The following is a 576,716-nucleotide window of genomic DNA, read 5'->3' as shown; positions in this document are numbered from 1 at the left end:
CCCTCACCAAAAAATACAATTAATTAAGTGTCTTTTTAATAAATTAAGTGACCTGCATGGCCAGCCTCCTGTCTGAAGGACCTAAGAGGACTATAAACTGTTTCTGAGCCTCTCCTGTGTCCCCTCTTGAGGCTGCACCTGACTGGCTGTCACCTAAAAGAACACAGAACAGCATAGGATAAAGGTGGCATTCAAAATTGGTCGAGAAAATAGGAATCATTTAATAAATACCACTGGTATAACTAGTTGGCTATGGGGTGAGAAGAATCTCTCTGAATTCTAATTCTCAAAATAAATTCCAGATAAATTGAAAAATGTAACACAGCTAGGCACAGTGGCTCACGCCTGTAATCCTAGCACTTTGGGAGGCTGAGGTAGGTGGATCATCTGAGGTCAGGAGTTCAAGACCAGCCTGGGCAGCACAGTGAAACCCTGTCTTTATTAAAAACACAAAAATTACCCAGGTGTGATGGCGCATGCCTGTAATCCCAGCTACTCGGGAGGCTGAGACGCAAGAATAACTTGAACCCGAGAGGCAGATGTGTGAACAGATTTTTGTGAGTTTTCTATGGGAGTCCTGCGGAGATCACACCACTGCACTCCAGCCTGGGTGACAGAGTGAGACTTCGTCTCAAAAAAAAAAAAAAAAAAAGTAATACAAAAATCGAAACTCAAGGGGACTATAAGAAAGTGTAGGCAAGAAAAAAAAAACCTTCACTGGGCAAGACCAAAACCAAAAGGCCTACATGAATGTACCTGCAAAGCATAAACAGTAATTTACCTGCTTAAAAATCCAAGATTTCTTCATGGCAAAAATTATAACAAGCAAAGCCAAAAGACAATCAACACACACAGATCAATATTCCCACCATCTTTGACAAAAGGCTCACTCTTTGGTGGGCAATAAAATAATATCTATCAATGTTTTAAAAGAAATAGTTTTGACCTAAGAACTCTGCTTCTAGAACTTGATCCCACACTTTCGTGTGTACATATGTATTTCACTGAAGCGCTGTCAGTAACAGGAAAAGACCAGAAACAATGCACATGCTCTATAAAGAGGGGACAGATTCAATATATTATGGGACATCCATAATTTACGTCGGAGGGGCCAAGGAAAACTTCCCCTTTGCCCTCTGAATGCTGGCTGAAAATCAACTGACAAAAGATAGATTAAAGCCAGGTGTCATGTCTCATGCCTATAGTCCCAGCTACTCAAAAGACTGAGGCGGGAGGATCACTTGAGCCCAGGAATTCAAGGCTGCAGTGAGCTATGCTTACACCACTCTACTCCAGCCTGGGCAACAGAGCAAGACCCCTGTCTCTTAAAAAAAAAAGGCAGATTAACAGGAGAAGAGTCATATAAATTTATTAGCACCATGCAATGGTGTACAGATGGTTAAATACCCTTCTTTTTAGGGAAAGGGAGATGAGGAAGTGTGGATGATGTTAGGGGGTAGTAAAGGATTTTTAGGATGATTCAATGAACTTGAAGAGCATACAATGGCCTGGGGACAAAGTCTGACGGGGCCGCAGAGCAGGCATGTCCAGGTGTGTTGACAGACCACAGTCCTCTTCCTGCGACATGAATTCAGTTAATGGAAACTCAGGGAAGGGAGTCGAATAGCTGTTCTTGTGCGGATATGAAACAATCCCCAAGAAACAGAGTTAAGAAAAAAATCAGAGAGGCCCAGAACTGGGTGAATACCAAGTTTTTATTAGTGCAGTAAAAGGGGAGGAGTGTGCTTCTTATGTACATAGAGGACTTTTTTTTTTTTTTTTGAGACAGGGTGCTGCCCTGTTGCACAGGCTGGAATGCCGTGGCACCTTCATAGCTCACTGCGGCTTTGAACTTCTGGCCTCAAGGGATCCTCCCACCTCAGCCTCCCGAGTAGCTAAGACTACATGTGTGTGCCACCACACCTGATTAATTTTTAAATTTTCTGTACAGACTGGGTCTCTCAATATTGCCCATGCTAGTCTTGAACTACTGGGCTCAAGGATCCTCCAGCCTCAGCCTCCAAAAGTACTAGGATTACAGACATGAGCCACCATGCCTGGCCATATAGAGGACTTCCAAAAGGAAACACAAGAAGCCAGTAGCAGTATTGCCTCTGGAGACAGAGATTGGGAGAGCAGAGGTCTTGCTTGCTTTTCACTGTGTATGCTTTTCATCTTTCAATTTTCGTCATGTGCTTTTATTACTTTTTCAATTAAAAGCAGTTAATGATAAATCAGGGAAAACAAGTTGGAAGCAATACATTTTTACCTTAAAGGAATATAAAGAACATTAAACTAGAAAGAGAAAATGGAAAACAAAACAGCAAGCATTCAAGCATTTTATATATATATAATGCTTATATATAACATACATATATACATATATACATACATGTAGCTATACACATATACATATATACAAATATGTAGCTATACACATATACATATATACATATATGTAGATATACACATATACACATATACATATATGTAGATATATATACATATATGTATATATGCATATGTACATATATGCATATATACATATGTGCATGTACATGTATGCATATGTACATATATGTACACATATGCATATATACATATATGTACACATATGTGCATGTGTACATATATGTACACATATGCATATGTACATATGTGCATGTACACATATATGCATATGTACATATATGCATATATGCATATATGCATATCATATATGCATATATGCATATGTACAAGCACATAAGCATATGTACATATATACATATACGTATATACGTGTATATATACATATATGTATATAGATGTATATATATGTATATATGTATATATGTATATATATGTATATGTATGTATATATGTATATATATGTATATGTATATATGTATATATATATACATGTATATGTATGTATATATATGTATATATATATACATGTATATGTATGTATATATGTATATATGTATATATATGTATATATGTATATATATACGTATATACATATATGCATATATACATGCTTATGTGCTTATGTATATATACATATATATAAATGCTTATGTGTATATATATACACATATATATATATATAAATAGTGTGGAGACACAGGGCTGTAAAACCAAATCAAGCATGGCTAAAACAGGAAAAATAACAGGGGAATAAGGAAGGCAGAAGGCAAAACATAGCAGGGGGAGGCAGACAGAGCCAAGAGTCCTCTGAGGAGGGGGTAGGTTGGACACTGGGTGCCCATGGGTTCCTCCCGAGGGATGCCTGAAGCTGAGTCACATGGAGCTGGCGGAGGCTCACAGGCAGAAAAGGAGGACAGAGAGAATCCAGGCTGAAGCGGGGAACCACTGTGTGGCGGGTGCAGAAGCTCCCCCAGGTCAACTCTCTGTGGCCCTGTGGCTGTGGTTTGGAGAATGATGGCTGGCGTGGAAGTGGATGCTAAGTCCTGGACCTTAGAACACCTGTTCCCACGGACATGAGAGAGCAGGCTTGGGACAGGCTGTTGAGAAAGCAGGCAGCACTCAGGGAAGACCAGCAGCTCTGAACAGACATCTGCTGTCACACTGTGCAAGACTTGGTTTCATTAATGACCCCACGTGACAAAAAGAAGCAGTGGCTCCCATGGTTTCATGGAACTCAGGTCCTCTCCTCTCTCCAGTCACAGAGAGCCTTGTGTAGACTCTTCATAAGGTGGAACCCTAAGAAGGAGACACTGGGTCTCGGGAAAATGGAATAAAGGAGATGCTGTTATATTTGAAACCTAATGTGGAGGAATGGGCCATATAAATAACTGAATAGAGGCAGGGTGTGGTGGCTCATGCCTGTAATTCCAGCACTTCAGGAGGCCGAGGCAGGAGGATTGCTTGAGGCTGGAATTTCCAGACCAGCCTGGGCAACATAAAGAGACCCCATCTCTACAAAAAATAAGAATTAGCTGGGCATGTGGTGGTGCACCCAGCTACTCAGGAAGCTGAGATGGGAGGATTGCTTGAGCCCAGGAGTTCAAGGCTGCAGTGAGCAATGATTGCACCACTGCACTCAGCCTGGGTGACAGAGCGAGACCCTCTCTCTTTAAGGAAAAAAAAAAAAAAAAGTGAGAGTTTCACTAGGAATGAGGGAAGTTTTTTTTTTTTCTTTTTTTTTGAGATGGAGTCTCGCTCTGTCGCCCAGGCTAGAGTGCTGTGGTGTGATCTCGGGTCACTACAACCTCCGCCTCCCAGGTTCAAGCGATTCTCCTGCCTCAGCCTCCCGAGTAGCTGGGATTACAGGCACCATCACACCTGGCTAATTTTTTGAATTTTTAGTAGAGATGGGGTTTCACCATCTTGGCCAGGCTGGTCTCGAACTCCTGACCTCAAGCAATCTGCCTGCCTTGGCCTTCTAAAGTGCTGGGATTGCAGGCGTAAGCCACCACGCCCAGCCGGAAAGAGGGAAGTTTGAACTCCAAAGCTAGAGTCCCTTTGGGGCTTCCATCCTGGTCTCTTTTGTCCCAGAGTTGAGGGAAAGGGTAGGCAGGGAGGAGAGGGAAGGAAGTAGATTGGGAAGGCCTTGAGCTCCCCCTTCAGGTCAAAGCTCATGCAGGCTTTAGCAATGACAGCAGGCTAGGATAGCAGATCTCAGTGTGTGGCTCGTGGGCCCCCAGGTGGGCCCCCAGGTCTCCTAGAGCCTTTGGTAAAAGGGGGGTTGGGTTGAGAGGTTGAAACTGTTTTCATAACAATGCTCAGACATGATTTGTCTTTTTAACTTTGTGGACACTTGCACTGATACTGCAAAAGCAATGATGGATAAAACCATGCCCGTATCACTTAAAAATATCCTAGATAAGCCAATAAAAATAATTAATTTTATTAACTCTCAACTCTTGAGTACATGTCTTTTCAATATTCAGTGACAAAATAGGAAGTATTTTGTCACTTCTACTACCAATGTATGACAGTTGCCTTGAGGAAAAGCTCTTGGATGATTGAGTTTTGAGTTGAACTGGCTGCTTTTATAGTGAAACATTATTTTTTACTTAAAAGAACAATGGATAAACTATAAATATTCAGACTTGGGCATCTGGTAGACATTTTCTTGAAAATAACCCATGTGAACCTCTGACTTCAATGAAGTACAGTGAAAACAACTGAAATAATGCATTGATGAGGTTAAAATCTGAACTTTGAAGGAAAAATGATAATTTTGAAATACTTGTATGCACCATGAGCTTGACAGCTACCTGGTATTTAAAGACTTTTATGATGAGATCAGCAGTGAAACAAATGTGATTGTTGCTATTGGATAAGAAAAGTTGCCAACATTTGGAAGACCTGCACTTTTCAGTGAACCATATTTTCCAAATGATCAATGCAAAATGTTACACAGCCATGCATAGGTAAAAGATCCACGTAAAGTTCAAGATAAACCAACTGTAATGTAACATAGTGTGGACAGTTTGATGATAAGGTTTCAGATTCCATATTGCAACTACCTTAAAGAAATGACATTCAGTTTAGTCTTGGTGTCGTATCAAAGAAGAATGTCTACAGTCTTCTGAAAAGGCCGTTAAAGACACTCCTTCCTTTTCCAACTATATGTCTATCCGAGGCTGGATTTTCTTCATATCCTTCAAGCAGAACACATATCACAACTGGTTGAATGCAGAAGTAGATATGAGGATACAACTGTTTTTTAAAAAGCCAATCATTAAAAAGATTTGCAAAAAAGCCAGGCGGGCATAGTGGCATGTGCCTGTAGTCCCAGCTACTCAAGAGACTAAGTGGGTGGGAGGATTGCTTGTGCTCAGGAGGCTAAGATGGTACTTGTTGAATAGCCACTGCATTCCAGCCTGGGCAACATAGCAAGACCCTGTCTCTAATAATAGAAAGAGAAAGAAAGAGAAGAGAGAAAGAGAGAAAGAGAGAAAGGGAGAAAGCAAGAAATCAAGCAAGCAAGCAAGCAAGCAAGAAAGAAAGAAAGAAAGAAAGAAAAGAAAAGAAAGAAGGAAAGAAAGAAAGAAAGAAGAAAGAAAGAAAGGAAAAGAAAAAGAGGGAAGGAAGGAAAGAAGGAAGGAAGGAAGGAAGATCCAAAGACCAAAATCTTGAATAACCACTGGCCTGAGATTCTAGTAGGTCTATCTGGCAGGGTGCACATGGTTTTTAACTGTTCCAAGGTTACATTGGTGGGTCCCTTTGGCCCTGTCTCTCAAGCCCCACTGAAGGGAAGCCACAAACTGACCCTCTGAGTAGATTCTGGCATGGGGACCAGAGATCTCTTAGCTAAGGATCCTTTCTCCCACTTAGAAACTATCTCTGGACCTGAGTGGTTTAGGGGTGGAGGGTAGAGTTAAGGTATATTCAGTCTGGAGATGCCAGTCAAGAAGATGAAACACTTTTAACTGAGCCAAGAGGATTCCAGGGTGGGGAGTACGAAGTGGGACAGATATTAGGTAGCATTTGAGCCTAATCTTGAGGAACGTGTCTTATTTGGCCAGGCAATGTAATAATCACAGGTCTGAGATGTTACTAGGCACAGTGACTTCATCAGGGTGAAACCATGTCCATTCTTCTCTTCTTTGGCCTACTCTTACTCCCATTTCTACTTTCCTTCTGTAAACCAGAACGTATTTGAGACATATCTCAATCAATTTAGAGGTTTATTTTGCCAAGGTTAAGGACCATGGCCAGTGACACAGCCTCAGGAGGTCCTGAGAACATGTGCCCAAGGTGGCTGGGTTACAGCTTGGTTTTATTCCTTTTAGGGAGACAGAAGTTACCAGGGAAATACATAAATTAATACATGTAAGGTATACATTGGGTCGGCCCAGAAAGGCAGGACATCTCAAAGCAGGGGCTTCCAGGTCATAGGTGGATTCAAAGATTTCCTTATTGGCAATTGGTTGAAAGAGTTAAGCTGGAGCTTAAGCCAAGGTTCTTGTCATGTAGATGAAGCCTCCAAATAGCAGGTTTCAGAGAGAATAGGCAGTGAATGTCTCTTGTCTGACCCTAAAAGGTGTTAGACTCTCCAGAAAAGGCCTCATAAGGGAAGAAGATTCTCTATAGAATGCAAATTTCCCCCACAAGAGACAGGTTTTCAGGGCCATTTCAAAATATGTCAAGAAAATATATTTTGGGATAAAATATTGCCATTTCTTTCAGGGCCTGATATCCGTCATATGATTCCATACCAGAGTCAGGTTGGAATGTGGTATGTTATTGCTACAAAGAGTCTGTTTTTTCAGTCTTAAGGTCTCTGAGTCAATGTTAATGTTGGTCAGTCATGTCTAAACTCCAAAGGGAAGACAATAGAAGGAGGTAAGTCTGACTCCCCCTTCCCATCATGGGCTGATGTAGTTTTTCAGGTATTTTTTGGAATCCTTCTTGGCCAAGAGAGGGATCCATTCAGTTGGTTGGGGGCACTTAGAGTTTTATTTTTGTTTTACACTTCTCATAACCAAGTATGACTCCCAAGACTCCCGGGGCATGCTGTAGAATAACGCTGTTACCAGGAATTTGTCAGGAAATACTCTGCATGATTGGAAGCTGAGAGTAAAAGCTTAGGATTTGGTGTTGTTTGCACAAACCTCCCATGAAAAGACCATGCACACTGGAGCAGGACAGTTGCAATTTTGGCTTCCCTCTCTCCTGACTCTGGGATCTTGAGTAAATTACTCCAAGTCCTTAAGCCTCTGTTTCCACATCTGGAAACTGAACATAGTAACACCGACCTCTCAGAGTTGTTGGGACAATTAATCAGGAACATATGTGGAAGCACAGTGCCAGGGACAAGGCATTCATGTGATAAACAGTGATGTCTTTCCTTCCTTTCCCACCCCTTTTCTTCTTCCCTGCAGAGACACTCAAACTGGGATTCTGGTCATGGCCAGGTGACTGCCATGAGGACAGAGCCATCTGGCGTTAGTTCCTGGATGAAAGTAAGAGGCTAATTAAGCTAGAAAACATTGCGTACCCTGTAAATAGCCATCTTAATCATTTTCTGCTAGTGGTGAGTCAGCAAGAGCACAGGTGTTACTCTCAGAATTTGTAGAATAACCAGACTATCTTAAGTCTGATTAAAGTACATTCTGGGAGCCTGTTTACCTGTTTTGGGGCACATTGAGTTCTAGCTGTTTTTACTGTAATAGGCAGAAGGCACCCAATGAATGAATGTATATATGCTTGATAGGTTAGTTACCTTGGGACTTCATGAAGGCAACAAAGAGAGTCATTGAAACTGGCTGAGATTCCTCCAAACAGACCTATTACTTACATTTGTCTGTACAGTTAACTTGGAAACAATACAAAAATACTAGAAATAATTTCCTAGGGATTCTGGTTTTAATGTCCAATTTCTTTTCTTTTCTTTTCTTTTTTTTCTTCTTTTTTCAAGAGACAGGATTTCATTCTGTCACCCAGGCTGGAGTGCAATGGCAGGATTATAGCTCACTGCAGCCTCCAACTTCTGGGGCTCAAGTGATCCTCCTGCCTCAGCCTCCCAAGTAGCTGGAACTACGGGTGCAAGCCACCTCACCAGTTTTCTTTCTCTTTCCATCTCTCCCTCTTCTGGTCCCATGTTCCTCCCCCTGCTTCTCTATCCCTGTCTTCTCTCTTTGCTCCCCAGCCCCATATTCATGGCCCTGAGGTAGAGTCAGATACTTTACCCTATACCCAGCCATTTTCATTTTCTGGATTCTGTGCTCTGTGGAACTGTTAGTGGGCTGGAGTAGAGGAAAGGGTTTATCTGTCTCACTTGCTGGCAGGAACAAAAACTTCCTGATTTAGAGTAAGAGCTGAACATAAAAGCCCATTCTGGTGGAAACAGATCATCGTGGCATTTCCTGTTTAAAATCATCTAAAAAAATCCCCTATCACCACTTTCTGCAGAGCTTCCAAGGGGATGACTGCTTAACCATTTCATATCCAAAACAACAAGTACTACATAGCACCAAGGGAAGTAGAAATATCTTGCCTTTCTTTCTATTATATATAATCATAATATGTTTTTTAGTTTGCTTGGCTCCATAATATAAGAGACAGTAGCTGGTCTTCACTAGTAATAACCAAAAGTGAGAGAAAGAAAAAGGATTATCCTTTAGAAAGAAGAATCAGTTAATGAGAGCAAGTTCAAAAATGAGTGTACATGCTCCTCCTCAAAAGTGAAGTGAGTAGGAGTGAAGCATAGAGAGTGTAGGTAGAAAAAGGGGCTCCTTAGCATAAGCTGCCTCTTCTTCAATTTTTTAAAAATTATTTTTCAAGATAGTAAATATGCATAACATAAAATTAACTATTACATAACCATTTTCAGTGTACAGTTCAGTGGCATTATGTACATTCACGTTATTATGTAACTATCACCACCATCCATCTCTAGAATTTTTTTCATCTTTAAAACTACCTTCCTGAAGTTATACACTGGGCCAGACATGATGGCTTACACCTGCCTGTAATTGTAGCACTTTGGGAGGCCAAGGCAGGATGATCACTTGAGGCCACGAGTTTGAGAACAGCCTGGGCAACATAGTGAGATGCTATCTCTAAAAAAAAAAAAAAAAAAAAAAAAAAGGCATACACTGTAGTTTGAATTTATACCAGCTTAACTTCAAGAGCATACAAATATCCTGCTTCTATGTAGCTCTGTTTCTACCCCCTTTCAGTTACTGATATCACAAAATGACATCTTTGTGCATTGTGTCACCTGAAATATAAACTAATAAGTTTTTAAATACATTACTCTCTTGAATCATGTAGAAAATAAAAAGTGGAAGTAACAAACCAAAGTTGCAATAATACTATTTTATAATTGTTTATATATTTACTTTTGCCAGAGATCTTTATTTTTCATATAGCTTTGAGTTACTGTTTAGTGCCCTTTCATTTCAACCTAAAGAACTCCCTTCTTGCAGGGCAGGTGCTACAGTTTGGATGTTTGACTCCTCCAAACCTCTTGTTGAAATTCAATCCCTGGTGTGGTGGTGCTGGGAAGTGAGGCCTAATGGGAAGTGTTTGGGTTATGGAGGCAGACACTTCATGAACAGATTAATACCCACACAGTCACAGGGAGGGTGAGTTCTCACTCTATTAGCTCCCATGAGAGTTGGTTGTTAAAAAGAGCCTGGCATCTCCCTGCTACCTCTCTTGCTTCCTCTCACCATGTGATCTCTGCACATGCTAGCTCCCCTTCACCTTCTGCCATGAGTGGAAGCAGCCTGATGCCTTCATTAGATGCCCAATCTTGAACTTTTCCAGACATGAGACTCCTAAGCCAAATAAACTTATTTTTTCATTTAAAAAAAAAAATTACCTAGGAACAGGCATTCTTTATAGCAACACACAACAGACTAAGACAGCAGGTCTAGTGGTAACAAACTCCTTCAGCTTTTGTTTATCTGGGAATGTCTTAATTTCTTCCTCATTTTTAAAGGATAGTTTTGCTGGATATAACATTCTTGCTCAACAGTTTTGTTTTGTTTGTTTTTTCCTCCTTCAGCACTCTGAATGTATCATCTCACTGCCTTCTGGCCTATCCAAGGTTTCTGATGAGAAATCTGCTTACCTTACCAGGGATTCATTGTATGGGATGAGTCATTTCTTTCTTGTTGCTTTCAAGATTCTTCCTTTGTCTTGACAGTTTGAGTATAATGTGTCTTGGTGTGGGCCTTTTGAGATCATTGAGCTTCTTGAATTTATGTTCATGTTCATATTTATGTTTATGTCTTTATCATATTTTGGAAGTTTTTAACCACTATTTATTCAAATAATCTCTTTGCCCCTTTTTCTTTGTCTTCTCCTTCTAGTACCTCAACAATGTGTATGTTGGTTTACTTCATGATGTGCCAGAGGTTCCTAAGACTCTGTTCACTTTTCTGTAATCTTTTTGGCCTTCAAGTCCTCAGAGTCAAGAATTTCAATTGTTTTATCTTCATGTTCCCTTATTCTTTCTTTTGCCTGCTCAAATCTTTTTCTGAGTCCTCTAGTGAAAATTTCATTTGTTATTGTACTTTTTAGCTCCCTTAGTTCCTTTTCGTGTTTTCTGTCTCTTTATTGATATTTCCATTTTGTTCATACATTTTCTTGATTTTTGTCTACATCTTTAAGCTCTTTGAGCATCTTTAAGACAATTGTTTTAAACTCTTTGTTTAGTAAGTCTACCATTTCGTCTTTCTCACGGATGGTTTCCATTGATTTTTTTAAATCTGTTATACTTTTCTGTTTGTATGCTTTGTGATTTTTTGCTGAAAACTGGACATTTGAATCTTATAATATGTAACTCTGTAACTCTCTGCCTTGGTAGGGTGTCTGTCTGCCAAAGTTCAGCCTTAACTGTAAACTTAAGGTCTTCTCAGATCTTTTTTTGAGCCTGCACCTTTCCCTGGGCATATGTGATGACTTTCCAAATGCCTCTGTATATGTTGTTGTTGTTGATGTCCTAGTTCTTAAATATCGTATTCCAAAAGGGTAATAAAGGAAAAATAAAGAAGAAAAAAAGAGCAGGCTCCAAAAACAGGCGCTGGCCCTTTAATTTCCCTGGAAGTTGCTTCAACCAGAGAGATGAGGATTGCAAAAGTGCAAATGATGGTTGCAGCAATGCTGCTCACCTCTGTGTCTACACCTCCATAACCAGAAGCAGCAATTAGCAATCACAGCAAAGATCCCCATTATTTGGAGGATAGGGTCCTTACACCCACCTTGGCTCATGCAAGCTGCCTCAGGTACACATGCATAGCTGTTTGCCTGGCTGGTGGGTGACAGCTGCTACTGAGCTAAGAGCTAAAATTAGCCAAAATCAACCACAATTTACCACCCAAGTCTTCCCCTGGATGTTGCAAGCCTTCAGTAGACACCAAAGTTCCAAAATAGTTACATTTGAGAGATCCTGCCAGTGCAATTGTTGTCTAAATGGGGAGATGGATTCCTGATGCTTCTACGCTGCCATCTTCTTGAATGTCAAACATCAGAGTGCTTCTTAGTGCAGGGTTTGGATGTCTATGGCTGAAAAGCCAATGCCTTCATATTCTAGAAGAATGACACTGCCCAGGCCGGGCACGGTGGCTTACGCCTGTAATCCCAGCACTTCAAGAGGTCGAGGCAGGCAGCTCACGAGGTCAGGAGTTCAAGACCAGCCTGGCCAACATGATGAAATCCCGTCTCTACTAAAAATACAAAAATTAGCCAGGCATGGTGGTGCACGCCTGTAATCCCAACTACTGGGGAGGCTGAGACAGGAGAATCGTTTGAACCCGGGAGGTGGAGGTTGCAGTGAGCCAGGAATGTGCTAGTGCACTCCAGTCTGGGTGACAAAGCAAGACTCTGTCTCAAAAAAAAAAAAAAAATGACACTGCCCAAACCAAACCAGGAGAAGGAATTCAATTTAGGTTCTCACTCAAGAAGGTTATGTACTGTTATAATGAGCTGTTATTGTGTTACAGATGAGGAAACTGAGGGTTAAAACAGTTAATGACTTACCTATTAAGGGTTCCTTAACTGCCAGATGTCAGGTCCTACTAATTCTAATATCTATGACCTCAACTAGTACTGTGCTCTTTTGTCATGGGATGGTTTCCTGGGGGTGGCAGGATGCAGGGAAGACTCAAGGACAGTATGTCATGACTATTAGTTGACCTAGGGAAGAAGCCTGTGCTCCCAGTAATTGGGTCCTCTTAGGATAGGATATTAATTTGGCAGTGCCTTCAGAGTCCGATGGAGAGCCCGTCCGCCCATCTTCAGCTCTCAGTTTGGGTGGTGGTAGGGGGCTCTATGTTATCTCTGGAGAAGAGGATGCAGCTTCTCAGTCCAGTAGCATAGCTGCTCTTGGGACCAGGGATGGACGTGAAGGTGGTCCTGACCAATACCAGGTCTGTCTCACAGTGGTCATGCCCATGAGACCTTTACTACCTCATTCTGCTTGTCCTTCCACTGCCATCCCCTTTCCCAATCTTCCTCTGCAGTGACTCCTCCCAAATCTTTCTTACACTGTAATTAAAGCCCTCTTTGTTCTCAAGGTTTATCCCAACTTCCTCCCTAAAAGTCTACTCTATCTTCTGGCTCTCCCTGAGTGCATTGACTCCCTTGCAGCCCTCTGGAGCAAGTCCTGCTAATTCTTCCACATTTATTTCCAAGTCCCACAAGCTCAGAGGAATGACTGGCTTTCTTTCCCTTCCCATTGTCCCATTCAAACCATTATTTACCTTCCTTTATGCAATTGCTCTCCTCACTTTAGGTACATACTACTTGGCTACACCTACCCTCCTGTGAGCGGCTATATGCCTCCATGAATCATTGTACACATGGGGCTCTGAAGCAAAAAGTGATGAGGTGAAGTAGGGGTCTGTGATGGACAGCATAGAATGCATGAATGGAAACACAAGGGCTGGGCATGTTGACTCACGCCTGTAATCCCAGCTCTTTGGTAGGATCACTTGAGTTCAAGACCAGCCTGGGCAGCGTAGTTCAAGAGCAGCCTGAGCAACATAGTTCAAGACCAGCCTGGGCAACCAACCCTGTTTCTACAAAAAATAAGAAAATGATGTGGGCATGGTGCCATGTGCCAGTAGTCCCAGCTACTTGGAAGGCTGAGATGGGAGGATCACTTGAGCCCAGGAATTCGAGGTTTCAGTGAGTATGATCACATCACTGCAATCACCTGGGCAACAGAGAGGGAGCCTCCAAACACACACACACACACACCCACACACACACCCCACAAAGTGTCAAAGCCTGTCTTTAAATGTAATGTTGCCATTCTGCTGAAGCCAAAATAGCATGAAAAGAAGATTTATCACATGGAAAAGTTCCTACAGAATCATCAAGATTTGTCACTAAAATTTTAATCTATCATCTATATTCAATACAAATCTTAGAATATGGATGCTCATAACTTTAACAGAATATGAACTATGTTAGTAGACACTGAGGCTAAGAGAGATTAAGCTTATCCACGACTGTTCAATGACCCAGAATTTACTGAACACATACCCCGTAGAAAACTATTGAAGGAGATTGATGCTGTCTGATTTTTAAGTCATCTTCCAACTTTAACGGTGACCTCAGGGTGGAGGAAGCAGACCTGGGAACCCTTCCTCATAACCCCCACCCAGGGCACAGAGCTACTCAGCAGGACTCCTGTCTACCCAGAACGCTTTCTATTTTGTGACATTTTATGCTATTGTAATAAGGTAACAAGCATGTATATATTAATACTAATAGTGTATTGGTGTTCATAGTCCAAATGCAACTTGAATTGCTTTTAGATTATATTTTTTTGTCAAATTGTTGGTTTTTTGAATATGTCACTCCCACCAAGACAGGGTCATATGAACTCCCAGATTTATATTAGTTACATTTTAAGGCTTATTGTATGAGATTTTAAATCTAAGATATGGTGTTCAGCTGTATCTTGGATTAAAATAATAACTGTGGGCCAATAAAAGAATGCATCATCACTGTCATATTACTGGATTTCTACAGCTCTGAAGTCAAGTGGATCCTCTACAAACCAGAAAGACAGAGGAATATGAGGAGACCTCATCAGGATGGAAATCACAATTTTAAGGCAGATACATGTTTTTGGAAGATCAACCTTATGCAACATTGAGTTCATGAAAATGAGGAAGTCTAAAAGTAGGGTGACCAACCATCCTAGTTTGACAAAGACTGATAGATATTTCCTGGGGTGCAGGACCTTCAGTGCTAAGACTGGGGAAGTTTCAGAAAATGCACTGATAGTGGAAATCTAAAGTATACTCAGAAATATGTTGATCATCTTATATAAAAGATGGTGACAGATTGTGGTAGCTAGTCTCCAAAGACGGTTCCCCAATAAATTATACCTTCCTGAATCTGTGACTTTGTGTAATCCTATCCCCTTGAATCTGGGTTGACCTGTGGCTTTTATATTTTTGAGACAGGTTCTCACGCTGTCACCCAGACTGGAGTGCAGTGGCATGATCATGGCTCACTGAAACCTCAACTTCCCTGGGCTCAGGAGATTCTCCCACCGCAGCCTCCCAAGTAGCTGACACCGCAGAGGTGTGCCACCAGGCCTGGCTAATTTTTGTATTCTTTTGTAGAGACGGGGTTTCACCATGTTGCCTGGGCTGGTCTCGAACTCCTGGGCTCAAGTGATCCACCCGTCTTGGCCTCCCAAAGTGTTGGCGTTACAGGTGTGTGCTATCATGCCCCACCATGTGGCTTATTTTTGACCAACAGAATATGACAGAAGCCGTCTTGGTGTGAAATCCGAGACTAGGTCATTAGAAACCTTACAGCTTCCACCTGGGTATCTTGGCATATTTACTCTGAGGGAAGCCAGCTGCCATCTAAGTTCAACTACTTTAAAATCACCAAGCTCAAACTAAGCATATGCGGAGCCTGTGTGGAAAGAGCGAGATGTCTGTGCAGCCGCCAGCTGTCCCAGCTGTCCCAGCGGAAGCACCAGATGTATTAGTAAAGAAGACACGTGGGACGTCCAGCCTTCAGAAGACGGCAGCCCAGGCGAGAGACTCCAAGTGCAAATCACCCAGCTGAATCCGGTCAGTCCACACAATTATGATAAAAAAAATAGTGGAATATCTGTAATCCCAGCACTTTGGGAGGCTGAGGTGGGTGGATCAGGAGGTCAGGAGCTCGAGACCATCCTGGCTAACACGGTGAAACCCCGTCTATACTAAAAATACAAAAAATTAGTCTGGTGTGGTGGCGGGCGCCTGTAGTCCCAGCTGCTCAGGAGTTTGAGGCAGGAGAATGGCGTGAACCCGGGAGGCGGAGCTTGCAGTGAGCCGAGATTGCACCACTGCACTGCAGCGTGGGAAACGGAGTGAGACTCCATCTCAAAAAAAAAAAAGTGGACTATTATTTTAAGCCACTAATTTTTTCCTTAAAAAAGCTGTGGTAAGCTCATGCTGAAGGCCTATTTCCTAACCTGCGCTGGAGACTTCTTCCTTACTGCTGTGCATAGGGGAATGTGTCCGGGCTCTGGGCAGAGTGCCCCGTGCTCATGCAGGTAGACGTTCCCGCTTCCCACTGCAAAGCCCACTAAGCAGCACGATGTCCTGCTCTTTTAGTTATGCAGGCACCAGAAGCCCAAAGGGGCAGCAGAAAAATACTGACAAGAGAGGTAAGTCCGTTCTGGGTAATTCAGTTCATAAAGCTCGCTTTGGAGGATTTCATTTCTCCATGTTAAATACAATATGTTTTTCTTTTGAGACACCTCTTTTCGGTAGGAAAATCCTGCCATCATCATTGCCCATTTGAGTTACGTGAGCTTCTACCTAAAGGCAAAATGGAAATGGGAATTTTTTAATGAAAGAAGCAGACGGGGAGAGGAATCTGCCATCTTCTTAACAAGCCAGTAAGAGGCACCGAAAATCTCACAGAGCTGCCAATGACAAGCATGCTCACTCTCAGTGCAGCTGCTCTTTTACAAATCGTGGTAACATAAACAACGTAAAATCACCATTAACCGTTTCCAGAACATTTTCATCTTCACAGACTGAAACTCTGTACCTTTTAAACAATAACTGCCCTTTCCTCTCTCCCCAAGTCCCTGGCCACCCAAATCTACTTTCTATCTCTGTGTTTGATTCTCTTTGGTACCCTATAAAGTGGAATCACACAGTATTTGTCCTTTTGTGCCTGGCTTACTTCACTTAGCATAGTGTCCTCAAGGTCCATCCATGTTATAGCACGTGGCGAGACTTCCTTCCTTGTTAAGACTGAATCATATTTCATTGTATGGATGGACCACATTTTGGTTATCCTCTCATCTGTTGTTGGACATTGGGTTGCTTCTGCCTGTTGGCTGTTGTGAATAATGCTGCTATGAGCATGAAATGTGCAAATATTTCTTCAAGACACTGCTTTCAATTCAAGCCACTGAATGTTGAGGTGGTTTGTTACACAGCAATTGACAACCAGACGTTGAGTCACGATTAGAGCATGCCACCAACATGGTTCAAGGATGATGATCACTGAAGGAGAGAAGTGTGTTGTCCATGTGAGTGCATGAGGTCCAGCTGGAGAGATTATTACCTGACTTAGTGTCACTAGGATCTGTGCTTTGGAGTGGAAGCTGTCACTTCCCTGGGTGCCTAGAAGAAAGCATAAGTCAGGCAAGCTGTAGAGCAGCAGCAGTTTAAAAATTGCACTCCTGTGTAACAACAAAAGAAAAGATTATTCTGGATTTGCATTCAGATTGGGCAGACTGCTAGTGTTTCCTCCATCAGGATGGTCTGAGAGCCAAGCTTGGAAAATCAGAAGCGATTGGGTCATCCAGTGCAGGACAGTTTAGCACCATGAATGGCTAATTAAGCTTGGATTCCATTACAAACTAGAGGGGATACGTTTTCTTCTGTTGAAATTAATCAGGGCTGAGGAAGGAAAAAAAGAAACCATGGCCGCCTTTTTGAAACAAGTCCAACAAACAGGTCAGAGGGAGGCTCCATGCTGCACGTGGGGATCTGGAAGTAAAGCAGGTGAGCCTGCCCTCCTGAAGCTGGACCTGGCACCGGTGATGAGGATAAGAGGTTTCCCAGCTGTTTAAAAGAAAACAGTGTGTCAGCTAGGCATGGTGGCTCCCGCCTGTAATCCCAGTACTTTGGGAGGCCGAGGCGGGCAGATCACTTGAGGTCACGAGTTCGAGACCAGCCTGGCCAACATGGTGAAACCCCATCTCTACTAAAAACACAAAAATTAGCCAGGCGTGGTGGTGCGCGCCTGTAATCCCAGCTACTCGGGAGGCTGAGGCAGGAGAATCACTTGAACCTGGGAGGCAGAGGTTGCAGTGAGCCAAGATCGTACCACTGCACTCCAGCCTGGGAGACAAGAGTGAAACTCCGTCTCAAAAACAAAAAACAAACAAGCAAAAACCCACCAAAAAAAGTGTATCAATACAAAAAATTTGAGGTATACTAAGGCCAACAGAGAGGATTAGGAGATAGTTTCACATAGTTCCCAAGAGGAAAGTGTGCACCACACCACAGGGCTGTACAGGGAAGCAGGAGGCAGAGCGAGAGGGGGGCTGTGGACAACAGCCTTTTTTTGTGGTTTCCATGGGAAGAAGCAGGAAGGCAAAGTAAACAGGCTCAGGATTGGCCAGTTTGCTAATTTCAGCAGGCTCTGGGGTATAGGGGCTGTCCCTAGTTGTCTGGTACCTGACTTTGGGTGATTAGGGAAAGTGGATAGTGGCCCAGCATGTGAGAGACCAATAAAGGAGGTGGTTGGGGTGTGGGCTCTGGATTGGTTGGTTTGTATTTGAAAAGTGCACCCCTGGGAGGAGGAGGACTCCCGAGGAATTGGGGGGTGGCACAGAGGAGGCAACAAGGGAGGCCTGAGGCTGAAGCAAAGCATATTGTTGGGTTTTCCAGATCAAGGAATGTTTGGTGTATGCATGTAGGACAGATGTTAAAACATCGACTTTATAGACGCCAGAAAGATGGTCAATACATTGGCCCTGTGACACTTTAACATCAAACTAAGGCACCTTTGCAGCAATGATGGATGAGACTTAGAAAGAAGGCCATTATTTGCCCTAAATAGTATAGAAAATATTTTTTATGAGAGTTGAAAGGAGGAACAAAAATCGAAGTATAAGGAGTCCTTGTAGGCCAGCCTGTATCTAAGTTTCCCATTCATATGGCATTAGCAGGGGAAATAGATTCGAAATTTCCAGGGTCTCTACCAATATCTTGGTGGATTGCAAAGTATGTTAAAAGTATGAGATATATATATATATCTCAAAAAAATTGGACAATAATATCTTGGTGTATTTCTCAGGTCATGGTGGCAAGTCCTGCAGTTATCTTGTTGGAGGGTATGATCTGAGAAGTCAGTACAGTACATGTAAAGATTGGTGATATTTGTGTGTAACCAAGGGGATGGGGTGGTTACAGTTGGGGACACGGCAGGAGGTCCTGGTGGAAAGCTGAAAGGTGGAGTAGAAGTCACTAGGGAGTGTATGACCCTCTCCCCAGGGTCCAAAGGATTCACTGGCCTGCAGCAGCTGCCTCTTGGGGAAAATAATACTCTTTGTCAATTTTAGAATGGCATTGAGAGTAGTAGCTTCTACCAGATTTTCCTTTAGGTGTGGAGGGGAGGGTGCATGTTTTGGCAGACAGCAAGGAACATACCAGGATCATGGGCCAAGCAGACAGTACATTCAGGAAACACAATAGAGTTCCTAATTCAAAAGAAGAAAAGCAACAAATGTCCATGTCCATTTTGTCAGCACTTGAGAGAGGCATTGCATGGGTGTCACCGGGGTGGAGGCTTTAGTGTCCAGGTGATGTATCTCTAATAGCGATGTCTTGGGCTAGGGTGATGTTGTCTAAGGTGATATCATCTCCAGCTGCGAGCTTCTGAGCAATGTCATCTGGGATGTGGGTCTGAGGTACCCTGCGCAACTGCAGAAAGTTGGATGTGATTAAGATCTTGTCTGCAAAGACAGTGTGCAATGGCAAAGCTGTTGAGGTCCCCATGGGTAGCCTAGAAAAGGTAAATTGTGACCCGTTAGAGGTGAAGGCAAACTGTGCGGAAAGGTTGTTGAAGGAGACAATCAATAGAACACAGTAGCCAAATCTGTAATAGTAAAATACCAGTCATTGACTGGGTGGTGCCAATTATTTTAAAAATACTGAATATTGCATATGGGGCTTTTCTTTTTGCCAGGAACTTCCAGTTTTTATTTTTTAAACATCATTTAACATGAAAAACATTCAACCAAATTAAAAAAAATTAGGTTGGATTAATTTACAATAAAATAATCAACTTGAAATATCAGCCCCTCCATTTAGGGCCAAGGAGGCCAATAGTTCCTGTTTAAACAGCAGAATTGCGCAATTTTTTTTACCTATATTTGATGACACACAAAAATAAAAGTCTTACAATTTCCACGGACACCCTCCCCTCCCTCCAGAGTAGAGTTCATACAATTGCATCTTAGATCAGTACTCAGGCTTTTAAAAATCATCCTACATTGGTAACAAGATACTTTTAAAACAATTCTTATAGAAAACAAATACCTTAGATAATTGTGTGGCACATAAGACTGCTCAAAGAAACAGCAAAAAGGAAAAATAATGTACAAGAATTATAGTCCTTTGTTTATAGAAACCATCCAAATGAAATATTTTGCCTTATTTTCCTTACTTCTTATAGTTTATTAGCAGAATGCACCATTTTCTGGTTCTTGGTTGTAGCTGCCAGCTTAGGAGTTCATGACTATAAATATCAAGCAAATATGATTTTACTCACAAGTTCTGGAATGGGAAAAAAAACCCAGATATCTCTAAAGTGTTTCTCTATCCTTGCTTTCAAGTCATGACAAAAAAATTCACAGCAGTTTAAAGGATGGTGAAAGACGAAACATGGGCCCACTACAATAGAGATTAATTTTATGTATTACACTCCTATAGTAAAAATTGTAATAAGTATGATATTGTATTAAGTAGCATTCTGTAGTAAGCTGTTGGAGCAAATACAGCATTTAACAGGTTCATTTACAGACCAAGCACAGTAGCCTTTAGAAAGAACATCTTATTTTCACACTCTTGAACATGTAACCTTCAAAACAACCAAACTGAGTATGTAATTTATGACAGCTGGCCAGACACTTAATTTGGGGAAAGAGAAGGATTTTGAGGTAAGCTAGAATTATTTTTAGCAATCACAAACATAGCCTATAAACCACATTTACACCACACTGAAGTTATTGAGATTTTAACTATAAGTTTGTCACTCCTTTGTGCCAAAATTCACACCTAGGGGTAACTTTTTTTTTTGAGAGGAGTCTCACTCTGTCACCCAGGCTGGAGTACAGTGGCATGATCTCCGCTCACTGCAACCTCCACCTCCTGGGTTCAAGCGAATCTCCTGCCTCAGCCTCTCAAGTAGCTGGGACTACAGGCACGGGCCACCACCATGCCCAGCTAATTGTAGCTTCTTAAGAAACTATTCAAAGAACATGCTCAAGTCTGAATTTTGGCCCCGCGTATGGGGCTCTTTATGCATGGAACCACAGCATTAAAGTTGCAGTAATCCACCATCGGGCACCATTTATTTTTTTCTGCTTCCCCAAATTTTGACAAAATTGGATTGTCAAATGGAGAAGCAGTAAAGATAATCCTTCTATTAATTAGGTTTTATATAGTCAGGTTTTTATTGATACATAGTAGGTGTACATATTTTGGGGGTAATGTGATATTCTGGTACATTCATATAATGTATAATAATCAAATCAGGGTAATTGGGATATCCTCACCTTAAACATTTTTCTTTTCTTTATGCTGAAAACATTCAAATTATTCTCGAAGTTGAAGCTGTTTTGAAAGATACAGTAGATTATTGTTTTCTATAGTCACTCAACTCATTTATGGAACACTAAATCTTGTTTCTTCTTTTTTTTTTCTTTTAGAGATGAGGTCTCACTATGTTGCCCAGGCTGGTCTTGAACTCCCGAGCTCAAGCAATCTTCCCACTTGGGCCTCCCAAAATGCTGAGATTACAGGCATGAGCCACCATGCCCGGCCTTCTTTCTTTAAAAGAAATTTCTTTATGTATGTATGTATGTATGTATGTATGTATCTATCTATCTATCTATCTATCTATCTATCGTTAGAGACAGGGCCTTACTCTGTCACCCAGGCTGGAGTGCACTGGCATGATCATAGCTCACCTCAACCTCTCGAGCTCAAGCGATCCTCTCACCCAGGCTCCCAAGTAGCTGGGACTACAAGCGTGCGCCACCATACTCAGCTAATTTTTTTGTATTTTTTTGTAGAGAATGGGGTCTTGCTATGTTGCCCGGGCTGTTTAAAGCTACATTCCTTCTGAAATTGATTTTTGTGGGTAGTTTAGGATATGTTTCAAGATTTTCTTTTTGCATATGGCTATCTAATTGATCTACCAGGATTAATTTCTTAAATATATTTTTAATCACTAATCTATAGTATTTCCTTTGTCACAGATATGTGTCCACACATGTGTGGGTCTGCTTTTAGGTTCTGTTCTTTTCCATTGGTCTGTTTTCTATTCTTGTTTCAACATCACTCCTTTAATTCTTGTAGCTTTATATTAAGTCTTTACATCTGTAAGTGAATTTCTTTTATTTAGTTCTTTCTTCTTAAGAATGCCTTGGCTTTTCTTGGTCCTTCTCACCTCATATAAATTTTAGATCAGATTTTCAATTTTCATATCTAAAACTGTGGGGAGTTTGACTTACTTAGTGTTAATTTTTAATTGGATGTCAGAATGCTCCCCTTCTCTGTTTCCGATTTTTATTATTATAATTATGATGTTTCATAGATGATAGCAAGATTACAAAATATCAGAAAGCAGTGACTCACAGCTTGCTTAAAGTTAGGTAATTGCCGTTTTCAATGTTCAAATTGCGAATTTGGTGGCATAAGCTTGTTCCTTTATACTGTAATTGGAAAACTTTGGGGCAGGACTCTAGGACTTACTTTTGACCCTCATTGCACCCCTTCCCTGCTCTTCATTGTTCTAAAAAATGGGGAAACAGGTTGATTGAACACATACTATTTAACTTTCATGAAAGCAGGAATATGTTTGTCTTGGTCACTATTGTATTCCCAGCACTTAAAACAGTGCCTGGAATATAGTTGGTTCTCAATAAATATTAATTGAGTAAATGCCATGTTACATATTACCTTGCTTTGAAATTCTAAGATAAAACAATACTAATAGCTTTTAAGTAATGGTGGCTTCCGGTAAGCTTCATACCAGTTTCTCTTATAGTGTTACATATTTATTTTTAAAGCAACAACTCATTTATTTAGATTAATGAAAAAAATGAAAATAAATACTGTATTGTGGGCCCACATTTCAGTGTTCCAGTGATATCAGGCAACCTTAAATTTTAGCCATAAATAATTCTGATAAAAGAAACGTGTGTAAACATCCCATAAACCAGGTGTGGCTGTTCATCCAGACTTTGCAGGCTTAACCCAAACATTTGAAGCAGATTTTAAAAAATACAAGCTAAAGAGACAAGACTTCTCAATACTGGGGCAGTGATGTGCTTCAGAGACCTAGATAACAACGGGGCTTTGAAGGGCACCCTCCTAGGAAGGAAGGACCTCCTAACTTCTCAAGCATCAGTTTCTGCTTCTGTTGACTCAGAAAGGAGCTCCCAGTGGTATAACTTGAGCGTGTCCCGTGCCCGCAGGTCTCCTGAGAAAGTGGATTGTGTCTTCTCACTGTCCGGGCCCAGGGAGAAGATGTTGGGCTGAAGGGAAGCTCATTTAGAGGGAGGCCTTTATCTCAGGAGAGAAATTGATGCAAGATCTCAGTCCAGCAGGAAGGAGAGTGACTATCTGAAGCAATCGGATGCTTTTTTTTGCAGGGGGATTTGAATTTGAAACTGTAGAGACCCTCAGCACTCGCTAGTCTGGACAGAAGCAGATGGCAGGCAGAGAAAGCAGTGGTAGAAGTAACGAGTCAGGACAAACCATGGCCAAGCAGGGGCTGAGGTGGCCAGGGCTCTGTGACAGCAGCCCCAGCTCCTGGAGCAGCAACTGCCAGCTCAGCGGAGGCAGCTGGTGTTGCATCTTAGAGTTGCTGTTGAAACCACGCCCGGGCTGCCTGTGAATGACCTTCCTTTCAGGCCCCAGCAGCCTGCTGAGGCTCTCTCTGTTCTTTCCCTCCTATCTCCTAGGCTAGCCTGGAAGAGCCTAATTAACACACATGTAAATTAAGATCTCCTCTGGCTCAATATTCTGGAATTACACTGAGAAAACTCATTAATTCAGACCACTTCTTCCACATTTTTAATTATTCAATTTGGATTAAGCTGGAGTTTATTTTGCTCAACAAAATTTTATTATAGATATAGCTCAAATTAAAAAGTGGGGGGTAGAGGAATTACTTAAAATATTTAAGGGAAGATGCTCTTAACATGTTAATTTTAAACTATTTATTAAAAATTCATGACACAAGGAACTTCAGTTAAGTAAAATGAATAGAATTGTTAAGCTTTTTGCTTTTTTTCAGCAAATATTTATTGTCCTTTCTTTGGGCCAGGCTCTGTGCTAAATTCCAGAATACAACATCAAATCAATTAAATAGGCATGATACTGTAGGTTAATTTAGAAATAAAAGTGCAACATAAGAAATATCTTGAAGTACTGTTTTTCACCACCTCCCCAAACATGTCTATATGCATACACATATACTAATATGCATACATATGTGGGGGGGGAAGGAAGGAAGGAAGGGAGGGAGGGAGGAAGGGAGGGAGGGAGGGAGGGAGGGAGGGGAAGGGAGGGAGGGGAGGGAGGGAGGCAGGGAGGGAGGGAAGGAAGGAAGGAGGGGAGGGGAGGGGAGGGGAGGGGAGGAAGGAAGGGAGGGAAACAAGGAAGGAAGGAAGGAAGGAGAAAGCCTTGCCTTGAAGCAGCTGGTGGGGGAGGCGGAGGAGTGTGTGACCGATCTCGCTGCTGTGATGCGCGCTGAGTCAGAGGTGTGTGCAGGGCATGTCACCTGGTGCTGAAGAAAAGATTCTCAGCTGCCCTAGGGGAGGGTCCAGAGAGACTTCCTGGGCATCACTGGGGCTGAGGCTTAAAGGATGGATCTGGGTGACTAGATGGAGAGGAGAGGGCACCCCAGGAAAAGCATCTTCAGGCAACTACAGAGAGTTCAATGGGACTGGAGCTCCCGGGGTAAGGATAGTGGGAAGCACAGCCAATTCTTGTGATTGGAGGTAGTTATGTTCTACGAACGTGCTTCAGACCCTGAACTAGCAAATACTGAGCTATTTCTCCTGGAGAAAGCATGGGTTGGGTTCTGTGAGCATCTGGTCACAATGTTTTCATCAGCTAAAACACCATTTGTGTTACATAGGTTTGTTTATCAACATCCTAGTAGAACACGCAGGTCTCATCAGCATTGAGAACCTGCCCTTCCACATAACTCTTTTCTTGTATAGCACTCAGCGGGTGTTTTTACAATTCTCGCACAGCCTCCTGATCTGCAGAATCCGCCTCGCCTGCCCTGCAGGTTTAACCTTTTTCACACTGTATCAGCTTATGGAACATGGGAGCCAGTCAGCACTAGCTGAGAAGGGCTTGACATTTTCCTTACTGTAAACTTCTTTGGCTTTCAGACTCACAACAATATTGCTACCACACTTTTTGAAAAAAAAAAATCATTTATTGTCAGTCTTTGCATTGCAATAAAGGAACACCTAGGCTGGGTAATTTATAAAGAAACGTTTATTTGGCTCTTGGTTCTGCAGGCTGTACAGGAAGCATGGTGCCAGCATCTGCTTCTGCTAAGGGGTTCAGGCTGCTTCCGCTCATGGCAGAAGGCGCAGGGGAGCCGGCAAGTCACATGGTGAGAGAGGAAGCAAGAGAGAGAGGAGGAGATGCCAGGCTCTTTTTAACAATCAGTTCTCATGGGAACTCAGAAGAGCGAGAACTCATTCATTACTGCAAGGATGACTCCAAGCCATTCATGAGGGACCAGATTCCATGACCCAAACACCGCCCACCAGGCCCCATCTCTCACACTGGGGATCACATTTCAACATGAGACTTGGATGGGACAAACATCCAAACTGTATCAGACATCATCTCACGAATCCACAAATTTAGCTGCTTTTCTTTCTTTTCTGTAGTTTCACAACCTACTATAGAAGCATTTTCTAGAAGGGCCTGCAGAAGTGAATTTCCTCTTCCTTGGCCTCGATGTACCTGGCTGAACTTACTGCCAACAGCACTGCAACTCACGCTGAAGGCAGCTCATCCGGCACAGGTATTGTCTCCACAGGCAGATCGCAGCCTCCTGCACTCAGAGACGGTAGACAGCACTTCAGCACCATGCCTGGGGGCATTTTAAACAGCAAAATCACCAACAAAAGTACAAAAATGCAAAAGCATGGCTCTGGATAGACAGCAGGAAGGACCACTTGTTTATAGTGTGAGCTAGGACAAGAAGGCAGAGGGGTCACCTTGCTTCACCTCAGCTGGGAACAGGTGCCTTGGACTACTCAGATTTTTTCCCTGCTCTGTACAAGTCTGTGAATCACTGTGAAGCCACAAGTATTGATTTGGTTTACAAATACATTTTAGTGAAGAGGTGAATTTGCAGGTATGGGATCCAGAAATAATGAGATCGGACTGTAAGTCTGGAGACGAAGATGGAGAGGCTGCTGCCAAGTAAAAGGCTGCCTCTTGTCCCAGAAGCTGTGGACTGCCACTGGAGTGTTTCAAGCAAGGGAGGTGGCTTGATCTGTGTTGTAGGAACAGCACCTTTTCTCAACTTAAAGTGTGGCTTCAAGAGAGGAAGACAGGAGACTGATTAGGAGATGGATGTATCCAGGGGAGGATGAGGGTGGGTGAACGGAGCCAGGGGTAGAGGTCCTCAGGGGAGCTGACCTGAGAGCCCTGTGAGTCTCGGGTCCTGGCAATGGGGCGGCGGTGAGTGGTGAGGGGGAGGCATTGAGGACAGCGCCCGGGGTCCCCGGCTGGGGCACATGCTGGAGTGTAGGGCAGTGGTCCAAGGCCCTAGCCTTGGAGTCAGACACCCCTGATTTTAAATCCGGTCTCCACCACTGGCAGGCTGTGTGGCTTAGACATGCTCCTCCACTTCCCTAAGCCTAGTTGTTTCATCTCTAGTATAAAGATTCCATGTGGCAGGAAGAACACACCCCCGGGAGTGATTCTGAGATTGAAATGAGTGCTGGTGCTTTTCACCTAAACAAGGAAAACGGGGAGAGAAGCAGTATGTGGGGTGGGAGGGAGAAGGAGAGAGTCTGGGCGTGGGGAGTCGGACGTGCCTGGGGACACTGCTGGACAAATATCCTGAGGCCGTCTGATGTTTTCCTGGGGCCATGGGAGGGGAAGCTGGGGCGGAGACACAGACTTGGGCATTACCAGCAGGCAGGAGGCTACCGCCATGAAGAGCGGGCAGTGCCAGGATCAGAGGGCCGGGGTAAAGCCTGCATTGTTCCCACATTTCAGAAGAGGCTGGGCAGGAGGTCAAGGAAGAGCAGCAGGAGGAGGAGAAAGCAGCAGGGTGTGGAGGGACGGGAGGGGAGGAGGAATTCCAGGAGGGAGTGGCCGGGGTGACTGTTCTGAAAGCATGGACTGGAAGCCACAGCACATGTGGGCTGCAAGGAACCCGAGAGATCTTTTAGTCTAATCCTCTTTTAGTCTCCATCCCCGTCCGGATGAAGACATCGAGATTCAAAAGCAAAGTCAGTTGTACTGTGACTTCATAGCAGGATACCCTAACTCCTAATTCATAACAAAACTACAGACATTCTCAATTCAAAATTCTTCCTATTTAGTCACACTGGACTTTCTCCCAATGTGACAAAATTATTGAGATTTTATTGACTTACTGAACAACTGTGGTCTTTGCCATGTACTAAGATGCTGTGTAGTCAAACTGTGCCTCCGAAATCTATTTTTATTGTACATTTAACAAATTTTGCTGTAAACAAGTTTAAAAACAATAGTCATAACCCATTAAACTGTATCTTTTAATTTTAATGTTATTATACCTCAATGAAGCTCAGTTTTAAAAAACAGTGAATAAAAAGTTGAGCTATTAAAACTAAAAAGTAATTATTTGCTTATTTGTATACAGAGACCCAAGCAATAGAAATATAGGAATATTTGGAACTTGCTCCTTCTTACAGCCTTGAGGGAACCGCTTATCCCTTATTACATCTTGGTTTCCCTCAATGAAACCAGAAAATATCATCTTGCAAGACTGCTCATAGCTAATTAATATGTATGAAGCTCTTGAATCTAAATATTAAATACTTGATGATATTGTCTGATAAATATTATCTAACTGCATTTATAAATACTAGCATTTTTACAGCCTAGTTGTAATTACAAAGTATAGCCCATTTAAAATGTATACAAATATATGCATATATATTTTTCCTATGAAAGTAGGAAAAGAAAGTCGAAATTATGCAAGAACAAAGTAGAAAAATATGCCTCTCATATAAGATTGAGTGTTTCCATTGATCAATACAATTTTTAAAATGTTGTGATAATTCTTTTTTTCACTTAATTGGTTATGTCATTTGCACTCTACCTAACTGAGATATTAATAAATTGTATATGATGTAAATAACAGGAAACAAAAAGAACTGCTGGCCTTATTCATAGTTAATAAAGAGAACCAGATGATGAAATTGTCTGAAAATAAGCCATTTTGTTTATTAAAAAGTTACTTCTGCTCCAGGGATCCAAGTAATAGAGCTTTGTATTTTCAGAGGGAACGTTGCCATAAATCAGGGTATCACAACCTCAGCACTACTGAGGTTTGGGGCAGCTGGATAATTCCGTTGTGAGGGCTGTCTTGTGGGCTGTGGGAGGTTTAGCAGCACCCCTGGCCTCCGCCCACTAGATGACACTAGCACCCCCTCCCTCATTTGTGACAACCAAATGTCCCCAGGTGGCAAAATTGCCCCCAGTTGAGAAACACTCCTATAAATAGCATGTCCATGATGGGGTGGGTGTACTTTTACATGTACGGGGGATGGGCCCATAGGTTTGGCAGTAAGTCCTGGGGTTCCAAATTGGCATTTCCCAGCATCTGGGCTGACGCGACAGCCTTCAGTTGCTTGGGCCTCCAGGCAGAAAGTGGAGGTGCAACAGGGGCTGTTTGCATGCTGCCTTGGCAGAGTTGGGGTGATAGGCACATCTCATGTGTTCACAGACACTGCCAGGCCCTCTCAGAGCTCATGACTTCCCTCCCTTTTTCCTGCAGTTAGGGAGCCTTTTGTCTTGCCCTCAATTCTCCAAAATAACCCAAAAGGTTTCCTTTATCTTTAACACTGTTATAAACATGTTGACACTTCGCCAAACAAAAACCTGATGAAACATATTCTGAGTTTTCTACTTTCCTACATAAAAACTTAAAAACAACAGGCTGAAGGAAAGAATGTGTAGAGAAAATACAGGAAGTGACATCATAAAGCTGGAGGAGACTTTAGAGCTGAGCTGCTCTTGGCCACGCGGCATACGGTCCCAGTGCTCAGTCACCATGTGTCCTGCGTGGCTCCCATGTTGGACGGCACAGACAGAACATCTCTATCGTTACAGGAAGTTCCACCAGATGGCACAGTCTCCAGGGACATCTAGGGCACAGGCCTTACTTTACAGGGGATTAACGAAGTCCTAGAGATATTTATGTTCACCCGGCTGAAGAGAAACAACGAGCTCAGGGCAGAACCAAGACTGGGAACCAGCCCAGTTAACCCCACGCTGCAATCTCTCCCGCACACAATTGCCTTGTGGCAGGTCCACACCTGGAATGCCACATGGGGTTTTGGCCATCGTAGCCTAAGAATGCGGGTCAGATAGGTAATTAAGAGAATGGACCAACTCTAAATAAAATGTTAGTCCAGTTCAGTAACCATGTCTCGTATACCTGCCATGTACCAGAACTTGGTCTGGTTATGAAGTTGAAAACGAACAAACAAACAAACAAAAACCAAATAGATCCCTGTCCTAGAAGGGCACACAGACTGGGAGGCACTCACTTTCAATCCCACGTAGCCATCCCAAAGATAAAGATGAGCCCAGGGCCCAGCCTGGGGTGGGGAAGGTGGGGAAGGCATGCTTGCTAGAGGAGATAGCATCCCTGTAAAGAAGGCAAGAAACGAGCCGGGATGGAGGGAGCTGCAGAGCCCAGCACACAGGGGAGCAGACAGGAGGGTGGCCTGAGGATTCCCCTCACTGTGGCTTTGTTCCACTCACCTGGCTGTGCCTGGCCACCCCATGCGGAGGTCCCTCCTCAAGGCAGCATGTTTAGGGCACCGTCTCCACACAGATTCCCTTCCCATCTTGTGGCCCCGCTTCTCATCCTCCACACCTGTCTTGCTCAGCGACGCTACGCTCCACACAGGCTTATGCGTCTGGAGCCTGAGAACCAGCCTCCACTCTTCTCTCTCACACTCTATATCTAAGCTGTTGGCACACTCTATTCCTTTTTTTTTCTATAAGTTCTAGAACCTGCTTCATCCATCCCCACGACTATCTTTGTCCCAGCTCCCATCATCTTTTTCTCTCTTTCCCTCTCTTCTTTTTACTTTTTATTTTTTTAAGAGAGGATCTTGCTGTGTTGCCCAGGCTGGAGTGCAGTGGTGCCATCATAGCTCACTGCAGCCTTGCACTCCTGGGCTCAAGAAGTCCTCCCGCTTCAGCCTCCTGACGAGCTGGGACTACAGGCATGCTCCACCATGCCCAGCTATTTTTTAAATTTGTTGTAGAGGTGGGGTCTGCGTTGGTCTGACTAATTTTTGAACTCCTGGCCTCAAATAATCCTACCGCCTTGGCCTCCCAAAGCACAGACTACAGATGAGCTGTGATGCTTGGTCTTCTTTTTACATTTAAAAAAATTGAGATATAATTCACTGCCATAATATTCATCCTTTTAAAGCACACAGTTCAGTAGTTTTTAGTGTATTCACAAAGTTGTACAACCATCACTGCTATCTTATTCCAAAACATGCCATCACCCCAAAAGAAGCCCCATATCCATGAGCAGCCACTCCTTATCTCCCCTTCCCCTCTCCCTGGCAACCATAAATCTCCTTTTCATCTCTATAGGTGTCTCTGTTCTGGACATTTAATATAAATGGAATCCAACAATATGTGGTCTTTTGTCACTGGCTTCTTTCAATCAGCATGTTTTCAAGTTTGTTGAAAAGTTTCCACGTTGTAGCACACATCAATATCATCACTTTATTCCTTCTTATGGCTGGACAATATCCTCTTGTATGGATATAGTGCTTTTGTTTATCCATTGACGGGTAAATAACAGTATGCTTTTGTTTGCCCATGAACATCAGGGTTGTGTCCACTTTGGGGGGATTATGAATAGTGTGGCTATGCACATTCCTGTCTTAATCTGTTTAGGCTGCTATAGGAAAATACCACAGCTGGGTGGCTTACAAACAACAGAAATTTATTTCTCACCGTTCTGGAGGCTGCAGGTTCAAGAAAAGGTACCAGCAGATTTGGTGTATGCTGAGGGCCTGTTTCCTGGTCCATGAGGGCACCTTCTCACTATGTCCTCATATGACAGAAGGGGCCAATGAACGCTCTGGGTCCTCTTTTATAAGGCAGTAATCCCATTCATGAGGGCTCCATTCTTATGACCCAGTCACCTCACGAAGGCCCTGCCTCCAAATGCCATCGCCTTGGGGGTGAGGATTTCAACATAGGAATTGGGGAGACACACACGTTCAGCCTATAGCAATTCTTGCTGTGTTTGTGTGGACATATGGTTTCACTTCTCTTGGGTACGCCTTCATCTCTTCATAAGATTGGTGAATACATTCCCAGTTTTTCCTGCCTCCAGACTTATCCTCTCAACCCACTCTCCAACCTTTTAGTCAAATTTATTCATTTACTTATTCATTCATTCATTCATTCATTTATTGAGACAGAGTCTCACTCTGTCTCCCAGGCTAGAATGCAGTGGTGTGATCTTGGCTCACTGCAACCTCTGCCTCCCGGGTCAAGCAATTCTCCTGTCTCAGCCTCCCAACTAGCTGGGACTATAGGCGTGCAGCACCACACCCGGCTAATTTTTGTATTTTTAGTAGAGATGAGGTTTCCCCATGTTGGCCAGGCTGGTCTCGAACTCCTGAACTCAAGTGATCCGCCTGCCTCGGCCTCCCAAAGTGCTGGGATTATAGGCGTGAGCCACTGCACCCAGCCTAGTCTAGTTTTTTTAAACATGTAAATCTTTTAAATGTGTAAATTGTATAATGCTGAACCCTGTATGTAAAATCTTTCCATAACTTTCTATTGCACTGAGAAAAAAATGCCAAAGCTTCATCTGGCCTTCCTCTTCAATCCCGTCTGGACTTCCTCTTCAACCCCGTCTCTGGGGGATGGGGGAGGGGAGTTGGAGATGGGGCTGGGAACACCTGTCTGTTTCCCCCAACTCGCTTTAAGGTACAATGGGGCTACAGTCCTCCGCAGCATAAACACGATTACCACTTGCCTCTCTCCTGTGCCCAGCCCTCCACCAGCCCAGGGCACTTAAGCACCCTGAAAGGGAAAGGCTGCGGTGCCACTAGTCCTGTTGTCTCCAGGGCCCCTCCTGAAAACTCCATAGCCCAAGACCCCTGAAGGTTAGAGCTGAGAGGGCCTTGGGGAGCACCCAGCCTGGCTGGCTTTCCAGCTGTGCCCTGGGCAGCTCTGTGCTGCTGGGGACCTGTCAGAGCTGGGAACCAGGGAGTGGCACTGAGTCCCATGGCTCTGTTGGGTGTGTTTCCTGGCACTTTTGTTTGAACAGAATTTTTATCAGCAGAAAGAAAAAGGGATCTGAGCTGGTGTGGTGGCTCACGCCTGTAATCCCAGCACTTTGGGAGGCCGAGTCAGTGGATCACCTGAGGTCAGGAGTTCGAGACCAGCCTGGCCAACATGGGGAAACTCCATCTCTACTAAAAATACAAAAATTAGGCCAGGTGCGGTGGCTCACGTCTGTAATCTCAGCACTCTGGGAGGCCAAGGTGGACAGATCACTTGAGGTCAGGAGTTCAAGACCAGCCTGGCCAACATGGGGAAACACTGACTCTATCAAAAATTATAAAAAATTAGCCGGGCGTGGTGGCGAGCACCTGTAATCCCAGCTACTCAGGAGGCTGAGGCAAGAGAATCGCTTGAACCCAGGAGGCGGAGGTTGCAGTGAGCCAGGATTGTGCCACTGCATTCCAGCCTGGGCAACAGAGTAAGACTCCATCTCAAAATAATAATAATAATAAAATAAATAAATAAAAATAAAAATACAAAAATTAGCCAGGTGTGGTGGCGAGCGCCTGTAATCCCAGCTACTCGGAGGCTGAACCCAGGAGGTGGAGGTTGCAGTGAACCGAGATAGCGCCACTGCACTGCAGCCTGGGTGACAGAGTGAGACTCCATCTCAAAAAATAAAATAAAATAAAACAAAATAAAATAAAAATAAATATATAAAAAGAAAAGGGGATCTGAGAACAGATTAATTTAATCCAGCCCCCTTCATTTATAGAGGAGGAAACCCAGGCTAAGGCAAACGCAGCTCCTTCTTCTCCAGGCCAGAAGCCAGGAGTTGCTGTCCACTGCCTCTCCCGGGGACCCGTGGACACATGGCAGCGGCTCTGCCTTCCCCAGGAAGCCTATGGAGTCACCAGAGCAGGCTCAGCGCTCCGGGACACCAGGGCACAGAATGAATGCTGGAGAGAAAACGATACATGGGCTTTCAAACAAAGGTTTGAAGGCGAAAGCAGAGTCGCCTGCTCCAGCCGTGCAGAGACCAGGAAAGTGACTCTCTAGCGTCCCAGACCGCAGAGAGCAAAACCTCAGAGGAGACCTCACGCGACCAGGCTTTAAAGAAAGTTTGGGGGAGGGGTCCCAGAAATAAACGAAGGGAGGAAGGAAAGCAAGGCGCTGGGTGGGAGCCTCAGGAGAGGCTCTGGGAGGCGGGAGGCTGAGCTGTCCCCTCCCTCCTCGCTCCCTCCCTCCGGACCCACCCCGGGAGGAGCAGCTGTCGGGATCCAGCTGCAATTTTTCAAACCAATTAAGGAGAAGTGCCTCGGTCGCAGGAGGGAGCGCTGTCGGCCTCTCCTGAGTCAGCAGGCACAGACCAGGACCTTTGGGGACGCGATCTGAGGGCTCTAATTGATCCCCTTTAAGGAAGAAATCAAAAGTAGCAGCAGCTACTCTTTAGACTTTAAACTACTGAAGGGGCTTTCAACAGAGGTTTTCCACGGAGCGCGCGGCTTCCTGGCTGCCTTAACCGTCTGTACGCCGGCGGGTTTCCCTCTTCACTCCTACTGTCTCCTGCACAGGCCTCCCGTCCTCCATTCAGCAAAGAACCTCCTCGAACTTGCATTCGGTGTGACACTGCCAACCAAAACAAAGAGGCCCAACTGTCTGCGGCTGAGAAAACTCATACAGACTTTGTGCGGGGTCTGAAACCGCCAATCCTCAGTTACAATTGAGTGGAAACAAAGCCGTGGAATAAAGCAGAGACCCAGCGCCAAGCCACCCTCTTCGGTTATTCTGCAACCCTTGTGGGCCAAACCGCTCGATGTCCCCCAGTTTGTTTGGCATTGTGTGGATGTTTCTTCAGAAGAAAAGCCCGATGTGCCTGATTTATCTCCGAGACTGAGATCAGAACAGGAAGACCTGGGCTTCTGACCCTGCCCTTGGGGAAGAAGGTGAAGTCAGGATTGCTGTCCTTAGATCCCACACCCACCTTCTCTGTCTTCCACAACATGAAGGCAGGAGTGCTTCTGCTCTTCTATAAAAATTGGGTGGCAGCAAAATCCTCTCTGACTGTCGTTTATGAAAACACAAGTCTCAGTGCAATGTTACCCGTGTAAACATGGAACCCCAATATGGCCCATCCTTGCCTGGTGTCACCTTCCAAAAAATAATAGCCTGACATAAAGTAAGACTGAAAGCAGTCCAAACCTTTATGTAGTCCTTCGAGGGAATGCTAAGAAGAAACATTTGTTCTTAAGACACAGCAAAACATCTATTAAAAATTATGTGTCTTGATCTTCTCCGTCTCCCACACTCCGGTACCATCACCGTGGCAGCCTCCTGAAGACCCTGCCTCTGACACCCTCAACTGGCTAAGACCCAGCCTGCAAGACCCCTCTCTCTCCTCTCTCTCCTTCATTCTCCATTCTCTGCTTCTCTCACTCTCTCTCTCTTTATACAGACAGGGTCTCACTCTGTCACTCAGGCTGGAGTGCAGTGGCACAATCATGGCTCACTCTATCCTCGAACTCCTGGGCTCAAGTGATCCTCCCACCTCAGCCTCCTGAGTAGCTGGGACTACAGGCATGCACCACCCACACGGCTAATCTTTTTATTTTTGTAGAGACAGGGGTCTTGCTGTGTTGCCCAGGCTGGTCTCAAATTCCTGAGCTCAAGCAATCCTCCCACCTCGGCCCCCCAGAGTGCTGGGATTGCAGGTACGAGCCATCACACCTGGCCTCTGCCTATCTCTTTATTCTATCATCCATTTAACCCTTCTGGATGCTATAATTTTCTTTTTAAAAAAATTTTCCTAGCACCTGGATTCTGCGCAAATTACATCCCAGCAACCAGGAATTGATCTAGCAAGAAAGTTGGAGGTGACCAGAGGACCAGGGAGGAAGAAAACTGTTCAAAGGTAAATATATACAGTTTTTTTGTCCCTCCCTTGTTTGACCTTTGTGGGGCTCTGCCCAAGGGGAGCATGTTTATTGCACCTCCTTGTGAAGCTTTGCCTCAGCCCCATACCCACCTCTGCCTTTTCTCCTTCTGGCAGATCAGGAACCCCAGAACCTGGGAGCAAAGACCCTGGCTTAAGGACTTCCTCCCTCTCTCCTCCAGAGCCTCTGTGTGTAGCAGGCCGAGGGCTCACAGTACTGTTTCCTTCAAAGGGGCCTTTGGCCAGTAAATGGCCTGTGCTGCCAATCAGAGCCAGCATGGGACAGCCCAGCCCCAAGTCTGAGAAGGCTGGAGGTGTCTCTGGATCGGCACCACCCATATTTGGGGCTTGTGAGAAATCAACGGACAGTGGCTAAAGGATTGAAGCAATCCCGTTTGTCACCCACCCAACCAAACCGAAAGTAAATCAGGGCATAGAGTCTACACGCCGCACCCCAGCATGGCTCTGGGCGCAGAGGGAGCTATCAGGGCTGGGATGTGTGGCCCTCATTGGCAGTCTGTGAACTTGATGCTTTCACATGCACCCTGCAAGCACATGCCTGACACGCCTTGCTCTGGACATTTCAGATTCAGTAGAGGGAGGATGTGTTTTGGAGCTGTTCACATGCTTCCAGCCCCACACGGAGTCAGTGTGTGGCATCCACCTTGGGCCATGGCCCCCACAAAGGTGCTGTTCTGGACCTGGTCTCATGTTGTTGCTGTCTGTATTCATCCCTGACTGTGATATGAGATCCCATCGTTGGAGACCCATGGTACGATGTCTGAGGAAAAAGAGCAAGCAGCATTTCCTTCTGGCCCCTTTTAAAACCCCAGAGCAGGTCATGCAGTTCATTTAGGAGTGCAGAGCATCCAGCAGTGTGCCCAGACTTTATTGAGCACTGCTGCCTATGAACTCAACGAGGGCCTGTAGCCTAGAAAATTCGGGCAAGGCCACAGTAGCCCGGCTAGATGCTGACCCCACCCTGGCAAGGTTGCTTGGGACACTCTGGAAAAGAAGACCACTGCCCACAGGCAGGGCCACTCCACTCGGAACCACCAGAGTTTATCCAGTAAACACTGAAAGGTAAAAAGGGCTGGACACAGGAGACAGAAAGTTTTTTGTTTCCCACCTAGAGATATAAGGCATTCTGAACGATTTTGCCATGCTACACGTGGTGGCGCTGTAATCCCAGCACTTTCGGAGGCCAAGGCCGGCTGAGCGCTGGAGCGCAGGAGTTAGAGACCAGCCTGGCAACATGGTGAAACCCTGTCTCTACCCAAAATACAAAAATTGGTACAAAAGTCAGCAGGGTGTAATGGCACATGCCTGTAGTCCCAGCTACTTGGAATACTGAGGGAGGAGGCTGGCTTGAGCCTGAGAGGCGGAGGTTGCAGTGAGCTGAGATGGCACCACTGCACTCCAGCCTGGGCAACAGAGTCAGACCCCATTTTAAAAATAAATAAGTAAATAGATAAATAAATAAATAAATAAATAAATAAATGATTTTGCCCAGATAGACAATGAAAAAGGACTGATACTTCAGGCAAGGGGTCTAAGTGCATTGTTACACATGGTTAGATGGGGGCTTCTAAATGTACTCTTGGAGCTAAATCGCGGCAGAGACTGCGATTACTCTTTAAGTGCAAACCCCAATCTGCGGGAGGTGGAGTGGGAGTCTTTGAATCCCAAGGAGGAAAAACCAACCCAGATATGGGGGAAAAATAAGACCTAAATAAATAAATTACGTGTCTATAATATTTTTAAATTTTAAAATTTATATATATTTACATATACAAAGGTCCATAATTTAACCCAATTGGAAATCCAAAAATTTCCAATTCGTAGACTTAATGCAGAAGCTCAAATTATACTTTGAGATGCCACTAAGTTTAAACACTGTACCCCCTATAATCTTAGGAAAGCAAATATAAAATAGAGGAAAAATAGGTGTGGCTCACTTTATACTCTTGCCTAACTGTCCCATAGTCATAGTAGCCATTGCCCTAAAATATCTGATATTAGGAACAGATGTGCTAACACAATGAATAATAAATTTAAAAAGTCAAATTTTTGGCACTTACAAATTGGCTTGATTAAAATGGGATCCCAGTGGCTGGGCATGGTAGCTTGCACTTGTAATCCTAACACTTTGGGAGGCCGAGGCAGGCAGATCACCTGAGGTCAGGAGTTCAGGACCAGTCTGGCCAACATGGCGAAACCCCGTCTCTACTAAAAATACAAAAAGTAGCCAGGAGTCATGGTGGCTGCCTGAACTATAATCCCAGCTACTTGGGAGGTTGAGGCAGGAGAATGGCTTGAACCCAAGAGGCAGAGGTTGCAGCGAGCCGAGATCGCACCACTGCACTCCAGCCCGGGAAATAGACGGAGACTCCCTCGCAAAAAAGTAAATAAATAAATAAATAATAAAAATAATAAAATGGGATCCCACAGATCCACAGTTAAAATAGTTAACATAGCCTTATGTAAGTTAAAACAGGGATTAAAATGTATGTAGTATCTACCTAAAAGAAAGGAAATCAATATATGGAAGAGATTCTGCACTCCACATCTAGTGCAGTACTCTTCATAATCGCCAAAATTTGGCCAGGTGCAGTGGCTCATATCTGTAATCCCGGCACTTTGGGAGGCTGAGGCGGGCAGATCACTTGAGGCCAGGAGTTTGAGACCAGCCTGGCCAACATGGCAAAATGCTGCCTCTACCAAAAATACAGAAAATATCTGGGCATGGTGGCACATGCCTGTAGTCCTAGCTAATCAGGAGGGTGAGGCAGGAGAATTGCTTAAACCCGGGAGGCGGAGGTTGCAGTGAGCCGAGACTATGCCCATCAACAGAAGAATGAAGAAAGAAAACGTGATACACCCACACAAATACACACACACACACACACACACACACACACACACCGGAATATTATACAGCCATAGAAAGAAATGAAATCTTGTCATTTGCAGTAATGTAATGTGGATGGAGCTGGAGGCTGTTATCCCAAGTGAAATAACTCAGAAACAGAAAATCAAATACTGCATGTTCTCAGTCACGTGGAACTGAAGAAAGTGGATCTCATGAAGATATACTCTATCCAGTGGTTACCAGAGGCCAGGAAAGGTAGTGAGAAGGAGGGAGGGTGAAGAGAGGTTGATTAACGGGTACAAAAATAAAAGTAGCTAGACACGGTGGCTCATACCTTTAATCTCAGCACTTTGGGAGGCCAAGGTGGGTGGATCACTTGAGCTCAGGAGTTTGAGACCAGTCTGGGCAACATAGCAAGACCCCATCTCTACAAAAAATACAAAAAAATTAAAAATATATTTAAGAAATTAATGCTGACAGATCAATTAGATAGCCATGTGTAAAAAGAAAATCTTGAAACATATCCTAAACTACCCACAAAAATCAATTTCAGAAGGAATGTAGCTTTAAACATAAATATTAAAAAATAAAATAAATTATTTTTATAACTTTGAGTAGGGAAATATTTTTTAAACAGATCACAAAAACCAATAGCTATAAAGAAAGAGATTGATAAATTAGACCACATTCAAATTAATAATTTTTATTTATCAAAAGACCATTAAGAAAGTGAAGAGGCAAGTTTTAGAGTGGAAGAAAATATATACACACATGTAACGGACAAAGGGATCACATCCAGAATGTGTACAGAACTCCTATAAACAATAAGAAAAAGACAAATAATAGAAAAATGAGTAGAAGGCTGAATAGATAATTTATAAAAAATCATCTCCAAATGCGTTCAATTTCCTCAATAATCATGTAAATGCAAATGAAAATCAATGAGATATCACCACACATCCTCCAGAATAGCTAAATTAAAAGAGACTGATGGGGGTTCCTGGCAAGATATCTGAATAGGAACAGCTCCAGTCTGCAGCTTCCAGCAAGATCAACAAAGAAGATGGGTGTTTTCTGCATTTCCACCTGAGGTACCTGGTTCATCTCAATGGGACTGGTTGAACAGTGGGTGCAGCCCGTGGAGGGGGAGCCAAAGCAGGGCGAGGTGTCACCTCACCCAGGAAGCGCAAGGTGTTGGGGGATTTCCCTTTCCTAGCCAAGGAAAGCCATGAGAGACTGTACCAGGAAGAACAGTCCACTACTGCCCAGATACTGTGCTTTTCCCATGGTCTTTGCAACCGGCAGACCAGGAGATTCCCTCTGGTGCCTGGCTTGGTGTGTCCCACGCCCAAGAGCCCAACAAGCTAAGATCAATTGGCTTGAAATTCTTGCTGCTAGCGCAGCAATCTGAGATCAACCTGGGATGCTGGAGCTTGGAGCAGGGAGGGGCATCCACCATTGCTGAGGCTTGTAGACGGTTTTTTGCTCACAGTGTAAACAAAGCTTCTGGGAAATTCAAACTGGGCAGAGCCCACCGTGCTCAGCAAGGCCAACGGCCTCTCTAGATTCCACATCTCTGGGCAGGGCATCTCTGAACAAAAGGCAGCAGCCACAGTCAGGGACTTACAGATAAAGTCCCCATCTCCCTGGGACAGAGCACCTAGGGGAAGGGGCAGCTATGGGCACAGCTTCAGCAGACTTAAACGTCCCTGCCTGACAGCTCTGGAGAGAGAAGTGGTTCTCCCAGCACAGCATTCGAGCTCTGATAATGGACAGACTGCCTCCTCAAGTTGGTCACTGACCCTCGTGTAGTCTGACTGGGAGACACCTCCCAACAGGGGCCAACAGACACCTCATACAGGAGAGCTCTGACTAGCAACTGGTGGGTGCCCCTCTGGATTGAAGCTTCCAGATGAAGGATCAGGCAGCAAACTTTGCTGTTCTGCAGCCTCCACTGGTGATACCCAGGAAAACAGGGTCTGGAGTGGACCCCCCAGCAAACTCCAACAGACCTGCAGCTGAGAGGTCTGACTGTTAGAAGAAAAACTGACAAACAGAAAGGAATAGCATCAACATCAACAAAAAAGACATCCACACCAAAACTCCATCTGTAGGTCACCAACATCAAAGACCAAAAGTAGATAAAACCACAAAGATGGGGAGAAACCAGCGCAGAAAGGCTGAAAATTCCAAATAGTAGAATGCCTCTCCTCCTCCAAAGGATCACAACTCCTCAGCAGCTAGGGAACAAAACTGGAGGGAGAATGAGTTTGAAGAATTGACAGAAGTAGGCTACAGAAGGTCGGTAATAACAGACTCCTCTGAGCTAAAGGGGCATATGTTGTAACCCACCACAAGGAAGCTAAGAACCTTGACAAAAGGTTAAATGAATTGCTAACTAGAATAAGCAGTGTAGAGAAGACTATAAATGACCTAATGGAGCTGAAAAACACAACACGAGAATTTCGTGAAGCATACAAAAGCTTCAATAGCCAAATCAATCATGTGGAAGAAAGGATATCAGTGATTGAAGATTGACTTAATGAAATAAAGCAAGAAGACAAGATCAGAGAAAAAAAGAGTGAGAAGAAATGAACAAAGCCTCCAAGAGATATGGGACTGGGTGAAAAGACCAAATCTACATTTGATTGGTGTACCTGGAAGTAATGGGGAGAATGGAACCAAGTTGGAAAACACTCTTCAGGATATTATCCAGGAGAACTTCCCCAACCTAGCAAGGCAGGCCAATATTCAAATTCAGGAAATACAGAGAACACCACAAAGATACTCCTCGAGAAGAGCAACCCCAAGACACATAATCATCAGATTCAACAAAGTTGAAATGAAGGAAAAAATGTTAAGGGCAGGCAGGGAAAAAGGTCGGGTTACTCACAAAGGGAAGCCCATCAGACTAAGAGCAGATCTCTCTACAGAAACCCTACAAGCCAGAAGAGAGTGAGAGCCAATACTCAACATTCTTAAAGAAAAGAATTTTCAACCTAGAATTTCATATCCAGCCAAACTAAGCTTCATAAGTGAAGGAGAAATAAAATCCTTTACAGACAAGCAAATGCTGAGAGATTTTGTCACCACTAGGCCTGCCTTACAAGAGCTCCTGAAGGAAGCACTAAACATGGAAATGAACAACTGGTACCAGTCACTGCAAAAACATGCCAAATTTTAAAGACCATCACCATTATGAAGAAACTGCATCAACTAATGGGCAAAATAACCAGCTAACATCATAATGACAGGATCAAATTCACACCTAACAATCTTAACCTTAAATGTAATTGGTCTAAATGCCCCAATTAAAAGACACAGACTGCATCAGTGTGCTGTATTCAGGAGACCCACTTCACATGAAAAGACACACATAGGGTCAAAATAAAGGGATGGAGGAAGATCTACAAAGCAAATGGAAAGACAAAAAAAAAGGCAGGGGTTTCAATCCTAGTCTCTGATAAAACAGACTTTAAACCAGCAAAGACCAAAAGAGAAAAAGAAGGGCATTACGTAATGGTAAAGGGATCAATGCAACAAGAAGAGCTAACTATCCTAAATATATATGCACCCCATACAGGAGCACCCAGATTCATAAAGCAAGTACTGAGAGACCTACAAAGAGACTTAGACTCCCACAGAATAATAGTGGGAGACTTTAATACCCCACTGTCAATATTAGACAGATCAATGAGACAGAAAATTAACAAGGATATCCAGGACTTGAACTCAGCTCTGGACCAAGCAGACCTAACAGACATCTACAGAACTCTCCACCCCACATCAACAGAATATACATTCTTCTCAGCACCATATCGCACTTATTCTAAAACTGACCACTTAATTGGAAGTAAGACACCCCTCAGCAAATGTAAAAGAGCAGACATCACAACAAACTGTCTCGCAGACCACAGTACAACCAAATTGGAAACCAGAATCAAGAAACTCACTAAAAACCGCACAACTACGTGGAAATTGAACAACCTGCTCCTGAATGACTACTGGGTAAATAACGAAATGAAGGCAGAAATAAATGTTTTTGGAAACCAATGAGAACAAAGACACAATGTACCAGAATCTCTGGGACACATTTAAAGCAGTGTGTAGAGGGAAATTTATAGCACTAAATGCCCACAAGAGAAAGCAGGAAAGATCTAAAATCGCCACCCTAACATTACAATTAAAAGAACTAGAGAAGTAACAGCAAACAAATTCAAAAGCTAGCAGAAGACAAGAAATAACTAAGATTAGAGCAGAACTGAAGGAGATAGAGACATGAAAAATCCTTCAAAAAATTAAAGAATCTAGGAGCTGGTTTTTTGACCCATAGCTGCAACCTTTACATTTAGATACTGCAGTGGGCATAGTGAGTTCTCCATGAGTTCACAGTGCAATGTACACAGTGAGTTCTCTGCAAGTTCAAAGTGCAATGGACATAGTGAGTTCCCTGTGAGTTTACAGTGCAATGGACACAGTGAGTTCTTTGTGAGTTCACTGTGGAATATGTGCAGTGAGTTCTCTGTGAGTTCATAGTGCAATGGACTTAGTGAGTTCTCTGGCTCATGGAAGGGAGGAATCTACTCCAAAGACTAGGGGCAAAACTATAAATAAAAACTGAGGCTGGGAGTGGTGGCTCATGCCTGTAATCCCAGCACTTTGGGAGGCCAAGGCAGGTGGATCACCTGAGGTCAGGAGTTTGAGACCAGCCTGGCCAACATGGTGAAACTCTATCTCTACTAAAATTAGCTGGGCATGGTGATGGCCACCCGTAATTCCAGCTACTTGGGAGGCTGAGGCAGGAAGAAGAATTGCTTGAACCCAGGAGGTGGAGGTTGTGGTGAGCCGAGGTCGGGTCACTGCACTCCAGCCTGGGTGACAGAGTGAGACCCTGTGTTGGGAAAAAAAAATCCATAGATGTCATACATGGTATCTTCCCTGACCACAACAGGATGAAGTTAGAAATCAATAATAGAAGGAAAACTAAAAAAATTAAGCAATACATTCATAAACAACCACTGGTCAAAGAAGAAATCAAGGGAAATTAGAAAGTACTAGAGACCAGTGAAAATGAAGACAGCATACTAAAACTTATGAGACACTTTGAAAGCAATCCTAAGTGGGAAATTTATAGCTATATTACATTAAAAAGGAAGAAAGATTTCAAATCAACAACCTAACTTTACAACTTAAGAAATGAGAAAAAGAACTACATCCAAAGTTAGAAGGAGGAAATAGTAAAGATTAGAGCAGAGATAAATAATGGAGAATAGAAAAACACAAGAAAATCAACAAACCCAAAAGTCAGTTCTTCAAGAAGATTAACAAAATTGACAAACTTTTAGTCTGACTAAGAAAAAAGGACAGAAGAAACAAGTTACTAAAATCAAAATTAAAGTGGGGACATGACTATCAATTCTAGAGAAATAAAAAGGATTACGAGAATGCACTGTGAACAAGTGTATGCCAACAAACTGGACAACCTAGATAAAATGGGCAAATTCCTAGAGACACAAAATGCTGAATTGCAAAGAAATACAAAATCTGAATAGATCCATCATTAAGGGGACTGAATCAGTAATCAAAAACCTCCTGACCAAAAACAAACAAACAGCCCTGAACCTGTTGCCTTCACTGGTGAATTCTACCAAACCTTTAATGGAGAACACCGATCTTCTTCAAACTCTATAAAAAATTGAAGAGAACACTTCCAAACCCAAGTGATGAGGCCAGGCAGCATCATGCTGACACAAAAATCCTAACTCAATATCTGAGAATAACAGCAGTGTTTTTTAAAAAGTGGAATACATTCACTTATGGTGTCATCAGATGGATTTTAAAATTCCAAGATATCTATCCATGTTCTCTCAGGCGACCACCCAGGTATTTGTATTTTTGCCTCAGTTCGCTAAATGGCATGGTTTTGAGTTTTTATAATACATTTTTTTCCCCAGGAAAGTCCTCCCCCAACAATGATGCTCACCAAGGCCATGGCACCTAGCACACTGTCCTGCACATAAAATGCCCTCAAAACCCATGGAATGGGGTTGATCCAGGAATAAAACAAGCAGCAGAGATCGGTTTGTGCAAAGATAGTAAGTAGGTACCACAGATAAGACTGAAAGCCTACAATTCAGCAGCAAACATTTTACATTTGAGAAATTATTTGCAACTAGTTCGTCAAAAGATACTGGTTTAAAGCAGTGGGTTTTCAGCCTTGACCACACAATATAATCACATGGAGAGCTTTAAACAACACTGCTGCCTGGGTCCCACTCCAGGGAATCCAATTTAATAGGTCTGTTGTAATTTGGGTTTTGGGAATTTTAAAAGCTCCCCAGGTGATTTTAATGTGCAGCCACGGATATGGATCCCTGGTTCAGGGTGAGAGATACATTAGCTGTGTGTGATTTTCATGTGTGCCCCATGGCAGTTCCTCAGTTTGGGGTCTTGGATACAGCTTTGCCCTGTTCAAATCAAAGGACTGCTTCAATACACAGTCAGCTGTTTGGCTAAATTGCAGCAGGTGGAAATGTCTTCTCAGCAGATCTATCTTTATGTTGCTTGCTTTTCAGAGTAAGAGGTTGTTTAAGGCACAGTTTGATTTAGCTTGCTTTGAAAATCATAAATAGCCTACAAACACCAAAAATGGACGAAAAGAATTTACAAACATATGGAGTGCATTATATATGTTTTCAAATTTCCCCTATAATTAGAAATAAAAAATATATTGCTGGAGCCTTGATTCCTAAACTCAGCCCTCAGCTGTTTCCCAAAGTTATTTTAAGTTCCTCCAAGACACTTCAGCTTTCTCTGGAGGGAATTATACCCAATGGGTATAAGTGAAGAGCCCTAGATGGGCATTTACAGAAGTGTCACTCTCCAGAATCTTGAAGGCCTAGGGGAGATGCATGAGTACTGTGTTCTATACAGGTGTCTGGGCTTTGGAGTCAAGTATAGTTGATCCTACTGAGTCACAGCCTAGTCACTTAGTAACTTCAAGGTTTTGAATTTGATCTGGAACAATTAGGTAAACCTCATCTGCAAGAAAAGGCATAATGATCCTGATTGAAAAAATAATAGCAATTCTTCATACTTCCTTATCTATGCCCTTTGCGAAGAGATTTTATAGTTGCTCCCATAAACAGACAACAGACAGAATTTGTTTCCCCAAGTCTTGTATCTGGGTTGGCCTTATTTACTCTGGCCAACAGAATGCAGAGAGTATGACAGTGTGCCAGTTTCAGGGTTAGGCTCAAAGATCTTGAATGCTTCTGCTTTTTCTTTCAGAACCCCGCCATCTCCATGAGAACAAGCCCATGTTAGCCTGCTGGAGGAAGAGATACCATAAGCAGGAGAACCAAGGTACCCCAGTTGACAGCCAGCTCACCCCCAGAAGCAGAGCTAAACACACACACATACACACACCACACACATAGAGCTGAGCTGAGACCAGAAGAATGGCCCAGCTGAGCCCAGCCTGAATTGCTAACCAACTCAACTATGAGCTAATTAAGTTCTGGGATGGTTTATTATGTAGCAATAGCTAACTCATACACACCCATCGCAGATGGGACTCAATGACATGTTGATTACAAGTTAATGGTAAACAGCAGGCCCCCTCTATGTTCTGATTTCCTTTTCCCCTTATTAAAGTTGGATCTCTTGGGTTGTACAGAAATGCATATAGATACGTGTGTATGTGACTGGTGCTTCAACTCACACATTTCCCCACTCCAAAGAGGAAACAGACAATCATAGCCTGGCCACTCAGGCCCCAAGGCCAAATTGCAAAATAAGAAATTTGCTTTCCCAGATGCAGTGGCTCATGCCTGTAATCCCAGCACTTTGGGAGGCCGAGGTGGACGATCACTTGAGTCCAGAAGTTCAAGACCAGCCTGGGAAACATAGCGAGACTCAGTCTCTACAAAAAATACAAAAATTAGCCAGGTCTGGTGGCACACACCTGTAGTCCCAGCTACTCATGAGGCTGAGGTGGGAGGATCGCTTGAACCTGGGAAGCAGAGGTTGCAGTGAACTGAGACTGCACTCCAGTCTGAGTGATAGAGTGAAACCTCGTCTCCAAAACAATAACAACATCGACAAAGTTTGTTTTTAGTCTGTTCCTCCTATATCTAAAGTCTGCAGGTCAAAGCTGTGAATAGATCGGAAGGCATGAGATTCCCTTCTGGGAACCCATCGTCCTTTGATCACTTCCATTTTTCACAGATTCTCTTCTTCTGATGTGATTAGGTAATGAGGCCAAGATTAAATTTGAAGCTCTCAGAGACCACAGGATTTTTCTTTCCAAGACTTACCAGCACTTTTAGTTTCTAACATCACAAATACTAATTGCGGCCCGGTGCAGTGACTCACATCTGTAATCCCCGCACTCTGGGAGGCTGAAGTGGGTGGACTGCTTAAGCCCAGGAGTTCAAGACCAGCCTGGGCAACATGGTGAAACCTCATCTCTACAAAAAATACAAAAATTACCTGGGTATAGTGGTGTGTGCCTGTAGTCCCATGTACTTGAGAGGGTGAGGTGAGAGGATCACCTGAGCCTGGGAGTCAAGGTTGCAGTGAGCTGTGATTGTGCCACTGCACTCCAGCCTATGCGACAGAGTGAGACCCTGTCTCAAAAAAACAAAGAAATACTAATTGCAAGACACAACTGGGACAAAGAACATGATGAATTGAGCCTGAAGTTTCATTGCACCTAATATTCACAAGCATGTGCATTACTAAACAGTGACAAATCTTCCAACAATTCCAGTAAGTTCCCAAGACTCGTCATCCACACCAGGTATTAGACTGAGAGGGTGCCCCTCTACTTGTTACTGGGATTAAAATGGGACTGGTTTGATGAATTCAGGGAGACAGAGGCTAAAATATTATGAAGGGAGCAAAGCTTTATAGACACATTAAATAAAAACAGCTCTAGTGAAAGCAGTGCGATGGCCAAGGTTAGCTGACTCAAGGCAACTTCCTTTTTCTTTTCCAATAAACAACATTTTCAGGGAGAGAAGCCCAGGCTGGATGTAAGAATGCTTTGATGACTGCTCAGGAACATGACTGAATTCATGATGAATAAAGGAGATAAAATCCACATTTTAATTGTAAACAAATGTGTCCCTGTAAAAAACTCAGATCCAAAAGTCTATGTATATGTTAATCAAATGCAAGAAAATGTTACAGTATGTGTCACTTATTATGTATTTCTTTTTCTCAACCCCTCCCATTTTTTAAACATCTAAAGTTCCTAAGTATGTAATTACTTTCTAGGGAGTAAAAAAACCCAAAAATAGAATACCTCCCATTGACTTCAATGTGAACATTAAATACTGGAAGATTAGATTTTCATTTTCTATTTTGTCTGTATTGCTATCTTTTAAAAAGCCAAAGATGTAGAGTTTTATATGTGAGATAGAACATTGTTTTTTACTTTTAATTGTGGTAAACTACACATAAAATTTACCATCTTAACCATTTTTTTTTGAGACAGGGTCTCACTGTCACCTAGGCTGGAGTGCAGAGGCACAATCACGACTCACTTGACTTCCCTCACTTGGGAGGCTGAGGTGTGGGGATCACTGGAGCCTTAACTTCCCAGGCTCCAGTGATCCTCCTACCTCAGCCTCCCAAGTAGCTGGGATCACAGGTGTGTGCCACCATGCCTAGCTAATTTTTGTATTTTTTGTAGAGATGGGGTTTTGCCATGTTGCTCAGGCTGGTTTTGAACTCCTGAGCTCTAGCAATCCACCCTTCAGCCTTGCAAAGTGCTGGGATTACAGGTGTGAGCCACCAGACCCGGCCTCCATCTTAACTATTTTTAAGTGTACAGTTCATCAGTGTCAAGGGTATTCACATTGTTGTACAACCAATCTCCAGAGCTTTTTCACCTTGAAAAACAGAAACTCTAGATCCATTCAAAAACTGTGTTTTTTGGTAAAAAAACAAAACAAAACAAAAACCCTGAATGTAAAATGTTTCATTTCTTCACTTATTAGTCAATAATTGCAGTGTTTGCATTCTATGCAGAATACACTTCCAGGAACTAGGAACTGTGGAGAGATGGAAAAGAGATGACAAACGCGCCTGTGAGATGGAAAGTCTCCGGAAGGCAGGGACGGGGTGACATTGTATCTCTGGTTCTCCCTAAAGTTCCGCACCTAGTGCTGTGGCTTTCCATGTGCACATCCATGCCCCCTGTGTCCCTCCTTGCTTGAGCCTGACCCCGCCAGCCCCAGCTCCCGCCTGTGAGGGGATATCCAGGACCCTGGGGCCCACAACTCCAGGTGCTCGAATTTGGAGATTTATGGCGTGATGTTCTTCCCACATCCCTTTCATCCTTCCCCTCAGTGCCTGCACTGGCCAGTACCGGCCTTTCCTTGCCCACAGCTCTGCTTATTCTGCTCCAAGCAGCTCCCCTCCCTGCCTCCTTCCTCCTGCTGTGTCTCTTTCAATATGTGTGTTCCCTTCCCTCAGTAAAATAACTCTTCTTCCACTCCCTGTCTCATTCACTGGGAACCAAAAATCCACTCCATGGCATAGCATTCTCAATTTTGAAAAAAGTTGCTGAGATCATGCCACTGCACTCCAGCCTGGCCAACAGAGTGAGACTCTGTCTCAAAAAAAAAAAAAAGTCACATTCTGGAACAAAAACCAGTGTCGTCCACCTCTAGAGATGTTAGAAGTAATTGAAAGTCCTTTAGGATCTCCAGAAAAACCTTTCTTTCTCATTTCCTTCTGGCTCACGCCTATAATCCCAGCACTTTGGGAGGCCGAGACGGGCAGATCATGAGGTCAAGAGTTTGAGACCAGCCTGGCCAACATAGTGAAACCCCGTCTCTACTAAAAATACAAAAATTAGCCGGGTGTGGTGGCAGGCATCTGCAGTCTCAGCTACTTGGGAGGCTGAGGTGGGAGAATCGCTTGAACCCGGAGGCGGAGGTTGCAGTGAGCTGAGACCATGCCATTGCACTCCAGCCTGGGTGACAGAGTAAGATTCCATCTCGAAAAAAAAAAATGCCTTCTAATTAAACTATTTTCCTCAAGCACCAGTATTCAAGATACAATTTTTTAAAAAAAAAGTTATGATGGTAATAAAAGGAATAAAGTACTGACACAATGCTGAACTTGAAAGAACCTTGAAGATATTTTGCTATGTGAAAGAAGGCAGTCACAGAAGTCCACATAGTATATGATTCCTTTTATATGAAATGTTCAGAAAAGATAAATTTACAGAAAGTAGATTAGTAGTTGCTTAGGGCTGGAGGAAAGGATAGGAGGGTGGCAGCTAAAGGATATGGGGTTTAGGCGTCGTGGCTCACACCTGTAATCCCAGCACTTCAGGGGGCTGAGGCAGGTGGTCCCTTGAGCTCAGGAGCTCAAGACCAGCGTGGGCAACATGGCAAAACCCCATCTCTACAAAAAAAAAAAAAAAAAAAATTAGCCGGGCAGAGTGGGGTGTACCTGTAGTCCCAGATACTCCGGAGGCTGAGGCAGGATTGCTTGAGCCCGGGAGTTCAAGGCTGCAGTGAGCCAAGACTGCACTCTAGCCTGGGTGACAGAATGATACTCTGTCTCAAAAAAAAAAGTTATAAAACTGACTGTGGTGTTGGCTGCACATATCTGTGAATGTATTAAAAACCACTGAATTGTACAGTTTAAATAAGCAAAATGTAGGTCTGTTAACTATATCTCAAGACAGCTATTTAAAAAATTTTTTTAATTATGAACTATTTCATACACACAAAATTATATATGTATACATACATGTTATAAAGAAAAATAAATACTCTGCACCTATCACCTGCCTAATAAATACAATTTCACCACTATCCACGAAGCCTTCTGCATGGCCTCTCCCAAATATAACCCTTTGCCTCCCCATCTAGGAGAACCATTCATCTAAAGTTTAAAAAATATTCCTGGCCAGGCTGGTGGCCCACACCCGTAGTCCCAGCTACTAGGGGTGGAGGCGCTGAGGTGGCAGGATCGCTTGAGCACAGGAGGAGGAGGCTGCAGTGAGCCGAGACTGCACCACTGCACTCCAGCCTGGGTGACACAGTGAGACACTACCTCAAAAAAAATATTACTTTGACTATCATTACAGTTTTACTATATATGTACATATGTCTAAACAATATAGTTTAACTTTGTAAGTTTTTAAACTTTTCTATAAATGTATCCATTATATTTGCAAAATGCATTTTTCGTCAACACTGCATTTTTAAGAGCCTTCTGTGTTTTATTCCATTATGTGTATTGTTTATGAATCAACAATACTCTAAATTGAAGATACTGAAATCTACCTCACAGACGATTCATGTCAGATAATGAATATAAAATGCTTATAGCAGTGCCTGATTCATTATGGGTATTACATATGTAAAATACTGTATGTTAATAATTGTATATATTATAGCAATTGCTCCTTTCTCTGTGAATGTGTATTAATATTATTTCATCAACTACATTAGCCCTTAACAGTTTTCAAAATGTAGTAAAATCCAAGTTACACAGGCCTTTGCGAAATGCCTCATTCTAGATATTGAAAGTTTCTGTATAGCTAAGATTTGAGTTTTTCATGTACCAATTCATTTTCATGTACCAATTCATATACCAATGTATGTTTTTAAATTTAAACAAATTAAAAGAATGATCTTTATGAAAAAATTTCAGCCATTTCCAAATTCTCTTCCAAATTTCTTTATGAGCATGTGTGACAAAGCTTTAATCAGACCACAAACTGTTTTGTGTTCTGCTTTTTTTTTGAGACAGGGTCTTGTTCTGCCACCCAGGCTGGAGTGCAGCGGCGTGATCATAGCTCACTGCAGCCTCAAAGTTCCAGACTCAAGTGATCCTGCCACCTCAGTCTCCTGAGTAGCTGGGACAGACAACAGGCATGCGCCATCAGGCCCGGCTAATTTATTTTTATTTTTATAGAGACGAGGTCTCACCATGTTGCCCAGGCTGGTCTCAAACTCCTGGGCTCAAGCAATCCTCCCACCTCAGCCTCCCAAAGTGTTAGGATTACAGGCATGAGCCACCGTGCCTGGCCATGTTCTGCTTTTAAAGCATGACTTCATTTGTACCCTTCCATACAGCGATACGGCCTATGGAGCTGCCATGGTTAATGTTTGTGTCCTTCACTGATTTCCACACCAGCCACAGAGAGAGCAGCCCAGGAGAAAATGAGGCTGTCTAGTTCTTAGGTGGGTCACACATTCTTCTTGGGGGCTGTCTTAGTCCATTTGTGCTGCTATAAGAGAACATCATAAAATGGGTAACTTATAAACAACAGACATTTCTTTCTCACAGTTGTGGAGGCTGGGAAGTCCAAGATCAAGGCACTGGCAGATTCAGTGTCTGGGGAGGGGCCGCTTTCTTGTTCATTAGATGGCATCTTCTCCCTCTGTCCTCATATAGAAGGAGGGGAAAGGCAGCTCTCTGAGGCTTCCTTTATAAGTGCATGAATCCCATTTCTAACCTCCCAAATGCCCTACCTCCTAATACCATCACATTGGTGATTGCATTTCAATACATGAGCTTTGGGGGAACACAAACTTTCAGACCATAGCAGGGGCCATAGTTATTATTATTATTATTATTATTATTATTATTATTATTATTATTATTATTTTGAGATGGAGCCTCACTCTGTTGCCCAGGCTGGAGTGCTGTGGCACCATCTCGGCTCACTGCAACTGCCGCCTCCCGGGTTCAAGTGATTCTCCTGCCTCAGCCTCCTGAGTAGCTGGGATTACAGGCGTGCACCACCACGCCCGGTTAACTTTTGTATTTTTCGTAGAGACAGGGTTTCACCATGTTGGCCAGACTGGTCTTGAACTCCTGACCTCAAGTGATCCACCCGCTTTGGCCTCCCAAAGTGCAGGGACTACAGGCATGAGCCACTGTGCCCAGCCCACAGGCCATTAATTTTCTCCATTGCAGCCATTGGTGCCAGTTTCCACTCTGCTGTCCGAAGGCAGTTTCAATCTGTAAGCCAACACCAATTGATTTGTAGCAGCTGCCTGGAACCCTGTGCTGACAGGAACTGTGAGGTCAAGCTCAGGTTCAGCAGGAGGGCATCCTCTGATTTAGTACAGGTGTCTGCAATAGATACATTTCCCTGCAGTGCTGCTCTTAACTGTAAAGAGATGATGTTAAACAACTCCAGGGCAGTGCTAGGATCCTAATGAACATAACCTGATCACTCCCTGTGCTTCTGAGTCAGACAGCTCTCTCCTTTCACCAATACTGCCTGTATATGGTTATGATATATTTACAAGCACATTAAGTTTATGGGCACTGTCATTGTATTTTGGATTTGCACCCTGACCCAGGCATTAATTTATTTAAAAGAATATTTTAACATTGTCAAAGAGTTGGGCACCTTTAAATTTTCTTTTTCTTTTTTTTGAGATGGAGTCTCACTCTGTTGCCAGGCTGGAGTGCAGTGGCAAGATCTTGGCTCACTGCAACCTCCACCTCCCAGGTTCAAGCGATTCTCCTGCCTCAGCCTCCCAAGTAGCTGGGACTACAGGCGCATGCCACCACACCCAGCTAATTTTTGTATTTTTAGTAGAGACGGGGTTTCACCATGTTGGCCAGGATGGTCTCGATCTCTCGACCTCGTGATCCACCCGCCTTAGCCTCCCAAAGTGCTGGGATTACAGGCATGAGCCACCGTGCCCGGCCAATTCTGTTTCTGTTCTTTCTAACTTTATTGCGTTATGGCCCAGAAATGGGATGTGTAACATTTTTGTCCTTTTATATTTACTAAGTCTATATTTTTTTGTTTTCAGAATATGATCAAAGAAATTTCTATTTCTTTGCAAGTCTATTACCTCAGATTTTTCAAAATTATGTTACTATTTTGGGTATACATATAGATATGTTCTCAGTTTCATGTGCTTTTTTTTTTTTTTTTTTTTTAACCATTTCTGGCCTTTCCATCTTGCACTTTTCCTTCCATACCCTGTGCTCTAGATTCTATGATCTAGTATCTGTTTGTCAGTTAAGACTGCTCTCAGCTCTAGAGACCAGAAAATCTGACAGTGTGAATAAGCAAGGGAAGGAGATAAGGTTGAAGAGGCAGGCTCAGGCCAGTGTGTAAGCTTTTATTCCATCACAGTGAGAAGCCAGTGGTAGGGTCTAAATGGGACTGTGGGGATATTATCATGTTTTCCATGTTTTTAAGAGATCACTCTGGATGCTGAGTGGAGAATGGACTGTGGGAGGGCAAGAGAGGCAGCAGGGTGAAGGTGTGGAGGCAGTCTTGGGCAGCAGGCCAGTGAGTGACGAAGGTGGCTGAAACTGGCTGTAGAAACGCAGAGAGCAAGAAAAGGCTGCAATCAGGATGCGTGCCGCAGGCAGGGCCACAAGACTTACTGTGGGATTGCATGGCGGGTGAGAAGGGAAAGTCAGGGGTGAGTCCTTGTACTAGAGTCATCTGGATACTCCGCTCAGGGAAGAGGCTCCACACCTAGGGGTTATCAGCAGCCAGAGAGTAGGACTTAAAGCTGCAAGACTCTGTGGGGTCACTCTTGAGAAGGGGGCAGTTTATATCTCTCAATACATTTTTCAGCTGATATTTACATAGATAAAATTTATTTTGCATCTTCAAAATATGCAACATTTTAAACTAAATGGTTTGCTGGAAAAGCTTCACAGTGCTTCCAAATACAATTGGTAGACCATCAGGATCAATTTGTGGAGTTTTGGAATGTCGACAAAGGAGAGGTACATCCCTGATGTTTCAGTCTTGGGCCACTGCTACCACACACAAAGCAACTGTCTGGTGACAACCACATTAAATGTGAGGTGACCAAGAAGCAACGCTTTAAGCCTTTTACATCTTAACATGTTATTTGTAAAACATCTAGCTGCCATATTGTGATCTAGGAAATTAGTAGGGTTTTTTTTAATTGACTTGCCATGCCTTATAATTTTGCTGTTTAAAATAATGGGAAACAGGTTCTCATTAGGTTTTTCCTTGGAAAGAAAATGTGACATTTCAGTCATAGATTACATTTTGACTTTTTTTTTTTTGAGATGGAGTCTCGCTCTGCCACCCAGCCTGGAAGTGCAGTGGCGAGATCTCGGCTCACTGCAACCTCTGCCTCCCAGGTTCGAGTGATTCTTCTGCCTCAGCCTCTTGAGTAGCTGGGATTACAGGCATGCGCCACCACATCTGGCTAATTTTTGTATTTTTAGTAGAAACAGCGTTTCACCATGTGGCCAGGGTGGTCTTGAACACCTGACCTCAGGTGATCCACTCACCTCGGCCTCCCAAATTGCTGGGACTACAGGCGTGAGCCACAGCACTCAGCCAGATTACCGATGTTTTTAATGGCAGATGACTTTCCAGCCTTGTCTTAGTTTTAATTTTTTTTTTTTTTGAGATGGCGTCTTACTATATGGCCCAGGGTGGCCCTGAACTTCTGAGTTCAAGTGATCCTCCCACCTCAGCCTCCCAAAGTGCTGGGACTACAGGCGTGAGCCACGGTGCTTGGCCAGATTACTGATGTTTACAATGGCAGATGACTTTCCAACCTTGTCTTAGTTTTATTTTTTTTTGGAGATGGGGGTCTCACTATATTGCCCAGGCTGGTCTTGAACTCCTAAGCTCAACTGATCCTCCCACCTCAGCCTCCCAAAGTGCTGGGATTACAGGCATGACCCACTGTGACCGGCTTAGTTTTAAATTCCCAATTATTCACCTTGTAAAATACTTAATTCCATTTCTTCCACATCTCATAGAAAAACTGATGCTCCAGGAAGATGTATCACCAATATTCTGCTGTTTTTGTATCTGCCCGTGCAGAACTGGGGTTGTGCCTTCTCTAGTTTGAGAAGCATGTAGCAACATACTTGATTTTGCCCGGAATCAGTAACGTACCGCATGCTGGGAGCCGCACTCTCTTAACCGCTCCAAGCCCGTGACAGAAAAACGAAATGGAAAAATGACTTAGGAGAATTATCACTATTAACCCCCAGAAACAACACATTATTAAAAGCGGTTCTGAAGGGCTATTTAAAAGGGAAATCAATAGTAGTTTCAAAGGAGTCCTATCGTGAGGCAAAAATTGTGCTTTACCTTCCTTCACAAACTTCCCTAATGTTTTGGGAAGGACCGATGCAAACTTCTAGTCCTGTTGGCCTGTGTTAATAATGGCCAAGAGGTCCCCAATGGGTAACAGAGTCCTGTAAACCAAACAGTGCGAGAAGTCAGAAAAGCAGCTGGGTGTGGCCCCCCAAAGCAGCTTAGGGGGTTACTTAACTGTGCGGCTACATTTCTTGACCATACACTAAAGGAACTGGGCCTTTCCATGTGATGTTTTCCTTTTATAACGGTGGCAGGAAGCGGTCCCTCTGAAGGGCCTGACCGAGGTATGCGCCGGCGCCAGGCCGGGGTCCAAGGGGCGCTCCGAAGCGGGGCCCATAGAGAGGGTTTAGGGCAATTCCAAGGGATGGCGGGGACGGAGGAAAAGTGGCGTTGAAAAGGCAAGAGCCAGGTTCCCAGCCACTGGATATTTCCACTTGAGGCAGTGAATTTACAGCTTCAGACATCCACCAAACAGCGGCTGCGTGGGCTCCTAAGAAGTGTAGGAACTGTTCAGAAACCCGGCGCCGCCAGCCCCACTCCACCGCCGCCAGGGGCGCACAGCAGCAGGTATGCGGCCGGAGGGAAGGGGCGGGGCGGGAGGAAGGGGCGGGACGTGCCCCGCCAGAGGAGGCCAGGAGGACCAGGAACCCGGGAGAGCATGGCCACGCTGCGCCGGCTTCGGGAGGCGCCGCGGCACTTACTGGTTTGCGAGAAATCCAACTTCGGCAACCACAAGTCGCGCCACCGGCATCTTGTGCAGACGCACTACTATAACTACAGGGTGAGTCCGGTTGTCCTCGGCTTCTCGGGCCGTGCTCAGTGCCCGCGTGCGAGAGAGGTTTCGGGAGAGCGATAGGCTTCGCGGGGCGGGGCAGCCGTCGGTGGGCGGAGGGGCGGGGGGGGGGGGGCGGTCCTCGCCCGGCTTGCTGGGAGTTGTAGTCTCTTAACCGCTCTAGGCCAGTGGCTTGCAGGGTTGCAGGACTACAACTCCCAGGATGCGCCGGGCGTGGGGGCGGCACCCAGTCTGGAGGGAGCTGTTGTCAGGGGAGTTCTGGCTGCTCACTCGTGTCAACCCGCCGCACTGGGAGTGAGTCCAGGGAGGGATTCGAGGTTCAGGGCCGGGACCAGGGAGTTAGGACGGTGTGACGGCTGCGATGTGCAACTGCGGGGCAGCCACGTGCACCTCGCTTTTTCCCCAAATCAGGGCGGGTCTCGCGCCTCCTCCCCAGCACCGCCTCCCTCCCCAGCTTGAATCCCTCTCCCACCTGCATACCTGTGGCTGTCACCAGAGCATCCTGCCTAGGCTCGGCCCAGGAAGCCACTGATTTTCTAAATTGGTTGTGGGAACTAATTTGATATCTGAGAAACTTCAAGAAACCAACCTTATCATGGGGGATTAAACATTGTACACTTTAAATGGATCCGCTTAGTAACTAAGGTTTGACTGAGCAGTGTTTCAGAGATGTTAAGTGGTGACCTGATCAGTCAGAACAGGCTGGTGTTTGAGCCTTGGGACAGTGATGACTTTTACAATGTGGCAACATTTGAAGCCTGCCCTGTTTTTAACACCTATTTTGGATGTCAAGCTCATCACAGCAGTCAGGGATGTATACTTTAACTCACCTGTTGCATTTTTCTGTCTCGAAAATGAAAACATACAGCAGCACCATTGCTTGCACATAGATTCTTAGTAATTGGATGTCCATAAATTAATTCCTTATGCCCCGACAGATAGTTTGTTTCATTCCAGGATAACACCAGGGTAAACAAATCAAGGGATATTCAATTATACTATATTTTCTTGAAAATAAAATAGTGAAAGGAACAGGACATAAAATATACAGCATTGCTAATTTGCAAAAGATAAAATGCAAGCACGAGTTTTCCATTAAAAGTATTCTGTTCAATCCCCTTCCTGTACTGTACGTTTGAATGCAGAAATGAAAAGTAGTCAGATTTCTCTTTGCCTGAGATAGGTAAGTTAATGTAAGAGTTTTATTGCCCGTGTTTTTATGTTCCAGTGAAACTCGTGGAGAAATAACAACTTTCATGATTTTGTTTCATTCCTGAAAACCGGGGTGTTCATCTTCATGGAAGTAAGACCTTGTTTGTATTACACATTCCAATAGGTTTCATTTCTCATTCCTGAATGTGGGATACTATCGGAAGAACTGAAAAACCTGGTCATGAACACTGGACCGTATTACTTTGTGAATAATTTACCTCTTCATGAATTAATTACACCTGAATTCATCAGTACCTTTATAAAGAAAGGTAAGAAAAACCTGAAATGGCTGTGAACAAGGCTGGATGAGGAAGGGTAGGGAGACCACATCACAATGCTAGGGCTGTTCTTTTGTTTCAGACAGGGCCAGTGGTATAGTCTGTGTGGTCAGGTGCACACACGTTCTCCCCCGCATTTTCATCCTGTTCTTTCTTGTACCCTCTTTAGGTGGTGGTTTCTGATTGCAGTTGCCCACAAGTGTTGGATGGGGATGTTGTAACATAACAGTATCCATCCCCTTAAAATGAGGATTAATGGAGAGGAGAGACTTGCAATCTGTGTTCAGATGCACTGCTGTTGAAGATGTGGCTGCAAAGACACTATGCTGTTAGCAGTCCCACAGCAGCTGTCTCACAGGGTTGGTCTCCGGATACAGCCATGGCTACTGTTCACAGAGCAAAGTGCTCGTTGGGGTCCAGTGTCTTCTGCTTAGATTTTGTAGCCATAACCCCTCCTCTGCTCACCCCATTTCCACCCATATCTGCTGGGTTGGACTGGTTTGTTTCAGTTGATTCCTGGGAGCCATCTGTTTGAAACTATTTCAGAGGGCCTTTAGGGATTCCACCCACACTACATAAGTCACCTGTACAGTGGCCACATGCTTATCTTGTGGTAGCCCCCACGTGTGTCCTCTCCAGTGAAGATATGAAGAATTCTAGTTACCAGTAGCTCGTCTCATTCTGACACTGCTGGGGCTACTTATGAGCTGGGCATCTTGTCTGGTCTCATCACCGTTATTCCTTTCATCTATTTTGAGGTCTGACACCACTCTGTCGATTACATGGACACTGGCTGTAGCAGGCACTGTTAAATATCTTACCAAATTTAACCCTTGCAACAACTTTATGAAGCAGGCCTATGATCCTCATTTAACAGGTGAGGAAACTGAGGCTTGGAGAGGTTGAGTAGCTTTTGAATCTTAACCTGGAACTCTGCCTCTAAGATGTGTATGTTTATCTAGAATTCTACTTTGGACCCCTCTCCACGCATCCCCAAAGGTCACGTTCCGTTCTGAGTCAATTTTTTGCTTGATGTTAGTAAGCTTGCACAAATAGGCCCTTGGTCGGGGAGTGAACTAGCTGGAGCTTGGTCTTCTGCATGCTCCAGCTTACCTTTAGCAGATGTTTGGTTTATTGAGTGAGCTGGAGCAGTGGTAGAAACTGACCTTTAATTACCTGGAAGACTGGTTATCTTGTAAAAATAATCCACTAACATCTTGCAGGTGTAATTTCTTGTTTTAAATTTTTCCTCTGTACTTTCTCTTACAGGTTCTTGCTATGCACTAACATACAATACAAATATTGATGAAGATAATACTGTTGCCCTGCTACCAAATGGTAACACTTTATTTTTTCATCTTTCTCTAATTGTTAAAAAAAAAATGCATACTGTAAAAAAAAAAAAAAAAAGTCTGCTGGGCATGGTGGCTCATGCTTGTAATCCCTGCACTTTGGGAGGCCAAAGTGGGTGGATCATCTGAGGTCAGGAGTTCGAGACCAGCCTGGCCAACATGGCGAAACCATGCCTCTACTAAAAATACAAAAATTAGCTAGCGTGGTGGCGCATGCCTGTAGTCCCAGCTCCTTGGGAGGCTGAGGCAGGAGAATCGCTTTGAACCTGGGAGGCGGAGGTTGCAGTGAGCCAAGATTGTGCCACTGCACTACAGCCTGGGTGACAGAATGAGACTGTCTGAAAAAAAAAAAAAGAAGATATTCAAAAGAATGAGTATACCATGACTTATTTATTTCATCTTTAGTAGAAATTCAGATTATTTCTAATTTAACTATTATAAATAATATCCTTGGATGTATAATGTATAAATAATATCTGTTACAAGACATGTATACATATAAATAATATTCTTGTGATATAAATAAGATCCTTGTATGCAGTTTGTTACATCGATATCTAACTGCTCAATTTGCTTGCTTTCTTTTAGTCAGACAACATAAGTTCTATTTTTGGTATCTCTTATGGGAGTTATTATTTGATTTATAGGGAAATTAATTTTGTCACTGGATAAAGACACTTATGAAGAAACTGGACTTCAGGGTCATCCATCTCAGTTTTCTGGCAGAAAAATTATGAAATTTAGTAAGTATCATGTGTGCTCCATCTGTTTCTAAGAAGTCTATAATCTTCTTGTGGCAATTTAAATTTAAATGTTTGAATTGCCTCTAATCTCTTTGTTCAAAAAAATGTGGCTTTTTAAAAAAATTTATCAAACTTCTGACTCGAGCTTCACAGAGGATAGGATGATGCTTTTAAGTTCATTTCTTTTCAGCTGTAGATGCATTTAATAAAGATTGTAGACTTGGACTGGTCAATTAAATATATATGTTTTGGGTTAAACCTTGGCAGGCCGAGGTGGGTGGATCATGAGGTCAAGAGATTGAGACCATTGTGACCAACATGGCGAAACCCTGTCTCTGCTAAAAATACAAAAATTAGCTGGGCGTGGTGGCGGGCGCCTGTAGTCCCAGCTACTCGGGAGGCTGAGGCAGGAGAATTGCTTGAACCCGGGAGGCGGAGTTTGCAGTGAGCCAAGATCGCACCACTGCACTTCAGCCTGGCGACAGAGTGAGAGTCCATCTCAAAAAAAAAAAAAAAAAATTCAAAGTACTGAACCCAAGATAGGAGTCTACAACTTATTCTTAATAAAGAATTTCCTTTGGTTTCCCCAAGTCTTTATGATTACTAGTAGAAATTCACCCATGAGTGAAGAGATGTTTTGCTGACAGCATCTGGCTCGAACATCAATAGCTAAGGCTGCCACATCCATAAGTAGATTAAACCTGACCTCTCAAGGTCCTCTGCCCTTGGTCTTTGACCTAGGAAACATATAAATTGAAAATGTCTGTTTTTATTAGCTCTCAAGGTTAGACGTGCCCACCAAAGGGATCTTATTTATTTGGCAAACCAAAGGGAGTAGAAGAAGAATAAAATAATTTTACTATCCATAAAATTTCCCAAAATTCCAGTTTTTAAAAATGTAACTGTTTCCATGGTAGAAGCTGTACATATATGAATGAAATATATGTTCTTTTTTTCATTTTCAAAGTTGTTTCCATTGATTTGATGGAATTATCCTTAAACTTGGATTCTAAGAAGTATGAAAGAATATCTTGGTCCTTCAAAGAAAAGAAACCATTGAAATTTGATTTTCTTTTGGCTTGGCATAAAACAGGTATGAAGAATAAATTATGTAATGATACAGTGATTTTGAAAGTAATTGTTCATTAAAGAGGAGTAATGGAGGATTGAATGATGATTCACTCTTATAGTCAAGGAATATTGTATACGTATATATAAAAATATTATTAAGGAAACTAGCCCTTCTGACATCTCTGAAAACCATAGTTCAGGATCATGTAGGCATGCAGGCCTTTCTGCCTGAGTCTCTTTGGGTTATATGTAGATCCAGAGATCTTGAGAGTGGCTTCAGAGCAGCTAAATTTCATCTGTGTCTCCCCTTTCCTCTCTCCAGCTTAACCTTGAACAGCCTTGTCTATAATATTTTTAAGTAGCACCGATTATAGTTATATACACAATCTGCTTATTTATTATCACAGGGTACTGACTCAGGCCTACCATTAAATGTCAGATTAATTTGTTATAACTTTTAATTGATTAGGACACTAAATTTAGTTCAGAGTTTGCTATTCACCACACAGCGTAATCTGCCTAAAACGGCCACGTATGTTGCTCCTTTTAGAAGTGTATCTTTGGCCCAGATAATAGTGGATCAAGTCATCAGGAATTATGGTGTAGTACTCTCTTTTGGAGGATAGGAAGCATGGTGGTCTGTTTTAGAAATAGCCCCATCTGTCTGCTCCTCGTGGGAAGCGTCTGGTCACTGGGTGCTCCAAGTTGCTCCCATGAGTCCTAGGTCTGGCCTTCGGTGCCTCTCCTTCCATATATGGTAGATAGAAAAGAGGGCAGAAAGGCTTACTGAAGTTTCAGTTGCGTGAAGTCTTCTATGCAGATCATCAAGACATTGGATTCTGGATAGCCGCCTGTTCCTAAAGCTCCTAACTATTTTAAGGATTTGTCAGGACTGTGAAAGGTCTGAGATTTCCTCATACTTGCAGGCTAACAAGGTAGCCTGCCACAGTCTCAGGGATGCTGGTAGAAGACACATAAGCCCTGGGTCAGAGACACAGGACTTAATTACTTAGAGGAATGGTAGTAACCGGAATATATTAGTCAGGGTGCTCCAGAGAAAAAGGACCAATAGGATGGATGGATGGATGGATGAATGAATGGTTGGATGGTTGGATGGATGGATGGATGGATGAGAGGAGATTTATTAGGGAAATTGATCATGCAGTTATGGAGGCTGAGGAGTCCCACGACAGGCTGTCTGCAAGTGGGAGACCCAGGGATGCTGGTAGCATGGCTCAGTCCAAATATGAAAGCCTGAGAATCAGGAAAGAAGATGGTACAATTCTCAGTCCAAGGCCAAAGCCTGACAACCTGTGGATCTGCTGGTATAAGCCCCAGAGTCCAAAGGCTAGGGAACCTGGAGTTCTGCTGTCCAAGAGCAGGGGAAGAAGGGAGTCCCAGCTCCAAGGGACAGCGAATTCACTTTTACTCTGCCTTTTTATTCTACCTGGGGCCCCAGCCGGGTAGACGGTGCTGCCCACAGTGAGGGCAGATCTTCCCACTCAGTCTCCCCACTCACCTGCCAGTCTCCTCCAGAAACGCCCTCACAGACACACCTAGAAATAATGCTTTACCAGCCATCTAGATGACCCTTCATCCAGTCAGGTTGACACCTAAAATTAACCATCACACCGAATATCACCATTTGTACCAGTTCACCAAGTGCCATTTGCCAGAGTGACACCAAGCGATGCTGGGACATGCAGTAGGTTGCATTACAGGAGAGGAACCTGGAGTTTAAGAACTCCAGTCCTTTGTAAGGGGCAGTAAGCCTGCTGATCTCTGCCTGGAGAGAGGGAGGGTGACATTATTTCTATTATACTGGACAGTAAGCAATCCTGCCCTTTGCCATGGAGGGAGTGCTATCTCTGTCTTCCAAGGCCGTTGGCTACACAGACATCCCTGAAAAGATACGCTGGATTTTACTGGGTTTTCAGAGTCAAGCTGGGATGAGGTTCAATCACCATTCAGTTTCTCTTCTTTTTCTTTAATAGAGGTTGTGCAGATAAGCTCCTTCTCTCTGGAGTTCACTAATATTATTCATACATCAGGAATGCTTTTGGTTTTAAGTGTGAAGTTGAAATTTTTTTATTAGCACAAACGGTGAAACTAGTTTGGGTCTGATCAGAAACTATTGTGCTTTTCCAGGAAAAGTGTGAAAAAGATGAACGTTTACAGAACTTGGGCAAAAGGAGCTGAAAGCAGCTTTAAATAATTTTAATTTGAATGCAGCTCTGCACAGCTTCCGTCGTACTCAATCTTACCACTCAAATGGGAATGGGTGGGTTCAGGGATTCACTAAACTTGCTTACGATGGTCAGATGGATTCAAATGGCCTTGTGTGGTGTGTTTTTAAGGTTCAGAAGAATCAACAATGATGTCATATTTTTCCAAGTATCAAATTCAGGAGCATCAGCCAAAAGTAGCACTGAGCACGTTGAGAGATCTCCAGTGCCCAGTGCTGCAGAGCAGCGAGCTGGAGGGAACGCCAGAGGTGTCCTGCCGGGCTCTGGAGCTCTTCGACTGGCTCGGCGCCGTCTTCAGTAATGTCGACCTGTGGGTATCTGAACTCCCTGTGTCTTCCAGGGCTCTGGCCTGCTGCTTGTTTTTAATAGGAGTTTAATACTTTGGAAGTGATCATGTGATGGATATAAATGTGTTATCTCTCTCTTTTTTTTTTTTGGTGACAGAAATAATGAGCCTAATAATTTCATATCAACCTATTGCTGCCCTGAGCCAAGCACAGTGGTGGCAAAAGCTTATTTGTGTACCATCACTGGCTTCATACTTCCAGAGAAGATCTGTCTCCTATTGGAACATCTCTGGTGAGAACTCTTTACCTTTTATATCGCTCATGAGTGCTCTATAGAACAGTATGTAGAATAGTATAGATTTTTTCATTTTGGGAGGTAGTATATAAATAAAATGTACATTGAAAGGAAACTCAAATCCCCTCTTGCAAAGACCATACATTGAGTATAATCCTATTTAGTAAGCATATCTTCTCAATCTTCCCTTTTAAAATGTCAGATTCAAGTCTTGAAGGTTTTCCTTTTTAAGCCCAACATCCTTTTTCACATTTATTGGTTTAGTACTTTGATTTTCTTCAATAGGAAGGCTGGATATGAAAAATCTGGTGAATTATCCTGCAACATTTCAGTTAACTGAGACTCTGAGAACAGTACTCTTAATAGGAGGGACACTATCCTTAAACACCTGTGGGGTTGTTTTGGTTTCTTTTTGTCTTAAAGACCTCCCAGAATGAGGGTGGGAACAGCTGAGGTTTGTTTTGTGTGTTGTATATTAGTTAATCCTTATGGAATTCACAGTGTGACATCAGGAACTTATCACACACCTCTTGATTTTCAAAAATTAAAGCTAAGATCTAAGCTTTATTAGAATATCAGAAATACTACTTATCCTGAATAAATTTTTTAAAAATATAGACATTCCTAACTCTCTTTTAAAACTCTGTTTAACAATTACCTTTTTTTCAGTCACTACTTTGATGAACCGAAGTTAGCTCCATGGGTTACATTGTCCGTTCAAGGCTTTGCAGACAGCCCTGTTTCTTGGGAAAAAAATGAACATGGTTTTCGAAAAGGAGGAGAACATTTATATAACTTTGTGATTTTTAATAATCAGGACTATTGGCTTCAGATGGCTGTTGGGGCAAATGATCACTGTCCACCATAAAAAATAAAAAATTAAAAATCGTGTTTGCTTACGTTTATGCTTGCTTTCAGATTTCTTAATGGTAAAAGGTCTATGTGTCCACTCAGGCTTGTGTGATGGTGACATTTCTCAGATCAGCATTTGCTAGCATCCTGCCCTGCACCTGAGACCTGTCTGTGATGGCAGCAGGGCCTGCTGTCCAATGAATAGCTCATAGTTGATTTCTGTCTGTCAACATAAGCACAGGGTTGTGGGTTACTACATGGTACACTGGGCCAGGATGTCCAGGGACCGGGGATATTGGTCCCCATCTCACCCCATTGGTTGAGATATATTTTGTTCATTACAACCTTTTCAGATAATAAAAAGAAATCTCATCCTTACCAGGGCCAGTCCCTGTTGTAAGTGCTGTTTATATATTACCATGTTAGAATCTCACACTAACCCTTTGAGGAAACGGAGGCACAGTGTGTAAATACACTACCGAAGTTACAGTGGCAGTGGACCTGAGACTTGACCTCAGGCCAGCCTAGTTCCTGAGTGTGTTCTCACGCTAATGCCTCTGGATCAGAGAGGGATCAATGGATACTGTAAATTGTTACAGAACAGGTTGAAAGAATTTTATTTCCAGCAGTAAGGCTGATAAGGACCAGTTGAAAACAACTACAACTTTAGAATACATATGAAAAACCATTTTTTTAAATTAATACTTTAAGTTTTAGGGTACATGTGCACAATGTGCAGGTTTGTTACATATGTATACATGTGCCATGTTGGTGTGTTGCACCCATTAACTCGTCATTTAGCATTAGGTATATCTCCTAATGCTATCCCTCCCCCCCCTCCGACCCCACAACAGGCCACGGTGTGTGATGTTCCCCTTCCTGTGTCCATGTGTTCTCATTGTTCAATTCCCACCTATGAGTGAGAATATGCGGTGTTTGGTTTTTTGTCTGAAGAACCATTTTTTTAATGTAAAAAACAAGAGCTGCAAAATAAGAGTTCTTAAAGGGAAAAAGAATTTTTTTTTTTTTTTTTGTAAATGGAAGCAGAAACCCAAAGAAGTAAGTGGAGTACTGACGCCACTTTTCCCCCTTAGTGCATCTGCCAAATGCCAAATTGAATTTTTCTTCTCATAGCCTGGGGTGGGAAGGGGCTGCAGAACAGCACACAAAGCTCAGGGCCTGCCCAAGGGAGGAAAACTAACAGGAGACCTCATAAAGTGAGACCCCAAAAGGATAGATGTAATGTAGGGGTAAACTAGGAATAAATCCATCTGCTTCACCCATCCCTCCAGCCCCTGTGAGCAGCAAGGAAGATTCTGTCCTGGGAGAAAACATCTTACTTGAGAGCCTGTATATAACCACAGGCAGTTTTTAGGGTGGTTTGTTTGCACCACCTGGATAGTCTTAAAAAATCTCAAGCTGGAAATTTCAGATGATAACAGGATTTTAGTGCCTTACAGGTAACTGGCAGAAGCAAAAAAGATTGTCTTTGGAGGAACTCAGAGAGTTTCAAGGAATGTAAGTTCATAGAAAAAAATCACAAATGTAAAATAGACAAGAACCAGCAGAAACAAGGGACAGAAGCAGGCCGTTAAGTCTTAGAAAGACTTAAGATGTTAAAGTTAGCAAGCACATCCATAAAGTATGCTTTATACTTACAGAAATAAGGGGGGTTAAATGGCATGAGTATAAGAACAACGAAGCAGATTGTAAAAAGTGCCAAACAAATCTAGGAATGAAAAATATAATTGAGATTGCAAATTCCACTGGTTGGTTTAACAGCAGACTAGATGCCACTGAAAATAGAATAATGGGTATGAAGAAATTAAGATCTTTTCAAATTTGCAAAAGCTGAAAGACTGTCACCCACAGGTCTGCACTGCAAGAAAAGTTAAAGGGCAGAAGCAAAATGCCTGCCTTCTGAAGGAAATAAGCACTGGAAATAGTAACAACATGGGTAAATGTAGGAATTATTATTTAAACCTCTTTAAAAGACAGTTGTTTAAATAAAAGTCATAGTGTGGGATTTATAATATATGTAAAAGTAAAATGGATGACCACAATAGCTTAAAGGTTAGGAGAGGAGAATCATGCTATTGTAAAGTTCTTATACACAAGGTGACATGCTACCATTTGAAGATAGAGTGTAATAAGTTACAGATGTGTGCTGTAAACCCTAAAGCAGCTGCTAAAATGACATACCAAAAAATCATACCTATTAAACTATCAAAAGATAAAATGGAATTATTTTAAAAACTTGATTCATCAAAAAGAAGACAGAAAAAGAGGTAAAAGGGAATAAAGAACAGTTAGGATGAATAGAAGACAAATAGCAAGATGAGAGACTCAACCTAACCATATCAATAATCACATTAAATGTGAATAGTGTAAACACCCCCAATTAAAAGGCATAGATTTTCAGACTGGATTGAAAAAAACATGACCCAATTATATTCTGCCTACAAGAAGTGTACTTTAAATAGAAAGACACAAATACTTAAAGGATGGAAAAAAGATATGCTAACACTAGTTACATGAAAATTGAAGTGCCTATATTAATCAAAATAGAGCAAAAAGTAATTCCCAGCATATTAGTCAATTCTCTCACTGCCATAAAGAAATATCTGAGACTGGGTAGCTTATAAAGAAAAGAGGTTTAATTGGCTCACATTTCTTCTTCTTCTTTTCTTTTTTTTTGAGACAGAGCCTCCCTCTGTTGCCCAGGATGGACTGCAGTGGCGCAGTCTCGGCTCACTGCAACCTCTGCCTCCTGGGTTCAAGTGATTCTCCTGCCTCAGCCTCTTGAGTAGCTGGGATTACAGGCATGCGCCACCATGCCTGGCTAGTTTTCTTCTGTTTTGTTTTGTTTTGTTTTTGTTTGTTTATTTTTCTTTTTTAGTAGAGGCAGGGTTTCACCACATTGGCCAGGCTGGTCTTGAACTCCTGACCTCGTGATCCGCCCACCTCAGCCTCCCAAAGCGCTGAGATTACAGGCATGGGCCACTGCACCTGGCCTAATTGGCTCACGCTTCTGCAGGCTGTGCAGGAAGCATGGTGGGCATCTGCTTGGCTTCTGGGGAGGCCTCAGGAAAACTCAATCATGGCAGAAGGTGAAAGAGAAGCATGGCCAGAGCAGGAGGGAGGGGTGTGGGAGGTACCACACACTTTAAAACAACCAGATCTTGTGAGAATTCTATCACTAGAAGAGCACTAAGTGGGGGCATCCACCCCCATGATCCAGTCACCTCCCACCAGGCCACACCTCCAACACTGGGGATTACAATTTGACATGAGATTTGGGCAGGGACACAGACCCAAACCGTATCACCCAGGATTAAAGAAAGCTATTTCATACTGATAACACACACCTCATAACAAAGCTTCAAAATACATGAAGCAAGAACAAGTAGAACTTCAAGGAGACATAGATCAATCCACTATTATCAGACGTTAATACCCCACCCTCAATAATTGACAGAACAAGTAGGCAGAAAATCAATAAGAATAATAAAGTAGACTTCAAAAATTTTATCAGTCAACTTGACCTGACTGATATTTACAGAACATTGCATCTTACAACAGCAGAAAATTTTTCTTGAGAAAATTGAGAAACAACAATTTTGTTTCTTGAGAAATAACTTGAGAAAAATTTTTAGTTGTTCAAACAAAAATAATAGTATGAGATTTATAATATATGTAAAAGTAAAGTGGGTTAAGAATTTTTCTCAAGTACACATGGAACGTTTATAGAGATGGACTACATTATAGACCATTTAAAAAGTCTCAAATTCAAAACATTTGTCACAGAAAGTATGTTGTCTGGCCACAATGGAATTAAATTAGAAATCAATAGCAGAAACTAGAAAAGAGAAAAACCCAAAGTAAGCAGAAGAAAAGGAATAATAAAGGTCAAAGTGGGACTTAATGAAATTTTTAAAATAGAGAAAAATTAATGAATCTAAATTTGGGGAGTTTAGAGGGGAAATTTTTTTAAATGGATAAATCTCCAGTCAGGTACATATATCAGGGAAAAAAGAAACAAGACACAAGTTACCAATATAAGGAATGACAGAGGTGGCATCACTGAAGAGCCTACAGATAGAAAAGGATAGTAAGGAAATATTAGGAACACCTTTATAGCAATAAATTCAACATAGATGAAATTGACAAATCCTTTGAAAGGCACAAATTACCAAAGCTCACCCAAGAAGAAGTAGATGACCTGAATAGCCCTATATCTGTTAAAGAAGTTGAAATTACAGTTGAAAAACCTGTAGCGAAAATCTAGGGCCAGGTGTGGTGGCTCACACCTGTATTCCCAGCATGTTGGGAAGTTGAGGTGGGAGGATCACTTGAAGCCAGGAGTTCAAGGACAGACTGGACAACATAGCAAGATTCCAAAACAAACAAACAAAAAATTAGTCAGGCATGGTAGCACATGCCTGTAGTCCTAGCTACTTGAGAGGCTGAGGCAGGATGATTGCTTGAGCCTAGGAATTGAAAGCTGCAGTGAGCAATGATCACACTGCTGCACTCCAGCCTGGCTGACAAATCAAGGCCCTGACTCAAAGAAAGGGAGAGAAGGAGACAGAGAGGAAGAAATACTTTCCACCTCATTATCTGAGGCCAGAATTATCCTAGTACCAAAATTATCCTAGGACCCTGGCCAAACAAACATGCTACCAGGAAAGAAAACTACAGATCAACATTTCTCATGAACATAGGGTAAAATTGTAAGCCAGTTTATCAAATTGAGTCCTACAAGATAAGGAACAGGTAATAAAACATGATCAAGAGGGAATATCCAAGGAGTGTAGGGTTGACCTAACATTTGAAAAATCAATCAATATAATTCATTGTATAAACAAGCTATAAAAGAATAATCATATAATCAATCAATACAGAAAGGCATTTGACAAAATCCAGCATTCATTACTGATAATCAAGGTTAGGAATAAATGACACTTCTTCAATCTGATCAAGGGCATCTACAAAGACCCTACAGCTAACATCACACTTAATTGTGAAAGACAGTATTCCCCACCTTCCCAACGTCAGGAACAAATCAGGGATGCCTGCTTTTACCACCTCTGTTCAACATTGTACTGAAGGCTTTAGACTGTGCAATCAGAGAACAAACAGAAATAATGGACGTCCAGATTGGAAAGAAAGAAAGAAATTGTATTCACAGATGACATGATTATTTATGCAAAATTCAATGGACTCTACAAATGAGCTACTAGAACAAATAAGTGAGTTTGTCAGGGTTGCAGGATACAAAGTAGTGTACAAAAATCAGTTGTATATGGTAGCAAGGAAAAATTAATAATTGAAATAAAAAATCAACATTTGCAATCACATAAACAATACTACCTTTGCAATAGCACAAATACCTGGGATAAGTCTGACCAAAAAAATGAGAAAAATACTGTACACTGAAAACTACAAAATATTGATATGATAAAGGAGACCTAAATAGATGATATACCTTGTTCATGGGTCAGAAGACTCAATATTGTTAAGATGTCATGTCATATTCCCAAAATATAGATTCAATATAGATTTAATACAATCACAATCAAAATCCCAGCAGCCTATGTGTGTGTGTGTGTATGTGTGTGTGTAAAATGACAAACTGATTCTAAAATGTTTGTAGAACTTCAAAGGACCTGGAGTAGCCAAACAACTTCACAAAAGAAGAATCAAGTTAGAGGACTAATATTAACAGATTTTTAAGGAATTATTCTAAAGCAACAGTAATCAAGACAGTGTGGTATTGACATGAAGGATATACCAATAGATCAATGATATAGGATTTGTGTCCAGAATATAAAGTACTTTCAAAACTCAGCAATAAGGAAACAAACAATCCAAATGGAAAATGAAGGAAAGACATCAACAGACATTTTACCAAAGAGTCCACTTAAACAGCAAATAAATGAATGAAAAGATGTTCTAACCTCATTAACCATTAGGAAAAAGGCAAATTAAAATTATGATATCACTAACTCCTATTAGAATGGTTAAAAGATAGTGATAACATCAAATTCTGACAACTATGCTGAGAAACTTTATCTCCCATATATTGCTGGCAGTAATGTATAATTTCACAGCCATTCATAAAAATATTTCCCAGTTTACTTATAAAAGTAAACATGAAATTACCATATGATCCAGTAATTTCACTCTTGGGCATTTATTCTGAGGAAATGAACTTATGTTCACACAAAAACCCATATTCAAATGTTCATAGCAGCTTTATGTGTAATGAGCAAGACCTAGGAAAAAAACAAATGTCCTTCAGTGAGTGAATGGTTAAGCAAATTGTGATCCATGAAATACTGCTTAACAATAAAAAGGAGCAAGTTATCAACACACCCAATAACTTGGAAAGATCTCAAGGGAATTATACTGAGTGAAAAAAAACCCAGACCAAAAAGTTACTATTGTATGATTCCATTTATATAACATCCTTGAAATGAAAAAAATGAGAGGAATGGAAACCAGATTAGTGGTTGCCTGAGATTAGGGATGTTGGGGGTGGGGAGGGGTCAGTGTGGCTGTAACAGGGCAATAAAAAGGATCATCATGGTGATGGAACTCTTGTATATCTTGACTGTGGTTGTCAGCACATGGACCTATACATGAAATAAAACTGCATAAAACACACCCCACTGCCGCCTCCAACACACACACTACAAGTAAAACTAAGGAAATCTGAATCAGGTCTGTGGATTGTACCAATGTCAATTTCCTAGTTTTGACAATGGGCTACAGTTATATGAGATGTTACCACTGGAGGTATAAAATGTTACACAGGACCTTTCCGTATGATATCCGCCACTTCCTCTGAATCTATAATTGCTTCAAAAGGTAAAAACAACTTTGGGAAAGAGAAAAGAGGATAGGAGGAGGGAGGCCTATACAGCTATATGTAAATTGTTGTCCTGACTCAAACTTCCTTGCAAAAGGGATGATTCCTGTGGATTTATTATAATATTCAAATAAATAAATGGCCACGCATAGGAACACTGATGAAAATGGGTCAAAATCAAAGCAAAATCACAGTGGTTATTCCAACCCTGTGCACTGAGCCTGGAGGAAGTCTACAGGGGGTGGAAGGGAATGAGGGTGGGTGAATGTCTTCAGTAGATGGAGTTAGTCCTGGATTGCCCGAGGATGAGAAGCAACTGGGAGCATAGCAACAAGCAAAACAGAAAGAAGGCAGGTAGTGCTCAGAACATAAGGCTGCAGCATGAACTGCCTTTTGCACTGAAGCTAAGGCTGGTCTCTCTCTGAAAAAGGCAGGCAGCCAGGGGCTGGCCCCAAGGACAGCAAGGCGGGGCACAGGGCTGGGCTCTGCAGCAGCCTGTTCTGGCGCCCAGCCTCTGCTGGGAAGGAGTTGTGGGCCAGCCTGTAGGGAAGAATGCCTAGACTGGTTGAAGGGGGCTGTGGTGGGGCAGGATGTGGAGGGCACTCGTGGTGGGCTTCCAAAAACCTAGGATGGGTCCCCAGGACTCCCCTTCCATGTATCCTTTATGCCCCCAACCCCAGCCATTGGCCATCCCCCTGCTCTAGCTGGGGCAACCTCCTTCAGTAATGTTGACGGCAAAATTTTGTATCTTATTTTTAGCAAAGCTACTCTGTATATGACTTGTTTAGCATCACACTACCTGCCAAGTGGATATCTTCTCTGGGACAAGATGCTCTCTTTGCCCATCTGTTATGGACTGAATGTTTCTGTCCCCTGAAAATTCATAATGCTGAGGCCCTAATCCCAGTGTGATGGTCTTAGCAGCTGGGCCTTTGGGAGGTGGTTGGGCTTAGATGAGGTCGTCAGGGTGGCGCCCCCACAGTGGGATTAGTGTCCTCACAGGAAGGGGATGAGACCACAGCTCTCTTGGGCATGTGAGGGTACAGCAAGGACATAGCCATGGAGAAGTCAGGAAGGGAGCCTTCACCAGGACCCCAGTCATGCTGGCACCCGGCTCCAGGGACTTCCCAGCCTCCAGAACTGTGAGAAATCGGCTTCTGTTGTTTAAGGCATGCGGTCTACAGTATTTGGTTATGGCAAGCTGAGCTAAGCCCCCATCTCTGGCAGTCACATTCAGAGGGAACAGTGATATCCATCCAGGAGCATCTACCGCCTCCCCTCTCCACTAACCACTCAGCCACACCCATCCTTACTGCCAAGAGGTTTTTTTTCCCCCTTTCTTCATTAAGACTTTTTTAGAGGCCAGGCATGGTGTCTCACCCCTGTAATCCTAGCACTTTGGGAGGCTGAGGCAGGTGGACTGCTTGAGCTCAGGAGTTCAAGATCAGCCTGGCCAACATGGCAAGACCCTATTTCTACAAAAAAAATACACAAATTAGCTGGACATGGTGGCGCATGCCTGTAGTCCCAGCTACTCAGGAGGCTGAGGTGGGAGGATGACCTGAGCCTGGGAGATAGAGGCTGCAGTGAGCTGAGATCACACCACTGCACTTCAGCCTGGGTGACAGAGCAAGACCCTATCTCAAAAAAAAAAAAAATACTTTAAAAAAACAATTATAGATTTATGGGAAAAAAGCAGTACAGAGAGTTCCTATGTACTTCCCCCAACACACACACACACACACACACACACACAATTTCTCCTAATATTAACATCTTTCATTAGTATGATACATTTGTTACAGTTAATGAACCAATATCGATATGTTATTATTATCTAGGGTCCAGACTATGTTCAGACACCCTTAGTTTTCCCCTGAGCCCTTTTCCTGTCCCAGGTCCCTCCAGGACCCCACATTCCATTGAGTCCTCCTGGCTGTGAGTGTCTCAGGCTCTTCTGGTTTTGGGTGGTCTTGACAGTTCTTCAGGGTGCTACTCAGGGGAACTGTGGAATGCCCCTTTGTTGCAATTTGTCTGATATTTTTTCTTGAGATTAGATTGGAGCTTTGGGTTTTGGGGAGGAAGCCCACAGAGGTAAAAGGCCATTGTCATCACATTATTTTAAGAGCACATAGTCTCAATGTGATTCAGGGCTGTTGCTGTTGACCTTGATCAGCTGGCCGAGGTGGTGGTTGTCAGGCATCTCCACTGTGAAGTTACTCTCCTCCGGTCCCCTTTCCATTCTGTCCTCTTTGGAAGGAAGTCACTATGTGCAGCCCATCCTTAAGGAGTGCAGAGTCCTGCTCCCCTCCTTTAGGGTGGAAGAGATACATAATGTATTTCAAATTCTGCAGCGGAGCTCTCTTCTCCCCCACTCAATGTATTCAATCATTTATTTCTATCAGTGTGGACTCATGGATCTTTCTACTTTGTGATAATCCAATTCTAATACTGCTTTCTTTATTTTGTAGCTCAAACTGTTCCAGCTCTGACCATTGGGAGCTCTTTCAGTTGGCTCCTGTGCTCCTTCAACATAAACCCATCAATGGGGTGTGTGTGTTTTTACTGTTAATGCTGAACGCTTCCTTACTTCCTGGCACCACAAGATGCTCCAGGCTCACCTCACATTTCCTGCCTCAGTCCTAGAATCAACCATTTCTCTCAGGAATCTTGGTTCCATTTTTTTTGGAAAATGGCACTAGACACTAAGGTCTGGATGCTGGGTGTGCTCACTGATACTGAGGTCAGCCAGGTGTTTCTCATACATTGTTGTCAGGTTATGTTCTGACCTACATACACGCTCCACTCCAAGCAAACTGCTCTTGCATTTTCCGATTCTCAACTTGGCATTCCCATATCTATGTCTGCCTCACCTCCAACCCCAGCCCGTCACATCTCCAGGGGGTTGTCACCTCCTGCATGATTCCCCAGCAGAAGTTGCCTTTCTCTTCTCTGAAGCACTTTGCACACTGAGGACACAGCCTGCTCGTTTTGTCTTGGAGCTTCTCCACCCTATCTTCTGGTTCCTCCTTGGCTCTAAGTCTTGAGGGCAGGTCAGTGTCTCCAGCCGCTGACTCTCCTGAAGTTTCTAGCTCAGTGACTCATGCATCCAGGACCGCTTGGACCTTGACAATATATCACCATCCTGAGGAGTCCTGTCACAAAGGACTGAGAAAGCTTCCAGCTGCTGGGTTCTTCCTCCCTCAACCTGATGGAACCAGCCCAGCAGAAAGTCAGGAAGGCAGTGTTGTCACAGTGTGTTACTCTCATCATCTGTAAGAATGGACACCAACGGAGAGGAAGTGATATAACAAGGAACTTAGGAGGTGTCAGCTTAAGTTGGAAATAAGATAAATTGCTGTTAATTCTCTTTAGTCATCCCATATTGACTCATGTTTTCAAACTATCTATACTTGCCAGTTAATACCATGTTAGACTATCTTCCATTTTAAAGAAAAGACTGGCCAGGTGCAGTGGCTCACGCCTGTAATCCCAGCACTTTGGGAGGCCGAGGTGGGCGGATCACGAGGTCAGGAGATCGAGACCATCCTGGCTAACATGGTGAAATGCCGTCTCTACTGAAAATACAAAAAATTAGTCAGGCGTGGTGGTGGGCACCTGTAGTCCCAGCTACTTGGGAGGCTGAGGCAGGAGAATGGCGTGAACTTGGGAGGCAGAGCTTGCAGTGAGCTGAGATCATGCCACTGCACTCCAGCCTGGGCAAAAGAGCAAGACTCCATCTTAAAAAAAAAAAAAAAAAAAAAAAAAGAGAAAAGACTGATATTAAAGAGGAGTTTTAAAAGACTGAGTTGAGGAATTTATATAGATAGGAAGAAAAACTTGTAAATCTTCAAGGAACAAGTGTCAAGAGGTTTCTGTGGAGAAAAATACAAGTTACCCAGGCAGTTCTCTTAGGTTTGGAGCAAGGGAACAGTAACACAGCACAAAACTACACCAGAAACCTTCCTTTTAAGGAGCTAAGATTGTGCTGAATTCTCAGTGTAACCTGCTGGATCATGGGGAGTAGAGTGTCCATGCAAGCATATTTCTCAGAATACAGGTTACAGAAAATAGTTTCTCCTCTGGGTGAAAGTTATTCAATATTCGCTTTAGCGAAGAGGTCAAATTAAATTAGTTAGTTGGCAGCCAGCAAGACCCACCCAATTCTGAGGAAATGACTGAGGCCAAAGAAGATGCTTTTCATCTCTTATAATTAGAGAAATAATGGTCTTGTTTTCCTGGGGCCAACATTGGTGTTGGCCCCAATGGCATGTTGCCCGTAAACCCAGGTGGCGTTTTCACCACGAGGCTACTTCATGAATTACTTGGGTCCATTGTAACGTGCACTGAGCACCTTGGCTTACACTCCATCCAGTTCCTGTGGGGGCTGTGAGAACAGGAGGATGGGATGAACCTGCTCCTCCCTTTGAGGAGAAGACTTTTAAGGGGACTGCCGTCCCTACCTTGACCTCATCCGTTCTTGGCTCAAGCTGATGTGCTAGACAGTTATCCCCAAGGAGCTGCATGAGCACATGGAAAGAGACGGAGCCTTGCGTCAGCTGGGACCCTTTCCCCGGGGAGGAGAGCCACCCAGGAACTTCCTGGTCTTGGAGCTCCCCCTCCCTCACCTTTCTCCCATGCCTGGGCCCCAGTGTACCTGTTTAGAAAGACATTACTCAACAGCACACTGGCTAGAGCTTCACAAGCGCCATTTTCCTCTAGTGGTGAATGGAAACTTTTCTCAGAAGAATGCTTGACTTTACAGAAGCAACAGTTTTCTCAGATGAAACTCCACGCGCAGTGATGGATTAGCAGCTCACACGTAGTGTCTATGTTGACTTTCCTTGTTTTAGGACAGGGAGAGTCATGGAAAGGTGGCTGGACTTGGGGTAGGGCTGTCTTTTTTCTTTCTCTTTTAATATCCACGGGAAGGGGTTGGAGGACAGGCGTCAGGGGCAAGCTGGGCGGGAAGGAGCTGCAGGAGACCACTGCAGTCACCTGAGCACCATTGGCAGGGAAAGCTCCACGAGAAAGGTGGGAGTGTCAGCTGGTTCAGGGACTGGAAACCCAGGCCATTCCTCGATTAGCATCTGTGAGCTCTGAGGAGAAAATACACACAGAAAAAAATGTATATTTGGCCGAGCGCGGTGGCTCACGCCTGTAATCCCAGCACTTTGGGAGACCAAGGTAGGCGGATCACGAGGTCAGGAGATGGAGACCATCCTGACCAACATGGTGAAACCCCATCTCCACTAAAAAATACAAAAATTAGCTGGGCGTGTTGGTGCGCACCTGTAATCCCAGCTACTCAGGAGGCTGAGGCAAGAGAATCGCTTGAACCAGGGAGTCAGAGGTTGTAGTGAGCCAAGATCACACCACTGCACTCCAGTGTGTCAACAGAGCAAGACTCCATCTCAAAAAAAAAAAAAAAAAAGTATATTCTTACAGATTTTGTCTTTCTCAACTAGTGAGGTAAGTTGGAGGCCTTTCTTTCATTTAGGAGGTGCTCACATCTGGCACACTGTGCCTCTTAGTGCCTCTTGGCTCTTAGGCCACGCTGCACCCAGGGAAGATTGGGAGGCATGAGAATAGGGGGCAGTCTCTTGGATCTATAAGCAGCCAGAATTTGTCATGTTTCTTTTAGGCGTCTAACAGGCCTCCATCTCTTTGTTCCTGAGGGAAACTCGTAGGCATATAATGCCTTCTGAACTTCTAAAATGTGTCACTTTTTCTCAACTGGGAAACTTTGCCCCTATTTCATTTTAAAGTTCTCAGAATAAAAGTACAGCCGGTATATTTGACTTCATAATAATAGCTGACATTTCTGAGTACTTCCTGTGTGTTCAGGCAGGCTGAGCACCTGATATACCCTCCGTCAGTTCATGCCCCCTATAGCCCCTCAAGGCAGGTTTTGCTCACACAGGCGAACAGAACATGCCGGTCCAGAACGCAAAGGATTGTAGATTGCGCTGAGGATGATGAAGAAGCTGATGCGGGAGAGCTCCATGCCGGCCCTCTGTCTGCCAAAAGGCAGGACATAGATTGAGAAAGAGAAAAGGTATCCTGTCCTGTCCCTGGCTCTGCCAGGGAGAACAAAGTTTGCCACCGAAGACAGCTGTGGGCCCCCAGCAGCCTGGAGATGGAACCAGAGACGTTTACGCCAACAAGCTTTGCTGACGAACCTGCATCGGCCATGGCTTGCCTTCCCTCGAGTTGCTGCCCACAGAGACCCACAGTTCTTCTGCTTTGTCTTGCTGCTTCTCCAGACTGTATTGTTCTTTGTTGAAGATGCTAGATAAGCCAGAGTTCTAAGTCCCTGCTCCGAGTGACCTCTCACTGAGATTTCTCCACACGGTGTGCACTGTGGGTGTTCATCAATTGGCTTATCTTTCTCTTGTTAATCTGGTTTTTTTCCACAGGGGTCTGTCCTAACTATGAACTTATGAGAGTTAAGGACAAATTCTATTTCCTCCCTGACACTCACATTTTACAAATAATTTTAGAGAAATTAAGTAATCTTCCCAAGGCCACATGGCTAAGTAAGCAGTCAAACCAAAATTACTAATTAAGTTCAAGTCCATAGTTGGAGTTTTTTCTTTTTTCTTTTTTTTGAGATAGGATCTCATTCTGTTTCTCAGGCTGGAGTGCAGTGGCACAATCACAGCTCACTGGAGCCTCAGCCTCCTGAGATCAAGCTCAAGGCTGGAGTGCAGAGGTATGATCATAGCTCACTGTAACCTCAAACTCCTGGCCTCAAACAATCCCGCCCCAGCTTTCTGAGAAGCTGGGACTACAGGCACACACCACCATGCCCAGCTAATGTTTATAGTTATTTTTGTAGTGACAGGGACTCACTATGTTGCCCAGGCTGGAATACATGTATTTATTTAAAAAGGAAGAAAATCCTGAAACTGCCTTTGCAAAAATCATAATGGAGAAAATTATGACTGTGAAAGATATCAGATCTAACTGACCCCATCTTGCTTCTAACCTCTAAACTGCTCTTCTTCCTTCCTGGGTGTAGGCCAAACTAGCTTTGGGAAGAAATTTAGTGTATCATTTATATAATATCCTTTCCCAAAAGGCTAAACTGTTCTTGTAAAACAAATGAAAGGCCACCAGCCACCAAGGTAAGATGAGAGGGGCTAGAATTCTAAATATTACCAGCCATTATTCCAGAGGACATAAGATTTACAACTTCCCCAATTACTCTTGAAGGTAACATCACTACTGTGAACCTAAGATCTGCCTTTTGAGGTGTCTTTTCAGGTTTTTGCATTTCTAACATCCAGACGGCCCTACCTGGACCTGCCAGCCAGTTCTGTGGCCCCCATCCAGGAACTGACCCAGCAGAAGAGAACAGCTTCGACTCCCTATGATTTCATTCCTGAGCCAGCCAATCAGCACTCCTGATTCACTGGCCCCCTACCCACCAAATTATTCTTAAAAACTCTGATCCCTGAATTTTTTGGGAGGCCTGATTTGAGTAATAATAAAACTCTGGTCTCCTGCACAGCTGGCTCTGTGTGAATTACTCTTTCTCTATTGTAATTCCCCTGTCTTGATAAATTGGCTCTGTCTAGGCAGCAGGCAAGGTGAACCCCTTGGGTGGTTACAATTCTGACATGCTGCAACACGGATGAACCAAAGACATATGCTCAGTGAGGTAAGCCAGTCACAAAAGGAGGAGTATTGTATGATTTCACTTATAGAATGAGCAAATTCATAGATACAGAAAGTAGACTAGGCCAGGTGTGGTGGCTCATGCCTGTAATCCCAGCATTTTCAGAGGCCAAGGGGGTGGATCACTTGAGGTCAGGAGTTCAAGACCAGCCTGGTCAACATGGTGAAACCCCATCTCTACTAAAATTACAAAAATTAGCTGGGCGTCGTGGCAGGCACCTGTAATCCCAGCTACTCGGGAGGCTGAGGCAGAAGAATCGCTTGAACCTGGGAGGCAGATGTTGCAGTGAGCCGAGATTGCGCCACTGCACTCCAGCCTTGGTGACAGAGCAAGATTCCATCTCAAAAAAAAAAAAAAAAAAAAAGAATAGAGCCAGATGTGGTGGTGTGCTCCAGTAGTCCCAGCTACTTCAAGGGTGAAGTGGGAGTGTTAACTGCCCAAAGGGTTATAATATAATGTCATCTACAGAGACAACTTAACGTCTTCCTTTCCAATGTGGATGTCCTTTATTTTTTTTTCTTGCCTAACTGCTTTGACAAGGACTTCCAGTACCATGTTGAATAGAAGTAGTGAAAATGGGCATGCCCGTCTTGTTCCTGATCTTAAAGGAAAACCTTTCAACTTTTCCCCATTGAATATGATGTTGACTTTGGCCTTATCATATATGGTCTTCATTTCACTGAGGCAGATTCCTTTTATACCTAATTTGTTAAGAGTTTTTATGATCAAAGGACATTGAATTTTGTCAGGTGCCTTTTCTGCATATTTTGAGATGATCATATGGTTTTTGTCCCTCATTCTGTTAATGTGGTATATCATATTGATTGATTTGCATATGTTGAGCCATCCTTGCATTCCAAGGATAAATCCCACTTGATCATGGTGAATGGTTCTTTTACTGTACTGTTGAATTCTAGTTACTAGTATTTTTTTAGGTATACAAACTATTAATTAACAGACAAGGCCTACAGACTTATTTCTTCTTGGACATACCCATGGTATGGCCCTGGTGGCCCGTGGTCTTGGTGTGCTGACCTTGGACACAAAAGTCCCAGAATTGGTACGGCCCTTTATTGACCCAAATCTTCTTCAGTTTCTCCAGACCATTGGCCAGGACCTGGCTATATTTTCCATCGTCGACATCCTCCTGTCTGTTCAAGAACCAGTCTGGGATCTTGTACTGGCATGGATTCTGCATAATGATGATGATATGCTCCACCATATCCTCAGTGAGTTTTCCTGACCTTTTGGTGAGGTCAATATCTGATTTCCTCAACACCACATGAGCATATCTTCAACCCACACCCTTAATGGCAGTGATGACAAAGGCTATTTTCTGTCACCCATTGAATACTCACAAAATGTGCTGGAACTTCTCAAGGATCACTAAAGACATGGTGACAGCATGAGCAGCAGTCTGTAGGACTTTGGTGTAAAAGTAGCTTGCTAGTATTTTGTTGAGGACTTTTACATCTATGTTCATTAGGGATATTGGCCTTTAATTTTCTTTTCTTGTAGTGTCCTCATCTGCTTTGCTATAAGAGTAATGCTGGTCTCATAAAACAAAAGGTTTTATTTTTTTTCCCCAAAAAATTCCTTTTCTGATAAAGTGTCCTCGCCTTTTTGCCTCAAGTCTGGCTCCATCAATGAAATAATAAACTCTGAAGCTGATGTCACTACTACGCTCCCAGGCACTTTAGGATGTTTGACATTTTATTTGGGAGACAGTTTCGTTTTTCTACTGAATGATTACAAAGAAATCATTTTCCATGCAGCATACTTGCTCTCAATCAAAACACTCGGATGTGATTTCAAAGCCTTGACACAGACCTGCTGGGCTGTGGATTTCCAGGAGGGGCTGACTCTGGACACTGTAGCCCCCCGGGCCTCCCCAGATGTGTGTGTGTGTGTGTGTGTGTGTGTGTGTGTGAGAGAGAGAGAGAGAGAGGGAGAGACAGAGAGAGAGGTTGAGCAGTGACTGTCAGCCCTGATTCTAGATTCTGGGTGGCAGCCCCCAGATCCTAAAGGGAGAATCTGCTGACCCCAGAATTCACCCAAGCTGGAGAAGCTTAGCTTTTGGAGGCTGTGCAGTCTTCTTGCACTTTTCTTCTGTACACTGTGTAGATCCACATATGATCTCTAAGGACTGAATTTTGAGGGATGCCTGCAGTTCAAGGAGATTAAAGTATCAACAGTTTACCGTGTGCCAGGGAGCGCTAAGCAACTGTGTGAGTTTCCTCATTTAGTTCTCCCAAGGACCCCATGAGGTAGGGACACCAATGCTCTCTCTTTTTAGCAAGTCTGTGCATTGAGCTTCTCGTTAGTTTTCAATTCCCACAACCATAGTTTGAAGTCAAGGCTTCCTCACTGGAACAACAGGCATAGAAGTGCTTGTGTCCCCTGACTCCTGGATATTGCTCTGAGGAGTCTGACCCAGCATCTGATATGTGCTTGGCTGTGCCGAGACTGAAACTTTTAACTGGGGACATAGAAGAGGCTAGTCTCTAGCCTGGACACCATGCAGGTGACACTCAAATGACAGAGTAAATAAAGGAGATTCTGGGAATATGTATTCCTGGCAATAAATGATACAGAAAGAGTGACTGCAGGAAAACACGACTCTTGCCAGACTGCACAAAGGGTGGAAAGAGGGAAGGAGAAAGGCGTGTGCTTGATTCTCCCTGAGAGTTGGAACAAGACAAAAATGCCCACTTTCACACTTCTATTCAACATAGTACTGGAAGTCCTATCCAGAGCAATCAGACAAGAGAAATAAATAAAGGGCATCCAAATTGGAAAAGAGGAAATCAAACTGTCACTGCTTCCTGAAGATATGCTCGTATACCTAGAACACCCCAAAGACTCTTCTAAAAAACTCCTAGATCTGATAAATGAATTCAGTAAAGTTTCATGATACAAAATTAATGTATACAAATCAGTAGCTCTGCTATACACCAACAATGACCAAGCTGAGAATCAATCAAGAACTCAATCCCTTTTACAACAGCTGCAAAAAATTAAAATAATAATAATAAAATACTTAGGAAAATACTTAACCAAGGAGGTGAAAGATCTCTACTAGGAAAACTACAAGGCACTGCTGAAAGAAATCATAGATGACACAATCAAATGGAAACACATCCCATGCTCATGGATGGGTAGAATCAATATTGTGAAGATGACCATACTGCCCAAAGCAATTATAGATTCAATGCAATTCCCATCAAAATACCATCATCATTCTTCACAGAACTAGAAAAAACAATCCCACAATTCATATGGAACCAATAAAAGTACATATAGCCAAAGCAACACTAAGCAAAAGGAAGAAAGCCAGAGGGATCACATTACCTGACTTCAAATTATGCTACAAGACTATAGTCACCAAAACAGCATGGTACTGGAATAAAAATAGGCAGATAAACCAATGAAACAGAATAGAGAACACAGAAATAAAGCCAAATACTTACAGTCAACTGATCTTTGACAAAGCATACAAAAACATAAAGTGGAGAAAGGATACTCTATTCAATAAATGGTGCTGAGAAAACTGGCAAGCCACATCCAGAAGAATGAAACAGGATCCTCATCTCTCACCTTATACAAAAATCAACTCAAGATGGATCAAACACTTAAATCTAAGACCTGAAGACATAAAAATTCTAGAAGATCATATTGGAAAGACTCTTCTAGACATTGGATTAAGAAAATAATTCCTGACTAAAAACCCAAAAACAAATGCAACAAAAACAAAAATAAATAAATGGGACCTAATTAAACTAAAAGGCTTCTGCACAGCAAAAGAAATAATCAGCAGAGTAAACAGACAACCCACAGAGTGGGGAGAAAATATTCTCAAATGATGTATCTGTCAAAGGATAAATATCCAGAATCTACAAGGAACTCAAACAAATCAGCAAAAGAAAAACAAATAATCCCATCAAAAAGTGGGCAAAGGATGTGAAGAGACAGTTCTCAAAAGAAGATATACAAATAGCCAACAAACATATAAAAAAAAGCTCAACATCACTAATTATCAGGGAAATGCAAATTAAAACCACAATGAGATACCACCTTACTCTGCAAGAATGGCCATAATTAAAAAATTAAAAAACAATAGATGTTGGCATGGATGTGGTGAAAAGGGAACACTTTTTCACTGCTGGTGAAAATGTAAATTAGTACAACCACTATGGAAAACGGTGTGGAGATTCCTTAAAGAAGTAAAAGTAGAACTACCATTCAATCCAGCAATCCCACTCCTGGGTGTCTAACCAAAGGAAAAGAAGTCATTATACAAAAAAGACACTTGCACACACGTTTATAGCAGTACAATTCACAACTGCAAAAATACAGAACCAACCTAAATGCCCATCAGCCAATGAATGAATAAAGAAAATGTGGTATATTTACAACATGGAATACTACTCAGACATAAAACTAAATGAAATAATGGCCTTTGCAGCAACTTGGATGGAACCGGAGGTTATTATTCTAAGTGAACTAACTCAGGAATGGAAAGCCAAATATCATATGTTCTCACTTATAAGTGGGAACTAAACCATGTGGACGAAAAGGCCTAAGAATGATGCACTGGACTCCAGGGGGAGTCCAGGGAGGAAGGGAGGAAGGGTGGAAGGGGGATGAGGGATAAAAGACCACATATTGTGTTCAGTGCACTCTGCGTGGGTGATGCGTGCATCAAAATCTCAGAAATCACCACTGAAGAACTTATCCATGTAACCGAAAACCACTGGTTCCCCAAAAACTATTGAAATAAAATAAAATTTTTATTTTTATTTTTAGAAAAAAAAAGGTGCGTGCTAGGAGGAAGGCGCCAGATTGAAGGTGTGTGAAGGGGCTGGTAGGCTGGGCTGGAGGGGGAATGGGGCCTCCAGCTCTCAGCAGGGCAACAGTGGAACCACCTGGATGGTGGGACAGAGAGGAGCTCACAGCTCGTCCTGGACCCCATCCCCAAAAGAAAATGTCCCACCTGCTCCTTCCAAGATGCAGGGGGGCTTTGTGCACAGGGCTTTGTGGGCTCTGTAGGAGTAAAGGTACCAAGTTTTTGCACCTCCCTGGAAATTCTCTGATAACTGCCACTGTATGCCCCGGTGTCAGCCGTCACCAGCCAGGATGAAGACTCATGCCCCAGGCCAGGTCCCAAACAAGCTTGTGGCTAAAGGAATTTCACATGTCTTTAGTCTCTCTCTGTCTAAAGTAAAGGCAAGAAGAGAGGCCCTTTGAAATATCTAGAAATATCTGAGCTAAATGTATGGGTAAGAATTCCTTTCACAAAATGCTATTTTTCAAAAGGAAGCAGGGTGTCTATTTTCACCAAGATGGATATTTCACAGCACTTTGGGATGTTCATAAACACTTTCTTGCCTTCATTTAGCCCAGGAAGCTGAAAAAGAGACAGAACTGAATGAATTTGCCTTGCTTATTCTTCCCTGAAAGATGGCAGACAGCAAGTTGCTGCTTAGCATAAACCCAAGACCTGTGTGATTAAATAATATATAACCATGGGGAGCCAGCAGGCACATGAATTGGTTTTCTAACAAGTGCACTTTCGGCCAAGAGGGTTAGCTGAGGTGCCTGCTCCCTCTCTGGAGCCAGACCAGCAGCCTCAGGGCTTTCAAATACAGCCACTGTCTGCCCCAGGCGTATTCAAGACAGAAAAAAAATGCACATTTAAAGGAGTCCAAATCTTATGTAAAAACAAGTCCACAGGTCCAGCTGGAATGGTCCTTCCAAAGAGGGAAAACATCAATTTAAATATTTGATTTGTATCCAAATCCATTTCATCAAAGACCTGGCACCCAGAACAGTCTGCCGACCCATCTGAGAAAGAACACAGATATTTCTGGTGTGCCTGAAAAGTAGCCTCAGCTCCCCAGGCCACCGGAGCCAAGAGCCAGAACCGGCTCTGAGTTTGGGGCATCAGATTACCCAGTCCCAGGATTACACACAGGCAAGTCCGGCTGAAACCGGAGTTGCCCCAACCCTTGCTTTATGTTGGCTTTGGGGCTTGAGCTTCCTCAGTCACAGCCAAACAGGGCCTGAGGCTGGGAGCTGGTGGGCTGGGAGCTGGGGCCTCCGGGAGAGCTGGGTCCAGCCCCTTGGTTCCAGCTTCCCTGTGCTTTCTGCCACTCTCTCTGGATCCTTCAGCGGCAGATTTTCGAGTGGTCCGGCCAAAGCCCAAGACAGACACTGAGTAATCGGCTGCAGTTTGCAAAGCCATTCCGTTTTGCAGCTGCTGTTTTCATTCAGAATTTTCTGGAATTCCAATCCTCCCCCACCGCCCTCCATGGTAGGTTTGTTTTTTTTTAAGTCTTCACACTTGGAAGGCACTTGGGCCTCTGAGGTGAGGACATGGGAAGGACTCGGATCTGCCTCCCCACTTTGGAAGGACACCCAAGACACAAAGGGACCGAAGGGAGGGTAAGATGGAGCGTCCCAGCTGCTTCTGGGAAAAGACCAGGCCACAGACCACGGGAGAGCAGGGAGCACCTCACATCACAGCACTGCTCGACACTCAGCTATCCACCTCGAAAGCAAGATGCCAATCATCAAAAAGCAGAGCACGAGAAACAGCCAAGTCATCAGACAGACAAATCTCCCTCCCTACCACGCCTGGCGCACAGTGGGTGCCCAATCAATGTCAGTTCAGTCGAATGAATGTTTTTGACAGGATCGCCTTCACTGAGTACCAACTTCCTAACTCTCTTTTCCTCCATTGGAATGGTCAAGTTATTTGTACTTCATGGGCTGTTCTGAGCAACTCTTCTGACACTTTTTAAAAAAAGACCATTAGGGATATTTTGTCTCAAATATTAAAAAATGCATGTCAAGGGGGAAAACTAACTCCATAGAAATCTTTCTTTAAAACAATTTATTTACTCATTATTTATTTATTTATTTGAGACAGTCTCGCTCTGTCACCCAGGCTGGAGTGCAGTGGTGTGATCTCAGCTCACTGCGACCTCTACCTCCTGGGTTCAAGCAATTCTCCTGCCTCAGCCTCCGAGTAGCTGGGATTATAGGCATGCACCACCACATCCAGCTAATTTTTGTATTTTTAGTAGAGATGGGGTTTCACCATGTCGGCCAGGCTGGTCCTGAACTCCTGACTTCAAGTGATCCACCCACCTTGGCCTCCCAAAGTGCTGGGATTACAGGCATGAGCCACCGTGCCTGGCCTAACGATTTATTTATTTAAATTGTGGTACAATACAATGGAAAATTTACCATCTTAACTATATTTATTTTTATTTTTTTGAGACAGTCTTCCTCTGTTGGCCCGGCCGAAGTGCAGTGGCGCGATCTCGGCTCAAGCAATCTTCCCACCTCAGTTTCCTGAGTAGCTGGGACTACAGGTGCGCACGACCATGCCCAAAAATATTTCGTGTTTTTAGTAGATACGGGGTTTCAGCATGTTGCCCAGGCTGGCGTGAACTCCTGGGCTCAAGCAATCCACCCACCTTGGCCTCCCACAGTGTACCATCTTAACCATTTTTCAGTGTGCATTTCAACAGTGTTAAGTGCCTTCACACTGCTGTGCAGCCATCGCCACCATCCATCTCCAGGTCCTTCCCATCGTCCCAAACTGAAATTCTGTCCCATTTAAAACTCACTTCTCACTCCTCCTCTCCCCGTCCCCTGGCAACCCCCATTTGTCTCTGTGAAATTCACTACTCTAGGAAACTCACATACGTACAAAAAATTGTTTTTTTAATTTAGAAAATATTTTGTGGCTAAGGAGAGAATTATCAGCTGAATCCACAGATTTGACATTTCTGTTCCATGAAGCCACCGTGACACAAGCTCTGGTGTTCCAGGGTGAACAGTTCTTCCTTTGGTCACTATTCCTGAGGGAGTGAGAGTCAGGATGCATCAGAGTTGGATACAGTCTCTGGGCAGGCTCCACGCTCTCCTGGAGATTTAACTCAGTGTGCTCGATGTGGGCCAACCTGGACCCCAGGCGGACACGGATGCTCGGCCAGTGGCTCTGTGACCCAACCTTTCATTCCTTCCCTCCCTCAGTCCATGCTTCCCTCAGCCTGTGCCCTGCTCAAGTCCCTCCTGAGCCTGGAGACTCCTTCTCCATCCAGCTGCTGCCCACAGTCAGCTCCTGGGCTGCCCCATGTCCCCCCACTCCCTCCAGGCCTGTAGCCGGCTCCTTTCCTCTCCCCTTGTTTGTATCGAGCACATCAATGACTTCCCAATGCCAAGTCCAGCAGGCCTGTTATAGGCTGAATTATGTCCCCCCAAAATTCACTGTTGAAGTCCTAACCTCTAGCGTCTCAGAATGTGACTGTATTTGGAGGCTCCTTACAGCGGTGATTAAGTTAGGGTGAGGCTATCAGAGTGGCCCCTAATCCAATAGAATTGGTGTCCTCATAAGAAGAGGAAATTTGGACATAGACAACACACAGGAGATTGAGACCATCCTGGCCAACATGGCGAAACCCCATCTCTACTAAAAATACAAAAATTAGCTGGGTGTGGTGGTGCATGCCTGTAATCCCAGCTACTCAGGAGGCTGAGGCATGAGAATCACTTGAACCCGGGAGGTGGAGGTTTCAGTGTGCCTAGATCTCAACACTGCACTCCAGCCTGGGTGACAGAGTGAGACTCTGTCTCAAAAAAAAAAATATATATATATATATGTATATATATATATATATATGTGTGTGTATATATATATGTATATATATATATATATATGTGTGTGTATATATATATATATATAGAAAGAGAGAGAGAGAGAGAGAGAGAGAGAGAGAAGTGTAATATATATACAGAAAAGCTACCAACCCTGAGTACACCTTGATGAATTGTCACAAAGTAGGCACACCTGGGACACCAGACCCAAATCAAGAAAGAGAATATTACCAGAGCCTCCCTCCCCAGAAGCACCATTCCCCAAAGCACTAAGCAGCTCACTGACTCTTAACGCCATAGTTAGTTTGGCCTGGGTTTTAACCTTGTCTGATGTAATCATGCGGTATGAATTCCTCTGTATCTGGCTTCTTTTGTTCAACATGTTGGTGAGATTCATCAGCTGGGTTTAGCAGTTGCTAATCTACTTTCATTACCATAAGAATTCATTTATAAGTATATTAAAATGTATTTAGGCATTCTCCTGCGTTTTTTTTCAATTAACTTATTATTGTTATTTTTTTAGAGACAGGAGCTTGCTCTGTCACCTAGGCTGGAGTGCAGTGGTGAATCATAATGCACTGCAGCCTCTGACTCTTGGGCTCAAGTGATTCTCCTGCCTCAGCTTCCCAAGTAGCTAGGACCACAGGTGTGCACCACAACACCCAGCTAATTTTTAAATTTTTTTGTAGAGATGGGGATCTTACTATGTTGCCCAGACTGGTCTTGAACTCCTGGGCTCAAATGATTGTCCTCCCGAAGTGCTGGGATTACAGGTGTGAGCCACAGCTCCTGGCCAGCCATTCTCCTGCTGATGGACATTTACACATCACTGGTGAACATGTTTTCACATTTCTTTTGGGGCTATGCCTAGGAGTGGCATTTCTGGGTACTAGAATATGCTGGTGTTAGTAGATACTGCCAAAGAGTTTTCCCAAGTGGTTGCGCTATTTTACATTCTCACCAGCAGTGTATGAGCATTTCAGTTACCTCATATTTCTCCCAGCACTTGGTATTAACAATCCTTACAGTTTTAGCCATTCTGGTAGGTGAGTATTGGTTTCTCACTGTGGTTTTAATTTACTTGATGCCTTATGAGGTTGAGCATTTTTAATTTTCTTCTTGGCCAATTGCATCATTTTCTTCTTTCTTTTTTCCTTCCCTTCCCTTTCCTTCCTTTTTTTATTTTTTCTTTCTTTTGTGAAGCAGCAGTTAATTTCTTTTTACGATTAATTAAATTATTTTATTATTTGTAACTCTGGAGATATATATATATATATGAACATAAAATTTACCATTTTTACTTTTTTTTTTTGAGATGGGGGTCTTGCTATGTTGCCCAGGCTGTCTTTGAACCCCTGGGCTCAAGTGATCCTCCTGCCTCAGCCACTTGAGTAGCTTGGATTGCAGGCATGAGCCACTGTACCAAGCTCCCATTTTTACCAGTGTGCAGCTTGGTGACATTAGCTACATTCACGTTGATATGCCACCATCACTGCCATCCATTTCTAGCTGTTTATTTCTTTGGCTTTTTTTTTTCTATTGAATCATCAACTTTTTCTTGCTAGTTTGTAGAAATTCTTTATATATTCCAGATATGGGTCTTTTAGCTACTGTATATGCCTTTTTACTCTCTCACTGATGAAAAGAAATTCTTAATTTTACTATCATCTAATGTACCAATCTTTTTCTTTTGGGTTAGTGATTTTTGTGTCCTGTTGAAGAAATATTTATGTACCTCTTACTGAGCTTTTAAAATCTACATCTGCCTACTAAGCTCTACTCTTCTGATTTTTGTTTTTTCCATAATCCCAATAAATTTCTTGTATAAGCCCTTCAGTGTTCTGATGCCTACATTGTGCTAGGAAATGAACCAGGCACCATCATGGATGTTCTCTCCTATTTTGTGGGAAAATTGTCTTCATCATGATTTGCCCAAGCCAGAACACCACGTGTAAACTGGACAATTTCCATGGCTCCCCAACATCTGGAACCCTTCCTGAATCAGAGGGGGATCGGATTGATGCCGGAGTGGGGTCAGGGGAGTGCCCATTCCCAGCTCCATCTGCATCCCACAGGTGCGGGACTTGGAGAATGGAGGTTTGGTGTCCTTGAGCAGAGCCAGGCCAGGGCTGTGGTTCTGCAAACAGACTGAGGACACAGATGAGTCTGTTTGCATTGCCGTGGGCTGCAGGGGTGGCAGAAGGTGGGAGAGAAGCAAGTAAAGGAGAGATCCAGAATGAAGAGGAGCAGAGCGCCAGGAGCAAAGCCCTAAGAAAGGAAAGAGAGGGAAGTACCTGGTTTAGCAGCTCAGCACTGCAGGGATGAGAGAGAGGTTGCAGTGATTGGCTCCAACTCCCCTGTCTCTGGTTTTTGTTGTTTTGGTGTCAGGAATGGCTAAGAGTCCCAGTTTGTAGAGAGCCTGACCAGGAAAGGTAATGAGGGCCCTGCAAAGCTTGGAGAGGGAAAGTCAGGGCTGTCCTGTGGGCAGAGGCTCCAGGGCACGTGAGCCAAGCTGGGATTGTGGTTAAGGCCAGGCCTTGCAGAAGGGGCCCAGACCAGTCTTTTCTGTCCTCCTTTCTCCCCATCTCTCTCTGAATTGAGAAGTTTAAACAATCAATGAAAGGCCCACCCTCCAAAAAGAAAATATTTTCCTGCTGGGCTCAGAAATGGTTATTATAAGCGGTTTGCAAATCTTCGTACTGTGGCAGAAAGCAGATCAGTGGCTGCCTCAGGGTGGGGCAGAGTGGAGGGGCAGGAGGGAGGGATCACAAAGAAGCACAGGAAAATCTTTGGGGGGGATGGACGTGTTCACTGTATAGTGATAGTTTCATGGGTATATACATGTCAAAACTTGTCAGATTCTACACTTTGAACACTGTTATCTTATGTCGATCACCCCTCAGTGAAGCTGTTAACATCCCCCAAGCACACATGCATGTGCTCACACACATACACTCCACGTGCGCACCTACACACACCCCCACAGGCACACACACACGAGCTCTGGCACAGTCTGCAGGGCAGTGGTTCAGGTTACACTTTAATCACGCAGTGTGCACCTCTCTCTCCGCAAACCTCCCTGCTTGCAGGAGCCATGGATCTTTTGTGTCCTTGTCACAAGACAGACAAACCAATACTCAGATGGCCTGACTCTGTGGCTGCAGTGTGACTGTGATACACTTAAAGTTCAATATTCCAGGATCTGGGAAGGCCCGAGCTGAGGATAGAACTGCCAGGTGCACAGAGCAGGGCAGACTCTTGAATCTGCATCTATCTCATCCCCACGACCCTTACAACCCCGACGATCACTGAGCTTGTGGCTTAAACTTCACAATCTGTAGGCTCACCCCAGGAGCCCTGTCCTCACAGGCAGTGGGAATGTCTTCTTTCCTTCTTCAGGGAAAAATTAAAAATGGAGAATGAGGGGTTCGGGGGTTAACACACCAAGGGAATGAACCATATCTGGGGCCCCCAGGACAGAGCTGAGGACTGTGGTTCTAATGATTACCACACACCTCTAGAGAACAAGAATTACAGGGAATTTTCTCCTCTCCAAACAGTGTGTTTATGTAATAGTTTCTAGTGAGAAACTGCAGGAGGCTTTAAAGCTCCAGAGAACATCTCTAGTGATACAGAATAAAAAACAGTGGTGATTGTCACACTAACAGATTGCTACCAGCAAGCATTTACAGCAAGGCATAAAAATCAACAGATTATCTTTCCTTTTACCAAACGATGGTAGCCAACTGCTGACCTGAGCAGCCTTTTCCAGGAGGCCCACTGGCCCTGGTCCATTGAATCTGCCTCTCGTGGGCTCTCTGCTGATCAATCGTTGTTAGCGGCCAGCCAAGGTCTTCGGTGGGAATCGGGGCTGCTGGGGTGTGATGGGTCCTCAAACTAGGACCACACCTCATCAGCACAGGGCTCTCACCAGCTCTGAGTGCCAGCTCCAGAGGAAGAAGAGAGAGGAGCAGTAAAGCTGAGCCCCAAAGCAAAACGTTGGAAAGGTTCCCGCTCCCCACTCTTAGAAACACCTGGCAATGGGGCGCGGTGGCTCACGCCTGTAATCCCAGCACTCTGGGAGGCCGAGGTGGGCAGGTCATGAGGTCGGGAGATCGAGACCATCCTGGCTAACGTGGTGAAACCCCGTCTCTACTAAAAATACAAAAAATTAGCCGGACGTGGTGGCGGGCGCCTGTAGTCCCAGCTTCTGGGGAGGCTGAGGCAGGAGAATGGCGTGAAACTGGGAGGTGGAGCTTGCAGTGAGCTGAGATCATGCCACTGCACTCCAGCCTGGGCGACAGAGCGAGACATCATCTCAAAAAAAAAAAAAAAAAAAAGAAACACCTGGCAATGGACCCTGAGTGACTGAGGGCCTGGGGAGGAAATTGTTTGCTTCATAGTAAAATCTAAAAAGCTCTTCTCTTGTGACACATGGGTGGGCGCCTCTAAAACAGGGAACACCCAGTCAGCAAGCCAGAGGCCTCCTCAAGTGAACTCAGATCTTTTTTTTGCGGGGGTGGACACTGTCTCACTCTATCGCCCAGGCTGAAGTGCAGTGGTGTAATCACAGCTCACTGCAGCCTTGACCTCCCAGACTCAAGCAATCTACCCACTTCAGCCTCCTGAGTAGCTGGAACTACAGGCATGCACCACCATGTCTGGCTAATTTATTTCTATTTTTTATTTTTGGTAGAGATGGGGGCCTTACTCTGTTGCCCAGACTGGTCTTGAACTTTTGTCCTCAAGCGGTCCTCCTGCCTTGGCTTCCCAAAGTGCTGGGATTACAGGCATGAGCCACCGTGCCTGGCCCAGATCTTTAAACAGGAAGAAGGGAAACAGAGCTGATGTTCGTATCTCCACGGGCATCAGTTTCCAAATATTCAGGCAAAGCCTCCTTGGGGAAGCTTGAGACAGGGACAAGAAGCATCTATCTATAGGTATATTTTGTAAGAATTAGTCATGTAAACATGCTTGTAACAATTAAAACATTTCCCCAATTTATTTGAAAAGTAAAAGTTTCTCATAATCACACCCACTAGAGATAATTAGTGATGATCAAACCGAAAGTTTGGTGTCTTTTCTGCACTGACATAACTGTCCCTCACCGTGGAAGTCAACAAGAAGTTCCTGCTGGGGATAATGAGTGTCAGGCACCAAGCTTGCATCAGGAGTGATGGAACACATTCCAAATGAATTGCATTCCTGACTTTAAGACAGTGAGTAGCAAAAGTTTATATACCAAGGTTTTGTCAAAAAACTTACCTAATTTTATTTCACCCAGGAGCTTGACAGTGACAGCGTGGCTAGCAAGAATACCTATAATAACATACATATGACACGTCTACAAATTGCTTCTAAAATTCAAGGGGAAAGAAATGTCACATTTACTTATTGTCATAGAAAGAGAAAGCCCAGGCTGGGCACGGTGGCTCACGCCTGTAATCCCAGCACTTTGGGAGGCTGAGGCGGGTGGATCACGAGGTCAGGAGATCGAGACCATCCTGGCTAACACGGTGAAACCCTGTCTCTACTAAAAATACAAAAAATTAGCTGAGCATGGTGGCGGGTGCCTGTAGTCCTAGCTGCTCAGGAGGCTGAGGCAGGAGAATGGCATGAACCAGGGAGACAGAGCTTGCAGTGAGCCGAGATCGCACCACTGCACTCCAGCCTGGGTGACACAGCGAGACGCCGTCGCAAAAAAAAAAAAAAAAAAAAAAAGAAAGACAGAGAAAGCCCAAGAGCTCATGACACACCATTACCCTGGGGTCTATAGAGCCCAAAGGATGAAAAAAGAGAGAATGCTGTTCTTGGGTGTGATTTGGTTGCTATGAAATCTCTGTTCCAGCCCTTACTAGGAGGGTGACCTTAAGTAAATTATATAACCTCTTTTGGTCTCAGAGTTCTCATTTGAAAAATAGGGCTGATTGTAATTCTCATCTAAGACAGTAATAAATATTCATCATCATCATTGCTACATGTTCTCTTAAAGAGTTGCACAGTATCGGCATAAGATCATTTGTACATCCAATCCCACATAAAGGGACATTTAAATGCAGAGAATAGACTATTTTAGCAAGCTGTTACAAGAGGTGAAGATGAAAATTTTGTCTGAGACCCCATCTATATCAATATCTATGCTTATATTTATCTCTCTCTCTCTCTCTCTGTCTCTATATCTATCTGTATATTTATCAAAAGTGAGCTGTGAGAATGACCACCCTGGTTGTATTAGTCGTCTACTGTTGAATAGCAAATTACCCCCAAACTCACACTTTCTGGAGCAAAAATCCAGATGTAATTAGCCGGATCCTCTGTCTAGAGGTCTCTCCAGGGCTGCGGTTTAAAGGGTGAACAGGGCTGGACTGGGAAAGGATTCTCTCTCAAGCTCGCTCCTGTGGGCACTGGCAGGACTGAGCTCCTCACTGGATGTTGCTGGGAGGTCACCCTCGGCCCCTTGGCTCATGGGCCTCTCCTAAGGGCACTTCCCAGCATGGCAGCTGGACTTTCCCATAGTAAGCCAGCCAGAGGAGGCAAAAAGAGAACATGTGTGCACCAGCCACAAGTCATAGTCTTTACAGCCAGATTTCAGAAGTGACTGCTTTTGCCATGTTCTGTTTGTTAGAAGCAAGCCACCAGGTCTAGCTGCACATCATACACAGATGTGAAGAGCAAGAGGTCGGGATCACTGGGAGCCAGTTTAGAAGCTGCTGACCACACTTCCTTCTCCTTCTCTCCTCCTTCTCCTCCTTCTCCTTCTCCTTCTCCTTCTCCCTTCTTGTTCTTCTTTTTCTTCTTCTCTGAGGACAAGTAACAAGGTACACACAAATTTAGAACTATATATCTTTCAATAGAACTTAGTCTGCTGTCGTTATGAAGAACTTTTTCCTACCATGCTTTTTGCTCTAATAGATATTTTGATATTAGCATAGCTACACCAGTTTTTGTTTGGTTATTGTTTGCACAGTATATATTTTCTACCTTTTTACTTTCAACTTTTCAGTTTCCGACGTGTTTTCTTTTCTTGTCCACAGCATATATGGATATCTAGGCCAATATATTTTGAATACAGCCTGAAAATATTTAGCTTTCACACAAGAATTTAGTCTATTTTTATTTAATGTATTTGTTAATATTTTGAGATAAAATATACCATATTTGCTATGTGTTATTATTTGTCCTGCCAGTCTATGTTCCTTTTTCACATCTTTCTTACACATTTCGGATCAGTTAAGTATTTTCCATAGTCTCCTTATGTTAGTTTAGAGGATTATATATATAATATACACACATGTTCAAAAAATTGAGATATAATTGAAACAACATATAATTAACCGTTTTAAAGCATACAATTCAATTTTTAAAGGATATTTACAAAGTTGTGTGAACATTACCATTATTTAATTTCAGAACATTTTCATACCCCCCAAATAAAAACCTGTGCCTGCCTCTCCCCACTCCAATTGCCCCATGTCACCCCCAGTCTCTGGCAACCACGAATCTATTTTCTGTTTCTATGGATTTACCAATCCTTGGCATTTTATATAAATGGAATCATACAATATGTGGCCTTTTGCGTCTGGCTTCTTTCACTTAGCATAATGTTTTCAAGGTTTAACCACACTGTAGCATGTATCAATACCTCATTCATTCATCTTTATTACCAGATAACATTCCATTGGATATGCCAATTCATTGTTTATCCTTTCTCCAGTTGGTGAATATTTGGTGGCTATTATGAATAATGCTGCTATGAACATTCACATACAAGTATTTGAGTACCTATCTTTAATTCTTTTGGATATATACTAGACGTAGAATTGCAAGGCTTAAGATTTCCTCAAGAAGTTTAACTTCATCCTTATGCCAGTTTGAGGAACTATCAAGCAATTTTCTACTGTGGCTGTACCAATTGACATTTTCATCAGCAAATGTGTGAGGATTTCAATTTTTTCACGTTTATCAACATTTGTTATTGTTATTATAACTGAATGTATTAGTTCAGTTTTTGGTATTTTCTTATTATAGTCATTCTAGTGGGATAAAGTGATGTCTTACTGTAGTTTGATTTGCATTTCCATAGTGGCTGACATTGAGCATCTTTTTTCTTTTTTTGTGACAGGGTCTTGCTCTGTCACCCAGGCTAGAGTGCAGTGGCACATTTGCAGTTCACTGCAACCTACTTGGTAATGGTGTACATATAAGTTTTATATGTTGTCAGATTATTTCATTGAGAATATCTGCATTTGTATTAATAAGAAATGTTAACATAAATATATAGTCTATATGGTCTATAGTTTTCTTGTGATGTCTTTGTCTGGTTTTGGTATTAGGGCAACACTAGCCTTATAGAGGTAAGGAAGCATTCACTGCTCTTATTTTTTGGAAGAGTTTGTGAAAGATTGGCATTGATTCCTTTTTAAATATTTGACAGAATGTATGAGTGAAGCCATCTAGTGCTGGGCTTTTCTTCGTAGAAAGTTTTTTGACAGCAGATTCAATCTTTTTGTCTATTTTAGTTTTTTCTTTCTTCTTGAGTCAATTTCAAGTTTGTGTCTTTCTAGGAATTTGTCCATTTCATTTAGCTAATCTAATTTGTTGGGATATGATTACTCAGTACTCTCTTATAGTTCTTTTTATTTCTGTAAGGTTGGTAGTAGTGTCCCACTTTTCATTTCTGATTTTGGTGATTTGAATATTCTCTTATTTCCTTGGTCAGTCTAACTAAAATTTGTCAATTTTGTTGATCTTTTCAAAGAAATGACTTTAGGTTTCATAGATTTTTCTCTACTGATTTTCTATACTTCATTTTACTTACTCCTGCTCTAATCTCCCATTTCTTTCCTTCTACTTGCTATGGGTTTAGTTTGCTGTTCTTTATTTCTAGTTTCTTAAGGTAGAAGATTAGGTTATTGATTTGGCATCTACTTTTCTCATATAGATGTTTTATTATATAATTTATTACATAAATTTTGTTATGTTGTGTCTTCATCTTCATTCATCTCAAAGTATTTTCTAATTTCTCTTGTGGTTTTTCTTTGACCCATTGTTACTTAGGAATGTGGTTTAATTTCCACATATTTTTGAATTCTCCACATTTCTTTGTTATTGATATCTCATTGCATTCCATTGAGGCTGGAGGACATACTTTGTATGATTTTAATCATTTTAAACTTTTAAGACTTGTTTTATTGCCTAACATATGATCTATCCTCGAGAATGTCCCAGGTGCACTTGAGAAGAATATGCACTCTGCTGTTGTTGGATGAAGGGTTGTATAGGTGTGTTAGGTCTAGATGGTTTAAAATGTTGTTCCAGTCTTCTATTTCCTTGTTGATGCTCTGTCTAGTTGTCCTATGCAGTGTGTTTCATATAGGTGATATACATATATATGTATATAATTTGTCCTGTTTTAGCGTATAAAATTTAAGAAAATAAGAATTAATGTTAAATACATTAGATCTTAGCTTTTATTCTAATGCCTGTATGAAACCATTTATTAGCCATTTAAGTGCTTATGACTCCAAGGTCATAAAACAGATTTTAAATTTTGAAATGCTAGTCTCTTATCCTGCCAAAAAAGTAAGTTTTAAACCAGGGTTGAAATCATTCAATGTCATTTTCACCAAAGCAGACATTCGTTTGCTTCTTCAGACATGCTGTCAGAGTGTTCCCTAGGGAAGAGGGAGAGGATTCCTGTGATGTCAGCCTTTCCCCTGTTGCCAAATAGTGAAGGTATTTATTTTTAAATGCTAGTTAGTATTGAGAGAGCTCGGTGGGCTGGTCCAGCTCTTACAGATGCAGAAAGCTTGTAGACCATCAGAATTCCCTGGTAAGTTTAGCCTTGACTTGAAAATAGCCCTAAATCCAGAGCCACTGAGCAGGCTGGAACCACCCGTTCTGCCATGCTGCCCCACCACTCTCACTTGCAGAGAATCACAGGCCCATGGGATGCCAGGATGGGCTGGACACCACAGGCCATTAGTCTGCTCCTCGCCTTCCCACTTAAGGGGAGAGTGTATAGAGCAGTGGAGTGTAGCCCTCTCTTCCCAGGTGCTAGGTCACCAACAGGCTGTGTGATGGTGGGCAAGTGGCCTGACCCTTCTGGGCCTCAGTTAGTTCATATGTAAAGTTAAGCTGGTGCATGAAACATCAGCAATCTCCTCTCCTCCTTAGTTCTGGGCTGTGCTCCAGGGTCTAATATTCCCAGGTAAGTGCTTTCACCTGCCCGAGTCTCTCCCTTCCTCTAGAGGGCGGGACTCCCTGGCATGTCCTGGAGTCCATTGGAAAAGTTTCGGCTTAGAAACAGCTTCTCACATTTGGTGGTGCACAAACTGGGGCTATTGTCAGAAAAGTCTCAGAAAGCTGTCTGCACGCTAGGACAGGAAGGCCATGCGCTGGGGAAAGTTGGTTACAGGAGAGGTCAGCACAGACAGGCCACCAGATGGCTCAGTGCGTAGATCTGGGAAAAGCAGAGACTGAGTTTCCCTAGGGCAATGACAGAATCCTGTGTCCCCAGGGTTTTTCCCTCTTAAGCTGTGTGTCACTATTTGGCAGGTGCCAATTCTCTTGCAACACACAGAAAATATATTTTCTTCTTTTAGAATATTTATAAATATTTATATTTACCTCTAGGGGAGAGAACTTGATTTTCTTCTTTTGGAGAAGCTGTAACACTTGTTCATACTAGTCTAAGAAGTAGTGTGCGAGTGGGTTGGAGCCTCTGATGGGGCCCAATGAGAGGGAGCTGGCCATGAGGCTGGCCCTAGCCCCCTAGGCTCCTGTTGTGCCCAGAGACTGGGGGCACCCCTCACTCCCTCTTGACCAAATACGGGGTGAGAGAATTGGAGCAGCCCGTCTGAGGCCATCTACAGTCCCGTTTACGTAGTTGGCACACCTTTCCCTCCAAGATCGTCAGAGTTCTGGGTTCTTCTCATTTTTGTAGCTGTCACTAGTTTTGCTGGGGACATCACAAACTAAATCAGCCTGCCTAAAGACTTTTTGAGAGCTCTCATTTTACAGAGTGGTGCTAGGACAGGAAGGCCATGCGCTGGGGAAAGTTGGTTACAGGAGAGGTCAGTACAGACAGGCCACCAGATGGGCTCAGTGAGTGGATCTGGGAAAAGCATATTATTGTGTATTACATTAACATTCTCTGCAAAATAATCTCAAAAAACTGAATGAGCGAATGGACATCAAGTGTTTCGAAGCGAGCCTGGTCTACACTGCAGTGTAAGTGCCATTGTCACTGTTACCCTCATGGTTGAGGAAGCAAGGCTGCCTGGGTGTTGCACCTGTCTCTGGCTCTCAGGGGTAACAGACTCCCAACTTTGGCTTTGAGGGGCTGAGCAGTCTTAAGCCCAGGAGCTGGGAAGCTCTAGGGGAGAGAACTTGATATATACAAGATAATGTTTTTCATGCATATCCTTTAAAGTTTTTTAAAGCATCAAATTTTTTTTTTAAACCTAAGATTTCATCCACATTCTTTTTCAATAAATATGTATTCCACTGTAGTGGTGTTGCACAATTATTTAACCAAAACCCTACTGAGGAACATGAATGCAGTTTCCAATGCTTCATTGTCAGGAACAATCCCGAGATGAACTTAACTGCGTACGTATCTTTATTGTCGCATTTCCTATAACCACTCATTCCTTAAGATGAATCGTTATTGATGGAGTTGCTGGGTCCAGGCTTTTTATATTTGACAGTTACTGTCAAATTCTCTTCAAAAGTTGGACCAAGACTTTCACCCATCTGAGCAGTCGCATTTCCCTTCCTCCTCACCCACACAGGGCACAAAACAGAAGCACTTCACTGCTGTCGCCAGTGCTACTTCTAGTTGGGCTCAATTCTTGTGCAAGAAGTTGAAAGGTGGAAGGTTTGCTTCAGAAAAAGGGGAGGTGGCTCACAAGGCCCAGAGGATGCAAAGTCTCAGATGATGCAGACAGACAACTTGGAGATTTTACTTAGTTCCCTATTTGTAAGTTCTACAACATTGACATCTTGGTGTCTTTGCCAGAGTATGTGCTTTGCTGCAACGATCTTGGGTAAAAGCTTGATGCTACTCCTGTTCAAATTACCTACATGACGTTGGGCAAGTGTTTAATTCTTCAGGTTCTTCATCTGTAAAACAGGAGTGAAAACAGCCACATCACAGGTTTGGGTAAAGGAGGAGTAAGTTACAACTCTACGTAAGAGAAAATTTAACACTGAATGAAGTCAGTCAGTCACAGAAGCTAATCTGTAACCTATACGATATAAAGGTTAAAAATATGTAGAACTAAAAGTAATTTATTTTAGGAGTAAGTTCTTTGAAGGAGAAGTGGATGATGCACACAAATTCAGGAAATGGTCACCTGGGTGAAGGTGACCAGGGAGGATATTGGTCAAATTGTTAGGTCCTACCTAGGTGTTAGTCACACAGGGTTTCATTCCATTAAACTGTACAGATGCTTTACACACATGTATATTTCATACACACACAAAAGAGAAAACATCCCATGAGAAACCTCACAAGAATCAGAGAAACATTTCAAATGTGTTAAGAAATATTAGTTTTATTTAACCAGTTTTCACAGCTGAATATTTATTCTATAAAAACTTTACAGATTGTACAGTTTATATATAGTTCAAACTACTGAACGAAAAGGTAGGTCCCACAGATGCAAAAATACTGTACCAATCAATCCAAGATAAAGGCAGATTTACACACTGTACAGCTCTCCACGTGGCCGGGGAGGTGGTCAGTTCTAGGTATAAACTTCAAAACTGTACAAAAATAAGAATTTGATTTTATTTCGCTCTTCATACATTCAATATGATTGCAAGCTCAGAAGCCTAACTAATAATAGGCATCTGGAGTCTGGAATCAGTACCCACTCCTGGAAGGAGTGCACGTGTCTATCCACACAGGGCACTCTTGGACACCATACTGAACTCAGTATATTGTATAGACATAAAAGCAGAGGCCAAGAACATTAAATGTTGAATATAAGGTAGTTCTTTTTTGTTTTGAAAGGAGTTTTTGCATTTAATAGTGTGCCAAAAGAATTTTAACTTATTAAATAAAATATATTCTAAGTGAACCTAAAAATTACACTTTATAAACATAAAAATATTTTATTTTGGTGTAATACATCAATCATATCTGCAAATAGAAAACCAAAACTGTCTATAAAGTAGTATTTCCCACCCAGCAACAAGAAGCACTTATGTAGTTATTTTTCAGAAGGGTCAGAAAAACTATTTAAAACCCACTAAAGACTAACTTATAACTTAGATAGTCATACTTAAGCTATTCAGTGATTCACTAATACTGCAAAACAAGCTTTCTTCTAGAGACAGTGGTTTCTTCATGTTAACTGGGTAAGAACTGGACGTATTTTAAAAAGAAGGGGAAACCAATTGATATCTCAGCATGAATCTTAAGCATATGTCTGGTTTGGGGTATGCTCCTCAGTGGATTTTTCATCAGAAGTATTTATCCTAGAAGCTAAGTCTTTTGATTTAGAGTTTCCCAAATCTGAGGTATCTGTACCTTCTTGGAGAAACAGCCAACGCCTCAGATCACTCTGTGTCTCTAAGTGGGGCAGGGGAGGTGAGGCTGGCTAATACCCCTTTAGATTCTGTGTTCTAGAAGGAAGAAATGAGGAAAACAAACATTATTCCAGACTTTTCTGTCATCCAAAACCAATAAAACACAATTCTGTTTTTTATACAGTACTAGCCAAAGAAAACAAAAATTAGAGCTTCTAAGAGCAGTCTAGTGCTCACCTTTATACTTTTACACTTGCGTGTATATAAGTACAAAATAATGACGTTTGGACAAAGAAGCTTTGTAGTTATTTATTTTAAAGTTACAGTACTTTAAAACTCCTCGATAATAAATAGCATGGATGTTCCCACTCCTGCTTCCAAGCGTAAGCTACGGGTGAGCTTGTTTCAGGCTGCGAGAATGGATCAGGGCAACTGCAGCCGGTGATGTTCTTCTGCTCAGCCCGATCCTGGTGTCACCAGTGGGCAGCCCGACACTCAGAACTCATCAATCTTCCTCTGCAAATACTTTAACATGGAGTCCATCCCCTGGGCCGAGCCCCAGATTTTCTTCAGCACCTCACACTCCCTCTCATTGGCCTGCTCCAGCTCCATCTTCATGTTGCAGCGCACAAGGGCTTTGGATTCCTCAAGCACCTGCACCGGAAAACAAGCAGCCAGTTAGCAGGGTGCATGCGGGCAGACACGGGTCCCTTGTGCCTCCACATTTACGGAGGCAATCATCAAATTCCAGCAATCACCTGTTAAAAAGGTTACCAGACATTTTCTCACAATATGTCGGGCCTAATATATGTATAAAGCACATTTCACACTAGGCACTGGGTGCATTCTTAACTTCAAAACGGCTTATTTCAAAGGAGAGCTGGGCTGTTGGCACCCAGCCTGTGAACAGCCTTGGCCCCCGCCCCACTGCCGCATACTGGCGTGGACCCCCGAACTGGACGTCTGCTCTGCTGATGCCCAGAAAGCTCTGGGGATGCCTGTTGAGGGAATTTTTCTAAACAAAATGTAATTTTCATAATGAGGGTTGCTTGTCTGCCTGGGATGGGAGTCATGTCGGTTAATATTATGCATTTCACATCCTGTAATTTGCCAAATGCAATTTTGTTAGAAGCATATTTTAAAAAAAAATTGTGTTTTTTTTTTTTTTTGACACAGGGTCTTGCTTTGTTGCCCAGGCTGGAGAGCGGTGGCGTGATCTCCGCTCACTGCAACCTCCGCCTCCCGGGTTCAAGCAATTCTCTCACCTCAGCCTCTCGAGTAGTTGGGATTACAGGCGTGCACCACCAAGCCTGGCTAACTTTTGGATTTTTAGTACAGACAGGGTTTTGCCATGTTGGCCAGGCTGGTCTCCAACTCCTGACCTCAAGTGATCTGCCCTCCTCGGCCTCCCAAAGTGCTGGGATTACAGGCGTGAGCCACTGTGCCCGGCCTCCGAAGTTTTTGTTTAATAAATGTGCTGAATAGGCCGGGCACAGTGGCTCACGCCTGTAATCCCAGCACTTTGGGAGGCTGAGGTGGGTGGATCATCTTGAGGTCAGGAGTTTGAGACCAGCCTGGCCAACGTGGTGAGACTCCGTCTCTACTGAAAATACAAAAATAACCCAGGCATGGTGGCGCATGCCTGTAGTCCCAGCTACTCGGGAGGCTGAAGCACAAGCATCACTTGAACCCGGGAGGTTGAGGCTGCAGTGAGCCGAGATTACACCACCGCACTCAAGCCTGAGCGACAGAGTGAGACTCCATCTCACAAACAACAACAACCCAAAAACAACTTAGGCCCACTGTGAAAGGGGGGAGAAGCTAATAATGTGAATGAAAGGCTTTGGAACCAGTAAAGAATTATATATCCATGTTAGTTGTTGACTTTCATAGGACATTTGCTAACTCGCTGACATTTCAGACTGAAGTCCATTTCTGTGGTTCCTGGGTATTTGCAAAGGGAAGGCAAGGCGTGCGTGGGGGCAGTGGTGGCGGCAGTAGCTTCTGGCAGGACTTCACGGGAAGGTGCTCTATTGAGGACAAACGTAAAGGACTTAGGAATAATCGCAAATTTGTGAGCTCTCTGAGGGAAAAGGTTCTATTTTTTAAAAAGTAACATGTGTAACAGAAGCAATTAGACATACAACTGGATTGCACGAGGCAAGCTCCTTAATGCGAACCATCACTTCCTGAGTGAACGTCCCGGGCCAAAACACCTGGGAGACCAGGCCCTTGCCACACGCCTCCTGCGCCGTCAGCTTCCGTCCACTGAGCAGCATCTCGTTTGCCTGCAAGAAAGAAGAGTGGATGTAACATGAATTGTGGTGGGAGGTGGGTGGGGAAGACCCATCCCTTAAAATCCACACCAAAGAGAGACATTCACAAACACCAGCCCCGCGGGGAAATGGGGCACATCCTCTAGGGGCCGCTGGGAACAGACCCTGTGCAAGGTGCAGTCCACTGGACAGGTGGGAAAGTAATCTATCGGGCTGATGATTTTTTTCTTAAAAAGGAATGCAAAAAAAGTCTTATTTTACAACCTACTACAGAATTACAGGGACTCAATACAGAAATCTAAAATAGAAAAGGTCTTTTTGCCATCGTTTAAAAAGTTACTGGTATAACTTCCTCTCCTCCATCTGCCTTCCTCCCCCTAATGCTGGCCCTTCCCACGTGTGAGCTCTCTTTTAATTCACAAAACAATCCTGGGAAAATCAGCATATGCAAAGTTAGGTAATTTATAATTTTAAGGATTTGAACTAGGCATAGAACTCCTACCAAACATTTTCTTTATCTAGGAGGCCAATGGTGACTTGTTTTTAATATACAGAAAAAATATTCTAATGGCAGTGACTGTTTCTGCTAGAGTGTACCTTGGAGGCTGCCTTGTATCGCCTGGATATGAAAAGACAGAACTATCCAGGGCTTGAATGTGTCAAAAAATTACCATAATCTGCTTGAGAGGGGCTGGCTATAGTTACCTCGCATGGCTCAATGGAGAAAGCTGACATTAGTTTTTCTTTAAAAAAACATATATGTGTATATATGAAATTAATTTTAAACTTGTCCTGGATTCTAGATCACTTTATTTTTTAATACATGACACTTAACTAGATCACTTTTAAGGTCTCAGTACAACATGTATGGATTTTACATCATTCAAATGACAGGCTCACAGATGCTGAGATAAGGCAGGAAGCGGTGCACACATGTCTGATAAAGAAACTCCACACTGGCCTGATGGGACAATTTTTGGTCTGTTGTTTATCTTGCCTGGTTAACCTTCCTAACAACTCTGATGTCACAAAGCCTTGACTATGAGCTCCTGGGGCTCTGGTAAAACACAATTTCGGTAGGTGGCTTCCACTTCCAAAAGAGGCAAAATCACAAAAGATAGTTTTGGCCCCGAAGTCGCTGACACAGTGTAAGACTGCCCATACACCTTCTGTCCATGTCTTGATGCCGTTTACCGCACGTGGAACCCACAGCTTGGAGAGCACACAGGCAGAGGCGGCAAAGCAAACACGCGGCTGACTCACTGCCCCTCCATGCAGGCAGAGGCTGGAAAACATGCCTGGAGACAGGCTCCTCACGAGGGTTTGCAAGGTTCTTTTTCTTTTTCTCTTTTTTTTTTTTTTTTTTTTTTTTTGAGACGCAGTCTCCTTCTGTCGCCCGGGCTGGAGTGCAGTGGCGCAATATCGGCTCACTGCAAGCTCCGCCTCCCAGGTTCATGCCATTCTCCTGCCTCAGCCTCGCGAGTAGCTGGGACTACAGGTGCCCATCACCGCGCCCGGCTAATTTTTTGTATTTTTAGTAGAGACGGGGTTTCACCGTGTTAGCCAGGATGGTCTTGATCTCCTGACCTCGTGATCCGCCCGCCTCGACCTCCCAAAGTGCTGGGATTACCAACTTGGACAAAGTCATGAGTTTTTGAAGAGTCTGGAGAAGTTCTAGAAACCCCTGAACTGAAGAGCTTCTTCTCAGTGAAAAGACAGTCCATAAACAATGGATTCAGAAACGTGACCTGACCTTACTGTGAGTGGTTTTGACAGTCCTTGTAACGGCAGACCCAAATGCAGCAGGAAAGGGAGCGAGACTCCCGGCGTAGTGCTGCTGCCGCAGGAAGTGCTCTGTGCTGTCGGGGTTTTCCTTTCATAGACTGTTTCTTTCATTCTCAGCACAGAGTGAGGACACTACAGCCACATCCCTGAAGTTGAGCATGAAGTATGTTCTCAGGACCAGCTTAGCAGAGCCTTAGCTTGGGCAGCAGAGGCAAGTGACCCCGCCAGGCCTGGTGCCTGTGGCTCAATCATGAAGGGCAGTGTCTGCAGGCTTCCTCTCCCGCCCTTCCGTAGGGCCCTGGCTGTCTGTCCCAGTCAATTCTTCCAACTTTATTTTCTGCCACCTGGAGGTCAATTTACAGCCCCACCACTGTTCTCTTCCCTGTCTCCCTTTTATCCGCCTTTCTTGACTCTCTTGGGCCTGATGCCAGCCGAGAATGGCCCTTCTCTCTGCTCAGCACTCACTCATTGCGGCTGGTCTTCCTCCCCAGCCCCGCTGGCTCCATGCCTGCTCATCCCTGGAGATCCTTTCCCTACTTTTGGTGTTCTCCATTCCAGGTGGTTGGATGTGCAGGACAAGCAAGGGCATTTTTCAATTTACTCAAGAGCAAAAATGACAGGGCTCACGCTAGGTTGTTAATGCTTTCTCACTTAAATATGGCCAGTGAGTTGGTTTGAATGACAGTCACCCAAGAAAACAACAACAAATCTCCCTTGGTAAGATTTGTATTATAGGATTAAATACACGCAATTTGCGTGAGCGTATTCTTATATAAACACACTATTTTCAGTAGTTTTAAAATGAGAGGTTTCAAACTTCTATCCGAGTAACAGATTCACACAGATGGAGTCAGTGGGAACCTGACCATCTAGCACGTTGCTCTGAGATGGCTGAGTGCACAGGGACTCCCTGTAGACAACCTACATCACCTCATGATGTGGTCAAAGTTGTCCAACTATTAAAAGAAAGTTATCATGGAACCATCCAGAGAAATGGGAAATGCCGAGGAAAGTTAAATAGAGATGTCTTTTTAGTTCGGCCAGAGTACAGCAGGAGGGGTGGCGAGGAAACTGGCCCAGTATGAGCAGAGGGGATCCAAGAATCTTCAGCCTTATGGGGACAGCTGTGGCAGAGATTTTACCACCTGCTCCCTCAGGCCAGTCTCTGAAGTCCCCAAGAGATGGCTCTCAAGTTGTGAGCTTGGGGTGAGGCCCTCAGGTACTCGCTGGGCATTCTCCAGCTTCACACCCCAGCAGGCCCCTGGGAGGTGCAAGATTTCCACGTGGGAGCCTGTGGGCGTCAGACCGTGCCATCCTCTGTGCACTCCATGAATGTCTACTGGGCACTGGGAAGGCTAAACTAGAAGAGATTCCTTGGCTGATTTACGTAGTCGCGCCTACAGCTGAGGGCCTGCTGTAAGAAAGGAGAGGCCGCACAGCCTGCATTATTTGCATATTCTTTTTATCTTGATAATGTGATTCCTTTAGCTTATCCTCCTGGCAGAGCTCTGCACATGCAAAGTGGGGAAAACCACACTTGTCCCAGTCTTGCCTCAGGCTGCTGAAAGCTCAAATACACCAAAGGCTCACGAAAGGAACGACATCATTTACATCATTTGCATAGTCACTTTCAACAAGAGTTGTCATAACACAAGTCATCTGAACAGCGTTTATTCACTTTCTGTAGAGAGGCTTCGTCAGATACTCTGCTCAGAAAGTGTAGAAATCCCGCTGAGTGAAATGCAGGCTCTTCGCTCTTGAGTTAGAGCAGGGTTTCTCCCCCTGGACACTAGGGACATTCTGGGCTAGACTGTTGTTTGGTGTGGGGGCTGTCCTGTGTGCTACATGCAGGGTGCTGAGCAGGGCTGTCCCGTGTGCTACGGAGGATGCTGAGCAGTACCCCGGCCTCTGCTAATGGCCATCTCATGTGTGACAACCAAGTTGTCTCCAGACATTGTCCCCCAGTGAGGCCACGTGGTTCCAGAGCTCCCTGTCAGTCAGCTCTGCCCAATCCTGCTTCCTTTCTGCCCTTCCACGGATGCTGGCACCTAATCTACCAGACCCTGCTTCCCAAATCTATCTTAGCTTCCAGAGAAACCACCCTGTGACAGGGGGAGTGGACAGACCGAGGGTGAGGAGAGGGATTTAGAAACTGCACGGCTCCCCAGCTGGCAACAAGGGACTACCCCCCAACAGGCCAGGTGGAGAAGCCACAGTACCTGGCACAGGCGGCCGTCCACGTGCTAACACTCTCACAGGTGAGGGGCAGGGACATGGGTGCAAGCAGAGGGGCAGCTGGGAGCAAGAGGTGCAGAGGGGCAGCTGGGAGCAAGAGGTGCAGAGGGCTGAGACTCAGCCCTAGCCCCGGACTTGTCAGCAAGAGTGGTCAAGCTCCACCCAGGTTAATCAGCCACTGGAGGAAGGTCTGTCAGCTTGTGAGGGGTGGGGAGGTACCCCAGAACTTGGTATGGGCGCTTCTGGGTGAATGCCCCCAACTTTGAAGTCCAGCTTCCTCTGATCCGGAGCCTACGGACATGGCCCACCCATCCCTATCAGAACACGTAAGCCCCCCGTGCTAGAAGATAAGGCAAATATCTCTCAAGCAAGGCAACACTGCCCCCCAAAACCTGCCCCATCTCCTCTCCTGGCGTCAGGCCTGTAACTCACCTCTTCCCTGAAACGGGCTGCACGACCCAGCCAAGGGTGCAGGTGGGAGCTGTGAGAAACACGAGGGCCTGGATTCTCAGGCCACCTGACCTGGGGCCCAACCACAAGCTGGACAGGAGATTCACTGACGTGGGGGCTCTCCTGTGATACTGATTTACCCCTGCTAGGTTCCCAGGAGATGGTCTGACCTAGCTGCTGGGATGGCTACTGGAAGCACGAAGGAAGTGGGGGCCCTGCTGAGTGAGGCTGAAAGGCCAGGGCTGAGTAGGGAGGGGTGGGACAAGATGCCTATGGAGCCTGTGGTCAGTGCCAGAGGGAGGAGGGCAGCACAGCCGGTGGGGCCATCTATAGCAGGGAAAGGAGTGCCTGGAGTGCTGGCTGGGACTGGGAGAGGCAAAGCGCCTGACCACGGGACCCCACACCACCACACGTGGGGAGTGACCACCACGAGCTGAGTTCCATCAGCCCCACAGGCGCAAGGTCAGGCAGGGCCCGCGGCGGATGCACAGATGGGCTTGGCAAGCTCTGGAGGGCATGGGCTGGCAGCCTAGACCCCTGCGTCACCCCCAGACCCTTGCGTACCCGCGCCCTGCCTCAGCTCATACCTACAGCCATGGGGGGACTCCCTGTGACCGAGTGTGGCCTGTGGGTGGGTTGGCTCACTGGGTGGATGCGCAAGCCAAAAAGGGGACAGCAACTTCACCAGAGCCTCATCCAGCAGGCCTGGAAGAGAACGTGGTGAGGAAAATGCCCCCAATGGGGGCAGATGCACCTGGTCACCCCCTGGTGTAGGAGGAAAAGTGGGTCAAGGTTAGAATAACACTAGCTCCCAGCAGGGGTGGGTGTCCTGGACAGAGGCGTGTGGGGGGTGGAGGAATGGGAAGCGTGCAGGTTGCTGTCTCACATTCACGTCCACCTGACAGCATCCGCCATGGAGGGGCACTGAACAGCTTTGAGACGGCTGATGGTCGCTGGCCACCCAGGGCTGGCCAGAGGGGCCTCAACACCACAGTCTCTGACTTATCAAAGGCTGATGCAGCCGCTGTTGCTACTGAGCGTCCAGACTGCCAGCAGGAGATGCCAATGTGATCGGCCCACATGGCACCATTCCCAGGGAGGCCCGCCTGTGGGCACTGGGCAGCACGCTCCAACAGGCATGGGTGCATCCTCTGGGTCTGAGTTGGCCTGTCCCACCTGCAGATCCTCAGGCAGCACCACTCTCTGTGGCTATGGAAGGTCTAGCCCACCAGCATGGGGTGCCTCAGGGTACTGCGCTGTGACCAGAACACCATCCTCACAGCAAAGACCATGTCAGCGGACAGGACCCCAGAGTCCTGTGGCTAAGTCACATACAGCACCTGCCGCAGCCGCCAGCCTGGTAGGGCATCGGCACGGCCTGAGAGGTGCCAGTTTGGAGGTGGCTCCATGATGGTGGGCAGCAGCGTTTTCTGATTTGTAGCACATACGGTACAAAGACCTTTATCTGGAAGGACAGGCAGCCTGGGAAATGGGATGGAGGCCGGTGCTGCTTGTTCCTCCCCTGATCAACTATAGCAGTTAAGTGGACAAGTGCAGCAACTCTGAGCTAGGCACAGTGAGCAGGCCACAGATCCCTTGGGGGTGAGTGTTTTAGCATTCGGGCGGCTGCTGAGGCCAGCAGAGGTGGGAGCTATGGGTGAGGGGAACTAGCCTGGGGTGTGAGAAGGTGAGGAGCAGGGCAGCTCTGAGACCAGTGCGGCATGGGGGACACGGTCTGGCCTATTCACCTTCCTCCTCCTCTCTTGCATTCCTTTATTTTAAACGTTCTGGTTTTCAAGTACGTTCAGATGCAGGAAGATGACAAAAGTAGTGCAGAGTTCCCGTAAACCTTCAGGCAGCTCTCCCTAGGTTACAAAATGTCACATAACATCTTAAGATGACCAAAGCCGCTGACAATGTGCTATTCACTCAACTACAAACACGATGTGAATTTAACCAGCCTTCCCACTCTTGTCCTTTCTCTGGCCCAGGAGCCCATCCTGGGTCCCTGATGTTCTGAGCTGTCATGTCCCCTTGGTCTCCTCCAGTCTGAGACGGTTCCTCAGTCTTTCCACGTCTTCTCCCACCTTGGCGCTTTGGAGGAGCACTGCGGGTGTCTGCAGACTGACCCCCAGTCTGGGCCTGACGTTCCTCATGATGAGACTGAGCTGCTGCACCTTCAGGAGGAGTCCCACGCAGCGATGAAGGCTGTGTTCCCCTCAGTGCTTCATGTTGGCTTTTGTCTTATTTTTGTGAACTCTGACCACACAGCAAGGTGGTACCTGCCAGGTTTCTCTACTGTAAAGTTACTATTTTTCCCACTGCAAATAATGAGAGGATCCAAATATCCTTTTTCTCATCACACTTTTACCCACTGATTACAACACCCAGGTTAAACATTTCAGGTTCTGGCCTGCAAGTTATTGCTGCCTAATCTTCTTCCTCTAAGTTTCTCCCAGAAAGAAAGCCCCCTTGGAACCTGAAGGAGGTGACCCCCAAACGGTGCATGAATGATCTGAATGGCACTGGGGTGAACTGTGGTGGACATGGAACTGTGCTGCCATGATCGCTCCTGGGGAGGCCTGGCTGCGGGTGCTGCTGTTAGCAGACGGTCATAGGGCGCCTTTAGGGATGCCCTCAGCTGTAGGGAGCCACCTCATCCAGGGCGCAACGCTTTCTGCGCATCCCACACCCAAGGATGATGGACATAGTATCATTTTGACCTCTTCCTCTGTCCGGTCCTGCTTCCTCCCCATCCCTTCCACAGGTACTGACTACCTGCTAATTCTCCACGTGCCAAACTCATCTCAGTGTCTGCTTCTGGAGAACCTGACCTGTGACATCACCTCCTGCACTATTTCAAGGACTAGGGAATGAGATGTGAATAACTGCTTGATAAATCACAAGCTACAATACAAACACAAACTACTATAAAGAACGGATTAAACAGTTAAAGAAATAAAAACACACAATTATATGGAAGACAACCCTCTAATCCTATGTAACTTTGCTCCCTCTTAAAATTGCCTTCTCTTAAAAGTGCAGCTTTTAAGTTATTAGGTGAAGAACTTTTCGATTGCAAATTGTTGGTTGGGTTACAGATTGGGTATTTACTAACAGTAGACATCAGTGTGAATTATGCAAAGTGGTAGGCTCCTCAATGAATGAAGTCTTTCTCTAGGGAATGATGCAAAAAGGGTCAACAACGTCTATGAACCCAAATCTGAATTACAAGATGGAAAGTCCCCACAGAATACACACTGTACAGCTTTAGAAAAACAATAACCAAACTAGATTTCTTCAGGAAGCTTTCTAGAATAATTTTTTTTTTTTTTAAAAAGGTACTCACAGATGCTCCTCCCATTATCTTGGGAAACATAACGGTAGAACAGCCATCTGGACTCTGTCCGAAGGTAGTATAGGGTGTTTGAAACCAAGCCTTTTCGTTAGCCCAAACCACATCGCAAAGAGGCAATATAGATGCTCCTAGACCAATGGCCGGGCCATTGACTGCTACAATAATGGGCTTCTTAAATTGAATGAAAGTATTCACGAAGTTTCTAAAATGAAAAATAAATGGGGAATTACTCAAAACATTGCATATTTGAGCAAAGGAAAAGTCTATTATGGAATTCAATTTACCAAGATGTAAACGCTGCAGAAATCATGAAGACTTGAGATTTGTTTAAGGCCTTCCCCAGCAGTTGTGGACCCTAGACTTATTTACCGCGTGTTGTAAAGGTTTGGTGACAGCCTGGAGCCCACGCATGTGGTAGCTGTTGCTACAGGCCCTAAGTGAGGGCCAAAGGGTAACATGCAGCCATGAGCTGCACTGGAATTTGCAGGTGGCTCTCGGGCTCTGTAAACAACACATCTTGCTCCCCAACCTGTCTTCCCTCGAAGACACAGGAGCCCAGTACATATTCTGGGCTTCATAAGACACATCAAGAAGCTGTCACAGAGGAACTCTGGCCCAGGGCATACTAAGACTGCCTGGTGTTAAGTGTACAGTGGTGGATTAGGGGTCACAAAAACCCCGGGATCTGGGTCTGGCCTTGGTTCATGATTTCAGACAGCTCACTGATTATTTGGCAATAACTGCTATTTCCTGAGTTTATGTGGAAGTGGACTGAACAGTCTGGGGGATACAGAGACAAGAGTGTCACAGGCTGGCTCAAGACATGAGACCCGCAAACAAGAAGAGCAAACAGCACAGGGCTCAGGCCTGTACCCACATCCTGCTCCACCACGGGCTGGAGGGTACGGCTGCAGCAGGAGTTCGGAGGACAGTGGGGTCAGGCGTGGGGCAGCCTCTGCACAGGATAGAGGTTTAATAAATCAAGCCAATGCTATTTTGGGATTTGCTCTAGATCAGGCTGGAAAAGTAGGCTGCTTTTCAATGTGGGGTAGCTTGGTGTCATACCACTTCAGGAATGTGCATTTTCTTCCCCCAAATACCAGAAGCTGATTTTATGCTCAGAGGTTGTTTCTTGTTATGATTTCACACAGTGGAGAAAAGAATAAACACAAGATAGTCCCTTTAGTGCAGGCTGAGTTCTAGATCAGAAGTGCAGAGTAAGGACAGCTTTTCACTTGCTGGATTCTAAACCTGACCCCCATCTTTAATACTGAAAATAACAATCTAGATGCTCTCTACAATTCAGCAATTTAAAACCAGAGCAATCTGTTCAGATCTTCTCTGAAAATCATGACTCAGCATCTGAGATAGCTCCCCGCTCAACTCCCCGAGACACTGACGGATGACTCATATTTTTTGGAAGGGGCAGGTTGGGGAGATGAGGAGGTGAGGAGGGTGTGTCTGTGTGTGTGTATGTGTGTGTGTGTGTGTGTGTGTGTGTGTGAACAGGAGAGTGAGGAATTGCAGAGTTTAGCAGCTGGACCTCAGCCTAGCCCCCAAGGTTTGTGGGATCTTTGCACTGAGCAAGAATTAACTCATTCAAATGAATGAGTTGCAATAAGTCTTTCTAAATGAGAGAGCCTGGGGCATTGTTAGAAAGATCACACTGGGGTTTAATGATACAGAGTGTCAGACAACCTTTTAAGCAGACTCTTGAAATAAGCCTAGAAGAACTACATGAAGCTATTTCAGTTGTGTCATCTTTTGAGGATATGGGGTCAATGACACAAGATGGAACTACATTTCCTAGGCCCAGTAACTGATGACTCATGAAAAGGTAAAACTGCTGAACTGTCTCCATGATAGGGAGCAGCTGTTCCCAAAATCTGAGTAGCTCCAATTTCATCTGCCTCATGGGACAGAAGGCAAACTGTTATAGCCGTTGCCCAGGCTGACATCTGGAAACCACGGATGGGGCGATCAATTAACATGAAAGGGATGATAAAAATCAAGGTAATAAGAAGATAATTCTACAGAGAAACAGTAAAAGGAATTATTTCACATATCCTTGCCCCCCTGCCCATATATTTGTATAAAAAAATCTGCTTCTAAATTATTAATAGATATTGATAAGTTGAAACTTAGATTTTGATAGGCTGAAGGCATTTTTTGGAACTGAAATTTTATTTTTACTTTTGTCTGGAATGGTGACTTCACCTGAAGCTGGTGGTTCTTTCTGGGCGGGGTATGAATGAACCAGCATGCTCTGGAGCAAAGACCCCCTTCCCTTTTCAGGGAATGGGAACTGGCCATTCTGAATACTGAGCCCTGAGATGTCAGAAATGGATGTGGTGCACAGAGACACTCATTTTGTTTTAAAAAAGGAAACCTTTACAGAAATGCTTTCTCTGCCTAGCAGAAACTTCCCAGGACCATAAAGGCTTAACCAAGGGAGCTGCAAATCAAGGCACAAGGAACCAGAGGCGAGGCAGGGGCTGCCTTCAAGCCTGGGACGGTCCTCTCCTGAGTAGCCCCTCCTTCTGTGGGCTTCAATCAAGTGTGTTTTAAACTTAAAATAAAAATGTATGAACACTCAAATGTGTGCCATGCAACGTACTGAATTTAAATTTGTTTCTTTGGAATTGAATTCAAGGCTGTTGTTGGGTATGGCAGGGAAGGAGGCTGATATTTGCCACATAATTAGTCTAAAAAGACTTTATAATTAAACAAAACTCTTCCTTTAAAGGACATTTACTAATCTGGAGATATCAAACAGTTGGAAAATCACATAAGATGTAGGGACTGTCAAAGGAATGTTTGGGGAGAAAGAGGCAGCAGGGACCTAAAGTTGGGCAGCCAGTGTGCTGCCTTTCCATGGCTGAGGTCTCTCTCATTTGAATGGCACCTTCGTTTGAAGGACTAATGGGGTACAGGTCAGGGTCATGGGGCATGTTTACTGGTTCACTTTGTTCTCTCCCAAATCCTCTTGCCCCTGGAGCACTGCTTGGGCAGGGCCCCCGGTCTCCCTCTGTGGGAGGAAGAAGAAACCTCACTTCTGGGGAGAGAAGTCTCCTGGTCCTTAAAACCCAGTGGCAGCTACTGGTTCCGGCAGATTTCAAAAGCCTAATGCTGTCCATGAACTTGAAATAATTTTGTTCTAACCACGAATGTGCAGAATATTTTTGTTGCAATTACTCTGCAAACTGCAAACCAATCCTCATAATGAAGTCAGCTGCTCTAGATACCTGGTGACCTAATATGAAACCTCATCTTCCTGTTTCCCCCTTTTCCTTTGGAAACTTGCTACAATGAAGTCCTTTGCCTCCAAGTTTTAAGGAACATGAGACAAGACACGAAAGAAATGAAAAATATACACAGGAAGAGCTTTTATCCACATAAAAATTAATTTAAATGCAAATAAGAAAAGGAAAGGTTAAGTGACTCTGGTGTAACTAATTATTTTTCTGATCTTGCCACAGTATATTAAGGAAAATTCACATTGACAAAAATATAGTCACATAAAGAAGAAACAAGTCGGTTTTCCTGAAGCAGGACTTGGCTCTTCACAAGAATATCAATCCAGCTTTTTGTGGGGAGTAGGGAGAGTGGAGTGAGCAGGGAGCTGATGAAAATGAACTTTTAAAGTGACATAAAGTTCAACAAAGGAGATCTCCACTTAAACCTGACTTGGTCTAGCTTTCCTCTGCTTTCACTAATCCCTGCGCCACAAGCCCACAGCCTCTGTCCAAGGGAATTCAACGCTGGAGGGAGGAGTGAGCTGCACCCGGCTAGGCACCAGCAGGGCTCACAAGTGGAGCCAGGGAAAAGTCTACATGGGAAAATGGAGCCAGGACCCAGAAGGCACTGGCTGACACATCCAATTTGCTTATTACTGCAGAGCTACCAAAAAGATGTACACAATATTATGTGTACATTCAGCGTGATATTATGGAGAACATATAAAGTGACCATATGAGGCATGGTGGTTTGTGTTTTAAAAATAAAAGTTAAGTTCATGGAATTCACCCTGAATGGATAATAATGAAGCTTAGAGGTGCTGAGAGTCAGCCAAGGATTTATGGCACTGATCAAGCAGTTTGATCTTAAACTGAAGAACAAGATGGTCCCACCTAGTGTACCACAGGGATGAAATCCCCTAGGAGATCAGAAACAATACTTAATAAGATTAGACTATAAAATTTCAAACCACTTTTGAAAAAAACCACACATCATGTGATAGCCTGTAAAAGGTAACATTCAAAAGATTAAGGGATAACCTCCTAAATACATGTGTACATCATATGAGAAAATACAGTAATTCTGAAAATGATTAAATATGTTATGAGAGGCTAAGGCAATCCCCTTCAACCCAGAGGTGTGGGTTCCAGGACTCCTGTGATGGGCTGTTTGGTGCCCATCAGAGCCATCTTGGATGTCAGTCAAACAGACATCCCTGCCTACCCCAGACCCACCAAAACAGAAAAAAGAGCCGCTCCCCTATCCACCACACCAATCCTGCTGTGCAAGCTCTAGAAGGGTTTAGGTGCTAGAAAGCCCAGTGCACCAAGGGCAGTGCTCATCTGGAGCCTAGTAACTATCAAAAGTAGTTCAACTTCAGCCCTCCAGAAATCTGGGATTTTGGAAAAGATCCAACTTACTTTACTGCCATTTTGCCAGTCTACGTTTTCTTTCATTTTTCATCCTCTGTAAGTTAAAAAGGCAAGCACAAAGGGCTTATGGGGGCCACCTGGGGATATGTCATTTTAGGGAGGTGGGTAGAGAAGCATAGCCAACTTTCATGTTGGTGACTAGGTTTCATCTATTTCAAATAGAATTCATCTCCGAAAAATTAGACACCTCTAATTATACACACAGTGATTAGCATGATAAATGAGGGGATATGCTATTAGCAGAATTAAGTGGTTTTAGAGAAAGTTTTGCTGCTATATGTTATCATATAGCAAAAGAAAATCCAACAACCAAGGAAACAAATATCTCAAAGTCATATTGTCACACGAAAAAAGCAAGTTGCAAAGCAACAACAGAACTAAACTGATATTATTTGTGTGTATATATGAAGTAAATATTTGAAAATGCTTAGATCAAGACATCTATTGTACATCATGGTGACCATACTTAATGTATTTTATACTTGAAAATTGCTGCCAGTAGATTTTAAGTGTTCTCACCACACACACAAAATGGTAAGTATGTGAGGTAATGCGTATCCTAATTAGCTTGATTTAACCATTCCACAATGTATTTGTGTTTCAATACACCACGTTGTACACTATAAGTATATACAATTTTTACTTGTGAATTTAAAAATAAGTCTAAAAAATTAAACTGAAAATGAGAACAAAATGTTCAGAAAAAGGTTGGGGAAGACACACAAATGAATGTTGGATACCTTGAGGGAGTCAGGGAGAAGGAGGACTTCTGCTTTTTATTCCCTACTATCTGGTTCTCTGTCCAGCTGGAACTTAGGATGAACCTGAACAAGAATGTGCACTACTTGTATTTAAAAAAACAAACAAACAAACAAAAAACAAAAAAAAAACCCTCTCCATGTGATGTTACGGAGCTATCTCATCATAAAGCCTAGACAATTTACTCCAGAGTCAAGCAAATGGTAACTTTTGCTTGTGAAAAAGTTATTATTTGGAAGAGATCTTTATTTAAGGGTTGAGGACAGAACATACTCATGGCACAAATAATAGGAACTCTGGCTACACATGATCGTATACTCTAATCATCAGAACATTCCCTGAACACTTGCTGGGTTTAAACCAACCTTGAAATCAGTTATTTGCCCAAGGCAAGTAGTAATTTATGGCAGGCCCATAGAAAAGACAGATGATTTAATTAATTTTGCTGCTTGTGTCTCCATGGAAGAAGATGTATATCTTATTCTCAAGGCTTGGTCAGGCCCATTCTATCAGGACTGGTATACCAAAAACAAAACACCCAACCAACCAATGTTTAAAAAACATCATTTTTACGTACCTGATAGCTTCTGCCATTTTAGTGCTTTCTCTTTTCCTGTCATCTGTCAGACGTCGTATAAAATAAATAAAATCAAGTCCACAACAGAAGACGCTGCCAACGGCGCTAAGCAGTACCAGCTTGCTGTCATCGGCAGCGGCCGTGCTCAGAGCACTCTGGACTTCTCTCATTACCTGAAAGTCACCAGAAGTTAAAGTGGCAAAGAATATTTTGGGTTTAAAATCCTAAAAGCATTTTTTTTTGGAGACAGTCTCACTCTGTTGCTCAGGTTGGCGTGCAGTGGTTTAATCAAGGCTCACTGCGCTCTCGAACTCCTGGGCTCAAACAATCCTCCTGCCTCAGCCTCCCAAGTAGCTGGGACTACAGGCTTTTGCCATCATGCCTGGCTAATTTTTCAACTTTTTTGTAAGAGATGGAGTTTTGCTATGTTGTCTAGGGTGGTCTTGAACTCCTGGGCTCAAACAATCCTCCTGCCTCAGTCTCCCAAGTAGCTGGGACTACAGGCTTGTGCCATCATGCCTGGCTCATTTTTCAACTTTTTTGTAGAGATGGAGTTTTGCTATGTTGCCTAGGATGGTCTTGAACTCCTGGGCTCAAGTGATTCTCCTGCCTTGGCCTCCCAAAGTGCTGGGATTACATGCATCAGCCACCACACCCTGCCTAAAAGCATTTTATTACTGGATAATCTGCATCTATGAAAAATGCATCATAGCCTGATACAGTTACTGATATCTACCATGATTTTAATTAATTTGAAAATGTCTCATTTTCTGTAACCAGAGATTGAGATTCTGGGGATGGAGTAAAATATAACTACATAACTAGAGTATAATTAAAAGGACATGGGAATCTACATTATCTTAGTATTTATACAGCCATTGCGGCTCTTAGATAAGGCAAGTTGCTTATTATATCACTGGGCATTTCTCCAGTTTGGACAGCAGGTGGCACATTCAAACCAGTTGAAAGAAACTCGTTCAGTTCTACTGTTTTTTGTTTTGTTTTGTTTTAAAAACTACCCTATTACACTTGGGACAGAAAACAGTTTGGTGCGTAAGTGCGTTAAGTCCAAGCACATTAGCACGGACTGGTAATTTTAGGGCACAAAATCATTTTAAGTGATCTCTGTGAAGCATGTAAAAATAACCAGTGAAGGGACTCTGCAGTCTAAAAATGTACCAAGGACCAACTTTGAACTGGTTTGTTAGGTGACCCTGGGCGAATACACAGACTTTCTGTAGTTAAGTTTTCTTGTCTGGACAAAACCTAGCTACTCACAAACTACTAGGACTTAAAATTTTGGAAAGGTATAGGTTAGGTTCAAATACTCCCAATTCTAGAAACTTCACAAAATTCATGTTCTAACCTTTCCAACAACCAGTTCTGGAAAACTTACTTACTAGGCACTATCAGCAATGAGCATGTGTGGAAATTCCTGTTGCTATGTGTTCTGCTACAACCGCTGAGGAGTATCTGGGGACTGGAAAGATGATAAATATTCTGAAGGGACTGGGATCCCTGGGGCATTTAAATTCTGTCTGAACAAAGAACCCTTTAAGAATCTGATGAAAGCTAAAGCAAAGCGCGTGCACACACATTTTCCATGTGCCTTCATGGAGCCCCGTGCCCGCCAGATGAAGAGCTTCCAGGCAGGAGGTGAACCACAGAGGCACAGAGGCCTGGGTGGACCCACACCCGGGAGAATGGGGATGGACACTCAGCACAGGCCAAGCATCCTGAATTCACGGCCATCGGAGGTGGGACACGGAGCAAAGCCCGCAACTTCCCCTCTGCTCCCTCCCTTCCGGTGGGCATCGGGAGATGGCCCAAAAGGAGGTTTAGAAAGAGCACAGGAAGAGCTATTTCCGCCAAGCGGGCCTGGAAATCAGGCAGGGAGAAGCACGAAGCCCACGCCAGCCCAAAAGTGCCTCTCACCTCTGGATTTAGTGAGTTATTCTCTGACGACTTTGTGGATAACAAGATGTGGGTGAAGCCATCCTGCTTCCTCACCACAATATCTCTGTATCTGTAGGCACTTTCTGTTTGCCTCACGCTGAAACGCAATCGCTTGTCAAAAGGCTGGTCTCTTCTGTCGTCAATAAATTTCCTTTTGCTGGCAGTCACTCCTGTAACTGATGTCTGTATGCTGGTTGTCCCATTGGCTGTTAATGCATCCATGAACGGAGATGTACCTGCCGAGAGTTTGAAATCACAGTAGTCTGTGATGTCCCACCACCAGTTCACTCCCAGGTGTCATCTTTGAATTGGATAAGGATGTTCATTACACACTTAGGATTAAATGAATATAAGAACATTAAAACTTAGAACCTTTAGAAAGCCAAAGTCTACTTTTAAAGCCACTTGTTCTCTTTCAAGGTCTGACAAGAAAGTCACTCTTTTGTTTCACCTTGCCTAAAAAATACAGATGGAGAGGTACTTATTGAAAGGAAGCTACATAGTTAAGAGATTTTTTTAAAGGACAGAATCAAGAGAGAATGGGTCTCATGGAGAGTATCTATTCCAGGTTTGAGAAGCTGAAATAAAAAAGGAAAATAATCAAGAAAATATCTTATTATTAGAGTCAAGGCCATCTAGTCGAAACTTCTTTTTCCAAACGCAAGATAAACTGGATAGACACGTGGACGCAGCCAGACTTCTCTGCGGGTCATAGAGCTGTGTGGCAGCCATCACTTCAGACCACCGCCCCTGTGGGACACTCGGGAGTTGTTTCTAGCTGCCCTGGGAGGGACTATCAGAAAGTCCATCTACTTGTTCCAGTTCCAATCCTTTTTCAAACAGCCCTGTTAAGCAGCTGAAGATAGCTCTCCTCTCCCCCACCACATAAAGCATCCTGCCAACATTCCCTCGTATGTCACAGCTCAACAGCAGCAACCATGTTTTGCCAGGGTCTTGAGATGGGGTCTTGCTATGTTGCTCAGGCTGGTCTCAAACTCTTGGCCTCAAGTGATCCTCCTACCTTGGCCTGTTAAGCAGCTGAGATGTGCAGGCATGAACCACTGTGCCTGGTTAAGAATGCAAATAATTATCCTCCTGACTGTATGAATTGTCCAAATATGATCTAATGTGGTGATGAATGTAGAGTGGATGGGGAAAAAAGGAATGAAATGTAAGAAAACTAGATCAGACTTTACTAGTAACATTAGCAATGGCAGAAGTTCTCTGAGGGCGGAGCATGAAGAATTATGAATCAGAAATATTTCCTCCAAAGTGAAAGAGAATAAGCCAAAGCCACCAGAAAACTCATGAATGGACATTTCAGAGGAGCCAAATAACCTCCCTGGCAAAACAACTTGACTTTCATTCAACTGGTGGAAATAATATTTTAATTGCTAGAGGTTTTCTTTTTTTAATTATATTTTTGAAAAATTTAAAGAGGTTATAATACATACATATGGTTCAAAAACCTAAAAATATAAAAGATATTAAGGTGAAAGCCCTCCACGGCCTGATCCTATTTACACAGGACCCCCCTGCCCTCTTAGCCACTGGGGCTGGGTTCTCAGGGGCCCCTCCAGAGTATCTCCATGGATATACAAGAAAATATCAATACAGACTTCTCCATCACCCTGGCTTTTAAAAGTACAGATGGCAGTACACTAGACACAGTGTTTCGCTGTATCATACATTGTTGTCTTGCTTGTACATATATAAGATACATACATTGTTACATCTCATGGTTATTCCTTCGACAATATCTTAGAATGGCTCCTCTATCAGAACATAGCTTCCTGTTCTTTCCTAAGGCTGCGTGGCAGGCGAGGCCCATGGTAGGGATGCACTGTAATTCATTTTCCAGTCCACACTGGAATACTCACTACTATTCAGTGACTTGTTGATATGACCAACAACACAGTGACACATAATACTGGCCTCTGTCATCCCACTGCTGTCAAATCTCTACAAGCTTCCAAAGGACTTGTAGCCTGGAGTAGTTCTAACTGGAGACCATTGGGTCGGATGTTACCAGTCGGCAAAGGTGTTGCTGAGTCCTTCCGAGGAACTCAGGAAAGACTTTTTCTTTTAACCTCCATCCTCTTCCCTACCAGATCCTTCTTCCATCTTTGTTTAAAAACATTTGACAATCTCGTCTCCCCTCAGGAACCCTCTCTAATCTGCTCCTCCAGTCTCAGTCCCATCACAGCCTCACCTGCCTGCACTTGCTGTCTTCACCTCTCCCTCTGTCCATCATTCTTCAACCCATTCAACTGGGGCCCAGAGTCCACATGGCCAGGAACCTTCTGAGTCTAGAGAAATGGATGCTGGATGACTGTGAACCTGTGAGCCTGGGCGAGCGGAAGAGGAGCTTCCACAGGGAAGCCTGGAGTTGCTGAGGGAGGAGGCGAGGGAGAGATGCTTCTTCCTCCAGGGTGAGCATCCAGGTGCAGATGTGCATAGCCCGAAGTGCACATCTAGATCAGGGGAGGGAAGTCAGGGTTGGAGAGAGGTACTTGGGGTTGGTGCCAGAAATGGCTGAACTGACAGTATGAGCTCCCAGGGGAAGACTGAGACAGAGAGTGAGCCTGCTGAAGCCAGCTGGGAAGTGCTGGGGAGGGGCGCAGGCAGAGCCAGAAGGCAGCAGAGAAGCAGGAAGGCAATAACTGGTTTCCTCAAAGGAAGGAGAGCAGGCCACAGCAGTGAGGATGTGTCTGCAGGGGCAGGTGTTACAGAGGTGGAGGAGAATGCAGAACAGGTGACCTAGGGAGAAATGAGAGGCCACTCATAAGCGTGGGCAATGCTTCACTGTGGCGTGAGGAGTGGAAGCCAGACCACAGGACACAATGAAAGACAACTAAAAATCAATCAATAAAAACACACATGGGCACAGCAGGAGTTGTTAAAAGTGCAGGTGAGAAGACATTCCCACTTAGGTGACAGCCGACAGCAACGATTTCCCTGCCTAAAAAGAGACCACACCAGGAACAATGCTGTGCAGAGGCAGGCAGAGGCTACGTGACACGGTGCTGGCATGTTGGGACAGGAGATAGATGTGGAGACTCTGGGCATTCTCAGAAGAAGGGGGTTCCTTTGGACTACACACGCCAGCAGCTGGTAATGCCAAGTGAGAGCTCCTGGGTCTTTAAGAGTTCCTCAACCCGAGCTGGATTTTTCAATTGCTGCTATATCCAAGCACAAAAAGCAGCATCCTGGCAACACAAGGAAGGCCTGGTGCCACGGCCCAAATGCCTGTGTCTCACCCAAATTCCCGTGGGGAAATCCTCACCCACAAGGTGATGGTCTGAGGAGGTGGGGCCTTTAGGGGGTGATTAGGTCATGGGGGTGGGGCCCTCATGAATGGGATGAGTGCCCTTATAAATGAGGGCCAATATTCCCTGGTCCTTCTGCCATGTGACAAAGCAGCAAAAAGGTGCTATTTGTGAACCAGGGAGTGAGTCCTCAGCAGATCCTGAACCTGCTGGCACCCTGATCTTAGGGTTCTCTCCAGAATTATGAGGATAATTAACACAATAATTCTGTTGTGTATTGACAAGCCACCCACTTGATGGTATTTTGTTAAGGCAGCCCAAATGGCTAAGACACCTGCCTCCCACCAGGGCAAAGCTGGCTGGCTTCAGGTCTGCTCTCCCCACCTCTGAACTGCTCTTGCTTTCACTGTGTCTTTCCTTTCTCTATGTAAAAGTCACACATTCCTTAAACTCTCCCAGCAGTTTTCCTGGTGGCTTCCTTCCACCGAAGCAACACTTCTAGGCCATGGAGTCCATGCAGCCTTTATATGTGAGTCTCAGAAAAAGCTTCAGCATTTTCTTTGAGGCGATAGTGCCTACGGAACTATCCGTGGTTCTGCTAATTTAAAAATGGATTCATTTTGGCTCATGCTGACCAAGACTACCGAACTTGGCCTTCAGCCTCCTGAGTTAAAACCGTGTTGGCTCCTCATGCCAGTGAGGTCCCTGCTCATTTTAGACTCTGTGATTTTGTTGGAGCTTCAGCGACCACACCCCACCCCACTGTAATTCCTGGCACTCCCTGTTACTCATCTGAGTAGGGCATGTGACACTGAACTTTGCACTATTTAGGTAGAGAAGTATTCACAGCAGGATCAAGTCTTGGAGTCACAGGCTGCCAGCACCGACTAGGAGGACCCTGATCATCGCATATGTCCCCACTCAAGACAATCGAACCACAGTGTTCTCACGTCGCCCAGGGTTCTCATGCCACCCAGGGCTGTGCCCATCTCAGGACCTTTGCATGTGTTCCTCCCTCTGCCTAGAACGCCTATGACCTGGAATTCAAATGGCCAGTTTCTTCTGCTCATCTGGATGGCAGCTCAAATTTCAGCATCTCAGACAAGCCTTCTTGGACCTCCCATCCTAATGCTGGTCCCTCCCATCAGCACTTCATATCACCCTGGTTTGTTTTCTTCAAAACACCCCTGAAAGTTATTTCTTTCTCATTGTATTTTTATTTAGAGTATCATCTATGTACTCCACCAAGCTGTGTAAGAGCAGGGTCCTCGCCTGTCTTATCTACCCATCCCCAGTGCACACAACACTCAGTACATGTTTACTCAGTAAACTCATGGAAAGGGCCTTCAAGTCTCTCTAGTTCAGATCCCTCAATTTAGAGACAAGTAGCTAAGTGACTGGCCAAGTGTCACACAGCTCATTACCTCAACCCAAGCCAGGGATGGTAAGCTCTACACTTCAGAGCAGAATTAGCTGCTAATGACTAAACAAATGGTAAACACTGAGATTCAGAAGAAACCCACCCCCCTCACCCCAAACTGTGGAAATTAGTGTGACTCCCCTGGAACAATGACTCTCATGGAAACACAGGAGTACAAGTTGCCTCTGTGAACTGAGAGTTCCTTAAGGATTTGGATTCAGAGAGTACCAAGGCTTTCCTAGGATTTATTAACATAAAATTCGACTAGTAAAGAAACCTAATTTAGTATCTCTTGCAATAATTGATTTTTCTTTAATATGTTCAAGAGCAAAAAGGATACCCTCAAATACATATGGCGAATCTGTTCAATATCACTGCTTCAAAAACTGCAAGTCTCTAACAATGACTTGTGACACCCTCTTCCCACCTAAAGAGAACAGTGTCTGTACTTCTTCACCTGCCACTGATAACTAGGAAACTGAAGAAAATACACATAACAACTGTTTTCAGGCACTGGACCACAGGCTGTTCAGGGCAATGTTCCCAGAGTGAAAGGAGACAAACATGGTGAGCCTAACAGTCCACCCGCCTTTCCACCGAAAGCAGCTGCCACACTGCCGGTGCAGGGATGGGAAACCCAGACACAGCTGGCAAAAATGCTGTCTTAGAACAGATGTCTTGGGGGAGGCCCAGGAGGCTATAATTTGTGGGGCATGACATGGAAAAGGAGGGAGCTACATAGATAAAAAGTTCCAGAGAGCGTAGGGGATCCCTTTGAGTCTTTGCTGAACCAATCTGAGCATGCACAGGGAGAAATTCCACAAGGCTGGGCAGTGAACAACTTTTGAGGAAAGAAAAATTACCAGAGACCTATAAACTGAATAATCTCAAGTTTGCCTAGGGCCGGAAGTCCTCATCAGCCAGAGCAGAGATCTCATCAAATACATGAGGCATTCAGTAGAGAGACCCCAGATCAGGCATATATCAGCAGTGGAACTAATCTAGCTCTAGAATAAAGAATACTTAAAATTTCACTAACAAAGCTTCAAAGTAAGCTGTGAAAGGATCAAACTGATATGCAACTAACAATTTCCTGCCAGAACAAATCTAACACTTTAAAAAAGCATACAACAAAACCCAGCACCCCAAAATGTAAATCACAATGTTTATCAACCAACCAAAAATTATTAGACAAGAAAGAAGTGGGAAAATAGGACCAGTGACTAAGATAAAATCAGTTAATAAAGACTAAAAATGAGAGATGATGGTATTACGAGAAAAGAACATCTTCAAAACTGTTATAATCTCAATGTGCTCAAGGATTTAAAGAAAAACATGAACATAATGCAGAAATGAAAGACTAGGAATAAAAATTTCATTGAATATGTTGAACCAATTAGATACTAAAAAGATCAGAGAACTTGAAGGCACAGCAATAGGCTATGTCCAAAATGCAGTATGACAGAAGAAACAGAAAAAACAATGAACCTGAGTGCCCTGTAGAACAATATTAAGCAGTCTAGCATATGTGTAATTTGAGTCTCAGAGAAGGGGTGTGTATGTGTGTGTGTGTGTGTGTGTGTGTGTGTGTAAGTAAAACATTTGCAGAAATAATAGTGGAAAGTTTTCCATACTTGATAAAAACCAGAAGCTGACAGATTCAAGAAGCTTAAAAAATACTATGATAAATACACACAAACCCCAAACTAAGGCCTATTATAATCTGCTGATAACATGAGAACAAAAAGATTACAGATAGAATAACCGATCAACTCAATACTTACATTCAGAAAGCATACAAGACAGAAGAAAATGGAATGGCACCTTTGAAGTGTATGAAGACAAAAAAAAGCCAACCTATATACACAGCACAAATGCAGCATAAATGTCCTTCAAAAACAGAGGAGAAACAAACACATTTCTAGATAAAAGCTGAGAGAGTTTGCACCAGCAGGCCTGCACTGTAAGGAATGTTAAAAAATGTTCTTCGAGCAGAAGGAAAATAATACCAGACAGAAGCCTGAATACATACAAACGAATAAAGAGTATCAGACCAGTAAATATGGGTAAAAATGAACCTGCACCAACTGCATATTAAGTGTAATTAACTAAATGTAGACAGTAGTAACTGCTTGGCCTCATCACTGAAACAATGTCTCCCCAGCTTTCATACCAACCTAACAAAAATGAATAAAAACTACTTTGTACATACTATACAAATATATTAAAGTATCTTCAAAAAATGACTATTCTTTGGAAAAATATAAATCCTCAAGACTGATCTTTGATGTAGCAGAAACAGAAAATAAAACAAGGAGAGAGAAAAAATAAAATCATTAACGAATTACCTCTTACAACAGTTTATAGGCTATGCAGGTTAAGGAACAGCTGTGTAGTAACAAATAGCCTCAGACCACAGAGAAAAGAAAGAAAATTCATCCAATCTGTTTTGCAAAGATAACTTAACCCTGACTAGACACAAATGCCACAGAGCAAAACCACGTACCAATTTTACCCATTACTCATGGAAGCACAATCTTACTTTACTAATGGTTGATGGTTTATGTCAAAGGGCATTTTAAGATGTTGTGAGATAGCTTAGTTCAAGGGCAAGAATTGCAAAAACATACTAAACAATAGCATTTCTAGATTCTGGGAACTATTTAGAAAATAAACATACATTAAAAAGAAAACATCCATAATCCTGAATTAAAATTAGGAATAAACAACTTAAAAAAAAATGGAATAAACAAATAGAAAACATCAAGTTGTACTAAGAAACATAAAAAGACACCCCCCCACAACACATACACACACAAAAGGTGAGGTGGGAATGCCACGATTCTGGAGAACATCAAATACTGTAAAGCTATTTCTCTTTCCCAATTTGAATGCTAGTAGACTTCCAATTAAAACCTCGGTGGTTAAGATTTAGCAGGAAGACAAGCTAAAATTTTTTTGAAAAGAATAATGAGTGAAATATGCCTAACTAGTTGTATATTATAAATCTACATGAAAAGCACAGTTCTAGCACAGGGGAAAATGATGAGCTAGAGGAAAATGATGAACTAGAATCAGTCTAAGAATAGCTTCTATGATGAGAATACATGCATCATGAATCAATAAGCTGGTATAAAACATTCAATAAATAGCGAAGTCTTGTTTAATAAAAAGTGTAATAGAACATGTAAAGTTTCTAGATGGAGAAGAACTTAAACATAAAAAGGACAGGAAAAAGGTTAAAAAATTCGAGTACATAAAAATTGAAAATTTCACAGATGAAAAGCTAGTATTATTATTAAAGCACTAATAACTGCAAAGCATAAAACAGACCTAAAAACACACACACAAGGTTGGGCGTGGTGGCTCACGCCTGGAATCAATCCCACCACTTTGGGAGGCCAAGGCAGGTGGATCACTTCAGGTCAGGAGTTTGAGACTAGCCTGGTCAACATGGTGAAACCCTGTTTCTACTAAAAATGCAAAAATTGGTCGGGTGTGGTGGCGCATGCCTTTAGTCCCAGCTACTCGGGAGGCTGAGGCAGCAGTGAGCTGAGATCACACCACTGCACTCCAGCTTGGGCGACAGAGTGAGACTCTGTCTCAAAAGACACACACACACACACACACACACACACACACACACGATGTGTACAGTAAATTCGAATGATGGAATGAAAACACTAAAACATAAAAAATTGATCTGAGTTAAAAAAAAAAAAAAGACGTTCTTTCTACCTTCAGATTAGAAAACTTTAAAATACGGCAATTTAGGGCTAGCGAAGGGCACATATACATAAATCAGTACATTCCTAGAAAGCAATTTTGTAACATGTGGCAATCAACCCCTACCCTTATAATTCTACCTTTAGAATTTTACTCCTAAAACAGAAAGTATATGAGGATATGTTTTAACACACAAAAGGTATTCAAACAGCTTTACTTTTAAAATGGAAAAACTGCCAAAAGCCCTAAACTTCGTGCCCAGTAGTAAGGAAATAGTGAAATTAATTATGGCACACGTGTACCTGACATGATATTATATAGCTATTATGCTTGTGAAGATTTTTAAAAATACGGGTCAATAAGTGCCTCACAGCAGCTGCCATTTACATCACACCTTACACATGCTGAGCTCCTAAGCATAAAATCAGATTCAAATCCCTGCAGCACACCTGAAAGGTGTGTGGTACCTGCAGATCTGATTCCCATGCTTGTGTCCTTCCACTGCCCATCCCCAAAATCATCCATGAAAAAAATAAAAATGAAAGATAACAGAAGGGGTATGTGGACAGATAGATAAGAACAATATTTCCATGTGAGTTTATTAGGAATGTAAATTATAGAAATGTTAATAATGGCTTTTTATTGGTGAGAGAGACATAGAATAATTCTTATCTTCTTGCTATTTTGTGAATTTTTACAATATATTTGACATAATCGAGAAACCACTTGAAACTACACTATGGCATCCAAAATCCAGACAAAAGTGTCTGGGATATTATTCTTCACTAGGTAAAGATTAACTGGTATTTCTCTGATTATATTTTAGTTTAGAATTGTCTAATCAAGAGTTAGCAAGTTTTAATATGTTTTCAAGGCAGAAGGGTCTCAACTGCAAAAAGAGTTCAAAAACTGTTTTTAATCATCTTGGATATTAATGACCACTGTTGTCTTTGGTCTGAAGTTAAAAAGCAAGGACTACAGCATCTACAGAATTAATAGCTCTCCCTTTATGGAGTTTAATATTTCAAAATATTGTTATTTACATATATTGAACGTAATCCTATTTACCTATACAAAACCTTACAATTTTATTCAGATTATATAATCTGCAAATTTTCTTTAAGAACAATTTTTCATATGAACATGGAAATAAATGCAGGCTTTAAACATCAATACCTCTTTTCTTCATAATGTGTTAAATAAATGCTTTACAAATAATTCTAAAAGTGTCTTTGCTCTAACTCCTCCAATTCCAGTTCTCTATCCATAGGGGTCTCCGAGTTAAAATCTAGTCTAATTCTAGTAGACTTCCAATAAAAAACTCAGTGGTTAGGATTTAGCAGGGAGACAGGCTAAGAAATTTTTGAAAAGAATAATGAGTGAAATATACCTAACTAGTTGTATGTTATAAATCTACATGAAGTACATAGTTCTAGTACAGGGGAAAATGATGAGCTAGAATCAGTCTAAGAATAGCTCCTGCCAGGCTATTCTTATTCACAGAGATGTATGTTCTCACATGCAAACCACAGGCAGAGCACAGTGAATAAAGGCAAGGATATGCACCCGACCTCCTAGGCTCAGAAGCTGGCTCTGTCCTGGACTCGTCCACTCTCACCTACTCATCCCTGCCTACTCTCCCAGCTGGAGGACAGTCTACTCTTCACCCTGTTCCCAGCACTTTAGGAGGCAGAGGTGGGCGGATCATGAGGGCAGGAGATCGAGACCACCTTGGCTAACACAGTGAAACCCCGTCTCTACTAAAAATACAAAAAAATTAGCCGGGCGTGGTGGCGGGCGCCTGTAGTCCCAGCTACTCGGGAGGCTGAGGCAGGAGAATGGCGTGAGTGAACCTGGGAGGCGGAGCCTGTAGTGAGCCAAGATCGCGCTACTGCACTCCAGCCTGGGCGACAGAGCAAGATTCTGTCTCAAAAAAAAGAAAAAAGAATAGCTCCTGTGATGAGGACAGACGCATCACAAATCTATATAAGCTGGTATAAACCATTCAATATATAGTTCACTAAATGTGCTCATTCTTAGCCATCTCTAAGAAACACATTGATATACCATCAGGACTGCAATCATGTTTTGTTGTAAAAACAAGTGACACATTAGGAACGATCTGAGTATACTGTGAATGTCACACATTTATGTACAGTGCACAACCGCACCCAGCTGAAACTGGCTAGGCAGGAATACACAAAACACACACAAAACACACTCAAACAGCTGCCCACCCACATCAGGTATTACAACTTTCTGCATGACTTCAGATTGCAGGCCTTCTATTGCTTCACAGTAACCACATGCTGCAACTCTTCCAATGCCCACTTCTACAGGCAAATTTCTGCTGTCCTTTTTCAAGATAAAGTATCGTATTTATTGCAGTACTTGCTTTTCTTAACTAATTGACACTTGAAATTGTGCTACTGTTTCTATTAGGTTAATGTGTCCATGACAAAGTTTTTGTGGGCTGTGCCTCTAATCTAATTTCCCCCATAAGCCCTGTAGCTTTTATTGCATGATTTTGCAGTGTAGCGATTTTTAGGATCACATATATCACATTATAGCAGAACTCACTGTAAGTTTTCTTTCAACTGCTCAGTATCAAAGTCATTCATTTTTTGGTTGACTCACGAAAAAATTTATTCACAGCCATGTTTTAGACCTGGCCCTAAAAATAAAACCATCCAACTTAATGATATGCTTCAAGATGTCATAAAAACCAACCAGCAAGAGCTCAATGGGGAGTGAGGATGGAAATGCTTACCATCAAACACCACATTCAGAGAATGCTTTAAACTCACTTCAAAAGCAAAAGAAAAACCTGAGAACAGAGGAGGTGTAAAACGCATTTTAGTCCATGAAACATACAAATAATTCCTTGAAACTGCTAAAAAACTTGAGAATGCTAGAAATATAAACAAGGGCAGGTGAACGGCAAACCACAAAATGAGAACATTAAATACCTGAGACTCCACAGGCTTAGGGAGCATTCTGAAAATCAACAGAGAGAAGAATGTAAGCTATGGTTCCTGCAATTAAAATGATTCTGTTTCATAGCTAACTTTTCACAGAGAATCAACCCCAAAAAATTAAGTGCCAAAAGCAATGAGGGGATTTTAAAAAGAAAAATAACTATTTTGAGATAAAAGTACCAATTAATGAGATAATGTACCTTTAAATCAACTCTAGATAATTAATTATATTTTTCCTAAAACTAAATAAGACTAGCCTGATTAAACCACAGAATTGCGAACCTAGAGACACACAATAATGTTGTATTAGATGTGGCAAGTGCCGCATGACAGCAGGGGTTCTCACCCTGACTCTGCAATGGGATTGCCAGGGGACTTCTAAAAAATGCTCCTTGGAGAAAGGGGAACTCTTTTTTTTGGTTTGTTTTTTTTTTTTTTTTTTTGTTGAGACGGAGTCTCGCTCTGTCACCCAGGCTGGAGTGCAGTGGCGCGATCTTGGCTCACTGCAAGCTTCGCCTCCCGGGTTCACGCCATTCTCCTGCCTCAGCCTCCCGAATAGCTGGGACTACAGGCTCCCGCCACCACACCCGGCTAATTTTTTTTTTGTATTTTTTAGTAGAGACGGGGTTTCACCGGGTTAGAAGGGGAACTCTTTCTTATCCACTGTTGGTAGGAATGTAAATTAGTACAGTCATTATGGAAAAGAGTATGCAGGTTTCTTCAAAAATAAATCTACCATATGATCCGGCAATCACTTGACTAGATATTTATCCAAAGAAAATGAAATCAGCATGTCAAAGAGGCATCTGCACTCCCATGTTTACTGCAGCAGTATTCACAATAGCCAAGATATGAAACCAACCTATAAGTGCCCATCAACAAATGAATGGATAACGAAAATGTTGGGGGGAGGAGCCAAGATGGCCGAATAGGAACAGCTCCGGTCTACAGCTCCCAGCGCGAGCGACGCAGAAGACGGGTGATTTCTGCATTTCCATCTGAGATACCGTGTTCATCTCACTAGGGAGTGCCAGACAGTGGGCGCAGGTCAGTGGGTGAGCGCACCGTGCGCCAGCCGAAGCAGGGGCGGGCATTGCCTCACTCGGGAAGCGCAAGGGGTCAGGGAGTTCCCTTTCCAGGGGTGACAGACGGCACCTGGAAAATCGGGCCACTCCCACCCGAATACTGTGCTTTTCCGACGGGCTTAGGAAACGGTGCCCCAGGAGAGTATAGCCCGCACCTGGCTCAGAGGGTCCTACGCCCACGGAGTCTCGCTGATTGCTAGCACAGCAGTCTGAGATCAAACAGCAAGTCGGCAGCGAGGCTGGGGGAGGGGCGCCCGCCATTGCCCAGGCTGGCTTAGGTAAACAAAGCAGCCTGGAAGCTTGAACTGGGTGGAGCCCACCACAGCTCAAGGAGGCCTGCCTGCCTCTGTAGGCTCCACCTCTGGGGGCAGGGCACAGACAAACAAAAAGACAGCAGTAACCTCTGCAGACTTAAATGTCCCTGTCTGACAGCTTTGAGGAGAGCAGTGGTTCTCCCAGCACGCAGCTGGAGATCTGAGAATGGGCTGACTGCCTCCTCAAGTGGGTCCCTGACCCCTGACCCCCGAGCAGCCTAACTGGGAGGCACCCCCCAGCAGGGGCAGACTGACACCTCACACGGCCGGCCAGATACTCCAACAGACCTGCAGCTGAGGGTTCTGTCTGTTAGAAGGAAAACTAACAGAAAGGACATCCACACCAAAAACCCATCTGTACATCACCGTCATCAAAGACCAAAAGTAGATAAAACCACAAAGATGGGGAAAAAACAGAGCAGAAAAACTGGAAACTCTAAAAAGCAGAGTACCTCTCCTCCTCCAAAGGAACGCAGTTCCTCACCAGCAACAGAACAAAGCTGGACAGAGAATGACTTTGACGAGCTGAGAGAAGAAGGCTTCAGACGATCAAATTACTCCGAGCTACAGGAGGATATTCAAACCAAAGGCAAAGAAGTTGAAAACTTTGAAAAAAATTTAGAAGAATGTATAACTAGAATAACCAATACAGAGAAGTGCTTAAAGGAGCTGATGGAGCTGAAAACCAAGGCTCGAGAATTACGTGAAGAATGCAGAAGCCTCAGGAGCCGATGCGATCAAATGGAAGAAAGGGTATCAGCCCTGGAAGATGAAATGAGCGAAATGAAGCAAGAAGGGAAGTTTAGAGAAAAAAGAATAAAAAGAAACGAGCAAAGCCTCCAAGAAATGTGGGACTATGTGAAAAGACCAAATCTACGTCTGATTGGTGTACCTGAAAGTGACGGGGAGAATGGAACCAAGTTGGAAAACACTATGCAGGATATTATCCAGGAGAACTTCCCCAATCTAGCAAGGCAGGCCAACATTCAGATTCAGGAAATACAGAGAACGCCACAAAGATACTCCTCGAGAAGAGCAACTCCAAGACACATAATTGTCAGATTCACCAAAGTTGAAATGAAGGAAAAAATGTTAAGGGCAGCCAGAGAGAAAGGTCGGGTTACCATCAAAGGGAAGCCCATCAGACTAACAGCGGATCTCTCGGCAGAAACCCTACAAGCCAGAAGAGAGTGGGGGCCAATATTCAACATTCTTAAAGAAAAGAATTTTCAACCCAGAATTTCATATCCTGCCAAACTAAGCTTCATAAGTGAAGGAGAAATAAAATACTTTACACACAAGCAAATGCTGAGAGATTTTGTCACCACCAGGCCTGCCCTAAAAGAGCTCCTGAAGGAAGCGCTAAACATGGAAAGGCACAACTGGTACCAGCCACTGCAAAATCATACCGAAATGTAAAGACCATCGAGACTAGGAAGAGACTGCATCAACTAACGAGCAAAATAACCAGCTAACATCATAATGACAGGATCAGATTCACACATAACAATATTAACTTTAAATGTAAATGGACTAAATGCTCCAATTAAAAGACACAGACTGGCAAATTGGATAAAGACTCAAGACCCATCAGTGTGCTGTATTCAGGAAACCCATCTCATGTGCAGAGACACACATAGGCTCAGAATAAAAGGATGGAGGAAGATCTACCAAGCAAATGGAAAACAAAAAAAGGCAGGGGTTGCAATCCTAGTCTCTGATAAAACAGACTTTAAACCAACAAAGATCAAAAGAGACAAAGAAGGCCATTACATAATGGTAAAGGGATTAATTCAACAAGAAGAGCTAACTATCCTAAATATATATGCATCCAATACAGGAGCACCCAGATTCATAAAGCAAGTCCTGAGTGACCTACAAAGAGACTTAGACTCCCAAACATTAATAATGGGAGACTTTAACACCCCACTGTCAACATTAGACAGATCAACGAGACAGAAAGTCAACAAGGATACCCAGGAATTGAACTCAGCTCTGCACCAAGCGGACCTAATAGACATCTACAGAACTCTCCACCCCAAATCAACAGAATATACATTTTTTTCAGCACCACACCACACCTATTCCAAAATTGACCATATACTTGGAAGTAAAGCTCTCCTCAATAAATGTAAAAGAACAGAAATTATAACAAACTATCTCTCAGATCACAGTGCAATCAAGCTAGAACTCAGGATTAAGAATCTCACTCAAAACCGCTCAACTACGTGGAAACTGAACAACCTGCTCCCGAATGACTACTGGGTACATAATGAAATGAAGGCAGAAATAAAGATGTTCTTTGAAACCAACGAGAACCAAGACACAACATACCAGAATCTCTGGGATGCATTCAAAGCAGTGTGTAGAGGGAAATTTATAGCACTAAATGCCCACAAGAGAAAGCAGGAAAGATCCAAAATTGACACCCTAACATCACAATTAAAAGAACTAGAAAAGCAAGAGCAAACACATTCAAAAGCTAGCAGAAGGCAAGAAATAACTAAAATCAGAGCAGAACTGAAGGAAATAGAGACACAAAAAACCCTTCAAAAAATAAATGAATCCAGGAGCTGGTTTCTTGAAAGGATCAACAAAATTGCTAGACCGCTAGCAAGATTAATAAAGAAAAAAAGAGAGAAGAATCAAATAGATGCAATAAAAAATGATAAAGGGGATATCACCACCGATCCTACAGAAATACAAACTACCATCAGAGAATATTACAAACACCTCTACGCAAATAAACTAGAAAATCTAGAAGAAATGGATAAATTCCTCAACACATACACCCTCCCAAGACTAAACCAGGAAGAAGTTGAATCTCTGAATAGACCAATAACAGGAGCTGAAATTGTGGCAATAATCAATAGCTTACCAACCAAAAAAAGTCCAGGACCAGATGGGTTCACAGCCGAATTCTACCAGAGGTACAAGGAGGAGCTGGTACTATTCCTTCTGAAACTATTCCAATCAATAGAAAAAGAGGGAATCCTCCCTAACTCATTTTATGAGGCCAGCATCATCCTGATACCAAAGCCTGGCAGAGACACAACAAAAAAAGAGAATTTTAGACCAATATCCTTGATGAACATTGATGCAAAAATCCTCAATAAAATACTGGCAAACAGAATCCAGCAGCACATCAAAAAGCTTATCCACCATGATCAAGTGGGCTTCATCCCTGGGATGCAAGGCTGCTTCAATATACGCAAATCAATAAATGTAATCCAGCATATAAACAGAACCAAAGACAAAAACCACATGATTATCTCAATAGATGCAGAAAAGGCCTTTGACAAAATTCAACAACCCTTCATGCTAAAAACTCTCAATAAATTAGGTATTGATGGGATGTATCTCAAAATAATAAGAGCTATTTATGACAAACCCACAGCCAATATCATATTGAATGGGCAAAAACTGGAAGCATTCCCTTTGAAAACTGGCACAAGACAGGGATGCCCTCTCTCACCACTTCTATTCAACATAGTGTTGGAAGTTCTGGGCAGGGCAATTAGGCAGGAGAAGGAAATCAAGGGTATTCAATTAGGAAAAGAGGAAGTCAAATTGTCCCTGTTTGCAGATGACATGATAGTATATCTAGAAAATCCCATTGTCTCAGCCCAAAATCTCCTTAAGCTGATAAGCAACTTCAGCAAAGTCTCAGGATACAAAATCAATGTACAAAAATCACAAGCATTCTTATACATCAATAACAGACAAACAGAGAGCCAAATCATGAGTGAATTCCCATTCACAATTGCTTCAAAGAGAATAAAATACCTAGGAATCCAACTTACTAGGGATGTGAAGGACCTCTTCAAGGAGAACTACAAACCACTGCTCAAGGAAATAAAAGAGGATACAAACAAATGGAAGAACATTCCATGCTCATGGGTAGGAAGAATCAATATCATGAAAATGGCCATCCTTCCCAAGGTAATTTACAGATTCAATGCCATCCCCATCAAGTTACCAATGACTTTCTTCACAGAATTGGAAAAAACTACTTTAAAGTTCATATGGAACCAAAAAAGAGCCCGCATCACCAAGTCAATCCTAAGCCAAAAGAACAAAGCTGGAGGCATCACACTACCTGACTTCAAACTATACTACAAGGCTACAGTAACCAAAATAGCATGGTACTGGTACCAAAACAGAGATATAGATCAATGGAACAGAACAGAGCCGTCAGAAATAATGCCACATATCTACAAGTATCTGATCTTTGACAAACCTGAGAAAAACAAGAAATGGGGAAAGGATTCCCTATTTAATAAATGGTGCTGGGAAAACTGGCTAGCCATATGCAGAAAGCTGAAACTGGATCCCTTCCTTACACCTTATACAAAAATCAATTCAAGATGGATTAAAGACTTAAATGTTAGACCTAAAACCATAAAAACCCTAGAAGAAAACCTAGGCATTACCATTCAGGACATAGGCACGGGCAAGGACTTCATGTCTAAAACACCAAAAGCAATGGCAACAAAAGCCAAAATTGACAAATGGGATCTAATTAAACTAAAGAGCTTCTGCACAGCAAAGGAAACTACCATCAGAGTGAACAGGCAACCTACAAGATGGGAGAAAATTTTCGCAACCTACTCATCTGACAAAGGGCTAATATCCAGAATCTACAATGAACTCCAACAAATTTACAAGAAAAAAACAAACAACCCCATCAAAAAGTGGGCGAAGGACGTGAACAGACACTTCTCAAAAGAAGACATTTATGCAGCCAAAAAACACATGAAAAAATGCTCACCATCACTGGCCATCAGAGAAATGCAAATCAAAACCACAATGAGATACCATCTCACACCAGTTAGAATGGCAATCATTAAAAAGTCAGGAAACAACAGGTGCTGGAGAGGATGTGGAGAAATAGGAACACTTTTACACTGTTGGTGGGACTGTAAACTAGTTCAACCCTTGTGGAAGTCAGTGTGGCGATTCCTCAGGGATCTAGAACTAGAAATACCATTTGACCCAGCCATCCCATTACTGGGTATATACCCAAAGGACTATAAATCATGCTGCTATAAAGACACATGCACACGTATGTTTATTGCGGCATTATTCACAATAGCAAAGACTTGGAACCAACCCAAATGTCCAACAATGATAGACTGGATTAAGAAAATGTGGCACATATACACCATGGAATACTATGCAGCCATCAAAAATGATGAGTTCATGTCCTTTGTAGGGACATGGATGAAATTGGAAATTATCATTCTCAGTAAACTATCGCAAGAACAAAAAACCAAACACCGCATATTCTCACTCATAGGTGGGAACTGAACAATGAGAACACATGGACACAGGAAGCAGAACATCACACTTTGGGGACTGTTGTGGGGTGGGGGGAGGGGGGAGGGATAGCATTGGGAGATATACCTAATGCTAGATGACGAGTTGGTGGGTGCAGCGCACCAGCATGGCACATGTATACATATGTAACTTACCTGCACATTGCGCACATGTACCATAGAGCCTAAAGTATAATAATAATAATAATAATAATAAAGAAAAAACAAACAAACAAAAAAAGAAAATAAATGTGTGTTGTTTCAAGGCAAAAAAAAAAAAAAAAAAAAAAGAAAATGTTGGTATATACACACAATGGAGTATTATTCAGCCTTAAAAAAAGAGTGAAATCCTGTCATTTGGGGCAACATGGGTGAACCTGGAGGACATCATGCTAAGTGAAAGAAGCCAGGCACAGAAAGACAAATACTGCATGATCTCACTCATATGTGGAAGCTAAAAAGTTGACCTCACAGGGAGTAAAACAGTGGTTACTAGAGGCTGGGAAGTATGGAGTTGGGGGAGAAGAGTCAAAGGTCAGTTAACAGATATAAAATTAAAGCTAGACCGGAGTAATAAGTTCTGAGTGTTGTATGGCACTGCAGGGTGACTAAAATTAGCAACAATTTATTGTATATTTTCAAATACAGCAGATTTTAAATGTTACGAAAATAAAAAAAAATGATAAATGTCTGAAGTGATGGATTTGGTCATTACATATTGCACATATATATCAAATTATATTGTACGTAATAATTGTAATATGTACATAAGTGTTGAGTAAAAATAGTAAAAAATAAAAGGGGGGAAAAAAAGCTCCCTGGGCCACACTTGCAGGCACCCGAGGACTCTGGGTGGAGCTCAGGCTCTGTGGCCTGTGATCAGATGCACCCCGAGGCTGGGGACCCGATCCAAGTTGGTGTGTTTGGTGTCCATTGCTGATGTTGCGTGTTCGAGGCCCAAAACAGGATATTCAGGGTAACCCAAAGGAAATGGTTCAGGTCAGAACACTGAGATTACAGCAGCAGTAACAATTCCCATAAATCAGAGGAAGGACTGTTCAAGTCTGGGTAATTAACACAGATAAATAACAATGATAAAAGGGGAGGCAGGTGGCTCAGGATCTGGAAACCAGCAGGGAGCTCTGAAGCACGTACTGGTGGGCACCATCAGGATTACGCCGTGCTGCTCGTTAAAGCTGCACCCAAGGAAACGCACTCACCAGTTCACAGTGAAATGGTCTCCAATGTAGACACACTTTAACTGCTGGTTCTTGTACTGCTTGTATTTATATTTTTTTAACAATATCATTCAGGAAGATAAAAATGTTCATATATTAATCATCTGTCCTCAGGATTCACTGCCCATGCATTGATAACTCTTTCCAACTTTGTTTTATTCTTCACCAAAAGCAAGAGGGGGAAATCCCAGTGAACAATCATACTTGCTTTTCAGAGCAAGGTGGTCACAGGAGGTCAGAGACACAGATACCGAGGCAACGGGTCAGCAACCAACATCTGTGGACCCATCACTGCTGGCCGGGCAGTACCACGTGTCTCACCCAACCCCCCCGCCATAATCCCCTGAAGATGAAAACTTCAGGTCCAGGATGCCTAACCACCTCGCCTGCCCTGGGTCACTGAGCAGGTGAGGGGTGCCAAGCTCATACCCAATTCAGGCCCATGAGGCTGCACACACGCGGTCTCCATCACACCCAGCTGCCTGCTACCACAGAGGCAGTAATGGTACCTACATGAAAAACCAACTAGCAAAGAAAAGTGGTGGAAAAATGAGTGATTACTGAAAAGAAACCTCTCCACGGAGGTTAGGAATATTCCCAGGGAATACTGGTGAAGACTTTATGGAGTTGGGATTCTAACTGACTCCCGAGTGCTTTGCATGCAGCTGGTGCTCAATAAGTATTTTTTGAATGTAATTGGTTAAAAAAAAAAAAAAAACAGAATATGGCATGTTGAGGTACTATGCCATTACCAAAGAAACGGAGGTGGCCAGATACGCTACATATTCAGGGGATGATGAAGGTTTACCATGAAAAGCCAGGATGGAAATGAACAGACTGCAGTCAGCCTTTGAAGGGTTAAATGCCAAGTTAAAAAGCATGTGACACAAAGCTGGAGGCATTGGAAAGGGCACAAGGAAGTCTACAGCTCACCCACCTGCGAGGAATAACAAAAAGCTGAGCCTAGGAAGTGGGGGCTGAGAAAGATCTTCCAGGGCTCAGAAAATGTGTTCCGAGCCAGCTTAAGGGGAAAAAATAAAACATAAAAAAATCAAGAGCTGTTGTAACTTCCAATATGTCTTCTTGTTTATTAAATGTTAAGGGCTTCGAACTAGAGTCCTCTTGTTACTTCTGGCATCAACCTAGGGGAAGGGCAAGTGGACTGGTTTTCACAAATGGGGAGAAGGCCGGTGCTGGGCTACCATGCGGTGAGCCTCAGTTACTTGGGCAGAGAGAGAAAATGAGGCTTAGTCACTAGTACTCCGCGTCCTGTGGAGGGAAAATGTGGTAAGTGACACGCTAGGCACCTATGTTGATGCTTCCTGCCCTGTGCTTAAAACACACCCATCTCTGTCCTATTTATCTATCTACCTACCTACTCTGAAGCTGAAACTGACCTTCCCTTCTTGCCATGTCTACAGCTGGATTGAAGACCACCATTTTCCAGAGGAATGGCTCAGGGATGTATCATGCTGGTGCAATTACTAAGAAGACACACACACACACACACACACACACACACACAAATTTAAAACTGAACAAATTCGGCTGGGCATGGTGGCTGACGCCTGTAATCGCAGCACTTTAGGAGGCCGAGATGGGTGGATCACTTGAGGTCAGGAGTCTAAGACCAGTCTGGCCAACATGGTGAAACCCCGTCTCTACTAAAAATACAAAAATTAGCTGCGCGTGGTGGCGCGTGAGTGTAATCCCACCTCCAGAGGCGGAGGCAGGAGAATCACTTGAACCTGGGAGGCGGAGGTTGCAGTGAGCCGAGATCACACCACTGCACTCCAGCCTGGGTGACAGAGTGAGACTCCATCTCAATCAATCAATAAAACTGAACAAATTTGATTAATGAGCTTTGCCATTTCACTTTAACCACTCCTGCTTTTATCCCTCCTACTGCTTAAAGCTGCTGGGGCACTGTTGTTCCAGGAACGGCGCCCTCCACTGTTTGCGTGACCCACCCGAGGACTGGCAGCAGAGCCCCGTCTCGCTGGGGACACCTATGGACTTTGTCTTTAATTATAGTCCAGTGGCGCCATAATATATATTGCATATGCATATTTTTCACAAGTCCTACATATTAGCAAATGGAATCTAGAGCATTTTTTATTGTGATACAAGGTACATAGCATATAATTTACCATTTTGAAGTGTGCAGTTTGATGGCATTAAGCACATTCACACTACTGTGCAACCATCACCACCATGCATCTCCAGAACTTTTCGTCTCCCCAGACTCCAATTAAATACCAACTTTCCACTCCCACGCCCCAAGCCCTGGTAAAGCACCACTCTACTTTACTCTAGGTGCCTCTTGTAAGTGGAACTGTTTATTTATCCTTTTTAGACGGTCTTATGTCACTGAGCACCATGTCCTCAAGGTTCATCCATATTACAGCATGTGTGAGAATCTCCCTCCTTTTTAAGGCTGATTCATATTCCATTCTGTGGATAGGCCACATTTTGTTTATTTATTCAGCTGATGATAGACACGGGTTGCTTCCACCTTTTAGCTATTAATGATGTTAACATAGGGGTACAAAGATTTCTTCGCCACCCTGCTTTCAATTCTTTGGGTATATACCTAGAAATAGAACTGCTGCATCATGTGGTCATTTTAATTTTTTGAAGTTATATTTAATAGTTTCCTAAAGTATCTAGAATGTGTTTAATTAGTAATTATAATAAAACTCTTGGAAAAGATTAAAATCATGGACTGTGATTACTTCCATTTCCTTGTTAAATGTCTTCACTTTAGTTCTCCTGGGATGGAGAAACAGGGATACAAGGAGGTAAAATCCTTTACATGTTGGAGAGAGGTTAGTAACTCTAACCTGAAAACTTGAAGAATTTTTTTGAATAATGCTCCAAAAGCTGAAACTTTTCACCAATGTAACACTCAACGGAAATGCTCATCGTGGATTTCTGATTTGAGATGCTCAACTGGTAAGTATATTGCAAATATTCCAAAATCTGACAAATGTGAAATCTGAAACACTTCTGGTCCCAAGCATTTCAGACGGGGTTATTTAACCTGTATTATAAATGATAAACTGTGCAAGAATTTCTAGCCAATTTTGAGGCTATCTTAGCTTAGAGACAATACCTTCATAAACTCTTACTTCTTTTTTTTTACGTCCTGGAACTGCTGTATGCCAGCCAGCCTTGCAGTTTTAATGTATACACACAGGTCACACATGTACCCAGGGTAGGATCCAGGCCTCATCAAGCTTGTGCCTCTGGTTCTGTGCAGGAGCCTCACTCTTAAAGACACTCATTTTGCTGAATGACTTTCTGACATTAGGATAATGAAAAGAACTTGAACTTGTTTTGTTCCGGTCTTCTAGAACAAAACACTCTAATTAGCAATATCACCATAAACTATGCAAAACTGTACAGTGAGCGTAGGTTTCAACTAGAGACAATCAAGTGTCTTTGCTCACATCTGAAGGTTCTGTGGTATAAAGGCCCATACTTATAGATTACTATGTGTAGAAGAATCCTGCGTCAATTTTAATCTTCATTTTGAGTTGTGCTGAGCTCCTCTGAGAGCATTAATCCCCAAGGGGATTTGGACTCCTAAATCAGAAAAGCAGCAAAGTCTTTAGTAACCCAAAGGAAATCGAAGTGCTCATCCTTACTCAGTTCTTCAAAACATACACAGAGATAAAGCAGTTTCAAAGTGATCCCTACAACCAGCATTTTAGAATCAAAGTTAAAAACACTGAGGAAAGTGAAATCCTTAAAAGTGAACTCCATTATTTGAAGAAGTTAATGGAAAACTTTATTCAAGCGTGGTCAATCTTTAATTACAGATGCAAATTCATGCTATTTAGTTTTACTTTTGACAAACTAAAACAAAAAAATCAGAAATGACTACGCAATATTAATCCTATCATTCTAACTAAGCATATAGGGATAAATTCCTAAAGTAAATTAAACAAGACAGATGGTACTTTAAATTTAGTTATTTCCTTATTAAAGGCTTTGAAAATACATCAAATATTGGAGAGAAAAAAGCAACAATCTTTATAACGTCACCTCAAAGTGCCAAAAAAAAAGGGGCGGGGGAGAGAACATCACCCAACCTTTCTTTTCAGTGCAGAGAATAAGGAAGAATTAACAATAACAACAACAATTAAAAAGGACAAATGAAAATACAAAAATAACCATAGCTATCGACATGGTATAATTCTCCAGCAGTGGGATCTTATTATTGATCACATCTTCAAAAATTATATTTCCTGCAGAAATGATTCTACTTTGACATGGGATTGAATCATCAATACTTTTCTTCATGTTTATCCTGACTCTCAGAACCAACTGGCTTTTGCAACTATTGTTTTCATAAGACAACGGATCAATTACAATCTAATTTCTCTATTTCATTAACAGTGTGTGGCCATTACTTTCAAAACCTAGATATTAAAGGAAGATACTATCTTGGGTAGATACATGAATAGCAGCTACAGGCAAACTTCTACTCCAAAGAAAATTAGCTCATAACCTATAGTTATTGCATCTAATGTGTTCTAAGCTAAAACATTCAAGTGCTAATTTTCCATCCCTAGTTCACCTCACAGAGGGTAAAACTTCAAACACCTCATTCGGAAGTATATCTATAATTACCCAGAGTAAGGAGGGGTTCAAGGTGTTTGCTGATATTCATCATAGTGTCTACTTCAGCCTTCTACCTGCAATGCCAACAGCAACAGCCTAAGAATGAAAACTTGCCATCTATACTTTTAATCCTTCCTCAGTACTGCCATTTCTATCAATTTCTCAGTATTCAAACAGCAGACTACACCACAGGACAATTAACTTCTGACTTCTGCCCCCCACTTCATCTCTAAATCGGAGATTAGAGAAACAGTTTGAACTTGAGTAACATTTACATTAATTTTAACTGTGTCTCAACTGGTATCATGATGACGCTCTATGCTTAGTTACAATGTATTAGTATTAGTATACATTATAGACCTCCCTTAAAACTACAAAGGCAAAGCCTACTCAAAGTCTAACAAACCCCAACAAGAAGCTAGCGGCAGAACCACCACACAAAAACAGTCAGTCTTGTGGTTAGCTCCTAAAAGCAAGCCACATACTTAGTTCTGGTGTTTCTAGAGGCCAAAGCAAGGATGGAAACGCCATTAAAACGAAGATTCTAAGACAAAAACAAACCTACGACTTCAAAAGACAATCTGGTACTTCTAAGATCTAAGATAAATTTCTCCATGAGGTTCTTTAAAAGAAACAAGCCAATACACACACAGACACTCAACCACCCCAAAGCCATAATGAAGGAACAATAACCACGAAAGCAAACGACTCAATAAGACAGGGCAGGTTACAAACTCAGTAGAATCCCCAAAGCACAGAAAAGCAACTGTTTCCCTAGCATTGCCCCTGTACACAGAGGTATTATTTTCCTCCCTAAAGAAAAATCTTACTTGGAACCTCAAAAACAAAACGGATCAAAGTTGAGGTTCTCTGGTGGGCAGGGTGCTCTGGACTCCCCATCGGCCTCAGGGCCCACCTGTCAGAGGTGGAGGTGTGGCAGTGGGCTGTGCATGTGGTCAGGCCTCCATCTGGGGGACCTGCCCAGCATGAGAGGATCACTACACACACCTCCTTGGAATTCGGAAGCATCATAAGAAAACGGAAATATGTGATTTTATTTTAGAGAGAAACAGGCTGCTGAGAGAATGGAGAGATGCCTCTGTCCTCATAGGCTCAGCTGCTTTCCTGGAATGAATCACTCAGATAAAGGTGAATGGTCAGCATCACTGAAAGTGGGGGAGGCAGGCCAGGGGGACAGAAACTGTCCCCCCCCACCCCCCGACACATCTGGTCACCCTTCCAGGCATCATTCTGTTGGCCTTTCAATTAATTTTCAAACCATGTGAACGGGGTCTTCATTTACCTCACAGTGAACTTTTCAAAACCTGTTCTCAGTGGCTGTGACATTCACTCAGTCTTTATTTTTAGTTCTCTTCAGTCGAGAGTTTCTCATCTCATGAGTTCTTTGAGGAAATTTATCCACAAGTACACAGATTTTATATAAAGACTATCCTTGAAATTTAAAACATTTGGCATGTAGTGTCATCTTCTAAGAGAAGGCTAGAGGTATGCAGTTTGTAAAGAAGATGGCCACTCCAAACCTGAAGGTTTAAAGCAATCAAGTTAATCATTCTGTAGACTAGAAAGTATCTGAGACAAGTCTCAATCCATTTAGAGGTGTATTTTACCGAGGTTAAGGATCATGGCCCTGACATAGCCTCAGGAAACCCTGAGAATATGTGCCAAGGTGGCTGGGTTACAGCTTGGCTTTAGACATTTTAGGAATACAGAAGTTATGGGCAAAGACATAAATCAATACATGTAAGGTACACATTGGTTTGGCCTAGGAAGGCAGAATGGGGTGGCGGGGTGGGGAGGCTTCCAGGTCACGGGTGGATCCAAAGATTTCCTAATTGGCAATTGGTTGCAAGAGTAAGCCCTATCTGAAGAGGTGAATCCAGCATAAAGAAATGCTTGAGTTTAGATATGGAGGTGTGGAAGCCAAGGTTCTTGTTGTACAGATGAAGTCTCCAGGTAGCAGGTTTCATATATACGGTGACTGTCTCTTATCGGAGCTGAAAAGGTGTCAGCCTCTCTGGAAAAGACCTGGTAAGGGAAGGAGATTCTCTACAGAATGAAAATTTCCCCCACAAGAGAGCTTTACAGGGGCATTTCAGAATATGTCAAGTTATATTTTGGGATAAAATACTTTGGCTTCCTTCAGGGCACCTATTATCTGTCATGTGATGCTCTACCTGAGTCAGGTTGGAATTTGGTAGCTGACTGCTACAGAGTCTGTTCTGTCAGTATTAGGATCTCTCTTTTAATGTTAATGCTAGTCAGTTGTGTCTAAACTCCAAAGCGGTAAGGGTATATAATGAGGTGTCTGTCCCCATCCCCCACATTATGGCCTGAACTAGTTATGTAGGTTTCTTTAGGGTCCCCTTGGCCAAGAGGCAGTTCACATTCCAAGTTGCAGGGCTTAGAATGCTATTTTTGGTTTACAATTCTAATGTCAAAACACATAAGTTTATCAAACACCCAAAACAACCCTAACATCAGGGCCAAGCAAAATGTGTTCACTGGCTAGAGAGCAGAGTGGTAAAATGTGTTTTGGAAGATGGTTTGATAACTTGTATCAAAAATATTAAACAAAACAAACTTTTGGGAAATCTGAATCTAGGAATTTATTCATCATGATGGATTTCCACTGGGATGTGATCGAAAGGATGCTCTTTGCAGTGTGACTAAACAGTGGGGCGTCTGCTGTAATTCAAGTAGACTGTGGTTATGCCTAACAACACAGAGCTAAACATGATCTATGAGGTTGGGCCAACCCCGGCACACGAGACAGAAATGTGTGTTCTCACATGCAAACCACAGGCAGGGAACAGTGAATAAAGGCAAGGATATGCGCCCGACCTCCTAGGCTCAGACGCCGGCTCTGTCCCGGACTTGTCCACTCGCACCTACTCATCCCTGCCTGCTCTCCCAGCTGGAGGACAGTCTACTCTTCACCCTGTTCCCACAACTGTGAACGCTGTGGTACCGTGCCAGGCTGTTACTGCTGTACTGAAACACCTCTATGCGTGGGCCATGTGTGGGCCCCGTTCTAAGAAACCATGTCAGAACCCACCCCAGTCACAAACCCATTCTGCAAACCCTGTGTTCTATGCAAACAAAAGTCAAATGAAAACCAGCTTAATAGCTCAGAATGAAGAATAGGCCCGTGCACAGCTAAAATGCTGGTTACAGCTGGATAAACTATCAATTACAACTGTTCTTGAACTTGTAGGAGGGCTGAGGTTGCAAGGCAGCCACACAGCCTGCAATCTGAGGAAAGACGAGCCGCTGCAAGGAAAGCTAGGGCCATGTGGACTGTCTCAACTGTGGCAGAACACAAGAGACAGATAACAGTAAGAGACACTCAGCTGAGCTTCTAAAGAACTGCAAGAGGCTGCGTGTGGACTGGCACGACAGTGTAGCAGTTCACTAATGAGAAAGTCTGGAGGCGAAGCAGGCTTTCAGGCACAGAGGAGAGGACCTGCCACCCCCATGAGAAAAGCACGGAGCCCTACTCTCCTGCCCTGCCCTCTCCGGCCTCTGGGGGAAGGGCAGCAAACCCTGTTCATCTACTAGCGCCAAAGGAAGCAGAGTGTGGAAAAAAAAAGAACTCTTTCACTCCTTGAGCAGAAGAAAAAAATCACGAAACACTTCACCCCACAGCTGAGACACACAGGGCCTAAGACCAGAACAACCAAAGATTACCCTGTTCCCACCCTCCACTGCAGCCCCTATCCCAGCCTAGCAAGAACCAAGTAAAAATCAACAATAGTCCACTCCTAGGAGAGGAGAGGACCATAGAGAGCAGTCAGTCCTCTATGACTCAGGCATACATGGCAATCAACTGTTTCCCAAGGTGAGAAGGTTAGGAGGAGACAGGTAAGAACTTGGGTGGCCAACAGGCTAGACCTGGGCTCCGCCAACAAGGGCTCCTGGCCAAATCTGGGCTGCTTCCTATTTTAGTGAATAAAGTTTTGTAAGCCACGTTCGTTTGTTTACCTGTTGTCTTTGGCTGCTTTCAGGCTACAATAGTGGAGTTAAGTAGTAGTAGAGACCGTCTGGCCTCAAAGTCTAAAATATTTACTAAATGCCTCTTTAAAGAAAAAGCATGCTGATCCCTAGACTAGACGGTCCTCTTTAGTCCAGTATAACCCTCCTAGTAAGGATGTATTGAGAATTCCCTGGAAGGCTGGAAGAAGGTGGAAATATTTTAAAGCCAAGGGCTGTTGTTTCTAAATCTAAAATTATTTGCCAGTCATGCAACCAGGCTTTCTGTTCTCTGCTTAAAGATGAAAATATCAACTTTTCCCCAATCCTATAATCACTTTTTAAACAGTTTTAAAACACTACAAGCCACCATTCTCTATGATTTTAGCTTTGGTGATTCGATTGCCACTGCCACACACTTTTTGCTTTTTAGCAGAGGCCCTAAATGTATCAGGGCCTCATGCTGTGGAGAAGAGAGAAGCTCAGATTAGCAAATTACCGATGTAATGCTTTAAAAGATGGCACTTAAAACCACCTCTGAAATAAAAAAAAAATTTAATTAAATAATAAGGAAGAGTGTTAATAAAATCACCCTCATTCAAGAGATTTTCGTTCCTTGGCTCGAATTTCGAGCACTGGGAAGAAAATTCTGAAGACACAAAAAGGTCTCTGCCAAGTTAGCTTTGATCCCAGGGAAACAAACTTTTAAGAGTTTAGTAATGCTGGTCTACATCTGCAAGCCACCAGCATTAACAGCCTGGCCTGGATTCCGAGAAAGGCTCTGATGACTTCTGCTAGTCCACCTCACCAGAAAGTCACTCTCCTCAGAGCAGTCAGCAGCTGCTATGGTTTGAACATTTATCCCTTCCAAGACGCATCCTGAAATGTAACCCCCAGTGTGGCAGTATTGAGACGAGGGGCCTTTAAGAGGCAATTGGGTCATGGGGGCTCTGCCCTCATGAATGGGTTATCACGGGAGTGTGACTGGTGGCTTTATAAGAAGAGGGGAGAGTGAGCTGAGCTGGCACATAAGCAGGCTCTGCCCCCTCGCCATGTGATGTCTGGGAACTCGGCAGAGTCCTCACCAGCAAAGAGGCTCCACCAGAGGGAGCCCCTTGATCCTGGACTCCTCAGCATCTATCACTTCAAGAAAGAAAAATTCCTTTTCTTTGTAAATTACGTCGTTTCAGATATTCTCTCACAAATATCGGAAAATGGACTGAGAAAGCAATCAAATGTCAAATGTCAATCAGCACACATCATGTTTCCACTTCAATCCCCTCACCATCTGAAAAAAACCCAACCTTCTTACCCTGGCTACAAAGCCCTACGGCGTTCCGCCCCTGCCGATCAGCAAGTGCCGATCAGTAAGTGCGCCTTGCTACCTGCCTTTGATGAACAGGGTGCTACTCCTCTCCCAAGGAGCCACTGCAGGGAACAGTGACCCTCCAGGCCACGTGCAGATGACGCTGAGCTGGGGTCTACACAAATGAGAAGCGGCCGTGTTATCCCATTACGCCCAGGAAGAATGGGTCAGATCAGATTCACCAAAACCAACGTCAACATTTTTCCTAATGGTCAGGAAAAAAAAAAATTCCCAACTTGGAAACAGGTGAAAGGACCACATATCATTTCAACATCATGCTGGGGCATTGGGAGCCACTCCACCAGGGATCATCTCGTTCTTTATGGCCATGTACCTTCATTTGACTGTTTAGCGCTGGTTAGAGTATTTTATAGCTCCATATGGATGTCAATTTTAGAAAACTGAGAGCGATATAAATCAATGGCATTGCTTAGAGATTTAAATGACACCTGTTCAGGAGAAAAGACAACAGCAGAGGTTAGTATGGCTGCCCTGCAGGCTGTTAACCGGTTTTGTCTCTCTCTGCAACCATCCCAGCATTGTTTCAGTGCCTACACATGGTCTCCTGCATTTTCTTTGACTCAACTTTACTATCTTTTTGATTCCTTCGCTGAGTTAAATGAATACTTGACATGAATGGATTCTATATTTGTAAGTCATGTTTTTGCTTACTGGAAGTTGAAATTTGAAAGTGGATGTCCTGTAACCCCTACAGGTTTAACTAACATAGGAAGTTATTTAAAGTTAAATAATTTTGAAAATTATAGATTCTTTTCTAATATTTTATTTAAAGCTAAGGGGCAGGGGTTAGAAACACCATGCTTTATGACATGAACTCTGAGGCTTTTAGCTATCCCTAGAACTAATACCAAAATTGGTTTGTGCCTCTGGCTACAAGCCAAGGACCCCCTTTAGCAAACAGTACCATGAATACTATATCAATTGTGAAGAAAGTGGAAAGTGGTGTGGACACATTTTGTTCACTAAACCAGGCAAACTTTCCTAATGAACTAGGGCAAAATTTTCTTTCAAGTCTCATTACCGTGCACAGTTATACTTTTACTGAGCAACTACTGTGTGCATGTGTGTGTGAGAGCACTGTGTATCTGACTCATCAGCACACTCTTATCACATGCTACCAGACAGCTTAAAGCCAAATTTGTGGCCCACCATGCATACACCCTGGACTGGACTAACCATAACCCTGGCTTTAATATGTTTTCGTTTCAGTTTGTCTTGACGTCTTCGGTTGGATTTAAAAACAAAACACTATATCCTTGTATTTCCAAACTGTCAACTGCCTTAAAAATCCTTTTTCAGGTAAGGTCTAGAGGTGTATAAATCATCAGAAACACTCCACTACCCACTTCATGCCTTCTATCCAAACCATCGCTTCCAACACTGCTACCTTATAAAAACCCGACTAATCCTTCCAGGCCCACGGAGACACCTTTTCCCTCTTCATAGTTTCTGCAGACCTCAACCAGACATGCTCGCTCCTTGAACCTTTGAACACAGTCTCTTAAATTGCTCAGCTGAGAGCACTTACCCGCTGCCTCATGTTACAGCCTTTTGTGCGACTGGCTTCTCCCCAGCCCAGCAAGCACTGGCTCTCAGAGGACAAATCAGTCACATGGTCCCATGTGGGTCACCCAGTGAACCTCATGACATGGCACATAGTATGCAGTGTGCTTAATGAATTGGACACAAGGAAAAGAGCAGAAAGTATGAAGGGAGTTAAAGGCAGAGTACTCATTCATTAATGTGTGCCTCTTCTGGCCATAAAACTACAGAAGAACTTAATCTGGCAACAAGACAAAGACACAAAAATCAGAATCACAGGTGAGCACTGCCTGGTGTTGTTCCAAGTGCTAATGCTGTGAGACTGAGTAAATAAACGTATATGCTGCCTAACTTCCCACAGCTTAGCTTAGGTAAAGAAGCCAACACATTAAGCATGCAACTAGAAATGTGGCTGAGTGCTGTGTTGTAGATGGAGGGGGAAGACTGGGGAGTCTTCTCCCAGGAAGTGCCATCTGTGCTGAGGCCAGAAGGATAAGAGGTCAACCAGATCAAAAAAAAAAAGTATGTGTGTGTATGTATATATATGAATACATGTGCAAAACCAGGAGGAAGGAAATTGGCCAATTCCAGAAAGTGAAGGGAGCCTAGCGTATTGGAAGCAGAGAAAGCAATGAAGGGTCAGCCCCAAAGGGTCCTGTAGGCCACAGTGAGAAGTATGAAATTTGGCCAGGTGCGGTGGCTCATGCCTGTAATCCCAGTACTTTGGGAGGCCAAGATGGGCAGATCATGAGGTCAGGAGATCGAGATCATCCTGGCTAACACGGTGAAACCCCGTCTCTACTAAAAATTAAAAAAAAAAATAGCCAGGCGTGGTGGTGGGAGCCTGTAGTCCCAGCTAAATCGGGAGGCTGAGGCAGGAGAATGGCGTGAAGACGGGAGGCGGAGCTTGCAGCAAGCTGGGATGGTGCTACTGCACTCCAGCCTGGGCAACAGAGGGAGACTCTGTCTCAAAAAAAAAAAAAAAAAAAAGTGTGAATTTTATCTCAAGTACACCAGAAAGCGAAGACACATCCTTAAGCAGGGCAGTAATATATGACTTATAACTATAAAAAATCCTCCTGGTGTGTGAGAAATGGATTGGAAAAAGGCAATAAAGACTGATGTCAATCGCTTGGACAGGGCGGTGGCAATGGTGAGCAGCAGAGCGGATAATAACATGCAGGAGAGAGGAGGGTATGGCTTTCGGCTGGAGCTACTGAATAGCTGGAGGTAGCACTTACGGACACCGGAAAGCCTGGACACAGCAGCCCTTCCCTGATTCCTCACGTGGAGGGAGTCAGTAATTACCCTAGTGTTTACAATAAGTTTAATACAGGGCTTAGTAATGACATGATAAATGTATCTTCTCTCCAACATACTTGCTTCTCCTTTCCTTCTGGATGAGTTCCTTTAAAAGACTGCCCTCATTCTCACAGAGCAACAAAACCAAAGGTGTCAGGTGAAATACAGAGAACACCATCGTATGACCTGGGGCCCCCCAAGGCACGGTGTGTCTATGACTGTGACCATTTGCTCATGTGTACTTTGTACATTTCTGTACATGAGCATGGAAACTTTTAAATCCCATGTCTAGTCTGAGCATAGAACCTTCTGTGGCTTAACCAGGTAAACAGAACGCAGCAAAGAATGGAGCCTCTCAACAGACAGGCAGAATGTGACCATGCGCAGGAGAGGTGACCTCCAGTGAGTAAGTGCCACGGTATGGATTAAGGGGTACAGCATTTCCACCTGGGGATGTAAGAAGCTGCAGGGCAGAGGACGCATAGCGGGTCAGGATGTCAAAGGACTGCCTGTGGGCTACTGGTTGTCCTGGATCAGAATTTAGAGTTCCATTTCTGCAGGATGGAGGGGAGAAATAGGGAAAGAGAGACGTAAGCTCAGAGGTCAGGCATGATCTTGTAAGTACTATTTAAAAGTAGAAGCATTTATGCTTAAAAAACAGACCCTGGAAGCTTGGAGAGCCAAGGATATATAGGCTGCCTGTGGGGGGCCGGGGGCGGGGTTCTGAGGAGGTATTTTCAGTAAGTAGCTAGCTTAATCTGCAAAGCTAAAGGCTGAGCAAACTACAGTGAAATTAGATACTTCCTTAAGCAAATTTCCAAAACAAACATCCAGCTTCAGTCCAGATCAGTGTTTCTCAAACTAGGGCCCAAGGACATACCACCTATCCATCTATGAAACACCAATGCCTAAATCCTGAGCTCACACCCTCTGATCATCTACGAGGCCTGAATGGCCTACCCGGTTCCGGACCCTTTCCCATCAGGTTAACTAGGTGCTACCAAGGAACACCCATAGCCATGGTTCTGGATGGCTCCCAGGACAATCACTGAGGGACCACGCCCATCTCTGCAAGGGAATGCCTGGGTACTTACAAAGCAGCCAGGGCTGAGAAACAAGAACTTGTAATGCAGTGTTCCTCTAACTAGGGTGCTAGAATTTTCCAGGTGTTTGGCATTTCAGGGGTCCACACCAAGTACACTGAGAAATGACAGCCCATGAGCCCCCTGACAGCAAGGAGGGGCTTTTATGTGTCTCTTTCCTTATGGGCACCAAGTGGGGTGGTAGAGAACATGGAGCTCAAGGCGGGCCAAACTGTGGAACTGATGGTTCCCTCTAACAGAGACGTTTAGGACATGCTGAAGAGCAAAGGATCAAGGGAGAGCATCTAACTGAACACATCACGTTCTAGAGGAGGGCAAAAGCTACTCAAAATCCAAGACAGGAAGCTGACCTCACCATAACAGAAACCTAAAAGCCACAATGTGCTACGTTTTATAAATACAGTAACAAAAACTATATAATAATTTTAAAATCCAGTTTTACAATCAGTTTTGAGCATCCAAGAATACTTAAAAACCGCATTAGAGGCTGGTCATGGCGGCTCACGCCTATTACAGGCACTTTGGGAGGCTGATGCTGGAAGATTGCTTGAGCTCAGGAGTTCAAGACTAGCCTGGGCAAAACCCCATCTTTTGTAGAGATGGCGAAACCCCATCTTTTGTAGAGATGGCGAAACCCCATCTCTACAAAAAATACAAAAATTAGTGGGGTGTGGTGGTGCACGCCTGCAGTCTCGGCTACTTGGAAAGCTGAGGTGGATCACCTGAGCCTGGGAGGGGGAGACTGCAGTGAGCTGAGATGGCACCAGCCACTGTACTCCAGCCTGGATGAGACGGAGCCAGACCCTGTCTCAGAAAAAAAGAAAACAAACAAACAAAAACCCACAAAAAAACTATATTAGAGCAAAACGCTGACAGTCAGCTTTTCTTCCAATCCTTCCATAAATCATGGAAATGCAGGCTAAAACTGCAGCGGGGTTGTCTGTTTTCCCCCCATCTCCCCTTTCCGTAGGAGGCCAACTTGGTAACCCACTGGCCCTACAGTGATCCAGCTCTTGGGGTGCACCCCTGACTCACTTAAGCTTGGAGTAGTAGCAGTTTCTAATGTTACACAGTAATGTGCAACTCTGAAGATTGTGGCGAAGTGCCACCCCAGGCTGTCACAGCATTACACAGACTCTATAATCAAGAAAACCCAGTGTGGAACTGCTTATTACATGCATATGAGAAAACCCCTTGTGAAAACTGGGAAATGCACACATTAGATTGCACAATATACATTCCTAAATGGCGAATTTCTGTAAACAGTGATTAATATAACACAATAAATTTACTTTAGACCACTTATTGAGAACATATTAACAGAAAAAATGGCATGTGGAAGACTTTGCAAGTAGAAATTTTACTAGGGCAACCTCCTTCTCCCCCAAATAAAACTAAACCAAAACAAAACTCAGACTGAGTCTATTTTTACACCACTCTTCCTCTTGGTTTGCTGTTATAAAGCTGTGACAATTTTGATAGCTGCCATAGTTTTAGAACTTCTGTCCCATCACATAAGGTTTATCTGAAAAACCAAAGCACAGAAGTGAAACTTATGCTCACTTTCCCTTTGAAGTCCATAATAAAAGAGTGGTTCAAATCATGGAAATCAGAAGCAAGCGATGCACTCTGTACGCAATGTCATGCCTTCCAAGGCCGGTCTGGGCTGTGCGGTCCTGTTCTTTTTCTTCTGTAGCCTTCACGCTTATACTGTCATGAGGCAGACACAAAGAGGCAGCCGCACCCCCAGAGAAGGGTCAGAAGCTAGCAATCCAGCAATTAAACAGCGTGATCTTCCGCACTCACATAGTTGATAATGCTCACGTTATGCTCTCATGGTATTCCTACACAATTCTTACGTTATTTCACCTTTAGAGCGTAATGCCAAGTATGGGAAACAGCTACCAAACTTTGCTGAAAGTGTCATGCAAGAAAATGCTACAATTACAATGTGAACATGGAATACATAATTTAAAACTATATTAGCAAGATGAAAAATAATCTCCGTCCGGTTTTCCATTCAATAAAAGTCATATCACCCGCCCATGGGAGAGGCAGAGTTTCTCTTACCAGATAAAATGTACAACCCTCTCACCATTACCAGTGCAGTAATTAAAGCTGTAGACACCCCTCCTTAGAGACCACGTCAACTTACCATTTGATTTTACAATTTTACTAGGAGGAAGTTACTTCAAGGCTTAAATCACTGTAGAAACAATTCCCACAAAAATTACCGTTGACAGTAGAAAGGTCCTAAGATAAGAAATTACTCAATTGGTGAGATGTATGTTTATGTGGGTGAGGGATCCCCTAAAAGCCCTGACTTGATCCCTGTGCAATCTATGCATGTTACAAATGTGCACTTGTACCCCATACATTTAAACAAATAAAAAATAATAAATAAAATAAAAAGGGGAACAAATAAAACTAAAAAAATGAAAAAGAAGAGGCCTTACGAAAATGGAGGCAAAGACTTGACATAAGAGGCATGCAGCATGCAGAAAGCCAGTGCTGGGGGCGAGTGGCTCCCAGCCACCAAACGTGGCCCTTCGGCTCTGACCCAAGCAGTCAACGGCTTCACTCGTGTAATTCTCAAACATGAATTTTATGAATGATTTCCCCTTTCATTACTTCAAACTCAGCAGTTCATCCTCTCCCACTGACTGCTTCTAAATATCCCCCCACTGCCCCTGCGGAATTAGGCATGCCACTTCAGAAAAGGCGCTGAAATGTGGCCTGCCTTTGTCACAGAATACGTTTCTCACAATCAGCTGAGCAGCTGAGGAGATAGTTCAGGTCTGTCTCATGGGAGGAGAGGCAGGCACCCACAGGCACATCGTGTCTGAAGCCTCAGGTCAACCCCGGTAAGCTGGTTGACGGAGTGTCAACGACCAATGAACGCAGTCCTTTAGACCGACGAGAATTCCTGAGTGGGTTTAACATTCCTATTCAGTCTGGAGAGGGTTGAAGAGAACAGCAAGCCATGCGCAAACTCACTTGTGTCAGCATCCTAGTCACGTAAACCCAGGTTCAGTAAGACGGACACACGGTCACTGCGACAGCCAGGTTACTACTGGGCTGGCTTTGTTTATCCAACGTGGACTTCTCTGACTTCAGTAGTTCAGATCACGCTGGGGGTAGAGCACTGGGCCGTCTGGGGCAGTGGCCGCCATCCTAATGCTGTCTCTGAGATCAGCAGCTCACATAGAGACGGCCGATCACACAGGCACCTCGGAGGTCTTCTTGTGATTAAACGTCTCCATTTCAGTGCACGGACTCTGTGATAATTATTTCTCAGCTGGGGGTTGGGGTGGGGATGAGGGGGACACAGTGCACAGCTGTAGTCTAAGTGGCTAACAAGGGTCCTAAGTACAACCTGTAGCTGTACAATGAGGCCCAAAGCCGTTTACAGCTTTTCTCCTGGGAACACGCTCCCTCTCCTTGCTGCACAGACATAAATAAGAACTTCAACTGCAGAGAGAAATTAGAGATGACTATGACTGAGGTAATTGGGCTGAAAGTATATTTGAGAACCCAGTGTGTTCCCATTAAAAAAGTTCTTTTTAAGCACAAACAAGTCTTAAATAATAAAGTAGGGAGGACAGACCAGATGTTATCATAAATAAACCTGATTGTGAAATGTCATCTTCCCAAAAGCCAGGGCAGGGAGGGGCGCAGTGAAAGGAAGAGTTGACCATCAAATCCACTTGTCGGAAGAGCAAATACATCGTCCAGAAAACAACCTGGAGTAACAAACACTTTGGAGATAAGCTTTAAAATGTTTTCTTAATATTTCCTATTAAGGATGCCTTGGCAGATGCCATTTATGATCCTAGACTGAGAGCCAATTACATCAGGTCCGTATCACTGGAGGAGATGGGTATTCACTATATCAGGGTAATTACTTTTTAAAAAGAGACAGTTTATCTCATTCATTCGGTGTCATCACTCCACAAGAAGCAGGGCTGCACAAGGATCAGTTTAGTATAATCTCCTTAACAATAGTCTGGCATCTGCTCTTGCCTTAGGGAGCGCTACCCACAACCGCAGGGCTGAACTTTCAACACTGCGAGGGGCCCGGCCTCTGGTCTGCAGACAGCGTGGCATGGCTCTGTCAACCACAATGCTTTTCAAACAGACCCTATCATCAGAAACAAGGGCTCTTTCTTGAATATCCATTCTGCCAGGCTCTGAGCTCCTGGAAGTGAGGGACTCTGCGCTGCCAAGCTCCAGTCACACCTGCCTGCCGCATGGTGCATGTTTAACACGCCTATGGAGAGGCATGGAGCTTCCAGAAACTCTCCCAGGCAGAGGGCTGACAGGTGTATGGCATGGGACATAGAGTGAATCCGAAACTAAAAGCAAGCTTTAAAAAGATGCCTCAAAACCTGAGGAAAATCTGTTTCAGGAACTCAGAAGCCATGGAAGATACTCAGGAGCCAGCAACTGTGTGGACATCAAGTAACATGAATCAAGTACAGCAGACCCCAGCTGCAGGGGCCGAGCACCCAAAGTGGGAGAGGGGAGGTGAGTCCAGGGCTCCACTGGGGCCAGAGACTGCTGGTGAGAAAGGACACAGAAGCTGTCTCCTCCCTCCAGCACCCAAGCCCTGGCAAGCCGCTGTGTGCATCCTGTGGGTTATTATTTCACTTGTTGTTGAAGTTGAATGAATCCTTTAAGTAGATTTTGCTCAGATAAAACAATACAATTTTCAATAAAATGTTAATTATCAAAAGACATTTAAGATGAACCATCAAATAAGAAAATGCTTTCATCCACTCCACAGTTTAGTGGCCGCCTACCACGTGGCAGGTAGTAGAAAAACTAGGACGAAATGTCTTGGTTCCTACTCTCAAGAAGTTCCCTTGAGCACTGGGATGCAGCTGTGAAGAGGAATATATTAACTTCACTTAAAAGGACATGTGCACGTACAGCAGGGACATGGCGCAGGAGCGCAGGCCTGCTGACTCGTCTGATTTGGAGGAGGTCCCCTAAGTGCTTAGGGCAGCAGGAGTGTAGGAGTGCCTCTGGTGCCTTGGTAATTTGTCCTGATTACCCTGACAAACCATTCTTTTTACTCTTCTTTTTAAAAGACAAACACTAATAATGGAAGCAGAAGGGATAAAAATTCCTCCAACAACTCACTCATGTACACGCAAATGTTAATGAAGCCCCTAATGTGTGTAAACAATTGGACTAGGCAATGTAGGAGATTCTTAAGACCGTTAAAATATCTGCACAACACTTTTCCATTTTACCATTTAAAGTTTAAGTGAATTTGTCCATCTACTCTGGATCTTTCCCTGGATATTTTAAAAACATCCGATTTTATTTTTTCAGACTCTTCTAGGGAATCGGCTCCCATCCATCCAATCTAAGTACTCAAGCCACTTTAGTTAAGCCTTCTCCACCCAAGGCAAGAGAGCCTCGGAGAATCGGACTCCCTGGCACCTTCCTTCAAGGGGATCCTCATAAACAGTCCATTTGTGTAATTAATGTGACTGATGTGTAAAAGGTGAGATATCAAATTAGAAAGGAGATAAATGCAGTGCCTAGCTCCCAAAGATAGGACTAGAAAAGGAGCAAGAACACCTATTCAAAAAGACAAAGTACAGAGCTGGGCACAGCTCAGTCTCCTGATGAGCAGCATCTTGGGCACAGCTGTATTGGGAGGATGACTGTGTACTGTTTCAGAGGACCACCCAAACACTGGAACATGACATTAATTCAAAGTATGATTGTCCAGGCCTGCTCAGTACCTATTGCCTTTTTTTTTTTTTTTTTTTTTTGAGATGGAGTTTCACTCATTGCCCAGACTGGAGTGCAATGGTGCGATCTTGGCTCACCGCAACCTCTGCCTCCAGAGTTCAAGTGATTTTCCTGCCTTGGCCTCCCGAGTAGCTGGGTTTACAGGCATGTGCCACCACGGCTGGCTAATTTTTTATTTTTATTTTTTAGTAGAGACAGGGTTTTTCCATGTTGGTCAGGCTGGTCTCGAACTCCAGACTTCAGTTGATCCACTCACCTTGGCCTCCCAAACTGCTGGGATTACAGGTGTGAGCCACTGCACCCGGCCTTTATTGCCATTTCTATTGTTAGTAGCCCTGGCTTTCCCTTGGGGTATCCTCTCATCCCCTTCCTTCTAGGTTACAGAGTTTAGATGAAGTTGACCTCACCCCTTGAAACTTAGGAGGAAGAGAAGCCCCTTTTCTGTCTGGTCAGCTGAGAGGTCAGGGTGGCAGCTCAGAGCTGTGGGGGCACCTTGCTTCCATGTGGGAAGGACTGGCCTGACTGAAGAAAGGCTGGGGGTGGGGTGGGGTATGAGAATGATGGTAACTTCAGGCCACAGATCCAGCTGTGCCTGGATTTCAGTTCCATGAGCCAACAGATGCCATTTCATTTGCTTGTATGTTTAAGCCACTGTGGGTTCAGTTTCACTCGAGACAGAAGCGAAAGTCTTGAGTAATACTGTGTACTTAATAAAATCAATTACGCTTATAAAAAAGGGTACAAAGAACTAAATGGAAGTCAGTGACACATTACAAAGAACTAAATGGAAGTCAGGAGTAGGTTCTAACATAGAGTCTACCTTCCCGCCAATTCTGCTAGTGGTTTGATCAAATCACTCTCTTTCACAAGCGGCCTCTTCTGTAAAACAAGGATTCTCTGAAAGAGGAAGATGAATGTTGGAGGAACCTTAAACAGAACAAAGGCACCAGAATAGCATGCTCGGAAGAGGCTAGAGAGCCTGTACCCTGTGTATATATAGCTGCTCCCAAACTTAAGGTACAGCATGCCATTGGAGGAATATTCCAGAAGGCCAGTACCTGGCTGCAGCAAAAACAATGCTAACGGGAATAGAGGAGACAAGAGGGATTTGTAACAGGGCTCAATTCCTAGCAGCACATGCAGCAACAAGAGCAAATTTAATCTGAAAATGTGATTTTTCCCCCGCTTTGTCCTTGTATCAGTTAAAGTTCAAAAGGAGCAAGAACTACATAGTTAGAAATATTCCTTTTATGTCATCTGACTTAAGAAATCTAAATTTCTTTTAAATTGTACTTCACATAAGCCCAAAGTAATGAAATATACTTAGGTATATTCAAAACTGAGCAGGAACCATAAAATTAATGCAAATTAATTAGAAGTTTTCTAGTCCCTTAAGGCAGGGCCTAGATAGTCCTACCTCACCCCTGAGTGGGGTGGGGAGGACCCTGAATCATGGACCTCTTTTTAGGCACTCCCTTTACAAGCATGAACGCCACAGCTCAAACATGCAGAGAAGATCAGTGTAGTCCCTGGGCAAGGACAGGTACATTCACGAAATGTTCACATTTTGGAAGTTAAACCACCCAAAAGAAAAACAGGCAAGATATATATATATATATATGTATATGGAATTAACAGAAGAATGAATGCAAACAGTCAATTAACCTGCAAAAAGTTTTCCTGTTTTAAAATTAAAACAATGAGATAGCATTTTCTCATCTGCCAGACACTGAAAAATAGATTAAAATGTTGGTTAAGAATAGGTAAATATGTACTCACTATCTTTTCAGCTTTTTTAGAGAGCAATTTGGCAACATCTATTAAAATTTTAAATCAATTACAGGCCTTGTGTGTTATCATTTACAACAGCAAGTTGCCAACTAACTCTCAAATAGGGTAAAATGTATCCTCAAATAGGAAAAAATGTATATGCATATGTGTATGTGTGTATAAACATATACTTATATGGGGGAGAAAGAGGAGAGGGAAAGTAAATGAGGCAAAATGTAAACAATTGGTGAATCTGGGTAAGGGATACTATATGGGTATTTCCTGTACTGGTCTTGCAACTTGTAAGTTTGAAATCATATTTATATAAAGTTTAAAACATAAAAAGAAATAATTTGAGTCTTAAAATAGAAAGTTTTCCAAGACATGATGTTAAATAAAAAGAGCAAATGCTAAGAACAAATTATGTAGTATAATCTCATATAAAAGAGTATAAATTCATAGAAAAAGATAGAAATGACACACTTCAAACTACTGATGTTCTCTCTGGGGAATTTGGTATTCAGAGGGGGAGGTAATAGTGAACTCTTATATTTTGCTCGAAGTACTTCTAAATTACTTGTGCAAAAATGTATGACACATTTACATATTATGTTTAGAACAGGATGTGTGTTAACATTTCTGGAGCTGTGACATCAATAAACTTCATGTGCAGGGAAAAAAACTCTCAAAGTCTGCAGCAGGGACTCTCAGAATAAGAAGGAAAACACTCCTTGAGAAACCTTGGTTCCCTATCCAGAGTGAGATGGTCACTGGACTCCACACAGCCCATACGTGACTCTTCCCCTCGGGATATGGCTGCTAAAGAGCTGGCAGGGTTCGTTCCCTAAACTTCTGATGGGAATCAGAATATGCGATTCCAAAAGATGCCATATTCAAAATATGCCACTTTTGAATAAGGACTATTTTTAGCTAAAGGCAACTAAGAAGCAACAGATGCAGAAAGAACTCTCTGCCCTCTCTATTTCTGCCTGAAAGGGCTTAAATTCCTATCTGTAAAGGTATTCCCACTTTCCTGTACCAGGAAAAGGAAAACAACTCATTACCAGAGAGATGAAACTGGGCTGAGAGTGCATCAACAGACCTTACTAAACAGCCTTTGTCTTCCATTAGTTTCCCCGTATATCTACCTCCCCACATTTTACCACCCCCAAGAAGCCTTGAAACCCCACTTTCTTTTGTCTAGGAACTTCTCCGCAATTTATCATCCTTTGTTAAAATGGTATATAAGCTCTCAAGCCTAACCACTTCTTTGGGGTTTCCTCTTTTGTGTGGAGACCTCTTGAGCACATAAAATTTAAAACACCAACTAAATGTATATGTCCTTTTCTCCTGTTAATATGTCTTTCACCACTGTAATTCACAGGCCTCAGCCACAAACCTAAGAGGATAGAGGGAACACTCTCCTTCCTCTTACACTTTTTTGGCTAGCTGAACTTGTTACATTTAATTCATTTTTACATACAACAGGAGACGATTACAAAAGGGGAGCTGATGCTTCAAAGAAAACTACATTGAATGATTTGGAAAGGCTCTAGACTAAAAACTATTGTCAAAACCAGGTGTGAGAAAATGAGAAAAATCAAAAAGGCTAGCTAGGGCTGTACTCAGATTTCTAAGTACACCTAAGTTTTGCTCTACTTTGAAGAAATCCGAAGTGGTAACAGTAAGTGATACATTATGAGTATGCTTTACACAAGAGAGGGCTCCAAGCAATGAATTCACGTTCAAAAGTCCTTGGCTCTTCCAACAAGTGGCAAACGCAAGCACTCCCTTGAAAAGGGCCTTGGTTCGACATCAATGATTGGAAAATAATGCACATTTATTAAGTTTTAAAATAAAATCATTACGGTGTGCATGTTTGTAAAGATTCCTGGGAGTAAGCAGACTGGCTCCAGCTGGACAAGAGCATCTTCTCTATGGGCTCTGTGCCTGAAACTCTACACTAGAATTCTTAAGCACACGCAGGTTTGAGGACCACTGTGCTCACTCTGAGGAACTGAGGAACCCATCTGCTGCTGGGCTTCACATCATTCTGCCTGAGGATACCTATTAAATGCTTACAAAACACCTGGTTTTGACAATAGTTTTTAGTCTAGAGCCTTTCCAAATCATTCGATGTAGTTTTCCTTGAAGCATCAGCTCCCCTTTTGTAATCATCTCCTGTTGTATGTAAAAATGAATTAAATATAACAAGTTCAGCTAGCCAAAAAAAGTGTAAGAGGAAGGAGAGTGTTCCCTCTCTCCTCTTAGGTTTGTGCATCTGCTTGTCTCAAAGGGCTACTCCCCTCTCGTTTGATTTTTAGCTTCTGGACCCTTTCCTTGTGTAAGTGGGTTTGCTCTTGAAAAGAATAAGAAAGATAACACATGTGGAAGCCTCTAGCATGGACCCACTATACAGGACATGTCAATCATTTGTGGGGTTTCAAACTGAAATCTTTCTTGATCAAACCCTCAAACAGACTTCTAATTGCCTGTTTGCTGTAACTTGACTTCAAATGTCTTCTCTTTTCAAGTGGAGGTTTCCTGCTGTGGCCCCAGGGAACAGCTGCTACCTCTGGGCACTGGTCTGCTGCCTTTTCGTTTTTTTTCTTTTTGAGACAGGGTCTTGCTCTGTGGAACAGGCTGGAGTGCAGTGGTGCAACCACAGCTCACTGTAGCCTTGAGTTACTGGGCTCAAGCAATCCTCCCACCTCAGCCTCTTAAGTAGCTGGGACTACAGGCGGCACGTAGTCACCATGCCGGGATTTTTGTTTGTTTGTTTGTTTTGTTTTTTTTGGTGGAGACGGACTCTTGCTCTGTTGCCCAGGCTGGAGTGCAGTGGCACGATCTCAGCTCACTGCAACCTCCACCTCCCAGGTTCACACCTTTCTCTTGCCTCAGCCTCCCGAGTAGCTGGGACTACAGGCGCCCGCCACCATGCCCAGCTAATTTTTAAATATTTTTAGTAGAGACAGGGTTTCACCATGTTAGCCAGGATGGTCTCCATCTCCTGACCTCATGATCCACCCGCCTCGGCCTCATGACTGGATAATTAAAAAAAAACACACAAAACACCTTCAAAACCTAGGAAAACAGTTTTTATTTTTATAAAGATGGGGTCTTACTAGGTAAACTCCTGGCCTCAAGCCATCTTCCAGCTTCAGCTTCCCAAAGCGCTGAGATTACAGGTGTGAGCCACCACACCTGGCCTGGTCTCCTGATTTCTTAATCTTCCCTGGGGTTAAGTTCTAATTTCTGAGACTAAATCATAAAAGGTCCTAGAAAGCCCTGGGGCCTCTTCCTAGAGGGCAGCTGTGCTGCTTATGCTTCCCTGATAATCACAGAGGAAAGGGAGATGGATCATCTACTCATATTCTTACTGAGAGGAAATCATACTCCAGCTCCTCAGAAGCAGCCAGGTTTTCCTCAACACTTTCTCTTAGGAGTTTCCTTTGGTTGAAATGTTCATGAAATGCAAGGTGTGCTAAGGTATTATTTCCTCATTCATTTTCCTACTAGGTCTGTTGGCTTCAATATGAAATCCAAAAGCCAACCCTATGTCACAACACTGATAAGGTTTACACCTGTTTGTTTTAAGTTTGCTAATAGCATTTTCTGAAATTTCATACTTATGGAGTGATGATGAATTACATGTTTGAGTTCATGAAAGAGCAAAGTTATGATAATCCAGTTTTTATAAGCAATTACTTCTTTTGTAGGATTAATTCATTAAGGAATTAAAAGAGCAATAAATCACCATTAAACACTGATAAAGAAAGAAGACAGCTAGCTGCATCACCTAAATTTTAGAATTTCTCACATTTCTGAGTGAAATAATATATTCATTTAAACCTTTGTGTCATACTTAGAATAATTAAAAAGCAAACACATATATGGTTATTCTATAAAAGTAAGTGAGTGTGTGTGAAAATACTCCAGAAACATTCTTTGGGTTCACAGATACTCAAGTTTTATCTGTGGTTTTTGGTGGCAAAAACATCCCTTCAGTACACGATTAATGCTTTGAATAGGGGATGGTTCGTTTCCCAAAGACTCCACCAGTATCTACTTCAATTAGTTTTAGAAAAACAAATCAATTTCCTTACATAGCTCTAAAATTAATCTGGAAAGTAAAAACAAACAATGGCTTAAAAAGTGTCTGAGTGTGGACCAACACCCTAACAGAGCTTCAGCGCGGCTTCTCCTCATTCAGGAAGGATGTGCCGGAGGGTGAACGAGGGCTTTCTGGAATGTCTGTGTTTCTGGCCATATATGTTGTTATTTCAATAGCATTTCTCCCCTCCTGCTCTCCTTCCCTCCTCTCTGAGCAAGAGATCCAGGCCACAAATGACTCCTTACAACCACCCTTGTCTTCCATGCGCACCCATTCTAACTGGAATCACTCCATCCACAAGTACTTGCAGAGCACCGACTACACGGCAGGCGCCATTCTGGGCGCAGTTCGATTTAGTCTGGAAAAACAAAATGCTTTCTTGGAGCTTACATTCTAGCAGAGTATAACAAAGCTCTTCTCTGCACAGGGACCAGGGTAGCGACAGCACTGACCCTCCCGAATCCGCAGGCGGCCTGCTATCAGGGGCTCCACCAGCTTTGCAGTTGCTTTTCTTCCAGAAAGACTTCTTTCTCATTAATCTGCAAGCCTGATTTAGATCAAGGCTGCAGGGGATGTCATTCACCACTGTCCTAAAAATGCTCCCTAACGGCTTCTATTTTCCTCTAACTAGAGATTATATTCTCAGCAGTATACAAGGGTCAGGGCTGATCTGACCAGTGCCCAGGCAGAAGTGAGACGGGTAGAGATCATAGCTTTGGAGAAAAATGATGGTGAGGGCCTTGGAAAAATACTGTCATTCCCACCCCAACCTCCCAACTCCACAGAACAAGGTAAAATAATCTAAGATTCTATGCTTACACATCCCTTTTGGTTTAACCAATGCCACACGTGTGGATGGATGTTTTTTAGAAAGGAAGTCACTAAATCCTCATTTAAATGGAAGCGATTACCTTCCTTATATAAGAAATATAAAGGAATGAAGGTTCTTGTTGCGAATGGTTTCACGTGTGGTGAAAGCGCAATGTGGATCTGGCGAGGGCTGCAGTTCATTTTGAAAGAACTAACACACGAGAGGGAACCAGCAAGAACGCACTGGAGGTGGTCACCAACCAAAACTGGATGTGCGGGTTAAGGACTAGAGCTCTTAACCTTGTTGGCGCAAACTTTTGAAAATCAAGGGTTCCCACAACAAAAAATGTGTGTGTATATATATATATATATATATATAACTTTCGTGGATAAAAAAGGGGGCTCACAGATCTACGGCCTCCTAAGAGCAGAGATCAGGTGTCCTCTCTGTAAACAGCCAAGTAGGTCAGATGCAGTGGCTCACGCCTGTAATCCAGCATTTTGGGAGGCCAAGGCAGGTGGATCACTTGAGGCCAGGAGTTTGAGACCAGCCTGGCCAACATGGTGAAACCCTGTCTCTACTAAAAATACAAAAATTAGCCGGGATTGGTGGCGGAAGTAAAATGAACGGATAGCTCCATTCATTCATAGTAATGGATGGTTAGCTGTGTTCCAATAAAACTTTATGTGTGAACACAGAAATCTTAATTTCTTATATTTTCACGTTAGTAAATATTCCTCTTTTTTTTTTTTTTCCCCAAAATCAGGAAATGCAAAATCCATTCTGAGCTTGCAGGTCATACAAAACCAGGAGCGGGGCAGGGCCAAGCCCACGGACTATAGATCGTCAGTCCTTTTTGGTAGCACTACAGTCCAGCACCGTGCCTGGCCCCCAAGTCATCAATGAAGACAGAGGTGCTTATCTGTCCAGGAGGCAACAAGCAATGCTGGGAAGAACGCCAGGGAGGCACTAAGGCACACGCTCTGGTTCCCCTTCTGGCTTCAGTTCTCTCCATGAACATCACCTTCTTTCTGGACTCGACTTCCCTAACTGCAAAATACAGCGTGCTACGAAGTGAGTCCCTTCTACCTCTGAACTTCTCTGATCCCTCACATAACTAAGAGAAAACTGTATCCATGAGGTCAACAACATAGGAAGTCAAACCTGCAAACAAGTTCATAAGCTCCAATGGAGCCGGAAAAGGCACCGTTTGGGTCAAGAGCGTGTCTGAAAAACATTGGCAAGATGGCAATTTCCTGTCAAAGGGAAACCCCAGATTTCAGTTCATATTCCACTTCTTTGCTACACAAGGGCCTGGGCCGAAGAGAAAACCTGCTGAATGCACCGCAGCAGGATGGTGAGAATGTCTTAGTGCCCATTTCGCTTTAGAGGAAAGTAGCTCCCCAAACAAACCAACGCCACCGTATTCTGTTTGTTATTATTCTACTGAGCTTGGGTTGGGGGAGACACACACAGGTAAACAGACAATTTTTTTTTTTTGGGAGACGGAGTCTCACTCTGTCACCCTGGCTGGAGTGCAATGGCACCATCTCAGCTCACTGCAACCTCTGCTTCCTGGGTTCAAGCGATTTTCATGCCTCACCCTCCTGAGTAGCCGGGATTACAGGTGCGCGCCACCGCACCTGACTACATTTTTGTATTTTTAGTAGAGACGGGGTTTCACCATGCTGGCCAGGCTGGTCTTGAACTCCTGACCTCAAGCGATCTGCCCTCCTCGGCCTCCCAAAGTGTTGAGACTACAGGCATGAGCCACCACGCCTGGCTAAAGAGACAATTTTAAGACTACAACTCAGAAAGGAGAGAGAGGAGAGGGCCAGGTGGCAGGGCGCCCCTGAGCAGATGGAGAGGAGGGGATGACGTGCGGCCCTGGTGCTGACAGAGAGAGGGAGCCAGAGGACAGGGGAGCGGGTCGCAGACACACAGGGCACATCTGCTACTGAAGGTAATGGGGTGGGGGCACCAGTGGACACCACCCTAGTCCAAGAATGACTGAAAAGGGATGGGAGCTGTCAGAAGGCAGGAAGCAGGAAGCTCTACTAGAAAGCTTCAGCAGGTGAGAAGTCATGAGGACCTGTAAGAGAAAACTGTGGCCGGCACAGGGTGGCAAGTGAGGAGAAGGAAGCCACCCGTATGAACTCCCAGTTGTGCTGTCCTGGGAGATGGACAGGTCATGGCACAACCAAGGCAGCTGCAGAACCCAGGAGCGGGGCTGGGGATGAGAGTAAAACAGAGGACACCACTGGTGCCAGGCAGACTGGGCTCTGACGGGGGAAGCAATGGCACCTGCACTGCCGATCACAACAGAGAAACGAGCCCGGCTCCCAAAGGCCCTGCTGGGTTAGCAATGCTCCCACTGAAAGGCATTCCTGGGTATTCAAACAGATGAGCAAAATAAGAACCAGCACTTCTGTATCAATGCTGGCCACATTTAGAAGAAAACGCTTAACACGAGACAAGACTCAGCACTTAAGAGGCGAAGAAAGGTAGACAGCTTCAGAAACTTGCTGTAAAAACTTACTCACCTTATTAATAACCTAGTTAGAGGGAGATACTGTTTAAAGCAAGTCAGTGTGGTAGCACAGTCTGTGGATGGCAAATTACACAGAGACAACTAGTGCCGAATTAAGAGAAATTAATCAAAGGCTTCAAGCGAAGAAAGGAGAAGCTGGCAAAATCTCTGCAAGCCTCCAGCAGATGCAGTGAGAATCCCCGGACTCTCCATAGCTCAAGGCCTGATCTCTAGAGAAGGACCCACGCCCTCTGGGATCACCACGGAGCCCGAGGCAGCTCCCTAGACACTCACCTTTCCCGTTAACAGCTAAGCCTGTGGCCATGGCTGCAGTCACAGGGCCGGGCACCTGAGGCACTAGCGGGTGTATCCTGGGCCTGCTCCCCATCCTGGCCCTCTCGGCACCGGGGCCCAATAAAGCTCCGACTGGCTTTTCCGCTGCCACTTCAGGTGCCACTGTGTCCTCCTGACCCTGCTCGACGGGGTCCAGTTTCTCGGGGCTCTCGCTCTGAAAGCCATCCACTGCGGTCCTGCTCTTAACGGGGTTCTTAGGCACGAGGATCTTGATACCTGACTTCGCTAGGTCCATGTTCTTCCGGCTGGAGAGAGATGGAGCTGTGTTCTTCCTGAACTTCTGGCTGGCAGCAAACAGCTGGCTGTTTTTGGATTCGTGGTCTTTCCCAATCACGAGTGCCTTAGGAGAGGTCTTAGAAAAGTTGCTGTTGGTGGATCTGGAGATTTGTTTCCTAGCATTGTTGGGAGAGGTCCTGTTTGTTCTGGTCAATGTGCTCTCCTTCTGCTTCTCCGTGTGGCGTCTGTTGAAGTCATGGATGTATTCCTCACAGTTCACGAGGTGCTGCTCCGGCTCCCAAGTGTCGTCCTCGCTGTCATAGCCTTTCCACCGAACCAAATACTCTGTCTTCCCTTTTTTATTTTTCCTTTTGTCAACAATCCTTTCAACCTGTTCATAAAAGGAAAAAAATAGTTTTAAAAAAATCAAAATTTGGGGGGAAAAGTGCAAGTTTCATTAGGAAACATCAAAAATAGCAAAAACCACAATAGATTATAAAAATGATCTCTTCTGCAACCTCAATAAAATAGTAATAGGCCATTTGGGGTGTGGGCAATTTCCCTGAAAGTAAGTCAAACTAGATGCTAAATTTTTATGCTGAGAACGTGTGGATATGCATTAGGTGACTTATGTTTCTTGTGACTGAAAGGGGCTCTCTGCTATTTCTGTGTTGAAGCCTGATCACCGAGTTGGTTTCCACACTCATGGCTGGAGCAGCTCGAGGCATCTGCAGCTGTGCCTGGTCATCCCAGGGTTCCAGCAGTGGGCACCCAGGCAACAGCCTGGAGTGGTGACAGCAATGAGCTACAAGGGGCTGAGAATGAGCTACAAGGGGCTGTGGTGTGAAACTGCCATCAAAGAAACATATCATCTGTATCACAAGTATCATTCAGAAGCACTCAATTAAAACTAAAAAGGTCAACAGAGAACATCATACTTGATTGTAATAAAACAGTCTAGAGCAATCAGGTTATTTTCAAATCTTGGTTTTAATTAATTTTACACTAACATCTTTCAATGGAGATGCTGTTAAACATTGAAATGGATGACCAATACATTCTGGATCAAATTTATCAATTCACACAACCCTGCCTTGTAAGCATGTTTTATCACTGTGACTAATTCTACTACCTTAACATCCAAAGTGTAAATGGAAGAGAGATCTTCCGCTGCTCACATGAACAAGAATTATGTGACACAGTACCTCCATACGTTACTGGAGAAATACCTAGAATCTGTTGTTACATATGCAGTTACTATAAAAGCATCAGCTTGCATCCTGGGGGCAGCATGTGACTCTGTATCTTGTGGGCAGAGGCCTACAGGCACGGAGCGGCTCTTTAATTAAGAACGCAAAGGTCTGCACCTATCAATTATTAAGAACATCAGTACATTTCCGGCAGTTGAGGTAGGTCCGACACTACGGCATGCCTGGTTCTCTAACATCCCCAAATACTCGAGCGTAATGAGTAGAAGTGCAGATGATCGTAGAGAACGGGAGAATACCCCATCCCCATCATTTTCTCTGCTCTCAAAGAAACAAAAAACTCTCCAGTATATCTACCTGAGATACAGAAAACTGAAGCCCTTAACTACTGAACAGCCTAAAATTAAATACATATTATTGCTTCTGAGCATAAAGGATTAGGAACGGCAAGACCTTAGCTCATCATAGGGCCGATTTCACGTCTGACAGATCTCCAGAGTCAGAACAAATGTCAGGTCAGCAAGTGTGAGTCCACGCAGTCCGCATCATAGCAGGGAAAGCTTTTGAAAGTGATTTTTCCCCTGCTCCTTCACTTGTGAATAGTTGTGTATGAGGGTGTATTTCAATTTAAGTAAAAGACATATTTCTGGGAAAGTCCATATAAATGACATTTTTGCAGAAATAGTTTAAGAGTTTTAAATGAAAAGGGGCAAAGAGATTATGTCTTGTAGGAAAGCTATGTTTAATGTTCCCCTCTCCTCCTGCCCAACCCACCTTAAATCAATTTCCGCTCCAGAAACGGGCAGTATACTAAACCAGAGTATTCCCGTTTGCTTTCCTCTGTTTCCTTAGAGCCGAGGCAGGAGCCTGGTGGAGCACACTGCATTTCTTTCCCCTCCCTCCTTAACCATGTACCACTGGTTCCCCCAGGGCCAGCATTCCCGGGGACCTGCTGCTGCCAGGCCCCAGGCAGATCCTGCCCCTCCCTCCTCAGGAAATTGAGCAAAGAGGAAGAGCAACAGTAGCTTCCACAGCTAAGGGTAGGTGTGTGCTCTGTTTTTAGGCATACTCAGTGGCCTGAATGAGTATACATAAGGAAGTCATAGCGGACACATTAGACCAGGAGTTGGCAAACCTTACATAAAGTGCCAAAGAGTCAATGTTTTAGGCTTATGGGTCATCTGGTCTCCCAATCACTTAACCCTGTTCCTGTAGCAAGGAAGTAGCCAGACACCATATGTAATGAATGAAATGGCATTAAACAAAGACAAAAACAAAAAAACCCTCTATCTATGGACACTAAAATTTGAATTTTATAACTGTCACACATCGTAAAATATTATTTTTTTAAATCTTTTTCAGCTAGTAAAAAAATGTGGGCCGGGTGCGGTGGCTCACGCCTGTAATCCCAGCACTGTGGGAGGCCACGGCGGGCGGATCACGAGGTCAGGAGTTTGAGACCAGCCTGGACAACAGGGTGAAACCCCGTCTCTACTAAAAACACACAAAATTAGCTGGGCATGGTGGCGCACACCTGTAGTCCCAGCTACTCAGGAGGCTGAGGCAGGAGAATTGCTTGAACCAGGAGGTGGAGGTTGCGGTGAGCCAAGATTGAGCCACTGCACTCCAGCCTGGGCGACAGTGCGAGACTCCGTCCCCCAAAAAAGAAAAAAACAGGTATGAAAACCATTCTTTGAGTTAACTGGCAGGCAGCCATAGCTTGAGATCTCAGCATCAGACTGTGACGGAGCAATAAGACATCCAAGGGCAGGCAAACTGCTCCATTAATTCTTGTGATGGAAACATTATGCAAGTCTGACAAGGAGATAACTCTGCACCCAACAACAGCAGAATATACATTCTTCTCAAGCACACACAGGATACTCGCCAGCACAGACCATATGCTAAGTCTTAAGATAAGCTCAGTACATTTAAAAGGATTGCAATCATGCAAGTTCTATCTCCAAATGGGGATGATACTGAAAATAACAAAGAAGTTGGGAAAATTCATAAATATGCAGAAATTAACCCATGCTAAATAATCAATGGGCCACCTCCCCCCAAAATGTCTCAAGAGAAGTTGGAAACCATAACATACCAAAACTTATGGAATACAGCAAAAGCAGTGATGGGAGGGAAATTTCTACCAGTGAACACCTACACTAAAAAGAAGAAAGACCTCAAATATACCTAACCCTTTATCTTAGGACACTGGCAAAAAAGGAAACTAAACCCAAGGCAAGCAGAAGAAAAGAAACAATTTAGAAGTTAATAAACTGAAAAGCAATATTTTAAAAGCAACACAACCAAAAGTTTCTTTTAAAAAAATTAACAAAATTGACAAACTTTTACTTATTTTGATTAAGAAAAATAGAACATCCACATTTCTAATATCAGGAATTAAAGAGGGAACATTACTACAAACCATATAGAAATAAAAATAATTAAAATACTATGAACAACTATATGCCAATAATTTTAACAACTCAGATGAAATAAACAAATTCCTAGAAAGATACAAACTAGTCAAACTGAATCAAGAAAATCTTAATAGGCCTATATAAGACTGATCATCAAAACCTCCCTTAAAAAAAGCATAGGATTAGAAAGCTTCTACCAAAATTTTTAAAAATTAATACCTGCTCTTCATAAACTCTTCCAGTAATTAGAAAACAATTTACCACACTTTATATGAAGCCACTATTTACCCAATACCAAAACAAAAGACATCACAAGAAAGCTACAGACCTATACCTCTTTTATGAATATAGACACAAAAATCCTCAACAAAACATTCGCAAATTGAATTCCGCAATATACAAAAATGACCATGACCAAGAAGGATTTATTCCAAAAATGCAAGGCTGGTTTAATATGTGAAAGTCAATTAACGTTCATATGCCACTTCAATAGAATAAAGGGGAAAAAAATCACATATTGTTTCAACAGATGCAGAAAAAACTAGAGAAAATCCAACACCTCATGATTAAAAAAAAAAAAAGAAGTCAATAAACTAGAAATAGAGGGAACTTCCTCAACTTAATAAAAGGAATCTATGAAAAACACACAAATAACATCACACAGAATACCGAAAGACTAAAAGCTTCCCCCTAAGACCAGAAAAACAAGATGTTTGTTCTTGCCACTTCTATACAACATTGTGTTGGAGTTCTAGCTAGTTCTGGCTGAGTGACTAGACAAGAAATACAAAGATATCTGAATTGGAAAGGAAGAAGTACAATTATTGCTATTTGCATATGACATACTCTTCTATATAGAAAAGTTTAAGGAGTCCATTAAAAACTATTAGAATAAAGAAGTTCACCAAGATTGCAAGAGACAAATCAACATACAAAAATCAATTTTTAAAATGGAATAACTGCACTGTATTTCTATACACTAGCAATGATCAAACCAAATATGAAATTAAGAAAGTCTCAGTTATAATATCACCAAAAAGAAAAAAAACAGGAATAAAAGAGGTGTACAACTTATAAAGTGGAAACTATAAAACATTATTGAAATAAATATCTAATTAAATGGAAAGACATTCCATGTTCATGGATCTGGGGACTTAATACTGTTAATACCATAAAACTCTCCAAATTGATCTTTAGATTTGACGTAACTCTTATTAACATTAAAGTTGTTTTCTTTCTAGAAACTGGCATGCTAATCCCAAAATTCACATGGAATTGGTAAGAACAACTGAGAACAGCCCAAAAAATCTTCAAAAAGAAGAAAAAGTTGAAGAACTCACACTAACTGGTTTCAACTTAATACAGACCTACAGTAATTAATATACTATGAAACTGGCAGCGTGGAACTACAGACATATAGCCTAATGGAATAGAGGGCCCTGGAATAAACTCCCCTATATGTGGTCAAATATTTTGGACAACAGTGCCACGACCATTCCATGGGGAAAAGAATAATCTTTTTAACAAATAATCTTGGGACAACTGGATATCCATAGGCCAAAGAGGAAGTCAGACCTTTACACCTCATACCACACATTAAGTTGGTCAAAGATCTACAAGAAAGAGTTAAAATTATAAAATTCTTAAAAGAATATAGCGGTGTAATTTGTTGTGACTTTAAATTAGGCAGTGATTTCTTGCATATGGCACCAGAAGCAATGGCAACAAAAGAAAAAAAGTGGATTAAACTAGATATCAAAATTAAAAACTTTTGTGCTTCAAAGGATACCACCAAGAAAGTGAGAGAATAACCTACAAAATGGGAGGAAAAAAATTGTTTTGATAAGGAACTTATAACAAACGTATAAAGTCTTACAGTTCAACAATAAAAAGACAACCCAGTTTAACAATGGCAAAGGACCTGAATAGACATTTCCCTGAAGATACACAAATGACCAGTAAAGCACATGAAAAGATGCTCAACATCATTAGCCATCGGGGAAATGCATATCACAACCACAATGCGGGTACACTTCACAGCTGGTAGGATGGCTATAATAAAAAGGGTAAGTAGTGGTGAGGGTGGAAAGGAATGGGAACTGTCATGTACTGCTTGTGGTAATGTAAAATGGTACAGCCACATTGGAAAACAGTCTGGTTGTTCCTCGAATAATTACAGTTACCATATGACTCAGCAACCCCACTCCTAGGTATCTACCCAAGAGAAAGAAAACCTGTCCCCACCAAAACTTATACAAGAACGTTCATAGCAGCACTGTTTATAATAGTCAAAAAGTAGAAACAATCCGAATGTCTATTAATTGATGAGTAAGTAACAAAATGTGGCATATCTATACTACAAAACATTATTCAGCCACAGAAAGGAATGAAGTACTGATACAAGCTACAACATGGATGGACTTTAAAAACATTACGCTATGTAAAAGAAGTCAGTCACATACATGATGCCATTTATAAAAAATAACCGGAATGGGCCATTTTATAGAGTCAGAAAATAGACTAGTGGCTGCTTAGGGCTGGGGGGAAGGTAATAGGGGTAAACAGGAAGATGATAGCTAATGGATACTAGATTTCTTTTGGAGGTGATGAAAATGTCCTAAACTCAACTGTGGTGATGGATACAAAACTGTATATGCTAACAGCCACTGAATTCTATAATTTAAATGGGTAAACTGGTATGTGAGTTAATCTCAAAAAAGAAGTTTAAAGAAGGGGGGAAGTGAAATAAAGACACTTTCAGATGAATAAGAGCTAAAAGAACTTTTTGCAAGAGACAAAAGGAAACTTGAAGGGTCTGAGATTTTACCTGCTTGCAAACTACCAAGCTCCAACTTGTTTTTGACATTTTCATGGATGCTGGCAGAAGACAAGAGTCCTCATCAGAGAAACAGTGTAACAGTCACCCCTTATCAGTGGGGGATATACTCCAGGACCCCCTGCCGATGCCTGAAACCCCGGATAAAACCTAGCCCTATATGCACTCTGATCCATCTGATAACTGAACAAGCTACTAAGTAACTAATGAGGTGGTAGCATCTATGGCATGGAGACACTGAACAAAGGAACAATTCACGTCCTGGGCAAGACACATCAGGACAACATAAAAGTTCATCATCCTACTCAGAATGATACACAAGTTAAAATAACGAATTGGCTGGGTGCAGTGGCTCGCGTCTGTAATCCCAGCACTTTGGAAAGCTGAGGTGGCAGCACTGCTAGAACCTAGGAGTTTGAGGCCAGCCTGGACAACATAGCAAGACCCTATCTCTACAAAATATAAAAAAATTAGCTGGGCATGGTGGAGTACACCTGTAGTCCTAGCTACTTGGGAGGCTGAGGTAGGAGGATTACTTGAGCCAAGGAGGTCTAGGCTACAGTGAGCTGTGATCACACCACTGCACTCCAGCCTGGGTGACAGAGTGGGACCCTGTCTCAAAGGCAAAAAAAATTATAAATAGTTTCTAAAATTTTCCATTTAATATTTTTGGGCCATGGTTGAACACGGGTAACTGAAACTGTGGAAAGTGAAAGTTTAAAGGGTAAACAGGGACTACCGCTTTTCCTACCCACAGCAGTAGCACCTGTCAGCCTATTAGCATTGCTTGTACCGGTTACCTGAGCCTGTAATTCCTACAGGGCAATACAAAGACAGGTAAAAACTGCTGAAACAGTAGGTTACATCACAAGAAAGGATCCCTGAGCTTGGGGATCCCAAATGCTTATAATGGGCATGCCTGCCCACCCCCCATCTTTATCCTACAACGCAGTAAACAAACTTACCCTATGGCCTGGAGACACTATCTTGTCTCCAAGGCTAACTGCTTACACCAACACTACTGAAAAGACAGTCCACAACAAATGCACTCACTCTCTTTTCCAGAGACATACAGAGATGCAAGAGATCCCTGGAGAACTCTCTCCCAACAAGACCCACTCCTTGTATTTATACTGTCTCGGCTTCTGTCAAATTTCCCTCTGAGTATCCACTCTATTAGCCAGTCTGATCAATCTAATACAGGCTGGAACCAAATCCACTCAATTTGTCTCACACATTTAATAAAAGTTGCTATCAACAGGATGCCAATCATCATGATGAGCCAAACTAAAATCCTGACCTTAACCATGCTTCCCAGCATCCTGGACCCGGCCAGCTAAAGCAATACCATAAAACATCAGGGTCCACCTTAGCAAGCCATATGGCTCTCTCCTGAAGCTTCTGAATGGACATTTCCTTTTGGTTGGGGCCACTGACACAGATAATACAGGATGTGTTGGCAATTGCATGAACTCTGTCTTGGCCCAAAGGAGGAAATCTACAGCAATCCTATCATCCATTAATGAATGCTTCCAGATGCTTTCATGGATCACTTCAGAGAACGTCACGGACAAATTTCCCACCACCATATCTATGATTCTCACAGTGGGGAAAGCTACCTGTAGGATGCGCACACACGGTGAGTCAATGATCCTTCTGGGGGGCTGCCCCAGATATTCAAGGGTAGCCTCATTTTGGAGAGTTTGCCAGTGTTCTATGAGGACTACGGGATCTGATGGAGTTTTTTTCTTTACATACTCAAAGTTCTCTGATGATCACTGCTAAGGTGCAAGTCACCATGCTTCTAGGAGGAAGACAAGGAAGATAATACCTGCCCTTCATACAGGGAGAGTACAGTCTCAGTGTTGCATTGGTCCTGGAAAGTGCTGCTTACAATTACCAGTGAGCCCTGCATCATAGGGGCACAGGCTGACAGTGCCTTCAACAGAGCTTTCTAGATGGCTATGGCTCTTAAAGGTCTACAGCTCAGTTCAATCATTGAGTCTTGCCCTTGTTTTTGGAAGAACTGCCTGACAGTGGTCAGTCCAATTTATCCTGTTTTCCTGCTCCACCAGTCAGGTGGCACTCATCTGTGCCACGGCCATGAGTATGGGTGGGCGGACAGCCAGAGGTGCTAGCAGGTGTTCTGTGTGGCAGGTGCAGGCGCTGGCACCATCCCCTGCTGCTTCTGATAGAATTCTCAGCATGGGTCAAAGGAATGCACCAAATCGTCATCAGAGCAGTCTGGCAAGGAGGAATGGCAGATCCAAAAGCTTCACTTCGGTCCCTTGCAAAAATTTGGGAGAACCACACCAGGGCATTTTCATCCCTGAGGAAGACTCTAGGGGTGGTTCTGAATGACAAGGATCATTAATGTTCCCTGTCCCAGAACTTCCCAAGGTGTAATGCACTCCCCACTTCCCTAGGTACTAGCATTGTTGCTCTCCTTCCACCAGGACAAAATTGTGTGTTTCCTATTTTGGGAGCTATTTTCACCTGTTTACCAATGATACCCTACTCATATCCAGCCCTTCTGTAAGCAAGGGCCAGATGCAAGAGGGACAAGGCAATTTTAGGTCGCTTACACAGACTGATTATGTCGTCCATTTTGACCAATGTGGGCCCCACAGTCATGGTAACATCTCATGGGTTATCATGTGGCTTTAATGGAAGGGCCAGGGGAGAACTTCCCAGAGCAGTGGAGTGGACGGCAAGAACGTACATCAACTTGTTTGGGTTAAATTTCTCACTCTCCAGTGGGTCATCATCATTAGCACTGGAAATCTCATCGGGGGCAGTAAGAGCTGGAATACTAGTCGATGATCTTATTAGACATTAACATTTTCCCACAGGCATTTGTCTATGTCAGGGTAATCTCCGAGAGGGCTACACAGCCCTAAAGCTGCCAGGGTCCACTACAAAAATAATTAAGCCTTTTACTGTCATCTCCCAGAGCACCTGAGGTTGGCAGGACCAGTGCTGGAAGAGCCAACCATGTGGCAACCTAGCTGTTAGCCTTCTGCCTTAACAAGTCCCATCCCTTCTTCTCCCAAAAGAACTAGCCAACATTCAGCTAAAACAATTTGCCTGCTTTCCACCCCTGGTGGTTATCAATTTCTCTCCTTTAACTGTTTGAAAAGGGTCAGAACCATCTGCCCACCAAAGGGTGAAGACATCCTCCCACCCAGAGAAGAATTAGCAATAACCAGGGCATTGTTTGGGCAGCTGTGTTTAAAACCGTCTCCCCAATTTCCCCTCATTAGCAGGCAGCAAAGTGGAGGACCATTTATCATTAGGATGACAATTTGGTCAACATGTCAGCTACAAATCCCATGGATTTTCCTAAAATCTCACCAATTGACCCATGAGACTCCCATCCTCCTCTTTGAGAAAAACCACAAGGAGGACAGAAGCTAACAAGTGAGCCTGCCACAATCTCAAGAATGCTCACAGATGGCAAGAGACTCTTGAGTCATGGATCAAAGTGAACCGGGAGCAAGTGCAGTAGCCAGGGTACCAACATGTTCCTGCTCCGGTGTGCTGTGCCTCAGTCCCCAGAGGATGACACCTCTGCGTGCAATGGACGATGTCACAGGAGCAGAACCCTGAGCTTAAAAAGGCAAACTTTTATGATGGATAGTGAGCATGCCTGCTCCAGCCTCTGGCAGGAGAAATGACTTTTGTCTTCTCTATGAACGTCCTTGAAAAAGTAGTCTAGAAGAAACGCAGCCAGTGCACTGCTTGCAAAAGGTGCAGAAATGCAGGAGACCTATGGAGAATTGTCTCCCAACACTTTATATCATAAGAAACACTAATGAAAATTATTTGGGCTGAAGCAAAATGGTACCAGATGGAACCTCAGATATACAGGAAGAATGAGAACCAGAAATTGTGAATAAATATAAATACTCATTTTTTGTTTCTCTTAATTTTGTAAGACAGTGTAATAATGTTTAATGCAAAATCCCAAAAACACTATTGTGAGGCTTATCATATGTAGACAGAAAATATATAACAATAGCACAAACAAGAAAACTCAATTGACTTATACTACTGTTACAAGATTCTTCTGTTTTACATAAGGTGGTACAACAGATTTTTACCATGCATTTCAGAAGCATCTGATACCTTTACTTAAACCATGAAATGCCAGGTCTCTCCCACAGAATTTCTGAGGCCTGGGATGCAGCCTGGTAATTCATGTTTCAAAAAAGTTCCCATTCGATGCTGAGCCTGAGTGATTACTCAGAAGCACTACTCTACAATGATCACTTAAAAAAAAAGGCAAAAACAGAAACCATAATAATATCAACAAGTATAACTAAAAGCCATTAGAGAATTACAATGAAATGTCAAATTTCAATAATGTTATTAGCCAAAGAAAGTAGAAAAGAGGAACAAAAACCAAAAAAACAGAGAACTAGAAAAAAAAAAAACACTAGACTTAAATCAAACCCTATCAACAATTATACTAAATGTAAGTGGACTGAGTGTTCCACTTAAAGGGCAGAAATCATCAAAATGGATTAAAACACACACACACACATACACACAGAACCCAAGTACATGCTATCTACAAATGGTGCCACATAAATACAAAGACACAGATAAGTCAGAAATAAAAGAATGGTAAAAGAAAATGCTATGTAAATAATAATTTAAAAGATGGTGTTTCAAGAGAATGAGAAGACAAACCACAAACTGGGAGAAAATATTTGCAAAGGACTTATCTGACAAATGGCTGTTATCCAAAACAAAGGTATCTTAAAACTTAACAAGTGAAACTGATTTAAAAATGGGCAAAAGACATCTCACCAAAGATGACGTACAGATAGCAAATAAACATATGAAAAGATGTGCCACAGAATATGTCACTAGGGAAATGCAATTAATACAACACTGAGATACCACTACACATCTATTAGAATGGCCAAAATCCAGAACACGACAGCAAATGCTGGTGAGGATGTAAAGCACTAGAAATGCTCACTCTCTGTTGGATGGAAAGCAAATGTTGGATGGAAAACAGCCACTTCGGACAACAGTTTGGCAGTTTCTTACAAAATGAAACATACTCTTACTATATGATTCAGCAATCATGCTCCCTAGTATTTACCCAAGAAAGATGAATGAAAACTTATAGAAACTTTCCAAACAAATATTTATAAAGTAGCTTTATTCATAATAGCCAAAACCTGTGAAGCCATCAAAATGTCGTTCAGTAGGTAAATGGATAGATAAGTACATTGTGGTACATCCAGACAATAAAATACTATTCTGCACCAAAAAGAAACGAGCTATCAAGCCACAAAAGGACACACAGGAACCTTAAACATATTACTGCTAGGTAAAAGACACCCATCTGAAAAGGCTACATACTATATGATTTAAACTATACAACATATTGTAAAAGGAAAACTGTGGAGACAGTACAAAGCTCACTGGTTGCTGAGAGAAGGTAGGAGGAAACATAAAGGCAGAGCACAGAGGATTTCCAGGGCAGTGAGACTACTCTGCATGATACTAGATCCATGCTGTTATACATTTGTCTAACCCATAGAATGCATAACACCAAGAGTGAACCCGATGTAAACTAAGGACTTGGGGTGATGATGTGTCAATGTAGACGTATCAAATGTAACAGCTGTATCACTCTGGTGGGCAATGCTGATAATGAGGGAGGCTGTATGTGTGTAGGGGCAGGGGAGAGGGTATAGGGAAATCTCTGTTTTTCAGCCCAATTTTGCTGAGAATTTGAAACTACTCTTTAAAAAAATAGTCTATTAAAACCACAAGGCCAGGTGCAATGGCTCATGCCTGTAATCCCAGTACTTTTGGAGGCCGAGGTGGGCGGATCATCTGAGGTCAGGAGTCCAAGACCAGCCTGGCCAACATGGTGAAATCCCGTCTCTACTAAAAATACAAAAAATTAGCTGGGCGTGATGGTGGGCTCCTGTAATCCCAGCTACTTGGGAGGCTGAGGCAGGGGAATTGCTTGAACCCGGGAGGCAGAGGTTGCAATGAGCCAAGATTGTGCCACTGCACTCCAGCCTGGGCAACAAGAGTGAAACTCTGTCTCAAAACAAACCAACAAACAAAAAAAACCCACAAAAAAGAAATGGAAATATTATAACTACTCTTAGATATCAGGAAACTCTCATGAAACTAAATTTATTTTTTCTTAATGCTGCTGTTTACCGAAGTAAACTTCAAGAAAGCATTACGAGACATAAATAGGGACATTTCTTTATTATAAGGTCAATTCATTAAGATGTTCTAACAACCCTAAACGTGTATTCACTTAATACAACAGCTTCAAAATATACGAAAGAAAACTGACAGAACTTAAGGGAGAAAGTAATCTACAAACTCAGTTGAAAATTTTAACATCCCTCTTTTAGTAATAGATATATAATTCACTAAAGACTTCAATAGCACTCAATCACATTAAACTAAGTGATATTTACAAAATGTTATATCCAACTGTCAAATGTATCTTTAAATCACAATGATAGACCACTTGGTAAGCCATAAAATAAGTCTCAATAAAAATTTTAAAAGACTGAATGGAATATCTTACAGGTTATGTTCTCCGACTGCAGGGGAGTTAGACACCAATAACAATATCACATCAAGAAATAAATAAGCTATTAGTAAATTTTTCTAAATAAACCATGAGTCACAGAAGAAATCACAGAAAAAATGTTAGAAAATATTGTGGGATCCAGCTAAAGCAATGTTTACAGGGAAATGGTGCCTTTAAATGTTCACCTTAGAAAAAAATAATTATCTAAGTTTCTACTTGAAAAAATAGAAAAATAAACTGCACCCAAACTGTAGAAATAAGGAAATAATCAAGAACATAAATAAATTAGAACAGCAATAAAAATAACAATTAAAAAGCCAAAAGATACTTCTTTGGAATACTATTTAAATTGATACAGCCCTAAGTCAAAACAGTCTGGAAATAAAACACACACTACCAATATCGAAATATAAGGGAATAACACTACAGATCCTACAGACATTAAAATAACAAAATATTATGAAAAATATTATACCAATAAATTCATCATCTTAAAAGTAGACATGTTCCTTGATAAATACAACTTAACAAAACTGACACCAAGATGAAACAAAAGTATGAATATATACATATATGGCTATTTTACACACATAAAATTATAGATAATATACATTAACATATTAATTTATAATATATTAAAATGTTACACACACAAATTTTTCCCAACCTCTACACACACACACCAAACCCCAGATGGCTTCGCTGGTGAATTCTATCAAACATTTGAGGGAAAAAAATACCAATTTTATAGAAATCATTTCAGAAAAGGAAAGACTATTTCCTACTTTGCTTTATGAAGCCAACATAATCTTAAAAAAAGAGGTAGATAAAAACAGTACATTATGGACCAATATCCCTCAAGAATTCAGATGTAAAAATCCATATTAAAGTATTAACAATCTGACATCAAAGATATAAACAATTAAAATATCATGATTAAATGTGGCTTATCCCAGAAATGCAAGGTTTACAAAATCAATATAATCCACCATACTATGAGAATAAAAGAGAAAAGCCATATTTCAATATATGCAATAAGATACTGCTGAGAAATTAAAAGCCTAAATGAATGTAAAGACAGTCGATGTTTACAAATTAAAAGAGCAAATATTAATATAAAATTTTCCCCAAATGCATCTATAGATACAACACATTCCCAAAAATAATCCTGGCAAGCTTTTATGTGGAAACCAACAAGATGATTTTAACATTTACAACGAAAGGCAACAAACTTGAAAGGCAATCCAAAGCAATCTTGAAAAAGAAGTACTAAGTGGGGCTCATACAACCTATTTCAAGACATAACATCATAAAGCAACAGATTTCAAGGAAAAACAGTACCTGTGTAAGTATCTACAAAGACATCAATGAATCAAGAGAGCACCAGAAATAGATTTTCATTTATGACTCTAAATTACACAACTGATTTCTGATTATGAAGATCCCCAAGAAATCTATTTGGTCAAGTCTTTTGGAAAAACGTAGCTGGGATACTGGATATCCATATGCTACAAAGTGAACCACAAACTACGATATACACAGAAGTTCATTCAAGATGTATTACAGGCCTAAAAGTAAAAGCTAAAGCGATCACGTTTTTAGAGCAAACCAACGTCATCCTTGTGACTTTGGGAAAGGCAAAAGTTCCTCAGGTCACAAAAAAAGCAATAACCAGGAAAGAAAGAAAATTGATTTAAAAAAAGACTACATTAAAAAAATTTTAAACTTCTCATCAAAAACAATGTTGACGGGGACAGATTGTGAGGACAGAATAAAGAAGAAAAAAAATGTTGAAAGATGTACAAACAAGCCATAGATAGGGAGATAGTATCTATGAAACACCCACTCTCAGTACCAACTTCTGTCTTGGTCTATTCGGGCCACTATAACAAAATACCTCAGACTGGGTAATTCACAAACAATAGAAATTCGTTGCTCACAGTTCTGTAGGCTGGGAAGTCCGAGGTCAAGGTGCCAGCAGATTCAGTGTCTGGCGAGGGCCCATTCCTCAAAGATGGCACCTTTTATGTGCCCTCACATGGGGGAAGGGACAAAGAAGCTCTCTTGGGCCCCTTTATTAAGGGCACAGATCCCATGGTGGCACCCTCATGGCCTAACCTCTTCCCAGTACCATGATGGCACTGCGTTAATCCCCAAGTGTCCAGATACGAATTTTGGCAGGACACAAACATTCAGAACACAGCATTCTACCTCTGGTCCCGCAAAATTCATGTCATTCCCGCAAAATTCATGTCATTCCCACAAAATTCATGTCATTCCCACATGCAAAATATATTCATTCCATCCCAATAGCCCCTAGTCCCTAAGACCTATAAGAAGTTTCTAGAATAATGAAAAGACCAAGTATAATTAAAATGTGGGCAAAAGATTTGAACATATGCTCCCTAAAGTAAGTATATGAATGTGTAGCGAGCACATTAAAAAGTGATGAATATTTTACTTGTCAATTAAAAATTTTTTGAAGTGATGAATATCCCACCGCTCATGAGGGAAATGCAAATTAGAAGCACAATAAGTTACAATTACATGCCCATTAGAAAGGCCAAAAATGAAAAAAACACCAAAGGTAAGCAACTAGGACATTCACACATCGTTGGTAGGATTTTAAAGTGGGACAGCCACTTTGGCAAAAGGTCTGACAGCATTTTATAAAACTAAATACATACCTACCCTGTGACCCAGCAATCCCCAACCTAATTACCCCAAAGGAATGAAAACACATGTCAGCAAAAAGACTTATACAAAAATATTTATAGGAGCTCTGTTCATAATGGCTCCAAACTAGAAACAGCCCACGTTTTCAACAACAGGTGACTGACCAAACTGTGGTATAAATTATCAAAAAATACTTTGTAATATGATTCCATTTAAAAGAAAATTCTAGAACAAAAACTACTGTAGAAACAACAAGGGTGGGAGGGAAACTGACTAGGAAGGGACATGAATGAACTTTCTGGGGTGACTGACAGCTTTCCAGCTTGATAAGCTTGTAGGTTACCCAGGTACATGCATTTGTTTAGCTAAGCAACTGGTAGCAGTATTTAAGATCAGCACATTTCATTGTTAGGAAATTTCACATCAAAAGAAAAAAACTATGAACAAATTGGAATTCCAGTTAATGAAATGCTTGCTGAATAAGGTATTTTTAGGGGTATGTCTCCATTTACTTTAAAATGTTTCAAAAAATAAGATGGACTGATGGATGGATGCACAGTAAAATGACATTCTTTGTAGTGGGTTATAAACATTCACTGAATAACTTTTCAACTTAGTTGTATGTTTAAAATTTTCATAATTAAAAAATGTGAGGGGAAAAAAGGAAAAAAAATCAGTGTTCATTCTCAATTTAAAAATTCTCAGAAAATAAATACACAACCAACCAACCAGAAAAAGTGAATTCAGTAAAGTCACAGATATGATGTCAAATTTTTTAAATCAAATGAATGTTTACATAGTAGTCGTAAACTGAAAGTGAGGTTTTAAAATTTCCATTTACAATATAATAAAAAGTCAAAATATTAGAAATATATTTAACAAAAATGACAAAACATGGCTGAGACAAATTAAAGAGTACCTATAAATTGGGAGACATGCCACATTTATAAGTTGACAAATAAAATATTGTTTGTCAATTTTTCCCAAATTGATACCCAGATACAATACAATCCCAATCACAAGTCCGAAAGGCTTTTTCATGGAAATTGACAAATTTCCATGAAACTCTTAACATTTATACAGCAAATGTATAAATAGAATAGCGAAAACAATCTCATGAGAGAAGAGCAAAGTTCTTCAGGTCTCACCATACCTAAATTCAAGACTCACTACAGTGGCTAAAATTATAAAGAAAACCGTCAGTGCTGCTAGGATGCAGGACAACAGGGACCCTCCTGCGATGCCTGTCACTCAACAGTGGCACAACTCCCCTGGAAAACCATGTGGAGCTTCTTAAACACACACCTCGGCAATTCCACTCCTAGGTATTTTACCCAAAAGAACTTTCTGTGTTTGTCCACAGAAAGACCCATGCAAGAATGTTCATAGCCACTTTAATCATAAGAACCAGAAACGGAATCAGCCCAGGTACCATTGAGAGCCAAGTGGATAAACACGCTGGGTATGTTCACACAACGGAACACTGCTCACCATCCCACGACAACACCGACGAATCCAAACGTCACCATGCTCAGCAAGTGAAAAGACACACAAACAAGTACATACTATATGACTGTGTTTGTATGAAATCCTAGAAGAGGCAAACCCACCTGTGGAAAGGGATATTAGAACAGTGCTTGTCCATGGTGAAGGGGCAATGGGTGCCCAAAGAAACCGTCAGCTGGTGAAAATGTTCTACACCTCTAGGGACATAGTAGTTCCACAGGTGTACACATTTGTCAAGCTCACCAACTGTACACTTAAGATCTGTGCACATACCGTACGTAACCCATATCTCATTTAATGCACCTAGCAGAAAGGAAGCTAGGCAGCGCTTAGTCTGGGATCAATCTTGGAATGGAGAGGTGCTTCTGGCCAACAAGCACCTAACACTGCAGCTGGGCTTTCAGAGAGAGCGGGGTCCTCACAAGCAGAGCTTCCCATGAGGAGCACAGAGCAACAGTTCGTGCCATGCACACAGTGGGGAAGGCCTCGCCAACTGCAACGCCAACACTGAACAGAAACATTGAATAACATGCACATGTACATATAAAAAAGAAACGCTATGAAATAAAACTGACAAGCTGCAAATAAGAGGCTATGGCTTATTAATAAAAAGCTCTTTCAAATCAGTAAGGCCAACACAAAGAATACCCACCAAATTCTGAGCAAGCAATTCATGAAAAAAATACAAATGGCCAATAAATATGAGTAACGTTTAACCTCACCAAAGTGTACCGTTTTCTGTCTGTAAGGCTTACAGAGGTGTGAAGAAACACCTTCTTTAACTGTTGAGAGTGTGTGAGTGGGAAGAATTTTAGAGGGCAACTGAACGATGAGCACCAAAAGGTTTTAAAACAATCTTACTCTGTGGTTTGGGAATGTAGCTAAGGAATGAACCCAAGGAAATAACTGAATGGGGGCTCAAAAGACACGCACATGTGTACCCAGGTACAGACAGGCAGAAGACTGGGACCAGAATGAGCAAGCAGGTGGCAGGAGGTGAAATCTGCACAGCTGCGGTGCATGTGACGGTGTCCCCTGTGGGATGTTCCTACTCGACAGTTTCAAACCAGGCTCTCAGAGCCTATTCACAATAAAACATGTCACCACAGGAATGCTAAACTTCATTTTCGAATTTCTTCAATGATGACAGAACTGTATATTATCACATCCATTTATTCTTCAAACAGGTGGGTAGAATTAAGGTACAGAAATTTCTGACAGTCATGTTTTCCAAAGTGTTAAATGTAAGTTAATGTTCTAACCAAAAACAAAGGAGAAATGCTATGATTTAAGTTATTAACAAGTATGAGTTTCTATCCATCCCATTAAAAAATGCACAGAACAGTATCATCATTATCCCCATTTTCCCTTCCCATAAGGACACCAAATACTACAGCAATGAAATGTCTCTCAGTATATACATAAGAAGGTAGAAGAATAACATAGTTATTCTCTTCCTCCCCAATACGAGATTGGGAATTCTATGTGCATAAAAATTAAACATACCTCTTTTGCTAAAAGTCATAATACTCATTATCATATCTATCCACTTTTTTTCTTACATGGCCTACCCAAATAAAAATTGATTCAAATATTTAAGAGGTTAAGCCATTTATTCATGCTAAGAAACGGGCGGTGAAAAGAAAGTTAAGCCATGTAGAAATGATACTGGCAAGTCCTATTTCCAGTGTTTTGTTCTAACAAGTGTAGAATGATGTCTGGTACAAATAAAACCACTTGCTCCTTTGTGTACTTGACAGATCACAAATTGAATCATATCTATATATGTGTATTGTATAAACAGAACTTTTCCCACACAGCTGCTACAACTGAGAAGGAAAAACTATAAAAACATATTCATAACAACTGCATTATTCTTCAGATACCTCAAAAGATAACAAAGCATTTATTATTTCTCATTGACAACACAAACCAAAAATGTTAAACAGAAAGCTTGAAGAAGCCATAAAGAAATTCCTGTTCTGAATCAGAATCACTGCTACTATGCTTTACTGTCTGGCTTTATTAAATGGATAGAGACAAAGATGAACCATTCAGGAACTAAAAATAGATAAACTAGGATTTTTGAGGTTAAGAATTTTCTATCTAGTTTTATTTTCATAATAAAATGGCAAAGTTAGGAACTACAGTGTTATAGGCAAGCCTTCACATATCTTAAATTATAAAAACTTTGCGGCTGGGCATGGTGGCTCATGCCTGTAATCGTAGCACTTTGGGAGGCCAAGGCGTGTGGATCACCTGAGGTCAGGAGTTTGAGACCAGCCTGACCAACATGGTGCAACCCTGTGTCTACTAAATACAAAAAATTAGCCAGGCATGGTGGTGCATGCCTGTAGTCCCAGCTACTTGGGAGGGTGAGGCAAGAGAATCCTTGAACCTGGGAGGCGGAGTTTGCAGTGAGCCGAGACTGCGCCACTGCACTCCGGCCTGGGCAACAAGAGTGAAAACTGTCTCAAAAACAAAAACAAAAAACTCTGCCAACGTCTTTGCTTTTAAACCTAATGTACCACCCAAAATAAAATTAAAAAAAAGCCAAATCAAAACACCAAGACATGCCGAAATTAAATGGGTATAGAATTCACCAGGCACATGGTAAGCTCTTGGTGTAAAGGTCATGACAGGTTTCACAGCTGCAGTCTGATGATCACTCACAGAGAGGGTACCTTAGTGCTGAAAAACTAAGCCCTCTGCTAACAAGAATGAGTATTTCCACCAGAGGAATAAAATCCACTCCAGAGTGAAATGCAGCAAAGCTGTTCCACAGCCCACAAAAGACTACTCAAACCACACACTGATACACTTGCGTACACATACTGAGACCAATGACAGACAAATAAAGCATTTAGGAACCAGAATACAACAGCTCTGGTCAGAAACCCAAATTGCAACTCCTGCACAGAGATCCTCGGCGATGTTACGGAGGCAGGACCTCTTCCAACCTCACAATGCAGGCTCCTAACAGCAAAACTGTCACAACGCCAATGCGGAATATTAGGGGTCAGTGGGAACTTAGGTTCCTTCAGCCATAACATGAATATCAGAAGACGAGCGTCAGACAGACCAGGGGTACTTAGCAGTTTTTGAGAGAAAGCGCCCCTTTGTATTTCTTCTAAAGCTCATCTAGGGGAGACTATTTAGGATGGAGAGGACACGGCCAAATATAAATTTTACAAAAAATCCCAACCCACTAGAGCGAATCACAGATGCACAGTCAATATTTGCAGGCTCCAGGTTTGACACTAGCTTGAAGGTCTGCCACGTGAGAGGCTGCGATGCTGAGACCCTTCAGTGTGTTGGAGCCTCCTAACCAGACGGATCCTAGAGAGTCTGGTTTCACTAACCGCGCAGTCTTTCATTATAGCAATATTTATTGAACCCCTATGACACATCAGCCCTCTTGTTTTTGCTGAGGATATAGTAGAGGTTGAACAATCATAATCTGAAAATCCAAAATCCAAAATGTTCCAAAATCCAAAACTTTTTGGGGCAGCCTTGAAACCTGCCTAAATTTTCAATGCACTTCCAATCCACATTAAAATCCAACAGCAGGGAGTGGAAGCCTTATGGGCTCAAGATGTTTGTCCACAATCCCTGACCAAAACATGGCTCACAAATAAACTACACAGCTAAAAGAGTGACTCCTAGAAAGTCAGACTAAAAGAAAGGGGGACAGGGGGTGATGAAAAGAAAAAAATTCAGTGCCCGTTCAATGTAGAGAGGACAAGATCCCTCAGCTTACACCTAGGCAAGTGACTTAAAACACACATACACACACACTCATAAACCAACAAAACTTAAAGTAAAATCCTGAAAACAACACCAGGAAAAGCATGAGTCATACTCAAATTAGAACAGTCAGTGGAAACTAAGTTTGCCCAGAATTTGGGTTCAGTAGAAAAGGACTTCACATCAACTATTTTAATTGTGCTTGAAAGATTTTTGAAACCATGTTTAATGAACTAAAGGAAAACATGATGACAATGACTCAAATAGAAAATGCCAACAAATAAAAAGCATCTATCAAAATAAAAAAATAATAATTCTAGAGTTTAAAAATCCAATGATGGACTCAACAGTCAATTTGAAATGGCAGAAGAAAGAATCAGTGAACATTTGAGAGATCAACAGAACTTATCCAAAAGACAGAGAGAAAAAAAGACGTAAGAAAAACAAAGCCTCAGAGAGTGCAGAAACAGCAACAGTGCAGACATACATGTAATGGGAATACCCTAAGGAGAGGAGAGGGGAGAGAGAAGGAACAGAAAAAGCATTTTAAGAAATAATGGCCAAAAATATTCCAAATAAAATCAAATGCAATTATGTATAGATCCAAGAAGCTCAACAAAGCCCAAATAATATAAACACAAAGAGATTCTTAGACATGTATTACTTAAACTGGTGGAAGCTAAAGATAAAAATCTTAAAACCAGCAAGGAAAACAATAATTCATAATTTATACAGAAACAAAAATATATACAAATATAATGGCTGACTCTTCATCAGAAATGATGGAGGTGAGAAAGCAGGAGAATGAATGACATACTCAAAGCCCCAAAGGGAAAACAATCAAGAATTCTATATTTAGCAAAACTATCCTTCAAAAATGAAGACACGGCTAGGCACAGTGACACATACCTGTAGTCCAAGCTACTTGGGAAGCTGAGGTAGGAGGATCGCTTGAACCTGTAAGTTTGAAGTTACAGTGAGCTATGATCACACCACTGCACTCCAGCCTGTGCAAAAGATCAAGACCCCATCTCATAACAATAAATCAATAAATTATTTTTAAAAGAAAAAAGAAAAAATGAAAGCAAAATAAAGATATTCCCAAATAAATGAAAATCTCTTGCCAACAGAGCTGCCTGACAGAAAGCATGAAGTCCTACAGGCTGAAAGGACTCCAGACAGTAATGCAAAACCACGGGAAGAAGAGTAAGGCACTGGAAATGGGAAATATGTGAGTAAACACAGAAGACTATTTGAATATTGTTTCTTCTCTTAATTTATTTAAATGACATAACATTGTATAAAGCATTAATTACAACACTATGTACATTTAACACATTCTGTATAATAAATATGAATAAATTACCAAAAAGGAAGGGGGAGGAGATGGAGAGATACAAAGTAAAGCTGATATACTGACTAGAATTAGGGTAGTATTAATCCCAAGTGGGCTGCGATAAATTAAAATGCATATTATAATCCCTAGAGCAATCAATAAGAAAATAATTCAAAGATTAAGTTTTAAAATTCAGAGAATATGGTACAGGCCAAAAAATAAAAACAAACACATTTAACTAAGAGGCAGCAGGAAAGGATAAATAAACTGACAAGAGATAAACAGAAAAATAGCAAACTGACAAACTAAAACCAACCATATCAATAACTACATTAAATATGAAATAACTAAACACTCCTAATTAAATGCAGAAATTACTAGATCAAGGCCAGGCATGGTGGCTCACGCCTGTAGTCTCAATGCCTTGGGAGGCGAAGGCGAGTGGATCACTTGACGTCATGAGTTTGAGACCAGCCTGGCCAACACAGTGAAACCCCGTCTCTACTAAAAATACAAAAATTAGCTGGGCATTGTGGTGGCCGCCTGTAGTCCCAGCTACTCGGGAGGCTGAGACAGGAGAATCACTTGAACCCAGAAGGCGGAGGTTGCAGTGAGCCAAGATTGCACCACTGCACTCCAGCCTGGGTGACAGAGCAGGACTCTGTCTCGGGGGGGAAAAAAAAAAAGTAAGAAATAATCCAGATCAGATTTTTTTAAAGCAACCATATGCTGTCTGCAAGAGACACATTTTAGATTCTAAGACAAAACTTGGTAAAAAGTAAAAGGATAGGAAAAAATATGACATGAAAACAATAACTGTAAGAAGTGACTGTATGGGTATCAAACACGACTTTTAGCCAATAAATATTACTACAGACAAAGAGCAACATTTCATAATGGTAAAAGAGTCAGTATTTCAAGGAAGATGTAATAACTATGAATGTGTGTGTGTGTGTCTGTATGTATGATCCTCAAAATACATGAAGCAAAAACTGACAGAAATGAAATATACAATTCTACATTTATAGTTGGATATTTCAATATCCCACTATCAGTAACTGATAGACCAAAACAGAAAATCGGCAATGATATAAAAGACTTGAACACTGTCAACCAACTCACTCTGAAATTTACAGTCCATCCAACAATGGTCCTTCCAAGTGCACTGAGAACATTTACTACAAAAGACCAGAATGTAGGCCATAAAACAGGACTCAGTAATTTTAAAAAGATTTAAGATATATAAAAAGATCCTTACCTGGACACATAATAGTCAAACTATCAAAAGCTAAAGACAAGAGAAAATTGTGTTTAATGGCCATAATGGAATTAAATTAGAAATCAACAATTTTGGAAACTCTCCAAAATTTAAAAATTAAAAAAACACACTTCTAAAAAAGAAACCATCAGTCAAAAAAGAAAATATAGGGAAAATTAGAAAGTATTTAGAATTGAATGAAAATGAAAGCAACACATGAAAATTTATGAAATGTAGCTGATGTAGTGCAGAAAATTGTAGTTTTAAACACTTTGGGAGATATACCTAATGCTAGATGACAAGTTGGTGGGTGCAGCGCACCAGCATGGCACATGTATACATATGTAACTTACCTGCACATTGCGCACATGTACCATAAAACCTAAAGTATAATAATGATAATAATAATAATAATAAAAGAAAAAAAATAAAAAAAAAAAAAAAAAACACTTATGTCATAAAATAAGTAAAAGAACCAATAATCTAATCTTTCTATTGAAGAAATAAGAAACAGAAGGGCAAATTCAGCCCAAAGCAAGCAGAAGAGAGGAAACAATAAAGATCCAAGTATATAAATCAATTCAGCAGCAGCAACAAAACAGAAAAATACTTCAAACCAAAAAATAAGTTACGTGAAAGGTTCAACAAAACTGATAAACTCTTTGCTAGAATGACCTTCCACCAAAAAAAAGAAGAGAGATGACACAAATAACCCATATCAGAAATGAAAGAGGAGACAGCACTACCTACACCTGGCAGAAAGGAAGGAAACACGATATACTCTGAATAACTCTATGTCAACAAATTAGGCAATTTAGACAAAATGCAAAAATTCCTAGGAAACTATAAGTTACCAAAACTGACTCCAGAAGAAAAGGAAATCAGCAAAATCTTTTTTACCAAAAAAAAAAAACACACAAAAAAACCCCACAACAACCTACATAACAATATTCCTCATAAACACAGACATGAAAATCCCAAACCAAATTCAGCAACATATAAATAGGATTGTGCATCATGACCAAGCAGAGTTTATCCCAAGAATTCAGAGTTGCTTTCACATCAGAGAATCAATTAATGTAATATTCCATATTAACGGATTACAGGAGAAAAACCACATAATCATCTCACTAGTCATTGACAAAGCATTTAATAAAATCCAACACCTCTTCATGACCAAAACTCTCAACAAATTAGAAATAAAAGGGAACATTCTCAACTTGATAAGGAAATCTACAAAAACCCTACAGCTAATACATACTTAATGTGAAAGATTGAAGATGTTTCCCCAAAGATCCCAGGAATGAAGTAAGGATGTTCATTCTCAGCAAGTCTGCAGATTCTTGGTAAAGAAAAAGACAAAATCCACATTGATTGGAAAGAAGTAAAACTGTCTTTATTCACAGATGGTATGATCCAGTATGCAGGAAGAAATTAAGAAATTTTTTTTAAAAAACTTTTGAGAACTAATAAATGAGTTTAGCAAGCCTTGGATTTGTTTTAACACACTCCAGAAACAACAAACAAAACATTAGAAATGAAAAGGAGGTCATAGCTACAGTTACAAGTATTTTAAAACAAACGAACAAAAAAAGGTATCTGTGAGAAATTATCGATGAAACACTAATGGCAAAATATTCTAATTGTTAATGCTAGGTGACTGATGATGGGTTCACAATTATTTGTTATACTTATTTGTGACAGAAATTTGAAGCTTTTCATGATAGGCTGAAAATAAAACCAAACTAGAGGATCAATTTAGTTCCTTTTTTTTCTTCTCTCTGGAAATAATGGTGTAAAATTTTGAGAATCCATTCCCTTGACTGGTAGAACACATCCGTGAACTCTCTGGGCCTAGTATGGGGGTACAATGCAAAGTGAGAGGGTATAGATTATTAACCCATTCATTTCTTAAATGCTCTCCTACTCTTTTTTAGTCAATTTGGGTAAATTTGGTTATTTCTAGAAAACTGCTTATATTCTACATATTATACAGTAAGTCCTCACTGTCTTTGATAGGTTCTTGGAAACTGTGACTTTAAGCAAAATTATTTATAACACAACCATTTTTCCCCTGATCAACATTATAATAAAATGACACTGAAGAAAATGATCTTATTCAAGGACTTGCCATTGTCTTTTCGCTTAAAGTAGCAGTTTCCAAGAACTTATTGATGACGTTAAGTGAGGACTTACTATAATATCTCATACTTGTTGGCATGCAGTTGTTTGTAGTCTTTTAAAAATACTTGTTATTCCTGTAGATGTGACCTTCTTTTCATTCCTAATGTTTTAATCTTCTTTATTCTACTTGATAAACTGTCACTTTTAAAAAAATAAATAACCACTTTTGCACTTGTATCCTCTCAACTGTATCCTTGTTTTGGAATTATTTTCTGTTCTTCTCTTTAACATTCTTAAAGAAAACAAAGAAAAATATCTCTTTTCCTTTAACTTTATTCACTCTTCTTTCTGATTTTTAACTTGGGTACTTGACTGACTCCAAAATTTTGACAACCACTCTTAATTCCGGTTTGTTTTCTTCGTTAGCCCACAAGTTATATTGAATTCAAATTTCCAAAATGCATAAAATTAGAAATTCAGTTTCTAATCTAATAATTGTGATCAGGTAACAGTATGATATGTGTTTTTTGTTGATACTAACTGCTTTCTGGCCTAGTGTGTAAAGAAATTTGAATGTCTCTTGTATTTTAAAATAATTTATCTCCTTATTAAAGGTAAGGTTCTTTATGTCCACTTAAACGAAACTGTAGCTGTTCAAATCTTCTGATCTTTGTAATTTCTGATCAATCTACTAGTTACTTACAGAGAAGTCATTCAACAACTGACACTGACTATAGATCTAAAATTATGTTGGCTTTGCCTTAACTATTTTGAAACTATGTTACCAAAGGCAAACAAGTTTAAAATCACTTTATCTTCATGGAGAACTATACATTTCATCACTGTACAATGACCACCTTCATCTTCTTTCCTCCTTAAAATTATGTTTTATCCAATCTGATAATCTCTGATCTTTACCTGAAATTTAATCCTTTTTTAGCTATTCGGATTACAAACACATTTTATCTGTATTTATTTTGACCATTTCATTCTATATTCTTTGTTAGAAACAAATGCTTGTTACTTCGTGCTGCAAGAAAATAGCACTCGAACATAAATTTCCTTTTCCGAGCAAGGTAATTTTTACTTCTATAGAAGGGTGCGACTCATGGATGGACCAATGGTGAGAGCACAACCTGGACAAGGGAGGGGAAGGGGTTCTTATTCCTGATGCAGGTAGCCCCTACTGCTGTGTCATTCCCCTATTGGCTAGGGTTGGACTGCACAGTCTAAGCTAATTCCAATTGGCTATTTTAAAGACAGAAGGGGTATGAGCCCGAGTGGCGGGATGAGTAGTTTGGCAGGAAGGGAGGTTACAGAACAGATGACCCAGGATGATTCAGGTCAGAGCCGGTGACCAGGGGTGACTCAAGATGGAGCAGGTGACCAGGAGTAACTCAGGGCAGAGCAGGTGAGCAGGGGTGACTCAAGATGGAACAGGTGACCGGGGTGACTCAGGATGGAGCAGGTCATCAGGGGAACAGATGTGAACTACTGATTAGAACTGGCAGGAAAGTTGTTTACTGAAACTAGAGGCAAGGGGGCAAAGAGAACCAGGAAGTTAAACTTTAAAATGGAGAATCAAAGAATAAGAGAGCTGAACATACTGACATACTGATTCTTTGAAGAGAAACTTGGGAGTTCACTCTAACACTCTTGCTTTTTCTATAATTCTTTGGCCCTTCCTTCCTATAATTTGTAATTTTCAGTTGTTATCCTTACAGTTTTAGCATGTGTATTAGTTCATTTTCATGTTGCTGATAAAGACATACCCGAAACTGAGAACAAAAAGAGGTTTAATTGGATTTACAGTTCCACATGACTAGGGAGGCCTCAGAATCATGGTGGGAGGTGAAAGGCACTTCTTATGTGGTGACAGTAACAGAAAAATGAGGAAGAAGCAAAAGCAGAAACCCATGATAAACCCATCAGATCTTGCGAGACTTATTCACTGTCACAAGACAGCATGAGAAAAACCGGCCCCCTGATTCAATTACCCCCTCGCCCTGGGTCCCTCCCACAACACGTAGGAATTCTGGGAGATACAATTCAAGTTGAGGTTTGGGTGGAGACACAGCCAAACCATATCAGCATGCTTATCTATTAAAATCTAAAGTTATTTCCTTCCCTCCCAAATAATAAAGGGACAGGATAAAATATTACTCCTGATCACCTATCTTCTTCCTGTTGCTACAAATTTTAGTCGATAAAATGTTCCCCAATTTTATCAAAATCAGTATTACCGTTTTGTACAACTAATGTGGTTTAGACATACCTGCCATCTCCCATTTCCTTGCTCACTAATCATCTTATGCCTTTCTGAGTTCAATTTCTTTCTTTTTGAAGAATATCTTTTCATGATCTTTTTAGCAAGAGTCCACCAGTGGTAAAAATTTCAGGGCTTGTTTGAAAGTGTCCATTTCGTTTCTTGAATCATATTTTACATTAGTAAAGTATTCTAGGTTGGCAGTTATGTTCTCAGCTTCATCTTCATACTTCTATGATTACTGTGGAAATCCATAGTCAGTGTCATTGCAGACCCTCAGGCGATCTCTCTCTCCCTCTCTGTGCCTTCAACATCTACTTTACCTTTGAGGGTCTGTACTTTCTAATAATACATCTAGGTCTCAATTCAATTTGCTAGGGTTTTAGCATGGTGCAACTTGAGGATCTTATCAGGGCCTCTCTCGTCTCCTGAGAAACACTAATTTTACTTAAACTGGACCTTCTCGTGCTTGAGACAAGGTCTTGGGTCCCACATGAGGAAAGGAAATGGGATACAGGTTTATTCCAATGCAGGCATTTAAAAACTAAGCCAATTTGAAATCAGCTTCTGCATTAAATATGTCTTAGCTTCTGCACGAAATATGTCTTACATGCTTATAAAAATTTGCAAAATGATATTTATTTTCTTGATTAAACATGTTTGTAGAACAAAATGGCTTTCTAGGAGCAACTCTTCATAATCCCACACTCACGGGAAATACCATTTTGCAACAGGAACCAGCTGCATCAAAGCAAGGATCTCTTAGAGAAGAATGCCACCAAATGCAAATGTCAAACAATACCTAGTTAGCTGTTAATTCCTTTGGAAGGATCATTCTTTTTGAGTGTAAAGTGACCTTTTCTTAATTCCAAAAGAACAAGACATTATGTGACTCGATTTTTTCTACTTTTGCCATGAAAAGCAAGGCAAAGAAGGGGAAGAGGTAGTCTTTTTAAAAATAATTTAGTTATTTCAGATTCAGGGACTACATGTACAAGTTTGTTACAATGGTATAATATATAAAGCTGGGGTTTGGGCTTCTCGTGAACCCATTACTCAAACAGTGAACATGGTACCCAACAGGTAGTTTTTTCAACCTTTGATCTCCTCCCTCCCTCCTTTTTGGAGTCCCCAGTGTTTACCGCTCCTATCTTTATATCCATGCATACCCACTGTTTAGTTCCTACTTATAAGGGAAAACGTGGTATTTGATTTTCTGTTTCTGCATTAATTCACCTTGGATAATGGCCTTCAGCTGCATCATGCTGCTGCAAAGAACATGATTTCATTCTTTTTTATTGGGGTATAGTATTCCGTGGTATATATGTACCACATTTTCTTTATCCAGTACACTGTTGATAGGCACTTAAGTAGATTCCATGATTTTGCTATTGTGAACAGTGCTGCAAGAAACATACATGTGCAGGTGTCTTTTTGACAGAACGATTTCTTTTTCTTTAGGTAGATACCCAGTAGAGGGATTGCTGGGTCAAATGACAGTTCTAATTTTAGTTCTTTGAGAAAGGGAAGAGATATTCTTAACAAAGTGGACCACCTGGAAAATTACTGCCATAGAGTTTCTCTTTGAAGCTATAAATGAGGAAATAGTCTAGGAATTACAAACTAAGTATAAGCAAATTAATTAACTGTTCTAAAGTATTTTATGTGAAAACGTTGTAGACCTAGCACACTAATAGCTATAGGGGGCATTCACATTATTAACAACCCCCAAAGGTAGGGAGCTTTGAGATCACTGTTTATTAGATCATGTTTACAGCTCTTTCAGAGGTTACTTTTAAGGAATACTCTTTTAATAAATATCACAATATTTATTATTTACTATGGGTTTTATGTTCATAAGGCTCAGGTAAAAATTACTCTCCACAAAAGGAAGAAAGTTGTAGGGTGAGCTGTCACCAGGCAGAGCTGATGGCCACGTCATGGGCTTAAAGCCTACTTTATAGGCTTAAGCCATGGTCAGAATTAACTAATCCCACCCCCTCAAAAAAAGAACAAAAATACCTCCAGTGAAACAGCAGCACTTTCCTCTCTCTCTTTCAAACAAATATTTATTTCAAAGCTAAAACCTACAGACTATGCCAGGGGATCAGGGGCGATTACAGGGAAGGAGGGGACTTGTTACTTTTCATTCTAGGGTGTTTTGTTTATTTACGTAGGATGTTAAAACAGCAACAGAACCTGGCACACACAGAGACCTGCACAGTACTCGCAACTGCAAGATATCCAGGAGTCTGACAGTTCTTTTTGTTTCTGGCTTCTGGGGAGTGGGGGTTGGGGAGGAGGCAGGGTCCCTTTACTTCCTGTTTAGGACCACGGCTATGAATTTATAAAAATGACTATGTGATTGAATGGGGAATGTACACTTTGTGTTGGATGCTGGATTTTAAGGAGATGGTCATGGGTCTTTATAACTTAACCAGATCCATGCACATCATAACCAAGGTGCTTTAAAGGCTTGCTGAGTGGAAAAGTCAAACTGCATAAGGACAAACAACAAGTAGGGAGTCACTCTGTATCAAGCACATGTAAAGAGATAGATACGGTACTGCATAATGGCAACAAACTGGACTCATGTGACAGCTTCCAAGGGCATCAAGAAGCACAGCTTTTAAAATCTACTCTCTTTAAGGAGCAATCCCATAAAGTTAAGATATCTTCAACATAGGAAAATATTGTGACAGCTCTACTCATGAAAACGTATCCTTAGACATCATATTAGATGTGGACTATGTCTTAGGATTCAGGTTTCTATTTCCTGTCCTACAAGTCTCTTCCCCCTACTTCTTGAGAAAAGGCAGACCATGATTTACTGGCCCTCTTGGCCCTCTTGGCCCTGAAAAAACATCTCATGCAGGGAAGTGGAGCTCAAACATGGCCAAGGACAGCATCTCCAGCTCTATTGTCTGGGTGACCACAAAAGCCACTTAGGGGCAGGTGCCACTCCAACCTTCAATAAGAAGTCCTGGGGCCACCTCCTCCCCAGCCACCAGCCTGGCCCTGAGACAACTTATGCCCACAGCTAATGACCCCATTTGCACCTTAGTGCCTTTCAGGCCTGGGTGTACACCCCAGAGAATGGTAACCTAGGCATCACTGTATATGTCATAAATACACATAACCAGAAAGGACACAGATAGGCTTCCCAAATATTTTGCTCATAGCATCACATTTTTTCATTGATATTTATGTTTTAACTATTCTATATTTTTAGATCCTCTGCATCAAATAAGTAACTGCTGTTAATGAACTAATCTCACTTTCTATACTGTCTTGATTATTGGTGTGATGGTTAATCCCGAATGTCAACTTGATTGGATTGAAGGATACAAAGTATTAATCTTGGGTGTGTCTGGGTGGGTGTTGCCAAAAGAGATTAACATTTGAGTCAGTGGACTGGGGAAGGCAGATCTACCCTTCACCTGGTGGGCACAATCTAATCAGCTGCCAGTGAATATAAAGCGGCAGAAAAACGTGAAAAGGAGAGACAGGCCTAGCCTCCCAGCCTACATCTTTCTCCATGCTGGATGTTTCCTGCCCTTGAACATCAGACTCCAAGTTCTTCAGTCTGGGGACTCAGAATGGCTCTTGGCTTCTTGCTTCTCATGCAGACTGGCTATTGTGGGACCTTGTGATTGTGTAAGTTAATACTTAATAAACTCCTATATACATTATTTATATATTATATATTATAATATATATTATATATTATAATATATATTACATATAATATATAAATAATATATAAATATATAATATAATTATATATTATATATAAAATATATTATATATAATTATATATAAAATATATAATTATATAAATTATATAATTATATATTATATTATATTATCATATATTATAATATATGATAATATAATATATATTATATTATATATTATAATATATGATAATATAATATATATTATATTATATTATATTATATATTTTATATAATATAATATTGTATATTATATAATATAATATATAATATAATATATATTATAGTATAACATATATATTATATTATTATATATTATATTATAATATATATTATATGATATTATCTATATTATATATTATACTATAATATATATTATATAATATACAAATATATAATATATAATATATAATTTAAATTATACTTCTATGATATATAAATATAATTTATATAATGTAGTGAGCTGAGATCGCACCACTACACTCCAGCCTGGGTGACAGAGCGAGACTCCATCTCCAAAATAAAAATAAAAATAAAAAGTCCTTATGAGTTGTGTTTGTGTTGACAAAAGTCATCCCACCAGTCTAGCCACGAGGCAGCCACTCAGAGCTGTGTGCCTGCAGTCAGGTGAGGTGTTCAGAGAAAACCAGCACGGGGAGCCAGGAGAGGTGGTGCTGGCAAACAGATGCCCTTATTTACCAAACATCTAAGTTAGAAAGCATTCTGTAAATGGGGTATCTCAAGACAGAATTATCTCCTAAGTAAGGTAGAGTCCCTAAAACTTTAACAAGTGTGCATAACTAGCGCTCATCAAAATAATCTAATTACCTAAAGACAGAATCCACAGTCAAAATCTCCTTTCATGGGATAGTCAAAGGCAAGGCTGCCACCCTTAAATTGGACTTTCCTTACAGAGGGAGTGTGTGTGGTAGCGCTCTGGAGACCACCGTTGGCTCTGCCAGGGGACCGTGGCTGGGACATAACTCCATCCGCTTCTTCTTCATCTGTGATGCAAGGGCAACCAACTCAGGACTGAGAAGGTTTAAGCAAGGCACCCAGGGCAGCTGATCTACCTACACAATGGCAAGTAATCCGCAGTGACCATTACTGGAAAAAAAAGACTACAAGTAGAAGCACACCACTCACAGACTCGAGCTCACACTAGAAAGAAAATGTCACTGTTTGTTGTAATCCGAGGATAGGTTTGTTCCACAGAACATGTCTCTGCTATGTGACTCACTGAAAATATCACAAAATAGAGAGCATGAAGGAAAGCTTAGTAAGAGAACTGCCAGCCACCAAACCAACAATAAAACCTTTCCATGAAAAAGGCTTTTAAAGAAACAACAAATCAGTAAGATGTGTACAAATGATTCTAGCTGTAGGACTACTCTAAAAGCACGTATACTCTCACAAACCCATCAGTCATGAACAAGCCCACAACGAGCAGAGACCCCTGCAGGTAGCTGACATTTAACCTGGGTAACATTGGCCCAGTGTTTATGTGGCAACCACTGTTTTAAGTTCTTTACCTCTGTTAACTCATTTAATTCCTGAGAAACTCTATGAAAGATATCATTTCTGTCTTCCCCTTTTTCCGGAGGAGGAACTGGGGCACAGAGGTTAAGTCACTCTGTCAAGGGAGCAGTAACTGGAAGAGCTGGATTCAAACTCACACAGTCTAATTCAAGTCTACACTCTCCACCTTCAAGCTGACAGCCTTAAATCGCAAGTCTGTACATAAATATTGCAAGATTTGCAACATATCCTTGAATTCAAAACACAACAAAAGGCGGGTCACAGGAAAAGATGAATACGCATGCCAGACAAGAGGGATTGCCCAGACAGGCTGGCCAGGGTGGCGCTCAATCCCGTGGCTGTGGCTGTGTGGCTCTGGGCAGGTTCCTTAAGCTCCGTGAGCTCTGGTTTGCTCATCCAGGTGGCTGGACGGCTGGACAACAGTAGTGCTGACCCTCGGAGGGCTGCTGTGACAAGTAGTGGAAGTGTTTGGGTGTGAAACATTTTAGTGCCTGACACCTGCCAGGACTGTGTTTGTGTTCGCCATTATTACGTGTCAGTAAGGTAATAACCTAGAAGAATAATCAAATCCAACGGTGGTTTAGTACTGAGTCTTAGATTTTTCCGAGTTTCCTTTCCTCTTTACTACTTGAATTTTTCTAGGAAAATACGTGGTTTTTAAAATACAACCAAAAAAAAAATCTATTTAAAGCCTCACTCTGGACAAGAAGTATATTTTAAGATAAAAGGAAATGAAAGAAAGTGAATGAACAAGGCTCCTAGTTGAACTTCTTGCATTCAGAAATAAGCACAATTTTGAAGGGCAAGGAAAATAAGCGAAGGAGGCACAGCCTTGAGCTAGTGCGATACAGAAGCTTAAGTCAATGGGACAAGATTGGGGGGGGGGGGGCGGGTAGAAAAACTAGGCTGAATGGATACAATCCAACTTGGCAAATCCACGTCTTTAAATCACTATTGCAGCAAAGAGGTGGTTTTTCTTCTAAACAGGCATAATGAGAAGTGAGTATGAGCAAAAGCTGACTTAATTTCTTTAGCAAGGGTTCAAGGAACACAACAATCATCGGATAATTCCCTGTAAAGTTAAATGGAAGACCTGGGAAACGTCTTAATTCAACAGAGCTTTCTGAGAAGCACATGGCAAGAAACAATATTCTTATGTCCAATGACAGATTGTATTGAAATAGAAGAGATCCATAAACAGGTGGTACTGTGAGCACAGTTCATGCCCTGGAGACCTGCCTATCAGGAGACTTTTAGAAAGCATCCACACACACCAAATCGGCAACAAATAGTCCTCAACGATCTACCTGTTCTGAAGGGATTTCAAAGGCCTACAAAGCTACAAAGAAGACCTTCAGTTTGCTAAAGGGTGAGTTGCCAGAAAAAGGCAGAGTCTAGTAAGAGTCCCTTAGACTTATTTCTCAAGAATTTCAGCATATTTTGCCCCACGTAGGGAAGTCCTCCCCTAGAGCAATATTTGCAACTGCCCTTAAATTCGATGTTTACTCTCACGTATATAAAAATGCATTGTGTTTAATGTAAAACTTTTCACCAGAAATTTGGGTAATTCTGAAATACTTTTGGGAAAGGTGTCTGAAGGCAAAACTTCATTTTTTTTAAGTTCTAGCGATGTTTGGTGGTGATGGTTGATTATCAGTGTGAATGTATTTAATGCCAGTGAACTGTACACAGAAAATGGTTAAAATGGCAAACTTTGTCATGTATATTTCACCAATTAAAAAACTCAATTTTTACAATGAAAAAAGCCTGTGTTTTTCTAATTGTAAAAGGCCACAAACTATAACACTGAACCACGCATGACCACTGAAAGATGGAGGAAAGCTGCTTTCCTCTTAAGTTGGCTTTTCTCACCTCTGTGGACTTCCCCCGGGTGGCTGAGAAAGGAACTGCCAGGAATTCAGCCCCACATTAAAAATCATATGAGACAGAGATGGACAAAAATATCCAGACTATACTTACCAGGTCAGGTTAGAGTTTCTCTTTCAAATTAGTGAGGAAATGTGAAAAATTGTTAATTAATGATTCTATTATCTTCTTGACTTTTCCAATGAGGTGTAAAAGGCTTCAGAAAGTTCTACCTGCCCCAAGCTGAGCTCCTGAAGTTCCCCCAGGCCCCAAGCTACTCCATCTCAGTCTTCCCCATCAGAGTTCTGGGCTGGGGCCGTCCTGGGCTCTCTTTCTTTCCCACCCAGGTTCAGTCTTTCCAGAATTCATGCATTTCTCACTCTTCCCATTGCCATCACCCAGGACCACACCACCATTGTTCTGGCCCCGATTGTTGCAACAGTGTCCTCACAGCTGTTTCCCTGCTTCTACCCTGACATTCTCAGGCTGCCTGGCACAACCAAAAGGTCCCATAGACATGTGTGGACTGCCCCTCTGGCCCCTCGTCCCCTTCCCCCCTCGCCAGACATGACTGGGCTCTGTCTCATTCACGGACTGCGCACTTCCATGGCCTCTGCCTACAAAGTCCTGTCTGCAATTATCTATCCAGCCGACCTCTTCACTTCACTCAGGCCTTTATTCAAAGGTCACTTTCTCAGTGACACTAACAACCCAGCGATCCAACCTAAAATTTCAAACCTTATCCCAACTCTTCATACCCCACTCTCTGCTTTATTTTTTCTCCTTATCATTTATCACAGTCTGACATATTTTATGATCTCATTTGATGCCCCTCTCCTCTACTAGAAGGCTGGAACTTTTGTTTTGTTCACTGCTATACCTTGGTGTTTTTAGATATCTGTGCTGTGACCACAAAGGAGGCACATTTGCTGAGCATGTGAGATCTCTATCATCTATATGAATGTAGGCCAGATCGTAACACTTTTAATGTGTCAGAAGTTAAATTGCAATTCTTTTTTTCTAACTGCCTAGGGTATGCATTTAGCCAGACTCAACCTTGGCAACAAATGGACAATGAGCATAAGAACTATGTCCGAGCATGAGATGCCCAGTACTGAGCCTGGCCGTGACAAGGCAAGGGTTCTAAAGCCTACCCACTCTGCACGATGAGAGCTACCTTTTTCTAACTGCAGGTGGAGACGCCTTAGTGTGTCATAAAATCATTTCATAAAACGAGCCAGAACAGAACAGAGTGTGTTGCCCATAGTAAGGTTAGTATTCTATGAAGCTTTTCATCTTACATGCTTATGTGTAGATTGTGATGTAAACTACATTTTCAACTGTGGGCTATCGTCAAGAAAACTTTTTGAGATAAAAGATCCACAAATAACTTTCAGATGAATTTGTGATTCCCCTGGTCCTTCCACCAAATGGAAAAAAACTGTGTGAAAACTCATGGGTGCATGTGTGCAACTTTCTAGGTTGAGAATCTGTGCCTTCTTGGCACATTCCAGAAGGGACCCTGGGCTTAAAGGGTTAAAAACTACTGATAAAAATTAGCTGGGTGGTGGCATGCACCTGTAATCCCGCCTACTCCAGAGGATGAGGTGGGAGGGTCCCTTGAGCCCAGGAGTTCGAGGCTGCAGTGAGCTCTGATCATGACACTCTCATCACAACACTGCACTCCAGCCTGGGCGACAGAGCAAGACCTCGTCTCTAAAAAAATTAAAATATTAAACTGTTTGATGGGAGGATATTAATAGAGAAAAGGGTCAATTATCTTTCACTTTACTTTAAAGGGTTAAATACTGGGCTTTCATTGGTTCTCTTTTTGGAATCCATTGCAGATCTATTAATTTATATAAACCATTCTCCAATCTATCTATATAGTCAATCTAAAATCCTAAGCATATTATCCAGGAAATAATTATTTCTCCCATTTTATCCTAAAGCAACCTTGTCTAGATATAGACTATTTCTAGAATTCCAACACTTGATAAGAAAGCTCATATTGACCCTATTCATATATTTCATAATTACAACCGGATTGGGTTGAACTCCGACCTTAGCCGTGACTCTCAACATGAGTCCTGGCTGACAATTATCAGGGGCCTCCTTAGACTTCTTCCTTTAATCTTACCTAACTCTTTACACTTCTAAAGCAAGTGGCCAAAAGAGGACAGGCCAAACCTAAATCGGTGTGTGGTGCTTCATGTACACCCTCAGGGTGGCTGGTTTTTGTTTCAACGTCACCCTGGGGGCTGATAGACTCCTGGAACCCAGCCTTCCTTGTGCTGCCACTGATGTGTGACAACTTACCTGGCTAGGTGTGTGTGCCCTCAACGGCACATGCTTCCCCCCAAGCCTTGGAACCTTGTTTCTCCTCATGTAGTGTCATGAGGTTATTTTATTCCAGGTGGCGTAGCATTTTGCCATCTGAAAATACCTGCCATAGTAGAAGACTTGGCGTCTTTATCCTCTCTCTAGACACCACTAAAAGGAACACACACAGAGCTCCCAGGTGACCAAGCGCCTCCACCACTTCACCAACCAAAATGACTCACTGGGAGCCTGCAGGGTACAGACAGTCCTCTGTGCTGGGGAGAACCCTCCAGTGCAAACTTGGTGATCTGATGGGGTAGATACATGACTAGTATGAAACTGCATAACATAAACAGGGTGATGTGAACTGCAGACGCTGAGTTTTCTGGAAACTGGGATGAGGACACATCTTAAAGAGGATCTGAGCCATGCCTGCAAGACGGCATCACTCAGATTACATAAGAATCTAAGAGACAATTCCAGTGAGGAGAGCCAGACACTGGTGTGCTCACACAGGTCTCGAGGGTTAACCATACCTTATCTGCTGATGAAAGAACTAGCCTATGAAGATGAGTCAGGCCCAGCTTTGTCACTGCCCTGCTGGAGGAGGCCATGTGTGCACAGTGAACTACACCCCTGGGGACATGTGTGCAAAGTACACACACTTCAAGAGGGCTCACCAGGAGCAGGAGCTCACCTCTGCATAGAGAATCAGGACAACACCTTCACAAAGCCCATCTGTGCTGAATTTCGGGAAAACAAAATTTTACAAAGTGGGAGGAGGATCCCAAGAAGAAGAAACAAGGTGTGCAAAGGCACAGGAGCACACGAGGCCAGCTAAGGGGTGCCTGCCATGCTCTTCTGCACACGCAGGTGTGCTGTGGCATGGCAGGAGAAGCTGGGGCAGGTGTGGGGACAGGTGTGAGGAGCCGGTGAGCCACACAAATGGCGGCGGGCTCTATCATGTACGCAAAGGTGACAGCTGCCTGGTGTTTTGTTTCGTTTTCCTTTCCTTTTTAAAAGATCTTCCTGACAGGAACGTGGATATTGGGAGAAGAAAGGCAGGAGACAGGGACTCGATGCAATAATCTAAAAGAAAAACCAGCACCTGAAGCAAGACAGCAGTGAAGCTAAGAGACTCAGATACTTTAAGAGCTATCCTTGGTACTAAAAATGGGAGAGGAAGGGAGGAGGAGGGCAATGAGGAGAAGGAGGAGGAAGAAAAGGAAGAGGTCTGCCAAAACTGACAGTGATTAGGAACAACCGTTTGGAGGTTCCGCAGTTGGAAGTCCTGGATTCAGATGCAGGCTCTGCCATCTAGCAGCTTAGCTTTGGATAAGTTATGTTACCCTTTCTTCAGCTCTCTGAACTTTGATGTCCTCATTTTATTGGGAAAAATAAAAATACCTACCCTCGCGGTTGTTATGAGAACTGAATGTGGTAATTCTTTTAAAGTACAAACCAGTACCTGACATATGTACATGCTCAGTAATGGCTATGGAATTACTGTCATCAACTACATGGGGAAGTATAAGGTGAGCCTTGGCCGTCTTACTGTGTCAAAAAGCAGGAAAAGACTAATGAGGGAGTATGGGCAGATGTCAAAAGAACAAAGGGGCCAGGCACAGTGACTCATGCCTATAATCCCGGCACTTTGGGAGGCCCAGGAGGAGGACCACTTGAGGCCAGGAGTTCAAGACCAGCCTGGGCAACAAAGCAAGACTTCTTCTCTACAAAGAATTAAAATATTAGCTGGGCATGGTAGCTGGTCCTGGCTACTCAAATGACTGAGGCAGGAGGATTACTTGTACCCAGGAGCTCGAGGCTGCAGTGAGCTGTGATTAAGCCACTGCACTCCAGCCTGGGTGACAGAGACAGACCCTGTCTCAAAAAAAAGAAAAAAAGAAGAAAGAAACCCATGAGAAAGGGTTCCCACTGGCTAAAAATTGTACAACTCAAACAAAAATAATGTATTTGAATCACCAAATAAAAATCCTAAACCCACAATGATACACACACAAAAATGTTAAATCTTCACTTATAATCAATGATTTTACACCAAATGTAAACTTGGTTTAAATCTAAAGAGGAAGGAGGGAAGGAAGGAAGGAAGATTGGAAGGAAGGAAGAAGGGAGGGAAGGAAGGAAGATTGGAAGGAAGAAAGGAAGACTGGAAGGAAGGAAGGAGGGAGGGAAGGAAGGAAGATTGGAAGGAAGAAAGGAAGACTGGAAGGAAGGAAGGAAGGCAGGAACGAAGGAAGAAAGGAAGACTGGTCCTGCCTTTTTAGGAGGAATCACCGTTTGCCCCAGTTGGTGACAGCTCTTCCTTGCAAAGTAGTTCCACCTAGTAACCACAGAAGGAACGACAGGACTAGAAAATCTTCCAATTGTAACACCCACTGAAGATTCAGCAAGGATCATCAGTAGATGCTAAATCCACATGCTGAAACATTAATGGGAAATGGGATTTCTGCCTGGTGTCACCCAACATCTGCCTAGATGTCACCCAACAGGTTATCTGCTAAGAGCAAAGGGAAAGCCATCGCTTTACAGAAGAGCAAGGGAGAGAGAAATAAATTACACACACTACCAAGAAGCTACTGGCCTGGTTACTTCAAAAAGTCACTATAGAAATAAATAAATAAAAGTAGGGGACTGACATGGAAAAGGGTGTAAAATGCCACACTGTTTTTGTTTAGTATCATTATCACCCCCACTTATTTGAACCTCAACTGGGGGCTGGTAGATTCAGCACTCCTCAGCCCTGGACCATTCCCCAAATTTGACTGTTGAGTTTCTCAGGTTTAAACATGAAGAATGACAGCCATGTGCACCTTCTAACATGAGGCTGACAAAGCCTGAATGAATACGTGCACAGCCACGATCAGGGATTGCTGCATTAAGACTTTTTACCAAGGGGCTCGTGGATGCAATGCGTCTGCGAATACAGTGAAGAATTAAACGGTGGTTCCTTTCCAGCCAGGTCCTCGTGCCCACCTGAAAATCCCCTCACAAACGGCCGAGCAAATCGCCTGTTTCTACTCATGAAAGATCTTTAAACAGAGAGAGCCCCCAGACTCCAGCTTCCTATACCCACAAGAGAGGAGCTGTCCCAGATGTCGCCTGCCACAATGAAGACCTCAAAAGCTCACCCCTAACCACCTATAGGGAAAGTTAAACATTTCCCAGCCCAGAAGCTCTCCAACATGGTGAAGCACTCATGATTCTTTTATGACAATCCTTCAGCTTTGTATGATAGATAACAATAATCAAGTACCTAGTATGTCTACATGCCAGGCACTAGGTTAAGTCTTTATCATCAATTAACTCATTTGATTCTCACCACCCTGCTGTTATGTCCATTTTACAGATGGGAAAACTAAAGGTAACTTTGGCCCAGGTTACAGAACTAGCACAGAGCTCAAAGTTGGAAGACCCAGATTACTACTTTCTACTAAATAAGACGTCCATGTCCTCTGGCTCTGAAAGGGAACGTGTATGCCAATCTGTAATAACTATGCCCACCCAAGTAAGCTCCCAAATCTTTAGGGCAGTAAGATTAAATCACAAATCCTAGTCAGTTGAGAGCCACAGACCCTAGTGCTCAGTTTTAATTAGTCATTGCCATGTGCCTCAGTGCCATTATATTTCCCCTGGTAATCAAAAACTTTTAAAAAATAAGCAGTACTACTGGATTTTCTGCTTGTTAGTTAAGAACTCTGTACTGGCTAATGAAAATTATACATTTTTTCAAATAATTTTTTAACACTTGAAAATTTTTGTTAAGTATCCAAATTATATGGATCCCTCCATTATACTGGCCCAAATGGAGAAAGATTTACCTTATTCATCAGTCAGCATTTCATCAACTTAGACAAATTCTAGCACGTGGCTTTCACGATCTAACTATATGCTTTCAATTATCAAATGGCATATTTCATTTCTACTTCTTGATCCACACTGTTATCACAAAATATATTACATCCAAAGTTCTCCTGAACCATTATAAATTTTAGGGCTATACAGTAGCATTCTTACAAGGAAAAGACCTCTATGAATACTTTTAAAATTAAAAAACTTATAGAATAAACAAAATTACTAGTTTAAATAGCCCCAAGAGTAAGTAATAGGAAAAAAAAACCATTGTGAGTTCCCTACCACAAGCTCCATTAAAATTATAAAATGTTTTGCTAAAACATCAACTTTTCTAGTTAATTGACAAAAGGTCACCAAACTGAACATTTAAAGATAAAATACACAGCAATAGTGAAAGTTATAAGACACTACATCTCTTCAGTCATAGCTCAACTAGAATGAGAACAGAGTTTTGTGTATCTAAAATCTAACTATATCCCTTGCGCCTAGCAGACACTCAACAAGTATTTGCTGAATTAATCAGAGAATGAATTGTGATACCGGCAATTAGCGTGAAGCATTACTGTGAAGATTCAATAAGCAAACACAGTTATCCTATGTGCAATTATAAGGCCCTTGTTACTACTAATATTCCTCTTACCCACAAAACTCTATGAAGTACGTTGAACATGTATTATTTTTGCCAATCCAGTCATGAGAAAACAGGTTCCAGAGTTAAACGAAGTCACCCAGCTAATCCACTCTAGTTAGTGCTAGGGCTGGAACTGCCCCTTCCCTCCCCACCCTTTCCCCCCCAGTTCTATCCCCTTCCCTGCCTCCCGTTTTCTCTTGAGCACGTCACACCATCTCACCATCAAACACACTGCGTTTTATTTCTGTGTTTGTGGTCTACATGTGACCTTCATGAAGGCAGAAGTTCATTAGTATTGTTTCCTGCTATGTCCCTTGAACTTCTAAGTGCCTGGCACTTAACAGATGCAAAATAAGTAAGAATTTTCTGACATGCTTAAATTTGGAAGGAAGAGACTTTTTTTTTTCCTGGCATGACCAGTTTGGGGGACACTTCATCTTAAAAATAAAAAATAAACTGAATGGACAATATTCTTTGAACAGTAAACTTTTTGTGCAAAAAGCAGTGGAGAAAGTAAGAGCACTTATTTTAACACTTTCCCCCAAATAGCAACATAACATACAAAAGACTTAAGATTGTTAATCTTTAAAAAGAACATACCACATGAATTATCATGCTGCTCACAGTAGTGACCTTAGTGTCTGCAGTCTCCTGTTTATCATTCTGTTAACCTCAAAAAGCACTTGCACTTGTCAGATAATCATTAAGGTATGTTTTCATAAAGACTCATTTTGCCAAAAGTCAGTACTATCTGTTTTCATAATCGGCTTTTCATTCCACATTTTTAACAGGCTCCAACGCCATTAGGAAGCCCCCTTCAAGATGTTTTTCCTCATCCCAGTTTGCCTAAAATGTTGCTTTATACATGTTGGTTTTAAGAAACACTCATTCCTGCCTTTAGGAATTTAAAGGAGAAACGATGGACTAAGGCAAAGAAGTTTCATCTAGATGTTCCTAAATAATCAGAATACTCAATACAGACCACTCTTCTAAGCTAAATATGATTAAACCTAAAATTTGATCAAGAAAAAAGTATCGGCTCTACAAGAACAGGTGAATGACAACTAGGGCCTAATATATTGCATTACTTATCTTTTTAATCTTTGCTGTTATGCAAAGAAAAATGTTTAGAAAAATGACTCAAGTAGTATTAACAAAGTAAACAAGATAAGCTTCAAATATCCTATAAATACAATGACCTTCTGCCCTTGTCTCTATCACCTTCACTAAGAAAGGCCAAACTGGCCAGCAGGTGTCCCACCAGGCTTCACAGAGAAGCCTCCAGGCAACCAAATGCAACTGCGTCTTCTATACAATTGAGGCCCACGACCCTCAATCCTTAGCATGTCCTAAAAAACAAATAAAGACTAAGACGCAAGCCATTGGGCAGCTATAAATAGCCACACAACTAAAAATACATCGTGCTAATACTCCCTAGGAAGAATTCCTCTCCTGACCAAAATATTTGCCTTTTCATTGAATTGAACTTTCGTATCGGCTGTGATGCAGTGCAGACTCTCTCCCGTCTCGAAGACCTTCACTGTTGTTTTTCTACATAAGCAGCTTGCACTGTTCTCACGTGCCTGGTCATTGATGCATTTGTCAAAAGAACATTTTCAACACTGTAACAGGAGGCGTACACCTGGCTTAAGGTACCAGCAATTGTTTCCGAATTGATTATCTAGGAAAGGACATCATAGATAATTCTGACAACTTTTTTAAAGTCTTTACAAAAACTCTCCAATTTCTATAAAAGTTTGCCATTGGCAAAAAAGCACCAAGAATCAATCTGCCATACTGGAGTTATGCTACCATGAGTTCACTCATTCAGCAAATATTGTCAGACACTACTATGTATCAGACACTATTCGAGAGCTTGCCCATACAATAAAGTACCCCCTCCCAAAAATACCCTGGCCTTACATTGCTCACATTTTTCTTGAAGAGCCTACCTAACTTCATAGAATCATATGTAACTATGGTTAAATTTTATTAAACTTCAATATCTATAAGCAAAAGCATAAGCAAGTAATATTTTCCCATTTCAACACTGGTCATTAACGAGTCTCCGGCAGTTCTTAATTTCAATTATGAGACATGTGAAAGCAAGGGCAAAAACCCTCAGGAAAGTTTACCAATGTTATGGCAATCCCAATCTGCAGAACCAACTACAGAACTCCTGCCAATTGTTCCTTACTCTATATCCCCAAAGCGCAGGAGGCTTCCAGCACCTTTTGGCTTTTGTTTGTTGAGCCCTATCCTGGCTGTAGGGAGACACAGTTTTTATTTTAATTCAAAAGACAGCAGAAGTTGTAAATGTTCAGGAGGCATTTTTGCCCGTTCTAAAGCTCCAATTTTTAAAGTATGAAATTTAAAATTACCACACTGATTGATCCTGGAGAAAACTGAAGTTTTAAAGGCAGAACTTGATACATACAATGAAGTGACTACACAAATCCTACTTTAATTCACTGAACTTTCAGTTCATGACAAGAGAAACAATGGAAAGACTGTTAACTTGAATCTTATACTATCACTCAACAGTAACCCCAAGTTTCAGGCATCAGGTTAAGAATACAGATGATCTGAGACCTAGACCCTGCTATCACACAAGATGCTCAGCTAGAGAGAAATGGAATCAAAGAGCAATAAATTTAATTTCAACAGAAAGATGTACAACAGCAGCTCCTTAGCTGCTGAAAGAATGTGGGGAAAAAGACAGACAGGTCCACTAAACAGGACATTGGGGATCTACAACAGCTGGGTGGACCATGAGACAGGGACGAGTGGGGGCGGCAGGTGACAAAGTAATGAGATGGACAGAGACTCAACTTTGATGCACCAGGGCTTTCCCAAGACTTACTGAATACCAATCTCTAGGAGGGAACCAGAAATTTGCAACTGCCCTCATACACTGATGATTTTGGTGCACGCAATAGTTAGAGGGCCATTAGTGGCATTCCCGGGTGGTCCATGCTGGGTTTTGAGCAGCAGATAGACATGACTGTAACTGGGTCTCATTAGTTCACACAGCAGGGCTGCGTAAACGTAGTGTGCAGAATAAGAATGGGGGGATCACAGATCTAAGTGGATCTGAGACTACCGCAGAAACCTAATAGGGGGCTACTTTGCTGACCAAAATGGAAAAAGGAAAGAGTAGAACTATCCAAATTACAGAAAAGTTTAATTTTATGGATTTAAATAGGACAACCATATGTCTTGGTTTGCCTAAAACAGTCTTGGCTTACAACTGCTGTCTCAATGTCCAATCTGGTTTTGTCTTTGTATTTTTCATTTTTAATTAAATATTATGATTCATTATTGCATTAAAATAAGCCAGTTTAAGTTTAATAAATAACCTCTTTTTTGTATGTCTTGCTTCTGTCACCATCTCATCTAGTAGCAATGCAAGACACACATACAGCGAACAGAGTTCACACTTCAATGTGTTGTTAACTCTGAAAGTCAACCAGGAATAGGTCACCTGTTTTCTGGGCCCTTTCCAGGTCCAAGGTAACTAACAGCTCCCTCTCCAGCACTCTGATGGAAGAAAGCATGCTGGCATCACGTGGGAAGCAATTACATACAATATTAGTCTGACGGCTCGTATTATAATGACTTGGTCATGTATAGTGTAAATCCACAACTATTTTATTGTTTTGATTGTATTTTACAAGCCATTCTAGGAGCAATGAACTAAAAAATAGAAATGCAGATTTAATAAGTACTACATTTTCGTTTCTCAAGAAAGTTAATAGTAAATAGTAATTTGCACATGTCTCCACATTTGCCATGCACCCTGTGGGGTTGGGGTGCTATCAGTGGGCACATGAAAACCAGACAACATCTGAAAAAATAGCCACATCCACCATTTTCTTTCTTTTTTTTTTTTTTAAGAAGGCAGTACCCAAAGACAACTAATTCTTAGGTGCAATCACAGAATTTGCATTTATAAAATTGTAGTATTCACATTTCTTTCTAAAGCATGACTGTTCATTTAGATCAAATGACTGTTCTAACATAATTAAGCCAATTTTCCCCCTAAATGTTCTCCTGAACATTAAAAAGATACATAATAGTAGTTAAACATTGGCTCCTTTAGCTTGGAAGAACTTTACAGGCAATTAGATCGTGCCAGTTTTCAAATAGGAGATCAGTTCCGTTAGTAGTTCTATTTTTTTCATCCAACTTGTGGAACAAGGGTCAACAAACTGGTCTGCGGGCCAAATCCACCCTGCCACCTGTTTCGGCACGGCCTGCAAGCTAAGAATGGTTTTTACATTTTCAGTGGTTGGAAAAAGATCAAAAGTTGAATGTTTTGTGATATATGAAAAGTATATAAAATTCACATTTCAGTCTCCATAAATAAAGTTGTATTGGTATATAGCCACACTCATTTGTTTGCATACTGTCTATAGCTATTGGTATATAGCCACACTCATTTGTTTGCATACTGTCTATAGCCTATACTGTCTATAGGCTACCAAGGCAGAAGTGAGTTGCAATAGATAGCTGTGGCCAAGAAAGCGTAAAATATTTACTGTTTGACCCCTTACAGAAAAGGTTTGCTGAATCCTGCCTTAAAAGGTTAAACACTGCCATTAATAATATCGTAAAAGCTCAATGAGGAACACCATTTGTTATTCTGATTTTAATACAAATACAGGTTTTCATATACACAATAACGAAGAACAAATTAAAGTTAAGAATACTTCATCAGGGCAGTACCCATTCTCTTTGGCACTCAACTCATTTAGCCTTCAAAAAACTACTTTGAAAACCAATCCAGGCATTGCAAAATGACTTGGAACCTTTTCTTTTGTTTTGTTTTGGTGAGACCTCCAAGATTGGGTTACCTTTTGTTCAAAATCAGCTGGAAATTTTGATTAAAACTTTCAACAAACAGAACTGTCTTTTGAAAAGTCAGGTTTTGAACCTTTTGGCAAACTGCAATTGTTGAAATCAATGTTTGCAAGTAAGCATACAGTGAAATTAACCTCTAAAAAAATCAAGTGACAGACAAAAATGGAATATATAGAGCAATGTACAATAATTTTGAAATTCAGTAAGTGCACTTTGGAATATCTCAAATTGTAGAAATAATAATTTCATGGCACTTCTATTTTTAATTGGATAAAAACATTTTACAGCATCTAAATTTAGCAGAAGATTCAAAAGAATGAAAAGGCAATTTATTTGACAACTTTTTTGTCTTGCAAAATTATTTGTTGAATATAGGTATTCCAAATAGAGGTTTAGACAGTTCTTATGAAAATATTTGAGCTATAATACTTCACATCTCATTAAAAAAACAACAAAATATCCTTCCTTTAGCACTAGTTGCTCTGAACTCATAAGCTACCTTACCTTAGCACAAATAAACTTTTTCAATAATAAAATGATGGCTTACAGAACAATAAAATCCAAATGTCAACAATCTCAAATGTACTAACTGAAAATGCAACTTTTTAAGAAGTATGTACTTTTATGAGAATCTCAGAAACAAACCCATGTTGGGGGAAAAATATTCTTGAGAGTCACAAGGAAAATGGCAGACAGGAAGGCAGGACTAACTTGCAGCTCCCACTCGGACAGACAGAGCAGCGTGTGGGGACTCACCTCCTGAACTTTTGCTCCAAGAGCTACTGCAGGAACGTACCAGGAAAGCCAAGAGAATCCACAAACCCTCTGAAGGAAGCAGATTGCTGCTGCAGTCCCCAGGGGACAGCTGAAAAACTCCAAAGACAAAGGACATAATCTCCTGGGAGGTCTAGGGCCCCCACACCACCTGATCCTCCTTATACTACCACAGCTGATGCGCTCTTGACAGCGCCACCTACTGGCTGGAGGCCAACCAACACAAAACTAGTAACAATGAACAAAACTACAATTAAGCACGCTCAGGTGCTGGTATCTACAGCTGAGAGACCTGAAGATGGTTCACATCGCAGGACTCTGTGCAGACACTCCCCAGTACCAGCCCAGAGCCCAGTATCTCCGCAGGGTGACTAGATCTGGAAGAGAAAAAACAATCACCGCGGTTTGGCTCTCAGAAAGCCACATCCCCAGGGGAAGGGAGAGAGTATCACATCAAGGGAGCACCCCATGGGACAAAAGAATCTGAATAGCAGCCTTTGGGCCCCAGATCTTCCCTCTGACATAGTATACCCAAATGAGAAAGAACCAGAAAAACAATTCTGGGTCATAAGACAAAACAAGGTTCTTTAACAACACCAAAAGATCACACTACCTCAACAGCAATGGATTCAAAACAAGAAGAAATCTCTGAATTGCCACAAAAAGAATTCAGACGGTCGATTATTAAGCTAATCAAGGAGGCACCAGAGAATGGTAAAGTCCAACTTAATAAAACCATAAAAATGATACAAGATAGGAAGGAGAAAATCTTCAGTGAAATAAATAGCATAAATAAAAAATAATCATGATTTATGGAAATGAAAAACACACTTAGAGAAATGCAAAATACACTCAAAAGTCTAAGCAACAGAATCAAACAAGTAGAATAAAGAACTTCAGAGCTTAAAGACAAGGCTTTCAAATTAACCCAATCCAACAAAGACAAAAAAAAATTAAAAAAAAAAAAGAAAAAGAAAAAGCCTCTGAGAGGCTTATCCTAAGAATAATTGGTGTTACTGAGAAAGAAGAGAAATCTAAAAGTTTGAAAAACACATTGAGGGAATAATTGAGGAAAACTTCCCTGGCCTTGCTAGACAGAGATCTAGACATCCAAATATGAGAAGCTCAAAGAACACCTGGGAAATTTACTGCAAAAAGATCATCACTTAGGCACACTGTCATCAGGTTATCTAAAGTTAAGATGAAGAAAAAGAATCTTAAGAGCTGTGAGGCAAAAGCACCAGGTAACCTATAAAGGAAAATCTAACAGATTAACAGCAGATTTCTCAGCAGAAACCCTACAAGCTAGAAGAGACTGGGGGTTGGGGGCGGGGGCTATCCTTAGCCTCCTTAAACAAAACAATTATAAGCCAAGAATTTTATATCCAGCAAAACTAAACGTCATAAATGATGAAAAGATACCGTCTTTTTAAGACAAATACTGAGAGAATCTGCCAATACCAAGCCAGCACTACAATAACTGCTAAAAGGAGATATAAATCTTGAAACAAATCCTTGAAATACACCAAAATAGAACCTCCTTAAAGCATAAATCTCACAGGAACTATATAGCAATAACATAATGGAAAAAAAAACCCACAAGGTTTTTCATATTCGTTCCCATGTTGTGTATTCATAGCACAATGAATAGAATAATATCTAACATCTCAATGCTAACTGAAATGGCTCCACTGGAAAGATAACAGAACGGCAGAATGGATAAGAACTCACTTAGTATCTGCTGTGAAGAGGCTCACCTAACACATAAGAACTCACATAAACTTAAGGTAAAGGGGTGAAACAGATATTCCATGCAAGAGGACACAAAAGCAAGCAGGAGTAGCTATTCGTATATCAGAAAAAACAAACGTTAAAGAAACAGTAGTTAAAGAAGACAAAGAGGGGCATTATATAATGATAAAAGGACTAGTCCAACAGAAAAATATCACAATCCTAAATATATACGCACCTAACACCACAGCTCCTAAACATATAAAACAATTACTACTATACCTAAGAAATGAGATAGACAGCAACACAACAATAATATACAGTGGGGGACTTTAATACTCTGCTGACAGCACTAGACAGGTCATCAAGACAAAGTCAACAAAGAAACAATGGACTTTAACTTATAACAAAAGGACTTAACAGATATTTACATTAATATTTATTTTTATTTATATTAATATTAGTATTATTTATATATATTTATATATTATTTATACTAATAACATATAATATATAATATATATTTATAATATATAAGTAATATAATTTTATATTAATAATATAAGTTTATATATAAATAATATAAATATATGACAAATAATATATAATCATATATAAATATATAAATATAAATAATATGTAATATATAAATTATATATTATAAATAATACAAATATAAATAATTTATTTATATTAATAATTATTTGTATTTATAGTATATATAAATATTTATATTAATAAGTTATTTATATTATTTATATTAATAATAAAGTGGGGGACTTAAATAGTCCACTGACAGCACTAGACAGTTCATCAAGACAGAAACAATGGACTTAAACTATAACTTATAACAAAAGGATTTAACAGATATTTATAGAACATTTTATCCAACAACTGCAGAATATACATTCTATTAATCAGCACATGGAACATTCTCCAAAATAGGCCATATGATAGGCCACAAAACAAGTTTCAGTAAATTTAAGAAAATCTAAACTATGTCAGGTACTCTTTCAGACCACAGTGGAATAAAATTGGAAATCAGCTCCAAAAAGGAACTCTCAAAACCAGGCAAAAACATAAAAATTAAATAACCTGCTCCTGAATGATCACTCAGTCAACAATGAAATCAAGATGGAAATTTTAAAATTCTTTGAACTGAACGATAATAGTGACACAACCTAGCAAAACTTCTGGGATACAGCAAAGGCAGTGCTAAGCGGAAAGTTCATATGCTTAAACGCCTACATTGAAAAGTCTGAAAGAGAACAAATAGACAATCTAAGGTCACATCTCAAGGAACTATAAAAACAAGAACAAACCAAACCCAAACCCAGCAGAAGAAATAACAAAGATCAAAACAGAACTAAATGAAATTCAAACAAAAAATAAATACAAAAGATAAATGAAACAAAAAGCTGGTTCTTTGAAAAGATAAATAAAATTAGTGAGATTAACCAAGACAAGGAGAAGATCCAAAACACTCAACTAGAATTGACACAGGAGATACCACAACTGATACCACAGAAATACAAAAGTTTATTCAAGCCAACTATGAACACCTTTATGCACATAAACTAAAAAACCTAGAGGAGATGGACACATTCCTGGAAATATACAACCCACCTAGACTAAACCAGGAAGAAATAGAAACTCTGAACAGACCAATAACAAACAGTGACACTGAAATGGTAATTTAAAAGTTGCCAACAAAAAAAAGTCCAGGACCAGATGGATTCACAGCTGAATTTTATCAGACATTTAAGGAAAAATTGGTACCAATCCTATTGACACTATTCCACAAGATAGAGAAAGAGGGAATCCTTCCTAAATCATTCTATGAAGCCAGTGTCACTCTAATGCCAAAACCAGGAAAGGATGTAACAAAAAAACAAAACAAAAAACAAACAAAAAAACCATAACAAAACAAAAAAATCGCTGATGAATATAGATGCAAAAATCCTTAACAAAATACTAGCAAACTGAATCCAACAACACATCAAAAAGATAACCCACCATGATCAAGTGGGTTTCATGCCAGGATGCAGGGATGGTTTAAAATACGCAAGTCAATGTTGTCACCACATAAACACAATTAAAAATATAAAAATCACAGATCATTTCAATAGAGCAGAAAAAGCATTTGACAAAATCCAGCATCCCTTTACGATTAAAACCCTCAGCAAAATCAGCATAGAAGGGACATAACTTAATATAATAAAAGCCATCTATGACATACCCAAAGCCAACATAACACTGGATTGGGAAAAGTTGAAAGCATTCCCCTGAGAACTGGAGCAAGACGACGATGCCCACTCTCACCATTTCTATTCAACATACTGGAAGTCATAGCCACAGCAATCAAACAAAAGAAAGAAATAAAGGCCATCCAAATCAGTAAAGATGAAGTCAAACCGTCACCATTTGTTGATGACATGATCCTATACCAAGAAACCCCTAAAGATTCTTCCAAAAAGCTCCTAGAACTGATAAATTCAGCAAAGTTCCAGGATACAAAGTTAATGTACACAAATCAGTAGCTCTGCTATACACCAACAACAACCAAGCTGAGAATCAAATCAAGAACTCAACCCCTTTAAAAATAGTTGCAAAAAAAAAAAAAGCTTAGGAATGGATCTAAGAAGGCTAAAGACCTCTACAAGAAAAACTACAAAACACTGCTGGAAGAAATCATAGATGACACAATCAAATGGAAACACATCCCATGCCCATGGAGAGGTAGAATCAATATTGTGAAAATGACCATACTCTCAAAAGCAATCTACAAATTCAATGCAATTCCCATCAAAACACCACCATCATTCTTCACAGAATTAGAAAAAAAAATCCTAAAATTCATACGGAACCAAAACCTGCCCACATAGCCAAAGCAAGACTAAGCAAAAAGAACAAATCTGGAGGCATCACATTACCCAACTTCAAACTATACTATCAGGCCATAGTCACCAAAACAGCATGGTACTGGTATAAAAATAGGCACAGAGACCAATGGAACAGAATAAAGAACCCAGAAATAAAGTCAAATACTCACAGCCAACTGATCTTCAACAAATCAAATGAAAATATAAAGTGGGGAAAGGACACCTTACTTAACAAATGGTGCTGGGATAATTGGCAAGCCACATGTAGGAGAATGAAACGGGATCCTCATCTCTCATCTTAAACAAAAATCAACTCAAGATGGATCAAACACTTAAATCTAAGACCGAAACCATAAAAATTCTAGAAGATAACATCAGAAAAACCCTTTGGGACATTGGCTTACACAAAGACTTCATGACCAAGAACCCAAAAGCAAATGCAACAAAAACGAAGATAAATAGATGGGACTTAATTCAACTAAAAAGCTTCTGCACAGCAAAATAAACAATCAGCAGAGTAAACAGACAACCCACAGAGTGGGAGAAAATCTTCGCAATCTATACATCTGACAAATAACTAATATCCAGAATCTACAAATGACTCAGACAAATCAGCAAGAAAAAAACAATCACATCAAAAAGTGGGACTAAGGACATGAATAGACAATTCTTAAAAGAAGATATACAAATGGCCAACAAACATGAAAAAATGCTCAACATCACTAATGATCAGGGAAATACAAATCAAAACCACAATGTGATACCTTCTCAGTCCTGCAAGATGGTCATAATCAAAAAATCAAAAAATAACAGATGTTGGTGTGGATGTGGCAAAAAAGGAAACACACTACTGGCAGGAGTGTGAACTAGTACAGCCGCTATGGAAAATAGTGTGAGGATTCCTTAAAGAACTAAAAGGCCAGGAGTGGTGGCTCACGCCTGTAATCCCAAGGCCGAGGCAGGTGGATCATGAGGTCAGGAGTTCAAGACCAGCCTGGCCAACATGGTGAAACCCCGTCTCTACTAAAAATACAAAAATTAGCCAGGTGTGGTAACACTCGCCTGTAATCCCAGAAACTCATGAGGCTGAGGCAGGAGAATCGCTTGAACCCAGGAGGTGGAGGTTGCATTGAGCCGAGATGGCACCACTGCACTCCAGCCTGGGTGACAGAGGGAGACTCTGTCTCAAAAAAAAAGAACTAAAACTACCATTTGATCCAGCAATCCTACTACTGGGTATCTTCCCAGACGAAAAGAAGTCATTGTATGAAAAAGACACTTGCACACACGTTTATATTTGCAATGGCAAAAACATGGAACCAGCCAAATACTTATCAGTCAACAAGTGGATAAAGAAACTGTGGTGTCTTGACTCTTTATCCAATTTGCCAGTCTGTGTCTTTTAATTGGAGCATTTAGTCCATTTACATTTAAAGTTAATATTATTATGTGTGAATTTGATCCTGTCATTATGATGTTAGCTGGTTATTTTGCTCGTTAGTTGATGTAGTTTCTTCCTCGCCTCGATGGTCTTTACAATTTGGCATGATTTTGCAGTGGCTGGTACTGGTTGTTCCTTTCCATGTTTAGTGCTTCCTTCAGGAGCTCTTCTAGGACAGGCCTGGTGGTGACAAAATCTCTCAGCATTTGCTTGTCTGTAAAGTATTTTATTTCTCCTTCACTTATGAAGCTTAGTTTGGCAGGATATGAAATTCTGGGTTGAAAATTCTTTTCTTTAAGAATGTTGAATATTGGCCCCCACTCTCTTCTGGCTTGTAGAGTTTCTGCCGAGAGATCCGCTGTTAGTCTGATGGGCTTCCCTTTGTGGGTAACCCGACCTTTCTCTCTGGCTGCCTTTAACATTTTTTCCTTCATTTCAACTTTGGTGAATCTGACAATTATGTGTCTTGGAGTTGCTCTTCTCGAGGAGTATCTTTGTGGCGTTCTCTGTATTTCCTGAATCTGAATGTTGGCCTGCCTTGCTAGATTGGGGAAGTTCTCCTGGATAATATCCTGTAGTGTTTTCCAACTTGGTTCCATTCTCCCTGTCACTTTCAGGTACACCAATCAGACGTAGATTTGGTCTTTTCACACAGTCCCATTTTTCTTGGAGGCTTTGTTCGTTTCTTTTTATTCTTTTTTCTCTAAACTTCCCTTCTCGCTTCATTTCATTCATTTCATCTTCCATCACTGATACTTTCTTCCAGTTGATCGCATCGGCTCCTGAGGCTTCTGCATTCTTCATGTAGTTCTCGAGCCTTGGCTTTCAGCTCCATCAGCTCCTTGAAGCACTTCTCTGTATTGGTTATTCTAATTATACAGTCGTCTAAATTTTTTTCAAAGTTTTCAACTTCTTTGCCTTTGGTTTGAATTTCCTCCTGTAGCTTAGAATAGTTTGATCGTCTGAAGCCTAAGTCTTCTCTCAACTCGTCAAAGTCATTTTCCATCCAGCTTTGTTCCGTTGCTGGTGAGGAGCTGCGTTCCTTTGGAGGAGGAGAGGCGCTCTCCTTTTTAAAGTTTCCAGTTTTTCTGCTCTGTTTTTTCCCCATCTTTGTGGTTTTATCTACTTTTGGTCTTTGATGATGGTGATGTACAGATGGGTTTTTGGTGTGGATGTCCTTTCTGTTTGTTAGTTTTCCTTCTAACAGTCAGGACTCTCAGCTGCAGGTCTGGTGGAGTTTGCTAGAGGTCCACTCCAGACCCTGTTTGCCTGGGTACCAGCAGCGGTGGCTGCAGAACAGCAGATATTCGTGAACTGCGAATGTTGCTGTCTGATCGTTCCTCTGGAAGTTTTGTCTCAGAGGAGTACCCGGCCGAGTGAGGTGTCAGTCTGCCCCTACTGGAGGGTGCCTCCCAGTTAGGCTGCTCGGGGGTCAGGGGTCAGGGACCCACTTGAGGAGGCAGTCTGCCCATTCTCAGATCTCCAGCTGTGTGCTGGGAGAACCACTGCTCTCTTCAAAGCTGTCAGATAGGGACATTTAAGTCTGCAGAGGTTACTGCTGTCTTTTTGTTTGTCTGTGCCCTGCCCCCAGAGGTGCAGCCTACAGAGGCAGGCAGGCCTCCTTGAGCTGTGGTGGGCTCCACCCAGTTTGAGCTTCCCGGCTGCTTTGTTTACCTAAGCAAGCCTGGGTAATAGCGGGCTCCCCTCCCCAAGCCTCGCTGCCGCCTTGCAGTTTGATCTCAGACTGCTGTGCTAGCAATCAGCGAGACTCCGTGGGCGTAGGACCCTCCAAGCCAGGTGTGGGATATAATCTCCTGGTGCGCAGTTTTTGTGCTGTATTCAGGAAACCCATCTCACGTGCAGAGACACACACAGGCTCAAAATAAAAGGATGGAGGAAGCTCTACCAAGCAAACGGAAAACAAAAAAAGGCAGGGGTTGCAATCCTAGTCTCTGATAAAACAGACTTTAAACCAACAAAGATCAAAAGAGACAAAGGCGGCCTTTACATAATGGTAAAGGGATCAATTCAACAAGAAGAGCTAACTATCCTAAATATATATGCACCCAATACAGGAGCACCCAGATTCATAAAGCAAGTCCTGAGTGACCTACAAAGAGACTTAGACTCCCACACATTAATAATGGGAGACTTTAACACCCCACTGTCAACATTAGACAGATCGACGAAACAGAAAGTTAACAAGGATACCCAGGAATTGAACTCAGCTCTACACCAAGCAGACCTAATAGACATCTACAGAACTCTCCACCCCAAATCAACAGAATATACATTTTTTTCAGCACCACACCACACCTATTCCAAAATTGACCACAGTTGGAAGTAAAGCTCTCCTCAGAAAATGTAAAAGATCAGAAATTATAACAAACTGTCTCTCAGACCACAGTGCAATCAAACTAGAACTCAGGATTAAGAAACTCACTCAAAACCGCTCAACTACATGGAAACTGAACAACCTGCTCCTGAATGACTACTGGGTACATAACGAAATGAAGGCAGAAATAAATATGTTCTTTGAAACCAACGAGAACAAAGACACAACATACCAGAATCTCTGGGATGCATTCAAAGCAGTGTGTAGAGGGAAATTTATAGCACTAAATGCCTACAAGAGAAAGCAGGAAAGATCCAAAATTGACACCTTAACATCACAATTAAAAGAACTAGAAAAGCAAGAGCAAACACATTCAAAAGCTAGCAGAAAGCAAGAAATAACTAAAATCAGAGCAGAACTGAAGGAAATAGAGACACAAAAAACCCTTCAAAAAATTAATGAATCCAGGAGCTGGTTTTTTGAAAAGATCAACAAAATCGATAGACTGCCAGCAAGACTAATAAAGAAGAAAAGAGAGAAGAATCAAATAGACACAATAAAAAATGATAAAGGGGATATCACCACTCATCCCACAGGAATACAAACTACCATCAGAGAATACTACAAACACCTCTACACAAATAAACTAGAAAATCTAGAAGAAATGGATAACTTCCTTGACACATACACCCTCCCAAGACTAAACCAGGAAGAAGTTGAATCTCTGAATAGACCAATAAGAGGCTCTAAAATTGAGGCAATAATAGCCTACCAACCAAAAAGAGTCCAGGACCAGATGGATTCACAGCCAAATTCTACCAGAGGTACAAGGAGGAACTGGTACCATTCCTTCTGAAACTATTCCAATCAACAGAAAAAGAGGGAATCCTCCCTAACTCGTTTTATGAGGCCAGCATCATCCTGATACCAAAGCCGGACAGAGACACAACCAAAAAAGAGAATTTTAGACCAATATCCTTGATGAACATTGATGCAAAAATCCTCAATAAAATACTGGCAAACCGAATCCAGCAGCACATCAAAAAGCTTATCTACCATGATCAAGTGGGCTTCATCCCTGGGATGCAAGGCTGGTTCAATATACGCAAATCAATAAATGTAATCCAGCATATAAACAGAACCAAAGACAAAAACCACGATTATCTCAATAGATGCAGAAAAGGCCTTTGACAAAATTCAACAACGCTTCATGCTAAAAACTCTCAATAAATTAGGTATTGATGGGACGTATCTCAAAATAATAAGAGCTATCTATGACAAACCCATAGCCAATATCATACTGAATGGGCAAAAACTGGAAGCATTCCCTTTGAAAACTGGCACAAGACAGGGATGCCCTCTCTCACCACTCCTATTCAACAGAGTGTTGGAAGTTCTGGGCAGGGCAATCAGGCAGGAGAAGGAAATCAAGGGTATTCAATTAGGAAAAGAGGAAGTCAAATTGTCCCTGTTTGCAGATGACATGACTGTATACCTAGAAAACCCCATTGTCTCAGCCCAAAATCTCCTTAAGCTGATAAGCAACTTCAGCAAAGTCTCAGGATACAAAATCATTGTACAAAAATCATAAGCATTCTTATACACCAATAACAGACAAACAGAGAGCCAAATCATGAGTGAACTCCCATTCACAATTGCTTCAAAGAGAATAAAATACCTAGGAATCCAACTTACAAGGGATGTGAAGGACCTCTTCAAGGAGAACTACAAACCACTGCTCAATGAAACAAAGGAGGATACAAACAAATGGAAGAACATTCCATGCTCATGGGTAGGAAGAATCAATATCGTGAAAATGGCCATACTGCCCAAGGTAATTTATAGATTCAATGCCATCCCCATCAAGCTACCAATGACTTTCTTCACATAATTGGAAAAAGCTACTTTAAAGTTCATATGGAACCAAAAAAGAGCCCGCATCACCAAGTCAATCCTAAGCCAAAAGAACAAAGCTGGAGGCATCATGCTACTTGACTTCAAACTATACCACAAGGCTACAGTAACCAAAACAGCATGGTACTGGTACCAAAACAGAGATATAGATCAATGGAACAAAACAGAGCCCTCAGAAATAACACTGCATATCTACAACTATCTGATCTTTGACAAACCTGACAAAAATAAGCAATGGGGAAAGGATTCCCTATTTAATAAATGGTGCTGGGAAAACTGGCTAGCCATATGTAGAAAGCTGAAACTGGATCCCTTCCTTACACCTTATACAAAAATTAATTCAAGATGGATTAAAGACTTAAATGTTAGACCTAAAACCATAAAAACCCTAGAAGAAAACCTAGGCATTACCATTCAGGACATAGGCATGGGCAAGGACTTCATGTCTAAAACACCAAAAGCAATGGCAACAAAAGCCAAAATTGACAAATGGGATCTAATTAAACTCAAGAGCTTCTGCACAGCAAAAGAAACTACCATCTAATTAAACTCAAGAGCTTCTGCACAGCAAAAGAAACTACCATCAGAGTGAACAGGCAACCTACAAAATGGGAGAAAATTTTCGCAACCTACTCATCTGACAAAGGGCTAATATCCAGGATCTACAATGAACTCCAACAAATTTACAAGAAAAAAACAACCCCACCAAAAAGTGGGCAAAGGACATGAACAGACACTTCTCAAAAGAAGACATTTATGCAGCCAAAAAACATGAAAAAATGCTCATCATCACTGGCCATCAGTGAAATGCAAATCAAAATCACAATGAGATACCATCTCACACCAGTTAGAATGGCAATCATTAAAAAGTCAGGAAACAACAGGTGCTGGAGAGGATGTGGAGAAATAGGAACACTTTTACACTGTTGGTGGGACTGTAAACTAGTTCAAGCCTTGTGGAAGTCAGTGTAGCGATTCCTCAGGGATCTAGAACTAGAAATACCATTTGACCCAGCCATCCCATTACTGGGTATATACCCAAAGGACTATAAATCATGCTGCTATAAAGACAAATGCACACGTATGTTTATTGCGGCACTATTCACAGCAGCAAAGCCTTGGAACCAACCCAAATGTCCAACAATGATAGACTGGATTAAGAAAATGTGGCATATATATACCATGGAATACTATGCAGCCATAAAAAATGATGAGTTCATGTCCTTTGTAGGGACATGGATGAAGCTGGAAATCATCATTCTCAGTAAACTATCACAAGAACAAAAAACCAAACACTGCATCTTCTCACTCATAGGTGGGAATTGAACAATGAGAACACATGGACACAGGAAGGGGAACATCACACTCTGGGGACTGTTGTGGGGTGGGGGGAGGGGGGAGGGATAGCATTAGGAGACATACTTAACGCTAAACGACGAGTTAATGGGTACAGCATACCAGCATGGCACATGTATACATATGTAACTAACCTGCACATTGTGCACATGTACCCTAAAACTTAAAGTATAATAATAAAAAAAACGAAAAGAAACTGTGGTGTATATATACCATAGAATACTCTCAGCCATAAAAAGAAATGAAATAATGGCATTTGCAGCAACCTGGATTGAACTGGAGATCATTATTCTAAATGAAGTAACTCAGGAATGGAAAACCAAACATCATAAGTTCTCACTCATAAGCAGGAGCTAAGCTATGAAGATGCAAAGCCATAATGATACAATGGACTTTGAGCTTGGGGGAAAGGGTGGGAGGGGGGTGAGGGATAAAAGACTACACATTGGGTACAGTGTACACTGCTCAGGTGATGGGTGCCCCAAAATCTCAGAAATCACCACTAAGGAACTTATTCATGTAACCAAACACCACCTGTTACCAAAAAACCTATTAAAATAATAATAAAAAAAAGATATCACAAAAAATTTTTAGAGTCACAAGGCATTACAATAGATACATGATAAAAATGTATCAAGAATATTTACAGCCTGGTGTGATAGCTCACAAGTATAATCTCAGCACTTTTGAAGGATGAGGAAAGCGGATCGCTTGAGCCTAGGAGTTCGAGACGAGCCTGGGCAACATGGCAAAACCCCATCTCTATTTAAAAAAAAAAAAAAAATTAGCCGGGTTTGTTGGTGCATGCCTGTAGTCCTAGATACCAGAGAGGCTGAGGTACTGGGATCACCTGAGCCTGGGAGGCGGAGGCTGCAGTGAGCCATGTGCATGCCACTGCACTCCAGCCTGGGCGACAGAGCAAGACTCTGTCTTAAACCAAGGGGAAAAAAAAGAGGCCGGGCATGGTGGCTCATGCGCCTGTAAGCCCAGCACTTTGGGAGGCCGAGGTGGGTGGATCACGAGGTCAGGAGTTCGAGAGCAGCCTGACCAACATGGTGAAACCTCGTCTCTACTAAAAATACAAAAATTAGCCAGGCATGGTAACACTCGTCTGTAATCCCAGAAACTCACAGGGCTGAGGCAGGAGAATCGCTTGAACCCGGGAGGTAGAGGTTGCAGTGAGCCAATATCGTGCCACTGCACTCCAGCCTGGGCAACAGAGCAAGACTCTGTCTCCAAAAAAAAAGACGACAACAAAAAAAAGAGTATTTATTAATTTTTATAATGTACAGGTGATCCATTTATTTTAACGCACTGACGTTTACTTCAGGATTTTTTGAAAATTTTTTTGAATAAAATTATTTTATGTCTATCAATACAACAAATGTATTGGTCAAAAAAAATTCCAGAAGATTATATAACAATTTTCAGTCCTCCTTTTGCTTTCATGTGCCTCCATCTGAACGATAAATTATATTGTCACTCAAGTTATAACACTGTGAGGAATGTACACAAAGGCAAATTAGTAAAATAAAACAAATTGCCAATTCATATTCCTAAACATGCAACACCCACTGACTCAGATCTGTGCCTCTAACAATGATTGACCTATCTTACCTAGATCCTCATTTATTCAGCAAGAGAGTGTCTTCTATGTATAAGGCACTGTACAAGATACTGGGGATATACAGGTGAACAAGGTGAACACCACTGCTGCCCTCATTCTCATGAGAGAGACTTCCACCCAGCAGAGGTGGGAGCAGACCCACACCCATACCCACACCCATCACTCCATTCCAGGGCACTCACGTAATTCCATTTTGTTCCATCAAACTTCTGTATCCCCAACTGTATATCCAGGGACAAGGTCTACAAGTGATAGGACCATCTCCAAAAAGGTGCCACATTCAGAAATGTACTCACTCCCCTTCCTCACACTCAGTCCCAGCATTTTCTTTCAGCCACACTAGAGACCAGCACACCGAAGCCTGAAACAGCCCCCAAATTCAATATAAACAGTTCTTTTCTGCCACCTTTCCTTTGCACATTTTTCCTTGTTGCATGGTGGTGAGCATAGAAATAAGGCGGTAATTATTTTCTCTATTGCTAACAGATTTAAAAAATATTCTAATGAGCAACTTTTTAAAGGACTTTAGAAGGACAAAGTACTTACTGAAAAAACAGGAGAGGGGAAAGGCTGGTGAGAGCCATGCTCTCGAATGGACACACAATGGCAAGTGGTATCACTGGAAGGAAAGCCGAAGTCTCAATTCCCAGAACCCGTAAGGGAAAGGAAAAAAATAAAAAGTAAACTGAAGCAAACAGAAAATGTATCACACTGGTTTAAAATCCCAGCTCCTCTAGGGGGTTGGAATTCTGAAAGCACATGTATAAAATAAATAATTAAAACTCACTTTTTGGTTCCATGCAACTTTTTTCTACTTTATGTAGTTTTGGGTAGCATTTGTGGCTGACTTAGAAACCTAAGCCTTATGAATAACACTGATTTCAAAGTTTCCAGATCAAACACCAATTTAAAAATAACAAAAAGCTTCAGAACACAAACTATTCCTGAGTTGTGGAGTGCCTACCAGTAAATGTGGCTGTGACCATATACACAATGGGGTAGCCTGATCTAGAATAGCTATAGTAGGGGGCTGGGGAAGGAAAACTATCAATGCCAGCCAAGATCTGTAGTTATGGCAGAAGACAGTTTCCCAAAGCATGATGTACATCCTCCTAGTGGTCCACAAGATGACTTCTAGATGGCATAAGGACGAATATTTAGATTTATTAACACTGTTTATTATATAATTAGAAGAACCATAAGCCAGCGCCAATTGTTTAAATGGGTAGTGCGGTGATAAGCCCTTTTACACAGACTCACAGTTGCAGGGGTGGTGCTTACGCACACCTTGAATACTGAAAATTGTCAGTGATTTTCCACCACAACCATTCAGATGTACAGACAGAGGCAGACTTGGTAGAGTAGGAAGCTCTGACTTCTCATACAGAAACATTTCCAAAAAACAGCAATTATTGTTACAACCAACATTATCAGGACTCTGGAAATAAGTTAAAGATTGACAGCAGACAAGTGAACATTGAATCAAGAAGCTAGTAACTTCAAAATTACAGGAAAGGTCTGTGGTATTTTTACTCGTACTTGCCGTACCTGCCTGGCCTGACAGCCTGCATTCCCAGTGGGAAAGTCCCTGGTTCCTGGTTCTAGAGGGAGCACAGCCAACCTTATTCACAAATTATTGTGTAGGTATGTTCTAACCTGACTGAAGGCTATCTAGAAGACCATGGCATGACATCTGAACTTGGGCCCTTAAGCCAGAAAAGTGGGGAGATTGTTCATAAACTAACACCCACAAACACCTGGACTAAATGATCAAGTTGAGATATACAAACAAGTTCATAGGCCCCCTCAAAAAAGCTGCAGGAGAGTTTCTTTGGAAGATCAGGACATTCTAAAGCATGTGGGTGTAAGGGGAAAGATAGAAAGCCATGCACACGCCCAGGGGCAAGATGCACGCTCAGAAACACCTGAGAAGTTTCTTGGCTTTCACCTCAGGCTGATCACCTGGCTCAATGCAAACCTGGAGTCATAGAGTTAAATGCAAAAACTAGAAGTGCTCTGTTTTGTTTGGTTTGGTTTGCTTAGCTCCAGACTTCCAAAGAAATCTCTGCCAAAACACAGCGGAACACAATCTGAGGAACAGAGGCTTCAGTGACCACATATAACAAGGAATACAGTCTCTACAGAAATAGTGTGGAAATGTTACTAAACAGACAACTCTAGCTTTCAACAACAACAACAAAAATCTCAGCAAAACAAGGAAGAAAATATGATTTCCAGAATTACATTATAATGTCAAATGTGCAGTTTTCAACAGTAACAACAACAAAAACCCCATAAAACATATAAAGAAACAGGGAAGTACAATTCATTCAAAATAATAAAATAGTTGACAGAAATCAGCCAGAAGGAAACCCAGGCAGACTGTCTTAAATAAGCTCAAAAAGCTAAAGGAAGAGATGAAGAATTGAAGGAAATCAGAAGAACAATTTATAAACAAAATAAAAAAACAAATTTTATAAAGGAACCAAGCAAACATTCTGGAGCTGAAACGTACATAATTGAAATAAAAAATTCACTAGAGTGGTTCAAAAACTGTTTTTAACAAACAGAAAAAAAAAGAATCAATGAACTTGAAGATAGCACAATTAAAATTATTGAACCTGAAAAGCAGAAAGTAAAGAAAATAAAGAAAAATGAATAGAGCCTAGTAGGCTAGTAGGACACCATCATGTATACCAACAAATAAATTATGCAGGACTTGGGAGAAAAGAAAGGGACAAAGTGATTATCTAAATAAATAATGGACAAAGCTTCCTAAATCTGAAGAAAGACAAGATTTTCTTATCCAAAGCCAATGAATTCCAAGCAGAATAAACTCAAAAACATCCACACTGAGACACATCGTAATCAAACTATTGGAAGCAAAAGACAAAAAGAAAATCCTAAAAGCAGCAGGAGGTGACTTGACAAGCACAAGGTATCCTTAATAAGATTAATAGCTGATTTCTGAACAGAAATCATGGAAGGTAGAAATCAATGGAACGACATATTTAAAATGCTGAAGCCAGGCATGGTGGTGTACACCTGGAGTCCCAGCTACTTGGGAGGCTGAGGCAGGAGATCACTTGAGCCCAGGAGTTTGAGGCTTACAGTGAGCTATGATCATGCCACTGCACTCCAGCCTGGGCAACAGAGCAAGACCCAATCTCTTTAAAAAAAAAAGCTGAAAGTTAAAAAAAAAAAACCTGTTAAACAAAAGTCCTATATCCAGCAAACTAACTGTCAAAACTGAGGGGGAAAGTAAGACATTCTCAGATAAATAAAAGCTGAGGAAGTTCATCACCACTAGACTTTCCCTGAAAGAAATGCTTCAAATGAAAGCATGCTAAACAGTAACTCAAAGCTGAAAAAGAAATAAAGCTCTCTGGTAATGGTAAAAACATGAGCAAATATAAAAGCTAGTATTACTGTATTTAGGGATTGTGAATGTACTTTTTCTTTCACACATGACTTAAGAGAAATACACAGGCTGGGTGTGATGGCTCACGCCTGTAATTCCAACACTTTGGGAGGACGAGGTGAGCAGATTACTTAAGGTCAGGAGTTTGAGACCAGCCTAGTCAACATGCTGAAACCCCGTCTCTACTTAAAATACAAAAATTAGCTAGGCGTGGTGGCATATGCCTGTAATCCCAGCTACTCGGGAGGCTGAGGCAGGAGATCACTTGACTCTGGGAAGCAGAGGTTTCAGTGAGTGGAGATCATGCCACTGCGCTCCAGCCTGGGTGACAGAGTGAGACTCTGTCTCAGAAAAAAAAGGAGAAATGCATGAAAAATAATTATCAATCCATATTATTGAGCACACAATGCATAAAATATGTACTTTGTAAGAACACAAAGGGAGCAGATGGAGCTGTATAGACAGACATTTGTATGCTATTGAAGCTGATATTGACTTAAACAACATTATCAATTGTGGATGTTACATATAATTCCCATGATAACCACGAAGAAAATATCTAAAAGCTATATATTCAAAAGGAAATGAGAAGGGAATCCAAATAATCCATTATTAAAAAGAAAAAGATCCAACTAATCACATAAGGTAGTAATTAAGGCAACGAGGAACAAAAGTATGAGGCAGAAAACAAATAGCAACATGAAGAAGTGCTTGTTAGTAGTAACTTGAAATGTAAATTAAACTTTTCTGACAGAAGGCAGAGACTGGCAGAATGGGTATAAAAACATTATATAACTATATGTTATCTACAAGAAACTCAAGATTCAAAAACAAAAAGGTTGAAAGGGAAAGGAGTAAAAAATATATTAAATGTAAATAGTAAGCAAGAGAAAGCTGGAGGTGGCTACACTAATATCAGACAAAATAGACTTTAAGTCAAAAACTCTAACAAGACACAAAGGATGGTGACATAAAGGCCAGTTCAACAAGAAAATATAACAATTATAAACATATAAGCACCAAACAACAGGGCTCCAAAATACATGAAGCAAATATTGACAAAGCTGAAGGGAAAAAGATAGCTTTACAATAACAGCTGGAGAATTCAATACACTACACTTTCAGTATAGGACAGAGTATCTAGAAGATCAAAACAGAGGGCTTGCACAACACTATAAACCAACGAGACCTAACACTTCACCAAACAGCAGAATATACCTTCTTAAGTGCATATGAATCATTTTCCAGAACAGACCAAATGTCAGACCTTATAACAAGTCTCACATTTTAAGAAATTGAAATCTTACAAAGTTATCTTGTGGAATGAAGCTAGAAATTAACACCAAAAGAAAAATGGGAAAATTCACAAATATGTGGAAATTAAAACAACACCCTCCTTCAACAACCATGGGTCAAAAAAGAAATCACAAGGGAAAGTAGAAGACACTTAAGGACACATGAAAACAAACTCACAACACAGAAAAAGTATGCAATGTAGTGAAGGCAGTGCTCAAAGTTTACAGATGTAAAGGTTACATTAAAAAAGAAAAAAGATCTTATATCAGCAGCCTAACTTTACACCTTAAGAAGCTAGAAAAAGAAGAGCAAAGTAAACCCGAAGGTACCAGACGGATGAAAATAATAAAGATTACGGTTAAGATAGAGAATAGAAGAAAAGAAAAATCAATGAAATTAAGAGTTGGTTATTTGAAAAACTCAATAAAAATTGAGAAACCACTAGCTGGACAGAGAAAAAAAGAAAAGACACAAATAACTAAAATTAGAAATAAAGGTGAGGACCACTGAATCAGTGGATACTAAACCACCTGCTCATAAGGTAAATATACACACACATATCTCATATAGATTATAATCCTACAAACAACTGATCCTAGTCGATTCTATTTTACAGAATGGAGAAAATGAAACTCAAAAATGTTAAGTGACTTGCCTGAGACCGTCCCACTAACAGGTGCCAGAGTTGAGATTTAAACCACTTCAAGTGGCTCTGAGGCCAAAGGTTTTGGTACTACACTGCATTACCCCCTATCACTTCCACCCTCTGGTGGTCTCACAGCTGAAACAAGGCAGTGTGTTGTTATGGGCAATCTCAGCTAGGAAGGTGTGTGTCAGGTGACTCTCTTTTTTTTTTTTTTTTTTTTTGCCATTCTAGTTGTATGTATAAATGACCATGAAACCACTGCATTATTAATTTTCAGGTTACAAATAAATTTTAGCAAATAGGCAAATATGGAATCCATGAATAATGAGGATTGGCTGTTCGAGCAAACCAAATCTAACATCTAAAAGGATTATAACCAAATGGGATTTATCCCAGGAATGCAAGGGTGGTTTAATCTGAGAAAATCAATCAATGTAATATATTGCATTAGAAAAATCAAAGAAAGGAAAACCACAGGATCATCTCAATCAATGCAGAAAAGGCACTGATAAAATCTAACTCATGATTAAAACATTCAACACACTGGGAATAGAAGAGAACTTCCTCAACATGATAAGGACATTTATGAAAAACTCACAGCTAATACACTCAATTGTGAAGTGTATAACTGGAAGTTATAGCCAGAATAATTACACAAAAAACAAACGGCATCCAAACTGAAAAGAAGTAAAACTATCACTATTCATTCACAATTCTATATACAGGACACGATCCTATATATAGAAAATCCTGAAGAATCCACAGGAATGCTACTAGAGCTAATAAATTCAGCAAAGTTGCAGGATAACACACAAAAATCAGAGTGTTTCTATACACTAGCAATGCATACTAACCAAAAGTGATAGGTTCATGCAATCCCTATCAAAATTCCAACGGCTGGCGGGGCATGGTGGTTCATGCCTGAAATCCCAGCAATTTGGGAGGCCAAGGCTGGCGGATCACCTGAGGTCAGGAGTTCGACAACTGCCTGACCAATATGGTAAAACTCCGTCTCCACTAAAAATACAAAAATTAGCTAGGCGTGGTGGCGGGCACCTGTAATCCCAGCTACTCAGAAGGCTGAGGCACAAAAATTGCTTGAATCCAGAAGGCGGAGGTTGCAGTGAGCCGAGATCATGCCACTGCACTCCAGCCTGGGCAACAGAGTGAGACTCTGTTTCAAAGAAAAAAAAAATATCCAACAGCCTTTTTTGCAGAAACGGAAAAGCTTGTACTCAAATTCATATGGACTTGCAAAAGGTCCCAGAAAGTCAAAACAATCTTGAAAAAGTAACAGTTGGATACGTCACCCAAAGGATGAAAAGCTAAAGAAAAAAAAAAATAGGTAAACTGAACTTTAACCAATTAAAAACTTGTGTGTTTCAAAGGACATTATCAAGCAAGTGAAAAGACAACATAAAAATATTTGCAAATCATATCTGGTAAGGGCTTAATAACCAGAATATATAAAGAACTCAACAAAACTCAACAACGACAAATAACCCAATGAAAAATGGGCAAAGGACTAGACATTTCTCCAAAGAAGATATACAAATAGCTAATAAGCATATCAAGTGATGCTCATCGTACTCATTAGGAAAATGTAAATCAAAATCACAATGAAATACTACTTTAAATCTATGAGGATGACTATAATTTTAAAAATGGAAAAATAAGTGCTGACGAGTGCTGCTGGTGGAAATGTAAAATGGTGTGGCCATTGTGTAAAATAGTTTGACAGCTCCTCAAAAAGTTAAACATCGAATTACCATATGACCCAACAATGATCCACCATGCAACCCACAGGACCCACTCCTAGACATATATACCAAATACCTGAAAACAGGGACTCAATTATATACTCGAATATCAAGGTACATTGCAGCATTCACAGTAGCCAAAATATGGAAACAACGCATATGTCCACTAAGATGAATGGATACATAAAATGTGGTATATCTATGTAAGAGTATTATTCAGTCATAAACAGGAATAAAGTGCTGATACATGCTGGAACACGGATGAACCTTGAAAACATTACGCTAAGTGAAGGAAGCCAGACACAAAAGGACAAATACTACAAGATCTCCCTTATATCAAATATCCAGAATAGGCAAATTCACTGAGGCAGAAAGTAGAACAGAGATTTCCAGGGACTAGGGGAAGCGAATGAGGAGTTTTTACATAATGGTTACAGAGTTTCTGTTTGGGGAAATTAAAAAGTTTTGGAGAGACAAATAAAATACAAATACAAATATAACATTGTGATTAATGTCATGGAATTGTATATTTAAAATTGTTATAATGGCAAATGTTAGGTTACATATATTTTACCGGTTACAAAGTTTCTGTTTGGGGGAATTTAAAAGTTTTGGAGATACAAATACAACATTGTGATTAACATCATGGAATTGTATACTTAAAATGGTTATAATGGCAAATGTTAGGTTACATACATTTTATGGTTACAAAGTTTCTGTTTGGGGGAATTTAAAAGTTTTGGAGATACAAATACAACAGTGTGATTAACGTCAGGGAATTGCATACTTAAAATGGTTATAATGGCAAATGTTAGGTTACATGTATTTTATTACAAGACAAAAGGACTACAGATAGTATGGAAAGCATGCATGAATGCCAATCAAGATTTCTGAACATTGACTTCCCATGTGTATCTATGCACTCTTACCAGTGACAGACCAAAAGTCACCCCTAGAAGCCAGCAATATTTTAGTAGGTATGTATGTTTAAGTATACATAATTTAGAAATGGAATTGGGACTCTTCTCTGAATATTTGTTCTTTGTGTTGAACCCATCATGGATAAGATCAATTAGGTAATTAAAAAGAGTCCTAAAGGTAAATGTCACAGAAATATACTGAATTACTAAGTGTTTTTGCTAAAATGCTAAACTTATCTACTCCTTGTTTATATATGGAAGCAAACTCAAAATGTTAAAATTTGTTAAGAAAAGCTGCTGAATCCTGCACTTTTCCCCTCTGCTTTCTATAGATAGGTGGTGTCAACTTCTTACGACAATGCACAGCCATGTCCACGTCAGAGCACAGAAGGAACTGGGCAGGCTTCAGGAATCAGTGTATTCTGCTAAGGTATTTGTTCATTTAAAGCACCTGAATTTATCCTTACAAGGTGGTTACTGGACATGCAAGAAGAGAGAAATTCCCTTGTGAGCACAGAAGTAGAGCTGTGGGGTCACATCTGAATAACAAAATACAGGACGTTTTTGTTGTTGTCTACATGACTGAGACAAATATTAATCTGAAAACTCACTGAAAATATTTTGCACATTATGAAGAGAACTGAAAACACATGAAATAGGGTTTCATTTTCCATACCAGATGGCAGCAATGTGTGGCAAAGGGCCCTCTTATCCCACTGTCTGGATACTACCCACATACTTTGACACATTCAGATAGATTCCAGAGAATGGCTTCTGGTGGCTCCTGGAGACCCAAGCCGCCTTCATTGCCGGTATTAGAAATTCTTGGTATTCAACCAAAATAAAGAAAATGGTAAAATAGCTTTTATACTTTACAAGTGTACACATGTGAACTGACTCTCAGGCTGCTTATTCCAAAACTATTAACAGATGAATGGTACCATTGATTTCTCCCCCCCCCAGATTAACTCTGTAGCTTTGTTAATGCTTTTTATATTTCTATTTAAGCTGAATGATACTCCATTTATGGCAAAATAATATTTACGTTTAAAAGAAAAGGTTGTTAAGAAGCTGATTTTGCCAGGCACAGTGGCTCACATCTATAATCCCAACACTTTGGGAGACTGAGGTGGGTGAATCACCTGAGCCCAGGAGTTCAAGACCAGCCTGGGTGACACAGTGAGATGCCCCCCGCCAACCCCATCTCTACAGAAAGAAAAAAAAAAATAAAGAAAAATTTGCCAGGCATTGTGATGTGCACCTGTAGTCCTAGCTACTCAGGAAGCTGAGTTGGGAGGATCGCTTGAGCCCAGGAGGTCAAGGCTGTAGTGAGCCGTTTACATCACTGCACTCCAGCCTGGGTGACAGAGCAAAACCCTATCTCAAAAAAATAAATAAACAAAAAGCTGATTTACTTAAAGAAAAAAGTAACCATTTGGCTGGTACATACATTATTGCAACAACCACCAAGAACAACTAAAATCTGGAAAATTATTATATGGCTACAATTACCTCAAATGGACAATGTAGGTGCATATTTTAATCTATGTACTCTGAAAGGAGCATGCTTTAAATTTGGTAAGCCACAAATATTAGGAACACATGGAAACCCAAGGATCGCTTTTTTTTCCCCCCCGAGATACAGTCTTGCTCTATAGCCCAGGCTGGAGTACAGAGGTGTGATCTCAGTTCACTGCAACCTCCGCCTCCCGGGTTATTCAAGTGATTCTCATGCCTCAGCCTCCTGAATAGCTTGGATTACAGGTGCATGCCACCATGCCCAGCCAATTTTTGTATTATTTGTAGAGACGGGGTTTCACCATGTTGGCCAGGATGGCCTTAAACTTCTGAGCTCAAGTGATCCACCCGCTTCGGCCCCCCAAAGTGCTGGGATTACAGGCATGAGCCACCACGCCGGGCCACAAGGAATGCTTTCATATAAAGAATCCCCATATGACCGACTGGACATGGGGTGGCTGAGGCAGGAGAATCACTTGAACCCAGGAGGTAGAGGGTGCAGTAAGCTGAGATCACACCACTGCACTCCAGCCTAGGCGACAGAGTGAGAGTGAGACTCCGTCTCAAAAAAAAAAAAAAAAAAAAAAAAAAGAATTCCCATATGACCGTGATAATCACCTCTCCTCTGATTTACATTTTGTGTTGCTTTTTTCTTGAGAGAGCTGTTGTCTTAGGATTTACATTTTGTATACCTCAACTTTCACTTGGACCATAAAGGCACTAGAACCACAAAGATGAAAAGGCAAGAAAGAAATGAATAAGGATACAGGTAAAATGAGCTTCTACACGACATCATTAATAAGATGAACACAATCAAAAGCCAGGTTAGAAAATTTAAAGACGGCTCCCACTGCTATTAATACTGAAACCTATTCTGTGCCAAGAACTGAGTGAGATGTAAGACAGTTCTGGTTGTGGATGTCACATTCCGGATGTGAGGCAAGGCCTGTGGATGTTTGACAGATTTCAAGATGTCTCATGATTCCCGTGTTTCTGCACGCTGCAGGCTGCCACACTGCCTTAGTGTCCACTATATTTCTATTTTCACAGGTGTTTTGCAGGACTGTTTCCATATCTGCAATTAAGGTATCTCAGTCATCTTGTGGGCATCACTTCCAATCAGTTCCCAGTGCACTCACGAGAGAACTGGTTTAATTTGGTCCTGTTTTCCTTCATATAGCTCCTCAAAGTTTTCCTGTCTATGCAGCCTCTTCTTAAATACAATCTGGTGGGGGAGAACATAACATCTACTAGTGAGAGGGCTGTGGTGAAGATCAAAGTCCCTCGATTCCCTCACTGGGATACCTCCTGAAGGTCCAAGAGCCAAACCTCAGGACCCCAAAGGCCTGATGCTGCCAGAGAGAGAGAGAGGAAAATAGCAGAATCCAACCCTCAGAGAGACAGAGAGGAAAATAGCAGACTCCAACCCTCAGAGGAACCCATCTCTTTACCGTGGCACAGGCTGGGTTCAGAATGTTGAACCTGATATGTAAAACTTTGCTGTGAGGAGGGAGAAAAGCCTACCTTTACAGCCAAACATCAGGGAAACTGTCTTTAACATCTGTTGTCTCACCACAGAGTAAATCAGGTATTTTTCACAATCACTTTCAAGTCATAGAGGTGTATTCAGAGCCCTGAAATAACAGGGAAATGCTACAACTGCTGAAAAACCACACTTTAAAATCCACCTGTTGGGTGCATTTACGCACTTTTAGAGAAAATCTAGATCTCTGTGCTGGCATCTGTGGCTCTAAGAGCTCTCTGTGCATCTGTGTGGCCATAGGATGAATCGAGAACACAGAGGGAGATGGATTAGGAATCAGCCTGCATTCCCCACCACGGCCTAGGATGGCCCCTCTCCTCATTTCTCTGCCTACTCAGTCTCCCTTAATGACCCTTGTTCTGCTGAAGTCACCACCAGACCTTCCACTCCACTACCAGTATCTGGTACATTCCCATAACACAGGGTTTCTCGACTTCAGCACTACTGGCATTTGGGGCCAGATAATTCTTGGTTGTGGGGCCATCCTATGCATGGCAGGATGTTCAGCAGAATCCCTGGCCTCTACCCACAATATGCCAGGAGCACAGCCCCTCACCCCGATTGGGCCGTGACCATCACAAAAATGTCTCCAGACATCGCCAAATGTCCCTTGGGGGTGAACCTGATCTACCTCCCCCCCCTCTGAAAACCACTGTCATGAACACCTGATATCAGATTATGAGATCAAAGAAAAAATAAGCAGAGATTAAGGAAGATGGCATCACCAGAAACCTCGCTGACTTGAAGTTCTTAACTACAAAATTGCATATACCCAAGCCTCAAGATGTTGTCATGATGATACCTTTAAAGCAATGAGCTGGACCCCCAAAAACAGCAAGTTCCCAATACATGAAGGTTGTCAACAGACTGGAAAGAAAAAGGGCAGAAGCCACCACTATTTGGTAGACATGACAGATTTTTAAGTCTGGGCAAACCCCTCAGCCACCTGTCCAATGAGGGAGTGGGAACATCTTAACAAAGGAAGCTTGAGAACCAATGACTGACACACGTAAGTAGTAATTCCTTACTTCTATGAATTGAGTATGAATAAAGCATCCCCAAATCTCAACATACAAGTGAGATTTTAATGATTTATAATAAAAGCATTAAATCCAACACACATAAATAACATCCTTATTCACAAAAAATGAAAAACTGTTGAAGAGCTACACACACACAGAGAGAGAGAGAGAGAGAAAGAGAGAGAGAGAGAAAGAGAGAGAGAGAGAGAGAACGAACCTAAAAAGAAAAAGAGCCAGGTAGCATTTCCATTATCAAGGTATAAAAACAGTTGGATTTATGGACAATACTCAAGACTCCCAGTGCTCATCTCTGTGGGGTATCAGGGAAGCACTCCCAGTTCACAGGGACCTACAGAGAGGATAGCAGTGACACTGCACCTGCATTAACTTTCACAACAGACCTGTGGTCTTAAAGGCAGGAAGGGATCAATCCCTGGAAAAAGAAAAAGTAACTGAATAAATAAGCCCTCGTGCCTCTCTCCTCAGTCACCTGGTAATACGGTTACACTCAAGTTAACATGATTTTTACATCCACAGTTTTCATGCTAAGCAATTGTGGTCAGAGTCAGCTTTCACACCTTACCCATTTAGCGTCTCTACTACGGAATACGACTGTGCCTCCCTTCTGAAGAAGGAAAATTAATCTGGTGATAAAAATGCCCAGACAAAGCAGGATAAGCACAATATGAGTAGGAAAACAAGGCACCCACAAGAGAAGTGTCCGTTTGCTCATGGAAGACAATCAAATTGTGGCCCCAAAGTCAATAAACTCTCTGCATCTAATGAATACATCTCCAATCTCAGACTCACACTGAAGAAAATTATAACACCCCCAAGGTCTGTACAATCAACTAAGGGCAAAGACTGCCGACTAATTCAGCTGTCCACTGTACATACCTCACACAGCATTAACACAGGGAGGTATCAAACGCCTTCAAAAGGCTTAGAAAATCTCCCTTTCATAGAAACAATCTTTCTTAGAAAGGTTTGACAATATCAATACCATTTATATTGCCCACACTCCTTTTCTTGGTGTTTTCCATTTTATTGTATTTTATATTTTATTTTATTTTTTGAGACAGGGGCTCACTTTATCACCCAGGCTAGAATGCAGTGGCACAATTTCCACTCACTGCAGCCTCGACCTCCAGGCTCAAGTGACCCTCCCATCTCAGCCTCCCAAGTAGCTAGGACTACCCGTGTGTGCCACCACACCCAGCTGATTTTTGTATTTTTTGTAGAGAAGTGGTTTTGCCATGTTGCCAAGGCTGGTCTTGAACCCTGGGCTCAAGCCATCTGCCCGCCTCAGCCTCCCAAAGTTCTGGGATTACAGGCATGAGCCACTGTACCTGACCTCTTTTCCATGTTAAATGTAAATAGCTACTATCTTACTTAAGCATTTAAAGGCTGACAAAATACAACTTTAGTTGTAGCCATAAAACAAGAAGTACCAACGCCTAAACATTTTTAATATGAAAAAGATGTTATTTCAAAGTTTCTTTAGAGGATGTTTTGTCTCAAGCAATGAGACTACAGACAAATTCATCTAATTCTGATGCAGCAACCAGCCCAAAACAAACCCTAGTACACACGGAAGTTTAAACTTTGGAAGTCATGATGAGTCATAAATAATACAAAAATGTTGGCTAATTGATTATGAGATTTAGGCCCTCAAGACACAACACTGGGCAAAATAAAGTCCAGATATGTAAATTACAGATTTAAAAGTTTAAAATGATAAAAATACTAACTTTAACAAAAATTCCCAAATCACTTAGCTTCTAGTGAGCTAAGAAATGCAAATTAAAAGATAACACTTTTCTATCAAATGAGCTAAGTTTTGAATTTACTGTAGTGGTGGCTGGTAAGGGAATGTTCAGATGGTCACTCAGGTACTGCCGGCGGGAGTGAGCAGCTGGCTCTGACAAAAGCCACGGCTTCTGATGCAGGAATTTCACTGTTTTTTGTTTTTTTTTGATTCTCTCTTAAAAAGGAAAGGGTGATTGAAGAGTAGGTCACAGTATTACTTCTAACTGTATACCTGTAATCAAAGGCCTGAGGGAAAGAGCACACAGTTCAATGCATGAGTATTAGAGGCTCTGGCTGAAGTTAGCTGGCTCCCAGGCCTCTTCAGGAGGCTCCATACCTCACAGGTGACATACTCTTTCACATACAACACAACTGCAAAAGAAAGATATCACCAAAAAAATACAATGCCTATAGGAATAACTAGATTTCAAAACAATACAACAGGCAAGACACAATATATTTATTAGCTGTATTTCTAAAAGCATTTTGATGATATCAGGAAATGCTCATGACTTACAAAAAGCAGGACACAAACACTGTTAACTATGTTCAATGTGGGTATATGAGAATTGGGGGTGTCCTTTGAGGGGCAAGGCTGGAATCTCAGTCCACCTCAAATCTATACTAGACACAATTTTATACAGTCTCAGCTAAAACACACAGGTGTCAGCTTATCATTTCCCCACTACAGTCATGCAATCAGACCAATTTTTTGCTCACTATGAAATCAAAATATAGGCTGGGCACAGTGGCTCATGCCTGTAATCCCAGCACTTTGGGAGGCTGAGATGGACAGATCACTTGAGCTCAGGAGTTCCAGGCAAGCCTGGGCAACGTCGCAAAACCCCGTCTCTACTAAAAATACAAAAATCAGCCAGGCATGGTGGTAGTCCCAGCAACTCAGGAGGCTGAGGTGGAAGGATTGCCTGAGCCTGGGAGGCGGAGGTTGCAGTGAGCCAAGACTGCTACTGTGCACTCTAGCCTTGGTGACAGAGTGAGACTCCATTAAAAAAAAAAAAAAAGAAAGAAAGAAAAATAAATCAAAGTATAATTGCTTCTTCTGTAACAATATCTGCAAAATACTTAAAACAATACCCAGCAGACGGGAAATAAAAATAAATCTTCGTAGTAGTAGTTTCTTGGGGCTATTTGTATTTTTGGCTTTGTAAAATGCAACCCCTTTACTACTTACAAAATCCAAAATAAAACTCTTAAAGTCAACCTACATACACAAAAATAATCAAGAGAATTTTGACCAAAAAAAAAAAACCAAACAGGGACGCGAGAGATTTGCGTGCTTGATGCTCAGTGCGCCCTCTACAGCTGGGGTAATGACAGCTCTGCCACTGCTGCTGAATATGAAGCTGAATAGAAACTTCAGAAATATATAGAAATTTAGTGTATGCCAATGGGTAGCATTTTTAAAACATGAAATTCAATAAACTATTGGGGCAACTGGTTATTTCACATGGAAAAATTTTGAAGCTCAATCTCTATGTTCCCAAAGACAAACAATAATATCCTCCAGTAGGATAACGTCAAAAAAAAAAAAAACCTATAAAAATACTCAAAGAAAACATAGGAGGGTGTTTATAATGTTGATAAAGAAAAGGACTTTTTAACCAAGACACACAAGCCAGCTGTCATAAAGAGTTGACGATAAAAACATTCTGTAGAGCAAAAAATACATATATTTTTAAAAGCCAAAAAAGGCAGCAAATTAGGAGAAAATGCTGGCACGGGACTACTGCATATAATATGGAAAGTGCCAACTGCCTGATGGAAGAACATTAAATAAGCACACCTTGGACAAGGGGGAAAAAAAAAAAGTGAAATCTCACTATTAAAACAATCACGTGCCAATTTCTGTCCATTAGATTAGCAAAAATTAAAGACTGATAATAACCAGCATTGACACACATGCAGGAAGACAGGCACTCAATCTGTGAGTATGAACAAATACACTGGAAGGCAATCTGGTTATACAGATTTTTTAAATGTGTGTTCCTTCTGACATAGTAAGTCTATTGGAAAAAACTGTAAACAACCTAAAAATCAACAGAGAAATGACTAAATGACAGTATTCCATACTAAGGAATAAAACTATGAGGCTCTTAAGTAGAGAAGGTTGATATGTGGTAACTGACTACATAGTGACATACAAAATATTCTTAAGTCCCAAAATTAAAAGCCTTATAGCTATATTTATATAAACCTCTGGTGCATATTTAAAAATCTATTTATATGATACACGATATATACATAAACATATGCATATATACACATACATACATATTCAGGCATATTCTGGAAGGTTAGGGTTGAGGGAGGGTGAGAACACAGACATATCCTATTTCCATCTGTAAGTATTTGTTATTACTAGTATAAAAGCATAAGCATGTACTATTAAAGCTCAAGTTCCTACTGGCAGCTTTAAAAATCTGACTTTGGGATTGAACAGAAGGCAAACTAAGGGTCACAAACCAGGAAAAATGAGACTATTTCTGAATAAGAGATCTGTTACCAAGGGACTGGCAGACCCTACAACACTGCCCCTTAATCTGGCTGGCTCTCTTCATCCTCTCCCTCTTCTCTGAATGGATGCCACCAAAACCCTACAACAAGCTGACATGAATCCCACATGGCACATCTGTAGGATCTATTCTCAATCCTAAATTTGGGCCGGGTGGGGTGGCTCCCGCCTGTAATTCCAGCACTTTGGGAAGCTGAGGCGGGCAGATCATTTGAGGCAAGGAGTTCGAGAGCAGCCTGGCCAACATGGTAAAACCCCATCTCTACTAAAAATACAAAAATTAGCCACGCATGGTGGCCGGCTGTAATCCTAGCTACTCGGGAGGCTGGGGCACGAGAATTGCTTGAACCTTGGAGGTGGAGGCTGCAGTGAGCCAGGATTGCACCCCTGCACTCCAGCCTGGGCAACAGAACAAGACCCTGTCTCCAAAACAACAACAACAACAAAATACTAAATTTGTCTGTGAACTCTACTTTTCTAATATTAAGTCCTCACAGTGAACTGAAGCAGAACTTCCTCTTGTTATAAGTTAAATTTCTTTGACCTCTTAGGTTGACTCTGCATATGCTCCATGAACAACAGTAAAATACCTGTTCAGTTTCACTTTCTAATAGTTTCAAGTCAATTACTTAGAGGTTGCTTTTCCCCTCTCATGATTTCAACTCTAAAATAATTAACTAATATAAAAATAGCTGCTTACACAAAGTTTAAGAAAACTTACTTCAACATTTTAAGAAAATGTTTTGTTCCCAAAAGTTTGCCAAAAATAATTTTAACTCAATGTGGAAATGAAAATAATGGGACTGCTACCTATCCAGATGCACCAAAAGTTCATTGTTATTAGAAATAAAAAATACTTGGCCAGGTACAGTGGCTTATCCTGTAATCCCAATGCTTTGAGAGGCCAAGGTGGGTGGACCACTTGAGTTCAAGCTGGAGTTCAAGACCAACCTGGGCAATGTGGTAAAATCTTGTTTCTACAAAAAAAAAAAAAAAAAAAAAAAATTAGCCAGGCATGGTGGCACACTTCCTAGTTCCAGCCGGGAGGCTGAGGTGGAAGGATCATTTGAGCCTGGGAAGCTGTGGCTGCAGTGAGCCAAAATCGCACCACAGCACTTCCAGCCTGGGCTACAGAGTAAGATCCTGTCTTGAAAAAAAACAGAAAAACAAAAAAACAAATTGCACCAACAATTCTGTTTACAAGTCTGAGATAGAAACTTGAGGCAAATTCCACCAAAACATCAAGAAACAAGTAATTAGATTCTAATAACAATCAGATAAAACCAGAACAGCATGTGCACATATACACACACATGCACAAATGGATCTGTCAATCTCACAGCAGATATTTACACATCCTAAACACATAATTTAGCAAAATGAATCCATCAGTGGCAGAAGAATAAATGATAACCCAGTAGAGTAAGTCCCTGAAATAACAGGGTAATTCAGTCCTAGAAAATCTGTCACTACCATCATTAGATACAGGAGAAAACCTAAGAATATCAGCGGACGCTGCAAAAGCACACCATCAAATCAAAACCCACTCATGATTTTAAAAAGTAACAAAGACCTCTTCACCAGCAAATCTGGATAGAATATCTACAACTAGACATTTTTGGGAATGCTCATACTTCAATGGTGAAATACTAGAAGCACTCCAGTAGGCGAAGATGATGATGGCAGTGTTCTCTACCATGTTACTACTCAAAATGGTCCTGGAAGTTCCCAGCCTACACTAGATGAGAAAATGAAATGGATGCATAAACACAAGGAAAAGCAAGTACGAACTATAATTAATTCAAAGGTAGAAGACTGCCGACTCCAAAATCCTAGAGCTCTAACTGACCATTAAAACAGTGTCCAGCAAAGGAACAAGGTAAACATATGAAAACTTAGTGATTTTCCTATATGACGGCAATCAATTAGAAATCAGTCTTTTTGAAAATCCTATTCGTAATAGCTAGAAAAACAACCTAAGAATAAATCTAAAAGAAAACAGACAAAACTACAATACACAACACACACATACAAATGCATATATACCTATACACTCAGCTATAAAACTTTACTCAAGGACAGAAGAAGACAAGTAAATTGGGAGAAATACCATACTCAGAGATGAGTATCAGAAGGCTCAACACTTCACATACCCATTCTCCACCCAAATTAATCTAGAAATCCAATACAATCTTCAGCCATGAAAAAAAAAACCCTACTAGAAGTTTTCACAGAACTTGACAGGTTGATTTTAAATTTCCTATAGAAGAATGTGGAATTTCTTTAAAAGCCAATATAATTTTGAAGAATTACAGCAAAGGGGAGGGATAGGCAACTTGATATGAAAACATTATAATGTTGTGGCCATTAAAACAATGTTATAAAGAATAAAGACTATATAAATTGATCACTGAAACAAAATAAGAGTCAGATTGATACAACCAGTTTGGAGGGCAATTTAGCAGGATCTTTAAGTTAAAAATGTTCACACTCTTCTATCCAGCTACTTTCCGGGCACATGTACACAAGACATGCCCTAGAGTGAGTTCACTGCCACACTGGACATCTCAAAAAAACAAAAGCTGCAGACAACCTTAATGTCCTTCAATGGGGAAGTGACTAATCATTTAACACTGCAGAAGTAAAGTTAGGAAGCAACTAAGAAAAGAATGAGACAGGTCTACACACACCACACAGAGTGATATTTAGAGGTATCTAGGGCATCTTGTTGATGGAAAAAGTTACATTATATCGTTTGTGTACATTCTAAACACACATTGGCAGTACTTTCTATGTTCACTATAGAAAACATGTATACAAAACCATGTCCTTACAAATCACCAAAGATCTTGTTAAGATGTAGATTCCAATTCAACTGGATTGGGGTGGTGCCTGAGAGTCTGCATTTCTAACCAACTCCAGCAAGCTTGATGCTGCTGCCAGTCCATGGACCACCTTGCAGACAGCAAAGGCACAGAAGATGATGTGGAAGGTTCCAGGGGAGACCAACACTAAGAGCTGCTGAATGGGGAAGAGGGTGGAAGACAACAGTCAAGTGAGATAGCCAACAGGAGTCTTTATAATGTTCCAGACCAGCCTGGGTAACAGTGAGACCCATCTCTCAACCAAATAAATTAATTTAGTATTTGTTAAAGAAGAGAGAGGCCCGGGGTGGTGGCTCATGCCTGTAATCCCAGAGCTTTGGAAAGGCAGGGCAGGAAGGTCACTCGAGGCCAAGAGTTTGAGGCTGCAGTGAGCTATAACGGCACCACTGCATTAGAGCCTGGATGACAGAGACCCTGTCTCAAAAAAAAAAAAAAAAAAAATGATAATAATAATAATGTCATTGAGTACTTGTGTAATTAAAAGCTAGTTTTTAAAAACCCATATAGACTACTTTTGAGTATCTCCTTACTAAATTCTAGGAGCCTCATGATGTTAAGTACACAGAGAGGGCCAACTAGTGTTGCCAGCTCCTCTCCTCAAACAAGAATCCATAACTGACCAGAAGAGAGCAAGAGCTGAGGGAAAATACCCAATAAGCTAGCAATGACAGCCTATTACTACTGAAGAGGTACTTTTTAAAATGCTATTTTAAGCCAGGTGCTCTGTTTTTATTTAAAATAGTTTAAGTCTAGAGAGCTTATTAAAAATAAACAACTGCTAGTTCTATCTTTAGTATTATCTATGCAACATAGTTCAGGAAGTTTTTACACAGTCTACTATGTTTTATTTTTACTTCATATTCTTGCTAATTAATGCTTTCAGAGGAAATCCTTCTTAAGTACTAAAGAATTAATGAGCATGCAAAAAGGTCCCCTCTATAATGCCAACTATCAAAAACTTCTGTCAGACCGGAAACTGAAGCTTCATTAGCTCCCAGTAAATGGACCTCTGTACGGCTGATCTGACACAAGATGATATGCATTGACCAGCTCTTTCTCTATTTACTGAAGGAATTGCCTGCAATAACTGAATAGACACAAATGGCCACTTGCTATGGTCTGAAAATTTGTGTCCCCCAAAATTTCCTATGTTGAAACCCAATCCCTAGTATGATGGTACCAGAAGGTTAGACTTTTGAGAAATAACTAGGTCACAAGGCTCTGCCCTCATGAATGGGATTGGTGCCCTGATAACAGAGACCTGGCTAGTCCCTTCCACCATGTGAGGACACTGTGAGAAGGTCAGAGAGCAGCCCTCGCCAGGCACCAATCTGCTGGGTGCCTTGACCTTGGACTGCTGGGCCCCCAGGACTGTGAGCATACATTTATGTTATTTCTAAGCCTCCCAGTTTATAGTATTTTCTTACAGCTCTCCAAATGGAATACGACACCACGCAAGTCAAAACTGAGACCCAGGACTGTGAGCATACATTTATGTTATTTCTAAGCCTCCCAGTTTATAGTATTTTCTTACAGCTCTCCAAATGGACTATGACATCACGCAAGTCAAAACTGAGATGTGTAGATTTTATTATATACTAAAACAAAAAAGATTTTAGTGGAAATGGATTCATGAAATATATTAAAATTGGAGGCAAAGTCTCAGGTCCAACAGTGAGTCATCCCATACAGTCACAACAACTGATAAAATCTGAAAGAAACTCTGACATAGTTAACTGTACTAGACACATAATCACAGGGAGTCATTAAAGGGTACCATGAGGATCAAACAACTTTTAAAAGTAGCACCCTCTGAGAAGGCAGAACATAATCTCTTTCTTTAACTCATGCTAGTTGAGAAATCATTTGGGAACTGATGCCTGAACTGAAATCTTGCGAAGCAGGAGTTAGGAAGTACAATGCAAACAACAAACAGCAAAGAGTAACCCATCACACACTTAGACAACTATGTATTATGTCATTATCCTGTAGGCAAGGGCGAGTCATAAAGGCAAAAATAAACACACACACATACACCAAGATCAAAGTCAAAAGCCAACGGGGACAAAGTGTGTCCAATAAATATCACCAAGGACTAATATAATACCCCTATCATACAAAATACTCTTAAAAACTGGCAATCCCACATCTAAGAAACTATCCTGAAGGCAGGCCTCCAACAGTATAAAACTACACATCCACGAGTTTATTCACTGCAACACCGTTTATAATTACAAACACCGGAAACATTCTAAATGCCATACATAGAAGAGTGGTTGAATAAACTATGGTACATCCACACGAAGGAGCGGCTATTTTTTAAAATGAAGATGATCTTTAAGAGCTGATGTGGAGTGATTTCCAAGACATATTGATAAGTGAAAAAAGTCAAGTGCAGAACAGTATCTTATACCATGCTACTTGCTCTTTTTTTAAGAAAGATAATGCTAAGAAAATACATATGTATCTGTTGATTTGCACAAAACATACATGAAAGACAAACTAGAAACTAAAGAGACTGGTCACTCACAGAGGGTGGGTAGAAAAGGAGTGGAGGGCATACAGAATGGGAATGGGAAAGCTGGAACCAGGAGGCTTTTCTGAGTGTATACCCTGGTGCACAGCTCCCACGCTTGGGAGCCACAGCAATGTTTCACATATCCAAAATACACAATGACAATCAACCAGGATGTGTGTATGGGGAACAAAAAATGGAATCCAGGCAGTAACAAATTAATCTAACTGAATTACAAATGAATAAAATAACCACATTGAAGGAGGCGAAAAGAAAAAACAATCTTGGAAAACAGTATTTTGACTAGGACACCATAAAGCTAAAGCTAAAGACAAAAAGAGCTGTACACAAAATCTATATTCTTGGAGTTTAAGAGTCAGCAAACCATGTCCATAAAGGGCCAGACAGTAAAGCTTTTTCAGCTTTGGAGGTCATATGGTCTCTCTCACAACCATGCGTGATACATAAACAAACAGGCGGGCTGTGTTCCAATAAAACTTTATTTACAAAAACACCAAGTGGGCCAGATTGGACCCATGGGCTATAGTTCACTGGCACGTGTTCTAGTTAATAAAGCTGTTTCTCACAGGGATTTGGGTTGGCAAATTTGAAACTACTTTGATGTTATACTAGAGTTGAGCAAATGAGTAAATGTATTACAGACAGTGGAGTATGCATTTCTCACTGCTGGAGAAAGGAGTTAAAAATTAAGGAAAAGAAGAAGGTTAGAATGAAAGCTATGGTGTTAAAGTGGAAATGGAACTCATCAATATGAACTCATTTTTAACTGCATATGCAGAGCAATCCATATGTAGATGTATAGGTTTGTGTGGGCTAAGATACAGGCATGCACTTCCAAGCTTTGTCCTCCTAGAGGTTCGAGAGACAATGGCAACAAGCACGCGTTGCCCCACATCTGCATTTCTAAATGCCGTGCGCCAATAAAATGAAACAGTGCTCCTTCAAGTGCCTGACTCCAGAGCTGGAGCAAAGAAAATACAAGATGCACCCTGAGTGTCCTGTGGTAGCTGAAAATAAGAAAGTGCCGAAAGAAATTGGGAAAACATGATGAAAGGACATAGGACCCAAACTGCAGGAGCTTCCAATGACCAAAGCTACAACAATCTGAGTAACAGAATAAGAATACTAGATTATAACACACAGAGTTAAAAAAAAAAAAATCTAAGTGCATAAAGACATAAATAAGCCCGGCGCGGTGGCTCATGCCTGTAATCCCAGCATTTTAGGAGGTGGAGGCAAGTGGATCGCTTGACCCCAAGGAGTTCAAGACCAGCGTGGGCAACATAGCAAGACCCTATCTCTACAAAAAAAAATTAAAAATTAGCCAGGTTTCGTGGCACGTGCCCGTAGTCCCAGCTACTCAGGAGGCTGAGGCAGGAGGACTGCTTGAGCCCAGGAGGTGGAGGCTGCAGTGAGCCACATGTACACCACTGCACTTCAGCCTGGATGACAGTGCAAGACCCTATCTCCAAAAAAAAAAAAGACATGAATGAATGATACACAGAGAAGGAACAGCTTCTCCTTGCGAAACAACTCCAATTAGCAAATGTGGAAGAAACAAAGGAACAGACAATCACCATTAGGTAAGCACCACAGAACTGCTGCAGGCCAATGGAATGAATGCTAAAGATGGGTGAAAGTTCTAGGAGAAATACCCTATTTTCACAGTCTCAAAGTTATCACCCCCCAAGATATGTATTAATTACAAAGTGAAAGGTAGTTACTTTATGGTGGAAAAATTTGGCAGACATCTCCGTAACCAAGTGATCAAAGTTAATATCACCAGTAATTAGACAACATCATATACCCCCTCCTTCATCATATACCCCATCTATAAGCAACCCACTGAAATGTATGGGCTGAGCTGCAGTCCCCTAAAACTCCTATATTGAAGCCCTAACCATTATAACCTCAGAATGTGACCGCATTTGAAGACAAGAGCCTTTAGTGAGGTGACTGAGTTAACATGAAATCTAGAGGGTAAGCCCTAATCTAACGTGACTGGTGTCCTCATACGAAGAAATTTGGACACACAGAGACACCGGGCCACGCACGCACAGAGGAAAGAGCGTGTGAGGACATGGTGGAGAGATGTCATCCACAAGCCTCTGAGGGAAGAAAGCCCTCGGGAGAAACCCATCCTGCCCGCATCTTGATCTTGGATGCAGCCTCAGAAACAGCGAGGAAACAAATGTCTGTTGCCTGAGCCACTTGGTTTGTGTATTTTATTATGGCTGCCCAAGGAGACTAACACAGGACACAACATCGCGTCTATGGAATTCTTGCCAAAAATGTACTAACCTGACAGAAAACCGCAATTTAGGAACATTTTACAAAAGAACTTAAAGGCACTCTTCGAAAGTGTCCAGATCATCGAAGGAAAGACTGAGGAACTGTTGCAGAAGGAAGGAGCCTAAAGAGACAGGACTCTGAATGCAATGCTGGGTCCTGAACAGAAAAAAGGCATTCATGGGAAAACGTGAAGTGTGAATACAGCCTGGATAGCTCCTCCCAAAGACTTTCCCTGTTTTGATAACTGTGCTACAATGTTACAGAAGATGTTAACACTCAGGAAGTTGGAGGAGTGGTATTTGAGAATGCTGTATCATTTTTACAACTTTTCTGCAAAACTCTAAAACTACTGCAAAATAAAATTTGAAACACCTTCTGTTTGACAGCCATGAAGATCCTCTGGTAGGGGGATGCTAGAATGAATTTCACATTTTGGAAAGATGGCTCTGGGAGCAGCGTGGAGATGGTGTGAAGGTGCTGCCTCTCAGATGCAGACCTCGCCCTGCCCTGCTCTGAAATCCTGGGTGACACTTGATGCCAGGCTTTGCCAACAGAGGGTGCTGGAGGGACTGCAAGGATTCCTTTTCTTCTCCAACATGTGGTTTTCCAGGTGACACAGCCAGTGAGTCGGCATGCAGGGCCCCTCCTGCTGACCTCAGAGGACTTTGTGGATGGCCACTCTGTCCAGCACTGGCAGGTCTTGCGTCCCTGCGGCATATACAGCCGCTCCCTGCAGGTCGAATCTCAGCAGCAGGCAGGCTGCGCTGCTCTCAGCTCCTTCCTCACACTCCTGCGCCAGCAGCTGCCCCTCTGTACACATCTTCTTTCAGCCCCTCGTGATGGTGAGTTTTACATGTCAACTTGACTGCTGAAGGGATGCCCAGATGGGTAGCTGGTAAAACATTATTTCTGGGTTTGTCTGTGGGGGTGTTTCTGGAAGACACTGGCATTTGAATCAGTGAACTAAGGAAAGAAGATCCGCCCTCTTAAGCCTCTTAGGCATCATCCAATCCACTTAGAGCCTGGTGAGAACAAAGAGGTAGACAGAGGAAGGGCAAATCCCCTTTCTCTCTTCATGAGCCAGGATCCATTTCTCTTGCCCTCACACATCACTGCCCCTGCTTCCTGGGCCTTCAGTCTCCCACTGGGACTTTATACCACTGGCTCCCCTGGCTCTCAGGACTTCGGGTTTGGGCTGGAACTACACCACCACTTTCCAGGGCCTCCAGCTTGCAGAAAGCAGATCATGGGACTTTTAGGCCTCCATCGCTGCATAAACAAATCCCTATAATAAATCTGGTTCTATATATCTATCTCTACCCTATGGGTTCTGTTTCTCTGGAGGATCCTAAACACCCCTCCAACAATTCTATGAAATTTCCACCATTCGAATTACCAGAGTGGCTCTGAGCCCTGATGGCACCTTGCCTGATTCAAGTCCTAACATTTCTATCTACTTTAACCAAGCATATGCTTTTTTTTTTTTTTTTTTTCCGATGGGGAGCAGAATAGAGTTTCACTACTAAGTTACTTAGATTACATGAGTTCCCATGTTTGGTTGTAAACGTTTCTAAAAGTAAAGCAAAACTTACTCTTAAGTTTAGAGTAAAAAGCTAATTCGCTGACTGATGAGCATATACTAGTTTTTAGTGTTTTGAGATAAATGGTTTATATATATTATTCCTATTCAAAAGCACCTTCTAGTCTGTTTTCTGGGTTTTTGTTTTTTGGGTTTTTTTTTTTGGTCTAAATTAGAAATCCGATTCAAACTAGCTAACACCGTTAACCATGCAGCTACTATGAACAATTTCTCCCTCTTTCTTTTCTCTTATTTAAAACAAGTGTAACCTGGAACACACAGATAAAAGTATAGAAATGGGACAGATGCATGCACTACATGGGCCAATAGTTCTATGACATTTTCCACGTTTGTGTTTTAAGTGATGGACTAAAAAAACCTTCCAGTTATTAAGTCTAATTACTCTTCTTGAATGTTAATTTGCCATTAAAAGACATTTTTTTCAAATAACCTAAAATTTCCACCACTGGCCATGAGTAGAAGAATGGACCCAGAGGGACGTGCAGACATTGTTCCTTTTAGCAGCAGTGTGTATGATAGTCAAGTTTGAAAAACAGTGCCAGGGTCTAGAAACCGCACAGCAAGGGCCGTTCTGTCATTTACAGCAGTGGGGCGAGAGTGATGAGCCAAACAAGCCTCCGAGGCCATCGTTTCCTACTGATGGGGAGGAAGAGCGGGGCCCTGGGCATCAGAGAACAAGCTCTCTCTGGCTCCCAGGCCGCTGGCCTGGAGATGCAGTCGTAAGACAAAGGTCTTTATTTTGAGATCTGAACTGTACTTCTATTTCAACACTTAACCAAAGACTCATTCTCTTCAGCTCTAAAAGTGGTGACTAATGCCTGCCCTGCAGTGATGTGGGGAGCCTAGGAGCTAGGTTCTTAGGCAGCGCCCCGCACTTCAACATGACTGAATAATGGCCTTCTCTTGGTCTCAGGCCCACCATTCTCGTGGGTGAAACTGGAGGTTGGCTGACTGGGCGAGGCCACTGCTTAGGATGTTCCTCTTGTAAAACCGGGGGAGTGGCCTCAGCTCTCCCAGACCTCATAACACAAGTGTTACACTTTTCCTCTTACTTCTGTCCACATTGGTTAGCCTGTAAATAACTGACAGCCCAAGTTTCATAGAATTATGGACCTTGACTGGTTTCCTAAAGAGAGCAAACTCTTAAAACATGCACAGCAAACAAAGTATTTTAAAAATCAAAAAGACTGATGAGGAGAGCAAAAAAAAAGCACGCTAGGCCGTGAGACACCTAAGCTATTTTTAAAAAGAAAAGTTTTAAAAAATATAATTTACACCACCAATATAGGGACAAAGGTACCCCCAAAATTCCTCCTAGTACAAAAAACACAAATACACACATAGAGTTGGATAAAATACCTTTTAACTACTTTTAAAAATACATCATTTACAAGCTAGAATGAAGAGAAGTCATCAGGAAAATAAAGATGAAAACTAAAAAAAAAAAAAAAAAAAAAAATCAAGGAAAGTGAGCCAAGTCTGAAGCCAGGTGATATCCCGAGGCCACGCGCTGATGCTGGAGAGGGACGCAGAGCCACAGTGACGGGGCTGTAAGGTCAGATTAGAGCCCACGCACACAGGCAAGGTCACGGGCTACACTCTCAAGCGAAAGGGCGACCAGGGAACAGAGCTCACAGGAAACCTGCCTATCGTCTGTCAATCCTGTTATAGGAGAAAGTTGGTGAGAGAATCCTGAAAGAATTCTCACCCATGCCCCAGGCTTCAGAGCAGGATAAAATTTGCTTCACTTCAAGGCAGATGGAGGAGAATGGGGACAGCAGAGGAGGTGCAAAAATTGCCCAATCCCTCAAATCTTGAGATAATAGCCAAGAGGAAACTAAGTACCCCACAAGCCACAAAACAGGACTGGAAAGGGATGATAAATGGGTAAAAGCTGCAAGACCAGGTGGATGAGGATCTGTGCAGAGGAAGCAGAGGATAGCAACAGGGTGTCTGATGGATGGGAGCAGAAGAACCCTGACACTGTCAACAGGCACTCACAGGAAAACTCAGGGAGCCAGCTGAGAATAGCAGCCAAAACCAGAAGGGTCTTTGCACACTTCCACCTATAAGTGGATGCAAGCGATCACAGCCAGGTCCGAAGGGACTGCAGCAGTCTAAGGCTGAAGAGCTCTTGAAACTAGCCAGCCAAAGCATCCTCCTACTAAGAAAAACTGCTGGGAACAGAACAGCAATGGAGCAGGAAAGGGACAGTGTGGGGTAGGGGGACGCAATGGAAAGAGAAGGTCTAGCCCAGATGGATGGGGAAGGAGAGGAATGGGAGGACAGCCCTTGAGCTCAAAAGGTACCAGGCCACATTGTCCAGTACTTGGTGAGATGCCGGAAGAGAGAATGCAGTGGCCTCTGAAAACCTCTCCCACCCACCCTCCCTGCACAAGTGCACGCAGCCTAATTTCAAATAAAAAGAAGAACAGAAAAAGGATGGCGGCTGACTCTCACACAAACTTATCTCAAGGAAAAAAAAAAGAAAAAAATAAACTGAATGATGCCCTAAAGCAATGAAAGCACAACAGAAAGACACGCTCACGAAACAGACAAGCTGTACTCACTCTAGTATTTCAAAACTAAAAATATCAACTTTCTGTAATGGCAGGAAGGGTGAAGAGGTCACGCAAACACTCACAGATAACATTTATAATAATTGTTTTTTGTTTGTTTTTGTTTTTTTGAGGTAGGCTCTCGCTCTGTCACCCAGGCTGGAATACAGTGGTGCAATCATAGCTCACTGCAGCCTCAACCTCCTGGGATAAGGTGATCCTTCCACCTCAACCTCCCAAGTAGCTGGGACTACACACACTGCCATCATACTCAGCTAAGTTTTTTTTATTTTTAGTAGCGATGGGGTCTCACTATGTTGCCCAGGCTTGTCTCGCACTCCCGGCCTCAGGTGAGACTCATGCCTCATCCTCCCAAAGTGCTGGAATTACAGGTGTGTACCACCATGCCAAGCTAATTAGTGATTTTTTTTCAATGATCTAAAGGTAGTATTTGCAAAAGCCAGGAAGAGAGTTAAATCTCAAAAACTATAAGTAGAGGGGTTAAGAATTGTGAGTTTGTGGCATCTTGGTTCAAGACACTGCTCAACCCCCACAGCTATTGCTGAAAAACATGGGGGCAAACAAAAGCCAGTTCCTCACCAGCTAAAGGTGCCAGATATCAGAATCTGGAATTGGGGAAGCAGCTAGAAATTTAAAGCACTCTGACAGCGCTAGAATATAGAGGTGACACTCAAATTCAGAGCATAAGATGCTGAAATCCCTAGCTGACAGCTGAACTACATACTACATATGTGCTGAGGAAACCACAAGCAGCATGGTGAAAAAGCAGTCAGAAACCAGAAAGCAGTATTTTTAAAAAAGAGTAACATGGAGCCAAATCTGTGAATATGATGCTCTTTCCCAACTGTGCTCAAGCTAGGGCGGCATAAAGCTTGAAATGTCAGAGTACAGAGCTCAAAGCTGGTGGAGTGCTAGAAACTAGGGGAATCCCCAGAAGAAAGACAACCACAGAGAAAGTCCATCTCTACTCAGATCCTTAGCCAACTTTCAAATTTTGCAGACACAGGGGAGACTCAAAACTAAAACACCACCAGACTAAAAACACCACGAGTGCAAAGACATAAGAGCAGAGGAGAGCTACAAGCGGCTGCATATCGCAGGAAAAACAAAGTGTGTAGTTTGACCAAGCAGTTTATTAACAGTCTGCTACAATAAAAACACAATAATCCTCAGAAGAACACAAGAGTTCAGAGTCACTACAGCATATGTGCAACTTTCCGCTACACAAGAAAAAAATAGGAAATCTTGACCCTATGCAGGTAAAGTGATAGCCAACAGAAACTGATTCCAAGTGAGTCCAAATGTTGGATTTAACAGACTTCAAACATTTATCATGAATATTTCAAAACGTCTGAAAAACATGCCCAAAGAATTGAAGGAAAATATGGTATCAATAAGTGAACAGATACGGCAATCTCAAGGGAGAAAAATGAAACTAGAAAAATTAAAAGTCTAGATCTGAACAAAACATTTACTAAAACAAACGCATTAGACTGGCTAAGCAACGGATTGATGCTTGGTTCTGCCATCTGCAATGAACCTGAATACAGAATGATCTGAAGAACATAAAGAGAAAGAGATGAATGAAAAATAAGTAGAATTCCTAAAAATGTGACAACAGGAAGCAGTATATTAATTGGAATCTAGAGAGAGGAAAGGAGGAAAAGACATCTGAAGACACAACAACTGAAATATCCCACAAAAGCTCAATAAACCTCAAACAGAATAACACAAATAAAACTTCTTGTAGATACACCTTAGTCAAATGGTAGAAAACCAAAGATAAACAAAATCTTGAAAGCAGCCAGAGAAAATAACATGTCATAAACAGGAAGACAACGGCAACAATAACGATAAGAACAAAGACAGATTTCTCGTTAGAAACTTTTAAGTCTGAAGACACTGGGATCACACACTCAAATTACTGAAGAAGGAAAAGGAAGAAAACCAGTCAACCAAGAATTCTAGTATTCAGAAAAAGTATCCTTTAAAAATGAAGGTAAAATAAGGGCATTTTCAAATAAACTATTTGTCATTGGTAGATCTATAACAAGAAATGCTAAAGAAAGATCTCTAGTCCAAATGGAAACTACACTAGATGGCAACTTACAGCTACAGGAAGAAATGAAGACAGCCAGAAATGGTAATTATGTGGATATATGTAATATCTTAGTTTTCTATAAAAGATGACAGCATAAAGCAAAAAATACAACACTACTGATGGGTTTACGAAGTATATAAATGCAACAACTGTGACAATAATACTAAGGATAAGTAGGGGAACTGGAAACACATCATTGAAAAAATTATGTCTTATCCAAAGTGATTCAATATTAAAGAAAAAGGTAAGATGCATATAGCTAGAAAACCAACAGAAGAATTAAAATGAATAAGAAATTTTGGTTAACACAAAATCAGCAAAAGAGGAGGAACAAAAGCAAATAAAATCCCTTCTCTAAGAAAAGCAAAAAATGATAGACCTAATATAACCATATTAATAATTACTTTAAATGTAAATGGATTAATTTCAATTAAAAAGCAGAAACTATCAGATTATTTTAAAAAGGTAAGAACTGACTATATTCTGGTTTCTAAAGAACAATTTTAAATATAAAGACAGCAACAAACTAAAAGTAACAGGCTGGAAAAAGATGTACCGAAGCTAGAATGGATACATTAATGTAAAACAAAGTAGACTTCGAAAAGTATTACTAGAAACAAAAAAGACATTTCATAGTGATTTTAAAAGGAAGATATAACAATATTACAAATATACATCCATCTAATGATAGAGCTTCAAAATATGTGAAACAAAAACAGAAACAACCAATGCACAATCATAGTTGGAAATTCTAACATATTTCTCAGTAATTGATAAAACTGGACCAAAAAAACAGTAAAACAAAGAGATGAGAGATCTTGGCCAGGTGCAATGGCTCATGCTCTGCAATCTCAGCACTTTGGGAGCCGAGCAAGGCAGGCAGATCGCCTAGCTCAGGAGTTCAAGATCAGCCTGGGCATATTATGAAACCCCATCTCTACAAAAACTAGCTGGGTGTGGTGGCACACACCTACAGTCCCAGCTACTTGGGAGGCTGAGGTGAGAGGATCATCTGAGCCTGAGAAGTCGAAGCTATGCTGAGCCATGATCATACCACTGCACTCCAACCTGGGTGAGTGAGACCTTGCCTAAAAGATAAAAAAATAAAAAAAGAGATGAGAGACCTATGTGACTATACCAACTGTAATTTAGCTGGTTTTATGAAAAGCTCCATCAACAACCAGAGAATTATATAATCTTTTCAAATACACGCAGAACATTCACCAAGATAGACCGTATACTGGGCCATAAAACAATTCTGAACAGATTCCAAAAAACTGAAATCTTACAGGAAATGTACTTTGACTGCAATGGAATTCAAAATCAACAATAAAACATTTAGAAAAACCTCAAATATCCAAAATTTAACCTAATTCTAAACCCAGGGGTCAAAGAAGAAATCACAAAGCAAATTAGAAAATATTTTGAACTGGATTCTAATGAAAGCATATCAAATTTTGATAGACTGAAGCAGAGCTGCAAGCAAATGTACAGCACTATATACTCATGTAAGACAATACAGCAATGGCCTAAACTTCCACCTTAAGAAACCAAAACAGAAAAAGCAAATTAAACTGAAAGTAAAGGTAAATAATAATAAAGAGCAGAAACAAGTATCTGCTAATGAATGCAACACTTTAGACGAGGTAAATTCCTTTAAAGATACAACTTTCACAAAAACTGACCCAAGGAGAAATGTTAAGTCTACTTAGCTTATGTTTAATTAAAGGTTGTGAATTCATAATCTTAAACCTTATCACAAAGAAAATCTTAGTCCCCAATAGCTTCACTGATAAATTTTAGTATATATTCATGAAAGAATCCAAACCAGTACAATACATTCAATTTCAGAAACAGAGATAGTGCTTCCTAACTCCTTTTATGAGGCCAGCATTAACTGTGATATGAAATAAGAAAATTATAGACTGACATACCTTATGAAGATAGACACAATTTCTCAAGGCACTGACATTTATTAAAAGATATGTTAACATCCTCAGATCAATTCATACCGAGACCAAAAGTATATCATATCTACTCTTAGACTTAGTAATAAAACTACGGAACTATCAAAGGTAAGAAATCTTAAACTATCAGAAACTCAGATAACTTAGAAAAGGAGGACAGGAGATTTTTCATCAGCTCGAAGACTGATAAAAGCGGTAAACCAATAAACTTATCTCCAGCTAAAATGTCATTACTAGTGACAATACTGCAATTATCTTTAGACAAATGAATACCAAGAACTTATCCCCAAATCCTCACTAAAATAATTATTAAAAGATGTCTGGCAAGGCATGGTGGCTCACGCATGTAATCCTAGCACTTTGGGAGGTCAAGGCGGGCAGACTGCTGGAACCCAGGAGTTCAAGACCAGCCAGGGAAACACGGTGAAACTCCTTCTCTACAAAAATTACAAAAATTAGCCAGGTGTAGTGGCACACACTTACAGTCCTAGCTATCTAGGAGGCTGAGGTGGGAGAATCATCCGAGTCCATGAAATCAAGGCTGCAGTGAGCTGTGACTGTGCCACTGCATTCCAGCCTGGGCAACAGAATGAAATCCTGTCTCCAGCTGGGCGCAGTGGCTCACGCCTGTAATCCCAGCACTTTGGGAGGCCGAGGCGGGCGGATCACAGGTCAGGAGATCGAGACCATCCTGGCTAACACGGTGAAACCCCATCTCTACTAAAAATACAAAAAGAAATTAGCCGGGTGTGGTGGTGGTGGACGCCTGTAGTCCCAGCTACTCAGGAGGCTGAGACAGGAGAATGGCTCGAACCCGGGAGGCAGAGCTTGCAGTGAGCCGAGATCATGCCACTGCACTCCAGCCTGGGCGACAGAGAGCGACTCCGTCTCAAAAAAAAAAAAAAGAAATCCTGTCTCCAAAAAAAGGAAAAAAAAAAAAAAAAGATGTTCACTCCTGGGTATCATACTCAAAAAACAACAACAACAACAAAAAACAGAAAATATATGTTCACACTAAAACTTCTACATGAATGCTCATATTCATAATAGACAAAAAGTAGAAACAACTCAAATGTCTCACCAACTGATGAATGAATAAACAAGTCACAGTGTATCCACAAAATGGGGTATTAATCAGCCACAAAAAGGAATGAGTTACTGATACATTCTGCAACATAAACCTTGGAAACATTCTGCTAAGTGAAAGAAGTCAGACACAAAATGTATGTTTCCATTTATATGACATGTACGGGATAAACAAACTCATAGACACAAAAAGTGGATTCATGGTTGCCAGGGGTGTAGAGTAAGATGGGAATTGACAGCTAATGGACATGGAGTTTCTTTCCAAAAGGACAAAAATGTTCTGGTATTAGATAGTGGTGGTGGCTGTACAACTTTGTGAATACACTAAAAACCAGTGAACTATATACTTTAAAAGGAGAAATTCTATAGTATTTGAATTATATCTCAAAAAAAAAAAAAGAAATGAAAAGAAAAAGATGTAATTCAGGAAGAAAAAACAGCCACATAGAAGAGAAGGAATAAAGAAAACAGTAAGCTCTCAAATGTAATGTTGGGAAATTTAAGTAACCTGTGATTTTTAGAAGTATTATTGATGTGTTTTCTAAAGCTAAAATTAATCTAGTGGAGAGTAAGATTACATATTAGAATGAAGAGTTAATCAGTGAATTTCCTTATTGTGTCTTCAAGAAAGATGGATATAAATTAAAGTAATATACATATTCCATTTCTGGTACACTGAAAAGAATTAAAAATCCTAGATACACATAAAATAGGAGAGAGAATACATTCAAAAGGTGAAGAATGCCAATATCCTTGTCACATCCAGGAGAAATTATTGAATAATTTATTCAAAATAACAGATAAGCAGAATTCAAAGAAACTAATGGCAACCACAAGTTCAGACACAGAATCTGTATAGTTCAACACAGCAAAGTAATAGCAAATCCATGTAGAAAAATCTCTCATACCAAACAAGGTGCTAATACTAATAGTAAGCCAAGAAGAATGATAAACAGCAAACACTAAGAATTCCAAACATTACAGTAATAGCAAAATTAAACACATTAAACTGATAAAAGATAATACACTGAAGTGTTAAAATCTAGTTATATGGTGCTTTCAAGACAGAGTTCTAAACAAAACCACACTTTTTTAAATAAAAAGGGAAGGAAAAAGATTCGACTAGTAAATACTATCCAAAACTAGTTATTACAGCAACATAAACAAATTTTAAGGGAAAAATTCATTAAGTGATGGGCACTACACCTTAATACAATAAATGATCATGAATTTGTATAAATCTAAAGCCTAGGTTCAAAATATACAAAATATTTATTGACAAACCTATAATCTTAGGAAACCAACTCATTTGTGCCAGTTAATTAAAACATCGGGCCAGAAAAAAATGAAGGGTATAGTAAATACTTGATAAAGAAAATACATTTGACATATATGTATATATATGAACCCTGAACAAATATTTAAATCTAATCCCAACATAAAATATTTTACAAAATCACAAGAAAAAAACTTTTCACCTTAGAAATGTAAATGTTCTCAAATCAAACTAAAATCATTTTTTGGTTTTCATTTTTTATACCTTTTGGCCTTTTAGACCTATGAATAAATATCCTAGTCAAAAAATAAGTGGGCCAGGCACAGTGGCTCATGCCTGTAATCCCAGCACTTTGTGAGGCCGAGGCAGGTGGATCACATGAGGTCAGGAGTTCGAGACCAGCCTGGCCAACATGGTGAAACCCTGTCTCTACTAAAAATACAAAAATTAGCCAGGCATAGTGGTGCATGCCTGTAGTCCCAGCTACTCAGGAGGTTGAGGCAGGAGAATCACTTGAACCTGGGAGGCAGAGGTTGCAGTGAGCTGAGATCATGCCATTGTACCGCACTCCAACCTGGGCACCAGAGCAAGACTCTGTCTCAAAAAAAAAAAAAAAAAAAAAAAAGTGAATGTATTTTAAATAAACAGAAAAAAAATCTAAAAGTGAAAAAAACGAAATTAAACTTACAAGATGCAGCAAAAGCTGCATTTAGAGGATAATGTTCATTAAAAACAATACGAGCTAAATGTTCAACTCAATGAGCTATAAAAAGAACCAAATAACCTAAAGGCAGAAGGAAATAAAGAACCAGAAATAATGAAAGACAAGGATGCAATAGAAAGAACCAAGACAAAAATTGATTCTTAAAAAAAAAAAAACAAACAAAGAAAAGAAATACCTCTAAGAGAAAAGGTACAAAAATGAGGCATGCTGAATCACAGATCCAGTACAGATGTTTAAGTATCCTAAGAATCTTCTAATATAAAAGACATTAAACCATAATTGAGTCAAGAAATAGTACTCATAAATCAATAAGATCAAATTCTCGGTGGATAAACAAATAGTTCACCTTCCATCCTAAAAGGCAGCAGAGGCTCAGATGATTTTTTAGGCAAGTAAAGCCAAAACCGGAAAAAAACAGAATTTCCAAAAATTCTAAAAACTGAGAAGAGAAAAAAATATTCAGTTTTGTCTTTCTCTTTCATGTGACTGATTATAACAATGATTCGGAAAAAAACTATAGCAATATACACAAAATAATACATGTGACTAAGCAGGGTCACATTTATCCCAGAAATGTAAGAATGGCTCAACATCAGAGAATAAAAATAAGGGTAAAACAACAATCTGCAATAAATGCAGAAACATATTCAATAATCATGATTTAAAACTCTTCACAAGCTAGAAATAAAACTTTAACCAGATTTTTTTTTTTTAAAGAGCATCTAACAAATATTCACAGCTTTTATTTAGTAGTAAAATTTTACAGATCCACTCTTTTGGAATTAGAAATAAAACAAAAATGCTTGTTGTTACAACTTACATTCAACATTGTACTTGATGATCCTAGCCAATTCAGTAAAAGAAATAACAGGTACTGTAGGAATTTGAAAAGAAAAAAATGTAACTATCCCTATTTGCACAAGATATAATTGTCTACATATAAATCTAAAAGAAATTACAGTTTTTCAAATACCAAGACAGTTTAACAAGTCTGCTGGATATAAGATCAGATATACATAAACAGCCTTTCTATGTACTGGTATTAACCAACTGCTTTTCCATTAATGAGACCAACAACCAAAAAAAACCTCTAGTTTCTAGGAATCAATTAAGAAAGGTTATGCAAAACTTTCAAAAGGTTCATAACAAAACATTCCTGAGAGAGACGAGATACGAGTAAGGGACATGCGACCCATGCTCTTCAATGCAATCCCTTCTGTCCATCTCAGGAAATCGTTCCAGCCACTGTCCCTGCACTCTCTCTCTCCTGGCCCTCCCCTTCCCGAGCTCTTTCCCATCATCACACAACTACCATCATTCCTCTGTCTTTAAGCAAACAAACCCCAGAGCCTGCCCTGCACTCCCAGTTCTCTTTCCATGAAACCCTTCCCAGGAGTCGCCCATAATCACCACCTCCAAATCCTCTCTTCCCGTTCTCTCATGAGCCCATGCCAGACTCCAGTCTCCATACTCCACCGAAAGAGCTGCTGCCAAATCTAACAGTCAATTCTCAGTCCTCAGCAGCACCAAACACGGTGGGGCTCGTTCCCTCCTTGAGGTTTTCTTCCAGCGCACCACTATCTCTCGGTTCTCCTCCTCCTCTGGCCACATCTCTTCTCAGTCTTCTTTACTGTGTCTCTTATCTCCCCGCAAGCTCTATGTGATGAGGGCTACAGTGCCCCCAGGATTCAGTCTTCACATCTCTTCTCTACTTATGCTTACCTCCTGGATGATTAAATGCACTCATGGCTCTAAGAACCAAGTACATTACATGGATAACGCCTAAAATTCTCTCCTGCCCTAAGCTATAATCCTGCATAGCTCACAGCTGCCCAGCCCCTCCCGCTAGATGTCTAAAAGGGATCTCAAACTTGACACATCTGAAATCCAACTCCTAAATACCCACCAGCCCTCCCTGGCAATAAAGTCAAAGCTGCACCCTACACATTAACCCCCATCTCAGTAAATGGCAAGTCCACTCAAGTTACTCAACCCTAAAAACTCCAGGTCCCTTCTATTCCTTCTTATTCCCTCATATCCGATATCCAATCCATGGGTAAATCCTGCTCAGCAATACCTTCAAAATATCCCCGAAATGCAATCACTCCTTACTACCTCCCAATGCCACCACCTGGGTTTCAAACCACCATCATCCTTTGCTTGGATTATTCTGCCAGCCTCCTAGTTGGTCTCCCGGCTTCCTTCTAAGTCTCCCTCCAGTTGCCCAGATGGCATCCGGCATAAACTTTGAAATAATTTAATTTTATTACATCATTCCTTCATGCCTTCCCATCTTACTACAAATAAAACTCAAAGTACTTCTTAGCACATCTATGAAGTCCCACAAGTACCCCCAACCTCATCCACCATTCTCTCCCTTGCTTTAGAGAGACACTGGCCTCCTGCCAGCCTCACTCCAACCCCAGTCCCAAATGTTACCCTATCAATGAAGCTCTCCCTGATTGCTTCACCTACAAATAACACCATCCCCACCAGCCATTAGCACTCCGATTCTCACTAGACTGTTGCCACCACTAGAATAAAAGCTCCTTGAAGGTGGGCGGGCAGTGGCTGAGCAGTCATGCCTGCTGCTATATCTCCAGTGCCACAGATTAATCCATGAACGCAATGCAGTACCAACCCCAGTCCAACAGGGTTTCTCACGTAATCAACATGATGATTCCAGGGTGTAGATGGAGAGCACACCACCAAGAGGAAAGAAATTTGCCAGAAAAAAAGAACACAATGAAGATATCTGGAAGGACGAGTTTCCAAGACTTACATAAAGCCATGCTAATCAAGCCAGCATGGTATGAATCAAGAAAGACAAATACTAATTGAACGGAAGAAACTGCCCTACACATGGATGGAAGCATCTATGACAGAGGTGGCAAATAATGGGGAGAGATGGTCTATTTAATAAACAGTGCCTATGGATTATCTACATTTTAAAAATAAGTTGAACCCCAAGCTCAGGCTACACTGTAAAAACAAACTATAGGTAAGTGAAAGTTCATACTGTAGAAAGCAAAATATTTAGATGAAAACACAGCAGACAATGATCTTGGGGTAGGAAGGATTTCTTAAACAAAAAATGAAATGAGAAAAGCCAGGCGCGGTGACTCATGCCTGTAATCCCAGCACTTTGGGAGGCCAAGGTGGCAGATCACTTGAGGATAGGAGTTCCAGACCAGCCTGGCCAACATAGTGAAACCCTGTCTCTACTAAATATACAAAAATTAGTCAGGCATGGTAGTGTGTGCCTGTAGTCCCAGCTAGTTTACTTGGGAGGCTGAGGCAGAAGAATTGCTTGAACAGGGAGGTGGAGGTTACAGTGAGTGGAGATCATGCCACTGCACTCCAGCCTGGGCAACAGAGTGAGACTCTGTCTCCAAAAAAAAAAAAAAAATTTAAATAAAAATTTGCTACATTAAAATGTCAGATTTAATTTGGCAAGTGAAACATAACTATATTATTGATTTTTAAAATGTTTATAAAAGACAAAGCCATATATCAGAAGATATTTCCAACATATATAGTAGCAAAGATTAGAATATATTATATACCAAGATCTCCAACAAATCAACAAGGAAAAGGAAAATAAAAGTGATCCAATGATGTAAAATTTAGTTTTCATATAAAATTCTACAATTCCTGGCCAGGTGCGGTGGCTCACATCTGTAATCCCAGCACTTTGGGAGGCCGAGGCAGGTGGATCACGAGGTCAGGAGATCAAGACCATCCTGGCTAACATGGTGAAACCCCATCTGTACTAAAAATACAAAAAAAAAAAAAAATAGCTGGGCGCGGTGGCAGGTGCCTGTAGTCCCAGCTACTCAGGAGGCTGAGGGAGGAGAATGGCGTGAACCCGGGAGGTGGAGCTTGCAGTGAGCTCAGATCGTGCCACTGTACTCCAGCCTGGGCGACAGAGCGAGACTCCATCTCAAAAAAAAAAAAAATATATACAATTCCTTCCTATCAACTTATATTTATCTTCTGCTAAATACCACGTATACAATTGTGTTTTTGAAATAACTGTTACCTGTATACATCCACTCTTCTGTAAAGAATGATGGTCTTCTGTGGTTCGTAGTAGTTAGACCAGGGTGGTAGGGCATGGGACTTTTTTTTTTCTTTATTTGGTGTTTCTTTGCTCAGTAAACACGCACAGGGCCCTTAAATTATATACGTCCCACACTAAGGTAATGAGACCACGTAAATGCCAGAAATTCAAAGGGCCTGCCTGCCAAGTGGATGTCAGCTAGTTCAAGCCAAGACGTCAGAGGCCAAACTCTCAGTTCAACGAAGCTGTTGACAACACAGAATACCCTCAGAACTTTTTCTCTCTTAGGACTGCCCTCCAACACGGTTTTCTGAATATGCTCTACGGTGCCAAATCTTCACTCCCTAACTGAGAAACAGATTTTGACATGACCTGAAGTACTTCAGTACTAGAAGTCTGGAGAGCGAGGTTGATGACACGTTGTAAATCAAAAGTGGTTTCTCACACACAAAATGAAAGGTCTTCGTTAAAAATTTCATCACTAGGGCCCAGCCTTGTTCCCTCCACCTCACTTACTCTCAAAACATCCTGATTTCCACATCTCTCTGAGCCTATGGAATCAGTTATACAGTGAACAGTGCTACTGATGACAAAGATCATATGATGCTTTCTTGATTCTTAGGAATGTTACTGCTGGCCACTGTATATGAGTCTTCATGTTGGTTTTGGAAAGCTTCCTCCCTTAATGTATTCTCCAAAGATGTTACATTTTGTTCTGTTTCTCTAAGAAACACTAATAACAGATATCAAATCATCAGTTTGTATCCACCTTTGGGGCCTAATTTTTTAAAAACTCAAATTATCTTCCAAAGTGAGCACTTGCTGATGTTTGTTGGACCAAATTTTCAGTTAGCCTACTTGGACAAACCCAATCTCTGATATTTTCTCTGTTTTTATCAATGCTTTGTGCTTCATTACAGATACTTGCTTAACTTGAAATCGTTGATGACAGTCAAAAATTGCTATCCGTGATGATGCATTAAATCCATTCTTCCTGCAAATCTGCTTAACCTCGTACAAAGCTTATTCATTTTCTATTCTGTAATTAGTCACCCATTTTTGGGTCCATACAAAAGATTTCCAAGGTGCTGTACACAGGAAACCTACTGGCTGCCTTTGAAATTACAGGTAATTAGCTGAGCCTTCCTATTCTACTTCCATAAGCTACATTAGAAAATGTCATTGCTTTAGTCACGTCTGCTCTATGTTCTGCTTAATGATCCCACATACGATGACCAGGGGAAAAGGCAGATGAGGAACTCAAATGTCCGCCTACATTCCAAAAGGGCTTCAGAAATTCTCCTAACTCTAGTCCTCATACCAAGAAAAATGAGTTTGTTGTTGTTAAGGTCATTAATATGTGTCTTGGAGAAAAATAACATCTAATGTTCTCAAGTAAACCCAAAACCACAGCAGTAACACCTCCTGAACTCTGACAAGCTTTTATACAGCATGCAAAAGGTCACTTACACATAGTATTAAGTCCCACTGTTAATTGCTCACTAAAAATTTGTTAAGTAAAAAGCTGTCTTTGTATTTAAAAGGTTTCATTAGTACTTTATTATTTATAAACTCAAGGCTTTCAAATACCACCACCCTTAACAAACACTTACTGAAAGATTAAATAGCTTCTTGCTAATATAGCATACATCCAAAAGAGACAACTGAGAACAGCAAATCTTCCTATATGCTTGTTGCTTTTTCTTATCATTATCAATATCCACACAACACCGGCCTAGCAAAACCCTGACGGGATGATGTCCTCAATGATGTACAGCAAGAGAGAAAACCCATTCTCCAGCAAGGACAAACCCACAGGGAAGGAGGAGCACAAAGGCATAAAGGGCAGCTTCCTGTCATCTGAAAGGCGATTTGTTTCAGAAGAACAGGAGGATTTTATTGTTCACCTGATGTCTTTCATTAAGAACAGGAAACTACACTTCTCTGAATGGTTCAACTCCCCATTACTCCATGGAGTGCTGCGGGGGCCCTACCCAGGGGCAGATGAGAAGAGTAACACCCAGAGTAGGTGGGAAAGAGCCAGATAGGGCCAAAGGCATGAGAGCTACAGAAACAGAGCAAAGTGATTTGGGAACAACGCTGAACCCAGAATTCAGATAACTGATTCTACAACAATTTTTAGTGGCAGGTGCTTCTCATGCATGTGACCCCTCAAAAGCTCACAGAGCACTGCAGAGCTCCTAAATGACTGTACTGGATAGCAGGCATTTAAGTTTGAATCACTGGAGTTCCTGCCCACTGGGATTGGGGATCTCCCAATACCCCCCGCCTAGGGCGGGGAGGCTGCCAGGGCCAGGGAACCAGAAATAAAACTGGCCCAGCAAGACAGATGTGGTGCGGAGGGCCCACTGTGCCCAGAGACATCACTAGGGGAGAGAAGTGCAACTGAAAACCAGGAGCAGCCAGGCGCGGCAGGTCATGTCTGTAATCTCAGCACTTTGGGAGGCTAAGGAGCAGATTGCTTGAGCCCAGGAGCTCGAGACCAGCCCAGCCTGGCCAACACGGTGAAACCCCATATCTACTAAAAATACAAAAATTAGCCAGGCATGGTGGTGCACACCCATGGTTCCAGCTACTCAGGAGGCTGAAGTAGGCAGATCGCCTGAGCCCAGGAGACAGAGGCTGCAGTAAGCGGAGATCGTGCCCCTGCACTCCAGCCTGGGCAACAGAGCAAGACCCTGTCTCAAAAACAAACAAAAAACATGAAAATCAGAAGCTTCTGCATGAAGCAGTATGGCCTGGCTATTCCTGGGACAGAATGTAAAGCCAGGAGGAGCAGCACCTGGCCCACCACGTAGCTACAAGACAGGGAGGGCTCTAGCTCACATAGCTTCACCTTGAGGGACAGGGCCAAAGGAGGCTGGTCCACCTGGCACAATGGAGGAAGCAGCAACATCCTTCATCCCAGAACAGCAGAGCAAAGCCTGCGGGGATCCTAACAGGTGGGGTGGGAAGGGGGCTGGCTGTTCGGCAGGCAGACCACAAATTCTGGAGAAACGCAGGTCACACTAGATATGAATTCCACACTTCTGCTGCTGAATGGTGGTGGGGAAGCACAGAAAGGATGGGAATTTCCATCCTACTTACAGTTCCCACCCCAGTGACCCAGGAGAGTGAGGGCTCAGGAATATGGTGGGGGAGGGGTGGTTTTCCAATCTTTGAGAGTTCCTGACCCACCTTCAGGGCCTAGGGCACACTGACATCCTTATTTGACCCAAGTGTTCCTTCTCAAACTCTTTAAGGGAAGCACTTTTCTTCAGAGAGACCTGCTCCACTACTGAAAAGCCTTTTTTTTTTTTTTTTTTTTTGACAGAGTCACTCTGTCACCCAGGCTGGAGTGCAGTGAGGTGATCTCGGCTCACTGCTAACTCCGCCTCCTGGGTTCAAGCTATTCTCCTGCCTCAGCCTCCCAAGTACTTGTGACTACAGGCACCACCACACTTGGCTAAATTTTTGTTTAGTAGAAACGGGGTTTTACCATATTGGCCAGGCTGGTCTTGAACTCCTGGCCTCAAGTGATCCTCCTGCCTTGGCCTCCCGAAGTTCTGGGATTACAGGCGCCAGCCACTACACCCAGCCTGAAAAGCCTTGTTAAACAGTTCACCAAACCCCAAGTCATGTCCCTTTCCTGCTACAGAACTGAGCCACTGGAGACCCAAAAGAAGGACCCTGACCTTTCCTTTCAGTGGAATTATGACTGTAAGACTCGAATTTCGACCAGGTGCGGTGGCTCACACCTGTAATCCCAGCACTTTGCAAAGCCAAGGTGGGCAGATCAGTTGAGGTCAGGAGTTCGAGACCAGCCTAGCCAAAATGGTGAATCCCCGTCTCTACTAAAAATACAAAAATTAGCCAGGCGTGGTGGCGCACACCTGTAGTCCCAGCTACTCGAGAGGTGGAGGCAGGAGAATTACTTGAAGCAGGAGGCAGAGGTTGCAGTGAGCCGAGACCCCGCCATTGCACTCCAGCCTGGGCAACAGAGCGAGACTCTGTCTCCAAAAAAAAAGACTTGAATTTCAGAGCAGCCTGTCCCCACCCCCATCTTCATGTCTTTGGTCTCCTTCTCTCTCAGCTGCCTTTCTGTCAAAGGTGAGGGGGCAGTGTTGCCATGAAGCTGCCCAGCTCAGACCCACGATTTCTTTTCTGTTGACTTTCATTAGGTTCCTGGGCAAGCTGAATGTGTCTGGTCTCAGCACTGACCTTCTTCTGCCAAGGCATATGCATGCACTTCCACAGAACCTCATTTCCATGATCTTTTCAACATACTCTATACAGTCACTGCAGCCTCTTCATTTTTAAGCAGCCCCAATCTAGAGCTACTTAGGAAGGATCGAGGAATGCACATTTAGATATGTACCTATCAACTGAATCAAGATTTTTTTCAAAAAGCTCATTTACGAGCAGAAACCAGTGGTGTTGCAGGATGGCGTGCCAAATGATTTTGGGGGAACTTTGACTCATCTAAGTGCACTCTGAAGGAAGCGCACAACGAATCAGTCTAGTTAGCACCTCCCCTCAAACACACACTCCTACTTCTCTGCATCCCTAAAGGTGCTAATAAAATAATCACTCGCCTCTTGCTTTAAGTTCAAAAGCTCATTTGCATATGAGAGAGAAGTTAGAGAACTAAGAATCCCAGAAGGCTGTCCTGCTGGGAGAGTTGGCTACACTCTACCTCACGTGCCTGGGGTGTAAGACAGTTGAGAACTTCCCTCTGGACTGTGCAGATGAAAAGCCAGGTAACACAAACACAAGTGGGCAGCCATTCTTCTACTTCCCAGGCCAGAGCTCTGCAGGGCCACCAGCAAGTGCAGAAGCCAGGGTCAAGAATCAGGACAGGAGGAATGAAGCCTCAACTCGAGGGACCTGGCAGATGGCTGAAAATCAGGTTAGAGGGACACAGCTGGACATGCAGACAATAACACTCAGGAAAGAGGGAGGAGAAAAAGGGTGGAAACTCCCCGGAAGACATGGAGTTTTCCAAGGGTACTTTGGTCTAGCCCACAGACAGGGAGGAGTTACGAAGCAGATTGGTCCTCATTCCAACAGGGACCCTATAAATGCTCCCACAACCAGCTCAAGGCAACAGCACCATCACTTTTTCAAAGTATAGAGAATAAACAGCAAGACTCGAGATAAAAACTACTAGTGCACCTTCTCTTGAACCCCTAAGCAGTAAGATGACTGCAGACAGAAAACAAGTATTTTTAATCTTTATTGGTTAAAAACAATGAATAAAACAAACTTTTTAAATTTTTTTTGAACTACTTAATTCAAATCTTATTTACATTTCACCAGATCAGCTAATGCCTCCTTTACCTGGCATCATTATGGAAGGTAACACAGTCCGTCTCTTATGGAAGGTAACACAGCAAGAGACCAAGGGCACACAGGTCCACTAATCCACAGCTCAGCTTCCTGAAACATCAGCCTAAATCAAGGATCTCTGGAGAAGAGTTCCTTGGTAAATATGTTTAAAATATTTCATATTGAATCCCAAAAACTGTATGGACTACATGGTTAATATCACAAAACATGTAAGCTAACCTGAGATTTCAAACAACAGGTCAGGCTTGCAAAGGCCATTTCTTCCCCACTCCCACCTCCACCTCCTTAGGAAAATACCTGCTGGCTCCTCTGCTGTATGGAGAACTTGGATGGAAATGACCGTAAGATTTGTGTTTAAGTTTACCATAAAAGTAGACTTAATTTTTTCGCTTACACTTACATAACAACACTTTTTAAAAACTCTTCTTGATAGCTCTTTGCAACATATGCCTTTTCTTTCATAAGCATGCCCTTCACTTGCTCTAAGGGGCGCAGGACTGGCCCCACAGAGCCTGTCACCTCAAGACTTGGAGTGCCATCACCAGCTACCCTCTTCAGCGAACTTCATGAGCAAACTTATTAACGTCAACTCACCTGCCTCTGGCAGAGCCTTTTCCTTTACCAAATAACCTGTTTCTAACATGCTAAAGGTGCCAGTCAAGTCCAAGTACATAATGCCTAAAGGAAATGTCGACAGTCTCCAAGAGAGACCCAGAGCTGTTGTCCAGTGTGCATGGGGTGGTGCATCTTTTTGCAAACTAAGATGACTTTTTTTGTCCTGGTTCTCAGATACACTAAAGAGCTGGGATGTCCACATTAGTTACATGCTATTAATAAAATAAGAAAAGCTTCTGTGTGCAACTGTGTGATGCCCTGAATTCCTAAACAGTAAACTACTAATGAAAAACGGGTACAGATGAAAAACGGATACATTTTAACCAAAGAACATTCATGATGTGCAGTCAACATTGTTGGGTTTTATCAACACACACTAGGAAACTACCAACAAAGAAAACATCACATAGCAGAGAGCCTACTACAAATGGAAATGAGACAAAAAGTAAATAAAACAAAAGACATTCTCTAAATATATTGAAGCTAACTTCTCTACAAAAAGAAAGTATACTATAAAGTTCTACACAAAAAAGAAAGTATACCATACGGTCACACATTGCTTAACTACGGTGATATGTTCTGAGAAATGCGTTGTTAGGCAATTTCACTGTTGTGCGAACCTCACAGAGTGAACTTACACAAACATCAATGTTGTAGCCTACTACACACCTAGGCTGTATGGTAGAGCCTATTGCTTCCAGGCTACAAACCTGTACAGATGTTACTGTACTGAATACTGTAAGCAATTTTAACACAATAGTAAGGACTTGTGTATTAGTCCATTCTCACGTTGCTAATAAAGACATACTCGAGACCGGGTAATTTATAAAGGAAATAAGTTTAATTAAGTCAGTTCCACATGGCTGGGGGGGGCCTCACAATCATGGAGGAAGGTGAACGAAGAGCAAGGTCATGTCTTACATGGTGGCAGGCAAGAGAGCTTGTGCAGGGGAACTCCTCTTAATCGAACCATGAGATCTCATGAGACTCACCATCAGGAGAACAGCACGGGAAAGACCCACCCCACGATTCAACTACCTCCCACAGGATCCCTCCCATGGTACGTGGGAATTATGGGAGCTACAATTCAAAATGAGATTTGGGCGAGGACACAGTCAAACCATATCAACTTGTGTATCTAAACATAGAAAAGGTACAGTAAAACTGTGGTATTATAATCTTAAGGGACCAACATCGTAAGACCAAAGTATCATTATGTGGTACAAGACTATATATCAAGGCATGCCAAACAAAGACGTTGAACATTTTGCTTCAGAAGCAATTGCGTTTTAACTATTATAATCCATTGTCATAAACAGTCCCCTTGAAATCTACTGTTTTGCATTTTCAATATCATTAGGTAAATCTCAAGTGTTGGTTCAAAGCCTCAATCCCTGCTCATGTCACAAATTCCAAATCAAGAAGGTTTCTTCAGATTCTGGCAATAAAAGCAAACATGACTCCAAAGGGCCCTCTCATTACAAATTAACTAGATCTTTAATAAAATATAACTCTCATTAACAGTGATACCATATAGCAATTGTAGGAAACAAGGAAAATATCCCAGCTGCCTCAGTAACTGCCCCCAACCCAAAATAATGACTAAATCATAAAAATGGACAAACATCAAAGACTTAAAAAACGAATTGCAGATTAGGTAAAAACTCCCCAGAATATTTTGAAGTAAAAAACGTAATTATTGAAAATTAAAACTCGATGGTTGAATAAAACAGCAGATTAAACACAGCTCATTAGTGAACTATAGTTTAGATCCAAGGAAACAGCTAAAATGCAGCACATAAAAAGAAAACAAAACACAAACAAGGAGACGGAAATGAAAAGGTAAAAGACAAAGAAGAGAGAATGAAATGATCCGACAGATGTCTACTTGGAATTCCTGGTGAGTACAGAGAAGCAGTATTTGAAGACAAACTGGCCAAATCCATTTTCAAGCTGATGAGGCACAAATACAAAAAGCAGCACAACATATACCCACCTAATAAATAACCACATAAAATACATTGTCGTATTAAACAAGAGGAAACCAAAGTCAAAGAGATGATGTCAAGAACAACCAGAGACAGAAGACAGATCTCCTAAAAAGTGACTACACCTATGCTGACAACAGTCTCGGCCAGGTGCAGTGTGGCTCACGCCTGTAATCCAAGCACTCTGGGGGGCTGAGGCGGATGGACCACTTGATGTCAGGAGTTTGAGACCAGCCTGACCAACATGGTGAAACCCCGTCTCTACCAAAAATACAAAAAAATAGCCAGACATGGTGGTGTACGCCCATAACCCCAGCTACTTGAAAGGCTGAGGCAGGAGAATCATTTGAACCAGTGAGGCAGAGGCTACAGTGAGCCAAGATTGTGCCACTGCACTCCAGCCTGGGCGACAAGAGTGAAACTCCACCTCAAAAAAAAAAAAAAAAAAAAAGTCTCAAGAATAGCACAAAAGCAAGGCAGAAGACAATGAAGCACCATCTTCAGAATGAGCTGAAAGAAATTCACCAATTAACTGGTTTTATTTGAAATACTATTCTCTTTCAAAAATGATGGCAAAATAAAGACATGTCCAGATAATAATAATAAAAAAAAACCTAGAAACTTTTCCATCCATAGTCCTTCACTAAAGAAATCTCTAAAGGACTCACTTGAGAAAAGAAAAAAAAACAATCCCAGAAGGAAGTTCTGAGATAGAAGATGGACGATCTGATTGAAGAAACTGGTGAAGAAACTATAAAGTCATAGGTGACTCTAAAGAAAGGTTGTATAAAATAATAATGTTCTATTTGATGAGGGGTTTTTTCATGGGCAATAAGAAACCAGTAGCATGTGAATTCAGGAATGCACCAGGGTTCAAGGACTGTAAAATCTTTACATTGTCAGAGTGCCATTAAATACTATCTTTAGACTTCATGTATGCATAGTTGCAAAATTAGCCACTTAAAGACTAGAAATAGCATATGATTTCTAAACCCAATCAGTGAGGTTTTAATATGGTTTTACTACAGGTTGTGGCAGAGGACAGTTAGACAAAAATAATGTCAAAGTGGTCCATGGAGGGCAGCCACAGTTAAGTCTTAGTTCAAAGGTCTCAATGCAGTTTTTAATACTTGCTTTGGGTCCTATATCCCTCTGAGAATCAGATGAAAGCTCTTGATTCTCTCCCCTCTGAAATATGCTCATATGTACTTGTATAAATTTTCATAAAATTCTAGTTGAGGTTATAATTGGATTTAAAGTCATATCTAGACTTGTAATAGGCCCTCCCCAGACTTCCTAGAGAACATGAACCCCAAAACCTTGTCCAGCTTAAAAGGCTGAAGGGAATTAAGTTTGTGTGGGAAACAGTGAAATTCTCCATTCTAGAGTTGAAACCATGTAAGGAGATGAGGAACTAAGAGTAAAAAGAACAGCAAGAGGCATAATGCTTAGGGGAGGAGGAACCTCGAGGTAAGTAAGGAGTCAGGAATGGAGACTCATTCCTGTAATTCACTCTTCCATTAAAGTAACTCAACAATTATGCAACGATTGCAATATTTTGAGCTGTGGAAAATAATGACCAGAAAATGAATCTGAGCTTTAAAGCACTTACATTCTAGTGGACAAACATGCCAGGCAATAAAGACAGAAAACAGAAATTACAACGCCCTTAGCTAACTACCTGATGTTTTTAATATTCCCTTCCTGGAATTACTCAGTTAACAACCAGCAGTGGTCAAGGAGCCTGCAGAAAGAACCAGTCTGATCCATCGAGAGCTCCTCTTTCGCCAGGCAGATCCCCAACCCACCCCCACCCACCTCCACGCATAGCCTAAGGGTCTGAAACACAGAAGGGTGTATCCAGAGGCTCCTAAATCCACCTGCATTCCAAAAAGAAGCTTCTCGGAACATAAGATTCCTGTCTCCATCCAAACATTGAAAATTATAATCTCATGGTTTGGGTTCAAGAATCTGAATTGAAAAAAAGAACCCAGGCTGGTCCTGTTCCACCTAGGAGTGCTCACAATATAAAAACGATCACTCTTTATTTACAAAAGAATTCATTTCAGGCCTGGCTTTGTGAATCACAGTTATCCAAAACTGTGAACCAGAACAATGCGAAGAAAGTGTTGCCCACATACCATGAAAATATTCTCCATGGTTAAAATCATCATAGAGCATGAGGGAAAAGTCTATGATTCTTAGAGATCACAGCAAGAATGAAAAAAACACTATTCTGGTACACAGGAATTGAAAGTAGTTCAAAGGAAGAACACATGACAGGTCTCCACACTGTTGTTGGGGCAAATGAATAAATAATATTCTCAGCAACTCACAGGAAAAAGAGCTTTTAAGATAAGCTATTTATTGTCAAAACACACATGCATATTTGACCTCACTGCCTCACTGTCAACTCCCGAAGTCAAATGAACTCTTTTTCTTTCCTAATTTTGGTGATCCCAATCTTTTCAGACAGCTACACCATATACAACATATGCTGACCTAGCTTGGCCAACATCCATGAAAGGTGTCCTGGTCTCTGCGACTTCCATTTGAACTAAAGATTGAGACTTTACTCACAACTGCTTTTGGTCAATGTAAGTAAAAGCCTTGTGGTGCACAAGAGAGAGCAGGAATCTTATCCCAAAGTAGGAAGAAAGATTCAAAAGACCTACCTTCCCCTGCAAATCCTGATCATCCTTTCAAACTAATCAACTTTAAAACAATTTTTTACACACCAGATATGATTTCATTCTTAAAAGCTTACTTTCATTTTTGAAAATGAAAACATAAATATTCTTTCTGAAGGTCAAGACTAATCATTGAGAGCTTACTGAAATTTGAATTAACTATTACAGGAGTTCTCAAGGGAGTAACTCCACATCTACTGAGGAAAAAAGGAATTATTAAGACATACAAATAAAGAGAATGCTTATTCCATTTTACTACAGCATACGTTCCTTATTCAGTCCCACGTGAACAAAGTCTCATGGTGGTTACTTGACTGCTAGATAGATAAATTAAGGTCCTCTTGACCTCACAGCTTTCTCTGGTGATATAATCAATTTATAGAATACTTTCAAATCCTAAATCTTGAAGAAGGGAAAACAGGTTTGGTTTCACGGTTTGAGAGTTGGATGGTTTTTTTCCTCTTTAAAAATGGAAAACGTTTTGTAGAATTGCTTTTACATGCTAATGCCATTTAAGCCTCAATTATTTGGTTATCATCCTCCCTATTTTACTGATGAGAAAGTATAGGATAGTTAAGACAAGTACAAGAGAAGTTACTTAACAAGCTTCTAAGAACAAGGGAAAGCCGGGTGCAGTGACTCATGCCTGTAATCCCAGCACTTTGGGAGGCCTAGGTGGGTGGATCACTTGAGGCCAGGAGTTTGAGACCAGCCTGGCCCACATGGTGAAACCCTGTCTCTACTAAAAATACAAAACATTAGCCGGGGCTGCGGGGGGGCAGGTAGGTGGGGGTGGTGCACGTCTGTAATCCCAGGCACTCAGGAGGCTGAGGCATGAGAATAGCTTTGAACCCTGGAGGCAGAGGTTGTAGTGAGCTGACAACATTAAGCCACTGCACATCAGCCTGGGAGACAGAGCAAGACTCTTGAAAAAAAAAAAAAAAAAAAAAGAAAGAAAGAAAGGAAGGAAGGGAAGGAGGAAAGGAGGGAGGAGTACCACCCAGATCTTCTAGCTCTAAGTCTAGAGCTGGGATGAAAGTTAGAAATACCGTCTAACTTCCACACACCCCGAACCCTTGAGTAAACCCAGGTTCCTAGCAGACTATGACAGTTGATCACCTACAGCAGGGTTACAAACAACAACCTACAGGGCAAAGCCAGCCCACTGCCTATTTCTGTGGAACCTACAAGTTAGGAATCATTTTTACATTTTGAAGTGGTTGGAAAAAAAAACAAATGTGTATTTCGTGACACACAAAAATGATATGAAATATACTAAATGAATTTTACCATCCATAAGCAGTGTGAGACACAGTGCACATTCATATAGGAGTCTACAACTGCTTTTGCACTACATGAAGTGAGCTGAGTGGTTGCAACAAAGACCATAATATAACCCACAAGTCTAAAATATGTATTATCTGGCCCTTTACATTAGAAGCGTGATGTAAAGGACGCTTGTCTTTTTGTGAAAACTATGCAGTTCTAACCTATGCCGCATCAAAAATCTGTTTTTCCTCAATCCTAGCTGCTGGAAAAGTAGGGAGTAAATCTATTCTATCCTTCAACTAATAGTAACTCTTCAAATTTTGCAAGGTTCATGCTCTACCCATCTTTTCCAGGATCTGTTCCTTTATTTTTTGTTCACAAAGCCTAGTTTCAATAGCCATTTAAACATTTACTAAAGACCTATTACTACATACCAGGTTCCATGCTAAGTATCGCAGACATTTCTTTTAGGCGAGAAAACCAAGGCTCAGCAGTTGGGTAATTCACCCAAGTTCCCACAGTTACTGCAGACCTGTCCTCCTACCAGACCATGTGAGTTCAAAGAAGCAAGACTTCGCATTTCCTCCTGTCAATACATCCCTCTAGATTTGTGGAACCTGAGGCCAAATATAAAACTTCTATTTCAGTTTAGGCAGAACTGGACAAAACAAGGCAACTAACAACCCTTGACTTGGCCACAAAACCTCATCTTAGTGTTTTTCCCAGCCTTGTCGGACTATCGTGTTCATTTACAATTGCTATCACTTCTGCCCTACAAATAATACTGCCTTTATGAAAACAATACAACTCTATACCTTTAGAAACAAAACCAGGTTTCAGGGAGGCATTTTAAGCCAGTTACAATACAATCATCATCACTTACTGGATACTTGCCATGGGAATTTTACGGTGGACTTTACATATGTTCTCATGTAAACTTCATAGCTCTATAAGGGAAACACTGATCCCAATCTCACAGATGAGGAAACTGAGCTTTCAAGGCTAATTTACCCAAGGTGACAGAGTTGGAAGTCACTAACTGGGTTGTCCGACTCCAAATCTAGGCTCTCAACTGCTAAGCAAAACTTTCAATGTCAACTTTCAATGGTAACATAGTCACAGTGTTGCCTACAAGTAAAAGAAAAGTTACAAATTTTGCCTTGAAAGATACTGACCGCTACATATTTACTACACATACTTAAATTTATCACCTGAACTATACTTCTATAATACCTTTTTTTCCAAAACTAAAATAAAACTCAGAATCAAAAGTTCAATTGTGCAGGTGTATCACTTATTTGCAATATACTTACTTCCTCCCCAATAGACACTCCTTGAAAGCATGAACCATTCTCATACCTCAATATTTCCCCATGAAACCTCCATATGGCAAGCATTCAATAAACGTTAAATGAACACAAACTTGATACAAAATGTTACTCATTAATGACTTCTGTTAGGAATAGAAACCTGAAGATATAGAATAAGCACAGAAGGAACTAAACTTAGTTCATAATACACTAATGGGAAATGTGCTGTCTTCAGAATCATTCTTACACACATAGGATACAACTTACGTATAAGGTGCTACTCTCATCCACTGATGGAACTGATTATGTAATTATACTCATAAAAGCAAATGCCAAGAGTGAACACTCATGACTAAACAACCAAAGAATGATCTAATGTAGAAACTAAAATCCCCCATACCCTCATGCTATGTACTTCCCCCTGTACAGACTTCACCTGGAAGACCTCAACCTCAAACATCCTAGCCTCCATTTCTGTGTCTTCCAGACACACAACACTTTCCTTCCTAGAAGGAAAGCTCCTGAACACAGGGAGATTTTTCTTCATTTACATCCCCAAATGACCTAAAATAGTATCCTGAATACAGCGGGGCACAGCTAATGTGTAAAATGGTTGAAAAGAATGGAACATTTTCAGTACCACATACAATGTAAGGAGAAGCAACAACCTTACCCTTAATTCTACAGATGGCAGCTTCCTCCTGAGAACTTCTGCAAACACTTGATCTTAAAAAGCAACAAAAAAGTTGCTAGAAGACTAACATCGCAGACAACAAAGCTCTATTCTATGCCAACAGCAATAATACGCCCATTAGAGAAGACAACTGAAAGGATCCCTGGGGCCACAGGGCTCTACTTGTTACAGATGCTTCCTTAAGTCCCTCAACACCCAGGTCCCTAAACGCATGATAAAGGTGAGTCCAGAGAGTCTTCGCAAGTTTTAAGTCTCTCAGGAACTTATTTATAAATACATGTGAAACAAGAGAATCATTTATCCAGAAGAACAGAAAGCCTTCCAAACTTCTGTACTCCCAGGAAGTCTACTTTGAAATACGTCAAAAGAAGTTACATGGAGACATACAAAACATGTCTAAAGATCCAAATTGGTAACTCTCAAACTTGAAGCTGGTTTAAACCCATCGACCATAACTTACAATTCTGGCTATGCCCTTCTCATTTGCAACGCTGCGGCGCAAATGAATGACGGTGTATCAGCGTTAAATTTAAATTTCCTGGCTCTGGCCACAATGCTAACCTAATTAAAGCATGTGGTCAACGTTTAGCATTTTCGGTGCGAGATTTTGCATCGCTTTGGCGAACAGCAAAGTCGAAAGCGTTTGCACCGGTCTTCTCCCCGCCACCCCCCGACCGGGGGCAAAACCCTCTCCCAAATGCTTTATTAAATGGTCAAGAAAACCCCCCCACCCCACTCCCCGCACCGCCCACGGTCCCCGCCGAGCGGCAACGGAGGCTCCACTTCCATGACCCACGCCAAGAGCACTTTGAGCTCAGTCCGAGCAAGTCACTTGTGTCAGCACCACTTCCCCACGGCTGGGACCCCCCCCCCCACCCCACGCCCGGCAACTTCAGGACCCCCCGGCCGGGGCCCCTCGGAACGGAGGCTCGGGCTCCCCTCACACACATTTCCCGTCCAGCAAACTGCGGCCGCGGCGGGGGAGGGGACGCGGCGGGCGCGGGCGGCGAGCGGGGCCGTCGGGCGGCGCGGCCGGGCCGGGAGGGGCGGCGGGCGGGGGGCGGCCCGAGGCCGGGGGGAGGGGAGGTACCTCGTACAGCTCCTCGGAAGCCATGGTGGGCGGCGGAGTTGCGGGCGGGAGGGGCAGGGTCGGGGCGGGCGCCGGCGCCGGGCGGCCGACACTTTGTTTCAGTTGGGTCCTGCGTGGCCTGCGCTTCCTGCTCCCGCGGCCGGCCGGGCGCTGGGCACGGACGAGCCTCTTGCACTCCGCGGCCAGTGCGGGCCGGCGGCGCGGCGGGGTTGTGCGCAGGAGCAGCTGCGCAACGCGCCCTGGGCGCCCCGCGCTCACTCCCCGGCGGGCCGGCTCGGGCTCGGGCTCATCGCGCCCCGCCGCGGGGCCGGGCGGGCTGGGGCGGGCGCGGCGGCGTGCGGGCGGCGCGGCCGGATCGCGGCTCCCCTCTCCGGTGTAGTGCAGAAAGCTTCCTACTTGCGACCAAAAAACCTGCCCCGGCTACTGAGCATGCCCAGTGCGGCCGCCCGGCCCGGCGGAGCCGCGCTCCCGCGCTCCGGGTTTTCGGGCCGCCCGCGCGGGAGGGGCGGGGCGGCGGCGGGGCGGGGCAGCCGAGGGGAGCAGTGGGCTCCGCTCGGGGCCGAGGCGGGCGGCCGGCGGGGCCGGGAGCGAGCCGGCAGGAAGGGGAGGAGCGGGGCCGCGGGGGCGGGGCCGCGGGCGCGGGGGCGGGGTGGTGGGCGGGGCTCCGGCTTCCCCAGTCCCGCTTGCGGGGTCGGCCTGGCCTGCGGCACCGCCCCCCAGCCCGCCTCGACGTGGGGGCTTGCGGCCCGGCCCAGGGCGGGCGGGACCTGAACCTCGAGGTTCGAGGCGCAGCGCGGTCGTGCACACCAGGACGGGCAGCGACGGACCCGAGATGGGGCAGGGGACCATGCGAGCGAGCCGGCCTGCGTCTGGAGCCCACCGCCCCGACGGCAGCGGCCGCGCCGTCTACCGCGCGCCTCCCTCCAGAAGGAGCCCAAAGAGGCGGCCTCCGTGCGCCCGCCCGTCCGGGGCCGGGCCAGCCCGCGAAGGGCCGGCGGCGTGGCCAGGTGGAGCACCCACCCCACCCCATGCCCGCCCCCCCGGCCGCCGCCAAGACCCGGAGCCCGGGCCGCGCGCCCCGCGGGGTGGCCCGGCGAGCTCCGGCTGGCACGCTGGCTCCGCGGCAGGCCGGGGGTGGGATCCGGGGGGCGGGAGCCGGGCGCGGCGGAGGGCGGCGCGAGGGCGCGGCTGCCTCCGCTCTGCCCGCAGCTCCCCCCACGCCAGGCCTCTGGGTTCCTCTTGGAGCGTCCGCCTCCTCCGAAGCGCAGCTGGGAGGGGACCGAGTCTGGATTCCCGGGAGGTCCGGGTTCTAATCGAACGAGGCTGTCAATGGTGGTTCCTTTCGCGGAACGGTGTGGACTACACGACAGGCCCTCGCTCAGAACAGCGAGGGCTGGCGCGCGCTCCACTTCCCAGGGAAGATCTACTGCCAGGGCACACCTGCCGGGCCCTGGACGTGCCCCATCGGTGGCGAAAGAAGGGGCTTCCTGGCCAGTTGGCTCCCCCAGACAGCCGCCAACTCCGAACACTCTGGCCGAGTATGCGGAACTTCCCCACGGGGCACTGCAGAGGCATTAGTTCACCTTCTCCCCCAGGCCCTGCATGGGGAAGCCCTCGCCAGTTCCTCCACGTATCCCCGGGCATCCTTCGGGCCCCCTCACTCCTCCGTGCTCCATCTCGCTCCAGTTCCTAACCTACCTTGGAGCCACAAGGCTCCTCCCACCAGTTTTCTTCCTAAAGCCCTATTCGTTTGTGCCCCCCAACAGCGTTTCAACAACCAAGGGGCGTTTCACAGACGCCGCGGTTTCCTGCCCTCCCCACGCCCAGGAACAAGCACCACGCCAACCCTTAAGTCGCTGCGAGTCGAATCGCCGTTCCCCTTAAGCGGTGCTTCTACCTGCGGTCCCCACCGTTTGAAACAAACTCCCAGCTCAAGCATCACCTTAAAAGGATAGCCTTCCTGACTTCCAGGGCCAAATCGGTAACTCCCTCTTCAAGAGCTGCCTAAGCACTCACGCGTGCTCACTGCAGCACTCGTCTCTGTATTTTAATGTTTGTCTACTCTTCACCCCACCCCAACTCCAAACGATGACCTTCAATCAGACTTCATCTTCAAATTTGACGCTGGCCCCTAGCACCATTCTCTATATAGGAAATAAGGTGTTCAATGAGTGGAATTTCAGTGTCCACAAGAAAGCCCAATACTTACACATCCAATTCCCATTATCAAATGCTTGCACAAGAATCGCAAATTAAAATCACCACTTCATCTACTGGTCAAGGCGCCTCAAGCTCTGCCTCTTTCCCTGATGGCCCAGCCAATTCCCTCTCCCTCCTCTAAACAGCGCCTCTTTCCTCTCACTTAGCATTTCCATTATTTGCTGCATTTCATTGTTGCCTTCTCTCTAGGTTTACCAGTTTATCAACAAAAGTTGTAAGTTCCTTGAAGGCAAGGACTAGGACTTTATACATTTGAGAAATCTCAAAGCATTGAGTGCACACTTCGGCAAGCGCTCAAATACTGGCAGGTGATAGTTAAAAATCCCTCAAGAAAAATAAACTATAAAAAAGAAGAGATCCTCAATAGGAAATAAACAGATACATCTAACATATAAGCCTATTATGCAATGATGGACCAATACAAATACAAGCACTCCTCCCCATGACCATTACTCTAATTATTGCCCTCTTCAGAACATCCACAAGCTTAGGCGTTCACAAGGGGCTCCACCATGTGCTTATTGGTATTGTGGTCTCCAAGGAGTCTCCAAAACTGCCATTGTTGCCCAGGAGAGGGAAAGAAAGGAACGTAGACATCCACCACAAACGTATCTAGATATTGAGCTAGTAAGGTGATTTTCCCCATTGTGGAAACAAAAAGGGGAAGAATTATAGCCTCAAAAAGGTAACTCAAAAATGTCAATTTACATAGACCTTTGTCAATTTACGTAGCTTTTCAATCTTGACAATCTGGAATGTTTATACTGCTATCCTTAGTCTACAACATTAAGAGTAACCACCGGTAGCCTCTAAAACAAAGCAGGAGTGAGCCATACTCCTAAGTTCCAACCACCTCTCCACTCTGACAGTTGGCTTCCACTGGCGAAGGAGATGGGTATCCACCTAGAGACTGAGAAATTAAGCAAGTTCTCAATTGTCCACTTTGTTCCTTTCATCTGCCCTCCATTTAAAACTCACTGATTTATGGAATGCTATTTTGCTTATGTATATATATATATTTTAACCTCATTCGTTCAATTTATCTTACTTTTAAGCAAACTTTGCTTTCATCCGTCACTTTTTTATATAAACATTTTACCAGCACTCATAGCAGAAGTAAATATGCCCAAGATTATTTAATGACTTGGAATTTCCACCACCTTTTAGGAAACAGTGAAGTTCTGTAGTTTCCATGACCACGTGTGTGGGTGCTATTATTTTCTCAGTGGCTTAAGAATAAAAGTGAAATCACATCCCCTAAGCACATAGGGAACATTGCACCAAAAATACATACAGCACTATACTATGCACTAGTAAGACATATGACTCTTAAAAGATTAGAGAAGTGGTCAACAAGAGAGACAATGTACACACATGATTAAAAGACACGACTACCAGCAATAAACGATTCTTACCTGACCTGCCCCCTTTGTTGTAGGCCAACATAATTCAATATTCTCCTCCTCAAATCCAAACAATTGATCATCGATGGCAAGTACTACCGACGATAAGACTCTTCAGATCAAGAATCACAGCCTTTTCCCATCTCAGGAGAACGATAACTAAAACCTTAAGTTTGAGATCCTCCTCTTTTCCCAATCACCAGCCAAGCCAGGCACGTCTTCCTTTCTCCCAAGATTCTGCATTTCATCTACATTTGAATCCCAAGGCATCCAAGAGGAGATGGGGGATGGGACAGAAAAAAACAAAAGAAGCCAAAATCTAGCTACTACTATTCTCAGAGCCAAAGGCGTTTTATGGTTGGGTAGCTGTGAAAAGCTGCTGATAATGATTCCCTTCAACAGTTTTGTACCCCCAAAGCATATTCTATCTTGGTTACCTCCTCCATAACCCAAAATTTAATTGTGATTTTTATGAAGATGTGACCTAAGTTTGTTTGTTTTAAACCCACAGTGGCTGAAGAGAAATTAAATGCCGTTCTTGTCATAGAGTATCTACTCCAGAAAACTTGGTGGAATTTCCATCTCAATCACCCACTCAAAAGAAAGAACATTTTAAACCTGAGACCCAAAAGAAAGAAGCATACAGAACCAGTTATAAGATTAATTCAGATGTTAGGGGCCTTGTCTGAACTGGGAGCCAACCAGTTCTTCCTTCCCTAAAAGCTTAGAGTGGATACGAGTACCCTTTTCTGGTCAACCAATAACAGCTGATTCCTTTTATCAGTCACTGTTTCCTTCCCTGCCCAAACAGTCAGTTTCCCCATTTCGAGGAGCAGCCTTTCTCTGCCTCCCTCCATGTTGGTCCCAGGTAGGTACCATTTCTCTCTTTCATATGGAAGCCAGTAGCCAGCTGCCACACTGCTGCTCCTTGGCCAGATATCACTATTTGTTTCATCTCTTTGCCCTCGTGATGCCAATTCTGAGACCTCTTAACATTTGATTTCACCAATTTCATCTTAGGCTGTGATACCATCACTGGCCGGAGCTCATCAATCTACAATTAAGGATCATTTGCTTTTTCAACTAGATTTAGTGTTTAAGTACGGTTCCTTTTTCTATTTAGCTAATGGTGTTCTACCAAGAGAATCCTTGTAATATGTACTGGTTGAACTTTTTTTGATTAAAGTAATGAGCAAGAGCAAGGAAGTTTTTCATTGATAATTTTATACATTACTCCATTTTTGGAAAGCAAAAAGACGAAAAATCATAAAGAGGAAATAGGCACAGGTATTCCCATAATTTTGGTTGACTTTATGCCAAGGCGGTAACTAACTCATTTTGGATCCCAGGAAAAAAACAGGAAGTACTGTTTAACTTTCCCTTGAATTATTGTGATGATTAATTGCATTTGTCTCTCAAGTCAGACCATCCCAGTATCCTCTTTACCTTTCCATTTCTAGACAGAGAGAGAAAGCGAGAGAGAGAACAACTAGGCAAGAGATGAGTGTGGACATTTTGACTAGTCAGGCAAATAGAAACATAAGACCCACCAGAAGTGGGGGAACCCAGAATTATCCCAGGAGCAGGTGGATGTTGAATCTAAAGCAAAGTGTAAATGAGTTCAAAGATTGGGGCCACACCAGCACTTGGAGGCACTTAGTGGGGCTTCATTTTTTTTCAATCACTAGTATTGTCTAGTGTAGAAGTTCTCAAAGTGTGGTCCCCAGACTAGTAGCAACGGCATCACCTTGGGACTTGTTCAAAGTGCAAATTCTCGGCTGGACATGGTGGCTGACACCTGTAATCCCAAAACTTTAGGAGGCCAAGGCAGGTGGATCACCTGAGCTCAGGAGTTCAAGACCAGCCTGGCCAACATGGCGAAACCCCATCTCTACTAAAAATACAAAAATTAGCCGGGTGTGGTGGCATGTGCTTGTAATCCCAGCCATTCAGGAGGCTGAGGCAAGAGGATCGCTTGAATCCGGGAGGCACAGGTTGCAAGGAGCCGAGACAGCACCACTGCACTCCAGCCTGGATGACAGAGCAAGACTCTGTCCAAAAAAAAAAAAAAAGTGCAAATTCTCTTACCCTCTCACCTACTGGAACTAGAAACAGTATTAGAGAGCATCCATCACTTTACTAGGAATGACCATTGTGTAGTAAAATTTTGTTTCCATTATACATATACACAAATATTTAGGCATGTGTATATATGCTTATATATGCACACACATATATTATTGTGTACTAAGTAATAATGTAAAATGTATTTCTTACATTTTGAGCTAGGGCAAGAAGTTTGAAAGCCAATGTTTTGAAACCAGGTAACAAACCCCTGCAAAGGTGGATTGTTAATTATATATGAATGATATTGCTGTAGTGCACAACAATTTTCTTAAATGATTTAATGATTCCTTTTTTGAAGTACAAACTACTTCTCCATAACTACTACAGAAGTGTTCAGATCACGTTCCTTTCTGAATTACACATATCCCAGAGTGATATATTTTGAACGAATCAGAATAGTATGCATTTTAGGCCTTATCTTTCCACACAATGCAGAAGATTTTCCAAAGAATATCCCTAACAGACTAAACAAAATGAATGTGAAGTTTAATTTGGTCAACAGCAACATTAAAAAAAAATACATAAACACAAACAAGAAGCACTTGCCCTGTTCCAGGAACTGTTCTAAGCACTTTACAAATATTAAGCTATTTAATTCAGCAAGCACCTAATAAAAATCATAGCTAACATTTACAAAGAACTGTAATAAGTAAGCACATTCGTCCACAAAGTGCCTTTTGGAGCAGGCATTTTTATTGACCCCATTCCTAGTAAGTGGGGAAGCTAAACTTCATTCTCAGGTCCAGGTAACTCTGGGGTCTAAGTTTTGAATCATTAAATTATAGTCACTCAATAAATACTTATTGACCATTTGTTGTATGCTAGGCACCTTGCCACTCAATGTATATACAATCATCCCTGCTCCCACGTAGCTGGCAATCTATTAGGATAGATAGGCATTAAGTTGTCAGGAAAAAAAAAAATGTCGGCCCGGCACCATGGCTCACGCCTGTAATCCCAGCACTTTGGGAGGCCGAGGCTGGTGGATCACGAGGTCAAGAGATTGAGACCATCCTGGCTAACACGGTGAAACCCTGTCTCTATCAAAAATACAAAGTATTAGCCGGGCATGGTGGCGGGCGCCTGTAGTCCCAGCTACTCCAGAGGCTGAGGCAGGAGAATGACGGGAACACAGGAGGCAGAGCTCGCAGTGAGCCGAGATCGCACCACTGCACTTCATTCAGGCTGGGCGACAGAGCGAGACTCCGTCTCAAAAAACAAAAACAAAAACAAAACAACAACAAAAAAGTCTTAACTACCAATCAAAGAAAATGGCAGGAAGCTGTTGAGCCCAGGCCACCTAGAGATGAGTCTGGTTTGCTGCCTCCCCAGAGACAGTGCCCAGCACCCCATGGGCACACTGGACATGCTTGGGTACTAGCAAAGCAGAATCATTGAAAAATTATTTTCAAATAATTTGATGTTTTAAAACTAAGTAGCCATCATGGGAGAGATCAACATTTTGACTTTTACGCAATTGCTTTACAGTTTCGCATTTTAAAAAATGAAATACTAGATATGCAAAAAGGCATAAAGAAAAATACAACAAGGCCTATGTACCCACTCCCCAGCTTAAGCAAAATAAGATTTCCATATTCAGACCAATACTTGGCAGACTTTTGAATAATTTATGAGAAGTTGGAAGTATACCATATTCTATTCACTATTTAGAGCTTATTTAGTTGTTGATGTGTTTCATACAGATTTAGATTTTAACAGATTTAGATTTATAGAAAAATTGCAAATATAGTATAGAGAGTTCCCATACCCAGTTTTCGTCATTACATTTAGTCAGGTACACATGGCACAATTAATGAACCAATATTGATACAGTATTATTAACTAAAATACACGCTTTGTTCAGATTTCCCTAGTTTTTACCTAATTTCCTTTTTTCTGCCTCGGGATCCCATCTGTGATACCGCATTACCTCTATTAATAGTTCTCCTGTCTCCTTACGCTTCTCTTGGCTATGGCAGTTTCTTAGGCTTTTCTTGTTTTTGATGACCTTGACAGCTTTGAAGAGTACATTTTGTGAAACATTTGCAGAATGTCCTCAACTGGAATTTGTCTGATATTTGTCTCATGATATGATTAGACAGGGCTTTTGTGTTTGGGGGAGGAAGACCACAGAGGTAAAATGCTATTCTCATCACATTGTATCAAGGATACCTACAATCAACATGACTTCACTGTTGATGTTGACCTTGATCACCTAGCAAATACAGTGCTTGTCAGATTTCTGCACTGAAAACTTACTGTTCTCCACTCCCAGCCCCTGTCCCTTTCCATACTATATAGTGTTTGGAAGGGAGTCATTTTGAGCAGCCCACACTTAAGAAATGAGGATTATGTTTCCCCTCCTTGAGGGCAGAGTGTCTACAAAAAGTATCTGGAATTCTTCTGCATAGGAGATTTCTCTCTTCTCCCCCACTTATTAATTTATTCATTTTTTATATCAATTGAGACTCACGGATTATTTTATACCCTGGATTATAATCCATAATGCATTATTTATTTCCTTGATCAGATTCTCTAGCTTTGGCCACCGGGAGCTCTTTCAGTTGACTTCTGTGTGTCTTTGACATACTCTCATCATGAGGCGGTGTATATTTTGAGCAATTCCTTACTTTCTGGCATTGTAAGATGCTGCAGGCTCATCTTGTATATTTTCTGCTCCAGTCCTAGAATCAACCATTTCTCCAAGGAGCCTTGGTTCCTCTTTGTTGAAAAATCATATTAGAAAGCAAGTTCTGGGTGTTAGATGTGTTTATTGTGACTGAGGCTATTCCCTATTTGTGATTAGGTTGTCCCTGAACTAGTGAGCTAAAATCTAAAGGATGAATTAGGTGAAGAGGGCATTGGAAATGATCCCAGGCTTAGGAAAGGGCTTTTTCCAAAGGCCTAGAGGTGGAAGGTGCATGACACCTTTGAGACTCTGAAAATGCTGGTGAAGCCAGAATGCAGACAACAGGAAGGGAGACATAAGATGGGATGGAGAGGCAGGCAAATCTGGTAGCTCATGACCAGGTCCTGGGTCTCTTCATCAATAATTTGACCTATATTTTTTAAAAGTTTGGCTCTATGAAGAGAAAGTGGTTGGAGCAGAGTGGTTAGGGAATTATTGCAATATTGCATTAAATTTGATGTTTTTAAATTTTGTTTAGATATCAAATCATTTCAAAATAAAGTTTTGGTGGACCTGCTTCGCTGATGCCAACTGCATATGCAGCATGCCTATAAAGTGAGGGACACTGCACTTAGGACCTCCAATATGACATTGAGTAAAGTGGATATCAGGTCTTGATTTTTATTACAGAGGGAAAGCTTTTACCATTAGGGATGATATTTGCTGAAGGAATTTTGTAGGCCTCTTTAATTAGATTAAGGCAGTTCCTGTCCATCCTAGTTTCCCTCTCCTCCCCTCCCCTCCCCTCCCCTCCTCTCGGCTCTCCTCTCCTCTTGAGGGTATCTTACTCTGTCACCCAGGCTGGAGTGCAGTGGCACGATCTCAGCTCACTGCAGCCTCCACCTCCTGGGTTCAAACGATTCTCCTGCCCCAGCCTCCCAAGTAGCTGGGATTATAGGTGCACGCCACCACGCCTGGCTAATTTTTGTATTTTTGGTAGTGATGGGGTTTCACCATGTTGGCCAGGCTGGTCTCGAACTCCTAAGCTCGTGATCCACCTGCCTCAGCCTCCTGAAGTGCTAGGGTTACAGGTGTGAGCCACTGCGCCTAGTCTCCATCCTAGTTGTCTAAACTTTTTTTTTTTTATCCTGAATGAATATTGAATTTTGTCATCTACTGAAATGATCAAATGATTTTATTCCTTCATTTTGTAAATGCTTTGACTTATATTTATTATTTTTAATTTTAAGACAATTTTCTTTTTCTGGAATAAACCAAATAAAGTTTTTATGCATTATCCTTTTCATAAATTGCTAAATTTCGTGTGCTAATAATATGTTTAGGATTTTGAATCTATGTTCATGAGGAAGATTCACCTGAAATTTTTCTTTCTTGTCGATTTTTTTTTAGACAGGGTCTCACTTTGTCACCCAGGCTGGAGTACAGTGGTAAGATCTTGGTGTACTGCAGCCTCAACCTTCTGGGCTCAAGTGATCCTCCCACATCAGCTCCCCCCAAGTAGCTGAGACTACCGGTGAACACCATCATGCCCGGCCAACTTTTTTTTTTGTGGAGAACAGGGTTTCACCAGATTGCCCAGGCTGGTCTCGAGCTCCTGAACTCAAATGATCTGCCAACCTCAGCCTCCCAAAAGCTAGGATTACAGGTGTGAGCCACTGTGCCCGGCCTCTTGTCAGATTTTAATATCAAGGTTATAGAGATCTCATAAAATAAGTTGTCATGTACTTCCTCTTTTCCAATTTTTAGTTTGTGTATGAATGCCATTATTTCTTCTTTTGATACCTGTATGCATTTGCTTATAAAGCCACCTGGGTCTGGAGCATTCTTATTGGAAGACTTTAAATTATAGATTCAAATTCTTTAATAAAGAAATATTCAGGGTCGGGCGCCATGGCTCACACCTGTAATCCCAGAACTTTGGGAAGCTGAGGCAGGTGGATCACCTGAGGTCGGGAGATCGAGACCATCCTGGCTAACATGGTGAAACCCTATCTCTACTAAAAATACAAAAAATTAGATGGGCATGGTGGCACATGTCTGTAATCCCAGCTACTCAGGAGGCTGAGGCAGGAGAATCACTTGAACCCAGGAGGCGGAGGTTGCAGTGAGCCAAGATTATGCCATTGCACTCCAGCCTGGGCAACAAGAGTGAAACTCCATCTCAAAAGAAAAAAAAAAACAAACAAAAAAGGAATATTCAGGATTTCTGTTTCTTTCTGTGTCAATTTGTCCATTTCATCTAAATTTTCAAAGTTAATAACATAAAATTGTTCATAAAATTTTAGTATTTGTAGGATCTCTAATAATATTCCCATTTTAATTATTGAAAATATGTATCATTTCTCTCCTTGTTCTTTATCAGTCCTGCCATGGATATATTAATTTATTAGTCTTCTGAAAATACCAATTTTGAGCTTTTTTGGTTATTTGTATGGTATGTCTACTCTACTTAATTATGCTTCTATCATTATTATTTCCTTTGTTTTATTTGTTATTCATTTTCTAATTTCTTAAGATGACTTTGTTCAACAGGCATGGTGGCTCATGCCTGTAATCCCAGCACTTTGGGAGGCCAAGGTGGGTGGATCACCTGAGGTCAGGAGTTTGAGACCAGCCTGGCCAACATGGCAAAACCTCATCTGTGCTAAAAATACAAAAATTAGCCGGGCATGGTGGCACACACCTGTAGTCCCAGCTACACGGGAGGCCGAGGCAGGAGAATCGCTTGAACCTGGAAGACAGAGGTTGCAGAGAGCTGAGATTGTGCCACTGCACTCCAGCCTGGGTGACAGAACAAGACTCTGTATCAAAAAAAAAAAAAAAAAGAAAACAAAAAAGATGACTTTGTTCATTAATCTTCAGTCTTCTTTTCAAATGTGTGAATTAAAACCTATACATTCCCCTGCATCCCACAAGTCTTAATAGTTTGTATTTTTATTATTATTTAGTTGAAGATATGTTCTAATTTCCACTGTGGTTTCTTCTTTGAGCCACGTGTTATTAGAAGGATATTTTAAAATTTCAAAATATAAGGATTTCTAGTTATTTTTATTTGTCTTTTTTTTTTGAGACAAAGTCTCCCTCTGTCACCCAGGCTAGAGTACAGTGGTGCGATCTCGGCTTACTGCAACCTCTGCCTCCCGGGTTCAAGTGATTCTCCTGCCTCAGCCTCCCTAAGTAGCTGGGATTACAAGCGCCCACCATGCCTGGCTGATTTTCTGTACTTTAGTAGAGATGGATTTCGTCACGTTGGCCAGGCTGGTTTCAAACCCCTGACCTCAGTTAATCCACCCATCTTGACCTCCCAAAGTGCTGGGATTACAGGCATGAGCCACCACACCCAGCCAATTTCTGGCTTAATAACATTGTAGTCAAAGAATATAATCTGTAGCATTTCAATTCTTTAAAATTTGTTAACACTTATGTCACAAAATCGCTTAAGTTTTATACATATTTTATGTGGTACTTCAAAAGACTATGTATTTTTTAGTTGTTATGCAGGTTTTCTCTCTATTATATATACATGTGTGTGTTTAATTTTGCTGTATTTTACTGTTTATGTTGTTCAAATATTCTATTAGTTACTGGGACAAGTGCATTAAAATATCCCAACATGATTATGAATTTGTCTAAGCTTTTCCGTATAGTTTTTGCTTTGCATATTTTTTAGCTATGTTTCTAGGTACATACGAGTTTAAAATTGTTATAATCTATCTGGTGAAGGAAGCATTTTGTCATTATAAAGACACCAATAGTGCTTTTTACATTGTCTACTTTGATATTAAGATACCTACAACTGACCGGGTGCAGTGGCTCACGCCTGTAATCCCAGCACTTTGGGAGGCCGAGGTGGGCAGATCACGAGGTCAGGAGCTCGAGACCAGCCTGACCACCATGGTGACACCCCATCTCTACTAAAAATGCAAAAATTAGCCAGGTGTGGGGGTGTGCACCTGTAATCCCAGCTACTCAGGAGGCTGAGGCAGGAGAATCTTCTGAACCTGGAAGGCAGAGGCTGCAGTGAGCCACGATCATGCCATTGCACTCCAGCCTGGGCGACAGAGCAAGACTCCATCTCGAAAACAAAAAACAAAAAACGAAAAAAAACCTACAACCAAATTTCTTTTGTTTTGTGTTTGTATGATAGCTAAATCTTTCTCCAAATGTGTTTTTTAAACTTTCTGGATTCTTAAGTTTTACATGTCTCTTACAATTAACACTTTTATTTTTTAATCCAGTTTGATAATCTTTGTCTTTTAATTGGGGTATTTAGTCCATTTACATTTAAAGTAATTACTGGTATGTGTAATTTTGATTCTACCTATAATTCTAGGTATTATTCAATATGTTCTATTTTTCCTACTTGTTCTGTTTCTTTTTCTTTCCTTCATTGATTTGTTCCAGACTGATTGAGAACTTTACAACAAATTTTTCTTTTTTGGGGTTGGGGGACAGAGTCTCACTCTGTTGCCCAGGCTAGAGTGCAGTGGTGTGATCTTGGCTCACTGCAACCTCTGCCTCCCGGGTTCAAGCGATTCTCCTGCTTCAGCCTCCTGAGTAGCTGGAACTATAGGCACACGCCACCATGCACAGCTAATTTTTGTATCTTTAGTAGAGATGGGGTTTCACTATGTTGACAGGGCTGGTCTCGAGTTCCTGATCTCAAGTGATCCACCCATGTTGGCCTCCCAAAGTGCTGGGACTACAGGTGTGAGCCACCGCGCCTGGCCCTACAAAAAAATTATTCTATTATTTTTCTCCTTATTACCTGGAAAGCCATATATTCCTTTAAAATATATACAGTAATAACCCTACATATTAAGTGTGTCTTTTTCTTAACTAAATGTAATACCAATATTTTCATTTTTTTCCTGGACAACACAAGAAACTTAGAACACTTTACACCATTTATTCCATGTCCTACTGACCCATGTTCCAACACCACTAATTCTATATTCCATCCTTATTGTTGCTTTATATTTTAATTCTTTATTTTAATTGCTAAAAATTATTATAATTATTGGCTTATGCAATCAATATTTATTTAGAGTCACCTACATATTTAACTCATTATTTTGTCCTTCGGTTTGTTTTGTTTTGTTTTTACTGTATCTCCAAGGCTAGACATTTTCCTTCTGCTATAAAAACATCTAATATTTGCTTTAGTTTGTCTAAAAAGTTATTTATTTTACCTTTTTATGGAAGGCTATATCAGCTGGTATAGAATTTCAGTGGCAATTTTCTTACTTTTGCTCAGTGCTTTTAGTATATTTTATAGTCTCCTACTTTCAATTGTTTCCATTGAGAAATCTGCTATATTTTTGCTCCTTTGAAGGTAATCTATCTTTCTTCTCTTGCTATTTTTACCATTTTCTCTTTGTCTTGGGTTTTCAGCAGTTTTACTATGATGTGTTTAGGTATTCGTTTGTGTATTTATCCTGGTTGGGTTTCCTAGGATTTATAGAGTCTTCGAATTATTTTCCCAGTTTGCAAAATTTTGTCAGCCATTATCTCTTATTATTGCTGCTACCTCAGTCTCTTCTTCCCTTCTGAGTTTCCAATGAATGTATGTTACAGCTTTTCACTATAGTCCTATGTGTTTTATTATCATTTCCAATTTTTCTATTATTTTGTTTTTCTACTACATTCTGGGTACTTTCTCCTGATCTATCTTTTGGTTTACAAATTCTTGCTTCAATTGTGTTTCATCTGCTCTTAAACCTTTTTTTTTTTTTTTTGGTACCCTTTAATCTGGAATATCCTTTTGATTTGTTATTGAGTTTTTGTTGTTGTTGTTCTTGGTTGAAATTCTTAATCTTGTTGGATTTTTTTTTAATCTCTTTGACCTGAATAAGATCATTAGTTTGAAGTCAGTGTGCAAACTCTAACACCTGTAGCCTCTGTAGGTCTGTTTCTATTGTCTGCTGTATCTATTGATAATAGTTCATGTTATTTTACTCCTTGTGTGTCTGATTATTTTTTATTATGTGCCAGATATTGGATCTACAAAATGTAGAAATATATTTGAGGTCTGAGGTGATGTTATATTTCTCCAGAGAGGATGTTTGCTCCTGCCAGCTGCCTAAGTGCTCAAACACTAAAATGTCACCTAAAACCAATTTCATGGCTTGAAAGAATTAAAAGCTAAGCTGTAGTCTCTAGGAGTGCTTACTTCTGAATTACTCTTTTCCCTAGGGTCCTTCAGAGTTTTAATCCAGTGTGAGAAGAGTTCATCCACCAGGACTCCCATCCCTTGATGGAAACTGAGCACCAACCCCTGTCACCTTAGATCTTTGTGGCTTTCAAAATCATAACTCAGCCTGTTGTTCTCTCAGCCTTCTGGTCTTGCTCACAGGGGAAAAACATACAGAAACTCTGGGCTCACCTCCATGGGCTTCCAAGCTTCCCCGCCCTAGCTCAGTGTTTTTAAACATCTTATTAGTTCTCTACTGCTTTGAATCAGATTCTTAAAATGCTTTTCCCCCAGCTTTCTTAGTTGTCCTTAGCAGGAAGCTCAATCATACTTATTTAGTCTGCCATTACTGGAAATCTGATTTAACCTTTATGACAATTCTATAAAACAGATATTATTTCCATCTTACAGAGAGGAAACAGGTTGAGAATAATGAAAGAATGGGACCAATACAAATACAGCTTATTTTGCTAATTAGAGTAGGTGGTCTTTGGGTATTTGAATACTACCACATAAGTAGCCACCTTTAACAATTCTGGGGAAAGTAGGCCAGGTGTGGTGGCTCATGCCTGTAATCCCAGCACTTTGGGAGGCTGAGGCAGGCGGATCACGAGGTCAAGAGTTCAAGACCAGCCTGGCCAACATGGTGAAACCCTGTCTCTACTAAAAATACAAAAATTAGCCGGGCATGGTGGCGGGCGCCTGTAATCTCAGCTACTCAGGAGGCTGAGGCAGGAGAAGAGCTTGAACCCGGGAGGTGGAGTTTGCAGCGAGCCGAGATTGTGTCATTGCACTCCAGCCTGGGTGACAGAGCAAGACTCAGTCTGGGGAAAAAAAAAATCATGGGGAAAGTCACTCTCACCAAAAATATTTCTGTGATTGACCCTCTCATGGTACCTTATATTCCTACATTAAATTATCCCTTGAGATACAGCTTTGAAAGGATATGTTTAAAAATCTGTTTAACACATATGCAACTGGAGAGTGCTCAATCTTGGTCTTTATCTGCCACCGAGAGCTATCTCAACTAGCTCTCAGGTTGTAGAAATAGTTTTTATGAAGTGTGTACAATAGTTGGGAGCAAAAACAATTTTGCCACAGTTACTTTGAACATTTCTATAAAAGAGAGTCTTAAGAGTAATATTACAACATAGTTGGAAATATAGTCAGAAGAGTGGGCTGGATCCTGGAGTTACGTAACACTTTACATCAAATTGAGAACATGCTAAATTTCCACTACAAGGAATAGGACAAGGACAATAGACTTTATCTACGGGAGTTGGGATGGGGCTGGAAGTTGGGTTGGTTGAGAGAGAATCCCAGAAAAAAAAAAATCCCAGAAGGCTCACTGATTTATCTGGTTTTTTTGTTTGTTGGTTTTCTGGCAGTTACTCTTATCTTTGACAGTTCTGTCTACATTAAGCCCAGATTTCTCCCTTTCTACTGCAATTTTTTTAACCAAGTATTTTCCTTTCTTGTCAGGCTTCTTCTTGGTCCTTTTATGCCAATTTTCTCATAGCGTAGGTCCAGATTTCTCACTCTGAAGAGCTCTATTTCACATAGACCTTTCTCTAGGCAACAAATTCATGGCTTCTCCTCTGCTTCGGGAAGCCTTCCTCACCTTTCTCTACTCATCACCAACTCCACGAATATTCCTCTGAATGAGGCGAACTCTTTTCTGACCAATCCATGATGAACCAGTGTCTTTAGCATTCAGCAAAAAGCCCATCAACTCTCACAGTCCTCTGAAAGCAGCATAAACATTTATTTATTCTTGGGCATGCTTTCTACTTGGGTCATCATTTTTTTTTTTTTTTTTTGTATTGCCGTGCTATTCCTTGGGTATGTTTGAATGCATAACTACTCTTTGCTTTCAAGGGGGAGCTCCAAAGGGAGTCTTAAACAACAGTGCTTCGACCCTCTGAGCTCCCAGGATACAGGGAGTCAGCAACAATGATGAGGTCAAAATGCCATCCACTTTGGACTGGGGCAGTCCTGCTATAAATATTTATGGAACACTGAGCTGAGGGATGTTCTTTCCAAAGTATAAGAGGATGTGACTGTAACTCATTGAGGTCAGTTCATGGAGATAAAGGATTGTTTCAACCCCAGGTTGATGGACTAGCCTTAGCAGAAAAAAACAACAGACTTGCTTTTGAGAATAGGGGTAAAATGAAACTAATCTCTTCAAGGAAAATTACTGTAAAAGTCCTATCATTTCTTTTCTTTTTCTTTTTTCTTTCTTTCTTTTCTTTCTTTTTTTTTTTTTTTTTTTTTGAGATGAGGTTTCTCTCCTGTTGCCCAGGCTGGAGTGCAATGGCGCGATCTCGGCTCACTGCAACCTCCACCTCCTGGGTTCAAGTGATTCTCCTGCCTCAGCCTCCTGAGTAGCTGGGATTACAGGCACACACCCCCATGCCCGGCTAATTTTTGCGTTTTTAGTAGAGACGAGGTTTCACCATGGCCAGGCGGGTCTTGAACTCCTGACCTCAGGTGATCCACCCACCTTGGCCTCCCAGAGTGATGGGATTACAGGTGTGAGCCACTGCACCTGGCCAAGTCCTACAATTTCTAAAATGAGAAGATCAATGGGCTCTTTTAATTTAAGCACTAGGATCTACAAAGTTGCTAAAACTCAAAAGTTGGAAACAATTTTAATGTCTGATAGATAATCAGGACTAAGCAAATTATGGCATATCTGTATAATAAAATATTATGTGGGCCTTAAAATTGACATTTTATACGATTTTAAATAAGATGGAAAGTGAATCTGTTTTAATATTAAGGTAAAGAATCTGAACAAAATGCACAAAGTCTCTTTGGAAAGATACACATATGAAAACTTTTAATAACGTATTAATTTTGGTTAGAAAGAAAACTGGGTGATTGGCTGGGAGTGGTGGCTCATGCCTGTAATCCCAGCACTTTGGGAGGCTGAGGCGTGTGGATCACGAGGTCAGGAGATCGAGACCATCCTGGGTAACACAGTGAAACCCCATCTCTACTAAAAATACAAAAAAATAGCCGGGTGTGGTGGTGGGCACCTGTAGTCCCAGCTACTCGGGAGGCTGAGGCAGGAGAATGGCGTGAACCCGGGGAGGTGGAGTTTGCAGTGAGCCGAGATCATGCCACTGCACTCCAGCCTGGGAGACAGAGCGAGACTCAGTCTCAAAAACAAAAAAAAAAAAAGAAAACTGGGTGATTGAGGTAGAAAGATCAGAAAGAGCCTCTTCACTCTATATCTGTTTATTCTTTCCAAGCTTTAAAATATGTAAATATATTACATATTTTTAAGAAATTAAAATAAATACGTAAAATGAAGAATCAGGAAATATGTAGTATAGTTTCAACCGTACAAAAATATACATCAAAAAATATGTAGCAGGAACAATGTTAAAGTGTCAGTTGTGACTTTTCTCTAGAATTACAGGGTTTTTATTCCTTCCTCTTATATTTTCCAGAATCTTCAGGTACACAAAGTGGTTTTTTTTGAGACAGAGTCTCTCTCTGTTGCCCAGACTGGAGTGCAGTGGCATGATCTCAGGACACTGCAACCTCTGCCTCCCGGGTTCAAGCGATTCTTGTGCCTCAGCCTCCCAAGTAGCTGGGTTTACAGGTGTTTGTCACCACTCTCAGCTAATTTCTTTTGTATTTTTAGTAGAGATGGGTTTTGTCACTTTGGCCAGGCTGGTCTTGAATTCCTGACCTCAAGTGATCCACCTGTCTCTGCCTCCCAAAGTGCTGGGATTACAGGTGTGAGCCACTGTGCTGGCCACAAAGATATATATATATATATATATATCTCTATATATATATATATCTCTATATATATCTATATCTATCTATCTATCTATCTTTATTTATTTATTTATTTATTTTCAAGACATGAATCTTGTTCTGTCACCCAGGCTGGAGTGCAGTGGCGTAATCTTAGCTCACTGCAACTTCTGCCTCCTGGGTTCAAGTGATTCTCCTACTTCAGCCTCCCAAATTAGCTGGGACTACAGGTGTGAGCCACCACATCCTGCTATTTTTGTATTTTTAGTAGAGACAGGATTTCACCATATTGGCCAGGCTGGTCTCGAACTCCTGATCTCAAATGATCCACCTGCCTCAGCCTCCCAAAGTGCTGGGATTACAAGTGTGAGCCACTGCACCAGGCCACAAAGATATTTTTTAATAAAAGTTAATTTTGTTTGAAAATAAGTAGAAAAAAATGAAATTAAAAAATTAGGAAACTTGTTTTTAAAAAATTTTTACAGATGTATAGTTTATCATCCAGTTTCTTTCATTTAGTGATAAAGCCATCTTTTGGGAGGATTTTAATAAGTTTATTTACTTATTTTTATTTGACATGATGTTTCACTATGTTGCCCAGGCTGGTCTACAACTCCTGGGCTCAAGTAATCCTCCTGCCTCGGCCTCCCGCAGTGCTGGGATTACCGGCGTGAACCACCACACCTGACTTAAGAAAATTATTTTTAGCAAATAAAATTTACACAATGCCTTTTCTTCAAAAGTTAGATGAAAAATAGATTCTTCTTTTCATTTGTAGAAAAGACAGTTTTTCCCTTAAATAATGAGGCATATTCTGCATTGAGAGTTAATAGAGTTGGATTCTCATATTGGGTCTGCAGTAGTAAGTTACATGATCTCGGACAAACAATTTAACTTCTGTAAGTCAAATAATTCTCAACTCTAAAACAAAGCGCTTGGGCTAGATGATGGTTTCCAAGCATTTGAGGTAATATGGATCTGTAATATCTTCAAAGCTATTGTGGAAATGGACATCAGTTTGCTAACTTGGTTTTGTTAAGAAAAGCCATGACAGAAATAACAAAAACCACAGCTACTGTCCTCTACCATCTATCATCACCATTGTTTTATAAAGCAAAGAAATGTTAACCCACACAAAAAGTAGGAGAGTCATAACTGCAAAATACAGAATAATCCTAAAAATTGCATTATTTACTTTAACCAAAAAACTCATTATAATAATGTTTTTCTCATTTTCTTGCAGACCTGTGTTTGGGAATCATTGGTTTAGATGAGAACTATTTCAACACTAAAGTTATATTTCTAAATACAGAAATATTCAACAAACTTTTAAAGAATATTTGGAGTTTATATTCTGTATATTTATTCGTGTCAATCAGTTATAGGTACAATGGTGACTCATACCAATCACTTATGCTCACACAAGACTTGAAAAGACAGTGATACCCTTCAGTTATCAAATAACCACAATAGTTTTGCTTTTCAGTACACATGGATGTCAGGGATTGGCCTAAATTCTCTTGTAACAAGCTATGAACATCACAATAAGCTATAAGGTGACGAAAGTAACCCATATTATTAAAAAATTTGAACTTGACTGAATTCACACAGCTGATTGGATTGGAATTCATATAGTCTTAATTTCCAAATCCATGTTCTTTTTATTATACCCTGTTGCCTCTATCAAAGTAATTTGCTTTCTTTGAATACTATATTGTTTGTAGAATGATTTACATGTAAACTCATTTCAAACATCTGAGAGATGTAGAAGATGGTTGTAATTCATTTTGCCCTCTAGGAATTTAAAATCTGACCAAGGAGGCAAGATACACACACACACACACACACACGATAATTTTAATTACTACAATTACTACACAGGGCAACATATGCTTCTGCTGAATGAGTAACACAAATAATAAATACAGTAGGTAAACTTTAGAGGAAAGCAAAAATCACAGAGCCAACTCAGAGACTTGAGTTGGACATTTTAAGGGAAAGAGGTGGGAGGATATTTATTTTGAGAGGCAAGGCTGAGTGAGCAAAGTTTAGAAGGCAGAAAGTAAAATGCCTATTCCAAGCAGTGTGAAGAGAGCAAAAGAGTGGAGTGAATTTTATCAGCTATTAGAAAAGTAGGTTGGAGTCGAATTGTGGAAAGCCCAGACTGTCAGGGTGAGGACCTTAAGACATTGTATCAGCTGAAGGCTTCTGGTCAACTAGAGGACGGGGCAACCGCTGCCTTCTGAAAGGTTGTTCAGTGGCCATTCAGGGAAGGAGAATGTGCAAGGAGCTAAAAACAGAAAGAGAGGACAGAGATTTATTGGAGACCTTAATGGGTAAGTGTGTGAACTAGAGGAAGGAAGAAAGGAAAATTAGGAAGAGGCAATATTACAGGACTTACAGATGGATTTGATAGGAGAAGTAATAAGGAGGAAGCAAAAACCTTCATAGTTTCAAGTTTCCATGTGAAGGAGAATTATGGTACCATCGGCGAAAATAGGCATACAAGAAGAAAGTTTGTTACAGAGAAAATAAAAATAATTTAATTTTAGATATAATTTTTGGGAGACCACTCAACATGACACTTGAGTTCAAGTTTTGCAGTATACTTGCTGTGAGACCAGGGCAAGTCTCTTTCTTTACCTCTCTTATTTCCAATTTCCTAATAGGTAAAGTGAAGGTGGTAAAACTCACCTGTAAGATGGTTCAGAGGATTAAGTGAGATTTGTTTTTAAAGCAGCTGTTGTAGTATGTAGTATACAATTGATAAAAGTTTTCTTGTTATTGCTAAGTCTTTTGATGCCACTAACATGAAATTAACAGTAATGATTAATAGTTGACACAATGACACAATATTCAGGTCCCAGAGTCATCTGTTAAGAATGATAGTTGATACTTTAAGAAGGTTTAGTTATCCTAGGTCAGCATGAAGGAAGAAATGCTGAATTTGGGGAATCACACAATTAGGAGGTGTGAAGAGGAAGAAATGTTTAACAAGACAAAGGTGGTTAGGCGTGGTGGCTCACGCCTGTAATCCCAGCACTTTGGGAGGCCGAGGCTGGTGGATCACCTGAGGTCAGGAGTTCAAGACCAGCCTGGCCAACATGGTGAAACCCCATCTCAACTAAAAATACAAAAATAAAATTAGGTGGGCGTGGTGGTGGGCACCTGTAATCCCAGCTACTCTGGGAGGCTGAGGCAGGAGAATAGCTTGAACCTGGGAGGTAGAGGTTGCAGTGAGCAGAGATTGCACCACTGCACTCCAGCCTGGGTGACAAGAATGAAATTCTGTCTCAAAAACTAAACAAAACATAACAAAAAACAAAACAAAACAACAACAACAAACAGGACAAAGGCTTAATCAGAGAGAGAACTAAAAAAAAGAGGATGCAATATTCCAGAATTCAAGAAAGGGGTCATTTCAAAAAAGAAGTAAGCAGACACATTTCCAAATGTTTCAAAAAGATACATACCATGTATTACTTACATTTCAGAGTGACTTTAGGAATTTAGAATGTCAAGACCATACATATTGGTAAATGTTTTAATTTATAGGATATGATTCAAGAGTACATATTTGTGACCTTCAAGGATGCATTTCCTTCAAAATTATGGTAATCAAATATTAATTTAACAAATAGGAAGGGTCTGTAATAGGCATATTAAAGTACCAATCACAGCAGTGCTAGATTATAAAGATAATCTAATGGCATTTTAATATGCAAATAGGAATAAAAGCTGTTGGGAAATAGCTCTTAAAAATTCAGATATTCCTTCTTACTATTTATACTCATTTGTTTAATATACTCAGAGAGCAAAGAGTAAACTTCAACCACTCTTTGTCCAAATTGTCACAAAACCTAAATGATACAGCTCAACGGACTGAGATTTTACTGTTTTGCTTGTTGATGAGTCCAAGAACTATGTGTCAAAGATCAAGTGCCTATTTACCCTTCAATGTCTGTTTATAAATTTAAGAGCTCTTATAAAGCTAAATATGTCTTCGGAAATGAAAATCTGCCGACTTCACGGACTTGAAAATGTGATTGGTTCACATTCATGACTTAACATATGCCTCCGAAAAATCATAGCTGAGTGTCATCTCCAAGGTCCAGCTGCTGAAAATAGTTTGCTTAAAGACTGATTCAAGGCTTCACTGGAAAATGATGTCAGAGACTCAATTCAATTGAAATTTATGAAGTAATCACAATTGTTTTTTTTTTCTTAAGAGACAGGGTCTCGCTCTATTGCCCAGACTGTAGTGTGCAGTGGTGCAGTCATAGCTCACTGCAGCTTCAAACTCCTGGGCTCAAATGATCCTCCCACCTCAGCCTCCCAAGTAGCTAGGGACAATTAATTTTTAAAAACAAGTCAATTTACAAAAGGTAGGCAACTACATAGATAAAACAAATTGCCAAAGGGAAAAAGGGGGTAAGAACATTAAAGCCAAGATTGTTACAGAGCAATGGAATCCATTTGATAAACAAATTTGGCCCCAAGTTTCCTAGTGGCCAGAGCAAAGAGGGAAGAGGCTGATATTTTAATCATAAGATTAAAAAGTTGTTTAGTAGAAGCCAGGTTTCTCCTGAAGCTGCAGCCCCAAGGAAATTTATCCCTGTGAGTCCTCATAAAGAGGAATCTAGCAATCTATCAGATCGGGTTCTCCATAAAATCCTTGTGTTGAATATAATAATGCATTTCTTACAGTTGGGTCTGATAGCACAACCCTTCATGTAAGCACAGTTCAGTCAAGTTAGTACTACCAGGAGGCAAATACCTGGGATCCAAATACACAGTGCCCTGACAATCAGGTTTGATCCATAGGTAAATTTTAGGATATCCAGCAGAGTGGAGAATTTGCATAACCTTCAGGCGATTCTTCACAAACATTATTTCTCAAAAATCAGTACTTTGCTAAGGGATTGAACAGCAGGGAGTTCAAAGTTGTATTCTCTAGTGAGAGTCCAGAGTGCAGGTATTCTGTATTATTACACATCTTTAGCACTGACAGCCCAAGAGGAAAACTACCTCATACAGTTTAGCATGCAGGTGGGTGAGCACCTCTAAGGGAGCTCCTGTCTTGTTACCACTTGACTCCTTTGAGTCTGTTTTTTCAGCGTAAAATAATAAAGATCATTAAAAATACATCTATTAGGCCAGGCACAGTGGCTCATGCTTTCAATCCCCCACTTTTAGAGGCAGAGGCGGGCAGATTGCTTGAGCTCAGGAGTTCAAGGCCAGCCTGGGCAACATGGCAAAACCCCGTCTCTACCACAAATACAGAAAAAATTAGCCAGGCATGGTGGTGCACACTTGTGGTCCCAGCTACTCAGGAGGCTAAGGTGGGAGGATTGCTTGAGCCCAGGAGGTTGAAGCTGCAGTGAGCCAAGATCACACTGCTGCACTCCAGCCTGGGTGACAGAGTGAGATGCTGTCTTAAAAAAAAAAATCTATCTATCTACCTACCTACCTACCTACCTACCTATCTACACACACACACACACACACACACACACACACACACACACACAATTATTTTCATTTGCAGACATGAAAGAGTTTTCTATTACAAGCTCCTAGGGTGTCTAATTTGGTCCTCACCCCCATGTGATGAGGCAGGGTCTGTAAGATCCTCATTTCATAGACAATTACCAAAAAACGAGGGGTGGGCTTTAAAATATCTTTGAGGGCTAATATTCCATGATTTTCACTAGGAACTACTTTGCCTATTTGGCCTTTTAGAATAACAGATTTGATTGTTTTAGTGCTCACCTATTCTATTTGAACTATAAAATCCTAGGAGGCAGGGTAATCGTTTGTGTTAGGATAGCCCCAGGAGGGTGCTTAGTCAATATTATCCTAATTTCGACCCCATCTGAGCACCTAATTCTTCCCCATTCTAATTCTTCTCTCCTGAAGTTATGATGAAAGCCTGTTAAAGTACAAGTTCAGAAATGTAAATTTTTAAAGTTGTCAAGCCAGCAGGCGAAAGAAACTATGACTGAATGACTTACAGCTTTAAAGAGCTATAAAAGACCTTTATTTGGAGGCACTCACAACCCCCTCATTGCCCTTCACAACATTCATCTTGGGAAGGAAGGGAACGGCTGCCCAGAAGCTGCAACGGGTCTCTACCCTTGCAATTACCAGCCCTGAGGATGGTAATGGGGCATTAGCAGAATTCTCAGGAGCACCCACCCAGGATATGCTGTGAATATTAACGTGCGCAAGAGTCTGCTAGGAAGACCCGCTGTCCTTGTGCTAATTGCCCCAGGCCCATTATTGTTGCTTCATTGTATGGGGGATTGATTCATTGGGTCACATGTGCAGCAACACATGTTGGAGATGGGAGAAGCTATTTAATGCCTGCAAAAATAGAGATGCAATGCAGGCCAGCATGCAGCTGTGGCCTTGCCCATTACTACCAAATTCATGCCGGGCCCAGAGCCAGCAAAACAGTCGCAGGAAAGACATCCCCATAGCATGTTAATATTCCTTCAACTTGTGAAAGATAAAGCCTTTTGTTCAGTATTTACAAGGACTGAAAGTCAAGATTTCCTTGAATGGTTTGCATTTCTAAGTATGGTTTCTTCTTCTATCACTTTTTTTTCTTCTCCTGGGAGAAGTTTTAAAAACGAAATTGACTGGCTAGAGTTAAAAACTGGTTCATGCCAAAATGGAGCAGCTTATCATGTGAATTTGAGTCTTTGTCCATCGTTACCCCTGAATGGGGAGTGTATTATGGGAATCTAGGGTGTTCATCCTATTCTTACTGTTTTCTTTGTAAACAACAGCCCTCTTCATTATTATCATTAAAGTTCTAGACACTTAAATGGCTTAAAAGCAAAAGGAAGCCTACTGTCAATACATTTTACAAAGGAGAAGAAGAGCAAAGTAGGAAAGGTATATTTAAATGCTTAAATACATTTCATACTTTTGAAAGAATGAAGGTTGTACAGATCAATGCTTCTTGAACTTTAACATGTTTGCAAATCACTTGGGCACCTCATTAAAAGGCAGATTTTGACTCCATAGGTCTGGGTGAGGCCTGAAAATCTGCATTTCTAATGGATTCCCAAGTGTTGCTGATGCTGCAACTCCAGGGACCAGTTTGTCTAGCAAGTATATAAACCTACCCTATTATTAGCAACATTTCTACCATTTAAAAATAAACTCTAGGCTACTCTCATTAAACCATTAAAAAGAGTATTTTGGCCGGGCGCGGTGGCTCACGCTTGTAATCCCAGCACTTTGGGAGGCCGAGGCGGGCGGATCACAAGGTCAGGAGATCAAGACCATCCTGATTAACATGGTGAAACCCTGTCTCTACTAAAAAATATACAAAAAAATCAGCCAGGTGTGGTGGCGGGTGCCTGTAGTCCCAGCTACTCGGGAGGCTGAGGCAGGAGAATGGCGTGAACCCGGGAGGCGGAGCTTGCAGTGAGCCGAGATCATGCCACTGCACTCCAGCCTGGGTGACAGGGCAAGGCTCCATCTTAAAAAAAAAAGAAAAGAAAAAAGAAAAGAGTATTTTGCTCAAAGCCAAATATCTGAAATTTAAAACTCTAGAAAGACACGTGTGATTTTTTTTAAATGAGATAACAAACTCCTGTCTATATACTTACAGTATGTACAGAATCTTTAATTTTTTTTCTAGCCTTTATCATTCATACACACTTTTCAAACTTATTTTTAATACTTCACATATATTAATTTGATTGCTGTTGTTGTGCAGTGGCACAATCACAGCTTACTGCCGACTTGAACTCCTAGGCTCCAGCAGTCCTCTGGCCCCAGCCTCCTGAGTAGCTGAGACTACCTACATGTGCCACCATTCCCAGCTAATTAAAAAAATTTTTTGGCTGGGCATGGTGGCTCACGCCTATAATCCCAGCACTTTGGGAGGCTGAGGCGGGTGGGTCAGTTGAGGTCAGGAGTCTGAGACCAGCTGGCCAACATGGTGAAACCCCGTCTCTTCTAAAAATACAAAAATAGCCGGGCGTGGTGGTGCACACCTGTAGTCCCAGCTACATGGGAGGCTGAGGCAGGAGAATCTCTTGAACCCAGGAGGTGGAGGTTGCAGTGAGCCAAGATCGTGCCATTGCACTCCAGCCTGGGCAACAGAGCAAGACTCCATCTCAAAAAAATAATAATAATAAATTAAAAAAATAAAAAAATTTTTTTTGTAAGGACAGAGTCTTGCTCTGTTGCCCAGACTTGTCTTAAACTCCTGGCCTCGAGCAGTCTTCCAGCCTCAGCCTCCCAAAGTGCTGAGATTACAGGGGTGAGCCACCATGCCTGGCCTTTATAGTTATTAATTTTAAGACTAAGTAGCTGTTACCTATTTAGGAATGAAGAGAGATGTGCTCCAAATTATGGGCACAGCACAAGCACAGTTCAAGAAGCCTCCTCAGTACATGGGAAATCTGCCCTCTCATCTGAACTCCCTACTTGGACCATATAGCCCTGTTTGTTCCTATTGTGTTGGTGTATTAATAAGGCCCTCTTTCACTCTCAAAGGGGACCCACTTTAGAAAACAAGTTATATCACTCTACTTACAGCTTATCTGCAAGAATAGTCACCTGGCATTTAACACATTGTTTTCCTGTATTGCTAATCATTTCTGCTTACATCCATGTCTTCTGTTTCTGACAAGATTATAACTTATTCGAAAACATCTCATTTATTAATTAGATCATTTACCAAGAATTCTTTAAAACAACCTGGGATCATTGGCCCATATGCAGAAGCAAGTTAGATCAAATACCTCTTAAAGTCAGAAAACTTTGAAACAGTCTATTCAATAACTATCTGAATAGTGGTGGCAGCCCTAAATAGAACACATTTATCCATCCATCCTTCCATTCATTCATCCATCCATCCATCCATTCATCCATCCATCCATCCATCACATATCCATTCGTCCATCCATCCATCTCATATCCATTCATCCATCCATCCATCATACATTCATCCATCCATCTATCCATCACATATCCATTCATCCATCCATCCATCCATCCATCCATCCATTCATCCATCCATCCATCCATCACATATCCATTCATCCATCCATCCGTCTCATATCCATTCATCCATCCATCCATCATACATTCATTCATTCATCCATCTATCCATCACATATCATTCATCCATCCATCCATCCATCCATCCATCCATCCATCCATCTATCCATCCATCCATCCAAAAAACCCTATTGAAAACTACTTTTGTGCCAGGCTCTGGGCTAGCTGCTGTGAGTATAAAAACCAGCTCTTGCCTCCCAGGCCTATTGCTTAGTCCTTCACAATGAAATGTTTATTGACTTACTTTAAAAAACAGACTTTTTTCCGCCAGTTTTTGAGAAGGTCATTTGTTTGGGAAAATGGGAGTAGAAAACAATTACCTGTTTGACTAGACACTATTCTAGAAATACACAGACTGTGACTTTGGCTCAGGCTCCAAGATGATCTAACAGTATGTCTACAGGGGAGTCACTTCCATCCTCTGTGTGAAACGAAGGAGCTTGGTGATTGCTAAGATCCCTTCCAGTCTCACTGTTCTATTATAGGAGGTAAGATGTTTTCTTCTCTGCTGTTAAAGACTTCTAGGAAGAGCAGAATTTTAGGAAAGCTTTGAAAAGCAGAAGGAATAATTTCATAGAAGCCTTTAGAGATGAATACTTATAAGCTAAGATACTTCTTGGCTTTTTGCACATTTTCCTTTTTTACCTCTCCCTCTTCCATCTTTAGTTTTACAGTTTGCCAAGATTTCTTTTCTTTATATTTTCTTTTACTAAAATTTGGTGTGTGTGTGTGTGTGTGTGTGTATGTGTGTGTGTCTTTGCCATCAGTCTCTCCATCCAACCACGTACGTCTTCCTATCCTGGTCCCCATACCTCCCACGCTCCTACCCATACCCCCGTCGTGTCCTTTCATCCTCTTGGCTTCCCGAACTTCCCTGGAATCTCCCAATGCCATCATACTCTTGTTTTGCTCCTATTCCAAGTCCTGCTATCAGTTTCTGTTTTTCTTCCCTCAGAATTCTCTTTCTCAAGCTCCACCAGTTAGACATTTGCCATATAGCCTGTGTTATTAGTAGGTATCCTTTATGTTTTTTTTCCAGGTGAAAAATGGTGTTTTTCACCTGGAAAAAAATGCTGTGTTTCCCAGGCTGGTCTTAAACTCCTGGCCTCAAGCAGTCTTCCAGCTTTGGCCTCCCAGACTGCATGAGCCACTGTGCTCAGCCTTGATATTTATTAATTTTAAGAAGACTAAGTAGCTGTTACCTAATTAGGGATGAAGAGAGATGTACTCTAAATCACGGGCACAGCACATGCAAAGGTCAAGAAGCAAGAGGTCAACATAGCAAAAGGAATCTTATATTCCCTAGAAAACCTGCCAGTGTGACTTGGTGTGTTGAGAAGCTCCCTGACATGCTCTGTGAATGGCATATATCTCTGCAGACTCATTCACCCAATAGATATTTATTAAACACCTGCTATCTACAGCAGCATTGTGTTAAGGCACAGGGACAGGCAGTACAAAGATGGAGAAGGTATGACATTTCTCTCCTTGGAACTTACGATATAGAAGGAAAGACTGACTTGAAAACAAAAGAATTGCAGTGCAGTATGATAAATGCCCTACTGCCATGGGAACATGGTGAAGAAGTCCCTAATGATTCCTGTGGGAAAGCTTCCCTGGGGTATTGGCATTTAACTTCACAGTTGTTTCTTCTTTGCCACTCACTACCAGGTGTTTCTGACTCGAGGGCCTTGCACTAGAACTAGAAACAGTTCTAGTTCCCTTTTGTCTGTGTCCTGTGCTAAAGTAGCCACAATCGCAGTTGTCCATTACAAAGATAAATAAATGCACTAAGTGCTGGTACAGGCTCTCTAAGGTAAAAAGGATCAGGACCTGGGAAGCAATTTATATCTGTGCACGAAAAGCAAAGGAAATATTCAACTTTTGGAAAATACACAGTTGGGGAAATGAGTTCTAGCGGCAGGAGTGGGACATGAGGGCCAGGTCACCTCAGTAATTACCACCTACCACAAATACATAAATAAATAAAAGAAAGGAAAAGCTCTGAGCTCTTCTATGGATTCAAATCCTATTGATTCTCTTTGATTAAAATTCAGAAATGTTTTGGGTAATAATGCATTAATGCCCATGAATTTTTTTTTTTTTTCGAGATGAAGTCATGCTCTGTCGCCCAGGCTGGAGTGCAGTGGCACAATCTCTGCTCACTGCAACCTCTGCCTCCCAGGTTCAAGCAATTCTCCTGCCTCAATCTCATGAGTAGCTGGGATTACAGGTGCCTGCCACCACTCTCGGCTAATTTTTGGATTTTCAGTAGAGACAGGGTTTCACCATGTTGGCCAGGCTGGTCTTGAACTCTTGACCTCATGATCCACCTGCCTCGACCTCCTGAAGTGCTGGGATTACAGGCGTGAGCCACTGTGCCTGACCAATGCCTATGAATTTTTAACATTAAATCATTCACCAGAGTAGCTAGGAGAGACCCTGGGAGAAAGGGACACAGAACTAACTTAGGATGGGGATTGGGGCAACTCAGCATGGAGCAAGACCCCCAAGAGTAGACAGGGTAAGGGGCCGGCACAGCGAGAAGACCTGGCCAGTGTGTGCTACGTGGGGTGTAGGGCAGGAGGCCAACAGTCCTCTTCTGGGAAAATCTCATCCCTCCCTGGCTCCCATTAGTCTATGCCAGTGACCCCACAGCTTCTTCTCCAGGCCAGATCTGTCCGGTGAACTCTGGACTCCTGTGAGCTCTATTCGATTTGAACCTGTTTCTAAACCTGCTTCTCTCCTCCCTGTGTTTTTGGACCCACTCACCAGCCTAATTGTCCGAGCTAGGTACCTGGACGTTGGGCCTGACCCCGCCTCCTCTCTCACCCACCAGGCTTAAGCATGCATCAAGCTGTCTCTCCACCTCCTCAGCAGCATTCCAGTCTCTCCATTACTGTCCATTCCTGTTGTTGTGCCCTAGGTCTGGCTCTCACCATTTAACACTGCATTACCTTGATAGACTCGTTGATTTCCTTCATTGAAGTCATCTTTCAAACCATTCTCTACCCTGCAGCTAGACTAAACTTTTTTTTTGTTTTGTTTTGTTTTTTGAGACAGAGTCTGCTCTGTCACTCAGGCTGGAGTGCAATGGTGTGATCTTGGTTCATTGCAACCTCTGCCTCCTGTCTCAGCCGCCTGAGTAGCTGGGATTACAGGTGTGCACCACCATGCCTGGCTAATTTTTGTACTTTTAGTAGAGACGGGGTTTCACCACGTCGGTCAGGCTGGTCTAGAACTCCTGACGTCGCGATCCACCCGCCTCAGCCTCCCAAATTGCTGGGATTACAGAGGTGAGCCACCATGCCTGGCCAGCTAGAATGAACTTCTAAAGCACAAATTGGATGTCCCGTTTGTATCTAACATTTATCTCGCTAGGATGAAGTCCATACTGGTGAGTGTAGCATGCCAGGCATCTTCAGGCTGATTCCTGTCACATCCCTACCCATGGCTCCCACATTCTGGTTATCATCAACACTTCCCTGAACACACGCTTTCTCTTGCTCTGGGCTCTTGCACTGTTGCCTCCACTACTGGGATTGCCTTCCTGCCTGCCCACACTTGGCAAGCTTCTATTTATCCTCCCAGGCCTCAGCTTGGGCCTCATCAAAAGGATTTCTACCCTCATTTCCCCATGAGACCAGCTGCCTCTCATTGCAGGCACAACACCTGAGCTTAACTGACAGCACTGGGTGCCCTGTTCTGCAAGTGCAGAGCTGGGCTTCGACCCTGGGGACACTTCTACTCCTCAGTGTTTTACCTGACCAGAATGGACACTCAGTGTTATTTAACTTTTTTTTTTTTTTTTTAATTTTAGTAGAGATGGGGTTTCACTATGTTGGCCAGGCTGGTCTCGAATTCCTGACCTCAAGTGATCTTTTCTGCCCACTTTAGCCCCCTAAAGTGCTGAGATTACAGGCGTGAGCCACCAAGCCCGGCCCACACTAAGTGTTTGATGAAAGAAAGGAGTGAGGGAAAGAGGGGGTTTTCTGAGAGAGGAATAAAAGGTCTTCAAATCATACTTGGTCTATTTTCTCATTTTCCTAAATGCCAACCTCTTCCTTTCCCCCTTCTTGTTCATAGAGTCCATGACATGTGGCTTATAAATACAAATTAGTAAAGTATGGCTGGGGTAGGCCAGGCGAGGTGGCTCAGGCCTGTCATGCCAGCACTTTGGGAGGCTGAGCCTGGAGGATCTCTTGAGGCCAGTAATTCAAGACCAGCCTGAGCCACATAGTGAGACCTCGTCTGCAATAAATAAAAGTAGTCGAGTATAGTGGCACCTGCCTGTAGTCCTAGCTACTTGGGAGGCTGAGGCAGGAGGATTGCTTGAGCCTAGGAGTTTGAGACTGAGGCTGCAGTGAGCTATAATCGTGCCACTGCACTCCAGGCTGGGCAACACAGCCAGGGGCCTGTCTCTAAAAAGAAAAGAAATGTATGTCTGAGATGTCTTTTCTCATAAACCAGACTGATTACATAGGTGATGAAGGATTGGCTAGTGCTGAATAGTTGACACAGTTGAGAGTCATTCCTTTGAAGAAAAAAACAAAAAGCTCAAATCTACTTTACAAACAATTTATCACAGAGGTTAAGAGATCAGCGTTGCTCTCTGAGAGACCTGAGTTCAAGTCTTGGCTCTGCCATTTGCTATGACCTTGGAAAAATTAACCTCTTTAAGCCGTAGTTTCCTTACCTGTAAAATAAAGATCATAGTAGTATCTACCTCATAAGGTTTTTAGAGATTAGTAAAGGTATGTAAAGAATTTAGTACACTGCCTGGCACATAGTGACAAGAAATGTTGGTTCTTACAGTAATCAGTGGCAGTAGGACTCTGGACTTCTCTTTGATTTCAACATGCATCTCTCTTTCTCTTTGTCTCATAATTTGGCAATTTTTTTTTTTGAGACAGGGTCTTGCTCTGTTGTCCAGGCTGAAGTGCAGTGGGTTCAATCATAGCTCACTGCAGCCTTGAACTCCTGGGCTCAAGCAATCCTCCTGCCTCAGCCTCCCGAGTAGCTGGGACTACAGGCACACAGCACCACATGTCTGGCTATTTTTTTAATTTTTTGTAGAGACAGGCTTTTACTATGCTGACTAGGCTGGCCTTAAAGTCCTGGCCTCAAGCAGTCCTCCCACCTCAGCCTCCCAGAGTGCTGGGATTGCAGTGTGAGACTTCGCGCCTGAGCTATTTAGCAATTTTATAGTCAGATTCTGGACTGATGGGCCCCACTGATGGCTTCCCTCGACACTCTCCTTCCCAACTCCCATCTGACCTTCATCCTGCTCAATAGTGATTCAGCTCCCCACCCCTCCTTCACCAGCCTCTGCAGACTTCTGGGTCAGGAATTAGTCGACATTATCATAAAATCTTTGGATCCTTCCTTATGAGAAACAACATCTTAAATTCTGTTCCAACTTGAGAAAAGTCTCACAAGCTACATAGGAAAAGGAGCTGTTATCACACTCACCTGTAGGTATTTTATCTAAGTCATATAGTCTCAGGTACAAGTTATTACTAGGAACTGTTATAATTAATAAGCAAATGTGTGTTTATCATACTACACATCTGACAAGCCACATCTGTGGGGTTACCACCTTGTTTTACGTTTAAATATATTATTTTGCATTTTTGTGTTTTATGCAACTAAACCTTATCCTAATCAATATAAAATTCAACACCCACGAGTTGGATGATATATATAATAAAATCCAATTGTGTCATTGGCTTAGTGGAGAAGATCAGACATGGAGCAGTGATGAGCAGATATCATCAGTTGGAAAATTAGTGACCCTTGTTATGCTGTAGCAGAACATTTGATCAAAATTGTCATTTCCTGAATAATATAAAGCAAACAACGTGCAAACTGAAGATGTGGCTGGGGGAAGGGGTAAGAAGTGTAAAATTTTGGTTTGTATTGATTGCATCTTGCAGCTTTTAGCTAAGAGCTGTGATAAAGATATAAACTCATCTGGAGCTATCCTGCCTGCCAACAGAGATGGAAGGAAACATAGCTTTGTAAAGATTAGACTCTGCCTGTAATCTAAACTCAGCTATAAGTCCTGTAACTGGGAGTCTTGTAGGATGAAAAATACAGCTTCCAGTGAGTGCAAGCCCATCCAGCCTTGGCAGGAGATAAGGCTGTGGCCCCAGGCACTTTCTGAGCATCTTCCTAGGTTCCTTGCCAGACAATGGAAACAAGCCCAGACACAAAGATTAGATTAAGCGTGTTCCCATCTCACCCAACTTCTTTCTTCTTTCAAATGGTCTCAAGGCAGCCAGGCCAATTGGAGAGGGAAAGGATGGGCAGAGCATAAAGAGCTCTAAATAAAAGATCAGAGCCTTGGGGCCTGAGAAGTGTTTCTGATGCAGTGTTAGGCTGTAGTAACCCACACTCTGAATTGACTGGAAGCAAAGAGATTGGATGGAAGCTTCCTATGTTTGGACAGAAACCTAAAGCTTGGCCTGCAAAAACTTTGATTAGTCAACTCTGAAAAGAATTCCTGGGAACCTGCACCTGCACAAGCAAGAAGTTGGCTGTGGAAACCATGCAGCTTCAAGATGATCCTATCTCCAATGCCCAGGGCTCAGATATAGCCATAGAGGAAAACTGACAAGGAAGAACCCGAGAGGGCAAAGCCAGAGGCCATGGGGGCAATGGACAAGAGAGTTCCTCCAAGGCAGCAGCTCAGTCAAGGAATGACCTTCTCTGCCAGCAAAGGGAGTCTTTGCCATTCCTATCCAGCAGGATTTGATCATTGCTATGGACCAAAACCTGCAATATTTCTCTCTTCCTTTTTCTTTTCTTTTCTTTTTTTTTTTTTTTTTTTTGAGACAGGATCTTTGTCACCCAGGCTGGAGTGCAGTGGTGCAATCTTGGCTCACTGCAACCTCTGCCTCCTGGGCTTAAATGACCCTCCCACCTCAGTCTCCCAAGTAGCTGGGACTACAGGCACATGCCACCACACCTGGCTAATTAAAAAAAAAAATATTTTTTTATTTTTTATAGAGACGAGGTTTCACTATGTTGCCCAAGCTGGTCTTGAATTCCTGGGCTCAAGTGATCTGAGTAATCCCAAAGTGTTGGGGTTACAGGCATGAGCCACCACATCCAGCCTTTCCCTGCTTTTCTAATGTGAGTTTTTCTGTGTGTCTGCTTATTCTGCTCCTATGCCAGCAATTATATTGCATGTAAATGCAGCTAACATTTTTTGGTTTGCAAATTACCAGACCATGAGGAGGCACATGCAGACGTGATTGAGCACATCACCTAGAGATTCTGGACTTTGAGTGAGATGCACTAACTGGATGGGAAATGCCTGGGTCTACACAGGGGCAGAAGAGTATTCATGAGTATATCTGCCAGAGGAGCAGTCTACGGCATCTACTACTAGCTGCCTTCCAAAACCTACTCTTTGCTTCTCCTTTAGCAAAGAAATCCTGATTTTTACCCAGGCACATTGCTGCCCAGCTAGAAATCTGTATTTCCCTGCTTCCTTGACCATTAGGTATGGTCAGATAATTAGATTCTGGCCAATGAGATAAAAGTAGTTGGGTTGCAAGGAGCTGCCTGGAAGTGTTCGTAAAAGAGTAGAGCCATGCCCTGCCCTTCCCTTCTCCTTCCTGCTGATTTGAACTTAGAAACAGGGATGTTCTGGGGGAGCTGCAGCCGGCATCTGGAACTATGAGGATGAAGGGCACAGAGAAAGCAATGGAGCATGATGATGTCATGGAGCTACCAAAGCAGCTCTGGACTGCTTATCTCTAGGTTTCTTTCAACTGAGAGAGAAATGAAATTTAATCTTATATAAGCCTTTGTCTTTTGCAGTTTTCTGCTATGAAGCTGAATGTAACCATGATTGGTAGCCTCTCCATGCATGATTTGGCCAATTGAACTTTAAGACTATGGAGAAGGTGATTTAATGGTGTGGATTTGACATCTGGTCCATGGATCAGTTGAACTATTTCCTGGGAGGTTGAAAAGAAATACCTGTGTTGTGCTTCCTTTAGCTTTAGAAATAGCCAGGGTTAGACTGAATTAGAATGCAAGCCTGATTAATTTTCATGATTGAAAAAAATTTCATAATATTTTGCCCAATTAAAATGATCATAGAGGCCGGGTGTGGTGGCTCACACCTGTAATCCCAGCACTTTGGGAGGCTGAGGCAGGTGGCTCACTTGAGGTCAAGAGTTGGAGACCAGCCAGGCCAACATGGTGAAACCCCGTCTCTACTAAAAATACAAAAATTAGCCAGGCATGGTGGCGCACGCCTGTAATCCCAGCTACTCCAGAGGCTGAGGCAGGAGAATCGTTTAAACCCGGGAGGCGGAGGTTGCAGTGAGCAGAGATCACACCACTGCACTCCAGCCTAGGTGACAGAGCAAGACTCCATCTCAAAAAAAAAAAAAAAAAAAAAAAAAAAGATTTTAGAGTATATGCCCTTTCCACCTTTCCAACAGATGCCATTCTGCCCGCTGTGGATACAGAGAAGAGAAACTAGAGGCCATGGTTTTGGCAGAAGCAGCTCTATCACCCACACTTTCCGGTCTAGTCAGTGTCCAGTATTAGAAAGAAAGATTAGAAAGAAGATGTGGCTTCACTTGTCTGATAATTTATAAAAAGGACTCATCAGAAAAGTAGTCAAATTTAGTATATATTAGATTCAATGCTATGGTTATTTATGTTACTTTCTATGAGCTTACATTGGGTTTCTCAACCTCGGCACTACTGACATTTGGACCAGATGATTCTTTCTGGTGGGGGCTGTCCTGAGAATCACAGGATGTTCAGCAGCTTCCCTGGCCTCGACACTCTACATTCTAGTAGCAATGCCCTCTGCCCTAGCTGTGACAACTAAAATGCCTCCAGACATTGCCAAGTGTCCCCTGGCGGTGAAAACTGTACCCAGGTTGAGAAGCACTGGCTTGACATGAGGCTCAAGGCTCACACCGTGTTGTTCTGTGATACACAGAGCCTGCCGTTAGCACACGTGTGGGATGAGGAGAAGCAACCAGTTGGTGTAGTTGGGAAACAGGAACCAAGTACATTTTAGCACCTGTTCTTGATAGATAACTTCAAGAATAGCTATAATTTAGTAAGTATCTAATAAAAGTCAGACACTCTCCTTCGTAATTTCACATGTACTGCTTTTTTTGGGAAATTTTTTTTAAAGTATAGGAAAGTACAATAACACTTCTCCTGTTTCCTTCCCCATTTCCTTTCCATCAGAAATTTAGTATGTATCAATTACTTTTTTGTTTTGTTTTGTTTTGAGACAGAGTTTCACTCTTGTTGCCCAGGCTGGAGTGCGATGGCGTGATCTCGGCTCACCACAACCTCTGCCTCCTGGGTTTTAGCGATTCTCCTGTCTCAGCCTCCCGAGTAGCTGGGATTACAGGCATGCACCACCTTGCCCAGCTAATATTGTATTTTTTAATAGAGACAGGGTTTCTCCACGTTGGTCAGGCTGGTCTCGAACTCCTGACCTCAGGTGATCTGCCTGCCTTGCCTCCCAAAGTGCTGGGATTACAGGTGTGAGCCACCACGCCCGGCCTCAATCACCTTTTTATGCTTTTACTAGGTAGAAATACATCTATAAATATTTAATGTTGCTTTGGGTATTTAAGAATATTTATATAAGTGGTATCATACTGTATAAAACTATATGTTGCTTTGGGTATTTAAGAATATTTATATAAGTGGTATCATACTGTATAAAACTATCCATGGCATTTTTTCTTTTTAACTCAACATTTTTTTTTTTTTTTTTTTTTTTGAGACAGAGTTTCACTCTTGTCACCCAGGCTGGAGTGCAATGGCAAGATCTCGGCTCACTGCAACCTCTGCCTCCCAGATTCAAGTGATTCTTCTGCTTCAGCCTCACGAGTGGCTGGGATTACAGGTGCCTGCCACCATGCCCAGCTAATTTTTTGCATTTTTAGTAGAAACAGGGTTTTGCTATGTTAGCCAAGCTGGTCTTGAACTCCTGACCTCAGGTCATTCACCCACCTCAGCCTCCCAAAGTGCTAGGATTACAGGAGTAAGCCACTGTGCCTGGCCTCAACATTGTTTTCATTTTATTTTATTTTATTTTAATTATTTAATTATTTATTTATTTATTTTTGAGACAGAGTTTTGCTCTTGTTGCCCAGGCTAGAGTGCAAGGGCGTGATCTCGGCTCACCGCAACCTCCGCCTCCCAGGTTGAAGCGATTCTCCTGCCTCAGCCTTCCAAGTAGCTGGGATTACAAGCATGTGCCACCACGCCCAGCTAATTTTGTGTTTTTAGTAGAGATGGGGTTTTTCCATGTTGGTCAGGCTGGTCTTGAACTCCCAACCTCAGGTGATCCGCCTGCCTCGGCCTCCCAAAGTGCTGGGATTACAGGCGTGAGCCACTGCGCCCGGCCACAACATTGTTTTTAATAATTCCTTGATGTTGCTACGTATAAATCTGGTTCCTTTGTTTATACTGCACATATTGTTCCATTGTAGTTTATTTATCCATTCTTCTACACACAGACGTTTGAGCTAGTTCCAGCTAATCTCTACTATAGAGCAACACTGCAGTAAACATCTTTATTTGTCCTTTCACACATGTACAAGTGTTTCTTCAGAAGTAGAATTGGGTCAGAGGTTGTACTCATTTTTTACCTTGCTGGATAATGCCAAATTTTTCTCCAAAAGTGATTGAATAAATTTGCATTCCCACTAATAGTGCATGAGAATCATTGGTTTCCCACAATCCTCTCTAACACTTGGTTTTATCAAAATTCTAAAGTTTTTCTAATCATATGGGACACTTCCACAAATCATTTGTGGGAGTGAAATGTGGGAGTGAAATGTGGATTTATTTGCACTTACATGTTTGTGGTAAAGTTGTACAACTTTTCCTGCGTTTGTTTTATTTTTACTTTTACTTATTACTACTTTTTTAAGACAGAGTCTCACTCGGTCACCCACGCTGGAGTGCAATGGTGTAATCTTGGCTCACTGCAACCTCTGCCTCCCAGGTTCAAATGGTTCAAATGATTCTTGTGCCTCAGCCTCCCTAGCAGTTGGGATTACAGGTGCGCACCACCATGCCTGGCTAAATTTATTGTATTTTTAGTAGAGATGGGGTTTCACCATGTTGGCCAGGCTGGTCTCTAACTCCTGGCCTCAAGTGATCCATTTGCCTCGGCCTCCCGAAGTGCTGGGAGCCATACAGCCCAGCCTGTATTTGTTGACTACAGCAGTTTCTTCTGTAAATTATTGTATGTATCATTTACTCATTTTTTATTGTATTTTCTTTAAAGTTTATTTAAAATAATTTTAGTATGTTTTGTATATTAACGCTTTGTTTTTCATGTTGCAAACACTTTCTTTTAGGCTTTTGACTTTTTAAATTTTTTCTAAGATGTCTGTTATTGTGTTGAAATTTTTAACTTTCATGTAATTCAATTTATGTTTTTAAACATTTGTCCGTTTTGGATCTTATTTAAGAAACCATTTCCAGCTGGTGCGATGGCTCACACCTGTAATCCCAGCACTTTGGGAGGCCAAAGTGGGCAGATCACAAGGTCAAGAGATCGAGACCATCCTGGCCAACATGGTGAAACCCTGTCTCTACTAAAAATACAAAAATTAGCCAGGCGTGGTGGTGCGTGCCTGTAGTCCCACCTACTTGGGAGACTGAGGCACCCGGCTATTTTTTTTTCTTTTTTGAGACGCAGTTTTATAACATGATCTCAGCTCACTGCAACCTCCGCCTCCCAGTTTCAAGGGATTCTCCTGCCTCAGCCTCCTGAGTAGCTGGGATTACAGGCATGCACCACCATGCTAATTTTGTATTTTTAGTAGACACGGGGTTTCACCATGTTGGCCAGGCTGGTCTCAAACTCCTGACCTCAGGTGATTCACCCACCTTGGCCTCCCAAAGTGCTGGTATTACAGGCATGAGCCACTGTGCCTGGCCCCTTTTGTTTAATTTTTGTTGCAAATATTTCTTAAGTTTGTCATTTTTGGTCTGTGACATTGTTGTGTTTTGCATCTTTTTGTGTGTGTGTAATGAAATCTATCAATTTCCCCCATCATTCCTTCTGTGACTTTTATACTTAGAAAGCTTCTACTTGTCTCAAATCAGTTAAAGTCACATATGGTTTCCTTTAGAAAAAATTTTAAAATTGTCTTTACAACTTGTTTTTCATCATATAAAAAGATGTTTATTATTATTTTTAAAGACAGTACAAAGGAGTTTAACATGAAAAGAAATCCCCTTCTTTTCCTCTCAATTTCAATCTCTGCTCCCCAGAGGTAATCACTGTTAGCAGTTTCTTGGGTATCAATTCCAGAATATTTTGTGAATATCAAGCATAAACAGGAGTCACAGTAACAGACTATTTAGGGAACTCGTTCTGTCATCTCAGAGTTGCTTGTCCCATCAGTGTATTTTGTTTACCACTATATCGATAAACAAAGCACTTGAAACATGATAGATGTAATTTGTTGAATTAAGTGAATTAGCAGATGAAAAATTTCTGAGACTGTCTTTTGCAAAGAGAGGATTCATGTTTACTCCTTTTCAATATTTCATGTGCACTTACTCTTAATGTCTATGCTCCTCCTGCTAATTCTATGGGTTATGAGGGGAAAAAAAGCTAAGTTGCTAATAAAGTGCGTAGCAGAAAAAAAAAAAAAGCTGAGTAGCATTGGCTTTAATGTCTCTCTACTCCTAGGGAAGTTGCTAGGTGATTCTGCAAACCTCACCAAGAGGCCACCAAATCGGCCCTGCAGCCACGTCCCCTGCACCCTCCTGACCTATATAAGCAGAGGCTAGGAAGGCTGTGGGAGGATTCCCTGGAGCAGGCAGTAGTCAGTCTAGGGCAAGGGTTCTTTGTCCATCCTTGGCAGGTTGCGAACATGAATGGGAAAAATATTCCATCCTTATTTTCACTATCTTCTATCTGAAATGTTGCATTTCCCCCAATTATGAATGTAGGCAACAAACTATAGTAGTACTAGCACCAACTGTAACTTAGTCTCTAGTGGAAAGCACACGTGTTTTCGTATTACATACAGCTGTTGCAGATATAGCAAAATACCTTTATACTCATCACTAGTTAGAAATCACTGTTAGATCTTGTCATATTATGTTTTAATAAAGCATCATCTAAGTGAAAGAAGCCAGACGCAGAAGGACAAGCACTACATCATTTCACTTGAGGAATATAAAATAGTCAAACACATAGAAGCAGAGAGCGGAATGATGGTTGCCAGGGGCTGGGGGAGTGGGAAACAGGAGGTGTTGGTCAAAGGGTACAACACTTCCCTTATGCAAGATGAATGAGTTCTAAAGAGCTACTGGAGAGCATGCTGTCTATAGTTAACAGCACTTGCATACTTGAGCATTTACCAAGGGGGTAGATCTTAACTGTTAAGTGCTCTCATCCCCCCTCCCTCTCTCTATCACGTGCACACATGCACATAAATACAGAGGGCAGGGGGAACCTTTTGGAGATGATGGATATGTTTATAACATAAATTGTGGTGATAGTTTCATGGGGGTACACTTATACATTAAATATGTACAACTTTTTTTTTTTTTTGAGATGGAGTTTCACTCTTGTTGCCCGTGCTAGAGTGCAGTAGAACGATCTCAGCTCGCTGCAACCTCCACCTCCTGGGTTCAAGTGATTCTCCCACCTCAGCCTCCTGAGTAGTTGGGATTGCAGGTGTGCACCACCAAGCTTGGCTAATTTTTTTGTACTTTTAGTAGAGATGGGGTTTCACCATGTTGGCTAGGCTGGTCTCGAACTCCTTTCCTCAAGCGATCTGCCCACCTAGGCCTCCCAAAGTACTAGGATTACAGTCATGAGCCACTGTGCCTGACCTGAATATGTACAGCTTTTTGTATGTCAATTATATCCTAACAAAGTGATTTTTTTAAAAAAGAAGCATTATTACTAGAGTACACATTTTCAAATGATTGTGATAACTGCATTTCAATGTAATTGATAACCTTTGTAGTCCTGTATATTTTATTTTATAAACTTAAAAACGTCTTTTTTTTTTCTTTTTTTTGAGACAGAGTTTCGCTGTTGTTGCCCAGGCTGGAGGGCAACGATGTAATGAATCTCAGCTCACCGCAACCTCCGTCTCCCGGGTTCAAGTGATTCTCCTGCCTCAGCCTCCTGAATAGCTGGGATTACAGGCATGTGCCATGACGCCCGGCTGATTTTGTATTTTTAGTAGAGACAGGGTTTCTCCATGTTGGTCAGGCTGGTCTTGAACTCCCGACCTCAGCTGATCCGCCCGCCTCGGCCTCCCAAAGTGCTGGGATTACAGGCGTGAGCCACTGCGCCCGGCCAAAAACATCATTCTAAGGAGTCCACAGCTTCACCAGACCACCAAAGGGACCCAAGCGCAGGAAAGATGTAAAGGGAGAGTGTGGTGTGGGGTGATTCCCCTACGGGCTCATTCCCCTATGGGCTCTTCCTCGCCAGATGGACTCCAAGCTTGCCACTGGGAGAAACCAAGACCTACCTGTAAACCGGGAGGCTGCTGTGCCCCGCTTTGCTCACTGCTCACGGAGATGCTGGGATCTGAAGGCCCATCTGGTGCTGACACTAGCAGAGAATAATGAGAAAGTTTCTGAGACAGGTGGACCCGTCCTCCTCCCCATCCCCATCTTCCCTCCATCCCCATCCCCCAACTTCCCATCCCTGTGCCCTCCCCTTCCCCCTCACTGAATTAGGAGTCTGACTGAACATAGAAACTGGTCTCTCCTTTTCATCTAGAGAATTCTGAATGCAAAAGTCTTGCTGGCGCAGCCCGTCCCAGCGGGATGAAGAGAAAGCGGAGAGAGCAGCTACACTCTCCCCATCTGGAATGTGGAGTGGAAGGATGTGCTGTGGGCCAAGTGAATGCAGCAGACAGTGACTCAGGCCATCTGGCTGGTGCCCCACCCAAGGTGGCTGGCTGGTGGGGAGCCCCCTGCATCATGTCCCCCAGGCTGTGATGGGGATGGCTGGGCGGGAGCCTAGGAGTGGGACTCTGAGATGACCCAGTATGCATCAGACAACAGTGTCCTGGAGAGACCCTCAAAAGTCTCTTGAGCCCACACAAGGGGACCCTCCCAGAGAGAGAGCTCGATTGTCAGGACAGCTGCATGACTTACATAAAGGCACCTTTCCCCTAGTCCTTTCCCCTCCCTTCCCCACAACTCCAGAGGGGAAACAACAGAGAGAGGGCTGGGCGTGGTGGCTCATGCCTGTAATCCCAGCACTTTGGGAGGCTGAGACGGATGGATCACCTGAGGCCAGGAGTTAGAGACCAGCCTGGCCAACATGGTGAAAGCCCGTCTCTACTAAAAATACAAAAATTAGCCATCACCTGTAATCCTAGCTACTTGTGTGGCTGAGGCAGGAGAATGGCTTGAACCCAGGAAGCAGAGGTTGCAGTGAGACGAGATTGTGCCATTGCACTCCAACCTGGGCAACAGAGTGAGACTCTGTCTCAAGAAAAAAAAAAAAAAAAAAAAAAGAAGAAAAGAAAAAGAGAAAGAAACTGCAGAGAGACAGGAGAAGAGGAGTAAAATGCAGAAGGAGCAAACAGCCCACCTTCCAAAACAGGGACTGCAAGCCTGGCCTTAGGTGGAGGGGAAAAGCCTTTAAATGAATATAAAATTAATCTTTGCCTTCACTTACTGAAATTTTCATACCTGAGATGGAGTCTTAATGACCAGAATGAAGTTTTTCTTAAAACTGAGTGACTAAAAGGCTGTCTGTTCAGCCCAAGGAGTAAGGAAGGGGACAAAAATTTGGAGATTTGGAGCCAGAGGTTGAAGAAAGTATTTAATGGTGTGCACTAAACAATTTAGACTAGTCTTCTGTAATATTTATCCATTTGTTCTCTGTCTTTTTAAAAACACATAACCACTCACTTTTTTCTTTTCTTTTTTTTTTTACTTTATCTGAGTCACATACATTTTTACGGTTTCATTTTTTAAAAAACATGTAACTTTTTAATCCAACTGGAATTGATTTTGCCCTGCTGTGGCAGAACAGGGACATGGCTTTTACCCTGAGGTTAGGATTGCAGTGTGTCCAGGAAAGCCCTGGATTGTCACTGCATGCTACCTGGGAGGTTTCAGTGAAGAGTCACTGACATTCCTCTTGAAACTTGCAGGGCTCTGCTTGATCATCATCGGGCAGGCTACTGCTCAGGCCCTGGCGAAGGAGAGGAAAGCACAGCCGCTCAGTCACCGGGAGGGAGACACTTGTGTGTGCAGGGAATATGTACCCAGAGCTTTGAGGGAACGTGCTTCCTGGCTCTGGGCCACACAGGCTGAACAGCAGTTGGAGGCTGACTGCCTCAGGTGGCTGAAGCAGAATGCTGAGGAATAGGATGGATTTGCTGATGTTTCTTGGAGGATCCGAAGTAGCTTTCGCTGTTCTGCTCTCTCCCACTCTGCAGTGCTGCAGGGACTCCTCACCACTTCTGTCGTCCCTGTTCAGCCAAATACTCCATCTAATCCTGCTATCTCTGCCTGTCTTCAGGCCTCTACCTTTTCTTTCATTTTCCTTTTCAAACTTAAATCTGTTTTCCTCCCTTTCATTTGCTTATCTATTGCTTTCTCCTTATTTTTTCTCATTACCTTTTTTTTTTCCCTTAAAATTTAAGGGATACTGAGAATCCTCCCCCCGCCTTTTTTTTTTTTTAAAAAACAGGATCTCTCTCTGTTGCCCAGGCTGGAGTGCAGTGGTGCAACCAAAGCTCATTTGCTGCCTCAACCTCCCAGGCTCGAGCAATCCTCCCACCTCAGCCTCCTGAGTAGCTATGACTGTAGGCATTCACCACTATGCCCAGTGAATTTTTTATTTTTTAATGTTTTTGTAGAGATGGGGTCTTGCTATGTTGCTCAGGCTGGTCTTGAATTTCTTGCCTCAAGTGATCCTCCAGCCTCTGCCTCCCAATGTGCTGGATTACAGGCATAAGCCACAGTGCCCAGACATTTCTTCCCATTAAATTAAATTAATTAATTAATTTAGAGACAGGGTCTGGCTCTGTTGCCCAGGCCGGGGTGCAGTGGCACAATCAGAGCTCACTACATTTGCAATCTCTGGGGCTCAAGCAATCCTCCCGCCTCAGCCTCCTGAGTAGCTGGGATTACAGGTGCATGCCACCGCACCTGGCTAATTATTGTATTTTTAATAGAGATGGGGTTTCACTATGTTGGCCAGGCGCTGGTCTCAAACTCCTGACCTCAAGTGATCTGCCTACCTCAGCCTCCCAAAATGCTGGGATTACAGGCATGAGCCACCATGCCCGGCCAGGAGGCAACATTTCAAGAAATGTTTTGTGGATCCACAATGGAAGGATGAGATACAGAGGGAGCCAGGGGCACCTGACATAGACCCTGGAATTCTTACCATTTGAATTAGATCATGATAGCCCCTTTTAAAGGCATGCTGGTTATTTAGGTAGTTTAATACACTAGCACCGTTTAATACTGTAAGAAGGATTTATGTCTTAACTACTCATAAAGATGAAAATAGGTTGGGAGATCCATGATTTATGTGAACACTTCATGTGAAAAAGACCTGGAGGCTTCAGTTAGCTACAAGATTTATATAAGCTGAAGGTGTTAAGTGGTCTTGAAAAAGACAAATACAATCGTAGAATGTATTACCAGAAGTGTAATGTTCCGGACACAGGAGATGCCAGCAATGGAGTATTCGCACTAGTCAGCATAGCACACTCAATGCTGAGCATTGTTACAGAATGAGCAAAGGAATACCTGCACTTGTTCCAGGCCCAGACATTGAAAACATGCAAAGAAGAAGCAAACAACAGTGTTACCGGTAATCTCATCATTCCAAACAACCACGTTTAACTTTTTTTGGAAATATTTTTCCAGCGTATTTGCTAAATAGGTGCTAAAAATTAAGAGGGACAGCAAGGCGGAATGTTTGCAGAGGAAAGTCACCAGAATGGGGTGGGGATTGAGGCATTGAATTGCAACTGTGTAAAGAGCTATGTCAGGCAAGGGAGGGAGGCCAACTCTTCTGTGTTGTTTCAGAGAATACTATTGAAATCACAGAGATAGGGAGGACCCTGCAAGGGGATGCTGAAAGAGGTATGTTCTTTTTTTTTTTTTTTTTTGAGATGGAGTTTTGCTCTTGTTGCCCAGACTGGAGTACAATGGCGCAATCTCGGCTCACTGCAACCTCCGCCTCCTGGGTTCAAGTGATTCTTCTGCCTCAGCCTCCCCAGTAGCTGGGATTATAGGCATGCAGCAGCACGCCAGGCTAATTTTGTATTTTTAGTAGAGACGGGGTTTCACCATGTTGGTCAGGCTGGTCTCAAACTCCTGACCTTGTGATCTGCTCGCCTCAGCCTCCCAAAGTTCTGGGATCACAGGCATGAGCCACTGTGCCTGGCCAATCTTCACATTTCCTTGACTCTTCACTCTGCCTCTGTAGGAGAACTCAGCTTAGCTCATGAACAAGACTTTAAAATGGACTTGCTGAGCAGGAAGACATTTGGTGCCAGTACTGGAACCGTTATGCTTTGTCTCCAAAGAATTTCTTTCCCTCACTTGGAAGCATGTAAATGATATTACCTAATTATAGAATCTCAGAAAAACACAGAATTAAATCTCTATGGTTGCTTCTGTAGCTTACCCCCAGCAAAGGTTTGTAATCTCAGGCTGGTTTCACTGTGCCACCCAGAACCCACCTTTATCATTTTCCAGACTAGCAGTGGTTGGAGACACTTGTTCTGGTAATATCTCCAGCAAAGCCTCATCAGAAAAAATATATTTCTTGTAAGAAAATTGTCTGATGCTTTCAGAATAGAAAAGCTTTTGGGTTTTTGGATGTTTCAAGGTACCTGCACTATTGTCTCTACCTTTTGTTTTTTTGAGACAGTCTCACTTTATGGCCCAGGCTGGAGTACAGTAGCGTGATCGTGGCTCACTGCAACCTCCACTGCCCAGGCTCAAGTGATTCTCCCACCTCAGACCCCTGAGTAGCTGGGACCACATACATGCACCACCATGCACAGCTAATTTTTGTATTTTTTGTAGAGACAGGATTTCACCCTGTTGCCCAGGCAAGTCTCAAACTCCTGACCTCAAGTGATCCACCCACCTTGGCCTTCCAAAGTGCTGGGATTACAGACATGAGCCACCATGCCCAGCCTCTACCTTTTAATCCTAATCAAAATGTGATTTGGTCATTGTTTTTTTTAGATGATGGATTTCTAATTACTTAAGGAATGGGCCTTCTGCATGTGAACATGTGAGGACTTCACGGATCCATGCCTAGGTGTGACAAATATTCTCTTCTCTAAAGCAATGTATAACCTGGGAGTAATCCCAGTTGGTCTGGGCTTTAGATTTGCCAGAGGTCTGAGAAGGTATCAAGGTCTAGAAATGTGGATGTGGGTTTTGCATGCTCAGTCGACTTGTTGATTCTGGTGTGTGTATATGCACGCAAAGTTTCAGAGAAAGTAGATTGGAAAAAGGCTTGAAAAAAGCCTGAGCAAAAACAGGCTGTAGGGCCTCTTTAGGACCTTGCTGCACGCCAGCACAAGAGATAGTCTGTTTGGGGGAATTTCAGGGGTGGAAAAAAGATGCTACAGAGCTGGGTTTGTGTGTTTGGAGAAGAGGGAATTTTATCCCACTCTGTTGCTGACCTGCTGACTCTGCTGTAATTGATGAGTTTCTGTGCCTGACTACCACACCGGGCTGAGTAGGCAGACAGAAGACATTAAACAAGGGTTAAGTTGAATTCGTTTGATCCTAAGAGGGAGACTGGGACCTGGGAGGAAAGATCTTTGGGAAGGCGTGTGCTGGGACTGGGCTTGGGAAGTAGAACCGAGACCAGACTGAAGCCTGGGTACACCCTGGTATGTACTAAATTAGTGGAATGGCATGGAACTGTGCAAATAGTTAAAGCTGGATTGTAGAGAAGTCATTGTTCCACTTCAGATGGCCAACTGACCTTGAGAACTGGAGTGGGTACAATATGGCAAACTGCACAGAAAGGGCCCTGAGCCCATGACATCGCTTTGAAGGATGACACTTTCCGATCTCTTTACAACCGAAAGCAGAAAGCTATCCTGGTCACTGAAGCCCTGTGTCCGGGGGCTTGCTGGAATTCCTTGACAAGTCTCCAGTAAAATGGACTTCCTTTCCCTTTAATAAGCAAGAGTCCAAGATTCCTCGTCAGGTGTGCAGGGGAATCTGTCCTTTCTGGGGACCTCTGAAGAGTTTAATTAACTGATTTCTCAGTGCCTGGCTTTCCTCATCTTTTCCATTTTTCAGTTCAGCCACTAGTGTTCAGGACCTGGAAGCAATAATTAAAAATGTTTTAGAAGCAAGCGGGATGGAAGAGGAAGCCCGTGCAAGGACGGGGGAGTGAAGAGGAGGAAGCTGAGGCTGAAGAGCCACATACAGCAGGGAAGCCCACACTGGGGATAGAGGCTTGGGAATGCCATGGCACAGGCAGTGGCCTCAGGGGCTGTGGCCTCAGGGGTGAGCCTGAGGCAAAGTCCTCCTAAGCAGCCAGCCAATTGGCTCAGACATGGATCAGCCTACAGCTAATCATCCACAAGCAAGCTTAATTTTGCTGGGTGTGACCAGAGATAAAAGAAGTAACAGTCTCAGTCATTTCATGGGAGCGGAGTGATAACACTCTGAAGAGAAACTGTTTAATTGAAGAAAGAATCCTTAAAAAGGAAAAAAATAAGCAAATTCTGAAGCATGGGTTAACTATCAAATGGGCACTTGTAGGTTGTCTCAGTTGTAAATGCTCTCACCAACAAACGGCTTCTGTCGACAGCAAGGAGCTTGCTGCAATACTCCTGGAGGAGAGGCAGTCACAGGCTTTAAATGTGGAAAATGTTGGTAACTCAGGAGAAAGAGCCAGCAAGACTGAAACCAACCAGTCCCAAACCACAGAAAGAAAAAAGTCAACATACTGTTTGTCACCATGTCACCACCAGCCTTGCTAAAGAGCACTCATTGAGTGCATGAGCCCCCAGGTGGCAGCTGAAATCCTCAGCAAACATGACACTGTATTTTATCACGGTGGCATCCCACCCCAAAGGGCAGCTGGAAGCAGTTTGTCAGGGAAAATTCAAGAAAGAGAATCCATATCTACTCAGGGCTTATACTAAACACAGTATCAAATAGAGGTAGTTGAGAAATTTAATTTCATTTGGTGGAGGGAGGGGGTGGGAGGGAGGCAGGGGATAATGACTGAACAGAGAGAGGGAGGGAGAAAAGAAAGCTTTGAATAAACAATCAATACTTGGCTGGACTTGTGCGAAGAGAGATGACTTGGTAGTTTTCCTCCTTGTTCTGTCCTAACTCATGCTCCTTACAACAGATGGGCTTGAGCCTGTGGAAGGCTGTGTTGCAAATCCACCCTACGTATGGACAGGAAACTTTTTTTATAGTGTTTGAGAGAAGTTCTTAAGTTCCTCTGCATACATCCATGAGGTTCCTACCCTTCTTCCTCACCTGAATGTATGACACTTTTGGACAAACTGTCATTACTTAGTGATTTAGATTACATCAAAGAGGTTGAAAGGAAGAAACCCACACTTCTCTGGAAACTCCTGGTTCAATGGGATGTCCTATTCCTTTCACCTCATTCCTTGTGTTGGCAAATAGCTACTTTGTGTCAAGGAAGTGGAGATACATTTGGAGTTTCTAGGAGGGTTTGGGGAAAATATATTTTTTAAATTACTAAAATGTAACATTGTTAAAGTGACTAAAACTATGTATTTAAATGTATATATGCACTTAGGGTAAGGTAGAGAGTTTGAGGGTGGGGAGACTAATTTTAGAGCCTACTTAGTGTTAGGTATTTTTGGAAATTATATTATTTAATCCTTACAACAATCAATGAGTCACCCATTATTTCCCACATTTTACAAAGAGAAGAATGGAGTCTCAGACTAACTTGTTTTCCAAAAATCATAAGCACCCTTCACATGGAGACTTGTCTTTTCATGAGACATTAGCTGCCATGATGATATCATTGTGTGAGGAATTTCTGCAGTTTAATGCTAACAGAATGAAATCTAATTTTATGATACATTTATTCGACTTTTTTTTTTTTTTTTGAGACGGGTCTCACTCTCTCACCCAGGCTAGACTGGAATGCAGTGATGCCATCTCAGCTCACTGCAACCACTGTGGGCTCAAGCAATCCTCTCACCTCAGCCTCCCAAATAGGTGGGACCACAGGTGTGTGCCAGCATATCCAGCTAATTTCTTTTCTTTTTTTTGAGACAGTCTCGCCCTGTCCCCTAGGCTGGAGTGCAGTGGTGCTATCTTGGCTTACTGCAACGTCTGCCTCCCAGGTTCAAGCAATTCTCCTGCCTCAGCCTCCTGAGTAGCTGGGATTACAGGTGCGTACCACGCCTGGCTAATTTTTGTATTTTCAGTACAGACAGGGTTTCACCATGTTGGTCAGGCTGGTCTGGAGCTCCTGACCTTGTGATCCGCCCACCTCGGCCTCCCAAAGTGCTGGGATTAGGCGCGAGAGCCACCGCGCCGGCCTAATTTTTTTTGTATTTCTTGTAGAGACAAATGTTGCCCAGGCTTGTCTCGAACTCCTGAATTCAAGTTATCTGCCTACCTGTGTACGCCAAAGTGCTGGGATTACAGGCATGAGCCACCGTGCCGGGCCCATTTATTAGAATTTTAACCTCTAAACCTTGGATTAATGGTGATGGAAAGAATAAGACTTGGGGACCATTTTGGAGCTGACATTCGTGATGATTTCCTGTGATGTTCCTCCTGTAAATTTCAGTCGCCCTTAGCAAGTCACGAGTTGTAGACAACAGATAAATGCAGTGAAACGCTGCTTGGTAATTTGCTCTTTTGTTTTTGGCTTTGACAAAAATGGACACATTTTGGAAAAGCATAGAGATGCTCCCCTTTGATAAGAGTGAGAGATGACAGCGTGCTCGCAGCCCTCACAGCCCTCGCTCGCTCTTGGGGCCTCCTCGGCCTTGGCACCCACTCTGCCCGCGCTTGAGGAGCCCTTCAGCCCGCAGCTGCACTGTGGGAGCCCCTTTCTGGGCTGGCCGAGGCCGAAGCCGGCTCCCTCAGCTTTCGGGGAGGTGTGGAGGGAGAGGCACGAGCGGGAACCCGGGCTGCGCGCGGTGCTTGTGGGCCAGCTGGAGTTCCGGGTGGGCGTGGGCTCGGCGGGCCCCGCCAGCCCCCGCAGTGAGGGGCCTAGCATCTGGGCCAGCAGCTGCTGTGCTCGACTTCTAGCAGAGCCTTAGCTGCCTCCCCAGGCCTCCCCGCGGGGCAGGGCTTGGGACCTGCAGCCCGCCATGCCTGAGCCTCACCCTGCTCCGTGGGCTCCTGTGCGGCCCGACCCTCCCCGACGAGCGCCGCCCCCTGCTCCAGGGCGCCCAGTCCCATCGACCACCCAAGGGCTGAGGAGTGCGGGCGCACAGGTGCGGGACTGGCAGGCAGCTCCACCTGCAGCCCCGGTGCGTGATCCACTGGGTGAAGCCAGCTGGGCTCCTGAGTCTGGTGGGGACTTGAAGAACTTTTATGTCTAGCTAAGGGATTGTAAATACACCAATCAGCACCCTGTGTCTAGCTCAGGGTTTGTGAATACAGCAATGGACACTCTGTATCTGGCTAATCTAGTGCGGATGTGGAGAACTTTTGTGTCTAGCTCAGGGATTGTAAAGGCACCAGTCAGCACCCTGTCAAAATGGACCAATCAGCTCTCTGTAAAACAGACCAATCTGCTCTCTGTAAAATGGACCAATCAGCAGGATGTGGGTGGGGTCAGGTAAGAGAATAAAAGGAGGCTGCTCGAGCCAGCAGTGGCAGTCAGCTCCGTTTGATTTTTCACTCTTTGGCTCCACATTCCCTTAATGAGCTGTAGCACTCACCCAAAGGTTGGCAGCTTCACCGCTGAAGCCCTTGAAACCATGAACCCAACGAGAGGCAAGAACAACTCCAGACGCATTGCCTTAAGAGCTGTAACACTCACCGTGAATGTGTACACCTTCACTTTTGAAGCCAGCAAGACCACGAACCCACCAGAAGAAAGAAACTCCAAACACATCCAAGCAGCAGAAGGAACAAACTCCAGACACGCTGCCTTTAAGAACTGTGATACTCAGAGTGAGGGTGTGCAACATCACTTTTGAAGTCAGTGAGACCAAGAACCCACCGATTCCGGACACCAGCACGTTGCGTCCGGGTATAGACGTTTGGCACAATACTGCAAGGTAAACCTAACAAGGTAAGTTCTGAGGTGTTACGTGAAAGATTCCCTCACCTTTGGAATTCTAAAGGGAGGGGACAGGCTCTGCATGGTGGCTCACACCTATAATCCCATCACGTTGGGAGCGTGGTGTGTGGATTATAGGAGGTCAGGAGTTTGAGACCAGCCGGGCCAACATATAATGAAATCCTACTTCTTCTTAAAAAAAGAAAATACAAAAATGAGCTGGGTGTGATGGCACATGCTTGTGGTCCCAGCTACTTGGGAAACTGAGGCAGGAGAATCATTTGAACCGAGGAGGTCAAGGTTGCAGTGACCCAAGATCATGCCCCTGCACTCCGGAGCCTGGGTGACAGAGCAAGACTCTCAAAACACGCACACAAAAAGTGAGGGGGCAGATGCAGGAGGCAGATGCAGGACTCCAACTAGCACAGGTATGTAGGATGACTAAAACAATTTCACGGATACATGAATCTCTCTTTTAACCCCCAGGGCTCGCTCATTCTAACCAAAAGCAGATCAGGAGCCATAAGGAATGAATAACTTGATTTTGATTTAATTCTGCAGGGACCGGTTAGACCTAAACACTCAGTTTTTGGCACTAGTGAGTTGTCTCAGTATGTGCCTAAAATAACGCCTTGATGTTTCCCTTAGATTTTTAAGTTGCCAAGAGCAGGGGCCAGGCTTATGTGTTGTTTGTGTGCCTTCGGACTCTCTCTACCCTGCTCTGTGGCTTGGGGTGCTGACAGGCGAGGACTCCATCAACAACCGCCTTCCTCCGCCTCGCAGTCAGATTCACCCAGTGGGAGGCACAGTGCTAGTCTGTAGGGTGGAGGAGAGGAGGGCTTGCCGCCTTCTGCTGGGTCGTGGTGAGTTCAGGTTGGACAGCCTCCTCTGCCTTATCAGGTGCTGGCAGCCCCCGTTCTTGCTAGCCCAGGATGCTGCTTTATTCATTGTTTTCCCTGACTATGCCCACACCTCTGTAAATAGCCTCTTTGTGACACTGTCGTCAAATTGCCCAGTTTGGCTGTACTGTCAGTCTCCTGCCTGGACCCTGACTGATTCCTGCTCCGCACGGTGCAGTCATCCTTGGTATCTGTTGGGGATTGGTTCTAGGACCCTAGGAATACCAAAATCCACAGATGCTCAAGTCACTGATATAATGGCATAGTCAATGCATATAACTACATCCTCCTGTGTACTCTAAATCATCGCTAAATTTTTAAATATCTACTGCAATGTAAATGCTATGTAAATAGTTATACTACATGGGTTTTAAATTTGTATTATTTTTATTGATGTATTATTTTTACTGCTGTTTTACCCCCAAATATTTTAGATCCATGGTTGATTGTATCCATGGATATGGAACCTATGGGTATGAAGGGCTGCGTGTACTTTATACACAGAAGGCATTCAATAAAGGCTGTTTAATTCAGTTAAAGGGAGTGGTCTTGATGATTCTGATATTTTCATTCAAAGACTGCTTATGCTAGGGTAATCAGTTGCCTCAGTTTGGTCTGTGGGGTGTTCCCAGGACTGTGGGCTTTATTTTGTTTATTTTTTGAGACAATGTCTCACTCTTATCACCCAGGCTGGAGTACAGTGGCACGATCTCGGCTCATTGCAACCTCTGCCTCGTGGGTTCAAGCAATTGTTATGCCTCAGCCTCCCAAGTAGCTGGGATTACAGGTATGCACCTGCACATCCAGCTAATTTTTGTATTTTTAGTAGAGATGGAATTTCACCATGTTGGTCAGGCTGGTCTTGAACTCCTGGCTTCAGGTCATCTGCCTGCCATGGCCTCCCAAAGTGCTGGGATTACAGGCATGAGCCACTGTGCCTGGTGTGAACTGTGGACTTTAAAACAGTTTGTTTTAAAACTGTAACAGTTCTAGATTAACCAGGATGAGTTGGTCACTGTGGCATGTACTCTTCTTAAAAATCTTTACTTGGTACTTGATGAACATTTTCTTATCTTTCAGAAGATTTCTGTGATCATATTTTAATTCGTTTTTGTGTTTTTTAAAATTTTTTCTTTGTTTTCTTGAGACAGGGTCTTGCCAAGTAGCTGAGGCTGGTCTCGAACTCTTTACCTTAAGCCATCCTCCCACCTTGGCCTCCCAAAGTGTTTAATTTTTTTGTTGAGATGGGGTCCTGCTGTGTTGCCCAGGCTAGTTGAACTGGCCTCAAGTGATCCTCCCCCAATTGGCCTCCCAAAGTACTGGGATTAAAGGTGTAAGCTACTGTGCCTGGCCTCTGAAGTTGTTTATTAAAAAATATTTCTCTGGCTGGGCGCAGTGGCTCATGCCTGTAATCCTAACACTTTGGGAGGCTGAGGCAGGCGGACCAAAAGGTCAGGAGTTCGAGACCAGCCTGACCAACATGGTGAAACCCCATCTCTACTAAAAATACAAAAATTAGCCAGGCACATGCCTATAATCCCAGCTACTCAGGAGGCTGAGGCAGGAGAATGGCGTGAACCCAGGAGGCGGAGCTCACAGTGAGCCGAAATCACGCTACTGCACTTCAGCCTGGGCAACAGAGCAAGACTCCATCTAAAAAAAAAAAACCCCAAAAAACAAAAACAAAAATTCTTAATTATGATAAAGTCTGTGTCTGAAACTATTCAGGTAAATTGCTGTGAAGTAGACATTTTGTGTCTGAATCTTTTCACTCTCCAGGGAATTCACTCAAGGAAGAGTGAGACAGCAAGCAGTGACATGTAAGTGTTTCTTAGGAAGTTCTGGGCCAGGCATGGTGGCTCATGCCTGTAGTCCCAGCACTTTTGGAGGCTGAGGTGGGTGGGTCACTTGAGGCCAAGAGTGGATACCAGCCTGGCCAACAGGGCAAAACCGTCTCCGCTAAAAATACAAAAATTATCCAAGCGTGGTGGCACACACCTGTAATCCCAGCTACTAGGGAGGCTGAGGCATGAGAATCGCTTGACTCCTGGGAGTTGGAGGTTGCAATGAGCTGAGATCACGCCACTGCACTCCAGCTTGGGTGACAGTGCAAGACTCTGTCTTAAAAACAAAAGTGGAAAACACCCCTCCCCTCCCCCAAAAAAGTGCTCGCTTCGGCAGCACACATGTTAAAATTGGAAAGATACAGAGAAGATTAGCAAAATACATTCAATTTTTTTTAAAAAAAGGAAATAAGAGAAGGACAATGTGCATCATAGTGAAAAATAAGGTTGTTTGAATATGGTTCCTAGTTGAAAAAACGCTGTTAGGCATTTTAAAATAGTAGTTTATTGTTTCCCTATCCTTCCTGCGTATGGTAATCCTGAGAAATAAAAAGATATTGACATATTATGAAAAGCATACTTTATTAGTCTGTGTTACTATTTATTGGTATTTTTTAGCTCCTCAGAGGCAGATCGGTTGGGCAGAGGCAAATCAATGGGAAAGGAAAAGCAGCAATCCCCAGAACCAAGCTAACGTTCTGAGAAAAAATCTTTATTTACGCTGTGGTAATAGTTGGAATAGAGTTCATTTTTACTAGAAATATGTTTATTAAATGATAATATTAACAGCTATCATACTGCTTCAGTAAATAGGCTACCTAGGAGAAGGAAATTTAATTGGGTTAAAAATCTACCATGATCCAAATGCTTTTCAATTCAAGATATTATTTTCCAGCAGGAGAGCTTTTGACTGATGACTCCAGGAAGCCAGAATTTCAAATGTTATCCCTTTACTCCTGCCATTTAATACTAATTTTCTTGATTTACTTCTGCTCCCCAAATCATTATTTCCTTCTAGGAGTTGGACAAGTTATTTAAAGCAAATTAGTAATATTGGTTGTGGTTAAGTTAGAATTTAATAACTCATTTCAGGCATCTTAGGATGGCTCCCTTTGGTAGTATCTTTACATTTTCTATGGATGAAGTGAATGTTATTCATGGAAATGGCTGTTAATATTATTTTCCAAATATAAGACCTTATAAAGAATGTATGAAAGACATTGACCTGAGCATATTACATTTAATTCATTTCAACAAACATTTATTTCATGCCTACTAGGTGTAAGTGGATAATAGAAAATCTGATTTCACAACGGAAATGCACTAATCCAAACATCAAACTATTGGAAAGAAAGATCAGTCGTCGTTCATTCTGGTTAAGTTTTAAGAATTTTTCAAGACCACATTCCCCTTTTGCTTTGTAGCCTTGTGAAATTTGTAAGAATTTTTTGCACTCTTCCTCCCTCCAAAATTTGTAAGGTTTTGACTCAATGTTTACAAGTTTTTTCCTTCAGAGAAATGTGAGGACATGAAATAAGATCCCAGATTTTCCCAGGAAACTCTTTCTAGCTTCCACGGCTTGCCCACATATGCACTTTGCAAGGTTAGTTGGTGAGGTTTGCGATTAATAATGCAGTAAAGATTAATGGACTTAATAATTATTGGGTCATAATGTTGATTTGCTATAAGCATTGAAATGGACTACAGAGAGAAATACAGAGGCCGAAGGAGTGTGATTTTTGTTGTACACAGTGGGGATAATTTGGTCCAAAGCTGAGTTTTCTTTGGAGGCACAGATAAGTTTTTTTCTGTGTAATGGCCATAGAAGGTATTTTGGGGAAAGTGGCAAGAGATCTTGGAAATGCAAATTCTGGTGACTATTTCAATGAAGAGATGGTACTCATTAAAGATCAAGAAGATCTCTCATTATAGATGGGCAGAGTATCTGATTGTAATTCGAAATGATTCATCCTGGGTGCTAACGGTTGACTTTGAAGTCTATCAGCCAAGGATCAACCCCCATAATCGTTCTCCTGTCTTTGTTGTCTTCATTATAGCTTCATTCCTTGGCTCTGGAAGTCATTTTAATCTTCGTGAAAATGAGTCATAATTTTGAAAGCTCTAAAAGTGAATATTCTGTTGATTAGCTAATAGGCAACTAGTAGGCAGCTTAGGCCTTGCAGGAATGGGGGTCCAGATAGGTGTAGAGCTGGGAAAGGGGTACTACATGATGAGTGGGAAGTACTTAGAGGGAAGGGAAGGGAAGTCCACAGTTTAAATGACTTGATGTTAAATTTAAGGACAATATGTATTAATACCATTAACCACATCTTTCGACCTAGTAATCCTACTTCTATAAATGGATAGTAAGGAGAGATACCCAGATACATGCACAAGAGTATACATACGAAGCTGTTTATTATCACAGTATTATCTAAAAGTAATTTAAAAGTGGAAATAAACAGCCAGGTGCGGTGGCTCACAGCACTTTGAGAGGCCTAGGCGGGTGGATTACCTGAGGTCAGGAGTTCGAGACCAGCCTGGCCAACATGGCAAAACCCCGTCTCTACTAAAAATACAAAAAATTAGCCAGGTGTGGTGGTGCATGCCTGTAGTCCTAGCTACTGGGAAGGCTGAGACAGGAGAATCGTTTGAACCCAGGAGGTGGAGGTTGCAGTGAGCCGAGATTGTTACATTGCACTCCAGCCTGGGCAACAAAAGCAAAACTCTCTAAAAAGAAAGAAAAAAAGAAAAAAGAAAAACAATGGAAATAACCTGAATGTCTATCAATATAACCTGAATGTCTGTCAATAAACTGGAATACCCTGCAGGAATCTGAAATGATATGTATATGTCAAAAAAGCCATCATACATAATCTAGTGAAAAAGAAAATAACAAAATTACAACATCCAATTTTTGTTTTTAAAAAATATGCAAATAAAAGTAGAATCAACACACAAATATTAATTTGCCTTAATTGCATTAATCAAATAGAAAAGTTTGGTACTATAAATGATATTACCTTTGGGTAGTGGGAATATGGATTAAAAAAAAACTTTTTTATACTTTTCAGATTAAGGAAACCATGGGGGCCGGGTATGGTGGTTCACACCTGTAATCCTAGCACTTTGGAAGGCTGAGGTGAGTGAATCACTTGAGATCAGAAGTTCGAGACCAACTTGGCCAACATGGTGAAACCCTGTGTCTACTTATAATACAAAAATCAGCTGGGCATCATGGCACACGTTGTAATCCCAGCTACTTGGGAGGCTGAGGTGGGAGAATTGTTTGAACCCAGGAGGCAGAGGTTGCAGTGAGCTGAGATCATGCCACTGCATTCCAGCTTGGGCGACAAAAACCAACCAAACAAATAAAAAACAGAAAAAAAAAAAAAACCACCACCACCAACGACAAAAAACTGGGCATTCTTAAAAATGAGAAAAAATGAAATAATAAATTATTTCCTGGTCTATGGCATAATACATGATCTATTATTGTAAATGTCTTAGGTATATTCAAAAAGAATGTCTGGGACCTGGTGCAGTGGCTCACACCTATAATCCTAGCACTTTGGGAGGCTGAGGCAGGAGGATTGCTTGAGGCCAGGAGACCAGCCTGGGCAGTATAGTGAGACACCATCTCTACAAAATATAAAATCAGCCACGTGTGGTGGCATGTGCCTACAGTTGCAGCTATTTGGGAGGCTGAGGGAGGAGGATCCCTTGAGCCCAGGGGGTTGAGGCTCTTGTGAGCCGTCCTGAGCCACTGCACTTCAGCCTATGTGATAGAGTGAGACCCTGTCTCAAAAAAGGAAAAAGAAAAAAACAAAATCTAACAGGGTGATGTCTGTGAAGACAATGTAAAAAATACGAAAACAACAGAAAACAAAAACCTAACAAAACAACAAAAATCCCTTTCAATTTTTTAATTTTTTTTTTTTTATTAGTGAGGGTCTTTGTTCTGTTGCCCAAGCTTCAGTGCAATGACCTGATCATAGCTCACTGTAACCTCAAACTCCTGGGCTCAAGTGATGCTTCTGCCTCCCACTTCAGCCTCCTGAGTGTCTGGGACTACAGGCGCATGCCACTGTGTCCAGCTAATTTTTAATTTTTTTTAGAGATGGAGCCTCACATTGTTGGCCAGGCTGTTGCTGAACTCCTGGCCTCAAGAGATCCCCTCACCTCAGACTCCCAAAGGCCTTTAGCCACCGTGCCTGACCCTCTTTTCTTTTAAAAACTGAAATGCAATTTTGCCTAAGCGGAAGTCCCTTATGGTGGATCCTGGATGAGCCAGCTGCAGCAGAACGTCTGTTGGTAAGTTAAAAGCCCCAGCTGCACCAGGCTCTGGAAGCTGTAGGAATGGAAGCATCCCAGTAGCCGGAACAGGAATTAGGGAAATGAGGATAACCTCTTTCTTAAACTCCTTGGCTGAAGTGATCCTCCTGCCTCAGCCTCTTAAAGTACTGGAGTCTCAGGTGTGAGCCCCCCACCACTCCAGCCATGAAACCCTCTTCCAAGTGACTTTGGACCCCTTATATCCTACCCACCCTTTTCTTCCTGATCGCGGTCCCAGGTTCCCACTGCCTGCTCATGCTTCCTTTGAATGCCCTAATGACTTCAGACTCATCATTCCCAGAACTGACCTGAACCTCCACCAAGTCTTTCCTGATGAGATGTAATCTTTCCATCATTTGATTTTTCCATAGCTGTGTGTCCCTCTCTGGGGTGCCTATTTCATGCTACCTGTATGGTATCAATTTGAGCTCCTGTCTTTTTCGGCTTGCAAAATGAAAGCTCCTTGTCTGTGTCTTTGTCTTGCTCATTGCTAAACACCCTGAAGCACCTTGCTCCATGCTTTTTGTGCACCCAACACCATATACGGTAAATAAATGAAAGAATGAACAGATGATGACTTCAGGTTGCTAGCTCTCGTGGTATCTAGACTTGCTTGTTATTTCTTAGCAATGTAGAAAACCACTTTTACATTCTATCTGGCCCTGTCAAGAATTCAGGCATCCCTTAGTGAAGATGAGGCAAAAAAAAAAAAAAAAAAAAAAATTATTGCTGCCTTCTCTGATACTTGTAAACACAGAGTGTAGGATGTGCTATCAATTGACTTGGAGGAAGTGGAAAATGAAAGGAAGCCAACGATGTCTCAGGTCATTAAAAGTTACTAAAGAAAGCAATAGGAGACACAAAAGTAACCACTGCAATAAAATGGAAGCTCTGGCTACAAAAAATTAATTTAGAGAAACCAGATAGGAGATTTAAAGAGAGTGAAAAAAGAGGAGAGCTTGCGAGAGAGAAGGTGTTGTCCGAACAGCTAGAGTATTATGACTGTGGAATACCAGAAAGCTTATGTTGAACAATTTCTGACTACCTGTTGGTAAAATCTTTTTTTTTTTTTTTTGAGACGGAGTCTTGCTCTGTTGCCCAGGCTGGAGTGCGGTGGCACGATCTTGGCTCACTGCAAGCTCCGCCTCTCGGGTTCACGCCATTCTCCTGCCTCAGCCTCCCGAGTAGCTGGGACTACAGGCACCCACACCATGCCAGGCTAATTTTTTGTAATTTTAGTAGAGATGGGGTTTCACCGTGTTAACCAGGATGGTCTTGATCTCCTGACCTCGTGATCTGCCCACCTCGGCCTCCCAAAGTTGCTGGGATTACAGGTGTGAGCCACCGTGCCCGGCCAGTAAAATCATTATTTTTAAATAAAAGGGGCCTCTCTAAGAATTCTGCCTACTACATCAGAACTAATTTGATTCCTGCAAGTTCTTACCGTTGTTTCTCTTCAGGAATAACTTTCGGGTTGGGCCCTCGTATTGCCAGTTTTTGTTCCTGCTTTTTCCCCAGGCTGGCCTGTGGCCTGCCTGAAATGCCGTAAAATTCTTTCGGAGGCTCCGTGTTCTCTGATTACCACCTGCAATTACAATCCCAACAAGAGCAATTTACTACAGTACATGGGAAAAAACCCAAGGCTTGTGGCATTTAATGACTTTCCCCAGGTCTACATTGAATTTGAGAGTGAGCCAGCATTTTGTGCTTGTGCAGAGGAAGCAATAAATATCAGTAAGCAGTGCATCAAAAGCAGCAACACGTTTAAAATGATAAGGAATAAAAAGCAATGTTTAAACTTGTCAAACTTACTCTTCTTTACCACAATGTATGTCAATATCTTGGTTACCTGCAATTTATAATGACGTATTACAATACATGGAGGAGTAAGCCAAGTGGCCTGACATTTATCATGAGGTTGGAAGGCTATAATTTGCAGTCATGAAAATGTGTCTGCATTACATCTTAAGGACCATCCCCTTTTGTTTTTCAGCTTTTCTAGTAGACTAGTGGACACACAGATGACAAGGAGGTGCGTCTTGTCCTCATGTGGTCTACAGTCTAGTAGGAAGACATAACAGACGTCTTATACAAAAGGTCTGAAAGCAGGAAGTAACCAAATACTTCAGTGGAGACAAGGAAGTGATTCATTCTCAGGTAGGGAGGGTGAGAGGGAAGGCACAGAGGCATGAGAAAGCACGATGCATTTTCAGAGGGGCGAGTGGTTGGGCGTGCCTATGCAGAGGGTTTATTGAAACATGCCATTGGAGATGGTGCTGGAAAGTCTATACCTTTTGGACTTTGTTTTGGAAAAATAAAGAACTGAAGTCATTTCCTTTGGCTTTTAAGACACAAAAGTGAAAAAGTCACATATAAATTTAAAACTATTTTAACTCATGTCATTTACAGCTGAGTGGAACCCTCACTCAGGTGGCGCATCAAGATTGCTGCTGTCAATACAGGCAACTGGGGTAACTGAGGCTTCTAAACCAGCCAGAACACTCATGGATTCTGTAGTAGTCAGTCCTCAAGTTTGCTGGGGAGCATGTGGTGTGACCCTAAAGGGAGAGCTTCATCCTCTAACTTACCTATGCATCCACACTGGGCTCCATATGAATGGCAGCTGGTCGTCTACCTCACAATTTAACTTGGGATCAAATGTGCTCTTTGTGGAAGCTGCCTTTAAGGCAGGGAATGTTCAGGGTAGCTGAAATCTGCAGAAGCTGGCAGTCTAGGAGCATGGTGCTTCAATCCAGGGCTGGCCAGCAGCAGTGCTGTGATGGGGGCCCAGGTGATCTTTGGTGTCCTGAACCATGATTATGTGTTTCTATTGAGAGCTTATTATATACCAGGCGTTGCACTGAGCATTGTACATGGGTTCTCAGATTTAATCTTCACAACAGTTCTGTGAGCAATAATCTAGAATCATTCTTATTTGGATGAGACACTGCAGTTCATAAAGGTTAACTTCTCCTAAGTAATAAGTGGTGGAGTTGGGCCTCGAGCCCAGGTGCTCTGATGTTGTCTCATCTTCCTTACTCTGTCAAAACTTGACTTCAGTGATGGCGTTAGAGAGACGTATTAATGCCAGGCGTAAATACCCACCGAGAGGCAGTGTGGTGCAGGGACATGGACTGTGGAGTCAGTCTATCCAACACACATGGGTTTGATCCTGGCCCCAAACCTCCCCTGTGTGGATGAATAAATGACCTAACTCTCCAACCCTCTGTGTTCACATCTGTAAGGTGCTGGTAACAGCCACACGTCCCATAAGCATGAGATGAAATGACATCTACAAAACTCCTGGCACACGGCATCCTCTCAATGTTAGCTGTGATTATTATCCACAAGGAGTTATGTGAGAATGTTCCTCCAGTGGGATATCTGTGATTTACCTATTAAATATTAGTTAAGCCAAAATAAATGAATCTAGGCCAGGTGTGGTGACTCACACCTGTAATCTCAGCACTTTGGGAGGCCGAGGCAGGCGGATCACTGGAGATCTGGAGTTTGAGACCAGCCTGGCCAAAATGGTGAAACTTCATTTCTAATAAAAATACAAAAATTAGCTGGGTGTGGTGGCCCACGCCTGTAATCCCAGCTATTTGGGAGGCTGAGGCAGGAGAACTTCTTGAACCCAGGAGGCAGAGGCTGCAGTGAGCTGAGATTGTGTCACTGCACTCCAGCCTGGGCAACACAGCAAGATTCTGTCTCCAAAAAAAAAAAAAAAAAAGAATCTAAATGATAGAAGTTTTAAGACTGTATTCAGTTTTTAATTAAGTCATACTGAAATGCCTGCTTGATTGTATGAAATTCAAATAATACAGATAGAGTCAAGTTGTCTTTAGTCACCCCCATGGAATTTGACTTTTCGTCAGTTTCATGGGGAGCCCTGACAAAGAGCAGAGCGGCCTTCTCTTGGCATCTGGAAATTTCCCACGTAGGCTGCGGCCTGCGTCTTGGGGACCTTTCTAGCCTATGGCTCCAGGATCCTCCTCCCGCCGCTCCTATTGACAGCATGATTGGGAATCGCAGGTGCGAGGAAGGAGATGCCGGGTAGAGCAGAGAAGCACGAGATCCAGGGAGGCAGGTTCCAGCTCTGCTCTGACCCAACTGGCTGTGTGATTGGAGCCCTCACTTAATGATTGTGAAATGAGGGTTTGTAACTAGAGAATTGTCAGGGCCATTTTCAAAGAGTCATTTTGCTCGACCCCCTCTTGTGGTCTCGGCTCACTGCAGCCTCGACCTTCTGGGCTCAAGCAATCCTCCCACCTCAGCCTCCCAAGTTCCTGGATCTACAGGTGCATACCACCACACCTCGCTAATTTTTGTATTTTTTGTAGAGACGGGGTCTTGCCATGTTGGCAAGCCTGGTCTGAAACTCCTGGCCTCAAGTGATCTGCCCACCCCAGATGCAGGAATGGTGAGCCACATCCACAGTGCCCGGGCTCACATACTTGGTAAATGGCAGAGTGAAGGCTGGAAAGAACCCCTTCCTGCTAGTTCTCCTGGCTTGAACGTCTGTAGCACGTGAGTCGTGAATGCTTTGCTTTGTCATCCAGTTTCTCATAAATGGGAGCCATTTAAAGCTCTGAAATTATCTCGTTCTAACAGTCCCAATCTCCTCTTGGGGACTAGCAGAGTGGTTCCAGGTGTGAATGGGGGTATACATGATATTGAATATCCAAGTATGGAAAGACACAGGGCATGAGAGTACCCACCATCCGCAGCTGTCCCGTCACAAGTGTCCTTACGGCTTGTGCCCGGGTGGGAGGTGGCCCTCCCCAGCCATGGCTGCTGTGGACTGCTAATCAAAGCCTTAATTGCTGCAGGTGGGAACAGCGGCCACCTGTGTGGGCCCAGCCCCTGCTGTCTTTCTCACTGCCCTGGCCGCTGTCACCCTTTCTACCTTCAGTTTGGGAACCTTGGCAACAGCCTTGCCCAGGAAGAAATCCAGGGGGAATTCCTGGTGTCTCTGCACCTCATGGGGATGGAAATCACTTTAATATCTGTCGATGACTTGGGATTATTGCTGGAGTGCAGAATTCTAATTCTTTCATGAACATGTGCTCCTAGCCTGAATTCCAGAGCCCCTGTCAGCCTCTCTACCCAAGAGGCGCTCTTTCCTGCCTGTCCTGGCTTCACATTGGTTTATAGAGGTTGCTTTTCCCCCAAATTGGTGAAACCTTCTGCTTCTACTTAACTGTTATATATTTTTTCTTTTTCTTTCATTTTTGTTTCTTTGTGACAGTCTTGCTCTGTCGCCCGGGCTGGAGTGCAGTGGCATGGTTATGGTTCGCTGCAGCCTCAACCTTCTGGGCTCAAGCGATCCTCCCACCTCAGCCTCCCAAGTTCCTGGATCTACAGGTGCATACCACCACACTGCAATACTTTTTGTATTTTTTGTAGAGATGGGGTCTTGCCATGCTGGCCAGCCTGGTTTCAAACTCCAGGCTTCAAGTGATCTGCCCACCCCAGCCTTCCAAAATGTTGGGATTACAGGCATGAGCCACTGTGTCCAGACTGCTTTTTTCTTTTATACTCGCTTGGTGGTCTGCCCTCCTGTAGCCTCAGCTGAAGCCTCTTCCTGCCCAATTTAGAGCCATAGTTCCTCTGTTTAACCCAGAAGACAAACTCAGCCTTTGGTGTGTATATCAGCAATAAGTACAGAAATGTCCGCCACCCACCTCCCTCACAAGGAATGACTCTTCAGGGAAGGACTTTCAGAAAAAAAAAAAACCCCAGCATCTGAATTGCCCTGAGGGCTGTGGTTCTGTGCTGTTCTCTGGGCTCTGCCACCAAATACAGCAGCTGAGTGACCTACCACTGAGAAAGACACAGTTCATAAGACTAAGAGAGAAAGGTGAGGGTAAAGGGCCTTCTGTCGCTCCTGAGGGGGGAATCAGAGGAGAGAACGAGGAAAACAGATGGCTGTGAATAAGCAACCAGAGAAGAGCCTTGAGGTTGCTGGATTTGGGTCAAGGTGTGCGACTTCCCTGTAAGTCACTGAACCTTCTTGTTTCTTCATTTACTCTGTGGCAGGAGAGGGTTAGGTTAAAGGGCCTCCTCTGGAAAAAGCATTCAATTAGCAAACCGTTTCTCCGCAGGGTTAGAGGCCAGGGTTGTGGCCCCAGAATCTTAGCCACGGTCCCTGTTCTCGGGGTATTTGTGATCTTAGAGAGACAAGTGCATGGACTGGTGGTGGGGATAAGTCCATTGTGTTGGATTTTGTGCCGACTCGAAGGTCTTATTTCTTTTATAGTATATATTTGAAGTGTGCAGCATGGTGTTTTGCAATACATTAAATCCATAGTGAAATGAATACTACAGTCAAGCAAATTAACATATCCATCTCCTGACAGTTACCTTTGTGTGTGTGTGTGTGTGGTGAGAACACCTGAAATCTACACTCTTCGCCAATTTCCAGCATTCAATACAGTGTTATTAGCTATGGTCATCATGCTTATTTCAACCACAGGGATTTAGAAAGGGATGATAGCAGTGGTCTGGGAAGCTTTGAGGAGGAGGGAATAGCTTGGAAGGATGGTTAGAATGTGAGTAGGGGAGGGGAGAAGGGAAACATCCAGGTGCAAGGAGCAGAGAATAAAGACAGGAGCACAGCGTGCCTGTGGGACCTGAAGGAGCCTTGGAGCAGAGGCACCTGTTGGAAGAAGTAGCCGAATAGATTGGATGGGCCTGTGAAACGAGGCCCTGAAAGCCACTGGGTTCCTCCCTCCCTCCCTGTTTTAGTGGTTTCGAGATAAAACTGGTCAAATTAAAAGGGACTAAAAAAGCAGTGGTTCTCAATCCTGGTGGCACATGAGAAAATTAAGGATGCTGGACTCCCTCTCCAGAAATTCTCATGTAATTGGTCTGGGAAGGGGATCTAAATGTAATTTCCTTCCTTCCTTCTTCCTTCCCTCCCTTCCTCCCGCCTTCCCTTCCTCCCTCCCGCCTTCCCTTCCTCCCTCCCTTTCTCCTTTCTTTCCTTTCATCCTTCTTTTGATCCTTCCTCTTTCTTTCTGCAGAGCAGCAATCAAAATGGAAAAGAACATAAAGAGATTTGTTTTGTTTTGTTTTGTTTTTTGAGATGGAATTTCACTCTTGTTGCCCAAGCTGGAGTGCAATGGCATGATCTCGGCTCACTGCAACCTCCACCTCCCGGGTTCAAGCGATTCTCCTGCCTTGGCCTCCTGAGTAGCTGGGATTACAGGTGCATGCCACCACGCCCAGCTAATCTTTTGTATTTTTAGCAGAGACAGGGTTTCACTATGTTGGCCAGGCTGGTCTTGAACTCCTGAACACAGGTAATCTGCCCGCCTCAGCCTCCCAAAGTGCTGAGATTACAGGCATGAGCCACCGTGCCCGGCCAAAGAGATGTTTTAAGGGGAAAAAATGCTAGCTATCTTGAATAATGAAACATAGCTGAATTAAAGAAGAAATTCTATTCATTTCTTTAAAATATTGGTTGAGCACTTACCATATGCCTCACACCGAATCGAGCTAAGGAAAATCAGAGGTTAAGACCTTTGTCCTGTCTTCAAGGAGTTTATATGTAATAGGTGACAAAGAAAATAACCACAATATGAGAAGAATATGAAAGCTGGCTTAAGGGTAATTTTTTTAAAAGGTGTAAATATATAGAGAATAGAGAGACAGAGGTTCCCTCTTGAGGAGAGAGTGAAGGACACTCTACAGAGGTACCACTTAGCTGCAGTTTGAAGCCTGGGGAGGTTTTTGGCAGGGGAGCTGGGGGAAGGGACCCTCACATGAGAGTCATCACTAGGTGTAAGAGAAGCCATAAAAATGGCTGGGTGCGGCTGGGTGTAATCCCAGCACTTCGGGAAGCCGAGGCAGGCGGATCACAAGGTCAGAAATTCAAGACCAGCTTGACCGACATGGTGAAACCCCGTCTCTACTAAAAATACAAAAATTAGCCAGGCGTGGGGTGGTGAGTGTCTGTAATTCCAGCTACTTGGGAGGCTGAGGCAGGAGAATTGCTTGAACTCGGGAGGCGGAGGTTGCAGTGAGCCAAGATCACGCCACTGCACTCCAGCCTGGGCAATAGAGTGAGACCCTGTCTCGAACAAACAAACAAAATGACTGGGTGCAATGAATAGCAGAATTAGTGCGTAGTGACAAACGGCCTTATCCCTAAGAAGCATGAGGCGTATGGAAAGGTTGGAGAAGGTGGATTAGTGCTAGAAAAGGTTAGAAAGGTGAACTGTTAACTAAAAAAAAGTTAATATTTTGTTCTTTTTTTTGTTTGTTTGTTTGTTTGTGACAGGGTCCCACTCTGTCACCCAGGCTGGAGTGCAGTGACGTGATCTTGGCTCACTGCAACCTCTGCCTCCTGGGTTCAAGCGATTCTTCCTGTCTCAGCCTCCCAAGCAGCTGAGACTATAGGCACATGCCATGACACCCCGCTAATTTTTGTATTTTTAGTAGAGATGGGGTTTTGCCATGTTGGCCAGGCTGGTCTTGAACTCCTGACCTCAGGTGATCCACCATCTTGGCCTCCCAAAGTGCTGGGATTACAGGTGTGAGCCACCGTGCCCAGCCTATTTCTTGACCTTAGTGGTGGTTATATGTCTATAAGTATTGCTTTAAATATGCATATAAGATTTATAAACTTTATTCATGTAAATTATATTTCACAGTTTAAAAATGTTTAAGGAACAGTATAAAATCAAAATAATCATAAACATATAACACCTAACAATACAATCTTGAACTATATCAGATACATAGAAAAAATTCAAAAATTAACAGTTGCAGTTAGAAACGTTCATTCATGGATATGAATGGGCAAAAATACAATTAAAAATATATGGCTGGGTGTGGTGGCTCACAGCTGTAATCCCAGTACTTTGGGAGGACAAGGCGGGCAGATCACTTGAGACCAGGAGTTTGAGATCAGCCTGGACAACATGGTGAAAACCCATCTTTACTAAAAATACAAAAGTTAGTCAGGCATGGTGGCACGGACCTGTAGTCCCAGGTACTTGGGAGGCTGAGGCATGAGAATTGCTTGAACCCTGGAGGTGGAGGTTGCAGTGAGTCAAGATCATACCTGGGTGACAGAGCAAGATTCTGTCTTTTATATATATATATATATATATATATATATATATATATACACAAAATATATGTACACAACATAAACAGAAAACATGCTTTTGATTATACCTAAAACATTTGCAATAATAGATCACATATTAGGCCATACAGGAAGCTTCAGTAAGTTCCAAAGAATGAATCTCATTCTGACAATGTTTTCCAACTACAATGCCATTACAGAATTAATATTTTTAAAAAGATGGCTAAAATAAAGTCCTGCTTATTTAGAAACTAGATAGCACACTATTAAATAACATTTGGACTAAAAAAAAATAGAACTGAATAAAATACTGCATGATTGAATTTGTACACATCTAAAGCAGTACTTAAAGGCAAATTTATAGTCTTAAATACATTAATGAACAAAAAAGTTAAAAACAAATGAGGTTTCCTAATAAGATATTACCTCACACCCACTAGGATGGCAACTATAAAAAAACCAGAAAATAACAAATGTTTTGAGGATCAGCTTAACTTTTAAATTAGGTGCTATCTGCATATGATAAAATGCACACATTTTAGAAGTCTGATTTTTTCAGGTCTTGAATGCCCAGGTGAGGGATTTGGATGGCTGGAGGTCATACAATACAGTAAAAAGTTTAACAGACAGCCGGGGGCTGTGGCTCACACCTGTAATCTCAGTACTTTGGGAGGCCGAGGAGGGCGGATCACGAGGTCAAGAGATCAAGACCATCCTGGCCAACATGGGGAAACCCAGTCTTTATTAAAAATACAAAAAATTAGTGTGGTGGTGCATGCCTGTAGTCTCAGCTACTCGGGAGGCTGAGGCAGGAGAATCGCTTGAACCCAGGAGACGGAGGTTGCAGTGGGCCAAGATTGTACGCCACTGCACTCCAGCCTGGCGACAGAGCGAGACTCTGTCTCAAACAAAAAACAAAAAACAGACTTGGCATTGAATTACAGTTTAGTCATTTGCTCACTATGTAATCTTCGACAAATGACTTGAGCCTCAGGGCCTTATTTCCTCATCTCCAGTGGTGACAGGAATACACCCCTGGGGAATGTGGAAAAGGATCAAATAACGTATTGTATGCAATGTATACCTCTTCTTGGATATTTGACTTCATGGAATGCATCTTTTCCTTAAAAAAACCTGACTGAGGCCCTTATTATAGAAAACACCTGGCTGTTGGTGCCTCCATTTTATCTTCCAACTCTGGTCTCCATCCTGAACACTGTAACCAAGTTAGTCTCTGTTCAGCATTGCTTTCACCATTCTGTTCCTTCCACAAAAGCTTTTGGCGAGTCCCCACTGGCCTGAGGTGAAAATCTGAATGCCTTAGATTAGAGTTCAAGGCCTTCCGAAGTCTGTTCTCAATCTGCTTTGCCATTCTCTGCTCCTCTATATTTGTAGTTTTATTTTATTTATTTATTTTAAGACAGTGTCTCACTGTCACCCAAGCTGGAGTGCAGTGGTGCCATCTCGACTCACTGCAGCCTCTGCCTCCAGGATTCAAGCGATTCTTGTGCCTCAGCCTCCAGAGTAGCTGGAATTACAGGTGCACACCACCACACCTGGCTAATTTTTGTAATTTTTTTAGTAGAGACAGGGTTTTACCATGTTGGCCATGCTGGTCTCAAACTCCTGACCTCAGCTGGCCTTGGCCTCCCAAAGTGCTGGGATTACAGGCCTGAGCCACCACACCTGGCATAATTGTAGTTTTAGAACTCTTAAATTCTCTATAAATTGTGATGTGGCAAAAACCAAACGAATGAAAAGAAAAAAAAAAAAAAAAACCAAACCCAAACTCTTATAAAGTTACAGAACCCAGAGCTCTTTGTTCAAATGGAATCTCTTGTTCAAAAGCATTGCAGCTCCATCCATAAGGCATATGAGAGTGAAGCTTTTGGTTGAAGCCGGGATAAGGGTCCCGGATTGACTTCCTCTCCCCTCCCATTTCCTCCTTTCCATTCCTACCTGCTTAGTTCCCTGACATGAGTCTCTTCAGGATATTGTTTGAAACCCATTGCCTTCCGGGAATGTCCTGAGGTAGAAATAGGTCCTCTCTCCTCAAGGAACAAGGGGTCACTGAACTCCATGTGTGTTACCCTCCACTGGGCCTCTTGCCTGACCCTCCTCTGGTGGTTTGCTCATCAGTCAGGGACTCCGCCTCATAAAAGGCTCCCTCTGTGATGTAATGTTAACATGCTTAGCTACACCTCTGGCATGAGTACAACAGCAATTTTAATCATATGCCTTTTTGTAGCAGCCTTCAAGCAGCCGAGGGTATCATAACAAATCACAGCCCCATGAAAACAGTTTAATGGGACTGTCTGATGTGGTACAAGCATTCCCTTGGTCTGATTTCACCTAGAAAATCTTGTGTCAAGAGCAGTGGTTTTCAACCCTGCAGATGGGGCCTTGGAACTTGTGTTTGCAGATAATCCCCTGAGTTCAGAATCAGTAGCACGGGCACTAGAAAACAGTTAAGGAGAATGGAAATTTTGAGTTGAGTGCAGAGGTGCAGGGAGGATGGTACACTCAGGGATGAGAATATGTGCTGTACTTCATGTGGATATTTTCTCATATGAAGGAACAGAAGAGTGGAAAGTACAGAAGAAGTAGGTTTTCAGGGGGTTGTCTTGCTTTCAGTTTTGAGCAGATGGAGTTTAAAACACCCGTGGGCCAATGAAGTGCAGATTTCCAGTAGGTAGTTGGAAATTTGAGTCTGGGACTCAAGAGTGAAGGGAGGGGTGAGCCGATAAAACAGGATCATCTGTATGAAGGAGAGAGTTGAAGGTGTAAAATGAGTGAGTTTTTTAAGGAAGAGAGGAGAGCCTTGTGAAATGCCTATGTTTAGTTTCCAGAGGAAGAGAGTAGAGTGAGTAAAGGAGATGGGAGATGTGGCCAGAAAGGAACAACAGAAATTCACCTGCCAACTCACAGGGAGGGAAGAGCTTCTAGGAGTAGGAGGTGGGTGGGTGGCCACTGGGGTGTGATATGGTTAGGCTTTGTGTCCTACCCAAATCTCATGTTTTCTTTCTTTTCTTTTCTTTTTTTTTTTTTTTTGAGATGGAGTCTCATGCTGTTGCCTAAGCTGGAGTGCACTGGTGCGATCTCTGCTCACTGCAACCTCCACCTCCCAGGTTCAAGAGATTCTCCTGCCTCAGTGTCCTGGGTAGCTGGGATTACAAGCACCTGCTACCATGCCTGGCTAACTTTTGTATTTTCAGTACAGATGGGGTTTTGCCATGTTGGCCAGGCTGGTCTTGAACTCCTGACCTCAGGTGATCCATCCACCTCGGCCTCCCAAAGTGCTGGGATTACAGGCATGAGCCACTGTGCCCGGCCAAATCTCATTTTGAATTGTAATCTTCAGATGTCAAGGGAGAGAAGTGATTGAATTGTGGGAGTGGTTCCCCCATGCTGTTCTTGTGATAATGAGTGAATTCTCACGAGATCTGATGGTTTTATAATGGTAGTTTCTCTTGTGCTCTCATACAGTCTCTCTCTTGCCTGCCGCCACGTAAGATGAGGCTGCTTCTCCTTCTGCCGTGACTGTACGTTTCCTGAGGCTTCCCAAAACATGTGGAATTTAAATCTCTTTTCTTTTCTTTATAAATTATCCAGTCTTGGGCAATTCTTTATAGCAGTGTGGAAACGGACTAATACAGGGTGAATGTTATTAACTACAGTTCCTGGGGAGGATAAAAGGTGAGAAGCAGTCAGGACTTTGGAATTCAGGATCACCTTGCAGTATGTATCATGTGGATGGGTGGTTTTCATGGGCTTGAGAGCTGAGTGGGAAGTGAGAAGTCTCCTTTCTCTTCCTGGGACTTCATGGAGATCATTTCAATCTGATAAGTCTCCTGACCACGTTCCTACTCTTGCTTTATATAGAAAATATTATTTTTAAGAAGTCTGGCTGGTGCGGTGGCTCACGCCTGTAATCCCAGCACTTTGGGAGGCTGAAGTGGGTGGATTACTTGAGGTCAGGAGTCTGAGACCAGCCTGGCCAACATGGCAAAACCCTATCTCTGCTAAAAATACACAAATTAGCTAGGGTGTGGTGGTGCGCACCCATAATCCCAGCTACTCTGGAGGCTGAGGCATGAGAATCGCTTGAACCCGGGAGGTAGAGATTGCACTGAGCCAAGATTGTGCCACTGCACCTCCAGCCTGGGCAACAGAGCGAGACTCCTTTTTTTTTTTTTTTTGTGAAAGAGCATGCTTTATTGGGAAGCAAACTGCTGCACAGTGACCAACAGACGAAGGCCACCCAATGGGCACTTACACATTGTACTCCAAAAGACACAGGATGTTTTTCTAATAAAAATCACTGGGAACGGGGATTCCTCTGGGCAGTTCCCCCAACCTCATCCCTTTCAGGGATTGCGAAATCTCCCAACCATTTTCCTGATGGCAGCTGTGGTTCACTAGAGAAACAGCCCCTCAGGGGTGCCTTCCTGTTTCTTACAAAGAACAATTTTCTTAAGATTTTTTGAAGTCTTCATTTGTTACTTGCATTCTACGTTCTCTTAAGGCCATCAGACCAGCTTCTGTAGATTGCCTTGATGTTGGCACCAGAGAGGTCATCTTTGGCCATGATCAAGTTGTCCAGGGTTACATCATCTGCCAGCATCATCCTGCTTGTGTGAATCTGAAAGATGCACTTCTTAGTCTTTTCATCAGGCAGGGGGAGCTTGATCTTCGTGCCAATGCGGCCTGATCTGATAAGTGCTGGATCCAAAGTTTCTATTTGGTTTGTGGCTGTGATATCTTTCGCATCTCCCCGAGAATCAAATCCATCCAACCGATTCAACAGTTCCAACATTGTTCGCTGGATTTCTCTCTCACCACCAGAATTTGAGTCATATCTTTTTGTCCCAGTGGCATCAATTTTGTCAATAAACACGATGGATGGTGCATGTTCTTCAGCAACTTGAAACAATTCCGTTACAAGTTTGGGCCCATCACCTAGGTACTTCTGAATAAGTTCAGAGCCAACCACTCTCAAGAAAGTGGCTGAGGTTTGTTTTGCTACTGCTTTGGCTAACAAGGTTTTAACTGTGCCAGGTGGACCATAGGGAATGACCCCCTTAGGAGACTTTATACCCATCTCTTCATAATATTCAGGATGGGTGAGAGGAAGTGCCACAGATTCCTTAATTTCCTGAATTTGATTGTCCAACCTCCCAGTATTGGCATAGGTCTCCTGGGCGACCTTTTCCACCTTCATCACTGTGACCAGGGGATCCATGTCATCCATCAGCACCCCTCTCACGGCATGCACCTTGTGGTTGAGCAGCCAGTTTCCAGCAGATCCTTGTCTACAAATGAAAGAATGCTGACATAGTGTTCTGAGCCCACAGATGGCATGATTGTCATCGATGATCTCTTCCAAGGTTCCTACTGACATCGGGGTCCCCTCAGATCATCCACCTTTGATCTTTCCTCCTCTTGCTTTTCTTCTAATGGTTTCATTTGTTCCCGATTTCTTATGAATTCTTCCTCCATGAGAAGATAGTCCTTAATTCTCTCTAACTTCAGTAATTTTAACCAGCACTGAGTGTGAGGTGTCATCAGTGGCAGTTTGCTGGCAACATCTGATCCCTTTGTTTTCTTCTTTTTCCCCACTCCGGTTGGTACAGGAGGTTCGTATTTCTTTTTCTTGTCCTTGTCATCCTTCTTGCCACCTCCAGGACCATGACCACCACTCTGAGTTTGACCCATCTCGCCTTGGCCACTTGAGCTCGAGACTCTTAAAAAAAAAAAAAAAAAAAAATCCAATTACTCAACAAAGACTAATTAAGCCTAGAATCACTGATTATTATGATTCTTAAAGTTGAGGCCCTTCAAAGGTGAGGTTTAACTTGTTTGGTGTGGAAGAAATTTTGCATTGAAGAAGAGATTCTTCAACCTTTTAAACCCTTGCAAGTAATTGAGTTTCAGAACCTGTCATTGCTAAATCCCTGTGAGGGCTTTGATTCTGAACCTTTTAAAAGCGATCTTCAGAGGGCCATCTTTTTTGGTGTATTCCTGCTAGTGAGAGAGGGACAGTCTCCAGGAAGCTCAGAATGTCGCAGTTGTCCAAACAACCTACCAAAGCTTCCGACAATGGATTCAGAGTGAGATGGTTCTGTCATAGGAATGTGAGATAGGTTTGTTTTCAGTGTCATTTTCTAACTATTGATAACTTGATCTTTTTTCTTGCTTGCTTTTTTTTTTTTGAGATGGAGTCTCTCTGAGAGATAAAATTATCTCTGAAAGAGAGGGAAATAGAGACTGCTTCAAAATAACATACTAATATTTTTACTAGCAACAGAACTGCTAAATGAAATTTTAGATTGCTCTGCAGAAGTATGCCACCAAGCATGCATAAAGTACTAACTTCAAAGTCTCTAGAAGGAGCTCTTTCCTTTGGATGGTTATTTACAATATTACTAGTTTTATTTACTTTAGTTTGTTTTCAGTTCCAGGATTTGCTTCATTTTTTTTTCAGTACAGTTTAAGTTTATTATTTGAGTATGTAAAAATCTTTGCATGGTTTAAAAATTAAAACTATATGAAAACATATACTTAGAGAAGCTTGTCTCTAATCTCTTCTTTTCGATTCTGCCCCTCTCTCGTAAATAATCATTTTTTGCTTGTTTGTTTTTATCTTTTATTACAAAAAACTGCTCCTTGCAGAGTAGGGCTAACTCGCAGGTCATGTGTCCAGAGTGGACTAGGTAGTCATTTTTATTGGTTTCTAAGTTATTCTTTTAATGTTTCTTTTTATAAATAAAGGCCACTTATATGTGTTTATTACTGTTATATTATACTATTATTTAATAGCACTATATTATATATTTTTTCTTTTTTAAAATAAAAGGCTGTTAATCTCATTATTCACCATGAATTTTTCACTGAACACACACTGAGGATCACACCATATCAATGGATAGAATTTTTTCATATACTTTACGACGGTTCCCTACTTCACTATGTTGAATGTACTATTGTTCCAAATTTATAAATATTTATGTTATTTCCAATCTCTTGTTATTTCAAATAATGTTGCAATAATAACCTCATACTTTAGTCATTTCATTTATGTGTGGGTATGTCTTTAGGACAGAATTGAAATTGTGTGGTTGGTTGTGTTAACATTTTCATTTTTTTCTTGCCTTCTCATTCTTTTTCTTTAACATTTAAAATTATCAAATAACTTATATCTACAGAAGAGTATATGATATACATGCAAACTTGAATGAATACTAGCCCACATTCACAGCTTTGGAATAACACACTACCAATATCCTTGAAGCCTCCTGTATAACCCTTTCTGATAACACCCCTGCCTCTTCCTACCAGAAGTAGTGATTTTCCTGAACTCTGTGTCAACTGCTTCCTGTATTTTCTTTACATTTATTTATATATACCTATGTATCTCCAAATATATATATACCTAGGTACCTCCAAATATATATATATATATAGTACATATATATGTGTATGTCTCCAAATAATATTGTTTAGTTTTAAACTTATATAAATAAAATCATACTGTGTATAGCCTGTTGTGAGTTATTTTCATTCAACATTATTTTTGCAATGTATCCACACTGATATGTAAAACTATAAGTTATTCATTTTCATATCTGTGTAGTATTCTCTTGATTATATATCACTTACTTATCCATGCTACCCTTGATAGATATTGGGTTGTCTTTCATTACAAACAGTACTGCAATAAGTATCCTTGTATGTATTTGTGGTTTGCATATCCAACAGTTTCTTTTTTTTTTTATTATACTGTTTTAGGGTACATGTGCACAAAGTGCAGGTTAGTTACATATGTATACATGTGCCATGTTGGTGTGCTGCACCCATTAACTCATCATTTAACATTAGGTATATCTCCTAATGCTATCCCTCCCACCTCCCCCCACCCTACAACAGGCCCCGGTGTGTGATGTTCCCCTTCCTGTGTCCATGTGTTCTCATTGTTCAATTCCCACCTATGAGTGAGAACATACGGTGTTTGGTTTTTTGTCCTTGCGATAGTTTGCTGAGGATGATGGTTTCCAGCTTTATCCATGTCCCTACAAAGGACATGAACTCATCCTTTTTTATGGCTGCATAGTATTCCATGGTGTATATGTGCCACATTTTCTTAATCCAGTCTATCATTGTTGGACATTTGGGTTGGTTCCAAGTCTTTGCTATTGTGAATAGTGCCACAATAAACATACGTGTGCATGTGTCTTTATAGCAGCATGATTTATAATCTTTTGGGTATATACCCAGTAATGGGATGGCTGGGTCAAATGCTATTTCTAGTTCTAGATCCCTGAGGAATCATAAGAGTTTCTTTAGGGTCTATACCTAGGAAAACAATTGTTGGGCTGCATAGTATGTACAAATACAACTTTGCTGGTGTATTGATTCAGGTAGAGAACAAACAGCAGAATGCACCCTCATTCATTAAAGCAGAAAGGGATTTATGATAGATGATTGATCGTTTGCAGAATTGTTGGGAGGGTTAAAGAAATAGACTCAACACTGAACTTCTAGTGATAATTCCCAAGGCCACACCAAAGCCACACTGAGCCACCAAGAAAGCTGCCACTTTTCCCTTCAATGGGAAGCTATGTTTTGAATTGGAAAGCTGCCAATACAATCTGACTCCAAAGCCACAGTGCCTTGGGCACAATTAGGGGCCACTTCAGCTAAATCAAGAAGCCACTGTCAGACCTGCTGGCTCCAGAACCAAACACAGCTCTGAAATCACCTTCTAAAATTGGGAAGCCACCATTTTAATCCCTGCCAGTAAAACAAATACTCTCAGCCTTGCCTCTCTCTCTTCACTTAACTCAGTTCAGGTCTCACTGAGAGCATTGGGTGGGTCAAACTTTAATTGTATATGGAACCCTAGCTATAAGGGTGTCTTGCAAATGGGGTTTTTAGTTTTCTGCCCTTTGAAATATAGGAAGGCACCCTAGGAGAAGGTGGAATAATAGTTGAGCAAACCAGTTCATAGTATCTGGTGCATGAAGTAAAGGCAGTTTCTAATGTGGTTGAGCCAGCTCCTGCCAGGAATGTATGAGAATGTCTGTGGTTCTAAACTTTTGGCAATGCTTGATTTTGTTGGGCTTCTGTTTTTGAAAATCTATTTTATTGTCATTCTAATTTGCAGTTCCCTGATTAATACTGAGGTTGAGTATGTCTTTGTAGATATCTTGGCCATTCATATTTCTTTTTCACAGATTTGCCTGTTTAAGCCTTCTGTACATTTCATTTTTTTTCTTTCTTATTCTTTAGCATACTCTACATATTCTGTACAATGATTCATTGTTGGTTATAATTACGAGTATCTTGTCACATTGAGGCTTATCTATTTACCCTCCTAATGGTGATTTTACTCAATAGCATTCTTTTTATTAGTCAGTTTTATTAATTTTTTTCTTTATGGTTTGTATTTTTCTTGCTTGATTAAAAATCTTTCCCTGCTCACAGATCATTAGAATATTCTTTTGTATTTTCTCTAAGCGTTTTAAAGTTTTGTTTTCCCTGTTTTGGTTCCTGATACCCCTGAAATTGATTTTTATGTATGGTATGGGACAGAAATCCATTTTCACTTTTTTTTTTTCTATATGGACAGCCCCTCTGATCTGCAATGCTGGATCTGTTATATATCATTGTTTTAAGTGTGGATCAGTTCCTGGGTTCTCTTTTTGTTCCGTTGGTCTGTTTTTCATCCTCATGCTAATAACACACAATCTAATTACTTATAATACGTAATTTCTGGCAGAACACTTTCCCTGTCTCAGCTTTTTGGTCATTGGCCCTTCTTTATACATTTTAGATTGTTTGCCAAGTTCTATGAAATGTCTTATTGGTATTTTTATTAGAATTACATTGAATCGGCTGGGCACAGTGGCTCACGCCTGTAATCCCAACACTTTGGGAGGCCGAGGCAGGTGGATCCCCTGAGGTCAGGAGTTCGAGACCAGCCTGGCCAGCATGGGGAAACCCTGTCTCCACTAAAAATACAAAAAAAAAAAATTAGCCAGACATGGTGGTGGGCACCTGTAATCCCAGCTACTTGGGAGGTTGAGGCAAGAGAATTGCTTGAACCTGGGAAATGGAGGTTGCAGTAAGCCAAGATCGTGCCATTGCACTCCAGCCTGGGCAACAAGAGTGAAACTCTGTCTCAAAAAAAAAAAAAAAAAAAAAAAAAATTACATGGAATCCATATGAAAGTTTAGGGGAGAATTGATTGGTCTTTTAAGACATTTAATCTTCCTATCCATGGAAAAAGTGATGTTGTTCTCTTTATTTAGGTCCTATTGAAGACCTTTCACTAAAGTCTTATAACTTTCTGCCAAAAGGTCTGGTATATCTTTTGCTAGACTTATTGTTTGGTACGTTATTTTGTTGTTGTTACTGTAAATAATATTTTAAAACTCTATTTTCCACCTTTTTTTGGCTAGTGTTTAGAAACGCAGTTGATGCACATGTTGATTTTATGCCTAGAAAACTTACTAAACTCTTTTATTACTTCTAATAATGTATATGATATGGGTTGTCTGTATCCCTACCCAAATCTCATCTTGAATTATAGTTCCTGTAGTCCCCATGTGTCATGGGAGGGAACAGGTAGAGATAACTGAATCATGGGGGTGGTTCCCCCCGTCCTGCTCTTGTGATAGTGCATAAGTTCTCATGAGATCAGATGGTTTTATAAGTGGCTTTTCCCTTTGCTCGGCTTTCATTCTTCTTCTCCCTGCTGCCATGTGAAGAAGGACGTGTTGGCTTCCCTTTTCACCATGATTGTAAGTTTCCTGAGGCCTCCCTAACCATGCTGAACTGTGAGTCAATTAAACCTCTTTATAAATTACTCAGTCTTGGGTATGTCTTTCTTAGCAGCATGAGAATGGACTAATACAGTATAGATAACTAGAAGTTTTCTGTGTAGAACATAATACCTGCATATAATGACAGATATTTTTTGAATCTGTATTATTTTCCTTGTCTTCGCTTTGTATTCTTATTTTTGCACAGGTTAGAATTCCAATGCAGCACTTAGTAGAACTGAGGATTATGTAACATCTTATTATGCCTGATTTTTAAAAGTATGTGTTAATATTTCACAATTGAAAAAGCCTTTTTTTGCTCATTAGTTTGAAGATATACTTATCATGTTAAGAACATTCCTTTTTGTTTCTAGTGTGTAAGTGATTTTATTTTTTTACTTTTTGTATCATGAATGTTGTTTTGAATTTTATCACATGCTTTCTCATCTCAGTTAAGATCACAACACAGGCCAGGCGCGGTGGCTCACGCCTGTAATCCCAGCACTTTGGGAGGCCAAGGTGGGCAGATCACGAGGTCAGGAGATTGAGACCATCCTGGCTAACACAGTGAAACCCCGTCTCTACTAAAAATACTAAAAATTAGCCAGGCATGGTGGTGGGCGCCTATAGTCCCAGCTACTTGGGAGGCCGAGGCAGGAGAATGGTGTGAACCCAGGAGATGGAGGTTGCAGTGAGCCAAGATTGCACCACTGCACTCCAGCCTGGGCAACAGAACGAGACTCCGTCTCAAAAAAAAAAAAGATCACAACATAATTTTTCTCCGACTAATAAGCTAAATTACATTAATGTATGTTCTAATGATCTAACTTGTCATTCCTGGAATAAACCCAACTTGGTCATTTTTTAAAAATTTTAATTGCTGGATTCAGTTTGGTAATATTTTGTTCAGGATTCTTGCATCTATGTTCATGAAGGAGATTGACCTTCAATTTTTCTTTCCAATATTGACCTTGTTTATTTTTTTTTATACTAAGCTTGCAATTGCTCACAAAACGAGTCAGCATAGTGTTCCTTCTTTTTCTATTCTGTAAAGAGTTAGTGTGTGTGGTGAGAACACTTAAGGTCTACCCATTTAGCAAATTTGAAGTATACAAAGCAGTATTGTTAACAGTAGTCACCAGGCTGTATATTAGATCTCCAGAACTTATTCATCTTGCATAACTGAAAATTTGTACTCCTTGACCAACATCTCCCCATCTCCCCTCCCCTCAGCCACTGGTAACCACTATTCCATTCTGTTTCTTTTCTTTTCTTTCTTTTTTTTTTTTTTTTTTTTTGAGACGGAGTCTCACTCGGTCGCTCAGGCTGGAGTGCAGTGGTACGATCTCGGCTCACTGCAACCTCCACCTCCTGGGTTCAAGCGATTCTCCTGCCTCAGCCTCCTGAGTATCTCAGATTACAGGCACGCGCCACCATGCCCGGCTAATTTTTGTATTTTTAGTAGAGATGGGGTTTCACCATGTTGGTTAGGCTGGTCTTGAACTCCTGACCTCGAGATCTGCCCGCCTTGGCCTCCCAAAGTGCTGAGATTACAGGCATGAGCCACCGTACTTGGCCCCCTTTTTAATTTTTTTTTTTTTTTTTTGAGACGGAGTTTCGTTCTTGTTGCCCAGGCTGGAGTGCAATAGTGTGATCTCGGCTCACTGCAACCTCCACCTCCTGGGTTCAAGTGATTCTCCTGCCTCAGGCTCCCAAGTAGCTGGGATTACAGGCATGCGTCACTACGTCCAGCTAGTTTTGTATTTATTTTATTTTATTTTATTTTATTTTTTTTTAGTAGAGACAGGGTTTCTCTATGTTGATCAGGCTGGTCTTGAACTCCCCACCTCAGGTGATTAGCCCACCTCAGTGTCCCAAAGTGCTGGGGTTACTGGTGTGAGCCACTGAGCCTGGCCTCCCTTTTTAATTTTTTAAAGCAACCTCCATACTGTTTTCCATAATGGCTTTATCAATTTACCTTCCCACCAAAATGTACAAGGGTTCCCTTTTCTCTGCATCTTCACCAACACTGCTTATTGTTTGTCTTTTTGATAATGTCCTAACAGAATTGAAGTGATATCTTATTGCAGTTTTGATTTGCATTTCCCTGATGATTAGTGATGTCAGGCACCTTTTCATATATCTGTTGCTTATTTGTATGTCTTTGGATTATTGGGCTTTTGAAGATGCTAGAGGCAACCAGGTTAATGGAGAGATCAGTACTTGGGGTCAGAGACATGTTTGAGCTCTGATCTTTATTATTTAGTGCTAAGAATTTTTGGGCTGGGAACTTACATATTTGGGACTCAGTTTCCTCCTAAGTTAAATGGATGTAGTAGTACATACTGTCTCCGCCTTTCAGAGTTGTGTACTGTGAGCATCAAATGGAATACTTTACAGTATGTGAAAGTGCAGTATAAATCCTCTAAGAAAGAGAACCACCTCTCCTAAAGCTGACCTTAGGGAAAATATTGTCTTGTGGATTGTTTTCAAAACAGATTCTCTCCCTGGTATTTTAAATCAGAGCAGGGAGCAGAAATGTTCCTGGAGACAACAACCTCTGCTTATAAGGTTGGGGTCAGGAGCTCTGACAATGTACTTCCAGAAGAGATGATGTTGGCAGTTTGTGAAGTTAAATTCGTAGCCTTTCCAGGTAACTTTCTAGGTATTTTAGAATGTTAGATCTGGAGATCTTACAGATCATCTGGTCACTGATGAACTTCAGTCCTTGAAGGTATTTAACTCATATGTAGAGAATTATTATCTTAATTTTAAATTGCACATTAATTTTGCATATATGTTTTAACTTATTAAAAAATACCTTCTCATGGTAATGGTACAGAGATATTTAAAATGGTATGAAAGACATAACTGAAAAGTCTGGGGCCAGGTATAGTGGCTCACACCTGTAATCTCAGCACTTTGGAAGCTGAGGCAAGCAGATCACTTGAGGTCAGGAGTTTGAAACCAGCCTGGCCAACATGGTGAAACCTCGTCTCTACTAAAAATACAAAAATTGGTCGGGTGTGGTGGCTCACGCCTGTAGTCCCAGCACTTTGGGAGGCTGAGTCGGGTGGATCATGAGGTCAGGAGATCGAGACCATCCTGGCTAACACGGTGAAACCTCGTCTCTACTAAAGATACCAAAAATTAGCCGGGTGTGGTGGCAGGCACCTGTAGTCCCAGCTACTCTGGATGCTGAGGCAGGAGAATGGCGTGAACCCGGGAGGTGGAGTTTGCAGTGAACTGAGATCACGCCACTGCACTCCAGCCTGGGAGACAAAGTGAGACTCCATCTCAAAAAAAAAAGAAAAAAGAAAAATACAAAAATTAGCTGGGCGTGGGCAGATACCTGTAATCCCAGCTACTTGGGAGACTGAGGCAGGAGAATTGCTTGAACCTGGGAGGCAGAGTTTGCAGTGAGCTGAGATGGTGCCACTGCACTCCAGACTGGGTGACAGAGAGAGACGCCAAAAAAAAAAAAGAAGTCCAAAAGTCCAAGCCTTCCTTTTTCTTCAGCCACCTCAGCCTGTTTTTCTCCTTAGAGATACAACTTTTTAAACTTCCTCTTTTTGGTTCTTCTGGTAGTTACTGCCATGTTTGCAATGATGTGATTTTACCTCTGTTCCTTGATTTATAATTTTTTGAACAGTATCTATTGTCTCCCCATTACAACAATGATTAATTTATGTTTGTTTCTTTTCCTCCACTTTAGTTTCTGCTTGACACATTTTATTTTTAGTTCCTCTCTTGGCTACCACTGTAGCTTTAAGTAGTATTTTTGGACTTTTACATCCTGACCTATTGGTTAGAGTTTCCCTTGAATTCTCACTCTGTAAAATGAGAAAATTGGTTCCCCTGCATTTCCCTTCACTGTTCCAGCTCCATCTGTCTCTTGGCTGCTGTCATCATTTCAACGTCTAGGTTTACAACACATATTGTGTTCTATAACCATATGGGTCCTTTATGCTTTGCCTACAGGTTGATTCTAAAAACTGAAAGCCAATATCTGTAGTTTATAATAAGATTATATAAATATTTGTTCAATGAAGAACCATGTAATGTGATTGTGTAACTAGAGAAGGAAATGAGATCCTATGCTTATAAACCCAGGTACTTAAGAGAGTGATTTTTAGGAGACAGGAAGAGGGACAGCGTATTTTAACTATTTACCTTTATTATTATTATTTTTTACAGGCTAAATTGAACTCCTGGGCTCAAGCGATCTTCCCATCTCTGCCTCCTGAGTAGCTGGGATTACAGATACGTGCCTGGCTTACTTTTATTATTTTATGCATCCATCTTATAACTAAAATTATCCGCTTTTAAGTGTTAAAGTTTCTTGCAGGGAATCAATTTTCTTTATGAATACACTAAGTTTAGAGCTTGCTGAATTTTCTAATTTTTCTAGGTTCTAATTTGGATCTAGCTGTTGCACAGCTATCACCCTAGGGTGTCTTTTCACTCTCTCCTGGGTTAACTCTACTGTGTCTGTCACTTTTTTGCACTCCTTTGTTGTTTTGCTGGGGTGCATACTTGAGTAATGCTCTCAGAGAAGATCACTATGTGATAAATATCAGAGTCTTTGCTTATACATTAGTATCTAGGTTTTATTCTTATTCTTGATTGATAGCTCAGGAAGCTATACCCTTTTATGTTTAAAATAAAATTTCTTCAAAACTTAAAGGTAATACTTTATTGTCCTATGGCATTGAAGATTGCTGATTAAAAATCTAATGCCAGTATGATTCTGGTTCCTTTGTAGGCAACTTATTCTGTCTGGAAACTTTATATTTGGCATTCTAAAATTTTATGATGATAGCTCTAGGGTTGTGTATGTGTGTGCCTTTTTTTTTTTTTTTTTTTTTCTTTTCGAGATGGCGTCTTACTCTGTCACCCAGGCTGGAGTGCAGTGACGCGATCTCGGCTCACTGCAACCTCCGCTCCCAGGGATCAAGCGAGTCTCCTGCCTCAGCCTCCCGAGTAGCTGGGATTACAGGTGCCTGCCACCGCACCTGGCTAATTTTTGTATTTTTAGTAGAGACGGGGTTTCACCATCTTGGCCAGGCTGGTCTTGAACTCCTGACCTCATGATGCACCCACCTTGGCCTCCCAAAGTGCTGGGATTACAGGCATGAGCCACCATGCCTGGCCATGTGTGTGCGTTTTAACTTATCCTTTTCATGACTTAGTGATGCCTGGAGACTCACATCTTTCCTTTGTTCTGGAAAAATTTAATAATTTTCTTCTTGCCTGTTCTCTTTTACTTGAACATATATTAGGTGGGTATTAGGATTTTTGAATTGATCTTTTTAAGTCTCATCTTTTTAAGTGATTTTTTTCTAAATCTTTGCATTTTAAATTTATAATCTGAAAGATCAGTGTTTTGCTTCTAGCTCTTTTATTGAATTTTTGATTTTGTCAATTATATTTTAAAAATTCAAGAATTATTTTGTTACCTACTTTTTTTGGTGAGCAGCTTGTATTTCTTTTCTTTTTTAATAAATAAACTACAATGTCTCTGAGACAGTTTAGAAAGTTTTGAAGCTCTCTTCTGTTGTCTGCATTATCTGTTTCCTCTAGGGTCTTTTGTTTTTGCTTATTTTATTCGGTCTCTCTTGGTCTATTTTTTTCCACTGATTAATTACTAATTGATTGGTTATAAATAATATTCATTTAGTTCTAATTCTGAGCCAGACCCTGAGCAAGACAGAGTTTCTACCCTCATGGAGCTTGCATCATAAGGCAGAAGTCACAATTACCATGTATGTAAATGGACACACAGGAATTCCAATTTGTAGCAAGTGCCATGAAGGAAATAAGCAGGGTGGTGTGAGAGTGAGTGATGGGGAGGCCTCTTTCAGAATGGGGTGTGTGAGCTGACAGCTGGAAGACAAGGGGCAGCCAGCAAGGTGACCACAGCCAGGGGGCGTCTGGAGGGGAGAAAGGGTCAGATATGGTGCACCTCTAGGTAGGCTCTGGGGTAAGGAGCTTATCTTTGATTTAAGTGCAGTAGGAAGCCATAGGAGCATATTAAGAGGGATGTGATGCAATGGAATACTATTCAGCCATAAAAAAGAATGAAATCATCTATTTCGCTGCAACGCAGATGAAACTGGAGGCCATTTTCTTAAGTGAAACAAGTCAGACCCAGAGAGACGAATACCACATGTATTCACTTATAAGTGGGAGCTAAATAACGTATAGACATGGATGTAGAGTGTGGGATGATGACCATGGACGCTTGAAAGGGCAAGGGGGTGGGAGGGAGGTGAATGATGAGAGATTACTTAATGTGTACAATGTACATTATTCAGGTGATGGATACTCTAAAAACCCTGACTTCACCACTACACAATCTATGTATGTGGCAAAATTACACCTGTACCCTATACATTTATACAAATAAAACAGAGTGAAAAGAAGGGAGAGAGATGGTCTGATCTGACCTACGTTTCTAATGATCCACTCTAGCTACTGAGTGGAGAATGACCCCAGACAGGCAAAAATAGCAGAGGGAGGATCATGAGGAGTCTGCTGCAGCTAGCTAAGCTCAGAGAAGGGTAGGGTGGCTGAGTGTTCTGGGGAAATGGTAAGGGAGCATCACCAGCAGAGCATGGTGTCAGAATGGCAGGACAGAAAGTGTACCATGAAAGAGAGAGTCGTTCAGTACGTCCGTGCTGCTGAAAGGTCACAGAAGGCTAGAACAGAGCAGTGGGCACGCTGCTTGGCAAGTGAAGGTTTCTAGTGACTTGACAGCCTCGGGGGAGGGCTGAAGAGAACCTCAGATGGTGGGAGGCGTTCACCCAGGTTTTGGACATAGTAACTGCACAGTAAGGTACTGCAGGTGGTGTATTTGTCACTTTCCGTTGGATATGGTTTGGGTCTGTGTCTGTGCCCAAATCTCACGTGGAATTGTAATCCCGAATTTTGGTGGAAGGGCTTGATGGGAGGTGATTGGATCACGGGCGCCAACTTTCCCCTTGCTGTTCTTGTGATAGTGAGTGAGTTCTCACGAGATCTGGTTGTTTAAAAGTAGGTAGCACCTCCCCTTTCTCTTGGTGTTCCTCCTGCTCCTGCCAAGTAAGATGTGCCAGCTTCCCCTTCGCCTTCCACCATGATTGTTCCCTGAGGCCTCTCCAGCTAGGCTTCCTGTAGAGCCTGTGGAATGGTGAGCCAATTAAATCTCTTCTTTATAAATTACTCAGTCTTGGCCAGGCATGGTGGCTCATGCCTGTAATCCCAACACTTTGGGAGGCTGAGGCAGGTGGATTGCTTGAGCTCAGGAGTTCTAGACCAGCCTGGTCAACATGGTGAAACCTCCTCTGTACTAAAAAGACAAAAATTAGCCCGGTGTGGTGGCAGGTGCCTGTAGTCCCAGCTACTTGAGAGACTGAGGTGGGAGGATAATGCCTTGAGCCTGGGAGGCAGAGGTTGCAGTGAGCTGAGATTGTGCTACTGCATTCCAGCCTGGGCAACAGAGCAAGACGCTGTCTCAAAAAATAAAAATAAATTAAAAAGATACCCAGTCTCAGGTAGTTCTTTTTTTTTTTTTTTTGAGACGGAGTATCGCTCTGTCACCCAGGTTGGAGTGCAGTGGCACAATCTCTGCTCACTGCAACCTCCGCCTCTGGGTTCAAGCAATTCTCCTGCCTCAGCCTCCTGAATAGCTGGGACTACAGACATGCACCACCATGCCCGGCTAATTTTTGTATTTTTAGTAGAGACAGGGTTTCACCATGTTGGCCAGGCTGGTCTCGAACTCCTGACCTTTGGTGATCCACCCACCTTGGCCTCCCAAAGTGCTGGGAATATGGGCGTGAGCCACTGTGCCTGGCCTCAGGTAGTTCTTTATAGTAATATGAGAATGGACTAATACACGATTGGTAGCTTGGAAATGGAAATTCCTTGAATAGTTGCTCCCAACCCCAAACACTTTGTAGTACCCTCCTAATTTCTTCCAAAGCCCTCCTGTTTTCTGTACATTTCCTCCTTTTCTTATGATTCCATCAGAAAATATCTTACATGAGGAAGAAATGGTTTAAAACATTTCTATTTACTTTCATGTTATTTCTGATTATCTACCAGAGAGCATAGCTTTTTTTTTTTTTTTTTTTTTTTGAGGTGGAGTCTCACTCACTGTTGCCCAGGCGGTGCCATCTCGGCTCACTGCAACCTCTGCCTCCTAGGTTCAAGAGATTCTCCTGCCTCAGCCTCTCGAGTAGCTGGGACTACAGGTGTGTACTACCATGTCCGGCTAATTTTTTGTTTTCACTAGAGATGGGGGTTTCCCCATGTTGACCAGGCTGGTCTCAAACTCATGACCTCAAGTGATCCACCCGCCTCAGCCTCTCAAAGTGGGATGTTCAGTACAGACACAATGTTTTTCCAGCTGTTTTCAACTGGAAATAATCTGATTGAAATCCGATTATCGAAATTGGTTAGTTGAATCCACGGACGTGGAATCCACGGATACAGAGGGCCAACTTTACTTGGTAGTCAAACCTACACATGATTCCAAAGCCCATGCTCATTCATTCTTCCTTCCTTTTTTTCTACTTTAACTTTTACTTTTGTTAAAGCCACATATGTATACAGTGCAAATATTAAGATCACTCAACGTGGCTGATTGTCAAACATTGCAACAGTTCCCTGTCCCACTTTCCAGAAGCACCTCCTTGTAACTTTCACCTGAGTGTTTTGATGTTCATTTCTGTATTTGTAAAATATGTAAATTTGTAAATATGTAAAATGCTAGCATATGTCTTGAAGAAAAAATGTGGGTAGTAAGTATTTGCTGAAATACAAAGATTTCCCCGTCTTTTACCCGCCTGTCTCTCAGAACACAATTTAAGCCTTCTCCATTCTCTTTATCCAGTTAAGTTCTAATTTTGGCTCATTTTTCAGTGTTTATTGTGACTAAGCTTGCTGAGTCACGCAGTACACAATCATTACCTTTCCTTCCTCTTGCACTTTTTTATTTTCCATAGAGTTAATAATTGTCTTCCAGTTCTATTTGCTTATTTTTCTGTGTACTTGTAACTAATTCAATGCCAGCTCTTTCAATTGGGCATACCTCTCAATATGTTTAATTTCATTTTGTTGAAGAAATCTCTTCTGGATCTTCTGATCTGCTGCAAACTGCAGGGGTTACTCACACAGCAGTGACTCATCTGCCATCTTGAGTTCTGCCTCCACCCATTATCTGGGTAATTTCTTCACCTCTTTCCCTGCAGGTCTGAAAAGGCCTTTATCGTATCATCTCATTTCATTGATAGTTTGGCTGAGTATTAAATTCTAGGTTTTAAAATATTTGACTTCAGGAATTTGGAAGTTTTGCTCCGTTATATTCTGCCTTGTTACATGAGACCTGCGTTGTTCTCTCTCTCTCTCTGGAAGTTTGTAGAATCTTTCTCTGTCCCTAGTGTTCCTGTATATCACAATGATGCACTTTGTTGTGGGTTTATTTTGTCTTCTGGGACTTGGTGGGCTCCTTTTAATCTAGAAACTTATGTCTTTCAATTCTGAGAGATTTTTCTTGAATAATTTTGCTGATGATTTCTTTATTTTCTCTTTTTGAAACTCCTGGACAATTCTCTAATTTTCTTATTTTTTTCTTGTCTATTTTCTATCTCTTTTTCTGTTTACCCTTCTCTCTGGGAAATTTTCTCAACCTAGTCTTCTATTGCAAGCTACCTTCTTTTAAATTCCAAGGATTATTTAAATGTTCTTTCATATTTTTAAAAAATGAGTACATTGTATTCCATTATCTCTCTCAGGATATTAATAAGGGTTTGGGGGCTATTTTCTCTGTTTTTACCTCCTTTTTCCAGTTTGCTTTGGTCTCTGGCTTTCAGATTACCGTATTTTATCGACTCTGAGAACCTTCGATGCTGGTGCTCTTAATCTTATGGGAAAGTGTCCACGAAATTATTTTGCATGGCTGTATCACGGCTGCCTCCTGACTGACCATGATTTTGCAATACTGTTGATTTGTAAGGTGGATTTCAGAGATGTTCATTCGGACCCATGCATCTTAGGATCAATGAAACAGGGTAAATGCTTCTCAAGTTATCTTGGGATTCTTACCTGTTCTGTTTATAGTTTAAGAGTGGTGCACCAAAAATCTGTTTGTAGTCTGCCCTGAGTGGCGCTGGTGGTAGTAGGTGAGTGGAGGGCTTTACTGACAGTGGAATTAATTGTAAGATGATTCAGCTTGGCTGTTTTTTTTTGTTTATTTGTTTTTTGACGCATAGTCTCGCACTGTCGCTTAGGCTGGAGTGCAATGGCATGAGCTCGGCCCACTGCAACCTCCACCTCCCGGGTTCAAATGATTCTCCTGCCTCAGTCTCCCGAGTAGCTGGGATTACAGGTGCCCGCCACCATGCCCAGCTAATTTTTGTATTTTTAGTAGGGATGGGGTTTCACCATCTTGGCCAGGCTGGTCTCGAACTCCTGACGTCATGATCCACCACCCCCTCCTTGGCCTCCCAAAGTGCTGGGATTACAGGCGTGAGCCACAGCGCCCAGCCTATTTGCTTATTTTTTTAAGAAACATGGTCTTGATATGTTGCCCAGGCTGAAGTGCAAGTGGCACGATCATGGCTCATGGCTACCTCAAACTCCTGGACTCAAATGATCCTCCCACTTTAGCATCCCAAGTAGCTAGGACTACAGGTGTGCACTACTACACCTGGCTGATTTAAACATTTTTTGTAGGGATGGGGTCTCACTATGTTGCCCTGGCTGGTTGTGAACTCCTGGCCTCAAGTGATCCTCTTGTCTTGACCTCTCAATACATGAGATTACAGGTGTGAGCCACTGTGTCTGGCCCAGCTTGACAATTTCATTGAGAAATCCTCTGATGATGACTTTCTCATGAACTTGTTGGATTCCCAAGAGAAGAGTTTTTGAATCTTCTGCCTGGAGGATTTAAGCTTGACTGTCAGCCTTGTGAGCATCATAAGGGGAAGGAAGGCTGGGGCTCAGATGCTCAGTGTGCAGCTTTGACTTAGTCCCTTTCTTCCATGTAGTACTCCTGCCCTTATCTCTGCCTGGTGTTCCCCAGCCCAGAGAGGCTTGGTTTTACCTCTCCAGAGGGAAAAAACCCTCCAGGCTCCTGCCCTTTGTGGAGCTGGGAAAGAAAGCTGGTGGGGTTAACTGCTTCTCAAACAGACTTTTCAATCAAACCTTCTGTTTTCTGCTCCATCTTTTTCTCTGCTTCCAGAGGAGCTGGGTGTTGCTGCCTCCTGAGCCTTTGAAGTTCGGGATGTGATTCAGGTTGTGTCTTAGCTTTACCTACGGTTGGTTCAGGTTTGCTTAAGTTAGTTACTTCTTCATTTTCCAGCTTTCAAAATGTTTTTTTGGCTGGGCATAGTGGCACACACCTGTAATCGCAGCACTTTGGGAGGCCAAGGCTGGTGGATCACTTGAGGTAAGGAGTTTGAGACCAGCCTGGCCAACATGGTGAAACCCTGTCTCCACTAAAAGTACAAAAATTAGCCGGCGTGGTGGTGCACGCCTGTAATCCCAGCTGCCTGGGAGGCTGACGCAGGAGAATTGCCTGAACCTGGGAGGCAGAGGTTGCAGTGAGCTGAGACTGTGCCACTGCACTCTAGCCTGGGCAACAGAGTGAGATTCTGTCTCAAAAAAAAAAAAGAAAAAAAAAAAGTATTTTTCTGTCCCCCCATTCACTTTGTTAAAAATCACATTACAGGGAGGGGAACATCACACACCAGGGCCTGTTGGGGGGGGGTGGGGGGCTAGGGGAGGGATAGCATTAGGAGAAATACCTAATGTAGGTGATGGGTTGATGGGTGCAGCAAACCACTATGGCACGTGTATACCTGTGTAACAAAACTGCATGTTCTGCACATGTATCCCTGGGCTTAAAGTATAATAAATTTAGAAAAAAAGAAAAAAAATCACATTACTGTTATTTTAGTTTGGTTTTGGGAGAAAATAAAGGTAAATATCACTGTTAAATCTGGCATCTTTACCTGAAAGTCTTCATTTATTTTTTAGTAAATTCAAGACTGGGTGTGGTGGCTCATGCCCATAATCCCAGCACTTTGAGAGGCTAACGCAGGCGGATTGCTTGAGTCCAGGAGTTCAAGACCAGCCTGGTCAACGTGGCAAAACCTTGCCTCTACAAAAAATACACAAAATTAGCTGAGCATGGTGGCATGTGCTTGTGGTCCCAGCTACTAGGGAGGCTGAGGTGGGAGGATTGCCTGAACTAGGGAGGCAGAGGTTGCAGTGAGCTGTGATTGTGCCACTACACTCCAGCCTGGGTGACAGAGCAAGACCTTGTCCTAAATAAATAAATAAATAAATAAATAAATAATTGTTTAATTTAGAACACTTGGAAAACAATAACAAGTATAAAGGAAAAAAATAACCAATTATCAGAGATTACCACAGTGAACATCTTGCATATAACTCGAAATGCTTCTTTGTGATAAATTCTTAGTTTCGGAAATGGTGAGTAAATTAGCAGGCACATCTTAAAGGCTTTTTCAAAAAATAATTATTTTAATTTTATAGGGATGGGGTCTTGCTATGTTGCCCAGGCTGGTCTCAAATTCCTGGGCTTAAATGATCCTCCCACCTTGGCCTCCCAAAGTGTTAGAATTACAGGCATTTATTAAAAATATATTTTCCACATTGATTTGAAATGCAACTTTATTTGGATCTGTTTTGGAGCAAAGACCATAAGCCTTCCAGTGCTTCACCCTCTCCCTTAATGCTAGGTGAGTTCATCTTTCTTTCTGGGTCTCTGCTTCTTGCTCTGTAAGTGATGTTAGGGAACTGCATTATTCTTGCTGTTGCTAAGCTCTGCAGCCACATATGCTCTTATTTATTAATTTGACCAATATGTTTGGGTCCTCTGCAGTGTCTGTGTTTGCGCTAAACACTGGGGATACAAAAAACAAGCAAGCCCTCTGCAGTAGTCACTGGAGGAAGCCAACGACACGTTAGTCTAGGAGTGATTCCTCTGTCCTAGGATAGGTGTCTTTCATGCAGGATTACAGAGCATTCTGGAGGACATTGTGCAAAATGTTAATGATGGTTATTTCTGAGGATGTGGTCTCAGTTGAATTTTGATCTCTGCTTTATTCCTTTCTGTATTGCTTATATTTTTGGCAAGCATACACGTTATTTTTTTTTTTGGCATGATTGTTTTGTTTTTAATAGACCTCAGTTTCACAGAATTGGTTAAGTTGTAATCCTTGGTTCATAGCACTCTCTGGGGTTCCACATTACCTTTAGAAAAAGAAAACAACGAGAAGCAATCTATAGAGGTTAGGGAGGATTCCAAGAGTGACCAGAGGGTGTTCCTTAGGTAAGACACATCAGACAGCCAGAGCAGTCAGGCACCCCTGCTGCTGTGAGGTGCCTGTGTGAGGGTGCAAGGTACAGCTGCTTGAAACAATGTGGCCTTTGGGGAATTGTGAGGAATTCATCTTGCCAGAAGCTGAAGTTATAAGCAGGAGTGACCGTGTGTTACCTGGTGTACACACAGAACACTAGAAATGAATAATTTCAAGACTGTGAGAATTTGCACATCTGAGGATCTCATATACCCATTTAAGCCCATCCTTTGGGGCACTTTCTCACAAATGGAGGGTTAGATATTCTTTCTATTAAAAAATGTAACTGTATATTAGTACAACAGAAATAAAGACTCTATAAGCTGAAGAATCCCTAAGTGAAAGAAAAGTTATAAATACATGCACCTATACACAAATTATTAACGCAATGATAGCTTTTACAAAAATTGCCTTTTGTCCAGCATTATCAGTTTCTTCCTCTCTGCTCCATTCCTCCGGAGGGCATGCTGACATGCCGTTGGCTCTTCTTTGATCTCTGTGCCTGTCTAGATGCCACTTGATTTCTCTGCTCTCCTTCCCAGAGAGAGGGTGTCTTGTTGTCTGTTTGCTTTTCCACATTTCCTTCTCTCCTGAGTCTTCTTCAGTCAGGCTTTCAGCTGAAACTGTCTTCACAATGAAGACCTCCACCCTGCCAAGTCCCATGGTCCATCTGCTAGCCTCTTTATTGAGTCTTTCAGTGACATTTGGCATGACTGACCACTCCTTCCTTTTGGAAGCATTTTTTTGGAGCTTTCATTTCATTCCATTCCATTCTATTTTATTCCATCCCATCCCATTCCATGCCATCCCATCCCATTCCATGCCATTCCATGGCATCCCATGCTTCTGGTTGTCCTGCTACCTCACCAGCTGCTCCTGGTCAATATCTCCCCTCAATGTCTGTCCTCTGAATGTTGGAATATTCCAAAACCCAACTCTAGATCCCCTTCTCTTTTCCCCATTTTCTCCCTATGTGATCGTACCTGCACTCTCTGCTTTCATGACCGTCTTTCTATTGAAGACTTCTGATAGCCTAATTTCCCCCTGGATCTCCAGATTCCTAAATCCATCTGCCTGCTTGACATCACTTAGAGGTGTATCAAGCATCTCAGGCTTGTGTGGCCAACACAGAACTCTTGTTTCTCTGTCTCCTCATGGCTGCTTCTCCTGTCTTTTCTGTCTCAGTAAATGGCACCATCATCCACCCACTCTCTGGGCGTCAAACAATCATTCTTCATGTTTTTCTTCCTTTTGCTCCTTACAAAATGGAAGGAGCAAGTCCTGGGAGATTTGTTTTGAAAATGTATTCCAAACCTGACCCTTCTCCCCATTTGTACCACTCGAGTCCTACTCTAAACCATTGTCCTCTCTTAGTGGGGCTACTCTGAAAGTCTCCTAACTGGTCCTACTGCTTTTCCTTTTATCCCCTCCAATCATTTCTCTGAAAAGTAGAGTGGACAGTGATTCCGAAATGTTAATCTAAAGGCTTTAGATTACCACTAGAGTGAATCCAAACTCCTTCTGAAGCCCCATGAAACTCCCGTGAAACTCATGCTTAGACACTGCCTACCTCACTGTATTAGTCCTTTGTCATACTTCCATAAAGAAATACCTGAGACTGGGTAATTCATAAAGAAAAGAGGTTGAATTGACTCAGGGTTCTGCAGGCTGTACAGGAAGCACGGTGGCATCAGTTTCTGGGGAGCCCTCAAGGAACTTACAGTCATGGCAGGAAGTGAAGGAGGAGCAAGGCATCTCACATGGCAGGAACAGGAGCATGCATCGGGGAGAGAGGGAGGCACCCCACACTCGTAAACAACCACATCTCACTATCATGAGAACAGCAGCACCGAGAGAGATCCGTCCCCATGATCTAATCACTTCCCATCAGGCCCCTCCTCCAACACTGGGGATTACAATTCAACGTGAGATTTGGGTGGGAACACAGATCCAAACCATATCACCCACAGATGGCATTTTGTACGCTTCTTCATTTTCTGCCACTCAAACACAACAAACTTCCATCCATCTTTGACGCTTGGTGTTTGCTGTTCCCTCTGCCTAAAGTGCTTTTCCCCAGACCTTTGTGTGGCTGGCTCCTTATCATTCAGGCTGGTTACCATATCCTTGAAAAGGCCTCCCTAGAGTCACTTACATCCTTTGCACTGCACAGTGTTTTAAAAAATTCTCAGAATAGAATTTATTCCTACTGGATATTTCTGTTCCTCTTCATGTGTGTTTTCCTGATTAGAACAAAAGCTCTGAGAGAGCAAAAGTCTTGTCTGACTTGCTCATGGCCTCTATCTTTGACACCTGGGACAGTGCCTGCACTCAATAAATGTGTGTTGAATGAGAATATGTTATCTTGTTACACCTTTGTAACAACTCTGCGATGGAGATAGTCTCATCCTCAGTTCGTAGGTGGGAAAACAACAGCAAAGAAGCTAATTAGTTTGCCCAAGGTCAAACAGCTCTGAAGAGTGTAAGTTTTGAGCTTTTGATTTTAATCTCCCACAATACTGCCTTCAGAATCCATTCCCCTGGACTCAAGAACTTATTTTATAAAATGGGGAGGAACCCCTAAAATATCTATAAGCAGATGAGTTAACTTTTTATACCTGCTGGAAACTAGGGTTACTAAAGGTGTTAAAAACATTTTTATCAGCAGAGAAGATCAGGCTTAAACAAAGTTATTTCTTCTCTCCTTTTTTAAACTTATAATTAACACATAGTGCTATTTCTATTAGAACCTGTAGCTTGAGCACTGATCCTAGTCTGTAGCATGCAGAGCTCTAGGAGGGAAGTCTGACAGGCTTGTTCCATGTTGCCCTGGCTTGTCACCTAAAGTCCCAGAATCTTGGGTGGCTGCCCCTAACTTCTCCATGACAGATGCATGAATTAATTTGCTCATACAGGGCCTGCTAAGCTTTTCAGAACAGGGGAGTATTCATTTGAACATGTAAATTACTAGGTGTGTCTTTCCCCCTCACCCTTTAGAGCCCAAGCTCTTCAGGGACTGCATTCTAAGTATGTCACAAAGTCCTTGAAGCTCGTGGCCCCCATAGAGTTGCCAAGGGTCTGCAGTGAGCCTTGCTGGCTCTTCTGGCCAGGTATGTTTCCTGATCTCTTGGGCCTACCTGGAAAGTGGCCTGAGAAAGGGTGGCTTTTCTGATGAGGAGCTGATCTGGAGGAGAAGTTGATATCAGGACCATGCCTAAGACACCTGCTCCGCCAATGCTCTATGTCCCCCCAACCCCGGTTCTGCCTAGAGAATGGCAGGTAGGGTGGAGGTAGGCAGGAAGGGCTATTGCAGCTGAGAAGGCCAAAGACAACAAACCTTTGTTTCTGTACTGTGATTCTCTGTGAGGTCAGAACTCCTTTTGAGTATCAGCCACCAACTGGAAAAAGACATTTTTTGAGAGAGCTGAGGACAATGTAAGGTGGATGGATGGACTGTATATTAGATGTTAGTTTTGTTGGGTGGGTCAATGGTGTTATGGCTATTTTTTTTTGTTTTTGAGACAGAGCCTTGCTCTGTTGCCCAGGCTGGAGGCCAATGGCACGATCTCAGCTCACTGCAACCTCTGCCTCCTGGGTTCAAGCAGTTCTCATGCCTCAGCCTCCCAAGTAGCTGGGATTACAGGCGTGCACCACCATGCCCAGCTAATTTTTGTATATTGAGTAGAGATGGAGTTTCACCATGTTGGCCAAGCTGGTCTCGAACTCCTGACCTCAAGTGATCTGCCCACCTCGGCCTCCCAAAATGCTGAGATTTCAGGTGCAGGCCACTGCACCCGGCTGTTATGGCTATTTTTAAAAAGCCCTGTCTGTTAGAGATATATATTAAAGTACTTACAGCTGGAATGATGTGATGGCTGAGATCTCCTTTAAGCTCCAGAAGAAATTGTGTGTGTATCTCTGTGGAGGGGGGTCAATAAAACAAGTAAGGCAGAAAGTTGATGGTCGTTGAAACGGAATGATGGATGCAGGGGAATTCTTCATACTAGTCTCTGCTTCTTAATAAGCTTAAAACGTCCTCAATGAAATGGCTTTTATAAACCATCGTTATTATTTATGGGTTCTGCCTGGTGTTGGATTTATAAACTGCCTGTTTTAGTTGCCTTGTAGAACTTAGTGCTGCAGTGGGTATTAAGGGGTTTGCATGGAGGAAGTGTCAGCCAAGATCCTGAAAGTTGTGTACTCTTCAGCACAGTGCTCATAATTAAGGGCTTGAAAATAGCCCAGTGCCATGGCTCATGCCTGTAATCCCAGCACTTTGGGAGGCTGAGGCAGGTGGATCATCTGAGGTCAGGAGTTCAAGACCAGCCAGGACAACATAGTGAAACCCCGTCTCTACTAAAAATACAAAAAATTTTCCAGGTGTGGTGGTGTGCGCCTGTAATCCCAGCTACTCAGGAGCCTGAGTCAGGAGTCTTGCTTGAACCTGGGAGGTAGAGGTTGCAGTGAGCCAAGATCATACCATTGCACTCCAGCCTGGGCGATAGAGCGAGACTCCATCTCAAACAACGACAACAACAACAACAACAAAATAATTTACTGATCACAAGTTTCCCATGTAGGTAGATGGTATGTGCTATACTGATTGAGCTGTCTATTTGAGTGAAGTTTCAACTCTTTGGTGCAAACCTTTCTAAAAAGATAGCCCTCTTTTTGATCATAATAAATAGATCCTACTTACCCTAACTGAAACTTTGTTGGACAGTTCATGGAATTACCCAGGTTCGGGAGGCCATGGCGTAGGCTTTGGTCTGTACTTCGGATGAGAGCCGTAGGAGCTCAGGGAGGTATACGTCTAGGAGTTGCCAATGCTAAGTGCTTAGCATGCAGCTGGTGCTCAATGAAAGCATCGTGACTGCTTTACCTGAGGAGTGCCCTAATCAGAATTACACTTCAAGACTGGTTTTTCTTCTACAAGAAAGAAGTTGGCAATGGCTTCAAGGTATAGGCAGGATAGAAGATCACAGGTTTTCCTTGGCCTGGGAAGAATCGCTAATGGAATCTCCCTTACAAGAATGGCTTAGGCAGGGCACATTATGCTAGGGCCTTTGAGTGGCTTTTTGTCTCTGGAGTGGGGGTCTCCAGGCAGGAAAAGGACAATTGGTTTCCAGCTCTGGGAGATGGGCCTGGCTGCCTCTCATCTCTGGGGGCTGCTGGGTACCTGAGAGGGGAGCTTATAGGGTTCTCAACCTCGGCACTACTGACATTTGAGGCCAGATCCTTTTTGTGGTGGGACTGTCCTGTGCATTGTAGGATGCTCATTAGCATCGCTAGCCTCCACCTGCTAGATACCAGGAACAACCCCTGCCCAGCTGTGGCAACCAAAAATGTCTCTAGCCATTGCCAAATATCTTTTGGGGAGCAAAATCACTTCTAATTGAGGAGCACTATATTCACAGGAGAGGTCCACCTCCAGGCCTGCCAAGGCCTGAAACCAGCATGAAGCGGCAGGTCCCTTTTCCCCAGCAAACCCGAGAACCACCCCCTCAGTTTCAGGCCCCACGTAGGGGAAGCAGAGGCCTCAGTTTTCACATCAGCTCCCTCCCAGACTTACATAAACAATGTCTGCCTGAGTGGGCCATGTGTTACCCTCGACCAGGGTGCGGCCTCCTGGGGCCACACCTGGGAGCCCCACACATTCCCTGCTCCTGCACGTGCCTCCATGCTGTGTCTGTCACCCGCTGGTGATGAAGCTTTGGCTCTGTCTGCCCAGGTGAAGAGCCGGCAGTGCCTTGAGATAGGTGAGCCCAGCTGGACTCTCCAGGCCTAACTCACAGCATGTTTCAGCACTGCAGAGTACCTGGTTGTGTTAATCCAGTTTCACACTACTATAAAGATACTACCTGAGACTGGGTAATTTATAAAGGAAAGAAGCGTAATTTATTCATGGTTCCGCATGGCTTGGGAGGCCTCAGGAAACTTACAATTATGGCAGAAGGCAAAGAAGCAAGCACCTTCTTCACAGGGTGGCAGGAGAGAGAGAGCAAGAGAGGAAGTGCCAAACACTTTTAAACCATCAGATCTCGTGAGATCTCACAATCATTAGAATAGCATGAGAGAAACCGCCCCCACGATATAATCGCCTCCCACCAGGTCCCTCCCTCAACAAGCAGGGATTGCAATTCGGATTACAATCCAAGATGAGATGAGTTCCACACGGAGCCCAAACCATATCACTGGTGTCAGAGCCTTGAGGCCTTGGAGGGAAGGACTGGCCATGTGAAGGCTTGCACTGTGCGTTGTGGGGACAGGAGCCCATTATTGGCATCCAGAATTAGGCCGAAAGATGCCCCAATTACAAATACATATTTGATTAATCTACCAACTCATTAACAATTTGTATGGGCCCGAGGAGATATATTAGAAATTGGGCCAGCCTGGGCAACATAGTGAGACCCTGTCTCTACAAAAAATTAAAAACAAATTAGCTGGGCATGGTGGCGTGCGCCCAGTTTCTTGGGAGGCTGAGGTAAGAGGATCACTTGAGCCCAAGAGGTTAAGGCTGCAGTGAGGCAGTAAAGCTATGATTGTGCCACGGCACTCCAGCCTGGGTGACAGAGCGAGACCCCATCTCTTTTTAAGAAAAACAACAAAAAAATTGGGGTTGTATTTTTAAAGCCAGAAAGAATAAAATACGAACATTAGCTTCCTTGGCTGTGATTGAACTCTTTCTAAGGTAAAATGTAGATGCTGGGAAATGCCAGTGAACTGGTGATTCTTGTTGGTCGGGTTTGGTTGATAGCAGATTTACTTTGTTTTTCTCTGGCAAGAATGAGGATTCCAAACAACTTGTTTCCTTGGGTTCTAGCTGGAAGTGCCTGGAGCCTGCAGACAGGGTTTCTCCACCCCAGCTGCTGGTCCAACCTGCCTCGCAGGGCATGACATGGCTGTTGTCGTCACTGCCTTGTACTCTGCCTCACCAGCCCAGTGAGTACAGTGAATCGGTGCCTCCTCCATTCCTGTCTTCCCCGTTCGCACATGCCCACTCAGTTGAGGTCATTTTCTGCACAAACGTTGTGCCGTGTGTATTTTCTTATGACATGCATGGGAGGTAACCCACGGGCTACCTGGACTAGCCTGCTGGACCAGGCTGTGAAGGCTGAATTAAGCTTCACAGAGCAGATTGAGTGGAGTCAAGGATTTGGGTTGTCATTACCCCATGAAGCCAGGAAACAAGATCAGAGGAACTGGCTCATGTTGGGGGTGTTGGGTAATGTGGTGGTTCTAAAGCATTTCCACAGACTCTTTGGCACTTCTCCCTCAAAAGGTGAATTCTAATCTCATCCCTTTGAATATGGGCCAGTGCTAGTGCCTCCCTTTGAACAACATCGTGTGGCAGAGTGATGGTGCATGACTTCTGAAAGCTAGGCCACACAAGGCGACATGGTTTCCACCTGGCTATCTGTGTCCCGCTTACTTCCCATGTGTCTCTGCATGTCTGTCTATCTCCCCCTTGCTCCGGCTTGCAGCTGCCATGGACAGGCACATATGGGTGTTCCAGGTAAGGCCCTGGATAAGGCCCTGCTGGGGCCAGTGCCTCCACCTTCCAGGTGAGTGAGCTTGTTTGCAGGTATTTTCAGCCCCAGTCTTCCACCTGCTCCAGCAGATGTCCAGTGGAGTTGGGATGAGCTGTTCTTGCTGAGATCTGTCCAGATTTCAGATTTGGGAGCAATATAAATGCCATTGTTGTTTTTTATTTTTGAATATTTTTAGAGACAGGGCCTTGCTCTGCCCCCCTGGCTGGAGTGCAGTGGTATGATTATAGTTCACTGCAGCCTCTAACTCCTGGGCTCAAGTGATCCCCTCGCCTCAGTCTCCTGAGTAGCTGGGACTATAGCCATGCGTCACCATGGACCATGCCCACATAATTTTTAAATTTCTTGTAGAGGTGAGGTCTTGCTATGTTGCCCAGGCTGGTCTCAAACTCTCAACCTCAAGGGTCCTCCTGCCCTAGTCTTCCAAAATGCCAGGATTAAGGCGTGAGCCACTGCGCCACACCACCATTGTTGTTTTAAGGCACTTAGTTTTGGGATAGTTTGCTATGTAGCAACAGATAACTGGAATAGATAACAGTAACATCAAAAACGATTAACAGCTACCATTAATTGAGCCTTTACTGTGTACTCAGACCCTGCAGTAAGCATTTTATACAGATCATCTCCTTTCGTCCTTGTGGCAACTCTGTAACATAAGGTATGTCATTAACCCCATCTTTGAAACAAGGCCCAGAGAGATTGAGTAACCTCAGGGTGGCTGATGAGTAGCTGGAGTCAAGATTCAAACCCAGAACCTGTGTTTTACATGATACAGAGTGACCAGCTGTGAGTGTAGGTGGAGGGGTTCATAGGTGTCCTGGGCTGCTGAGAGGCTGCAGAAGGTGTCCCCATGTAACTGCTTCAAGCTGCCTGGTGATATCCACTGCCTTTTAGGTGACAGCAGCTCAGCCTCACTTGCCAGCTCCTGCCCTGCCCAGATGCTCTGGCTGCTCTCCGAGCAGCTCCCTCAACCTTTGGTCGGCACAGCAGTGCTTCTCAAAGCGAGGCCCTGTGCCACCTCCATCAGAATCCCCTGGGCAGCTGGCTAAAAATGCAGATTCCATGATCCCTCGCCAGACTTACTGAAAGAGCATCTCCGGAGATGGGACCATGGAAGCAGCATTTGTTACAAGCGCCGGTGGGATTCTCATGCCTAAGGAATCTTTAGACCCATGGCTTGGGACAAATGCAAACTCCAAGGAGATGCAGAGGGGAAGCAGAGGAGCCTTAGGCTCCTCCTCCAACCCCCCCCCACCTCCCCCTCCCCATCCGTCACTTTCGGAGAGGTGACTACAGAGGCTGAAAACTAGCCAACTTCCTATGTGTCAATGAATGACAGATTTTGCTCCTCTTTTTATGATGGGCAGAAACAACACAATTTGTGAGAGCTCTCTTCCAAGCTTTTTCTGAAGTGCTGGTGGATATGCAAAGTCATTCCCATGAAACTTCATGAGATACGTGCTTCCAATGTACTGGAATTTTTTTGTTCTTGATTCTGACATCTTTATCAGCCCTGCCTGACATTGCATGGCCTTCAAGACAAGGGGAAAATAACCTTAACACTACCTTATCCCACCGCATTTGTGCAGAACAATTGCCACAGCTGAGAATCAAGTGACAGTGCTCCCTAAGTACAGTATTTTACAATGAAAAGGCTTTGATGGCCACGGACACTCCTAATGGTTTCCCAGAGGGAGACATGGAGGGGGACAACACTGCCAGATGCAATTCCTTTGGTCTTGATGGCACGGGAGGAAACCATATGCATAACCTCTACTCTGCAACACTCTTTTATCATGGTGTGTCCATAGCATCTTTCTCTTTGTAATTCAAGCCATTAGTACAGAGGGATTCAGCATCTGTGGCCATGGGGACACTGTTGGCAGCTTGCCAGAGATGCAAAGAAGCCACACACAGAGCCCCTCAGTCACTGTACTGCCGGTGCTGCAGATGGGAAAGGGGCGTGGAGGTGGGAAGACGGCCCCTGTCCGGAAGCTGTTTGCAGTCTACTGGGAGGGATAAGGGATGTTCACACAAACATGGACAATGCAAGGGTACTATGGGAAAGAGCCATCCATCTGCGGTAAACAAAGGGCCCTAGGATCTCAGAGGAATGGACATGAGAGTTGACCAGTCCTCAGGGAAGGCTCGATGGAGGGCAGGTCTTGGGTAGCCTTTGAAGGATAGGCAGACTTTGGTCCTCTGGGGTGGACTGGAGGGAAGGTGACCCATGGCCTGCAAAGGATGGTTCTCACACTCAGTGCTGACTCTGCACTCACTCCATCCTGAGAATGATGCCTCCGGGAATTCTGCACCCTGGGGCCTCTTTCAGCTCACTCTTGTTTGAGCCCTGTGGGAGCCACAGGTTTATGGGGAAGAGACCCATTGGAATTTGCATCTTCCTTCCTGGGAGAATTGTTGGGATGCCCTTGGTTGTGGGGTGGGGAGGGTGGAAGCCAGCCTCACACGCATCCCACAGGAGGAGGCTGGCTTGGGATCACTCTGTGGGGTCCTTGCAGCTGTTGGATTGACTAGAAGCCGCATGGCAGATTCTTCTGACGAGGGTCATAGATTCCAAAGTGACCACAATTGGTGGCCAAAATGGAACCATCTTTTGATTTTTTTCCCTTTGGAGATGGGGACCATGCTGGGCATTTCTCTTCTTTGGGAAGTTTTTGTCTTCTACTATTGACACTGTGCAAAGGCCAGGTATGGAGTAGATAGGTATGCCCTCTTTTTGAGAATATCACTATAACCAAGAAATGTTCCAAGAGTGTGTGGAAGCTAGACCCTGGCTTCAGAGAACAAAGGAGCACTTATTTAGTTCCACAACAGATCCCCTCCCTCCCCCACTGTCTTGGCATCTTCCCTGCATCTTTATAGTGAAGGCATGACCTGTGTGGTGGGGACTGAGCCCCAGCACATCCCATCACAACAGCCCAATCATTAGCACCTTTCAGAAGTGATGGAGCAGGTGCAAGAGGAAATCCTCCACAGTGGAGACTTTGTCACTTGCGGTGACTGCTGCAAGAGTGAGCCCTGAAGACCTTGGCCTCTGGGAAGCATCACTGATTGGGCACTAAGTCTTTTGCCGAGTTTACCCTGGGACCATGCCTCCCAGGGCTATTCCCCGCCAACGACCTGTCTAGGAGAGCTGGGATTCCTTTGTCAGCTACCTTAGGTTCAAGGACTCCCCAGTGGTTTTGCCAAAGCTCCCTTTGAGAGCACGGTAGTTTAGGGCATTTCCACCTAACCTCCCTTCTGTCCTTCCCCTCCAGGTCAGACTTGCACTGTGGTCTGATGACCCCCCAGCCTTCCTTGGTTCCCTCCTTATTTCCCTTGATGCAGGCATTTCCTTTCTTAAAATCCTTGTGTGTTTAATTCTATCCTGGAGACGGAGGAGCTGAACTAGCATAACTTTCTGTTTCATCTTGCAAAACAGAAAAGGGTTTAAGAGGGTCCAGTCAGGCAGCACTGGTGATGGAATACCTCAAGCAACAATTTTAACATGACCAAAGGGTACACATGGGTAGCCCCAGGCCTCCTGCCAGCCCTATTCAGGAGGGCCCTTATGTTGGCTGCTGGGATATTTCTAATGCTCTGGGGACAGTTGAGCAGGGCTTGGAGAACATGGAGAAGCTGAAGGTTGTCTAGGCTAGTGTGAAGGGCCAGATGCCTGTTCCTATAGTGCATTGTTGAACCTATAGGCACTGGCCCCAGTGGGCAAGGGTCACTCCACCTTGCTGGCCAGCAGTGACACGGGGTTTACCTACTGGGATTTCTGACCTCATAAAGCCTGCTGTGAAGAGGCACAGGGAAGCCTATGGCAAGAGGTGAAGGGATGGCTGAGTCATAAACCATTCTTTCCTCCATTCTCCTTCTTTCTTGTTTTTCTCTTTCCTTCTTCCTCAGCTTGGTTTTTTCTCTCTTTTCTTTCTTGCTTTTCCATCATTCAAATCTCAAAGTAAGGCAAGACAGAAAACCTGTTCCCATATTTTCCTTATTAAAATCACACGAGTGGGCTGGTGGTCAAAGGTTGACCTTCTGAGCTCCTCTCCCTGAGGTTTCTAGGGGACATTTCTGTGCTGCAGCAGGTTAAGGGAGGACTGAGCTCCTCTCCCTGAGGTTTCTAGGGGACATTGCTGCAGCAGGTTAAGGGAGGACTGGCTTTCCGTTGGCATTGGGTAGATGGGGGAATTTCCACTGTGAGAGCTAAAATATGCTGATATCTAGTTTACACCACGTGGACTGGAAAGTCATGTGAATTGCAAGAGACAAATAGTTCTGATGCTTTTGTGTTGCCTTGGGTGAATACCAAGTGGTTTCTCCATTTAAAAAAAATGCCTGGGAGAATTGGGCCAATTACTTGCTATAGACAGAGGGAAAAGTCCTTTTTGCTAATTTGAGACTATTAAAGTGCAATCTGGGCACTGAGTTTCAAATTCACTGCCAAAAAAATATAGGTCTTATACCCTCATCCTATTTTCCTATCACCTAACTTTGTCTTGGCCATCAAAGAGCGTGATTGCTTCAGCTCCAGAGCTCCCAAGATTGATGCTGTGCCCTGCACACTGGTACATTTTAATATAGCAACTCTAAGCTGGAGCACAGGTACAGATACAAGAAGGGTAGACAGAGAGAATGTTTTATGTTCTTTGGCACAAGTTGACATTACCAAATCTCTGCAGGAAGACATTGGGGTGCGAGGAAATACTTGAAGAAGTAAAACAAAACAAAACAAAAACCCAGGGAATTTAATATGGAGTTCTACTAATATTCAATACTTCTCATTTTTCTCCACTTTTTCATCAGTCAGGCACTTTTTAAATCAATTGGAGGGTTCCTTTCCTTTTCTCACTCTGGTTTTTTTTTTTTTTTTTTTATTCCACCCTCAGAAATCATTGTCTCCTGCAATGGTAACTTCTTTCAGTAACTCTCCCATCCTTAACAGCGTCACTCATTCTTAAGCTTTGCCATTAGTCATTGACTTAGAAATAAATTTTGGGAGAAGAGGTGGTGAAAGCCAGATTGCTCAGCTGGTCATATATCTGTGCTGTTTTTCTTCCCCTGGCAAGGGGGTGAGGAGTTCCCAGCTGATTTAGAGTGTGATGGTGTCATCATCAAAGTATATTTTCATTGTGAGAGAAACATGAGAAGCAGAGCAAAGCAGACTTGCTGCGGCCTGGGCATGGTTGTCTGCGTGGCCCCCTCAGGAAGGCGTCGTCCAGGCTGGACATCATACGTGCTCCCAGGGCTGAGCACAGAGTCCTCTCAAAAAGGGAACAAACCCACCTTCAGCGGAAAGCCTGGCAGCTCCTCGGGATTGCGTGGCACCTTTCCGGGGTGTTGAGTCTGGAGCCACTTGCCTGGGTTGGCATGCAGGCTCGCCACATCCCAGCTGTGTGACAATGGGCAAATGATTTAACCTCTCCGAGCCTCAGATTCCACATCTGTAAAATGGGAGTCATAGTACCAGAGAACTGTAGCAAGGGCTTAGTGGGTGAGTACATGTAACACTGCCTCACACTAAACGTCAACTATTATTATGATCGTTATTATTTCTAAAGGAAGAAGTGTGGCCTTCTAGGCCGGGGAGCCTTGGTGTAGTTAGACATCGGAATGGGCCAAATTGGAGAGCCAGAATCACCTGCACAAGCTCTTCCGGAGAAAATAACTTGCAAATCCAGTCTTTAATGACTCACTTTTTTTTTTAAATTTTTTTTTTTCAGGGTCTTGCTTTGTCGCCCAGGCTGGAGTGTGGTGGCATGATCTCGGCTCACTGCAACCTCCACCTCCCGGGTTCAAACGATTCTCATGCCTCAGCCTCCTGAGTAGCTGGGATTATAGGCATGTGCCACCACACCCAGCTATTTTTTTTTTTTTTGTATTTTTAGTAGGGACAGTGTGTCACCATGTTGGCCAGGCTCGTCTCGAACTCCTGGCCTCAAGTGATCCAGCTGCCTTGGCCTCCCAAAATGCTGAGATTACAGGTGTGAGCCACAACACCTGGCCCAATGACTCGTTTTATGAGTGTCATCTACAGGCAGAAGACACTTCATAAACATGCTCGAATTCTCATAACAACCCCAGGTGGAGGATGTGATCATCCCCATATCACAGATCAAGAAACTGGGGCTCAGGCTGCCAAGAAGCTTGCCCCCAGGCAGTGGAGGAGTGAGAATTGGACTGAAAATTGGCACCTCTTGTCACAGCTCCTAAGTGAGGACTAGCCAGTACAGTCACTTGGAGGTGCTTAGAGTGACTCAACTCTGGACATACACAATTTTGCACAGGCAAAAATAATCGAAGGTTACACAATGTCTTTGCTTGGAAAGAGCCTTAAATGTGTTATACATAGTACATCTAAGAATTAATTCACCAGCAAATGAAGTGTGCCTTCTGGAGCCCAAGGCAGCCCTTAATAGCCCATAACCAAACCATGCATGAGGCTGGGGTGGTTTAATAATGGGTGGATTAGGGTGGTGAAGATGCAGTATTCTGAGAAATTGAAATTGACATCCCACTTGTGCTGGAAATGAATAGACTTGCCACGGGATCTAGAAGGAGAGTCTCTGGGAGTTGAGCATCTCTTCTCTGGTTTCTGGGCAGCTGCTTGGCTGTCATGGCCACTCTTGTGGTACTCTCTGTATCTCCTCCCTCCTCTCTTCTTAAGTCTCTCGCCCCACCTCAATGACCATGTGATTCCTCAGGCTAGATTCCCCTACATGCAGTGTGAGGGCGTCTGTGTGCGGGTGTGTACACGTGTGGCTGTGTGTGTGTGTAAGAGGAGAGGCTCTGAGAGTCCTCCCGACAGGGCTAGAAGCAGGACGCGAGTGTCCATAAAAAGCACACAGACGCCAGATGGCACATGTCCTTTGCATTTGATCAAAATGCCACATGCCGTGTCTTCTTGCCCTATTTCATATTCTTATAGTGAAATTGAGCCATTTGAATATAAATTTAGGGAGGAAACAATCCTATGTTTGGTGCATTTATCTAATACAGAGACAGGCACAGAGCTGCATTTCTGATGAGTGGGTTCCCTGACTCTCTCTGCAACTTTCTCCCCTTCTCATTCTAGGCAAGATTTTCATAAAGCCTGGGGCCATAGCTGCATGTGAACTTTGCAATAGCATAGGCCCCAAAGTGTCCTCTTTCCATCATGGACTTCGGAGTTAGGTTTCTCTCATGTACAACCAGAGGAGACCCGTCCAGTACAATATGAAACAGTGGGGAGACACTAATACTGTAAAATTTCATGGGCAACCTTTTCATAGTACATCATAGTTTGTAAATAATGACACTGAACATTTCTAAGGTGCTTACTATGTGCCAGGCACTGTTATGAATCCATTACATAGAACAACCAAAGATGGGTTCTGTGATTATCTCCATTTTACAGAAAGAAAACTGACAGCCAATGGGCCGGGCGCGGTGGCTCACGCCTGTAATCCCAGCACTTTGGGAGGCCGAGGCGGGCGGATCAGGAGGTCAGGAGATTAAGACTATCCTGGCTAACACGGTGAAACCCCGTCTCTACTAAAAATAGAAAAAATTAGCTGGGCGTGGTGGCAGGTGCCTGTAGTCCCAGCTACTCAGGAAGCTGAGGCGGGAGAATGGCGTGAACCCAGGAGGCAGAGCTTGCAGTGAGCCGAGATTGCGCCACTGCACTCCAGGCTGGACAACAGAGCGAGACTCTTGTCTCAAAAAAAAAAAAAAAAAAGAAAAGAAAACTGACAGCCAATGAAGTTAAGGAAATTGACTAAGTTTCTACAGCTAACAAGAGACAGAGTCAAAATTAGAATCTAAATGAACTGGCTCTGAGCCCTGACTACTCAGCTATGCTGCGTCTTCCACTCAGAGTGAGGACGGTTATTGTGTCCTTTGCAAAATGCTGGAGACTTCACGAAGTAATGAGATTCACCTAAGATCATGCAGCCAGAGAGTGATGGAACCAAGACCAAAGGCAGATCTTTGGATTTCGAAGTCCTGCCTTTTGTGTCACATTCCATTGCCTTACTTGGAAAGGGTAATATGCCACCTGCAGTTGTGGAGGGAGACAGCTGTGGAGATGTCCACCAGGCAGGTGGAACATTGGGCTTGGATCTTAGGTGCTTGGTGATGCAGTAGAGAGAAGCTTCTGGGAGTGATTCGTGAGCAAGAGAGAGCAAGTTAGGCCAGAAAGCAGGCAGCCGGGAAGCTGTGACAATGTCTAGGGACAGAGCTTGATGGGGAGCAAGTGACTCAGCACACATGAGATTGGAGGAGAAAGGAAGATTATGGGCAGGAAGGCTCCTGAAGGGTTCTGGAGTGGCAGGCACAGGCAATGAGGGCAGCCACTGGACATGGGGCATCTTGGTCAAAGGGTGACAAAGAAGGTTTCAGAAAGCAAGAATGGCAGAGAACTGAAAATATAAGGTAGCGAGAAAATGCAGTCATCTGGGTCTTTTTCATGTGAGCTAACCCAAGTCACCTGACATCCCAGGACTCAGTCTGCCCCACTGTGAAATGCGGAAGTTGTGTAAGGCCTCTCTCCCCTTTGCATTAGACCTCACTTCCCATGCCTGTCCGCAGGGCCTGCTCAGATGCAGCTCTTTATTGTCCCCCGTGGTTTTGTTTTGAGCCTGACTCATGTGCCCTCTCCATTGCTTATTAATGCTTTCCTTAAAAAGAAAAAGAAAAAGAAAAATCAACAATGGTGTTGCTCCTCTGTTAAATTAACAGCTCCAGGGAAGAGTCTCGCCTTCCCAAGGGCAACCTTGCATGGCCAGCGTTGGTGGTCTCTGCTCTCATCTGGCTACCTCATCATTGGGACAAGTATAAAGATTTAATTTCCAGGCCTTCAACATCCAGAAACTTCTGTGCTGGTAGCTACTAGTGACCCTCTAGGGAAATCTTACCAAACTGATTACAAGCTCTACAAACTTTATTTTAAATTGGAAACATATATTTCCCTACGTACAGATGAGTGGCTTTGCATCTGAATGGCTAACAGCCGCCTACTTGATATTCTGGTCATATGGTGACTCTGAATTGCATCCTATTGGTGTTTTGTGTTTACTGAATACCCAGGACTTTTGAATGAGTCCTGGTGAGTTCCTGACAGTGTTTATTTTTAAACTTTATTTCTCCCTTTTTTGGGGGCTAGGTTAATCTCAGTTCTAAATTACAAAGATTCTGCCAAGGGAGAGAGGAAGGCTAAATATTTCTTGAATGTATATCCTGCTTCTCAGCATGTTTGAAAGTATAAGTGGGGTGCCCTGGTCCACTTGTGGAATGATTTGCTGGAAGGGGAAATTGCAGCTCTTCTGATGAGGGGAGACAGAGTCTTACTTTTCCACGTCTGTGGGAAGAGAGAAGAAGGATAGGGGTGGAGAGATGGGGAGTGCTGACAAGGCCTCTCTGCTGAAAGTTCACTTCCTTCACTAACTAATATCAGTTAGTTAGGGCTGCCAAAACAAATACCACAGACTGGGGGGCTTAATTTATTTCTTCATAATTCCGGAGACTAGAAGTTCAAGATCAGGGTGTAGGCAGGGTTGGTTTCTTCTGAGGCCTCTCTCCTTGGCTTAGATGGCATCTTTCCCCTGTGTTCTCACATGGTCTTCCCCTCTGTGTGTGTCTGTCTCCTCCCCTTCCTGTAAGGAGACCAGTCAGATTGGATCAGAGTCCATTCTAATGACCTTGTTTCAATTTACGTAAAGGCTCTCTCTCCAAATATGATTATACTCTGAGGTACTGGGTGTGAGGACTTCAACATAGGAATTTTTGGTGTTACATAGTCCAGCCCATAACAACCTTCTACCCATTAGAAATTCAGTGGGGTTAAGGCACTCCTGGAGGGCACCTGTCATTCATACCAGGGCAGTGGCCCTCATCCTTTTTGGCACCAGGGATCAGTTTTGTGGAACAGTTTTTCCAAGGACCGGTGCGGGGGGATGATGGGGGAGATGGTTTCAGGATGAAACTGTTCTAAGCCAGATCATCAGGCATTAGTTAGATTCTCATAAGAAGGACACAACCTAGATCTCTCGCATGCACAGTTGACAGTAGGGTCTGTGCTCCTCTGAGAATCTAACGCTGCTGCTGATCTGATAGGAGGTGGAGCTTAGGCGGGGGTAATGCTCGCTCTCGCACCACTCACCTCCTAGTGTGCAGCCCAGCTCCTAACAGGCGGTGGACAGGTAGAGGTTTATGGCCCAGGGGTTGGGGACCCCTGTGCTAGGGTGTGAATTGCTCAGTTTCTTCTTCTCCCAAGCACCTGGCTGAGATCAGCCACAGCGACTTTAGTATTTTTGGAGAGTAGACTTTGGAGAAGGATATTTCCAGGAAAGGCGCCATAACTGGGAATTTGGGAGAGCGCGGGAGAAGCGGTCCAGGTTTGACTGAGCTGAGGAGCTGGTATTAGAGTAAGAGTAAGTGGAGGTTAGGGCAGAAAGAAGGAAGCGACGACACCATGCCTAGAATTAGGCTCTCAGAACCTTAGATTGTTACAACCAGAAGGGATCACTGGAGATCATTCTCCCTGCAGTGTTCCTGGGCTGGAAGTCTTCTCTTCACGGGGCATGGAGAAGACTCATTTCTACAATCTCCATTCACTACACACCACCTAGCAACTGGCAGCTGTCCACAATATTGAATATGGAGAGGACAGGTCAGGAAGGCACATGTGTGGATGGAAGTGTGTTTAAACGGTGGCTAATATAGCAGATATCTCCTATTTGTTATCTGTTCATCACTCTCTCTTCCTCTTTTCTGGCAGCACACCCTATTTCTTTGACACCGGAAGTGGGTATGTGACCCAGGATGGGTAAATGATTTCACTGTTGTGGCCATGGTTGCTGTTCCGAGAGGTACACTCAAGGTGAGCCAAGCTGAGCTAACTTGTGTTTTCCTGCGGTTTTGAAATTGGAGCTGGGAGGAAAGCTCTTCCTCTCCAGTTGGAGAGCTGCTAAAGATGTGAATCAGAGCTGCTCCCATGAATCCACCCCAGTGAGAAAGTGGATTGGCTGGGTGAAGTCCACACAGAAAGAGAAACTGAGGCCAGAGCACAGTGGGTGAACCCCGATGGGGTCTGAGTCCCCAGCTTGGTGGTCTGCATGGCTGTCTCCTCTTCTGCCTGTCCTTCTCTTGGTTTGGTCCCATGAACTCAGCTTGGATTTCTGCCACTTAGATTTCTGCAACCAGAAGAGTCCTGAGTAATTCAGGTAGAGCTTGGGTTGCATTAAATCTTGTGAAGAATATAAGGAGAACGAAAAGGGTTGGAAAGCTATGTCATGAGCAGGAAGAATGAGAAAAGGAATCGGTCCATGACCCAGAGAAAATGGCACAGTGCCATCTGATGATTAAGAAATATCAAAACACCTTAAATTATCTTTGGTCATTACTTCCTGAACAAGAATCTTCTTCAGATTTGAGAGGAGCAAATAAACTTGGCTAAAAGGGAAATTGAAATTCAAGATAAATGAGAAAACAGTAAGAAAAGGCCACCAGCATTTGAACAAGCTTATTTGAGCCCTGCTGAGTCATCCCAGTGGAGTGGACACCTTTCCATGTAATTTGGAGACAAGTTCTACTTTTGTAGGAATCGTGACAAGGGGGTGACATACCGTAAAAGTGGAATGAGTGTTGGAGCAATTGTGGAAAGGTGTGGGGGATCCAGGGTGGAGGTCTTAGACCCTCCGGGGGAATATCACACCTTGATGTTAGCAAGGTGTTCCACAGAGCCCTTCATGACCAGCTTGTGGCTGAACCTCCCATCTCAGACAACTAGAAATGGAGAAGCAGCAGCATTGCTCAGTGGGTGGGGAGTAATGAGAGGGGGTGACAAGGAAATGAATTTTGTTTTGGCCAGGCTGTGTTTGAGGTGACTGCAGACCATCTGTGTGTGGCTGTTCAGATGGCAAATCAAACATTTTGATCCAGAGCTCAGAAGAGAAGTTGGGGCTGGTGAGGCAGTTCTGGAGATGGTGAGTAGAAAGGGAGAAGGCAGACGGTAAATGAAGCCCCCTGGGGATTCCACACACAGAGAAAAGAGAAGAGCAGATGCAAAGCCAGAACCTTGGGACAGCTTACATTTGAGGTGGAAGAGAGGAGTGTGTGTGGTGTGGTGGGGTTGGGGGTTGGTGTGGGGAGAGAAAGAGAAAGAGAGAGAGAGAAGGGAGATTCAGAGACAAGAAGGACTGGGGGTGGCGAAAGGGAAGACAGCCTCCAAAAGAGGAGGCAGTGGTCAAATGCTACAGGATGGCGCCGCTAATAAGAAAGACGATCCTTGGTTCTGGATGACGAGGTCACTGGTGAGCTTTGAGAAATCTGTTTCAATTAACAGTGATATAAAAGTTGAATAGAAAGAGGGAGTGGATGATGAAAAATATCTCCTCCTTTCCTTCCTCTCACAGTCACTGTCTTTCCTCACTTCTCATCTCTTATCTGCCCTTCAGTAGTCTTTCAACAGGGTCCTGCTGTGTCTTTCTTCCTGTATCCACACCAGCTTCCACGCTGCCCCCGGGCTTCCCTTCCCAAAGCACGGCCTAAGGAAGAACATGCGACTCCAACCCTGGTATTTTAGTTGGAGAAATGCTGACTTCAGAGTTCATGCAAGTGAATCCTGACATCTCAGCAGCCTAGCATCCTGTAACTTCCTCACTCAGGAAAAGCCCCTTGGGAAGTGGGGCTGGGTGGGAGGCGGTGGTGTGCTCCCCGGCACACAATCAACCAAGGACGACATTTGTGGAGGTTCTGTTGTCTCCATGGTGTGCTCCAAGCTTGCCATGGGTGTTGCCATCCAAACTAGCAGAGAGAGAGTGTGTCCAGGCAGAAACCCCTGGATGGAGGCCCAGTCACGGCCTGAGGAGGTGGGATTCAGGCCAGTCCTGGAAGTGGTGCACATTACATCACTTCTACTACCTTCTGTTGGCCAGCATTGAGTCACATGGTCAGACTTAACTGTGGGAGAAGCTGGGGGAATGCAGTCCAGCTGAGTCACGAGAGGAAAGGAGAAACGTAGCCAGGCTCTGGTAGTCATGACCTTCCAGGCCTTGCAAACTTGAACCCAGTCCGCTTTTGCAGTTCCATCTTCTTGGAGTTTGACCCAACTCCAAGGCACAAGAGAGCATAACTTAACTGTTCTTTAAACATACCACGTACATTCACTTTCCCCCTCCATCAAGAATATCCCTTTTTTTGAGACAGGGTGTCACTCTGTCGCCCAGGCGGGAGTGCAGTGGTGCAATCTCGGCTCACTGTAGCCTCTACCTCCTGGGCTCAAGCAATCCTCCCACCTTAGCCTCCCAAATAGTTGGGGCTATAGGCATGAGCCACTGCACCTGGCCTAAGAATATTCCTCCTCCCAATACCTACTGACTTGTTGAAATTTCACTCATGCTCTAAGCTAACCAGGGGCATGCCGCTGGTTTTACAGAGCCTTCCTCTGAGTTGCAATGATTTCCTGCCTTTAGTAATTTGTTAGCTTCAGACCCTGTCACTCCTTGCCTCCTGCTGGTATTGTAGTTACACATGTTCCCGTGGCCTTCTGTAGGCGCTGACTGCATACTCATTCAGGGCATGGTTAAGTTATAGTTGTCTTGCTCACTCTATAATTATGCTAACTATAGGGCCTACCGTCCCAAATCAGAGCGTGTGGTCTGAGATGCCTTCCTGTACATTCACCAGGATCAAGTGGGTAAAATACTGGATACCGGCAGTCTTCGGGAATACCCTGGAACAGGATCCTGAAGATGCAATAGAAACCCAATGTATATTGTTGGTCTGGAATGGAATTGAATTACTGTTATCACTGAGTAACATACAAAGCAAGAGAAACTTGCAGAGACTTTTCAAATCATGCCTAAGCTGGCCTGAGACATTTCCCAGGGCACGGGTTTACCCGGCTGATTCCTAATACCCCAAGACTGACTCAGCCATACTGAAATGCTCAGGCATTTCATTGAAAATGTACAAAAATCAAATACAGCAGAAACATGATGTTTCATGCTTGGCGTTTTGTGCTTGTGCGTGACCATTTGAATTTGGCACTCCTGAGTTCTGAGATGATTTGAAGACGAATGGTTTTATCTAGGGTCTATTATGGTTCGTTCAACAACTGGAAGCTTGTTTACAGCTCTGTGGCCGAGGGCCTGGGAACTGTCTGTGAATTATTTTGTCAATAAGTCAACTAGGGATGGCTGGCTTTGAGTCTGCTTTTTGCTTATATTTGACCCTCAATTATGAGATGTTAATACAAGGAAAGCATTATTTTAATAATAAAAATGTTTGCAGGCATCTGTTCCATTCATGGCTGAGATTTTATTGGCATTCATTGGAGTTGAAGTGAGAAGGAGCAAATGAATTGGTTGAGCTGGGGCTTGGCCTCTGAGGGGAGGGGTCTGATGTAGCAGTGTCCTGGGTGGGCTGCTGTCTGGTGGGACGGAAGATCGCTCCCCAGCCTGCCACCACATAGTCCTCCTCCCTGAGCTGTGTGACAGGGAATGTGGTTAAAGGATGAATGAGTCATGTGGAACTGCCACGTGGCTGGTTCTCCTTCCCCAGATCCCCAGAGAGCCTGCGGGGAGCTCAGTGGGTATTTGTTAAAGGACCCTCCATCCAGCCCAATCCCCCAGATTTTCCTTTTCCCACATTCCTGTTAAAATAGCAGATGTTCCAAGATGCACCTCTGTGTGCCTGTGCTCGCTCCGGCTCCTGTCTCTGGAGTGCGTCCCCCAGCCCCCAACCGTCTGACCCAGCTAGAATCCACAACAGTCTTCAGTCCTCTCCAGTAACACTTCCTTTATTCTTCTTCATGTTGGCCTCACCCATTTATTTATTTACTTACTTATTTATTTATTTATTTAGAGACAAAGTCTGGTGCAATCTTGGCTTATTGCAACCTCTGCCTCCCAGGCTCAAGCTATCCTCCCACCTCAGCCCCCACCCCGAGTAGTTGGGACTACAGGCGTGTACTGCAACACCTGGCTAATTTTTGTATTTTTTGTAGAGATGGGGTTTCACCACATTGCCCAGGCTGGCTTCAAACTCCTGAGCTCAAGCAATCCTCCCGCCTCAGCCTCCCAAAGTGCTAGGATTACAGGCATGAGTTGCTGCATCCAGTCTGGACTCAACCAATTATGAACTCAGAGTTCTGGGTTCATTAAATTTTTTTTTTTATTTTTGGTAAAGAAGGGATCTCTCTGTTTCCCAGGCTGGAGTGCAGTGGTACAATCATGGCTCACTGTAGCCTCAAACTCCTGGGCTCAAGTGATCCTCCCATCTCAGCCTCCCCAGTAGCTGGGACTATAGGCATAAGCCACCATGCTCAGCTAAGTTTTTAATTTTTTTTTCTTTTAGAGATGGGGTCTAGCTATTTTGCCCAGGCTGGTCTCAAATTCCTGCCTCAGCCTCCCAACGGGGAAGACAGGTGCCTACGACCATGTACTGCTGGGTTCATCTTTAGTACCTGTTGCTGCTGCTGCGACTGCTTTCTAGACACCAGGCCCAGAGCTTCACCTCTCTCAAGGCAGACTGCCTAACTGAGGGCTTCCCTGGCCTAGGCTGTGAAATGGAAAGAGTAGTAGCCCCTGCCTCCTGGAACTGCTGGGGGCTATGCAGGTAAACCACGGAAGAGCACATGCTCAGGGCCTGCATGTGGCTGGGAGCTGGCTCAGGACTCCTGGGAAGAGGCAGCTCACTTTGCGCGTAAATAGGCAGTGAGAGAGGCGGGGGACGCATGCAAAGCTCAGAGCCCAGGTACGTTGGGAATGGGCCACGGAGTCATGTGTCGTGGTTGGTGGCACCCAGAGCTGCTGCTGGTTCTCTCCTGATAGCTGATGGCCATGGTGATGGGGGACAAAGTCCAAATAGCTTGTCTGCGCAGAAGTCCCTGTGGGGGCCGATCCTAGGCCAGAGGAGGTGGTGCTCATCCTCATAGAGAAGAGCTTTCCTGCAAAGAGAGCTGTCCACAGATGGACCGCGGAGCTCCCTGACCAGAGAATGGGGGGAAAGCCGAGTCTCCACAGGGTTGGGCCCCGGGAGCACAGTCACCGTCTCCTGGCTCGTCCCCAGCGCTGCTGGAAGGGTTGTACTGTACAGTGGAAGAAGAATGTAAATATTGTTGCACACAGGGATTATTTTTACTGGTAGACGTCATGGTCCTCCTCCCCCTTTAAGAACAAGTGTTGGGTGTGGGGTGGGGGCAGATCAGACCCTGCCTGTTGGAGACAACAGCAGAGATGGAGCTGTGGGAGGAAGGGAGGCCAGGACCAGCCAAGAGGGCTGGCAGCTGGCCCCCCCAGTCCCTGCTGCGGGGGCGTCCTAGTGAAGTTTCTTGCCTCCTCAGCCCTCTTGTGCCCTCCCAAGGTCTTGCTGCTTTTCAACCATCTCTGGCCTGAGTAAAGGTGGGGCGTGCCCCCAGGGTGGGAGGGGGTTGCTGGGCTGAGGATCGCACACAGGTTGGACCTTTGTTTTGTGGGGTGGGGTCGGTACAAGGTGGCCCTGGCATGGAAACAATAAAGGCCGCCAGAAGGGAGTTGGCAGGGGCCTCCCGTGAGAGCCCGTGCCTCTGAAGAGCTATTTATAAATTGGGCACAGGGTGTTCAGCTTCCCGGGGCTTCCCTTCCTCCAGGGCATGGTGGGACCAGCGCTCCTGCCCGCTGGGGCTGGGGTTGCCAGGCTCCTCGCCTGGCAGTGGGAGCTGCATGGTCTCACAAATGGACTCAAATGCCACAGTTAACTGTGGCTGGTGTCTATTTTATGTCAGAATATGGAGGGGTGGTGGGTGGTGGGGCAGGCGGAAGTGGAGTGTGCTTTTTTCCCCATTTGCTGAGGACATTATTTTGAACAAAAATATGTTCAGAGGGTTGAGAGAGAGCATCAAGTAAAGCTGTTTTATTGACAGTGAAATCACAGCTATTGAGGTTAACTCAGGCTGTTCATAAAAGCAACCCTGAAATAAGTGGCTTATGAAAACAAGCTGCAAAAAGAAACAAATGAGAGAGAATTCTGCAATGACCTTACAGGAAGAAACAGTGGGCTGGGTAAGCCCCGGACTGCAAGTGAGAAGCTCTGGGCTTAGTTTAGTCCCAGCAATATCTCTTACTGGCTGTGTGACCTTGGGCCAGTCACTTAACCACTAGGCCTCCATTTTTCCCTCTGTAAGTTTGCCTCATCATCGCTGCACCGCCAGCCTCACTGAGGTGCTATAAGTCTATCTTGGTAAGCAATGTTAAAATATGGGTTTTGCCCCAGCACTATGGCTCATGCCTGTAATCCCAGTACTTTCGAGGCAGGAGGATGGCTTGAGCCCAGGAATTTGAGACCAGCCTGGGCAACATAGCAAGACCCTGTCTCTTAAAAAAAAAAAATTAAGAAATCATGCTGCTATAAAGACACATGCACACGTATGTTTATTGTGGCACTATTCACAATAGCAAAGACTTGGAACCAACCCAAATGTCCAACAACGATAGACTGGATTAAGAAAATGTGGCACATATACACATGGAATACTATGCAGCCATAAAAAATGATGAGTTCATGTCCTTTGTAGGGACATGGATGAAGCTGGAAACCATCATTCTCAGCAAACTATCCCAAGGACAAAAATCCAAACACCGCATGTTCTCACTCATAGGTGGGAATTGAACAATGAGAACACATGGACACAGGAAGGGGAACATCACACACCGGGGCCTGTTGTGGGGTGGGGGGAGGTGGGAGCGATAGCATTAGGAGATATACCTAATGTTAAATGACGAGTTAATGGGTGCAACGCACCAACATGGCACATGTATACATATGTAACAAACCTGCACGTTGTGCACATGTACCCTAAAACTTAAAGTATAATAATAAAAAATGTAGGTTTTATGAAAATCCACTGCTTTTTCTTGCTGGCTATGTGCACAATCTCTGTTCCACTTTTTGAAAACTGGCGTCTTGTTTCTCCCGCATCATGCCTGTCTATGATGCTGTTTCTCTGTCTCCTCAAACAGCCATTTGCTCTTGCCTCATGGCTGACTTTGGGGTGGTGGTGGGGAGGCTGGCTTTCTTAAGAGAAGCATGTCAAAATTTCTGTCTCTCTACCCCTCTCTCTGTCTGTCTTCCTCTCTCTCTCCCCACTCTCTTCTCATTTTCTCTGTGGTTTGAAGGATCAAATTCAACAGAAACTCCATCCTTCCAGTTGCTCCAGCCCAAAGCCCTGGATCCCCCAGGACTCCTTCTGTCTTTCTCACCCCAATTCAATCCATGAGTAAATCCTATAGACTCCATCTTTCAGGTTTGCCCAGAATACAACCCCTCCACCTCCACAGCACCACCTTATCTGAGCCGCCATCATCTCCTGCCCAGATTGCTGCAATAGCCTCCTAAAGGGTCTGCTTCCACTGTTGCCCCTTCAGTGTATTTTCAACATAATAGCAGGGTGATCCTCCAAAAACGTAAGCCAGATCCTGCCACTCCTGTGCTGCACTCTCTTGAGTCACAGTTGAGGTCTGGCCCCTCATTTCCTACTCTCCTTCCTGTTGCCTGCCCTCTCCCAGTCATACAGTCCTTTCTCTCACCCCTGCACACGCCAGTGGTGTTCCCACCTCAGGGCCTTCACACTTCCTGCTCCCTCTGACTGCACTGTTCTTCCTCCAGTCAAAAATGGGTCTCTTTCTGTCACCTCCTTCAGGTCTTCCTGAAATGTGAGGTCCACACTGACCATCCTACTTAAAATGGCATCACCCACTTCCCCTGGGTCTGTCTTGTTTTAGTTTTCTCCGTAACAGTTACCACTATCTATCATACTGTATCTTTTACTTATTTAACTGTGTGTCCCTCCCATACCCACCCTAGAACGTAAGTTCCATGGGGCAGCGATTTTTCTTAATTGTGTTCACTGTCCATTCTCCTTTAACATCTCCCCTTATAAGAGGAGTTAGGGAGTAATCCCTCACTTTCTTTTGTCTGGAAGAATTTTTCTTTTGTCTGGAAGAATTTCTTTTGTCTAGATGATCTGGTCCTTGAAAATTTCACCTCACCTGTAAACCCATGTGGGCTTGGTACTTTTTTTGTGTGTGTGAGAATAATTTTTCTTTAATAATTATAGCATTATTCAAGTTTTACCTTTTGGTTTTTTGCTTGAGTCAGTTTTAATAAATTGTGTTTTGTAGATATTTATCTAAGTTTTCAAAATTTTTGGCATATTGTTTTTGGTCATATTCTCTTATTATGTATTATGTATACTTTATGTATAATAACACCCCCCATGTCATTCATGATATTACTTATTGTGACTTCTATCTTGTTGTCTTGAGAAATCTTGAAAAGTTTATACTGTTAGTTTTAGTGAAGAACCAGTTCTTAGTCTTTTGGTTCTTCTCCATTGTATTTCTGTTTTCTACTTTGTTGATTTCGGCTCCTATTTTTATGTTCTGAATTGTAATTTCTTTCAGTTTGTTGGTTCCCTCTCACTTCTTAAGACTAACACTTAGCTCAATAATTTTGGGATTTTATTTCATTCTAATATAAGTAATTATCTATTAACTTCCCTCAAAGTACACGTTGGCTGCATCCCAGCAATTTTGATATTTGGTATTTTTATTGTCATTCAGTTTTAGATATATTAAATTTTTTATTATGATATTTCCCCTTTAACCCATGTTGTTGTTTAGCAGTACTGCTAAATATGTAGTCTTTTAAAATTTATACTTTAAACTTCTAATTTAATTTCACTGTGGTCAGAGTTCCTAGTCTGCTTCTTATCTAAGTTCAAAATGTGTTGAGACTTTCTTTATGGCTTAGTACATGATCAAATTTTTGCATATATTCCATGTGTTCTTGAGAAAAATGTCTATTCTCTAATACTTGAAAGAACTCAATATATCCATTAGATGTTAGCTGAGTGGGTCATAACTTGAAATTGAGTGGTTCATACTTTTAATATCCATGCTGATTTTTTGTCTTCTTCATCTATCAATAACTGAGAAAGCCATGCTAAATTCACTTAGTTCCAAAAAATTTTACCTAATATACTTGAGGCTATTTTATTTTGTGCATTTATGTTTAAAGTTGTTGTCTCTCTTTTTTTTTTTTTTTGACAGTCTCGCTCTGTCTCCCAGGCTGGAGTGTGGTGGCATGATCTTGGCTCACTGCAACCTCCGCCTCCCAGGTTCAAGTGATTCTCCTGCCTCAACCTCCTGAGTAGCTGGGACTACAGGTGCTCACCACCATGCCCGGCTAATTTTTGTACTTTTTAGTAGAGACAGGGTTTTGCCATGTTGGCCAGGCTGGTCTCGAACTTCTGACTTCAAGTGATCTGCCCATCTTGGCCTCCTAAATTGCTGGGATTACAGGCGTGAGCCACCATACCCGGCTTGTACTCTTATTGATGAATTAAACTTTTACTACTTTCTAGTGATCCTCTGGATCCCTAATAATGTTTCCTGTCTAGGAGCCTGGCTCATATGATACTAATATGCTACACAGCTTTCTTTTTGTTCATATTTGCCTACCATGTCATTTTCCATCCTTTTGCTTTCAACTGTTGTATGTCCTTATGCTTAATGAGTGTCTCTTATAAATAGCACATATCTGGATTTAAAAAATTCAATTTGTTAATCAAGTGAGTGCTGAATTCCTTCCAAATACATTTATTTTAATTATTGATATGTTAGACCTGTTTCTACCTTCTTTATCCCAAGTTTTCTGTTTTTAAATCTTTTCTTGCTTTTGAAAAAAATGAATATAATTTCCCTCTCTATAAGATAAGAACTTTAGTTTAGCCATCCTTCTTACCCCTGGCCTCTTTTGAAGAGGATGTGTTCGTCAGTTGTCTTGTTGATTCCGCCTCTGAGCTTGTTTTCCTGAGAGAGTACTGTACTGGCTTTTCCTCCAGCTCCACACCGGAGAGTTCCCAGGGGCTCAGGGAGGAGGGGGTGAATGCATGAGCCCTCGGGGTGCTGAGCTCCCTACTCTGAAAAACAACTCCTAAAATCAGGTCCTGACTTTTGCCCTCTAGAGAGAAGCAGAATTAGGAGAGATAGATGCTCTTAGAATATAATTCTCTAGCCCTGGGATTTGGAGGAGAAGGAGTGAGAAGGCTGCAGCTTTAAAATTTCAACTTATATATTTTTTCAGCTCCTCACCCAGATTGAGCTTCTGCAAGGTCTGATTTTATTCCTGAGGACACGTGAAGCAGAGGCTCGAGGGCAGGAGCAGAACCCCGAGGATTCCTTTCCCATGTTATCGTCTGTAGCTGCTCTTGCTCTAAGCCCAAGCCTCCTCCTGCAGCCACGCATGTCCATAAAAGCACCCCCTTTTACTCTTGGGTTTCTTAAAATGTCTCAGTGCACTTCTTCTAAGTTCCCAGGTTACCTTTGGGAAAGGGCCTATGCTGGAGATTGACAGCCCCTTGAAAGAAATCCTGCAAGTCCCTTTCTCTGTGTGGAGTGCTCTCTTTTTGCTGCCACCCTACATTCCAGCCACGCTGGCCTCCCCGAGGAGCTCGGCTTGCACCTTGGAGCCGGTGCCCTTCGGGCTGCCCTCAGCTGCTCCACTTGTTTTTCTCTCCTTAGCCTTTCCTTTATTCTGCAAAACCACATTCCACTCAACTCATGACTTATCCTGCAGAGCTTTTCCCAAATCATAGCAACTCTTGATCCAATGCACTACACCTTGACCCAGATTTCTGCTCTATGGAAACCAGGGACAAAGGTAGAGGGGAAGAGAGAGGCGATGATGAACCTGATCATGGTGTTTGACAGCCCCTCCCCTCTGCCACAGCATCTATTTCCACTCTGCCCCTCCAGGACTGTCTTATTCACGGCATTCCGTTTCAGGGGAAGAACCATTTCCTTCAAAATCCTGATTTAAGAGCCTTCAGAGTCAGGGACACAGGGCTCAGTGGAAGGCAAGGATGATATTTGGGCTCAAAATAGGAGTTATAAGTGAACATTTGGAAGAATGATGAGGAGACTCCGTCAGCCTGCTTCCCTTGTTCTCTGCCTGGAACACCAGAAATCGGGATGTTCTTCCTAGTCAGGGGGATGGAAGATTCACCCTTGGAGGGACTGTAAATTCCCAGAGAAAACACCTTCAGACATTGACATTTTCCCAAAGGAAAAATCAACTTTCTGCTGCTTTATCATTTTCCGAAGGCAACCACTCAACACGTTCTACCCATGCTTACAGGACTGCCAATTTTAAGGCCCCCATCTTAGTTAAATATGAACAAACAGCTAAGGTGATCACCATGCAGCCAAGGACAACTTTCAACATCCCCTGCAGGGACACACCTGCAGGGATTGGAGGAAAAAGAATTGAATTACAATAGCGTCCTTAGAGAAGATGAACAATTCGAGAACAAGAAAAAACTCTTTGGAATTACAGATAAGAAAGCTGAAACAAAGACTTCAGAAAGAGTTGGAAGATAAAGGTGCTCTCCTAGAACGAAAAGACAAAAAGATAGACAACTATTAGATAAGATGAGAAAGTGTTTTCTGGAGTCCCAATATCTTTCTGGAGTTCTAGGAAAAGAGAATAGAGAAAACAGACGGGAAAAAATTTTAAATAAAGTGTGCATGAAAACTTCCTAGAAAAGGACTTAATTTTCCAGTTTGAGTGGGTTTATTATAAGAACCTAATTTAGTGACAAAACTTTCAGAGGAATAAAAATGGTCACAAAGAGTCAGGAATTAAGATCACATCAGATTTTTCAGCAACAATGCTGAATTAATTCAAAAAATAGAATATTTCTAAAAATCTGCAGAAAAATTATTTCAGTATCTGTAGAGCTTCTCATTCGATTATAATGAGGGACATGCAAAATGTGTAAGGGTGAACTCATATCTCCTGGGCATAGGGACTATTGTCCCAAACTGCTTCCTAAATTTTAAAAATCAGTTTTATTGGGGTAGGATTTATGTATGCTAAAATTCACTAATTTCTATTTTACAAGTCTACTATTTGATGAGTTTCTCTCTCTTTTTTTTTTTTTTTTTTTTTTTTTTTTGAGACGGAGTCTCGCTCTGTTGCCAAGGCTGGAGTGAAGTGGCACAGTCTTGGCTCACTGCAACCTCTGCCTCCTGGGTTGAAGCAGTTCTCGTGCCTCAGCCTTCTGAGAAGCTGGGACTGCAGGCATACGCCACCACACCTGGCTAATTTTTGTATTTTTAATGGAGATGGGATTTTGCCATGTTGGCCAGGCTAGTCTCGAACTCCTGACCTCAGGTGATCTGCCCACCTTGGCTTCCCAAAGTTCTGGGATTACAGGCCTGAGCCACCGTGCCTGGTCTTTTTTCTCTTTTTTTTGAAATTAAAGAGAAAATTTCTGGCCAGGTGTGGTGGCTCAAGCCTGTAATCCCCAGCACTTTGGGAGGCCGAGGTGGGTGGATTGCCTGAGCTCAAGAGTTTGAGACCAGCCTGGGCAACATGGCAAAACCCAGTTTCTACCAAAAATACAAAAAATTAGCCCGGGGTGGTGACATGCACCTATGCTCCAGGTACTCAGGAGTCTGAGGTGGGAGGATCACTTGAGTCTGGGAGGTGGAGGTTGCAGTGAGCCGAGATCATGCCACTGTACTCCAACTTGGGTGACAGAATGAGACCCTATCTAAAAAAATTTTTTTTAATTTGAATTTTAAAAATAAAATTTAATTCTATTTTGTTAAATTTAATTTAATGTTACCCAGGCTGGTCTGAAACTCCTAGGCTCAGGTGATCCATCCGCCTCAGCCTCCCAGTGTTGGGATTATAGACGTGAGCAACTGTGCCCAGTCTATTTGATGAGTTTTGACTAGTGGTTCTCAACCAGAAGTGATTTCACTCCTCCAGGAGATATTTGGTCATGTCTACAGACAATTTTGGTGGTCACAGCTTGGGCGGGGGTGTGAGTGTGATCCTCGTGTTGGGTGGAGGCCAGGGCCACTGCTAAACATCCTGCAGTGCACAGTGAAGTCCTGCAACAAAGAACTCTCCTGCCCAGAACGTCAGCAGTGCCAAGGCTGAGAATCCCTAGTTTTGAAAATATACAGTCATGTATCCACCACTACAATTATGATACAGAATGCTACCATCACCCGAGAAAATTTCTTGGACTCCTTTTCAAGGGGATTAATTATCCTTTCATTTACTTCCTGGACCCTGACAACCACCGATCTGCTTCCCACCACTATAGTTTTACTTTCTCTAGAAGTTAATATAAATAGAATCATATAAATAAATAGGCCCTTTGTATCCATGAGTTCTAAATCTATGGATTCAGCCAACCATGGATCAAAAATATTTGGGCAAAAACATTGTGTCTGTACTGAACATGTATAGACTTATTTTTTCTTGCCATTATTCCCTAAACAATACACTACAACAACGATTTTTGTTTACACTGTACTAGGTATTATATGTAATCTAGAGATGATTTAAAGTATATGGGAGGATGTGGGTAAATACTATGCCATTTTATATCTGGGACTTGAGCATCAGAGGATTTTGGTATGCATGTGAGGTCCCAGATCCATTCCCCACGAACTACATGACTGTAGTCTTTTGAGTGTGATCTCTTTTATTCAGCATAATGTTTTTGAGATTCATCCATGTTGGTGCATATACCAGCCATACATTCTTTTTTACTGCTATATATTGTTCTACTCTATGACTGTATCATAGTTTATCCATTCATCTATTGAAGAAAACTTGGGTGGGTTCTTTCCAGTTTGGAGCAATTAATGATAAAGCTGCTATGAACATTTGTGACTATGACTTTATGTGAACATATATTTTCATTTCCTTTAAATAAATGTATAGGAATGGACTTGTTAGGTCATATAGTAAATATGAGATTAACTTTATAAGAAACTGCCAAGCTTTTCTCCAAAATGGTTGTACCATTTTACATGCATATCAAAATACATGAGAGTTCCAGTTGCTCCATCACTTGCCAACACTTGGGATTATCAGTGTTTTTTTTTTTTTAATTTTAGCTAATTTAATGCATATGTTGTGATGTCTCATTGTATTTTTAAATTACTTTTTTTGAATATTGTGTTGAATATCTTTTCATTTGCTTGTAAACTTTTGTATATCTTCTTTTTTGAAGTGTTTATTCAAGTCTTTCCCCTATTAAAAAAATGGGTTGTTTATATTGTTGACTATAACAATGAATGTAACAGTTGTTACATATTCTGGATACAATTTTTTTCTCAAATGTACATTTTCAAATATTTTCTCCCATTCTGTGGCTTGCCTTTTTTTTGTAAACATTGTCTTCAGAAGAATAGTGGTTTTAATTTTGATAAAGTTCCACGTATTAATACTTTGTTTTATGGTTAGTGGTTGTTATGTTCTGTATATGAGATATTTGTTAGATTGAGATTGGATATGTTTTCTCCTGGATGTTTTATAGCGTTATCTTTTACATTTAAGTCTATGGGTTAACATTTGTGTATGGTTTGAGATAAGGGTCATAGGATATCCGATTGTTCCAGCACAATTTATTCGAAAATACTATCTTTGAGCCATTGGCTTACCTTGTCACTTTGGTTGAAAATTAGTTGAGCATGTACATGTGAGTCCACTTCTACACTCCCTAATCAGTTTTTTTGATCCATGTGTCTGTCTGTATACCAATAGCTCATTACCTTGATTATTGTAGCAGTTTATTAAGATTTAAAATCAGGTAGTGTTACATCCTCAAACTTTTTTCTTTTCCAAAATTGCACTATTCTAGGTGCTTTAAATTTTCATATAAACTTTAGAATCAGTTTGTCAATTTCTACAAAAAAGTTCCTTTGTTGAGTCTAAAGATCGATTTGGAAACAACTGACATTTTATAACTATTGAGTCTTCTTATCCGTATTATTTATTTCTCCATTTATTTGAGTCTTTTTATATCTCTCTGCTATGTTTCATGCTTTTCAGCGTACATATCTTGATTATATTTTGTTAAGCTTATCATTAGGTGTTTCAGGTATTTAATTTTTGTGTGTGTGTTGTAAATGTGAACTTAAATTTTTTTTTTAATTTTCCAATTGTTTGGAAATACTGTTGATAATTAAATATTAACTGTATCTTGCAACTTTGCTAAGCCTTCTTGTTAGTTTTAGTAATTCTAGTAGCTTTTTCATATTTCTGTTAGGATTTTCTATATAGACAATCATGTCTACAAATAAATAGTTTTTCTTCTTTTCCATTTTGGATGACTTTACTTGCACTGGCTATGCCTGCTAGTACAATGTTGAATAGGAGTAGTTGAGAGTGGCTGTCCTTGCTCTGTTCCTCATCTCAGGGGAAATGTCCTGTCTTTCACCATTAAGTGTGATGTTAGGTGTAGGTTTTTCATAGATTTAAAAAAAAATCAGATTGAGAAAGTTCATTTTTGCTGAGAGTTTTTATCATGAATGAATGTTAAATTTTGCCAAATGCTTTTTCTGCATCTATTGAGATGATCATAGGGTTTTACTCTTTTATTTTATTAATATGATGAATTACATTGATTAATTTTCAAATGTTAAACTAATCTTAAATTCCTGAGATAAATCCCACTTGATCATGTTATATTATCCTTTTAAAATATTGTTTGATTTGTTTTGCTCATATTTAATAATTTTTGCCTTTATGTTCATGAAGAATATTAGCTATAGTTTTATTTTCTTTTAATGTCTTTGTTTTTAGTACCAGGGCAATACTGGCCTCATAAAATGGATGGGAAATGTTCCTTGATTCCTATTTTATAAAAATATTTGTATAGGATAGGTATTATTTCTTACTTAGGTATTTGTTAGAATTCATAAGAGAAGCCATCAAGACCTGGATTTATAATTGTGAGAAGATTTTAAATTACAATTGAATTTCTTTAATAGATATAAAGCCTTATCATATTTTATATTTCTTCTTGTGCCAGTTTTGGTAATCTGTGTCTTTTGAACAATGTGACCACTTAGGTAATTTTTCAAATTTATTGGCATATTCGTGTTTATACTCTTCCCTGTCGTTCTTTTAATATTTGTAGGATCTGTGATGATGTTCTCTCTTTCATTCCTGATTTTGGTAATTTGTGTCTTCTTGCTCAGTCTAGAGTCTTTGTGATTTTATTAATCTTCTCAAAGAGCCAGCCTTTGGTTTCATTGGTTATCTCTATTGTTTGCCATTTTTGATTTCTTTTTACACGAGAGGAAATAGTAGTGATAGTTTACCCTTTGTCTCAATGGTAAACAATATTAAATAACCATAACAATGTTAATACTGACTCAAGAACACATGACTCATGATTATGATGTAACCCCATTTTGGAGTATGAGGAAAGTGGAGGAAGGGAAGTAGTTTATGAAAACAATATCCTTATCTTTCTAATAGGAAGTCAATAATACACTAAAATAGATTAATCAACAAGTTGCAGAATAAACGTACCATTTTGAAATGTGAACGTAAATACTGGAAGAAAGAGAGGAAGGAAAGGAAAATGGTAGTATTCAGCAAGAAAATTGGGGAGTTAGGTCAGAAACTTCTTTTTTTGTATTGAGTATTTGACAAAATATATAAATGTTATTATGTTGACAAAATAAAAATTAATCTAACACTTCAGTATCAGAATGGGAAAAAGTATGGTTGGAAAACAAGGTTTTCCAAGCCTGGGAGAGGTTACAGACATGATCTCGGGGAATATGCTGTGACTTTGAGTAGTGCGGAAAGCTGCCTTTTATTTTCAGTTAGTTAAAAAAATTCTGCATTTGTTTTATTCTGATGGAATTATTATAAATGTGAAGTTATAAAGCCTGTTGTAATTGAATTAGGAATTGCCACATAAATATGTCCTTAACATCATATTAGATAGTTCTTTACAGTTTTCAAGGAGATTTCATATACATTGCCTTCTTTAAACCTCACTTTAGCTCTGTGAGCCCAGTGTTATTATAGACAGCATCTTCACTTTGTAGCTGTGTTTCAGCTAAAAGATCTGCTCAGGGTCACACTGGTGGTAAGTACTTGGGGATGGACTACAAACTCATCACTTTCACTAAGAACTCCATAATATACATAGTTGAATCACAAAACAATTTTAAACATGTTGATTTATTTATCTGCTTGTTTTCATAACTATAACCTGATGACTTGAACAGTTGGTAGCAGGATAGAACATATATTGATGTTGCTTTGAATAGATTTGAATATCTGTGCAGCAATTACTTGCTGCATGACCTTGGGAACGTTATTTAATTTATCTGAGTCTCTTTTTCTCAACCTGAAAAAGGATATTACTACCTTCCTCATAAGGTTGTTCTTCAGAGTTAACATAAGTAAAATGCTTATGACAGTACCTAGAAGTTAGTATGGACTCAATAATTGCTTACTATTAGATCATTCTTGTTAACTATACAAATAACTAAGATTATTTAATAATTCCTGCCTGCTATCTTTTGTATGAGAACCGCAATACTGCCTCACTATCAAAATGATAATATTGAGTTCTCCTAGTGAAATGCTCAGTTAAAAAAATGACACATTCATATGTGAACATCAAAGTTAAACTGAAATTACTTTAAAAATTAATTTACTTTTGAAAATCACCTTCCTAGTAATGTGAGTCACTAAGAATCTGAGTACATAGATATAAATCCTGCTTTTGTAAGATAGCATATATGCAGAGAAAAATGTGGATAAGTACATATCAAACAGTTAACAGTGGTTATCTCTAAGGACTGGGATCATGGTAGGGGTGCATTGATCTAATTTATTTATTGTTTTTAGTTTTTTTTTTAAATAGAAAGCATATACTACTTTTATTATCTGAAAAAATATGATTTAAAAATGATTATGTAAAAAACAAGCCTTACAGAAATCACAGCCTTATCAGAAATGTTTGACATGACTTGCCCCGCACTGGCTTCTATGAAATGCTCTGAGATCTCCCTGAGGATTGACATCCCGCTGACAGGTCTCTAGTTCTAGGATTTCCAAAGGCACCAATGAACCACTTGTACCATAGAATTTGCATCTGGTTTCCACGTAGGCGGTGTGTTCTATGGGGCTCCCTGGGCTTGGTAGGCAAAACATTTTAGGAACAGAGAAAATGTGTTGGCTTTAAAGAAAAGATTTCACTGCTGGTCTTTCCAGCTATGACCTATGACCGGCTGTGGACATTACTGTAGTCGAAGCCATTTTAGTTAAACATATTTATAAGCAGAGTTAAAAAGGGACTGTGGCTGTTATCTCACACCCCAAGATGACATTCAAGCTTTGCTTTTTCAGTTATTCCTAAAGTTATTTCTAAAACCAGTGCTGCACTCAATTTTAGTCTCTCTCTCTCCCGCTTTCCTGCCCATGCGGGGTCTAGCCAAAGCTCCCTTCCTCAACTCCAGCTCCATCCCTCCAGGTTTTCCCTCTGCCCGGTTCTCCCGGGAGCGGGAGGGGGTGGGGAGAGGCGGCTTTGGCGTCAACAGCAGCACGAGCTGCGGCTTCCTGCCTCCCCAGGCGGCTTCAGTTCCAAGGGTGCCCGGCTGCCCAGCGTCCCGCAGTGTCCAGGGCTTTCAGACCTCACCTAAGGTCCTAAAGATGTCCTCATTCTCCAGAGTGGCACTGTGCCTACCAAGGAGGACACTTTGAAGTGTTGGTCCCGGCTAGAGGCGGCCTCTGTTACTGACTGGTACCTGTGAGTCTATATAAAAGCCATAGAGCCAATTCCTCACACCCTCAGCGAATGAAACCTGCCCGTGGGATGCCCTTTGGCTTTTATTTCACGAGTGATCAGAAGCTGGCTGCCGCCCTGGTGGCAAGTGTGAGCTTACTGTCACTTATTGTCTGAGCAGCAGTTTATGACATCTGTATGGTTTTAACTCTCAACCTTTACACTCTCTTGAATAACAAACTTGAAAAGAGATGACTCCTGGGAAGAACCTCCCCAATTTTGTCGTTGTTGTTTGTTTGTTTTTCTTCTTGGAGACCGACTCTCGCTCTGTTGCCCAGGCTGGAGTGCAGTGGTGTGATCTTGGCTCACTGTAACCTCTGTCTCCTGGGTTCAAGTGATTCTCCCACCTCAGCCTCCCAAGTATCTGGGATTACAGGCACCTGCCATCATGCCCAGCTAATTTTTGTGTTTTGTATTTTTAGTAGAGATGGGGTTTTGTCATGTTGGCCAGGCTGGTCTTGAACTCCTGACCTCAGGTGATCCGCCTGTCTAGGCCTCCCAAAGTGCTGGGATTATAGGTCCAAGAACCCCCTTTCAAAGGAATTGAGAACATTTAAAAAAGATGTCATAGGCCATGTTCTGAAGAAAGGGAACCTTATGAGATTATTGACGATAGATTCTGAGGAATTAGCTGAGCTTTCTGATGGGTCATCAGAAATGTGGGTGGGAGACAAAGGCTGTTCCAAAGTGTTCCAGGCCAAGGTCAGAGCAAAACTCGTGCATGTGTTGGGTATCTGGCCCCATTCGAAGTTGCTTTGGCCGGGCGTGGTGGCTCACGCCTGTAATCCCAGCACTTTGGGCAGATCACAAGGTCAGGAGTTCGAGACCAGCCTGGCCAACATGGTGAAACTCCGTCTCTACTAAAAATACAAAAATTAGCCGGGCATGGTGGCGGGCGCCTGTAATCCCAGCTATTTGGGAGGTTGAGGCAGGAGAATTGCTTGAACCCAGGAGGCAGAGGTTGCAGTGAGCCGAGATCGTGCCATTGCACTCCAGCCTAAGCAAGAGCAAGACTCTGTCTCAAAAAAACAACCTCCCCCCACAAAAAGAAACAAAGTTGCTTTGAATACAGTCCCCTATATACAAGGACTCCTATGGGCATCTTCTGTGATGAGATAGGATGTGGCTCAGGCTTTAATTTTTGCAACAAAACTGTAACTTGGGTATGTTCTTCCTCTGAATACCTGGAACTTATGGGTTCCTTCCTAACCAGCGAGAGTCCTTATTTTCCGACAGGGGCATAAAATCTGGTCATTAAGAGCATATCAGGCCAGGTGCGGTGGCTGACACCTGTAATTCCAGTACTTTGGGAGGCCAAGGCAGGAGGATCGCTTGAGCCCAGGAGTTTGAGACCAGCCTGGGCAATATAGTGAGACACCATCTCTACCAAAAAAAGAGAAAAAATTAGCCAGACATGGTGGCAGGAGCCTGTAGTCCCAGCTACTCAGGAGGCTGAGGTGGGAGGATCACTTGAGACTTGGAGGTCGAGGCTGTAGTGAGCTGTGATCACGCCACTGCACTGCAGCCTGGGCAACACAGCAAGATCCTGTCTCAAAAAAAAAAATAGTGTGAAGAAGAAAAAGAGCATATTATTTGAAGTCATACAATCTAGAGTCAGATGATCAATTCTGCCGCATATCATTGACAACATTTAACATGTCTGTTCCTTGATCTTCCCATTTGTAAGTCGCATATAAGAATAGTGCCTACCCATAGGGTAGTTGTGAAGAATGGTGAAATAGGGTGTGTCAGGCACTCCAGATCTTACCTTGTGCTGGCAGGTAGTACAAGGGAGGCACAGCAGAAACAGGCTTTGTTTTTGTTTTGCTTCTTGTTAGTGAAGGTAAATGTTCGGCTCCTGCCAAAGTCCATTAAGAGCAATGGTCTCTGAAAGTAATGATGATGGCTCACATGTGTAATCCCAGCACTTTGGGAGGCTGAGGTGGGCAGATCGTGAGGTCAGGAGTTCGAGACCAGCCTGGCCAACACAGTGAAACCCCGTCTCTACTAAAGATACAAAAATTAGTTAGGAGTGGTGGTGTGCGCCTGTAGTCCCAGCTACTCGGGAGACTGAGGCAAAAGAATTGCTTGAACCTAGGAGGCGGAGGTTGCAGTAAGCCGAGATTGTGCCACTGCACTCCAGCCTGGCTGACAAAGTGAGACTCCATCTCAAAAAAAAAAAAAAAAAAGTAAAGATGATAACAATAATCAACTAACGTTTACTGGATACCTGCTATGTGCATGACCTTACTCATTTGGGTCTCACCACAAGCCTAGGGGAAGAAGCCCAAAGCACGTACCATCCACCATTCCCTAGTCTAGTCCCTTGCACAAGGCTGGCTGCGGAGGAGAAAGTTCTTTACAAGGCTTAAGGTACCCTTATGTCCTCAACCTTTATTGAGGGTTGGTGTGAGAAACAGTCATGTGACAAACATCTCTGAAGGTGTTCTTTATCTGTTATTGACTACGGTGCATTTCCTTGTCTAGTGGCTTTAAAAGAAAACCATATGTCATAAATTCTTTTGGGAGTTAAAGGTTGTTTCTCTTGATGGTTTTTTGTGCTTCCTTTCATTAGACAGATGTCTTGGTCTAAGGCCTAGAGATTCTGATTCAGTGCGTTTGAGTAGGGTGAGACGACCAGACTTTGAAAATGCTGCCTCCCTTTGAGTCCAAGGCACAGCCAGGGCTGGGAACCCCTCCAGTGGCTCTTGGTCAGCTCCTCCTGTGGTCCCTGATTGGGATCACGGAGCTAAGACTTGTGCTTCTTTTACCTAGGTTTTCTGACAGAATTTTTGCATCCTTTTCGTGTCTTGTCTCTTGTCTCTTGTTGTTTTACTTCCCTTCCCTTAATATTTTTAGAATTCATATATCATTTATTGTAAAATATCTTGTCTGCTTTCCAGCATAAAAACAAATGAATGAAAGAATGGGTGTCATTCTCCACCTAAAGTTTCCAACAGGATTTTCCTTAAAACACCTCCTTGTTCTTTGTTTCTGTCATTCTTTCACCTACTTTGCTGTTTCTAATTAATTGCTTGACAAAGTAAACATTTATTTACTTTTAAAAGACACTAATGTATTCTAAAGGGAAACTGGCTCCCTCTCAAATGTCTGGAGGCATCATAATTGTGAAGAGAGACTGTTCCAGGAGAAGGAGTTCAACCTCGAGATAATGAGAGTGTTGTCTGGAGAGGACCACAATGAGTTCAAAGGAAGGTGCTGGAATAAATGCAGGCACAGAGGTTGGTAATGCAACGTAGAGATTGTCTCATCTCATGGCCCTCCCACTCCATTCCACTGATGTCAGTTTAGTTACTTCCCTTACTTGTAGTATGTCAACATGCAGCAATTATTTTGTTTTTGTTAACAATGATAGGACTTCAGTGCGATGAACTTGGCCTACATCCCTGAATGCTGCATTTACAACCAGCTTTCCTTGCTTGACAGCAGACTTCATCGAATAAAAAGAGGCAATTCCAAAGGTTATTGCAAGATTACAGCATAACAGGTCTGGACAAAGGCACTGTGGAATGTGGGAAGATGACTGGGGCCTGGAGGAAGTGACATTGGCTTCAATGGGGCACTGTAGAGTCACACAGTAATGCACATGTGACCAGCTGCAGGTGTTTGCTTGATCCTATCTTCTACATAAGAAAAAGAACTTAAAAAAAAATCATTTAGTGTGACAAAGACTTCAGTACCATCAGATTATTAAAATTATCATACTGATGGAATGGTTTTTAAATTAAATTTTGAGTAATGTTGACAAACCTCTATATTGCTTCATCTGCTGCTAATCAGCATAAGTGACTTACAACTAAGTTAATCAGCCATTTTCATTCTAGAGGTTGATCTTAATCCAACTGTTTATTAATAATTCGACTGCCCCCTCTCTGTTTTCTGAAGGAATTGGCTGTTTATACTTTTCAAGTGCCTGCTCCAGGTTAACTTTCTTTTCCTTTTTTTTTGAGATAGAGTCTTACTGTGTAGCCCAGGCTGAAGTGCAGTGGCATGATCTTGGCTCACTGCAACCTCTGCCTCCTGGGTTCAAGCGATTCTCCTGCCTCAGCCTCCCAAATAGCTGGGATTACAGGCACATGCCACCACGCTCGGCTAATTTTTGTATTTTTAGTAGAGACAGGGTTTCACTGTGTTAGCCAGGATCTGGGTAAACTTTCACATTAGATGCTGTCACTGTCTTTTGGAAATTTACCACTGAACTGGGATGATACACCACATAGGAAAAAATCATTAGCAATACAAAGCAGTGTAAGTTAGCAGTGCTAGCAGGTGGTAGAAACCCAAGTTGTCAGGAATTGAGAAGCAGGCATGACCACAGGGGTTGGGGAGTGGGGGAGTGATTCCCTAGAGATGGCACCTGGTCTACGGGAAAGCCACATCTTTGTATACTATAGGAACCCTGTTCTCCAGCCATGGTGGCCATGCATCTGTGGAATTTTCCTTTCCCTCTTACCATCACACCTTTGCCAGTATCATTTTTTCCACCTAGAATGTCTAACCTTTTTGTTCACTTAACACAATTCTCCCCAAGTTTCCAAACTCAGGTTGCGGAGGTCCTTGACTGTGTGGCTTGGAAACGTGCACTTTCTGTTGTTGGAAATCACTACCTACTATTGAATGAGATTGTGAAATGATGAACATGAATCCTAGCTGGGTTATAAGAAGAGAATTGTTTCCAGATGTGCAATACAACGGGCCTGTGCCTCCTGTTGACTCATTTGTTGTCACGCCAGCCCAGTAATGTGTTGCTAGATATGAAGGAGCACATCTCACACATGAGCGTGAAAACCCAACCATCAGCTTATGAACTACAAAAGGATTATTATTTATTGTTTTTCTCTTGGACATCTGAGAAGGGGCTGAAGAGTTCACAGCCAAACCTGGTTGTATTGTGCTTTGCTTTATTGCACTTTGCAGATAGTACGTTTCTTACAGATTGAAGTTTTGTGGCAACCCTGTGCGGGGCAAGTTTATCAGCATGATTCTTCCAGCAGCCTTTGCTCACTTTGCATCTCTGTATCATAGTTTGGCAATTCTCGCAACATTTCAAACTTTTCCATCATTATAATATCTGTTCTGGTGATCTGTAATGTTACCATTGTAATTGTTTTGGGGCGCCACGAACTATGCCCATATAAGATGATGAATAATTCACGAATGCTGTGTGTGTTCTGACCCCTCCACCAGCCTGCTGTTCTCCCACCACTGTCCCTTTTCTTGGGCCTTCCTATTCCCTGAGATACAATGATGTTGAAATTAGGCCAATTAATAACCCTACAGTGGCTTCTAAGTGTTCAAGTGAAAGAAAGGGTTTCATGTCTCTTACTTTAAATCAAAATGTAGAAATGATTAAGCTGAGATAGCTGAAAGCTAGGCTGTTGTGCCCAAGAGTTAGCCAACTTGTGAATCAAAGAAAAAGTTCTTGAAGGAAATTAAAAGTGCTACTCTAGTGAACACACAGATGATAAGAAAACAGAACAGCCTTATTGCCGATACGGAGAAAGTTCTAGTGGTCTGGATAGAAAATCAAACCTGTCACCACATTTCTGTGGGCCAAAGCCTAATCCAGGGCAAGGCCCTAACTCTCTTCAATTCTCTGAAGACCAAGAGAGGTGAGGAAGCTGCAGAAGAAAAGTTTGAAGCAACAGAGGTTGGTTCATGAGGTCTAAGGAAAGAAGCCATATTTGTAACTTAAAGGGCAAGGTGAAGCAGCAAGTGCTAATGGAGAAGCTGCAGCAAGTTATCCAGCAGATTTAACTAAAATTGATGAAGGTGGCTACATTAAATAGAAGATTTTCAATGTAGAAGAAACAGCCATGTATTGGAAGAAGATACCAACTAAGACTTTTATAGCTACAGAGGAGAAATCAATGCCTGGCTTCAAAGCTTCAAGGACAGGCTGACTCTCCTGTTAGGGGATAAAGCAGCTGGTGACCTTAAGTTGAAGAAAATGTTTATTTACTATTCTGAAAACCCTAGGGCCCTTAAGAAGTATGCTAAATCTACTCTGCCTGTGCTCTATAAATAGAGCAACAAAGCCTGGATAACCCCTCATCTGTTTACAGCATGATTTACTGGATATTTTAAGCCCAGTGTTGAGACCCACTGCTAAAAAAATTCCTTTCAAAATATTACTGCTCATTGACAATGCACCTGGTCACCTAAGAGCTCCAACGGAGATGTACAAGGAGAGTAATGTTTTCATGCCTGCTAACATAGCATCCATTCTGCAGCCCATAGATCAAGGAGTATTTTCCATTTTCAAGTCTTATTATTTAAGAAATACATTTCATAAGGCTACAGGTGCCATGGATGTGGCACTGGTTCCACTGATGGATGTGGGCAAAGTAAATTGAAAACCTTCTGTGAAGGATTCACCATTCTAGAAGCCATTAAGAACATTCGTGATTCATGAGAGGAGGTAAAGATCTCAACATTAACAGAAGTTTGAAAGAAGTTGATTTCAATCCTCATGGCTGACTTTCAGGGGTTTAAGACTTCAGTGGAGGAAGTAACTTCAGATGTGGTGGAAATAGCAAGAGAACAAAAATTAGAAGTGGAGTCTAAGATGTGACTGAATTGCTGCAATCTCATGATAAACACTGGACAGCTGAGGAATTGCTTCTATGGATGATCAGAAAAAGTGGTTTCTTGAGGTGGAATCTATGCCTGGTGAAGACGCTATGAACGTTATTCACATAACAACACAGGATTTAGAATGTTACATCAACTTAGTTGAGAAAGCAGTGACAGGGTTTGAGAGGATTGACTCCAGTTTTGAAAGAAGTCCTACTGTGGGTGAAATGCTATCAAACAGCATCTCATGCTACAAAGACATCTTTCATGAAAGGAAGAGTCAACCGATGTGGCAGACTTCATTGCTGTCTTATTTTGAGATATTGCCACAGCCTTCCCACCCTTCAGCAACCACAACCCTGATGGCTCAGCTGCCATCAACACTGAGGCAAGACCTTCTGCTGACAAAAAAATCACAGCTGGCTGAAGGTCCAGATCATTAGCATTTTTTAGCAATAAAGTATTTTTAAATTAAGGTATGTACATTGCTTTTTTAGACATAATGCTATTGCACACATAATAGAAAATAGTATAATATAAACATAGCTTTTTTTTATGCACTGGAAAACCAAAAAATTTCTGTGACTGACTTTATTGTGATATTTGCTTAATTGTAGTGGTCTAGAACCGATCCAACAACATCTCTGAGGTATACCCATGTTTATTTATTGGCCCCTTATCTGAGGAGAGGCTAAAGACAAGATAATCATAGTGTTAAATTAAGTTTAGCCTAAAGTGGTTTCCTTACATATTTTAAGTTCAGCCTAAAGGTTTCTCCATACATAGGGAACTGTAACCTAACTGGATGCGTAAACAGACTGTAACCTGCTTTTGTGTCAATAACCAAGTTTCAGCCAATCAGAGGTGACCAACGATTCAAATCATCCTCAAATAATGCAAACGTGGAACTGTAACCCATCTGGCTGTTTCTGTACCTACTTCTATTTTCTGTACGTCACTCTCCTTTCTCTATCCATAAATCTTCTTGGACTGCGCTGCAGGGCTGGAGTCCCTTTGAGCCTACTTTGGTTCGGAAGGCTGCCCGATTTGTGAATTGTTCTTTGCTCAATTAAACTCTGTTAAATTTAATTTGTCTAAGATTTTTCTTTTAACAGTTGCCAGTGGCAGAAAATCAAAAGATCTCTTTAGACTCTAGATCCCAGAAATACCATCTGTGGATAGTTTCGGTTGGCATAACTTGGGGAGTGCTACTAGCATCTACTGGTAGAGACCAGAGATTCTGCTAAACATCCTACAACTCACAGGACAGGACTTCACAACAAAGAATTGTCTGGCCCAAAATATGAATAGTGTTGAGGTTGAGAAAACTTGCACTAGAGGGACTTAGAAGTTACTGACTGACACCCAGTTAAGAGAAAGTTGCTTAGAAAAATTGATCTCAGAGGAAAGGAAAACAAAGTAGTAAATCTGTTTAACTTACAACATTTCTACCAGAAAATAAAGCTGAAGGAAAAGTTCAGCTCATTTGTTAAAATGCCCCATTGCCAACCCTTTCTTTCCCACCTGGCTGTTTATTCAGTGGGAAACTGATGTTTCTGACTTTGACTAGGCATGTAGCAATGCCAAACAAATGACTTCAGGAAAAGCATACTCCTGAATCACTGCGGAGCAGTATCGTCATCACTTTAATTTGTTTAGTTTCTGCTTGGTCAGGAGCACCCAGCTTCCCAGGTGTGAGCAGGTTAGGCAATTCTTCCTAGTTCCCACTTCCTTCTGGAGGAAATGTGGTATGCATGGGCAGGGTTGGGGAGGGGAAGGAGCCCATGATGGAATCCTTAGGGGATGGTGGAAGCTTCTGCCGGGATCTTTCCTTCAGAGGGTGTGATCTTGGCTGAGGGGAGGCTATGGATGAAACGTAACTGTTGTTTTACACATTTATAATATTTAGGAGATCAGGGTTCAGAGGTTCTTTTAACATTGTTTTCATGATTAATGTGTAGAATTTACATACATGTTTTAATAGTACAAATGATTTGAATGCTCATGTGTTTTATTGGGGAGCCTAATTTTTTACCCATGAAGAATTATTAATTAATTCACCATCAAGGATTTATTGCATGTCAGTTTTGTACAGACACGCTGCTATGTACAGTGTCATGGGGACTTACAGCCTGGTGGGAGAGACAGCCGAGTAAAAGGATAATGGCAATACTGTGTGCTAAGTGCTGTGATGTGACAATTATAGGGCACTCTGGGAGCATGGTTAAAAGAGGTCCCTTCAGCTGAGACCTGAGACTTGCAGGTTAATAGGAGTTAGCTATACAGAGTATAGGGAGGAGCAGGGACAGGATGGGAGATGGTATTCCCTGAACAGCAGTAAACATGTTCAAAAGTTCACAGGTTAGGAAAAGAGCATGAAGAGTTCAGTGTATTTTTTTTTTTTTTTTTTTTTTTTGAGACAGAGTCTTGTTCTATCTCCCAGGCTGGAGTGCAGTGACATGATCTTGGCTCACTGTAGCCTCTGCCTCCTGGGTTCAAGTGATTCTCATGCCTCAGTTTCCCAAGTAGCTGGGATTACAGACATGCACCACCATGCCTGGTTAATTTTTTGTAATTTTAGTAGAGAAGGGGTTTCACCATGTTGGCCAGGCTGATCTCAAACTCCTGGCCTTATGTGATCTGCCCACCTCAGCCTCCCAAAGTGCTGGGATTACAGGCATGAGCCACTGCACCTGGCTGAGTTCAGTGGATTTTAAGAACTATTTTGAAGATATAGACTTAGGATTCAGGTGCATATGCAGTGGAAACTTTATTCATTGGACTGATTGACATGGGATCACATGTGGAACAAGGAGAGAATAGGACCCAAGGGGACACAAACAAGAGACGGGCAAAAGAAGAGGAGCCAAGGTGGACAAAAATTGGCAAGAGAAACTGAAAAGACAAGCCACAGGTGATCAAAGTAATTGCAACTGCAATATGCGAAAAACTTTGACAAATCAATAAGAGTGAACAACCCAGTGGAAAAATGGACAGAGGAAATGAAAAAGCATTTCATAAACAGATGAAAAGATTCTCTACCTTGTTGGTAATCTGGGAAAGGCTAATTAAAGCCACAAAAGAGATATTATTTTGCACCCGTGAGATTAGCAAGTTAAGAATTCTGACCATACCTAATATTGGTAAGAATGCGGAGTAACTCCGATATGCTGCTGGTGGGAGTGTAAATTAGTGCAACCACTTCATAAAAGAATTGGGATTAACAGTAAATATAGAGATGCATATATGCTACATGTTCATGGGAGCCAGGTTGCTTGTGGCAGTATCATGTATAATAACAAAAAACTGGAAATAACCAAAATATCCATTGTTGGTAGAATAAATAATACACTTTTGTCTATTCATAAAATGGGATACTATAGAGTAGTGAAAATTAACAAACTACAATTATATGCATGCTATTGGTTGAATTGTGTCTCCTCAGCATTCCTCTGTTGAAGTCCTAACCCCCAGGACCTCAGGACTATATTTGGAGGTGGGTTCTTTAAAGAGGTGATTGAGTTAAAGTGAAGTCTTTAGGGTGGCCCCTAATCCAACCTGACTGGTGCCCTTATAAGAAGGGGAGATGAAGACACAGACTCACACAGAGGGAGGACCATGTGGGGACACAGGGAGAAGATGCCATCTGCAAGCCGAGGACAGAGGCCCCAGGAGAAAATGACCCTGCCCAGGCCTGGATCTCGAACTTCAGCCTCCAGAACTGTGAGAAAATAAATTTCTGTTGTTTAAGCCCCTAGTCTGTGATACTTTGTTATGGCAGCTGGAGCAAACTAATACAGTGTGTCAACATGAATGGATTTCAGAAGTATAATGTCTTGTGAAACTTCAAGTCACAGAACACTCACAGTGTGATTCCATTTAGGAAAGATTAAAAAAAAAAAAAGACACATAGTTCAGGGACACACACACACACATATACATTTGACAAAGTTTTGCTTTTTTACACTCATTTCAAAAGAAGGAGCTTAAATTTCCTTCTCTTGAGTGTGGGCCGGACTTCATGACTCACTTCCAATGAACAGAACAGAGCCCGTGATAGTGTGTGACTTCTGAGATGAGTCATGAAAGGCAGAGTGGCCTTCTCCTTGCTGTCTCTCAGATCACTTGCTCTGGAGGAACCCAGGTGCCATATTCTGAGAGCACTCAAACAGCCCATTGGAGAGGTCCCTGTTGCTACAGCAGTGCCTCTCATTGGATGCACCCTTCTGCAATGCACTCTTGTCAGAGGCTCACTAAGTTTTGGAGCTAATCAGATTCAAGTGACTGCTGGCAACCAATAGAATACAGTTGAATCCACAGAACTTCATTGCTGACATCCGAAGCGAGGTCAAAAAAGGTCTAGCAGCTTCTGCCTTGGTGTCTTGGAACTCTTGTTCCCCAGACACTGCCTCTTGGAACCCAACAGCCATGATGTGAAAAGCCCAACTCACATGCAAGACCACATGTAAGTCAACCCAGCTTCGAGAAGCTTCCGGATGGTTCCAGCCTCCAGTCATCAAGCCACCCCCGTCTTTGAGTTTTCCAGTTGAGGCCTCACACACTATGGAACAGAAACAAGCTGTTCCCATTGTCCTGTCCAAACGCCTGACCCACAGAAGCTGCGGGCGTAGCGAAAATGGTTGCTGGTCAGTGCCACTGTGTTGGGATAGTTTGACAGGCAGCTGTAGAAAACTGCAGCAGTAATTATCACATTCTTGGCATCCTTTTTGTCTGTGTCCACCCTTTCCATTCTCCTGCCCAAATTTTTAAGGATCACCTCCTAATAAGTCCCTTTTGTACTAATTTGTGTCTGCTTCAGGGGAGCGTTAGCTGAGACACCCCTGAACCCCGTCTGGCCTGGAAGTTGGGGTGGGGAAAGGAGCTATGAGGATTTTGAGGGAAAAGCACGGATACACCCATGGCTGAGGAAATCTGACCTAGAAAACGAACACCTGGGTGTGTCCTTGGCTCTGCCGAAGCAGCCCCGGGACATGGGAGTACCAGGGTAAATATAGTCAGGAAGGCTTGGCAGGTGGGCCATGTGGCCTACCCTTCAGAATGCCAGGGAAATTGGTTAAGGGGAAGAGCTGACTTAATTTTTTCAGGAAAGATGAACAAACAGAGGACGAAGAAGAAAGAGAAGGCAAGGCAAGGTGACGGGCCGAAGCTCTTGAGGCTGCTTTCAGGCCAGCGTTTCATCTGGGAGAACTGCTGATTCACTGAGTTCTTCAGCCTCCGTGGCTCTTCGTTCAGGGAGCTGCTGCCCCAGGAGGCAAGCAGGTTGGACCCGGACCAGGCCAGAGGCGGGGGCTGTGCCAGCCCACTCTACCAGCATTGCAGAGACACTGCAGGGTGAAGGGGAGACTCAGGAAAAAAAGATGGAAGAGCTTGCTTATAAAAGATCCATTGGGATTTAAGGGTAACACAGACATATGCTTAAAAAATTCATACAAATGTATATTCTCTACAAAAGAACATATAGTAAAAAATAAATGTGCATCCCCGACTCAACTCCCAGACCTCCATTTGCCCACTGCAGAAGCAACAGCTGTTGCAATTTCTTATGCATCTTCCAGAGATACTCTGTGCATATAGAAGCTTATGTGGATATACAGTCATGACCTCCCGATACATTTTCCACACGTTTGACAGCATACCATAACCTGTCATGAGCTGGGGCTGGCCATATAAGCTTACAGGAGCCAACTGTGCAATTTTCAGGAATGCTGTGAGCTGGTTGTTAACATAGTGATTATTAAACACTAAATTATGTGACCTTATAATTAATTAGATAAAAAGCAAATAGTCAAAACTCACGGCTTCCTAATGATTTTTCCACATCTCAACATTATGTGTTCTTGAGGTTATTCACATCCATTGGTGGAATGGAAATACCATACAATGATGTGCTATTTGTGTTTCTTCTCAATTCTGCATTTAGTGAGGACTTGTCGGTGGCTTCAAATTGGTCATGGTGGGAATATTTACACTTTGGAAATCAGCAAACATTACAAATCAGATCTTGTTCTATGGGTTGTTCATTGTCCAGACCAGAGGTCTGCAAAAGTTGTCCGTAAAAGGCCAGATAGTAAATATTTTAGGCTTTGTGGGCCACACGGTCTCTGTTGCAACCAATCAACCCTGTTGTTGTAGTGCAAAGGCAGTCGTAGATAACTCATGAACATGGCTATGTTCCAGGCTTTATTTGCAAAGCCAGATAGCAGGCTAGATTTGGCTCAAGGGCCATGGTTTGCTGACTCTTGGTCTAGACTTAAGAAAGTGATGGAGAAAATAATAATAAGAAGAATTAACATCAGTGTTATGTCTGAGTCTGTTACATTGTGATGAGCACAAAAACTTCAGGAAATATTCTTCCAGTATTCGAAAACTATCATCTGATTCAGCAAAGAAGTGGCTCATGTCATTGATAGACAAGTTCCAACATACATATTCGTTGTCTCACTTCCATTTTAATTATGAATAAAAATGAAATATCAACCAACATTCATATTTGAACACAACATTTGTCAATGATATGAGCAACTTCTCTGCTGATCAAATTATAATCAAGCTTATTCAGAGTATTATTTTGGGACACGATCATGGATGATAAAATTATTAAAAACTTGACACTGGAATTTTTAAGAAATAGCAAGTCACACTGACATTATAGAATGGAATTTACAATAAAGAATATTGTATATTTTATTTGCAAATTATGTACAAGGCCTAAAAAGGCTACTGAGGCCGGGCGCAGTGGCTCGCGCCTGTAATCCCAGCACTTTGGGAGGTTGAGGCTGGCAGATCATGAGGTCAGGAGATCGAGACCATCCTGGCTAACACCGTGAAACCCTGTCTCTACTACTATACATCCTTTTTATTAGTAAACTTCGTAATTATCTTATGTACATATCTGTATACTTATAGTATTTTTATGTTGTTAAGCATTTACCAGTAGAGCATTGTACATAACTCTTCAGAACTTTGCTTTTGTTCACTTCATGTATTTTGAAGAATCTTTTGTACATATATACCTGCCTCATTCTTTTCAGCAACTCTATATTTTTAAACAACTTCTAGCATTTTAGAGTCCTTATTTGTTTAAATAGTCTCTTAGTGATAGATATCTAGGCTGTGTGTCAACCTTTCTCCATTGGAAGCAGTGGTACAGCAAACAGCCTTTTATACCTCCCACTACACACATATACAAATATATCTGTAGCATAAATTCCTAGAAGCAAAATTGTTGGGCTAAAGAGCACAAGTATTTGCAATTGTGATAGATATTGACAAATTGCTTTTCAAAGACGTTGAACCAAACTATACTCGTATCAAGGATGCAAGAGAGTGCCTGTTTCTGTATACCTTTGTCAACATGGCATATTATTATGCTTTTTTTTTTTTTAAGAGACAGGGTTGGCCGGGTGTGGTGGCGCACACCTGTAATCTCAGCACTTTGGGAGGCCGAGGCGGGCGGATCATGAGGTCAGGAGATCAAGACCATCCTGGCTAACATGGTGAAACACTGTCTCTACTAAAAACACAAAAAATTAGCCAGGCGTGGTGGCAGGCACCTGTAGTCCCAGCTACTCGGGAGGCTGAGGCAGGAGAATGGCGTGAACCTGGGAGGCGGGGCTTGCAGTGAGCTGAGATGTGCCACTGCACTCCAGCCTGGGTGACAGAGTGAGACTCCGTCTCAAAAAAAAAAAAGAGACAGGGTCTCAATGTATTTCCCAGGCTGGAGTGCAGTGGCATGGTTATAACTCACTGCAGCCTCAACTCCTGGGATCAAGTGATCCTCCCACCTCAGCCTCCTGGGTTGCTAGGGCTACAGGCATGTGTCAACATGCCCAACTAATTTTTTAAAGTTTTTGTAGAGATGGGGTCTCAACATGTTACCCAGGCTGGTCTTGAACTCCTGGCTTCTAGCTATCCCTCATCTTACCTGTAATCCCAGTACTTTGAGATTACAGGCATGAGCCGCTGTGCCTGGCCTTATTATACTTTTTGATTTTGCAAAGTCAATGGATGAAGATGGTATCTTACTAAAGTTTAACTTGCATTTCATTTTTATTTTTTATTCTTATAATCTTTTGTGTGTCTCTCTGTCACCCAGGCTGGAGTGCAATGGCGTGATCTTGGCTCACTGTAACCTCTGCTTCCCGGTTTCAAGCATTTCTGTCTCAGTCTCCCAAGTAGCTGGGACTACAGGCATACGCCATCATACCCGGCTAATTTTTCTATTTTTAGTAGAGACGGGGTTTTGCCATATGGATCAGGCTGGTCTCGAACTCCTCACCTCAGGTGATCCACCCACCTCGGCCTCCCAAAGTGCTGGGATTACAGGTGTGAGCCACTGCACTGGGCTCATTTTTATTCTTATTTTTTTTCCCTATCCACTAGACAACCAGGGAGAGCTTACATTTCATTTGTTTTGAGGGAGAGTGAACACTTTTCCGGTGTTTAATACCACTTGTATTAACAGCCTTGTCAGCTATTTATAGTTCATTTTTTAGTGTGCTTTCCTACTAATATGCAAGATTTCTATGTTCCCCAACAGAATATGAGCTCCATAGGGCAGGGAATTCTAATTGTTCTGAAGTCTCAAATGCTTGGAATGGTGCCTGGCACATAACAGTTGCTCATTAAATATTTGTTAATTAATTAATTAATTATTATGGGATTTAGCCCCTTGTCTGTTGGGTATGTTGCCTTATTATCTCCCAGTCTGTCACTCATCTTTTACTTTGTGGCATTTTTTGTCCTTTCAGGAATTTTTAATTTTTAGATAGGCAAATTAAAACTTTTTTCTCTATAGCTTTTGTACCTTTGTGTCTTATTTGGAAAGGTATTCATTTCTTTCTTTCTTTCTTTTTTTGAGATGGAGTTTCACTCTGTCTCCCAGGTTGGAGTGCAACGGCATGATCTTGGCTCACTGCAACCTCCACCTCCCAGGTTCTAGCCATTCTCCTGCCTCAGCCTCCCAAGTAGCTGGGACTACAGGCTCCCGCCACCATTTTTGTGTTTTTAGTAGACACGGAGTTTCGCCATGTTGGCCAGGCTGGTCTTGAACCCCCGACCTCAGGCGGATTCGCCTGCCTTAGCCTCCCAAAGTGCTGGGATTACAGACGTGAGCCACCTTGCGGAAAGTATTCATTTCTAGAAAAAAAGAAAAATTCTCTGATGTGATCTCCTAGGAATTTATAGTTTGATTATTTTTATATTTAAATCTTTGAAACATCTGGAAATTCTGTTAGATAAGTGATAAAGTGGCATCAGATATTATTTTTCCATTTGGCTGCCCAGTTGTTCTGAGATACTCATTGAAATATCTCATTCCCCCAGTGATTTAAATTCCACTTGATCATACATTGAATTCCCATATGTGGGTGGTCTATTTCTAGTCTCTCTATTGCTCCGTCTGTGTGTTCATATGCCAGCACCAAGCTGTTTTCATTATTAATGCCTACTCTCTTACATGTTGTTTACAGCATCTGAGTGAGCAAACTCATGTTAAGTATCAATGTGGTTAACCCATCTTTTGCTTTAGGCCTACATGTAAAGTACATTTGAAGTACTTTACAGACATTCATCTCACTTGAGTTTTATGGTACCTCTGAGGAGCAGATGATAGAAGTTGCCCCCTTTTGCCTATGAGGAAGTTGAAGCTCAGAGAGGTTGGGGGACTTTTCCCATGATTGTTCACCTAATAGTTTATGGAGTGGATACTAAACAAGCTCTTATTCTTTCTTGTAATAAAATGTTGATTCATGGCAAAATGCTTTAATAAACAACTAAGATAAAAATTACTCCAAATCCTGTAACCTAATCAGATGACTGATTTATTTCCATATATATTCTTCGTTCTTACGTATTGACTCCCAGGCTGTCCTCCTCAGCTCTTATCAAGAAGCTCTGGTGAGTTAATGTCAGAGAGCTTTGAAAAATAGGCTGGGCGCGGTGGTTCACACTTGCAATCTCAGCACTTTGGGAAGCTGAGGTGGGTGGATCACTTAAGGTCAGGAGTTTGAGACCAGCCTGGCCAACATGGCAAAACTCCGTCTCTACTAAAAATACAAAAATTAGCCAGACGTGGTGTTGCACGCCTGTAATCCCAGCTGTCCCAGCTACTTGATAGGGTGAGGCATGAGAATTGCTTGACCCCAGGAGGCGGAGGTTGCAGTGAGCCGAGATTGCACCACTGCACTCCACGCACTCCAGCCTGGGTGACAGAGTGAGACTCCATCTCAAAAAAAAAAAAAAAAAAAAAGATAATGACTTGTATGTTGAGATATTCGTAGCACAGCTCTTAGCATATAGTATTAGCCCCATATGTGATAGCTATTATTTATATTCATATATGTATTCTTATTTCAGAACATGAGCTGTGAAGTAAGGCAGACTTGAGTTCCAGTCTCCACTCTTTCATTCATTAGCTGGGTGACATTGGACAAGTTGCTTTACCTTTCTGAGCCTTGGTTCCCTCATATGTAAAGTAGACCTTGTTATAAAACCCTTAGGGGTTTTGTGATATTTAAATGAGATAATGAATGAAGCCTGCCTCAGCATAGTGTCTGGCACATGGTAAACTCTTAATAAATATTAGTGATTTCTCATTGATTATGTTCTTCTGAGAATCCTAAACTTATTTCCTCATAAATGGGGGACTGTCCCTTTTTTTTTTTTTTTCAAGAAAACCAGGTATGGTTAGTTCTTCAGCTATACTGTATTCACTGATATACTCTTGTATACCTAATGAATCTCTGCTGCTTTATCTGAAAAAGCAGAAATAAAAATCGACACAGGCTGCTTACTTTAATTTAGATTCCATTTATTCTTGCTAAGTCCCACTGGATCTGTTGGCATTATTTGCTAAGAAAGGGTTTGTGAAATAAATTAATAGTGTAAACAAGACTCAGGCAGAGTGCTGAAAATAATTAAGGGAACAATTTCTAAGCAAGCTTAAATACTTTAGCAGCACCATCTACATACAGACGATGTATCTGAGATCTCTGCACCACTCATCTCCATTCTTGAAGTAGTAATTACAGCTAATTCTGCAGCACTCTCTCTCTGCACTCAGTATGAGTCTGAGGGCAGGTCCAGCCCTGTCCATCTCCATTCCCTGTGTGCCCAGTATGGCAAATCTGCTCCTGGCAGGTGCTCAGAACATGTGGAAATAACAAATATGTCCCAAGAACTCTTGCTTAGAGACACTTGGTTATTCTAGATCAAGTGATTGATTTATCTTTGACAGCTGGCTGGACATTCCTAGTCAAATGTTCTGTGGTCCCTTCAAATTCAGCTACATGTGTTGTTTCGTTTATAAAATTAGCTCCTCACCCCAGCTTCCTTTTTTTTTTTCTCCAGGCATCATCATTTTTCCAGGCTAAAAACTTGGAGTTGGCTGTGTGTGTTGGCTCACACCTGTAATCCCAGAACTTTGGGAGGCTGAGACTGGAGTATGGCTTGAGCCCAGGAGTTTGAGACCAGCCTGGGCAACAGGGTGAAACCCCGTCTCTACAAAAAATACAAAAATTAGCCAAGTGTGGTGGTGTGTGCCTGTAGTCCCAGCTACTTGGGAGGCTGTAGAAAGTAAAAAGTTTCCTCTTCAAAGTTTCCCTTCTTGTTAAAGAATAAATCATAAATGTTAGAAATAATAGTTTCTTTTAAAGACTAACTTCCTTCCAGCCTCTTTGCTTTGTGCTAATAACTGTTTGTTAAGCCCTATCTTATGTAGCTGCTAGATATAAGGGGATAAGTACATTCTATGTCCTTGTAGTTTAACCAAGATATTTGTGCTGGACATGCTCACAGGCACATTCCAGCTCACAGCCTATGCCCCTTCCTTATTTGAAAATATTATTACTTTTCTAAGTCCTCTCACAAGCAACTTCCTCTTTTCCTTTGTTCTATTTTGCCTTTACCTATTTAGGAAAGTTTTAAATCATTAGCCAGTTGGGTTTAATTTAGATTGTGCGGTCTGGCTCCAGCCAATGGAGACAGGACACAGTAACAGGGACAAACTGCGTAAGAGATAAAAATTGCTTCCCTCCTTTGTTCAGGTGTGCTCTTGCCATTGTTCCATCTGCAAGGAGCACCCTTTCTGCAGAAAGTAAAATTGCCTTGCTGAGAAAACTTTTTGTCTAAATGCTGATTTTTCCTTGCGGTACCAAGGAACAAGCATTCTGTTTCTAAATAAACATTTTACTTATAACAGAGGCCTAAGGTAGAAGGATTGCTGGGAGTTCGAGGCTTTGGTGAGTCATGGTCATGCCACTGCACTCCAGACTGGGTGAGAGAAGGAGACTCTGTCTCAAAAACTCAAAGAAAACAGAACCTTGGAGTCCTGTTGGCTTTCCTCTTCCCCTTCCTCCTACAAGCCACCCAGTCCACAGTGCTACCTTCCAAACATTTGTTGTCTCTGTCACCCCCACTCATTGGATGGCATCTTTTGGTCTAGGCTCCATCACCTCACGCTTGGTGCTGAAATGATCTCACTGTCTTCAGCAAAGACCCCTTCTAATTCTACATTATTTTTATATCAGATGGTAATACATTATGTTTCCTTTCTTTGGAAATTAAAAGGTGAGCAGTTCCCAAAGAAATGTGTAGGAAAAAAGGGTGTTAGTTTCCTCTCAATTCCCCTCCAATTCCACTTCCTTAAAGGTAATCAGTGTTAACAATTTGATGTGTATTTTTCCGTATTCTCCTCCATGCTTATGTATAGTTTTTAAAAAATGGGTCCTATAGTGCATGTGATCCAATGGAGAAACGATAGTTCTTTCAAGAAATGGGTCTGGAACATCCTGGATACCACGTAGGAAAAATGAACCTCTATCCTTATCTTGCATTATACACAAAAATTAAAATGAAATTGATCACAGACTTAAAGGTAGAACTAGGCAAAGTTTTTTTAGAACACAAAAAGCACCAGTTATAAAATAAACAATTAAAAAGTTGGGCCTTATCATCAAAGTTAAAAACTCCTCTTTGAAAAAGCACCATTAAGAAAATGAAGATGTAGGCTGGGCATGGTGGCTGATGCCTGGAAATATGAGCGGTTTGGGAGGCCGAGGCAGGCAGATCATTTGAAGCTAGGAGTTTGAGACCAACCTGGCCAATATGGTGAAACCCTGTCTCTACTGAAAATACAAAAATTAGCTGGGCTTGGGGGCACACGCCTGTAATCCCAGCTACTCCAGTAGCTGAGGCATGATAATCACTTGAATCGCGGAGGCAGAGCTTGCAGTGAGCTGAGATCGTGCCATTGCACTCCAGCCTGGGAGACAGAGCGAGATTCTGTCTTATTAAAAAGAAAAAAGGAAATGAAAATGCAAACCTCTGACTTTAAGAAAATATTTTGCAATACATATATCTAAAAACTTGGCTCAAGAATATATAAAGAACTCTTGCCAGGCGTGGTGGCTGATGCCTGTAATCCTAGCACTTTGGGAGGCCAAGGCGGGCAGATCACCTGAGGTGAGGAGTTTGAGATGAGCTGGCCAATGTGGTGAAACCCCATCTCCACTAAATATACAAAAAATTAGCCAGGTGTGGTGGTGGGTGCCTGTAATCCTAGCACTTTGGGAGGCCCAAGGTGGGCAGATCACCTGAGGTGAGGAGTTTGAGACCAGCCTGGCCAATGTGGTGAAACCCCGTCTCTACTAAATATACAAAAAATTAGCCAGGTGTGGTGGTGGGTGCCTGTAATCCCAGCTACTTGGGAGGCTGAGGCAGGAGAATCCCTTGAACCTGGGAGCTGGGAGGTGGAGATTGCAGTGAGCCGAGATTGCACCATTGCACTCCAGCTTGGGTGACAGAGTGAGACTTCATCTCAAAAAAAAAAAAAAAAAAAAAAAAAAGGGCCAGGTATGGTGGCTCATGCCTGCAATCCCAGCACTTTGGGAGGCTGAGGCAGGAGGATCACGAGGTCAGGAGTTTGAGACCAGCCTGGCCAACATGGTGAAACCCCATCTCTACTAAAAATACAAAAATTAGCCGGGTGTGGTAGCACACTCCTATAGTTTCAGTTACTTGGGAGGCTGAGGCAGAAGAATCGCTTGAACCTGGGAGACGGAGGTTTCAGTGAGCTGAGATTGTGCCACTGCACTCCAGCCTGGGTGACAGAGTGAGACTCCATTTCAAAAAAAAAAAAATTAAAAAAAACACTCTTACAATTCAACAATAAGACAATCTAATTAAAAAATAGGCAAAAGAGTCAGTTCACAAAAGATATTCAAAGCAATAAATGGGAATATAAATTGCTGATAAGTACAAATAGATGCTCAGCATTAGTTTTCATGTCAGTGCAAATTAAAGCCACAATGAGATACCACTATACATCTAATTAAATGGTTAAAATGTAAAAGACTGACAATACCGAGTGTAGACAAAGATGTAGAGCAACTGGAAATCTCATGCATTGCTGGTAGGAGAATTGTTTGACATTTCCTTATACAGTTAGACACACACTTAGCATGTGACCTAGGAATTTCTCTCACAGTTACCCAAGAAAAATGAAAAAGCATGTTTGCCCAAAGACATATACACACATGTTAATATCAGCTTTATAAAACAGGTAAAAACTGAAAACAACACAAAGGGCACACACTATATGATTCCATTTATATCAGGTCCTAAATTAGGCAAAATTAATCTATAGGGACAGAGAGAAATTCAGTGATTTCCTGGGGCTGGTAGGGAGATTAACTGCAAAGAGGCACAAAGGAACAATTTTGGGTAATGGAAATGTTTGGTATCTTAACAGTGGTGGTGGTAAATGGATGTATGTATTAGTTAAAACTCATTGAATGGTATGCTTAATAGATGTATTTTATTGCATGACAATTATAACTTAAAATCTCTGTGTGTGTACGTGTGTAACAAGAACCTGCTGTTTGTGTGATTTTACTTTTTTTGCTTAACAATAGATCATGGCCGGGTGCAGTGGCTCATGCCTCTAATCCCAGCACTTTGGGAGGCCAAGGTGGAAGGACTGCTTGAGCCCAGGAGTTCCAGTAGCCTGGGCAACATATGAGACCTTGTCTCTTAAACAAAAAACAAAAAACCCAAAGCCAAAAACAGCTAATATATCACGGACATTGCTCTGGGTAACACAGAGAGACCTAGCCCATTCTTTTTAATAGTTGCATACTATTTCATAGTATGAATACATTCTTTTTGATGGACATTTAGAATTTTCCCTTTTTCTTAACAAACATGTCTGCAATAAGCACCTTTGTATGTATGTTCTAATATGCTACGGTTTTTATTTCTGAAAGTGTGGATTTTCAAAGATTGCATTGCTGGTTCAAGGGGGTATGGGCATTTACAATTTTAACAGATGTTGTAAAATCCTGCCCTTTTCTTTTGATATTTATATTTTATCTTCAGCAAATCAACTGTTCATTTCTTTTGACAAATTTTCTGCAGGGTATTCTTTTGAAAAATTCATTTTTTCTATCAATATCTCAGCAGAGCTCTTTGTGTATTGCCTATTTGGTTATTAGAAAATTATTTTTGTAGCCTTTCTCACCCATCTTTTTATTTAAGGGACACAATGTAGTCATTGAACAAATCTCTCTAAAATAACTCCTAAGGCTTAGCACTCTTTAAAAGCAAAGCCTCACTGGAAATTTATAAACTCTTAAGAATTAGCAGATGAGCTGGGAGTGGAGGGTGAGGTGGGAGGATCACTGGAGGCTGGCCAGGAGTTCAGGGTACAGTGAGCTGTGATCATGTCACTGCACTCCAGCCTGGCCCACAGAGCAAGATCCTATCTCAAAAAAAAAAAATTAACAGAAAAGAAGTTTTCACTTTTTGAGTTTACATAAATTTCTAAAAATTGAGACGTGCCTTTACCTAAAAATAAAAATATTCAAAGAAGGTTATAAGAATTATACCATATTCAATAGTATAGTTGCTTAATTGTAGTATATTGGTTTCTTTTAGAATTAAAAAACTAAGAGGGCATTGCCACATGGCACCAATGCTAGATCAATGTCACTCCAATGTGACTAGGAAAACATTGTATTCATTCATAATGGAATAAAGTTTCAATATTTCATACTGCGTATTTCTTATGCCCCTACAGCTCCAAAATCCAGTTGATCTTTTTCCATTTTTGAGGGTTGACGGGCCCCTAAAACTTCATTAATGGGAGCAATTTTTTTCACAAAATGTACTTCAACCCATTAACCAATCTGGCAGTTTCTAGAATTGGTCATCCATAACAATCTCAACGGGATGTAGATGCATCCTAAGACTGGAAGAAAAAAGTGCTGGAGTGTAGACTGTTTTGTGCATTGAATTAGCCTAGGATTATGAGATGTGATCCTTTCACCATGAAGAGGGGGTAGGTCTTTCTTTCTCCCTTCACCGTATGCCCAGGAAGCTTCAGGTCCTCATGCACAGGTTTGGCCCTTGGAAGCTGGACCTTTTGTATTGTGTCATAAATGAACCCTCCTTCATTTCTGACCCCATGAAGAAGGCAGCACTTCCCCTACCTCCCCAGCCTGCTGTGTGAGACCTGAGTGTGGCCACCTCAGCTTTCTTCCCCCATGTGGATAAGGCCAACCCAGCACCCTGCCTCCATTCTGGGTGGCAGGTCGCAGCTAAGAAATCACAGGGTTCAACCTCCAGTCCACTTTGTACACCGTTCCAGACCTGTCTTTCTAAAACTTTCTCTTAAACTACTTCCCTCCCAGACTGTTAGCAAGCTTCCCACCATCTTCTGCATAAAGAACAAATACACATAAGCTGATCCCCCGACCGGCATCCACCCTGCCTGACAGAGCGGTCAGCCATCCTCCTCCTCCCAAGTCTGCTCACCAGCCTCCTGCCAAGAGGGTCTTCTACTCCTGAACACGTCATCCTTGTCTCCCTACCCTTTGTGCCCTAGATCAGGGGTGTGCTTGTGCACAAAGACATCCCCGATCCTTCTGGGTCTATGCTGATCTCTCTTGCACCTGAGCTTCCTGAGGATCTGTGTTTGTGTTTATCAAGGCTTTACATGTGTTATCTTGGAATTGCCATTTTGTGAGCATTTGTTTCTTCTCTCTGCATTAGCATGTGGTGTGCGCTCAATGGCCATGTCAGATGTTCCTCCTGCTCCCCCCCTTGTCCTGAATGCCTACAGGTAGCTCCACAACGACCCGTTTCATCAAATTATATGCCCATATTTGTAAGCAAGAGCACTGCATTCCTTCATAAAAATGCAGTGATTCAGATTAAGTAATTCAGACTTGCTTGCTCCCAGTTGTTCTGAATTCTTATATTCGATTATTCAGCATTTTTGAGATCTTACTAGTTGCAAGGTACTGTGCTATGTGTGGTGGTGGTGGGACACAATGGCAGGCAAAAAACAAAGCAAACAAAACTCCAAAAACAAACCATCAACACCCCCCCCACCCCAAAACACAGTGCCTGGTTTCTTGTGGCTAAATGTCTCGTGGCCTCAGAGAGCCACACCAGAAGTACAGGCTTGGCTAGAGTGGGAGATGCCACGTGATTTTGTGAGAGCCTCAAAGAGGAAATTGCCCCATTTGGGAAGGTGATGGAAGGCTTCCCTTAGGAGGCAGTCATTGCCCTGTGGACTGAAGGAAGCTAGGAGTTAAACAGCAAAGGTGGGAATGGATAAGGGAGGAGAGGATTCCTGCCAGAGGGATGGTGCTGGAAGAAGGAGGCCACACTCAGAGAAGGGGAGGAGGTTCCAGAGATGGATGGGGATGGGGGGGGTTGCATAGTGGGATGAGGCCAGACCTGTAAAGTTTTGTAGCTCATGTGAAAAGCACTGGATGCCAATGGATTATTTTTTTATTTTTTATTTTTTGAGGTGGAGTCTTGCTCTGTTGCCCAGGCTGGAGTGCAGTGGCGTGATCTCAGCTCACTGAAACCTCTGCCTCCTGGGTTCAAGAGATTCTCCTGCCTCAGCCTCCCTAGTAGCTGGGACTACAGGTGCACACCACTCTGCCCGGCTAACTTTTGTATTCTTGGTAGAGACAGGGTTTCACCATGTTGTCCAGGCAAGTCTTAAACTCCTGACCTCAGGTGACCTTCCCGCTAGGCCTCCCAAAGTGCTGGGATTACAGGCATGAGCCACCGCACGTGGCCCCCAATGGATGATTTTAATGGGGGGACTGGAACACCCTTTTGGCACTGGGAAAAGACCACCCTGACTGTCATATCAAGAATAGAAGGGAGGGCACGGGGTGAGGTCAAGGAACCCAGTTAGGAGGCTACTGCAATGGTCCAGGTGAGAGATCGTGGATGCTCATGTTAGGATGGCAGGAAAGACGAAGAGAAGAAGCTTCATGATTAACAACTAGCAGGGCGTAGTACTGAGTTGTATCTAGAGGTGAGGGAGAGAGGAATGTATACAGGTGCTGAGGTTTCTTAGGAGCAATAGCAGGGTGGATGGTGGTGGCGTTCACCGGCGTGTAATACTCACTGATAGAGGTTCAGATCTGGGAGGGCATGAGCATGACTTTGGTTTTGGACATGTCAACTTGAAGAGATTTTGAGATATCTGCAGCAGAGGATGCTGATACACTACCACAGCTGTTCTCCCCTTATTCTTTTAATGAGAAGTCCTCCTGAATTTAACTGGGAATATGCCTGTTCAGTTAGAGACATTTCCTAACCTTCCTTGCATTTAGGTGTGTCTATGCAATTGACTTCTGGCCAGTGGGATGTGAATGGAGGTGATGTGTGCAGCTTCCGGGTCATACCCTTGGCAGGAAATAACTTATGGCATCCCTCCTTCCCCCGCCCCCCTGCCGCTTCCCCTTCCTGCTGGCTGGGATGCAAATGTGGCAATAGAAATTGCCATGGTCTTCTTGAATCCAGAGCTAGGAACCTTGTATTGAGGATGGCAGAACCCCTCCATCAGCTTGGGCCTGCCTATTGCTGGACTGTGATTTGAGAGGGAAACGTACTTCCACCTTTCTTAAGGCATTGTATTTTTGGGTCTCTTTGTACCTCAACCCATACAGTATCCAAGGGGAGATGTCAGGAAGGCATTTGCATATATGGACCTGGAGCTCAGAGAAGAAATCTGCACAGGTGATATGAATTTGAGAATTCTTGATGTGTGGGAATAATGAAAGCCATGATTGTGGATGAGGTTGTCTAGAGGGAGAGATTACAGAAAGAGGAGAAGAGTGGTCTAGGATAGAGCCCTGAAGAATTCATATATTTAAAGGCTGGTCCTGGGGAATATGAGTGATCAAAGAAAACTGAAAAGGCCCAGCTAAAGCAATGTATGGAAACCCAGGACAGAGCAGGCTCATGGAGTCCATGAACAAAGAGTGCTTTAAGAAGGAGGGAGCAGTGAGCAGTGCTGGACTTAAACAGTGTCCTTTAGTGAGCTTTCACTGTACATTGGCCAGCTTGGCCAATGATAGATGGAGTGTTCTTGTCCAACCAAGGGCTTGTTTGCTAATGGGGGTTATTACTGGCTAATGCAACTTCATAAAAACTGTGCGTATCTCTGGCAAGAACATGGGGCGATCTAATTATTATTTCTCAATCCAGTTTTCATGATACATTATCCAGAAACACTAAAATTTGTCAAACTCAGCATGATGCTTCATTTGAAACCCTAAATAACTCTAAGTTTTTTTTTGTATCATTTCTCTAGATTCTAAAAATTCGTTTTTTTGAAAATCCAAATTTTTAAAATTTTGGTTAAAAAATCCTATAAAATTTACCATCTTAACCATGTTTTTGTGTTTGGTATACTCACATTGTTGTGAAACAGATCTCCAGAACTTTCAGTCCTATAAAACTGTAACTATTCCAATTAAACAAGTCATCACTGCACTTCTTCTCAGCCCCTAACATTCCCCAGGCTCCTTTCTGTCTCCATGAATTTGACTACTCTAGATATGCTATATAGGTGGAATCATTTAGATTTGTTCTTTTGGGCCTGGCTTATTTCACTGACCATAATGTCCCCAAGATTCATCCACACTGTAGCATGTGATGGGACTTCCTTCTTTTTAAGGTTGAATGTCCTTCCATTGAATGTACATAGGTAGGGTAAACACACCTGAGAGCAATAATTCAAGTGTACTCTGAGAATGACCCTGTGTGGCAGATGCCCCTGAATGTGTGTTCTGAACTAGGGAATCTGGGTGTGGCCAACCTGGAGATTTGTTCTTTGTCTATGAGGGACATCTGAGCCCCCTCCCCATCCCATGGAACTTGGGCCATTTAGAGGATTGAGGTCCTAACTTTTGGGTTGGCTGACGGTTGCCAAGTGGAAGTCATTAAGGGAAGGGTATTCAGTGAAAATGCTATGTAAACTGCATGCTGTTTGCAAGTGGTTTTCCTGCAGATGTGGGGCCCAGCCTGCTGCCACTGGACTGTTTCTGTACATAAGGGGGTTCTCCTGTCCAGCCTGCTGCCACTGTATATAAAACCACAGGTCTCGTTTGCTGGCTTGGGGTCTCTTCTTCAGCCTCTTGACCCTGGTGCCTTCCCTACTGAGGTTAATAGGGGTTCAGCACAACAACATGCTACATTTTGTTTCTACAAATTAATTTTAAAAGAATTCACCTTCCAAACTCTTATTCCTCTGATTAAGTTTCTTTTGGCCTTGTCTATCTAGAAAGCAATAGAAGAGAGATGGCAAATTGGCTATCAACTTTCCTTCTTCTTTTTTTAATCGGACGACCTTCATTCCATAAAATAGAATGGGTGCTCCCACTACTGACTTTCTTCCAGAAAACTGACCCACTAAGCAGTCACTGGCAAACTTTTCCTGCAAAAGGCCAGATCGTCTGTATTTTTGGTCTCGTGTCCATACCGCCCCTCTAACTACTCAACTACTCACTTTCAGCAAGGCTACCTGTCTCTTGCATTTTTGTAGCCATTTATGTATTTGTTCACTGTGTGTCTTCCCTGTTAGACTGCATATTTTGAAGGCAGAGGCTGTCCCCTCCCACTCTCAAGGAATTCCTAGCACCTGGCACATCACCAAACACGTAGTGAAGGCTTCACATGTGACTTATGTCCTTGTGCATCATGTAATTGATGGGTACTTATGAATAAGGGAGGAGACCACCCCTCATATTGTCTTATGCCCAATTTCTGCCTCCAAAGAAAGAAGAAGTAAAAACTAAAAGGCAGAAATGAAATCCACAGGCAGACAGCTGGGTGCCATGCCCTGGGCCTGGTAGTTAAAGATCAAACCCTGACCTAACTGGTTATGTTATCTATAGATTGCAGACACTGTATGGAAAAGCACTGTAAAAATCCCTGTCCTGTTCTGTTCCGTTCTGATTACCGGTGCATGCAGCTCCCAGTCACGTACCCCCTGCTTGCTCAATTGATCACGACCCTCTCACGCAGATCCCCTTAGAGTTGTGAGCCCTTAAAAGGGACAGGAATTGCTCACTCGGGGAGCTCGGCTCTTGAGACAGGAGTCTTGCCGATGCTCCCGGCCAAATAAACCCTCTCCTTCTTTAACTCGGTGTCTGAGGGGTTTGTCTTGTGGCTCTTCCTGCTACATAATGAAGGGAATATGGCATCTGTTGACTGACTGGCTAACTTTGTCTTAAGTTGAGGGAGTGTCCCTACAGTGACAATCAATTTGGGAAGGACATATTTTCACATGTATTTGCCTAGAGGACAATGTCCAGTTGTATAAAATATTGGTATGTCATTTTAATCTGTGACATTTTCTACAATAAAAGTTTCTCAACCAAATGTCTTCTAACCCCTTCTAACTGTCAGGGGTTTGGCTGTCGATGAGCAGGAATTAAAATAAGAATTTATGACAATTTAATAGCACTTTGAGGGAAAAGGGCAGAAGTATTCTCAGGATAATGTAAGAGTTAATGGCTCTGTATTAACATGAAAAGAAACGTTTTCTCCCTCTTTTTGTTCCTAGTGACTTCAGAGCTCTCACATATGATGTGTGTTGCTCATTACACCGAAGGCCCTGGTCAGTGGGCAAATGGGCCGCCCTCTCCTCTCGGCTCTGCTCTCTCCGCTGGGTGCTCCAGTGTGGGCTGCATCCACTGGAGGGGCACCTTTTCCTTATTCATACATGGACTTTTTTTTTTTTTTGAGATGGAGTCTTGCTCTGTCACCAGGCTGAGCAAGTGGCATGGTCTTGGCTCACTGCAACCTCCACCTCCCAGGTTCAAGTGATTCTCCTGCCTCAGCCTCCCGAGTAGCTGGGACTATGGGCACCAGCCACCACACCCCACTAATTTTTGTATTTTTAGTAGAGACACGGTTTCACCATGATGACCAGGATGGTCTTGATCTCTCGACCTCATGATCTACCCCCCCTCGGCCTCCCAAAGTGCTGGGATTACAGGCGTGAGCCACTGCACCCAGCCCATACGTGGACTTCTTAAGGGCTTGCTGTGCTGGCTGACTCCTGTGTCATTTGACTTTTGTAGAGGTTTTTGTCTGGTGTGTACAACAGTCTCCTGCCTTGTCTTTCTGTCTCTGAGTTTTCCCTCAAATAATCCCTTCCCCAACTACTGCTAGATGAACTTCATCATTCCCATGTTCAGAAAATGTCAGTGGATGCCCAACACACGCACAGGGAACTACAGATTTCCTAGCCTGGACTCCAGGCCTCCTCCTCTGGCCCTGTCTCACTTGTCCTGTGTTGGCTGCCTCTACCTCCCACCAGACACACTATACTCACTCAACCTGAGCCGGACACTACTGGCCTCCCAGCTTTATGGGGCTAGTGATCAGTAACAATGGGAAGCATTTATTGACACTTACGTGGGTGCCAGACACGGTGCCATGAGTTTTGCATGCCCTAGCTCATGGACTCCTCACAACTCTATGAGAGAGGTCCTACAAAGCTACATCCTTCCAACCCTAAAGAGCTTTGCATGCTATCTCCTCTACTGAAAACAACCCTACAAAGCAGATTCTACAAAACCATGTCTGATGCATCTCTTCATTCTATTTCTCTTACCTTTTACACATGCATTAGCTGATCTGTCTCAAGGACTCTGTGTGGTAGATATTATTATTCCCACTTTTCATTGGAAAACACCAAGGCTCAGAGACATTAAATGGTTTTCCCCAAGATCACGTAGTAAATTAAGACAGAGCAGGTTCCCAAGCCTTGCTGTTGGTTTGATACCAAAAGTTGTGCTCTTAAAAGACCAGTGGTTCTTAAACGGAATTACCCAAAAGAATCACCACTCATTGTGACCTACTTTAAAATGGGCACCAACTCCAGAGATTCTGCCTCAGTAGTCCTGAGGCAGGGCCTGGGAGCATGCATTTTCAAGTTCAGGTGGTTCTGCTGCAGGTGCCTTTTGGAACACTGTATTAGACTACCCTGTTTCAAGTGATGACTTTTCAAATTTCCTTTTGTGGGATGTGGTCAGTACATTCAGCTGCTTTGGGATCATGATTATTTGACCAGATCATGAGTGTAGAAAATAATGCTGCCTTTTTTTCTTCTTTATAAATCATAATTCTTTTAATTTTATTTTCTTGCCTTGTTTTTAACATTTATTTATTTATGTACTTATTTATTTTTTGAGGCAGGGACTTGTTCTGTCACCCAGGCTGGGGTGCAATGGCGTGATCATGGCTCACTGCAGCCTCGACCTCCCAAGCTCAAGCCATTCTCTTATCTCAGCCTCCTGAGCAGCTGGGACCACAGGCATGCACCACCACACCTGGCTATTTTATATTCCCCAGGCTGGTTTCAAACTCCTGAGCTCAAACAATCTTCCCGCCTCGGCCTCCCAAAGTGCTGGGATTACAGGCATGAGCCACCATGCCTGGCCTTAAAATTTATTTATTTTTAATTGACAATTTAAAAAATTAAGGAGTACATTACAATGTACTCCTTAATTTTGTTATATGGTCTCACCCATATGTATACCTTATAAAATGATTGAATCAAGCTAATTAACATATCCATCACCTCACATAATTATATATGTTTTTTCCTGTGGTGAGAACATTTAAAATCTACTCTCTTAGCAATTTTCAAATACACACTACGTTGTTATTATAGTCACCATGCTGTACTCCAGACCTCATATCTCCTGTCTAACTGAAAATTTGTACCCTTTGACCAGCATCTCCTCATTTCTCTACTCTCTGCTTCTATGAGTTTGATCTTTTTCAATTCCAAATATAAGTGAGATCACATGGTATTTGTCTTTCTGTGCCTGGCTTACTTCACTGAGCATAATGTCCTCCAGGTTCATCCATGTTGTCACAAATGAGATACTTCCTTTTTATTAGTTGTGGCAAGAGGAAATGCATCCATTTCATCCTAAAGAGGCCCTGAAATCTTTCAACTTGGTGTTAAGCAGAGCACAGGTCTATCTCACACCGTTTGAAATAGCAATCTGCTTTCCTGGAAGGATTGTGCTTCCTGCTCTGATTCTGGAGGTCAAATTGAAACAATTCTCTGAAAGAGTGTTGAAAGCATTGGTTATTCCCTTGGATCCTACAGCTTGGCCAGCAATAGATCTACAAACGCCGTGAAAAGCCTAGATTGATCCTGATTTCCTGGACAGGTTTAACTGAGTGTGGTAACAGTCAGTGGTGGTTCGGCTGCACCTAAAGCCTGAATGTTGCTTCTGCTGAGTGTCAGTCACAGACCCAGGCTACAGTTCTTGAGAGAAGGAGGCTTGTGTTGAGTCTAGAATCAATAGATTATGAATCTATACTTGGGAGGTTTGGCAAGGTGCCGTTTTAGGACCAGACCTAAGGCATTGATTGAGGAAAAAGGCTTTGCCTATATTAGGGTCAACCACAGAGCATCAAGCCAAGGATGATATTCTTCCATTTTAAACTCTAATGGAGTTTACTCTGCTAGGTTTCAGACCTGCTTGGTACCTAGGACCCCCCTTTTTCCTTCCAGTTTCTCCCTGTTTGAATGGGACTATTTGCTCCACTGTGGGACAGGAATAAGATAGATATTTCCATTCTGAAAACAGATAACTTGTCTGGTTTCGTAGATTTACAGATGGAAAGAAATTTTGCCCAAGGATGAATCATACCTCAGGTCTCACCCATATCTGATTTATAGAATATTTGGATAAGATTTTGGACCTAGAGTTGATGCTGGAATGTTTTAAGACTTTTGGGGATATAGGGAAGGGGTGAAATATATTTTGCCTATGAGAAGAATGTGCATTTTAGCGGGGTGGTATGGGGAACTGTTAACTGTGTCCCCTAAGTTCATGTGTTAAAGTCCTAATCCTCAATACCTCAGAACGTGACCTTATTTGGAAATAAGGCTATTGCAAATGGAATTAGTTGAGATGAGGTCATACTGGAGTTGGTGGGGGGGGCGCTAATCTAATTTGACTGGTATCCTTATAAAAGGAGGAAACTTGGACACAGACACGCACACAGGGAGAACTCCATGAGAAGATGAAGACAGAGATTGCAGTGATGTGTCTACAAGCTAAGGAACACCAAAGGTTGCCAGCAACTATGAGAAGCCCGGGGAGAGGCGTGGAATGGTTTCTCCTTCAATAGCCCTGCTTACACCTGATCTCAGACGTTCAGCCTCCAGAACTGTGAGAAAATACGTTTCTGTTGTATAAGCCATCCATTTGTGGTACTTTGTTATGGCAGCTTTAGCAAACTAATACAGATTTTAGCAGGATTTAAAGCTTCATGGAAACAAAACTTCTCCGACGATTGTCTTCATCCCTAAGTTAATCAGCCCTAAGTAAATCCCTCCATTTTTTAAAAAAGTTTTTAAATTAAATTATTATTATTATTATTTTTTGAGACAGGTCTCGCTCTGTTGCTCAAGCTGGAGTGCATGGTGCAATCATGGCTCACTGCAACCTCAACCTCCTGGGCTCAAAGTGATCCTCCCACCTCAGCCTCTCAAGTAGCTGGGACCATAGGCATGCACACCACCATGCTCAGCTAATTTTTAAATTTTTTGTAGAGATGAGGTCTCCCTGTGTTACCCAGGCTGATCTCAAACTCCTAGGCTCAAGCAACCCTTCTGCCTTGGCCTCCCAAAGGGCTGGAATTACAGGTGTGAGCCACTACCCTCTGCAATCCCTCCATTTTAAGAAAATTCTAAAATACAGGGGAAAATATCACAGAATTAGAGTTTAATTACCAAAATGTCAGTGAGGGTTGGTGTCTCCACACAGTCTCTCTCTGAAGCCACATAATGAACAATCACAGCTCAGAACCCACCTACACGACTGGGCCTTAGGGTTAAGCATTATTGGATATCTGTTGTGACTCATAGTAGATTCTCTTAAAAATAAAAATAAAAATAAAAAGCCCTTGAATGTAGTGAATTTCTGAGCGTTCTCTAAGCTCCACTTATGACGCTCCCTTGATAACTTTGCCAAGATATTTTTGGCTTATTCTCCATGTTGGTCACATCAGGAGTCAGGAAAGCAAGTCTACCGTTTCCTGGTCCCCAGTGGCTGGGGCAGCTTTCAACCTGTTCACCTTCTGCTTCTATGAAGACAGCTGGGCAGAGAGTTGGAGGCTTCTTATGTAAAAGATGTGAGGTTTGTGTCATGGGCTGCCACTTAAGAGGGTTTTGTTATGGTAAGAGCTGAGCATAATAATTTTCTTTTTGATGAAAAGGGAGGCCAGGCATGGTGGCTCATGCCTGTAATCCCAGCACTTTGGGAGGCCAAGGCAGGTGGATCACCTGCGGTCGGGAGTTCAAGACCAGCCTGGCCAACATGGTGAAACCCTGTCTCTACTAAAAATACAAAAATTAGCCGGGCGTGGTGGTGGACACCTGTAATCCCAGCTACTTGGGAGGCTGAGCCAGGAGTATCACTTGAACCCAGGATGTGGATGTTGCAGGGAGCCGAGATTGTGCCATTGCACTCCAGCCTGGGCGACAAGAGTGAAATTTCGTCTCAAAAAAAAAGAAAGAAAAAAAGAAAAGAAAAGGGATATTTCTAAAGGTGAAGCACATGGAGAAACAATGTGTCCAGACCAGCTGTGGACGCCATCTCAAATTCTTGCAAATATTAAAGGTGTGTTAAACGTAGTTCAACAACTATGAGGTTGGTGCCAGGATCCTTGACCAGGGAAATATGGGCGTGGAGACACACCGGACTCATCTGAACAGGTTGCTGAATCTGATTAGGAAGGAATGCGTCCCTGATTGTACAATGCCTGGAACCCCCTGCGATGTCACCCAGGATACCACCATTAGCTTGCTCTTGTCTCAGTGAAGACCATACTATCAGGTGTTCTACAACCTTGGATGTGGGAGAATGTATAAAATCTGGGGCTCTTGGGGATGGATGATGCTGAAGCCCAGAATTAAAAAATACCCCCTGGAGCTCGGTGTTTACTTTTCCATCCTGCTCCTTCCAAGCCAGAATCCTTAGTTACCACAATGCACAGCCCGGCAAGCCCTTGCCAACAGAGAGAGCATGCAGTTGTTTGCTTTTTGAAGCTTAGGACTACCTTGTCTGCTGACTTGCCTACATCACAAGGGTTGCTGGTGAGAGGTGAAGCCAGCTGGACTTCCTGGGTCAAGTCCAGACTTGGAGAACTTTTCTGTCTTGCAAGAGGATTGTGAAACGCCCCAATCAGCATTCTGTAGCTAGCAAGGGGATTGTAAAATGCACTAATCAGCGCTCTGTAAAAACACACCAATTGGCACTCTGTAGCTAGCAAGAAAATTGTAAAATGCACCAATCAGCGCTCTGTAAAACACACCAATCGGCACTCTGTAAAATGCACCAATCAGCACTCTGTAAAACGCACCGATCAGCGGGATCCTAAAAGTAGACAATTGCAGGGAGGATTGAAAAAAGGGCTTTCTGATAGGACAGAAATGGAACATGGTCGGGGACAAATAAGGGAATGAAAGCTGGCCATCGCCCCCCAGCCAGCAGCGGCAACCCACTGGGGTCCTTTTCCACAATGTGGAAGCTTTGTTCTTTCCTCTTCACAATAAATGTTGCTGCTGCTCACTCTTTGGGTCCGTGCCACCTTTAAGAGCTGTAACACACACCACCAAGGTCCACGGCTCCATTCTTGAAGTCAGCGAGACCACAAACCTACCGGCAGGAACCAACTCCGGACACATCTGGGAGGACTAATTTGTTCAGCTGGAGTGGATTGTTTTTCTCTGGTAGGAAAGTGTTTAAGGCTTCCCTATCCAGAGAAGCCAGAGAAGGGTCTAGTGGGGAGTCATTTAGCTGTATGGGGTGGTCTTCTATTATAGGGAAAGGGGAATTTGATATGTGGGAAGCCTTCAGGAGTTGGGGATGCCTAATGAACTGGATTCATAGATGAGAAAGAAAGGAGAGGGGCACTTCATCTTTCATGTTACAATCAGGAAAGAAGTTCCTCAAAGTGGTTTCAACAGAGAGAAATTAATGCAGGGAATTGGTTGCCCAGGAGGAGCTGAGAAGGCACACAGCGGATGGTGAGGCAGGTGAGAGATGAATAAGGCAGGAAGCCTCTACCAGCTGTGGTCTCAGAGGTGGGATTAGCCAGAGACAAGAAGCTGGGCCAAGTGGAAACAGAAACCAAACCAGGGCTGCTGAGTGGGAGCTGGAACTGTGGAGGAGGGCGCTGTCTGATGGGAGATGGAGCTACTGTCCGAGATGCTGCTAGAGGTAAGAGGAAGAAATACCCTCATAGATCCACATTTCCAGCACCTTTTGCTTGCACAAATTGCTGGAAAGCCATTTGTCAAGGAAACCAAGAAGGGAAAAGGAGACAAAGGGCCCAGATGGAGCTGAGAGCCGACTAGCAGGTGACTGGCATGACCCTGATGAATGAGGTATTGTGTTGGGTGCCTTTAAGGGGCTTCTGTTAGTGTGGCCATGATGTCATTGGAGATCAGAAATGTGCATTTAGCTGTTTAAGGTCACATGAGGGCAGAGCCACCTGTGAAAGTGATTTCTCTGGGTTGGGTTCTCTAATACCATGGTGATTACAGTTTGCCCTTCTGGGGAGGAAGCAAACAACTGCCTACACTCTTTGTGGGCAAGGGCTTGCCAGGCTGTGCTTCATGGTCACTAAGGATGCTGGCTGGGAAGGAGCAGGATCGGATGCTTGGGCAGAAGAGGGATACAGCTGAGGAGTTGTGCAGGTGAGTCATGCAGGTGGGTGGTGGTTCAGTGCTCCTGCCTGAGCTTCATTGGCTCTCTAGCCTAGCTGAGGTCAGGTCGAGTACCCAGCACCCTGTGATAAAAGGAGGGCCTGCCCATTATGGTGACATTTCTTTCCGTGGTAACTGTCTGAGCCTTTTGCTCTGGATTGAAGATAAAAAGCCACCTCTTTGTGGGAGGAGGCCACATAGACAGGCCAGGCTGGGAGAACAATGGGAAGACTGGAGGTGATGTCTGCCCAGCAGGTACTCCACTGGGTTCCCAGCAGCAACATTTTAGGAGCAGCCATGTGAAAAACAAGAAAGTGGGTTTTGGCCACGGTTTGGGTCATGGAGGGAGAACGTGAGGGAAACCTCCAGGTCGTGCCAAGATTTCAAAGCAGGAGCGACAGCTCTTTGGCCCAAGTGCAGGCACAGCCCTTGTTGCGATGCTATCTGCCAGGCAGCGGCTACATTCTGGGAAGACAAAGGCAACCCCCAAATCCTTTGAGCTCATCTCTTTTTGACTCACAGTTGGATCTCCCCCATGAGCAACACTTTGTGGAGTTTTGGAATGGATTTCGTGTTGCAACAGTGTTTTCTAGCTGGTTGTCTAATTTAAGCGGTGAGTCTGCAGAAAGTCCAGGGAGGATTTGAATTCAGATGATAAGGCTGCATGGATTGCAATGCTGACAGATGTATGCACAGCATTGCAGGAAGGTCTCCAAGTCACTGAAAATGTTTCTGAAGGTCACTGCAAACTCTTTGCGTGGGACATAATCTATGAAAGTTTTGAGTTCTCCATGTTTTCTCTAGAGTAATGATTCTGAAATACTGTTGCTAAGTGGCCAAATCTACTTTTCCCAGCCCTTTTCTTTCTCCTCTCATTTTCTGTTGGTTCCTTCTGAAAGGAAGGAGAAGCATTTTCTCACTGAAGCAACATCTAAGTTACAATACCTCATGCTCACCATTGCTCCAGGGCCCCAGGATGCTTTGCAGATATGCAGTCCTGTTTAAATGAGTGCTCCAGCGGAGGATAGGAAATGCTGCTTCAAAGATGTTAACCTGGATGCATAGAAAATTTTCGTGTTTTCTTTTTTTTTTTTTTTGAAACGGAGTCTTGCTCTGTCCCCCAGGCTGGAGTGCAGTGGCGCGATCTCGGCTCACTGAATAAGTGTTGACCATAGAAAAAAAGAGAAAATTAGAAATGCTACCTTGATTCTACACTTCTAATAATCGCAGTCTGCTGTATTCTGGTAGTTTCCTGATGTGAAGGACGTTAAGCAACGTGTGTGTGTGTGTGTGTTTTAAATCTAGGATTGAATACACACCATCTATTTTGGGTCTGAATGACCCAGTCTGGCAGTGGGTGATCTCATTCCATTGGACAATTTGGTCCAAAAAGCATTTCATTAATTATACTCAGAGCAACAACGTGCCCAGGAATCTGCTTCTGTGCTTGGAGAATAATCCCACTTTATAAACAATCCGCTTTATTTAGCACAGGCCTTCAAGAAAACACCAGACACTGACGTGATGAGTTGCTCTCTTGGGAGCAGGGGTGGGTGAGACTGGGGAGGAGGATGGGAAGTGAGAACTTGGTCCGTTTACTGGAAGACAGCAGCACACAGGTCTGCTTGCACCCTGTACCTCATTGTATAGGATAACAGGATTCCACAGCCTTGCCCTGATAGAAGTAACTTGGCAATTAATGGGTTGATGGCCCACAGTCCTTCCAAGGAAAACCCATGTTTGCTTGCTGCAGCCACGTGGACGACAGGCAGACTCACCACAGTGCCTGCAGGCACTTCCTGGTCTCTCAACTTCACTCCTTCAACAAGTGTTTAGCAGATGCCTCCTCCTTATTACCTTCTGTATTAGGTGCTGGGGATACGCTGGGAGAAGGTTCTTGTTATTAAGGAACTTCTGATCCTACAGCCAGTGATGAGGGGAGAAGGGGTAGAACGTGGGGGGATTCACAGCACGAGCACACAGAGGAGGGATACTCACTATGGGGCGGGGAGTGGAGGTTGGTGCTTAGTCGTCAGCATTCATTCTCTGGAACTCCGTGGACCCCTGCTTCTATATTTGCACATAGTAAGTTCTAATTTAACCATGAATTTTGGAAAAACCATGATCATAGAGTTTCTTTCTCTGTCTTCCTTTCTCATCTCTTCCTCCTTTCTCTCTCCTTATGAACAGCGGTCTTTTCAAAGTTAGCCCATAGGATTGGGACCAAGCCTGAGATTCCAAACAGTGTTGGAGAGGGTGGAGTGTAGAGAAGCACCTGAGTCTCATGGTGAAGTTAGAGACAGGGACCCCGAGGCCTGGCATGATTGGAAGCAGGGCGCAAAGATGGGTGTAGAGCAGAGGCCAGCTGGAGGGTGAGGAGCCTGGAGGTCAGGAGGCCTGCAGAGGGGAGAAGAGCAGAAACAGGGTCGGGAAGTGCCCCAACCCAGCAACCCCTGCCTCCGCAAACAAGACTTGCTGGACACCCAGGCAGCCGCCTGACCTGACCTGCACACCTGTCACACACTTGCCTCCCAGCAGGAGTGACTAGACTCCGGAGCTCACCTGAGGCCTACAGGTAGGAGCTAGGGAAGGATGAGGTCGGGGTGAGGAGTTCACAGAAGCACGGGCAGGCCTGGACTCTCCTTTGTGCTGTTTCGTGGTTTATTTCCCGGCTGTAAACAAGGACGTGCTGCAAACTTCTGATGGGTTTGGTTTTGCGGTAACTTCTTAGAGAGCTCAGAGCATCAAGGAAGAACATTTCCTCAGGATGCTGAGGCATGGACTGGCTTTCATCTCAATTTTCTTCAGCTGATTTCCTTCAACGTTGTTTTTCTCTTTTGAAAAAAAGAATATGCTGTTTGTTCGGTCACATGGACTTGTGGTTACTCACCCGTGGAAGGAGGCCACCCTTCGAGACTCTGGCAAGAGCCGGGGAAATTCCTTTCAACACCAGCCCCGAGGAATTCTCATGATCCTGGTTTCCATTTTGGTCAAATTAAAGATGAAAGGACTCGATCCAGCACTGAGGAGGACTATAGTTTTGATTCTGAGGGAGACACAGCTAGATGAAAAACCAGGCTAACCTTTTATCTGGTATGAGAGTGGAGAGGCACATCCTGTTACAAATTGAGCATCCATTGTGTGAGGAATTCCTGCTTCAGGCCCCATCTCAGAAATCAAAGCCTTGTAGGTGAGGAGAAACAACCGAGAGGCGGCAGGTTTATTTATTTATTTTCCCACCAAAGTCTTAGATAACTTTACCGGGTACCTGCCTTCTTTTTGGTTTTGTGTTTTCATAATTTTAGAAATGCCATTAGGAATAGCTACTTTCCTAGAGAAAGTTTCCAGTTGGTGAAAACAGGACAAGCTGTTTTGGATAATCATGAACATTTCCATTTGAAGGGTTCTTTTCCATACCCCTGACTCCCGGCACCTCTGATATAGGTAACTCCATGAACTTTAGCACTTCTTGATTTGGTATTCTTTAACAAATTGTAAATCGTGGTAATATATACATAACATAAAATTTAGCGTCATATCCAATTCTTTTATTTATTTTTAAAAGGATTTATTTATTTATTTGAGACACGGTCTCACTCTGTTACCCAGACTGCAGTGGAGTGGTATGATCACAGCTCACTGCGGCCTCAGCCTCCTGGGCTCAAACAATCCTCTCACCTCAGCCTCCTGAGTAGCTGGGGCTACAGGCTCACGTCCCCACACTGGTTAATTTTTAAATTTTTTTGTAGAGATGGGATCTCACTATGTTGCCCAGTCTGGTTTCAAACTCCTGGCCTCAAGCAGTTCTCCTTCCTTGGTCTCTGAAAATGCGGGGATTATAGGCATGAGCCCCTGTGCCTAACCTCCGGAAGTCTTTTCATCCTCCCAAACTGAAACTGTGTACACGTTAAATCCTAGCTCCCCACTTCCCTCACCCCACTCTGCAGTCCCTGGCATCCCCTTTCTACTCTCAGTCTCTATGAGTTTGACTGATCTAGGACCTTATATAGGTGGAATCAGCAATACTTGTCATTTTGTGACTGGCTTATTTCACTTAGCATAATGTCCTCATAGATTTGGCATTCTTTTACTTTGTCTTTAAAATACTATTTCCTCTTAACATCCAAGGGCTAACTCATTTAAACTTTGGAAAGGTCATCAATAAAATTTAAAAATATTTCCTAAGCCTGGAAATTGTAAAGACAAGTATGGATGTGTGAAACACCATATTGCTTGCAGCAGAGCGGAACATCTCAGAGGTGAAAAACCAAGTGGACCCACGCCTCCCCGGTGAAGAAGAGGCTCGTGTTAAGTGGCGCCAGCTGGGAACGTCCTGTACAGTAGGGCGCTGAGCCCTCAGGCCCGCAGCCAGGGGCAGGGGATGCTCTGCAGATGTGCCCTGCTCACGGCTGGTGCCGGTGGTCACGCTGCTTTCCTGGGGCCGTGGCGACAGCTGTCTGTGGAGTGGGGCTGGCAGCAGCTCTGGAGGGAGGCATCTGCCCGGGCTGTCACCGGAGTGAAAGAACAGGAGGCAGCTGCGCAGAGGCAATGGCAAGGACAGGAGCAGAGGACACAGAAAAAACACCCTCCATCTCCTTGTGTGCTTTCTCCCAAAGCACAGGCCCCAGCCTGGTCATCGTGCCTCCCCAAAGTCAGGGAATACCCCAGAGGCTGTTCCTCCTCTCCGTGTTCAGGCCCGGCAGTCTGTTCTTGGACAGAGAAGGCTCATGCCAAGGCAGCTGCCCGGCAGTGTCACACGAATGCTGGAACAAGGGGGGCTGGGTGAGGACACCAGACCGTTCATCTCACAGACACAGCCTTTAAAATCTCCTTGAGGTTTTCTTATGTCTCAGTAGCAATGCAAATAATCTCTAAGAACCGTGACACCATCTTTTTCAAAGACATGTAATTTGCTACTGTCAATAACACGGATTTCCCACCCGAAAGAGCCAATGTATTTTCTCGCTGTTTATCAAATCTTTTATACTCTGATGACTAATGGAAAATACAATGGCAATTTGTTACTGTTTTGGCATTGTTTGCTATCAGAAATGACACTGGAACAAAGGGGTAATAAGTTACGGTTGCATTCAAAATTTATTCCCTCCTGCAGGAGTCTACACACTCACATATCAAGAGGAGTTGATACTATAATGTGTGTAGCCTTTATAAATTATCTATGTAATAATTTTCACTTTAAAAAAGCATGTTCCCATCCATCAGTTCATTTTGGTATCACAAGAATGTTTATGATATTGTTTCGGTTGAACAGAACGAGATTTAAAGGAGAAATGGCTTGTCTAAGGCCCTATAGGAAGTCAGTTGGGGCCAAAATATAGGTCTCCTGAGTCTTAAACCAGGGCTCTTTCCACTAAACTATACTTGAGAAGAACGTGTCAGAACCACAGGAAGCATGGTGAGAGATGTGTTTCTTTCTTCTACTGACTTCTCCCCAGCCCCAGCCCAGACAATCCTGAAATGTTAGAGTAGTGATTGCTTGAGAACCAAGGGGACTATTTGGCTGAGCTGTTTAAAATAGCCATTTTTAAAAGATTAAAACAGTCAAATATCAACAATTTCAAATGTTTCAAACTAATTGCTCTCCTCAGATTTATATAAGGTTATATTTCCCATGTAGCGTCAAATTGGTCTTTTTATTGGTTAATTTGGCTGGTTGCTTTGCTTTCAATTTTGCTGCCCCTCGGTCTGAAACAGCCAGTGACCTCAGATCATTGTTTTAGTGGCTTCTGTAACCAAATCGAGCCAATTATAGAGGCAGCTGGCCAAACCATGCAATTAACCCCAAACAAGGCAATTCAGGGTCATGTAAATATGACTCACAAATGACCAGCCTACAAGAATTTTCAACAGGTCTAACCTGCTCTTGGTTACTGCACATTTTGCCTGAAAAAACAGTTAGATCATATTCTTTTTCTGTTCATCTGGCATAGGTTTGTATGAGTTCTGGTGAGTGGGAGATTTCCAAGTCTGTTACAGGGGAATCATTAGAAAATCAGGAGAGATCTTGGCCGAACGTCAGGAATGAAGGAGCAGCAAGTCAAGCCGCCAGGGAAACACACATTAGAGTCATTTGTTCTCACCGCTCAGCGGAAGCTGGTAACTCGCTCCACTGGCCAGGCTTCCCACCATCTGGAGTGGAGTCCGGGTGCTCCTACCAGGGATGGATGAGCTCCAAGTGCAGGCAGCCTGGCACAAGGGCTGCAGCCACCAATGCTGGAAGATAGAGCCTCCTGCTTCCTGCAGACAGCAGAGCAATAAGGATGGCGCTTTGTGCATTTTCTGGTTACAAGGTGCTATTGTGAATCACTTGATATTGAGCATGAAATTACATGGAGCTGTGAAGCCTTTGGTGCTGCTGACTGGGAGGAGCAGTGTTTCTAAGGTGTTTCTCTGTGTCCCTGTTTCTGGCAGCGAGGGCTTCATTTTCACTTTGCGTTCCAAGTGGGGAGAGTTTACAAAAGGGCAGGGCAGAAGAACAGTGGTTCCCACAGAAAGATTACAGATGCATGGGCTAGAGTTAGAAAGACAGCAAGGGGCAGCTGCCCACAACCCCGGCAGGAACATGTCAGACCATCCTGGAGGAAAGCAAAGTCAATGGAGAATGACTTGGTGCAGTGGGAAGTCAGCTCTGCGGACCAAAATCCTTCAGCAACCCTGATTTGTAACATTTGCCGATATCTGTGGTGTAAAAAATACTTCCACTGTAGCCAATTTCAAATTGCCAATAGCTTACCAACTGGCTTCCCAAATTTTTGGGTATTTGATACTCTTCTCTTTAGAGCCTGTGTGAGTTGGCTCCAAAGAGGCACTGAGTGGCTTAAAAACGGAAATCAGGCAAATGTATAGGCGGAGTTAAAGTGTAAGGATATTGGGGTGAGAAGCAAGTGTCTTGGGGTGACCCAACCCCTGCCCTATTTCGTTTGCCTCCCTTTTTTGTAAGTTCTCCAAGGAGCAGCACTCCCTTGACAAATCACAAGCATCCCAGTCCCAGGTGACCTAACCCACTCAGGCCCCACCCCTGCAGTACCTAGAGCTGGTGGTCTTCCTACAGACCCCCTCATACACTTGCGTGGCATCGGCAATGTGGCATCAGCAGTGCATGCTGCACGTGCAGTGCAGAGGTCTCGGGTTCCAGCAGGCAGGCTGAGCACCGGGCGGGGGTAGGCTGCTTGTCTCCTGGAGGGAGCCGTTGAGGAGCTGTCACTTTGCTGGAGCATGTATTGGTCTCAGATTCCTCCCCTAGCGGGCTCCAAGCATAATTTTAAAAAGCCAATTGCAAGAGTAGGAATTCAGTTCAATCGTGGGGAAGGTAGAACCCAGCTTTTAGGTAGTGTGGGTTTATAATTCTATAGGATGGGCTTATTCAGAAATAAATTCATGTGACTCTGAGTGAAGAATTGAGTGTCTAATAATACATTTTTCTTCCAGTTATGCAACCATTAGTGCTGTGTTTGTGTTTTGGCCAACACGCTTTTTAAGCTAGGCCTCAGTTTCCTGAGTGCAAAAATGAGTGGCAGAAATGAACTGAGGTCTGAGGCTTCTGTCTGTCCTGTCATGCTATGGTTCTGGGATGCTGGTGGTGCCAGGGCACCATTTCCCCACACTTTTCCATGAAGTCTTCAATCCCTTTATACATTTGATTGTTGGTTTTTGTGCTCCTGGGACATCTAGTGCTGAGCATCACTATTTAGCTGTGCCACAAATAAGGTACTTTTTGGCTACACAAACTTGGAGTGCACTCTAGGTTAAACTAGGACTTTACTATGAGTTTTCCTTAGAATCTCTGATAGTCCAGGGTACACTGTGTATGCTGTTTCCAAAAGGGAAACTCAATGCTCATGGATTCCCAAATGTTTTAACTTCAAATCATCTTGTTTTTTTTTTTAAATACTGTATTAGTCTCCTAGTGCCACAAATTGGGTGACTCAAAACAACAGAAATTTATTTTTTCATGGTTTTGGAGGCTGGAAGTCTGAAATCGAGGTGTTGGCAGGGCCATGCTGTCTGCAGGTTCTAGGGAGAGGGTCAGCTCCATGCCCTTGCCTTTACTTGTGCTGTTGCCAGCAATCCATGGGGTTCCGTGGTGCATCAGCGTCACTCCAGCCTCTGGCTTCACCATCAGGTGTGCCCTCCCTGCGTGCCTCTGTGTCTCCTCTTCTCTCTTATAAAATCACCAATCCTATTACATCAAGGCACAACCAAATCTATTATGACCTCACTTTACCTTCATTACATCTGCAAACACCCTATTGGCAAATATGGTCACAATCACAGGTACCAGGGGTTGGATGTCACCATATGTTTTGGGAGGACACAGATTCAACCCACAGCAGACAGTTTTTAACGTTTCCTAAAAGTGGGACTCCAATGAACAGGGTTTGGGAAATGCTATCCCCAAAATTGAAAATTTATTAATAATTAGGATTCACTAACCAGATACATGATAAAACCTTTAGGCCAGGGGTTCTGAACCTGATACCAAGGGGTTCATGGTCTTGAATGAGAAAAAAAATTATTTCTTTATTTGTACTAATTGCTAACTGAAATTTAGCATTTCTTTCATGTATGAACATAGGCAACAAACCACAGTAATATCAGTAGTACCTGTTAATTTGTTACCAAGAGAAATCACAGATATTTTCTTCTCACACTATAGTTGTTGCAGATATCTTGGGATGTCATTTATTCTCGTTGCCATTTCAAAATCATGGTGGTTATTAGAGCTGCCAGTAGACCTTATTTAATGTGTTAAATGTAATAATGTAAACTATTTTAGTATCTTGATAGCTGTATTTCCTTTTAATCATTTGTGTTTTGTTTATTGAAAACACTATTCTGGCCTGGTGTGGTGGCTCATGCCTGTAATCTCAGCACTTTGGGTGGTCAAGGCAAGAGGATCACTTGAGTTCAGGAGTTCGAGACCAACCTAGACTGTATAGTGAAATCCCGTCTCTACTAAAAATACCAAAATTAGCCAGGTGTGGCAGTGTGCACTTGTAGTCCCAGCTACTTGGAAGGCTGAGGTGGGAAGATGACTTGAGCCTGGGAAGCAGAGGTTGCAGTGAGCCATGATTGCACCACTGCACTCAAGCCTGGATGACAGAGTGAGACCCTGTCAAGAAAAAGAGAAAGAAAGAAAGAAGGAAAGAGAGAAAGAAAAAGAAAGAAAGAAAGAAAAGACAGAGAAGAAAGAAGAGAGAAAGGAAGAGAGAAATAAAGAAAGAAAGGGAGGGAGGGAGAAGGAAGAAAGAAAGAAAAAGAAGAAAAGAAAAGAGAAGAGAAGAGAGACCATAAGCTTTACCAGCCAGCTGAAGGGGTCATGCCCTAAAAATGTTAAGAATCTCTGGTCCCACTTATGGCTCCCATGGCCCAAACAGGCCAGCTTCCCACAGAGGCTTTAACCAAGAGGTACACAATAGCAGAATCTTTCCATTTTTACAAGTAAAATATAACTGATAAATCAGTCAAATGTGGATATCATAAAATATTTTATTTGTAAATAAAATATCAAAATAGGACAAAATACAAAAATAAAATGCACATAGGCACAACAAAATGTCTTGCACAATAATCTTCCATTGTTTTCACTGTATTCTTTATAAATAGGTCACATTACCAAGGAAAGATTTGTCTAAATATTGAGTTAATTTGGAAACTCTCGATATGCCTTGGAGTATCTGAGTCATTTACCAGGAAACACATTTTGGTGTGTGTATGTGTTCAAACATATCAAATAGTTGAATATATTCTGTTCCTGTAATAGATCTGGGTTTGCCCAAGATAGAGGGGTTTCCTGAGACATGGGACTTCCCCTGCAAAAACTGGGAAGTCCTGGGCAAACAGGGAAGAGCTGGGCCAAATTTCTCAACTTCATGTATGAACATGGTTGTGCTGCGGCCAGAGTTTTGGTAGAAACCACCATGACTCATAGTCTCCCAGAGGAGATCTCAGGAGCACTTTGGCCTTGTGAAGGCCAAATTCCAGCCCGGCTCTGCCTCAGCACCCTCCCAGAACCAGGCACCTCACCTAATCTTCTGAGCCTGTTTCCTTATCTGTGAAACATGGAGACGCCAGTGGGTGCCCTGCCCCTCCCAGGGCTCCTGGAGGATTCCAATGAGATAAGTGTTGTGAAAGCACTTTGTAAACTGCAAGTGTGCCGCAGAAATGCAAAACACAGAACAATTCTTTAATCTCATGTGGCAGCAGCAAAATGTGTGTGCATCCATGGCACACTTTTGTATTATAAGAAGGATGTTAGCCGGTCCCGTTAGTCCTTTCTTTCATGGATGCTCAAACCCCAGATCCCCTATAATTAAGAGTGCAGCAAGGCTGTGGGGAAGTAGGCCTGGGTGTCCCTGGGCTTTTGTCTGCCATCTCCTTCCCCTCAAGGTGCCCCAGCGCCCTCATCCTGCCTCCTCCCCGGCCAAACTCTCCTTCTTGTATCCCACCTAGAGCCTGCAAGCATGATCTGTCCTTCAAAACATGCCCGCTGTATGCAGTTCCTACTGGACAGGAGTCCTCGCTGTCAGCTGCATGTTAGAGCCACTGGGGAAGTTTTCACTGTCCCCATGCTGGGACTTCCACTGATGATTGCATCAGAATCTCTGGAGGAGGGCCTCAGAAACCCCAGGTATTATACTGTATAGCTTGGATTGAAAACACAACTTGAGTGTTGCCTGGAGGTTAATTAGAAAAAGGACTCCCCATTCATCTGTTAGCCAGCGATGTTGTTATCCCACCCACAGAGCCCTTTGCTTGAATCCAGGCAACCTACCAGGCTCCTGAACAGTCTTCTCAAAGAAGTGTTTCTTGCAGGTCTCCAGTGTACCTCACCCTGGGCTCCACCGACCCTCATTACGCTCCCGCGGATGACGTTAGCCTCATCTTCAGTTGAGAAAGCTGAGACTCAGCAAGTTTCCTTGTAACTAGAGAGGGGCAGGGCAGTGGTTTAAAATGAAGCCATGCACACCTCCTTCCCCAGAGCATCCAGTGCCTTGCTGATGGAAAGGCCACCCCTGCTGAGAAAGGCAGCTGTGCCTGGTCCCCGCAGTTCACACTGGAGTCCTCACCTCCATCTCTGCATTCTGGTGCATTTGGAAGAGGATTTCTAGAGGTGGGAGAGGAGATGTAACTTCCCCCACCTCCTTCGCATCTTCTAACAGTTGCAGCCTCCTCTGCTTTGCACATTCACAGGGAGGAGCATGGGCAGCGCTTGCATGGGTGGCACATAGCCTCAGCCTGCAGGAGCATGCACACCCCAACAGCACTCGTTCTGCAGCTGCAGCCTGCACCTTCCTCAACCCCTGGCCCCTCATCTAGGCTGTTACAGGGGAACTGGAATCCACCCGGCTCAGGGCCCAGGTACTTCCACAAGAGGCTGTTTTCCTAAGGTAAGGCTCTGACATTCCAAGTCTTAGGCATCCAGTATTTTGGTGGGATTTGAAAGGCCTTACAGAAGAGACCCTCCTGTTGTGCCCCAGTGAGTCCTCCTAAATCCATGCAGTTCCCAGTTTCTTGCAGGTCCCCAGTGTACCTCACCCTGGGCTCCACCGACCCTCATAATGTTCCTGGGGGTGATGCTGGCCTCATCTTCAGTTGAGAAAGCTGAGGCTCAGCAAGGTTCCTTGGAGAGCCATTCCTTTCCCAAACTATGACATCCCCAAGAGTCCTGTGTTGAAGTGTTTAGAATCCATGATGATTTGTCCATTTGCCTGTTGTCTGGCGTGATCCCTTGTAGAACTCCGTAATACAACATGAAAGTCCTCTGAGGCCTGGAGTCTTAATTGCATGCTCTTGCGCCCAGTGCACACCCACCAGTGTTCTTGTCAATGAAATGATGAGTTTCATCTTTTCCTCACATTTCTACAGTACTGAGGTTGGGCTCATTTGAGATAATGGACAAGAAATTGATTTTTGTACAACAAAGCCCATCTGACAATGTGTGAGATAGTTTCATTACTGTCACTGGGAAAAAAAATTTGTATTGGTCTGCTTTCCAATATGGCAACTCACTGAGAGCGAGAAAGACAAGGAATGTTTCAGTTTCTGAAGAGCAAGTTTGGAGAGAAAATTCCTGCCCATAGAGGTCATGTGGCTGAGGTTGAATGCTGTGGTGAGAAGCTCCTGGTATCCTGAGGACAACCTCAGAGTTTTGGGAATTTGGAGAAGGCAGCCAAAGTGTGGAGGAAAGAAAATTAAAAGGGAGAAGAAAGAGAGCTCACTTATTTTGCATTTTGTCAACAGCTCAGCCCATCCTGAGACAGGTGATGAAGACATGGCAAGCCTTCCAGAAGCTGCTGTGTGTGTGTGTGTGTGTGTGTGTGTGTGTGTTTCAGGCTCGGTAGGAAAGGATGGGCCATTGACAAGAATAACACAGACCAGCAGGCAGAGCAGGCATCACAGGAGACGCCCTAAAGGACAATAAGGAAGCAGGCTTGTGTGCAGCTGGGCCTGGCCACCCTGGTGTGAACTGGCTGGCTGGCACCAGGCAAGGCAGGCCGGGCCTAGGGTGTGGTGGCTCATGAGGCCATTAGAGCATCTGTCAGGCCCAGCACCCAGGGCTTGTGCAGTGGGGCAGGCTCTACCCTTGCAACCATGTGGGGAGAGGATGAACTCAATCCAGAGCACTTCCTTCTTAGGGGGCCACATGTCCATTGTGATTTCAGAGATTTGAGCACATACTTTTTCTGGCATATCTTCTGTGGTCTTGTGGACACAGTATTGGCAGTGGCCCAGGCTCTGCCCTGGTTCTCTTCCCGACACACTGTGTGGCCGTGGGCAAGTCGCATCACTTCTCTGGGCCGCCACATCCTCTTTGATAAGATGATGAGGCTGGGCTAGGTGACCTCTAGAATCCCTTCCGACTTGCTGTCAAATTGCTCTAGGATCCAAGATTCATTTCTAAGACAATATTGAGAGGCAATACAGCCTATATAGCTGGATCGTGTGAGACGGGGGTTTACAAACATTCTGATGCTGTACAATCTTTACATTAAAAGCAAATACTGGAATATGGCACTCCTCAAAAAACTTAAACATAAAATTACCATATGATCCAGCAGTTCTACTTCCTAATATATACACAGATGAATTGGAAGCAGAGTGTCAAACAGATAGTTGTACACCCATGTTCATAGCAGCATCACTCACAATAACCAAAAGGTGGAAACAAACCAAGTATCCACCAACAGATGAATGGATAAAGTGACATATTGCAAAAGAATGTGATTCAACCTTAAAAAGGAAGGACATTCTGATACATGCTACAACATGGATGAACCTGGAGGACAATATGTTAAGTGAAATAAGCCAGATACAAAAGGTCAAATACTGTATGATTCCACTTACATGAGTAATCACATTCCTAGAGACATGAAGTAGAAGGGTGGCTGCCAGGGACCGGGGCACTGGGTAATAGGAAGTTATTGCTTCATGGATGCAGAGTTTCACCTTGGGAAGATGAAAGATGTTCTGAAAATGGTGATGGAGGTTGCACAACAATGTGAATGTATTTAATGTCACTGAAATTTACACTTAAAAATGGTTAAAATTTTATGGTATGTATATTTACAACAGTACAAAAAGCATGGCCGGGTGTGGTGGCTCACGCCTGTAATCCCAACACTTTGGGAGGCCTAGGCAGGCGGATCACTTGAGGTCAGGAGTTTGAGATCAGCCTGGCCAACATGGTGAAACCCTGTCTCTACTAAAAATACAAAAATCAGTTGGGTGTGGTGGTGCACACCTGTAATCCCAGCTACTCGGGAGGCTGAGGCAGGAGAATGGCTGGAACCCGGGAGGTGGAGGTTACAGTGAGCCGGGATCATGCTACTGAACTCTAGCCTGGGTGGCAGAGCGGGACTATGTCTCAAACAAAAAAAAAAAGCAAACTCTAAAACCAAAAAACAAACAAACAAAAAACCCAAAACAAAAAACAAACCAAAAAGCAATTACTAGGATGTTTATGTATCTTAACATGTTAAATTTAGTATAAGAAATAATTGTAAATCATAATTTGTGCTGGCATATAGCCCTCTTGTTTGATATGAGTGAAACTAATCATTGAATAATTAATTTGAAAAATTAAAGTGGAAAATTACTAAAATGATGCTTCTATACTGTATTTATTCATCAATCATCAGATTCTTTCTTCGTACTTAGGTTTGCTGAGAATTCAGCATGGTCTTTCTTACATAAACCACACTCAAAGTACATCATTTACAAATTCCAGTTTCAGAGTCTTTAACATAGAATTTGTTAGAAATCTTAGCGATCTTAGAGACACTTATGAAGAACAATGAATGCAGATTCCTTCTAGGTTTCCTGACCCTTCCTCAAGCCCAGTTCTTTCATAATTGCATTGCCCCACCTAATTCCATATCTATATCAAATCTATATCTATATCACTATCAGTTTATATAAGAGTTTAAACAACTAAGCTTTATGAAGTTTTCCCAAAGCATTCAAGTTATTATGGAAATGACAGTAACATTCACAACCCACTTAAATGGGCTTGTGGACAAACACAGTTCTCAGTTTGTAAGCACAGAACTCAGTTAGAGGAACAGATGTGTACAGCACACTGTAAAATGAGTGAAAAGACAAGCATCGGGTGGGCGAAGACAGTTGCAACACGTAAACTGACAAATGACTAGGATTTCAAATATACGGAAAGAACTTAACCAGATTAATAAGGAAAAGAAATAACCCAATAAGAAAAGGGGCTTATTGGACAGGCACAAAACCAAAGAGGAAATTCAGATGGTGAACAAACATGAAAAAGTGGCTCAAATTTATTAGTAATCAGCAAAATGCAAACTAAAACTACAATGAGATAGCATTACATAGGAGGCAGGAAAGAACTAAAAATTCTGAAAACACTAATTGTCAGCAAGGATTTAGAGCCACAGGAACTCTAGCGAAAGTTGTGAACTATGAATGCCATTTTGGAAAGCAGTTGCCCTATCTATGAGATTGAATATCCACATGCTCAGAGATGGATAAATTCCTGGAAAGATACAACCCTCCTAGCTAAAATCAGAAAAAATTAGATACCCTGAACAGACCAATAACAAGCAACGAGATTGAAATGGTAATTAAAAATGTACCAACAACAGGCCGGGCGCGGTGGCTCATGCCTGTAATCCCAGCACTTTGGGAGGCCGAGGCGGGTGGATCACGAGGTCAGGAGATCGAGACCATCCTGGTTAACACGGTGAAACCCTATCTGTACTAAAAATACAAAAAATTAGCTGGGCGTGGTGGCGGGCACCTGTGGTCCCAGCTTCTGGGGAGGCTGAGGCAGGAGAATGGTGTGAACCGGGGAGGTGGAGCTTGCAGTGAGCCGAGATCGCGCCACTGCACTCCATCCTGGGCAACAGAGCGAGACTCCATCTCAAAAAAAAAAAAAAGTACCAACAACAAAAAAGTCCAGGACCAGACAGATTCACAGCAGAATAAGTCCAGGACCAGATAATTCACAGCAGAAATCTATCAGACATTCAAAGAAGAATTGGTACCAATCCTACTGATGCTATTTCACAAAATAGAGAAAGAGGGAACCCTCCCTAAATCATTTTATGAAGTTATTATCACCCAAATACCAAAACCAGGAAAGAACATAACCAAAAAAGAAAACTACAAACCAGTATCCCTATATGCAAAAAAATTTTATCAAAATACTAGCTAACCGAATCCAACAACATATCAAAAAGATAATCCACCATGATCAAGTGGGTTTTATACCAGGGATGCAGTGATCATTTAACATACGCAAGTCAATAAATGTGATACACCACATAAACATAATTAAAAACAAAAATCACATGATTATCTCAATAGATGCAGAGAAAGCATTTGACAAAATTCAGCATCCTTTATGTTTAAAACTCTCAGCAAAATCGGCATACAAGGGTCATACCTCAATGTAATAAATGCCATCTATGACAAACCCACAGCGAATATAATACTGAATGAGGAAAAGTTGAAAGCCTTCCCGCTGAGAACTGGAACAATGCAAGGATGCTCACCCTCACCACTCCTCTTTAACATAGTACTAGAAGTCCTAGCCAGAGCAATCAGACAAGAGAAAGAAAGAAAGGGCATCCAAGTTGATAAAGAGGAAGTCAAACTGTTGCTCTTCGCTGAGGATATAATTGTTACTTAGAAAACCCTAATGATCCCTCCAGAAAGCTCCTAGAACTGATAAAAGAATTTGGCAAAGTTTCTGGATACAAAATTAATGTACACAAATCAGTAGCTCTTCTATAGACCAATAACAACCAAGCTGAGAATCAAATCAAGAACTCAACTGCTGCAAAAAAGAAAAAAAAAAAAAGAAATACTTAGGTATATACCTAACCAAGGAGGCAAAAGACCTCTACAAAGAAAACTACAAAACACTGCTGAAAGCAATCATAGATGACACAAACAAATGGAAACCCATCCCATGCTAATGGATGGGTAGAATTGATATTGTGAAAATGACCATACTGCCAAACGCAATCTACAAATTCAATGCAATTCCCATCAAAATACCACCATTATTCTTCACAGAATTAGAAAAAACAATTCTAAAATTCATATGGAACCAAAAAAGAGCTCACATAGCCAAAGCAAAACTAAGCAAAAAGAACAAATCTGGAGGCATCACATTACCTGATTTCAAACTATACTATAAGGCCATAGTCACCAAAACAGTATGGTACTGGTATAAAAATAGGCACATAGACCAATGGAACAGAAGAGAGAACCCAGAAATAAACCCAAATACTTACAGCCAACTAATCTTTGACAAAGCAAACAAAAACATAAAGTGGTGAAGGATACCCTTTTCAACAAATGATGCTGGGATAATTGGCTAGCCACATGTGGGAGAAGGAAACTGGATCCTCATCTCTCACCTTATAAAAAAATCAACTGAAGATGAATTAAAGACTTAAATCTAAGACCTGAAACTATAAAAATTCTAGAAGATGACATTGGAAAAACCGTTTTAGACTTTAGCTTAGGTAAGGATTTCATGACGAGGCACCCAAAAGCAAATGCAATAAAAACAAAGATAAATAGGTGGGACTTAGTTAAACTAAAGAGCTTTTGCACAGCAAAAGGAACAGTCAGCAAAGTAAACAGACAACACACAGAGTGGGAGAAAATCTTCATAATCTATACATCTGACAAAGAAAGGACTAATATCCAGAATCTAAAACGAACTCGAACAAATCAGCAAGGGGCTTGCAACTTAGCTCACACCCGACCAATCAGATGGTAAGGAGAGCTCACTAAAATGCTAATTAGGCAAAAACAGGAGGTAAAGAAATAGTCAATCATCTGTTGCCTGAGGGCACAGCGGGAGGGACAATGATCAGGATATAAATCCAGGCATTGGAGCCAGCAATGGCAACCCCCTTTGGGTCCCATCCCCTTGTGTGGGAGCTCTGTTTTCACTCTATTTCACTCTATTAAATCTTGCAACTGCAAAAAAAAAAAAAAAAAAAAGAAAAGAAAAAAAAAGGGGGCTACGGACATGAATAGACAATTCTCAAAAGAAGATATACAAATGGCCAACAAAAATGTGAAAAATGCTCAACAACCCTAATTATCAGGGAAATGCAAATCAAAACCACAATGTGATACCAACTTACTTCTGCAAGAATGGCCGTAATAAAAAAAAATTTAAAAATGGGCTGGGCACGGTGGCTCATGCCTGTAATCCAAGCACTTTGGGAGGCCGAGGCAGGCAGATTGCCTGAGCTCAGGAGTTTGAGACCAGCCTGGGCAACACGGTGAAACCCCGTCTCTACTAAAATACAAAAAAAAAAAAAAGTAGCTGGGCATGACGGTGTGCGCCTGTAGTCCCAGCTACTCGGGAGGCTGAGGCAGGAGAATTGCTTGAACCCAGGAGACAGAGGTTGCAGTGAGCCAAGATCATGCCACTGCACTCCAGCCTGGGTGACAGAGCAAGACTCTGTCTCAAAATAAATAAATAAATAAATAAATAAAGTAGATGTTGGCATGGATGCAGAGAACAGGGAACACTTCTACACTGTTGGTGGGAATGTAAAGTAGTACAACCACTATGGAAAACAGTGTGGAGATTCCTTAAAGAACTAAAATTAGACTTACCATTTGATCCAGCAATCCCACTATGGGGTATCTACTCAGAGGAAAATAAGTCATGATACGAAAAAGATAATTGCACATGCAGGTTTATAGCAGCACAATTCACAATTGCAAAAACGTGGAACCAACCCAAATGCCCATCAAACAGTGGATAAAGAAACTGTGATATATATGAATACTACACAGCCATAAAATCATAAAGTGGAATAAATTAATGGCATTTGTAGCGACCTGGATGAGATTGAAGACTATTATTCTAAGTAAAGTAACTCAGGCATGGAAAACCAAACATCATATGTTCTCACTCATAAGTGGGAGGTAAACTATGAGGATGCAAAGGCATAAGAATGACACAATGGGCTTTGGGGACTCAGGGGGAAAGGGTGGGAAGTGGGTGATGGATAAAAGACTACAAATAGAGTGCAGTCTATATTGCTCGGGTGGTGCGTGCAACCAAAATCTCACAAATCACCACTGAAGAACTGACTCATGTAACCAAACACCACCTGTTCTTCAATAACCTATGGAAATAAAAAAATTTTTAAAAAAATCCACATACTCTATGGCCCAGCAATTCCACTCTTAGGTGCATACCTAGAGAACCTTAGGCAAATGCACAGCAAGGTCTACAATGTACAAGAATACTCATGGCAGCCTGGTTCACCTCAGCTGCATTGGGAAGCAATCCAAATATTCATCACCTATAGAATGGACATGTAAAGTGTCACATGATCAAACAATAAAATACTACAAAACAATGAAAATGGACACACCACTACACAAGAAACATGAGAGAATCTTAAGAACAGAAGCAAGACAAAGAATACAATGTGATCACATTTATATAAAGTTAAAAAGCAGGTAAAACGAAACTCTGGTACATATCACTTGGTGTTATAGACCTAGGTGGTTACCTCTTAGGAGTAGGGGAACAAGAGGGCTTCTGGGTATTAGCAATGAACCCTCGAGAGGAGTTACAGAGTTTGCTTTCTGATTATTCATTAAGCGCTATGTATATGGCATTGCTTATGTAAGTGTATGTAAATTTTGATGCAATAATTCACATAAAAAATGGGAAAATAAGCATGCGGGTGTGCTGGTGAGTGGCTTCCTTGCTGTCTGGGTTCATAAGCATCATGGAATGTTTTCTGGAGGGAACAGAGAACAGTGGTTAATCTGGTAACGTAATCAAGGTGGAGCTGGGGTGGAAGAGAAGAGGGGGTGTCTGAAAAAACATGATAAAAAGGAAATACTGATATATTAAGGTTAAGAATAGAGGCTCTGAGGAGGTATAATAACAGTTTTCCTTTTCATTTTACGTTGTTTATTACCTAAACTACAGTGGGACAAATCAAATGCATTTTCCTCTTCTGGGTGACATTGAGTTTTTTCTCTGGCCTAGTCTTTGTATTTGGGAGAAAATGAGCATTTTCTAGGTATTTTATAATTTGGATAAAGGCAGGGAAAGGAATTGGATTCAGACTTAATCTTATCACAATATGTAAAGCATAATAAGGGGAGGTAATCTCACAAAATATTCAAAGCCTGCCTGTACTTCCAAAAAGGTCCCCTGGAACCTCCACAAGCTCCCAGAAAAAGCTGGGCTTTTTGCAAGGGAGTTTGGAAACCTTGCTATAGTACCCAAGGATCCAGCAATGGGGTCTTAGTGGGGAAAAGGACTGCTGATCCTCTTGTAGGAAAGCCAGGTGGCTGTAGGGGTGGGTGGGATAGTGGGGCTGAGGGTCTCTTTAGTCCTGGGCAGATGAGGAGTCTGCCCGTGTGGAGAATGTCAGAGACTGAAAGCCACGCTGTAGCTCATGGACAGACATTAAAGAGGGCAGCCAGAAGAGAACAGGAAAGTTTTATTACCACCCCAAATAGCAGAGCTGTTGAACAACTTCTTTCATAGTAAAACAAAGGGATAGAGATGTCCCCTCGGGCCCTTCCCACTGTGTTAGTCTAAGGATTTGTGAAGGGAATGAAGGGTTGGATATGCTACTTTCATGTGAAGTCAGTGAGGCTGAAGGAAAAGCACCATCCCCAGAGCAAATGGACCTGTGCCCTAGAGCCAGGCCCTGGGGTAGTGCCTGGGAGTCTGCATTTATCACAAGCTCCCTGTGTCACTGATGTTACTGACCTGGAGACCACAATTGAAACCACCTTTGCAAAATTATGACAGTAAGAGATATCTGACATAGTTGACTCCATCTTGCTTCTGATCTGCAAGCTGTCCTTGGCCATTCCTGGGCATAGACCAAGCTAACTTTGGGAGGAATTTAGTTTATAGTTTATCTTGAAAGCAAGGACGATAATAGTCCTGCCTTAAAACTAACCCCCTCCTTGCTCAGGGACTGCCTTTGTAAGACTAATGAAAGTCCAGAAGAATAGGATTATGAGAGGGGCCTCAACTCAGCAGCATCAATATCATCATCAACATCATTATCATTATCATCATCAACACCACCATCAGCAGCAGCAACTGCAGCATCAACATCATCGTATCCAAATAGTTAACATTTCTTAAACCTCTCTCTGGGCCAGGAACTGTTTGAAGGGCTTTACATACATTAACTCATTTAATCCTTATGACAACTTTTGAGGTAGAAATTACTATCTGTTTTTTCCCTCACAAATGAAGAAACTGAGGCACAGATGTTAAGTATTGTTCCTAAGGTTGCATGGCCAGTGAATAATACTATATGACAGATGCTGAGCTAAACCCATGTAATCCTCACAACAGGTATGAATTATTACTATGCTTATTTTACGGGTGAAGAAATGGACGCTCAGAAAAGTGAAGTGACTTGCCCATGTTCTGCAAGGTAGGGAATAGCGGAGGCAGGATTCACATATGGGGTCAGGCTCTTCCCTTTAACTATGCCAACTGCAGTCAGATCTTTGCCTCCACTTTTGTCTAATAACACATTCTTATAACTCTAGCCTAGCTCTGCCATCTCTCATAGCTGTGGACTCAAGGATCTGATGGAGAGAAGAGGAACTGGTCTCCCTCCACTCCCTTCCCCCAGTGCTAAGGACAACCCTCTTTCATGTGATCTGTGCCAATGTGTGTTTGTTGAATTAAATTCCTGCAAGCATCCAAATGGAGCTCAAAGAGCTTTGGGGATTCAGAGAAATGAGATCTTCTGAGGGATTATTTTGGCCAGGGGAATGGGGATAGATTTCATGAAAGGGAAGGAACCTGAGGTAGGCCTTGAAGAATAACTGGGGGGTGGGGATGAAGTTGGATTTGAGAGAGCAGGTTGCAAAGGCACAAGACAGCAAGGATGATGTGTGTTTGGGGAATGGGGTGATGCTGGTTTAGCTGGGTCTGTGGACAATTAGAGGGTAGGAGTTACACTGAGGTAGAATTGAGGAGGTCCCTACTACTGCTATGAACAGGGACAGTGGACTTCATCTCATAGCAATTAAGAAGGCAAATTATGTTGAAATAGAGGCATGCCTGGGTTAAAGACTGGCCTGGTGGCAGAATATAGGCTGGACTGAGCAAATGATTGGCTGGAGCCAGGGGAATGAGTTAGAGGCTGGTACAGGAGGTCTAGGCAGGTGGTGAAAAGGATCAGACACACAGAGTTGGGAGGGAAGATAGAAAGCAAGAAGCAAGTGATGTTCCAAGAAAGAAAAAGCAGGTGTTGGGGACAGAGATGACCTAGGTTTTCAAGATCCAATGATGAGGAGAATGAATGGAAAAACAGCTGGTGTGTGGGGCAGATAATGAACTGTTTCCCACTTGCTGGGTTGAAGTACTGGTGGGACGTGGATGGAAACATCTGCAGCTCCCTAAGAATTTGGAGAGAGATTGGGGCTGGTGCAACAGATTCAGGAGACAAGGGCTAGAAGGGAGCCCTGGATGTGGATTGTCCCCAGAGGGAAGAGTGTGAAGCAGGAAACAGAGAAGATGGTATTGGGCAAAGGTCCATGCTTAGGAAGAAGGAAAAAGAAGATGGCATAAGCCAGAATCGAAGGATCATAGACAATTTTGTCAGTCTGTAGATGAAGAAATCTGGTTTTCAGCTCTGTCCATTCAGCCCTATGGTTTCCACAGCCAAGCCCTGTTTAGCTTCACCTTTAGGACTGGGCCAGTCCTATGTTTTATGAGGACACCCATCTTTCTGGTTTTAAGTGACTCCAGGAAGTTAACTGGCTTGTTGAATAGGCCTCTGTTACACATTTTCTCTTTGTTGCTAAAACCTGTAATGGCAGGGGGGAAAAGCATTGTGAACATGAATGCCTGTGAGTCTGCATGAGAAAGGATAATAAATAATCCCTACAGAGCTCTTTGTATATGTCAGTCACTCTGCTAGGCATTTTGCAAGCATTATCTCATTTAATCTCTACTCCACTTGATCAGGTGTTATCCTATTCCCATTTAACACAAAGGAAACGGATACCCAGTGTGGGTAAATCTCAAAGCTAGTGGGTGACAGAGGGCTGGAGTCCAGGCAGGCTAACCCCAAAGCTCTGGTCTTTCTTTAAAAATATATTTATTTATTTATTTTGATCAACATGGGGTCTCGCTATGTTGACCAGACTGGTCTCGAACTCCTAACCTCAAGCAATTCTCCCATCTTGGCCTCCCAAAGTGTTGGGATTACAGGCAGAAGCCACTGAGCCTGACCCCAAGCCCTGGCTTTTAACCGCTACATTATCCTGAGAAAGAAAAGAAACAGGATTGAGAATGGGATGTAAGAGAGATGAGGGTGAGAGAACTTTCAAGAAGGTTAGTTGAAAGTGGTAATTGCCAAAGATACCTTGAACTGAGAGTGGGAGAGGTCTCCAAGTCCATAAAGCCAGTAGAAGGTCTTTATCCCCTAGAGGTAAAGGAGGGCTTAGGGTCACTCCATCCAAAAGAAATTGTGGATTTGAAGGTAGCGGGGTGGGAGATGGCTTCCCCACCTCCCACAGGTGAGCTGGCCTCCTGGGGTGGGCTAATATAGACTGATGAGAGGGAAAAGTCGATTCCAAAGCATTACCAGGAAGCCTAAGCCATTTGGGATCAGAAGGGCAGGGAGAGAGGCAACCTTAGAAATGACAGGCCAGCTCTACCTCCCAATTTTATTTTTACAAATGGATTAGTGTCATGGGGAAACACTTATTGATATGGAAGGATGTTTTGTTATTGCCCATTGGAGATTCTTTAATGACTCCTGCAGCACTCTCATTTTGCGAATCTGAGATAAGAAAAGTAAGAGTGGGTGTACACATGTGTTTGTGCACGTATGTGCCTATGTGTAGACACAGGGTGAAGTCAGCACATCCTCCAGGGCCTGGTAGAATAATGAAGGGTATGGAACCAACTGGGAAGCTCTAGGAGCTCATGGAGAACAAAGAGCGTGCAGATGGCCGTGCTGTGTATGCATATTTTTAGGAAGGGCAGAGTGACAGAATTCCTGTGTCATGGTTTAGAATCCTTTCTCGCCTGAACAGGTCTTCGCCTTCAGTGATGTGTATTTTCTTCACCCTTTAGCTGGAGCAGTGCGGGCACTTGCCAGCTGACACAAGGACTCTGTAGAGAACTGAGAAATGCTTGTGTGTGGCACCCAGTCAATGGGTGTTACTGGCTAAGCTCCCTCCCTTGTTGCACACCAGACTCTGGTGACTAGAGGAGTTGACAAGACACAGCATGTGAAGAATTTAGCTCACACTGGACACATAAGCCACAGTAAGTGATAGCTCTGAATCCTTGTGGCTGAGACAGGGCTAGAATCTAAGGCCCAGCCCACCTCCCAGGCCAGCATGCACCCACCGTGCCACTGCTTTTGTTCTCTGGGGTCCCTGTGTCTTGTGGTCCAGCTTCCACTGGACACTGCACCTCTGAAGGAAGACAGATAACAAGGCTGATCACAGGTGTATGACTGATGGGCTGGGGGTCCTGAGTTGGGTCCAGAGCCTTCATGTGCTGACATGTGGCATTGTTTGCTGCTCAGACCTGGGGGGATAGCTGCAGTAAAGTGGTGCCTTCTCTAGAAAGTCAGCAAGTCAGGGGTTCTTGGAATATCCATGGTGCTCCTCCCTGGTGGGGAACCAGCTCCTGACCTGGGGGTGGGGGTCTGGGTGAGGGGGCAGTGTGGGAGGAAAGCTTTGAAGGCTGCAGGAGATAGGCCTGGTCACATCCTGCAGGTGGCCGGACAACACCGGGACACTCACCCACTGTACTGCACCTCTTGCAGCCTCATGTTTTCCCCCGCAAAGCAGCAGTGACAGTGACAAATATCTGCAGTGTGGCTGTGAAGAGGCAGGTAGCACATACGCAGTGCCTGGAGCTCTGAGGGCTGGGTGAGGGCTGAGTGGGGATGTGTGGTCTCTTGCTACCCCCAAATGTGGGCTGGGAGTACTTGGACATGGATTCCTCTTGTGACAAAGTGGAATGTAGGATGCTGCATTTGTGGGGCCTAGAAGTTCTTGCGTGACCCTGCTTTGGGCTCATTATGAGTGTTTGTGGGTATGTGGAAATGAGAGTTCTTTGCGGGCTTTGTGGATAAGAAAAAACTCAACAGAGAAGGCAGGACAGGACCTGGGCCTTACAGGACAGGTGGGTGTGCACATGGGGAGAGGAACCAAAGGGGGAGAGGGATGGTTGAGCAAATGCTCTGAGGGTGGAATGTGTTGTGTTTTCAGTGTTTGATGAGGAAAGCAGCCAAGTGCAAAGAGTTCACCCACACAAATGGGGAGAAGATCCCAGTGACATCTTTCCTTTTTGTCGTTGTTGTCGTCATCATCATCATCATCATCATCATCATCATCATCATCATCACATTTCATTGAAATGATTTATGGGCGCCTCCATCTTCCCAGCCAGGCTGTGAGCCCTTGAGAGCAGAGACTGGGTCTACCCTAGCTTACTCTTGACCTGGGTCTCCAGGGCCTGGCACCTAGCAGGTGCTCCATATAGATGTATTTGAATGAATGAGTGAATGAGAGAGTGAGTGAATCTGTTGAGAAAGGCAGATTATGACCAGATTGTGGAAGGTCTTGTGTAGGGACTGGGGACCCATGGAAATGTTTGAGTGGGAAAATATCTCTCAAGGGGATGCTTTGGGGGAAGAGTAACCTGAGAGCCACGTGCAGGGTGGACTGAGGGGTAGAGAGAACAGATAGGATGGAGGACCATGAGGAGGCCACCAGGTGAGGTTCTCGACTCATCTCTGAGATGATGGAAAAGAAAGCACAGCCAGGACAGGAATTAAACACACACTCAGCAAACATTTTCATATCGTGGCCTCTTCCGATGGTTTCTACCATGCTTAAGATTCTACATCCTTTTTTCCCCCTCTAGTATAATAATAGTAAAAGTCGGAAAAGAGTCTAAATAATTGAGAAGAGGTGAGAAAAAGCTGCAACGTGCCACAGTTTTGTCCACCTGGCTTGGCTGTGGAAAGGGCTGGAAGGTGAGCCCAGGAATGGATGAGGACAAGGAACATGGCAGGCACTGGATCTGGGAGGGAGAGAGGGCTGGACAGCGGGCAGTGCTGATGGCCTCAGCACAGAGCCACTGCGTTCTTTTTCAGAAAAGATGGAATTCTTGACTTTACTGTTCTAAAGTGAGGGGTAGAGGAGGAGAAAGGATTAATAACTGTTTGTCTTCTGCCAAGTTAAAAACCTAAGTTCTTTGAAATGGTTATACACAATGTTCTAAAGATTTTATAAATTCCTCTCTAGGACAAGCCTCCAGGGAGAATATGTCCCAAGGGAATGTCCCTGCAAGAACAGAGCCAGAGGGAGCAGTTGGAAGTTTCCTCAGAAATGCAAACCACCCTCTGTAGATTAAAGGCCTTCGCGTTGGCTTCTGTTTTGCCCTGTTGGAACTTGCCGTGTTCAGACAATCACGGTCAGTTAAGATCAGCCTTCAAGGACATACATAGATAACAGAAGCCCAAAATGTCCAGTTACAATGTCAGAAAGGGAGACAGAACAAATAGGAAGAGCACAGTGTGATTGTCTAACCCTGGAACCTCCCCATTTTTAGTTGTTACTATACGTTGTTTCTGGTCATGATTAGTAGAAAACTTTGCAGACAGAATGGGCCTGTACACCTGCTCGTCTTCAGTGTTACAAGGTAGGGAGGTTGAGTTCTCTCTTCGGCCAGGTTTGGGACAGAACACCCCAGGGGAGCAAAAGGTGGGACAGCCACAGAAAGGAGAGAAGCTACAAAGGTCCTGGGGCCTTTGTCAGAGAAGGAAAGGGAGAATGTCCTAATTAGAGGCTGAGATGGTTAATTTTATGTGTCAGTGTGGCTGGGTCATGGCCCAGGAATGTGGTCAAGCATTATTCTGGATGTTTCTGTGAGAGTGTTTTGGATGAGATTAACATTTAAATCAGTTTGAGTAAAGCTGACTTTGAGTAAAGCAGATCGCCCTCCACAGTATGGGTGGGTCTCATACAATCGATTGAAGGCCTGAATAGGACAAAAGACTGACCTTCCCCAAGCAGGAGGAAATTCTGCCAGCAAACAGCCTTTGGACTCAAATTGAGGCATTGGCTCTTTCCTGGGTTCTCAGCCTGATGACCTTTGAAACTGAACTGCAGCATCGGCTCTCCTGGGTCTCCAGCCTACAGGCCACCCTGAAGATTTTGGGTTAGCCAGCCTCCATAATTGTTTGAGTCATTTCCTTAAAAGAAACCTCCCCTTGTACCCTCTGTGTATAATACATCCTACTGGTTCTGTTTTTCTGGAGAACCCGGACTAGTTTAGAGGCTTAGTTATAGCAGCTCCACGGATTTCTAGTACCTGCATTCTTGGGACCACACCCAGGAAGGAGGAGAAAACAGCTGGAGCCGACAGACCTTTCAGAGTTAGTGCACCTTGGTGAAGCCACTGCTTCACTCCTGCTTGCCTTTGGTTACATGTGCTATTAGCAAAACTTGGTTGGTCTGAAGCCATAGACAATTCCAAGCATGCTAAAAATTCGGGGAGAGGTATTTGCTACATTTACAAGGGGATGTTTGAATGTTATTTAGGGAAAGCAGAGCATGATAATTACTCGCCAAGCAGGATTCCCTTGACTCAACATTAAAAAACAGATATGAAACAGAAGGCACAGCATTAGAACAACATTTCTCTTCAATGATGAACTTTACTTAACTGAAGTAGATGGTTAACCCTCAAGTATTCTAGTTTATCTTCATATTCTGGCCCAACAAAATTTCAGCCAATTAACATTCCTGACTTGGTGTAAGACAATGCATAGCTTTATGGTTTTGACCATGCTTGTTGAATGGAGTGATTGTCTTGACCATTCAGATTGAGCAGGGACCATGACTAGACAAATCAAGTAGAGAGCATAGAGAGTAGGTAGCATAAAGATTCAGTGGAAAAAATAAAGCACATGTCTTTCTGGCTGGAAGTCATTTCTGAGAAACAGAGAAGTATGTCCTTCTGGTCCAAGATTCATTTCCAAATTGGTGACTATGAACCCCAGAAGAGTACCAGTCATGATGGCACACAAAGCCACCAGGGGGCCAAGAAGTGAGCTGGACCTCAGCAAATAGAAGAGGCACTGAAGGGAGCAGTCTTGGCTCCATCTCTTTTAGTGCTGAAATAAAATTTTGTGCTAATTGGTTAGTCTTGAATCCTGACATTTGGAGTGAGGGTCAGGGGTATTGGGAGAAGAAGAGGGGAGAAGGAGGGAGACATTTCTAGCCAATTCCAGACATTCTCACTGCAATAACAGCATTAAAACACTGTCCAAATGCTCGAAGTGAAAATGAAACACTGGACAGTGAGATTTTAGTGGGAGGAAAGTGGACTTCATATTACATACACCATGTTCTTGATAAACTACTTGCTAAACTCCTAAAATGCCATGTTCTCTTCCTGTTCTAGGTCTTGCCCCATCTTTGCTGGAGACTACCTATTCATTAACCTAACTTCTCCTTGATCATTAGGTCTTTACACAGAACCACTTCTAGAAGCCTTTCTCATTCTTCCTGTGTGCTGCCACAGCCCTGCCACGTGGTAGAATAACTGCCTCCTAGACGGTATGATCCTTGAAGGCAGGGATGTGATTTGCACAGTTATATCTACCGTGCCTTGAACAGGACATATAAGTGGCCTCCTTCCCACTCCCTAAAGTTTTGACTGTGTCCCAGAGCCCAGTGGATCTGATTCAACCCCAAAGCAGGGCCGCTATAGGGCCTACCTATTCTTATCTGCATTTATCTGCATTTACCCACTTTCTGCATTTATTCCTTATTATATAGTCCCTGCTTGCTGCCCCAGCTCTTCCAGAAAATGGATTTCCTTTCTTGAATCTCAGTTTCCCTTGGCTGTACCAAATACCTGCAAGTAGGTCTCCCCAGTTCTGATGATTGAGGCTGGTTGCCTCTATTAGAACTTGTGCCCATCATCAGTTTTTCCAGCTTGTCTTAGATGTGATCCTGGACCCTGAGTATTGGCTATGCCATCAAAAAATGAGAATTTCAGCATGTTTTGGCCCTACCTTTAAGTGCATGTCCTTTAATAATTGATGCTATCTGTATTTTTCGTTCGTTTTTGTTGTTGTTGTTTTGTTTTGTTTTTTAGATTCAAAGTCTTGCTATGTTGCCCAGACTGATCTCAAACTCCTGGACTCAAGCAGTCCTCCTGCCTTGGCCTCACAAAGTGCTGGGATTACAGGCATGATCTGCCATGCCTGGCTCTGTGTATTCTAATACTGGTCTCTCACCTAGCCCTGAGGGACCTCTTGGACATCATTCCTGGGCTCTCTGGATCTGTCTGTCCCTCTTGACAGTTCCCAGATGTCAGGGATTGGCTGTGGGTACAATCTCATAAGCGTAAGGATAAACAGTAATGTGTCTTGGAAACATGCTCAAAGACCTAGATTTTCTATATTTGGAGATTTAAAACTTTTTTTCTGCAAATTGCAGAACAAAGACCAGCTGTACTCTCCCAAGAAAAAGCCCGATTATACCCATGCCAGGTGGAGTCCTACTTTTCTAATGAAAATGTAGGGCCTTGTCATAGGTCCAATATGGTCCCCCAGCGAAGTCCACGCCATAATGCCTGGAACTTGGGAACATGTTACCTTACATGGCCAAAGGGAGTTTGCAGGTGTAAGTGGATTACTGACCTTAAGATAGGGAGACTCTCCAGGTGGGTTCAATTCAATCATCTGAGCTCTTAAAAGCAGGAAACTCTCTCTGGGAGGAGTCAGAGAGATGCAGCAGAAAGGAAGTCAAGGAGATTCAATGTGCAGTTCTGAGAAGGGATTCAGTGTGCCATTGCTGGCTCTGAGAAGTAGGAGTCTTGTGCAAGGATTCAGGAGAGGCCTCTAGGAACTGAGGATGGCCTTCAACTGGCAAGCACAGGCAACTGAATTCGGCCAGGCATCTGGGTGAGTTTGGAAGCAGATTCTTCTCTGGAGCCCCCACTAAGGATTATGGTTCTGCTGACAGCTCGATTTCACCCCATGAAACTCTAAAGAGGACCCACTCTGAGTGTGGTGGTTCCCACTTGTAACCCTAGCACTTTGAAAGGCTGAGGTGGGAGGATCACTTGAGCCCAGGAGTTTGAGACCAGCTTGGGCAATATAGTGAGATCCCATATCTAAAAAAAAAAAACCAGACAAAAATTAGCCAGGTGTGGTGATGCCTGCCTGTAGTCCCAGCTACTCAGGTAGGCTGAGGTGGTAGCCTGGGAGTTTAAGGCTGCAATTGTAACTGCCCAACAGGTTCACCTTGCCTGCTGCTTAGACAAAGCTGATTTATCAAGACAGGAGAATTGCAATAGAGTAATTCACGCAGAGCCAGCTGTGCAGGAGACCAGAGTTTTATGATTACTCAAATCAGTCTCCTCGCGCATTCGGGGATCAGAGTTTTTAAGGATAATTTGGTGGGTGGGGGCCAGTGAGTCGGGAGTGCTGATTAGTAAGGTCAGAGATGAAATAATAGGGAGTCGAAGCTGTCCTCTTACACTGAGTCAGTTCCTGGGTGGGGACCACGAGATCAGATGAGCCAGTTTATCAATCTGAGTGGTGCCAGTGGATCCATCAAGTGCAGGGTCTGCAAAATATCTCAAGCACTGATCTTAGTTTTTACAATAGTGATGTTATCCCCAGGAGCAATTTGGGGAGGGTCAGAATCTTGCAGCCTCCAGTTACATGACTCTTAAATCATAATTTCTAATCTTGTGGCTAATTTGTTAGTCCTACAAAGTCAGTCTAGTTCCACAGGCAAGAAGAAGGTTTGTTTTGGGAAAGGGCTGTTTTAAACTATAAACTACAAACTAAGTTCCTCCCAAAGTTACTTTGGCCTACACCCAGGAATGAACAAGGACAGCTTGGAGGTTAGAAGCAAGATGGAGTTGGTTAGGTCAGATCTATTTCACTGTCTCAGTTATAATTTTGCAATGGTGGTTTCACAACAAGCTGTGTTGTGCCACTTCTACTCCAGCCTGGGCGACAGAGCAAGCAAGACACTATCTCTAAACAAATAAAATAAAAATAAAAGTAAAAAGACCCATTTGAACCACACTGTACCCAGACTTCGGAGCTACAGAACTGTGAGATAATACATAGGTGTTGTTTTAAGCCACTGAATTTGTGGGGGTTTGTTCTGGTGGCAATAGAAAATGAATGGAGGCCATGACGGAGGTCAGATGGGACCTCGATGGGAAGATTTCCCATTGCCTCTCGCCATCTAAGATCCTTGGGCTGCAAAGCGTCTCTCTACTGCTCTTTGCTGATTGCACAGTTAATGAAGAAAACCCCCTGAGCCAAGAACACTGGGATTTTCATCTCCATCTGACAACAGCTTTCTTCGTGGGCAGGAGCTTCCCTCAGTCCCACATATTTGGAGTTCCACAGCCTTCCCTGGGAGCCAGAACGTGGTCATTTCCTTGCGCAGCCCAGTACAGCCAAGCTCTAAGGAAGCTGTTATCAAAACAGGAACATTCATTTCATGTGTCCAGTACTTCTGGCGGCAAAGTGGAGAGAGACTTACTCTGCAGCAAAAGCAAAGCATCAAATAAAACATTTCTGTGAAAGACCTGGCAAGCAGGCATGTCAGCTCTCTGAAGACGTCCTCTTGTTCAGCAAAATGAAATAGTCTATAGAAACAGGGCTGGAACAAAGGGCCCTGGTGGTTTTGTCCTGGATTTCCTATGAATGGTCAGCTTCCTTGGGCAGAGTTCAGTGCAAATGAGGCCAAGGCTTGGCTCTGGAGGCAGGCCAGTGAACTCCTGTCTATTTTGTGGAGAAAGAGTCCCTCTAATTCAAAATGCCTTCATTGAGCACCTGATATTTTCCAGGTCCTGTGCTAGGGGCTAGGAAGACAAAGAGAAACAGAGTCAGATCCTCCCACAAAAATCCACGAGATGTTGGAGAGCCGAACTTATAAACAGCCATCTTCAACACAAAGAAGGATGCACTGATGCTCTCTAGAGGCTCACTGGAAATGATTCGTGGGTATAGAGGTAGGAGACATGAATTCTGCTTGCATATTCCCAATGAAGTGTCACAGGAGAGAGAGAGTATTTGAGCCAGACTTTGATTGAGAGTCAGGGATAAAAAAATGTTGATGACATGTATTTGGTGCTTTACATTTTATAATTTCACTTCAATGGAATTTTGGCAGGCAGAGCATAGCCGAGGTGTTTTAATGTAGAAAACTGTAGGATTAGGTATCCATGGGCATAAAGATGTAAAACTTCATGATATTTCCAGCAATTAGGCGTTCCCATTGTTACTGGGGTATTGTTGCTTCTACTTCTCAGTGGACACGGAATCTATCCAGGAATGTTCCTGATTTACATCAGATAGATTTACATCAGGAACATACCTAGATTTAGATCAGGAACATGCCTACATAATGTATTTCCATAGCTATCTATATAGATTCAAATCTATGATTTTACACCAATGTCTTCAATTCCAAACAGCACCTCAGGGTTCAGTTTAGTTTTCTCACTTTCCATATATAAATATATATATATATATATTGAGACGGAGTCTCACTGTGTTGCCCAGGCAACAATCATGCAATGGCGTGATCTCGGCTCACTGCAGCTTCCACCTCCCAGGTTCAAGCAATTCTCCTGCCTCAGCCTCCTGAGTAGCTGGGATTACAGGCGCCCGCCACCACTCCTGGCTAATTTTTGTATTTTGAGTAGAGACGGGGTTTCACCATGTTGGACAGGCTGGTCTTGAACTCCTGATCTCAGGTGATTCACCTGCCTTGGCCTCCCAAAGTACTGGGATTACAGGCGTGAGCCACCATGCCTGGCCTCACTTTCCATATTTGTAACTCCCTTCTCCACAGTGTTCCTGGAGAATAAAGTGCACTGAGATCGAGAAGACAAATGTGAAGAATGGTTTGGGATCTGCCAGGGAGGTCCCTGAGTGCCATGATAAGATAAAAGACTCTGTCTCTCAGGTATGGGTGAGTTATTCAAGGTTTCTGAGAAGAGAGTGATAAGATTCAATTAGAAGAGTAAAGTTAACAGACATTTAAATAGAATCAAATAAGGTTTTTAGGTAGAAAGGGAAGGCCTGGGGACATTTGTTGCAGAGTGGTAAAAATGATGTTGGACTGAATTCAACTTGGTTGCTAGATAGCTCCGTACTGCGATGCCCCTGTGTGATAAGCTCAGCGTATTCCTTCACATTCTGGAATGCTTTTTACTTGGAATCTGAAAGTCACTGTGGAGGTGCTCAAGAGGTTACACTGTGCTTGTTTACTCATCATCCATGTCATAACAAGGACCCATTATTACCCAGGAGGGAGATTTCTACATAAGGATTTTATAAATGGATAACCTGTGTCACAATGAGGCTGGAGTTCATTGTCAGAGGACACTGGAATCCTTCCTCAATGACTATGTGTAAGTCAGGATGTCTTTTGTGGCAAATAATTGAAAACCCAACATGAGAAGCTTAAACAACAAGGAATTTTAATCATTCCTGTGGCTGACAGTCCAGAGGAATCAGGACAGGCTCGATCCAGTGGTCCCAGATCTTTCTCTCTGATCTTCTTCGCTCTGCCTTCTTCTCAGGCTGGCAGTGAGACAATCACATGATTTTTGGGGTCTCATCTCAATGCCTGGCATTATCCAGAGGAGGAAAAAAGTTTCTTTCAGGAAGTCTTCATAGAAGGAAAAAAGACTTCTAGAATTTTTCAGTGATAGTAATAGTCTCCTTGTATCTTAAGAACATTTTTTCCATGTTTTATTTTCTTTCTATTTTTTGAGAAACAATCTCAAATTTAGAGAAAAGCTTCAAGAACAGTACAAAAAAGTTATTTCTCTGAATTATTTGAGAGTAATTTGCTGACATGAAATTCTGTGCACCAGGATAATTTAGTGTATATTTCCTATGGAACAAAGACATTCTCCTACAAAGCCAAAATTCTAAATCACAGACACCATTCAAGGTTTTTTGTTTGTTTGTTTGTTTGTTTGTTTTTTCAGATGAAGTCTCACTGTGTCACCCAGGCTGGAGTGCAATGGTGCAGTCTCAGCTCACTGCAACTTCCACCTCCCGGGTTCAGGTGATTCTCCTGCCTCAGCCTCCCTAGTAGCTGGGATTACAGGCATATGCTTCCATGTCCGACTAATTTTTATATTTTTAGTAGAGCCAAGGTTTCACCATGTTGGCCAGGCTGGTCTCAAACTCCTGACCTCAGGTGATCCACCCGCCTCAGCCTCTCAAAGTGCTGGGATTACAGGCGGGAGCCACTGCGCCCGGCCTTCCATTCCAGTTTTGCCACTTGTACTGATAATGTCCTTGTAAAGGATGTCCGACTTTCATGACCTTGATATTTTACAAGCCTATAGCCCAGTTATTTTATTGAAGGTCCCTTGGTTTGGGTTTATCTGATGTTTCTTTATGATTGGATTCAAGTTTTGCATCTGTGGCAGGAATATCACAAAAAGTAAAGTGGTGTTTGTTTCATTGCATCTTATCACCTGGCACATGATTTTGATTTGTTTCATCATGGGATATGTTAGTTTTGACCACTTAATTAAAGCAGTATCTGCCAGGCTTCTTCACTGTAGTTAACTTACTTTTCCTTTGTCATTATTAAGTTGTAGGAAGGTACTTTGAGACTCTGTGAATATACACCTTCTTATCAAACATTTAATGTCTGAATTTATCTATATATTTATATTAGTATGGACTCATGAATTCCTAATTCATTTAATGGGTTATGATCTCTAACTACTGTTATTTATTTTGATACTGAGATTCTCCTTTATTTGACTGATGAGAACCCCTTTAAGCTGGACTCTGTGTCCTTTTGAAATGTCTCCTAATTCTTTGGGCACGTCTTACTTTCTGGTAGAATAAGATGTTCCAGACTCATTTTGCCCTTTCCTTGCTCAAATCATGGAACCAGCTATTTTTTTTTGGTAAGTAGTCCTAGCTCCATTTAGTGGAGAAAGATATTTAGAAGCCAAAATTTGGATACTAAGTATTCTTATTGCTACTGGGTTGTCATTGCTTCTAGAGTCTCTCAGTGAACAGGGCTAGGGACTCTATGCTGTTATATATACCTGCATTTACATCTATGTCTATTTCTACATTGATCAATCTATATATTGAAATCCATGACTTCACACCAATGTCTCCAATTCCAGCACACCACAGGGTCAAACCAGTTTCTCTCTTTCCATGTTTGTGATTCCCTACTCTCGGCTACCATAATTCTCGTCCTATTTGTTCATTTGAGTAATCCCCAATGTGTAATCAATTTCCCATTGCTGTAGTCTTCCCCTCCCAACATCCTGCCCTCCCTTGATAGTAGCATCCTCTTGTTTCTTATCAGCTTTCACAGCCATGTCTGATCCAGTCACTGAAAGGGGGATGCAAAAACCTTTATTTAGACCAACAAATCAAAGCTGTCTGTGGAGCTGGGGTGGGGTCATCTTTCATTAGGATATGTGGGCTGTGTATAGGAGAGGTAGATATCTAAAAAAAATTCAAAGTTCTCCAAGAAAAAAAGAAAGGAGAATGGGTGTTGAGTTAGCAGTAACAGTGCTCACTAAAGAGCTGTACAAACACATTCCTGTTATTGAAAACAAACAACTCTCATCCCAAAAAGCATGTCAAACTGAAGGCAGACCTCTTGCATCATCTTTCTAACGATGGGAAGCACAACTCCTTGGTGCTAGAGCCAAGGAACAATGTCTGACTGCTGAGAAAAGAACCAATAATGTAAACAGCCTCCATGAACAGCAAACTATTCAGACAAGAATTCTGGAGCAGAGCCCAGGGCTTAAGTCATGGCAGAATAAATATATTCTGAAATCACAGCCCAGCTTTTCCCTATCTCAACCCCCTCCCTGTTCCCTTCCCCATACAATTATTTGGATTAAATGTATGTGAATTCAAAATGTTAAAGACATTGACAAATTTCTGTATGGAAATGTTGCAAAAAGTTCCACTTTCACCAAAGCGTTGATGAATGCAGGCTCCTCCATACCTGGGCTGCCTGGGCCAACATGATGTATTAATATTACCAGACTTAGGCATTTTTTCCATTCTGAAAATTGGCACTCGTTGTTGTTTGGATTTGCATTTATTTAATCACAAATAAAGTAAAACATGTTTTCATGTGGTTAAAACATTATTTTTGACCAGGTGCAGTGACTTATACCTGTAATCCCAACATTTTAAGAGGCTGAGGTGGGAGGATCACTTGAGGACAGGAGTTCAAACCAGCCTGGGCAACATAGTGAGACCCCATCTCTACAAAAAATAAACAAAATTAGCTGGGCATGGTGGTGCTTGCCTGTGGTCCCAGCTACTCAGGGGATAGGGAGCTGGGATGGGAGGACAGCTTGAGCTTGGGAGGCCGAGGCTGCAGTAAGCCGAGATCATGCCACTACACTCCAGGTTGGGTGACAGAGCGAGATCCTGTCTCAAAAAAAAAAAAAAAATCATTTTTATGTTTTCTGTGAAAGGCTATTTATATACTCTGCTTTTCTTCATTGCATGTGTGATTTTTTTTCTTACTGATCTGTAAGAGCTCTTTGTATATTGAGAAAATTACAATATGATTTTATGATATGAATTGCAAATATTTCACCTACTTTGTTTTTAGGGTAGTTTTTTCTGGTTAACATTTTTTGCCTTTTATGTTCTCAAATGTATCAATCTTTTGCTTAAGGCCTTATGACTTGAAGAATTAAACTCTGTATAAAGCGTGTTACTGCTAAGCCCTGCCCCTTCCCGTCCACATCCATCCCAAGCAGTCTGGTTTCTATCCCAAGATCTTAGCCCTTCCTCTGTCAGGATGGACACTCAGCTGAGGCCTTTCATGATGTTCCTTTGTCATAAACTGACAGCCCATGGTATTCTAGATGCTGTTGTAGGTGGTGGGCATACAAAGATTCAGGTGAAGAAGACCCAGCCTGTGCCTCCCAGGAGCTCAGAGTCGGGTTGTGTGAACAAATAAGTTAAATAAAGTCTATGATAAAAATCTGTACAGGGTAGAATGGAGCCAAAAATAGAACAAAGTCAAGAAAGTTTTTAAAAGGCGGTGACCCTTGATTTGAGTCTTGCAAGTGGCACAGGTTTTTACCAGGTACATCGAGAATGAGTGGAGAAGGGCATTCCAGGGAGAAGAAGCATCTGGGGTCCAGGTGTGGCTGCCGCAGAGGGAGGGCACATCTGCCAGGCAAGAGGGTCCAGATCACAGAATCCTGAGGTTGGGCTTTGCTCTGAGGGCAACTGAAGGGTTTTAAGAAGAGAGAGGTAATCAGGCTTGTACTACGACACTGCTCTTGACAGTAGGGTGGAGGGATGGCGGAGGGATGGCGGAGGAATGGCAGAATTAGAGACCCAGAGATGGGATACGAAACCACAGTTCATGTGACACTTGCAGAAGGCCAGGACCTAACAGTGAGTAATAGGAGGGTGGAGAGCAGAGGATGAGGGTGAAGGAGGAAGACTAGCCAAGGTTGGGTGTATTAGAAGGAGGTGGTTTGCGCATTGGAGAGGAGGCGGGGGAGTGGGGAGTGACATGGAATGCAGGATTGAGGAGGACTCTGAGTCTCTTTTGGTGTGGAAGATGCTGCTGACACTGAGGAGGGAACACAGGACAAGGCGGTTTAGTTTTGGGCTTACTGTGTTCAAGGAGTCGGTGGGACATCCCAGTAGAGACGACCCATAGGCCATAGCTGGGAATAAACAGCTACAGGTCTGGAGAGAGCCTAGGCTGGAGACAGAGATTTGAATTAGTCATCAGTGATGGGGAGGCCCTGACAGTGGATGGGATGGCCAAGTAGTGGTGTAAAGTCCTGCATCTTAAGTGTGTATTTTAATTTAATTTAATTTAATTTATTTAAGGACAGAGTCTCGCTCTGTTACCCAGGCTGGAGTGCAGTGGCATGATCATGGCTCACTGCAGCCTCAACCTCCCCAGGCTCAGGTGATTATTGCACCTCAGCCTCCCAAGTAGCTGGGCTACAGGCACACACCACCACACACGGCTAATTTCTGTATTTTTTTGGAGAGACAGGGATTCGCCATGTTGCCTAGGCTCATCTTGAACTCCTGGGCTCAAACAATCTGCCTGCCTTGGCCTCCCAAAGTACTGGGATTACAGGCATGAGCCACCATGCTCGACTTTATGTGTATGTTTTAATTTAACAAATATTTACATAGCACCTGCTGTAGACCAGGTACTTTATGCATATTTGTTCATTTAAAACAAATACAACTTTTAGGAAGATACTATTACCCTCATTTTGCAGATGAGAGAGCTGAGGCTCAGAGAGGTTCACCAACCTGCCCAAGGTCTTGCAGGTCAAAGTGGCAGAGACGAGGCTTGAACCTAGGTTCTTTGGCCCCAATACTCATGCACTCTACCACCATAATGTGCTATGCTGCTACTTTATACAGCATGTTGATTGTCCAAGAAGTTTATAGGAGTGACAGTAACTACAACTTATTTTCTCCTGGGACCCAGGGATCTTTGTATAAAGACTCTACTCCCTGCCCTTACATGGAGACATCTGTGAGTTGAGGAGGAGCCTTTGATTTATGGGTGAAGGCACCATGCTACCTATATCTCTTCTCTATGGATGCAGGGCATTGAATGACAGAGAGTAGCTGACAGGGAGGGCCACTGGTCCCTCTCACTTCTTGCCAGTTTCAGTTAACTTCCATATACTTTTTCTACTCCCCACAATGACTCTTGGTTTTGTGTTTCACCAGGATCCAGATGGTGTTATAAGTTCATTATTCCCACCATAAATCTTCAAAAAAAAAAATCACATATCAGTGATAGATAACATATAAGGAGAAGACAACAGATCATAGCCACATTAAAAATCAAGACAAAATTTGTACGGACCAGAAGTGTAACAGAAGCACAACCCAGGGGGATGTGCTGTCACAGGACTTTTGGATTTAGGTCCTGAAACAGGCACAGTGGATGAGAGTTTGTATGCTGCAAAGTCATGGGCACTAAATGTACTTCACATGGGGCAGTGGTCCTGGGCCAACCTCATTACATGCACCTAGGCAATGGGATTGGGCTCTCCCTGCAAAGGAGGCTGGAAAAAGTTACTGCTGGCTGCATATTCTGTTTCAGGGCCTCTGGCTTATGCAACTACCCAGGAAGGCTGGAGAAAGGAGATCCAGCTGAATAGCTAAGACCTGAGCCAAGCTGCCTGCTGCATCAAAGGCAGAATCTTAGGTATCTCACTCACCACAACATGGAATTCCTAAGCCATCAATATAAGATTTGGTTCAAGACTGGGAGATCTGAGAGAGGGGCAGGTGGAGGTGACCAGCAAACTGCTAGGCAGGGTGGGTAAGTGGAGAAAGAGGAGAGGAAAGAGGAAGAAGGAGAGGAGAGAGGTGAGAGGAGGGAGGGGGAGAGAAAGAGAGAGAGAGAAGAAGGGGGGAGAGGAAGAGAGAGAGAGAGAGAGAGATTTCTACTCAGTAGGAGCCTATAAATTAAAACTGTTTTTTGTTTTGTTTTGTTTTGTTTTTGAGATAGAGTCTCACTCTGTTGCTCAGGCTGCAGTGCAGTGGCACAATCTCAGCTCACTGCAACCTCTGCCTCCCAGGTTCAAGCGATTCTCCTGCCTCAGCCTCCTGAGTAGCTGGGACTACAGGTGGATGGCACCATGCCTGACTAATTTTTGTGTTTTTTTAGTAGGGATGGGGTTTCACCGTATTGGCCAGGCTGGTCTTAAACTCCTGACCTCAGGTGATCTGTCCATCTTGGCCTCAATGACTCTTCTGAGGACAGCTGTTCACCTGCCTAGGGCTGCTACATGATCAAAATAGCTGCTATTGTATTGAGCCATTACTTCTTTGGATGGTCAAAGATATCAAGGAAAGAAAAACTTATTTAAAAGATGAATAAAAAGTAATTTTAAAAGGGCAGAAATAAAATATCACTAGGTGAATATGGAAAAGAATCAACTGGAAATCCTAGAAATAAGAACAATGATAAACGAAATCTAAAAATTCAATAGATCAAATTGAATGGAAACTCTAGACCAAACACAATTGAAGAGAAAATTGATGAACTGGAAATATCACCAGAAAGTACTACAGAGTGAAAAAGAAACAAAAAATATGAAAGAGAAGTGAAGAGTCACAGAAGGGAGTTCAAAAAGCTCTAATAATCATATAATGAGAGTTCTAGAAAAAGTCGATAATTGATTCAATGGTGGATTGTCATATTTGAAGATACAGATAATCCTTGACTTACGATATTTCAACTTATGAATTTTTTTACATTATGATGGAGTAAAAGCAATATGCTCCTTAATTTACAATGGGGTTATATCTCAACAAACTCATTCTGAAACTTTATTGGGACATAACCTACTGTAAGTTGAAGAGCATTTGTATATTGATGAGAATTTTTAAGAGTTGAAAAAAGCCATTGGCTCTTAGGTTAAAAGTGCACACTGAATCAGTAAAAATAAATCCACACATAAATGACTTGTGCATACGCAATGCCAGTGTAATAAAACATTGGATATCAAGAATAAGGATAAAATATTAAAGAGTACTGGAAAAAAACAGTAAATCTATACAAGATGATAATCAGTATGACATCAGACATTTTAACAATGATAGATTTGAGGAGACAATGAAGTAATATCTTCAAAGTGCTGTTGGAAAAAATGGACAACCTAAAATTTTATACCCAGCAAAACTATTATTTACAAATTAAGGCAAAATAAATTGTCAGACAAACAAAGATTAAATGAGTTTACCACCTACAGTTTCTCACAGAAAGAACTAATAGACATGAAATTCCATGAGACGAAAGTGAACCAAGAGAGAAAGTACAGGATCTAAGAAGCAATGATGCACACAAATAAAGTACTTGGTAATGTATACTTTACAAAGATAATCAATGAGAAAAAAGTCTACTTTTTGTGTGTACATTAAAAAAAGAAATGTTCAACATCTAGATAGCATTCACAAGGAAGAGGATGTTCAGTGAGTAGTTGAAACTTGCTGAGATTCTTGTCTTGAGGGGAGAATAAAAATGCTGAATAAATTTAACTTTCTTATAAATATTTATGCTTAATTATGATTGCTAAAAATCAAGGAGTAAAACTTAAAGAACAGACCACAATATATCCTTCCAAAGCAGCAAAAGTTAAGAAATAAAGAAAACGTTATCAAAGTTTGAGAAGTTAGGAAAGGATAAAAGAAGAAGAAAAAGGAAAAACCAAAGCCAAAACCACAGGAATAAGATGGTAGAAATGTCCCCAAATAAATCAGTAGTTAGAATAAATGTAAATTGTTGAAGCCTTTTTACTTCTTCTTTTTTTTTCAAGCTACAGTCCTCAATAGATGCAGATGAAGGCCTTTTAAATGACATAGATGTTCAGATTTTATTTTTATTTATATTTATTTATTTATTGAGACAGGGTCTTGCTATGTCATGCAGGCTGGAGTACAGTGGCACGATCTCACTGCAGCCTCAACTTTCCTTAAGCAATCCTCCCACCTCAGCCTCCCAAGAAGCTGGGACCACAGGTGAATGCCACCATGCTTGGCTAACTTTCTGTATTTTTTGCAGAGATCAGTTTTTGCCATGTTGCCCAGACTGGTCTCGAACTCCTGGGCTCAAGTGATCCTCCTGCCTCAGCCTCCCAAAGTGCTGGGATTACAAGTGTGAGCCACTGTGCCCGGCCTAGATTTGAGTTTTAAAACTGAAATTCAGCTTTGTGCTATTTATAGGAGACACAGTTAAGAAGAAACGACATAGAATAGCTAAAAATTAAATGAAAAAAGCTAAATCAGACAAACACTAATAAAAAGAAAACTGACATAGCAAATTTAATAGCAGATCAAATAAATTTTAGGTCAAAAATTTATAAATAGGGATAAACGGGAACATTTATGGCTGGGCGCAGTGGCTCATGTCTGTAATCCCAGCACTTTGGGAGGCCCAGGCGGGCGGATCACTTGAGGTCAGGAGTTCAAGACCAGCCCGGCCAACATGGCGAAAACCCATCTCTACAAAAAATACAAAAATTAGTTGGGCATGGTGTTGTGCAACTGTGGTCCCAGCTATTCAGGAGGCTGAGGCAGGAACATGACTTGAACCTGGGAGGCGGAAGCTGCAGTGAGCTGAGATCGCGCCACTGCACTCCAGCCTGGGCGATAGAGGAGACTCCCTCTCAAAAAAAAAAAAAAAAAAAAAAAAGAAGAACATTTACAATAAGAAAAGAACAATCCTGCAAGAAGTAACAGATTTGTATGTTCTTAGGATAACCTCAATATTTATAAAGCAAAACCAAGAGAATTACAAGGAATATTTATAAGGAAATAGATTAAGCTGGTAAAAAAAATAAGGATATAAAGGATTTCAACAGCATAATTTAAAAGTTGGTCAAATGAGATAAATGGAGAACTCTGTACCTAACAAAGTGATTATGCATTATTTTCAAGCACGCTTTGAATATTTATAAAAATTGACCCTCTTGATAAAACAATCATATCTTCTGACTGTATTGCAGTTAAATTAGAAATGCACAGTTAAAAAAAGAGTATATGACAAGAGATAAATCTATGTATCTGAAAACTATAAAACCAATTCCCCAAAATAGTTTTTGGATTAAAGAGGAAATCATAATAGAAATTGGCAAGGGAACATGTGTTGCTTTTGACGTGTGTTATATATGTATTAACTTGTTACCTTGCTGAAGTAGCAGCTTATCTTATTACCTTGACTTATGCTTGAACAGTTCCTCTTGTATTTTCATTTTACCTCTCTACCACCTCTCTAATTGTCAAGATTTTTGCTTTTATTTTGCTCAAAAAACATTTCTCAGAAAGCCTCTTTACTTTTATAGCTTTTGTATTTTTATCCTTGTTCTTTATCCTCAATACTTTCTGCTTTTACATTGTAAACTTACCGTCTTCACGGTTTTTGGCTTTCAATGCTAACTTTTGTATTTTTAACTTTTAAATCTCATAGACATCTAATCTTTTCTTTTACATATCTATTATTATCGCATTATTCCAAACTCTTTTAAAATAATAATTATATTTAAATATTTTAGTCCTTTCAAAAGTTTTTCTTCCCTAACCTTTCAAAAATCTTCTCCAAATTTCCTACCTTGTGGATATTATTTTACCCAAGTGTTTTTGTTCTGTTAGCCCCCTTTTTTCTTAATGTCTAGGATGAGCACCATCTTTGGAAGCATGGCCTCAAGATGGTGGCATGGAGGGGACTCACACTTACAGGCAGGGAACTTCAGGTCTGCCGGCCCTCTCCTCCCTCCTTGTCACCCCTCAACCTCTGGGCTGCCCTTTGGGCTCATAACAATGGATCTCAGAGCCCAAGGAGGTTGGGCTTCCACTCTGGGGGACTCTGGAAGCTCCTGGGTTAACTACTGTCAGGGCTCTGGTTTTCTCCATGCAGATAAAATACTTGATTTCTTGGAACAATTTTTCTTTCTCAGTCTGAGGGCTCTGATATATACATAACCTTTGTACTTGGGCCATCTACACCAACCACATGCCGTGAGGCTGGAGGGAATGGAAGGAGAGGAGGCGGTTATGACTGCAGACCTTGGCCTGACGCCAGGGAGCACCGGGGTGGTTTTACTTCCTGGGCATCACAGCACTGTTTTCCAGGCTGGGCTTCTGTACCACTTGCTGTTATACTGTATTTTCAAATTGACCCACCTTCCTTTCCAGTGGGAATATGAACATTTTTTCTCTTGATGCATGGTTCTCCTTAGCTTCCTCCCCTATTATGGAGTTCAAAAAGAATGTGGCTAGGGCAAAGGAGTTTCTGCTTTCGGGGTTAAACATCAGGCTTGCTGCAACTCTGCCAGGCAGAACGGCTTTCTTCATGTGGCAAGACCCAAAGTGAGCAGCTAGGTCCACCTGGGGACAAGGGGGCCAGACTCACCTCTCACTGGAGGCTGGGAAGGATTCTCAATGCACAGGAAGGTTCCCTGCCTCTCATCCATCTCCCAAAAAAGGAAGAGGACACATTTCTGGAGAAGTAAGAACCCTTCAAAGAAAACATGCCACACGTACTAATGATGCCCTCATCTTCACGCAGCTGCCCCCATCATAACTTCCCTTTGGTTTTCTACAGCCTGCCACTCAATCCTTAAGAAAGAGTTCTTTTGGGTGCTTGGGGTTTTCAAAGCAAGGACCCTGACGTTTTGGTCTTTATAAAAAAACACATCATTGGGGGAGACCTCAATTTTAAAACCTGCCTCTTCCCATTTTCAAGGAGGTTTGTATTACTTGTTCCTCTGGTTATCAAAGAAAATAATTGAAAAGAGAATAAGTGCACTCTGACTTCTGTCACTTTTAAGCTATGCAGATGACAGGAACATCTTTTTTTCCAGTTTTGATTTGGCTTCCTGGCAAGCTTCCTGTTTTTCTTAACATATACATTCTTTAAGTCAATATGCATGCTCTCAGCTCATACATATGATCCCTGGTGATCTTTTAAGTGTCTATTCAATCTGCCTATCCCAAGGCAGAATTAATCATCCCTGGTAATCTGAAAGTCAAGATTGGGTCATTTATTCACTTAACAAGTGTCTATTATGTTTCCACTATGAGCCATATCGGAATGCTGTTAGAAAATGGGTGAATTGCATTCCTATGAGCCATTCTTTCTGAGGCAAATGTAATAGCCTAATGGAAAATTTCTCTCCATACTTACTTAATGGACAGCTAATATATTCTACACCTTCTCCAGGGCCCAGAGCTTCATTGTCTTCTATGCCGGGACCCATCCCAGTTAGACTTCTTTATGGGGTTGCTTTCACCACTCTTCATAGAATATGACAGCTAGCAAAATGCCTTGCAGTGGGCACTGAACACTGAACACTGTCAAATAAATGCGCATTCCTCACTAAAAAGGCTTTGCTTTCTAAAGATTGTATTCAGTACTTTCCACGGCTTCCTCTTGTGTTATGGGTGACATTTTCAAAGTGCAATGCCAAGTCAGGGACTCCACTTTCTCAGGCTTACAGGAAGGATGGAAGGTGCCTGTTCTGTGACCCTAGCAATTGTTGGGGGCTGGAAAAAGAAGAAGGAGAGACAGTGTTCACCTTACTAGCAGGATGAGGAGACCAGAAGTAATTCACCAGGACAGCAGAAGTGGTGGAGTTTAGCGTGGTGGTGGTGGCTGCCTTGTACACTACTAAGAAATGATCCCACAAACCACCTTTGGGATGAGTGGGGAAGTCTTCAATTCCCTGCATTAGAGAGACACTCTTGTCCAGCCAGCTTCCTCCAGGTGATGTGGAATGCCAGGTTTGGGATTTTCATATGCTGCTGCTGCCAGCTCAGCTGTGTCCTCCCTAAGAACAGGGCATCTAAGACACACCCACTCCCCAACCCCACCGAATGTCTGCTCTTGAAATAATCTGTTTGCAATTTCGTTCCACATTTCTCTTGATTTTCCCTCCTCTTCCCTAACTTCTCTCTGAACAATGTGACATAGAGCAAAGTGGGTCTCAAGAAATGGTCTAATCCTACTATGCTCCAGAAACAGTGGTGTGCTGGTAGATGTTTAACAACCAGATCTCCAGGAGAAAAAAAGCTCTGATTTGTAGTGTTTGTTAACTCCCATGGTGCAAATACTGCCATCATGGCTGATTTCAAGCTACCACCCTCCATCACTGCACACAGAGTTGGGAAGAGATGCATGCAGTTGACTCTGGAAGGTCAGTGTCAGCTGACTGCAGCGCAGCACTGTGACCTCCATTTGAAGAGGCCCCACGAGGCAGAGTCTTCAAGCTGGACACTGTGGGTGCTAGCGGAGCCATTCAGAGCTGCAGACTGGGTTTTCTAGAAGCAGGCCCTGAGATGGAATTTGGGGAGGAAACAGCACTGGGCAGAGGGAGAAGCCAAACTGTGACCCCGTCCTCTAAGGGCCTCGAAGCTAGCCTTTGTGCTCCTTCAGTCTCAGGACAAGGGCTCCTCTGGGGGAGATGCAGCTGAGGCAGACCCTGTAGGAGCTGGCAAGGGGAGGCTGCCTAATGATCACATGCCCCATACCTGGGCAAGAAGTCCTGCTTCAAAGGGAGAGCTGGGTGGCACGCACAGTGTCAGGCATGTCCAGATACACCCAAGTTGGGGTGTGGAGCCCCTACCGGAGCTTTCAGCGGTAGTCCCGGCCACCTGTGCCTGTCCTCTGTTACCTGCAGCCTCGCTCCTCACCTGGTCCCTGCCTGTCCCAGTGCTCAGCTTTGCTTGTAGTTTCCAAGTTTCCAGCTCATCCTACTCACGGCTGAAGGTCCTGGCAGGCGCTCTCCTGAATCCCACCCAGGTTAAACTCCGCTTTGTCTGCCCAGGTTGGACATTTCTGCCTGCATCCTCGAGGCATCTGACCTCAGTGCTTGGGCCTTGCTCCTTGGTGCTGACGGCTTGTGGTGAGCCTGCCCTGCTGGGCAGACAGGCTGGGGTGCCTGGGCATGGCGCTCACTCCCCAGGGCCCCTGCTGGCTCTGGGTTGGACCCTGGCCCCAGGCAGGATGCAAGGTCTGCTTTGTGCACAGGTGGGGTGGACAAAGGCGGCAACTGCACCTCCTCAAACCAGACTGAGGAGAATGAGTGGAGCTGGTCTACCATGCGGGAGCTGGAAGTGACTTCACAGCTCCTGCAGGCTCCTCTCTTCATGTACTTACAAGGACACCACAAGGCAGAGTAAATACGCAGCTGATTAGGAGCAGAGCTGGGAATAGAGCCCTGCCCAGAGCCTTTGTATACATCCTTCTCCATGACGGAATTACAGTCCCTTCTTTCCCCTTCCTCAAGACAGTTGTGTGTTTAGAAATGGCCTCATTGGCAGATTTTCTGTTCTCCTTGGTTAGCTACTCGGAACACTCAGCCCCATTCTGGCAGGTGGCCTCTCTGTGTGAGGAATTATCCTGCCTGCCATCTGGGTGCTGGATTTACATGCTAGCTGGGCCGCAGGGAAATCATCTGGAATAGCTAAGGGGCTCATTCATCTCGGACTTCTCAGCCTCCAGGGCAGATGTGCCTGGCGTGGATGCCTTCTGCCCTAGTAGAACTTGTCCTGGGGCCTCAGCCCCTGCCTCCAGGGAAGCAGACCCTCAGGGCCTTGCTGATGAGCTTCAACACTGGCCCAAGGCTCCCATGGCTCTTATTTCCACTTTATCCTCTGTGAGTGCTTTTTTTGTTCGTTTGTTTGTTTGGTTTTTTTGACGGCGTCTTGTTCTTTCACCAGGCTGGAGTGCAGTGGTGCCATCTCGGCTCACTGCAACCTCCGCCTCCCGGCTTCAAGTGATTCCCCTGCCTCAGCCTCCCAAGTAGCTGGGGCTACAGGCATGCACCATCACGTCCGGCTAATTTTTTTTATTTTAGTAGAGATGGGGTTTCACCATGTTGGCCAGGATGGTCTCAATCTTCTGACCTCGTGATCTGCCCGCCTCGGCCTCCCAAAGTGCTGGGATTACAGGCGTGAGCCACCGTGTCCGGCTGTGCATTTTTTTTATTATAAAAAAAATTTCTGGTGCGACAGGGTCTAACTCTGTCACCCAGGCTGGAGTGCAGTGGTGCAATCATGGCTCACTGTAGCCTTAAACTCCTGGCCTCAAGTGATCCTCCCAACTCAGCCTCTGGAGTAGCTGGGACTACAGCTGTGCAGCACCATGCTTGGCTAATTTTATTTTGTAGAGACAGGGTCTTGCCATGTTGTGCAGACTGGTCTTGAACTCCTGCCTCAGCCTCCCAAAGTGCTGGGATTCCACGTGTGGGCCACCATGCCTGGCCATTGCACTCTGTTAGCAAACATGGTATCTAAAAGAATGACGTCATCCTGTTCTACTCTTTTAATGTGATCTTTTAGCAAATATTTAGTTATTTATTTTTCAAAACTTTCTAGCTTTTATCTGTAATTGTTAGTTTTAGTCTGTTTTCTGTTATTTCAGAGTACCTTTGTTACCTTTATAATTTATTCTCTCTGCTAATTTTAGTCAAATTATTGAACTGATTTCCCCCCTAAATGATGAGCCAGAGGTCTAGGCTCCATGGTGGATGGGGTGGAGACGTATCAGCTGCAGGGGCAGTTTCTGTCCTAAGCAAGGAGCCGGGGAGAGCTTGGGCTTCACTCAGCTGCAGGATGCCCCTTTCTGGCCCTCTTTCATGGAATTCTCTTTCTCTCCTTGGGTGAGTATTTTGATTCAAAGACAGCTAGCAAGGAAGAGTAGGCAAAGCTCCTGTAACCTACCCAGAATGGGTATAAAATAGTTACGTACCAAAATTAGGGCACGGAAGGGAGGTGGTGTGTGCTGTCGTCAAATGAGAAGCACCGTGGAAACAAGGAAGCCTGGGGGGAAGCTAGAAAGGTGTTTTGTTGTAGGGGACCGTATCCAAACAGGAAGCTGCTTTCTTCCCACCAAAATGCGGGGGTCATATATTTCCCCTCCTGCTGCAGAATCAGAGGCCGGATCAGAGCTCCAGGCTCACAGCCACAAAGCCAAGAGCATGAATAGAGAGAGAAGCCATTTCCCAGCTAAGGAGCAGCTGCTGCCTGAACACTGAGGAGCGGGCGGCTGGAGGGAAGGAAAAGCATTGTGCATTTCAACAGCACGTGGGGGCTTGCTTTACCCAGAGTCTAGAATTGTAGCTGATGGAAACGCTGCACTGACAAACAGAGCTTTGAAGACTGGCAGACAGTGGGATGAAGAATTCTATGTGACTGGTATTAAAAATCCAAAGAAGCATGAGACAGACGGAAAGGATCGATGTATCCAAGCCAAACGAAGAGACGTTGACCCCAGCCAGGTCCACTTGCCTGGTGAGGAGGAATTGACAGTAACAGAATTCCAATGTGCAGAAAGTGTAGCTCCATATGTGAAGAATTATGCTCGGTTAACTCTTTACACAACTGTACACACATAGGTTCAGTTGTGCTTAGTGAATTATTTTGCCAGAGAACCTGTATTAATTTGCTACGGTTGTCATAACAAAGTACCACAGACTGGGTGCTTGAACAACACAGATTTATTTTCTCACAGTGCTGGAGGCTAGAAGTCTGAGATCAAGAGGAGGGCAGGGCTGGTTTCTCCTGAGGCCTCGCTCCTTGGCTTGTAGGTGCCATCTTCTCCCTGTGTTTTCACTGGTCTTCCCTCTGTGTGCATCTGTGTCCTCATCTCCTCTTCTTGTAAGGACACCAGCCGTATTGGATCAGGGCCCATTTTAATGGCTTCTTTTTAATTTAACTACCTCTTTGAAGACCCTGTCTGCAAATACAGTCACATTCTGGGAAATTGGAGGTTAGTTAGGACTTCAGTCTATGAATTTGGAGGGACACAATTCAGCCCCATTTCAGAACCCTTCCTGGTATTGTTAAGGATGGATGTCTGGTCAGGCTATTCCCAGGGGACAATTTCTGCCACAATCGTGGAGTATAGGCTATGCATAGCAGATAGACAACACCCCCTTAAAGAATACTACCTTAGGAACTAACTCCATTAAGCTGGACATACCAATGGACACAAGGCCCAAATTTCTCAAATTTGGGAAGTGGTCCTGTCTTGTGATAGCACAATAAGACAATGGTTCTTACACTTCCCACTACCCAGTCCCTCAGTGAGGGCATACGTGGTCTAGAATGCATTGTCTTCATTCTCTGGCCTCAAATCCATATTCTGTGTGAATGTTTGTTGCATTTAACTATGCAATTCTTGCTCAGAGGCTGGGTTTTCCATGCCCAGGGCTGACATCTGTGAGTGTAGTGGAACACCCAGGCATAACTGGATGACGAAAATGAGGTGGCAAGTCTTGCTAAATGGAGCTCTGACATCCATTCTCTGCTCACTAGCTAGCACAGCCCTAATTTTATTTGGGTTTAGGAATATCTCCAGCTTAAAAAGCTATACCTTTCATCCTCGCATTCCAGGTAAGAATGATGATGCAATACAGTTCTGGCTAGGGAGGTAGGAACAGAGATGACTAGGTGGACTTTCAGGTTTCAGGAAAGTTTATAGAGAGCTCACGCAGTCTGTTCCATTTGCTTGTTGTCGTTTCTCCTTATTCCTGTCTGGAACAGGGATGTGATGGCTGGAGTACCAGCAGCCACCTTGTAAGCATGAACGTGAAGATGGTAGAGTGGTGATCCAGACAGAAGCTGGGTTCCTCATGACCTTGGGGAACTGTCACACCAGCTCTGGCCTCCTCTGAATTCTTTTCATGTGAGGGGAAAAACAAGCCCACAGGGCTGCTGGCCTCTCCAATGGCTCAGCCTGGAGCACAGTTGCGAATGGCCCTTCCTGGCATAGGTCACCCAGTGGCTCTGTGAACTCCTGTTTTATTTAAGCCACTATTTTCGGTTTCTATTACCCACCACCAAACATTATTATTTAACTGATGCAGGTGAGTTGCAATTATTAGAATCATTCTATTATTCTCCCTAGATACAGGTATAGGATCTTCTGAAAATCAATAGGCTCCCCCTCCACCCATCAGAAAAGCAGATGAGAGGACTTGGGTACACCTGGGTTCACATACGCTCTCATCATTTATCAGCTGTGTGACCTTGGACAAAATTTTTCAGCTCTCTGAGCCTCGCTCTCTTGTGTGCCATCATACAGGGTTGTTGGGCTGAGTTAGTGAAAGAATGTATGTAAAGCACCCGGCTTGGACCCTTAGACCCTTGTACACAGTGCTTGGCACATGGCCCTCCTGCTATTACGACATTACTTATCCCTGCAGAGGAAGACTCAAGTCCAGGTGGCCAGCTTACTGTTCCCCCAGGTGCAAGTCTTCCTGGATCTCTCTTTGGCTGCTTGTAGGACATTTCCAGTTAGCTCTTCTGTTGGCCTCTTCTAGCCTGGTCCCCAACCACCCTCTCTCTGATGTGCCACTGTCTATCCTCTCTCTCATTCTCATGCCTATTGGCTTCACTCACCATACCATGGCACCCCTGCTTCTAGTGGTTTCCAAAGTCCTTCAGAAGGGGATCATCCAGGAGATGTGAAGTTGTGTAGAGGTGCGGTTGAAGCCAGCCCCTTGGGGCCAAGAGAACATGATAATGCGATGCTTGGGGCTGCCTTTCTACCCTTTCACTGTGGAATCTCTCTAGAGTGGCTCAGGAGAGCGCTTTGATGTAGGGTTTGGCCCAAGGGGAGCTCATTTGCCAAGGCAAGGAGGACTGGGCTCTGGGTGGGGTGCAGCAGAAACTCAAGTCAAATTTAGAAACCAACTGTCATGTGTCCACCAGGCCAAGTAGGAAAGGATTTTTCCACACCTGAGTCTGGAAAATGTGGGGCTTCAGTGCCTTTCTCTAGTTGCACGAAGCAGAACTTTCCCTAAGTTCTGGGGCAGCAGCAGCGCAGGTCAGGCAGAGAGAGACACTCACCCCTAATTCAGTGAACCACAGCTCACCCTGTAAAGAGGAACTTCCTCAGTAAGCAGGAACCCTCTCTTCAGAACTTCCTGATATACAACAAAGGGTGGACGATGGGACAGGCTTCTGGGGTCCTGGCAGCAGGCTGGCAGGTGAAGGCACTTATCCTGTGCCTTCATCATGTCACAGCTGGTGCAAGGAGTCCCAGGGAAAAGCAGGGGCACTCCTTTCTGGGATGGAACTGCAGCTTGCTGGGCCCTCTCGCCACGCCTCCTCATTCTTCTCTGGAGTTAATCGGAGCGTCTTTCTATGCAAGCATCTCTCTCCACTATCTTCACCTGGGAGAACCACTACTTTTTGCAGGAAACAAAAATTTCCCTTCATGTTAATATCAAACTATATGTGAATATAAAACTTTAATATTTAAACTTAATATGTTACAGTTCAGTGTTTAATTTAAAAAACCTAATGAGTTATTACCTTGACATTTATTCATGAGGGTTCTATTTATAACTATATACTTATATATATTTATCTATACACAGGTATACACATAAACATTTTTAAGAATCAAGGAATCAATTTCTCTATATACATAATGCTTGTTTTCTTGTTTCCTTTACATAATATTTATTTTCTCAAAAAACAAAACCCAATAACAACATACTCTGCCATGCCATGAACAAGGCCACACCATACTACGCTGAACTACATCAGACCACACTACCCTAGACTGTGCCATACCAGCGCATGCCACACCATGCCACACTAGACTATATCATACCACAGCCTGCCACACCATGCTATGCCATGCCATGCCACATACCAGCTGGTGCAGGGAGCCCCAGAGAAAAGCAGGAGCACTCCTTTCTGGGATGGAGCAGCGGCCCGCTGGGTCCTCTCGCCACACCCCCTCGTTCTTCTCCGGACCTAGTTGGAGCATCTCTCTGTGCACGGTTTCCTTCCTAGAGCTGCCAGCAAAGCACTCCAGAAGTACACTCGCAAAACTGTGTATGAGTGGGAGTGTGCATGAGTGTGAGTGCATGAGAGTGTGAATGTGCGTGTGTGCATGTGAACGTGAGTGTGCGTGAGTGAGCATGAGTGTGAGAGTGGAAGTGAGCGTGTGTGAGCATGTGAATGTGAGGGATGAGTGCAAATATGAGTGTGAGTACGAGCATGTGTGAGTGTGAGTGTGAATATATGTGTGATTGTGCGTCCTCTTATCTGCTGTGAGGCCCCCTCTGTTTTCTGGCTCTGCTGACGCTCTCAGCCTCTTCCTTCTGCATGGTGCCGTTATCCATGGGTTTTGTTTCATCTCTGGTGATGGAGTCCCTCTGTTGGCATCTACAGGTGAATTTTGGGCTGGATGTCTTTTCCCAATCCCAGCGCTGCTGAGGCCTGCAGAGTTCTGGGCCGGTGTGGTGGTCGGTCCAGCCATGCTGCTGTGGCCGCCCTTTGGACTCTGCCGCCTGCTCCCGATGGTCTTCTTCAGGGTCACCATGATCACTCAGTTTCCAAGGCCAATGAGCTTAGTCATAACTCATCTCCACCCCTGCTGCCGCAACCTTCACTTGTGATCTCTTTATCAGCTTATCTCTTGAATGAAGATGTTGCCAAAACATTTGACCTCATTCTTCTCTCTTTACACTAGTGCTCCTCAAGCTTTTAAAAACCCATGCCTCTAATAAAAATTAAAGTAAATATAGATTTAAAAACACATTGGAACAATGGCTGTGGTATCAAACTATATGCATTCCCTGCCTCCCCAATCTCTGGCCTGCAAAATGTTGTACTGTGTCGTCTGAGGGCTGTGTACTCATTTTCTTCTTCTGTGCTGTGCTACATTTCCAGAATCACTGCTCAGAACTCTCCGACAGGGAAATCTTACTTGGAGATAATGGGTGTTGTAAGCCTAAGTTCAGAATAAAATAAATCAGGGTCCACATATGCCTCCATCATTTGTCAGCTGTATGACCTTGGACAAATACTCCAGCTCTGAGCCTCACTTTCTTGAGTGCGTTATCATGCAGGTTGTTGAGACGATTTAGTGAGAGAATGTATGTGAAGCACCTGGACCCTTGTACACAGTGCTCAGCACATCACATGTCCCTCCAGAGGAAGACTCAAGTCCACACGTCCAGGGCTTGCTCTTCCCTAGAGTGCAGCTCTTTCTGTATCTCCCTCTGGCTGCTGCAGGACATTTCTGGTTAGCTCTCCTGTTGGTCCTTTTAGTTCAGTCCCCAACTGTGCTCTCGAAGCCACAGTCCATCCTATCTCTGGTTCTCCTATCAGCTCCACTTACCATACTATGCCATGCCATGAATGATGCCACATCATACTATGCCACACCACATCAGAAGACAGTATCCTAGACTACATTATGCCATACCAGAGAATGCCACACCATGCCACACTAGACTATACCATACCACACCCTGCCACGCCATACCATGCCATGCCATGCCACAGCATAGCTGGTGCAGACAATTGCCCTAGATTCACCCCTGCTCATTCTTGGGACCTTGACCCTGTCTTCCAGTGTCCATCCTGGCCTCTGTCCCCTTTGATTGGGTTAACCTATTTGAACTCCATTCTTGGCTTCTAACATAAGTGTCCCAGCTCTTCTCCCTCCTTGGAGTTTGGAATCCCCCCAGTATTCAGGGAAGACACCCCTCCTCAATCCCTGGCTTGCAGAACCTGGAGTCATCTTCTGCAGAATGGAGAGATAATCCCTGTTCACCTCTCCACTATCTCCACCTGGGAGAAACACTACTTTTCGTAGGAAACAAAAATTTCCCTTCATGTTGATATCAAACTATATGCTAATATAAAACTTTAATATTTAAACTTAATATGTTAGAGTTCAGTGTTTAATTTAAAAAACCTAATGAGTTATTACCTTGACATTTATTAATGAGGGTTCTATTTATAACTGTGTACCTACATCTATTTATCTATGCACACGTATACATATAAACATTTTTAAGAATCAAGGAATCAATTTCTCTATATACATAATGCTTGTTTGCTTGTTTCCTTCACATAATATTTATTTTCTCAAAAAACAAAACCCAACAATAACAGAAAAGTATGATCTACAAGAAAGTTGACCTTTTGGCCACCATCTTGTCATGATTTCTGTGTCTAGTTTTCTTCTTCCTCTTAGCACCTACAGCATCTTGACACACACACACACACAGTGTCCTTGACTGAATATACTTTGTAAGGGAAAACTTACAAGTTGATGGTGCCTCACAGTTTCTTCCTGACTGCTGCAGACCCAGGAGGAGTTGGGGAGTTACTATGATTGTGAAACTTTTTAGCTACTGCATTTGCTATTCCTTTTTCCTAGTATTTATCCAATGATGTCAACTGTGAAGTGGGCAAGCATCACAGTAGACCAAATACAATAAGATTATTTATATACAAATAGAGGTTAAATGTGTATATAGGTGTGTATTTTTATTATTTGATGTGAACCTAGCATTTTATATACGCTTTACTATAGCGGCAACTAGCATTTACTAAGAACAAGGGCCCAAGAGGCCGTTTGCCGGCATAATTCCCAGGAAGAGGTTCTGGTAGGGACCTTGCCCAGAAACGTCACTGCATGTACTATTTTCCAGGTTACCTTTTCTTGAAATCTTCAGAATCATCTGCAACTCTTCTCTCCCCTTTTCATTCATCCTTTTTTTAAGTGAGAAGTTCAAAGTTGGTTGGGAAGAGATGTGCTGTGGAGAAAGTCAGTAATCCCTCTTGAGGGAGGCTTTGCAGAAAGTGGACTGGGAAAGCCAGACTCACCCTTAATCTGGGTGGGCACCATCTAATCAGCTGCCAGTGTGGCCAGAATAAAAAGCAGGCAGAAGATCAAACACTGGACTCCAAGTTCTTCAGCTTTGGGACTCGGACTGGCTTCCTTGCTCCTCAGCTTGCAGGTGGCCTATCATGGGACCTTGTGATCGTGTGAGTTAATACTCCTTAATAAACTCCCCTTTATATATACATCTATCCTATTAGTTCTGTCCCTCTAGAGAACTTGGACTAACACAGAGAGCTTGGCAAATTGGGTAAGCATAGTGTGAAGAAGGCCTTCCTCATTTACAATGCAAATAGTAATTAAATATACCCTTCCTCTTTTTTTTCTTGGAATCACTTCTATGATTTGTTCTATTTCTTCCTTATCCATGACTGCCCTAGTTCAGGCAGGACGGTCATTCCTCAACCTTGGGCTACAGCCCCCGAACTCACTTCCCTGCCCTTTGGTGCATCCTGCACCTCCTTCAGCATCTCGCACAGTCTCTTGTGCCTCACATTGTTTACCGGATAATGTATGGGCTAAATAAGTCATCATGAAATGCTGTCCCCCTATTTCTCTCTGTGATCTATGATGTACAGGATGACATCTATGCTCTGTATTTCTGGCGTTCAATGTCTTCTACCTCCTTACTCTAACCTGTGTTTCCCATTACTTTTCTGAACCAGCTCTCCATCCCTGCCAAACAGGTCTGCTTACTCTCTCTTCAATTCACACAGAAAGTTTGGACCTTTGTTCATATGCTTCTGATTTCTCTGGAACTATCCTGATCCTTTTTGGGTTTTGTTTTTTTCATAAGGTTTTGGGGTCATTAATTTTTTTTTTTTTTTTTGAGTCTCACTCTGTTGCCTAGGCTGGAGTGCAATGTTGCAATCGGGGCTCACTGATACCTCTGCCTTCCAGGTTCAAGTGATTCTCCTGCCTCAGCCTCCCTAGTAGCTGGGATTATAGGTGCCAGCCACCATGCCTGGCTTTTTTTGTTTTTTGGGTTTTTTTTTTTGCATTTTTAGTAGAGATGGGGTTTCACCATGTTGGCCAAGCTGCTCTAGAATTCCTGACCTCAAGTGATCCGCCTGCCTCGGCCTCCCAAAGTGTTGGGATTACAGGCATGAGCCACTGCGCCCAGCCCATTAGTATTTTTAAATTGACAAATAATTGTATATATTTACTGTGTACAACATGTTTTGAAATATGTGTATATTGTCACATGGCTAAATGGAGCTAACTAATGTATGCATTACCTCACCTACTTATGCTTTTTGTGGTGAGATGTAACTTGATCTTAAACAACCTTCAAGACTCAGCTCAAGGTCTCTCCCCTCCACAGACCTGAAATCTAGTTTTCTGTCTTTCATTTGTAATCTTCTGGTTTCTCCAAATGGCTTCCTTTCTTAAACTCCTAATTTGTGTTATTTATGAATTCACTTTGCAATTCATCATTTCTGTCTTGTAAGTAGATTTTATTATTGCCTTGTCTTAGAGTGAACATATTTCAATGTGTATTAGTATAATGGAAAGTTTGTAAGCTCCCTGAGAGCAAGGATTTTGTACTTATTTGTATGCCCTAGAGCAGTGTTATTCATGCTGGTGTGCAGATCAGTGTCCATCAGCAAGCAAGATCTGAAATGAGAACACAGCAAGAGAGAATAAGAGTTGAGTAATGTTCCTAGTAACAGGACATTGGCATTGCATCCAAGCATGTGTCATGGGCTTTCTTTTATTAAACAGGGAATAGACCAGATTGGGTGCTGTTGAATTCTTGTGGTGAGTCCCATCTGGTGCAAACTGCATACAAGTCACTCATAGTAGGGCCACAAATCACACTGTATGGATTGGGAATGATAGCAGCTGCACCTTCACCTTAGATAGTTTGTTCAGCAGCACCTGTAGGATGGAACCCTGCACACTGCAGGTGCTCTGAAGGTGCTAGTAGATTGAGAAACACTACAGATATGGACACGTTAATAGCTGTGTTTTTCTTTTCTATCCTTGTATAAAAATCAGAAGTATTAATCTAGTTGCAATGCAAATTCAATTCACATTAGGTATACAACCAAGCTGTTACCTGGGCTACCCTGACCCTTAGGAACAAAATGGGCCTGGCTTATGATGCTCCAGTTATGGAGAATCAAAGGTCTTCCTCGAGATTTTTTTTTTTTTTTTTTTTTTTTGAGATGGAGTCTTGCTCTGTTGCCCAGGCTGGAGTGCAGTGGCACGATCTTGGCTCACTGCAACCTCTGCCTTCCGGGTTCAAGTGATTCTCCCTGTCTCAGCTTCCCTTGTAGCTGGGATTACAGGCACCCACCACCACGCCCAGCTAATTTTTGTATTTTTGTAGAGATAGGGTTTCACCATGTTGGCCAGGTTGGTCTCAAACTCTTGACCTCAGGTGATCCGCCCACCTTAGCTTCCTACAGGTGTGAGCCACCTCACCTGACTCTTCCTTGAGGTTTATGGAAGGCTTTGGTATCGGTTTTCCCGACCATGTCTTCCCCAGCTCACGGGGGGCCTTACTTCTACATTGCGCCATCCCATGCTCCCCATCGCCTTGACCCAGATGGGGAGTTCAGCCGTTTTAGTCATTTTCGCAACTCCCCTTGCTCTGAGGTAGAAAAAGAAAAAAAACTCTCACTAAAGCTTTTGTGTGGATAACAGACTTTACTGAAGTTTGGGGGAGACAGACCGATTTTTGTTCCACAGAAGTATCATATTAAAAAACTCATCACTGAAGCTTTTCACCACTTCTCATGCTTCCGGATGCTACTCAAGGGTCGAACTTCCTGCCCCTTCCCCTCGTGCCCTCACCTTGGTCTCCTGTGGCTGACATAATCCATTCCTCTACCCTTTCCTGAGTCAGGCCCTCGATGAATGCTTTAATTTCCTCCCCAGGATGCTAGTGCAGCCATCGTCACTCACTGCCTAGATAATGAAATTCGAAGCTGTATTAGTCAACCCAAAACTCTTGAAATCATTCTGACATTCTTTCCACATTTCGGCAATGTGTGCTGACTGCTTATGGGGCTGTGGTCCTGTAAGAAAGAATCAATCCACACCTCACACTCCTTTCTGCTTCTGGGAGCTAATGCCGCCAGTGTGGTGATACATGGAAATGAAATGCAAGCATGATTGGCTCCATTTACCACCTAGAGCCCCCTTCCCCATCCCATTACATTCCTATATAAGAATGGGGTGGAGTGATTTTTTCCCCCATTATACATATGAAAATCACCTGTCTTAAATGACTAGCAGACTCAGATGCTCCTTTCTAAGGTGGGAATTCTCTTTGTCACTCACTCATTGGTGGTTAACATCCATGGGCTCGTGGAGGAAGAGAGAGATGGTCCGTGGTGGCTTCATTTGCAGAATAGTCTGAAGCTTTTTGGGTGTGGAGGTCACTCTGTCTTGCTATGTTCTGTGCTTTGACAATGAAACTGGGTCAATGAAAATTAGACTCACTGGGGCCTTCCCTTATTCTGCGGGGGCTGCTTTTCCTGCCTATTATCCATCATATTGATTTCTTGTTGCAAGACTCGTCTCTGTTATGTTTTCAGTAGCTAAGAGCCAATGATGCTGCCAATTGTGGCATTGTCAGAGAATCCAGGGAGCCCAGTTGTGGTCTAACAATAGGAGAAAAACCCATATAACACCAGGTGATGTCATGAGAGGTGGATGAAGGCCATGCTTGTGTCCCTAGAACTGAAAGTCTCAAGATGGGTGATCACCCTCTTGGAGCCAGAGGTCATTGATCCTGCTAATCCTTCCCCCCCATAGGAGAGGTGGGGTGTGGAGCCGTGGTGGCAGCCATTTCCCAGGAATGGAGTGGCAGAGGGAGCCGAGGGGCAGCAGCAATTTGCCTCACCTTAGGGTGAGTCTAAGCCGAGAAGAAAAGAGGGAGGAGGAACGGGGGAAATGGCTATGTGTCACCAGGACTGCCATTTACTAATGACCAGGGTCAGGCACTCACTCCCCCTCTCTCAGAATAAACCCTAAGTCCTATCCCCTACCTGGCATTTGCATTTTAAAAATCCTCAGCAGCTTCTTGGGAGTAGGTGGCTGGCACTTTGTGCCCAAAGTCTGAGAGAAGAGGAATATGTGAGCCAATTTCTGTGGTTTTGTTCTTGGGTTATGTCTCTTGTGACGAAGGCAGAGTTGGTGCAGCCAAGCTGGAATAGGCTGAGGAGTTTGGAGGAGGTGACTTTTGAGCTGGTGTTCAAGCTGGAATAGAAATTTGTTAGGCAGATACAAGAGAGGTGAGCAACCCTGGGCAGTGGGTACCACACATGCAGACTGACCGACTGACCCTAGTCTCCCTCCAGCCCAAGTACAAGTGGCGGAGAACATACCTTGCTGAGATTTTTGCAGAAGGAAGCAGGAATCACAGTGGCTGAGGTAAACTGAGCCAGGGTTGAGTCTTGAAGTGACGTTTCGGATGCCTTCACTGCTGCCTTCCAGCTTGGGAGGGCTAAGCTGACCTTTTGGGGACTGGGAACGTGCTTAGATGACTGTCCCACCACCACCTGCACAGTTTCCATACTTGTACTGGTCCGCAGGGCATTGCCTGAAAAGGATCCCGGGCTACACTGTTGTGTTCATTGACTTTGCAGGAATACACGCATACAGTTGCCAAAATCCATGACTGGCAGGATACATTTGCTTGTTTTATGAACAAGTGCATCCTTTAGTCCCTGCAACTGAGGTGAGCCACATGTCACCCTGAGCCACTGTGCTTTGTGTTCAAAGCTCATTCCTTCCTCCTCCCACTTCCTTCTGATCCCTGCCTTACCTCTGGCTGTCCCTAGAAGGTGGCTGCTTGTTATCTGTGACAGCCCAGGAAGAGGCAGGAGCAGAGGCAAAGCTGGAGAGGGGCTGGGAGGGAGCAGAGGAGGGAAACTTCGGTAAACCCACCATTATGCACCTTGCAGTCCCTGGAGGGCTATCAACAAAGCTCCCTCCCCAGCTCTGCATCTCTCCTAGAAGCAGTCTCTTTGAGTGGGAGCAGCAGAACCTTTCTAAACCTCCTCAGGCATTATTATGTGGACCTGAGTAAAGAACCACCCTCTAAACCCACGGCAGAGCTATGCCATGACTCTGGCCTGTTAAGGAAAATTCTGTAAACTGGCTCTCTCTTGAGTCGCCAGTGTCATTCATTCACAAGATAGTTTGGGGGCCCCTCCAGTGGTAAAGGCCCTGCAAGCTCCTGGGGATAACATGAATAAGATGCTTCTGAGGGTCTTACCGTTTGGGGGAGGGTGAAGGCAGTGTAATTATTTCAGTCTCTCAAAGAGCTCTGTGGAGTGGACTCTACTATTCATATTTGACAGGTGAGTAGCATGAGGCTTTGCAAGGTTGATGCACCCAAGACCACCCAGCTGATAGGTAAGAGAGCCAGAATTCAAACTCACATCTTTTTGATTTGTAGTTCAAAGAGGTAGGTGAAAGAGGTAGGTGAAAGAGATACTTACCTTCTTTGTCTCATGTGACAAAGTCAGAGTTGGTGCAGCCAAGCTGGAGTAGGATGAGGAGTTTGGAGGAGGTGATTTTTGAGCTGGTGTTCCAGCTGGAATAGAAGTTTGTCATGCGGATACAAGCGAGATGGGCACCCCAGGCAGTGGGTACCACACATGCAGAGGTGGGAAAACCAGCTGCAAGGTCTACCTAGGGCTGCCAAAGTCCTGCCTGGCAGGCGTGTGGGGTAACAAAAGGGCTTGGCACACCATTCTAAGAACAGGTACTTTCCTGAGGGTGTTGAGGAGGATGTGGGGTGCAGGGGGTGGTTAGAACGGTGTCTTTCAAAGATTCCCTGCAGATGACACCTTGGCCAGGACCCACAGGAGACCCTTGGGTGCTTGAGAAGAAGTGTTGTCCAGTTAGGTGGAGCCCTAGGTGAGTGGAGCCAGGAAAAGCCCCAGATAAGTGAAGCCAGGAACCCTAGGTAGATGCAGTCCCACATGATGGAGCCCCAGTTAAGTGGAGTGGTGCTGAAGTCTCAAGTGGGTGGAGTCCCACAGGGTGGAGGGAGCCCCAGGTGGGTGGATCCCCAGGTGATGGAGCCCCCAGGTGGGTGGAGCCCCAGGTAGTGGATTCCAGATGGGTAGAGCCTCAGGTAGGTGGAGCCCCAGGTGGGTGGAGCCCCAGGTGGTGGAGTCCCACATGCTGGAGCCCCAGATGGTGGAACCAACTTGAGCCCACAGCCTCTCCCTCTCCACTTTATGAAATCGGGAGAACCAAGCTGATTGTCCTTTGAGAAATGCCACATTCACGCTTCCTGGCTGGGTCAACACGGCTCTTCTCGATGGCTTTTCCTCCCTGAATAGCCTTTCCTGATTGCCCTCACAGAACGTGGTACGCATGCCTAGCCTTGAGTACGGGCCCAAGGGTCGCCTGGGTTTGTCCTTTTTGAAGTTCTTGTGCTGAGGTTCCACGCGGCTCTAGAGCGTCTCCGTGTTTCTGGGGCAGCTGGGTTGGGCCCCTGTGAACTTCAAGGCAGGATTTCTGGACTGCACAAGGCTGAGCTTTCTCCTGCAGCCATGCCGCGTCTTGGTCTCCTTGGGCCTTCCTGAGTTCTCTGCCTGAGTGGCAGCTGGTTTGTCCTGATTTTCTTAAGAGGCGAGGAGAGTGGGGTTCCTTGGTGCGTTTCAGGCGGTGCTCTGGGGACCCCGCAAGCCCCAATGCGCCCCGGGAACCACTGGCCAGGCCGGCACAGCCGGGCGTCTGTTCTCTTCTTACTGTGTCCCTCTCTCAGGGATCCCAGAGCTGCCATCTCAGTTATTGTCTGGCAACGTTTTCCATAATGCTGCGCCCAAATCAAATCCACATTAATATTATGACAAATAAAAAAATACAGATTTCCAGCAGAAGTCCACATGGAGCACTAATGCAAACATGTCAGCTTAGAGCCTAAAAGTTAAAGCATGGACGTCCTTGGGTGAACAGGGGAGAATGAGAATCCGAATGGCAGGCCCAACGAGAGAATTGACATGAGAGTCAATGAAGCTCTATTTCCCGGTGCCAGTGGCCCTTCTTTTCTTCCTTCCTTCCTTCCTTCCTTCCTTCCTTCCTCCCTCCCTGCTTCCTTCCTTCCCTCACTTCTTCCCTCCCTCCCTTCCTTCCTTCCTTTCTTCCTTCCTTCCTCTCTCCCTCTTCCCACCCCCACCCTGAATTATCAGTTTGGGGAGAGCCCTGGGTGATTGTGGTTTTAATGAGAACTTCACAAAATGGAATGATTGGAAATTAGCATACCATTGACTTGCATGCAAATAGGTACTTCTGAAGTGATTGTGAAATTTATTCTCTTAAACATTTTAAACCCTCTCTTACAATCTGATTTTTGACAGTAAATTCTGGCTCACAACAATAAAAATGTGGCATTTTTTGCACCCCTTTTTGGTGACACTTGTGAAGGAAAAATTTGAACCTCACCTAGGCTCAGTGTTCTTTAATAAAAAATTGAGAAGACTGATTTAACTTAAAAATATTTATACAGTATTTTTGCTTCTGATCACATAAATAATACATATATAGCATGGAAATGTGGAAAATAAAGAAAAATAGAAAGATGAATCTAAAATCGCCAGTATTGTAACTCTTCCTCTCTTTACATATGTACATGTATATAATCTTTTATAGTAAAAATGTATGTATTTTGAACTGATTGTTCTATAATCTGCTTTTTTAACATTAGCACTATCCTGAGAACTTTTTCTCAGGCTACTAAATATTCTTTGAAAATTTTTTTAAATTAATTGTATATAGATAGGTAGTGTAATACTTTATTTTACTATGCCCCACTTTTATACATTTGTTTCCAGTCATTTGATATTATAAACAGATGTTCACCCTTACAGATACACCTCGTGGACATCTATGATTGTTTCTAAGGGTGAAAGGCCAAAAAGCGGAATTGTTGTGTCGGAGGGCACAGAGGGCATGTACAGACACAGTATAAGACTCTTCATACGTATTCCCACACAACCCTCCAGAAAGATCATACCAGTGTCCACTCCTGCCAGCTTTGTGTGTCTTTACAAAATGGAAACTTTATACCTATTAAGTTAAAACTCCTCATTCCTCCCTACCCCTAACTCCTGAGAACTAGTATTCTACTTTCTGTCTCTATGAATTTGTCTATTGTAGGTACCTCATATAAGTGGAATCATACAGTATTTGTCCTTTTGCATCTGGCTTATTTCACTTAGTCTAAGGTACTCATGGTTCATCCATGTTGTAGCATGTGTCAGAATTTCCTTCCTTTTTAAGGCTGACTTATATTCCATTTATGGGCATACATCATTTTGCTAACCCATTCCTCTGTTGATAGACATGTGGTTTTCTTCTATGTTTTAGCTATTGGGAATAATGCTGCCATAAATTTGGGTGTCCTATTTCTTTGAGACCCTGTTTTCAGTTCTTTTGGGTGTATACTCAGAAGTGGAATTACTGGATCAAATGGTAATTCTATTATTATTTTTTTTGAGGACCCGCCAGACTATTTCCCACAGTGGCAGCACTGTTTTACATTGCCACCAACAGTGCACAAGAGTTCCAACTTCTCTGCATCCTTGCCAACACTTATTTTCTGTTTTTTGATAGTAGCCATCCTGATGGGTGTAAGGTGGTATCTCACTGTAAATTTGATTTTCATTTCCCTGATGATTAGTGATGCTGAGCATCTTTTTTTATGCTTCTTGGTCATTTGTCTGTCTTCTTTGGAGAAATGCGTATTCAAGTCCTTTGCCCATTTTGAATCCAGTTGTTTGGGTTGTTTTTTTTTTTTTTTTTTTTTTTTGGTGTTGATTCAAAGTGTCATTTTTAGAGGCTCCCATAATTTCCATTCTCTAATCCTCCACTCCCATCTCTTCCTTAGGGTCTGGCAAACTGGCCATGTTACCCCCATGGGACATTTTTGTCAAATTTAAACGAAGTAGGAATATGACTCGCAATAGGTCACTTTCCTCATTCACATATTTGGTCCCACATAAGAATAGCTGTGCACCGTCAAACATACTAAGATGGGAACTTCCAGAGTAAATAAATTAGGAGGTGAACACTTAGATTACCGAAAAATTCTGGCCTTGCTAGGTAATGATTTTCAGGAAGAACAGCTACAGATCAAGCATTTTAAAATCAGACTCATTATCTACAGCAGATTTGGCCAAACTTTAATCTGGTTTCTAATACTAGATAGCAAGTCACCAAAGACATGCATTTTGTAGAATTTTAATCTGGAAGGGCTCACCAGGTAACTCCATCACTCAAAGCCAATCATTCTTTAGGCTCTCTATTAAAATTCTTTTAAGTGGGAGATGAGTATTACTTAAAGTTTTCTCCAAGTTAAAATGACTGCATTCTGAAGGCATAGAACGTCTATATCCTAATGTTTAGACATATAACTTTTTTTTCCTAGGCAAAAATTGTACTTCAAAGCTATAAATACTGTGATCAGAGGTGCTTTTGTTGAAGCAAGGCTGAGGGAGCCTGTGTCCTGGCCCTGGGTTTCCTTTCCCCTTCCCTCCAAGTCCACACAGCTCAGGCAGCAGCCCTGAGGGTTCTGGAACACAGCTTGAAGACCACAGGGGACAGAGGGTGATGGGGACATTTAGTGCAGTCTGGATACTGCTTCATGGCAAGCCGAAAGCCCACACTGCTGGGCTTCGACTGGGTTTCAGGAAGAGAGGTTAGCCTGGAAGAGGTGAGGAGACGCTGTTACTCTGAGGCATAGAGTAAATGGAATCCAGAGACAGTGTCATGGGCTAAGATTTGGAAACCAAAAGAGGAAGTAAGGAGGAAGAACCAACTCCGAGGCAAAGGCCCTGCCATGGTGCCCAGGTGGTTCTGAGAAAGCAGGCTCAGGATGGGGTTCTGGGTGAACCCATAGGGGCCAAGCACCAGGGAGCAGGACGTTTCTACAAGATGCCCCCAGACACAGCCATGGCAGTGGACAGAGTTTTTTTGCACCTGCTGGTTCTGAAAGTCTGTGTGTGGCCACTATGCCCTGTGCAGGGCCATCATGCACAACTGGGCAGGTTGTGCATTGCACAATGTCTCCCAGGCAAGGGATTTGGGTTGGAGCGAAATTCAGTTGCCAAGCCCTCACCCTGGAGCAGAGCTGCATCTGCCATGAGGAAGGGGTGTCCTTTCTAATGTACACAAAGGCACTTCATGAGTTTGCAGTGGCCCTGAGTGCATGCAGTTATTTCCTGGCTAGTGTTCTGGAATTCTAGTCCTCTGCTCAAAGGATCTCAACCAGCTCAGATGTTGGCTGTCAGTGCAATGGCTCGTAAGCGGCACTGTAACACAGCTGCACTATGGTTACTTGTCTTTATCTCATTATCCATTCATTCATTTCGATGAATATTTATTTAGCTCTTACTATGTGCCAAGCACTGTTCTACATGTTTGGGTCACATCAGAGAATGAAGTAGACTAGGGGACAGTTAAGACAATAAACAATAAACATAAGAAATAAATTTTCTAGTATGTTGGAAGGTGGTAAGTGTTAGGGAACAACGAGAAAGGAGTAAGCAGATCAGGAGTTCTGGAATGGGGGAGTGAGTTGCAGTATTAAATAGAAATGTCAGGGGAAATCCTCATTGATAAGGTACAATCTGAGCAAAGACTTGAAGGAGCTTGCAGAGCCTAGAAACAGCATTTTTGGTGGAGTCCTGATTCCTTTTTATTGGAGATTGGTATTTAGAAAGAAGATCAGGCACTGAATGTGCTCGTTGTTTTCCTACTTGTGTGTCTTTTCAGCAGGACAGATCTTGGAATTATACATATGTGTACTCCCCCATACAAACACAAACATCAATATTTATTTAAAAATCGAGTTTTATAATGATACTTCTGACTCCAGTTCACACCCCAGAGTTTTTTTCTAACTTTCCTCTTTCCTTATTTCTAATATCTTTTTCTAACACTGAGTGACTTAATAAAATGAAAATGTCACGATTTGTTTGTTCAACCCTGGTATGCATATAAAGCAGTGTCAGAATTGCTAACCTCTGCCCTTGTGAGAAACTGATTTATTAATTAAAACACAGCATTTGTGCAGTTCTTTTTGTCTTCAGTTTCACAATATATACTCAAAATGATGCTTCCCAAAGTATCTCTTTCCCACTCTCCTCAGTGTGTTGCTTTTATTCATTTGTAATATAGTTAAATTCATTTATTACAATTTGTATTCCATTTTGGGTTTCTCCCATATTGTGGTTGATTTCTTTTAAGTTTACACTCAGTAAAAATCACTCTTTGTGGTGTACAGTTTTACGGGTTTTGACAAATGGATAGAGTCGCATATCCACCCTGCATCATGACTTAGAATGGTTCTACCACTCACAAAATCCACTTCTATTGCTCGCTTTGTAGTTAAAACTACCCTCTCCCCACGCCTGGCCCCTGGAGCCCTCTGATTTGTTTTCCATCCATATAGTTTTGCCTTCTCCAGATGGTCACATTAATGGAATACAGTAATATAACATGTAACCTTTGGTTCTGGCTTCTTTCACTTAGCAAAATTCATTTACAATTCATCCGTTGTGCTGTGTGAATTAGTAGTTTCTTCCTTTTTATTTTTGAGTAGTAGTCCATTCGATGGATTTGCCACAGCTTCCTAAATCATTCATTGGTAGAAAGACATGCGGGTGGTTTCCAGTTTTTGATGGTTATAAATAAAGCTGCTATAAAAAATGCATACAGGTTTTTGTGAACCTGTGTTTTCATTTCTCAAGGGTAAATACCTAGCAGTGGGACTGCCGGATCATGTGTTAAGTATATATTTACCTTTATTAGATGCAGCCAAACTACCTTCTAGAGTGGCTTTAACATTTTCCATTTCTACCAACAATATGTGAGAGATCTGTTTTATATCCTCATCAGTACTTGGTACTGCTTGTATTTTTATTTTAATCGTTTTAATAAGAGTGTAATACTTCATGGAGTTTCTTTTTGAGATGGGATGGTGTTATGTTGCCCAGGCTTCCTGGGCTCAGGTGACCTTCCTGCCTCCTGCCTCAGCCTCTCCAGCACATGCCACTATGCTAGCTTTCATTGAGGTTTTAATCTGCCTGTCCCTAATGACTACTGATGTTGGACATTTCTTCAAATGCTCATTTGCCACTTTCTTTGGTGAAGTGCTCTTTAGTTCTTGACCGTTTTCATATAGGGTTGTTTTATCTTATTATTTTTGAGCTAAAAGAGTTTGTTATTTATGTAGAATTCAAGTCGTTTGTCAGATATGTGGTGTGTAAACATTTTCACCCAGACTGTAGTTTGTCTTTTCGTTTTATTGACAGTGCTTTATGAGAAGCAAAAGTTTTTAATTTTGATAGAGTCCATTTATTAATGTTTAATTTATGGATGGTGTTTTTGGTATCATATCTAAAAAATATTTGCCTAACTCAAGATCATAAAGATTTACTACTATGTTTTCTCTTAGGATTTGTAGTTCTAGCCTTTATATTTCTGTCTGTGATACCTTTTGAGTTAATATTTGTGCATAAGTTGTGAGACAAGAGGCTGAGTTCGTGAGTGTGCATGTGTGTGGTTGTCTGTGAGATATGAACATTCAGTTGTCAGGGAAGCATAAGAAAACAATGGAAACAGGAAGCATGAAAAACTTTGAAAAAACCATACTTTTCCCATTGCTGAATCACCTTGACAACATGGTAAAAAAATGGACCATAAATGTAAAGGTTTATTTCTGTACTGTATTCTGTATCTCTGCACCCACACTACCATGTCCTGATTATTGAAGTTCTGTAGTTAGTTTTCAAATCAATCAGGTGTAAATACCCTGATTTTTTTATTGTTTCTTTTAGAAATTGTTTTGGGTGTTCTGGGCCCTTTACACTTCTATATGAATTTTAAGATTAGCCTGTCAATTTTTATTTTAAAAAGCCAGCTTTTTTTAATAACTGATAAATAAAAGTTATATATATTTATTGTGTACAACATGATGTTTTAAAATATGTGTACATTGTGGAACAGCTCAATTGAGCTAATTAATATATGCATTACCTCATATGCTTATCTTTTTGTGGTGAGAACACTTAAAATCTACTCTCTTAGCAATTTTTAAGAATGTAATACATTGGTGTATGCTATAATCACCATGTTGTACAGCAGATCTCTTGAGCTTATTCCTTCTATTATCTAATTGAAATTTTTTACCCTTTGACCAGCATCTTTTCTCCTCACCCCCCAGCCCCTGGTAACCACCATTCTACTCTCTATTCTATGAAGTCAACTTTTTAAGATTCCATATATGAGTGAGATCATGCAGTATTTGTCTTTCTGTGTCTGGATTATTTCGCTTAACATAATGTCCTCCAGGTTCATCCATGCTATTGTAACTGACACTTTCCTTCTTTTTTAAGGCCGAGTAATATTCCACTGTGTATATATATCACATTTTCTTTATCTATTTATCTGTTGATGGAAACTTAGGTTGATTTCATATCTTGGCTATTGTGAATAATGCTGCAATAAACATTTGAGAGCAGACAGCTCTTCAATACATATATCTCATTTCCTTTGGATATATATTCAGTAGTGGGATTGCTGGATCATACAGTAGTTTTAGATTTAATTTTTGGGGAAATAGCCATACCGTTTTCCATAATGACTGTAGTAATTTACATTCCCAACAATAGTGTGCAAAGATTCCCATTTCTCCACATCCTCACCAGCACTTACCTTTCATCTTTTTGATAATAGTCATTCTAACAGGTGTGAGGTCTCATTGTGGTCTTAGTTTGCCTTTCTCTGATGATCAGTCCTAGTGAACATTTTTTCATATACTTTTTGGCCATTTGTATGTCTTCTTTTGAGAAATGGCTATTTAGGTCTTTTGTCCACTTTTAAAATTGGGTTATTTGTTTTTTAGCTATTGAGCTGAATTCCTTATATATTTTAGATATTAATCTCATATCAGATGTATGATTTGCAAATATTTTCTCCCATCCTATAGGTTGTCTCTTCACTCTTGATTGTTTCCTTTGCTGTGAAGGATGTTTTTTAGTTTGCTGTAATCCTATTTGTCTATTTTTGCTTTTGTTGCTTGTGCTATTGGCCTAATTTCTTTGCATGTGAATATCCAGTTTTCCAGTATCATTTATTGAAGAAATTGTTCTTTCCTCATTGTTCTTGACACTTTGTCAAAAATCAATTAACTGTAAATGCATGAATTTATTTCTGGGCTCTCTATCCTGTTCCATTGGTTCATGCCTGTTTTTATGCCAATACTATGATGTTTTGATTACTATAGCTTTGTAGTACATTTTAAAGTTGAACAATATGATGCCTCCAGAATTATTATTATTTTTTTTTCTCAAGATTGTTTTGGCTATTCCGGGTCTTCTGTGGCTCCAAATTTTAGGATTGTTTTTCCTATTTCCGTGAAAAATGTCAATGGAATTTTGATAGGTTTTGCATTGAATCTATAGATCACTTTGAGTAGTATAAATATTTTAACAATATTAATTATTCTAAACCATCAGCATGGGATATCATTGTCATTTTCTTGTGTCTTCTTCAATTTCTTTCATCCGTGTTTTATAGTTTTCACCATAGAGGTCTTTCACCTTTCCAGTTAAATTTATTCCTAAGTATTTTTTTGGTAACTATTGTAAATGAGATTGTTTTCTTGATTTCTTTTTCAAATAGTTCACTGTTAGTGCATAGAAATGTTAGTGATTTTTGTATGTTGATTGTGTATCTTGCAACTTTATCCAGCTGTGGTTTTGACAGAGATTCCATTGAATCTCTACCTCAACTTAGAGAGTGTTGCTATCTTAATAACATGGAGTCTTCCAGCCCAATAAATGAAATGTCTCTTCCTTTATTTTCATGTTCTTTAATTTCTCTTAGCAGTGTTTAATCTTTCAACTTACACTTCTTTGTTAATGTACTCTCTAAATATTTTACCCTTCTTGATGCTGTTGTAAATGGCATTGTTTTCTTAATCTCATTTTTGTATAGTTTGTGGTTAGGATATAGAGATACATTTGACTTTTTGATCTTGTAGGCTGCAATCTTGCTAAACTTTTAGTCCATTTTGCTGTTACTATAACAGAATACCACAGACTAGGTAACTTATAAACAATAGAAGTTTATTTGGCTCATGGATTCTGGAGGCTGGGAAGTCTGAGATCAAGGGGATGCATCTAGTCAGGACCTTGTTGCTGTGTCATCCCATGGTGGAAGGTGGAAGGGAACAAGAGCACGTGCAAAAGAACAAGAGGGTGCTGAACTCACTTTTATAACAAACCTACTTTTGAGATAACCAATCTACTCCCATGATAATGACATTAATCCATTCATGAGGGCAGAGCCCTCTTATTAGGCCCTAACTCCCAATACTGTTGCATTGGGGGTTCAGTTTCCAATACATGAACTTTGGGGGACACATTCAAACCATAGCAACTTGCTTTTCAGTTCCAATTGGCTTTTATTATTTTTGCAGATTCATTAAGATTTTATACATACAAGATCATGTCATATATGAATGAAGTTTTACTTTTTCCTTTCTAATCTACATGCCTTTGAATTATTTTTGCCTTATTGCACTGACAAGAACCTACAGTAAAATGTGGAATAGAAGAGGTGAGACAACTTTTTTTCCTGTTCCAGATCTTACAGGGATAGCATTCAGTCTTTCCTCATTAAGTATGATGTTAGCTGTAGGACTTTCCCACAGATGCATTTATAAGACTGAGGAAATTCTCGGCTGGGTGCGGTGGCTCACGCCTGTAATCCCAGCACTTTGGGAGGCCGAGGCAGGTGGGTCACCCAAGGTCAGGAGTTCAAGACCAGCCTGGGCAACATGGTGAAACCCCGTCTCTACTAAAAATACAAAAATTAGCCGGGAGTAGTGGTGCACGCCTGTAATGCAAGCTACTTGAGAAACTGAGGCAGGAGAATCGCTTGAGCCTGGGAGGCGGAGGTTGCAGTGGGCCAAGATTGTGCCACTGCACTCCAGCCTAGGTGACAGACAGAGACTCCATCTCGAAAAAGAAAAGAAAAGAAAAGAAAAAAAATATTGAGGAAATTCTCATCTATCCCTATTAAGAGTTTTTATCATGAGTGGGAATTGGACTTCATCAAATGCTTTATCTGTGTCTATTGGTAAAAATAATCTTGTTTTGTCCTTTATTCTACTATCATAATGTATCATATCAATTTTTGGATCTTAAATCAACCTTGCATTTGTGGGCTAAATCTCATTTGGCCATGGTGTATACTCCTTTTCAGATGTTGGTAGATTTGGTCTGCTAATATTTTGTTAAGAATTTTTGTGTCTATGTAACTGTTGGTCTCTAATTATCTTTGCTTGTGATATCTTTATCTTGTTTTAGTGTCACGGTAATATTGGCCTCACATAATGGATTGGATAAGGTTTTTCTCTCTATTTCCCAAGAGAGTTTGCATATGATTGTCATTATTTCCTATTTAAATATTTGATAAGATTCACCAGTGAAGCCATTTTGGGGCTGGGTTTTTCTTTGTGGGAAAATTTTTTATTATAAATTTAATTTATTCGCCTTTTATAATTGTATTTAGATTTTCTACTTCTTGAGTCAGTTTTGGTGTTTGGAGTGTTTCCAGGAATTTGTCCATTTCATCTAATTGTCTAACTTGTTGGCAAAAGTTACACGTCTTATTTCCTTATAAGCATTTACATTTCTATAGGATCAGTTGTGATGCTTCCACTTTCATTCCTGATAGTGGCCATTTAGGTCTTCTTTCATTTTTTTCTTGCTTAATCTAGCTAATATTTTTTAGCTGATTATTTTAATTTACTGTTGACTTTTTTCTTTTTTAGATTAATATATAATTCACATACTATGCAATTTTTCTTTTAAAATGTACAATTCAGTGGTTTTTAGTATATTTACAAAGTTGTGCAACCATTACAACTATCTAATTACAGAACATTTTTATCACCACACATACACACACACACACACATACACACACACCAAAGACCACAACAATTCTGTATTTATTAGCAGTTACTTTCCACTTCCCCTTCTCCTAATCCCTGGCAATCAGTAAGTTACTTTCTGTCTCTATATAGTTTGCCTATTCTGGACATTTAATATTAATGAAATCATATGATATGTGGCCTTTTGTGTCTAGCTTATTTCACTTAGCATAATACATTCAAGGTTTACTCATTTTGTAGCATGTATCAGTGTCTCATTCTTTTTGTGGATAAATAATATTCTATTTTATGTCTATATCATTTTGTTTATCCATTCATATCTTAATGGACATTTGGGTTGCTTTCACCTTTCAGTTATTATAAATAATGGTACTATGAACATTCACATACAAGTTCTTGTGTGGACATATTTTTAATTATTTTCGGTGTATACTTAGAATTCCTGGGTCATATGGTAACTGTGTTTCACTTTTTGAGGAACTGCTAAACTGTTTTCCAAAGAGGCTCCACCATGTTACATTCCCATCAGCTATGTATGGGGATTCTTGTTTCTCCACATTTGTTATTGTCTATTTTTTTTTATCATAGCCATCCTAGTGGGTGTGAAGTGATATCTCATTGTGCTTTTAGGTTGTATTTTCCTAATGACTAGTGATGTTAAACATCTTTTCATATGTTTATTACTCTTATATATATTTTTTTTGAGAAATGTAGATCCCAATCCTTCACCCCTTTTAAATTGGCTTATGTATCTTACCTTTTATTGTTGAGTTTTAAGTCTGTATGTTTGTATATGTTTTTATGTATCTGGATATGGTCTCTTATCAGATATATGATTTGTAAATAGTTCCTAATATTCTGTGGGTTGTGTCTTCACTTTCTTAGTAGTGTCCTTTGCAACACAAAAGCTTTTCATTTTGATGAAGTCTAACTTATCTATTTTTTTTTAGTTGCTTATGACTTTTGGTGTCATAAGATTTACTCCTATGCATTCTTCTGAAAGTTTTACAGTTTTAAGCTTTACATTTAGATCTTTAATCCTTTTTGAGTTAATTTGTTGCATATGGTGTGAGGTAGGGTTATAACTTCATTATTGTGCATGTGGGTATCCATTTGTTCAATTACCGTTTGTTGAAAAGACAATTATTTCCTCATTGAATGTTTTTGGTGCCCTTGTTGAAAATAAATTGGCCACAGATATGACTGTTTATTTCTGGGTTCTCAATTTTATTCCATTGATTTATATGTCTATTTTTATGCCAGTACCAGAGTCATGATTACTGTAGTTTAACTTTTGAAATCTAGAAGTATGTCATCATAGCTTTTATTTATTTCTGACTCTTCTGTGTCCCTTGCATTTCCATATGAATTTTTTTGATCAGCTCATCAGTCTCAACCAAAAAAAAAAAAAAAGCACTTGGGATTTTGACATAGATTTCTTTGAATCTGCAGATCAATTTGGGGAGTCTTGCCATTTTAACAACACTAAATCTTCCAGTCCGTGAACATGGGATATGTTTCTGTTTATGTCTTCTCTAATTTTATTCTTCAGTGATGTTTTGTAGTTTGTAGTACACAAGTCTTACAGGTTTTTTTGTTAAATTTATTTCTAAGTAGTTTATTGTTTTTGATGCATTTTAAGTGGAATTATTTTCTTAATTTTATTTCAGATTATTTGTTGCTAGTGCATAGAAATACACTTGATTTTTGTATACTGATCTTTTGTCCTGCAACTTTTCTAAAATTTGTTATATGCATATGTATGTGTGTGTGTATATATATACGTGTGTGTGTGTGTGTATAGCAGATTTATTAGGATTTTCTATACAAAAAAATCATGTTATCTGGAAATAGAGATAGTTTCACTTCTTTTTTTCAATGTTAATGCGTTTTATTTTGTTATCTTCCCTAACTGCCCTGGCTAGAACCTCCAGTAAAATGTTGCATAGAAGTGGTAAGAGCAGACATCTTTCTTTTGTTCCTGGTCTTAGAATGAAAGATTTTGACCTTCTACCATTAAGAATGGTGTTAGCCTTGGGACTTTTGTAGATGTCTTTGATCACATAGAGAAATTTACCTTCTAGTCTTAGTTTGTTGCATAGTTTTTTTAATGAAAATATTTTGGATTTTGTCTTTTGTTGCATCTCTTGAAAAGATTACATGGTGTTTGTTTTTCATTTTTTAAATATGGTTTGGGCTGGGCATGGTGCTCACGCCTGTAATCTTAGCACTTTGGGAGGCTGAGGCAAGCAGATTGCTTGAGCTCAGGAGTTCAAGACCAGCCTGGGGGACATGGTGAGAACCTGTCTCTACCAAAAATGCAGAAATTAGCTAGGTGTGGTGGCACATGCTTGTAGTCTCATCTACTTGAGGGGCTGAGGTAGGAGGATGGCCTGAACCTGGGAGGTTGAGGCTGGAGTGAGCAGAGATTGTGCTGCTGCACTCCAGCCTGGGTGACAGAGGAAGACTCCATCTAAAAATAAATACACAAATAAATAATAAATGAATAATTTGTCCATGAATTGATTTTATATGTAACTAATCTTGTATTCCTGGGATAAATATCACTTGGTTATGATATGTAATCCTTTATATGTTACTAGATTCAGTTTGCTAGTTTTTTATTGAGGCGTTTTATATCTATATTCATAAGAAGTATTGATATATAGTTTTTTATTCCTTGTAATGTCTTTGTCTAGTTTTGGCATCCAGGTAGTACTGGCCTAATGAAATGAGTTGAGAAGTGTTCCTGTCTCTTTTACTGTTTTTGCAAGAGTTTTTGAAGGATTGGTGTAAATTCTTTCTGAAATTTTAAGTAGAATTCAGCAGTGAAACCATCTGGTCTTGGACTTTTGTTGTGGGAAATTTTTAATTACCCACTCAATCTCTTTATTAATTATGGATTTATTCAGGTTTTCTACTTCTTGAGTCAGTTTTGGAAGTTTGCATTTTTCTTGGAATTTTCTTATTTTATATATGTTATCTACTTACTATTGTATAATTGCTCATATTATTCTCTTAAATTATTTTTATTTCTGTAAAGTTGATAGCAATGTTCTCTCTTTTGAATTACTAAAATCACTGCTAAATGAATTACAAAATCATTCCTGATTTTAGTAATTGAGTCTTCTTTATTTGTTGGTCAGTTTAATGTAAAGATTTGTCAGTTTTGTTGATCTTTTCAAAAAACCAACCTTTGGTGTCCTTGATTTTCTTTATGTTTCTCTATCTTTATTTAATTATTGCTTTATTAATCAAGGTTCTAATCTTTAATATTTCCTTCCTTCTGTTTGCTTTTGTTTTTTCTCTTTTTAGTTTCTTAAGGTATTCATTTGAGATCCTTCCTTTTCAATGTAAGCTTTTACAGCTATAAATTTCCCTCTGCATGCTGTTTCACTGCATCCTGTAAGTGCTGGTATGTTGTTTTTGTTGTTCATCTCGAAGTGTTTTCTAATTTCTCTTGTGATTCTTCTTTGACTCATTAGTTTTTTAGGACTGTATTATTTAGTTTCCACTATTTGTAATTTTTCTAGATTTTCTTCAGTTATTTATTTCTAATTTTCATTCCATTGTGTTCAGAGAACATACATTAAATGATTTCAATCCTTTTAAATTTATTAAGACTTGTTTTGTAGACTAGCTTATTATCTAGCCTGGAGAATGTTCTACATGCACTTGAGAATAATTCATATTTTGCTGTTGTGGAGTTTTCTAAGTTAAGTTTCCAACTATTAATTTTAAACTGTATTTTTTCCTGAAATTCTGTCTGTTTTTAACCTTGTGTATTTTTAGGTTCTGTTGTAATGTGTACATGTTTATGATTGTTATCTCTTCATAAATGGATTGACCCCTTTATTGTTATAAAGTGTCTTTTTTTGCCTATAAAATTTTTGTCTTCAAGTCCATTTTGTGTAATACTAGTATAACGACTCCATCTCTTTTTTTGTTATTGTTTGCATGGTATATATTTTCCTATCTTTGACCTTCAACCTATTTATTTCTTTGAATCTGAAGTGTGTCTTTTTTTAAAAAATTAACAATTTTTAAAATTTTTAATATACAGTTGGGGTCTTGTCCATGCCGGTCTCAAACTCCCAGCATCAAGTGATCCTCCTGACTCAGCCTCTCAAAGTGATAGGATTACATGTGTGAGCCACAGTGCCTGGTCTTAAAGTGTATCTCTCTGTCTTGTTTGAATTTCTTATTTTAAATTTCCATACTGTAAATATCAATGTAAATCAAAGCCCTTTTTGTTCCCAGATGAAAAGCCTTGAGAACCACTGATGTGGTTATTTACAAATCTATTCACAGGGTATTTTTGTTGTGTTTTGTTCTTGTTTTGTTTTTTGAAATACAGTCTCACTCACTCTGTTAATCAGGCTGGAGTGCAGTAATTTTGGCTCACTGCAACATCTACCTCCTGGGTTCAAGTGATTCTCCTGCTTCAGCCTCCTGAGTAGCTGGGATTCCAGGCATGCATCACAATGCCTGGCTAATTTTTTTTTTTTTGTATTTTTATTTGAGATGGGGTTTTGCCATGTTGGCCAGGCTGGTCTCGAACTCCTGATCTCAAGTGATCTGCCAACCTTGGTCTCCCAAAGTGCTAGGATTACATGTGTGAGCCACTGTGCCTGGCCTGTTTTTTTTTTTTTTTTTTTCATAGCTTTTGGGGTATGAGTAGTTTTAGTTACATGGATGAATTGTACAGTGGTGAAGTCTGAGATTTTAGTGAACCCATCACCCAAGCAGTGTACATTGTAACCAACATGTAGTTTTTATCTTTTGTCCCTCTCCCAACCTCCCCTTTTTTAGTCCCCATAGTTCATTATATCATTCTGCATGTCTTCGCATACCCGTAGCTTAGCTCCCACTTATAAGTAAGAACATACAGTATTTGGTTTCCCATTCCTGAGTTACATCACTCAGAATAATGGTCACCAGCCCCATCCAAGCTGCTGCAAAATACATCATTTTGTTCTTTTTTATGGCTGAGTAATATTCCATGGTGTATATATACCATGTTTTCTTTATCTACTCATTGGTTGATGGACACTTAGGTTGGTTTCATATCTTTGCAATTGTAAATTGTGCTACAATAAACATACCTGTGAAGATGTGTTTTTGATATAATGACTTCTTTTCCTTTAGGCAGATACCCAATCATGGGATTGCTGGATTGAATGGTAGATCTACTTTTAGTTCTTTAAGAAATCACCATACTGTTTTCCATACAGGTTGTACTAATTTACATTCCCACCAGCAGTGTGTAAGCATTCCCTTTTCACCACATCCATGCCAACATCTATTGTTTTTTGACTTTTTAATAATGGCTATTCTTACAGGGGTAAAGTGGTATATTATTGTGGTTTTAATTTGCATTTATATGTTGGTTGACCATTTGTATGTCTTTTTTTTGAGAAATGTGGGTTCATATCATTTGCCCACTTTTTGTTGGGATTATGTTTTTGTCTTGTTGAATTGTTTGAATTCCTTGTTGATTCTGGGTATTAGTCATCCTTCGGATGCATAGTTTGCAAATATTTTCTCCCATTTGGTGTGTTGTTTGTTTACTCTGATGATTTTTTTTTTCTCTACAGAAGCTTTTAAATTTAATTAGGTCTCATTTATTTATTTTTGTTTCAGTTGAATTTGCTTTTGGGGTCTTAGTCATAAATTCTTTGCCTAGGCCAATATCCAGAAGAATTTTTCCTGGGTTATCCTCTATAGTTTTTATGGTTTCAGGTCTTAAATTTAAGTTAAACTGTATCCCTTTAGACAACATATGGTTGGGTGATTTTTTAGAAATACATACTGTTAATCTCTGCCTTTTGATTGGAATATTTAAAACATCTACATTTCATGTAATTGCTGATTAGGTATGATTTATATCTGCCATGTTTCCATTTGTTTTCTCTATGTCTTATGTCATTTTTATTTCTCTATGCCTTTGTTACTGCCTTCTTTCGTGTTAAACAGATATTTTCTTGTCTACTATTTTAACTCTCTTGTCATTTACTTTACTATATATTTTATGAGTTATTTTCTTAATGGTTGACTAAGGGGTCACAATTAACATCTTGATTTATAAAAATCTATTTTGGGTTAACATACATTTAAGTTCAATAGTGTAAAAAGCTTTATTCCTATGTAGTTCCATTTCCTGTCACCTCTTTCATGCTGTTATTGTCCCACGATTACTTCTTTATTCATTGCATGCCCATCAACACAAACTTGTAATTATCACTGAAATTTGAGTCCCCATCTCATATTTAATGGGAAATTAACATTTATTAGGTACATTTACTTATACTGTAATACAGGAATTAGGTCCCTTTGCCAGAATATAAAATTGTGCATTTCCTTACTATTTCTGGGTTCTAACTTGATACTTTCTTAAAATTGTAAATTATATAGTACTCAGCTAAAATATCTCTTCATAAATGCCCATAAAACCTGCCAAAACACAAAGGAGAAAATACTTTTCATTAAAGAAAGACACATGAATGTCACACAAGAAACGGTGCTTAGAGACATGTTATTGTTTTCAGAGGAAAATGGTCAATAAACTTAGCTGAAGACAAAAGACTACTCTTCCCCATGATCATAGTGCCAAAAAAGTAAAATGTCAATTGTTTTTTAAATAAGATGAGAGAAGGAAAGTGTTACAAACAAAAAATATATTTTTGCTGTCTTTTGTGTTTAAATCAATGTAGTTACCTTTACCAGTGCTCTTTATTTCTTTATGTAGATTAACATTACTGTCTGGTGTCCTTTCATTTCAGTCTGAAGGACAAATTTCTTGTTGAACAGGTCAGCTGGTGATTAATTTACTCAGTTTTTGTTTATCTGGCAATATCTTAATTTCTCCCAAATTTTGAAGGACAGTTTTTCTGGATATAGAATTTTTGGTTGAAAGCCTTATTTTTTCTTTAGAATTTGAATATGACATCCCACTGATTTCTGACTTCCATGGTTTCTAATGAGAAGTTAAGTATTAATTTCATAGAGGATGCCTTGAATGTGATTATTCTAGTCATTTCTCTTTGGCTGTTCAAAATTTTTCCTTTGTCTTTGTCTTTCAGAGATTTGGTTATTATGTGTGGTGGTATTGTAAAATATATATTTGGTCTTCATCCCTGCTTCCTGGCATAAAACTCCTAAAATCCTTCGAATTTCCAAAGTGCTATATTTTTGCATGCTAATGTTGACTAATAAGGAAAGACAAAGGCATAATTAGAGGATTGGAACTTTCAGCCTCACACCCTAACCTCTGAGTAAGGTAGAGAGGCTGAGAATCAAATTGATCTCAATGGTTTAATCAATCATGCCTATGTAATGAAGCCTCCATAAAAACCCAAGAGGACTGAGTTTGGAGAGCTTCTGGGTAGCTAAACATATGGGAGGTTCCTGCAGAGTGGTGTGCCTGGGCAGGGCCTGGAAGTTCCATGCCCCTTCTCTTATGCCTTGCCCTATGCATTTCTTCATCTGTATCCTTTGTAATAGTCTTTATAATACATCAGCAAACATAAGTGTTTCCCAGAATTCTGTGAGCTGCTCTAGCAAATTAATCAAACCCAAAGAGTTGGTTGCAGAAACTCCAACTTGAAGCTAGTCAGTCTGAAGTCCCAGAGTCCTGGGCTTGTGACTGGTGTCTGAAGGTGGGGAAATTTCAAGGACTGAGCCCCACACCTGTGGGATATGACACAGTCTCCAAGTAGGTTGTGTCAGAATTGAACTAGAGGACACCCAGCTGGTGTCTGCTGCAGAATGGATTGCTTGCTGAAGGTGGGGAGAAATCTTTATATATTTTGGACTCACAGAAGTCTTCTGTGTTGACTGTTACGTTGTGGTATGAGAGCAGAGGAAACATGTTTTGAGTTTTTCGAGACATTTGTCTAGGTGTGGATCTCTTTGAATTTATGCTACTTTGTGATGACCTTTTGGATGTGTACTAATGTTTTTCATCAGACTTGTGGAGTTTTCAGCCGTTAATTCTTAAAATATTCTTTCTGACCCTTTCTCTTTTTCCTTGCTCTTTTGGACTCCCATTAAGCATATGCTGGTATGCTTGATGATGTCTGACAAGTATCTGAGGCTCTATTCATTTTTCTTTTTGTTTCTCAGAGTAGCTGATCTCAATTGACTTATTTTCAAGTACTCTGGTTCTTTCTTCTGCCTGCTTAGATCTGCTCTTGAGCCCCTCTAGGGAATTTTTCATTTCAGCAATTGAACTGTTAAACTTCAGAATTTTTATTTGCTTCTTTTTAGCAATGTCCATCTCTTCATTGTTTTTCTCTATTTGGTGAGGCGTTGTTTTGAAACATTCCTTGAGCTCTTTAGACATGGTTTCCTTCAGTTATTTGTTCATATATATAAGTAAACACATATATATGTTTATTACGCACACTGAACATATTTCTCTTTTGCAATTTAATCTATATAGAGTTTAACTTTCAGTGCTTGAGGGAGGTAACATCACATGGTACTGGGCTATCACATTTTCAAAGGGAAATTACTCTTTTTCTTTAAAAGTACTTTAAAAAATGTGTGAAAATACAAATGGGTCTGCTGAATTACAATGCATATTTTAGAATGAGAAACATGTCTTTTCTTCCTTCAAAGTGCCACATAGGAAATGACATTTTGTAACCCTGAGCCACTTGGTCTAAAATCCAATATAAAAGGACTGTTAAGGAATGAAAAGTTCACACAACTCCTTGGATAAGTTAAAGTTAGCTACATGCAACACAGGCTACAAAACACTTAAGACTTGGTAGCTTTCTGAAATTTGAGTCCTAATCTCATATTTAATGGAAATTAACATTTATAGGTTGCATTCACATACACTGTAATACAGGAATGATATTCCTTTGCCAGAAGATGAAATTGTACATTTCCTTGCTATTTCTGGGTTCTGACTTGATAATTTCTTAAGATTGTAAATTATATAGTACTCAGCTAAAAACATTTCTTCATAAATAGCTACAAAATCTGCCAAAACACAAAGTGGGGAAAAAGACATTTGAACATTACACAGCACAAAAAACAATGCTTAGAGACATGAGGCATGTTATTGTCTCCAGAAGAAAATGGTCAGTAAACTACTTAGCTGAAGACAAAAGACTACCCTTACCCAGGGTCACAGTGCACAAAAAGCAAAATGTCAAACAACAATACCTCAAAGCAAAATAAAGGCCAGGATGAAGCCAGCTCACTTGTAATTTGCTAAAGAAAGAGAGTCACCATTTAGGTCAAATGTACTGGGAACACTTGCTAGCTCAGAATGGTATATTGGTAGAATGTGCTAAAAATTCAACCAAGCATGCCAAAGACATTTGCCAACCAAAGCTTAATTTTCTGGAACCATTTCTAATATCAGAAAATTTGTAAACTGTGCCACATCTTCATGGGACCAGCTATACTTTTCCACAAGTACATCAAAAAGGGTCTAGGGCTTTAGCCTGGTGATGTGCTGCGGTTCTCCTTTGTGACTGAAGAATTGCCCAAAACATTTTACAAATAGAGTAAAGTGCTTTGGGATACTGCCTAGCACCTCTATGATGTAGGCTATACATCTTCATCTCTTGAATAGTCTTCCCAGAATGCAGTCTTTGAACATATTTAAAATAGCTGATTTAAAGTCTTTGTTTATTTTAGTAATTCCAACATCTATGCTTCCTTAAAAACAGTTTCTATGCTTCCTTAAAAACAGTTTCTAGGCCGGGTGTGGTGGCTCATGCTTGTAATGCCAGCACTTTGGGAGGCTAAGGCGGGCGGATCACAAGGTCAGGAGATCGAGATGATCCTGGCTAACACGGTGAAACCCCATCTCTACTAAAAATATAAAAAATTAGCTGGGCGTGGTGGTGGGCACCTGTAGTCCCAGCTACTCTGGAGGCTGAGGCAGGAGAATTGCGTGAACCTGGGAGGCGGAGCTTGCAGTGAGCCGAGATCAAGCCACTGCACTCCAGCCTGGGCAACAGAGCAAGACACCATCTCAAAACAAAAACAAAAACAAAAACAACAACAGTTTCTGTTGCCTACTTTTCTTCTGTGTATGAACCATACTTTTTTTTTATGTCTTGTAATTTTTTTGAAAACTGGATATTTTAAATAATACAATGTAGTAACTCTGGAAATCACATTCTTCTTTCTCGCCAGCACTTGATGTTGGTGTTGTTTTGTTGGTGGTGTAATAGTTGTTTTTGCTGTTTGTTTAATAAATCCTCCAAACAAATTCTGTAAATCCAGTATTCTTTGTCTTGTCTAGGAATTTATCCATTTTTCTCTAGGTTTTCCAATTTATTGGCATATAGTTTCTCATAGTAGCCACTAATAATCCTTTGGATTTCTATGGTATCACTTGCAATGTCTCCTTTCTCATTGCTGATTTAATTTGTTTGAGTCTTCTTTTTTTCCTTCATTGGTCTGGCTAAAGGTTTGTCAATTTTGTTTATCTTTTTAAAAAAACAACTTTCTGTTTTACTGATCTTTCATATTGTTTTCTTCATTTCAAATTCATTTATTTCTGCTCTGATCTTTATTTTTTCTTCTACTAAGTTTGGGTTTGATTTGCTTTTGCTTTTCTTTTTCTTTAGGATGCATTATCAGGCTATTTATTTGAAGGTTTTCTTCTCTTTTGATGTAGGCATTTATATCTATAATCTTTCCTTTCAGTATTGCTTTCTCTGTGTCCCATAGATATTGACATGTTGTGTTTTCATTATTGTTTCAAAAAAATTTTCAATTTCCTTTTCAATTTCTTCATTGACTTGCTGGTCATTCAGGAACACATTCTTGAATTTCCATGTGTTTGTATAGTTTCCAAAATTCCTGTTGTTGATTTCTAGCTTTATTCCATTGTGGTTGGAGAAGATGCTTGATATGATTTCAATTTCTTTGAGTGTTTTAAAACTTGTTTTGTGACCTAACATATGGTCTGTCCATGAAAATGATCCATTTGCTGAGGAGAAGAATGTGTATTCTGCAGCCTTTGGATGAAATGTTCTGTGAATGTGTATTAGGTCTATTTGGTCTATAGTGCAGATTAAGTCCAATATTTCTTTTTTGAGTTTTTGTCTGGGATAGATATCTGTTTGATGCTGAAAGTGAAGTGTTGAAGTATCCAGCTATTATTGTATTGAGGTCTACCTCTGTCTTTAGCTCTAATAATGTGTGCTTTATATATCTGGGTGCTCCAGTGTTGGGAACATATATATTTACAATTATTATATTCTATTGCTGGATTGACTCCTTTATCATTATATAATGATCTTCTTTGTCTCTTCTTACAGTTTTTGTCTTGAAATTTAGTTTGTCTGATATAAGTATAGCTACTTCTGCTCTTTCTTGGTTTCCATTAGCATGAAATATCTTTTTCTTTCTTTTTTTTTGACATGAAGTCTTTCTCTGTCACTCAGGCTGGAGTGCAGCGGTGCAATCTCGACTCACTGCAACCTCTGCCTCCTGGGTTCAAGCCATTCTTCCACCCCAGCCTCTGGAGTAGCTGGGATTACAGGCATGTACCACTGCACCTGGCTAATTTTTTGTACTTTTAGTAGAGACGGGGTTTCACCATGTTGGCCAGGCTGGTCTTGAACTCCTGGCCTCAGGTAATTTGTCTGCCTTGGCCTCCCAAAATGCTGAAATATCTTTTTCCATCCCTTTATTTTAAGTATACATATATCTTTATAGGTGAATTGTTTATTGTGGGCAACAGATTATAGGGTCTTGTTTTTTCATCCATTCAGCCACTCGATGTCTTTTGACTGGAGAGTTTAGTCCATTTACATTCAATGTTATTATTGATAAGTAGAGACTCACTCCTGGCATTTTGTTGTTTATTTTCTGTTTGTTCTGTGGTCTTCTCTCTCTTCTTTCCCTTCTTTTTGTGTTCCTTTTAGTGAAGGTGATTTTCTCTGGTGGTATGATTTAATTTCTTGCTTTTTATTTTTTGTGTCTCCATTGTATGGTTTTTGATTTGAAGTTATCCTGAGGGTAGCAAATACTATTAATAACTCATTATTTTAAACTGATGACAACTTCACAATGATTGCATAAACAAACAAACATGCAAAAAGAAAACTAAAAAAATTCTGCACTGACTTCATCTTTTTGCTTTTTAACTTCTTGTTGTGTCTCTTTATGTCTTATTGTACTATGTCTTGAAAAGTTGTTGCAGTTATTATTTTTGATTGGTTCATCATTGTCTTTCTACTTAAGACAAGAGTAGCTTACACACCATAATTACAGTGTGATAGTATTCTGTGCTTTCTATTACCAGTGGGTTTTGTACCTTCAGATGATGTCTTCTTGCTCATTAACACTCTTTTCTTTCAGATTGAAGAACTCCCTTGAGCATTTCTTATAGGGCAGGTCTGGTGTTGATGAAAACCCTCAGCTTTTGTTTATCTGGGAAGGTCTTTATTTCTCCTTCATGTCTGAAGGATATTTTCCCTAGATATACTATTCTAGGGTAAAAGTTTTTTTTCCTTAAGCACTTTAAATATGTCATGCCACTCTCTCCTGGCTTGTAAGCATTCCTCTGAAAAGTCTGCTGCTGGATGTATTGGAGCTCGATTGTATGTAATTTATTTCTTTTCTCTTGGTGCTTTCAGGATCCTTCATCCTCGACCTTTGGGAGTTTGATTATTAGATCCCATGGAATAGTCTTCTTTGGTTTAAATCTGCTTGGTTTTCTATAACCTTCTTGTACTTGAATGTTGATATTTTTCTCTAGGTTTGGGAAGTTCTCTGATATTATCCCTTTGGATAAACTTTCTGCCCCTATCTCTTTCTCTACTCCCTTTTTAAGGTCAATAACTTAGATTTGCCCTTTGGAGGTTATTTTCTAGATCTTGTAGGTATGCTTCATTATTTTTTATTCTTTTTTATTTTGTCTCTGCTGACTGTATATTTTCTAATAGCCTGTCTTCAAGTTTCCTTTTTTCTGCTTGATCAGTTCTGCTTATTAGGCGACTCTGATGTAGTCTTTAATATGTCAGTTGCCTTTTTCAACTCTAGAATTTCTGCTTGATTCTTTTTAATTATTTAAATCCCCTGGTTAAATTTATCTGATAGAACTCTGAATTCCTTCTCTGTGTTATCTTGAGTTTCTTTGAGTTTCCTCCACACAGCTATTTTGAATTTTCTGTCCAAAAGATCACATGTCTGTGTTTCTCCAGGATTAGTTCCTGGTACCTTATTTAGTTCATTTCATGAGGTCATGTTTTCCTGGATTATCTTGATGCTTGTAGATAGGTGTTCATTGGTGTCTGGGCATTGAAGAGTTAGGTATTTATTGTAGTGTTTGGAGTCTGGGCTTTTTTTGTGCCCATCCTTCTTGACAAGGCTTCCCAGATATTCGAAGAGACTTGGACCCCAAGCCCAACAATGATGTGGTTCTTTCAGATTTATGGAGGTACCAACTTGGTGGTCTTGAATAAGAGCTGGAAGAATTCTCTGGATTACAAGGCGAGGACTCTTGTTCTTTTCCATTTCTTTCACCCAAACAAATGAAGTCTCTCTTTCTCTGTGCTGAGCTGCCTGGAACTGGAGGTTTGGTGATGGAAGCACTCCTGTGGCCACCACTACTGAGTCAGACCTGAAGCCAGCACAGCACTGGGTCTTGCCAAAGGCCTGCTCTTACCACTACTTAGCTACCACCTGAGTTCACTCAAGGCCTTAGGGCTTTACAATCAGCAAGTGGTGAAGCCAGCAGGGTTTGTGTCCTTCCTTTCAGGGCAGCAAGTACCCTCAGGTCCTAGGCAGGTCCAGAGATGCTGTCTAGGAGCCAGAGACTGGAGTCAAAAATCTTAGAAATTTGCCTGATGTTCTATTCTACTGTGGCTAAGCTGGCACTCAATTCATGATATAAAGTCCTTCCCATTCTTCCCTCACCTTTCCACAGGCAGATGATCAGCTGTTTTTCTAGCATACATGCTCCCAGATTATCTCAAGCATTTGGTTGATTTCCAGAGCTTTGAAAAAGTTAATTTTGACACTTTTTGCACAGTGTTCTCATAGTTTTTATGAAGAAGAGGGTTTTTCGAGGTCCTTACTCCTCCATTTGCATTTAATTCACCTCTGCTGACTTTTTAACTACATTTTATAATAATTTCCATAGTAGTTACTCTAGTGATTAAAATATGCATATCAACTTGTTGGTATCCTATTTCAGACTAATGTTGACTTAATTCTAGTCAAATGTAGCAACTTTGCTTCAATTTAAATCCACCACCTTTTCTTTTCTTTGTGCTTTTATTGGCATATATATACATAGAATGACCACGGCGGACCCTTAAGCAATGCAGGCGTTCAGGGTGCCAACCCCCTGCACAGTGGAAAAAATAAGTTTTTATTCTCCCCAAACTTAACTACTAATAGCCTACTACTGAACAGAAGCTTTCAGATAACATCAACAGTTGCTTAACACATATTTTGTATAGGTATTATGGAGTGTATTCTTACAATAAAGTAAGCCAGAAAAAAAAGGAAAATGTTCTTAAGAAAATTATAAGGAGGAGAGGCCGGGCAAGGTAGCTCACGCCTGTAATCCCAGCACTTTGGGAGGCCAAGGCGAGTGGATCACCTGAGGTAAGGAGTTTGAGACCAGCCTGACCAACAAGGTGAAACTGTGTCTCTACTGAAAATACAAAAATTAGCTGAGTGTGGTGGTGCGCACCTGTAATCCCAGCTACTTGGAGGCTGGGGCAAGAGAATCGTTTGAACCCAGAAGGTGGAGGTTGTAGTGAGCCAAGATGGCACCATTGCACTCCAGCCTGGGCAACAGAGTGGGACTCCATCCCCTGCAAAAAAAAAAAAAAAGAAAGAAAATTATAAGGAGGAGAAACTGTATTTCCTATTCATTAAGCATAAGTGGACCATCATAAAAGTCTTTATGTTCGTCATCTTCACCTTGAGTAGGCTGAGGAGGAAGAAGAGGAGGGGTTGGTATTACTGTCTCAGGCGTGGCAGTTGCAGAAGAAAATTCACATATAAGTAGACTTGTGCAGTTTAAACCCGTGTTGTTAATGGGCCAACTGTACATATGTATAAACATAGAATGATACATATTTACATCATATATATATGTGTGTGTGTGTGTGTGTGTAATATCTGTGTGTGGTTTAAACCCATCAATAGCAGTAATGTTACTGTTTTTCATTACCTGATAAAACTACCTGGCTGACCAGGCTGGTAGGGTTTTGGAGCTATTCCCAGCAATAAGTCCAAAGACTCTTACCCTTCCTTCCCCAAAGTTCTAACAACTTTTCATTACCAAATATCTCTGTTGTTGTTTGCCTTTGGTAAATTTCCAGAGCCAGAAAATTATTGGTTTTTAATGATTTTGTCCAGTTTTATACTTGCTTTCTTGGAGAGAGAATTTGCTGACTTCTTTACTCTGTGATAGTCAGATGTCCCACCTCCTACATTAAATTGATTTTATGTATGGAGTAGAAGTGAATTCTTTCTTTCTTTTTCCATGTGGATATCCAGTTAACTTAACATCATTTATTGAAAAGATGATCTTTTCCCCGTGACTCCTGTTTTCAAGCCTTACTTCTGCAAATTTGCCAATAACTGTCAAAATTTATCTTCACGGTGTGTTCATGTTCAAGAGAGTATAACTGGATTTTTCAACCTATCTTCTCATAATTGATTGAGGAATATTTTTACTAATTTTAATTTCAAAATTTTCTTTCACACATAAAGCAACAAATATGAAAATAGTTACAGAAATTCTTTAAAAATATCCTGTAACTAATAAATGAATTTTAATAAAGCTGAACATCCTGCAAGAGGTATAATTTAGGCAGCTCTCAGTTGTACCACTGATGTAATATTGCATTTTCTTAATTTAGTCTGAAGTTTTAAGACAATTCATAATTTTAAAAAGAATCAATTTCAATTTTAAAAATACCAACCAAATTTTCTAAAATATTTTATATATTGACAAAAATTTACATTCAGCAAATACAAAAACCTCAGTTCTCATTCTTTTTCTCTTACTGTTTTAAAAATTTAAACACTGATATAAATTTCCAAGTGATCTCACAGAAAGACAAAATGTAAATAATTTAAGTTCTGTTTCTTTGTCTTACAATCACCATATTATCAATGTTTATTTTGAATTTACTGTTTAAACACAAGAATTTGTAATACCACAGGAAATATAAATAGCAATTTTGAATGGTTACAAACGTAACCACCACCACCACCAAGATACAGAACAGACGCACCGATCCCCTGTCCTATTTGTTAGTAAGACTTTCCTCACACCTCTGTCCTGCCAGTCTCTGATCTGTCTTCTGTTCCTATAATTGTGCTTTCTCCACAACATCATATGAATGGGCTCATACAACATGTAGCCTTTTGAGTCTGGCTTCATTAGAGCACATTTGAGTTTATCTATTTTGTGTGTGCCACTAGCTCATTCCTCTATATTGCTCAGTAATATTCCACTGAAGGTGTTAAATTAAGTTTACCTAAAGCTGCCTCCTTATAAGTTCAGCCTAGAGGTTTTTCTGTACATAGTGAAGTGTAAACTAACTGGATGTATAAACAGCCTGCAGCTCACTCTTGTAACAAGCAGCCAATCCCAGCAGCTGTACTTCAACCACTCACAGGCGGCTGACTGCTTGAACAGTGTTCAAATAAGGCAGACTCCAGGCGGTAACCAATTCAGCTGTTGCTGTACCTCACTTCCGTTTTCTGTAATTCACTTTCCTCTTTCTGGCCATAAATCCTCTCTAACCATGCGGCAGTGCCAGAGCTTCTCTGAAGCGATTCTGGTTCTGTGGGCTGCTCAATTCATGAATTGTGCTTTGCTCAACTAAACTCTGTTAAATGTAATCTGTCTAGGTTTTCTTTTAACAAAGGCAGGTACCCTAGTGTGTTTATCCACTCTCCACTTGAGAGAGATGTAGGCTGTTTCCAATTTGGGCAATTATGAATAAAGCCACTAAGACATTTTATGTGTTAGTTTTTGGGTGACTTTAAGTTTTTAATTTCAGTTGGGCAATTGTATAAAAGGTCAGATTTCTTCCTAAGTACTTGATAACTTTTGATGAAGTAAATGATATCTAACTTTTTTTTTCATATTTGAACTATTTGTTGCCAGGATAGAGAAATAAAATCGAGTTTTGTATAGTGACAATCTACCCAGAAAACTTGCTAAATTTGGGCTGGGTGTGGTGGCTCATGCCTGTCATCCCAGCACTTTGGAGGCCAAGGCTGGCAGACTGCTTGAGCTCAGGAGTTCTAGACCAGCCTGGGCAACACAAGGAGACATTATAATCTTATGAGACTGCTGTAGAAAATGCAGTCCATTGTTGGCTAAAATATGGCTGTGTGGCACATGACCGTATTTAATTCTAATAGTTTAACAAGGATTTATTTGGAATTTTTATGTACACAAATAATTGCTGCAAATTCCATTATTCTATTAAGGAAGTTCCATTCCATTTTTAATTTGCTAAAAGTAATTTTAATTGACATGAAGAGTATTGCTTTCCCCACGCAAGCACTGCTCAGAAGTCTCAGTGTAGACATGGAGAAAGAGAACAGTTGGATTGGTTTAGATTGGGGTGTTTTGGGTGGTTGTTACGGAAGCACAACAGAGCAAGGTAGTTTAGGATACTAGTGAAGGGGTGGCTGAAGCGATGAGGCACGGAGTTGAAACCGGGCAGGGAGACAGAAAGCATGAGAGGGAAAAAGAGGAGAGGCTGGGTGGATATGAGCAAAGGAGAGAGTCACTGAATCAGAGGACCCAAGGATGTTGAAAAGCAGGCACAGCTGGAGTGAAGGAATGAAACAGAAAGAATGGTCAGGGACAAAACGATAGTCTTCAACTCTGGTTGCATATTGAAAACACTTGGGGGTCTTAGAAATGGACTGATGCCTGGGCCCCAGTTGGGGTCAATTAAGTTAGACTTTTGCAGGGTTCGGGGGAAGGGGTGCCAGGGACTGGAATTTGGTGACCTGTGGTTCTAGTGTGGAGTCAGGGTGGAAAGCCTGCACTGGGCAGTCTGCAGTGGTGATTTCAGCAGGGCAGTATGAAGATGCAGGGTGCACGGAGAGCACAGCAGACGGCTAAGGTGGAATGGAGCCAAGAAATGATCTGGAAACAACCTTGACTGTGGGGGATGACACTGACTCTGAGGCGTCCTGCTGTAGGTGGGGGTGGGAGAAAGAGCGGCCTTCCACCGAGGGAGCCAAGGGAAGTGGGGTCTCAGAGGGATCTAGGATCACCTTTTGGTCAGGAGGTGTGGAAAACACTCAGAACACAGCAACCAGTTTGGTGGGTTTGATTTTCTAAAATCGTGTAAATGCCTACAATTGTGTAACCGATCATGCGTACCTTGAGGTGCTGGGGCTGGAGGCAGCTTGCAGCTAAATTTGGGGCTCACCTCTACGAAGTACATAGACCTTTATGGGTTTCCTGCACTCATTTTCCTCCTGTCCTTTTCTACCGTTATTTTCCATTTGCCTGGAATTCATTACTTATTTTCAAAATTTATTTTATCTGGGATTATATGTATCTTCCTAAGTTGCCCAAAACATGTGTTTGGTACAGGGTAGATTATAAATACATTCACATAAAAGAATTCTTAACATTACAAAATGATTCATTATAACCTTCTCTCCAATGACTAGTTTCCCCAGTGCATTGAAGATATTATTCTGTTTATATGCCACTTTCCCAAAACACATTTATTATATAAGAGAAATGTATTTTTTATTTGATCTTGTTTTTGTTATGTAAGTAACAGAAAATTTTAAGGTAAGGAAAATGAAATAAAATTTTATATAACCTCCTTATGTTAAATTGAACAATCTAATGTTAGATAACTTAGAACAACTTGCTTCCCTTTCATTTCTGGTGAGTGCATTTGGTGAGTTTTACTTATGTTTACTATATCAAACTGACAAAGAAGTGTGTACAAGCTGACCTCAAACAACAGAGATGACTGTTTTGGCACCTGGTTTTTAGCACAGTTGCATGTAGAGCCATCTGATAAATGACAGAAAAATTTAGTAGATTTGGGGAGTTTGGTTTTGATATTGATTGATGACTGAGTAAAGATTCAATGCCTGACAACGTGTGGCTTGTAGATTAATAGCTCTGATTGTTGTGTGTATCAGATTAAATGATCAGGAAATCTGAGCATCTCTTCTGGTGGTTAAGAGCCTGAGCTCTGGACTTTGTAGTTACCTGATCTTTTTAAGCTTCTGTTTTATCACTTGTGAAATGGGAACAGCAATAGCATCTACCTCATAGAGATAGGGTGAGAATTAAATAAGACAATGAATTTAGAGCATTAAGCATTGTGCATGGCACATACTGAAAACTGTTTATAGATGTTTATTTGAAAAAATTCAAAGGCTTTCACTCTCATTTTGTTCTCTACAGGGTGTTATTTTACTTGTTGCAATGCATCTACATACATCTCTCTTAAAATACTATTTTTTTTTTTAAACTCTAAGTTCTGGGATACATGTGCAGAATGTGCAGGTTTGTTGCACAGGTCTACATGTGCCATGTGCCATGGTGGTTTGCTGCACCTATCAACCCATCATCTAGGTTTTAAGCCCCACATGCATTGGGTATTTGTCCTGATGGTTTCCCTCCGCTTGCCCCCCAACCCCCGACAGGCCCCATGTGATGTTCCCCTCCCTGGTTCCATGTGTTCTCATTGTTCAACTCCCACTTACGAGTAAGAACATGTGGTGTTTGGTTATCTGTTCCTGTGTTAGTTTGCTGAGAATGATGGCTTCCAGCTTCATCCATGTCCCTGCAAAAGACATGAACTCATTCTTTTTTATGGCTGCATAGTATTCCATGGTGTATATGTGCCACATTTTCTTTATCCAATCTATCATTGATGGGCATTTGGGTTGGTTCCAAGTTTAAAAGACTAATTTCTTAAGGATAGAGAGTCTCTCTGTTATGTCCCACAATGCCAGGTATGGAAGACTCTTCAGCTGGTGAATTTGGTTCTCTAGAGCTATATCTTAACACATGACACTGGCATGTTGGAGCCAACATGCTTAAAGAAATTTACTAGGAAATTACCTGGAATGTGGAATTTACTCTCTGATTCCGTAGACCCATCTGCCTTCAGATGTTTGTCAGTTACCTTTTTGGTTCTCTGTTGCCTTTTTAGTTCATCAATTTGCTTAGTACTTTGATGATGCCTAGAGGATATGGGTATTTTGGATGTCAATAGTGATTTCAAAGCCAGTTTTTTTTCCCTCAGTTTAATTTTAGTTGTGTAGTATTTGGAGAAGCAGAGTATTTCTATGTAATTTCTCCAGGTGTACTTTTTCTTGCTGTTCTCAACATCTCTGGGAATTGATGGTGTCTGGCTGGTCAAGATGTGAGGCTTTTAAAATTTGTTTCTCTCCCTCCTTCGTAATTTCCACTGGGAAATTTTCTAATTTTCAGGACTTGAGGGGCCTGCGTTTTGCTTTGCTTCAGGAACAGATGTAATCACCAAATCCCCAAAGCAGAAACATGAGGAACTGAGCAAAAATTCTGAGCAGTCTCTAAGTTAAGGGTATGATGATCAGGTCTGAGAATATGCAACATTCATACTTACACAACCACATGTCCTGCAACTTTAGACTTTGACCTGTCTTAGTACTCATCACTGCTGATTAACTGGGAAAACCCTATTTATAAGAAACAAAGCAGCTGGTGCCTGCAGAACTTGTCCTTAGGCTTAGGACTGAAGGCAGGCATGGTGAGGTGGGGCACGGGCAAATTTGATTGATGAAGAACACGACTTCTGAAACCCTGTCTTGTTATTCAGAAATAGGTGTGGAAATGTGGTGGATGTTCTTTCTGAGAGAAAAACCTACATCATTAAGAAAGCCAGATCGGCCGGGCGCAGTGGCTCACGCCTGTAATCCCAGCACTTTGGGAGGCCAAGACAGGCACATCACGAGTTCGGAGATGGAGACCATCCTGGCTAACACGGTGAAACCCCGTCTCTATTAAAAAATAAAAAAAAATTAGCTGGGTGTGGTGGTGGGTTCTTGTAGTCCCAGCTACTCGGGAGGCTGAGGCAGGAGAATGGCATGAGCCAAGATCGCGCCACTGCACTCCAGCCTGGGCGACAGAGTGAGATTCCGTCTTAATAAAAAAAAAAAAAAGAAAAAAAGAAAGCCAGATCAAGCATTGGGATCCTTCCTCTCCATTTCCCTGGCTCTTCAGTCACCTTTAATGACACTTTACATCACAGAATTTAATGTGAATTCTGGATCCTAGCAAAATATTTTGACTTGGGGTTTTATTCATGGCATCGTTTTGCTGCTAACTGTGGTCTCTCATTAGTCTTTTAAGAATTACATCTCATGCTGTTGGTTTTATTAAAAGACTTCACAGCTCACTGAATTTTTTCATGCTATCTTTTCTAACCTATTTTTTAAATTGAAAAGGTGATACATACATATTGTCTAAAAAACTGATAGAATAAAAGAATATGAGTGGAGAAGCAGGGACAAGGCATTCTCTCACTGCTGATTTCCAGTCCTCCAAGCTACTTCCACAGAGTTAGCCATTCCTACCAGTTTGCTTTGTGTCTTTCTGCAATTTTCCACGCATCTAGGAACATATATATGGATATTCATTCTATGCATACTGATTTGTATCATGCATTTTTCTGTTTTTTGTTTCTTTCTATATCAGCTCATGGATCTCCACCTCATTCTTTTTCAAAGCTGTTAGGCTTGTCTTTTACATTCTAATTTAATTTTAAGAAGAATAAGAAACCTATTTCTCATTTTTGCCTCCTGCTCTGACCCGCCACAGACCACCATACCTGGGACAGGCCTAGTGTGATCTAATTACAGTGGCCTTGGGCACATCTCCCAGTTACACAGCATTTTTTCCTTCCTGGCATTCCTGAGGCCCATAATTCCCTAATTAACCTGCATCCCTTTGATTTTTGCTTTGCCCATCTGCTCAGATGCAAATATTCCTGGGAATCTTGTGTGTTTTTTTCCATCCAGTCTTAGTGCTAATGAATTTCTCAGCTCCTTTTCAGGGAATGCATTTAGCTGAGATAGGAAGATGACCAAACGGAAGGCTCTGGACACTGGAGGTGACGGTGGGAGGAGGGAAGAAAGGAGAGACTGGGGCCCCTCCTTAGCTTGCTCCCCATTGTTGCCGGAGTCTCCTTTCCCTAAGTTCCATCATGGCGTGTGATACCACGCAAGGAAGCTGGGTGGTGTATGGAGGCTTTCTCGTCAATGTTTTCTTTGTTGCAGAGTATACATTTCAGTCTGAGGTAGCGTTCCTTTCTATCTAGGAAAATATCGAGCAGCATCACAGCAAATGTGATGATTCTGTTGACAGAAAAATGAGCAAATACATAGCAACTTGTGTACAGTTATATACCTGCAAAGTGGGGTTTTTTTGGTATGTTTATGCCACCATTTATTGAGCACTTACTGTGTGTTGGGCATTGGGTGGAACAGCTCTGTGTACTTATTTTTGTACGTATGAATTTTATTTTAAGCTTCACAATAGCCCTATGAGGTAGATAGTGTTACCATCATTTTACTGATTAAAAAAAACAACAACTAACGCTCAGAATGTTTAAAGTGTACAAGGTAGTAAAAGACAGAGTTGGGATTTGAACCTGTCTCAAGATGAAGCACTCCTGTTCTAAGTCACTCCCTGGACCCACTGAAGTTGATGGGGTATCTGGCCTGGGAGGTGTCCCATGCAGGAAGGTGCTGCTGGCAGACAGAGGAGCAGAACACCTCTGGAAAGCTGGCTGCCTTGCTGGGCAAGAGAGCAGCCTGAATGCACCCAGCCAAAATGCACATACATGTGGGCAGAACAGAGACTGAGGTGGCCCAAGAATTACCAACAGCAGAAGGAAGGAAGGAGAGTTGGGAGTGGCTAAATTAGCAAGTGTGGAGATGGCGATGATGGCTGCTGACATTGTTGAGTTGAGTCACGGGTGAAGCACTGATCTGGGAACGTGATGTGCTTTAACTCACTTAATCCTTGTCCTAATTTTAGAGTAGGCACTAGTTTTATCCGCATTTTGCAGACGGGCAACTGAGAGATAGAGAGTTTATATAGCTTGCTCCAGAGCTTACAGCAGGATTTGAAAATAGGCATGAGTGTGTCCTCCTACCTCCCACCCTCACCCCTAGGTTCTGCTGCCCCCTGTACCACTTGTTTGCACTCCCTCTTTTTCTTTTTTTTTTTGCATCCTGGTAAAATCCCTTATGGTGATTTTCAAGGCAAATCCAAATGGCTTATTCTCCCTGGAGTCTTTTCCAATCCTTGTTTTCTGCTGCTTCTGGCTCCTGAGTCATTAATCATTACCTTCTAGCTGTCCCTATAGCACTTGGCTCATGTACTGTTGATGCATTTAGGACATTGTATTTAAATTGCTAGATTACAAGAGTCTTGAGGTTGAGAAGGCACATTTCATCCACCCTCAGTGCCTGGAACAGCACTGGTGACAACGGTAGCTGCTCCCTATGTGTTTCCTGAATGGCTCGTAGATTGGATCCCACTCTATGTTGAGTTCTTGGGTTTCCCCATGACACTGCAGAGAAGTGGAACATCTAGGAAGTCACCACAGCAGGCTCATGGTGTGCTAGACTGTCATTCATTGACATTCGGAACTCAGCAGCAGCTCTGGGGCCCCTGCAGCACCTGTGGTGTCAGGGCTCCTTGCTGCTGCTTGGAGTAGGTGTTCCTTATTGCAGTGACTTCACTCTTCTTGAAAACAGGTGTCTCTCCATTCTTCCATTCCTGTCTGCTTTTATACCATGGACGGTTGACGCTGCTTATCTTAGACTCTAGGAGGGAGGATCTGACCCCCTTGGCTGGTTTCTATCCAGTGTCAAGTGCTGCTCTTGGGCAGAGGTCTCACGCCAAGCACCCTCTGAACCCCTAGCCTTTGCATATGGCCTGGGCACGAGGTCTTGCATGTAGTGAGGTTGATCTTGGTAGAATCTGGAATTTCTCAGGGATGTTTATGCATGGATAGAAATAATATGATTTCCACTTTGTTAATGTCCAGTTTATTAATCTTCAAACAACCAACATTCCTCTAAATAGTTAGACACTAGTTACACAATGATTAAATAAAAAAGAACTTAGGAATTTAACAAATTTGATTTCTCCCAAATTTAAATATTGATTGCAAATTTAATTCATATGGGCACGAATCTAGTCTTATAAGATACTCTTGGTTGTTTTAAATGAGTTAAGAAAGAGCTAAAACACATAAGCAGCATTTCAAAGATTGCCAAGCTATTTTAATCGGTACCTGATTTTAAAAAGGGCACCAATGTGCTAACAGCGGTTTAACCTAACCAGGGCTGCTAACAATTCAGTGCTAATGTGTGAGTGAGAAACAGCAGTACTTCCTCAAGTAAGAAAAAAAAAGGACTGTATTATTTATTTCCTGTTCATAATAATGACAATAGTCATTCTAAATGAATTATACAAATCAAATTCCTAAACATAAATGACAGTTTAAGTTTTAAATCATGATAATTAGAAAACTTTTGAGTTAAATGCTTTGTTACAAAATAGTTACATGTACTGCTGTCCGGAAAACCACTTTCTGAGGGACATTTTTAATATTTACTTGTTCCGGTGTTTTGTTTTCTGCAGAAATAGTTGCCATATTTGTCTTTCTTATGACACTGTAGGCCTTAAGTACTTTTAAAATAAATTTTAATGTTGAGTAGTATTGATGACAGGTATTGGCAAAATTAAATAGAACCTGATAGTTACAACATCTTATAAATGTATCCAGGTGACTATTGCTGGAAATAAATTTCAGCACATCAAAAGGAGTAATACTAAAGGATTTTGGTTCTGATGCTACATCAAAGTTCTACCAACGTCTTATTCCTCACCATAGTCATCAGTCAATTTTAATGGCAGAATTTGGTGTCGTTGTTGCATTCATTTTCATTGTCATTTTTCAAATTATGCATGTTATTGAACATACTGAAAAAGCCGTAGTATTCTTTTGGTTTTACAAGCTTGTTTTTTTTCTTAGGTATGATATTTTATTTCTAATATAAAATAAACTGATTTTTAATCCTTTGACTTCGAAATTTCTAACATAAAAAGCAGTTAGAGGAATAATACAATGAACATCAAAATCTTTTCACCCGGATTCACCAATTATTGGTGTCTTGCTGAATGCACTCCTTGTCACATTTTTTTTGCTGTTGGGACATTTGTAAGTTGCAGATGCCACGAGGCTCCCTGCACATATTTCTGCCTGTGTATCAACATTCTTCTACGTGTCATCAGTGCCCTTGTCACACCTAACAAACTCGCTATTTCAATATAATCTAACCTGCAGTCCGTATTCAAAATTTCCCAGTTGACTAATTATTCTCTATGGCTCACCTGTCCATTTCAGTCACATTTCATTCATAGTGTTTGGTTATGATGTTTCTTCCATTTCCTTTTATCTAGAACAGTTCCCTTGCCTTTGTTGTTGCTATTCCTGACACTGACTTTTTTGACAAGGCAGGCCAGTTGTTTTGCAGAATGTGCCGCAATCTAGATTTATCTGATGGTTTCCTCATGATTCGATCCAGGTAAAGCATTTGGCAAGAATATGGCAAGAATCCCTCTGAGGCAATGCTGCACATTCCTGCTGTCACACCAGGAGGCTCACAAGGGCGGTGGTGCTCAATTTGATCAAAAAATGAGTTTGGAAGGCCTGTTTGAATCATAGATAGGTGGATTATGAGACTTTCCATGGAAATGAGTCTGCTTTCTCTTTCTAGAATTTTCGACATTGGAGAAGTCAATGCATCCATGTCAAGAGACTTTGAGATTCATCGAGTGTCTTCATAAATGGAAGTAGAGGAGTAGTCATGGGGTATCCAGGGAAAGAGCATTCCTGGCAGGGGGACACAAGTACTTAGGTCCTGAGGTAGGATTATGGTTGGTATGCTAGGAAGGCAGCAGGGAGGCCAGGGCTGAAGATTCACCAGAGAGGAGGTACCGGGCAGATCCTGATGGCCTCAAAAGCCTTTGTGAGAACCTTGCTTCCCGGCTAATCATGGTGAGAAGCCATGGAGAGGGTCTGAGCAGGAGAGTGATGTGATTTGGCTTCCATTTTTTTTCTTGTCACTTAGAATTTCTTTACTTATTGAAAGTGATCCTTCACACCAGCCGGAATGGATTTTTGTCATACATTGATTGCTCTTGTGCATACATAAAAAGGAAAACATTAAGTGAAAGCAATTGCTTAAGGTCTTTCTAAGGCAATGAAACCACATCAAAACCGTCACCTGGCGGACTGTGACCTAAGGACCATCCTGACCAGGAATGTTAAAATGTGAAAAGATAACGATGGTCCCCTCCTGTGTACCTGCGCCTTGCTTCAGAAATGCAATTCCCAGTACTATCAAAGCCCCTGGTGTGACTCCTTCCTTCCACGCTGCGGACATGCATGCTTCTGACTTCTGTGTTCATCATGGCCTTGTGTTTGAGCTATGTGGGCCGTTTTCTTTTCTTTTCTTTTTTTTTTTTTTTTTTTTTTTTTGAGATGGAGTCTCACTCTGTTGTCAAGGCTGGAGTGCAGTGGTGCAATCTCAGCTCACTGCAACTTCTGCCTTCCAGGTTCAAGCAATTCTCCTCCCTCAGCCTTCTGAGTAGCTGGGGTTACAGGTGCCCGCCATCGCCCACCACCGCGCATGCGGGCCATTTTCTTCTGCGCCTGGCCTTTTGACTCAGCAGTGCCTGCGGTCTCCTGGCTCCTGTGTGTTTCTGCTGTGCGCCTTCCCTTTGCACCAAGTCCCCTTGTGTGCACATCCCACACTTCATCTGTTCTCCCATTCAGGGACATTTGGCTGCTTCCAGGATTTGCTGCTGCAAACTTCTTTGCTATGAATGTTCTCCCACACATGAGTGTTTCTCCAGTGCCCAGACCTCTGGAATCACTAAGTCCACACGACAGACTTTCCAACGCTGTTTGCCAACAAAATCAGATGCTTCCCTCCTCCCGCCCCTGAACATCCCAGGAGGGAAAACCTGAATCGTGTTCTGCTGTCTATGGCTTGTCTGTCTGTGCTCAGTGGCTCTGGGGTAGGGGGAGAAAAAGAGGGAGAAGAGGAGATGGCAGTGGCAGGGGATGCTTCCCAGGCTGTAGCCTTGGGGAGTCCAAGCTGAGATCAGCCCAGACAAGGCTGACCCTCATGCTGCCTCTGCAGAGCATGGGTGCGAGGGTGGTCCCCTGACTGGAGACCAAGGAACAGGGCTGCAGCACAGTGACATCATGGAATCCACTGAGCGACCACTGTTGCACTGTGAGACATGGAATCCTGGGTTGAGCCTGTGGCAGGAGAGCTGGACTGGCTTCCCAGGGACCTGTCCAGGAACTGCAGCTTCCTGCTCTGGCTCCAGCTTAATGGGGTTCCAAGGTTACAGCCGCCCTGGTCTCCAACATCCCTGTAGCAGAAACCCTAGCCTCAGCCACCCTCCACTCTCTCCAGGAGGGCTCCACAGTGCTGTTCTCCACGGCCTACCCCCTTGGTGGGACCACTGATTGCCTTGAGGAGGGCTGGCTTTGAAGTCCCTCAGGAAGAGCTGACCCCTCTGAGTCTGTCACTTCTAGAGCTGGACTGGCCATGTCAGCTCCCCTCGATTTGGAAGACGTCCCAGACTCTTCAGCTGTTGGTAGTTTGGTGAAGAGAGGAACCGAGTCTGCACCTGTGGGCTGCTCCAGGCTTCTTCTTGGCATCTCTCTCCCCAGGAACAGCTGGCCAAGGAGCAGCTGGGGGATGGTTTCAGGGTGACTGCGCTCTCCTTCCTGGAGGCGCCGCCCTCCTCTCCTCCTTCCTTCTGGGTGTGGCCCTCTCCGGCTTCCACCTCCTTTGCTCCTGTCGCCTTCACTGAGCAAGGATGAGCCAAGGCTCCAGGTTCTCGGCTTCCCCACCTTCAGCTGCCCCCAAATAGACCTGCTGGTCCTCTCTCCTCTCGTGATGGCCATGCTGGTGCTGCCCTCTCTCTGAAGACCTGCCGGCTGCCCCTCCCACACAGTCCCTGAGTTGCCTCTTCTGGGTGGCAGTTCCTGTTCTTGCTGCATTTGCCTGGCCTGGGCCTGCAGCCTTGGGTGCCGTGTGCCCACCGCACGCAACTGCAGTGCCCACAGCCCCTGCTGTGGCCCCTTTGGCAAGCCCTGCAAACTTGGTGGCTGCAGCGGCTCCTGTGCTTGGGGTGGATACAGTGGATATTCCATGAGCAGAGTATGTGTGTGGGGCGCAGGCTGGATTCTCCCTGCCCTGTACCCAGCAGGTGCGATCAGAAGAGGTGGCCTCAGACACCTCACAGACCATGCAGAGTGTCCTCGTGCTGATTGGATCCCGTGCCTTTCTCTGGAGCTCTGTGGCTTCTGGTCTCTTCCTGCCTTCTGCAATCCAGCTGTGCCCACTGCGTCCCTGGCTGGGTGCTTTGGGTACTGCTGCACTGACGCTCAGGGTCTCAGGAGATAAAGTGAGGCTTTCCTAGTATTGAAAGAGGTCTTCCTAGGTGCCTGGAAAGGGATGTGGCCAGTGGCAAGCTTCAAGTATAGCTGCTGTTTCTCTCAGCCATGGACAGAGCCTGACAGACTTCAAGGGGAGGAGCCTCCTGCCACTCTGGGCCTCATGCTGCATGCAGCTCACAGCCTGTGGCTGACCAGGCCAGCAGTGAGTGCCAGCAGCGGAACACTGGGGCTGGTCATGCAATGCCCGTAGTCCCCATTGAATCACAGTGCGCTCATCAGCCCCTTCTCCTCTTTTACTGATCTGGATGAAGTCAGACATTAGTATGTATATTCATGAACATACTGAAGTCTCCCCAGCTTGGTGCCACTGCAGGTCCCTGTGGAGGTGCTGAGCATGCCTGTTTCACAGGCACTGGGGGCTGTGGGATGCAGCAGCATCCATCCACTGCTCATGTTATCTGTTTTTCTTTTCTTTTTTTTTTTGAGACGGAGTCTCGCTCTTGTTGCCGAGGCTAGAGTGCAGTGGTGCCATCTTGGCTCACTGCAACCTCCCTCTCCCAAGTTCAAGCGATTATCCTGCCTCAGCCTCCTGAGTAGCTGGGATTACAGGCGCCCGCACCATGCCCGGCTAATTTTTGTACTTTTAGTAGAGACGGGGTTTCGCCATGTTGGCCAAGCTGGTCTCAAACTCCTAACCTCGGGTGATCCGCCCGCCTTGGCCTCCCAAAGTGCTGGGACTACAGGTGTGAGCCACTGCACCTGGCTTCTGTTTTTCTTTTTTAAAGATAGTTCTGCTTCTGGAACTTGATCCACTCAAAGGGCTCCCCAAACCATGGTCTCAGCAAGGGGAAACACTGCAGCTGCCTGTCTTTCTTGGGCCTTCTCTTTGGCCTCAACATCCCCTCCTGCTGGGCCACATGTATCCTCTACTGCCCTCTGTGATTACTCACTATTACATGCACATTTGTCCTTATCCTCTATAGCTAGCTGGCCCCTTAGGACAGGGTGACTGTCCTCACCCCCCAAATTTGCCATCATCTCCAAAGAAGGCAGGCTGACTCTAGTGGGGGAACAGGGGGGAACCCCATTTACATTTTAATAGTGTTGCTCCAGCTGCTTGTCTTAATCTGTTTTGTGCTGCTGTAACAGAATGGCACAGACTGAGTAATTTATAATGAACAGAAATTTATTAAGTCATGGTTCCGTAGGCTAGGAAGTCCAAGATCGGGGACCTACATCTGGCAAAGACCTTTTTGCTGCATTGTCCCATGGCAGAAGGGCTAAGAGAGAGTGAAAGAGAGAGCAAGAGAAAGCCAAATTAGTCTTTTTATAAGAAACCCGGTCTCACAATAATGAACCCACTCCTGAGGTAACAGCATTAATCCATTTACCAGGACAGAGCTCGCATGGTTTCATCAATGGCTACTTTGGGATTAAGTTTACAGCACATATTTTTGGGGGACACATGCAAACCATAGCACTAATGTGTGGGAAATTGACTCTAGGAAGCAAGGTGGAAGACAGATTACCTAGGAAGCTACTGTACCAGTCCAGGCAAGAGACAATGGCAGCTTGGCAAAGGGAATGCAGTGGAGGGTGACTGCGGTTAGGTTGCTCGTATTTTGAATGAGATCAAAGTGGATTCGCTGTGGACTGTGTAGGGACAGGGTACAAAGTCAAAGACGATTCCAAGGTTTTGGCCTCAGTCTTTGGGTGAATCATGGTGCTGTTTACTGAGACATGGTGAATTGGTGACGGTACAGGTTTGAGACAAGAGGGAATAAAGAGCTCAGCTTTGAGCAACTTTAGTTTAAGATGCCTACTAGATATTTAAGATGAGATTTACTCAGGCTCAGCCCAGGCCATCTGGAGCTCAGGGGAGAAAGTGACATGGAGATATAAATTTAGGGTCTAGAGTGTGTAAATGGTATTTGAAGCCACGGGAAGGAATAAAACCCATGTCTTATGTCCAATCCCTTAGTGTTTCCAGTAAGAAATAGGAAGTGAGTATCATGAAGGAAAAAGACCACTTGGGTGACTGTAGACAGAGAAGAGACCTGAGGATGATCCCAGGCATGAAATGTTGAGAAGGGATAAGGTGATACTGAAAATTGCCCATCAGATTTGGCAACGTGAAAGTCTTTGTGACTTGATGAGACTAACGTTAGCCTGGTTGACTGAGCTAGTGTATGTGGGCGGGGGGGGGGGGACAGGGGTGAGAATGTGGAATACTTCATTATATAACATTCTGAACGAGTTTTGCTGTAAATAGAAGCTCAGAAATGGATTGGTAGTTGGAGAGAAAAGGGGGATGGAGAGATTTTAAAATACTTTTGTAAATTTAATTCAACTTTATTTTAAACACCTCTACTGAGGTATATTTTACAGACCACAAAATTTAGCTACTTTAAGTATGCAATTCAATGATTTTTTATAAATGTACTGGTTTATGGTGCAAACATCACCATAAGTCAGTTTTAGAATATTTCCATCACCCCAACACAGTCCTTTCTGCCCACTTAGAGTTAATCCAGTTCCCACTTCCAACCCTAGGCAAATGCTAATATACTTCTTGCCTCTATAGATTCAACTCCCATGAGAATGTCTTATAAATGAAATCGTACAATATATTGTCTTCTGTGTCAGGCTTCTTTTGCTTAACATGGGATTCATTCATGTTGTGGCAAGTATCAGTATCTTGTTCTTTTTCATTGCTGGATAGTTGATATAATTTGGCTTTGTGTCCCCCCACCCAAATCTTACCTCCATGTAATCCCAATGTGTGGTGGGAGGTGATTGGATCATGAGGGCAGTTTCCGCCATGCTGTTCTCATGATAGTGAGGGAATTCTCACGAGGTCTGATGGTATAAAAGTGGGAGTTTCCCGTGCATACTCTCTCTCTCCTGCTGCCTTGTGATAAAGGTGCTTGCTTCTCCTCCTTTTGCCATGATTGTAAGTTTCCTGAGGCCTCCCCAGCCATGTGGAATGGTGAGTCAATTAAACCTCTTTTATTTATAAATTACCCAGTCTCAAGTAGTATCTTTACAGCTGTGTGAGAACGAACTAATACAGAGAACTGGTACCGGGAGTGGGGCACTGCTATAAAGATACCTGAAAATGTGAAAAGATACCCAGCAACTTTGGAACTGGGTAACGGACAGAGGCTGGAACAGTTTGGAGGGCTCAGGAGAAGACAGGAAGATGTGCAAATGTTTGGCACTCCCTAGAGACTTGTTGAATGGTTTTGACCAAAATGCTGATGGTGATATGGACAATGAAGTCCAGGCTGAGGTGGTCTCAGATAGAGATGAGGAACTTATTGGGAGATGGAGTAAAGGTCACTCATACTATGCTTTAGCAAAGAGACTGGTGGCATTTTGTCCCTGCCCTAGAGATCTGTGGAACTTTGAACTTGAGAAAGATGATGTAGGGTATCTGGCAGAAAAAATTTCTAAGCAGCAAAGCATTTGAGAGGTGACCTGGTTTTTCCTGAAAATGTACAGTTATATGCATTCACAAAGAGATGATTTGAAATTGAAACCTATGTTTAAAAGGGAAGCAGAGCATAAAAGTTTGGAGAATTTGCAGCTTGACCATGAAGTAGGAAAAAAAAATATATTTTCTGGGGAGAAATTCCAGCTGGCTGCAGAAATTTTCATAAGTAAAGAGGAGCCAGATGTTAATAGCCAAGACAATGCAGAAAATGTCCCCAGGGCATGTCAGAGATCTTTGAGGCAGTTCCTCCCATCAGGAGGTCTAGGAGGGAAAAATGGTTTCCTGGGCCAGGCCCAGGACCCTGCTGCTTTGTGCAGCCTTGGGACTTGGTACCCTGAGTCCCAGCCACTCTGGCTCCAGCCAAGGCTGAAAGGGGCCAAGGTACAACTTGGGCTGTTGCTTCAGAGGGTGCAAGCCCCAAGCCTTGTTTGGCCTGTGGATGTGCAGAAGACAAGAGTTGAACTTTGGGGGCCTCTGCCTAGATTTCAGAGGATGTATGGAAATGCCTGCATGTTCAGACAGAAGTCTGATGCAGGGGCAGAGCCCTCGTGGAGAACCTCTACTAGGGTATTGTAGCGGGGAGATGTGGGGTTGAAGCTTTCACACAAAGTCCCCACTGGGGCACTGCCTGGTGGAACTCTGAGAAGACCACCATTCTCCAAACCCCAGAATGGCAGATCCACTGATAGCTTGCACTATGCACTTGGAAAAGCCACAGGCACTCAACACCAGCCCATGAAAGCAGCTGCAAAGGCTGTACCCTGCATAGCCTTGGGGATGCAGCTGCCAAGGGCTGTAGGAGCACACCCCTTGCATCAGCATGCTCTGGATGTGATGTGAGACATGAAGTCAAAGGAGATTTTGGAGCTTTAAGACTTAGTGATTGCTTGTCTGAGTTTCAGACTTGCATAGGGCCTGTGGCCATTTTGTTTTGCTCTATTTTACCCATTTGGAACAGGAACGTTTACCCAATGCCTGTATCACCATTGTATCTTGGAAGTAACTAACTTGTTTTTTATTTTACAAGCTCATAGGTGGAAGGGACTTTGTCTCAGAAGAGACTTTAGACTGTGGTCTTTTCAGTTAATGCTGGAATGAGTTAAGACTTTGGGGGACTGTTGAGGAGTCATGATTGGTTTTGAAATGTGAAAAGGATATGAGATTTAGGAGGCATCAGGGGTGGAATTATATGGTTTGGCTCTGTGTCCCCACTCAAATCTCATCCCCAATTGTAATCCTCACATGTGGAGGGAGGGACCTGGTGGGAGGTGATTGGATCATTGTGGCAGTTTTCCCTGTGCTGTAGTAATCATAGTGAGGGAGTTCTCATGAGATCTGATACTTTAAAAGTGGCAGTTTCCCCTGCACACTCTCTCTCTCTTGCTGCCTTGTGATAAAGGTGCTTGCTTCTCCTTTTCCTTCTGCCATGATTGTAAGTTTCCTGAAGCCTTCCCAGCCATGCAGAACTGTGAGTCGATTAAACCTCTTTTATTTATAAATTACCCAGTCTCAAGTAGTGTCTTTATAGCAGTGTGAAAATGGACTAATACAATAGTATTGTATTGTATTGTAAGGTTATGCCACATTTTGTTTATTCATTCATCAGTTGATGGGCATCTGGATTGTAGAATATTATTTAAGATGTGGATTGTATTGCTCTGCTGGGGCTGCCATAAGAAAGTTCCACAGACTGGGTGGCTTAAAAAACAGACATATATTTTTTCTCACAGTTCTGAAGGCTGGAAATCCAAGATCAGGGTGCCTGCATGGTTGTGTTTTGGTGAGAACCTGTTTCTGTCTGTATGAGGAGAGACAGAGAGAGAGAGACAGAGAGAGAATGCTCTGGTATCTCTTCCTCTTCTTATAAGGACACCAGTCTCACCTTTATGATCTCATTTAACCTTAATTACTTCCTTAAAAGCCCTATTTCTAAATACAGTCACATTGACACTTTGGGGATTAGAGCTTAAACATAGGAATTTTGGGGGGGCCCAATTCAGGTCATATCAGGGATACTATATCATATTTGGGTGTTGAATGAGAATGATCTAGCACCGAGTTTCTCAACCTCAGCATTATTGGCATTTTGGAACAAATAATTCTTTGTGGTGGGGGCTGTCCGGTGCATCCTGAGATGTTTAGCAGCTTCCCTGACCTCTACCCATTGCATCCCAGTAGCACAACTCAGCAGTGACAACCAAAAGTGTTCCCACCCATTGTCAAATGTTTCTTTCGGAGTGGGGAGGCAAAATTGCTTTTGGTTGAGAACCACTGATGGAGTAGAAAGGAAATTAATGATGCAAGAGAGAAAAAGAGCAGATAATTGCAAGCACGAAGTCTTTGAATAGACAGCAGGAGATGGAATTCAGTGTAATGACTGGCCCTAGATGGGAGCAGAGAATTCATCCATTGGGATGGAAGGAAGGACACAGAAAGAGAAGTGGTGGATGTGCTGATGGGAGCATGTGCTTTGTTCTTATACTTGTATTTCTCAGTGAAATTAGTCCTCTATGGAGGGGACAGCACTGCAAACTGTGTACATGGCTACCAGAGAACAAACCATGTTTTACTGAAGAACTTCCCTGAGAAAAAGAGAATTGTTATTTCTTTGGGAGTTAATACTGACCACATTCCTCCTTCTTTGAATGCATAGCACATTTGTTTAGCCCACTTATTATAGTTCAACACATATTAGAGTTCTTAATGTATGTGCCCTGCCAGATCGCAAGTTACTTGAAGATGAGAACTATCTTGTGCATGTCTGCATCTCTCACAACAAATAGCTCAGTCTACAGTAGGTACTCAATAAATGTTGAATTGAAATGCATTTCCATTGAAATTATAGGATCTTTACTTTCTAACAGATTTGTCTCATAAAACTAGCAACTCTTCTGGGACAGATTGGTGGACATAGAAATTGATACCTATTGCTCTAATTTGGGAAAAGCTTTCCATTTCTTCCCCCAATAATAATCCTATCAATAATAAAATTGGATAACATAAATCAGTACTTCTCAAACTTCAATCTCCATATGAATAAGTTGCTGGTGCTCTTAAAATGCAGATTCCGACTCAGCAGGTGTGGAGTGAGTCCTGAGATTCTGCATTTCTGAAAAGCTCCCATATAATGCTGATGCTCATGGTCCTGGACCGCAATTAGCTTAACAAAGTTCACAAAAGATTGGGCTGCATAAGTGGTTGGAAGAGGTTAATCACAGAGCTACCATCGCTGAAGGTGGGAAGGAGCTCTCAGGAAGGCAATGATAGGAGAGACAGCATGCCTCACAAACGCCACAGGACTTCATTAAGCTCTGATGAGGACAACAGGAATCAGTCTCTTGCTATGGGTTTAGAATTCAAAATGGCCTTGGTAGCCGAGAGTTGGGGAGAGAAACCAACAAAAGCAAAGTTCAGAAAACACAAGCAAAGGGCATTGTGTTTGCAGATAAAAAATCCAACCTTTTAAGTCTGTCATGGGCAATGACAGGGTAGATGCATGTGGAGCTGAAAAACTCTAAAAAATCACGTGGACCGTGGGTTGATCATGAGTTAATAATACAGTGCTCTGGTTTGGAAACCAAGTATAAAAGTAGAATACACAATTAGAAACTGAAGTAATATCCATTATATTCAGTACTGCCCAGAAACTTACTAGAATTCTGCAACTAGTTTTGAGTTATGTGAACCCAGAAAGATGCAGAGAACTCAAAGAAGGTTCAGGTGAGAGCCTCAAGAATTATTAAAAGGTTGAGAAATAAGATTTACTGTTTAGAAGGAAGGCTGCAGTAGTATTTTGTCTACAAAGGGGTGTGTTTCTCAAGGAAGCAGTGAGCAGTTCTTTCATATTTCTCCTGAGGATCTGCTCAGATGAAATGTCTTTACTCCAAATGTGATTTTGGTTGGATATGAAAAAGTCTCTAATACAGAGGGTTTTTCACTGTTGGAATGTGCTACCAAGGCAAGTTCATGAATGTGTTTCCTGCTAGAGGGCCTTTTCTATTTGATGGGAATTGTTAAGTGGAGCCCAACTTGAAAACAGAGAGATGGCATAGCTAAAATTATGAGCGCTGTCCCCTGAGGACCAAGGAGATCAATAAAGGATTGGTTGCTTTCCTTCTCAAGGTCCCTGAAGGTTCCAGTGCCAGGGGATCACTCAGGGGTGTCATAACTGAGAGCTTCTGAGCATCCTGGACACATCAAGTGAGTCAAGGACGATGGGGCATGTGTGGTAGACTCCAGGTAGGATTCCAGGTGGTTGACGTCTTCACTTTCTGGTCTGGTCCTCAGAGCTGGCCAACACCACCACACCAGTAAAGTGGAGTCTTACTTAAATGCACAGCTGGCCTGGAAACTGAGGTCAAATAAAAGTCCCATGGTGGGATTTACATAGGGAGGGGCAGTGATTCATACTCATATGAAAATCCAGCAGGTTATACACATGGGTGACATACTGAGTTAGGTGAAAAACAGGGCATGGTGGGGACTACAGAGCTCATTCAAAGGGCAGAGCAGCTGCTCAGATGCAGCTACATTGCTGCCATTCAAGAATGAGGGCCTCACATTATCAGATCTCTTGAGCTTTCAAGGAAAGTCAGAAATCTGGGCTTTTAGTGCACATCTCCAAATTCTAAAATAAATCTGCAAGTGCCCATTGATGGATGAATGGATAAGCAAAATGTGGTCTATCCACACAATGGAATATTATGCAGCTCTGCAAGGGAAGGATGTTCTGACCCATGCTACTACATGGATGAGCCATGAGGATGGCTATGCTCAGTGGAATAAACCAGTCGCAAATAATTTAATACTGTGTTATTACACTTAAATGAGGCATAAAAATCATAGAGACAGGAAGTATAATGGTGGTTGCTAAGGGTTGGAGAGAGGGGAAATGGGGAGTTATTGTTTAATGGGGAGAGAGTGTCAGTTTTGCAAGATGAACATTTCTGGAGATGGATGATGGTGATGAGTGCACAACAATATGAATGTACTTAATACTACTGAACACTTAAAAATGGTTAAGGTGGTAAATTTAATGTTATGTGTATTTTACAACAATAAAAAACTAGAAAATAGAGCCATAGGATCCAGCAATCCCATTTCTGGGTATATATCCAAAGAAATTGAAATCCAGATCTCAAAAAGGTATCTCACTTCTATGTTCATTGCAACATTATTCACAATAGCCAAGGTATGGAAATAACCTAAATGTCCATTGGTGGGTGAATGGATAAAGAAAATGTGATGCATACAATTATCCCCCAAATCTGAGGGGGATTGGTTACAAGACCCCCAGACACCAAAATCCACAGATGTTCAAGTCTTTGATATAAAATGGTGTAGTGTTTGCATATGACCTATGCACATTGTCTTGTCTACTTTTAATAATCTCTAGATTACTTATAATAATCTCTAGATTACTTATAATAACTAATATAATGTAAATGCCATGTAAATAGAGTTATATTGTATTGCTTTAAAATGTGCATTATTTTTTGTTGCTTTTCCCCCCAATACTCTTGATCCATGGTTGATTGAATCTGCAGATGTGGAACCTATGGGCATTGAGGGCCAACTTCACATATAATGAAATATTATTTGGCCATAAAAAGGAAGGAAGTCCTACCATTTATGACAACATGGATGGGCCTGGAGGACAATAAGCTAGACACAGAAAGCCAAATACTGCCTCATCTCACTTCTGTATGAAACCTAAACTAGTTAAACACATAGAAGCAGAGAATAGGATGGTAGTTGCCAGGGGCTGGAGGGAAGGGGAAATGGGGAAGTATTGGCCAAAGAGTTCAATTTGTGTAAAGTTTCAGTGTGCAAAATAAGTAAATTCTAGAAACCTCCTGTGCGATATAGGGCATATGATTAACAACACTATATTGTGTTTTAAAAAATTTGCTAAGAAGGTAGATTAAGAAAAACAAAGAAAACCAAAAAACCCAAAGGCAGCAGCAGGACACTTTTGGAGATAATGGAAAAGTTTATGGCATTAATATTGGTAGTGATGATGGTTACATGGGTGTATGCTTATCTGCAAACACATCAAGTTGTATACATTAAATATCTATAGCTTCTTGTATGTTAATTATATCTCAATAAAGCAGTTTAAAAACTTGGACAAAATATTTTGGCAAACACACCAATTCTGAATACCCCCTTGCTGCCCAACACCACAGAAGCCAAGGAGACCTAGCCACACTCTGGATTTGGTCTACAGGTTATGAGGCTGACCTCCAGGATAAACTAAGAACTGAACTGCAACTGGTGGGCAAAAACCAAGGGGGAGTTCAAGCCCTCAGAGACGGTGCCAGCCACGATATCGAGATCTTCCCTGCAGCCCGGGGCCAAAGTTGCAAAAGCTTCCACTGTGTGACTTTTATTATGTGGGTGAGTTACAGAAAACAGATGCTTCACTGAATTAACTGGATCACTGCATCTACGTAGACATGTCATCCAGTATACTCATGAGATGTCACTCATCTGCCCCCTCCTACATAAATGATACACAAAAAAGTCAACAATCAGAGAAACCTAAGGTCCTGGACGTCAACATCCACTTCTGCTTGGAGCTGGTGTATGGAGACATACACCAGGCTGTTTTTTGAAGACCCACCCCCCTCACCACACACCTGCCACCTCCCTGACCCCCGCAATCCCTGGCATGAGGAGCTCCACCTTGTCAAGAGCAGATATTCTGAAAGGCTGAAGCCAGGAACCTTAAAGGAAACATTCTGCCAAGTCCACCACGTAGGATCAATGGAGATGGTGGTGGTGTGGTTGTTGGCTTACCTAGCTCTGGGTGTAGAGTGCTTTGGGGAGGAGGAAGGAAGAAGAACTGATCCTGCTTCTCAGGGCTTTAGTACATAATGGTGATATATTGTTTTTCTACAAGTTGCCATTAAATAATGATGAGATTTTACCAACAGTCACTTACCGAGGCTATGCTGTGCCAGGCAGTGTGCTGGGTGCAGGGTCTTCCTGATTCCTGTTCCTGAATTATTTGCTCTGTGAGGAGAGCTGGACCAATAAGACAATGGTTTCTGTTCTGTTGGATTCTTTAACTCAGTTGGAGTTTACAGCAATAGAACAGTTGAAGTGTTTTGTTTTTGTTTGTTTTTCTTTTCTATGTATTTTATGAGATCAAAATGAGACAAGATGGGATGTCTCTGTTCTTTCTGCTACTAGGAAAAAGATTTGTTTTATTTCTGTTTTCAGTAGAAATAATTGTAAATTCTGAACTGCACAGAGAGCCCTCACACATAACAGGTTCAGGAATAATTCTAGGAGAGTCACATGGTTTTCCTTGGCCTGGAGGAAAAAAAAAAATCTGCTTAATTGAATGTTGGATTGTTGCTCAAATGGATAGATCAATAGAGAGCCTTTTGTGGGAGAAATTGTGCCATACAATTTCAAAATGGTGTCTTTATTCATTAAATGCTTTAATGTCTAGACATTGAGCTGGATATTCTAAGGACATGAAGGTCCTTGTCCTCACAAGTTTAGAGTAAAAATAATAACTACTATTTTGTTGAGGACTTATCCTGTGCCAAACTCTGTACATGTAATTTTGTTCAATCTTCCCAGTAACACTTTTGAAATAATCAATATTATCCATTTCATAAAATGGATGAAACTTGAGGCTGTAAGAGCATGTTAAGAATGTATTCCAGGTCACATAACTAGCAAATGGCTGGGCAGGGATATTTTTGCCATTAGAGTTTATAATTTAACCATCGCTCTATGCTATCTCCTTTAGATTTAATATGAGAAATGAGATTTACACACAAGTGAAAATAGAGCATTGTGGATTGGTCCTATCTGAAATAACCTCTTGCTGTCAGAGCCACATTTTCCAACGGTCTTTACTGTTGGCAGGTGTTTATCCTCTGAAAATGAACTTGACTTTTGGAAACAGCCAACATCCTTGGCATCAAGCCTGGCAAGTATGGTGGTCACTACCTCTTCCATTCTAAAATATGGTGAGACTGAAGTATTGCCACTGACTTGAAAACATTTCCAAGTGAAGCATTTAGAAATGTTTTATTTTGTTAAAAACAGCTTTATTGAAATATAAATTACACACTATTCAATTCACTTAAAGTATACAATTCAATAATTTTTGTATAATCACAGCATTATACAACTGTCACCACAATCAATTTCAGACAGTCTTTGGAACCCCCCAAAGAAACCCTATGCGCTTTAGTCATCACTCCTCAGTCCCCCATCTCATCCCAAGCCCTTGGCAAGCACTCATCTACTTTCTGACTCTATTGATTTGTTTTCTGCATGTTTCATATGAATGGAATTATTTAATATGTGGTTCCTTGTGACTAGCTTCTGTTTTGTTTTGTTTCTTTGTTTTTAACCACTTTATTGAGATATGATTGACATACAAAAGCTGTAGAAATATAGTGTATGCAACCCAATGTGTTTGAAGCTCTGTGTACACCCATGAAACCATCATCACAAACTATGCCGTAATCTTATCCATCACCTCCTAATGTTTCCTCTTGCCACCTTTGTTTTTTTGTTCATTTTGTCTTGTTTTCCTTTTGTGCTAAGGGTACTTATCAGATCTACCCGCTTAGTAAATTTTTAAGTATGGAGTATTTTAATCATATGCCCTATTTTGCACACTAGATCCATAGAACTTACATATCTTTCATGACTTAAGCCTTGCACCCTTTGTGGAAGAAAGTGTTGACTTTCTGAAAACAGCTGTTGCAGATGCTTGGTTCTGGCCAGTGATGATTCTCTCATTTTGTCCCAGCTTCTTTGCATCCCTGGAGGAATGAATGACCTCCCCATGTGCTGGGGTTAAAGTTATGGTTGATAACGGTGTACTGCTGATTGACCACCCAGTGACACACTGTCATCTCCTACATGTCAGAGAGTCACTACTCATCTTTCCCCTTTGTCCTTTTGGATTTGGATTGGGGTGTCAAGCTCCGGCCTAGGCATCAGAACTTCCAGGATGGCATGTGACTCTCACAGAGAGTCTCCTCCAGCTCCCGTTCACCTTGGCTGGGGCTCTGGGCTCCTTCCAGATCTTTCAGATGCTCTAGGTCATGCCGATTGTAGCCTTACCTTGCACCCCACCAGACAGAAACAGCTACCCCAGGGGCAAGCCAGGCTTGAAGGATTTTGCTTCAAGAACCTTCCACACAAATATGTTTCATTTGGGATGTCAAAGCATCTATCTACCTTCTGTCTTCCTCTGTGTCAAAGGCTCTTCATTTGTGGTCCACATGGCCTCAGACAAGTTATTTAACCACCCAAGGCCTTTGTTTCCTCATCTTTAAAGTAGTGATGATAGGGTGATGAATGGGACCCACTTCATTCAGCTGTTATTTGAAACAGCACAGACTTGGCTGCTTGACTTGACGTGAATCCACCCACTTTCTATGAGTTTGGGGTGAGTAACTTCTCTGAGCCTCTGTTTCCCCACCTGTACCATGGAAGCAATGCTTTGTATGCCATAGTTTTGTTGTGAGAATTAAAGAAAAGAACATATTCATGGAGGTTAAGTCAGACCATGAAATACAGAAAATGCTCAATATTAATTATTATAATCTTATTGTATACTCTTGAAAGTTTATAAGCTTATGAATAATTTTGGAGGGATGCAGCCCATGAATTTTCTGCAATTATTTGCAAATATTTGTGTGTCTATCATGTGAACCTTTTCTGGGACAAGTTTCCATAATACTCATCTGATTCTCAAAAAGTCTACCTTGGCCTGGCATGGTGGCTCATACCTGTAATCCCAGCACTTTGGAAGGCCGAGGTGAGAGGATTGCTTGAGCCCAGGAGTTGAAGACCAGCCTGGGCAACATAGTGAGACTCCATCTTTACAAAAAATTTAAAAATTAGCTCAGTATGGTGGCACATGCCCGGAGTCCCAGCTACTCAGGAGGCTGAGGTGGGAGGACTGCTTAAGCCCAGGAAGTTGACGCTGCAGTGAGCCAAGATCACATCACTGCACTCCAGCCGAGGTGACACAGTGAGCCCTAACTCAACAAGAACAAAAAGTGCATCTCCCTGTTTCCCAAAGTTGAGAACCTAGATGCTTAGACATGAAGACCTCATGAACACAAGACATAAGCTCCAGAATGGGGTTGCAAATCTGCCCTGTCCACGCTGTATTTCCTGTGTTTGAACTTGAAACCTTGAGATTAAGTCTCTTCTCAGCCCACAGCCAGCGCCCCACCCCAGGCCTTTTATCCGTGTTATTTGTGTGTAGGTTATGTATTGTGGCCAGCTGCCTTCCTGGCTGAACTGTGAACTCCTTGAAGCCCAGGGCTTAATTTTTCATGTGTCCCCAATAATGGGAGGCTAAGAACAGATCTCTAAACCAGGCAAATGCTCTGGAAATACTCATGAAATAACTAGACGTTGGGGTTCCTTAGAGCAGTGTACTGAGGAACCTCCAGGAACCATCACTCTGCAACCCAAGTTGGGAGAAGAATTGAGGGATAATCTGAAATATGCAGACTCAGATCCCAGTTTGGGGTTGAACTCATTTCCATCTTCTCGGGGTACAAGTTTCCTTTCTCCAGTGTGATTGCTTGTACAGGTTGGGACAAGTTGGCAAAACTGGAAATAACAACTTTGCTCGCAAATGCATTGGCTAGCCTCACTGAGGCAATTTTGATGGAAAGAGAAAGGGCAAAGCAGGTAATACCTGTTATGCATTGTAAAATAAAACTGCTGTCGGGCTAAAAGAAATCTTTTGCTTGTCTTGCCCAAGAGATTCAGGGAAAATTGGTGGCATTTTTGGCCTGAAATCTGGACTGTTGCCATAATATTCTGATTGACTTGGGAAAATGGTTTTTTTGGAACATAGAAATCTAGGTATAGAGACAAGAGCTTTCTTAAATTCTGTAGAAGTACTAGGAGTAGATTAAAAAAAGAGTGAGTCCTATCAAGTTTGGTAGATTCAGAAGAGGCATTACTGCTGGGTGCAGTGGCTCACGCCTGTAATCCCAGCATTTTGGGAGGCCAAGGTGGGCGGATCATGAGGTCAGGAGTTCGAGACCAGCCTGACCAACAGGGTGAAACCCCGTTTCTACTAAAGATACAAAAATTAGCCGGGCACAGTAGTGCGCACCTGTATTCCCAGCTACTCTGGAGGCTGAGGCAGGATAATCGCTTGAACCCGGGAGGCGGAGGTTGCAGTGAGCCAAGATTGCAGCACTGCACTCCAGCCTGGGCGACAGAGTGAGACTCTGCACCCGGTGTGAGCCACTGCACCCGGCCTGTATCTTGCAGTTTTCACTTAACCATTCACATAAGCATTTTTCTTAAAGAGATAGTCTTTGTAACCACCATAATTAGTAGTCATACATTTTATTGAGTGTATGTACCATAATTTACTTAGATATTCTCCTACTGATGAATCTTTAGATTGTTTCCCTGGTGTGCTATTATATTGAATGCCACAGAGAACGTCTTAGTGGAGAAAGGTTTTCTGCAGCTTGAATCATTCTCCTAGGCTTGGTTCCCAGAAGGAAAATCAGAGCCCTGGATCAGCGGGTATGGAGGCGTGGATGCTTTCGGAGTGCCTTTCCCCACTGTTCTTCAAAAGGCCTATACCAGTTTACACTGGCAGCTGCAGAATACGAAGGTTCCAGGGTTCACCGCTGAGTTTTTATTTACATGGTGATATAGAAATGGACTGCCTGGCATGACCTTCTCATGGCCTATTGCCCCTAGGACTGCTCTGTGGACAGATAGGAGGAGGCAGGTCTACTTCCTGGGTCACCAAACGCTCTGGAATCATAACCTCACCTTCTCTTCTCTAAGACAGATTATCCTTGCTCATGGTCCAGAGTAGAGTTACGGCATTCTTTTTTTTTTCTTTTTTCTTTTTTTTTTTTGAGACAGAGTCTCAGTCTGTTGCCAGGCTGGAGTGCAGTGGCGTGATCTCGGCCCACCGCAACCTCTGCCCTCTGGGTTCAAGCGATCCTCCAGATTCAGCCTCCCAAGTAGCTGGATTACAAGCACAAGCCACCATGCCCAGCTAATTTTTGTATTTTTAGTAGAGATGGGGTTTCACCGTGTTGGCCAGGATGGTCTTGATCTTGTGATCCACCCGCCTCAGCCTCCCAAAGTGATGGGTTTACAGGCGTGAGCCACCGCGCCGGGCCCAGAGTTAGGGCATTCTGAAGCCCAAAACCAGAGAAGGCTGAGGAAATTAGCAGGTAGAATCCACAGTTCAGGTTGCAGTGAGACTCTTGAGTCAGGCCTTACCCATCGCTTTCTCTTGCTTGGCATTGTTGCCAGGGAGTGAGAAAGTGAAGCTGCTGTTTTGTATTAGAGCTCAGTCTTCCCAGGAGCACTTTATTTGGTGAGCGGCCAAGGCAATCAATATTTATTGTTCTGCCAATCCTGTTCATAGACTCAGGATTGCATCCCCAGCACCTAGAAGACGGTCTAGAGAGAGTGGGCACTCAACATCTACCTGTTGAGTGCAAGAATGACCGAATAGCAGAATGGGGGCAAGAAAGGCCTTATTTCATATGAGGCATACCACAGGCAATGCTGTTTCCTGACCAAATGTAGATTTCGCTCTTCTTTATTGACAGAACTTTCCTTTTATGTAGGGTTGCAATGTACCTGATGAATCAGCTCATTTCCCCAGGCCCCTTGCATCTAGGGGCAGCCATGGGACACAGTTTGGGTCCGTAAGATGTGCAAGTGCAGCCTCAAAGTTTCTGGGGAAGCAGATTTTCTTCTTTCCTGCTTTCCCCCATTTCTTTTTGTGAGCTTGAGGTAGAGCAACCATCTTACCACCAAGAGATGACAAACCTGAGGATGAAAGTCACAGCCTGAGGATGGGGCTGAATAAAGAAAGGAGGAGTGAGATGCTGAGGCCATCCTGGGGCTGCCACATCAGCCCAGGACGCTGTAGTTTTGAGAAAAATTAAACTTTTCTTGGATAAGGCACTGTGATTGGGTTTTCTGTTGTACACAGCTGAATGCCATCCTTTCTGAATTTTTTTTTTTTTTTAGTTGGAGTCTGGCTCTGTCACCCAGGCTGGAGTGCAGTGGTGCGATCTCGGCTCACTGCAAGCTCCGCCTCCCGGGTTCACGCCATTCTCCTGCCTCAGCCTCCCCAGTAGCTGGGACTACAGGCACCCGCCACCACGTCCGGCTAAATTTTTTTGTATTTTTAGTAAAGACGGGGTTTCACCATGTTAGCCAGGATGGTCTGGATCTCCTGACCTCGTGGTCCGCCCGCCTCAGCCTCCCAAAGTGCTGGGATTACAGGCGTGAGCCACCGCGCCTGGCCTCATCCTTTCTGACACAAGGAACTTGAGGACCAGGAAGTTTCATTTGTTTGAGGTCATGATAATCGTTAAGGGCTGGAAATAAGACCAGACCTAGGTCTGCATAATTAAGCCAGCCCTTTGATTTCCCCAAACACCCCTTGTCACTAGGACCAATTTTAGATCGGAAGAGCCCTCAAAAACACTTTGAGATTATGTGCATTTGCAAGTATTTTGGGAAGAGACTTGGTAAATACCGTCTTCTGACCTGTTGGGGAAAAAGGATTTCATGAGAATACTTATGCACACAAGGGTTTCACCTTTATAGTATAGGCTCTAGTCTAGATATGAGCTCCCTGGAGGGATATTTACTTAGTAGGAGAGAAGATAAAATATTAGAAGGTGTTTTTTTTTCTTTAGATTGCCATCAGCTTTGTTAACCCTGTCCTCATATTTCATAGAAAATTAAACATTGAACCTGAAGAATTGGATTTGGCATTTGATATTTTAAAACTCTGACATGGCCTTCCATATTTTTTTGTTGTTTTATTTTTAGGAAAGTCTAGAAAAGGCTGCGGATACAACTGTCAGTGTGTTTTTTCTTGATTTTCTCTTACTGTGTTAAAATATGGCCCCTTTGGCAATATTTCTCAAATAACTGTCTTTAAATGACATTTGAAAACCATCTACCCTGTTCACGTAGTTTTGTTCCTGGATAAATCGTCCTCTACTTTATGGAAGTGACTTATAAAAGAGACTCAGATGAAAGAGAGAATAAGGGTTAAGCTCATGTGATATCTCATTGGCTGACATGAACCAGCAAAGAAGTATTTTCATAAATCAACCAGAGTGTTTTCCTTTGAAAGCCAGAGAGGAAAGTGCTCCTGAGAGGCTTGCACCTGATGCATTTGTCAGCAACAGGTAATTTCCCAGAGGTGGGATGAGCAAAACCATGCTTTCAGTCCATTATTTAAGCATCATCCTACAGTTTAGAAAACAATGTAATGAATGAATAAGACCTATTTGATAGCACAATTGGGTGACTATAGTCAATAATAATTGTATATTTTTAAATAGCTTAAAGAGTATAATTGTATTGTTTGTAACTCAAAGGATAAGTACTTGAGAGGATGGATACTCCATTCCCCATGATGTGCTTATTTCACATTGCATGCCTGTATCAAAACATCTCATGTACCCCATACTCATGTACCTACTATGTACCCACAAAAAATTTAAAAATAATTTTAAAAATTAAAAAAAAGAGGCCGGGCACAGTGGCTCACACGTGTAATCCCAGCACTTTGGGAGGCCAAGGCAGGTGGATCACGAGGTCAGGAGATCAAGACCATCCTGGCTAACATGGTGAAACCCCATCTCTACTAAAAATACAAAAAAAATTAGCCGGGTGTGGTGGTGGGTGCCTGTAGTCCCAGCTGCTGGGGAGGCTGAGGCAGGAGAATGGCATGAACCCAGGAGGCAGAGCTTGCAGTGAACCGAGATTGCACCACTGCACTCCAGCCTGGGCGACAGAGCGAGACTCCGTTTCAAAAAAAAAAAAAAATTAAAAAAAGAACGGGCCAGGCACAGTGGCTCATGCCTGTAATCCCACCACTTTGGGAGGCCGAGGCTGGTGGATCACGAGATCAAGAGATCAAGACCATCGTGGTCAACATGGTGAAACCCTGTCTCTACTAAAAATACAAAAATTAGCTGGGCGTGGTGGTGCACACCTGTAGTCCCAGCTACTGGGGAAGCTGAGGCGGGAGAATAGCTTGGACCTGGGAGGCGGAGGTTGCAGTGAGCCAAGATCGCACCACTGCACTCCAGCCTGGCAACAGAGTGTGACTCCGTCTCAAAAAAAAAAAAAAAAGAATGAATGCTTTAATAAAAGAAAATAACCTAAGGACAATGCACGTCAGTGCCGTGCCCACTGCTCATGACTGCTACGCAGCAGCCAGTTTCCATGGGGCACGTTTTCGTGGTTGCTGCACTCACTCCCATTGTTCCCTTCAGATGTGAATACACGTAATAAAATGTCGGATGACTTCCTCCAGCTGACGTGCTGACTCTGACTCAGCTCAGCCCTTCTCTTAATGTTCTTCACTGGCCATAAGTCTGAAGACATCCGGATGCTGTGGGATCCTGAATAGCTCTTGTGCCTTAGTCCTGTCCTTCCACCACATCTCAGAAGCCATGCCAATGACACACCTGTGTCTGGAGGGGACGCTGTGCCTGCTGCCACCACTTGCCCTCAGCCCAGGGGTGGAATCAACACTGAGGATGACAAAGGGACAGATGGAAAGTCCTCCATGATACTCACTGTCGATCACATTGCATCTGGAGCTCGCCTTGTCTCTGGATTCCTGATTACAGGGACAATAACCGTTCTTCTGGTTAAACCAGTTGAATCAGATGTTTATAAATGGCAGTCAAAAGTATGGACATGTCTAGGAAGGGCTGAAACTCTTGCAGCAACCCAGCCAATCATCTGTGATGTCATCTTGTCTGGCAGCCTGTTAAGCCATATTCATCTCTTATAGCTTGAAAAGCGACAACTGCTGGTGGCTACCAGATTTGGTAAGAAAGCATAGAGGATGTCCAGTGAAATCTGAATTTCAGATAAACAATAAATAATTTTTACAGCATTACCATGTCCCACATATTGCATGAGACACACTGATATGAAAATACCACTGCTTGTTTATCTGAAATTTAATTTAACTGGGCATCCTGTATTTTATCTGACAACCCAACTGTAGGCCCTGGGGGAGATTTTTGAGGTGCCTGTGAGGGTGCATGGGTTCTGCCAGTCCTGGGGTCCTGAAAACATATTTGTGTAGGACTCATTTGAAATTAAAGACCATTCTCTGGGGGAGCCATTTCCCTAGTAAGTGAAAGAGAACCCTGTGTTTCTCTTTCACTAGTGAGCCCTTCCCTAGTGGGCAAGGTAAGTCTTCTATTTTTATTGATTGATTGATTGATTGAGACAGTGTCTCACCCTGTCTCCCAGGCTGGAGTACAGTGGAGCAATCACGGTTCACTGCAGCCTCAACCTGCTGTGCTCAAACGATCCTCCCACCTTGGCCTCCTGAGTAGCTGGGACTACAGGTGCATGCCACCACACCCAGCTAATTTTTGTATTTTTTAACATGGTTTTGCTATGTTGCCCAGGCTGGTCTCAAACTCTGGACTCAACCAAACCTTCTGCTTCAGCCTCTCAAAGTGCTGGGATTACAGGTATGAGCCTCAGGGCCCAGCTATTTTCTTTTCCCCTCTTCTTTGCACCTTGGCCTGTGGTCGGAGCACAACGTATCCTTTTTCTTTCTTCTTCCCTTTCTTCACAACCGACCCCCACCTCAGACTCCAGAGTATGCTGGGCTGTGGCTGCCTGACAGGTGAACCTTGTCCTCTGGGAGTGTCTATTCTTTCTCATCAGCAGGGATGCTTCTCTCTCTGGTCCTGGAAAGCAGTGGGCAAAGGAAGCCTTTCAGGCAGCAGGTGGGGGTTGATTGCTCCGGAAGCCCTTGGTTTCTGGTGTCTGCTCTGGGATTCTGGCATCTAGTTCTACTGACCCTCTTGGCTCAGGAACTGATTGGATGCCCAGGACCTGCCTTAGGGTGTCACCAAAGAGGGCTGATCCCTCTCCACATCCCACCCTTAATGGAAATGAAACAAATTTCTTTTCCCCTTAGTTGAGATCAGACTAGACTCTTAAGCAGCAGCCTTTCTTATTTAGGAAACAGGAAAATCAAAGCAAACACAGTAGTCCAAACATATAAATGGCTGTGTTTGCAGAGGCCACTTTCTGGTCCTAACCTTCTCTGTCATAGAGCAGATGCAAAGAATCCAGTCTTGAAGCTTTCCCGTCCTTTCAACCTCTCTGGACCAGATAAGCAACTGAGATAGACTTGAGTGGTGCTGCCTGAGGCTGGCTGTGACTTTCACGTGCTCCCAACACCTGCTCCCACCTCCTACAGTACATCTCACTGCACCACTCCACCCTCAGGGACCCACTGGCTTCCCTCTCTGACCTTGAGGGGCTTGTCTCCCTGGTCACTCTCCCCTCCTATGCCTTCTTCCCCCTCCCAGGAGTCCCCATGGCTCTACTTCCATTTCCCTCTGTTCGGCTGTCCCTTCAGTGGAGACCTGAGTCCTCCCCAGGGTGTCCGGGGCTGCCTGCAGGTCATGTAGCCTTGGAGGCAGCCTCCGCCTTTCCCTGGATGTGTCTGCATCCCGCAGCTTCCTGTGACAGCCAGTAAGGGACCCTTCTTCCCTTCTGTTTCTCTCTCCATGCTCACTGTCCTTTGCCCCAGATACTAGGCACCCACTTGTGTTTGCTGAGAAGTCTCTGGCCTTTGGTTCCTGCAAAGATAAAGATCTCAATGCCAGATTTCATTATCTTCAAAGAGCAGCAGTGACGTATGGCTTTATTTGGTTGCTAAACCATGTCAGGCTTACTTCCCTGGGGTTATAATAGTAGAAAGAAGAGAAAGAGAAACCAGTTTGTCAACAAAGACAAGCTGGGAGATTTTCCAGAGTTCCAATTCTCATTCGACGGCCTTTTACTGAACTTTTACATATGTGACCTAACTTATTGCGTCTACAACTTTTTAAAAGGATGACAAAAGGGGAATATTCATGTGTCATTACTCCCCACCCAACTCTGTCTTCATTATGGGGCCACCACCCTTATGTCTTTGTGATGGGCTGGAGTGGGCCCCTCTAAAATTTCTATCTTGAAGCCCTAACCCCCAGTATCTCAGAACGTGGCTGTACTTGGAGACAGGGCCTTTAAACAGGTCCATTAGGGTGGGCCCAAATCCAATCTGACTGTGTCCTCACCTCATGAGAAAAGGACATCTGGACACACAGAGACACCAGGGATGCTAAGGTGGAAAAGGGTGGTCATGTGGGGACGCAGGGAGAAGACGCCGTCTGCCAGCCAAGGAGAGCAGCCACAGGAGATACCAACACTGCTGACACCTGGATCTTGGACTCCCAGCCTCCAGAGCTGTGAGGAAATAAATTTCTGTCATTTAAGCCCCCCAGTCTATGGTACTTTGTTAAAGTAACCCTAGCAAACTAATCCAGTTTTTAAAATCACTCATCAAGGTTATAGTCTTTCTGGTGTTGGGTACTGTGGGTTCCTCTTCAAAGAAGAGTCAGCTTGTTCAGCTTCCTTGTTCTTTGTTCTCTATTTTCAAAGAGTAACTTCCTCGTTCTTTAGGCTCCCTTGCCCCTAATTATGGTAAACAATCTTCCCATCAGTCCTAATCTATAACTCACATCTATTCCCTCGATTACCCACTCTGCAACTATCCTTCCTGCCTTTACTGCGCCATAAAACTGTAAGGGACAGCCTCTCCCTTCCCGCCTAGTTAGCCCTGTTCAATTTTAAACAGTAGCCAGTCGGGTCTCAGCTTAGATTGTGCGGTCCAACTCCAGCCAATGGGGAAAGGACACAGCTACAGAAGCTGCTGCATTAGGGATAAAAACTCCTGCCCCACCCTACTCAGTGTGCTCTTGTGATCATGTCTGGTGCAAGCTGCACCCTTCTGCAGAAGTAAATTTGCCTTGCTGAGAAAAAAATTTCTGTTTGAGTGCTGTTTCTTTTGCAGCACTGAAAACTTGTTTCAAACGCTGGCCTACTCTGAGGCTCCTGATGGTGGGTTGTGAGGAAAATTGAGAGAGGGCTGGGGTGACCAAGGGCAGCATTCCATGTGGGGCTATGCTCTCCCTCCCCTAGAACCCTTGCCCTCCTTTCAGAGCCCCCATCTCAGTTGTTGCTGCCATACCCTAATCACAGAAAGGACTCATGAGAAGGAGGGAATGGAGACTCTAGAAGACACCCAAGGGCTGTCCTCTGACCAGTATCCCAGTGATGTGAGGTCTGACTTCCCAAATCTTATGAAGACTTTGCTTAAGACTGTTTTTAAAAAATCCTTATACAAAATGGAAGAAACAAGGAAAATGGAGGAAATGAGGGGAAAACTCTAATCCAATAGTGGTAATATTACCTTCTATTTGTGAAATGCATTAGAGGTTACTGTTAGAAATAAATTTTCAGTGCTGCAAAAGAAATAGCACTCAAACATAAATTTAATTTCCTCAGCAAGGCAAATTTTACTTCTATAGAAGGGTGCAACTCATGGATGGAGCAATGGCGAGAGCACACCTGAACAAAGGAGGGGAAGGGGTTTTTATTCCTGATGCAGGTAGCCCCTACTGCTGTGTTGCTCCCCTATTGGCTAGGGTTGGACTTCATAGTCTAAGCCAATTCCGACTGGCTATTTTAAAGAGAGCAGGGGTATGAGTTGGAGTGGCAGGGTGAGTAGTTTGGCAGAACAGGCGACTCAGGATGACTCAGGTCAGAGCAGGTGACCAGAGGAGACTCAGGACAGAGCAGGTGACCAGGGGTGACTCAAGACAGAGCAGGTAATAGGGGCTGTGGTGAGGGGAGGGGCTGTTTACTGAAACTAGGGGCAAAGAGATAAAGAGAACAAGGAAGTTAAACTTTAAAATGAAGAACAAAGAACAGGGGAGCTGAACATACGGATACATTGGTTCCTTGGAGAGGATCTCAGAACTCATTGTACTTAACAATTTATAGGCTAAAACCTTTGAAGAGGAATTTATTATATCCTACATTACAAAGCAGTTAATACCGATGGTCCTTATTGGGCCTGTCTGATAGATGGAGTAGGTATTATTTCCATTTCACAGATGAGGACGGTGAAGGTGGGCTTCTTGCCCAAAGCCATTCAAAGAGTAAAATGTGGAGACGGGACATAAATTCTGGTCCTGGAAGTGCACAATGTTCATGCTCTCCATTTTTTCCTGGAGCCTCTTCCTTGATGAAAACACTGAAATTCTTCCACCACTTGGTGAAGGTGGGCTGAGTTCCCCACAGGTGTGTGGCACCGGGAGCCCACCCTCTGTCCTCTCTGCTCCTTGGTTTTCCCTCCTCTCCTTGAAGGACTGTGCTGTGATTTTGGCAGGTTGAAGGCAATAACACCCACTTTGGCAGCCCACAAGGCCTCTCCGCTGCAAAGCCAAATAGAAAGTCAAAGCCGGCTGTGTTTCTACCACCTCCAGGGTGCCTCCATTTAAAATTAAAGCTCAGCGTGTTGTCTTTTAAAAATTCACAATTTATTATAAAGGGAGAAGAAAAGCTCTTGCCCTAGCGATTAAGTTTTCAGAAGGATCACCTTTTAGCCAGGCTGTAAAACTGTGGCCACTGGAAGGCTGGAGTATTTAAAGAATGTGAGCTGAAGTTGTTTTTCTTGAGTCCTTTTTTTCATTTGCACAGTGCTAAGACATTTGTCATGAGAGGGACATTTCAGAGCTCTCTGGTCAAGTGCAATAAACTGGTAAATAACAGCCTGCCATTGAAGTGCAGATTTTTCTATCTATGCTTAAGGGTTATTTGCACTGCCTGTCACCATCCCTGCTTCTTGTTGCTCTGGGCTTTCTGCTCTTCAGCTATGGCAGAAAACATAGCCGGGTTGGGGTTTGGAAACTGATCTGGCCTTGACTCTGAATTGTTGGCTCCCAGGGTCCCGACTGCCCAGGAAGCCTCTCCCTGAGACGTGTGGAGCTAATGACTTCAAATATGGATTTAGAAGCCTCCGGGAGCAGCAGTGAGGTATTATTTGGTCTCTAAAACTACTTCTTGGTTAAGTGCTAGTTCCAGCCCTTCCAGGCCACATTTCCTGTAGAAAACACAGAGAACCCCTGTCTTCTTCATGGACATGTTCCTCCCAGCACTGAGTGTCTTTGCAAATCAGCACTTTCTAAGGGTTTTGGGAAAATCTGTGAAGGCTCACGCTATGGCCAAAATAAATCAAATAGAGTAAATGTTCACTCTTTGGAGTCTTTTCTCCATTAGTTTGGGATGATAATTTAGGCTGGGGTGAGTTAGAAGCAAAAGGGGCAGCCTCTAAGGTGGTCCCCATGATCCCCCCTCCTGATATTTTCACCTGGGTATAATCCTCACCTCTTGAGTGTGTGTTGGGGAGTCCCTGTGACTTGTTTCTAACTGATGGAATATAGCAAGGGTGATGACTGTATGACTGCATTACGTAACATATATAAGACTGTCATCCTAGCAAATCACTCTGACTCTTGTGCTGGGTTTGAGGAGGCAAGCTGCCACATTGTGGAGTGCCTATGGAAAGGGCCATGTGGCAGGGAACCGAGGGCAGCCTCCAGCTGGCAGCCAGCAAGACATCGGAAGCTCTCAGTCTTACAGCTACAGTGAAAGACAGTCTTCCAACAACCCAAGAGAGCTTGGAAGCAGCTGCTTCTCTCGTTGAGCCTCCAGATGAGAACACAGCCTGACCATCACCTTGATTGCAGGACCTGAGTCCTGCAGCAGAGGACTCAGTCCATACCCAGACTTTTGATTCCCAGAAACTGGGAGACACTACATGTGTGTTGTTCAAAGCTGCTAAATTTGTGGTAATTTGTTACATAGCAATTGATAATAAATACAAGGGGCATGCAGAATAAATTAATAAGGAAAACCGCATCACAGTAGTGCTGTGCAGCTACCAAATAAGGAAAGCTATGTAAGCCTCTTTGAAAGCACCACTTGCACCTAAGTATAGGCAACTATTTTGACTTCTTAGCCATCCTTTTAAGATGTGGAAGAAATGCTTCAAAAAAATTATGGGGAAGAGCAGTGGATTTGTCACTTCCTGCGTGTGTGCTCTTGTAGAAAAAGCAATCCCAGCAAAGGTTTAGCAAGTGTAGACACCACAGTTGTGGGAGTGAGCTGGCCAGTGATGTGCACAGGAGCCCACTGTGGCTGGAGCAGAGTGAGCCAGGAGGACACGGAAGGAGAACAGGTCAGGGAGATGAAAGAGGCTTCAAGGGCTAAATAGGTCCTTGCAGTCACTATGAAGATTTTGCCTTTTGCTGGGTGGGCTGGGAGACTGTTCAAGGGTCTGAGGATTGCTTGGGAGAATGATCTAACCCAACAGACTCTAGAACTACTTGTGCTCTCATCCTCATCTCTGAGTTGTTTCAGAGAAGGCAGATGCCTGGGTGGCAGAGACTTTGATTCATTTCTGGATCTCTCATGCTACCTAGCACGATGTCTGATATATTAGCTGCCCAGTAAGTGTTTGTTAAATTGAACAGACTGTGCAAACCATCCATTACTGCTGTGAGATTTTTGACATTCTGAAGAACTGAAGCCCCAAACAGTCTCACATTGTTTAACTGGCATTGGAGCTATTGATATAACGAATGAAAGAAAAGGTAAAGCTATGTTGATAAGTAGGACATTTCTGGGTTTTTAATCCTTCCCCAAAGTTCATGAAAAAGAAAACCAGTGGGCAGATGTTACCCCAGGTGGGTGACAGGCACCCCTTCCTCTGCCAGTGATGCTAAGGAAGATGGGATGGAATAAGACCTTTATGCTTCTCCTGGTGTGTGTTGGGGGGTGTCCCCTCCCGCAGGGAACTCGTGTGGCTTAGCCTATAGCTCCTGCTGCTTAAATTCTGGCTGGTCTATTCATCAAGTCAAGCTTTTTTTTTTTTCCAGACAGTGTCTCGTTCTGTTGCCCCAGCTGGAGTGCACTGGCATGATCTCAGCTCACTGCAACCTCAGCCTCCTGGGTTCAAGCGATTCTCATGCCTCAGCCTCCTGAGTAGCTGGGATTACAGGTGCACACCACCACGCCTGGCTAATTTTTGTATTTTTAGTAGAGGCAGGGTTTCGCCATGTTGGCCAGGCTGGTATCGAACTCCTGACCTCAGGTGATCTGCCGCCTCGGCCTCCCAAAGTGCTGGGATTACAGAAGCGAGAATCAAGTTAAACTTGAGGCTCCCACTCTGTTGTTATCGTGAATGCTTTGCTTCTTCCTCAGAAGAGTGAGGATCCAAGGGAAACTCGGAGAACCAATAATTCTGTTGAATGGTATGAACAGTTGGTTAGCTAAAATATGTGTGATGGTGAATTTTATGGGTCACCTTGGCCAGACCATGGTATCCAGATATCTGATCAAACAACAGTCTCCATGTTGCTGTGAAGGTATGCATTAGACCTGAATAAACTTTAAATCAGTAGACTATGAGTAAAGCAGATCACCCTCCATAATGTGAGCCTAACCCAACCCGAAAACCTCAGAGAGGGAAGAACATCTGCTTCTAGACTGTCCTGGGACGGGGCTCAAGACTGCAATGTCAACTCCTGGTAAATTTCCCAGTCGGCCAGCCCATGCTGTGGATTACATACTTGCCAGCCCCCACAATCTTGCGGGACAATTCCTTAGAATTTTCTTTCCCTTTCTCACTGTCTCTCTCTGTACACATGTGTATGTGTGTATATGTATGTACATACATATATGTAAAAAGGGACCCAGCTGGGTCCCTTTTACCTTCTTGGGCCCCCTTACCTGTGCTCCTGTGGTCTAGAGGATCAGGGAGCCCCAGCCCGACACAAAGAGCTCGGCTGTGACCACCCTCAAAATGGTAGCCCGTGGGGCTTGTGTCAATCACTAAGTCGCATTGAGGTCCAAGGTGCTAGGCGGGTAACTGCCCACAAAAAATAACCACATTCTTTTTCTAAAAGCACAGGAATGGCGTTTCTCTTCATGCATCAACACAGGTTAGCCTGTTTTGCATGCTAGAAGATGATGCATCTTCTCAAATAGACTTCGCAGAGAAGCCAATGCTTATAAAGCAAAGACTCAATGCTGATGGTTTTAATTAGTGCACAGCACAAAGCTCAGAATAGACAGGGAGCCACTGCCCAAATGCCCATCCCATTAGCAGCCTGGGGAGTCATCTGCCTTCTGAATTATGACAGGACATCACGTGTGTGTGTGTGTGTGTGTGTGTCTGTGTGGTGGGGGGGTGTGGGATAGGGGAGGAGAGAGAGAGGATCACATGCTACAGTGGGGAGGGGTGGACAGGGACGGTGGGGGATGGGAGGAGCCAGTTGTTCCCGTCACTGTGACTCACTCAGAGGCTCCCTCCCTTCTGTTCCTTTCACCCCTAAACCAGCCAGGGGAAGACCTCTAGGGCAAGGGTGCAGATGTTCAGGGAAAGTGATCTGCGGGAGAAACCGGAGCTTCCTTCCTTCCTTCCTCAGTGCTTTCTCACTCTCAAGTCGTAGCTATTTCAAGTGAGCTTTTCAGCACCGTCCTGGGACCCCAGCAGCTGTTTCCTCTGCTTCACGAACTAGGTCGGCCCCATTTCCGTCAAGCCAAATGCGCTGTCCCTTGTCACTGCCAACGATGGCAGGCTGCACAGGGCAGCGGGAGCCGGAGGCCTGTGTTCTAGTTCCGGAGCCGCCTGGCCTCCCATGACCCGGAGCTCTGCGCCGGCCCTCACGTGGAACATGCGCCGCGATCTCC

General features: G+C 42.5%; 2 protein-coding genes, 2 long non-coding RNA genes and 3 pseudogenes across 11 annotated transcripts; 2 read left to right on the top strand and 5 right to left on the bottom strand.

Moving 5' to 3' along the window:
• Positions 1–13,789: 13,789 nt before the first annotated feature.
• Positions 13,790–56,037, bottom strand: LOC112133731 (uncharacterized). The gene is made up of 3 exons (XR_002915336.3): positions 55,844–56,037; positions 38,364–38,456; positions 13,790–19,464 (listed from the first exon to the last, which is right to left on the bottom strand). It is a non-coding gene; the product is annotated as an uncharacterized LOC112133731 (long non-coding RNA).
• Positions 33,013–48,532, top strand: LOC129059864 (uncharacterized). Of its 3 annotated transcripts, XR_008525951.2 has the most exons (5): positions 33,013–34,171; positions 34,843–34,936; positions 35,036–35,136; positions 45,320–45,394; positions 48,068–48,282. It is a non-coding gene; the product is annotated as an uncharacterized LOC129059864 (long non-coding RNA). The 3 variants fall into 3 exon arrangements; XR_008525950.2 differs by having other exon boundaries at positions 33,021–34,936; XR_008525948.2 differs by lacking the exon at positions 34,843–34,936 and having other exon boundaries at positions 33,030–34,171; positions 48,068–48,532.
• On the top strand, positions 55,453–64,318 carry RPP40 (ribonuclease P/MRP subunit p40). Of its 3 annotated transcripts, none has more exons than XM_054557159.2 (8): positions 55,453–55,709; positions 57,272–57,416; positions 58,695–58,763; positions 59,425–59,520; positions 60,488–60,613; positions 62,949–63,147; positions 63,282–63,416; positions 64,089–64,318. In XM_054557159.2, exons 2-8 carry the CDS (start codon positions 57,329–57,331, stop codon positions 64,285–64,287), a joined length of 912 nt encoding a protein of 303 aa, XP_054413134.2. In that variant the 5' UTR covers positions 55,453–55,709; positions 57,272–57,328; the 3' UTR covers positions 64,288–64,318. The 3 variants fall into 3 exon arrangements, with proteins under 3 accessions (XP_054413134.2, XP_002816427.2, XP_054413133.2); XM_002816381.6 differs by lacking the exon at positions 55,453–55,709 and adding an exon at positions 55,744–55,923; XM_054557158.2 differs by lacking the exon at positions 55,453–55,709 and adding an exon at positions 56,030–56,229.
• Positions 64,319–79,687: 15,369 nt separating this feature from the next.
• On the bottom strand, positions 79,688–80,225 carry LOC100462344 (small ribosomal subunit protein uS13-like; annotated as a pseudogene).
• Positions 80,226–100,036: 19,811 nt separating this feature from the next.
• Positions 100,037–353,425, bottom strand: CDYL (chromodomain Y like). 4 transcript variants are annotated; one of them, XM_054557148.2, is made up of 9 exons: positions 353,259–353,425; positions 343,644–343,784; positions 325,385–325,467; positions 167,691–168,357; positions 119,081–119,337; positions 117,146–117,318; positions 111,131–111,341; positions 103,180–103,323; positions 100,037–101,689 (listed from the first exon to the last, which is right to left on the bottom strand). In XM_054557148.2, the coding sequence occupies exons 4-9, from the start codon at positions 167,983–167,985 to the stop codon at positions 101,531–101,533; spliced, it is 1,239 nt and encodes a 412-aa protein (XP_054413123.1). In that variant the 5' UTR covers positions 167,986–168,357; positions 325,385–325,467; positions 343,644–343,784; positions 353,259–353,425; the 3' UTR covers positions 100,037–101,530. The 4 variants fall into 4 exon arrangements, with proteins under 4 accessions (XP_054413123.1, XP_054413124.1, XP_054413122.1 ...); XM_054557149.2 differs by lacking the exons at positions 343,644–343,784; positions 353,259–353,425 and adding exons at positions 328,533–328,640; positions 330,850–331,142; XM_054557147.2 differs by lacking the exons at positions 343,644–343,784; positions 353,259–353,425 and adding an exon at positions 330,850–331,189.
• A 2,292-nt stretch (positions 353,426–355,717) lies between these two features.
• LOC100461237 (26S proteasome regulatory subunit 4-like) lies at positions 355,718–357,029 on the bottom strand (annotated as a pseudogene).
• A 60,417-nt stretch (positions 357,030–417,446) lies between these two features.
• Positions 417,447–417,539, bottom strand: LOC112134090 (small nucleolar RNA U13; annotated as a pseudogene).
• Positions 417,540–576,716: the final 159,177 nt, after the last annotated feature.

The sequence above is a fragment of the Pongo abelii genome, chromosome 5, assembly GCF_028885655.2.
Source record: "Pongo abelii isolate AG06213 chromosome 5, NHGRI_mPonAbe1-v2.0_pri, whole genome shotgun sequence".
In the NCBI taxonomy this organism is placed as follows: domain Eukaryota; kingdom Metazoa; phylum Chordata; class Mammalia; order Primates; family Hominidae; genus Pongo; species Pongo abelii.
Note: the sequence above shows the minus strand (reverse complement) of the source record. Positions and strands in the feature narration are given on the sequence as shown.

What these genes read in the sequence shown, in the direction of transcription:
- RPP40 (XM_002816381.6), top strand. Translation starts at nt 55,801, where the DNA reads ATGGCCACGCTGCGCCGGCTTCGGGAGGCGCCGCGGCACTTACTGGTT. An exon ending in CAGTACCTTTATAAAGAAAG is followed by an intron (nt 57,417 to 58,694) that starts GTAAGAAAAACC and finishes TTTCTCTTACAG; the next exon opens with GTTCTTGCTATGCACTAACA. An exon ending in TGTTGCCCTGCTACCAAATG is followed by an intron (nt 58,764 to 59,424) that starts GTAACACTTTAT and finishes TTTGATTTATAG; the next exon opens with GGAAATTAATTTTGTCACTG.
- CDYL (XM_054557147.2), bottom strand. Translation starts at nt 330,907, where the DNA reads ATGGGCTCAGGGCCCTTTCTGTGCAGTTTGCCATATTGTACCCACTCC. An exon ending in AGCAGCCTCCCGGTTTACAG is followed by an intron (nt 168,358 to 325,384) that starts GTAGGTCTTGGT and finishes TTTTATGAACAG; the next exon opens with GTTGAAAGGATTGTTGACAA. An exon ending in CTTAGCTGTTAACGGGAAAG is followed by an intron (nt 119,338 to 167,690) that starts GTGAGTGTCTAG and finishes AACTCTCGGCAG; the next exon opens with GTACATCTCCGTTCATGGAT.